This window comes from Acromyrmex echinatior, chromosome 1 (assembly GCF_024713525.1).
Source record: "Acromyrmex echinatior isolate Ae372 chromosome 1, ASM2471352v2, whole genome shotgun sequence".
NCBI classification, from domain to species: domain Eukaryota; kingdom Metazoa; phylum Arthropoda; class Insecta; order Hymenoptera; family Formicidae; genus Acromyrmex; species Acromyrmex echinatior.
The window spans coordinates 2222181-2683762 of NC_141852.1; the positions used below are offsets into that span (position 1 = coordinate 2222181).

The 461582-nt window shown below is 32.0% G+C and overlaps 6 protein-coding genes and 2 pseudogenes across 14 annotated transcripts; 7 read left to right on the forward strand and 1 right to left on the reverse strand.

Moving 5' to 3' along the window:
• The first annotated feature begins 6812 nt into the window (after positions 1 to 6812).
• Positions 6813 to 10563, forward strand: TpnC25D (Troponin C at 25D). Its single transcript, XM_011056253.2, has 3 exons — positions 6813 to 6945; positions 7259 to 7679; positions 10438 to 10563. Exons 1-3 carry the CDS (start codon positions 6943 to 6945, stop codon positions 10464 to 10466), a joined length of 453 nt encoding a protein of 150 aa, XP_011054555.1. The 5' UTR covers positions 6813 to 6942; the 3' UTR covers positions 10467 to 10563.
• Positions 10564 to 24117: 13554 nt separating this feature from the next.
• On the forward strand, positions 24118 to 29333 carry Hex110 (hexamerin 110). The gene is made up of 7 exons (XM_011056252.2): positions 24118 to 24246; positions 25926 to 26548; positions 26684 to 27111; positions 27187 to 27713; positions 27811 to 27947; positions 28036 to 28324; positions 28403 to 29333. The coding sequence occupies exons 1-7, from the start codon at positions 24168 to 24170 to the stop codon at positions 29182 to 29184; spliced, it is 2865 nt and encodes a 954-aa protein (XP_011054554.1). The 5' UTR covers positions 24118 to 24167; the 3' UTR covers positions 29185 to 29333.
• A 32227-nt stretch (positions 29334 to 61560) lies between these two features.
• Positions 61561 to 63140, forward strand: LOC147910817 (uncharacterized). Its single transcript, XM_087408688.1, has one exon. The coding sequence runs from the start codon at positions 61953 to 61955 to the stop codon at positions 63066 to 63068; it is 1116 nt and encodes a 371-aa protein (XP_087264814.1). The 5' UTR covers positions 61561 to 61952; the 3' UTR covers positions 63069 to 63140.
• On the forward strand, positions 63111 to 65347 carry LOC147910818 (uncharacterized). Its single transcript, XM_087410406.1, has one exon. The coding sequence runs from the start codon at positions 63200 to 63202 to the stop codon at positions 65345 to 65347; it is 2148 nt and encodes a 715-aa protein (XP_087266532.1). The 5' UTR covers positions 63111 to 63199.
• Positions 65348 to 73775: 8428 nt separating this feature from the next.
• LOC147910819 (uncharacterized) lies at positions 73776 to 74338 on the forward strand (annotated as a pseudogene).
• A 13065-nt stretch (positions 74339 to 87403) lies between these two features.
• Positions 87404 to 90660, forward strand: LOC105149252 (uncharacterized). Its single transcript, XM_011061536.2, has 3 exons — positions 87404 to 88710; positions 88905 to 89983; positions 90257 to 90660. The coding sequence occupies exons 2-3, from the start codon at positions 89513 to 89515 to the stop codon at positions 90326 to 90328; spliced, it is 543 nt and encodes a 180-aa protein (XP_011059838.1). The 5' UTR covers positions 87404 to 88710; positions 88905 to 89512; the 3' UTR covers positions 90329 to 90660.
• Positions 90661 to 107283: 16623 nt separating this feature from the next.
• Positions 107284 to 426242, reverse strand: LOC105149251 (extracellular serine/threonine protein CG31145). Of its 9 annotated transcripts, none has more exons than XM_087405143.1 (12): positions 426135 to 426242; positions 425797 to 425923; positions 364748 to 364855; positions 338928 to 342355; positions 252680 to 252804; positions 242492 to 242570; positions 178943 to 179035; positions 145754 to 146058; positions 145447 to 145569; positions 143465 to 143738; positions 112608 to 112735; positions 107284 to 110753 (listed from the first exon to the last, which is right to left on the reverse strand). In XM_087405143.1, exons 4-12 carry the CDS (start codon positions 339377 to 339379, stop codon positions 110662 to 110664), a joined length of 1671 nt encoding a protein of 556 aa, XP_087261269.1. In that variant the 5' UTR covers positions 339380 to 342355; positions 364748 to 364855; positions 425797 to 425923; positions 426135 to 426242; the 3' UTR covers positions 107284 to 110661. The 9 variants fall into 9 exon arrangements, 8 of the variants coding, with proteins under 8 accessions (XP_087261269.1, XP_087261272.1, XP_087261296.1 ...); XM_087405146.1 differs by adding an exon at positions 402816 to 402946 and having other exon boundaries at positions 425797 to 426192; XM_087405170.1 differs by lacking the exon at positions 338928 to 342355 and adding an exon at positions 402816 to 402946 and having other exon boundaries at positions 425797 to 426194.
• An 18326-nt stretch (positions 426243 to 444568) lies between these two features.
• LOC147910820 (uncharacterized) lies at positions 444569 to 450348 on the forward strand (annotated as a pseudogene).
• The last annotated feature ends 11234 nt before the right edge of the window (positions 450349 to 461582 follow it).

Here is a 461582-nt window from a genome sequence, read left to right on the forward strand (position 1 = left end):
GACAATTTGGATAAATCTAAATAACGAAATCGCTTTAAAACATTTGTAAAAATCGACAAAAACTGTCTTTTCCTTCCTTGACAGTTAGTAAATAGTCATAAAAGGTACGTAAAGAGACTCGGGCAGAAACGTACTGTCTGACAGCTGTTGATACGAGTAAAAATTACACTTCTACATATAAAATTTCAAGACAACTTTAATTTTCGTTGATAATTACGACTTTGTAAGTACGAGACAAATCACATTTTCACAATTAAGCAAATAATAACGAAATGGCATGCAACACAAATTTCGTTGTCAAAACGTCATTCTTCTACGTCTATAGCCATTTATCGTGGCGAGGCACTGTAAAGTCTTTTCTACAATAATTGTAAATGTAGTTGTAAGAAATGACCAATCAAGTCGAATGTGAGAAGAATATTTGACTGTGATTGGTGTAATTTTTACAGCTACAGCCACTTACAAGTACGCTTACGACTATTGTAGAATAGGCTTTAGGGTGCCGTTATATACAGCCCGTAATCTGCATCGGATATCCGCAAAAGTTATTAGGGATTGCGTAATGTTACATGTATTTTATTTATGTGTCCATGAAGCTGTAATCCTATGAAATTTTCGAAAAAATTACTAGTTATTACTAGAGAACCTCACAGGAAAAGAGTAGTAAATTGTATCACATGAATGCCCAATCAGGATGGGGGTCATGTGACCAGATTTCTCCAGTCCCTTCCATGCCTATGGAGCTTTGATGCTCAACCCAATCAGAAGAGACGAGTCACGTGATGCAGTTTGCCACTCTTTCTCTGTGAGGATAGTTATTGGCTTTTCCAGCTAGGACACAGAGATATTACACTGTGTTCCACTGTGTAAAGTCTGTAAAGTACTTGTTGGAACGCAATTTAGTTTCATAGTGTAACACTAGAATGCATTGCAGTCTTCCTTCTATTCTTATAATTATATTTAGCGTATCAATAATAGATTTATGATTTTTATTTAGGTTTAAGTTACAATTTTCTCAGAATTGACAATTTTTGAAGGCCTTATTGCAAAATGAATACGGTTACCAAATTACTTTTTGAAAAGTTGGTAACATTGACATATTTTACACGCTTGTACTTAGCTTTTTACTGTGCCGAGCAATGTAATATTGTGTCATAGTTGGAACACTTTGTGTAAGACACAATGTTACACTGTGTCACCTGTGTATGTTATTGAAAAACACCCATTACCAGTGTTACACGTCCTACAGACGCCACGATTTTTTTTTCTCTTCGCCGCGACTATGGTTGGTGTCTACGAGACCCGAGCGGCGCCTTCTGATAACGGACTGACAGAATTGAAAAGGGACAGGCGCCGCGAAAACTCGTAAATGTCAATTAATCTGGAAAGACATAATAACCTTAATGTAGGCCCGAAAAGAGACAAGATTGCAAAGACATTATAAATGTCCGAAGTCACGCAATAGTAAAAATCTAGGCTTTATTATCCGAGACTGACTAACAATTTTATCTTAAAAAACAGGCGCCATGTCGCACTTAAAAAAACATAAACGCATAGAATAACTTCCAACAGGAGTGTTATCTGAAACCAGACTCGCAACTGACAATGGTAGCATGGTAACCATCTGCTTATCTAGCCATATTTTCCGCGAGAATAACAGAATTCGTCATCCGTCTCGGAGCAATCTTGGCTTTTTAAGGAAAACCATAAATCACTTTCTCTTTTTCTCAAAACTACTCTATGTACTTTAGATCAATTACGATAAAACGTTATAAAAATCGTAAATCTCGCGTGACATTACAACTAACTTTAGCATCCTAGACAAAGGACTTAACATCCTTTTTTCGGGGTATAAATAGACGTCCCGCGGAAGCATAGAGCATCAGTACCAAATTTTGAAGCACCCGGTTCACGTCAGTACAGAATTTTAAACCATTTAGTCCACGTCAATGGAGTTCGCGCTTAGTTACTTATTGTCTCGCACAGCCCGAAAATCATTATAACCCGCGCTAATCACGCCAGTTCGCGATTCCGTCCGAGTGTGAACTTGTAATCAAATCGCAACTGAAGTTAGGCATACGCCACGGTGACTGCCTTTCAGACGCTCTTCGCTGACGACGGATCTCCTTGGCCACTCGCCTAGAACCTACTCGACATCTTGGGGACAGCTATTAAGTAAGTCATAATTATTTACAGTCCATCCCCCTCCCCCGCGTTTCCCATGGAAAAACACATTCATTGCACACACACACACACGCACGCGCACACGCACACACACACACACACACACACACGCGCGCATTCATCCACAAGATAGTATATATTTTTTCTATAGATAATATATATTTTTTATGTAAAGAGAAGTTATAATGTACAAAACCTTTTGTTTATTATTTTATTAATAAATGTAACTTAACGTATTCCTCTGTCTTTTATTAACATCACCTCTCGCATTCACTTCCCTCGAATACCTGAGATCGCACGAGGTCCAGTCTCGTGTCAAAGGGATTAAGTTCCTTGATCGAAAAAGTAGGACCGATGTTCGTATTGTCCAGCGGAACAGGTGTCATAGCGTCCCTTCGGACGTTGACCCACATTCCGGGACTTAAAAGGTGCGTACGACTCACAGAGTTCGCCTCCGTGCGTATACCTGTGAGATTGAGTCTGACCGTCCTTCCATACTCTCTCCATTCTCCCTCATTGTCTCCTTGACCAAATTTTCAAGGGTTTGAACGTAACACCAGTAATGCTTTTCTTAATTTTATCTATTTGATTAAATTTGATCATTTAATTAAAACTTTTGTTATAATCAAAATACATTCTGTAGTTTTCTTATAAAATAAAATAAAAATAAACAATATAATTTATTAAATAAAAAATTACCATTTACACGTTCGCATTTTCCATCGGACACAAGGAGTCTAAGCACGTAATTGTACTCCGATGTCAAACAAAAATAAACGTATCAAACTTTTAATGTATGAATAGTGATTGATTAATTTGTTTGACAATAATTTTAAAATTAGAAGTGCATAATGAATTTTAGGTATATATATGTTATTAGTGATAATGCAAACGTTGAAAAATTCAGTGGTTTCTTCATTTAATCAAAGAAAACTAACCTATACTAGAGTGATTCGCATGTTTACAATTTATTTAGAATTGAAGAGACTGGAATATATATAACAATAAATATATATATGTAGAAATCATCGTGAATACAATAAATGATCTGTTTTCTGTTCCTGTACTAAACTGGACTAGAACTCTCTTTTTACGTAGTTGTGAATTACGTGAGAAATATCTGCTGTACATACATACGCATCCCTAGTAACTTTTGCGGACATCCGATGCGGATTACGGATTATAGACTATATGTGATGGTACCCTGACACACACATGAGTACATGTGCTCGCCCTCGGTGCATCGAGAGCACATGTACATGGGCTCATGCTTGTGTGTGTGGCTATCGATTTCGCCAAGCTGTCTGATTCTGTGTAGCCATCAACGCAGAGTTCTTAGCTGAGTACTCAGGAACCTTAAAAATTTTATTTATGAGATTTTTAACTTGGCGCCAATTATACAAAAATATTTTTACAACTTAGATTTTATTTTTTTAAATTAAAGATACTATTGTAAGTTTTAATTTTTAATTTAACACCAGTTTTTGGTTTGACATAAATTTATAGTTGACACCTTCTTTTTACTTTTCTAAAAAAAAAAAAAAATATTTACACACTAAAACAACCGCAAAGGCTCTTATAAGCATTTTTCTTGTATTGGATTTAAAAATTGAATTTTATCAGAACTTTTTATGGCTATACATAGGAGAGACCGGGGCTAATAGATTCATTTTTCAGTTTCGAATTTTTACAGACAAAATTAAGAGACTTATCGAAAAAATGAATTCTACACCAGTTACTACATACATTTGACTACCTAATAATATTTTAATAATAAGGGGAAACTGATAATTAATATGAAAAAAATGCATTTTTTTAATGCATTCCATCTGATTCAATTAGTCCCGGGACCGGGGTAATTCGACTAAGATTATTAAAATAAAGATTAATGTATTTTAAGCTATAGTTTTGGCTACATTAATAAAACTTTTATAAAAATATATTTTAAACACAAACATTTGCTTCGCAAGGCAAACAATACTTCTTTTTGCAAAATTTGTTCATTTCGTGCAAAAACACGTCAAATACGTCTAGTTTTCGAAATTGGACATGAGGGAACTAAACTTTAGTTTACTTCCCTAACATTTACCACTGAGGAAAATCTCTTTAAAGGAATAAAATTTTGAAGTATTGTATTATAAGAGTCGTGACTAAATGAGTCATACAGTTCCATGGTGGTTAGACTTCTATCCGTTCATTTTTTAAAAACATTAATATACAATAACAGAAACACATAAACAAAAAAAATCTGTTTATTAAGGATTTTATTAAGTAGGACTTTATTAAGGAAGAAATACACTTACTATCTAAGTAGAAATCAAATATCTCAGATAATCATATAGGATAGTAAAACAAAAATTTTAAGAATAAAAATATTTACTTAGGTGTACGATTTTTTAAAATTATGACATAACTTCTATCATAAATGTGTTTGCAACAAGATGTTACAGCAGACTTAGCGACAGTCGTTGCTGCGTGCTCAGACAAGTTTACACATGTCTAGCGTATTTTGTTTTTAATGTAGTCTCGATTATTCTACTTATCCCTGTATTTAACTGACCCCGGTCTCCCCTACACTATTTTTTTTCTAAAATGACTTTAAAAAATTTCATATATTTAATATTAATTATACTATATTAATTATATTTAATATTAATTAATATTAATATACATTTTATTTGTTTTAATCTTATACATTTTAACTGTTTTGAATCACATAAAATTTAAAATTACATGTAATTCGAAATCGTGTATTTGTATAATATAAAATGATATGCAACATCATAAAATGTGATATACGAGGATAGAAACGTAAACGAGAATTTTTTTTATTATTTATTGGACAAGAAAAAAAATATAAAAAGAAACAAATTATTATTTTTCTACATAGTTCCCTGCTATATTAATATATTTTTGTCAGTGGATAGGCAGTTTGGTATATGATCTCGTTTTCATAAAAAGTAGTAGGTTGTATCTGCAGTTAATTGCGCATAAATTCCTTTATATTGGTATCGTCCACGAATCGTATTGTCTTCCGAATTCTTCTTTCAATGATCCAAACAAATGATAATCATACGAAAAGATTTGTCTCAATGCGATTACCATTTGTTTGGGCCGCTAAAAGAATTCGGAGGATTCGAGGACGATGCCAATATAGTGGAATTCGTGCGCAATTAGCTGCAGACACAACTTACTTTTTATGAAAACGGGATCACTAAATTGTCTATCCGCTAGCAAAAATATATTAATGTAGCAAGAAACTATGTAAAAAAATAATTTATTTTCTTTATATTTTTATTCTCGTCTAATAAATAATAAAAAAAGTTCTCGTATCACATTCATTATAATTCTTAAGGAAAACAATATACAATTTTGCAAATCATTTTTAAATGGAGAAAATATCTTGTATTCTTTCTTTACCTGGAAATTACGCGAATGAATGATTTGCAAGAGGCGAGAGAGAAGCCAAAAGAAGCCCGATATATTTTTACATCATTCTAGCAGCATGCTAAATAGATAGTAACGCGTTGTAACGGATTGCAACCACGGAATGCGTAGGCAGTGGTCTAAGAACGGCAATACGTTGTCCTATTTCAAACTTGAAATATCGCCACGGCAAAATGATTCAAGCGAAGTTAATTTTTGTTTCTATTTTAATATATATGATTGAAATTATACAATTTTTTTATTTTTATCATGTAAATACAAAAATTGCTATACTGCAGTTACGTAATAAATCTCTCTCTCTCTCTCTCTCTCTGAACGTCCGTCTTTTCTCATACATGTAAGTATAACTGTTAATTTTACATTTTTTTAATATATACTTTTTTATATATATTTATCTATTGTAATTGGTATCAATTGATGATACCCGAAACATTGAAGAATCACTCGAAACATTGAACGCATCGATGGATAATTATTACAATTTTTCACAAGATGTTTATAATAAATATCACAAAAAAGTTAGAAAAAATTAATGCTCCCACATTTAAAAAAAGTTTTATAATATCTCATAATATTTTTAAGAATAATATTTTTAATAATATTTTTAATATTTTTTAGATTTTAAATTTGAAGAATTCTAAAAAATATCTTATTCAGATTTTGTAATAAGTTATATAGAATAAGAGAGGGAGAGAGAGGGAAGAGAGAGAGAGAGGGAAGAGAGAGAGAGAGAGAGAGAAAGAGAGAGAGATTTTAAAATCTTTCAGAATTCATGTTACTTTATAAAAAATTTTAGCAGAAATGTGGACTGTTTTAGTATTTTTCTGAAAAGTATTCTAATACGTGTAACAAGTCCTAGAAATTTTCTTGAAAGTTATGAAATTTACATAGAAATTCTGTGAAGAATTTCCAAAAGAAAAATTATGTGAAGGATTCTAAGAAAAATTTTCAACAAGGATATAATGAGAGTTGCCTCTACGCTAAACATCATTATTCGGTGAATGCAATTATCACAAAATCTATTAGTTACATCGAAACTTATTGATAATCATGAGATTTAATAGCATTTGTACGACCTTCATATAAATGTGACTGTGGTATTCACTTATAACATATTTCATTTTTCGTCGGCGTCGCCGCCGCTCTATTTTTGCATGCGTCGTCTTTCTAGCTGCTTTAGCAGATACGGACAGGAAGTCTTTATACTGGGACGGAAGAATCAATTCTCTTCAAGTCCGGCAGCGTTCGTTCTTCATTGTGCATCACTGGTGATTTGCCTAATACGGTGTAAAAGTTTTTTTATTAGTTGTCATGGTAAGACTGAAAAGATAAACTGAGAAATAGTTTGTATAGTGAAAAAATTTATCTAAAAATTAAACATTCAAGTAGTATAAAACGGCTATAAATTATAAATTTCATATTAAATTTCATATTATTTAAAAACACTCCAAAAATGTTCTTATTTTTCAGGTGGATAGAAAATTATTGTAATAAATTATAATATTTAAAATAATTTAAAAAATTTAAAAATTAATATAAAAAGGTTCAGATATCTCTCAATTGTTAATATTTAAAATCTTTTTTTATTATAAATAAAAATAAACTTAATATATTCGAAACTTCACAGGAGGAAGATGATCAAAAAGTAGCTGTGATGCGTAAGGCATTCCAAATGTTCGATACAACGAAAAGTGGTTTCATCGAGACTATGAAAATCTCAACAATATTAAATACAATGGGACAACTGTTTGATGATGGCGAATTAAATACTTTAATTGAAGAGAATGATCCTGAAGGTTCTGGTAAAGTAAATTTTGACGGTTTTTGTAAGATCGCCGGTCGGTTTCTTGAAGAGGAGGATGCGGAAGCAATGCAAGAGGAGCTAAAAGAAGCATTTCGATTGTACGATCGTGAAGGTAACGGATACATTACCACAGCTACATTGAAAGAGATTTTAGCGGCTCTCGACGACAAACTTACTAGCTCCGATCTTGATGGAATAATCGCAGAGATTGACACAGACGGTTCCGGTACAGTAGATTTTGATGGTATGTAATATATATCATACCAGTATATATAGAATATACAAGTATATATAGAATATTAGTAATATGATTAATATGTCATATACAGCGTGTCCCATTTGAAATTTCGGACGCAATTATCTTCTAAACTATTTGTTATTCCAAAAAATGTTTTAAGTAAAACTGATTTTGTTTTGAGAGATATTTTTCAATGGTTACAGATTCTCTTTAAGTGACTATACTTCCAAGATTTCAAGATTTCATGTTTCAAACTCTTATTTTTTCAGAAGGAATTATATAGTTTCATTACATAATATTATTCCTCTAATTATTCTGCATATAAAAGTATTAATGAAGAGGTGCCAAAAAAATCGATAGTTATCATATATATTATTTTGGTGTAAAAAAATACACACTTGCTTTAAAAAAATAAATATGGGCAAAATGGATAATTTCTGTGTGTTTCCTTTACCAATTATTGATTCATTTTATTATTCTGTTCATAAAAGTATTAAAGTACAATTAATAACAAATTAATAGTTTACAAAATATTTAATATTTCATGTAAATATGCCAAAGTAAAGTATAAAATGTCTTGTAAATTATTAATTTTGTGATATATCTCAACTTTAATACTTTTATATCCCAGATAGCACACAATATTTATAAAATATTTACAAAATATTTATAAATGTTTATAAGGTTTATTTTAAATATTTTATAAATATTTTTGTGATCTTAGATTGCATAAATAAACATTTATAAACATTATGAAATATTTAAAGTAAATCTTGTAGTAAATGCTATGGAAATACTTAATAAGACATAATTCAAATAAAAAATACGTAACAGAAATATTTATTTATATTTATTATAAATATTATATTAAGAGTATTTAGTCTATTTTTTAATAATATTTCGAAAAGCTTTATATAAAATATGTATAAAATATTTATATAACATTTAAAAAAACGAATAGTAATAAATATTTATCATAAATATTCTGTGCTGTTTGGGATATAGAATAATTAGAGAAATCATATTATGCAAAAAAAAGCCGTATAACTTTAACTTTAAAAAAAATAAAAATTACTTTGAAATCTTGATAACACGTTCACCTGGAGAGGATTTGTGATCATTAAAAGATATCTTCATTGAAGCAAAGTAAGTTCCACTTGAAATATTTTTTAGAATAACGAATAGTTTTGGAGAAAATTCAATCCAAAGTTTCAAATAAAAAATCTTTCTACACAAGAGCGGTTGACAAAAAATTTCGGGATACCCTATATATGTGTGTGTGTGTGTGTGTGTGTGTGTGTGTGTGTGTGTGTGTGTGTGTGTGTGTGTGTGTGTGTGTGTGTGTGTGTGTACTTATATATATATATATATATATATATATATATATATATGTGTATGTATACCTATATACTGGGTGTTTAAAATAAAGCATTATAAATTTTTATCTCGAAAACACGGCATTATTGAGAAAAATTGTTCAGATAAAAGTTGTAGAGTTCAAAAAGATCTATTTACTGATTTTATCAGTTTGACTTTGGATGGCGTCGCCAAGGTCAGGATCGATTTTTGAAAATGGAACATCCTACTTTGGATTCCAAATCAAAGCCATTGGAGATTATTCGTCTCGTTTTCATTTTTGCATTAAAAATTCATTTTTAAAAATGAAAATAACAGATACAACCTCCAATGACTTTGATCTTGACAAATAATATCCAGGATATAATCCTGAGCAACATTCAAAAGATTTTAGTCGGACACCTTGGATAATGCTAATGCCGGCGGTACTATAACTTTCAAACATCATAACTCAAAAAGTACTTAATAAAAAAATATTTTTTAAACAGACATCATCTATTAGATTCTGAAAACAAAAGTAGGGTGTTCTATTTAAAAAAAATCGACGTGACCTTAACCTGACCTTGGTGATGCCACTCAAGGTCAAACCGATAAGATCAGTAAATAGGCCTTTTTAAATTCTACAACTTTTGTCTAAACAATTTTTTTCAATAATGCCGTGTTTCCGAGATAAAAGTTTGTAACGCTTTATTTTAAACATCTAGTATATGTGTGCGCGCGCGTGCGGAGTGTGTGTCATAGAGTATCCGGAAAATCATCCGCAATAGAAAGCTTCGAGAAGTGATTCAAGACTCAAAAAGAAGGAAAAAAACTATATAAACATAGATTCGGAAATAAGTAATTTTTGATTTTTATAATCATTGCACTTTAATGTTATAAAAATTGTTATTTATTTTTCATAATCACAATCATAATTTATTTCATAATGCTTTAATATAATAACTATATTTTAAACTATTTTGGCGTTACTCAGAACGTACCTCCCCTCTAGTGCTTCAAAGACCGATAAAAGTAAAAAAAATTTAAAAATAAAAAAAATTAAAAAAAGAAGAATACCAAACAAACTATGCCTTCCGTGATGCATCCTGGGTAATGCCAAAATATTCCGAAAGTAGTTATTTATGTTAAAACAAAATAAAATAATATAAAATAATATAAAATAAATTGTGATTGTGATTATGAAAAATGAATTATAATTTTTTTTAACATAAAAGTTGTTATAACTCGGAAACGATTTATTTCCGGATGTTTACATAGCTTTTTTTCCTTCTTTTTGGATTCTGAATCACTTCTCAAAGTATTGCGGGCGATTTTTCGGGCACATCCTGGACATATACAATTATATAAACTATTATTGAGATGCAATTATTAATTTATCTTTTACTGAAAAACTAAACTTAATCTATAGAATTTATGGAGATGATGACTGGAGAATGATTGTACATAAAAACGACAATGGATTTACATCGCTCTAAGAAGATCGCTAAGAAGATGATGATAAACTTTCTTAATAAAATATTTGTGCAAAAGATTATCAATTTTGTTATTATTATTTAATCTTGACATGTGCATGTAATAGATATAGAATATATGAGATATAGAATAGATATAGAATATATGAGAAAACTATCAATTTTTATCTTATAGTCTTCATATAATAGTATATTCATATTATAGTCTTCATATTATAATCTTCATATAAGATAATTCTTCACAGGAATAGATATGAATTATCAGTTTCATAACTACAGATGTTATTGAATCTGATTACTCTGCGAACAATAGAGTAGTAAATCTTAAACTTTAGGAATTGACGTTCAATTATATTCGATTATTTTTCTCGACATTCGACTGTGATTGATCAATTTCTTAAGACTTAAGATTTACTACACTTTTTGTGTTGTCTCCTAACACAGGAGACTCCTCATCCCCCTCTCTTACCCCGCAAACACAAAAAGTGTAGTAAAAAATGGTGATTCTTCGTAATTTTTTTCAAAAGGAAGATTAATATTAATTGTTTAAAAACCTTTTACACATTTTAATATAACTATTGTAGAGTATGTATAAATTTTTATGCGAAAAAAAATATTATAAATAATAAAAATATAAACATTTAATTTGACGCCTCACCACGTTATGATTTTGTGTATATCTTAACAGCTGTAATTCTTGCCGAAAACAAAAAATATTAAGAAATATTTTTAATTTTTATAAAATTTCATTTGAAATAAACCTAAAAAATTAAAAAAAAATTTATATATAAATTTTGTAAGAATATGAAAAAAAAGAACATAAAGAACCACAGCACAAGTTATAGTTTGTGATATTTAATTATTCTTGCATTACAGATTACAATAAAAACATTAAACGTTTCGGCCATAATCTGGCCATCTTCAGTAAAATTAATAATATTCTTAAGACGCAGAGTTACATCAAGTTGGAATAAAATTCAACCGTCGTGTGTTATAATTGTAAAAATCGTGTTTGCATCTATGCGACGCTGCTTCGTATAATAATGTTAGAACGTCATATAGTGAAAAGTGTAGAACGAGAATTTCCAGATTCTAATTTACAATAATTTATTTTATCATTAATATCTTTTAAACGGATATAAAACAAAAATCTATAAAACAAAAGAAACATTATCTGTTTTACAGCAAAAATAAATCGATGAATCTCAAGTATAATCATTGCACAGATAGAAATTTGTTGTGACATTATGTGTTGTTATTGATCGTATCCTATATTTTACCGCTATTTATATCCATGTGTCAAATAGTTTAGAAAGTTCTGGAATTATTTATTAAGTGCGAAAGAGATCTTTCTTTAGAAGAGGAAGATAAACATCAGGCAAACCTTCAGTGTCACTTTGTTTATTGATCCCACTTATTTGGTCTTTAATATGTATCATTTCTGACATTCTTCGTTTCATTAATGATTGTTCTGTATCTAAAATTTTTATGTTATCCCAATCAAACTCATGCATCTCATTCACACGGTGACGTGAAACAACTAATATCTCAGAAGTAGATTTCTTAATATCAGTCTTGTGTTCTTTAATACGAGTTTTTAATTTTTTCTTAGTTTGGCCAACATACGACGATTCGCAATTCAAACAATTAATTGTATAAACTACTCCACAATGGTCATCCTTAAGCAAGGGATCTTTTTCTGTTTTTATAATTGTATTCAATTTATTCATCAGTTTATAAGCTATATCAAAACCATGAATGTATGCAAGTTTTTTGAATTTTTCAGAAACCAAATTTTGTAAGATTTTGAAAAAAAATATTACGATTTTCACTAGGTAGTAGCCGTTTCTTTATGCAAAAAATTGTTAATATTGATTTTTATTTAATTGTTTAAATTCATTGCGGTTGACTATTAGTTGTGAACTAATAAGCCTTATAAAAAGTCTATTGGTCAAATACTTTTTTTTCAATTCTGTATACAAAGTTGAAGAAAATACAAAAAACAAATTTTGAAAGAAACGCGTTTAAGAAGTTTTCGATTCAGTTCTACAGTGCCCGGAGGCTAATTTGCTATTCCAGGGGCATACAATAATCCTTCAGCTTCCTCATGGAATTCATTTTGAGCAATTTGAGCCATTCTACGAGTACTCAAGCTTCTCTTGTGCTACTAATAAGGAAACCCATCGGAATCCAGATAGTAAAATCTGAAGAGACAGGTTTTGAACAGAGTCTACTATCAATTTCTGATTATAGAAAGGTAACAAATTGTACACACACCGGCAGGAATGATGTCCTTCGGCGACTCGACCGTCGCCAGCGGACGCGATCATTGGCGCGCGCCAGCGGCGGCCGAGAGATATCATTCCTGCCAGTGCGTGGACATAGAGTTTGTACTATTTTTTGTTTAATTTATATAATTATGTTATGTGCTAAATATATAACAAACATATAACAAAATTATCATATTTATATCAGAATATCTCATTTATCATAAAGTTTGTTGTTATAAAACAGAGACATCTGAATAATGACAAAAAATTATATAACAACCAAATCATATTTTCTGGATACATATGTATATCCTTTTCGAAACGCGCGTCAAAATATTAGGTGTACAAATAAGTTTTCGTCGTTTGACAAAAGACGGCGCCACTAGCAAGCTGTGGTTAAAATTGTCTGATGTAAAACATTATATCGTAAGGTTGGACATCTGTCAACAACATAACCTTGAAATATTAGTGATTTTGTATCAGCATCATATATTTTTTTTTGTGCGAAAATGTCGAGTTTTGAGCCGAACAAGCGTCATTTGCGGGAACTTTTGATTTACTCCTTTAATTTGAAGAAATCTGTAGCTAAGGCTCATCGATTGCTTGTAGAAGCATATGGTGAGGCTGCCTTAAGTGAGAAAAGTTGTCGTGAATGATTTCAAAAATTTAAGAACGGTGAATTTGACGTCGAAGACAAAGAACGTAGCGAAAGACCGAAAGTGTACGAAGACGCGAAATTGGAAGCATTATTGAATGAAGATTCGTGCCAAATGCAAAAAGAACTTGCACTTACATTAGGAGCGACTCAACAAGCAATTTCACATCAATAAATGCTTAATTTTTGATAAAAAATGGCGGAAACTTATTTGTACACCTAATAATTTTTCGGTTATGAAACGCTAATTCTATTAAACTATCGCAGTAATATCACGAGTTAAAATTGACTAGTAATTTTAACAATTTTTTGATGCATTTTTGCATCTTTTAAACGATCTTAATTATACTAAGTGACATATTAAAATCTGTAAATAATAAATTCTTATTGTGAAAAATATTACCTCGGGAGTCAAATCCGGATCTCTTACATTCCGTCCTAAGCTTTTAGACTATCGAGGTCTTATTATAAGTAATATTCCTCGCAATAATTGACATATGAAAAAATAACATGGTATATTACAAAAAACTTTTTTCTTAAATTGGAATTAGAATCGTTTTCATTATTATTTCACTCATTATTTTTATCTAAATTAATTCTATTTTCTAAAGTTTTTATTCTGTTTTTTATTATTGAAAAAATGAATTCAATGATAATCATTCATTAACAAAGTGTGAACTAAGTCTGAAATATTTTTTTCTGAAATTTTGGATGGGATAAAATAAATATTCTGTCTAATTGCCCGATGATTATACCCCTTTTATGCACTAATATGGATGATTCAAATAATAATTCAAATATTTTCCTGAATTAGTAATTAGGTTTTTTTATAAATATCGAAGATAATTCTTTCTTCTTGTCTTATTAGTTTAACATCTAAAAAATTAAAAAATTAAATTTGCCTTGATAATTTTAAAACAAATTTTGCAATAATGAATATTAATGAACAATGGCTAATAAATCTTAGTGATACGGAGATTCCAGAAAAAGCCAAAGTCACATTGCAATTGGGTCAGCAGTTTAATTTGCGTGAGCAAAGTGCTTAAGATCCATCATTTTGTCTATGTTTGAGATCAGTAATTCGAAAAGAAAAGCAAGAATTCTTTCAATCGACCGACAGTAATTGTCATTGAACGCATGCATAAATTGAGCTCGTGATTTCATCTCGAGCATGATCTAAATCCTCGATAAAAATCAGCGATTTGGCGTTCTTTGTTCTTTTTAAAAACAAGTCGTTACACGCAAATAAGTTGTCGTTACCGGCAACGGACAATCGAAAGTTCTAGAACGATTCAATTCGCGCACGCGAGCGCCGCGCTCCGACGAATACGTCACGCGCTGTCACCAATCCCACGCACGGATTTTCTGTCGCGCATGACTGTTACGTTGAACGTCGTTAGAAAAGAATCCAAAGCGCCAATCAAGTTTGTACACCTAATGCCACGTAATAATTACGATTGTGGCAAATTTTTATTGGATTTTTCCCAAAAAAGAAAGCTCAGGCCGAAAGCAATAAATGCTTCGATCTCGCCGTCCTCCTTCTTACTTCTAAAAGTTCTTAGAGTCCTTAGTTCTTAGAGTCTAAAAGTTCTTAGAGTTCTTAGAGTCATAATCTCGCTTCGTAAAATCGCCGTGCTAACCGCTTAGTGAAACCGCTATAAAACGAATCTTTCGAGAAGTGCCGAGAAAATCGCCGAGATTTTCCATTACCGCGATTCTAAAATATCATTTGGAAAAGGTGACCGCATTTAATATTCTGTTAATCTATAATAATATTTAATTAATTATATTTTTTGACTTTGTAACTGAGCATATTAAAGAAAATTCTTTTGTTAAATTACAAAGAAACGGAGTTCTCTTTACTGTCGTGCATCATATCAACCTTGTGCCGTTTTCTCACTCTTTCCGCGCGGTGCGCTCTCGCACAGTCTGTAAAACAGGTAACGATTTGTTAATCCTTATAAAATTTACTAGAGATATTAACGATAATTCAATTTTTAAATTAGAGTCTGGAAATTTTTGTTCTACATAACTTGCAATATAATAATTGGCACTACAACCATGTTGTGTGATGTACCTTTACAAGATGAAAGAATACGTTTATACATATTTATATTTTTGACGATTGAATTTAATGTCAGATATATGTAAATTCTGTGTTTTACTGATATTTGTGATTTTATTGAAAATGGCCAGATTGTGGCCAAAATATCTAAAGATTTTTTATTAATGTAATGATTTATTAAATTTCACAAACAATATCTAGTGCTGTGGTTTCATGCTTCTCTTTTTATATGTTGGGAAACCACGTTTATTATAATTATTTAAACAATATCTTGTTAATTATTGTGAATATTGCAAAATGATAGAAGACTTTTCGATTCAATTTAGTCCACTCTACCTGTCCACGAGTGTCGGATGAATTATCGGACACTTTGTATATGCGAAAAAAGTTTTTACTTAGCTAACTTTTTGTTATAATCTGTATTCTTTATTGTGACAACATTACCTTTTTCGGAACAACTTTAAAATTTTGACAATAAAATGGTATATATATTTCCTTTCTAAATTTGTAAAATTTATATTCAAAATTTTTTCTCAAACAAAAAACAATTATTACAAAATTTTTAAAGAATAATTAAAATGGATCAACATGTATATATTATCACCTGCAGTTTGTTTAATTTTATCACAACTATCGTTTCAAAGAAAAAAACAAATATAGATAACCCGATATCTTGGCAGTGCTTGGCGTAATGTTGAAGTACTCTTTGCATATTTATGAATTTTAAAAGAAGTTACAAATGGAATTGTAACAAAATAAATAGCTTAAAAATTATAATTATTTTAAAAATATTCTTTAAAAAGTAAATATTTAATAATATATAAAATGTTCGTTAAAAACAAAATTAAAATTTAATAATATTATTGGGTAATTGTTGCACGATTTTTAAATAAAAATATTTATAAATAATCTAATTACATTTATGTACAATAATATATTATAATTTTATGAATAGAAATTAATATTTGAAAAACTCTTTATTTATTAAAAAATTATTTATCATCATGTCTTCTTTATAAATGGATTAAAAAAAGTTTTAAAATTAATTTATTTAAAGCATTATAAAAATATTTTATTACATATAAAATAACATGTAGAGCACATAAGGTTCAATTTAATGTATTAATTGTCATAATTTTGTATTTAAGTACATAATTTTTATTTTAAAATATATATGTAATTTTTAATTCTTTTAGTACTTAATATATAAATTTTAATTTATAAATAAGACTAATATACTTTTGAATTTTGTAACTATTTAATAATTATATTTCATTGCATATTATATGTATGTATGCCTATGTGTGCATGTTTGCGAACTTGCTACATAAATAAACTCATAATTACATAGTACATAATTTTTATTATAATCATATATTACTTTTAAAATATTTTTTTAATATTTTGTTTATTACATTATATAATAATAGATTTTGATAGAAGAAAAAAAATGAAAAATATTATTTGCATAATTAATTTACATAGTTATAATTAATATATTATAAAAAAAAATCATAACCATGTAAATAACATTTTTTTCTCGTATCAAGATCTATTATAATAAATAAAATGTTAAAAAAAATTTATATGTATTTTTAAACATATTAGAATGTGTTAACGTTATTATCAGTACATGGGTGAAATACTAGACTATATCTATATGTGTATATATATATATATATATATATATATATATATATATATATATATAATATATATATATAGGGTGTCTGGAATTTAAATGTCACAGCTTCAAGAGCGTGTAAAGGATCGATAAACTAAGAAAAAAGTCCTGTAGAAATATACTCGTTTTTGCTTCGTTTTGGAGAAAATGAAAAAAAAGATAAAACATAGTTTCCATTTTTGAACTTTCTCATTATTTATTTACGTTGTATTTATTCACTTGCTTAGACTGCATTCCGCTTCACGCATAATGCGTATGATGTATCATTTTATCCTTATCGTTCGCCGAGTATCAAATAAGGATAAAATGATACATCATGCACATTATGTGTGAACGCAGCCTTAACGTAGATATTATTCAAAATGTTGGCCTTTTACAGCAATGCAAACATTGCAACTAGTAGGGACAGTGTAACTAAACACTGATCTAGCGATATTTGATGCACTGCAGCCTTGATTCGATTTCTCAATTGTTCTCTTGAGTTGATTGACGACGAATAAACTTCTTGCTTTAGGACCCCTCACACAAAGAAGTCTAGTATTAGATCAGGTGATTGGAATGACTAAGGTATTACTTCTTCACGTCTAATCCATCGTTGTGGAAAAATGTCTGTCTAGTCAAGCTCGAGTAGTTCTGTCATAAACTGGACACCTATCGAGTTGAAACTACATTTCAATTCGTTGCTGATGGATGTCTTCTAAATAATCAAAGAAGTCAGTCTCCAGAAAATCTATATATTTGGCTACATTTAATTTGTCGGGTAAAAAAAATAGTTCCATTAAACAAAAACAAACAAAAAAGTTTTCATTTGAAAATGGAATTATTATTATTATTGTATTTTACGAAGCAAAAACGAACATATTTCTACAAGACTTTTTTTCTTAGTTTATTGAATCCTTAAACACTCCAGAAGTTTTGACATTTAAATTCCAGACACACGCACGCACGCACGCATGCACGCACGCACGCACGCATGCACACGTACATATGAGATAATAGTTGATTATTAAATATTGACATATGGAAAGGTTGAAGCAAATAAGCTAAGCGCATGAAGTAACAAAAAATAATACAATAAATAACAAAATAATAGGAGTCAGTGCGGGAAATGATGCGCAAATGAACAGAGTCGAATCAATAGATGATTCATCTATTATATTTCCATAGTTGGTCATATGATCTAATAAATTTTAAGTTATACTCTGTTGTTTGTAAATTTGCTGAGGAAGGCTTAAATCCGGAGCTGAAACGTACAAATTCTATATGATATAGCAAATTTTATTGAATATCTACTCTTTTTTTTTCTTATATTTACTTCTTATATAATTAATAGAATTAATTATTAAAATTTTGTAAAATAGTGACTAAGATTTGATTCTTTCATATTTTGAAGAAAGTTTTGAAGCTTTATTGCAGTATATTTGATGTATATAACTTTATATAATTTTATCTATATTATGTCTGTTAAAGCTAGGATTAAAAACGTACAATACGTCGGGAAACTCAATGAGTTTGTTCAATTTGCATTGAAAAGGATCTGAAGCTGAATCGAAACGTATGTATAAGACTAATAAAATCTTATTATGTATCGACATCCTGTGTTTGCTTCAAAAGACATCAACTTAAGAACTGATTCATCTGTAATGAGCCTAGTTACAACTAATATTTATTTTTTAATATGAAAAATAAATACTTTGGATTTCTAATATTTTTTTCGTAGTAGTAGACAATACAAAATTTTTACTTATATAATTCGTTTACTATAAACATAGTAATAAATAATATTTAATAAATTAAGTTTTTGATAGATGCGCTGTATACACCGGAGTTATCCTAATTTAATATTTTAACTTTTTAATGTATGCTTTCTTTTATGAAATTAGGTTGTAATTTACAAATACGGATTTTATTTAAAATGTTCATTAAACATTGTTTTGAAACATTACTATTGTTATTAAGAATGCATTCCACATATTCATTTCTATGTCCTTATAAAGGAAAGGCTCCTAAGTATTATGAGATACCGAGTTCATTTTGAGTAAATGCTAGAAGTCTATGAGCAGAATTAAAAAAAATAACGGGTCATTTTGAAGAGAATTCAATAAGTTTTAAGATAATGTTATATCAAATTTAATTCAAATTCTATTTTTTTTTTAAATATAAAAAGTGAGTGAATCGCAAAGTCAAAAAATTGTGCTCCTAATATGAGATGCCCCGAGAAATCGATAATAAAGTACATCAGTATTGCAATTAAAAAACTTTATGACAATTTAGAATAAAGAATATATATATATATATATATATATATATATATATATATTCTTTATTCTAAATTGTCATAAAGTTTTTTAATTATATATATATATATATATATATATATATATATATAAGGTAATATAAAAGAAGGGCTACGAGCCAATGACGCAAATAAAAAATATAATTCAGATAAGAAAACTTAATACAAAAACAATTAAAATACAATAAAATGAAACAAACGTTTCGACTCCAATTGAGTCATTTTCAATGCCATCATACAATAATATAAATGTCGTTCTAAATTAAAAATTAATACATAATCTTACAATATTCTTAAAATTAACAGATAATTCTTTCCTCTATCGGTGTAATACGCTGTGAGTCATTTTTATCAAGAATTAACAAAGTCATAAGAAAGTTCTGGAAAAGTAACCGTAAACAAAAAGAATCAATATTAATCGTATAAAAATTAAAAATATGATGATATACCTTAGTCAATCTGTTACAAGTCCCATAATACACAACGAGAAAAAAATGTAAAATGTGGTCCATTTTGTGGTACAGTAAAATAGTCTTATTAATTTGATAGGTTATTAAAGCAAATTCGCAAAAGTAATGAGCATCTGACTTAAACGATGTCACACAACGAAATGTCAAACAGAAAAACATTATCGATAAACGGAAAAAGGAAAAATAGGAGGATAAGGACAGAAGATGTTAGGAAGGAGAAAGTGAATGTATAATGTCAGAAATACAAATCCGGCAAAGACTCCGTGTCATTTTGTCTATTAATCCCATGCTTCTGTTTTTTAATATGAACCATTTCTGATATCAACCTTTTGTTGTATGAAGGCTCTATATCCAATATTTCTACCTTATCCCATTTAAAGTTATGATTCTCCACCATATGATGGTTGGAAATCACTGATGGAGATTTTGAACTTATATTGATATCAGAAACATGTTCATGCAATCTGGTCTTTAATTGTCTTTTAGTTTGGCCAACATAACTGACTTCACAATCATCACAGGATATTCTATAAACCACATTTTGACTCTGAACGTGTTCCAAATCATCCTTTCCTCTCCTTATAAAACTTCTCAATGTGTTAGGAATAGTAAAAGCCAATTTACAATTAAGCATATTAACAACAGGTATAAATCTTTCAGATATCGTATTAACATATGGAATCGTAAAGAACCTTCCCCCAATGCCATCCTTATTCTTATTTAAATTATTAAACTTATTAATGTGATATTTTATTCTATTATGAATGGTCGAAAAAATAAAACTTAATGGATATCCATTCTGTAAAAAAACCTTAATAGCGTTAAACAAATTATTTTGTTGGAATTTCGGATGACACAAACTAAATATCTTATCCACGACTCCATAAATCACACCTCTTTTATGACAGAGCGGGTGGTGTGAGTGGAAATTAAGAAATCTGCCGGAAAAGGTTGCTTTACGGTAAACATCAAAAATGAGATTCCGTTCATCGATAATTACCATCGTATCTAAATAACTAATTCTTCCATCACCTATCTCCATGGTGAACTGTAATCTAGTATGTAATGAATTAAAAACATCCAAAATATCATAAATACTTTCAGAATTATATATTACTTTTATATTACTTTTAATTATATATATATATATATATATATATATATATATATATAAAATAGGACTCTTAATAATTGTAAAAATATAATTCGCTTTGCATCACATTCACAAAATTGATTGAGACAACACAGAAATTCTGGACGAAGAAAATATTTTAACAAACGATTGATTTCAGAAATCTTAAATATAAAACGACAAACAAATGATCTCAATCTTCAAAAAGACACAGATGGTTTAGATCGAACATATAATGACATTCTTAATAAATATAAATTTAGATTCAACTTACACAATGACAACATCGTTCTATGTCTTTTCAGTATCTATCTTAAAAACATCTTGTACATTCTTAGACGTGACAGTTAAGAATATTCGATACATCTTGATGATTTTTAAGTTTCATCACAACATGTTTTATATAAATCTTTTTCATTTATTCAATATTGTAATATACTTAACTGCAATATTATATGGTATTGAGGTAAGCACTTTCTTTGTACAATTTCAATGTTAACTTTATGTAATTTTAACTCTTAATAACTTTATTAGAACACAATCACTTATTAACTAAGAAGATAGGCAACTTTTTTGTACGATGTTTGTGTTTTTCTCACTTTTCGATTGGATAGAAAATATTATTTGTTTATGTATTAATTATTTGCTGAAGATGGCTAAAACCGAAACGTTCAAACAATTAACATCTTTTAATACACATTATACTATTAATGATTATATAAGTGTAGATTGCGCACCTCTTACCGCACTGACTCCAAAGTAGCCCCCTTAAATCTATATTATATTTTTACAAAAAACTTTATGTAATATTTCTAAAATACGAACAGACATAGCCAATGTGTGTGCAAAATGAGCATGCATTATATCCGGAACTCGTCTTCAGATAATTGGAAACATTGCAGAAACAGGATGTTTATTCTCTTTATTTTGTCTTTATTATTACTGTACAATAACATTTATACTTTAGCAACGATGACATAGAAGCATAGATTGTTTCATATTAAAAATACTCTGGATATCTCATATTATGATTTCCATGCATTAAGGTTTTATCATCAAATCTAACTTATGTAATTAAGCAATTCAACGTATTCCGTTTTCTATTAGTACGATCTTACTCTATCACTACATGAAGAATTTATTGTAAAATGTTTACTTATTAAATAATAAACAAGGTTTAAAAACTCATCTCAATAAAACTTGAAGACATTTAAATTCTAAAATCTTTTTTACAACGACATTACTACAGGCATGAACTAATAATGAATTTCTCACTAAATAGTTTTCAATCCAAGAACAATAAATTCATAAATTCATGATGGAACCAATAAATACTCTCTAAATCTAAATCGTAATCACTGATATCAGTGCCAAGTATGCCACTGATAATCAGTGAATGAAATGTGAAATCTCTAATTTAGGAAATTTTTATTATGTGTTTAATTAACGTTGTTTTAATGCATAAATTTTATAAATATGATATTGGAAGATTGAAATCAATGTTGAAATATCAGCATTTTAGTTACTAGCTAATTAGTTAATACTCAAACATTCTTTCTTTTTTAGTCGAACTTCACTAATTATCCAGTGCTAAGTATGCCATTGGGTAATTAGAGATTATTCACTGATTTAGATTTAGAGAGTAGCGTTTATTAGTTTAGCAGAAACGCCGTACTGTCTCATATTAGGCGCTTATCTCATAACAGGGAGCTTTCCTCTATATTATAGATTTTTAACAATATCAGCAGTAACTCTAACTCAGCAGTAACTCGAAATGCAGCTTAAAATATAAAGTACGAAACATTTTTGATATTTAAATTTCGATTATAAAATATTTTTAGTCTTTTTTTTTATATAATGCTACTTGAATATGTGGTTATAAAAATAAGAGATTAAGGTAAACGATAAAAGTAATGGTTATCATTATTGTGAAAATTTAACAATATTACAGACAAAAGTATCAATCGTTCTCGAAAAGAAATAATGAAAACGGAAATGGCATTATAAGTAATTATTGACATTATAAGTAACAATCAAACATCCAATCTTAGACAAAGCTTACTAATATTTATTTCATAAATTAATCTACCATTAATTTAATGACATTGTTTTTCAACTCAAGAATAGATCGATTTAAAAATGTTAATCATTATATAATTGTAATTCATTATACATATAAGGGGCCTTGCGCACATATTCCGTAACGGTAACCGTAGACATATCATATGAATTAATCAATCAGGGCAGAGAGTTTTGATAATTCTAGATTGTGTGATTAATTAATTCTTTCAGTACGTAAAGTCTTAAGGTCACAGAGAGCATGTGTGGCAGAGCCCTAAAACTATAAATATCTAATATACAAAATCTAATATACAAAACCGAAAATTGCGCGTAGGACTTTATATGACTTATAGAATTACTTTGAATGCCTTTCATTTGAATTTTTTGTTTCAATTGTCATAAAACATATCGGGAGATAAAAAATCAATCCATTACTTAAATAAGAAAAGAAATTACAAAAAAAATTGAATTTCTTGAAATTAATTTGAATTGATTTATTTTTTTATGTTATTCAAAAGTATATATCAACCATATATATATATATATTAGAAGATGCAAAGATACGTATTTGAATAAAGATTTCAAAGACATTTATGTAAAGAAGTCGAATCTTTTGTATCTTTTTTTTTTATTTAAATGAAGTGAGATCTCACTTTCACAGAAGAATGTACAAACTTAAATCAAAAGCAAACTTATATTTGCACTATTGGAAAAATGATATTTGCGTATAAAAATGAAGTTAGTAGTACAATTAAAAAGAAAGAAATTGGTAAAATTTTATAAAGGCAATTATAAGACTGTAATCCTGTTACTGATGATGCAACTTTATCTCGCCCAGAAGAATCATTATCATTAACCTTCGATTAACTTCGATCCATTCGAAATAACATGGAATATCACGAGTAGACAGCGAAATCTTGCACGGTAGGTCAATGGGTCATTACCGATAATGTCTTTGTCGATACGATTTTGGTATAAAAGGCTCGCATAGTTCAATAAACAGCATGCGGTGAACGACATTAACACCACCACAATGAGGTGCACGATCGTTCTACTGGCTCTGGCAGCTTTTGGGGCAGCTCTACCCCAACAGCAGTCGAAACAACGTGCTGGTAAGTAATTGCTTTTCTATTCAAGTTATCAATTCTATTCAAGTATTCAATCATTATGCTCTCTCTATATTTTTTTTTTCTTTATTTGTTCATCTCTATCCCCATTTCTCGATCAAAAAGAGCTGTATAGTCTCTACAAAGTACTTGAAAATATTATCGCTTTTTCTATTTCTATATTTTTAATATGATTTGGACTATTAAGTGTTTTGTATATAGGGGAGACCGAGATCAGTTGAATATAGGGGTAAGTAGAATAATCGAGGCTACATTAAAAACAAAAACACGCGAGACACGCATAAACGTGTCTGAGCATGCAACAGCGACTGTCATTAAGTCTGCTGTAACAACTTGTTGCGAACATATCTATGATAGAAATTACAAACCACAATTTTAAAAAATCGTGCATCTAAGTAAATATTTTTATTCTTAAAGTTTTTGTTTTATCGTATATGATTGTCTGAAATATTTGATTTCTATTTAGATAGTAAGTAATAGTAGTTCTTACTTAATAAAGTCCAACAGATTTTTTTTTGTTTATGTGTCTTTGTTATTGTATATTATTAGTATTTTTAAAAAATGAACGGATGAGGACAGTAGACTAATCACAGCATGGAACTGTATGATTCATTTAATGACGACTCTTATAGTACTTACTCAAAATTTTATTCCTTTAAAGAGATTTTTCTCAGTGGTAAATGTTATAAGTTTAGTTCCTTCATGTCCAATCTCGAAAACTAGGCTTATTCGACATGTTTTTGCACGAAATGAACAAATTTTGCAAAAAGAAGTATTGTTTTGTCCTGCGAAGCGAATATTTGTGTTAAAAATATATTTTTATAAAAGTTTTATTAATATGTAGCCAAAGATGTAGCTTAAAATACATTAATCTTTATTTTAATAATCTTAGTCGAATTACCCCGGTCTCGGGGCTAGTTGAATCAGATGGAATGCATTAGAAAAATGCATTTTTTTTCATATTAGTTATTAGTTTCTTCTTATTATTAAAATATTATTAGGTAGTCAAATGTATGTAGTAACTAGTGTAGAATTCATTTTTTTGATAAGTCTCTTAATTTCGTCTGTAAAAATTCGAAACTGAAAAATGAGTCTATTAGCCTCGGTCTCCCCTATTGAGTCCGGTAGAAAATAATATCTTATGAGCAAGATTATAATGACTCGAAAATTTCTGTACCATTTTGTAATAATTAACGAGATATTAATTTCTAAAAATCATCGAATGAACATGTATTTACCAAATATAAGCATGTGGCGTATACAATTGTCCAACACGGAAAGATGTTTTCTTTTGTCGCTCGTGTGTTGTCATTGTCATTTGTAGTAAACAACTTCCTATGCGCTTAATAACTTGCAATACTCGGAGATTGTATCTTGCTTTGCGTTTATATTTATATAGTAGGCCAGGCAGATATGTATTCATTGGGCAATCTTTAGAAATTAATATCTCGTTAACTGCAAAAATTGTAAAATATTACAGGATTTTTCTATTCAGTTTAGTCTTTTCGATTTAATTTTTATACAGTCATTACTGATGAACACTCTATATATAAACTTGTTTAATAAACAAAATATTAATATTTATGTGGAGTTCAATTCAAAGACTTATATAGAGTGACTGAACTAAACTTATTTCAACTAAACTAAATTTATTTCTTTGTCAGCTGATCAAGATCTTCTAAAGAAGCAACAAGATTGTTTACTGTTGCTGCAACAGATAACCCAAGAAATCCCGAACGAGCAATTGCAGATCCTTGGTACTAATTATGACATCCAAAGCAACTATCATCAATATGAAAATCCAATCCTCGTCAAATACTATGCGGATGCTGTACGAGACGGTCTGGTTCAGCCAAAAGGCACTGCTCATTCGAACTCCATCAGCCAGCTTCGTAAGGAAGTTTCCCTTCTGCATCGAATCTTATTAAGCGCCAAAAACTATCAGACATTCTTAGCAACTGCCGCATGGGCCCGTGTCCACGTTAACGGAGAACAGTTCATCAAAGCTTTCATTGGTGCCGTTCTTCAGCATCCAGAAACGCAAAATATCATCCTGCCGCCTCTGTATGAAATCATTCCTCAGTACTATTTTGATGCTAGAATCATTCAAGAAGTACAAAACATTGTACAGAATGTTGCACAAGGTATTCGCTACAACCAAGTAGTAATCCCTGTTAATTATTCCGCCCAACTGTCTAGCAGTGAACAACAACTTTCCTACTTCACGCAAGATATCGGTCTCGCTAATTATTATGGCTATGTAAATCTCGCTGAATCTTTATTGGAGGTAAATATATTCTCAAATAACGCAAACATATAATTACAAAACAATTTCTCATATAAAAAGAGAAAGAAATATATTAGTTTATTTTATATTGAAATTCGCTCCTGTATCAACATTTTTAATATAATATAACTTCAGCAAGGACAGCAAACACCTGCGCAGTACCAACAACAAGGCATTCAGAATCAGGAAGATCACATTGGTCAGGGATCCGTTTACTATTACCTTCACCAACAATTACTGGCTCGTTACGAACTAAATCGTTTGTCGAACGGATTGAGTCCAATCCAAAATACTGATTACGTCAACGTACAAGTACCATATCAACCGCATCTTCGTAGCACAAATGGACTCGAATTACCTGGACGTCCTCAGAATCTGCAACTCAGTCCCAACAAGAATAATCTTATCCAAACTGTTAGGAAGATAGTGCAAAGATTGATTGAAACTATTGACTCTGGACATGTCATTACTCCGCAAGGCGCTTTCCTCTCTCTTTATCAGCCGCAAGGTTTGAACATTCTTGGAGAACTTATCCAAGGAACTGGCAGAAGTATTAATCCAAGGTCAATTTTCAATTAATTGTTCAATTAATTAATATCTGTAATACAATACTTATGACAATACGTTTTCTATTATAGATACTATGGCAGTCTTCAAGCCGCCGCACGTCAACTTCTCGGCAATGCTCCCGAAACGCAGAATATTTATGATTATACTCCTTCTGTTCTGGAATTGGGACAAATAGCTGTTTGTGATCCAGTTTTCTATCAACTTAATAAGAATATTATCCAATTGTTCACACAGTATCAGAACTCTTTGCCTGCTTACCAATATAACGACATTCTTTTGCCTGGCGTTACCATCCAGAACGTTCAAATCAGTCCATTAGTGACTCTCTTTAATGATTATTATGTCGATCTCGAGGGAGCTGCGCAACAACAAGTTGATCAACAACAGCAAGTCCAACAACAACACATCAAGGCTCAAGTGAAGAGATTAGATCATAAACCATACGAGTATCAGATCACTGTTCAGAGCGAGCAGAACGTCCCTAGTGCCGTTGTCCGCGTCTACTTGGGACCGAAATACGACTACTATGGCAAACCCATCAGCATCTCTCAACATAGACATCAATTCGTGGAACTTGACCAATTCACAACTGACCGTATGTATTCGAGATTACTCTTCAAGATCATCAACGATACAAACATACACATATGATTTTTTAATTAAATACATTATTTAATCTGTTTGTTTTACAGTTCATCAAGGACAAAATACCATTGTAAGACAATCCCAACAGGCACCAGGCCAGAGTTTCGATTACCCATCTGCTCAAGAAATCAAGCAGGCTGTCAATAGTGCCATTCATGCTCAAGAACCATATTACATCACTGAAGTAATTATTTTTCTCTCTTTCTGTTTGTGTAGATGTTTGTAATAATGAATATTGCAATAAGTGATACTAAATATTAATAATTTTTCAGTCACATCAGATTTTCGGTTTCCCAAAAAGACTGGCTCTTCCTAAAGGTCAACCTGGTCAAGGATTGCCATTTCAACTATTAGTTGTGATCTCTCAATTAGGATCACAAAATGTACTCTATGGTCCAGTGATTCCAGAACAATATCAAACTTATCAACAGGACGAATATCAAGTAGTTGGTACTGAGGACTATCAACAGATTCAGCATCAAGGTGCCAAAGTAATTGGTGTGAAACAGACTGTGGAGGTTGTACCAGAAACTCTGTCAATTAATCAACAAGAGAATCAAGGTACACTATTGATATTGAAGAGACAAAGTCGTTTCACCATTGAATAGCATAAAATAATAAGCAATTCTTTTTTTGCAGATATAAGGAACCATTATACTCACTTTTATACTCAACAACATGGGCAATACCCATACACATACACCCAGTATCAAGTAGGCCAAGGTCAGAGACAGGGACAAAACGTCTACGGTGTCCAAAACCAGTACTACGGACAACAAGGACAACAATGGCAATACAGGCAACAAGGACAAAACATCCAAGAACATCAACAATTGAGTCAACCTCAAAGTATTTATCATCAAGAACAACAGGGACAGTATCGACAATACCAACAGGGCCAACAAAGTACAGTAGGATTCCAAGGTGAAGTACCAGCTGGTGTACATAGTTCACAACAAGGTATTCATGGAGTACAATCAGGTACACAAGGTGTCCATGGTGTCCAAGATGTACAAAGTGAACATGGCATACAATATTCTGGAGCAAAAGGAAATCAAGGTCTTTTCAACAGCATTCAGTCTGGAATTCAAAGCAAATATCATTTCACTTACCAAGGACAAAGCCAACAACACCAAGGACTTGGTGTAGGATATACCAATAACGGACAATACCATGCTGGTGGTTTCCAAGGCATCCTGGGTCAGGGACAAAAAACGCAGGACACAAATGTCAACAAATACTATCAAAATAAGCACATCTCTGAAATCATCGGTGGCGCTATCTCTCTCGATGGTAAACCTCTTGGCTACCCGTTGGATAGACCTTTGACTACCGGTGCTCTTTCCGTGCCTAATGTTTATGTTCAAACCGTCTACATTTCTCATGAAGGCCAATCCACCAATGAAGTAAACAATCATTGAAATGTTCCTTAAAAAAAGCAGATATAATAGGTATATATAGCATCGTTAAATGTAATGATACTTGTCTAAAAGCTATTTCGTTCAATGTAAAAAAAGATTTATCAATTCATTGTAGCAAATGCAATTAATAAATTGCCCTAAAACGCAAATCTTTATATATATTTATTTGTAAGGCAATTTCTATTCCTTCCTATATAGCATGAAAGTTTGCAGCAATAATCAACATTTGTAATTTTATTACAATATTATTGGAAATTGCTGGAATGATTTCTCTTATACTAGTTTTTTATATGTATGTGTTTTTTTCATAAATTTTTATAATATATGTATTAACTACTGCTCGCATCATCGCCACATTTTTTTAGACCATTTTTTAAGGAAGAAGAGCCATTTTTGTTTATTCTACATTCATATACTCTCTACATCTCATGGAGTGAAATCTCACTCAAAGAGACTGAAAATTTAACCTGCCTTGAAAAAAAAGTGAAAATATAGCCACTCTTGTTCAAGGAAGATTTTTCACTCTTTTTAGAATGAGATTTATTCTTTTGAAATTCATTCCAAAGGACTGAAATCTCAATCTCTTTCTGGAGTGTAATACCAGTAAATAGAACCTCACTTCAAAAAAGAGATTGAGATTTTACTCCTTCGAAGTGAATCTCATTCCAAAAGAATAATTCTCATTTTAAAGTAAAAATCTACTACTTTTGAACAAGAGTGACCGCTATTTTCACTTTTTATTCAAGACAGGCTAAATTTTCAGTTTCTTTGCTGAAAGAAACTGAGATTTTACTTCACGAGATTTAGAGGGTGTGCGAGAATGCACCGCGCGGAAAGATTCGAGTGAGAGAACGGCACAAGGTTGATGTGATGCACGACAGTGAAGAGAACTCCGTTTCATTTAATTTAACAAAAAAATTTTCTTTAATATAATCAGTTACAGAGTCAAAAAATATAATTAATTAAATATTAGATTAACAAAATATCAAATGCAGTCACCTTTTCAAAATTGTATTCGGAATTGTGGTGATGGGAAATCTCGGCGATTTTCTCGGAAAGATTCGTTTTATCGCGATTCCACTAAGCGGTTAGCACGGCGATTTTACGAAGCGGTATAATAGCGAGACTGTGATTCTAAGAACTCGAAGAACTTTTAGAAGTAAGAACTCTAAGAAGTCTAAGAACTCTAAGCGGTGTAAACGGTATAAGCGGTGTAAACTATTTAAGCAATCTGCCCAATCTGTCCAATCTGCCCTGAGGACCGGCGAGATCGAAGCATTTATTGCTTCCGGTCCGGGCTTTCTTCTTGGGAGAAATCCAATTAAATTTAGCCACAATCGTAATTATCACGTGGCATTGGTTGTACAAAATTGATTGGCGTTCTTGATTCTTTTCTAGCGACGTTCAACGTAACAGTCATGCGCGACAGAAAATCCGTACGCGGGATTGGTGACAGCACGTGACGTATTCGTCGGAGCGCGGCGCTAGCGTGCGCGAATCGAATTGTTCTAGAACTTTCGATGTTCCGTTGCTGGTGCCTGTTTGCGTGTACCGAATTGTTTTGAAAAGACTAAAGAACAATGAATCCCTGACTTTGACGAGGCTTAATGTCAGGCTCGAGATGAAATCACGAGCTCGCCTTGTGCGTGCGTTCAATAACAATTACTGTCGGTCGACCGAAGGAATTTTTACCTTTTTTTTCGAATTACCGATCTCAAACAGAGGGTAATATAAATATTATGAGCAATACTTACCGCATGCATTTATTGTCTAATTTTTTATTTTTATAAAAATTTTTCTAACAATTTTATCTGCTCTATCGCGCTTGTAACATTTATTACTTTTCAGTCATTACTAAGTTCATTAAGGGATTATTCCATCCGGAAATTTTTAAAAAATCGAAAATTTTTTTGCTTAAATAGATAGTTTAAGATTTTAAGAATATAAAATTTTTTATTTGAAAGTGAAATATTAACGAAGATACAGTTGATTATGTCGAGCGGCACAGTAATCAGTGCCTCCAAATCGTCGTTAAACTGTTCCGTTTATTAATAGTTCCGTCATTATTTGTTATAATTAAGGACTCAGACAAAAGATTCGAACATGTTGAATATTCAATCTATGCGAAGTTCGAAGTTTAAAAAAATAAATATCTAATTTGAATATTTTGTTCTAATTTGAATAGTTCGAACAGTTCGAGTGATCAGTATGAAATGTCAATTCGTTATGAAGTTCTGAAGTTCGGACGGTTTGAACAGTAAACAAATATAGTATGCTTTGGAAACAAAAAAGCAATTTTTCACGAGACTTCAATATATAAACATTATAAAAATGTCAAAAAAAGTCACGTGTGGGAATATTTTATTAAATGTAATAATAAAATCGATTTCAATTTCGATTTTTCAATGTAATATAATAATAAAATCGATTTCGATTTCGTATTTTAACCCGTCACACTAGGAAAACTTCTTAATAAAGGGATAAACACTTATTTAAAAAACGTGAAAATATTCGAAAAGACGTTTTTCATAGACGAATGTGCTAAATATATGTATAAACGTATTTTCATTTAAACATATAATAGCGAACTCTACTTAAAACACGTATATTAGGAAAAATGTTGCTAATAAAAGGATATACTAATTATACGTGTAAACCTTTTTATTTAAATAGCAAGTCTTAATTCTAAATCTAATATGAATTTATTTATCGATAAGTTTTAATACATAAAAGTATATGAATGTAAGCATAGTTTAGAAGATGAAATACATGTATAATAATATTACAATATACAGGGTGCGTCACCAAAATCCGGACAATCGAACAATTTCTTTAAACAAAATGTTTTTAAAGAAAAATTAAATATTACAAAAAATCTTGTTATATGGCACTTGGGGGATCCTTGTAGAGCACAATTATTCAATCCTCCATTAGCTTGAATGACGACCTCTATTCTCGATCTGAATCATTCGCACGCACGTTGTAATGTAGCGCTATCCATGCCGACGAATGCTGCCTCAATAGAGATCCTTAATGACGTCACATTGGGATGCCGAGACTTGTTTGTGACCCTTTCAATTACGCTCCATACGTAGTAGTCCAAGGGATTTAAATCTTGGCAGGCCAGAATGGGAGCCGAGGCGAGCAATTCGGCTTGTCCTGGCAGCCTCAGAGAGCACCTGTCGTATCTTTAATGTATACGATTTGTATCGAAGATCCTCCTCGGCAATTCGACGCATTGTTGGCTCGCTTACACTAACAATCGATACTAATTTTCGCAACGATTGCCCTGAAATCAGCACTTGAGCCCTTTCAATGACTGTGGTCCTCGCGGTGCGTTCTTTCGAGTGACTCTTTTTCGCTGGCATACTGAAATCTTCGTTGGACTGTTCTAAAGCCGTATATTTTGCCACAATGTCATAAACAGTTGATCTCAACGGTATTCAAAGAACCGAATTATTTCCATTGCTGAGCGTCCAGCGCGAAGGCCTTCAATGATCGCAGCTTTTCGATTATACTCCGCACTTTTAACATCGCGGCCATTTTGAGAATATGATTCTTTATTAAAAGCATTAGATTTTCTCGGACGCAACAACAACTTTTGGCGGAAGCACAAAGAAAAAATTTCCGCATAGGAAAATTTAAATTGAAATTTGTCCAGATTTTAATGACATCTTGTATATACAGTGAAAGCAGAAAGTACTCGTACAAGAAAATTTTTTATAAAAAAAATCTTATTTGTAAAAAATAAACATTAATTACGATTTATACAATGAACATATTCTGTTCTAACATAAACAAATGAGCTTCGCATGTATTTCTGATTTTAGAAGCTAAATTTCTCGGTAGTACGAATACTTTTTGTAGTATCTAAACAATAGAATTTTTAATTTTCGCTTATTTTTCAGATGATATATTTTCTATAATTAATATACATCTTTTTGATATATATAATTTTAAGAAACATACAATTTATTTTATTCTTAATGAATAAATTGTTAATTACCTAGCAAGAAATGAACATCAATTAAATGTCGAATCGACGTCGAATATTGAAATCATCGTATTGATATTGATTCGATATCAATTTGATAACTCATTTCTTGCTGGACAATATTTACTTTTTAAAAATAAAGTTTTTTAAAAAAATATTTTCTCTGTACGAATACTTTTTGCACTCACTGCAATTGAATGTAATGGAATGTGCATATTTTTACATAAAATTCCTATATTTATTGATATCGTTCTATAAATATTTATTTTGAATATATTCAAGATGATCCTGAGGACTTGTGATAACAGTTTGAAATGTAATAATTTTGAACTTTCAGCTCTAAAGTGGTTTAAATAGTTCAAACATATATATATTCAGTCCGAACTATTTAATATTCGAACTTGAGATTCAAACCGTCCGAACTGTCAAATCGTCTGATATTTCCGAGCACTTAAATAAATAATTACATATCTATATATTGTAGATGATGTTGACACACAATTTTAATATAGATTATACCGATTTCGGTTAGAAATCAGTGCGTACATGTGCTTAAAATACGACGAAAAGGGATTGTTATTGAAACTTTAATCGCGTTTTTCTCTGTAGAGAATGATGTTTTAAAAAACGGAACAACTAGAGCTACCACAAAATTAATCTAAATATTTTGAAATTTGGCTCAGTTATTGTCAATTGAATTATCTAAAAAACTACCTGTAATTTTTGCAATAACATATACTTTTTTTGTTATCCATGCTTTTACGAGTATCGAATTTTTACATGAGAATTGAACTTTTTTTTCACGCATGCACCATTTTCACATTTTTAAATATTTATATATATATATTTATATATATTTATTTATAAAAATTTGTACCCTGTGTTGTTTTGAAAAAAAAAAACCTGGTGCTAGCTTAATATTAAGTTAATAGCGTCACATAAAAAAAAAGAAAAAAAGAAACGAAGGTACAAATAAAAAAAACTGAATCTATATTAATATGTATCCAACAAGAAAAAGTTAATATATTGACCCATTTCCCGAAAAATAACCTCCGATTAAACTTAACCTTATTATGCTCAAGAGTAAAATACCTTTCGCCATGAATAGAATCAGTCGATACTCTTACAATCGAGAGACTATAATTTGTACCACTAAAATTTAAAGTTTCAGATTTTATACCTCCGTCATTCCTTCGGAAACTGTTCTCTAAAATCGGTTTATGCATATTTCGTGAAGTCCTGAATTAGCAGATAATTTCCCATCATAAAATAATTTATTTTCCCATACTGGAACATAGTTCTCTCTTGCGTGAAAAGAGCAGGGAATAGTTTTCCTGTTATGGAGTTGCAGCTCAAAAATTAAGAATTATATATTTTTGTATCAGATTTATGCCAAAACCATATTCATTAATGAAATTTTAGATGTAGTGCTATTTTCAATGATTTACCTATTGAATGTAGACTAGTTTTGGGGTTATTATTTTAGGGATAAGGAGCTCTCCAAATTCGAAAGAATATTGATTTCCTTCTGAGCCTACAAGTGATTTCTTATTGTTAATATTAATGGGTGGGAGGGGGGGCTGAGTGTGGATGTCCCCTTCCCCCCGACTTTAAATTAAGATTCCTGCTAATCGGGACGAGTTCAAAATTTTTTTGCGGGGTTTGAAAGCTCTTAATTCTGAACTATGCGTTTTTTCATTTCGGCGGTAATGATGGGGGAAGTGGTGGGCAACTGGAGTGTTTTTGCCAATGAAAAGTCGATTTTCTTGTACGTTTACACGTCTGTCGCGAGTAGCGGTAGCGATAGTTGGATTCAGAAATACTGACCTCTGCTACATGGCACGCTTATTCATTACACAGCATGTAATATTGAAATAATATTGCAGTAATATTGCAGTGAGATTACAATATTGCAGTAATATTACAACTTATAATGCAATATTATGTAAATACTATTGAGATATTACATTGCGATATATCACATGGTAATTTTGTTGAGATTTTACAATGTGATATATCATTCTGCAATATTGCTATAATGTCATCCAAATATTGCAGTGAGATATATCGCAATGCAGCGTTACTGCAATATCGTCCAAATATTGCAGTGTGATACATTGCAGTGCAATATACCGCAATGTTGTTCAAATATTGCAATATGATATATCGCACTGAAGTAATATCGCAATATCGTTCAAATATTGCAATGTGATACTGCACTGTAATATCCAAATATTGCAGTAAGATATATTGCAATGCAGCGTTATAGCAATATCGTTCAATTATTACATTGCAGTTTATCGCATTGCAATATTATTACAACAGTACTGAAATATTATAATGCATTTTATCGCAATGTTATCTTTCTAAGAAATTAATAATACTATATTTTGATTATTACTGAATAAATATTAAGTATTAAATGTAAAAAAATTAGAAATATAGATTGAACATAATTCACAATGGATAAAAATAAGCTGTATTGTGTCTTATATCTTATTTGTATCTATTACAGTTATATGTAATATTCATTTACAATTTTTTTATTTCTTCAATATTTAATATTTTTCTCCTATTCTTAATTTTTTTTATTATGCGCGGAGTCAAATAATATTGAAATATATATGCAAGTCGATATTCCAACATTTGCTATTCAAAATACAATATAATAGTAATAGTTTAAAAAAATTAAGTAAAACGTTTATTTAAGAATTTTTATTTTAAACAATAGTCTATGAGATATAAAATTTAATTATCCTTACAGTACGAAATATATTCCAGCAATACTGCAATATTTTAATAATCCGCAATTACAAAAATTGCAATAATATTGCTGTAATATTGAATTTTTAAAAATATTTTATTAAATATATTATATATTACAACAGTATTGAAAAATATTTTGTAGAAAATTTACTGTTGCAAGTGTTATAATTCAGTAGTATTTAGATATAATCTACTGATATAATTGCATATATATTGTTATAAAATTATGTAATATTTCAATAATTATTCTACTTTTATTAACTGCTACCATATTATTGCGTGTGTGCTTATATTCCAAAATACGTACGATAAAATTATGATCAAAAAATATTTAGAGGCCTAGAAAGTACATCCAAAAAGGTTTGGGAATCTCCAAAAAACTAGCCTACTCGACTTATAAGAAGGAATACTAACATTCTCCTTCTTGTACGTAACTTTTAGACGTTTTCTGCTTATGAGAAGCATGTCTCTTTCGTGGTGGGGCACTTATTTATTGAATTGAATCATTGCAACAATATATTGCAATATTTTTTACAAAATTAAAATTACAATATTTTGCAATATTATAGCAATATTTCCAATAAAATATTATAATATAATTTCAATAGTGCAGCAATATCGCTGCAGTTTTTGTAATATTGAAATTTTTGTACATTATTGAAATTGTTGCAATATTTTGTCCTAGAGGGATAAATACGCGATCCAACCACAAGAAGGACACGCTACTCATAAGAAGAAAACAATCTAGCAATCCTATAAGAAGAAATACGCAAATCGAGTCTCTCGGGGATTCGCAACCTTTTTTAGGAGTGCTTTCTAGGCATTTCTCCGAATGTTTTTTTTATCATGACTTTAGCATACGTACTTTAGAGTGCAATATTAAGCAATAATACTTTACCAATTAATAAAACTGGATTATTTATTGTAATATATTATAATATTGCAGCAATATTGCAGGATTATCGCAGAAATATTCTTGCGATGAATTTTTTGCTAATATTTATTATTGTAGCGATATTTGTAATATGTAATATTACTGCAATATTATTGTAGTGCATAGAAACACTATCGCAATATTGCAAAATATTAGTATAGAAATATTGCCTAATATTACAATAATATTACAAAAATATTGCAGAAATATTACTGCGATGAATTTACCGCCGTGGACATTTAATATTGCAGTGATATTTATATAATATTACTGACATATTACCATGCAATATTACAGCAAATTTGTAATATTACTACAAGATTACTATAATATTACATGCTGTGTGGATAATCGGGTTTAATAACATCCGTAGTTATGAAATTGGCCAATCAGTTGTTACATTCTTCCGAGGAACAGCTATGATAGACCAATTTCATAACTATGAATGTTATTAAATCCGTTTAAGAATGCCGTATAAATGTATCTGCCAATGTTGAGCGCAGCCATTCTTTGCATCATTTTCTACATTCCGTCCAACAGCAGTCATACAATACGAGGATCGTACGTAGATAGATTTTATATTTCAAGTAAACTTGGCGCTGCTAGATCACAGTGAATGTGTTCCGATTTATGTATGAAGCGCATGAAGTGCAATACTGATGCGCAACGCTTCAAAATCGTTCCGTTTTTTCAATGCGCATATACACTCATAAAGCGCTTATGAATTTCGGATCGACTTTCTATGCAAGCTGAAGGCTGAGTGGATTGCATTGGTAATGTTAAAAAAGAGCGATTCATTGAGTAGTTACAAAGATAAAGAACAAATAAATATATTAGGTATTGGAATTAATTCGTAGCGTTTTTTAATGAAAGAATGTTATTTATTTCACATGAGCATTAAAAAATACATTAATGAAAGTACTTCCCATCACTTGTAAAACGCTACGAATTAATTCCAACACCTAATATTTTTTTTAATTTTTAGGGGTGACTTAAGAATACAAGACATAAATAATAAGGAAGCATACAGCTACAGCGCAAGATATCTTTAACAAAAGTCGTATATCAATACAATAAGAATTAGGGGAAAGGAGGGTAAGATGATAAAAAGAGTAATGAATTGTTAATTTTTTAAAGATAATAATAGATGAAAAGCAGACATTGCTTAACTCATTAGGGGTTTTAGATAATAACAAAAGGTTTTAGATAATAATACATAATCTCTTATAGTTTGAATTCAATCCGACTATAAAAATAGATTATAAATTAAGAAATGTGTTTTAGATGCATTCACTTATAATTTTGCAGTATTTGTACATAAGGAATGACATAATTATAGTAAATACTTTTATTTTATTAATAAAATTGCAATATTGTGTAACTAAAAGAATATAATAACATATTAATATTTTTTTATTTTTCGCATTACAATTTTATTAATTAAAAATATATGGTAACTGTGGGTAAAAGATGATGAATGTCGTGTATGAGTAAGATGGCACTCTCATGGAAGTAGATTGGTTATGTACTCACGCATGACCACGCGTGACATTTTCGCAACTCAAATAATAAATAATTTGAAGTTCATGGTTCAAATCTTTCTTCCCATAATATAATCAATATAACTAATATAGACATTCCTATGAAGAAGAGAAGAATTATGTAATATGTACACATTGTTCCTGTATATATATATATATATATATATATATATATATATATATATAATATATTACATAATTTTTCATAATACCTTTTTAATATCACAATCAAAAATTAACATTTATATTTTATAATATAACTTTTGTCTCATATAAAACAGCTACTTGATTAAAAATAAGGCTAATTATAAACATTTTTCTGTGTGATATTAAGATATTAGATTTCATGTAATATAATTGTAATATCCAAGTTTAGTTTTAATATTCTTTAATAATTTTATTTAAATCTTATTTTATTTTTTATTACACACAGTAGTAAGTAGATATATTTTACTAATAAGTTCATTACTATATACAGTACATATAATACATAAATATTATTATGTCAATGTTAGCGTTTCAATAATTTTATTTTCATAAATTATATAAAGGTTTTATTTTGTTTATATTTTTCTCTAAAACTTATAATATATTAAAACAATATAAATATATCATAATAAATCCTTTTTACTTATAAAACGTATATTTTTAATTTAAATTGACTTTTCGTCATCTTATCCACTACTAAAAATCATCTTACCCACATATGGAGGCAAGATGATAAAATTGATGTCCTTAAAAAAATTAAATTTTAAAGAATTGTAATTTATTTAACTTTTTTTACAAATGATAACTAAAACTGTAGTAAACTTGAAAAAAAAATAAATTAGTTTTTTTATCTCATCACAGAAATTAGGAAAAATCGACAAACTTTAAAATCGTCATTTTACCCTCCTTTCCCCTAAATGATGTTACAAATATTAAAAAAGATGTTAACAAAATTGTTCGATTGTTATTATTTGCTATTTCAGAAATGACGGTGACATAAAATTATATTCACTTATGGAACTTTCTTGCAATATAGATTTCTTGTTATTTGAATCTTTTTGTAAGTGTTTGTAAATACGAAATTTTCAGATTCCGTATTTTGTAACATCAATCCTCGCAAATATAATTTTGAGTTTTAAATTTGCATAGAGTTTTAAATAACTTTTTGATAAGAACTATTTTAGACAATGTCTAGACACTATTTTAGACAGTGTTTTAGACTGTGCAAATTTACATTAAAAATTGAATTATATACTTGCGAGGATTGATGTTACAAAATATGGAATCTGAAAATTTTGTATTTATTATACAAAGACATACAAAAAGATTCAAGTAACAAGGAATCTGTATTACAAAAAAATTCCTTTTATAAGTGAATATAATTTTATGTTACCGTCATTTCTGGAATAGTGAATGATAACACTCGAATATTTTGTTAACATCTTTTTTAATTTCTGTAACATCGTTTATATTCTTCCACGCGAGCTGGAAAAATGCGTTACTCTCTATACATATCGGTTATTGCGAAAAATTATTGCTAAGGTCTCGGTAGTCTAAAGGCTCAGGACGTTCACACGGAATGCAAGAGATCCCGGCCGAGGCAATATTTTTCGCAATAAGTTTATTACAGTTTTGTAAGATTAATTTGGGAAATTTGGGGGGATTATTAATATTTCAGATCAATTGCGTTTAATGCCGACAACCATATCGGCACGCAATTATCATTTCTGAAATTAATTCATTTGTTTGAAAATATATATATTAGTTCAACATTTCAATACTCAGACCGTAGTGGCGCTTCGGATTTTAAAGTAATGTTATTTAACATAAACAGTCTTGTTTTCTATCTTATTGTTTATATTCTTATTGTGCTGATGATAGCCAAGATTTGACCGAAACATCTACTTTGTTATATTAAAATTTTTATTAAAATATATGATTTTCGCTAAAGACATCTTGTGGCTGTATGACATATTGTGGCTATATGCTCCTTATCAATTAAATAAATATTTTGTTTATTTAATGAGGAGTAGTTCATGCATCGCAATATATAACTTAACATAATCTTGAATACATAATGTACTTATATTAAAAAGTTTAGATTTTTGTTATTATTTTACATATAATACATTTCCATACAGTTTTATTACAGCACAGATTTAAAAAATAGGTACTATTTTTTATTAAAATAATTTATGATCCAAACAGTAAATCATCTCTAAATTTATTGTATTATTTTTAAAGTATGTATGATTTAAAATAATCTATAATTTTTTCATAATTTTGTTATTATATTGAAATATCACCCAAATCATCATTAATTGCAAATTATAAAAATATTCTATTAAGAATTAAAAATATTTTTCAAATTATATTATATGATTATATTATAATATCATACAGTAATATTATATAATAATATGTATTATATGTATCATATTATATTATCTTATAACATATTTTTAATTGTTAGTTAAAAGTATATTTAATATAACATATTATTAAACTTTGAAAAGATTGACTTTTAAATTAAAAAACTCGTTAAAAACTAATTAATTAAGATGAAATAAATAACTTTCAAGGCTTCAAATTATTTGTTTCGATTTCGTCTTCACCATAATATAATATTCGTTTTTCTTTTTATGATTGTTCTTAGAAAGATTTCCGATCCATTTAAGGGGATGCTAGAGCGAAGGCTGAAGTTAATCAAGGTCGATATTACAGGTTTTCATTTCCAATGTATAAGATGCTTACGTCCTTTGAGTTAATATGATCATGCAGGAAATTCGATCGATTAATTATCGATATTTTTATTCCGTTTCTTACATTACCATCTTAGCAGGGACGAAAACGTGTATTAGGGTCGGTTATACAAATGTAAGATTTATTTTATTTTGGAAAATTTTCCAATTTTAGAATTGAGAAAAAAATAAATTGAATCCCGCGTTGAAAAAACTGGTCATCTTTTGAGGCGATCCACGAATCAATCCAATTTTTTACTTCTTCATAAGACCGGAAGTGCTGATCAGCCAGACCGTGTGCCATTGATCGAAACAAGTGATAGTCGGAACAACGTCTGGAGAATACGGTGGGTGAGGTAGGACTTCCCATTTCAACGTTTCCAAGTATGTCTTGACCACTTTCGTAACATGGGGTCGAGAATTGTCATGCTGCAAAATCACTTTATCGTGTCTCTCGTTGTATTGCGGTCGTTTGTCTTTTAATGCTTGACTCAAACGCATCAATTGTGTTCGATACTGATCGTCTGTGATTGTTTCAGTCGGTTTTAACAGCTCATAATACACTACGCCGAACTGGTCCCACCAAATACAAAGTATAACCTTGGAGCCGTGAATATTCGGTTTGGCCGTCGACGTGGAAGCATGGCCAGGAACTCCTCATGATTTTCTGCGCTTGGGGTTATCGTAATGAACCCATTTTTCGTCCCCAGTCACAATGCGATGCAGAAATCCCTTCCGTCTTTGCCTTTCAAGCAGCTGTTTACAAGCAAATAAACGCCGTTCAACATCTCTCGGCTTCAACTTGTTCGGCATCCAATTTCCTTACTTCTGAATCATTCCCATGACTTTAAGGCGTTTTGAAATAGTTTGTTGAGTCACTCCCAACGATCGTGCCAATTCTTTTTGATTTTGATACAAGTCTTGATCAAGTAATGCCTCCAATTCTGCATCTTTGAAAACCTTCTCTCTTCCATTATTATGCCGGTCTTCGACGAAAAATCAAAATCACTGTTCTTGAAGCGTTGAAATCACTCACGACACGTTCTTTCACTAATAGCGGCCTCATCATAAGTTGATTTGAGAGCATTCGATGAGCCTCAGCCGCAGGTTTCTTCATATTGAAGCAGAAAATTAAAACCTCCTGCAAATGACGAGAATTTGGCTCGTAAACTGACATTTTCAATCGAGAATAACTTTATGATGCAGATACAAATCGACTAATGTTTCTATGGGATTATATTGACAGATACTCAAGTTTATTGTATGACGTCTATAATCTATTTATTTTGACCACCACTTATCGTTAAAGCCATCTATAGGAAAACGGCGGAAGGAAAGTTGTACATCTAATATATACATACATTACACAGTCAATAGCATATGCATAATTTTCATACGACCGCTGTATGTTTATGAAAAATATATCATATTCAAAGTGTTTTAGTAAATGTACACATTTATAGATCAATGTATACGTTGACTAACAGCAAGTTACAATAAGTATCATTTTTACTAAATGAATACTCTGACTATGATATAGATATATCTTCGAATGCAATATGTATTATATTTGAAATACATGTATACACATGTAATGTAATAATACTTTTTCCTTTGTTCGCAATGTCATTTTAACTTAGAATGTAACATGTATTGTCAGTACATAATACATTACACATACATGTACATATGTAATTATTCCATCTCTTTTTATTATGTTTAATGGGCCTTTTACAATAATAAGCCATAAATCAGTCATAAATCAGAAGTCAGATGTTAAAAATTGACGATTGTGATTGATCAATTTTTAGCTTCTGACTTCTGATTTAGCTAATGACTTATTGTAGAAGGCCCATAATAAAAAGAGATAGAAGTTACTCATAGTTTTTCATGCAGATATAATAGACATATTAGTGAATATTAGAATTATATTTTACGTGCATTATGATGTACACACATTACAAAACATAAAATATATTTCTAATTCATATTCACATATGTGTAGCTACTTCATCTCTTTTTGTTACGTGTAACAAAAAGGTGTACTGATGTCCACTTTTTTTTACATTTAATAAAAAGAGATATGTTTTTTTATGGTCAAATGTACAGATATTAGTGATATATGCTTTTATATTTTTAATATCAGAATATATTGGGTCATCTAAAAAGTATCCGCGGTTTTTTGTGACTAGATGGTGTTGACCATCAACACCATCTAGTGACAAAAAACCGCGGATACTTTTTTTTAATGAAAACAAGCGTTTTTTGGGCAAAGTTATATTTATTCCTCAACATAGTTGCCTTCGAAGGTGTTTGAGATCGGTAATTCGAAAGAAAAGCAAGAATTCTTTCAGTCGACCGACATTAATTGTCATTGAACGCATGCATAAATTGAGCTCGTGATTTCATCTCGAGCATGATCTTAATCCTCATTAAAATCATCAAATTCGTCGTTCTTTGTTCTTTTTAAAAACAATTCGTTACACGCAAACAAGTTGTCGTTACCGGCAACGGACAATCGAAGGTTCTAGAACAATTCAATTCGCGCACGCGAGCGCCGCGCTCCGACGAATACGTCATGCGCTGTCACCAATCCCACGCACGGATTTTCTGTCGCGCATGACTGTTACGTTGAACGTCGCTAGAAAAGAATCCAAAGCGCCAATCAATTTTGTACACCTAATGCCACGTAATAATTACGATTGTGGCAAATTTTTATTGGATTTTTCCCAAAAGGGAAAGCTCAGGCCGAAAGCAATAAATGCTTCGATCTCGCCGTCCTCCTTCTTACTTCCAAAAAAGTTCTTAGAGTTCTTAGAGTCGTAATCTCGCTTCGTAAAATCGCCGTGCTAACCGTTTAGTGAAATCGCTATAAACCGAAACTTTCGAGAAGCGTCGAGAAAAATCGCCGAGATTTTCCATCACCGCGATTCCAAACTCAATTTGGAAAAGGTGACCGCTTTTAATATTCTGTTAATCTAATCTTTAATTAATTATATCTTTTGACTTTGTAACTGAATATATTAAAGAAATTCTTTTGTTAAATTAAAAGAAACGGAGTTGATTTTACTGTCGTGCATCATATCAACCTTGTGCCGTTCTCTCACTCGAACCTTTTTCCGCGCGGTGCGCTCTCGCACAGAAGGTGATACACTTGGTATAGCGATTTTCCAACATTTCGATGCCCTTTCTGTAGTACGAAACGTCCAAGTCTTCGAAATACGTCTCGGTTTCCGCGATGACTTCCTCATTCGATGTGAATCTCTTTCCCTGGAGCCACCGCTTGAGGTTTGGGAACAGATAATAGTCGCTGGGGGCCAAATCTGGAGAATACGGTGGGTGAGCAACTAATTCGAATCGTAATTGGTCCAATTTGATCATCGCTTTCAAGGACGTGTGTGACGGTGCGTTATCGTGATGATACAGAACTTTTTTCTTCGTCATATGAGGCCGTTTTTTCTTTATTTCGTCGTTCAGTTTGTCCAATAACGTTGCATAATACTCTCCCGTAATTGTTCTTCCCTTCTGCAGGTAATCGATGAAGATTATGCCATGCGCATCCTAAAAAACGGAGGCCATAACCTTCCCGGCCGAGCGTTGGTCTTTTGGCCGCTTTGTTCGGCTTTCGTGGCTTTTCAGCCACTCTGCAGACTGCCTATTGGACTCAGGCGTATGGTAACGGACCCATGTTTCATCCATCGTCACAAAACGTCGAAAAAAGTCCGCTCGATTACGCTGCAACAACGCCAAATTGGCCGTTGAATCATCAACGCGCTGCTGTTTTTGGTCAGTAAACGCGGCACCCATCGTGCCGATAGCTTTTTCATCTCCAAAACATCATACAAAATGTATCCCGCCCGTTCTTTTGAGATGCCCACGGCCTCAGTTAGCTCGCGCAACTTCACTTTACGATCACTCAAAACGATTCGATGCACTTGCTTTGCGATTTCCGCATTTGTAGCCTCTTTTGGTCTTCCAGAGCGAGGTGCGTCTTCGGTGCTTGTATAACTCATTTTAAATTCACTAAACCACCGATAAACTGTTGTTTTCGAAGGAGCAGATGTGGGATAACATTTCTGCAACCATTTCAATGATTGTTCAGAAGTTTTTTCCATCAAAAAACAATGTTTGATCAAGATGCGATATTCCTGTTTTTCCATTTTTTTTACGAAGGCGAAAATAACGCCATTTAAACGACTGTAGCTTGTAAACGAATGAACGAAATGTCATGAAACTTCATACATAAACTAATGACAGATGAACCTTTCGAAATGAATCATGTTCATTTTCTAGTGGCGCCACCTATTGAAAAATCCCAGGACTTTTCAGCCCATGTAGTATATATTGGGTCATCTAAAAAGTATCCGCGGTTTTTTGTCACTAGATGTGTGTTGATGGTCATATATCTAGTGACAAAGTACCGCGGATACTTTTTAGATGACCCAATATACATATATTTATATATTATATGTATAGCATATATATATATATATATATATATATATATGTATGTATAACATATATATTATATAAGGTGTTCAAAAAGACCTCGGATTTATAAGCTAAACATAAAGGTGACTATAACTAATCGTGAAGGAATGTGAATTGTACTTGTATCGGCATATATACGCTAAAATATATAATGCGTTGACCTATGACTATGATTTACGTTTTACGATTCAATTACGGCTATCCTTATGCTATAAGGCCCTTACATAACGTTGGAAAAAGTTTCAAATAAAAGTTGTAAGATTTTAAAGAAGCTATTTACTGATATTCAGTTCTTTTTCCTTCATTAGTTTCTCTGTTTCGGTCGTGTCAAGCAATCAGTTTTTGATTCCATCATGACAATGCATTTATTCACATTTCTTTAATTGCAGACGCAAAATTCTACAAATTGGTTCCGCAATCGTATTTCACCAAATTTTATAATCGAAATGCCTCTACTAAATTAAAAATAGTCAGCCCACGATGAACGCCTCTGACATTTACCTATAACTAGTCAAAGCACGATTTACGGCTGTGGTATTGTTATAGCTAGCTAGCTCACAATTAACGCCTCAGTAAATTAAAAATAATCAGCCCACGATGAACGCCTCTGACATTAGATCATAATTAGGTAAAGCACAAATTATTGTTATAACATTAACCATATTATTTGTATGATAAATAAAAGTGATATTTTCACGAATGATATAAAGATGCTAATCTTTCCCATTTTGGATTTATAGGGTGCCTTCCAACAAGAAACACACATCGCAATAATCAATTTTGGCCTTATAGATTGCCTTCCATCAAGAGACACAGTGCATCATTACAGTCTTGTTCTCCAATACAAGGATGAGATAATCACTGTGTTGTACTGAGTGAGTCGCTTGTTAGAAAGCACTCATAACCTTCTCTTACCAAAGACAGACAATTTTCTACTATATTTTTTTTATTTTGTGGACACAAAATACTACATAAATTAATATATATATATTATATATTGGGAGTACAAATTAGTTCGGTCCTTTTTTTTGTGTTCAAAAATGTATTTATTTCAAAACAAAATGAATGAACAGATTAATTAAAGTATTGTCCATCGCTGGCTATTACTTTTTCCCATCTCTCAGGCAATTTTCGAATTCCATCTCGAAAAAATGACTCGTCTTTGGAGGCGATCCAATTTTGGAGAAGTGAACCGGTGACTTGCCAAATCATGCTGCATCCTTCGAAACAACCAGTAATCAGAAGGAGCAATGTCCAGAGAATACGGCGGATGCGGTAAAACATCTCATTTGAGCGTTTCCAAATATTTTTTTACGACTTTTGTTACATGAGCGTTGTCATGAAGAAAAATAATTTTATTATGTCTTTGCTCGTATTCCGGCCGTTTTTCTCGCAATGCACGGCTCAAACGCCCGTAATGGAATCGCCAGGTTTCAGCAACTCATAGTAAACAACACCCTTTTGGTTCCACCAGATACAGAGCATGATCTTCGAACCATGAATGTTCGGCTTTGGTATTGATGTTGAGGTCGACGATAATGATTGATCGGGTTTAGCGTAGTATTTTTTTTTCTTTGGATTGTCGTAGAATATCCACTTCTCATCTCCAGTCACAATCCGATGCAAAAAATCTTTTCTTTGTTGTCTTTGAATCAGCTGTTCGCAAGTGAAAAATCGCCTTTCAATGTCTCTCGGTTTCAGTTCATAAGGCACCCAATTTCCTTGTTTTTGAATTATTCCCATGGCTCTCAATCGTGCAGAAACGGCTTGTTGAGTTACTCCCAATGATTCTGTAAGCTCCTCTTGCGTTTGACTCTGATCTTTTTCGAGTAATGCTTCTAATTCTTTATCTTCGAATTTTTTTGGCTGTTCAGAGCGAGGCTTGTCTTCAACGCTGAAATCTCCATCCTTGAAACATCGAAACCATTCCCTATATGATTTATCAGTTGGAGCAGTGTCGCCATAAACTTCGACAAGCATTCGATGGGCTTCAGCTGCACTTTTCTTCCAATTAAAGCAGAAAATTAGAACCTCCCGCAAATGCTGCTTGGTTAACACAAAATTCGACATTTCAAACACAGTAAAAATCAAAGTATTTGTATGAAACTCAAAGCGATATAAACTGAATATTATTAGCAGATGTCTAACCTCTAAAAACGCCAAAATTAGCTGTCACTATGAACCATTCACAACAGCCGGTGATTTCTGAAGTGCTGCCTATTTTTCCTTTACAACCGCTCAACGGTCGATGGCTGAACCGCTGGATCGCGCGCGGACGTGCACCTCAGGAGCGTCACAGTATAAGAAACATACTGCGATCATACCTTCTAGTATGAAAATTATCATGATAGCATGACAACATTTTAGCATGAAAATTATCATGAAAATATTTTTCTTCCTACATAATTGTTATTTTCTTATTAATAGTGATTGAACATCATATTAATAAGTAAATACATTTTACTGAATGTAATGTACTTTTAAAATATTACTTTATTATTTTTATGATACGGTTGATTCGGTTTTCTTTCAAGGAGCTACTGACTACCACGCTTATGTATCATGTAATGTCTTTTAATATAGAATACTGATAATATCAATTTAAGGCTAATAAGAATCGACACAGAACGAGAGGCGTAATTTTAAACTGGAATGATGACTTAATTCCATTAACTCCGCGATGTCTTCTTTATTGAACATGTGAATAAAGAAGGCATGTTGAATAAAGAAGACATCACAGAAGACTAAGGAAAATAAAGGATTGATAATTTACTGGAAGGTACGGTCGCAGCATATTTCTTAGTGCAACGCTCCTGAGATACACATCTGCGTGCGATCCGGATTCACAGAAAGTACTGATCGACATCAAACGTAACATTATTTCAGAAACATAACAGAAATATGATTTCTTTTCAGATATTTTTCTAAAGGTAAATAGATCTCATTTACATATAAAAATACTGATTTTCTATCTATTCGACGCATACTATGTCGAATTATTTTTTGCTACAATTGTCGGTTTAAAACACACATATAATTTCAATAATTAAATAAAAATATGTTTAGCCTGTAATATGTGTTTATTAACAATGTCATTTATTTTAGAAACACACATATAATTTCAATAATTAAATAAAAATATGTTTAGCCTGTAATATGTATTTATTAACAATGTCATTTATTAAAAAAAAAAAATTACGAAAAAAGAAAAAAGGAATCGATCGTGGGATCTCTAATAGTCAGATCTCGCACCCTACACGCGAGACCACGCCGAGTATCCATCTCTTCTCTCCTTACTTTCTCTGCCTTCTACTTTATTTTGTCCTTCTTATGTTCCCCTTCCTTTTTTCCATTTCAATCTTCCTGTCTTTATATGTCGTACTTTATCTCTTAGCTTTCTAGAGAGATGATCAATTTCGATTCCCATCGCATTGCCGAATCGATAACACATCATTTTGATACACACAGGTATTTATTATAAATTTATTTGTTCTAAACTCATTATACATATACAATGAATGTCGACATTTTACTCTTTTTCTATCGTCATTATTATTTCTTATGTACTTGTCTTATAATATCAAAGATAATTTTTGGCTCTTTTTTTTAATTTTAACTTATTACTTGCGACTTGTTTTTGTACCTTTCTTTTTATTGTTTGCGACTCGATTTGTACTTTTCTTATTATTTTTATTTACTTCCATCGTTAATTTATTATTATAATTTATACTTGCTAACAGAAACATGTTCGTCCTTATACACACACACACGGTTCGGAGGAGCACATTTGTGTCAACTATAATCGTTTGTTTGATTTTCTCTCAATTTGGAGCGAGTTTTAGAGTTAATATTGCATCCGAATGCGAATTTTATTTAATTTCTTATATTTTATCTACATACATTTACATTTCTATTATTAATTTATTTGTCACATTGAAAATGATCCAACAAGGATCGAAACGTTTATTTTGTTCACCTTCTGATTGTCAAATTATAATTTGCGTTTTTAATTTCATGATACGTTTTATTTTATTTTTTAACTATTTATACAGTTTGTCATTTTATGTTGATTGTTTTTAGGCTCGTAGCCCCTTTTTCCTTTTTACTTATAATATTTTAATTTATTGAGCCTTATTATTTTTATAATTCAATAAATAAAGTTTAGACATGTGTTGTATATATGTACACACACACACTCACACTCACATACTCACACACTCACATACTCACACACTCACACACGCACGCACGCACGCACGTACGCACGCACGCACGCACGCACGTATGCACGCACGCACGCATACATGCACGCACGCTCGCACGCACGCACGCTCGCACGCACGCACGCTCGTACGCTCGCACGCACGCACGCTCGCACACTCGCACGCACGCACGCACGCACGCATGCACGCACTTTTTTCTCTTATATTAAAACTCCTACCTTGTTTCTAAAAGCAAAAGGATTGTTCTTTCAGGTTTTCTGCAATTCGCCAGCTACTTTTTATGAACGTGCAAGATTTGAAACTCTTATATGCAGCACATATTGTAATGTGTTGATTACAGAAGCCGATAACAAAACTGTAAGTCTTCAATTTTCTTTCATTTTTCATATTCAAATGTAGCTGGCGAATTGCGTTGTTGTCGATACTTTAATTGTGGAGAAGGATTTTTCAATCCATAAACACAATTAAGAGAAAAGAGTCTTTAATAATTAATGGTAAAACAGGATACTCCAGCATCCCCTTAAGGATCACAGTACTACGAATATTTGTTTCGAATTACACATGAAGCTTAAACTACATGAACGCATCAGACGCATCAACTGCTTCAAGTCAAAAGAGAAGCAATCAATGCGCTGATTCTTATCAGTGCTTCCAATCGTTCTGCCTTTAGGCTGTATTACTTACTCCGAGGTACATTTGCGAGAATTGACGTTAAAAAAATACGTGGTAAACGACTGTCAATATGAATTTAGACTGAATTTCTTGAATAATTTTTGTATTGAATAAGTTAAATTATTAAAAACATATTCTTTTCTTTTAATTTTAAATAGAATCTGAAAATTTTCACACGAAGTCACTCTTTGCTTCCTTTAAAAAGGAAAACATAAACTGTAATAGATTATTCATCAGAAGCGTTTAATTATTGGTTAATTTCATTTTCTAGACTACAACTTATTCTATTAACTCATATCATAAGCGATTGGAAAATTGTTTTTGGTCTATCATTTTTTTGACTAGCGATTAATATTTGAATTTTATGTATATATTTTTTTTGTTTGTCATCTTAATATTATCATCTTATCATCTTTTTGTCTTGTCATCTTGATATGTACTGATGGTCAAATCTTGACCGAAACGTTTACGTTTTTATATGATAATTTTAAATATATGACTTTTGTTAAACATCTATCGTTGTGGCTGTATGTTCCCTATTATTTATAATATGAATATAATATTTAAAATAAGAAAAATAAGAAACATGCATGAGAGTAAAAGTATCCATCATGTATATACAGAATGGCATCAAATTTTGACCCCACCCTGAGCAAGTAGAGCGGATTAAACAGAGAAAAATCTACCATTTTGCAATTTGCACAATAGTTAATGAGATATTAACGTTAAAAGATAATCGTATACGCGCGTCCGCCTGACCTACTATTGTCGAAGGTACAGCCACAGTATATATAGTAGCGCAACTCTCCTGATTTTATGTTGTTCAAAATGGAGTGCGCATGCACGAAATAAATACGTTGCTCAGTAACGTCATCTAAACTTCTATCTCACTTCTTTCTTTTTCCGTTCTCTCTTTCGAAGCTATTTAAATGTTTGCCTTTAACGGTTTAAATTTCTCTATGATATTCTCTTTGGAAAGCTAAAATTTGGAGGGAAAATGTTTTAGTGTAATTGTGTCATTTGCGAAAACTCCGAATAACTATATAGTTTATGAAAAAAGTAAAAATAGTGCAAAAGAGAAAAAAGTGAAAAAGTGAAAATAGTGCAAAAGTGAAAAGATTAAGTAAAATGAGGAACGAGAATTTCCTTAGAAGAATAGTTAACTTATACAACTACTGTATAAGTTTTCTATTCTTTTGGAATCACTTTTGATTTTAGTTTTGTTTTAGGTATTGCTATATAGGAGAGTTTTTGCAAGAGAAAACTAAACAAGAAGAATGAGTGGAAGAAAACAGCCAAACTGTACAGTACCATTGTGCATTCAGAATTATAATGTGGAACACAACGATATTTTTTTTAGATTTCTAAAAGAGCATGACAAGTAATATTTTATAACTATTACTTTATGATATGTAAATCATATTTTTATTAATTTTATTATATGCAGTCGTTTAATAAAGGTTTGATATATATCTATGTGTGTATGTGTGTGTACAGATGGTTGTAGTGGATACGACCATGTGGAAGGCTGAATGCAGAACCCAAAAGTTCAGAATATGTCTATCAAAGTTGCCGTTCGTGCATTTTGAAAAAAAAATGGTACAATTAAAATTTAACAAAATTAGAGCTCGTCTTCATCCAGATGTTGGACCTACTTTATTTGGATTACATTTTAGACAAGAGTAAGTTTTTATTTTTGATAATTTAATTTAATGGAATTAGGTTTTTTCAAACTCTGAGTAATACTGTACAGTCAACAACTAAAAGATTGCAACACTTTCTTTTTGATGGATTTTGGAATGCAGTCTGCTTACCGAACGATTGGTTCTTATTTATGGATCTATAAGTAAGAACCAATTGCTCAGTGAATAGGTTGCACTCCAAAACCCATTGAAAAAAGTGTTGCGAGCTTTTAGTTGCTTGCTGTACGTATAAAGTAGTACATATAAAATAATTTATAATAGTTTTGCAACAATAATATAATTGCTTTAATAATGATATATATATATATATAATTACTCAAATATTATAATATATGATAACGATAATAACTGTTAATTATATTTATTACTAAAACAATTTATAAATACAGAAAATAATCAAAATCTTTTTTCAGAAATGTAATAACTGATAACAAAGAAAAAGAAGATGCATTTGCAGAAAAAATGAATCGGTATATTTAAATTAAAATATTTTATATTTTTTCGTATAATGATATATTATACAATTGATATATATTTTTTTATTGCAGAAATACATGTGTAGAGGCAACTGATGTTCAAGTACAAAAAAAGACTAAGTAATTTATATTAATTGAAAATATTTGTTAATAATTAATGGAAAATACTTTTTAAATAAAATTTTTTTTTTATTTTCAGCAATACCGGCACTTCAGAAATAATTTTGCCTATCATCCATGACATAGAAACTGAAAAAGTTAAACCGTAAATTTTCATTCAATAAATTACAATAAAGCATATATTTTTATTTTCTTATTTTCAATAATAAAATTTTCTTATAACATTTAATTATTACTAAAATGTGTAGTTTAAAAATTAATACATATTCCTCTTTTTTAACTTTATTTTTTATTTCTTATTATTTAAATCGTTTATGTCTTGTTAGTAAAATTTATTAGATTGCTTATCTATATTAAAAAATAATCTTATTAAAAATAATCTTTTTCATCATGAACTTAATGGATTCATATCATTACGGAAGTCATCCGGGAGTCAACATATTAAATCATCGGATGATAGCTCAAGAAAGAAAAAAATGCGTTTGAAAATCAAGAGAGTACAGGCACAAAATAAAACGTGTAATAGTTCGACGAGCTTGTTTGGAAAAAAAGAAAACTAAGAAGGTAAAAATTAAAACAAATAATGTATATAAGCGTTTGAAAGAATTAGGCCGTAAATTATTGCTCGAAAATTTTAGTAGAATACTAAATGGCACAAGTTGACCCACAATTTAAAAGTAAATGTGGCAGAAGATATGATCCCAAATTTAAAAAAATTTGTTTATCTTTGTATTTTTTAAGTTCACGAACTTATCGAGAATTACAAAAATATATTACATTGCCTTCTATATGTTTTTTAAATTTATTTACAAAAGGAGAATATTGTATCGGGTATAAATGATAAGGGGAGTAGCAATGAAATTAAAATTAATTTCTTTACCATTAACAGAATATCAGAATTGCGTATTATATGCAGATGAAATAAGTTTAAAAAATCACTTGTTTTTATAATATATCAAAAGATGAAATTATTGGATTTGAGAACACTGGTGATAAAAAATCATCTATATCTGCAAAAAATGCTTTGATTATAATGGCACGTAGTATTGCAAGTGAATGGAAACTGTCTGTTTGCTTTTGTTTTGTAGAGACTACGTGTCGTAGCAATGTACAAAAAATTTTTTATTTGATATTATAATTAAGTTACAAAATTATGGTGCTATGATGCATGCATTAATTACAAATATGGATTCTAATTTTATACAGTTATCTCGTAATTTAGGAATCTCGCCACAAAATTCTACTTTTTTAGTTAACAATGAAAAGATAGTTTACATTTTTGATACTCTACACTTACAGTAAGTCAAGTAAGAGCGTGGTGAACCAGCGTGGTGTTGTACCATTTCATGTTATTAGCCTTGAGATAGGTTCGAATAGTTTCGTACGATATATCTAAACCTTTCTGCTTCAATTTTGCTTGTCCTTGATGCAGTGTTAAGCCAGGATTTCGTGAAAACAGATTCACTATTTTTTTATCATCTTTTTTGTCCACTTTGCATATCGAGCCACGTTCTGGTAAATCATCGACATTTTTTGCTACATTATATCGCTACACCCACTTTTGTACGAATGATTTCGATTTTTTCATATATTTAGCAGCCGTTAATTGTGATATTTTTGAGTGAGTGCAGAGGAACACACCTTCATAGCGTGATGCGTATTTACTCATGGCGCTTAATGTGATTCTCTTAAGAAAGTTCAATGAAAATTAAACTTTCTTAATAGTGCATCAAGGATAAAGGTGCTCTCTATGAATTTGTCATAGATTTAGGGCGATATCTTTTATTAACTTTGAATAAAGCCGATCACGATCTTACTTGACTATAATAAAAGCAACTTGCAATAATTTATTGAAATACAATTTTAAAATTAATAATAAAATAGCTTCTTAGGATCACATTGTACAATTTTATAAACTAAACAGCACGCAATGAATAAAAGCAGCTTCTAAATTATAAATAAACCATATTGAGCCAAATAATTTTTCAAAAATGAAAGTAAAGTATGCTGTATTCAGTAATCATGTAACTGCAGGAATGTGTACATTAATGTCTTTCGATTTTCTTCTAACTGAAGCAGTTGGAACTATAGATTTAATAGATCATTTTGATAAATTATTTGATATTTTTTAAATTCATGACGTCTAAATAATTATAAAGAATATGGAAAAGCTTTTACCGGAAATGACAAGCAAATGCACTTTTTAGAAGAAATGTTATATATATTTCATAAAGTCTATTAAAATTGTAAATCGGAATGATAAATATGTAAAAGTGAAATGCTTTGATGATTAGCAGATAACAATCAATGATATTATTCAATTTTGGACAATATTAAAAGATTACGATTTTTAGTATCTTCAAACATGTAGAATAAATCAAAATAGCGACGAAAATTTCTTTGACTCTGTTAGGTAACAAGGTGGTGATAGTCTTAATCTGATACCTATACAATTTACACATGCTTTTAAAAAACTATTTAGTACAAAAGTTTTAGAACATTCGGAAACTCAAAATTGTGCTTCTGATAATTATGATATATTAAATCTTTATATTAAAACGTCTAGTATCAAAGAGTCCACAACTTTGGAATTTGTTCCGTCATCGACGCATAAAATTTTAAATATTCCAAATGATTATCGTTCAATGGCTTTGCTAGAAGAGAATGTATTAAAGTATGTATGCGGCTATTAAAAAGTGTACAGCAATCCTTGTGATATACTTGTATGTACAAAATATGTAAATGAAAATAAGGCTGTGTTAGATGATACTACATTATATTGTTCTCTTCGAGCTTGTGGAAACAAAGAAGGAAATTTGTTTGGAATTTTTAACATACTTAATAATGGAAGATAGGGGAAGGAGGGAGGGAGGGAGAAAGGGAGACAGGGAGAGGGAGAAAGAGAGAGAGAGAGGGGGGGATAAAGAGCAATTTATTTCGCGCATGCACACTCCATTTTGCAGAACTCTAACATCAAATGGCCTGTTTTCTGTTTCTGCACTAGACTGCACTGCACTTTCTTTCTCCCTTTCAACAAATATCAAACATACTTATCTCATTCCAAAAGTGTACACTAGTTCAGCCACAGAAAACAGATCTAAAGGTGCCGACAAAGAGTTGCGCTACTGTATATATTGTGGTACGGCCAATCGATCGCACAATGCCCAGGTAATGGGGCAAGCGCCTCGCACATCGCCGTGAGCCTCTATGTTCGAATGTCGCTGCGCACCTGCTAGATCATTTTAGAGTCTTCTAGTAAAAGTCAAGTCATAAGGGGCATTGATTCCTGATTGGTCAGATTTTGAGTCTCTTTAAACGCCGCCATTTGCAGATATTTTCGATAGGTAGTGAATCTGTGCATTGGTGTGAACAATCGTTTCATAGTATAGAAGGCGCGAACGCGCGAAATTGGACTATTAACTATCAATTATGATGGAATTGATTGTCAAGGAAGAATTGAATTTGCTGTTAAAAAATTCTTTCATATTTGATTGTGTTTTAACAAGTATAAAAAGAAGAGCATAAGACAAGAGCACAGCAAAAGAAAAGCACAGCACAAGTTGTAATTTGTGATATTTAATTATTATTACATCAAAACATGATTATTACATTAAAATATTAAACGTTTCGGCCACTATCTGGCCATCTTCAGTAAATTAATAATATTCTTAAGACGCAGAGTTACATCCAGTTGGCATAAAATTCAACCTTCGTGTGTTATAATTATATAAACGTGTTCATTTCTATGAGAAGCTGCTTCGTATACTAATGTTAGAACGTCAAAAGTCATATCACGAAAAGTGTAGAATGAGAATTTCCAGATTCTAATTTAAAATAAATTTGTATATCATTAATATCTTCTAATCGGAATATAAAGGAATAGAATCGTTACCTGTTTTGCAGCAAAAAATATAACGATGAATCCCAAGTACACAGATAGAAATTTGTTGTGACATTGTGTGTTATTATTAGTCATATCGTATATGTTACCACTATTTATATATATGAGTCGACAGTTTGGAAAATTAGTATACGAAGCAGTTTCTCATAGAAATGAACACGTTTATATAATTATAACACACGACGGTTAAATTTTATGCCAACTGGATGTAACTCTGCGTCTTAAGAATATTATTAATTTACTGAAGATGGCCAGATAGTGGCCGAAACGTTTAATATTTTAATGTAATAATCATATTTTGATGTAATAATAATTAAATATCACAAATTACAACTTGTGCTGTGGTTTCTTATGCTCTTCTTTTTATACTTGTTAAATTTATAACCACGTTTGTTTGTACGATTTATTGTTGTGTTGTGTGTGTGTGTGTGTTTTAAGTTTTAATCGGTCTCTATCTTCAATGTTTATTTCTATCTTACAAATTAATATATTTTATAATATAAAAATTATTTTACAAAGATTTTTATAAACAAATTTGATATTCAGGAGGAAAAAATTATTAATTTATTTGTAAGCCGTTGGTTGTCTGGAGCAATTCATTGATCATAAAGAAGGATGCGGAGATCATAAAGAAAAATCTGAGAAAGACAATGCAAACAAGACAAATATAAATGATGTGTAAACATTTTTACACGTATAAAAAAAAGTTTTTTAAAAGTTTGTGTTAATGGTTGGTTTATGTTTAATGACAATAATGTACAGTTCCACAATATGTTTCAATAATAAATGAAATACATGTTTTAATGCACAATGCTTGTTTACTTATTATTTATTATAATTATATTCTCCTAATATAGTTGCGCGCATATTCGGAATTTATATTGCAATATCAATAACTTTATCAATAAGAGTATTATTGATAAAGTTATAAAATTAGATTTTTACTAAATTCAGATTTTTACTATACAATACTGACTCCTGACAAATACGGTATATGAAAATCATATAGTATACTTATATAATGTATATTATAGTTTTTCATATACATGATATATATTTAGGAATAGATCTGCAGGTCTAAACAGTACCAAAAATTAATATAAATATTGATTCTCAATATTGTAATAATAATACTGTATCAAAAATCTATATTATTGTATTTATACTATCTAAAATATAAATAATATAGATAGTATAGATTTTTATTTATTATTATTACAGTATTGAATGAGAATCAATATTAATATTTGTACTGATTTTTGGTACTGTTTCGATACTGTCATCTTGTATACTAATCCCATACTGCCGTAATAGTAATAAAAGAAACAATATTGATATTTGGTATAATGTAATTGTGTATTGATTTTTGATACTATTACGATGTAATTCCGTACTGTAATCCCGTACTGTAATAGTATCAAAAATCAGTATCGATATTTGATACAATATAAGTACTGACTTTTGGTACTATTACAATGTCATTCTGTACTGTAATAATACTGTATTACGAATCCTGGTCCGTTGCTATCATCCCAGCATTTCTCAGGTACCATATCAGTACTGGTATTCAGTATCGCGTCGGTACTAAATACTGAAAAATGATATTGGATTAATACCTCGCTGGTATTCAATTCCCATTTGGGTATTAAAATTGTTGAATTATTTTTATAGTTTTTCTTATTCGATCTAGCAGCGCCAAGTGTTTACTTCTTTAATTTTTTGTGACATTTAATTTTTTGAATGGACAAGGTAAAGCAATTTTGTTATAAAATTTTGAATAATGTTTTGTAAGAGAATTAAATAATTATCACTTTGATTGGAAGGGAAAATGTCTTTGATGAATTGCGATATAAAAATTATATTAATTAAGAAGAATTAAAGTCATTTGGATCGAAATAGAAAGATCCTTCAATAGGAATACTTCAATAAATATATACTTAGATTTCATCGTACAAAAGTTAAAGATTGTACCACTTGAATTATATTTTTTATTTTATTTGGTATGATTGTATGGGATTTAATTTGGTGCCAATTGTTGATATCAAATCTTTTTTATGAATAATATATACAATTTTGTTTAATTTAACTTGGCGCTAGTTGTTGATATCAAATCTTTTATATGAATGATACATACCATTAGAATTAATATTATTTATTTAATTTGATATGGCATATATTATTTATTTAATTTGATATTTAGTGCCAGTTGTAGATATTAAATCTTTTATATGTATAAATAATGCATATATAATTAGCGTTAACAAATAAATAACAAATAGTACCACTTGGCTCTTACTTTTTAATTTGATATAATTTAACTTGGTTAGTTAAGATAAAAAAATACGTAACATATCACTTAGGTTTTATTCGAAAAGCATATTAATATACATAAGTAGAAATAATAGGCGGGTTCTAACTCAGGTCCTCTGAGGGGAGCGCGGGGCGCGGGGGGTACTCGATGGCGCGGGGAGTACTGGTAGGCGCGGGGAAGGGAGGGGGAGGCGTGGGAAGTCCCGGCACTATCAGTGTTTACTGATATGATGATACGTATCGCTATGTTGTGGTGTCACGTATTATTGGGACCGCCGCCACCCATCACCGCAGACGCTGCCGCCACCGCCGCCACCCTGCCGCAGGCACCAGTGCCACCACCGCCCCGCGTCCACCCTAAGTGCGTTTCGAACTGTCGCCGCGGACCCCGCGTCTATCCCAAAAAACAAAAAAATGCGTTGCGAGATCACCGTCACCACCCCAACACTCATCCCAAAAATGCGTCCACTATAACGTGGTTTGTCTAGAAGATCGGTGGCACATCATCGATGTATCGGCTGCTACATAAAGCGCTTTCAATGAGGGATAGATGATAATAATGAAATTATACTGCATTCTCACAGTTCTTTCTTTCAAGATCAGAAACGTTGATAATGATATTTATCTAGGAAGCACCACGTTATAATGGACGCATTTTTGGGGTGAATGTTGGGGTGGTAGCGGTGATCTCGCAACGCAATTTTTTTGTTTTTTGGGATAGACGCGGGATCCGCGGCGACAGTTCGAAACGCACTTAGGGTGGACGCGGGGTCCGCGGCGGCGGTGGTGGCACTGGTGCCTGCGGTGATGGGTAGCGGCGGTCCCAATAATACATGACACCACAACATAGCGATACGTATCATCATATCAGTAAACACTGATAGCGCCGGGACTTCCCACGCCTCCCCCTCCCTTCACCGCGCCTACCAGTACTCCCCGCGCCACCGAGTACCCCTCGCGCCCCTTCCCTCAGAGGATAAACGCATCTTGCGATGCTCCATGCTGTGTATATATACATAATGTTAAAAAAACGTTTCTTTTGCATATAGAATGTTAAAACTTACATGTTACTGCAGCTCTTCTTCGTTTCGTACAATGCATTGCTGTCTTCAGCGTAGTACATTTTTCAACCGTTCGTACAAGCGAGTATCGCAAGACTAATTGCACCCGCGTAAATTGCGATATATGTATTAGGTGTACAAAAAAGTTCTGAGCTTTAGATTTGATACAACCGAAATAATTTAAATTTTATATATCTTCCCGCCCTTTTGCGGTTTTAAAGCGTTAACATTTGGCCTTCTAAAATGCCATACGGTTTGGCGTTTGATGCACATAACTTCAAAAATTAGTAGTGTTCACGATGGCAATAACAAAAGAGCATATTCGATTTTCCATCCACTTCGCGTTTCATCTGAAGAAAAATGCTGCTGAAGCCACTGCAATGATTTGTGCTGCATATGGAGAGAACGCTGTAAGTCATGCTACATGTAAAAGACGATATCAAAAGTTTCGCCAAGGAGATTTCAGTCTTAAAGATGAATCGCGTGCTGGACGCCCTGAAAAGATTGAAACGGACGAATTGCAAGCACTGCTGGATATAAACTCTGCGCAAACTGAAAAGAAGCTTGCAGAACAGCTTGGCGTTACGCAGCAAGCCATTTCCGTACGATTACATACGATGGGAAAGGTTCAGAAGGAAGGCAGATGGGTTCCGCATGAATTGTCCGAAGACAACAAAAATCGACGGCGTGACACTGCACTCACTTTACTTTCAAAGTTCCGGAAAAAAGATTTTCTGCACAAAATCATTACAGGCGATGAAAAGTGGATTCTTTATGATAACCCTAAACGTAGAAAATCATGGGTTGATCCTGGTCAAATTCGACATCGACGCCAAAGCCCAATATCCACGCCAAGAAGGTTTTGCTCTGTATCTGGTGGGATTGGAAGGGTGTGTTGTACTACGAGTTGTTACAACCGGGTGAAACAGTCATGGCAGACCGCTACCAACAACAATTGACCAATTTGAGCGATGCATTAGAAGAAAAGAGGCCATTTACTGACCAAGGACGTCGTAAAGTGATCTTGCTTCATGACAATGCTCGACCTCATGTTGCGAAAGCGACTCAGGACCATATCTTTGCGTTAGGCTGGGAACTTCTTCCGCACGCGGTATAGCCTAGACATGGCGCCTTCCGATTACTACCTATTCCGGTCGCTGCAGCATCATTTGGCTAATATACATTTCGTGAGATTAGAAGAGATACGAAAATGCATTGATGATTTTATCGCTTCGAAGCCGGTGAGTTTCTATCGTCAAGGAATTCGCAAGCTCCCCGAAATATGGCAAAAGGTCGTTGATGCAAACGGAGAATATTTCGCTGATTAATATTTTTTCGTTTGTTTTTGAATAAAGATTGAATTTTACAAAAAAAAGCTCAAAACTTTTTTGTACACCTAATATATAACTTCTAGAATCGAAGAGGGGATAACTCTCCCCTCTTTTTCTAAGAATTGCGAACCTGTTGCAATACGTTTGAGAATATAATGAACCAAGAGTCGTCCGACGAAGAAATACTGTCCGACGATAGTGGATGTACTAGTGATATGAGCGAGTATGAAATGGATTGTGTAGAAAAATTTGTGTCGTCTCCAGAAATTCGTACATTGAATGCCCGTACTAAGCACTGTGTGATCCACAATTATTATACAACAGGTGGTTCTTTAACCGTATGCACATCATGCATGATTCGTATAGTTGACATTAACGATGGAGGAATATATCACGTCAGGGTGCATGAGACCGGTTCTTTCGGTAGGCTAGACGGCTAGTCGTGCACCAATTGCAGACTACCTTTGTTATATTCTCATGTAGCATGTGTTCACTTTGCACACATTAAAAAAAAACATGGAAAACTACGAGCGAGTAGAACGCGAACTGTTGGAACAGTGCAGCCAGGTCGCTACTCTGGTGGAGTGTTTCTCATGGCTGCAACGATGCGACGAATGCATCGAGCAGCTCGAAGAACTTTGTCGTGCCAAGCGTCCGCGTCTCACCATTGGATACAGACAATCTGCGGTGACGAGAATCGCGCGACTCGCGGGTGCAAAGTTGGAATTGAAGCGACGTTTCGTGCACGTTGGTGGCGAGTACGCGAGTGGCGAGTACGCGAATCGCGACGAAAGATCTCTCGTCTGGCGAGAGATCGACGCCGCGTTTGAAAGCCGTATATCGACAGGTGCTGTGATAAACTCTAATCACATTGAGCCGCGGCGATTTTTGGAAGACGCGAGAGAAATAGTGTTCGAGCGTGTACGAGACGCTGTAGAAAGACACGGTAGCGTAAAAGTGAACACCGCATTCAACGGTGAGTTCGCGACGAAGGATAAACGTGCTCATAAGAGCATAATTACAAAGAACAACGAGATATATCGATACACCGATTTGCGCGAGTGGTACGAGCAGCGTGTCATCGAGCCTATCCTAGCATCGCTCGAAGAATTCCAGGAACGTGACAGCGGATGGGCATTGTCGCGAATCCTCAATTTGATAGTGAATGTGAATAAGGATAATCCAATGCACGCGGGATGTCACATCAAAGTGCCACGAAAAATAGCAACGAAACGAGCGGTGATCAGTGTGCGTTCAACGGGCAATGCATGTTTCGCGTGGTCGGTGGTCGCCGCGCTGTATCCGGTTGAAAAGAATACGGATTGGGAATCGTCATATCCGCATTATATGACAGTACTGAATCTCGCAAACATTGAGTTTCCAGTGACTTTAAAAGATATTTATAAATTTGAACGGTTAAACGTGGTGTCGATCAACGTGTACGGCATCGAGAATAAACAGATTCTTCCTCTGCGACTCTCCAATGAAAAGAAGAAGAAACACGTCAACGTGTTGTACGTGCAAGATTCACGCAACGGTGTTGGATATTTTGCGTGGATAAAAAACCTATCCCGTCTCGTGAGCTCGCAGATTAATGGGAAAAAGAACAGGAAATTTTTCTGCGATCGGTAAGTATACATGAAAAAAAATTATTATAATTTTCCATCTTACTAATAAAATAATGGTAAATAATAGTTATAATTTTTTCTTTTTTCAGATGCTTGCACTATTTCAGTGCCAACGAAAAATTGCAGTCGCACATAATGGACTGCAAGAAGATGAACGACTCCGCTATCCGACTGTCGAGCGAAGACGACAGGTGGCTCGAATTCGGCAACTATAACAATCGAGAACGAGTGCCGTTCATCGTCTACGCCGATCTGGAATGCGTCTTACGCAAGACGAAATCCGATAAGGAAGACGCATCATCATACGCGTATCAACAGCATGACGCGTTTAGCATAGGCTACTACGTGCGATGTGCGTACGATGACGCGTTATCGTCGTATCACTTCCATCGCGATGAAGACTGTATAGCGTGGTTCGCGCGACAACTCAACGATTTGGCGCATCGAGTGAAAAATATAGTATTCGCCAACGTACCCATGGAAACGTTATCGAAAGAACAAACACAGGCGTACCGTAGCGCGACGCGTTGTCATATTTGTGAGAAACCGTTCGCGCCGGACGATACGAGGGTCCGCGATCATTGTCATCTCACCGGTAGATATCGTGGTCCAGCGCATTCGAATTGTAATTTAAATTATAAAAATTCATTTTATATTCCGATCATTTTTCACAATTTATCGGGCTACGACGCACATTTTATAATTAAGGAAATTGCTGCCGCGTACGATGGACGTGTAGATATACTACCGATAACTAAAGAAAAATATATTTCATTCACTAAACATGTCGATAGCACCAAAGATGCAAATGAAAAGAATTTTCAGAAAAATTGCATAAAATTAAGATTCATTGATTCTTTCAAATTTTTAAATACAAGCCTTGATAAATTGACGTCGTATCTCGATAAAGATAAATTAAAAATTGTATGTTCCGAATTTCCAACATTATCGGATGAAGAATTTGAATTACTCACACGAAAAGGTGTCTTTCCGTACGAATACATTGATTGTGTCGAAAAATTGCAGGACACGCACTTACCACCGCACGAATTATTTTTCAGTTCGTTGACAGGCGATACAGTATCCGAGAGCGATTACGCTCACGCCGCGAACATCTGGAAGCGATTCTCCATTCGAACGCTCGGCGAGTACAGTGATCTGTACTTGAAAACTGATGTCTTGTTATTAGCAGACATTTTCGAAACTTTCCGCAATAGCTGCATCGCGAGTTACTGTCTCGATCCCGCGCATTACTATACATTGCCAGGTTTCACATGGGATGCCATGTTGAAATTTACATGCATAAGATTCGAGTTGCTCACTGACATTGATATGGTCATGTTCATCGAGCGCGGTATACGCGGTGGCCTCAGTCAATGCTCCGACAGATACGCGCAGGCTAATAACAAGTACATGTGTTCGTTCGATCAGTCGAAACCGTCGTCGTACTTGATGTACTACGATGTGAATAATCTGTACGGATGGGCGATGTGTCAACCTTTACCACACACCGAATTTCGGTGGGTCGAAGACGTTGCGAACTTTGACGTGAGCGCGATCGCTCCGGATTCACCTACCGGTTATATTCTCGAGGTTGATCTCGAATATCCGCAGCATCTACACGACCGACACACTGACCTACCTTTCTGTCCAACGCGCGATAAACCGCCTGGCAAGCGCGAAGATAAACTTCTAGCGACGTTGTACGATAAGCAGCGTTACGTCATCCATTACCGCAACCTGCAGCAATGTACTCGTCACGGTCTTCGCGTAACAAAGATCCATCGAGTACTACAATTCGCGCAATCTCCATGGCTTCACGATTGTATTAAACTCAATACACAATTTAGAACGTCCGCGAAAAACGATTTCGAAAAAAATTTATATAAATTAATGAACAACGCAGTATTCGGCAAAACTATGGAGAATGTGCGCAACCACGTTGATGTCAAATTAATAACAAAATGGGACGGACGGTACGGCGCGGAGGCAATGATCGCGAAACCGAATTTTCACAGCCGCAGTGTCTTTGCGGAAAATTTGATTGCCGTCGAAATGCGCAAACTCGAGGTAAAATTCAACAAGCTGATTTACGTGGGTATGTGCATACTTGACATATCGAAAGTCTGTTTGTACGAATTTCATCACGAGTACATGTCACCGATGTATCGCGACAAATGCAAGATCATGTACACCGACACGGATAGTCTCATTTACTATATAGAATACGACAATGTTTATGAGACTATGAAACGTGATATCGTTAGATTCGACACGAGGTGAGGGGGGGGGGGGGGGGAAAATTTATCCTGGCTGACCAACGTTTATCGATATGCCTCTCGCGAACAAAATAAGTAACTCGACCTGATTAAGGATGAAAAAAACGATGTTTAATGCCGAATTGTGGAGCTTATAGCGCAGATGTTACGCGGCGGGAGGGATGGGCAAGAAAGTAGACTTAACAGAAAGGCGAAATGCGTAAAGAATAACGTCGTAGCGCGAAGCGATACGTTTCGAGATTACACGCGATGTTTGAACTAATAGATTGAAATTACTCGCCGTCAATCGTGTATACGTATCTAATTACACGAGGTATACACGAATCTCGAATCGAAAATCGCTGCGTGAGTCGCATACGACCGCAGGCGCCAGCGCCTCCGCCGCCGCCGCAGACCCCGCGTCCATCCTAAAAAAAAAACAAGGGGCGTTCAGGCCACCACCGTAGACATAGCGCCATCCTTAAAAAAAAAAAATACATTTCAAAACAGCCACTGCGGAGTCCACTCCCTAACGCTGGCAAATTAGAAAACAACCACAAGAAATATTAAAGAAAAAAGAAAGAAAAACTATATAATAAAAAATATTCTTACCTTCTCCACACCCTTCCTCCTTCCTCCTCCTACTTCGTCTTCGCGAAATTCTTAGTCCTCCTCCTCCACGTTTCTCTTACTCCACTTCCTCTTGGCCAAGACTCATCGGAGAATTGTCGAAGAGCTGTTTGACCGCAGCCTAATCGAGATTGTCGAAGAGGTGCTGTTGAGCGGCAATTTATTAACGCGCAATGCCTTCGATCGTCCACCTAGCGGCAATTTGAGGATGCGATCGAACCTTCAAAATTGATGTCCGCGTAACTGAGAGAGATCATTCTGATACATAATTCTGAATCTCCGTGAGGAAAGGGAGGAGGGGAGACGCTCTCCTCTTTAGTTTTCTTCTCGCTTCCTCTTTAGTTTTCTTTCTATTCTCTTCCATTTCCTTTTTTCCTTCAACAGATCATTGAGATTGTCGAGAGGTGTTTGAAGCAATTCTGTGAATGCATACATGCCTGAGACATCCACCTCGGAATTTTGATGAGGGGGGGGGCCGATGAACACTTTTAATTGAATACACATTTAATGGTGAGATTTCAACTATAGTATTCTGCTCTACCTATAGAAAGAGGAGAAGGAGGCAGTTCCTAAACTTTTGTTCTTTTTGCATGTTTATAAGATGCACAATATTTCAAAAAAATATCACTTCACTAATACAGACAAGGCCACAATATTCATCATGAACGCTAAATGGTAGAATATTGTTGACACGGTGTAGGAAAAAAAAAATATTCACTCACATCTTGCGCAGGGACAAGCAGGCAGCACCCAAAGCTAACGCGCGACGACAGAATCCGAGTCTTTGCCGTTGAGAAGCGAGCCTGCCTAGGATCTATAGAGGGGCAGTTGTCTAACAAACAATTTAGCTCAGAAGTAGCCGTCACGAAAGTTATCACATAGAATATCGCGTCGAGATAATCGGAGGCCAAGGATGGATGGCTGGATGGAACATGACGGATTGGAAGTAAGGAAGTACATATATATAATGATATGAACTAAAAAAAAGTTTTTATTTCACATAGTATTACATCATTTCTTTTTTTTTTAGTATTAAAAACTAAAGCAATCGCTCGCAATCGACGAGCTGAGGTGTGTTTTTTTTAAAAAGATCGCTATCGCGTTGATAGAGTTTTTGGAACGCGATGTTGGAGAATCGGTATACTGGACATAAAACCGTATCGACGGCGGGTTATCGTTCGTGAACGTTGACATCGATACATTCGTCAAACTCAAACATACGTCGTAGCGTCGTTCGGTCATCATTCATGGTACGACGAAGAATGAGGAGTATGTAAGAGCGTAGCATCGTTCCGATGCAAACGCTGAGGTTCACCGGTCCAACCTTATTAAAATGGTCCTTATAGTCGTTTCGTAGCATGCTTGTTAAACATTACCTCGTGTTCGTAGAGAAACGCTTTCCACGTTCACGAGAGGACAGCAGCAGTTCATGTCCGCGATGATCTACAACGGCGCATCTCCACGTATTCGGTGGACCAACGTTGATTCCAATTGCCAACAATTAGACCGTGAGTCGTCAGATCGTAACGTCTACCCCAAATAAAACGCCATCTTGCGATGTACTGCTGTGTAGATATACAGAATGTTAAAAAAAAAAACGTTTTGATATAGAATGTTAAACTTACAGGTTACTGCAGTTCTTCTTCGTTCGGGATGCGTGCTGTCTTAGCCGTAGTACATTTTTTCAACCGTGCGTACAAGCGAGTATATTCCCCCGGGCAAGACTAATGCACTCGCGTAACATTGAGATATATAGATAATTATACTCTAGAATCGAAGAGGGGTAACTCTTCATCTTGATAAGAATGCGAACCTGTTTGCAAAAGTTTTATCGAGTCTTTCTGTTTTTTTTATTTTTTATTGTTTTGGTTCGCGAGTTTATCAATGGGCTTTAGACTTATGATTTATATTTCGATGGCATCGATGACGTGGTGATGAGCACGTGGCGACTTGAACACCTTTTCTCAAGGATATTCCCAATATCATCGCTTTTTCCTTCGGAAGGCGGTGGATTGGAGGGACGTGGCGGACAAATGGACAGTCCACCTTTCGCTCGATTGCAATTTTCGACGTTAGAATTCCTTTATTCGGTCATGTCTTACAAGCTCGTAACTGAAGCTTACGAGAATGAAAAAAAAAGTATAATATATCCTATTACATGTTGCATAATTGTACGTCAGTCGTACAGTACCTGATCGGACCACGTCGCGACACGTGTATCATTAGGCGTATTTAGCTTTACATGTTTTATTTAGCTTGTGATTTTTCTTTGTCACTTGTAAATTCTATATCTCCGTTTCCATACGTTTCTAAATATGTACATACGTACATACGTTTCTAATACGTTTTACATCATAAGGACATTACCTAATATCTCATATATCCATACAATCATATGTACATACTACGTACACGTTCACCACCGTTTACCCCGTTTATATAACGTTTAACATTACAATGGAGGAGCACAGACCACCTAGTAAATACGTTTGGGACGTTGTTATCTTAAAACTTCTTTGCACCACCAGTTATATATCTTCAATACATAGTGTAAACCGCAATGTCTTAACATGTTGTCCACATCGTAGAATATTAGTACCATCTAGATTAGATAAAGATGCATGTCTTCGTAAACGGCGTCCAAGGCTCGTGTACTGCGTGCTCGCTCATCGTCCAGAAGCACGTTCTGCACGCAGTCGTTTCTCGCGTCCCTTGAACACGAAGCTCATCTTCAAATTACAGCATCGTCTCATTAGATGGTTCGCCTCGTGGTACCGGGATATCCCGTCTCCCATTGCATCCATGGTGCTAAGCCGTTAGCGCCCCGTTTTTGGACGGACAATTGTCAGTGTATGGTCCACAAAAAATAATCAAGAGTTGGCACTGGGATCGTCCAATGTAATTGACGTGTTTTTGATTTTGACCGGTCCTATGTTCAACACCGTCTTCGTAACGCCACTACCTTTCTGGTTAACGATGAATGACCTTGAGATCCACCGAATTGCACGAGCATGTTGTCGAGAAGACTGCGGTCGATTGCGGTCGATTGCGACGTATCGTAGATCTTATATCGTGTCAGAGATGAATCTTAGGTGATTTTGCGCACAACATTGGTCAATGGATTATACCACGCGATCGTGTATGATGAGACAATAGGCTGTTGTATTTGCGGGACATTACTCTGTATCAAAGTCTAATCGCACGTCCCCGGTGCTCACTCTGACTGATTGTTCTGTCGAGGAGCAATCAATGATCACGAATGGACCATACGTAAAAAAGTTGTAAAGATGAGGACTCGGCTCGAGATACTCGTATCCGTAGTAGCCTTGACAGAAACGCGGATATCCAAGTCGTACAGAACGCACATCGTTTTGTAAAAATCCAGATTCAAGTCATCGTAAGGTCTATATGATAACATTCCGATTCAAGGAAATTTCGCATTGGTTAAGTTTGCGTCGTCAAATCGAATTACATCATAGGCATGATGTTTTTGAACACTGTTGCATGAGCGAAAATAAAAATAGAGCGGCTTCTCGAATGAGTAGCCGTCGTGATGGGCCACGAAATGCTGTTGTGCCTCTGCAAGAGCGGAGGAAATTAGTACAGATACCACGAACGAAAAAGCCATGCTCAGCTATCGGTACGCTCTCCAACACGCGCACGACAGCATCGATTAGTTATTTATTTCGCTCAATAACACGGCGGGAATTCCAAGCCCACTGTACTTTGAATAATTCGAGCGCTTGGCTACGCCGGCTTCCACCGTAGACAATTGTTGTCGTTGCGCGCTCGTATTAAAATCAACTAGGACGAGGCATTGGATCACCCGCGTTTGTAATCTTGCAAATCAACAGGTAGTAGCGACGGACACAGAAATTAAAATATCCGCGGAGTGTTTTTTTCTGGCGATCCCAGCCGGCATTCCGTAGATCATGCTTCTGTCGAGGGACATGGTACATAGTTTTGAGCGTGGCCTAGTTTGATTACGCAAGATAGTAATATTATGTCACATCTCCAGCCACAGCTGTTTCATACCGCCCCGAATCGCATCTAACCACCTGAACGCGACGCACACGTATTTCCCACCATGTAATGAGCGCACCCTGGACCAGTTTGTTCTTTGTCAGTTTTGCTATAGGAAAGCTGACGGACGTGTATCCCGATCTGTGTGTGGTGGGTATTCTTATACGCGACACGTGACACACAAGTCGGTGTTGGGCGCACACGGATTGTACGTGTGCGTCTCAAATCTGCCGACGCGCGATCGTCGAAGGATCGGCTCGGTATTTAAGTTTAAGCTATCAGGTCATTAATGTTTGCCCCCAGCGAGCAAAGACTTTAAAAATGTAAGTTCATCGCGTGCGGTTCTCTTCCGGATGCAGGGGATTAGCGAGTGTTATCGACTGTGGCGGGCACCCGACCTGTAAAGGATACGTTATATCTCTGCGTACGCTCCGTTCCTTCAGCACGAGCATTTCCGCTCAACGTTAGTACTGTCGCCGTCGTACGTGCAATCTAACGATGATCTCTTTCATCGAAAATCCGAGCAACGTCCGTTTTGATCGACGAGCGTATCGTTGACTAGTAATGCCCGATGCGATGATCGGAGGTAAAAAAAATGAATTTTGCCTCGGCCTCTTCCGATTATCTTATATCCGGCGCCAAGCCGGTGAAAAGTCATGTTATCGTATGCAGCTTTGCCGTTGCGGTATGCACTCGCGGTCATGTTGCACTCTAGCGGATAAGTTTTACATCATTATGTGATCGACACGTCTCGAGTCGTTGCAACTTCTTGGTGCTTTTCCGGCTGCAGTATTCGCTTCGACGAATCACAGACAGCGTCCAATGCTGTTGGCACACGCACCCCAAAAAGTGTTTTATGATTGTACGCACATCAATCTCACATTTCATCGTGTTGTAGTTTGCGCGGAGCGTAATCGGGCCTATTTTCACACTCATCATTATAATCATCTCATCATATCAGTGTTATTGGTATTGTAAATCACCCATAATCAACCGGTTTAAGTGCGGCCGTTTTCGCTCACACACACGACAGCCCGCGCGTTTAGGAAAAATGCATTTCTATCTCGCACTTCGTAAGAACCTCGGGACTTCAGAATTCCAGTCGTCTTTGGGGAAATAAAATTGGTTCGATGCGTTCACGTCGGTATTTCGTGTGATAAGTCTCAAAAATCGCAAAAACGAGCTCGTAATCTACGTTCACTCAAATCTAGGGCGGGGGAAATAATCGCCCGCGAGGCCGGTGCCTTCCGCTCAGGACGCGTAACGACTGCGGAAAAAAGCGTTGACTAATCTAAGATTTCCAGCACCTGCGAGCTTTATATATGTCACGCGCGTCTACCGTTTGCCGAAATACGCAGACCACATCTGTACGCAGCAACTCTGATCGTACGTCGATAAGACGTGCGATTGTTGACTCTATCGCCATAGCGTCGTTCTCGAAATTATCGCACAATTCTTAGGCGGGCACAGATTGCAGAAACTGTCAAAAAAATGCGCGATTGTTTTCTTCGCGTAAGCTACCAGTGAGTACAAGGCCCGTTAGAATCGTACAGATTCACGTACCCGCTTTCGTTCCGGCGCACACGCTAGTCGGTAACGCGTTACGCATGAGAAACTGTATATAGATTGTGTACACCCACCCCGCCTTAGTCTCGCGAGCTCGTTACAATTGCTAAATTGGTAGTTGCGCGCCAGAAGGTATGATTTTTATCGTCTCTTTGACGTTTTCTTTTTTTCTCGCGCAGCTACGCCTGTCATATGTGTAGGACCGAGATAGAGTCGCGTCCATATTGTACGGAGACGAGATACAGTCCGCGGACCTTGTTCATCGCGAGATCGTGACGTGCAGATCTTCGGCTGACGTCGCGCGGTTTTGCTATCGTTTAACGCTTCGCCACGTTGGCTGTTCGCAGATCAAGGAACCCAGTGCACCCACAAGTGGTTAGAGAACGGTAATCGCACTTGCCTCGTTTCGCCCACGGCGCGAAGTTCCGACTTTTTGTAGTCCTTTTTTCGTCGTTTCGCTCTTCGGTTTCATGCCCATGCGATTGCGCGCTGCTTTCATCGCGCCCAGTACGGTAGCTGCGGCGCTCTCTTGCTCAGAGCCGAACTCTCGCGACGCCGCGTACCCTAGCGCTTTAGAGGGAGTACCTTGTCCGCCGTGTGTCTATCGGTGAGATCGTCCGCGTCCAGCGGATTTATGCCCGCGTCACCTCTGGTTAATCGTTTCGTAAGTCGATGTGCCGGACCCACGCCAAAACCGAAAACACGGAATATGTACTCAGAATCCCCCCCCCGCCCCCAAGCGCGTTTATCGCGCGCTTTAGCTAAGAACTGCCGCGCGACGCCGACCCCCCCCCCTTCGCTACAATCTTTTTTTTTTATTACTGTGTGGTGTAGGGCGCGACGATATGAGTCCGCTGCCCGACTGATGGTGGTGTTAGTCGCAGGGGGACGATAAGTTCGACACCGCCGAATCTGCCTTCACGTGTCCGGAAGACCGCATGCCCGCCACAGGAGTGTCACGATGATTCACTGTACAGCATAAGAGTACGACCCGGTTAATTGTACTGCTCGGCGCTAACATCCCTCGATATGAAGGATGACCAGCGCGAGATACATTTCACGCTATATGGCGGCATCGAGGATCGTCGCACTTTTAATACGGTGTACGAGCGCGTAATCTTAGGGGGGAGCATTGAAATTCCGTGCGGCAACCGCTGACGATAGCCGGGCAATCCAAACTGTGACGTGAAATCGCAAGATTTGATGGGAGGCAGTGCGGAGAGAAGCGCAAGCACGGAGAAATGCTGCCGCGTACGCATAAGCGCGACTCATTTGCGGCCCGTCGAATTGTGATAAAAACCCAAACGTTATCATAAGTTTTGATCAGAGTCCAAATGGCGTACGGTTTTCGAGAACGTGGTACGGTCTATTCGAAATCACTGCAACAGCAAAAGTAATCGATATTCGTAAATTTATTTACATCTATGCGGAAATCGGCTACTTAAGTTTCCAACAATAGCGACCATCGTCCACCGAACGAGGCGCGCCAAATTATATTTTATCTTGAGAAGTGGCATGCGACAAGCAGGTGCGGTGAGGAATATTTTTCGATGGGTCGCCAAGCGAAAGTTGACTGCTTCTATCTTTGTCACCACGTACGCGAGGCTACCTAAACATCTGATCGCGACAAGCAGAACTGCTGATCCTTTAAAAAGATTTTACCAGATTGAAACCCGTTACACGTGAACACCGCCATGTCTTACGACGGAATTTGCACGTTGTCAGTGACTGTGGACAAAAAAAATATGGATTTTAGTAATAGACAAGATAGTGCGCTTAAAGACGGGAGATACAGACAGAATTTTAACGAGTTGCAATACTGGTAACGTGACTAGTCGTTGCGTGATACTTCGCCAGAGACGAACATGGCTGAGTGCGCGAGCGTGAAAAATCGCGAGAGGATCGAGAAGACGAGCGAGTCGATCCGCAAGAAACATCTCGCTCTGAAACGGTAGAACAAAAAATAAAAAATAAAAAAACGTAGAAAGACTCGATAAAACGTGTTGCAACAGGTTCGCAATTCTTAGAAAAAGAGGGAAGAGTTATCCCCTCTTCGATTCTAGAAGTTATATATATATATATATATCGCAATTTACGCGAGTGCAATTAGTCTTGCGATACTCGCTTGTACGAACGGTTGAAAAATGTACTACGCTAAAGACAGCAACGCATCGTACGAAACGAAGAAGAACTGCAGTAACATGTAAGTTTTAACATTCTATATGCAAAACGTTTTTTTTAACATTATGTATATATACACAGCATGGAGCATCGCAAGATGCGTTTATTGGGTAGACGTTACGATCTGACGACTACGGGCTAAATTTTTGGAAATTGGAATCAACGTTGGTCCACCGAATTACGTGGAGATCGCCCTGGGAGATCATCGCGGACATGAACTGCTGCTGTCTCTCGAAACGTGGAAAGGTTTCTACGAGCAGCGATGGAATGTTTACAAGATGCTACGAAACGAATATAAGGACAATTTTATAAGTGTTGGACCGTTAACCGTCAGCGTTTGCATGCTGAACGATGCTACGCTCGTACATCTCAATTCTTCGTCCGTACGCATGATGATGACCGAAACGACGCTACGACGTATGTTTGAGTTTGACGAATGTATCGATGTAACGTTCGAACGATTAACCCGACTCGTCGATACGGTTGATGTCAAGTATACGCGATTCTCCAACATCGCGTCCAAAAACGCTATACGCGATAGCGATATTTTTAACAAACATCAGCTCGTCGATTGCGAGCTATTGGCTTTAGTTTTTAATACGTAAAAAAAAAGAAATGATGTAATAATATGTGAATAAAAAAATTTTTTTTGTTCATATCATTATATATATGTACTTTCTTTACTTCCAATCCGTCTATCCATCCATCCATCCATCCATTCATCCTATATCTCGACGCGATATTCTATAGTGATAACTTTTCGTGACGGCACTTATGATCTAAAGTGTTTTGTATACAACTGCCCCTCTATAGATCCTAGGCAGGCTCGCTTCTCAACGGCAAAGATCGATTCTCAACGTTAATCTTTGTCCTGCTTTGCCCGTGCGCAAGATGTGAGTGATATTTTTTTTTTCCCAACGTGCAACAATATTCTACCATTTAGCGTTAATGATAGAATATTGTTGCACATTTTCTGTGATTAAGTGAAGTGATAATTTTTTTTATTGTGCAGCTATAACATGCAAAAAGAACAAAAAGTTGAGGAAACTGCCTCCTTCTCCTCTTTCTTAGAGGAGATTCAGAATAATATAGTTGATCTCACTCAATTAAATGTGGATCAATTAAAAGTGTTCCATCGCCTCATCAAAATTTCCGAGGTGGATGATCTCAGGCATGTATGCATTAACAGAATTGCGTTCAAACACCTCATCGACAATCTCAATGAGGCTGTGAAGGAAAAGGAAATGGAAGAGGAAGTAGAAGAAGAAACTAAAGAGGAAGTAGAAGAAACTAAAGAGGAGAGCGTCTCCTCCTCCTCCTCTTTCTCACAGGAGATTCAGAATGATGATATCATAATTGATCTCTCTCAGTTACGCGTAAATCAATTTGAAGTGTTCGATCGCATCCTCAAGATTGCCGATGAGGTGGACGATCTAAGGCATGTGCGCGTTAATATAATTGCGCTCAAACACCTCTTCGACAATCTCGATGAGGCTGCGGTCAAACAGCTCTTCGACAATCTCGATGAGGCTGTGGAGGAAGAGGAAGTGGAGGAAGAGAAAGTGGAGGAGGAGGACTAAGAATTCAGCGAAGAATAAGGAGGAGGAGGACGGAGAGAGGGTGTGGAGAAGGTAAGAATATTTTTTATTATATAGTTTTTTCTTTCTTTTTTCTTTAATATTTCTTGTTTGTGTTATAATATTGCCATGCATTTAGGGAGTGGACTCCGCAGTGGCTGTTTGAAATGTATTTTTTTTTTTTAAGGATGGACGCGATGTCTACGGTGGTGGCCTGAAACGCACTTTAGGATGGACGCGGGGTCTGCGGCGGCGGCGGAGGCGCTGGCGCCTGCGGCGGGGTGTGGGGTGACGGCGACAGCGTCTGCAGCGATGGAGTGTTGGGTGACGGCGGCCCCCAATAATACATAATCACAACATACTGCGATCATCATGGTATAATATCAATAAACACCGATAGCGCTGGGACTTTCCGCGCCTCCCCCTCCCTTCCCCGCACCTACCAGTACTCCCCGCGTCTATGAGTTTCCCCTGCGCCCCGCGCCCTCCTCAGAGGACCTGAGTTAGAACCCGCCTATTATTCCTACTTACATATGTATTCTGACTACTCAGCCAAAAACTCTGCATTGATGGCAGCGGCACAGAATCAGATGGCGGTCTGGTGAAACCTGTAGTCATACATTCAAGCATGAGTATGGGGAACAGGGTGTAACAGTGATATACAAGTCAGTATAACGGGTTGCCTATTCATGCAGGCGCGCACGTTCGTTCACAACTGCGTAAGCTTAATCATTGAGACGGTATAATCACTCGCATATCTTTTTCGCGTATAAAGTTTGTAGCGTACGAAGTTTCGATATTTATGACAGATTTCCGTAGCAATTCGTTAAGACAGAAGTTGAATAGGTTATAAAATGAATTTTATTAAGAAAATTTTAGGTGTTATATCTTCTTTGTTACAAGAAAAGCTCTATCGTAAACTAAATTAGAATATAAATTATATGTTATAATTTTATTACTTAAATTATATTTTGCTCAAAATGTTTATGCACAGTACGAAAGTCAACAGTTAGCACATGTGCAAATTTAATTAGTCGACTAACGAGTTTGATCCATTTTAATGATGATAGAAATGATCGTTAACGAATATTATACAATATTCATTTTGGTATATTAATTTATTAATTAATAATTAATTTAATAATTAATTTTATATTATACATAGTATTGCTACATAACAATTTGTAAATAGTTACGATAAAAATAAAAAAATCAAAAACTATGCTGGCAAACTCTATACTGTTTATATATAATATTGACATTAATATAATAAACAATTACATATTTATTATAATCGTTTTCATAAAAGATTATAGAAGATATTCGAAATATCCTCCTTTTTCTTCCGTACGTAACGCAATTCTCCGCATAATTCTTCTTCCCACTTTGAATAACATAATAGGTGTTATTTTTTCAACTGCATCTTCTATTTTTTTTATCAAATCGTTTTTACTGCATCTCGTAAACTTAATCCTGAATGTAGCCCCATACAAAAAATCTATTGGTGTAAGGTCAGAATAACTTGGAATCCATTCATGCAAAGTGCTACGGACGCCTATCCATCTGTTAGGAAATCTTTGATTCAGTATAGTACGAGCAAGAAGAGATGTATGCGCAAGATGACCATCTTGTTGAAATATAATATTTGGTAATATAGCCAATGGAACATTATCTAATAAATTAGATAGTGTTTTCTCCAGAAAAGCGGAATAAATCTCTGCTGAGATATTAATATTTTCAGGAAAGAAATATGGATATATCCGATAATTTGATTATCTAAAATTCCCATCTAGATGTTAATATGGAATTGTTCTTGGATATGTATTTCTTTTTGATAATGAGAATTTTCGTCCACATAACATGTTCATTATGTCTGTTTATTTGCCACGAAAAGTACATTTGTCTTCAGAGAATTTTCCTCAAGAAATTATCATTAGCAATGTCATTAACGTCAACCTGGTACAAAAAAATTTGATTACTGTTAGGTGTAGTAAAAAGAAATCCATTATTTTTCCAATAGATGGCTTTAGTAATCTGTATCACGCGTAGACAAGATACAGATTACTAAAGCCATCTATTGGAAAAATAATGGATTTCTTTTTACTACGCTTAATATAATTTTGTAGATATTTGAAATGGCAAGAAAATTATTTAATTATAAACTTGTAGCTATCATTCTACGATAAGTAATTATCTTTATTACGAGTATTTAAATATTTTTTATTTTTTAGAGTCGAAAAAATCTAAAATCTCATTTTTAATCTATTTTATTAAAAAATTGTTTATTGTCAATTTTAGTAAGATAACTGCCAATTGGTCATATGTCTTGTTCTTACTTGCTCGGACAACCAATCACAAAAAGCTTCTCGATGATGAAAGTCTTGGGCAAACAATCTTTGAGGTGTGTACCTCTTAAACGGATGCTACCTAAGATTATGCTTTATAATTCTATGGACTTTTATGTGGCTCAGTTTTAAGATATGTGCAATACTTTTAGTGCTCGTATGCGGATTAGCAATAACTGCCTCTCTTATTAATCATCTTCTCTTCTCGTTGAGATACATGCCGTGTTGGAACGTGCAACATCCCATATTGATTCTATTATACAATACTTGAAAAAAGCCATGTCCTGCTTATCAGGAAAATGTTCGGCATAGAGGGTTGCAGCTTTCGTTGATTTTTATGGCATTCGCCATAAATAAGCAACGTATTTGCTATTCTTGATTACTTGTACACACTCCATCATCGGACATATCAAAAACTTATTTATTTACAAACTATGGTAACTGGCTAACTGCTGACTTTCGTACTGTGCATAAACATTTTGAGCAAAATATAATTTAAGTAATAAAATTATAACATATAATTTATATTCTAATTTAGTTTATGATCAATTATGCTGGAGCTTTTCTCGTAACAAAGAAGATATAACACCTAAGATTTTCTTAATAAAATTCATTTTATAACCTATATCATTTCTTCAACTTCTGTTTTAACGAATTGCTACGGAAATCTGTCATAAATATATCAAAATTTCGGACGCTACAAACTTTATACGCGAAAAAGATATGCGAGTGATTATACCATCTCAGTGATTAAGCTTACACAGTTGTGAACAAACGTGCGCGCCTGCATAAATAGGCAACTCATCATACTGACCTGTGTTGCATCCGCTGTTACACTCTGTACATGCGCTCGCCTTCGGCGCGTCGAGAGTGAATGAGAGCGAGCTCTTTTTCACACTAGTTGCTTGTTTCAAGCGACCGAAAATGCTTTCTTGGCAATCTCGGCCGTTCGATGGCCCTCGGCATCAATAAGAAGTGAGGGTCATTCTAAATAACATATAAGTTTTAATAAATTGTAGTAATAGTATACCCCTCTCATTAATCTAGAATAGTATAAATCATGTTAAAACGCAAAAATTTATGAGATATTTAATTGTTTATGTTTTTACCTCCTTCATAAACTCGAGTAGCAAAAATAGTTCAGTAGAAGTATAGAATTTTACAGGAAAAAAATTATAAATCAGCATTTCTCTTCACGAAAATCTTCAAAAAGGCCAACAGAAAAGAAATGCGTATGTTTGAGATTTGAGACTTGTGAAGAAAATATGCGCAAAAAATCGAATAGTTACAAAAAACACGTTTTTTGCTTGTAAAACGGAAGATATTGATTGTATGGAAAAAAATATGGTAAGAAAATGTTCGGTATGAAAAATATAGGTATTCGAAATACCTACAAAATGAGATGTGGAACATTAAAATCGATCTATTAATTAAGTAGAAAAAAAAATTTTTTAAATACTGAAAAGATCTTTTTTTCACTCTCTGTTCATTGAGATTAAAGCGTCTTTGAAATTCTCGTAAAATGTAGCTCTTATAACGACGAATAAATCTAGCCTTGAATGAGCTTGAAATTTTCAAAATAATATTTTACAAAAAGGCATTTGTTCACTAAAAATCTGTCTGCGAAAAACTTAATTTCTTCATCTTTGTATAGTCACACAGTGATTTACAAGAGTGATTTTTCCTCTTCAAGAGTTGCACTATAACGTACATTTAGTAACAAAACGATTTTTTGCAGTTAAACTATTATAAAATGATTATGCGTTTCGCGGGTTTCCTCCGTGTCCAGATCCATTCTTGGAATGCCAATGTTTCGTGAATCTTGCAGTCCAAGAATGGATCTGGACACGGAGGAAAGCCGCGAAACGCATAATCTTTATATAGAAAGCACCCGTAGTAGTTTCAAAAATATTATTATAAAATGACTTTGAAAAGTGTGTATTCACATTTTTTTTATACGAAAATATAATTTTTCCTTTAAAACAATGGGATAATTCTGTTAATGTGCATCATATTAAAGTCGTGTGAAGCATATGACAGCTGACATTTTTCTACGAATTTAAAAAAAAAGGTTACCCTCTAATTATTATAAGCCGAGATAACAATTTCTTTTTTTTTAAAAATCACTGTAGCTCTAATTTTTAAATCTAAAGATAGCTAATGTAAACTAGCTAATGTGAATCAATACAGGTTAGGCGTGTGTGAAATCGTATACTTTATTTTTGAGAAAAATTGACAAACGTTTCAATCTTTTTGATTGGATCTTCCTCAATGTAAAAATAAAATCTATGACGTATAAATTTAATATAAAAGATATAGTGCTAATTTTTAAGATTAAGAGTTTCGTCTGACACCAATTTGTCAAGGAAAAATTGAATTTGCTGTTAAAAAATTCTCGAATTTTTTACTACCGATAAAATTTGTTTAAAATTATTGGAAAGTTGAGTAATGCAAGGATGGCAACGCGCTGGGGGGGGGGGGGAGATCGGGCTGCTCGGTGACTTGTGCGTATTTGATTTCGTGCGTTAAAGTTTGCTAAATTTATATTTTCTCAGCAATAAATTGACATAGAAACATGATTTTTTAAAATCTGAGGTCTCGACGAGATAAACAAACAGCTTAATCAAATGTTTCGCAAAATAATTGTAATCATGAAATTTTTAGTTTTTTATTTCTTGAATGGTTTATTACTAAAAAATCACGTTTGAATATGAAGTGCATCTCATTAACAAAAAGTGACATGAACTATGTTTCTTTATATTTAATGTGCTGTAAAAAGTATTCAACTGGACGATTATATGTACGGAACTATCAGTACAAACATTTTTTTTGTGAATTTAATTGCAGATGTAAATATGGCATATGTAAACAAATAAATAAGTAATTTACCAAATATTAGCGTAACTGTTGAAGATATAATACTAATTTCCGCAAATATAAAAGTAAATAAGTGTTATATGAAAAATATATTTTGCAACTATTTTTCTCCAACAGTTACGCTAACGTTTGGCAAATTAGTTATTAATTATTTGTTTACATATGTCTACATTCAAACGTGATTTTTTAGTAATAAACCAAAAAAATAAAAATTCAAGAAAAAAAAACTAAAAATTTCATGGTTACAATTATTTAGCTAAACAAATTACAATTATTTGGTTAAGTTATTTGTTTATATCTCATCGCTATTCCAGATTTAAAAAAAAATCATATTAATTTATTGCTAAGAAAATGTAAATTTAGCAAATTGTAACGCACGAAATTTTATATACGTAAATTTTATACGCGCGAGTCGCTGAGTCCGATCTTCCCCATTCGATTGCGCGCCGGCTTTCCCCACTCCGGCGCGCTCATGTTCCTCAATTTTTCAATGGTTTTAAACAATCTTTTTCGGCAGCAAAAAATTTAAAAATTTTTTTGACAGCAAATTCAATTCTTGCTTGACAAATTGATGCCATACAGAAATCTCAATCCTAAAAATTAGAGTCACAATAATTTTTTTTTAAATTGTTATTTAGTTCCTAAAAATTAGAATCACAATAAATTTTTTTTTTAAATTGTTATTGTTATTTAGTTCCTAATAATCGGAGGATTATTAGGAACCGAGATAACAATTTAAAAAAAAATCCTTCTCATTTTTAAGTGCGGAGAAAAATGTCAGTTGTAGAGTGCTTCATACGGTTATTGATTTGATGCATATTAACAGAATTATTCCATTTTTTTATGCGAAAAAGAGATACCCGCTTTTTAAAGTCATTTTATAATAATTTGACTGCAAAAAATCGTTTTGTTACTGAATGTATGTGATAGAACTCTTGAAGAAGAAAAATCATCCCTGTAAATTGCTATACGACTGTTCCAAGATGTAAGTAATTAAGTTTTTCGCAGATAAGTTTTTAGTGAACAAATAGCTTGATGGCGCCACTAGCAAGCTATGGTTAAAATTGTCTGATGTAAAACATTATATCGTAAGGTTGGACATCTATCAACAACATAACCTTGAAATACTAGCGATTTTATGAGCATCATATATTTTTTTTTGTTCGAAAATGCCGAGTTTTGAGCCGAATAAGTGTCATTTGCGGGAACTTTTGATTTACTTCTTTAATTTGAAGAAATCTGCAGCTGAGGCTCATCGATTACTTGTAGAAGCATATGGTGAGGCTGCCTTAAGTGAGAGAAGTTGTCGTGAATGGTTTCAAAAATTTAAGAACGGTGAATTTGACGTCGAAGACAAAGGACGTAGTGGAAGGCCGAAAGTGTACGAAGACGCGGAATTGGAAGCATTATTGAATGAAGATTCGTGCCGAACGCAAAAAGAACTTGCATTTACATTAGAAGCGACTCAACAAGCAATTTCACATCGTTTGAAATCATCAGGAATGATTCAAAAGCAAGGGAATTAGGTTTCATGTGAACTGAAACCGAGAAACGTTGAATGCCGATTTTCCATATGTGAAATGCTGCTTGTCAGGCATAAACGAAAGGGTTTTTTACATCGTCACTGGTGATGAAAAATGGATCCACTACGATAACCCAAAGAAGAGGAAATCATGGGAATTACCTGGCCATACTTCAACATCGACAGCCAAGCCGAATATTCATGGAAAAAAACTCATGTTGTGTATTTGGTGGGATCAGCTTGGTGTCGTGTATTATGAGTTGGTCAAACCGAACGAAACCGTTACTGGGACTCTCTACCGAACACAATTGATGAGCCGAGCACTCAAGGAAAAACGCGCCCATTACCACTCTAGGCATAACAAAATTATTCTCCTGCATGATAATGCTCGACCACATGTTGTGGCACCGGTCAAAACATCTACAGGGAAATACTCAATTGGGAAGTTCTACCCCACCCGCCGTATACACTAGACATTGCCCCTTCCGATCTATCTATTTCGATTGATGACGCATGACCTGTCTGAGCAGCACTTCACATCATATGAAGATACCAAAAATTAGATCGATAATTGGATAGCCTTAAAAGATGAAGCGTTCTTCCAACGCGGTATCCGTATGCTATCAGAAAGATGGGAAAAAGTAGTGGCTAGCGATGGACAATACTTTCAATAAAACATTATGTACCGTCCTTTCACAATAAATGCTTAATTTTTGATAAAAAACGGCGGAAACTTATTTGTACACCTATACTACTTTTACTGAACTATTCTTGTTACTCGAGTTTATGAAGGAGGAGTTTATGCGCATATAATGCGCATAAAAAATCGTAAACAATTAAATATCTTGTAAACTGTTGCGTTTTAACATGCTTTATATTATACTATTCTGAATTAATGGAAGGTGTACACTATTATTACAATTTATTAAAATTTATATGTTATTTAGAATGATCTTCCGTTATCGAAGCCGTGGGCCGCCAAGTGGCAGAAATTGCCGAGAAGGCAATTGAAACAAGCGACTAGTATGAGAAGGAGCTCGCTGTCTCATGCACTCTCGGTGTGCCGACGGCGAGAACACGTACATAGGCTCGTATTTGTATGTGTGTTACAACGTCGCACCACGATAGATGATTGAACTTGTGAAGTGACGTTTTGATGACAAAATTTATGTTGCATGCTATTTCGTTATTATTCATTTAATTGTGAAAATGTGACTTGGCTCGTATTTATCAAAGTCGTAATTCTCGATAAAAACTAAAGTTATCTTGGAATTTTATATGGAAAAGCATACACATATTATTCGTTTCAACAGTTGTCAGAGCGTGTGTTTCTGCCCGAACATAGGCTCACTTTATATGCCTTTTATGACCATTTATTGGCTGTCAAGGGAGGAAAGGACAGTTTTCATCGATTTTTACAAGTACATTTTGAAGCAATCTCGTCATTTCATTTCATCCAAATTGTCTTTATTTAAAAATGGCATGCAATATAAATTAACATGTCATTCTTTGCTTCTGACGTCACGATTTCAACATAGCTGCCGCGATTAGTCAGGAGCCTTAATGCCTTTTTTTATATGAATACACAATTTCATATTGTTTTATAGAAGAAATTAATTATTGCTCGTTTAAGTTGTTTTAATGGTCGTTTCATTATTGTTAAATTATAATTTCAAACAAAAAATAAAATTGATTTGGCATTATTCCTCCGCGTGGCGGTAAGTAATTTTAAACAGTACGTTTATGTTCTTTGTATAAGTAATTAAATATATATATATACCGGGTGTCTCAGAGCACTCGTACCACCGTTTTAAAAGGTAGGGATGTGTTTGTACAAAAAAATGATTCAGATAAAATTTGCAGGATTTCGGGAGATCTATCTGATGGTGACCTTGAATTTGACCTTGAGGTCGACCTTGGGCATAACTCAAGGTCAAAGTACCATTTTACAAATGTAAACCCTTATTCATGACATCACAAATGAAAATAACGGAAAATTTTACGTCCGAATATGTTATCAAGCCTAGGTCAAAATTACCCTTAGAGGTCATGTGAAGGTCAAGTTACTTTTAGAGCACCCGTACCAACCTTCTAAAAGATATGGATGTGTTTGTACAAAAAATAGTTCAAACAATACTAGGTATTTACATAGCTATGATGCATCTGCTGGTGAATTTGAATTCTATCTTTAGATTCATTTGTAGTCGTGTACATCGATTTTTAAAGATTCCTAATTATTAAGATCTTGAACAGTCGATGCCGACTGTGTCAGTGTTACCCAAGATGTACCACGTGGAGGTCACAAGGTCGGACTTACACCTCGTCGGGGTGCTTTTTTAAGGTGGTTCCCCTTGTCGTCACCTTTGTTCGTACGCATGTGTTCAGTCTAGATTTTCGAAGTGTCCTCCACGTGCATGTATGCAGGCTGTTATTCTTCGTTGAAAATCATCCGTCACCCGACGAATTTCGACAGGATCTAGAGACTGAATGGCTTCTCGAATTCTGTTCTTCATGTCTTCTGAAGTCGTAGGTCGTTCGCGGTATACGAGGTCTTTTATTCTTCCCCACAAATAAAAATCCAAAATTGTAAGATCCGGTGATCGTGGTGGCCAGTTATATGGACCATATTTACCTATCCATTGGCCGCGAAATATGCGGTTCAGTTGTTGACGAGCAATGACAGACGTGTGGGCTGGACATCCATCCTGTTGAAACCACATATTTAGACGTAGTTGAAGTGGAATATCTTCAAGTAAACGTGGGAGTTCGTTTTCGAGTAAATCGACATACAGAAAACGGTTTAGATTTTCTTCAAAGAAAAATGGTCCGACGATATGCGTATCAACAATTCCGCACCAAACATTGACTTTCCAGATACGTTGATGATCGATTTCTCGATACCAATGTGGATTCTCTTGCGCCCAATAACGGAGATTATGTGTGTTCACTTCGCCGTCACTTTTGAAGGTGCACTCATCAGAAAACAAGATACTTCTATGGAAAGTAGGTATTAATTTTCTGCTTCAATATGAAGAAATCTGCAGCTGAGGCTCATCGAATGCTCTCAAATACTTATAATGAGGTCGCTATTAGTGAAAGAACGTCGTGAGTGGTTTCAACGCTTCAAGAATGATGATTTTGACGTCGAAGACTGGCATAGCGGTGGAAGAGAGAAGGTTTTCGAAGATGCAGAATTGGAGGCATTACTTGATCAAGACTCATGTCAAAATAAAAAAGAATTGGCACGTTGAGCCAATGATCGCCATTTCAAAACGCCTCAAAGTCATGGGAATGATTCAGAAGCAAGGAAATTGGGTGCCGTACGAGTTGAAGCCGAGAGATGTTGAACGGCATTTATTTGCTTGTGAACAGCTGCTTGAAAGGCAAAGACGGAAGGGATTTCTGCATCACATTGTGACTGGGGACGAAAAATGGGTTCATTACGATAACCCAAGCAGAAAATCATGGGGAGTTCCCGGCCATGCTTCCACGTCGACGGCTAAACCGAATATTCACGCTCCAAGATTATGCTGTGTATTTGGTGGGACCAGCTCGGCGTAGTGTATTATAGCTGTTAAAACCGACTGAAACAATCACAGGCGATTAGTATCGAACGCAATTGATACATTTGAACCGAGCATTGAAAGACAAACGGCCGCAATACAACGAGAGACACGATAAAGTGATTTTGCAGCATGACAATGCTCGACCCCATGTTACGAAAGTGGTCAAGACATACTTGGAAACGTTGAAATGGGAAGTCCTACCCCACCCGCCATATTCTCCAGACGTTGTTCCCTCTGACTATCATTTGTTTCGACAGCACACGACCTGGCTGACCAGCACTTCCGGTCTTATGAAGAAGTAAAAAATTGGATCGATTCGTGGATCACCTCAAAAGATGACTAGTTTTTTCGACGCGGGATTTGAAAGATGGGAGAAAGTAGTGGCCAGCGATGGACAATACTTTGAATCATAAATATATAACCAGTTTTTTACAATAAAGCCTCGAATTTCGGAAAAAAACGGCGGAAGCAAATTAAAGTTGTACACCAAATATATATATGAATGTCAATTATTATAATTTAAAAATAAATAACTAGGATGCCCTTTGAATAAATATAATACTTTTATTAATTGATAAATAGTTGGTAATTTTAGTTACTTTTTTCTTAGATATCCGCAATTTTCCCTCTCTCCTCTATCTTAATATTTTCATAGAATAATGAGATAAATTAAATGATTAAAAAAACTCTTAATTTCTTTTCAAAAAAAGGATAACCTTCCGAAAACATCCAACGCTCGATTATCATGAAATTTGGCAGGAATATTCCAAATGAATGCCCTTAAATGGATTTTCACCGATAAAAAGGTTTAATGTCAAAAATGTTTAAGTAAAGTTATAATATATACTACCTAAATGCATTACCGTTACATAGCTCGCTGTAATAGGACCTGAAGCAGGGGGAAAGAGGGATGAGAGTCGGGGGTGAGAGTCGTGCGCCCCTTTGCAGGGGAGTAGAGGGGGGTGAGAGTCGAAGATGAGAGTCGTGCGATTCTAGAGGGGGGGAAGGAGGGGGTGAGAGTCGAAGGTAAGAGTCGTACGCACCTTTGCAGGGAGGAAGGGGGGTGGGGGAGAGTCGAAGATTAGAATCAAAGGGGAATGGAAGTTGCTTCACACCCTATTACAGTGTGCTATATAACGGTAATTATAGGTGGTATATAACTTTATTTAAACATTTTTGACATTAAACCTTTTTATCGATGAAAATCCAGTTAAGGGCATTCATTTAACGTCACATTTGGAGTATTTCTATCAAATTTCATGATAATCGGGCGTTGGATGTTTTCGGAAGTTCACCTCAAAAAAGATTTATAATTATATACTGAAAACTTTATAATTTTTTTAAAAAGTTATAGGAAAGACTGGTGATTGGAGTTAGTTGTAACAATGCGTATATCTTTTAAATAATAAGAGATAAGATGATCATATGAAGAACAAAAATAATCGATACCGAGGCCTGCGTTTGCCTCATGACATCAAGCACGTGTGCGCTGCATGTAAAAGAAGTTATATGTAGAATGCTCAGACAAGCCACGTAAGTGTAAATTTACAATGTTATACTTTTATGCTTTAAACTTTCAAATAAAGTGCCTTTTATCTTGTTTTCATTTTTTAAATTTTAAAATAATTAATACTAATTAATAAAATAAATTTCCTCAAGCTATATCTTTTTTTGATATTTTTAAATCCAAATATATTTATATAATCATATTAAGAATTTTAAGCACGATCGTATATGAATACATCGAATACGATAAACAAAGCCAAGATCGGTCAAATTTTGGATTACAAAGAATATATTATATATTCTTTTATTAAATCAAATTATTTCAGATATAATTACGATAACATTTGGTTTCAACACAATCATTCTGAAACAATTAATGTATTATTTGTAACATCCAAAATTTAACCGATTTTGGTTTTCTTTATCGTATTTGATGTATTCACATATTTCACATATAATACGGTCGTACTTAAATTTCTTAATATGTTTGTACACACGTGGCCATACAACGTATTCTCTCTATACATATCAGTTATTGCGAAGAATATTTCCGGAGCCTCAGTGGTCGAGCTGGCTAAGACACTCTTCCCGGAAAGTCGATAGGTCTCAAGTTCGAATTCTGACTGAGGTAATATTTTTCGCAATAAATTTTTTACTTTCTTTTTTTTTTCTTTCTAATTTAATTTAGGGAAAATTATTAGCGTTTCAGAATGATTGTGTTGAAACCGAATATTATCGGCTCGCAATTATATTTGGAATAAATTGATTTAATAAAAGAATATATAATGTATTATTTGTAATATTCAAAATTTATTTTAGCTTTCTTTATCGTATTTGATATGTTTATATATTGTAAATTTTTACAACATCAGTTTGAGGTTAAAGTACTACATCGTTAGTGTAGGGGAAAATGGGGGAACTGTGCGCAGCAGGTAATTGTGCGCATCCTGGTTTGGTACTTTTTCAATAGATGGAGACATCACCGTAGTAAAATTTTTATGCAGGAGGTCGTCCTCTTAAGTTATAATCAACAAATATGACGTAAGTACGTTGATAAACAGTGGAAGACAAAAAAGTGAAAACATACCTTTTTTTATTATTTCAGAAAATAAATCTATATTTTTAATTTGTTAGTTTAAAGTTGCATACGTTATTAAAGTACGTTATTATAAAGTGCGTCTTTCGAGCTGTTATTTATTAAGTTATTTATTATTTGATTAAGAAGTGTTGAAGTAATCGTATTTCATATCGAATCAAGTCGCGGCAGGCAACTGTGCGTTTTGAAATGCGCACAATTATCCATCTTCCATAGACTGCTTTTCAGTACATACAAGTGAAACTGAGTTTAAAGCAAACTGAGTATTTTATATTCAGATTATGACGTCACTGCTTACTTTTGTAAAAAGTTATCACATGACAATACAGGTTCACAACCCCACTTTGAAGTGATTTTACGAGATTCACTAAAGCATACAGTTTCGATCTTGTGTAGGTTATAGGTAAAAACTCAGTTGAATCGCACTTGTCAGAATGCAAAAGAAACACGTATTCAACTGAATTATGACGTCACAAGTGAGAATTATCTGAGAATTAGTGTAGGTAAACAGAAAGCAACTTATGGCTAGCACTAATTTTTTTTATACACAATTAAAAATATTATTGTGTAATAATTAAAAAATTAATTAAAATAATATGTATTAATTAAAATAATCATTTGACTTTTAACTTGTTAAGTTAAATAATTTTATTATATTAATTTTTTTTTGTTTCTTCTTTATTATTATTTTAGATGCTTCGTAAATACAAAAGAAAAATGGATAAAAATAATTGGACTGAAACTCAATTAAAAGGAGTGAAACGATCAATAACACATGATCGTAAATTCAAAATCAGAGACACTAGCCGTAAATATGATATCCCTGAGTCTACGCTTTGAAAACGGATAAAATTCAATTCGCTGGAACATGTATTATTGGGTTACGTAAGCCTACTTTTACGATTGAAGAAGAAGCACAGTTGGCAGATCAAATAATTAATCTCGCAAAGTTATATTATAGAATCACGCCTCTTGAGTTTCGCACAGTTTACGAATTTGCAGAAGCTAATAAAATTAGCCATATTTTTAATACAACATTAAAGTTAGCTGGGAAAGATTGGCTTTATCTTTTTCTCAAGTGACCATGCATTTCATTAAGACAACCAGAGGGCACCAGCCTTAATAGAATTACTGCATTCAATAAAGATTCTGTTATACAGTTCTTTATTAACTTGAATGAAGTCTTTCTCAAACATTTAAGTTTAAGAATCAAACATGGACGAAACTGGTATCACGGTGCAAAAAAAATGTCCAAAAATTTATGCGCAGAAAGACACTAAAAAAGTCGAAGCAGTGACTTCATGAGAAAGAAGATGAACAATTACTGCAATTTTTTGAATACTGCAGAATATTATTCCACCCATGTTAATTTATACAAGAGCTCGCATGACTCTCCAACTTCAAAGAAATGGATAGAAGCAACTTATGGTTGTTCCAGAAATGGATGGACTAATGAGTACCTCTATATAAACTGGTTGCAGCATTTTAAGAACCACGTGAAACCAACTCATGATAATCCGATGCTTTTTATATTGGATAATCATACAAGCCATATTTCTCTTGCAGCTTTTGAATTTTGTAAAGCCAATTTCATCACTGTTGTCATTCTTTCCCCTCACACGTCTCATAAAACTCAGCCTCTTGATCTGACTTTCTTTGGTCCGTTGAAAATCGTTCTTTATCGGGAATATGAATTATTCTCGAGTACGAATGCTTATGAGAAAATTACCAAATATAACCTCGCAGAGTTATTGAATAAAGCATTCCTTAAGGTAGCTATAATGGAAAAAGGAATTTCTGGTTTTTTGTCAGAATTTGGTCTATAAACCCCGACAAATTTAACAAAGATTTTGCTCCGAACAATGCTGATCAACTCTGAACTTACTGAAGCACTTTCTGAAATTTTCCAACCAAATGAAAATGTTGATTTTAATGAAAAGAATAATTCTGCTGATCGTGAAACTATAGCGCTTTCTGCTCCAAACGATTCCATCAGATTTTTTTCGATTCAATTCCGTATTCAACTTTTAAATTTACTGTTGCAGACTTCGTACCAGTTCCCTCAAGAAATGCAAAAATGTGATATTCTCATACAAAAATGCAATCTGAAATTTTGACTGCGTCTACAAAAAAGAAAATTGGAATATGCAAAAGAGACGAAAATAAATGCTGCGAGGAAAAAAATGGAGAGGTTGAAGAAAAAAGCAGACAGCGGAACTAAGAAAAATTTGAAATTGAAGAAAGAATCGAAGAAGAGGATGAAGATTAAAGTTTTGAAAAGCGAAAAGTCAACGAGCTCTGACATCAACACGGACAATTCCTTCTAATGAACAGTGCACCATTTGCGGAGAAGCCGGAAGAGACAAGGAACTTTGGTTTCGGTGCTGTCTGAATGGATCCATAAAGAATGCAGTGGAGCTGATAATGTTGAAAATTATATGCGATTTTTATTTGGATAATTAATATTTCCACTTTGATTTTCTTCCTTTATTTTGCCAAAGTCTATGTGCATTATTATTATAGATTAGTTTTGTATTTTTGCTATATATATATATATATATATATATATATATATATAATATATATATATATATATGTATATATAAAATATATTTAATATATATTTATATTACCAGATTATAAATGTATTTTATGATTTCTTTATCAACATTATATAATTCATTTCCTACAACTTTTGCTTTGCGCACAATTACCCAACCCATGCGCACAATTATCCGCGCGACAAATTTTTTCGCTTTTCCGTTTTTTCCTTTTTGCCAAATATAACTTTACTGAATGCAAATGTGTTCAATATAAGGATACGTAATGGTAGAAGAATGTTTATAGTTTCTATTTCTATACTTCGCTTTGAATTTAGAAAACCTTTCCAAGAAAACAAATATCCCTTAGATGCGCACAATTCGTCAACTTTTGCCCTACATTGTAACAGTATTACAATTAACGATAAATATTAAGAAAAGTTCGTTCATCTCAAATTTTGATAAAAATACACTGAATCAATGTGTTTTTACGTAAAAATAAAGATTTGACAAGAAAAAAGTGTCGCTCTGTTTCGTGAATCGAAATATTTTAAGTTGACGACAATTCAGGTTAGGAAATCTGTCATAATCATAAAATACTGCGATGCAAGCACACGCTGAGGTCACATTTTCATGCCCTATGACCGCGAAGTTGTAAGTATTTCTTATTATAATAGATATTATTTACTGTTTTACAAACACAAATTCACTGCTTTAAAAACAAATTATCTGTTCTGAAATATCTCATAAATTTACTGTTTTAAAAACACAAATTCATTGCTTTTTAATAGTAAATTTACTGATTTAAAAACAAAAACTAATATAAGAAGATAATTTCTGTTTTAGAACAGATAATTTATTTTTAAAGCACTGAATATGTGTTTTTAAAACGGTGAATTTATGTTTTAGAACAGATAATTTGTTTTTAAAACATGTTACAACTTTCCCTAGTTCTGTTTCATTTTGCCCCAAATCGGAGCAATGTACTAATTTGAATTTGATATATTACTCATAAACAGCTTAAAATTACACCTTTTTACAAGTAGTACCTTAAAGCTAAGTAGTTGTTGCGTCATGTGCTTAAAAAGAAATAAATATATATGTCATAAATAAAGAAATATATGTATATTTCTAAAAATTGTTACAATTGTTCCCAGTCTCCTCTACATATTTTCTTCACATTAACTGATTTATCTTATTATTCTGTATATAAAGTACTTATTTTTATAATATATTAAAAATATTTGTTTATATTTACAAATATTTTTTTATATTATGTTGTAGCCTTTTATAAATTAAATGTACATTTCAGATAGAACAATTTTAACAAATCTCTATTATGAAATGCACATTTAATTTCAAATTTTATTTTACCTTTTTTTTTATATTATAAATTACTTTATATTATATCTTGAACAACATTATATGCGATAAGAATTATTAAATTAAATTAATCAGTAGAATTAGTTTTTTAAAAGATAATTACAATAAAGAGAGATTTTTCAACTGTAAAAATTTATCGATTAGATCGAATAAAGAACGTCGTTGCATTATTTATAAAGTTTCGGAAGCGTTTTATAAAGCTTGTAATTGTTATTTTCGAATTGCATTTATGGTGGCTAAATCGAGGTTCTGTTGTAATTTTTAAAACCTCGTAGGTAGCAAACATTTAGACGTTTCGCGATTAATTGATGTATTAAAAATAGAAATAGAATTTTTATATACATACTCAAGGGGAAAATGAAGAAAAAACGAACAATGTGTAAAAAAAAAAAATTACTATGCGACTTTATATCTATGGCGACTATGCGACTTTATATCTAATAAATACGATCAATATATTGAGTATCTTTATTTATATATTATTTAAATTGATGAAACATGGTATTTTGTAATGGACCAAGATAAGATTATTCACATTTTTGCTAAAAAAAATTGTTTTAAGATTGTAAAGTTTGTTTAATTTTGCTGTTACGAATTGTAACAATTTTAAATCGATAAATCGATTCACCCTCTATTTTTCTAACGAATGAAAGAATAACTTAGAAGAAAGAAGATCTAGGAGGAGATGGCAAGGGATGGATAAAAGCTTTAGTGGTTCGACTTCTTTACTCAACTGCATCACGTGCGACGCGCGCGCAAATTCAAGCGATTATGCAAATTTCGCATTAAAATGCATTTTATCGAAATCTCCGACTATTCGGTGAAAAGCGAACACGAAAGATGCGTCGCTTCGCTTTATGCATTTGTGTTTGTGGTTTATCCTTTCACCTCCTAATTCATTGTTTGTAATTATCATATTGTAGTATTTTTTTATAGTACTTAGTGTATTTTTTTCTTTGTAATTTTTAATACTTTTTAAATTGTAATCTATTTTAAAATATCTATTTCGATTGTATTAGATAACGTAGACCTGCGAGGTTTAGATATTTGAGAAATAGGAGTAATTTTGTACGCTAAATCCGATTTTTTTGTAGAATTAGATCTAGCACATCTTCAGATTTTCGAAATATTTGAGATTAAAAATGCTCAGAAAAGGCTATTTGGCCAATTTCATGAATTTATTATAAAGGAATATATTTTTTTTGAATATTTTCGTTAATGGCATAGTACTAGTCTTTTTCTTCAAGATCCATTTTCGATTAATGTTTTACGACATTTTCTTGCTGAGATGTGTAAGATTGATATTTCAAGGTTTAACTGACATAAAAATTCGAAGAACCGTGGCAATCGTGTCACGCCTCTGACCAGATCAATTTATGATATGGACAGTTTTATCAAAATTAAAATGTGAATGAAAATATAAATTTTTTAACATTGTTTATACTTTTTTTAGAATTCAAAATAGTCATTTTTTATTTTTAAATCTGCTAGGGTATTTCTGTAGTCATATTCGGATTCAGCGTACAGAATTACATAGAAAATCACTTCTACTTTTTAAACATCTTTTAACACTCTCGATTTCGCAAGCTTGTATAATCTACATCAGATATTAAAGAATCAATATAGCGTGCATTCCACTTAACGTTTGCAACGCTCGCGAGCATCATTTCATCCTCGTTTAATGTTTAATATAAGTACATGTTGCACATATATCCTATTTTTTATTACTTTTTTATATTGTTAGTATATGACATGATATTACATTATTTTCTATATTAGTTATGTGCCATCTTACAAATTTATGTATATTTATATATAATTGTTTTCTCAAGGAAATAAATTTTTCTATCAACCTTTGTTGCAGTTGATAACAAAAATGAGAAAGACTTTGTCTCGATACATTTTTCGATATATCAGTTGTTATGCATTAATATTTCTTTTTCTGTTGCCGAAGCTTCGATTAGCGGTCCAAAGAAAGTTATTATTCAAAATTTTACTGAGTTGATAAAATATTGTCGATGAAATCCCGGTTGATTTCTTGAGATTGACTTTTCCTCACCAAAGAATTTGTTTACAACGAAATATTATATATCTGTCTTAGAAAAGACATTGGAAATGCAAAGTTTCTTGCTCAACATCATAACAGAATTACAAATTTTTATTTTTATTTTAATATTAACTATTAATTAATATATTATTTATTATTAATAATAAGTGTATTACATTATGTATTATTATTATGTTATTATAATATATTATTAATAAACAATATATATTTGTGAAAATTTGCTAAAGTGATTTTAATATGTATAAGTAATAACAATATATGAAGAGCAAAATTCCAAAATACATTTTATCCAAAATTTCATTTTTTTAGTTCGAGATGGCATAGTGTTCAGTGTTGAAAGACATATTATAAGTTACTTTGAAATGTTCAGAAATCATTTTTTCATCATTAATTTACATCCTGAAAAAACATAGACATTTGGAAGGACATTATGTTTTTAACTAGAGACAAACAAAATGCATTTGTTTAACAATTTGTTTTTTAGCAATTATTTAGCAATTATTTAATTTTGTTTAATATTTTACATCCTATTGATTGGGAATTTGGAATATTGTTATTTTCTGAAAAGTGCGTAATTTTATTGTATGTGGAGTTTCTTTTTTTTTATGCTCTGAAAATAACAAATTTTGGACAAAAATTTTGAGTCTGCTCATATTATTACAGAAAAAGATTAAAAAGAAAGCATGATTTGAGAAATGATAAAAGTACAAATAAATATTTCTCAAATAAATATGTGTATTAGAAAAGATGAGATAATCATACTCTATACGACTTATCTAAGCAATTTTTTCTAATTTTGCGATTTTTTAAAATTTTTTGCTGAGACTAAAATTGAAAATTGATGGTCAGAAGAGAATTCATTTCTGATTATTAAAAAATATATTCAGGTAGTTACATAGGTACAATGAAAATTTTAAGAAAAGTAGCATTTAAGTGTTGGATGCATGTTGGATACATATACATATATTATTTTAACAAAGATTAAAGGACAAGAATTGTACTATTATTGTTATTTCAAATTATATGATAGGATCTTATGAACCAAAAGCGTGGAAGACGATTATCATTAATCGCGTCCATAATACGGAAGGCAACTCAATCTGTCTGTCAGGGAACAGACGTCCTGTTCGAGACATCTAACGTCACAAGCAAATCCGAGATCGTGTAATTAACAGGATATATCCTCTCTCACTCCTACCATTCTCCCATATGTCAATCCGCTCCTTCAAAGAGAAGCTGGTCTGCTCCTGTTGCTGACGCAGACAAAAGCAGATCTCAGATTGCTACTTCTATCCAAAATGTTCATCAAACACAATTTGTCCGTTGCATATTCTTCAAATCTCGTTATGAGTTTTAACTGAAAATGTTAAGAAAATGTTATACAGGATGTTCGATAAGTAACGATAAAACTCTCGTATAGGAGTAGAGTAGATCAAACTGAATCGAAAAGTCCTGTACATTTTACAATTTTCGCAATAGTTCACAAGATATTAAATACTAAAAAATATCAAATATTGATTTTCATTAATTTTTTACTCAAGTCAATTTTACAAAAAAAAAGATAACAAATAACAAAAATTGTTTACCGGCTTTTCATAAAGTTCTCAGAATTTTTTCAGAATTTTCTGTTAATTTTTTGGTACTGCATTTTCTTATTGATAACTATTTTTATCAATAATAATTTTTGTCTCTCGTTGTTTATTTGTAAAGTTGATAGTATTTGAGTAAATAATTATTGAAGATCAATATTCGGTGATTTAGTAATTGATATTTTATTAATTACTACAAAAATTATTATACAAAATGGAAAACTTTTTGAGGAAACTCAGAAAGAGAAAATTCAGTTTAGTCCGCTCTACCTCTATGCAAAAGTTTTATTGTTACTTATCAAACGCTCTGTATAATTTGTTAAAATCACATTTAAAATATAAAAATTTTGCAATTTATATTTTTTTTCAAAAACAATGTTGTTAGACAGTGTTGTTATTTTTAAAATAACAATTATCAAACAATATTATATATTTTATAATATTAGAGGAAAGTCGCCAATACTGATATAGGTCTCTTGAAATGATCCTCTTATTTCTCAGAAACTAACAATTGCACTTTATTAATATTAATAAAATCATGATCTGTTTAGTTAATTAAAGAAATATAAACTCATAATTCGTGTATTTGTGGCTTGTTTTTATACCAAATCGGCTAAAAATGAATTCTACGAATGCGAAAATATAATTCTTACGATTTTCTTTTGCAAATTACGTAATTTAAATAATAGTGACTATATTATTAATAATATTATCATTTTAAATGCTTGTAATTTTTTAAATCAGTTTTATTTATATTATTTTTTCTCTTAGTTTTTTCGTAAAACAATCTTAAATTTAAAATTGAGATGCAGCGTAAACCGCTACACCTGTTTGTAAAAAGGTCTTAAGTTAATTTAATCCTTATAATGTTGTTTTACAGTGTTAAATAACTCTATTAAAGCTGAAGACAATCGTGCATATATAGAAAAATTATTTTGAAAAATTATCGCATTACATATTTGCATCTTGCAGAACAGCATAAAATAAATATGTATATAAATCAATAAAAATGTTTTATAACAAAGTGAAAAGATTTTGGGATATCTTGTATACATTTACTTGTAGGTATTTTATACAAACAATTCCTGTAAAAGAAGAAGAATAGGAATACGTAGCATTATTGCCTATTGTCAGTTTTGGAGCCCATTTTGTCAAACGCTCATTTTTGCTTACCTTATGAAAAAATTAATTATTGCAAAATTGCAAACAGTATTATAAAAACTGCTTATACTATCTAATGGAAAACACTTTTTAGTTTGTATTTATGTTTTTATTTTTACCTTTTGTTTAAGAAATATTGTCTAAAAACAAAGTGATATGTCGATATATCGTTTACCGATAAATATATAGAATAGGTAAATAGAATATAAAGATTTAAAACTAAAAATTCTTTTTAATGTATAATAATAAAGATTCGACACACACACACACACACACACACACACACACACATACACACACACACACACATATATGTGAGAAATTGAAAGAACTTTAAAAAAATTCGTTTTTCAGCTTTATCAGCAAGAAAAAATTGTGGAGGAAGATTTGTTTTATGTCAATGGTCTATATGCATTCAAAAAGCGGATAAAAATCGCATAAAATGTTAGTAGGAAGGCGGATATATATTTATTCGAACGGCATTGACTTTTTGTACTTCAACAGTCATCATTCTTTGTGATCTAACAAAAATTGTGTTCTGATGACTTTCTTCGTCTGCAGTTTGTGGACAATGAAAACTCAAATGGACATTTATAAAGTACTTACCCATACTATCGATTCTCATCGGTACGTGCTTTTCTGCGAAAAATTGGCGATAACAATTTGACTCAATAAAAGAAAGATAATAAATGTAAGAAATAAAAATTGTAAAAATTGTAATATTGTTTGATAATTGTTACATTTTAAATAACAACATTGTTTTTTATAAAAAAAATATAATTTGTAAAATTCTTTATATTTAAAACGTAATATTTTTAACAAATTATACAGGGTGTTTAACAATAAAACTCTCGCATAGAGATAGAATAGAATAAACTGACAAGTCGGAAAGTTCTCTACTATTTTGTAATTTTCGCAATAGTTAATAAGATATCAATTACTAAAAATCATCGAATATTGATCTTTATTATAATTATTTACTTAAGTGGTATCAACTTTATAGAAAAACACCAAGAGAAAAATTGTAAAAAAAGAAAGCTTCTTCTTTCTAAACAAAGGAAGATGTTAAGTTTTGGCTGTTTTCTGGCCAACATGAAGAAATTTTGAAATGTACAAATTATGTATCGTATTAAAAAACTGCGGAGCCGAATGATATATCGTTTATTTCGGAGAAAGATCGGGATGAGAGAAAAGTGTTTATTAAAGACAATAATTACTACACTTATTGATAAAAAATTGATATCAATACGTTTTGAAAATTGAGAAATAAGGACTGCATCTTTATTTAAACATATAATTTGAAAAGTATATAAGTATGTTCATATTATACAAAGCCAGGATTTGAAATAATTATTTTGCATTAGGTCTTCTCGCATTGCTCGAAATTTTTTTCCAAATTATATATCTGTTTAAGTGGAATACAATCCTTGTGTGCTAAAAATTTTCGAGATATTTCTTATTTAACAATTTTTTATCAATAAATGTGATGGGATTAGATCATTTATTGCCTTTGATAACTCAAAAAGTACTTAATGAAAATAAACTTCATTGTAGTGTTTTGGAAAAATCTCTTGACAACAGCTATTAGAATGAAATCAAAAATAGGATGTTTTATTGTAAAAAACCGATATGATCTTGATCTGACCTTGGCGACGCCACCCAAGATCAAACAGAAGTGACCAGTAAATAAATCTTTTTAAACTGTACAACTTTTGTCTAAATCACTTTTCCTAAAAAATGTTTTGTTTTCGAGATATTTCACCGATCCTTTTAGTTTAAAAGACTTTTTATATTTACCCTGTATAATAACTATTAGAAGTGTGATTTAGTTTTGAGGGCTTTTTTTTCAAAAATTGATTTATTTAAACAAGATAATGAACGAATAACTTAATCAAAATAATTTCTTTTGTTTTGTATAACTTTTTCTCATCTTTCTGGCTAAAGATGGATTCTGCGATGATAAAAAGATTCTTCTTTAGAGATGTTTGAATTTTCAACAAATTTTCTCACATCTTCGAAATTATAGAAGTGTGTATCCTTTAAAGCATGTTCCATCGATACGGAACAAGTGAAAATCAGATGGAGCAATGTCTGGAGAATATAGGGTTGGCCATATTCGACGGAAAGATCTGGCAACACTTTTTTTTTAAATGAACAGCAAAAAATGTGTTTTTTTCCCATGATTGAAAAAAAAACATCTTTCCGTCGAATATAGCCAACCCTGTATATGGAGTGCGGTAAGACTTGTCGTTCCTTTAATAGCGTTTGCTTCACTGACAATTTGAAGTCGAGCATTGTTGTGAAGAAGGATCACTTTGCGTCATTTACTCGCAATTGGAGGTCATTTTTTATCTAATGCTTTCTTCAATTAATGTAATTGTTGTCGATAATATCAGCTATGACAGTTTTTTTCGGATTTAACAATTCATAGTACACAACCTTCTTGATCCCACCAAATATACAACAATACTTTTGAACCGTGAACATTTTATTCGAATGTTGGCCTGGATCAACCCATGAGTTTTTTTATTTAGGATTATCAAACTAGATCCATTTTCTTCTGATTAAAAAACAAAAGCAACGCATGTCGAAAATGTTCTTTAAGAAGCTTTATTTCTTAAGGGAATCCTAAAGCGAAGTTCCGACAATACCAAAAGTCGCTGTTTTTCCAGCGCATCGATGTCTTTATACAGGATGTCTCAGAAATATGGTAGGAGCCGCATTGGGGGCGTAGAATGAGTCAAGAGGAACAAAAAAATCTAACCATTTTCAAAAAAATCTAATACCATTTTGAGATATTCGTTGTAGTTTTTAGAATTAAAAAAGGAAATGTATAAGCAAATATGTGGTAAAGTCGCGCCGTGCGAATTCGTAATATGGCCCATCGCGCCTCACTACGCCTCACTCGACAGCGGCAGCGGCGGCGCGCCGCCGAGAGTGAGGCGTAATGGGCCATGCTATGAATTTGCGCGGCGCACATTGGCTTCACCACACATTGGCTTCACTGCACATTGACTTATACGTTTCCTTTTTTAATTCGAAAACTACAGCAAATATCTCAAAATAGTATTAGACTTTTTTATTCCCTTTGACCCATTCTATATCCCCAATACGACTCTTACCTTATTTTTAAGACACCCTGTATATTATCACATCAATATCTCATATTATAATACATGCAGTCGCACGTTCGTGTCAATTTTCGTATAACAAATTCGTCGCGATAAAGTGTCTAATCTAAATCTAATTCTAAGAACTCGACGTTATTTGTTCGTGCAAACTATGTGTTTGTAGATTACTATTTCGTAAGTACAGATTGCAAAACTTTTATTTGTAATTGTATCAAGCAAATATCATAATTTGACAACTTGAGACATCATGTTACACTAAGAAATGATAAAAGATATATCAATTTCAAAATTTTTGATCATTCTCAGTATAAACTCCACCTCACAAATACGTATTAAAGAGTATCTTTTTATCTTGGAAAATAATTATCCGAATTTGTGAAAGAGAAAAAAGTATTCGTTATACAAAAATTATATGATTTAGTCACTAATACCGATGGTTTTAGGATCCTCTTAAAGGGGTCTTCAGAGTTGTCGTAACAAAATTTGCTTAATATAAAAGCTGTGTAATCTGTACTTACGAAATAGTAGTCCACAGACTAGTAATTTGAAGAAACAATGTGGAGTTCTTAAAATTGAACTTAGACTTCTAATTAAAGCGTAATTGTTATACGAAAATTTATATACGTGCGAATGAGATATTGGTGTAGTGATGTGTCAATGTAAATCGTCTGTATGTAAATGCTATTTTCAATATATTAATAATTGTCTTTAGGATTTCCTTAAAAGTCTAATCTCGTACAGCACAGAAAGATTGCAAAATGATTGCAGATATATTTCATTGAAATGTTATAATATTGCAAATAGATTGCGCAATATATTTGCAATATAACATTGTGATAATGTCATAGTATCATAAAAATGTCCGCCTTCAGTAAAATTGCGCTGTCTTAGTAGTGTTGCAGCGTAATGTATTTGTAACTATTATTAAAAATAGTTCTTTTATTATTACCGACACGATATTATTAAAGATCGACATCCTTACGGGAGTTGGCGTCCTTGTTGAAGTGATTAAGAGTAAAAAATGATAATATTGTACTAATTTTATGATTTATTAGTTTAATAGAAGTGTTGATTTCAATATTATCGTCAAAGTTTGATTATCAATAGCAATGATAATTGCAGAGAAAAAAATTGTAACTTTTCGGCAATATATAGGATATTATAGCTTTATAAGTATATGGTACATATTTATTTATGAAATATTTATGAAATATTTTGTAATAAAAAATCATGAATTTAATAATATATTAGCCAAATACAATATTTATGTTAATAATAGCAAATTTATATCAATTATCGAGAATATCGTTCTTCAATTACTTTCGGACCCTTGGGGGCCTTTTTATATCACCAAAAATTTGCCCAGGGTTTACTCTCTTTAATAGTATGTGTTATTGAATATAATTTAAAATACAATTTGTGACATAAATAAAACATATTAAGAAACTATTTTAGATTGCATATGTGAGAATACAAGCAATACTACAAATTAAAGGTGTATAACGGTCAAAGCTAGATCTTTTATTGTTAAAAATAATTAAACCTTGAATTATTATATATACTATACCGAGTGTCTGCGATCACCCGTACACCTCTTTTATCTCGGAAAAAGAGTATTTTAGATAAAAACTTTTCAGATAAAAGCTGTATGGTTTCGATGTGTACATAAGATGGTGTCATTGATTTGACATTGAATAGTTTGAAAGTCATATGATTTTTCCAAATGGGTTTTCCATCTTATTTTTCATTCCATATTCTTGTAGCTTATCTTGAAAACTTTTCAAAATATAATAATCCGGTGCTTACATATATATAATATATTTGTAGTCTTTTTGAACTGCACGCCGAATTGTTTTTCCGGACTATAAACGCAATTAAACTACTTTAATAATCGCGAATTAAATTGACAACCAATTTAAATAATTTGGTATTCATCAATTAGACATCATATTATAAAGATGCTAATATGTTGAAAAACTGTTAATAAAAATTTATTGCGAAAAATATTATCTCGGCCGGGAGTCGAACTCGGATCTGTATTCCGTACAAATGTCCTAAGTCGTTTAAACCGAGGACTTAGTAATATTCTTCGCAATAATTGGTACATGTAAGGAAACATCGTCTTTTTTTCAGACGACTTAATATAACATAAATATTAAGAAACTTTAGTTAGACCACATATGTGAGAGCACTATCAATACTAGAAATTAAAGGCCTATAACAGTCGAAACTGAATCGTTTAATGCTTAAAATAATTCAATCTTGAATTACTATATATACTATATATTTACTTGCATATATATCATATTTGTAGTTTTTTTGGACTGCGCGCTGAGACAATATTTTTCGCAATAAATTTATTAACTGTTTTTCAACATATTAACATCTTTATAATATGATGCTTGAGCAAATTATTAAAATTGCTTGTAATGTATTATATTAATGTAATTTGCGATTACTAAAGTAATTTAATTGCGTTTATAGTCCAGAAAAATGGCGCGCAGTTAAAAAGACTACAAATATAGTATATATTCAAGTACATATATGCATATATTAAATATACTATTGTATGTACATAGTAATTCAAGATTGAATTATTTTAAGCATTAAAAGATATAGCTTCGACCGTTATAGACCTTTATTTTCTAGTATTGAATAAATAAGAAAATGTAGAGAAAGAATTAATCAATATACATTTTATATTATATATAATTTTATATATGTAAAATTTTAATTATTGTATAATATTTTATATTTAATTGCAAATTTTATATGCAAATACATATATATATATATATATTATTAAGTGTGCAACTAAGTTCTCGCTGTTATTTTGATGAAAATGCAACTTTATTGTGAAAAAATGGCTTGGAAATGGCTTGGCGGGTAACTCCTAATACTGAAGCAAGCTCTTCTTGCGTTTGGCACGGATCCTCATCGAGCAATGCCTCCAATTCAGCGTCTTCGAAGGTTTTTGGCCTTCCTTCACGCGGACGGTCGTCAACATCGAAATCACCGTTTGAAGCAACGGAACCAATCTCGGCACGTTGTTTCACTTAGAGCAGCATCTCCGTAAACTTTTTGGAGCTCTCTATGCGCTTCAGCCGCCGTTTTCTTCGAATGAAAGAAGAAAATCAATACTTCCTGCATATGACGATTATTTGGCACAAAATCAAACATTTTCACACAACCAAAAGAATATGACGTAAAAACAAAATCACTAATGTTTCAAAGCGGTTTGTTTATCATATGTCTAAGCTTGGTTCATGACGTTTAGGTTATGTCAGAATCGACCAGTACTTACTGCTGGAGCCATCTGTTGCCAAACAGCGGGAACTTAGTTGCGCATCTAATATATATATATATATATATATATATATATATGTATATATATATATATATTAAAGTTTATGTGTATAAACATATATGTATATATTTTATACTTTATGCAAATATACCTATTTTATATATTTTTGACTGGTGAAATGGAAATAATAAAAAATTTCACGCATTCTATTTAATTTTATTTGCAATATTCAAGGAATTTTTAAAATAATATTTCAAAAATTATAAGAGTTGATTACAAAAAAGTTTGAAAAATCTTGTCGCACGACTACGACAACAAATGTTTCAACAAATACTATAATTCCAGTAAATACTTACTTTAAGGAACTCAGTTTCCGATAACTTTGATTTTAACATACATATGTTGTGAAGATCATGACTTTGAGTGACTTCCAACAGGTTTTAATTGGCGGACGTTATCTGTTAAAAAGTTATTAAGAAAAGAAATTTAAAGAAATAACCTCTCATTTCTGCACAACTTTCACGCAAAGCGACTCCCACCTCCTCCTCCTCTGCTTAGGGACTCCTAAATAAACATTTACTCAATCATGAATTTAATTAGAATGACGTTAAAATATTGGATAATGAGATATCATATAAAAAGACCTATTTCAGAGATGATCCATATAAAAAAACAACGATATGGCTTAAACAAACAAAGTGATATCGAATTATTCTCCGATTCATATCTATCGATCCTTAATTTGTTATCCTTTCCTGATCTCAATTCTCTTTCCATTTCTTTTTTTATCCTTTTCATCAAAAACTAATCCATCCTCTTCTTTGTTGTTTCTCTTTGTGGTTTCATAGCAGTTATTTTCATTTCAAATGTATCTGTCAAACTTTCTACTTGCGATTATTTCTTTATTAACGATGGCTTGCTTGTTTCCTCCTCAGTTTTATTATTAATATTGTATAATTTATTGGCTTAAGAAATATATATTATTACAATATTGAATTTTATAATAGACATCAAAAATAATTGTGAATCAATTTAAGAGAGAATATAGTGAAATGGATACATAGCTCATTCATGCATACTATATTCATGCATAGTTACTAACATCTGAGATTATCAAGTACTGACTAATTCGAAATATATGCACTGAAGATGACTCGATGCAAGTCGAAACGTTTGTAATGTAAATGAAGAATATATTGTTAAATCCAGAGACACGGTAGTGTCTCGGCGCTAAGGAAACGCATAGCGTTTTATTTATAGCACGACAATCCTGCTTAGCTTTTAGTCTTTTTTTAATTATTGCGTTTTAAAATTTTGAGCCCGTTATGTATTGATTTATTGATTTAATTTTTTGTTATTACCATTTACTAATTGTCGAGATGTATAAGGCCTCAAACTGCAGAAAAGCAAGACATACATGTTAAAAAAAAACCTCTTTAGGCAGATTTTTGCGGAAAATACGCTTTAAAAATGAATGTTGATAGTGTAGGAAGTTTTAAAGGAACTCAAATGATTAACAAGCTGGAAATATGAGTTCCTGTTGTCTGATCAAGTTGGAATTTGACAGGGTTTATTTTTTTGTAGATTGGATCATTCTGAGTATACAGCGAATAAAAGAATTAAAAAAAATGTTTGATCGTAAATAAAAGAGGATCAATCCATATATAAATATAATAACAGAATATATTGATTTTTAGTTATGTTATTAACGGCCAAAATAGCTCCTTTTTGATTTTGTCAGGAAATTCATCGTTAACGCTTCCTTGAGAGAAGTTTTCCTATGAAGAGTAGAGAAGTAAAGTTTAAGCCCTAACTAAAGGCGAATAAAGTTACGCGGAACCGCAAATTCCCAAGTACAACAAACGCGAAGATCCGACAGATACATCAAGGCGCGAAAAGTCGTGCAAATATTTGATGAGATTCAGGCGCGAGAAAATACGTAAAAAAAACGCAAAAGAAATTCGCTGATCGCTTTACTTGCTCATATCTGTCAAAAATAGACTGTGGATTAGTAGTCAAACATAATATGATAGATTTTTCAAGAAAATAATTCTCGGTAAAAAATTTTTCATACATGAATATGTATAAATATGTATAAACATACATAAATATTCATAAACATGTACCATCATATATGAAATATGTCCATACATATTCATACATCTCTTTTTCTTTTGTAAAATTATCATTTAGTGTAATAGAAATAATAATAGTAATGTGGAAACAAAAAATAATTAATGGGGTAATTTTCGCAGTATTCGTTTTAGAAAAAAACAAGTTCAAAGAAATATAAAAAAAAATTGCTCATACACAATTATGCATAATTTTATATATAATTATACATAAGGAATTTTTTACATTTTTTCAAACTTGATTTAAAACAAATAGTATGAAAATTAATTTTAATTATTTTTAATGTTTTCATATTACTATTAATATTTCTAAAAAATTACTAAAAGTAATTTTAACAAAAGAAAAAGGAATGTATGAACATGTGTGGACATATTTCATATATGGTATGATTATGCATGTTTATGAATATTTATGTATGTTTATACATATTTATATACATGCATTTTTTTATCAAGAAGCTTTCTCTTTCATATGTTTGTTGAAGAAGATTTATAAATTTAATTTTTTAAAAATGCAATTGATGAAAGATCTATTATATTTGAAAATCTGAATAAATCATTCAGTTTTTATTTAAAAAATTAAATATTATAAAAATATTAATTATTTTGTCATTTTTTTTTACTAACAAGAGAAGGCTCATAAAGCCAGAATACAATGCTTGTTTTCCTGCTGGATTAGAATTTTGCCACCGTATTGGCTGACACTGATAGCACCGCAATCAATACGTTGACAAGATGCTCATTCTGCAGCTAGCAATCCAGCAGGAAAATAAGCATCATATATCATCGGTTTAACTCGAAAATTTAAGAAGTTATGAAACTCTGACAATACATAAAGAATACTTTGATATACAATAAACAATTTTTGCTGTTTCATTCTAAAGCAGTAAAATAAAAAAATTCCTAAAATAAAATCTCCCTGTTTAGGAGAAAGTCGGTAGAATGGGTTTCGTTTCGCATAGAAAGTCGAATGCCTCTAGATAGGAAGGGTATAGAATAATTTTTAATATTGTATGTATAAAATAGAAACAAGTATATAGTAAAAATAAATATTATTTTTTAAACTTTATTTGTTAATAATTTTTGAACAAACACACACACACACACACACACAAATGGCCGCCACCTAAAACCTTTACTTATGTACACTATCATATACAAGGTGTCATATACAAAAAATAATGAAATTTTGGAAATGAGTTTTATGTAAATATATCTTGAAAACTATATGAAATTGCCAATTAATTTATAAAAAAAAGTTGATTAGTATTCTTACCTTTATAACATATGTCAAGATTAAAGTCATCGAAGAGACTAATGTAAAAAATTACCAAAGATAAGGTAACCGAGTCCAATGTAATCCTCCCTAAGTTTTGAGAATTTTTTATAATTTTTCGCCGAGATTAAAATTGAAAATCAATTGTTACATTCGAAAAAGGGAACATTTCTGAACATTGAAAAAAATATAAGTCATATTCATATTTATATAGATGCAGTATAAAGATTTAAAAGAAAGATAATATTTGAGGCACCTGCCCCCAAAATGTATACTCAATGTAAGTCGCGTATACGTCTTCCCTGTTCATATGGAAGTATTAAAAATATTAAAAGTAAAGTGATTCAATTCTTTTATAAGTTTATTACATAAACGTATTGATGTATAAACATTTAAAAAAAGCTATTTAGTATCTTAAACATTGAATACCTATTAACTTCTCTTTCTTAAAGTTGTACTTATCGCAGTTCGGAAGTAAAAGATCCTTTTTATTAATAAAAGATCATTTTTTATTAATCCCACATAATCTTCATAAACATATTTGTGACAAATATCACACTTACGCATGTACTCAGATACATGGTCACATTGGTATCACCATACAAAGCTTCTCTTCTTTAATTATAAACAAAACGTGTTTATTGTTTAATTATAAACAAAAATATAAATTAAATATAATGTTGTAAAGTATGAATATAAAGCTGCAGTAACATGAACTATGAAAATTAATAATCACGTTTTCATAATTATAGGAAATAATTAATAGAAAATAATTACTTCCTTACGGAATATTACACCACGACGTATCAGTTTTTCCTGTTTTTACAACAGAACGAATAATATGATTATGAATTACTATTGTCATCTGTTAAATGAATCATATAATTATATACAAATAGCGAGTGTCCCACTTTAGGAAATGGCCCAAATTGAGCCGGATCACTTTATAAATAATAATAAATATCTAAAACATCAATTTACAATTTTAAATATTTATTGTATACTAATAAATACTAGATAAGAAATATAATAAAAGATATATAGTAACTTAAGCATTCGCAATCATCTTAACTTAAGCATCGGCAAGTTTTCCCTAACAATCTCTGCATTAAATTCGAATTAAACAGACCTTAATTTTAATTAGAAATACTTTTTTCAATAATTAATTAAATTAGAAACACAATTATTAACAATATACTTTCAATGACTTAATTAATTAAATAAAAGATGATAAAAATAATGAAAGTGATCTCATTAATAGATAAAAGAACAGTTTTTGACGGCATTTCACTCCACTTAATTAATTTGTCTAGCCAATTTAACTTAATTGATTTAGTTAATAAATAAATGTTTTGTGTGTGTGTGTGTGTATGTGTGTGTGTATGTGCGCGCACGTGTACTTGCTTATACAGGGTTAAAAAAGCCATTCATTTATATGGTGGATAATACATACCATACTGATTGTGAGTACAAAAATCTTAGTAAACATAAATCAAAAATTCAACCGTTTCTGAAATACAAACATTTTTGTATTTACTGTGTAATCACCAAATAATAGGGAGTTTTTGCAATAACGTGAATCCGGATACGCTAAAGTCATTTTTTTTAAGTAGTTGTTAAAAAGAAGATAATCTGATTTTAGCGTTTACCGTATTTGGATAAACGGTATTGCAAAAACTACTATGTAGATCCTCAATCATCGTTCATGACAATTTATACAACACCGATTGTTGCGGAAAATTTTCAGAAATGTTTCAACTTTTCACATCTCATGTGCAACAATTCTGAAAGGATTCTGCAATATGTAATATGAAATGTTTTAACAGAAATGTTTCTAAAATCTATCATAAATTGAAAATATATTTAAACAGAACAAAAAATCATTATGATATTAAAATAGCTCCAAAATGTTTATTAAAAGTCATTTTTTTATCAATTACGATTCAGTTTAATGTCATTTTGATGTTATTATGAGTTGTTTTATTTTTAATTGCAAAAAAACTTTTGCAATATGAATAATGATATTATATAGGGAAACTGGAAAGTGTAAATGATTTTTTAATAGTTATGTGCTTATACATATAATATGATTAATTAATCAAAGTAATTCGCGGCACAATTACCATTTTTGAGAAAGTTTGCTTTAAGTTTGTTTCAACAAGTTTTGTAATCTGTAAATAGACCACAAAATTCTTAATAAATTTTAAGTACTTCAGAAATGACATTTAAATATATATTTAATTGATTAAATAATATTTAAATTTATTATGTCGACATAATTTAAGTATTATTTAAGTATCAATTACGTATATATTTAAATATCATTTTTGAAGTACTAGAAATAGCTGAAACCTTTTTGATAAGATTTCAGAAAGATTGCAAATTTTTTCTGTAACATTTCATCAACTTTTTAATAAAATTTCATGTACAAGAATTAGGACATTTTGCTATTTCAGAGCTGTCTCAGAAATGTTGCAAACATATTTTGCAATTTTTATGAAATGTTTCACTTTTCAGTTGAAAAATTTCTGAGATATTTCTGAAAACTTTCGGCGCTATATGGGAACTGACTGATTGCCGATGAAATCTTCTGTTATAAATTGTATGTATGGAAATTAAATGAAGATATACAGAACGCAATTTATAAACATTGAGATAAACATCGCAACGTGTAGAAGCCAGTAAGTCATTCATGACATTAACCATGATATTTACAAAGGTAAGGGTCTGTTCACGTGCATGATAGCTATAGACAATCAATCAGAAATACATCATGACTGCGTCATTAAGTGGCAAATTCGAAATTCGTTTACTTAGTACTGTGACTTACAGCTTTGAATTACAATATCTTCCAATAAGATTCATTTTTAAAACATGATTTCTCGCCGCTAAATTCTAATAATTTATATTATCACGTATAATCATCACGTATTTCAAAGAATAATGTATTATTTCTTTGTAAAGAAATATGACATATATACGTTGACATTAATGATATCGTTCAAACTATATAGTTTTATATTCTCGCCTCAGGCGCAGAAATTGTAAAAATATTTGTATAATAGAAGATGATTTTATATTTTTAATAACAATTAATATTTGCCACAAAAAAATAATTTACATTACGTACTTAAAAAAATACATGATTAGTTGAAAACTTTCTTTGTACTGTCTTCATAAATTAAAGAAAAAAAATATAACAGCTGTTCAAGATTTTTATCTAATTTATTTTTGAAGAATGGGCAATGAATCGTCATATGCATACATTTGCAACTTACACTTCTATTTTTACGGCAAAGGGCAGTCAGATTTTGTATCAATCGAATATTCCGAGAGTAAACATATTACACGATTGTGACGTAAGTTGGCTGCATGCTACGGCGCATCTATGAGATAAGCTTATCCTTGTCTTTATATTATAATATAACATACAAAAAATATTTATCTCAGAAATTGAACTTTCAACTTATGTTCACTAAGATTTTTTTACTCAGTATGATATATACTCTATCATATAAATGCTGAATGGTTTTAACACTCTATATGTATAATGTAAATATATTAAAAAATGAAAACATTATTTTGAAGATAGACAATAACGAGAAAGAAGAAATAAAAGACATTTTTTAAAGAATTTTTATATAAATTATTTGAGAGAAACAGGAAGAAGGAAAAAATAGCCAGAGAAGGAAAAAAGATTTTTTTTACATTTTTTACATCACGATTATTTATTCTAAATTCGTTTGAAAGCTATAACTTCGAATCAATTTTATCGCTGTGGACGACTTGTTGCGAAGAGTTTTCACGAGCAATACAGTCACGGATGGCTTGTAGAATAATGTTTATTCGCCGATCTAGGGCATCTAAATGGGGTTCCCATAAGACGGGAGCCACAGGATCCTTTGCCATACTTTGCCGCATAGCGATACTAAGCCGTGTGGGCCCATTATGGAAACTGCAATCAAAATTGAACATCATGTTAATAGAGAATTTTCTAAATTTATTATTTAAATAGTAAGTTTTTCAAATGAAAAAAAAGATTTCTATTAATAATTATATTATGTAAGCAGTATAAGAGTAGTGGACAACTATAGAAGGTAAATGTAAGTTTATTATCATATGAAATATAAAGATTTTTCCTTCTAATTCTAGACGCAATGAGCGATGAGCAACGAGTGACATCTAATAAGAGTTTTGTTTTACATTGTGCGGAAAAGCAGAACTTTCATTGAATATCGCTCGTCGCTTATCATGTCCAATGTGCAATAAGCCTAACGTGTTCACTATTGTCTGATCGGTTCACTGAATTCGCCATTAACGACTTAACTCGTGATTAACAAATGAACATCCAATCTTGATTCCTTGTGTTTATTAACCCGTGAGTTTGATTTCGGTTAATTCATTTCGAACTTATTTAGTTTATCTTTCCTTACATCTTCGATCGTCTTAATTCTAAGGCCGCCACAACCATCTTGTCTTCTACAATTGTAGGTTTAGCTTTACGCCAAGATTTTATGTTTGCACATTTTCTCAAACATCTCAATATCGGTCGCTAAGAAAGAGCTAGAATTTCTGTACATCGCTCAAAACATAACAATTGTTTTGATCATTTGTGGATCTATAGGTCGATTTCAGCTTGTTAGACATATCGATTAAATATGTTAAAATTCCTCATCATAATTAATTCGTCTACCTCATATTCGCTTATAGGTTTCACTTTTGATTTACATGTTGCTCGTTATAAGATTGATCTTTCATAATCCATAATTTCTGCTACTTTATATGCAAGCATTGATTATATAGTGCTCACTGATACGGCCTTTATTCAATTTATATATATACATTTTCCTTAAACCTAACAACCTATAGTAATCTACCTGCGTTGCTCTATTTTAAATAATAAAATACTATATTGCTCCGATTGATTTGCAAAATATATTATTAGTAAAGGCGAATTATTAAACGTATTATTCACTTTATTCTCCTTTAGACTAACTTTTCTTGCTACTGAATTCCTAGAATTTCTAGAATTCCTAGAGCGAATACTAATATAGAATTGAATTACTTGACTTAGTCATTCCCTTGAGTTGAAAGCAAAATGATGAAATTTAGAAACCTATCCTTAAGCATTTATGGTCTTTACTGGACATTCTGTATATTGTGGAATAATGTCATTATCCAGAAAGCACAGAGAATTCGAAAAGAATTCAATGGTACATCATAAATTCTGAGTTCATTTTGCAAAAAGAATTATATTTTTTGAAAAGTTGTGAGAAGAATTCTTTTTGCATTTGAAAATTAATTCAGAATTGATAACATACGACACACTTTTTTTCCACAGAATTGATGACAACTAAATATTTCTTTTATTCTTTTTAAATTTTTTATGATTTGGGTAATCATTAGGTACATATTGTTCAAATTTTATTGAAGAGTCGTAGAAACATTAAATTTATCATATAATTTATAATATTTGTACTCACTATATATGTATATGTATAAAGAATAAAAGATTAATAGAATACGATAATGACAAATTCTAATTGTATATATATATGTGTCATATTGTAATGTTTAAAAGAATTGAAATACTGAACATACATATAATGAAAGAATAAAATAAGAACGATTATTTTTATTTATCAAAGAAAACTGTCGAATTGCAAGATAAATAATGTCTATTCAGTGAGATATGCAATTCAAAACAGTTAACAGTATAGGTTTAACGCTGTTAAATTCGATCCTATCCAAAAAAGAGAAAAGAAAACTGCGATAAGGTGGATTCCGCAATTCGGGAGATGCGTTTTACCAGAATTACTGGGACGCGTTCGTGAATTCTTGCTTTGATGCGGATTCGCGTTTTTACAGGTTGGGCAATAAATCCGATGTCTAGCTGTCTGGATTTCGCGGACGTCCAAAGTATCGGAAATGGAAAACCTATAAATAATGTCGAGTGTAAGATTAACACTAGAATACAGATTAAAACGTTTATAATCAAATCATTCGTTTCTGTTATCGATGCCTAGTTGTCTAGACAAAATCACAAATCATTTGATACTTGCAGATTAAATTGTAATTGCTATAGAGGATGTCAGATTAATTGTTATACAATTTTTTGTCAGAATTTTTATTCGGACCAATGTATATTTAATCAATAGGAAAGAAATCTTTAGCGATCGAAGCTGGAGCTCTTAAGTACTTAAATAATACAATATTACATTTGTCATATTAAAAATTGCGCGCCGATTGATTTTTCAAACTTTTAAAACGTAATTCTGACAGAACTACAGTAATAATAATTTGATGAGTAATAAATTATTATTACTATAGTTAGTAGTATATTATTACTATAGTTCTATCGAGATTGCGTTTTAGAAGTACAAATAATCAATTCGGCGCGCAATTTTTATAATAACATATGAAGTATTATTATTTAAACATTTAAACATTTAAGATCCAGGTCCGATTATTAAAGGGATTTTATTTCCTATTGTGTACATGGAGTCCAATAAGTTTCTTTCTTTAATATTATACACATTTAGATCAATGAATAACTATATATTGATTTAAATACATCTTTAAGGATAGGTTGTTCCATCTTTCGATAAACTTTAACTTACTTTCTCTTATCCTCTTACTCTCTTATTTTCTTATTCTTTTACTTTTTTGTTTATCTATTAGATAAATTATTACAGAGTTTATCCAAAGAACAACTGATTCTTACTAGATAGTAAATTTAAAAAAAATTTATATATCGATATGTTTTTCAATTGCTTAAGAATGTTTTATATATATATATATTTTCAAAATGATAACAAAATTATAAAAAGATTACAAATTATCCTAAATCATGTTTAAAAATAATACAACAAATTTGATAATGGTTTACTATCTGGATCATAAGTTATTTTAATAAATGTAAGTAATATTTTTTTAATCTGTGCTGTATACAATAAAAAATAAATGGAAATGTACTATAAAATAAATGATAAAAATCTCAATTTTATAGAGACCGGGGCAAGTTGTTACAATTTTTGATTAGCAATTTTTTCCATACTAATGTATACATTTAAATTAATGAATACCTATGCATTGCTTCAAATACATCTTTACCTTAGATAGTCAATTTTTTTTTATTTGTATCTATGTCTTTAAATACTGAAAATTAAGATTTTTTATTAATAAGTAAATTATAATAACTTAATCCACTGTGGGACAAGTTGTTAAATTTACAATATCACTTGAAATATATATATATATATATATATATATATATACATATATATATATATATATAATATATAAATTCAAGATTATAATGAAATCAAACACGAAATACTTAACAAAGAATATTTATTTTATATAATATAAAATTTAAAAAATATATTATTACAAAAATTTTTTCTTTAATTGATTATTGAAGTTAACGTTGGAAAGTAATAATAATATAATAATATTACATAAAAATAATATTACACGCTGTTTTTCTCACATAGATGACCATTTTTAGCTTTTTTTGTCGCATACGTTTCTATATTTACATCTCCTCTGTTTGTCTTTTTTTTGTAAGATCGCACATTCCACAGACTTTTATAACTAGACTGATAACTCAATATGATAGAAAGAGGTAAATCTGATTCCGAACTGCCTTTGTTTCAGTTCACATATGTATGCGTCCTGTCTGTAAATATCACATGTGAAAACATTAACATTATTATCCGTGTGATTTATACATTTGAGAGTGAGTGAATACAAATATGGCACTGCTCAGTGCTGTCTTCAAACATGGAGACGAAGTTGATAGTGTATTTATAAAAGTCTGTACATAATTCAGTAAAAAAAATTGTTTTCAATAGGGTAAGTTGTTACATTGTAACAACCTGCCCTGATTGAAGTGTAACAATTTGTCCTAACCTTCCATTTTCAATTCGAAAAAATACAAATCGAAAATCAGTATGTATAATACATATATCGATTTAAATAAAATGTGTTATTATAATCAAATGTATATAAAAGAAATATACAAAAGGATAATTACATATCTGTAACTTATACACATATATACAATAACACAATATTTATACAATGAAATATTTACTTTTAATAATGAAAATCAAGAAAATATACGTAGCGAGCCGCGTCTTCTAAAGTTCAAAACATGGCGACTAAACTAAGTGAAGTTGTAGAGTATCATAAGAATCATATATAAAAATTCATAAAAATATGTTGCCACCTGACAACTAAAAAAACTAACTGTAACAACTTACCCCGGTCTCATTATGTATTCAAGATTATTTACGTAGAATTACATTGCGATGCATGAACTAATTATTTCTTATTATTTCAGTAAAAAACAAAATATTTGTTCCATATCTTTGTAACTAATCAGTGAATCGCAATGAAACTTTGCATAAATTATTTTGAATATTTAAAGTATAAGAGAAAAATGAAAATTTTTTTTATCAGTTAAAATTTTAATTTTTAACAATAAAAATAATAACAAATACAATAAATAAATTATAAAAATGTATTATAAACAAAATTATAATCTTATTCACACAACTTTCATATGTATATAGTTTATTTGAAGTGTAAATGTTAAACATATTTCCAAATTTAATTTTCTTTGGAAGGACTGTGTCTCTAATACATCCTTAACACATTTTGACATAAACATACAGGAACAAGTGTAGCTTTATGCATGATTCAATTAGAACAAAGTATGTACTGATGTGTAATTTCCCCTTAATATATTTCGTAATAATAAATTAAGAAATTGTTATTTTTTCTTAAGAATTTGAAATAATTGATACTTGAAGAAACTATTCAACATTGTGTATAACTTTTTGCAATACTTATCTCATACATGTTTATATTTTTGTAATTTTTATAGTTACTGTATAATTAAATATTATAAATTATATAATTATGTAATTATTGTAATTATAGATATAATTACAATTTTAATGCTTTATAAAAAACTTGATATCTTAAGAATTTAAAGTTAAAACAATCGCAATTGTAAAACTAATTACTATTTATTAGTTATTTATGGATATTATAAAAAAAATACAAAATAATTCTATTTAAATCCTTGAATTATGAAATGCATTTTTTTCCTATTTTTTTTAAAAATAGGAGGTCTAAAAATTTATCTATGTAATATACAATGATAATTAATTATTAAATTTGATCTAAATTTAATGAAGCGAAGGATTGTTCAATTTCAATTAAAATAAAAAAAAAATTTAATTTTCTTTTTAATATTTTTACAATTAAAATTAAAAAATTAAAAATTAATTTTTATTGAATATTATTATAATTTACACATGAAAAATGTTCTGCATTTATTAGTTTATTTAAATATTTTTATTCCAACTACTATTACTGTGTAATGTGATTATGAAAATCTCTTTACAGTGGCAATAGTTAAAATACTGCGATTTAAAGTTGTTAACGTTATTGTATACGTTTTAAAGCTTCACGTACTATTTGGGTGACTATGACATATACTTTTTACTGTAAAATAATTGTGCAGCCAAATGGCTGCAACATTATTTTTAAGCCTAAAACATCATCCCATTTTAGCTGCTACAATTTTGTTACAATGTCGTACTGACGTTGCGACTGTAGTTGTGCTAGAGAAAAAAAGCTTTAATTTAAGTTGCAATAACGTTATATACCGCAAACAAAATTAAAATTTAAAATTTCATGTCCTACTTAGGGAGGAAATCTTTTCATGGTATATAAAAATTTGCAATGAATTTGAAATCCCGGAAAAAATATTTTATATATAATTATATAAAATATATTATATATAATTATATATTTTTATATAATTTTATATAATTATATATACAACATTTTTTTCCCGGAATAGCTTTTAGAATAAATAACTTACCAAACATAAATACATAATTTGCAGAAATATTAAATCCCTAAATTAATTTTGATATCAAGCTAAACGAAATTGTACAGTTAGAGTAATATACATTCACTCGCAAAAAAACAGGTCATTAAATTTTAGTTCACAAATTTTTAATTGTTTTTATTAGTGGTAACTCAGCGAAAAATCATCGTATTGAGATGAATCAAAGTTAAAATTATTATAAAATTGAATATTTCCCTTGATAATAAAGGAGATCAAATTTGAATTACACAAAATGTATTACAAAATGACGGACGTTGAAGATATATTATTGAAAGATAGGAAAAAAATTTCTTCTTTAAACTATTGCTCAAGGGAACCGACTGCCAGGCACAAAAGCGTATGAGCTCTAATGCGCCCATATTCATAGTCAGGCCTTATATTTAAATTTATCATCACAAATTATTTTATTGGCTACTGAGCATTTAAAGATAAATTTAAGGAAATCTTAAATATAAGGTCTGACTATAAATATGAACATAAATTCATTTATTTCTAAACGAATCCATATTTTTGAACACTTTTCTATGATTTTTTTCAAAATTACAAAATTATACCGTCTTTAAAAAAGTATTACAAAACGAAAAAAACAAACAAACAAACAAACTTTTTCTTGTAAATCCAGTATAACTTAGAAACAAACTATTGTAGAAAATTTTATAAAAAAAATTAAAGTGTGAATTTTAAATCTTAATTCTTTTTAATTTTGAATAAGTGCGTGCGTGTAAATCTACATGTGTCCTGCTCTCGGCATTACGCAAGATCAATGACGTGACAGGTATCTGATTCTATATATGTGTGGTGTGCGTGCGTGCGTGTACATGTGCGTATATATGTGTGTTTAATAATATTATATATATTGCCTCCTCTCGCACTTATTAATTCACATACACTTGTGCGTGAGAGTATTCATATACACCTATATGCATACGCACACGAGCGCGCGCATACATACATATATTAGATCAGATACCTGTCACGTCTTTGATCCTGGATAATGATTCATCGCTATTGAAATGTACTAAATTTGTGGTCTGTTTTCTTTGCGGGTGAGTGTTTATCTTATTTAAGTCCTGCTTCTATATATACCAGTAAGTTTCAAACATTTATAATTCATATTAGGTATAGTTCACTATGAATTTTTACTGGTAATATATAATATTGTATATCAAAACATGGCCTTACTTTCATCATGGAGCCCTATTTTGGGAGAATCCATCTTTCAAAAATCATTTTATTAAACTACAGAAAAGTTCTCATAATGATGTGCCTTTTATCCTTTATCGTTTTTTACTTACGAGAAATAGAACTCTACCGCGTCCATCTATCGACGATGTGGTGTAATATTTGACAGTGTGTGATTCTTTTTGAAGTCGTTACAAATGATTATGCAAATTTAAAGTCTATACTACTATTATACTAGAGCTAACTTGTATTTTTAACATATAAAAATTTATGTCTAGTGATCAAATTTCAGCCATTCTGAAGAAATGACGGTATATGTTAGCGTAGTTATGATTCCTATCACTAATCTAATGCGATATTGACAATGAAGTCGCATTAATGTTAGTGACAGAAATTACATCTACATACTAAAACATACTTTCGTCTTTAAAAGTAACATGGTTGAAATCAATATGTGGTCCAACACAGCTTCTTGGCCATTATTAATTCTAGTTCAGTATGGATATCTATAGTTAATTCATAAAGAATTTAGTAAGATAAATTTTTTTTAAAGGATTATTATATCCAATCCATTTCCAAAAATTTTGAAAAAAGATTTTTTTGAAAAACATATATTCTTAAAGTATGTATTGTTAAAAATGTTCCTTGTAAGTTTTAAGTTGATCCGCTTTATTTTGAAGGACTTATACGTATGAAGGACGGTCTCCCCAAGTGCTTCACGCAGGTATAGCGCAGCAGTTATACTGTGAGGACGAGTATTGTCTTTTCCTACCTGCTTATTGTATTAGTAAATATGAAGGGTGTTCAAATTTATTAATTATAGTAACAATCTTAATAGACTTTTAGACCAACGAACACACGAAATTCGGAGATGCTGGCAGTAGCAGTTGACGTTCAACTGTACAGTTAAACATTCGCTTACATGCGAATTTGGATCAATGAGAATAAATCTAATTAAATAAAAGTGATCTTGTCCATATCTTCTTATCTTATACATATTCGGTTAAAAGGAGTCTTAGTGCTCAAATATTTCTGTGTGATTTATCTCTCTTTCTCTCTCTCTCTCTCTCTCTCTCTCTCTCTCTCTCTCTCTCTCTCTCTCTCTCTCCCTCCCTCCCTCCCTCTCTCTCTTTCTCTCTCTCTCTCTCTCCCTCTCTCTCTGTGATTCTGCAATCTATACGCTGAAATCTTTTTCACTCTTGTCCAGCTGGCATCCCTCGTCTTCCCACGCAAAAATAAAAAACGCATATTTCAGAATTAGGAGCTATTAATTAACTTTCAAACCCAGCAAAAAAAATTTTGATTTCTCGTCCCGGTTAGCATTAATTTTAATTTAAAAGTGGGGGGCTGAATGGACGTTCACTCAGCCTCCCACTCTTCAAAATTAACAATAGGAAATCACTCATAAGTTTAGAATTAGGAGTTTTTTATGAGCTCTTAAATCAGTGTTCCTTCGATTTTTGAGTTCCTCTTTATCTTCAAAACAACCCCAAAACTAATCTATATTCAAGAGATAAGTCATTAAAATTAGCACTATATCTAAAATTTCATTAATGTATATAGTTCTGGAACAAATTTGATATAATTCTTAATTTTTAAGCTGCAACCCCTTGACAGGAAAATTACTTCTTCCTTTTTATGAAAGAAAGAACTATGTTTCAGAATGAGAAAATAAATCATTTTGTGACGGAAAATTAACTGTTGATTTAGGAGCTTTCGAAATACGCATAAACTGATTTTTGAGCTGCAACCCCTTAACAGGAAAACTGTATCCTGTTCTTTTCACGCAAGAGAGAACTGTGTGCTTCGAAGTAGGAAAATAAATCATTTAATGATAGGAAAATATCTGCTAAATTACGAGTTTGCGAAATACGCAAAAAATCGATTTTTTTAGCTGCAACACTTCAGCAGGAAATCCCCTGTTCTTTTCACACAAAAGAGAACTATGTTTCAAAATTGGAAAATAAATTTATGACAAAAATTTATTTGTATTTCGCGAGTTCCTAAATCAGCAGATTTTCCCGCAATCCATGCTCAAAGAATTTTTACTTTTTAATCTAGTCAGGGTGTATTCCCCCTTAATAAAAAAATTTTTTACAATTTTTCATCATAAAACTTATTTTCCGATTTTGTAACATAGTTATCTCTAGCGTAAAAAGAGAAAGGGTGCTCTTCCTGCTAAGAAATTGCAACACAAAAATCGTAAAATGACGATTGTGTTGTCATATGTATTGAATGATTCTTATTGTTAATTTTTTTTAATTAACAAAGAGAAACTCCACATATGTATTTTACGGATTTTGAACAGCTTTTGCGTGATTAATAGGACATCAAAAAATAATCCTTGTATAACAGTAAATTGCACTTCTGTATATTTTTCAAGAAAATTGATTTTAAGTCACAACAACGAATCGTTTTCGGACCTCTTTATTTTTTGTTTAAATGAAATATTTGAAATTATTTAAATTAGAAAAATACATCTCCGACGGACACGAATGTATAAACATATAATTTGAGTACAAGATCCGTGTAACTCCAACTACTCAACCCTGATGTTAAAAAATCAAATTAAAAGTTAACAGTTATAGATAAAATATAATTATATAAAGTTAAAAAGTGAAGAGTTTAAAATGTAACTAAATAAAGTTAAAATTAATTAACTTTTTAACTTTTTGACTTAAGTTTTTTGTAATTTTTTAATTTATTTTTAGCATTACCCAACTTTGCCAAATAGTTTCACAAATTATAATGTACTCCCTATCGCTTGACCGAACTTTTTTTCATTTTTTTTTAAATTGACGGAAAAAAATATTTAAATTTTTGACGTTTTTTGATATTATAAATGTTATTGTATTTTGGAAACAAAAAATGTTATCAATAAAATCATCGGTCAGATGAAAACTACTGGTTTCCTGAATATATGTTTCAAATTGTAAGTTAATTGTAACCTAAGAAATTATATAGGTCATGAAAAATATGGTTTCGAGAAAAACACGTTTTTTCCTTCGAGTCAACTATCTGTGTGTAGGTACGTTCCTTTCAAATATACAACTCGAGAAATAATTCGAATATTAATAGAGACTTTTACACATTAATTATAAGTCTTCAAACTATTTTAAACAGAATAAATTTTTTAGATTTTTTGAAAATTTTAGGATGTACTCCCTTTTAAAAAAATATGTATATTAAGGGGATGCTGGAGCGAAGGCCGAAGTTGATCAAGGTCGATATTACAGGTTTTCATTTCCAATGTATAAGCTACTTATATATTCCCTCTGAAGTTATAATAATATGATCATGCAGGAAATTCGATCGATTAATTATCGATATTTTTATTCCGTTTCCTACATTACCATCTTAACAGGGACGTGTATTAGGGTCGGTTCCACAATGTAAGATTTATTTTGGAAAATTTTCCAATTTTAGAATTGAAAAAAAAATAAACATAATTGAAGTTAATCTTATATTTGTAGAATCGGACCTTAGAAATTTAGTTGCATTATATACATATTTAGTTGTATTATATACACATGCAATGTAGGCCGTGTTCTAATATATATCACCAGTACTAAAAGTCTGTAATATACATAAAATACAGATTTTTAATTAATAGATATATCGATACGAAGCCGTAATAGCACTTTTTTCTTACATCCAATGCCATTTTAGGTTACGATAATATATTATCATAAATGAATATCATAATATATATATATATATATGGATATATATAATATATATATTATATATATATATATATATATACAAGTATGGATATCCATACTTGTATGGATATTCATGCAGATATTCTCTATGTCCCTTTTTATGCAATATTAAAATTTTATATTATAATGTGTTATTATAATGATATATAAAATGTAATTCTAACGTTGTATATAAAAAGACATTCATGAATACGAATTACAATTACATTTTATGTGTATTATAATATATGTGTATATACACAATAACACAAAAAATATTATACTATTATTGACATATTAGTGAAGACATGTTAGTGAATTAATGATATATGCAATATTAAAATTATATTTTGGGTACATTATTGTGTATATGTACATTATAATACATATAAAATATAATTATAATTTATATTCACTAATAATGTTTTGTTATATGTTACAACAATGTTAGAATTATCATAATATAATGTATATACAATTTTCTATATTAGATATATAGTCGACATATTAGTAATGTATAAGTACTGTAAGTACCTATCTCTTTTTATTAGACAGAGTAAAAAGAGTTATGGTACATTATGTATGTGCAATGTGTATTCATTTATATATATTATATATATATATATATTATATATATATATATATATATATATATATATATGAAACACATTCCATATATTGACAATAATATATATTACATCTTGACTAAACCCTAAATGATATTGATCATAGGAAAAAGTGATACTACAACTGTATTTCGATATTCACTGCGAGTACTGAAAATACGTAACTATAGATTTTCAGTAGTGACAGTGTACATTGACACATGGGCCTAAGCATTTTTCCTGTCGTACAATGTCATTTTAGGTCAGGATGTGTATTAGCTATACATAGATATATTGTATTACACATATAATATATATAGCTATACCATTTTTTGCTATGTTTAATAAAAATATGTAGAAGTTAATCATGTTAAAATATTAGTGATCTACTTAAATATAATACACACATAGGCAATATTGTACAATATTGCATATATGTACTATAATGTGTGAATATACATACGTTGCAGATAGAAATTATCAATGCTAAGCTGTTTATGCATTCCCTGTGGTTAAATGTGCAATATTAAAATTGTATACATATATAAAATATATATATATATATATAATGCGTATATATATATATATATATATATATATATATACACAGGGTGTTCAAAAAGTCCCGGACCGGGTGAATAACTTGAAAAAAAAATTTTTTTGAAAAAACGCCGAAACACGTGAAACGATTTTTCAAAAAATCTATCTTTTGAGAGGGGTTGCGACCCCCCGCCCCCAATGGGGCACGTGGGGCATGAGGGGGGTCGAAAATATTAAATAGCAACATAGGTCAAATGGGGGCTCATTTGAAAGGTCTTTTCGAGGCGAATCCAAAACACTACACATAGAGGGCGCTGCGTTCACTTTTGGGGGGAAATTTCAATTTTGAAGATTTTTGACTCAGAAACATTAAAAAAATTTAGTGTTTCGATAATCACCGGAACACGTGAAACGATTTTTCAAAAAACTTATCTTTTGAGAGGTTACGACTCCCCGCCCCCAATGGGCACTTGGGGTACGAGGGGGGTCGAAAATCTTAAATAGCAACATAGGTCAAGTGGGGGCTCATTTTAAAGGTCTTTTCGAGACGAATCCAAAACACTACGCAGGACTTTTTGCACATGAAACACACCGTATTTGTTGTCACACATGTACATCAATGGTCGCGTTTTTGAATGCCGATAAAGACACTTGAAGTCAAAAGTTCAAATCATTGAGTCATTATTATTTTACACTTTATGTAATTTTCTTCCCTGATAAGGCTGTTTTGTCGTAGTTCATCTCTGTAATTTTGAAATCAAGCGTCTTTATCGCTGTTTTTGTGGTTATTTTCTTTTTCCTTCAACGTCGTGGATTTTTCCTACATTTAAGATAACATGGCTCCTCTCACCTTAAAAATCAAATAAATCCGCCGAAAATGATCGCAGCGCCCTCTATGCGCAGTGTTTTGGATTCGTTTCGAAAAGACCTTTCAAATGAGCCCCCACTTGACCTATGTTGCTATTTAAGATTTTCGACCCCCCTCGTACCCCACGTGCTCCATTGGGGGCGGGGTGTCGCAACCCCTCTCAAAAGATAGATTTTTTGAAAAATCGTTTCACGTGTTTCGGCGTTTTTTCAAAAAAATTTTTTTTTTTCAAGTTATTCATCGGTCCGGGACTTTTTGAACACCCTGTATATATATATATATATATATATATATATATATATATATATACACATAAAATGAGGATTTATCAGAGGATTCGTAATTTGATTTTTTTTTTTAAGATGTTACGTCTGATCGTCTGCGTTTGACTATCGTTAGCTTTGATTTATGTTAGTTGTATGTATATTCTGATATTGAAAATATAAAAGCATATATCACTAATATTTGATCATAAAAAAACATATCTCTTTTTATTAAACGTAGAAAAAAGAGGACATCAGTACATCTTTTTGTTACACGTAACAAAAAGAGATGAAGTAGCTACACACGTATGTGAATATGAATTAGAAATATATTTTATAATCACATCATAATGCACATAAAATATAATTCTAATATTCACTAATGTGTCTATATTATATATGCATGAAAAGCTAAGTATGAGTAACTTCTATCTCTTTTTATTATGGGCCTTCTACAATAACACATTAGTTACAAATCAGAAGTCAGAAGCTAAAAATTGATCAATTACAGCCAATTTTTAACGTTTGACTTCTTATTTATGACTGATTTATGACTTATAATTGTAAAAGACCCATTAAACATAATAAAAAGAGAGGGAATAGCTATATATGTATGTGCAATGTATTTACATATTCATGTACTGACAATACATGTTACATCCTAAGTTAAAATGACATTGGGAATAAAGGAAAAAGTGCTATTACATTACACGTGTATTTCAAATACATGATTGCATCCGAAAATATATCTAAGTCACAGTCAGAGTGTTCATTTAGTGAAAATATACTTATTGTAACTTGCTGTTAGTCAACGTACGTTGACCTGTAAGTGTATATATTTGCTAAAACACTTTGAATATGATATACTTACATACATTTCATAAACGTACAGCATCGTACAAAAATTATGCATGTGACTATTGACTGTGTAATGTATGTTGTATATATATTATATATATATACATATATATATATATATATATACATATATGTATAACATATATATTATATAGGGTATCCAAAAAGACTCCGGATTTAGGAGCTGAATATAAAGATGACTATAACTAATCGTAAAGGAATGTGAACTTGTATCGACATGCATAGTACGCCAAAATATAATGCGTTGCCCTATGATTCACGTTCTACGATTCAATTACGACCATCCTTGTGCTAAGGCTATTACATAATGTTTTTAGAAAAAACGCTTCAGACAAAAGTTGTAAGGTTTCAAAGAAGCTATTTACTGATATTCAGTTTTTTTTCTTTGTTAGTTTCTTTGTTTCGGTTATGTCAAGCAATTAGCTTTTGATTCCATCATGACAATGCATCTATTTGCATTTCTTTAATTGCAGACGCAAAATTCTATAAATTGGTTCCGTAATTGTATTTCACCAAATTTAATAATCGAAATGCTTCTGCCAATAAATTAAAAATAGTCAGTCCACGATAAACGCCTCTGACATTTATCTGTAACTAGCCAAAGCACGATTTACGGCTGTGGCATTTTGTTATAGCTAGCCAGCTCACAATTAACGCCTCTGGCAGTAAATTAAAAATAGTCAGCCCACGATGAACGCCTCTGACATTTGTCTATAACTAGCCAAAATATGATTTATGGCTGTGACATTTTGTTATAGCTAGTCAGCTCACGATTAACGCCTCTGGCAGTAAATTAAAAATAGTCAGCCCACGATGAACGCCTCTGACATTTGTCTATAACTAGCCAAAATATGATTTATGGCTGTGACATTTTGTTATAGCTAGCCAGCTCACGATTAACGCCTCTGGCAGTAAATTAAAAATAGTCAGCCCACGATGAACGCCTCTGACATTGGATCATAATTAGGCAAAGTACAATTTATTGTTATAACAATAAATTTAATCATATCACTTGTATGATAAATAAAAGCGATATTTTCACGAATAACATAAAGATGCTAACCTTTCTCATTCTGGCTTTATAGGGTGCCAACAAGAAACACACATCACAATAACCAATTTTGGCCTTCTAGAGTGCCTTCCAACAAGAGATACAGTGTGACACGGTGCATTATTACAATCTTGTTCGATAATGCAAGGATGAGATATTGTACTGTATTGTACTGAGTCACTTGTTATAAAGCACCCATAACCTTTTCTTATCAAAGGCAGACAATATTCTGCTACTACATTTTTTCTATTTTGTGGACAAAAAACACTATATAAATATATATAATATATATATATATATATATATATATATATATATATACACATATACACACATACACACGCACGCACGCACACACACACACACACACACACAAACACACACACACAAACACACACATATATATATATGGTGTGTGTAGAACACTACTACACTACACTACATTGACAGTACTGTTGTGCGGCAATGATACTGTGAACGCGGGTCATACTGGTTACAGCTGATTGACTCGTATAACGCCGTTGTTTTCTACACATACAGCGTCACGCAAAATGATATACATATATATGCATATATATATACACACATACAAAAAATTTTTATTTATCACTCTAAGAAAAAAGATACATAATCGATACCATGATCACATTATCTTTTCTTTAGCGACTAATTAAGAAAAGGCGTTCACTGTATCTAAATCCACGTTATTGTAAAAAAACTCTCTATTATCTTTGAAGTTCTATTATTGATACGTCATTTAAGTGTATTCTCCAGGTTTATTCCACTAAAAAAAAAATACAAATAGATGACCAGATGTATGATGCGGTAAAGTAAAATTTTATATTACATTCTGTGGCACAAAAACGTGATCAGTAACTCTTTGAAACTGAATGTATCATAAAAATAATAAAGTAATATTTTAAAAATATGTACATTACATTTAGTAAAATGCATTAAGTTATTAATATGATGTTCAATCACCGTTATTAAGAAAATACAATATTATATAGGAAGGAAAATATTTTCATGACAATTTGCTGGAAGGTATGGTCGCAGCATGTTTCTTATACTATGACACTCTTGAGATACACGCGTGAGCGTCAAGCGTCGAGCGGTTGTGAAGGAAAAGTAGGCAGCATTTCAGAAATCGGCTCGAAATGCTAATTTCGAGCACATTGAAGAACACGTATATAATTTCTGAAATTTTATAAAAAGTATATTTGGAGTAATATGTTTATTAATAACGTTATTTATTAAATAAAAATTAAAAAAAGAAAAAGCAGAATCGAACATAAGATCTCCAATATTCTGATCTTGCACCCAACGTCCGAGACCACGCTGAGTTCTTGCAGATCACCTCGACGAACGCGATACATATAGTGCACGGAAAGTAGTAAACTATTGTATATCTCATCAATGTTTATGTTTTGAAATCATTTTTGCATTTGCATTTTTGTTACGTTAATGAGAAAGATATATGATTAATTTAATTTAATAAAAAGAAAACAAAAGAATTTTAATTCACAAACACGGTTGCCAGCTCTCCGTTTTTTTTTGCCAGACTTCGGTTGCTTGGACTAATATTTAATATTCCAGCAGACGACAAAAATTAGAGATTTTCACATCTGCTGGAGTATTGAATATTAGTCTAAGAAACCGAAGTCTGTCAAAAAAAAAAAACGGAGAACTGGCAACCGTGTTCGTGATTTAAAATTCTTTCAATTTCTGTTATTTCGATAGAGCGAGACAGAGAAACAAACGAATAGAAGCTCCGATTATAATCGGTGAGTCTCCGCGCGGACACGCCGAACTGGGCCCGCTAGCAAAACAATGAGTCTGTCTCTGTCCTTCTCTCTGTGGTCGCTTGTTTCTAGCGACCGAAAATATTTTTTCGACGATCTCGGCCGCTTGGCGTGTATCATAAGGAGGAAAGAGACATTCTAGACAATACATAATTTTTATTAAATAATATTAATCCTTTGCCCTATGATTAAGTTACGATGGCGCGTGCCATAATTAACAACCTGGAACATATTGTTTATGTTTGGCCGATAGACATACCACGGCTCTCATCAATGATACTTATGTTTGGCCCGATTTCTTTACCACGAGTCTCACATGATATTAGTGAAAGAGTTAATCATATACCTTTCTCATTAATATATAATAGCAAAAATGATTTCAAAACGTGATAGTTAACGAGATATAGTTTATGATTTTCCGTGTATTTTATGTACCACGTTCATAGAGGCGGTCTGCAAAAACTCAACGTAGTCTCGGGCGTTAGGTGCGAGATCAGAATGTTGAGGATCCTATGTTCAATCCTGCTTTTTCCTTTTTTTCTTAATTTTTTTTTTAAATAAATAACGTTATTAATGAACATATTACTCCAAATATATTTTTATAAAATTATAGAAATTATATGTGTACTTTAGTGTGCTCAGAACTAGTTACACATTTCGAGCCAATTTCTGAAGTGCTGCCTATTTTTCCTTTACAACCGCTCAACAATCGACGGCTGAACCTCTGGATCGCACGCGGACGTGCATCTCAGGAGCGTCACAGTATAAGAAACAGCTGCTATCATGCCTTCCAACATGAAAGTTATCATGACAACATTTTAGCTTGAAAATTATCATAAAAATATTTTCCTTCTTACATAATTGTTATTTTCTTAATAATAGTGATTGAACATCATATTAATAAGTATATACATTTTACTAAATATTATGTACTTTTAAAATATTTACTTTATTATTTTTATACATTACATTGATACATTCGGTTTTCTTTCAAAGAGCTACTGACCACGCTTATGTGCCACAAAATGTAATATCTTTTAATATAGAATACTGATAATATCAATTTAAGACTAATAAGAGTCGACAGAACGAGATGCGTAATTTTAAACTGGAATGATTCAACTTCAATAACTCCGTGATGTCTTCTTTATTCAATATGTGAATAAAGAAGACATGTTGAATAAAGAAGACATCACAGAAGACTAAGGAAAGTAAAGGATTGATAATTTGCTAGAAGATGTGGAGCATATTTCTTAGTGCAACGCTCCTGAGATACACATCCGCGCGCGATCCGGTGCAGCTCAGCCGTCGAGCATTGAGCGGCAGCGGCGGAGGGAAAGAAGGTGATGCTTCAAAAGTCGACCCAAAATTTAACTTAAATGTATTCCAATAACTATAGGAAAAATACCGAATCACTTTAATAGATAAATAAAAAATTATTTGTATGTTGCATATAAAGGCACATATAAAAGCTTTTTGATTTGTTAATTATAAAATTATATTGACATCATCCTTATAATTATATTAATCATCCTTATATTAGGTGTATGACTTTGCTCATTCGATATAGATGGCTTTAGCGGTAAGTGGTGATCGAAATAAATAGATCATAGACGTCACACAATAAACTTGGGAATTTGTCCACATAATCCAAAAAGAAACATTAGTCGATTTGTGTCTGCATCATAAAGTTATTCTCGATTGAAAATGTCAGTTTACGAGCCAAATTCTTGTCATTTGCGGGAGGTTTTAATTTTCTGCTTCAATATGAAGAAATCTGCGGCTGAGGCTCATCGAATGCTTTCAAATATTTATGGTGAAGCCGCTATTAGTGAAAGAACGTTTCATAAGTGGTTTCAACACTTCAAGAACGGTGATTTTCACGTCGAAGACCAGCATAGCGGTGGAAGAGAGAAGGTTTTCGAAGATGCAGAATTGAAGACATTACTTGATCAAGACTCTTGTCAAAATCAAAAAGAATTGGTACGATCATTAGGAGTGACTCAATCAGCCATTTCAAAACGTCTCAAAGCCATGGGAATGATTCAGAAGCAAGGAAATTGGGTGCCGTACGAGTTGAAGCCGAGAGATGTTGAACGACGTTTGTTTGCTTGTGAACAGCTGCTTGAAAGGCAAAGACGGAAGGGCTTTCTGCATCGCATTGTGACTGGGGACGAAAAATGGGTTCATTACGATAATCCCAAACGCAGAAAATCATGGGGAGTTCCCGGCCATGCTTCCACGTCGATGGCCAAACCGAATATTCACGGCTCCAAGATCATGCTCTGTATTTGGTGGGACCAGCTCGGCGTAGTATATTATGAGCTGTTAAAATCGACTGAAACAATCACAGGCGATCAGTATCGAACGCAATTGATGCGTTTGAGCCGAGCATTGAAAGACAAACGGCCGCAATACAACGAGAGACACGATAAAGTGATTTTGCAGCATGACAATGCTCGACCCCATGTTGCGAAAGTGGTCAAGACATACTTGGAAACGTTGAAATGGGAAGTCCTACCCCACCCGCCGTATTCTCCAGACGTTGCTCCCTCTGACTATCACTTGTTTCGATCAATGGCACACGACCTGGCTGACCAGCACTTCCGGTCTTATGAAGAAGTCAAAAATTGGATCGATTCGTGGATCGCCTCAAAAGATGACCAGTTTTTTCGACGCGGGATTCGTATGCTGCCCGAAAGATGGGAAAAAGTAGTGGCCAGCGATGGATAATACTTTGAATCATAAATGTATAATCAGTTTTTTACAATAAAGCCTCGAATTTCGGAAAAAACCGCAGGGGCAAAGTCATACGCCTTATAATTATATTAATCGCACTTTTGCGATTTGATTGATTATCAGAATTTTCTTTCGGATGATAATTACAAAAAAAAATATTTCACAGAAAGTACTGATCGACGTAATTTTTATTATTACAGAAACATGATTTTTTTTTGGACTTTTTCTAAAGGTAAATTAAAACGTTTAGAAATACACATATAATTTCAATAATTAAATAAAAATATATTTAGCCTGTAATATATGTTTGTTAACAATGTCACTTATTTAAAAAAAAAAATTATGAAAAAAGAAAAAAGGAATTGATCATGAGGTCTCTAACATTCAGATCTCGCATCTTACGCGTGAGATCACGCCGAGGTCTTGCAAATCATTTCTATGAACGTGGTATATAAAGCTCATGGAAAATCATAGAAATATCAATATCCCGTAAATTATCGTGTTTTGAAATTATTTTTGCCATTATACATAAATTGAAGGGATATAGTATTAGCATAATTTATTAAAACTTATATGTTATCTATAATGTTCCTTCTCCTCTTAATTATACACATTGAGCGGCCGAAATTTTCCAGAAAGCATTTTCGGTCGCTAGAAACAAGCGACCGTAGAGAGTTGGGGGGGAAGAAGAGGAGAGGAGAGGAGAGGAGAGGAGAGGAGAGGAGAGGAGAGGAGAGATGAGAAAGAGTAGAGGAGCGGGAGAGGGAGAGGGAGAGGGAGAGGGAGAGAGAGAGAGAGAGAGAGAGACTCTGAAGGATAGACTCGCTGTTTCGTTCGACGAGCCCAGCTCGGCATGCGGAGTCTCACCGATTACAATCGGAGTTTCTATCCTTTTTTGTTTTTTCTCTGTCTCACTCTGTCGTACTTCTGTTTCAATAATTCGTTCTGCAATTCAAGAATGTGATTTCTATCGATTCTGGCATCATCGTCGATGCAGCAAGGACGCACGATTCCTTCTCTAAACAACGATCCTGATATACATATATTTCTATATATACAAAAATATATTATTATGCGTTTCCGGCTGATAATATATTGCTGGTTTATTTACAATGGTTCAATCCATTTCTATAGTTGAATAACGATACTACTTCGTTTGCGCGCGACCGATAGGAGGAATGGCGCTTCTTACTAAGATTCCAAGACATCCGAGTCGAGTCAAAAATGTGCTGTATACAATAATTTCAGACCTTGCATAAGTAGCTGGCGATTTACAGAAAACCTCAAAGAACAATACTATAGTTGCAGAAACGAGTTACGAGCTTTAGTATAAGAGCAAAGAGTATTCGAAAATTTCATTTATATGCCACGTCTGCTACGAGATTGCCACTTGTCGTTCCGACATCCGAGCAGAAAGAAAGCTCAATCGAAACACATCACGTTCCGAACCTTGATATATGCATGTGTAAATAATTCAGTAAATAAAGTTTAAACATGTGTTGTATATATGTACACGCACACACGCGCGCGCGCGCACACGGATACATACGCACACGCGTGTGTATTTGTGCTATTATATATGTATACACACACACACACACACACACACACACACACACACACACATACGTACATACATATACACACACACATATATATATATATATGTTATTTTATATATATGCATCAATAATTTACTAAATAAAATGTATGTAAAAGACAGAACAGTGTAATTAAAATAATTATCTTCATTTGTATTCATATGTAAATAATATGGTATGTTTCTTGTTTAGGAAGAAATTATTTCAACAAAATTGAAATAACTAATATCATATTTATTTTATTATTTTTCCTCCCAAAAGAAAAAACTTTGACCAGGGCACGTTTATTGATATGGGCCTGAGTAAGTCGATAATTCAGATCATTTCTATGGTTCAGCGACGCACTTTTCATGACAGCGCCGCTTGTCGGAATATCGTGGAACTAAAATACTGCTCAGTTTCATGGCTACACGTCAATTTCACTCGTAATATACAAACGAAATTTTTGTACACGCCTTTCTCTTATACTAAAACTCCTACCGCGTTTCTAAAAGCATAGGATTGTTCGTTTAGATTTTCCGCAATTCGCTAGCTACTTTTCATGAACGTGCAAGATCTGAAACTCTTATATGCAACACGTATTATGATGTGTTGACTACAGAAGCCGATAACAAAACTGTAAGTCTTCAATTTTCTTTCGTTTTTCGTATTCAAATGTAGCTGGCGACTTGCGTTGTTGTCGATACTTTAATTGTGGAGAAGGATTTTATAATCCATAAACACAGTTACGAGAAAGGCGTTTTTAAAATTTAATGATAAAACAGGACACTCCAGCATCCCCTTAAAGTAATGAAAACTAAAAAGGTTAGACAGAGATTTCTGCGCAAGATGTCCGTATTCCAAGCAAAGCTTGGAAGCTTTCCTTATTTGCTCGTTCCTACTAACTTTGCTGGATTCGAGAGACTAAGGAACCCAATCGTGCGTATCTTAAGTAGGGGTCTGTCTAATTTTTTAGGCTTAATTATTTTTAGTATATCTTAGACTCACTTTTGTAGCGGCTTTACAAGCTACACAGGAACATCTACAGAATGGTAATCCGACACATCGGCGCATGTGAGGCAACCCGTTGTGCCTCAACTTTCTCGAGAGTGCTTTGCGACTCCAGCTTTCTCGTAAGCGCTCGTGGATAGAGATCCTCTAGGTAGAGATCGGCCAAAGCTCCAGCACGAAGTTGTGCGCGCTTAGAGATCTTTTAGGGGCGTGCATTTCCCAAATCACATCATTTCTGGTTTCACAATATTGTGCTGGAGCTTTGACCAATCTCTACTTAATGGATCTCTACTCGCGAACCGTGGAAGAATAGTACTGCAACGTAGCCTCCAGAGGACCGACGCAACGATCAAGTACCCACATTTAAGATTCGTCTAGGGTGGATGTAAGGCTAGCTGAGGCAAGTTCGATTCGCTCAGGGCGAGATTGTGTCGTACTCATTACGGTTACACAAGGACAACCAAACTGACTCGGAATACATGATCAACAAAAGTGCCAAGCAGCCGAGGCACAGCCAGACCAACAGCGGAGGCGCAGCGAGGTCAGTCAGCAGCGCCAGCGGTAGAGGCGCAGAGAGGCGGAATCGCAGCCGCAGCAGTAAAGGCGCAGCAGCGATGTTAGGTAGACGGAGACAGGCGCAAATACTGGCAATTCCACGCTCACCGTCGCTTATGAAGTGGAAGCTATAGCCCCCGGAAATTTCGTTCCGGAACTAATGAGGCCGCTGCGGATCCTGCTGGAATAGCTGAGTAAAAGCATAAGCACAAAGATGATTGTAAAGGGTTCTCTACATAGAAGTCATAGATAGTCATACAGTCTTAAGTCGTAGGAAACCAACTAATCACAATCAAATATAAGGAAAATACTCTATTAGAATTGGTCAATTTCCTACGACTTAAGACTCCATGACCGTCTACGACTTCTATGTAAAGAACCCTTTACAATCATCTTTGTGCTTCTGTTTTTACTCAGCTATTCCAGACTCTCAGCAGAATCCGCGGCGGCCTCGTTAGATTTCGGTGAACGAAATTTCCGGCGGCTATAGCTTCCGCTTCATAAGCGACAGTGAGCGTGGAATTGCCATGTAGACAACTCTTAACTGAGAACGTAAGTCGTAGTTGTAAGTTGACCAAAATATTGTGCGTTGACCTACGACTACGACTCACGTTTCACGACTCAGTTACGATTCAAATCATTTTTGTGTTGAAGTCCTAAGAAGGTATACTTCTCTATGGTACTTCTCCACTTCTGGTTCTATCACTTTTGCTGGTAACATCACTAAAGAAGGCGACCGTGAAGTACACTTATGGTAATCGATTCTGTTCTTCGGAAATTTTCACAAACTGAGAAGTGATCACCTTTCTATATTAATGCTCACAGTCTATGCATGATCAACGATACGGTTAATGCTTAAGTCCGCTTATGATCATATTTGACATAAAGATAAAATAATCTGAATTTTTGAAGTTTTAAATAAATAAATATAGTGGATGTAAAACAATTTTTTCAATAGCATGTATAATACGATGAGTTGTAAGAAACATTAGTTATATTTTAATGTTTTAGTAAAATGGAGCATCAAAACGCAGCACACGAACCATCATAACTTATTTAGTAAGGTAAAGATTTAATACATGAAATATAAGGTGTAGTAACAAGATATCCATTATTTTTGCATGAAATTGAAGGCTTTATTTAGTATAGTTAGAATGATCCGATTTAGGTCAAATATGCACCGTTTTGTTCGATAACTTGTTGCCATTTTGAAGGTAATTCTATTATGCCTCTCTCATAGAAACCCTCGTCCCTATTGGCAAAAAACTGGGACGGTCGATTTTCACAAGCTTCTCTTGAGGCGAATTTTTCACCAGCAAAATCATTTGCCATAGACAGGAACAGGTAATCACTTGGAGCCAGGTCCGGACTATAAGGTGGATACATAAGAACCTCCCAAACAAGCTCCAGGAGCTTCTGGCGAGTCACTATCGATGTGTGTGGCCTTGCGTTGTCCTGATGGAACACAATTCTTCTCCTATTGGCCAACGCTGGCCGCTTCTGGGCGATTGCTTCCTTCAGACGGTCCAATTATTGACAGTACAGGTCCGAATTAAGAGTTTGGCCGTAGGGGAGCAGCTCATAGTAGATGATTCCCTGCCAATCTCACCAAACACACAGCAAAACTTTCCTGACCGTTAATCCTGGCCACCGTTTGCGCCGGCTCACCGCGATTTGACCACGACCGTTTTCGCTTGACGTTGTAACGTCATAAGTGACCCACTTTTCATCACCAGTCACCATCCGCTTCAGAAATGGGTTGATTTTGTTGATTCAGCAGCGATTCGCAGATGGAAATTCGGTCCATGAGGTTTTTTTGCGTTAACTCGTGTGGCACCCATACATCGAGCTTCTTTTTGTATCCAGCCTTATTCAAGTGGTTCCAAACGGTTTTTTGGACAATGTTTAGCTCCTGGGCAATCGAAACAGTGCTTACATAACGGTCGGACTCGACGATTTCCATTATTTTATCGACATTTTCGACAATTGGCCTTCCAGAGCGTGGTGCATCTTTGACATCAAAATTATCGGAACAGAATCGACGAAACCAAAATTGTACGTGATTGGCTGTTACAGTATCAAGACCATAAACACTATTCACATTTTCAACCGCCTGGCTTGCGTTTTCACCTTTATCGAAGAAAAACTGTAAAATATGGCGTATTTTCTCTTTGCTGGTGTCCATCTTTGACGCGCGCTCAAACAATACTGAGTCAAACAATCACAAAACTGTCTCATAAGTTTTTTTAGTACGAAATCTTATCTTTCTAACGCCAGCGTAACCCGATCGCACTTATACAACGCGAGATACAGATTACTAAAGACATCTATTGGAAAAATAATTGGATTTCTTTTTACTACACCTTATACATATGCGGCAAGTGTGGCCATATAAAATTACTTTTAAGAAGTAGAAATAAACAAATAAGTTTATTAGAGAAAATCTATAAAAATATATTTATATTAATTATTATTAATTATTATTAATTGTGTATCTATATGTTACAAATTATTATTATATAATTATTATTATTATATAATCTTATATAGAAAAAAAAAGTGAATACGTATTTGCTATTATAAATGCTCAATTCTTGAATACAATACAATGTGTGTAATTACATGCTAATTCCAATCCGTTTGCCGTACACTACGATTTATAGAGGGAGGTACGGATAGTTTAGCAATTACGCCACGCTGTTTGAATTATAGAACTTGGGATGTGCGACGTGGAGCGTTTGACTATCTTTACTTATTTCCCTTCATATTTTCTTATATACTGTACTGCGAGGAAGTCTGAACTGGCATCACTGGTTATAAGGAAACAACGTTCAAAAACATTCTGTAAAGTCCTAAACACAATGCGAGGCAATAGCGGTAACGATAGAATTAATAGCAATAGCAATAGCGCTAGCGGTAGGGAGAATATATATGTCATTGCACATAGGGAATGAAATAAAGCAATAGCGATAAATTTCCGACAAATTGGAATTCTGTGTTTATAGTCTACCAATTAGCATTCAGATTTTTTTATTCTGTGAAATAAGATTAAAGAATATACTACAGTCTATATATGAGATGAGATTGATTGGCATTTTTATTTCTTTTACGGCATTGTGCAACGGGAGGCAACAATTAGCTCCTACAATACAAAAGTTACAGTAACATTCGGTTATCTAGAAATAACAATATGAATCAGCCGTCTTGTTCTAAATGTAAACGTTTCATTCCATGCTTCGGCATTTGTACTTTTTTAAAACAAGACAATAATGCGAAGCCTCAATCAGCGTCGTGCAGTATTGGTCTCTGTTCCTACTGGTCGGTTCGTTGATTCCAACGGCCTTCCGAGAGTGCCTATCTGAGGATCTTTCTTTTAGAATTTTGTCGCCGCGGACGCCTCGTGGCCTCAATAAACTTATAATCGTGTCAGCTCTCGCCGACCTGCGGTCTATCCTAAATGCATTGTCAGCCTCTTTATCAATATTGGATCGGAGCGAGCTCATCGGTTGGATTAAATGATGAAAATTAAATTCTCTCGACTCTCGGATCACTTATATTGAGCCAATTCTTCGGCGTCTGGAGGCGGTCAAGTCGGTGATCGGTCGTATGACCGCGGATATGGAACGTATGTCCGGCAAGATTTTGGCACTGGCTGCTAAATATGTCGTGTTGGGAGAGCGCTATGAACGTTTGGAGGCCGTCATTTGCTGCTAAAACCTGCTTCCGGGCGGGTCCTGTTGTCTCGGATGAGTTTGTCAGTTTTTTGTTTCGAGAGACTTGAAAATGAGTGACGCGATTATGAATTGATCATCTTCGGTATTCCGAGTATAGCATCTGAGGATAAAACTAAAATCGCTTCTATTGTTGCCGCTTCCTTGGGCATTATATTGAATGCGAGTGAGGTGACTAGTGTTTTTCGGATCCCTGGACGGTCCCGGACCATTTGATCCGCTAGTCATCAAGTTCACGATCATTACGACCAAGAAGAATGAGCTACTGACATGCTTTCACCTTCGTCGTGGCCTATCCGCTTCTGTCAGCCTCTCTTTATGGCCATCTAGCAAAGTATCCCTCTGTGACCGGTCATCGGCGGCGGAGCATCGCACTTTCAGTAAGGTACGAAAACTGGCTCTTGGTCATAATGTCAGGAATATCTGAATGCGGCACGAGCCGTTTGTTTATTTTTATTGAACTGAGAGCTCGCCGGCGCGACGGTACACTTCTCCTGACTCTTTTCAGAGCATCTCGGACGGATTGATTCTCTCCTTATTCCTTTGTTCCGTATTTCAATCAATTAATTGATCTTATATTGTTTCGGTATTTCGACGTTTTCGTACTTGGAGAGACTTGGTTGGCTTCTCTAGCGACTTCTCTTCAATTTCGCTACCAAATTATACGGTGTTTCGTGGGCTGTTCACGGTGACGGTGTCATATTGTATATTGATGGCGCACTCTCAATCTCTCTTATCGACGTTGATGTCTCTTCGCTGGCGTGCGTATAGATATCATCAATGCATCGTTGCAATTCGGGGGTGGCAAGTAGCCATGTTATGCGTTTATTATCCGCCATGCTCTTCCATCGCTGATTTCGACTATGTGTTGAGGCGTGCTTCTTCACAGTCGCCTGCATCATCGACGAAATGATGTGCATGAGTGACTTTAACACAAATTTTTTAAATAAAAATAATCAGTATAATTGATGCATGTACATGGTGCGGCGGAATTGCAGTCGGCCGTCGCAATCGGCCTTTACTGCCCGCCGAGTGCTGGAAGAAGGTTCGCAAATAGAGGACGAGATGCCAAGTTGAAATCACAAATATTGGTGTATCCGACTAATTACGATATATTTAGAGGTTATTTATAAATGTTGACTCTGAAAAAGACCATTTATTTTTGACTGGCTATCGCGATAACCGTTCGCGGTATGAAATCTTTTCACAGTGCGTCCACTTCGTGGGGTCCCAGCAGTCGTTGTTGTTCTGATCCAGTTTTGTAGCGAGGTCCTTAGGCACGGTGAAACGTGCGTGCCTCCGCAAGGCGGAGTCCTGGCGGTGTCCCTGATGTATGTGGCGATAGCTCCACGGTGCGAGATCTCGGTGACAGTGTTTCCCACTCGTTCGTGATTTGCGTTCACACTGTCGCCTTTGTCGCCAGCGGAGAGACTGCAACAAATGTCATGGGCAGCGGAGACGTGTCGCTGCGCTGCTTGCTGTCCCAAGTGCTGAGATACCGTGGAGGCTTCGTTAATCGCAGTCTTTGCGGCGCGATCTCCAACGGCAGCAGTCTTCACCTTACAGTGAGCACAGTGTTGCTAGTACCGTGGCTGGTTTCTGGCTACTGCGCCTCCTCTGCCTGTGCTGCGCCTTCTGTCACGAGGCTAATTCTCGGCCTCTGCTGGGCCTTGCTGATCCTCCGCTGGTTGTCTCGCCGCTCCTACGTTGAAGACCTGTGCTAAAGCGCCTTCACTGGACTGCTGGGCCTGGCCTTCGCTGTCATTCTGTGGTGCTGCGCCTCTTCTGTCGGTCGCTCTTGCCGGTTTCGTGGTACGTCAGCTGGCTTGGCAAGCTTCTGGATACACTGGGGTGTCTGTTGAAATCGCTTTAAGCCATTTGACTCCATCTCGGCGGGCTTTATATCTTCCGCTGGGCGAATCTCTAATACAGGTTCATGGTTGTCGCGCCAGCCCGCTACTGAGAGGCTGAGTTGCAGTCCTCGCGATTCATGGTCTGCGAGCGCTCGTGAAAAAGTAGATGCAAAGCACTTGCGAGAAAGTTGGCGAGTGCCGTGCTCTGTTCTGCAGACGCTTGTATATTGGGCACCCGTGGTGCTGGCGCTTGCAGCCGCCACAGCGTACAATACCTGAAATTCCTGATGTTTCCACCTTTGTCTGCGTCAAATAATTTCCTCTCATACTTATGTAAATAGGAATCCGTGTCTATCATTAACATCATCATGATTTCATCTTCCTTTTGCATCATTGATTCTGGCATGTGCGATGATGTCTCTATCAATGATCATTATGTTGCTCTTCGAGTACATCGATCGCCGAGACGCTCAAACGTTTACCTTGTGTGAAATTTGCATGCAGTTGATTTCTCTTTGTAGCGATCAACTGGTTCCAGAGTCATGCATCAATGCCAAAGTTGCCTATTTTGTTTAGTCGATAATATCTATTTTCGACCCATTGGTGCTTTGTTTATGAGATGCTACTCTCGATCTGTTCCGTGGATGAAATCGGTGGTGCACAAACTTGATCAGATTCAGATGGACCCGACTCGAGGCTAACTGGTAACGTTATCGCGAGCTTCAAAATTGCACCGCTTCCGCTATTCGTTGCGAAAAGAGATCATTCTTGATATCATTCCTTTCTTCCGCAATTTTGGCATAACTTTTTCCTTTTTGGCGTCAGGCTCTCTTTTCCCAATATTATTCCTTCTCATCTCCTTGATCTTTCTTTATTTAATAATTATTTTATTGACTCTCTTCTCTTCTCTTCCTTCCAACATCACTTTATTTATTTATTACCTCTAAAAAAATTCCGATACGTTCTCATTTGTTCCTATTACCGCTGCCGAACTCTTTGACATCTTTAAGCACATCAATCTCACTTCCGCACGATCTCTCTGGATGTATGCTCTTCCTCTATCTTCCACAATCGATTCATTTCTTCATGTACTCAATTACGCTCTAGTTTTCAACACGTTCCTTACGTGCTGAAAGCTGTAGTCCTCCTTATTCCTAAGACTCATAATCCCTCCTCTCTTTCCTCCTTTTGTCCCATATTACTCATTCCCTTCTTCTCGAAACTCTTGGAGCGGATATGCTACAGCTGAACTATTTTTTAACTCTACAAATTGCATATTGAATTGCCAATCCGGTATATGTATAGTACAACCACTGAGCTGCTGCACTTGTCTGACTCTGTGCTCCATGAGTTCGACTCTAGTCTTCTAACTTTCGTAGTTGCTCTAGATTTTTCTAAAGCCTTCATCACCGTTGACCATGAGCTTCTATTATTCAAACTTTATCATTATGGCTTCTCGCCTATCTCCTTCCTTCATTTTTTCCTTGTAAAGCGTTCTCAAAGAGTTTTGCTGTATATACCCCAAAGCCTTCTTTCTCATCATCCCGCCTTCGGAGTCCCTTAGGGTTCGATCTTTGCTTTTCTATTATTCACAATCTTCATCGTCGATCTACCCTCTATTTCTATTATCAAATTTCTATTATTGATGATTATTCGTTGCTGATGTTGTTTTTCTACCTTCGACTTTCAAACGGCTGCGGATACTTTTAATCATAATATAAAATCTATCGCTGAATGGGCCTTTGCTAATTCTTTTCATCTAAATCCATCTAAATCCAGCCTCTTAATTGCTAGTTCTGCTCCCTTGTTATCTCATCTTTTTTTTTGATATCTCTCTAAACTCGACCACAATTTCTTTGTTCAGCCTCCATTAAAATTCTTGGAGTCCATTTGGATTTCTCCTGAACCCTCTATACATACATCTTTGTGTGTGCCAAATCGCTTTCCTTCGTCTTTTCGTCTTCTATATCCCGTTCTTCATATCCTACATTCTTTTCAAAAACTCCTAGTCTCTCAACTTCTTATGATGTCTTTGTGTGACTATGATGACGTGGTTTATTCCTTCACTAATTCAAAAGTTGTTAACCTATATTTAACGTATCCAAAATTCTTGCTTACGTTTCACAATATCCAGAAATATGACTCCCTATTTTCTTCTTTTAATAGTTCTGGTTGGTTAGATGTTCGTTAACGATTCATTTTCAACCTGTATTGTCTTGTTTTTCGTATCCTACTAATATTCCTCCTTATTTCCGCAATCTTTTGCTCTTTAACTCCGAAATGCATTCCTTGGATACTCCCGTCACCCGTTAATAAAATTCTCTAGCTTTTCCTTGCCACCGAAGCTAAATTTCGCTTCATTCTCTTCTATGTCGCTGTCAAATTTTTTAATTTATTGCCTGTCTCCATTCGATTTTCCTCCTCACTATCCTCTTTTCGCTTAGTCATGTCTCGATTTCTTTAATTTGCTGATCGTCATTTCTATAGTCGTATCATGTATACCAGTTCAAGCCTCTTAGCTCCTTAAAAAAAAAATAAAAAAAAATAAAAATAAATTGTATTGTGTTATGCGATTATATTCTTCATTATATTTTGTATTATTTATGTGCCAAAAAAAAAACATTTATGTGTTATGCGCTTATTTTTATCTGAATCTTATTATTTTACTAATTTAATTTTAAATATTAAATATTATTAATTTTAACTGCCTCGTAGTCCTTGTGATTTGCTTATATTTGATTTATTATTTTACGTTATTTTTTATGTTAATTTTGCAGTATTTTTGCGTTATAAAATTATATAGAATCATATCATTATCAAATCTAGTATTGTTGTAGTCTGTTATACTCTGATAAGCGTTGTAGCAGCAGTTTTGCTAATGCCTCACCATTTTGTGTACCTATAGCAATTCAACTCTATTATTAATATCTGTTTTCTACTCTCAAACCGTAATTATTTATTTGTTATGCAAATAAATAAATAAATAAAAAATAAAACTAAAATATTTTGCTATGGGAGTTCGCTCATGTTTTTGTACACGTTTATGATTTTCACACATTTTTAACTATATAACTTTACAAGTATCATAAAAATAAGTGTATTATAAAATAAGTATACTAATAAAAAGAGGCTACACTCTGCTCTTCACTGATTTCGATTAAACTTGCAGCGATATTAGAAAAGCCCACCAAGTGAAAGTTAAAAATATATCAAAGTATGCATTTTTGAGAAAAATGTCTTATTGTTAAACAAAAATAGTAAGGTTTAATAAGATATATTTACTGATTTTATTGATTTGACTTTGGATGGCATCGTCAACCTTATACCAAACCAATAAAATCAGTAAATACATCGCATTAAACCCTACCACTTTTGTCTAAAACATTTTTTCCAAAAATGCATAATTTCCGAGATATTAAACTGTTTCCAGATTTTTGGTATACTTTTTTAAATGTTCATTACTTGGTTTCTAAGGTCCATGGGAATGGCTTTACAAGTGTTTACTTGGTAGGCTCCTCTAACATCGCCGCAAATTTAATCAAAATTGGTGAAGAGAGCAAAGCGTAGCCTCTCCTTGTAAGAGCGAGACGTAATTACACTATTATATTAAACATGAGCACTACATAACTTAACTTATCAAAAAATGGATAGTTACTTTTTCAATATTGCAAAAATCTCTTGTAAAGAATTGACCAATAAATTGCTTTAACTAATATTAATAATATAATTTTCTTACAGACTCTCTCAAATTCAACAATAAAAAATTTAAAAAAAATTAGAGTGAAAATGAGAGCAATAATAAAATTCAAAATATAATTCCTTTTATGTCCAATAAAAAATCATCATCAGAATTACAGATTTGACGTTGTAAAATCCCAAAACATAAAAGGAATTCGTCTCAACATTGGATAAAAAAATGCTTAAATGATTAAAATTTATTACCACTAGAGAGTGTCATGTTTTAATCGTTTAAACATGATTTTTTTTATCCAAGTTGAGATGAATTTCTTTTATGTTTTGGGATTTTACAACATCAAATCTGTAAATCTGATGTTAATTTTTCCTTGAACATAAAAGGAGTTATATTTCGAATTTTGTTATTGAGGATGCCTATAAAGTGAATCGAAACTATGGTTTTTTTTGGAATAAAGATTTAAGATTACATATTGCGTATTAATTACCACGCTGACTCTCATTCACCCTGGTTTTTTTGGATTTTTTATTGTTTAACTAATATTGCTGTTGTTACACAGTATTTTGATATTACAAAGAGAAATCAGTAATACTAATGGTAATAACTGATTGGATATAGAGTCAAACTACATAAATTTTTGCCAGAGTTATTTTAAACATAATAAAAGATTTTACTTACCGGAGTAAAGTACTTAAAGTAGTTTGTCTGATGACACAGCATTGTAAAAGAGGTGCTAAAATAGACATTTCATCATGAAAAGGTTTTCCAAAACCTCTTCCATGGTCCAAATGTAATGTAAAACTATCATTTCCAAAAATTCTAAATGTCTCATAATGATGACGATCCATGTTGCCTGTTAAAAAATCGAAGACTGCCATGTCCATAAGATCAAGCAATCGTCGACCTTCATTATACGGTGAAATTTCTTTTACCAGAGTGCAGTAATCGGAATCTGTAATTTTAAAAGAAAAATGTATAAAATAGGAATATATTTAAAACATATTTGACACTTGTCATAATTTTCCTTTCCTAATAGCACAAAGATATCCCGCCAACTAACTGGGATATTTTTAGGACATTCTATTATAGTCCAGAGACATTCTGAGGACGTGCTGTGGACTATCAAATGAGCGTCTCATTATGTCCTACATACATCATTAGGATCCAAATCTGAAGTCTTAAAGATGTCCGTAATCTTTGGAACAATTAATTCTATTATTTCACATGTAGCATATGAACCTCCAAGAGATGTCCTAAAGACATCCTGAGGACTATTGTAGAATATCTCAGATAAAGTATGTTCAATTTGCAAGATTGAAATATTTTACAAAATATATTCAGTAACTTTGTTAGTACATAAAAAGTATAATACAATCATATCTCGCACTAAGTACATACGAAAATTCAATACAAATAATTATGATATGTCTGAGCTTACATAAACTTGGATATGTAGAGATTATGACTAAATTTTAAATGAGAGAAATAACATCTAATAGCAAATCTAGAATATTAGTAAAATTAAAAAATAGATCCCAGTTACAATAGGACATTTTAGGATTCCAAATTTGGATATCCTGTAGATGTATGTAAGAAATGATAAAAGATGCTTATTTGATAGTCCACAAGTGTTTAGGATATTTTTAGGCGCTTATTTATTAGGATTAAGGACATTTTAAAATTTTAATCTTAGTATAATATTCTAACTGTCTCAGGATATTCAGGACGTATTCAGAATTGTTCTGAGGATGTCTTGTGCTGTTAGAGTTTATTTATATGTTGCATATGTAACGCAGATTACTAGTGTCACTCCAAAAAAGTAGATATTTGAGTAGGCATTATTCGTTTCATGATCAATGCTCAGTTTGCTGCTAGATCCTAATCAATAAGTTCTAACATTATTTCTTGTGTTTAACTTGTGTTCTCGCTGACCGAGAATAAGAGGTATAGAATCTGTGTATTCTCGCATTAATAATCAGAATCGAACCGAATATAGACGATAAATCTTCAAGTTATCGCGTACGTGGCTCGCGAGTAAATGGGCCGAACAAAGCTGGTAGCTTCGTCGAGTGTTGAATGTGATTGATTGGATTTATAAGTAACAATCAATCCGCATGTTCATTTGCTCGACGAGCAGATTAGCGACGAGCTAGTCACTTTATCAACGTGAACGCGTCTAATATTTCATGCGCAAGGCACGCAAGATTTTTATGTGAGAATATTTCTGCAGTTTGCGATAAGATTTCGGTGTGCGTTTAAGTGCACAGAAAATTTCTATTTTGTTTGTGTCAAGATTTTCGATGCGCTTACGCGAGAGAAAATTTCCGTGTATATCCAAATTCCAAGTCTGATAATGTGTAAATAGCCATATCACTTGACTAATTAATTAATTTGATTGATGAATAAATGGCCTAACAAATAATTTCGAAGTTATTATTTAACAGTCATTTCACTTTGGTATACGAATCTTCCTAATAAGATTATGCCAATACAACATTAAACATAAATAATGAAAAATAAAGAAGAATATTTTTGAGACTTCCATATTTTTGAGACTTCGGGTGCTTTCTATAAAGATTATGCGTTTCGCGGGTTTTCTCCGTTTCCATTCTTGGAATTCCAATAATTCGACCGATTTCCTCTACCCCCTCCCCTCTTACCACTCCAACAAACAGTGTAATATAAAGGGAACGGCCCAGAAGAACAGTTCAGTATCAAGCAGCTCCTCACCCTGATGAAATGAACTGCAAGGTTCACGAAACATTGGCATTCCAAGAATGGATCTAGACACGGAGAAAACCCGTGAAACACAATAATTTTTATAAAGAAGAAGAATGCAAAAAAGGAATGTTTACTTTAATTATAACAATTTTATTATAGTAATATAGAAATAAAAAACCTATTTTTTTTAGAATTCAGTTTTTAGATTTCTAAGACTTTCTTTTTAAGAAAATAATTGTGTCTTACCATGTTCCCATTGAGCCTTTTTCCGTTTATGATAACTTCTACGCCAAGGATGTCGCCAAGCCTTTCTGGCCGCAAAAGCTTTATCTGGTAAAAAGGCGGCGAAGCTACCCTCCAAAATATCGGGACTGCCACAAACAGCATGTGCCGTATCACAATAATAACTACATTTGCCATGGAAACACAGGTTGCCGGCCGGACTCACGAAGAACGTTTTAAGCAGTTCACTGTCGGCAATCTGGTAAATTTCCGTTGTAACATTAAGAGTTCGACCATTTACCGGCATCGCTCTGCGAAATCCTAAAAGCCTGCGAGCCAAAAACAAAAGATTCATAAAAAAATTTTAGATTATTAAATTCGCCTAAACTATAAAATTAAAAATTTCAGTCCTCATAAAATTGTGTTACGCATACATCCTTGTATTTGTAGAGAATAAAAGATTGAATAATCAAATTGAAGGCAAAATTTGTAAATTTATTGTTGTGTTCTCACATATATAGTCCTATAGATTTAAAATTGTTTATTTACGTTGTTAAAATTGCTTATTTAGGACGTAAAAAATTAGGACGAATAAAATTGTTTATATTTTGTCCTAAATAAATGTTATTTCTGCATATGCCAATTATTGCGAAGAATATTATTAAGGTCTTAGTAGTCTAAAGGCTTAGGACGTTCATAAAGGCTTAGGAATGCTAGAGATTCGGGTTCGATTCCAGGCCGAGGTAATATTTTTTGCAATAAAAATTAATTATTTATAGATTTTAATATATCATTCAACATTATTAAGGTCATTCTAAGATGAGTAAGAGAATCGAATTATTAAATTGCTAGTCAATTTAACTTGTGATATAATTATTGTGATAGTTCAGTGGAGTTTACGTTTCAAGACTGAAAAATTATTTCGGCGCGCAAATACTATGTAATATATAAATTCACACAAAATTATACAAACACTTAAGATCATATATTTCCTATTGGTTGCGTTTTCACATATATGGTCCTATAGATTCAATATTGTTTGTTAATTTATTTCAGGGAAGAGAAAAATGGATTATTTTTCACAATTTAGATATTATTTAAGATAAATGATTCGAAGTACTATCTCACTAAAAATCGCAATTCTTTTTCAATATTAACAATATTTGTTATACCGGTGTATGCATAAGTTTTTTCCGGTTTAACTAAGAGATGGCGCCAGCGAAAAGTACGCAGCATATTAATTTGACACATACGCCATTTTGTTCGTCTGACATTTAACTACAAACACACACAAGTTGAGTCCGCCAAAAACTAGCGTCTTTGTTTTATCGTTCAGTGATCATGTCGAGTTTTATACCTGAAAAAGAACATTTGCGGCACGCATTTCTTTTTTTATTTAATCAAAAGAAAAAGGCTGTTGAAAGTCATCGTTTGCTGGTAGAAACATATGGTGAACACGCTCCATCGATTAGAACATGGTTTCGACAATTTAAAAATGGTGATTTCAATGTGAAAGACAGTGAGCGCTCTGGTAGACCACAAAAATGCGAAGACGAGCAATTGCAGGAGTTATTGGATGAAGACCCAACTCAAACTCAACGGCAATTAGCAGAAGCATTACATGTATCACAAGAAACAATCAGCAGACGTTTACGAGCAATAGGAAAGATCAATAAACTCGGTAAATGGGTCCCACATAATTTGAATGAACGTCAAATGGAAAATTGCAAAGTCACTTGTGAAATGCTGCTTCAACGCTACGAAAGGAAATCATTTTTGCATCGAATTGTGACGGGTGACGAAAAATGGATTTATTTTGAAAACCCGAAGCGGAAAAAATTGTGGCTTTCACCTGGCGAAGCCGGTCCATCAACGCCAAGGTCAAATCGCTTCGGCAAGAAGACCATGCTCTGTGTCTGGTGGGACCAGAGCGGTATTGTGTATTATGAACTCTTGAAGCCCGGCGAAAAACCGTTAATACACAACGCTATCGCCAACAAATGATTAATTTAAACCACGCATTAATCGAAAGACGACCGGAATGGGCCAGAAGACATGGCAAAGTCATTTTGTTACACGACAATGCGTCTCACATAGCAAAACCAGTGAAAGACACCTTGAAATCGCTTGGATGGGACATCCTTCCGCACCCGCCGTACTCCCCAGACCTGGCGCCATCTGACTATCACCTCTTCGCATCAATGGGGCACGCGCTCGCAGAGCAGCACTTCAGCAATTTCGAGGAAGTTGGAAAATTACTCGACGAATGGTTTGCGCAAAAGACAAGCAGTTTTTCTGGCATGGTATTCATAAATTACCTGAAAGATGGGCGAAATGTGTAGAAGCCGATGGCCAATATTTTGAATAAAAAAAAATTAATTTTCCTTGAAAATTACGTGTTTTTTTTATCAAAAAACCGGAAAAAACTTATGCATACGCCTGGTATATCTACCATTTATACAATTCTTACTCATATCTTAGTTATCCCCTTCCTTTTTTCCCTCCTTTATCATATCATTTATCCCCTCTAAGCAAGTTAATTGGCAGGATCATTTTAACAAACGTTTTATGTTTAACATTACATTATTGTCAGAGTTCTTTAGTTGCAAGATCTTCTAAATAATAATTATTTTTCACATTTGAACTCTCCTATTTATTTATTTTAAATTGTGAAGATCGAACATTATTAATCCTTAGGTATTGTTCTTTATTTATGTAATTATATTTATGTAAAATTTCAATATTATTGACTCTTAAATATTTATTATAATGTGAACATAAATTTAGACTAATTTATACCATTGCTTTGTAATCAGATTTATATTTAAAAAATTGACAAATTTAGTTCATAGATGTATATTTTTTGATTCATAATTATGAGAAGATATAATATATCTTGGTATTATATTGTAATCATATGTAATTCGTTTCATATCAATTCGTTTTTATAAAGTATTCATTGATATAAAGTTTCAATTAGAGGATATATGGAGTAAGGCAATTAAAATAAATTTTTGGATGAGACTACTTACTAGAATCCGAGGAATTATTATGATATCTTTTTATATTTGTTACGTTTAAACCCTTGGAAATTTGGTCAAGGAGACAATGAGAGAGAATAGAGAAGGTATGGAAAGACGGTTAGACTCAATCTCATAGGTATACGTGCAGAGGCGAACACCTATGAGTCATATCTTTTCGGTCCCGGAATATGGGTCAACGTTCGAAGGGACGCTGTGTCACCTGTTCCGATGGACAGCGAACGTCCTACTTTTTGGGTTAAAGAACTTAATTCTTTTGATCCGGGACTGGACCTCGTGCGATCTCAGGTATTAAAGGGAAGTGAATGCGAGAAGTGATTTCAATAAAAGACAGGGAAATATATTAACTTACATTTATTAATAATAAAAAAAAAGGAATATAAAAAAAATTTTTACACATAATAAACTTCTCCTTTTTTTTTACATATAGAATATATTTAATACATGGAGATGTGCGTGCGTGCGTGCGTGCGTGCGTGCGTGCGTTTTGTGTGTGTGTGTGTGTGTGTGTGTGTGTGTGTGTGTGTGTGTGTGTGTGTGTGTGTGTGTGAGGAGAGGAAAGGGTTAATGAGTATGGGAGGAAAGTATTGCACATCGAGATGAGGTGCTTGTAAACGACGGGATATAAAGAGTGGAGTTTCCTAAACTGTAACTATTCTATCCCCTTCGTTGGAGAGGGACTAATATAGCCTGAACAACCGATCCTAGTCGATCGGCTCGGGATTCGCTTGAAAAGGAGGGGTTGGGAGTTGTTCCAAAGGAGGAAGAAGAGGAAATCCTTCTTCGAGAGAAGGAGAGAGAGAGAATCGTCCCTCGAGAGGAGGAGGGGGAGGAAATCGTTCCTCAAGAGGAAGAGGGGAATAATTTAGGATTTCCCGAATAGCAAGATCGATGACAGGAGGAGAGGTGAGATCTAAGGGTTGTGTCAGTTCTAACGTTAGTAAATAGACCTCGCCAAATTGATTGTCGGTCGGTTATAGCGGCGCGATTGTGGGTTGGCCAAGGGGACGATTCCGCCTACTTCTCTGGACATAAGGAGTTCGTCCGCGTTTTAATGGGTACTAGTGCGCATTACAAACGAAGGGTTAGAATAATATATGTGTATATTTCGTCGGAAATGCGCATAAATGTATATAGATGTGTTTCCATGTGGGAAGAGGGGATGAACCGGAAGGAATGGCGACTTACTGTTAGCTGACTGTCTACAAGATATCGGGTAGATTCCGGTAGGTAACTTAGGAGGTTCATCGTCCACGGAGAGCGTCAGAAGGGCAGTCGCAATGGCGTATAATTCCGGTGCGTAATGCCTGATAATTCCAGTTGCCCACAATTTTGCACTCGTATGAAATGCACTCGCGAATTGGCGTGATTATCTCGAGTTCAAATAATTTCCGCACTGCCCGCGACAATAGTTTAATTCGTGAACTGACATGAACCGAGTTAACTTGACTTTCGTATTGACCGCAACAATAGTTTGGATCGCGAACTTCACTGACGTGAACCGGGTGATTTAGAATTCCGTACTGACACTCTGCGCTTCCGCGGAACCTCTATTTATACCCCCCAAAAAAGGGCGTTGTGCCCTTTGGCTAGGATGCAAAAGTTAGTTGCATTGTCACGTGAGATTTACGATTTTTATAGCGTCCTATCGTTGTTAATCTAAAATACATCGTTAGAAGAATTTCGAGAAAAAAAGAAGTGATTTACGTTTTTCTTTAAAGAGCCAAGATTACTCCAGATGGATGACGAATACTGTTATTCTCGTGGAAAATATGATTAGGTAAACAGATGGTTACCGTGCACAGCTAGTTTTGCGTCCAGAGCAACCATTGTCAGTCGCGAGTCTGATCTTAGATAACGCTACCGTGGGAAGTTATCTCATGCATTTCCCATAATTTTTTAAGCGCGACGTGGCGCCTGTTTTCCCAAGATGAAATTGTTGATCAGTTTCGGACGACAAAGCCCAGATTTTTATTATTGCGTGACTTCGGTGCTTCGATTTATAATGTTTTTTACAATCTTGTCTCTTTTCGGGCCTGCATTAAGGTTGTATTCCTTCCGGGTTGATTTACGAGTTTTCGCGGAGCCTGTCTGGTCCCTCTTTTCAGTTCTGTCAGACCGTTATCAGAAAGCTCCACTCGAGTCTTGCAGATGCCAACCATAGTCGCGACGTGGAGTCGAAGGAAAGAATCGTAGCGTAACATATCTGTAGGACGTAACATATTCAAACATGTGAGTACGTATTTTCATGCGTTCTACATAATTAATTAATTGCGAGCGTCGAGCGAGATTACCGAGGTAACATTTTAAAATCTAACAGTGAGAATGACTCGATAGGAGTTGAAACGTCTATTGTATATGGTCTAATTGTTTATTAAAAATTTTTTCTCACTTAAGATCTAGAATGGGTCATAGCCTTTTATTATATTATTTTATTTCTTAAATTTTTGAACCGTCTTTCTCATTTGAATTTAATTTAAGTATTATTTACTATGTTTAAAGTAAATGAATTATATCAGTAAAAACTTTGTACTGTCTACTATTATGAACAAAATATTAGAAATCCGAAATACTCGTTTTTCTTATTAAAATAAAAACACATTTTAAAACCATTTTTGTTGTAGTGAGATATACGGCTATTCATAAAGGAGAAGAGGGGTGGGATGTACGGCTCATGAAAAATTTACAAATAATATAATACTTATAAATAAAACAACATAAAATGATACAACAACTTATAAAATGTATTTACAAAGTTCTATTAAGGAATAAGAATGATAAATAGAAATAATAGATTACAATTATTGCATTTAGTGCATTGGATCCAATCTGCGCATTTTGTATGTTTTGATATATAAATCCAGCTCGCTAAAAATGTCGTATATGCCCCCCCTCTCCCTTCCCCCAAAGATGGGATATACAAGATGTCAAGCTGAACAAAAAATATAAGAACTAAGCCATAAGAATTACATCATACATGTGAGAACACAACCAATAAGAAATAGGAATCAAAGACCTATAATGGTTGAAACTGGAGCTTTGATGCTTAAATAATTCAATGTGAAAGCCTTTGATTTCTATTATAAGAGCTAAGCACTTGCATTTTTTACTTTATGCTCCATCCTTTACTATTCTTTTACATGTATATATTATCAACCTAACTATTAAAGTCCATGGCACATAAACGTAAGGCAGTAACTTAATTTAATATAATAAGGCTCTTCAAGATAAACTCAATCTATATTTTAGGTCGGGGAAAAAGTTTCTTTGTATTTAAAAAAATTTTTTGTAAAAGTTTTTCATTTGTTGCAAAATTTTCGTTACAATTATATTATTCATTAGAGCAAAGTTTTAGCTTTAAGAATCTGTTTTTTAAATTGCGGTGGGAGGATATTTATCGGAGTTACGAGCAATCAAAGTTAGAATGCTCCTTTACTTAATTCGCGAATAACTTAGTAACAAAAAATCATAGGAACATTTTTAAAAAATGATTTTGTAGGAAAAGCTTCGAGCTTTTACGATAAGTAGTCGAAAATTTTTGTAAATTTTTTTTGGACACGTGAAAGACCTTCAAAGTGAAAAGAAAAATTTTCATCTTTTTCAGCTCGCAGTTTTTTTGATGTAAAAATTATCAAACTCACAGAAACTGAAAAAATATAGTAATCTTTCGAAAGTAGAGATTTCAAGCTTTAAAACTCTCTTTTTAAATTGAAATTTCATTTATTTTTGACGAAGATATTGTATATACAATTTTGAATTAAAAAATACGAAGAAACTTTTTCCCCGACCCAATATAATGATGTAATGAGGAAAAGCCAATGTGAGCCACCATTAGTTGTTCGTGTACAATATATATATTAAAATAAAAATAAAAATACAGACGTTTCAACCCTGGTATTGGATCATCCTCAGTGTATAAAATATGGTTGGTAGAATCAAAAATTATATATATGTAAGCGCCAAAACATCAAATCATCATTAAACTATTCTACTACTTAAAATCTTCAATGTCGTCTGTTATATTTAGCTGAATAAACAAACTGCATGTTTTAGAAATTATCACTAAAATAGAACAGTCCAAAATGAATTAATGTAGTTAAATTATAATTATAAAATCAAAATCACTAAAAACTTACGTTAAAATCAGATTAACGATAGTTATATTGCGAAATTATAAATAAATATCTTTATTGTGAGAGTTCAGATTGAAATGACAAAGTGAGCTGACGATAACAAAATAAATATAAAAATAAATATATACAAAAATAAGAATGCGTCCATCGAAGTTAAAATCAAGACTTTAAAACATAGAAATATCAATCTTCCGCAACCAAATCATAACATAGGGGATTCAATAATTCCGTATTATTTTGTAAATTCAACCCATTTTTCCGTTTATGATAAAAATTGATTCATAAATTAATCTCTTCTTGTAACTTCTTTCCTCCAAAATTAAAACCTTGCTCTAATTAAATTCATGGTTATACAATTCTATGTTCTGTCATAACAGACTGCGATGTGATATTTCTATATATGTGATGTTCACTTATTCTCATTTTTAATAACTCTTCGTTTTTAGTAACTGTTTCGTTTGGCCTACGTAGGATGCGTTACAATTCTAACAATTGATCTTATATACCACGTTAGTGCGATCACAAGCTGCTAGTTTATCCTTCTGTCTTTTGATAAAATAACTTGGAAAGAAGTTACAATAAGAGAATAATTTCGTTATCGTCAGCTTATTTTGTCATTTTGATCTGAACTCTCATACAATAAAAATATCTCTCTATAATTTTGCAATGTAACAGACCATCGTTAATCTGATTCCAACGTAAGTTTTTAGTGATTTTGATATTTTATAACTATAATTTGACTATATTAATTCATTTTGGATCGTTCTATTTTAGTGATAATTTCTAAAACATGCAGTTTATTTATTCAGCTAAATATAACAGATGACATTGAAGATTTTAAGTAGTGACAATAGGTTAACGATGATTTGATGATTTGGCGCTTACATATGTATAATTTTTGATTCTACCAACTATATTTTATACACTGAGGATGACGCAATACCAGACTAACGTCTGTATTTTAATTTTAATATATATAATATATATATATATATTGTTACATAAACAACTAGTAGTGGCTCACATTGGCTTTTTTTCATTACATCATTATTTGTGTAAAGCAGTAAGACGTAAGCAGTAAACGAATTGGCCAACAGTAGAGATCGTAAGGCTAGTAGCGAATCCAATATTATAATTTTCTTATTGTCTTATAGCTTTACATTTTTGTATGTGCTTAAGCCTTTTGTTGCAATCTCTATAATAATTATTTTGTATGGAACATGATATATATGATTGAACTATTCACTACACTGACAAATTGACTAAACTCATAGTAATTAATATTAACAATGGAGAGAAAACTGAGAAATTATAACATAAAACTAATATAACATAAAGGTAAATAACAGAATGATTGCGTGCACATTATTCCCTGCACTCCTTCCCTGATAGTTTGCAGAGACAGATTTTGAGCAGAACCTGCTGATATACAATAATACGGCAGATTGGCAGCAGAAACTGAGCAAGATCTGTCATTTTCATATACGGTGCTGCCATGAGATGGAATTATAACTTATAACTTATTTCTCGTAAGAAAAAAATGCCTAGGAATTCTATAAGAATTAGCGTATGTAAATTGAATAGGCAAAGAGATTCTCAAGCTCTTTCGGAGTGTGGTTTCTAAATCTTCGAATACTTTTTTGTAACTGTACTATTTTATATAACTTTCTCATTTTGAAATGTCAAGCTAATCAATACTATTTTAATAATAAAACTGTATTGATTATTTCCAGTTTTCACACCAGTATATATAAATATATAATTATGTATAATTATAAGGTAAAGCTGTATATATGTAATAATTATGTATACATTATATATACACAGTGCGACAAATATGTTCCCGGACACGAACCACATCTCAGCAACCAGTGGCGACATCTGTGCGTTCAAACATGCATTTTAAAGGTTGAACATTTTACTATCATCTGTCAAAGTTTCATTCATTTTGGTTGACATATAACGAAGATATGACAGTTCATGTTAAACAAGATTTTGGTCGAGCTAGAAATTTTAATATGGAACAAAGAGCAGTGATTAAATTTAACGCAAAACTTGGTAAAAATGCATCAGAAACATTCCGATCGATGCAACAAGTTTACGGCTGTCAATGTCTAGGTCGTACAGCTGTTTTTGAGTGGCATAAGCGTTTTTTGAAAGGCAGAGAGACCCTTGAAGATAACAAAAACTCAGGACGGCCAATTTTGGTTCGAACACCCGAAATGATCGAAAAAGTACGTGATTTTGTTGCAAACGATCGCAATGCATCACTAAAAATGATGGAGGAGGCTTTAAATATCAGTAGAGAAACGATTCGAACCATATTAGATTTGGGTAAAACGAAGGTTTGTGCGAAGTTTGTTCCACACACATAATGCACCGAGTCACACTTCATTGATTGTCCGTCAATGTTTGGCTCGAAATCGTGTCTCTGTGTTAAACCATCCGTATTCACCTGATTTGACCCCCTGCGACTTCTCATTATTCCCAAAATTGAAATTGAAATTGAAAGGACGCTTTTTTGATGATATTCCGACCATCCAATCAGCTTCTACACAGGCACTAGAGGCAATTCCGCAACTGAGCTAGAACATGCTTTGAATCACTATTGAATCGCTGTAACAAGTGTATTGAAGCCAGAGGAGAATATTTTGAATAATAAAACCAAAAAATATGCATATTGTTGTTTCAATTATGATTTTCAGGCCGGGAACATATTTGTCGCACTGTGTATAATAAGTTTAAAAATTTTTTTTTAATTTGAGGTTATATTAATTATATGTATTCTTTTTTCACACAGTATATTATGTTAGGTAATAGAAAATATTCATCCTATTCGAAAAGTCATTGCAGATATTTAGTTGCCATTGAAACTCAGGATTCATCAGTATTACGAAGACAGTAATGTCTTATTCAAGAAGTCACTGACAATTCAATTCAGTCATCAATTAGGCTCATCAAATGATAGTCTGCTGCAGGCTCCTAGATTTTAATCCAGTAGTAATATTTTGATAATTTAAGCTAGACAATATATAATAATAAATAAATTGTTGCATTCATTATCAGCTGATATAGATGGAGGATTATCGTGTGAAAAAAATTTCTAATTGATTATCGTGACAGAATTGACTATATATATTGAATGCAACAATTATCACGAATCTGACATAATTATATATACAATATGTATGTTATTATTAAAATCTCTTTTTATAATTTTTGTATATATGTATATTTTATCGTATTAAAATATATAAATCTTATTTATTCATAGAAATTATTAGATTTTTTAAATTTGATATACATATATAATAATTTGTTAAACATACGTTATATTTGAATTGTAATACAGTTAATATGTGTAATACTGTACAGTGCAGATTATTTTTATAGTTGTGGTGCACAGTCAGCGACCAGAAGCTTCAGAGACCGAAATTGATAATATTATTGGGAAATGACTGATTCAAGCCTCGCTAAGATGCAAAAGAGAACTATATGTATACTTCCTATGTGTGTACTATTTTTTATAATAATCAAATATGATCGGTTTAATTTTTTATTCATACTCCTTAGAGTTTATACAATAGTATACCAAGAGTTACTTTTATACATAGTTTGCCAACCCTATTTTTTTAAATGTAATGCAATTTTCTTAATTTCTCGTTTCAGAGTGAAAAACAACAAGCTTGCATCAAACTCCAGAATAATAAAAGACAGCAAAGATAAAAATGCATAATTTTGATGACGATATAAAGATTGTAATAATTACAAACTGATGTGCACATATGATTTCTTTAAGTTTAAAAAATTTTGTTTAATTTTTATGTAATTTAGTTTATACATGTGCAATATTAATTGATTTGATTCATTATTTTTAGTAGTTATTTCATTACATTTATTAACATAAAAAATATATATAAAATATATAATATTATATATTTTATTATATTATATTGTTTATCATTACAAACCTGCAATATTTATTTGTTTTGATTGTTTTAGGATTCAAGAATAATGAATGTCCTATACAGAATCCTAATGTACATTCAAGTTCGCTCAGGCTGTCTCAAGCATAACAGATTTTGACCGCATTTAGCAATTTGGTCAAAGTCGGCTTTGTGCATAGGATAAATCGAAGTAATCTTGAACGGACACAAGATTTTGTACAGGTTAAGATATCGATAAGCATGTAATATATTTAAATTATATATCTATTACGAACCGATATTATGTACCTGACATATTGCAGTTACATGTCGGTTATCGTGTATGTACGCAATAAAGTTACGCTTCTATTATATTATATATTATATTATATATATATCTATTATATTATACTATATATCCACATTTCATGTAATAAACATGATTGAAACTAGTTTTTGTAGTATCAAACGCGTATCTATTTGATATCGAATACATCCCTGGTGAAAAAGTTTCGCTGAAATTATTCCACGTTTTGGAACATTTCAGCGAAATTGTTGAAAATTTGCTGAAACTTCACTGAGAGTAAATTTTTCAGCTAATATATTAAAAAATCACTGAAATCCAATCGAAATTTTTCTGAAATTTTCTGAAATTTCTTTAAAATTCTTGTTGAAATTTTTCTAAAATGTTGTTGAAAATGAATTTTTCAACTAAAAATTGCTGAAATTAAACTGAAATGTTTTTGAAATGCTGAAATTTTGTTGAAAAGTGTTCCAAAATATGGCATAATTTCAGCAACATTTTTCCAGGGATGCAATGATAACTATTGTTATCGTCTCATACAAGGTGCGTCCCAAAATTTTCCCAACTTTTTCAATAGGGATAGGTCGGGTGGCGCCATCCGTGTGTTCGATTGCGCGTTTGAAAGGTACATCCCTAGCTGACTTCCAGTAAAAATTTCATGACATTTGGTTCAGTGGAAACGAAGTTATGGCGTCTCAAGTGTCAGTATGTTGTATACATCGGTACGAGAATGAACTTCGAACAAAGAGCCAATATTAAGTTTTGTTTTAAACTTGGTAAAACATTTACCGAAACTCATAATTTGATGAAACAAGTTTATGGTGATAATTGTGTAGCCCGTGCCAGTGTTTATGAGTGGTATACGCGATTCAAGAACGGTCGTGAGGACATAAATGACGACGCACATACAGGTCGCCCAAAATCGACAATTAACGAAAATTCCATCGAAGTTTTTATGATTCCAAGGGTATTGTGCACAAAGAATTCGTTCCAGCAGGCCAAACAGTTAATGCTGTATTCTATGTAAGCGTTTTGAAGCGTTTGGTGCACCGCATTCGTCGTATTCGGCCAGAATATCGCGAAGGAGGAAGTTGGCGCTTGTTACACGATAATGCGCCATCTCACCGTTCGACACTTGTCACTGATTTTTTGACTAAAAATCACATTTTAACAATCAACCATTCCCCGTATTCGCCTGATATGGCACCTTGTGACTTCTACCTATTCGGCAAAATGCATTTGTCCATGAAAGGAAAGCGGTATGTGGACGTAGAAGACATCCAAAGGGCTTGTACCACTATTCTGAAGGACGTGCCTTTGAACGACATAAAACACTCATTTGAAATGCTTTTAGATCGTGCCAAACGTTGTATTGAGTCCGACGGGGACTACTTTGAATAAACAATTTGAATTTGAAAAAAAAAGTAAACCGTTGTTGTTTTATTTCAAAAGTTGGGAAAATTTTGGGACGCACCTTGTATATTGACTCTCTGAAATTAATCGGTAATATCCAGTGTGATTTGTGCTGTATGGATATAACTTTTATATACAATATAAAGATTATATTGTATATACCACATGTACAATGTGTGATGTGAAATGCGGATTTTTTTTCCAAAAAAACACGTTAAAATCAGAAGAATGATAAAAGGTTTATTCAAAGTATGCTCCATTGCTAGTTACACATTTTTCCCATCTTTCGGGTAATTCGTGAATACCACGCCAATAAAAATCTTCCGCTTTTGCCGCGAACCATTCATCGAGCCATTTTTTCACATCTTCGTATGAACCAAAGCACTACTCAGCAAGTGCGTGACCCATTGATGCAAACAAGTGATAATCGGAAGGAGCCAAGTCTGGTGAGTAAGCCGCATGGGCACTTCCCAGCTGAGTGCTTCCAACGTGTCGCGAACCGGTTTTGCCGTATGTGATGGAGCATTGTCATGGAGAAAAATGATCTTGTATTGTCTTTTTCGATATTCTAGTCGTTTTTCGAGTAGCGAACGGTTCAAATCAAGCAATTGTTATTTGTAGCGTTTGGTATTAACTGTTTCAACAGGCTTTAACAGTTCATAATAGACCACACCCTTCTGGTCCCACCAAACACAGAGCATCGTCTTCCTGCCAAAGCGATTCGGTCTTGCGATCGATGTGGATGGTGCGCCTGGGTCTACCCATGATTTTTTGCGCTTGGGATTTTCAAAATATATCCACTTTTCATCCCCAACGATACGATGCAAGAACGACTTTCTTTTGTATCGTTCGAGCAAAATTTCACATGTATTTTTGCGCCTCTCCATCTGCCTTTCGTTCATGTGGTATCCATCTGCCGACCTTCTGAATCTTTCCCATCTCTCGTAGGCGATTGGAAAGCTTGTTGACTAACGCTTAATTGCTCTGCGAGTTATTTTTGTGTTTGTGAATCGTTTTCGTCCAACAATACTTGCAATTCTATATCTTCGTATCTTTTTGAGAGTTTTCCGTGTTCCTTGTCTGCAACATCGAAAATCACCACTTTTGAAACGCCGAAACCATTGTTCACACATATCTTGCGATGGAGCATGTTCACCATAAGCTTCTCAAAGTAATCGATATGATTCAGCAGCAGTTTTCTTCAAATGAAAACAAAAAATTAATGCTGTCCGCGAATGCTCTTTATTTGGCACAAATTTCGATATTGAACACAGTAAAATACTATGCAAACACTTTTTCAATTTATCACTTACACGCGTTTGACACTTGTTGATGGCACAACAAAATGACATATACGTCAAATCTTTATACTACACACTGCATTGGTGCACTATCTGTTCTCTCAAATCCGCACTTCATACTTATACACCTGATATAGTACGCAAAATTTCTTATAAGAAAGGTCGATTTAAATAAAGATGACAAATTTAGACAGATCTTGCTTGGTTTTCGCTGCCAATTTGCTGTCAAGTTATGTTAATAGATTCTGCTCGGTTTTTGTCAGCAATTTGCTGGCAAATCATGTCAGCAGGCTTTGTCGACAAATCCATATCCAAATGTTGACACAGATAGTTATGATTTTGTAATCAAAATCTGATCGAGTTTGCTGCCAATTTAAATGCAAATTACTAACATTTTGTTGTCAGGGTTCTATTTTTTCTAATTTCTGCGACGATATCGGAATTACCATTTACAATGTTTTAGGAAGGGCATATGGTTTTTGTAACAAAAAAAATGTTGATGTTAAATTTTTTAGACTCGTACATTGTTATCTATATTAGTCAATTTTTGGGGTCAGTCCTCTAAACTCCCAATGACCATGAAGAGTTAATTATCTAAAATAAATGTTCCAGTGATCGGATATGTACCTATATATACAAGATTTATTATTATTGATCTCAAATATTTTTTTCTGTTACAATATTATAATTTAATTGCATTTAAAAATTATTTAAAAAAAACATTTGAGATTAGTAATCATAAATAAATAAAGTTTTGTGTAAATGTCCAGACACAGGTACGTGTTCAGTCACTAGGACGTTTACTTTATTTAGTTTACAGTTATATTCAGTTTAGATGTATTCTCTTGATTTGCATAATGAAAAAATAATGATGGAGGTAGTATATTGGTATTATACATTGACATATTAGATATACTCAACTTCTTATTTCTTTATATACTTTTTGTTATTACAAACATTTTTTTGTATTGTTATGCTGTGAAGATGCTGGGTTTCGAAACATTTGGACTTAGAATTGGATTTGTTTAGAGTTTAAATTATTAAATATACTACAATGGCTTGTTACATTTCGAATAACATTTCCGTTATTATGTACTGTAGTTACTAATACCATTTGTGTGTGCGTGTGTGCATGCGCACAGATATAATAAAAAAGACGTGAATTCCCATATTTCTTACTCATACAACATCATAAACTGACATAAAAAATACATCATTATTTTCGTATTATTAATGGAATAGATGTATGACGTTATTAATTGATTATTAATAATGTTACTAGTACATCGACAATTGGCCATTTATTTGACATCATTAAGTATGATTTTACATTGTAAAGACATCATAAATAAATGACATCATTAATTAGTCAAAAAAATGACATCATTATTACAGCTTAAAAAAAATATTAAATAGGTCACATGATGTCAATAATTTAAAATGACTAACTATTGACGTCAAAATAATGACAGCTTGCTACCTGGAAAGCTTTACATACAGGGGCTACATTTGCGCTAACCTTTACATATGTTACAAAGAGGAGGATAGTATGATCAATTTTTCCTTACAGTTAATCAACACTCTTATTGTTTCTAAAATATATAGAATTATATAGTGTAATTTTAATAGATAGTAAATCTTGGAAGGATCCGATTATTTCGTTCACATTTCGACAGCATATACCTATTCACATTGGCTAATGTCTGGTAATTTTTCAGTATACTACTAATAAGAATGTATTATTTAAATTGGCTAATATTAACGATGTTCATAATTGACTCCCTTTCATGAATCTTTATCTTTGAAGACTAAGTCCAATAACATTAATATGTATTGTCAAAATCATGATTCTGAGCGATCTCACATCGTCTCTAAATGATCCAGAGGGCATCCGTACTACATAGTGATAAAGTGTTCAAAAAGGATATTTGTTCTCATTTAAAACCTGTCCAAGAATGATCTCTTTCAGCAGGGTAATATAGATTCCGAGAGGACTGGACACAAAAGATGGCTGGAGATGTCATTAGATATTGTCAATTTTTATAATTTTCTCTTGAGACCAAATAGAGATAACAATGAAATAATATTTGTCTCCCTATCTGATAGCCATTGGAGAAGATTTTACTACTTCTGGAATAGGTTATTGGAATTCTGTGACAAGAGTTAACTCCAGCACAGAAGGGAAACATCATGCAAAGTTTCATAAAAGTTGAACATTTTTTACGAAATCTTACGTATGACGTTTTCCGTATTGTCCTTCCTATTGGATGTGCTAAAACATACTAATATTGATCGAGGAAAGCTAATAAGAAAAATCGGACGCCACAATCAATTAGGCTATAGTCTGTGCTATGCGCTCTATTGATGGCCTTGCATAAAACTGAAGCCCTGTTCTTTCACAACGGGTCTTACCTCTAACCCAGATAATGGTAGAGTACATCCATGTTCCAATGGGCCCATGATTAAATATTTGAGCCTCACACTGGATGGCCAGTGTGGGTCAGCAAACATCTCGAATTGTTGACCCCTAAATTAGATACGACGGCTAATACGTTAGTGGCCTACCATTTAATATAAGAGATCCGGACATGGCCGAGAGGCGGCTGTATGCAAGTATTGTCCTGACCTGAGCTATATATGAGATTCTGGTTTGGATGGGGAAGACAGTGGCCAACAATTTCATAAATAGCATCTTATTCGGCACACAGCGTCGAACCATCTTGCTCATACGTACAGAAAGATGTCCTACGCGGCGGTCACAGCTCTAGCCGAACCCCCTCTCTCCTCCGGCAGATTTACTTCCTGATGCTTATGCCAAGGCATATAGTTGCACAAAAGCAATTCACTTGAGGAGGAACGTTCTCATCACGAAGATCGTAGAGATTATACCCAGTAAGCAAAACATCATTACTATAACGTTATTACAATGATCTTCAATAATACATAACGTTTTCAAATATGTTGTATTTAACATTGTATATAACATTATTATGAACAATCTTTCACCGCAATTTGGAGATTTCTATAATATTGATATTTTATCATAAAATAATATTATAAATAATATTGTATTAATATTGAATCAATATCTCAAAAATATTGAATTACAACATTGTACAATGTTAAAAAGAACACTGCAGAAACATTCAGTGTTCGTTAAAGTAACATCTTACAAACGTTGCAATATAATATTTGAGAACATTTAATATTTATTCAATATCATGTAAACTTGCAAGAATATTAAGTTCTTGAATTAATTTTTACACAAAACTTTTAAACGAAATATTTTCAAAATACACACTATTTCAGTGCTTGCAAAGATTTGCACATTTCGGGCTGATTTCGGTGAGCGATCCTCATCATCGAGGCTCGGCGAGCGCTCACGTGACGCTCTGGCTCAGGAGCGTCCCTATACCAGAAATATACTGGGAGTGCACCTTCCGCCAAATTATTATTGAAACATGTTTTTTATTAAATAACTTATGTCTATTAACATAAAAATTTCTATTGTTTATTTATTTATTGCTCCTTAATGATATACTTATATATATATATATATATATATACTTATATATATATATATATATATATATATATATATATATATCTTAACATAGTTTTCTAATACATTACATAATTATAATAATGTACATTTCGATGATATCTTTCCACATCACCCGTGATGTACTATTGCAAGATGCGTTTTTTTAAATGTGATTTCCTCAGTAGGCCTATTCCACAAAAAGAAGAATCGAAAAGAAGAATCAAAATTATATATCATATAATACTATATAATTTTGGTTTCCTGTCAAGCCACATTCGAATATTTGATTTTTTTTGGTTAACGAAGAATTCCAAAGATATCCAACCAATACATTTTTTCTGTATTAGGAATAACAAAGAAGAAATTAAAATGTTAAAATTTAGCCAAAATATTCCTTTGATTGATTCTAATGAATCTTTATTCACTATCAATGTCGAACCTGACAAATTTAGAAGCATTTCTTTTAATCCATTAGAACGAACTAACAAAAAATGATTCGTCAATTTAAGTAAAACAAGCACTCCTACATATGTAACAAATTTATTACAACTGGGTAGCAATTTTAATCTCCCAGATTCCAACAATAAAGAAAAATCAATCAGGAAATTCATCAAGGATATTGAAAGCTGCTCCAATCGCAGTAACTTAGAATTGATTTCGAAAATTAGGAACATCCATTCCTGAATTTCATTAGTTTCTCCATAACAATTCACTATCTTGAATAATCAAGATAAAAAAATTAATAAAATGATAAAGTTAATGATAGTGTAATAATAACAAAGACATACTTTTCACAAGGACAATGTAACCGTAGCCATATAACATTTTATAATAACAAGGTTTTTGAACTACTTAAAGATTCTGATACGTATTTGGTGGTTAAAAAATCCGGCAATGGTGAAAGAAATCTTAATAATATATTAAAAAAATGGCATCAGAAGGGATTCATTTCGGATAAGGAATTGTGGAGTCTTCGGTCAAGTGATTCCATCTTGCCGAAAGCATATGCTTTAACAAAAATACACAAGGAAGGCGTTCCCTTTAGAATTATTGTTTCTTCAATCAACACAGTTCTATATTCGTTAGCTGGTTTTTTACAAAATATCTCTGAGAATATCTCTCCTGCAAAGAGTAGAATAAAAAATAGCTTTGAATTTGAACAATAAATTAACTAACGACAAAACAGGTAATGGTTTCATTAGATGTTACTTCTCTGTTCACTAATATTCTATTAGATATTACGCTGGATGGACTGGTGGGAAGGTGGCACTCCATTAAAGGTGCCACAAACTAAGAATGAATTCATTAATGCGATCAAATTTGTCTTAACATCGACATATTTTACTTTTAATGGGATTATTTACAAACAAACTTTTGGCATACCCTTATAGGTCCCCCCTTTCCCCTATCATTTTTGATATTGTCATGGAGGATTTGGAAGAGAAAGTGTTAAATTCTTTACAATTTCGGATTTCTGCTTACTTTAGATATGTTGATGATGTCTTTATGATTGCACCTAAAAGATAAGGTCACTCAAATTTTAAATTCATTTTATGAACAGCATGATAGACTTAAATTCATTATTGAATATGAGGAAGAATTCCATTGTCTGAATTTTTTGGATCTATCGGTCATCAATAAAGACAATACTATTATTTCAGATTGGTAAAAAACATTCTCGGGCAAGCATTTATCGTTCTATTCGAATCATCCCGTATGTCATAAGATAGGGACCATATATAGCTTAGTTGATAGAGCAATCTTATTGTCAAATTTTACATTCTATAACAAGAACATAGAATTTATAATAGAAAATTTGAAGGTTATCCTTTAGGAATGATTTTTTTATTATATTAAAAAAAAGAAGGATCCAAGTTCAAAAAAATTCAAAGGATCAAAAGTTTGACTTGTAAAAAAATCCACGATGGTTAATAACCAGTTCAGATTACATTGATACTGATGGAGTTTTGAGAGAAATAATGATTTTCCCATATATAAGATCTATTTCTAATAAAATTATTAAGTTATTAAGTTATTAATTATCTATTAATAAATCCAAAAACATGATTGGCTATAGGTGCTTAAACAAGCTTAATAAATTTATCAAAGTTCATAAAGAAGACAAAAATCAACATAATAAAAATAATAATGTCATATATAAAGTGAATTGTAATAAACTGCGATGCATCATATGTTGTCAAACGAAGAGACAATTGCAGACAAGAATTAAAGAACATCGCAATAATATAAAATTAGACCAGTTCAAATATTCAGTAATCTCGAAACATATCTCTGAAATTAATCATAACTTTGATTGGGAAAAAGTTAGTATTCTTGATTTTGAAAACAATTATCGTAAAAGAAATATTTCTGAAATGATACATATTAAAGAACAAAAAAAAAAACGGTTTAAATTTAATAAAAAATACTGAGTTATTGGATAACTCTTATTTTAACATACTTGACGATATACGAGAACATAAATGGTCACAGTTTTGAATAGATTTGTTTTTACATTCGATTTTATTGACTTTTCGATATTACTTTTCTTTGATCTACACTTTTCAATTAATTTTCAAACGAGTAACAGTCAGTATATTTAATGTACTTACTGGATTTTTGATTGAGAGTTTAGATTACAGTATTTTATATAAATTACCATAAGAGTTATTATTTGATTCTGTACCTCTTATTCACACTAATAATATATTATCTTAATAAATCTATTTATTTTACAGAATATCATAAAATACTCATAACTAATGAATTCTCAAATCATTTGATACAAGTCTGTGACAAACTGGATTCTTGATCTCAACCGAGGAATTTGGCGAATCTATTTTATCGATGAACATAATTAATCTACTGTTGACTAAAGTATCCAATATTCCTATCTTATTGTCATCTGGCGGGATACTTATTGACGTTCGAATTTTTTTATATTTTGACACTTCACCACTGATGGTTTTTAAATTTTCATTGTATTCGCTATTCCTTGTTGGTTAATTTAAGATTGTATTTCTGCGTTGTAGAAAGAAGGCTTTGTAAGCCGAAACATTTGTTGATTATATTAATTTAAAATTAATTTAATTATAGCTCGAAATAAGCCATATGACATTGTGTTAAGTAATTAAAATATTTAATATTCAAATGTTTCTATCATTTTATGATTATCGTGTTAAAATAGTGGAAATGTTTAGATATTAAATATTTTAATTAATAATATTGTATATTACCATAATAGATTCAGCATAGCTGTGCAAGTCCTAATCTTTCAAGTTGAATTATATTCATTTAGAGCCCCTTATTGTGACATCTTAATTTGTTTAATCTATTAACTTGATATAACGTTGTAAAAACATTGATATAATCAATATATGAACAATCAACATAGATTCAACGTTAAAAAATATTCACATGTCAACATTTAACATTGTAACGTCTCAGCAACGTTCTTTCAACATTTCGTGCTACAGTTACAAAATATTCGAAATTTATCATTAAAACATTCTTTAAAGGTTCGGAAATATTATTGGGTAATATTACAATCACATTTATAAAATATTAGATGAAAATTTTGATGAAATTTGTATTTCAAATTAATATTTTAAAATATTGATCTAATGTTTCCAATTTACTGGGTACGGAGATAGGCGCGGCTGCGGGCTTTCAGACTTTCAAGCTTCTCACCAGGACAGTGTAGGCAATGCCTGCAATGGGTAGAGAGGAAATGGGTTGATTTACCGCCTCACACAGATACTCACTAGACATGGGTGCTTCTGTGAATACTTGCACAGGACTAGTAAAGAGCACACAGCATAATAATGCCACCATTGAGCGGCCGACTGAAACTCCGCGCAGCATACATTCTGGTATCCCGCATGGGAATGCGGAATCTTACAAGAAGAAGCCGTGAATTTGTAATTATCGATTTTAATTAACTTTTTTAGATTTGCAGTACTCGCTACATGTGCCACAGTAATCACTATTCAATCATTCTAGAGAAAATATGAAATATTTCTCAGATTTGATTTCTAGTTGGGACTTTTTGTAACATTTAAATCTTATAGTAAAACATATAAAAAAGCCCATCAGAGCCTACATCAGCTGTTCGGATACACAGAAAACTCTTTATTTTCGTGTGAATAAAGAAATAAAATAAATGTTTCGACCCTTCAATTCGGATCCTTATCAACATAAAATATAAATCGAAATTACATAAGTAACGCAAATTCCAAGATGATGATTCCTGAGAATTTAGTTCGTTCTTTTTTATTCAAATGCCAAATTAGATAAAGTAAAACCAAAATCATATACATTATGTTAATAAATAGAATCACATTGCTCATCAGATTGTCAGATTTGATGTAAGCATTTCTTGCGACTCGACATAAAGGTCTTGTAGTGTCAACAGAGATGAAAAAATACTTATTAACCCAATTTAGATAAAAAAGAACGAGCTAAATTGTCGAGAATCATCATCTTGGAATTTGCAATACTTTTGTAATTTCGATTTATATTTTATATTGATAAGGACCCGAATTGAAGGGTCGAAACGTTTATTTTATTCCTTTTGTTACATTCACACGAAAATAAAAAGTTTTCTGTGCATCCAAACAGCTGATGTAGGCTCTGATGGGCTTTTTTATATTTTTCACTGATAGATTCTTTCGAGCCTCATTTTATATATAATATTTAATTAAATCTTATAATTTTTTATTGTTATATATAATTTTTAAGCTGTTCCTAATTACTTAATATAAAAATTATTTATTATATTTAATTATTTAATACAAAATTATTCATTACAAAAAATGATGGAATTAAATAATGCTTTCATATGAAATCAAAAATTTTTTTACAATACATACAAAATATCTCCAATAGCAGATCCGGGCCGAGGAATTATGATGCCCCGGGCAAGAAACCCAAAAGTCGCCCCCCTCCCTTGTGGATTCCTAATTGTGTTTGCTTTCTACACTATCTGGGATCACGACGAGAACGTGACAAATAAGATCCTGTTCTTAATTTGTTTATGTTTTTATTTTTTTTTTACACTAAAAAAGTTTTTATTTTTTTTACTATTTTTTTACTACTTTTTTAAGATTAAATTTGAGAAATTTTGGGGAATTATTAATATTTCATTGATTGCGTTGAAAGTCCGACAACCATATCGGCACGCAATTATAATTTCTGAAATTAATTCATTTAAATAAATATATATATAATAGTTCAACATCTTAACATTCAGACTGTAATGGCGCTTTGTATTTTAAAATCTAACATAAACGGACTTATTTCCAATCTTATTATTATTTATACACGCTTGCCTATAATGCGTAACTCTTTATACATATCGGTTATTGTGAGGAATATTGCTAAGGTCTCGATAGTTTAAAGGCTTAGGACGTTCGCACGGAATGCAAGAGATCTGGATTCGACTCCCGGCCGAGGCAATATTTTTCGCAATAAGTTTCTTACAGTTTTTTAAGATTAAATTTCGGAAATTTGGGAGGGGGTTATTATTATTTCAAATTGATTGGAAGTCCGATAACTATATCGGTATGCAATTATAATTTCTGAAATTAAGTCATTTAAATGAATATATATAATAGTTCAACATTTTAACATTCAGACTGTAGTAGCGCTTCGTATTTTAAAGTAATTAATTTTTTTAATTATTATTTTTTTATATAGTATTTTTGTTTAAATGGTTTTATACATATTTTAAAAAACTGTTATCTTATAAAAAATTTTATCTCTTTCTCAAATTTACAACTTTCACATGAACTTATTTTCTTGCTTTCACATCAGCGAACTCCTTCACTATTTCACTAATATCCACTTCGCTTATCAACGCATTCTCGGTTGATAATAATGCCAATGAATTTAACCATTCTTGACTTATGGAAGACTGGAAATATGTTTTTATGAGCTTTAATTTACTAAAGCTGCTTTCCTCACTAACAACTGTTATAGGAATTGTGCATCAATTTTTGAATAGTAATTTTTTTCCTCTGAGTGGCACCCCTCCTGGCGCCCCTATGCTTAGGCGCCCTGAGCGGTTTTAAAGCACATTTTAACAACAACTTACTATTATAATTTATTATTCTTTTTCTTTTGTACTAACATTCGGTCTTGGAATATTAATATTGCAAATAAAATGAACATAAATCATAAAATATAGAGAGCACATATAATATGAAAAACAACTGCGTTGCATCTGCCTGATACGCAGTTAACTTCAAGTTTGACTTGATTATATCTATGTGCATGCAATAATTATAGAATGCAACAAATCGTTATGTTTTAACTGTTTATACGATAAATATCATCCTAAAAATTGAAATTATTAGGTTTGTTCGCGTTACTTGCACTTTTTGCATCTTTTTCAACATCTTCGCATTCTCTCTTTTCAATGCCCAAATATATATTTATCTTATTTTAAGTTCAAAAATTTTGGGGGTCTCAAGCAACGATCTATATTAAGCAATAGACCTACTGTAAAACAGTCATTGCACATTTTTATTTTAATCAAGTCATGAACAGGATGAAATCGCCTATTATTATAGATCCTTATTATTATTGGACAGGTTCCTAATATGAGATAGTGGGATTTCTGCTAAATTAATAAGAGCAAAAAATTTATGAAATTGGATGTTGTCAAATTTTAATGATGTTAGTCTTTTAAATCTCGCTTTATTATATAAAAAGAAATATTAGGTAATAATGTCTGTATGCAATGATAGAGTAAGATCATATTGATAGGAAAACACGTGATATAATAATTTGACATGATTTGTTTAACTGTAAAGATTAGATTTGGAAACTGCAAGGCATAGAAGTAATATGAGATACTCAGAGCATTCATAACTATTATGTCAATCAGAGAGTTCCGTCTGTTTAGGGCGTCTGAGCTGTAGCTAGAACTGTTGATAACTCTAATATCTAAACCAAACTTAATTTTTTAGTTTTACCTTTTATCAATAAAATTCAGTATATATATATAAAATGTACGTTCGCATCAATAACATTACTTATTACTGCATTGAAAATTGTCAAAATTTGAGCCAAATAAGCGTCATTTGCGCGAAGTGTTAATCCTTTGCTTCATATGGAAGAAAACTATAGCTGAAGTTCATCGAATGCTTGTAGAAGTTTATGGTGATAGTACTCCTTCCGATAAAACGATGCAGAGAATGGTTTCAACGCTTTAAAAGTGATGATTTTGATGTGGAGGACAAAGAGCATTCTGAACAGCCAAGAGCATTCGAAGACGAAGAATTGCAGGCATTGTATGAAGACTCATGTAAAACGCTTCTGAAAGCAACATTAGCAGAAACATTAAATTGTGTTCAATATAGTATGTTATTTCTGATCATTTAAAAGCCTTGGGAAAAGTCTACAAGAAAGGAAAATGGGTCCCATAAACTGAAGGGACATTGAAAGGCGAAAAACCATCAAATTCTACTTGCTAGGCAACAAAGAAAGAGGTTTTTGAATCGTATCGTTACTGGGGATGAAAAATGGATTTATTTTGACAACCCTAAACGTCGAAAAACCATTTGCGACCCCGGCCAATCCTTAACATCGACGCCAAAGCGGAATATCTATGGAAAGAAGGCAATGCTCTGTATTTGATTGGATCAGAAGGAGTAGTATACCATGAGCTGTTGAAATCTGATCAAACAGTCAGAGGCAAAAAAATGAAAAAGCACTTTGCTGGGAAGTACTACCCCGTGCGGCTGGGAAGTACTATCCCTTATTCATCAGATTGTACCCCTTCCGACTACCATTTGTTTCGGTCGATGACACACGCATTTGCTGAGGAACACTTCAATTCTTATGAAGATGTCGAAAAATGGGTCTCTGACTGGAGCCTTCAAAGATGAGTTATTCTTTTGCCGCGGAATTCGTTTGCTGTCCGAAAGATGGGAAAAAGTTATCGCTAACGATGGACAATATTTTGATTGATGTACTTTTTCATTTTGTTTCTTAAATAAATATATACTTTTTAAAAAAACGGATGGAACTTTCTGATTGATGAAAGTATAATGCTATGAAAGCATCTAAACAATTCAATATCCCAAAGCATATTATCGAAAAATATGTTAAAAATGATTTTATTATTGTTGAGATTTCTCACACACATACACACTAATATACACATACATCGAAAAATTATATAATTATTATAATATTTAAATTTTCTGTTTTTATGTAATATAACAAAAGCGTATATAAAAAGCTTTATTTTTTCTAGTTGCCTGTTATGAGATAATACATCATGTAAGGAAACCCTTGTATCTCATATTAGGAATCCTTTTTTTTAATGAATCAGAATCGATACTTTTGATAAAAAATTTCGCATACAACAAAATATAGATAATAAAGCTATTATCGATTGCTAACTTTTGGGGATTAAACTAATAAAATATATTTCCCATAAATTTGATGTGAAGGCAGAAATTGAAGTTTACAAATAAATTACAAATTTAAAAAAAAAAGACATTTCATAGGCGACTTTATCCTATTTTCCTATGAAAGTATTATACTTTTTCATTCCTCTAAGATTATTGTAAAACAGTCATTGTAAATTTCTATTTTGATCAAGAATTATTTTTAATTTCATATAAAAATATTTTAATTATCTGATTTTTTAAATAAATAATTATTTTCATATTAAATAATTATAAATATAATAAATTATAAATATATTAAATTTTGGTAAACGTTGAAAACAACGGACTCACTTTCGATGACCTTGACCTTGACATATATTGTCAAGGTCATGATCTTGAGTGATCTTCGGAAAGTTTTAGTCCGCGCTCGTTATTCATTTAAAAATGATTTACGCAATAAATTCTGCTATATAAAACAAATATTCTTTGCTTTAAAATAAATTTTCTGCTTTAGAAACAAACATTTTCTTTGAAAACATTATTTCATTGTATAATTCTTGTTTTTAAAGCAGAGAATTTGGTTTTAAACCAAAAGAAAATTTGTGATGACTTCTTTTTTGTAATGACTTATTTGAAGCAAGAAACCACCTTACATTCCTTGCTATTTATGTGAATACAATTCTTTCCACGCGAAGCGAAGAATCCCCCCCTCTCCATTCGCTTAGGGCGCACGATTTTCCACATGAAGCGAGATCTACCCTATTCCCCCCCCTCCTACCTAGAGCCATACGATTTTTTACGCGAATCGAGATCTACCTCACAATCAGAAAAGAAAAAGATGAGTCAGGATTAAATCGGGATACAAGGGGACGGACAAAGCCCACACATGTTCTTCCCCTCTTTGCTTCAGGAATGAAACATTTGTTCTATTTCAACAATTGTTCTATTTCAAATAGTTTCGTGCAGAAAGAATACGTGTGCTCCGCCTTTTCTCCTGCCGCCGTATTCCGAGAGATTTAATCCTAATCAAATCCAATCCTTATCTGATTATGAGGCGGATCTCGGTTTGAGTGAAAAGTCGCACATCTCTAGACAGAGGGGGAAGTGGAGTGGAAGTCGCTTCGCATGAAAAGTTGTGCGCCTCTGGATAGAGGAGGGGGAGGTGAGATAGATCTCGTTTCGCGTGAAAAATCATTAATTCCTATAAACAGAGAAGCTGGGGTAAATTTTGTGTTCTAATTTATATAAAACTTATTTTGTTCACTTTTTAACGAATAATGAGCGCGGGCTAAAACCTTCCGAGAATCACTCAGGGTTATAATCCTGACGATATATGTCAAGGTCAAAGTTATTGGAGGTGTCCATTGTTTTCAATATTTATCATAATTTTATATTAAATAATCAAGAATGGCTTAAAAATTGTATAATCGGGAATCTTGGGTCTATTAACAGCGGAATTCTATGTAACTTGTTATGTAATTGTTATGTGCTCATAACAACAGTTGCGCAGATATTTTATGTAGTCAAATATTGTTATTAAAGTATTAAAGTATCGTAGTAAAATATCGTATTATGTATTAAAATAAAAAGTTAGTACAGAACACAGGAGCAGGAATCGGTAAGGTATGCCCTAGTCGAGAATTCCCTACTTGGGCCTAATTAGGAAGTAGTAAAATATGTCTTACATATAACAAATTTCTTAATCCATAAACAATCGTTAATTTTAAGTTTAATATCTCGCTTCATAGGGTAGAGCGACATGTTTTTTTGTTAGATTCTTTCGTTTCGTATAAAAACACGTCTACTGAAAATTTTAAATAAACATAATTTTGATTATTGGAGATGAGGCTATTAAATTGAATAATTATCTAACTAATTTTGCTCAGTTGCTATATAATATTTTTGTATATCAAAAGAAATTAATAATATTAAATAGTAAGTAATAAATAGTAAGTAGTAACTGATTGGATGTTCAGTTAAACTTCATAAATTTCTATTAGGACTATAGGACTACAGGACTTAAAGGACTATATTGACCAGCTATATGAGAGCTATATGTTCATTAACATTCAATGTTCGTGGATCATCGAAGTAGCTATTTCCGTATTGTAAAGATCAAGCAATGTTGAATGAGGTACAGCTTTTGGATGGTTAATTTCGTAGTACTGTTTTGTAGCACCATAAAATTAATTCTCTCATTCACGGGGAAATGTTTTTTTTTAATTATAATTTTATCGTGTGTATTCTAGAACAAAATGATGTTAATCAATAATACTTATTTTAATAATAAAATTGGATTTATATTAATTTTTTTTCAGGATTATAATGTTATTAGGCGCAATAAGAGACAATCGTCAAGTCCAAATAAGGAAAACATGATTAGACAATCTTAATTCTCGACGTTATATTTACGATCAGGACCTAATTAAGACTACCTGATGAGCACCTCATCAGGACACGCTTATCAGATCCCTATCAGAGCCTGATCAAAATTTCTACTCGGAAATATTTTATTGTTATTTTTTCGAGAATGGCTGAATAACAGTGGCTTTACTGCAGCACATGTTTTGGTGAGTACTTCACACTCAAAAAGGTTGATTAAAATTGATGGCCTTTCCTTGTCACAGTGCAAGTGGGATAAAATCTCTTGCTCCTGGTTCTGATCCGAGTGATGCTTGAGAGTGAAAAGGTATCCTCTTTTTGTTAATAAGTTATACTGCGGAAAGAGAAAGCCGAAAGGGAATGAGGAGCGACATTCGTCAGCCTCATACCTAGCTAGAGGGAGAGCTGCTCCTACGTAATACGCGATGAACACTCTGAGGTTAGAGAGCTTCAGAGGGAGAGAGTGACAAATTGTTCACGTGAATAGAGTTTTAATGGGTGCATTCAGTATTACAACTGCTCACTGAGCGGTCGTAGTACTGAATGCATATATTGATCGCGTCCAATCATGATGGAGTTCACGTGACCAGTTGTCTCCAATCTCTTTCATGTCTATGGAGTTTTGATGACCGCATCCAATCAGAGGAGGAGTAGTTTGCCACTCTCCCTCAAAAGCTCTCTATTCTGTGTTAAACGCCGACATAATGGCGGCGGGGAGAACACCTGGTGCTCCTCCCTGGTGACGAGATAGAAGACATAATTATCGTGGTGGGAATTTCCCATCACGCGCAGTTATCCATCTCTTTGGTCAAGTAGAGTGAGCCTTGCGAAAGAATGTCTTTCTCCCCTAAGGTGAGAAGGACTGGACCGGTTCGAGGGAGGACTCAAGCTTTGGCATTTGCTTCCTCACAATATCGAAAGGATACTGCATAAAAAATTTAATAAAAAAATAATAAAAATTTATAGAAATTTGATTTATAGAAATCCTATATGATTTAACATATCATACATATTATGAACACATCATACCTTTTTTGTGTGAACAACAAATATTACATAAGATAAAGAAGTTATAGTTTCTATTGTTTTATATCGTATCTTATTTAAACGATAGAATATCTATCTGAATATGCAAAATTCTCTATATATATATATTATTCCTAACATTATCCGATTTAATATAAAATAAATGATAAGATGTTTATATGAAACTACATATATAATTTAAATGAATATGTTTCTAAATGTTTTAATAAGGCAGATGTTATAGAAAATTTATCCTATTGTTGACAATACAGAGTGTCTCAAAAACTATTACTACCTGAAATATCTTCAAATCTAGAAAATCCAGAGAAAAAATTATATAACCAAAATTATACGATATGAATGAATCTATCACATGAGGATAATAATTTTTGTCCAGGAGTGGAAGTGCTTCGAAGATTTCAAGATCAACTTTGTTTTTTTTAAATGGAAGTATTTGAATTTGTTTACATAATATAATATTCTTCTAATTATTCTGCATATAAAAATATTAAGATAAAAAATAAATAATTTACAAGATGTTTTACATTTTATTCTGGCACATATTGACATGAAATGTTAAAAAACTCGTAAACTATTAATTTTATGATAATTATATCCTAATAGTTTTATGACTGTGTTTTATGAGAATAATATGTAATCAATAATAATTAATTAGTGTAAAGAAAATACATAGCTGCTTATAAAAAAAATTATTCATTTTATACATATTTTTTTTTTAGCAACTATGTATTTTCTTTAAACTAATTGATTCATCTTATTATTCATAAAAATGTTAATATATGTGCCAATATAAAATATATAACATCTTGTGAACTATTAGAGTTATATACTTCTATCTTAATATTTTTATATGCTGAATAATTATATTAGAAGAATCATATTATGTAAAAAAATTTAAATAATTCTATTTAAGTGGGGAATTCCATTGTTTTTTGGGGAAAAAATATTGATTTTTTGGGGAATTTTTTTTGGATCAAAGTATAAAGTCAATACATTTGAATTTTGAAACATTGTTTAATATATATAAATAATTTATATGTAAATAAGTTTTTATGTAAATAATTTTTTTTATTAAATTTGAACCAATATTATCTCTCCTCAAACTTGGTGCCGCGCGAAATATCTTTGTCACCGGTGTATAAGATCTTCCATCCCAGTCATCTAAAATATAAAAATCTGACAGTGTTTAATTTTATATACATATAGTTATCGTTGGATGAACAGACAAAAAAAATTGATAATTGAGAAAATGGCGGTTTGTCATCGATTTCGCTCTAAAAATTGGCTGAATTTTTTGCAATAAAAATAAAAGTATATAACGGATTGTTTTTCTTTTTCATCATACGATAAAGGAATGTTTCCTCAATATGCAGTTCAAAACGGAAGATGATCGGTCTATTAATTTCATAAATAACATGCACATTAGTCGCAAAAAAGTTTCGAGAAAAATGCGTTTAAAGTTTCAATGCGCTAAGTTATATACCTGCGTGCCGAATACTATAATATTCAGTTAAAAAATCGATTTTTTTTACCCAAAAAATAGAATTCCCTCCTTAAAAAAACGAAGTTGATTGAAAATCTCACATTCACTTCCATTTGGACAAAAATTAATATCCCCATATGATAGTATCCCCTTTTATATCATGCAATTTTGATTATATAAATTTTTCTGTAGATCTTGTAGATTCGAAAATATTTCAATAATTATTGTATTGTATTGCCAATGATATGATAATTCAAGGATATGATAATTTTTCTATGATATGTTTTATTCAAATATATAGCAACATTTTCGAATTAAATTATATAGTTTCGTATAAAAACATCCTATCGTCTATTTTATATTAAATCAGATAATGTGATAGATCATATAGAGAAGCTTGCGTACTTACAATTAGATGAATATTCTATCGTTTAAATAAGATAAGCATGACACGATAGAAATGTGTATTCAGAGATTCTATTGATTAAATTATGATATAAAATACATTTATAGCTTTATTGTGTATGTTGAAATCTGTGAAATAATTATTCGGTCACCTAAATGTCACATTATATTGTCAACGATAATTTTTCTAACATTTATCTTATTCTTTAACATTTATTATATATCTTATTATTAGAAATATAGGAATATAATATAGAAATATAGGAATATTTTTATATTAAATTATACAAGATATTTGATAAGTAACAATAAAACTTTCGCATAGGGGTAGAGTGGTCTGAACTTGAGAGTTGAAAAGATCTCTTCCATTCAATTACTAAAAATCATCGAATATTGATTTTCAATAATTTTTTACTCAGGTACTATCAACTTTACAGAAATACGGCAGAAGACAAAAATTACATATTTATTTTCTTCTCATAGAGCTCTAAGAATTTTTTCAAAATTTTTTAGTTCTGCATTTTCTTATTGGCAATTATTTTTATCAACGTGAAAAAATGCGGTACTAAAAAATTATGAAAAAATTTTCAGAACACTATGAAAAGAAAATAAACAATTTTCGTTTCTAGCTGTTTTTTTGTAAAATTGATAGTATTTGAGTAAAAATTTATTGAAAATCAATATTCAGATTTTTAGTAAATAACATCTTGTTAACTATCGCGAAAATTGCAAAATAGTAGAGGATTTTTGGACTTAGTTTAGTCCGCTCTATCTCAATATGAGAGTTTTATCGTTACTTATCAAACATCCTCTATAAATTCGTATAAACATCCTATTGTTTATTAAATTAGGTAATATGATAGGATCGTAGAAAGAATTTTATGTATTCAGATTGATATTCTATTGTTTAAATAAGATGCAATATAAAACGATAGTAGTTTAATTTTTTAACTTTTTGTGATATTTGTTGTCCGATTGGTATGATAGATTCAGATAGAATTTCTATAAATCAAATTTCTATAAATTTCTATTGTTTTTTTTATTAAATTCTTTAAGCAGAACGTTTACAGAATTAAAATATTTTCAAAAATGGCAAAATTTACTCTTACCCCTATTTTAAAACTTCGCTTTCTTAGGGGTACGAATGAAATTGATGGTAATACGAACGGATATAAACGATCCCGAAACACTCATTTACAGATTTAAAATATCTCAAAATGGGGTGCCAGTATTTTTTTAAACTCTTTATAATTTTGTACCTCTTAAGGTACAAACGGAGATACAAAAGGACCTTAACTTAATGCATATTGAGAGAAATATTTTTTGAAAAATTGGTTGCTAAAAAGTTTACATAAATATATACATTTTAATTTTTACAAGGAAATGCACCGAAGTGTCTTTCTCCAGTTTCAATGAGCTTTGAATATATTATTTTTTTAAACAAAGGTAAGGGGTATGTATTTTTTTATATACATGCTACATAAGAGACTTTTCGGGAATATCTTATATATTTAAGAAATAGTAAAAATTGCAAAGAAATTTTTTAATAAACCTGATAAATTTATTCAATTTCATATATTTTCTTGTTTATTACTATTGGATTTAATTTAATAATTTATTTTAAATGAATAATTGTATTTACTACGTACAATTGTACATATTTCTTGATATATCTCTGAATTTTTTAATTGATATTATACAGCTTTCCTAAGAATTTTATCCCAATATTTATTTATGTAACTTTACTTTTTCCAAACAATATTTTTTTTGTAGAGTTAGAGAAAAGTATATTCTAAACATATATTTATAAATAATAAAGTGTTGAATATTACCTGTCCAGATGAAAAGATGCGATTTCAGCGGTATGCCTCTCGAAGTCTGTGAAGTAGAAATGATTTGGCAATGTCTGTTGTTCTCGCGGGAACCTGTGCGATGAAAACAATTTATTTATTATTATAATAAAAAAAAAGAAATATTATATATATAAAGGATATAGTTAAAGAATGAAGATTTCCAATTTCTTAATTGATAAGATAAATAGTAATAAAAAAGTGTACTACTTTGTGTTTTAATTAATTTAAATACTTCTTATTATTATCATATTTTGAAAAGTGTATATATGCAATAGTCTTGAAACAGTTTGTGAAATCGTGGAAGAGTATAAATAAGACTTGCGTGTATGATATTACAGGTATCATCATAAATTGTTATATTATAGAATTAAGGTGAATTGCGATATTAATCGATCGATATCTGTCGCGTGACTTTATAACCATTCTGTTTATTGCATAACACAGTAGCTGCTTGCTGCTATATTCACTAGATTACCAATAACAGTCAAATATCATATTACGTAATTTGAAAAACTGTTTCATATAAAAACTATTTTATAAAAAGAAAACAAAATTTTTGCTTTTGTAAAAAAAGAGGAAAAAATGTAAAGAGCGCGTAATTTTTGTTTTTTAAAAAATGAAGATTATAAATATTTGAATGTTTCATAAAATTATTTATTTACTTACTTCATTCATTATATTAAATTGGGGAAAAAGTTTGTTCGTATTTTAAAAAATTGTTTCGCAAAAGTTTTTTATTTGTTGCGAAATTTTCGTTACAATTATATCATCCGCTAGAGCAAAATTTCAGCTTTAAGAATCTGTTTTTTAAATTGCGATATGATGATTTTTATCGAAGTTATGAGTAATCGAAGTCGAATCAGAATGCTCCTTTACTTAACTCGCGAATAAACTCAGGAACAAAAAATCATAGGAACATTTTTAAAAAATAATTTTGTAGAGAAAGTTCCAAACTTTCACCATAGATAGTCGAAAATTTTCATAAATTTTTTGAAGCACCCTCAAAGTGAAAAGAAAATTTTTCATCTTTTTCAGCTCGTAATTTTTTAAATGTAAAAATTATAAAACTCATAGAAACTAAAAAAATATAGTAACTTTTCGAAAGTAGAGATTTCAAGTTTTAAAATCCTTTTTTTAAATTTAAATTTCATTCATTTTTGACAAAGATATTGTATATACAATTTTGAATTAAAAAATACGAAGAAACTTTTTCCCCAAACCAATATACCTTATTTCTACTAATAATTTGCAACATATTCTATAAAACATATGATTATTCATTTAGTAGATGAATTAAATTATAAAAACCCAAGTTGTACTATCTTTATTGTATCATGTTAAAAAATAAAACTCAGGTGATATTATTTTCATTATTTATTTAAGTCTAATGACATGTATCATGTATATATAAAAAATTTAATATCAATAATTAGCGCCAAGTTAAATTCTAATCAAGTTAAATTCTATCAAATTAAAATACATATGGTATTATATCTTTATTATTTGCTCAATTCTCTATTATTTATATACCATTATAGATATTTATGTACCATTAGAGAATTAAGCAAATAATAAAGATATAATACACATGTTTTAATTTGGTAGAATTTAACTTGGCGCTAGTTATTTAAGAGACCATTTGTAAAAGACTTGATATCACCACGATTGGCACCAAGTAAATAATAATCATACCCTTTCTTTTTCAATCAAAGTAGCAGTAATTATTTAATTCTCCTTCAAAACATGATTATATCACACAATTGCGTTATCTTACTCAATTCAAATATTACAACAAAGAATTAAAGTAACAATAGAAAACAAAAAAAATTAATTTAAATAGAAAAATTCTTTACGTAAAAAACTTGAGGCTGCTAAATCTCAAAATATAGTACAATATCATTATGAAAAAGAACAGTAAACTTTATTCAGTGTAACATTCAAATTATATATATATATAGTGCCCGCCAAAAATTCCAAGCCGGCTGAAAATCTCGAGAAGTATGCATTTTTAAGAAAAATGTTTTAGACAAAAATTGTAGGTTTAAAAATGTTTATTTAAAGATTTATCTTTAACCTTGGATGGTGTCGTCAATGACTGACAGATTCAGCAGAGAAAACCGCTCACTCAGCAAAAGGGATTAATCTATGATTAATATGTTTATTTATCATAATTTGTAATGTAGAATAACTCATTTATTATAGATAATCTTTAATATCATATTTCTCTCTTATATATCACTGTTTATTATTTCTCTAATACTGTATTTGGACTGTAAGGTTATGTAGCGCTCAATGAGTGGTGAAACGTAATTATAAATCGCTCCACTACTGACAAATTATTACGAATTATAATAAATAAACATATATTAATCATAGATTAATCTCTTTTTTTCTGAATGAGCGTTCAGCGCAGTTTTCTCTGTTGAGTCAATGTCAAGTCAATATTGCATTGATTTTGTATAATTGGACACCCTATTTTTGATTCCAGAATCTAATAGTTGATGTCAAAAGGTGTTTAAAAAAATTGGCGATCGGTACTCGTTAAAAAGTTACCGCCAATTAAAACCTTGGAAGTCACTCAGAGACAACATTTGTCAAGGTCAAGATCATTGAAGATTTCCTTTTCTTAATATTTATCAAAAAGTATTAGTTTTTTTTTTAAATCCCCAGGAAATAGTCTATTCGAGGAGACGCCATAAATGTAAACGCTATCAATGCTGTTTGTAGAGTCAATAACGCGATAATGTTAACAAACTTCATGAACAACAAATGTAGTGTCGATAGCATTCTAGTTAAAATGGAGCATAAGATAACATTTTATAAAAGAGTAAAATCTATTTTTATAAAATAAGTCATACAATATTAAATTTTTTCATAAATTATAAAAGAAAGATTATTTTATGTATTACACAATTTAAATATCATATCTTCCTTATAATATAAATAATTTAAAATAAATAAAAAGAACAAAGGGCTACGAACCTAAAACAATCAACATAAAATAACAATCTGCATTAAATAATTAAAAAATTAAATAAAAACATGTCATGAAATTAAAAAACGTAAAATATAATTTGACAGTCAGCAAGTGAACAAAAACAAACGTTTCGATCTCTGTTGGATCATTTTCAATGTGACGACACGATAATAATAGAAATGTTACAAGAATAATAAAAATGTTACGTAGATAAAATATATAGAAATTAAATAAAACTCGCTTTCGGACGCAGTATCAACTGTAAAACTCGCTCCAAATTGAAAGAAAACCAAACAAACGATTGTAGTTAACACCAATGTGTACCTCCAAACTGTGTGCATAAGGACGAACATGTTTCTTATTATGTGTGTCAAAATGATTGTTATCGATTAGACAATGCGATGGGAATCAAAATTGATCATCTCTCTAGGAAACTAAGAGATATCTCTTTGTTCTTTTTATTTATTTTAATTTATTGAGCCTTATTATTTTTATAATAAATAATTTATTTACATGCTTATTTTGAAAATTTTATCTGTAAAGTTACGGTGCTGAAATATTTACTTCTTAGCAAAACATATAAATAATATTACCAATGATGTAAAGTTGTAAAGTATTAGTGATTGAATCACAAAGAATTAAAAAAAATATTATCTAATGGAGATGTAAGAGAGTATGTCATAATTTATGTTATTTGTTTAAAGAATAATATAAAATACTGAACTTATGTTCTCAATGTTGATATTATCTATTATTATAATAGTAATATTATACATACCTATATTAATATATTTAATATATGCTATTAATATATATATATATATTAGGTGTTGGAATTAATTCGTAGCGTTTTACAAGTGATGGGAAGTACTTTCATTAATGTATTTTTTAATGCTCATGTGAAATAAATAACATTCTTTCATTAAAAAACGCTACGAATTAATTCCAACACCTAATATATACAATATATTCCAATAAATTTCTTTATTTTAATATTACAAAGGATATTAGGAGTTCTTAATAATACAAGTATATATTAAATATATTAATATACAGGTATATAATATTACTATTATAATAATATATATATATATATATATACAAGGTGCGTCCCAAAATTTTCCCAACTTTTGAAATAAAACAACAACGGTTTACTTTTTTTTTCAAATTCAAATTGTTTATTCAAAGTAGTCCCCGTCGGACTCAATACAACGTTTGGCACGATCTAAAAGCATTTCAAATGAGTGTTTTATGTCGTTCAAAGGCACGTCCTTCAGAATAGTGGTACAAGCCCTTTGGATGTCTTCTACGTCCACATACCGCTTTCCTTTCATGGACAAATGCATTTTGCCGAATAGGTAGAAGTCACAAGGTGCCATATCAGGCGAATACGGGGAATGGTTGATTGTTAAAATGTGATTTTTAGTCAAAAAATCAGTGACAAGTGTCGAACGGTGAGATGGCGCATTATCGTGTAACAAGCGCCAACTTCCTCCTTCGCGATATTCTGGCCGAATACGACGAATGCGGTGCACCAAACGCTTCAAAACGCTTACATAGAATACAGCATTAACTGTTTGGCCTGCTGGAACGAATTCTTTGTGCACAATACCCTTGGAATCATAAAAACTTCGATGGAATTTTCGTTAATTGTCGATTTTGGGCGACCTGTATGTGCGTCGTCATTTATGTCCTCACGACCGTTCTTGAATCGCGTATACCACTCATAAACACTGGCACGGGCTACACAATTATCACCATAAACTTGTTTCATCAAATTATGGGTTTCGGTAAATGTTTTACCAAGTTTAAAACAAAACTTAATATTGGCTCTTTGTTCGAAGTTCATTCTCGTACCGATGTATACAACATACTGACACTTGAGACGCCATAACTTCGTTTCCACTGAACCAAATGTCATGAAATTTTTACTGGAAGTCAGCTAGGGATGTACCTTTCAAACGCGCAATCGAACACACGGATGGCGCCACCCGACCTATCCCTATTGAAAAAGTTTGGAAAATTTTGGGACGCACCTTGTATATATATATACCCAGATGGCCAAGTATGTAGAAAGCAGATTTTTTAAATGTCTGCTACATACTATGCCAACAAAATAACAACAGAATTAGATGTACATAACACTGTTGACAGACTGCTAAAAAAATATAATAGAATCTGCAAGCGTTAGATAATGTCAGCAGGATCTGCTCAGTTTCTGCCAACAAATTGCCTTCACATTATATTGACAAGCGATGTTAACAGAATACAAGTCTAATGCGGACGCAGTTGATGGCAGTGACTGCCGTCATTTTCTGCTCGAACCTGCTGACAGTCTGCTAGAAGACTGCAGACATTTGGCTGAGTATATAGTATCTCTCTCTCTCTCTCTCTCTCTCTCTCTCTCTCTATATATATATATATTTATATGTTGTGACGTGACGTTTTCCGTCACAAGGGTCAGAAGACCCGACCGAACAGCGCAACTCTGGCGTTCTGGATCCTTTCACTTTTTAGAAGGCGGAATCTGCGCATTCTTGTGACGTTATTTCATCGATTTCGCGTTTGTTTCGTTTTATTTGTGCGTCAAGCCGATTTTCTGCATCGATTTGCCGTTCTTTCGTGCGTTATCGTACCGCGAGTTTTGCAGGATAATCTCCTTACGACCTTATGAATTTTGTGTCGTCTCACCGAACCATAGATGAAGAGAGAAGATAGTCAGGACCGAGAGTCGGAAGAGGAGTGACAGAGGACGGATTGGTCGGGCAACCCAACATTCTACAGGACGGGTAATACGTAGGTGATATCGCTCCGTATTTCGATATTTTTGCTTTGGTCCGAAACAAATTTTATCGCCATATATTACAGACGCATGGCGGCGGGACCGCAAGGAGCCGGAGACGAACACTCTACGCCCAAATGTTTGCGAGAGATCCCATGGAGCCTGCGGGGTCCTCTCCTGAAAGGTTGTCATCCAGAGTCGAAAGCGGATCGACTACAGAGACGCCGACACCGAGAGGCGAGTCTCCCGCAAAACCAGGATCCGGGAGAGCCCCCAAGGCGGCCGAAGGAAATTCTGCAACCCAGTCAAATTCCGCGCGCTAGGACGCAGGATGCGTGAATGACAGGGTTAGCGCGATTCGCGGAACCTGCAGGGCCCCGCACCAAATAGATGCGATAAGGCTCCCTTGTGATGATAGGGATCACCGCATGTTCCTGGAAGGATCAGCGCCCCGGCACTTGTGCTGTGGCGAATAGCACGGAGGAAGGACGCAGAACCGAGAGAAGCCGGATAGCGAGCCTAAGGCCTAATTGGAGGACAAGGTGAGACGAACGTCACACAATTGTAAGGTCGCCAATTTCCGTGTCTGGGAGACGCGCGTTGTGTCGTTGTCGAATTTTGTGCGCGAGAGGCACGCGGAATTATCGTGCATCTGATTTTTTGCGATATTTGTGTCTGAGCGTGTCGCCTCCCGCGACGGCTCGTTATAGGATTTTCGGGAGAGTTACTCTCTGCGTCCGCCTAAGCCACAGCCTAGTCATTTCTTAAGTCTTATCGCGTACCAATTTGTCTTAATTGTATCGGAACTTCGTATCGTGATGTCTGCGTGTTCTTTATCTGTTTCCGACATTTTAGAAAATGATTCGAAGCCTCGCGGACGGGCACAAGGTCGTGCTGTGTTTGCGATATCATAACCGTCTCCTATCTCGGCTATCAGAGCGTCGAGCTAATGTTCTTGCGATTTGCAAAAAGTATATACGTGGGTGCCATCGAGCGTTAGCGTAATTAATACGTATCGCGTAGGACATATCGGGGCATGTGCGAGGCTAAGAAATGCGTTTCGATCGCATACTGTTGTCGTGACCTTGTCAACGAGCATGAACGAGAGCCGGAGATTAATCAAATATATTTGTTATTTCTTATTGTTATTAACTATTGTGTGGTTTATTGCCATTGCCCACATTTGCTTCTCCACATGATCCTTTATCCTCGACCACGAACCGCCCCCGAGGCTGAGCTGCCGGTTACGAGAGCCGTCGACGTTCGCAGTTCTGTAGAAAATCGCGTAAAGAATCTCCCGAATTTCGATAAAGAGTGGCTCATACCTGGCGTTCAACTATCGCGTAAGGACACGTTTTCTGTCGCGTTTCCTTTAAAGTCAGACGAATATTCGTTATCAAGACGAGAATTCTACCGAATCGAGAGAAAATTAGCTGCGAACGTGCAACGAAATTACGCCACGCTTGTGAGTGCGGTTGCAATGTATATATATATATATATATATTAGGTGTTGGAATTAATTCGTAGCGTTTTTAATGAAAGAATGTTATTTATTTCACATGAGCATTAAAAAATACATTAATGAAAGTACTTCCCATCACTTGTAAAACGCTACGAATTAATTCCAACACCTAATATATATATATATATATATATATATATATATATATGTATATATATATATATACATACAAGATATCCGGAAAATCAATGTCAATACTTCGGGAGCTAAAAAGAAGGAAAAAAGCTACATAAACCCGGAAATAAGTCGTTTCCGAGTTATAATCACTTTTATGTTAAAAAATTGAAATTTATTTTTCATACTTACAATCATAATTTATTTCAACATAAATATAATAACTACATGTTTTATTTTTAATTTTTTTTTTAACTTTCCGGTATTTGTAAATACGGTTACTACATTATTTTTAGATAAACATAAACAGATTAAATAGAAATTAAATTAAATGTTCAAAATGATCACCTTCAGCACGAATGCAAATCCTTATTCTTCTATCAAATGAATTCCGAATTCTTTGAAAAATATTTGGATCTTTCCTTATTTCTTCGAATCGTAGATTATTTTTTATCTTAAGTCAGCAATATTATGGCCAAAGATGGATAGGGCGTGGAAATCTGATTGCCTAGCCTTCATGATATGAATCCATTTGATTTTTATCTATGAGGTAAAGTCAATAGTTTATAGAAATGCGTCCAATAATATTGCTGACTTAAAATATTATGATTGTAATTTCATGTTACGTATACTGTAGATTTTCAATACTGACAGTATATATCGAAACACGCCTCAAATGAGCATCTTACAATTTTCATTTTTGTCATTTTGAAAATATATTGTATTAATAATATCATATTAAATATATTTAGTAATGTTCGAGAGCGAGACAAAACGAGAGAGCGATAGAGAGAGAGAGAGAGAGTTTGAGCGAGAAGGCGTTTCAAGCAAAAGTTTGATCTACGTGAATTTTCACATAACCGATCAAGTCGAACGCGGCGCTTTTCTTGCGGCGGAGCGTCTTAAAAGTGATTGCAAGAATCGCGGAGCGTTGTGAACTGTGACTGGAAAATCTAAGAAGAAAGATTACTGCTCGATTCGGTCTTTTATCTATTTTGTAGAACAAAAAGGCTTCTTTTTTCAATTGCCTATGAGATTCTCGGAAAATTATAAAATTTGAGATGACCCCATGATTCGGGCAGCGATTAGCAATTACGATGGCCAAGAGGTACGCTATTGCTATGCACGCCCGCCAAATCAGCAGTTTTGATTGGGGTGTTAATGAGTTATGCGTTTCGCGTTACGCGAGCGCGCGTGCGTTGTGACCGATCCGAATTGATTGCCGTTTTAGCAGTTGGTTTTTTGTGTACGTATAACATGTGGCTTTGATTATATTTTTTGACTTTATCACCGAGAGGTGATTGTCAAGTTTATTTTTGAAAAATTCTAGAAACGCTCGTTTGAAATTGTTTTAGAAATTTCGAATTCACATGTCACAAATACACCGATTCCGTGAAAACAGTTTTTTGGATGCATCTCGAACATTCCGCCCGCCTTGTCACACAGTGACATAATCAATGCTCACGCTCGGCAAGCACACAGATGTCACGAGTTCGGCTAATTATTTGGGAGATCGCGGCGCTTCAGATGGCGCAGACTAATGATGTTTGCGCGTGCAGCGCATGGTGTCGCGGAAGTCTGCTTACACATGACCGGAGACGGTTTTTAAGTTTAAAATAATAAGAAATTATTTAAGAAGTTTATAATGACGCAGACGCGATCATGTAATCTAATTAGATATTAATTGAAAAGAATTAGCGGACAATCGTGATTACAAAGTCTTGATTGCGCAATATTTGAGAACGAAATCAGAATATTTTCAAAAAACTAAAACTTGAAAATGTAATATAGTACATTGTAAGTATAGTATTAAGCGTTAGATTATTAAAGAAAATTATTGAATTTATTATATTCGTATCATCGAAAATTGCGAAAGATAGATGAAATTAACGAATATTACCGCGATTACACGAGCGTTGACTGACGTAAGTACATTGAATAAGATCGCACGGGTCTACTACAATGTGCGGTTTTTATTGCTCTTGCGAGTCCGCGTTTAGAGTGGTCGAGGCAGTGAATCCAGACAGCATCACCAATTTGACTAGAGGTCGGACGAAAAAGGTTGCGAATAGTTGCTACTCGGGTCACATCGTCCTCTCCTGGGTACAGCTTTTTGATGCGAGTTAGAGGCCATCTGCTTGGTGGTGATGTCTCTGAAATTATGAGGCACAATGAGGCACAATCTGAGGAGCAGTGCTTACCTTGCACCATTTTGAGCATGAGGTCAAGGAATGCAGGTACTCACGTGATAACTTTTCCTAAAAATGATCACGCATTTTTTGAAGATGCTGCCAACGAGAGAGAGAGAGCTCGTTGCCTTCTCTGTGAGCGACGGTTCTGGAATGGCTAGCAGCGGGGTTCCGATAAGCAGATGTCCTGGAAAATGAGTGCGGAGAGGTCGTCGGGATCGTCAGATAACGCCAGCAAGGGCTGAGAATTCAGGCAGGCCTCTACCTGAGCTAAGAGAGTGCTCATCTCCTCGTAGGTGAGCGTGGTGTTGCCGATTACTCTTCGAAGATGGTACTTCGTCGACTTTACTGCTGCTTCTCAGAGGTCTCCGAAATGGGGTGCGGAAGATGGGTTGAAGTGCCATCGAATTCCTTCTGTGACAGCAGCATGCGCGATGCGGCCGTTGACGAAAGATGCACGAAGAAGCTCTCGTATCTGTCGATCGGCGCCAATGAAATTCGGCCACAGTCGGAATAGATATCCGAGCATAGTTCTCTACATGCTGCGAACCGACGAAGTGCGGCCAGAATGTGTCCGTCGTGTAATCGGAAACGATTACCTCAAGATGCGTCGCTTTAGAGCAGAGACACATAAAAATTGTGATGAAGGCCTTATGGGACCGGTGCCCACGTCCTCGATTTGTGCGAATGAGTAGCAGCCCGGCATAGTCGATGCCGGTTCTGAGGAATGGACGTGCAGAAGTTACGCGTCTTTGAGGAAGATTATCCATTGGCGGCTGTGGCGTGACTCCTTTCCATCTGGTATACGTGACGCACCGATGCAACCAGTATTTTGTCATAGCTCGCCTTCGAAGGATCCAATATCGTAGTCGCAACAGAGTCAACTGTACTCCTCCATAGAGTGTTCGGCGGTGACATGACGATATCAAGAGGCGTATAAGATGTGCGGCGAAATGATCATCGAATGCCGCTCGTCCAGAGAGAGAACTGCGTGCTTCAGGCAACCTCCGACTCTCAGTACTCCTTGTTCGTCGATGAATGGATTCAAGAGCCGTAACTGGCTGCGAGGTGGCATCGGGCGCTGATTTTTTGCAGTAGTGATTTCGTGCGCATAGTGCAGTGCCTGGACTGCTCAGATCCATCGTTCAAGTGCGGCGTCGAGTTCGTCGGGTGTCAACGTCGATTCCAGACTTCCTTCCGTCATTGGCATCTCTCTTAAGCGCCAACCTAGACATCACGCTGTGACCCTCAGGAGCCGATGAAGTGAAAAGAATCGGAGGAGGAGCTCCGATTCCATGATAACCTTTGACGTGACAGTGCGAGAGTGGACACATTGCTCGAGCAATTCCTCCAGGTTGTGCGCTAGGTGGAGTTGTCCTTGAGCAGGAACCCCAAGAGAGGCTTAACCACCAGAGTGGATGATCAATAAACTCGCCTGGTGTTATCTCTCGAGAGGCGCAGTCGGCCGGGTTGTCCTTTCTGATCACTCCGGGCCATTGTCCTTCTGGAAGCGCCTCCTGTATCATGGATACGTGGTTAGCCATATAAGTCTTCCACCGAGAGGCGTGACCCCGAATCCAGTATAGAGTGATCTTGGAATCGGACCAGAGAGTGACTGGAGCTGTGGACAGGCTTAGAACAGTGCGCGTGTGTGCGACTAATTTTGTTAGCAAGATTACGGCGCACAGTTCCAATCGCGGCAAGGACACTGGCTCGGAGCGACCTTGCTCTTTGCCGCTAGCAAGAGAACATTAACACTGTTAGCGCTAGTGCACGAAGATACCCCACGGCTGCGTACCCTCGTTCGGACGCGTCGGCGAATCCGTGCAGCTCTACTCTCCTCGGCACCCATGTTTAACCAGCGATTGATTCGAAGCTGTTCAAGCTTTGGGAGTTCCTCTAGGAAGCGATTCCAATGGCAAGCGTCTGTTTGAGGGAACGGAGCGTCCCAGTCCAGCTTTTGCAACTACGCTGATTGAAGCGGGATTTTTGCGCGGATCACTACCGTCAATCATCCGAGCGGAATCAAATAAACGCGCAGTCTCCGAGAGAACCTTCCTCTTGGTGAATTTTTCAACGGTGCGGCTTCGAATTGAAAATGTGAAGGTTGGTCGGGTGCCACTGTAAGCCTAGCGTGACCCTTGTTCCCACGACCGCGAATCCGCGAGACAGTGATCCACAGGAATACCGAAAAGAATTTCAGGATGGTTGGCGGCCTATTTTTTCAGCGGGAACTCGCCCGCCATGCACAGCTGACGGAGCTTGGATTGTATAGCGATTGCCTTGTCTTTAGTGTATCAATCACGATGTCGTCGACGTAGCAGTAGTGTTTCAGTACGGCGGAACCTCGCGGAAATCTTGCGTTTTCGTCGTCGGCGAGCTGACAAAGTCAGCTATGTGCGGATAGCGAGAAATGGCGCGCACGACAGACCGTATATCATTGTATTTAACCAATACTCGCGAACCGGATCGCTGATGAGTGACGCCAGAGATTGCGTTGATAATTTCTATCCTTAGGCTCCAAGAATTTGATGATTCATTTTTTCGATATTCATCATGATTGCGTATTGGTGTCACCGCCACCGAGTCAACACATCGACAAGCGATGGTAAGAAGTTAGCACCAACTAACAGCTGAGTGTTTAGTGACTTACCGGACCTTGTACTCTGAAATTCGTTGAATACCACCCTAAGTTTGGTCGACACGCTCGATTCTCGGAGCACTCCGTGGTGAGGTAGATAGCATCTTGCTTGTGATTCCGATGACCTTGGCACTAATTCTATGTGATCCAACTCTTCGTACTCTTTTAGAAAGGCGTAGTAGATGTCCGAACTGAATGTCACGCACCATCGCTCCATGGCGGTGAGCAGTCGTTCGGCTGATTGGCGGGTATCACCGAGTGCTGTTGGCGACGCGGCCAATGACAGTCGCACGACGTACTTTCCTATAGCTGTGCGGCTGAGAGTTCGAGCAAAGATCTTCTCGCATCGATGTTCGTCTGCCGTGATGGACACTGAGGTGGAAGGTTCCTTTACTTACTCCCAAAAACGTTGCACGAGTATGATCAGCTTGTGGTCGGCGGTGCACTGGAAGGAGTGGTGTGGAGTCACTGAGAGATTCTCGTCGCAGCTACCCGAAAGATCGCGCGGGGGGTGCGCCGCGAGACTTCCTCTCGCGGCGCCGAAGCATGAGGGGCGCCAAACTTCTGATTGGCGCCCCTCGGGGGGCTGGGGATCGCGGCGGGGGCCGTGATCCCCAACTCCCGCCCCCCAACACCAACCGGGGCGGCGGGCGCAGGGGGTGGTGTCCCCCCAGCGCCTGAATAAAGTCGAAGGTGCCAAGCACCGCCCGGGGTCACGTCGTCTCTCAGACGACGCCATAAAAGTCCCCGGGCGGGAATAGAAGTCGGCAATAAGCCGACTGGCCTGAGGGACTCCCAGAAGTATGCTGCACGCGTTCCTGGGAGTCCCTCATGCAAGGCCAGGTAAGGACACTCGGAGGGGTTTTAGTGGGTGCAAGCCCCATATAACCCCGGGCTCTCCCCCGAGGCCCGGGGTATGCGTCAGGCATTTCCCCTCCGTTATCAAAAAAAAAAAAAAGCTACCCGAAAGAATCCATTCGAACAGAGTGCACTGAACGAGTGCGGATCGCCCTTTCGAAGGTCCTCTTGTAAAATGATTCCGCGCCGAATAACAGCTCGATGAGATTGGCGGCCGTGAATTGCGAATCAGCCAGCTAGAGACCTTCAATGTGAGGCTTGCATGTCGTAGCTGCGCCTTGACAGCGAAAGACGTGGCAAGATGAAAGCGACAGCGATAACTCGAGCTCCATTGATCCTGGATGTGAGACTGAGAGACACTTTCCCGCGACAGGAATCCGAGGGTGAGCCGCCGATTTCGAAGATTGAGATTGCGGGATCGCGACAAGCGTAACCGCTGGACTAGCGCCGGAGGTCAAGGATACTTCCAATCCTTAATCGATTAAGACTCTAACTGAGTGAATCCCCGTGGCGATCAGCGACAGTAATTTTCGCGGTAGCGAACAGAATGGCCTTGCATTCGTCTTGGCGTACAGCGGTCAACGCGCTTACGTCGGACTTTGATGTACGCTTCGTGAAGGAGTGTGTGATGTCTCGCCTTACACGTAAAGCACGTCTTTGTTGACTGGCACTTCGCGATTGGATGCGAACTGAGACAGTTGTAACACAATCGCTGTGTTTCTGCGATGGATACTTTCGTTCGAATGCGGATTTCGCCTTGAATTGTTCGCACATCATTACATTATGCCTACCTTTGCACAAAACCGGGAGCGTCGGCTGCACGTTTAGCGACGTGCGATTTCGAGATTCATGGTGGATCTCCGAAGACGATGGTGGCCTTTGGCCTTGAGAGTCAGAGTTCGCTTAGTAATAAGTCTATCAAGGTATCATGATCTGGCAAATCCGTGGAATCGCTCGTGTGAGATTCCCACTCGAGGCGAGTCTTCGGGTCGAAGAGCTCGATGATGAAGTGATTGAAGAAGTCGAAGTCAAGCGAATTAATTGGTCTTCCTATACTTTCTTGACCGTTCACGGCACTGATCGCACATTGTAAATGCGACTAAGCTCCTCGGCGATATTGCTTTTCATCTTTTGCACTGCGGTAAACGTGCAAAAATTGGAGTGCGACAACTCTTTTTTGTTCTCGTAATGCTTGCACAACAGCGCCCACGCACGAGAATAATTATCTCCGGCTAACGTATCAATGCTTCAGCGGATCCTTCTAGGCAATACTATAAGTGATGGAACTTCTCTACGTTTGAGATAGACGGATTATTACCGACGATGGACAAGAATATATCTCGAAACGATGATCAGTCTTCAAACGCGTCCGAAAATGATCGGATTTTCAGACGCGGCAGCGCCGATTTGGTGAAGAAATCGTTTCCCGGTTCATTTGGAGGAGCTTTGACTGCTCAGCCTTGAACTTTGTCAGGTAGTCGTTCAATAGGCTACGCTGCTGCACATAAGTAATTTCAGGGTAATCGGCGAATTGAGACGTAATGTACTCACTTTCATCGAAGGCTTCCTTATAATATGCTCGTATAAGTTCATGCTGTCTTTCAAACTTCGTTCACAGTTGATCGAGAAAGCGGATTTCGACGGCGTGGAGAGTGATGTTGGTCATACTCATCTTCTTTAAATTTGCCACTGATCTGGCCATGCGACCGTGGATGTCATTCTGAGCGGTCAGCAAGGTATTTATTTCCTCACTCATGATTTACTTATGTTCTCTTTTTTAGATATTACGCGCACTGAACACTCCCGAACGAGCAATAATTGGCGAAGGCGAATCCTGCTCGAAGGACCAATAATGTTCGAGAGCGAGACAAAGCGAGAGCGATAGAGAGAAAGTTTGAGCGAGAAGGCGTTTAAAACGAAAGTTTGATCTACGCGAATCTTTACGTAACCGATCACAAGTCGAACGCGGCGGTTTTCTTGCGGCGGAGCGATTGCACTGAATTGTGGAACGTTAACTGTGAAAAAATCTAAGAAGGATCACTGCTCGATTCGGCTTTTTATCTATTTTGTAGAACAAAGGCTTCTTTTTTCAATCGTCTATGAGATTTTCGGAAAATTATAAAATTTGAGGTGACCCTATGATTTGGGCAGCGATTGGCAATTCTCGATTACGATGGCCAAGAAGTACGCTATTGCCATGCGTGCCTGCCAAATCAACAGTTCTGATTGAGGTGTTAATGAGTTATGCGTTTCGCGTCACACGAGCACGCGTGCGCTGTGACCGATCCGAATTGATTGCCGTTTTAGCAGTTGGTTTTTTGTGTACGTACGACATGCGGCTTTGATTATATTTTTTGACTTTATCACTGAGAGGTAATTGTCAAGTTTATTTTTGGAAAGTTCTAGAAATCGCTCGTTTAAAATTCTAGAAATTTCCAATCCACGTGTCGCACATACACCGATTTCGTGAAAACGGTTTTTTGGATGCATCTCGAACAAGTAACATATAAAAATCAATAATAATTATATATAATGGCGTAAGATATTGTTAATAATCTTGTCATTCCATTATTTTAATTGATTTACATATTATTATGAATAAACTGTCTATTGACTAGGAAGTAGCGCGAGAATCTCCTAAGAGGATGCTATAGTAAAACCAAATCGTTAGGATTTTACAGATCGATATAAATATCCGAATTCACTGAATGGAATAAAAAATTATTTTACAGGCTTAAAGTAGATGCAAAATTTGGGAGTGTTGCAATAGACTTTATACTAAAAAAAAAAGTTAAAAACTTACATTTTTTTCAACTCGTAGAGCTATTACCTGATCGTGAATATTTCCTTATACAAAAGTTTTATAACTTATATGAACGACAGTGCAACATTCAGCACATGCACAAACAATGCGGAGTTTACGAAAGAGTGAAAGATTTATATCGATCTACAAATGACATGTATACGAACGTCAAGCGAAGACTCGAAATAAACAAAGCAATAATTGTATCTAGCAGTAGGTATCCGATCTTCTAAGAGATGGCGTTGCATGTTAGATAAGAACAGATGAATGCGTTTGAGCGAGACACAACGATATACAGGTATCTCAGAACTCGCGTACCGCTAGTTATCAACGTATTCTCCGTGAAATTCTAAAACGAAAAGTTCTATCAAAATGCGATCTGATGAGTAGAATTTGAATGGTGAGATATTAAAGTTGACGAATGGACGCGCGTAGAATTTACGCGGCCAAGATCGACACTACCGAGACTGGCGCGAGGCACTTCGGACACTTGGATTGTGTCAAAGCGTATTTCTCGTTATTCTTTGTATTTAATTAACTAATTAGTTAAAAATTATTTAAAATATCTCAATTGTTGTACTTTTGTCTTAAAAGTTTAAAAATTGTTTAAAAGAGCCGCAAATTATTTAAAAACAATAAAAATTATTTATTAATGTTTGAGATCGGTAATTCGAAAGGAAAGCAAGAATTCTTTCAGTCGATCGACATTAATTGTCATTGAACGCATGCACAAATTGAGCTCGTGATTTCATCTCAAACATGATTTTAATCCTCGTTAAAATCATCGAATTCGTCGTTCTTTGTTCTTTTTAAAAACAATTCGTTACACGCAAACAAGCTGTCGTTACCGGCAACGGACAATCGAAAGTTCTAGAACGATTCAATTCGCGCACGCGAGCGCCGCGCTCCGACGAATACGTCACGCGCTGTCACCAATCCCACGCCCGGATTTTCTGTCGCGCATGACTGTTACGTTGAACGTCGCTAGAAAAGAATCCAAAGCGCCAATCAATTTTGTACACCTAATGCCACGTAATAATTACGATTGTTGCAAATTTTTATTGGATTTTTCCCAAAAGGGAAAGCTCAGGCCGAAAGCAATAAATGCTTCGATCTCGCCGTCCTCCTTCTTACTTCCAAAAAGTTCTTAGAGTTCTTAGAGTCATAATCTCGCTTCGTAAAATCGCCGTGCTAACCGTTTAGTGAAATCGCTATAAATCGAATCTTTCGAGAAGTGCCGAGAAAAATCGCCGAGATTTTTCATCACCGCGATTCCAAACTCAATTTGGAAAAGGTGACCGCATTTAATATTCTGTTAATCTGATCTTTAATTAATTATATCTTTTGACTTGTAACTGAATACATTAAAGAAATTCTTTCGTTAAATTACAAAGAAACTGAGTTGATTTTACTGTCGTGCATCATATCAACCTTGTGCCGTTCTCTCACTCGAATCTTTCCGCGCGGTGCGCTCTCGCACATTTTCTGGTCCTTCGAGCCGGATTTAAACTAGCGAGAAAGACAGTAAGACAAACGCCGCATCACTTTAAAAATTTCACGATCATCGCTCTCGCTCTGGTTCGCTCTCGCACATTTTTTGGTCCTTCGAGCCGGATTCTCGCCGGCATCCGCAGTGTCGAGTGCATCGCGTCCAGTGCGCGCATCATCAAGAAAATCAGAGAGAGAAGAATTCGCGAGTGAAATCATGAGTGACGACATAACCGCTTTGCTGACCGCCCAGAGTGATATCCATAGTCGCATGGCCAGGTCAGTGACCAATTTAAAGAAAATGGGGACGGCCAACATCACCCTCCGCGCTATCGAAATCCGCTCGACGCTTCTCGACCAGCTGTGGACGAAATTTGAAAGGCACCACGAGCTTATTCGAGCACATTACAAGGAAGCCTTCGATCAGAGTGAGTACAATACGTCTCAATTTGCCGATTCCGCCGAAATCACGTACGTGCAGCAGCAAAGTCTGCTGGACGAGTACCGGACGAAACTCATGGCAAAGGAACCGAGTTCAGCTTCCAAAACCGAAAGTAATGTGTCTTCCGGAAAACCGTCGCTGCCTCGCCTCAAGATTAGTTCTTTCTCGGGCGCATTCGAAGACTGGCCTACCTTCCGAGATCTCTTCCAATCCATTGTCGGAAACAATTCATCAATCTCAGCAATTGAGAAATTTCATTACCTGAAAACTTGTCTGGAGGGTCCTGCTGAGGAACTGATTCGACCGTTAGCAATGACCGAAGACAACTATCCACGCGCATGGGAGCTGCTGAGCGAGCAGTACGAAAATAAGAGAGAGTTATCACGCTCCAACTTCTCCAAGTTTACCGCCGTGGCTAAGATGAAGAACGAAAGTGCGGAGGAGCTCAACCGCGTCTTCAACGCCTTGACCAGGGTAGTCAACGGCCAGGAGAGCATTGATAGGCCTATCGACTCTCATGGCTTCGATCTACTAAGTCATCTTGCCGTCGAGCTCTTCGATCCAAGAACTCGCCTGGCGTGGGAGTCACTCTCAAGCGCCTCGAGCGACATGCCCACTCTTAAAGAGCTGATGAACTTCATAAACCAAAGAGCACGTACACTCACAGCCGCCAAACCAAAATCGCTCAAGGTCTCCGACAACCCGTCGCGATCCGCCAAGTCGCATCACGTCAAGAAACACACCGAGTCTTCTCAATGCGTTCTATGCAAGAGTAAGCACCACGTGATGGCATGTGAAGAATTCAAGAAGAAATTCGCGGCCGACCGCAAGGCCGTCGCCGAAACTCACAAGCTGTGCTTCAACTGTCTCGGCTCTCATACATTCGCGAAGTGCCAGTCGACAAGGACGTGTGCTACGTGTAAGTCTCGTCACCACTCAATGTTACACGACGCGTACGTTTCACCGAAATCTCAAGAGGTCAGCTCACTGTCGGCAGTGCGACGCGACAACAACCACAAGGCCATTTTGCTCGCAACGGCGCGAGTTTCCATCGATGATCGTCACGGCAATCAGCACACCACACGCGTGCTCATCGACCAAGGTTCGGAAATTTCTCTAATTTCCGAGGCGCTGGTCCAACGCCTACGCTTGCCCCGCTCTCGATCCTCAATCGAGGTCATCGGCATCAGCGGCAAAAGCTCCGGGCCCAGCCGGGGAAAGGTGACTCTCAAGGTGACCTCGGTAACAACAGGGACCGACTTCACCGTCGGAGCCTTTGTTCTGCCACGTCTATCGCTTTATCAAGGCTCTCACGCAAGGATCAGAATGGAGTGGCCACATCTGAAGGGGCTCCAATTGGCGGATCCCGACTACGCAGCAAACGACGCTATTGAGTTGCTTTTTGGAGCGGAAGTATGCTCAATCATTCTCCAGGATGGTCACCGCAAGGGAGGCCCCCAAGCGCCTATCGCTCAAAAGACGCTGCTCGGCTGGATCTTATCGGGAGGTTGCGACCGAGTAAACAACTCAGCACAACGCCACTCGCTTCAGTGCACAGCAGATCACGAGTTGGCCGACCTTGTGCACCGCTTCTGGGAGCAGGAGCGAGAAGTGCCCGCTCCCGTCGCTCTCACGCCAAAGGAGCAGCAATGCGAGGACATCTTCGCGCTGCAGCACCAACGCACTGCCGAAGGAAGATACATAGTGCGACTACCTTTTGCATCTCCGCCGACGACGCTAGCTGAGACGCGAAGACCTGCGCAACGACTCTTAGTCGCCATGGAGCGACGCTGCGAGAGAGACGCACGATTCGGCGATCTCTACCGAGCCTTCCTGAGGGACTATGAAGACCAAGGTCACATGGAGTTGGCGCCAGAACCTCCGAATTCCAATGAAGATCGGTGCTACCTTCCACATCACGGCGTCCTTCGTGAGTCCAGCACCACGACTAAGCTGAGAGTCGTTTTTAACGGATCGCAGCGTGCAAGGTCAGGTGAGTCACTTAACAATCATCTGCTGGTGGGGGCTAACCTGCTGCCACCCCTCGCGAACGTGCTTTTGCGGTGGCGGTGGCACCGATACGCGCTAGTGGCCGATATCGAGAAGATGTATCGGCAAATTCTTGTGCATCCCGACGACCATAGACATCAGTGCATCCTCTGGAGACACCGCGTTGATGAGCCTATAAGCGAGTTCACATTAAAAACTGTCACTTACGGTCTCGCTTGCGCGCCATTTCTCGCCATTCGCACGCTGCGTCAACTCGCCGACGACGACGGACCGCGTTTCCCTCGAGGCGCGAGTGCGTTACGACACGACTGCTACGTCGATGATGTCGTGACCGGAGCGCACGATAAAGACGACGCTATCGCGCTCCAAGTCGAGCTCCGCAACCTCTGCATGGCGGGCGGGTTCCCTCTCCGAAAGTGGGCCGCCAACTGTCAGGAACTTCTTCGCGACATTCCGCCTGAGTACTGTCTCACCAGAGACTCGCGGTCGTGGGACCTAGAGAACCACTCCACGCTGGGATTGCGCTGGTATCCAACCAGGGACGAATTCGCCTTCTCTGTTCCTCGTCGCACCGTCGTCACGTTCACCAAGAGAAGTCTGCTGTCGGAGACCGCTCGACTCTTCGACCCGCTCGGATGGCTGGCTCCAGTAACCATTCAAGCTAAAATTCTGATTCAGTCGGCCTGGCTACAGCAGCTAGAGTGGGACACACCATTGCCGTCAACCATCGCTGGAAAGTGGAAGCGGCTCTGGAAAGGGGAAGAACTTCCACTGCTTGAGAAGATCAGAGTCGGCCGCTGGCTCGGCACCGGCGACACGAGCTCTCAACTCGAACTGCACGGCTTCGCAGACGCGTCCGAAAGAGGTTACGCCGCCGTGGTGTACCTCCGTATCACCGCAAACAATCAAACGAAGACTCTGTTGTTGACCGCCAAAAGCAAGGTCGCGCCGATCAAGCTCGTTTCTCTCCCGCGACTCGAACTCTGCGCCGCCGCCTTGCTTACAAGCGTGCTCGTGCACACGCGCTCTGTGCTAAACCTGGCGACAACGCCAGTGATCCTGTGGTCCGACTCCAAGGTCACGCTCCACTGGATTCGAGGTCACGCCTCGCGCTGGAAAACGTACGTGGCCAACAGGGTGACACGAATCCAGCAACAGCTTCCAGAGGCTCAATGGCGTCACGTCCCGGGCAAGGACAACCCTGCCGACTGCGCCTCCCGGGGACTGACACCAAGTGAGCTCCTCAGCCATTCCTTATGGTGGACGGGCCCCGCCTGGTTGAACGGGAATTCGTCGCTATGGCCAAGCGTCAACCTCGAGCCCATCAAGGACGTACCAGAGCGGCGGGCCGCAACACTCGCAGCAGTCGTCAGGAGCAACCTCGAGCCGGAAGAACTGCTCAGATTCTCGTCGCTTCACCAGCTGCTCAGAGCGACTTCCTGGTGCGTGCGTTGGCGTCACCGCGGTCGCGCGGTCGGCTCTGTGAACGGTCAGCACAACGGGTCGGCGCTTCTCCCAGCTGAACTCGACGCGGCGCTCATCAGGTGGATACGCATAGCGCAGTCACGGCATTACCAAGAGGAAAGAGCAGCTCTCGAAGACAAGCGCGACCTTACCAGATCCAGCCATCTGCGAACCCTCAGCCCGTGCATGGACGAGCACGGAATTCTGCGAGTTGGAGGGCGCCTCAAGCACGCAGCGCTGTCGTTCGACGAGCGACATCCGATCATCGTGCCTCCAGGGTCATGGCTCACTCGCCTGCTGGTGGAAGCCTACCATCGCCGTACTCTCCACGGAGGAGTCCAGATGACCCTGGGATTGCTACGCCTCCGATTCTGGATTCCACAAGGTCGAGCTGTAGTCAAGCGATGGCTGCATCAATGCGTGACGTGCACTCGGTGGAGGGCTGCCACTCCGCAACCAAAAATGGGGAACCTTCCTCCAGGGAGAGTGACTCCTGCACGCCCATTTCTTCACGTGGGCATCGACTACGCCGGGCCTATTTTCATCAGGACGAGCAAAGGGCGGGGGCACAGCGCTCACAAAGCATTCATCGCAGTTTTTGTCTGTTTTAGCTCCAAGGCCGTTCACCTTGAGGCTGTTTCAGCTTACACCACCGACGCCTTCCTGGCTGCTCTCCGTCGATTCACATCTCGCCGAGGACTGTGCTCGGACATATATTCGGATTGCGGCACCAATTTTTTGGGCGCCGACCGGCAACTTCGCGAGATGCTTCGAGCCTCCTCGACAGAAGGACAAAGGATCGCACACGTAGCTACATCGGAGGGGATCCATTGGCATTTCAATCCCCCGTCGGGACCTCATTTTGGTGGACTCTGGGAGGCGGCCGTGAAATCGGCTAAGTATCACCTGCGCCGAACCATCGGCGAAACCAGGCTCACCTTCGAGGAAATGAGCACCCTGCTCGCACAAGTGGAAGCATGCCTGAACTCAAGGCCCATGTATGCACTCTCAGACGACTCCGACGACCTCACGGCTCTGACACCAGGTCACCTGCTCATTGGGGCACCACTGCTGGCCATTCCTGAGCCGTCCTTGTCGGACGAACAGGAGAATTTGCTTTCCAGGTGGCAACTTATTCAGCGAATGCGAGACCACTTCTGGCAGAGATGGTCACGCGAGTACTTACACACTCTGGCTACCAGACCGAAATGGACCAAGGACGCTTTGCCACCACGCCTTGGATCGCTATGCATCATTCGCTCCGAGCTCTCACCACCAAATAAGTGGCCTCTGGCGCGAATCACGCAGCTACATCCTGGAGACGACGGCGTAGTGCGAGTGGTCACAGTCAAAACCGCCTCATCCGAATTAACCCGTCCTTTGATCAAATTAGTTTTATTGCCAGACGAGGCTAACGCGTTCATCTCGCACGCTAATGCATCAAATGTAAAGAAGAGCTTGAATTGATCGCGTGTATTTTCGTGAATCATTTTTTTTCAATGTTATCTGTCATACAACTCTCGTTTACGGTTCAAGTTCTTCCACGAATTCATTGTATTGTATCGCTTGTCTTATTTACAGTTTTTGTAATCTCAACGAGCTCGAGGTAACGTCAATACATACATCGTCACGGAGAGGCGGGCGGGAATGTTTGAGATCGGTAATTCGAAAGGAAAGCAAGAATTCTTTCAGTCGATCGACATTAATTGTCATTGAACGCATGCACAAATTGAGCTCGTGATTTCATCTCAAACATGATTTTAATCCTCGTTAAAATCATCGAATTCGTCGTTCTTTGTTCTTTTTAAAAACAATTCGTTACACGCAAACAAGCTGTCGTTACCGGCAACGGACAATCGAAAGTTCTAGAACGATTCAATTCGCGCACGCGAGCGCCGCGCTCCGACGAATACGTCACGCGCTGTCACCAATCCCACGCCCGGATTTTCTGTCGCGCATGACTGTTACGTTGAACGTCGCTAGAAAAGAATCCAAAGCGCCAATCAATTTTGTACACCTAATGCCACGTAATAATTACGATTGTTGCAAATTTTTATTGGATTTTTCCCAAAAGGGAAAGCTCAGGCCGAAAGCAATAAATGCTTCGATCTCGCCGTCCTCCTTCTTACTTCCAAAAAGTTCTTAGAGTTCTTAGAGTCATAATCTCGCTTCGTAAAATCGCCGTGCTAACCGTTTAGTGAAATCGCTATAAATCGAATCTTTCGAGAAGTGCCGAGAAAAATCGCCGAGATTTTTCATCACCGCGATTCCAAACTCAATTTGGAAAAGGTGACCGCATTTAATATTCTGTTAATCTGATCTTTAATTAATTATATCTTTTGACTTGTAACTGAATACATTAAAGAAATTCTTTCGTTAAATTACAAAGAAACTGAGTTGATTTTACTGTCGTGCATCATATCAACCTTGTGCCGTTCTCTCACTCGAATCTTTCCGCGCGGTGCGCTCTCGCACATTTTCTGGTCCTTCGAGCCGGATTTAAACTAGCGAGAAAGACAGTAAGACAAACGCCGCATCACTTTAAAAATTTCACGATCATCGCTCTCGCTCTGGTTCGCTCTCGCACAATTAAACATTAATATTGTTTAACGAATATTAAAGAGGGTAACAAATATCAAAATTACGTAGCAATTATGTTTCAATTATTTAAAAAAGTTTATTATTGCTTTAAAAATAAAAAAAATTTTATATAATTCATAATTGCTTAAATAACTCATAAAATTGTAAAAAGTGTACAAAATTTTGCAATTTGTTTTAAAAGTCCTAAAAATATTCAATACAATCTTAAAATTCTTCAAAAAATCTTATCATTACTACAAAAATCTAAAAATTAGTTAAAATAACATACAAATATGTTTAGAAACTAAAAATTGTTTAAAATATCTTAAAATAGATTACAAAAGTTAAAAATTACTATGAAATTCTGTAAATTCTTTTTATTGCTTTAAAAATCGAAAAATTATAAAATACCTTAAAATTGCTTTAAAAGTTTTAAATTATCATCATTTAAATTAAAATCTGCAATTTATTGTTAAAAAAACCATTAAAAATTGCTTATTAAATATTAAAATCATTTTATTATAATAAAGCAATAATAAACTTTTTTTAAATAATTGTAACCTTGCTTACATAATTTTAATATTTGTTAAATCTTTTTAATATTCTTTAATATTAACGTTTTATAAACAATTTTTATTGTTTTCAAATAATTTGCTGATATTTTAAACAATTTTTAAATAAAATAAATTGATATATTTTAAACAATTTGAACTAATTAGTTTAAATACAAAGAGTAATGAGAAACATGCTTCGGCACAATGCAAGTGTTTGAAGTACCTTACGCCAGTTTCGGTTGTGCCGACTCTGACTGCACGAATTCCACGCGCACCCATTTGTCAACTTCAATATCTCACCATTCAAATTCTACTCATCAAATCGCTTTTTGGTAGAGAGCTTTTCGCTTAGAATTTCACGGAGAATATATTGATAACTGGTGAACACGAGTTCTGAGACACACTGCATAATAGTGTAAGAAATGAATAAAAGATGTCACTATTATCGAATTTGGAATTAAAAAAGTCTGTATTATCGACCTCGATCAAGTTCAACCATCGATCAAGCACCCCCTTAAATTCGTTCCCTACTTCTCTTCAGATTTAATTGAATTTGGATGTACACGGTATATAATCTATAATTCTTCTTGAAATGACATTTGACCCATATATAGTGATATAATAGTGCTGTTCAAAACTTGCAAACACTAACGCTAGCGAATACACTACCTCGGAAAAAAATAGCGCGCAGTTATGATATAAAACGCTACCATTAGTGTTGTCAGAGTGTGACAAACGCTACGTCATGATTGTGTTGGTCAGAACTGCAGCTTCGCGAATAAAGCTCTATTTATATTATCAAAGTAGCGCATTCCTTTTATCTGTGCCGAAATGCCGACAATCTTCCAATTGACTATTTATACTGCCATTTCAATTTAGTTGTCTGTAGTCCAATAAGCTTAGTGTTCAGGATTGTGCGCGTTACTAAAAAAAGTAACATGTTATTGTTACCATTATTTTTTGAAAAAAGTAACTCGTTATCATCACTTGTTCGCAATTTTAAAAACTAACTCGTTACCGTTACTTGAATAGTAATGATTTGTTACTTTTTTGTTACTTTTTTTTATAATGCTAAAGTAAGTTATTAAGTTTTAAAATTACATTAGCTGATAATTAATTTAATACTAAATGTGAAATAAATATTTAAACTTGAAATTCTCTACTAACTAGTTTGTATATAAAACATGCTTTTCTCAATATTAAATTTACCTACAATTTTATTAGGTGTTGGAATTAATTCGTAGCGTTTTTTTAATGAAAGAATGTTATTTATTTCACATGAGCATTAAAAAATACATTAATGAAAGTACTTCCCATCACTTTCTACTACTTTTGACCATCTTTCGGGCAGTGAATGAATACCGCGTCGGAAGAACTGTTCATCTTTAGATGAAATCCAGGAATCGAACCATTTTGTACAATCTTCGTAAGATGTGAACTTCTGCTCGCACAAGCTATGAGCTAATGATCGAAACAAGTGGTAGTCGCTAGGTGCAATATCAGGAGAATACGGCGGGTGCGGTAGCACTTCCCATTTAAGTGTTTCCAGGTATGTTTTTACCGGTTTTGCAACGTGTGGGCGAGCATTGTCGTGCAGCAAGATGACTTTATCGTGTCTTTCGAAGTATTCCGACCGTTTTTGCTTCAATGCACGGCTCAAGCGCATCAGTTGCCGTCGGTAGAGATCTCCAGTAACGGTTTCATGCGGTTTTAGCAGTTCGTAGTATATGACACCCTTCTGATCCCACCAAATACAGAGCAGGAGCTTTGAGCCATGGATATTGGGCTTTGCCACTGATGTTGATGGTTCGCCGGGCTTAACCCATGACTTTCTGCGCTTTGGATTGTCATAATGGATCCACTTTTCGTCACCGGTAACAATCCGATGCAAAAAACCTTTTCTTTTCTGCCGTTGAAGCAGCAGTTCGCACGTGAGAAAACGTCTCTCAATATCCCTTGGTTTCAATTCATATGGGACCCAATGTCCTTCCTTCTGGATCATGCCCAAACTTTTAAGACGTTTTCCTATTGTTGAGAAGTCAACTTCCAATGACGTAGATAATTCTTTAAGTGTTTGACATGAGTTTTCATTGAGCAGTGCCTGCAAATCGTTATCTTCAAATTTTTTCGGCTGACCAGGTCGCTCCTTGTCATCCAAGTCGAAATCACCAGCTTTAAAACGTGCAAACCACTTCCTACACGTTTGCTCAGCCAGAGCATGTTCACTATACACATCCACTAAAATACGATGAGCTTCAGCTGCACTTTTGTTCATATTAAAGTAATGAAGCAAAACTCCCCGCAAAAACACTTTATCTGGCACAAATTTTGACATATTCAATGAATTATACAGTATTGTTATTTATGATTTCAAGAAAGGTTATGTACGGCAAATGACGTCCTATGATAGATGTTTACAATGTATACAGAACTATAGGTAACAACGAAATAGTGTACTGCTTGTGCCATCTCTTGTAAAACGCTACGAATTAATTCCAACACCTAATACTAATTCTTTATTTTACTTAGGTAATATCGTTATTTTAATGTACTCATTTTTATAAGAATTTAGATTAAACAGAACAGATAGATTGAACATTATTTGTAAACGTTAATGTTCCCTGGTGGAAATAAATCAATGAAATCTTTATCAATAGATCCATTTCAGTATAATGAAATAAGTTAATGAAATAAGTTAATTGATAGAGATTTCAGTAATTTTCAGCGATTTCAACGATTTATTTCCAGGGTTACTATTATGTGTATTTCAGTATTTATTGTCTGTACCAAAAATTTACGGTATATATATATATATATATATATAATGTGAATTATATATTTTCAACATTGGCAGTGCCTATTAGAACACAGTATAAGATACTAAGTATAAAAACTTTTTAAGAAATTAAGAATAAATTATAAAGTAAGAAAATAATAGGGAACTGAAGTAACGGTAAAAGTAACGGTTAAATTTGTTACTACGTATATTACTGTAAAAATGTAACGACGTTACTGTTACCGTTACATACAGAAAAAAGTAACGATCATTACTGAAAAAAAGTAATGAAAACAGTAACGGTATTACAAGAAATGCGTTACTTCCCAACTCTGTTAGTATTATTGGTATAGAATATGATTAGGTCCATACACATATAAAATGGAGGAACTATGCGTTACTTTGATATATAGAGCCTTATCCGCGAACAGCTTGTAGCGCTAAATAGCGCAAAAAGCGTGTCAAACGCATCCTAAATTTGAAATCAATTTGGCGCAGTTCAAATCATTAGTAGTATATAAACTTACATCACTGAGAGAAAACGGAATATCGTGGTAATTATAAATTTGAAAATTTTTGCAATTTAAGTACTTGTTTTACAAACTAATAGCAACTGAAGTAGTATTGAATACTTTAAAAAATATAGTCACGATAACAATATTGCACTACTATTAATTGGTAGTGAAATAGTGACTCAAGTCTGTTTGACTATCATACATTGAGTATTTATTTGGACTTCATGCAAATAGATGTAACAATTATATTTTTCTAATTTAGACAAAAACTTTTTTTTAATAAAGCATTCTATGTTATAATAACTAACATTGTTGAGATATCTTTAAGAAATATATCCAAAACTTTTTCTTTAAAGTTGCTCAGCACGAGCAGCATGCGGCATTGTCACCAGAGGGACGTAGCGGAGTTCAGTTTCTCCTAAGAAAAAATCCACTCATCTTACAGTAACAGACGCAATATTAGATTCGAACTTGGAAGACAAAAATAAATAAAAAATGTATACAAAAATTTATAATTCTGTATTATAAAATTTTAATAAGAACAATAAGTAAATTAAGTGAACTAAGAAAATATAATAATATTAATCATTTGTATTTAATCAATTGATTAATATTACTATATAATGTTATTATATTTTCACTTCATAGTTCACTTAATTCACTTAATTCACTTAATTTAGTATTCTTCTTAGAATTTTATAATATATATATTGTATATAATTATAAGCCGCTATTTCATTACTTTATAGTTACTGATACAACTTTTTTCTCTGATGGAATATTTAAGCACTTAAGTTCGACCATTATAAGCTTTATCTCTTACTTGTTGTGTATCCGCATTGTTATATTACAATCTTAATAAATCGTTTATTATAAAAAATATTTAAAAAATCTGAATATTTTCTCATAATTTCCCATCGGATTGTTCTCAAAAAATATAAAATTTCTTATTTCTTATTACTAAAAAATAATATGAAAAAACATCGGAAAATCTGAAAATTTTTTAATAATTTTTTTATCGGATCGTATGAGAAATCATGATATATATATATATATATATGTATATACATATATATATGTATACATATATCTATATGTATATAATGTATATACATATATATATATACATATATACAGAGTTGGCCATATTCGACGGAAAGATGTTTTTTTTTTCAATCATGGGAAACGTCGTTACTCGATCTAACATCTCTGTCAAAAGTTACAGTGTTTGCCAGATCTTTCCGTCGAATATGGCCAACCCTGTACATACATGAGCATAGATTTTATAATATTGCCTTCGTTTACATTCTCAACTAGATAAAATATTTTTAGTATATTGTTATAAATATATTATAAATTGTGCAATGTGTGGTTAGTATATATCGAGTATAAAAAAACAAAAAAAGAAACTAAAATTATTTAGTAGATAAGTGCAGCAAAGCAGAACTTAGACAATGCAGAAACTTAGACTTTTATTAGTTCCCAAGCTTTTCTTTTGACAATCTCCTTCTCTTAAAGAGGATAAAAAAAAAGAAGAAGGAAAAAATCAAGAAGGAAGAGAGAGAGAGAGAGAGAGAGAGAGAGAGAGAGAGAGAGGAGGGGAGGGAATTTTAGGAGTTCCGTAAACTTGAGCATGTGTGTGTGTGTGTGTGTGTGTGTGTGTGTGTGTGTGTGTGTGTGTGTGTGTGTGTGTGTGTGTGTGTGCTCAAATATTTACTCGGTGATATTCATGCAGATTTAACGAATGATATATACAGTGTTGTCCATTTTAATTAATCCACTAGAATATCTTTTAGTTTAAGACAAAAATGTTTCAGACAAAAATTGTTTAGTTATGAGGGGGAAAGAAAATAGTGACATTGGTTGACCTTGCCTAAGTAGAACAAGTCAAGATAATGTCAAAATGACATTAAAATGAATCGAAAATGATTGAAAAATGACTTTTCATTTTGGAGTCATTTTGATATCATAATGATTTGTTGTTCTGCTTGGATGAGAAGATGTCTTCCAAGTTTCGTCAGTTACCTACAATTTTTTTAATGAAATTATATATACTTTTTAATGTGATGCCTCTAATTATTTTGTTATGTAAAAGTATTAAGGTAGAGATATAAAAAAAAACCAATATTTTACAAAATATTTTATACTTTATTCACATATTGATGTGAAATATTAAATATCTCATAAACAAATAATTTTTTGATAATTGTACCTTAATACTATTATGAACACAATAATGAGAATCAATTGGTGTAAATAAAGCATAGTTGTCTTAAAAAAAGATATGTAGGTAGAATGAAATTAAGATTTTTTAAAATAAGTAACTATGTATTTTCTTTTACATTTGTTTCATCTTATTATTTCAAAGAAGTATAACGATAAAAGTATTACGATAAAATTATACAAAAATTAATAGTTTACGAGATATTTAATATTATATGTTAATATGTACCAGAATAAATTATAAAATATCGCGTAAATTATTAATTTTTTAATCCCTTTATCTTAGTTTTATATGCAAAATAATTGGAGAAATCATATTAGGGGAACCTTATTAGGGGGCATAATGAAACAACAGGATATAATGGGATATACTCAATAATTTTTTTACAGAGATGCTGCTATATAATGAAATGTCAAGCAATAGTTATTGTTAGATGTATCTTATTAACAGCATAGGGTGCCATAGGGTTGCACTTCAGCATTAATAAATTAAATCAATCTGTAAAAACACAGAAAGATCCTCTTAATAGTATTTCAAAAATGAATGTTGTTTACAAGATCGATTGTAGTAATTGTGATGCGTTTTACGTAGGCCAAATAGACAGAAAATTAAAGACAAGATAGCCGAACATCGTAATCATTTACGCAAAAAGACTATGAATCATTTCAGAGTATAGGATGCATCGTGGTCATGATTTACAATAAATTGGCAGAATGTAAGAGTTTTGGATGTGAAGAGGTATTATAACAAAAGATTAATATCCGAAATGATTCATATAAAGCGGCAATCAAATGGATTAAATTGACAAAAACGGACACAGAGTCTTTAAACAATGGTTACATAGAGATGCTTCAAAAGTTATTAATTGTTTTTCAAATTTTCTGACATGTATCTCCGGTTCGAACATTCATAACAGTTAGCAACATATAAGTTAATCTTTTTCCGAACATGTGCAGCAGTTATGCAGTGAGTGATCTTATTAAAAATAAGTATATCTTTAGTTATATATTCTTCTCAAGACAATATAATTAATTTTGTATGAAATCAATTTAGTGGAACTTTCATCATCTTCCATCCATTTAGCCTTGTAACTTTGCGTCACAACACCAAGATGTTGAGAGAGGATTTGATTCATTGCATTTCTGTCTACGATTGGACGGTTTTTCAACAACACTGGCGGGAGTTTTTTATATAATAATAATTATTTATTTGTTTTGTTGATGATGGCTCAAAGCGGAGCCGAAACATCAAATTTTTATTAAATTGTTAAATTTGCGCAAATTGATTTCTAGTGCTGACTCCTATAACCCTTCGTTTTATAGTTTTATTATTACTAGATGTATCTTATTATACATTGTTGTCATATTATTTTTCTGAAAGAAAATGTTGTTTAATGCATTCGCTGTGGTGCTACTGAATTACAGTTTCTTTGATATATTCGCGTAAAGTAAGCAATAATACAATTCTGTTTTTTATTACTACATTTATCTTATTAAACGATCTTTTCTTAATACTTTTTTTACTTTTTTACTAAAATCTATACAAATATATTAATTATCTGTAGTATTTTATATTATCTAAAGTAAATTTATGCATTTCGAGGCATAATGACGTACTAGGAACAATAATGCACAATGATTGCGCCGTGGTATCATCCGCCGTGACATATAAGGCAACAGAAGTGAGATTAATGCTAGCCTTTACGTGTTTGCGTGTTCCTAGAAAATCATGGGTTGTTCTAAAAAATCAAAGCCATTGGGTGTTATTATTTTCATTTTTGCACTAAAAATTCATTTTTATGTAAAAATAAAAATAAGAGGTGCAACATTCAATCGCTTTGATTTTGACAAATGTTAACCAGATCATGATCTTGAACAACATTTGAATAGTTTTAGCCGTCGGTCGAATACTTTGGATAATGCTAATGCCGACAGTACTATAACTTTTATACCTTATAACTCGCAAAGTATTATACTTAATGAAAAAAATCTTTTATTATAGTGTTTTGAAAAGTTTCTAAAAAATGAAGGACCATTTAAAAAATTCAAAGTGACCTTGTCCTGACTTTGATAACGCCATCCAGGGTCAAATAAATGATACCATCTTATTTTCCTCTTGAAGTAAAAAAAACTTTCGTCTGAAACATTTTCCGATTTAACGCAGTATTTTCGAAATATTTCAATGGATTTAAAATGATGCATCCTGTATATGTAACTGTAAAAAATATTTAAATATGCACATATATAAGTATAGAAAAATATATACGCAGGTATAATTGTAATACGCAGGTAAATATGTATGTAAGGTTCAACATTCCACTTTAAATGATCAACAAAATGCACAAAAACGCCAATTACGAACGGCTGTAACTCGAAAACAATAATTTTTACGACCTTGTGCCCATTGACACTTTTCACCTATTATAATACACATATTCACATATTCACATATTATAATAGATAGCAAATTTTTAGAAGATTTGACCAAAAGTCATTTTCCATAAGGGGTGCGAGGTCCTTTTACAGTAAAAGTGGAAATAAGAGAAACAATGACCTTTATCTTGATAAATGTTATCCATGTTATGATCCTGAATAATATTCAAGAAGTTTTTAACCATTGATCGAACACCTTGGATAACATCAGTGGTATGTATTTTTATTATACCATGTATTTTATTTATATTATTTATATTATTGGTATTGTAATTGTCAAGTTTTATAATTCGAAAGTCCTTAATAAAAATGAATTTTCTTATAATGTTTTGAAAATCTCTTAAAGTAAGCTATGAGAATATGTAATGAACAATGAAGGGTTTCATTAAAACATTCAAAGTGATCTTGAACGACGCTGTTTAAGTCAATGATACCTTCTTATATCCCCCGTCATATTTCTGTTTGAAATATTTTTCCGTATTTGTTTTTATTATGTAATTTTCCATATTTTTCACAATTTTCGAAAAACTTTAATGTATCGTTTAAAATGAGACATCCATATATACGAGAATAATAAGCGGATGAAGAGCATTAAGGATGTTTTGGCTGTACAATATCAGCTAAAAGTATTAGTAAAACAGTTAGTCAAACTAAGCTAATATCACCCAATATCATTCAAAAAACTTTGATAATATTATCCGTGAATATGATCAAAAACCAGCTTCACAAAACAAAGCAATAAATAATTTGTCTTATAGTAGTTTTATGCTGCAAAATAATCATACTTTTCTGCAATTTTAAGTCAATTTTTTTTAATCGAATAGATGAACTCAAATACACTTTTGCACGCATATTTATTATTGTTTGATCAGTATGTATCAAAATTTGATTTAATTCCTAATGTTACTGCCTCATCAAATTTACAAATAAGTATTACAAATTCTATTTTACATAAGAATCATGATCAACAAAAAAATTTATATATAATATTTAACACGTTCACGCAACCGGGTTGCAAACATCGGTGGTATATGCATGACAGTCAAATTATGACTCCGTCGTGAACGAATTTAAACCAATAAGTGAATTGTACTCAAATTTTTACATAAATATTCAGACAAAATAGAACGAAATTTTTATATTTTTGGTTTTGAAATGTGACCCATATATTCTTAATTTCTCAAGCTCCGATTGAAATCTTACAAAAGGAAATCTACTTCGTAGAAATCTATTTATCCAAGCATCCGATTTCAGATAACTAACTTTCTAAATTTTAACTATTAATGTTGAATACTTTACATCTGAAGACTATGTTATTCTGTAAAATATGTAGAATTTTTCATATAAAACAGCAATTTTCACTTTGACATATTTTTATGTATAATGTTTTTTTTTCTCTAAATATTATTATACAAATCTTAAGTCATGAAACAAATAAATATATACAATATAATTATACAAAGAATATCATAAAGAATGTTTTCATTTTTCTCCTGAATTGAGCAAATTTTGTCCGAGCGAATAATGGGAATTTATTGCGGCCAGCTCACCGCTTCGCCGAAATTCTCGCTGCTATGGAATCGTTAACTTTCAGGGGAACTTATTGGCAAACTTACTACCAGAGTTTAAATCGGGCGAGCGCCAACCACTTATCGTAGAATCTTCGACCCAATAGAAGTTTAAAGAGTTTTAATCTCTCGTGTGAACCGTCAAGAAGGAGAAATAGATATGTAGATATATAGAGATAAAAATAAAGGTAAAAATAAAGATAAAAGTAAAGAGAGAAAGAAAGAGAGAGGGGGGAGAGGAGAGAGAGGGGGAGGGGAGAGAAAGAAATAAAAGAGAAAAAAAAAGAATAAGGAGGAAAGAATCGCAATATAAAGTTCGTCTAAAAATTTCTTACAAATTACGTTGTCGCTGTTTTACTTATCATTATTAATGTAACCACAATAAATAAATTATGATGGTAATTGGCTCTTTGAACTATATAAAAAATAAATAAACAATAAAGAAACACATAGGCCAAAACGCAGGTCGTTGTTACACGATTTCTATTCTAACTACTGTAGTAGCTCAGTACATTGGCTACACATTGGTTAAAATTGACTATATATTGATTACATCGGGGATATACTAATATTTCCCAATGTATAATGTCAATATTGGTTTGTAATAAATGTCAATGTATACATTAAAAAAAATTTACTGAATTTTAATAAATATTTATTCAATAATAAATTTACTTACAGTAATGTAATAAGGAATTAATCAAAAAAGTTATGTTTAAATCAAATAAATATATGTTTATATTTAGTAAATATTTCGTTAGTATTATTCAAACAAATTTTTATTAAAATTTAGTAATTTTTTTTAGTATAGGCAATATTTAATTATAGTACAATATTTATATTGGCTTTACGTTGGACATATATTAGCCAAGATTTCTCGATGTAATCTGCTTATATTAGTTACAAAAGAAATTCTAATACATCATCAATGTTATATGTCACTTATACGATAGCTATTAAAAATACAATGGGGATAGATTGGCCAATGTTTTTAAATATATATAAATAAAATGTATAATATATAATAGGGCATTATAATATAAATATAATATAATGTAATAGAATACTAATAATATACGAGATATTTTTCTCCTTTATGTTATAAGTATATATATATGTAATATTTTATAAATTTTATGCCAAATGTTATTATCACAGACATTGCATGCAATTTTAATTTTCATTTATATTTTAATAATAGAAATACGGTATACATAATATATCAAGAAATGTATTGTATTATTCATAAAAAATTTTTAATTAGAAGTGCACTAATGTATTCTTACCTCACATGCAGTTCTAAGTCATTTTAAAACATATTCAACATTTACCCTCAACTACGTGTCTCATTTTAGAATCTTAATTTATATGTCTGGATTCAAGTCATCCACGGCGTTTTTTATTGGTTCTGTAATTATCACAAATCTCAATGGAAAAAATGTTTTTTTTTAATGAAATGCCAGAATGTATAGAATCGAGAGATTAAAACATAAAAAGATTTTGATAATAATTGAAAAAGTTATGCCAAAAAAATATTAAAGAACAATTTTTGCAAAGAGTGCAATAATCAATTTCTTATTAAAAAAATCATATTTTTATGATAAAAAAAATACGAATAAAAATAAATAGTGTTTTGAAAAGAGGAAAACATGAACTTTAAGAAAAAAAACCATTATATTGATTTATTCCAAAAAGTATAATTATTTGGACGACTGAAATGGAAGTATTTTTACATATGTTCGGAAAAATGATATCAGAGATATATCAAGTATTTTTTCTTCTAATCTCTATTTTCATTGCCTTTTTTGTATTTTTTTTCTTCTAATCTCTATCTTCTATTGCCTTTTTTTTCTAAAAAAATGTAATGAAAATATTTTATATTAAATATTTATATATAAAATGATATTTCGACATTATTTACTCACGATTTTATAACTTCAAGAAACTAGAACGATTGTTTCACCAAAACGTCTCCTTCGCAAAAATACTTTTTTTGACAATAAATAAATATATGTTTTAATTATAAGAAAACAAGACATATACTTGAACACAACATTAATAAAGAAACACTAAAAACGAATTTTCACTTTCGGTAAAAATCTGTCGAATTTACATTTGATGGGCCCAAGCCAAACGTTCATTGCCTCACAATTAGCATGAACAATAAAATTGCATCACGACGATCGATAGAGAAAGATTCCAAATTTTTTTTACCCTCTCACCTTTAACTCTGCAATATTAACCGTACAAAAATAGCGGCGAATTATAATTTTCACCAGGTTCAAATGACCCACTCATGTAGTTGAGGGTTAATAGAAAATAGGTTTGGAAAATAAGTTTTATGCGATATTTTATTAAGTTCCGCATAAACATAACGCTATTAATATACGTTTTGATAAAACAATAATTTCATCTCTTTAACTTATTCTTTTGCAGTAAAACTTTTGTATTATACTTTAAAAAACATTTTAATATAAAGTTACTTTATTTATTTTTAATATGTTTAAAATTTATTTCAAAGGCTTTCCTTATATAAAAGAAAATTTTAAATTGCGATAATTTTCACTATTTTAAATGAGTACTATCAGATGCAATAAGATTTAAAAACGTCTTTTAGAATATGTATATATGTTATCCAAAATGTGACAGAAAACGTGAAATTTGTATTTTTGCATATGAAATATATATATTAAAATGATAATTAATTAATAAATAGTAATAAGGTTTTGTTCGTATAAAACAATGTGGTACAAAAGAAAGGCAAAGAGCCAGTAATGTAGCAAAGAACTTTAATTTAAATTAGCATTAAAAATTCATATAAACAATTACAATTGACAACAAACATTTCAACTTCAATCGAATCATTTTCAATGTAATCGTAATATTTCAACATCGTTCTAAACCAAAAATATGTACATGGTATTATAATACTATTATAATTTTTAATCCCGTATTCATCATTCCGTGTAGTATGCTGCGAGTAATTTTTATCAAAAATCAAAGTAGTCATAAAAAAATTATGGAAAAGTGACTGTGAACAAGAAGAAATTAATATTTAATACATACAAATTAGTAATATAATAATGTACCTTGTCTGTAAATGTGTTAAGAGTCCATTAATAAAAAGAGAAAAAAATGCAGGTAGATGGTATTACATCCTGATAAAATCCTCTCATTCTTTATTGTAGATATACGATTTATACCTTATTTTTATCTTATCCTTAGGTTAATATTTCGTCCCTATTTTATTTTTATTTCAAAACCGAAAATTCCTTTTCTCTTTTATAGGAGGGTATATTCAGTTTCTTTATTTAAACATTCAAACCAACAGATAGATCACGTTATATACTTTTATACGTCATACAAATTATCTACAGATTATTCTAAAGAATGTCTAAGAATATCATACGATCTTTCTCAAAGAAGCCCTCCTATAAAATAACAAATATAAAAATGTACATTAGTAATAATGTATATTATATTAGCGTTTAACAATTAAGTAATTAGCAGTAAAATAGAAATCTTCTTGAATGCGAGAACGAATATCTTTTTTTTCCTTTTTCTTTTTCTAATAAAATTAAATTAATTTTAAACATATGAATGTAGTGGATTCGTCTCGCATAAAGAATATTAAGGAAAACCGAATTTTTATTATTACAAATTATTAAAAAACTCAACTATTACTTATTAAGAATAAACTTCTAGAGTGGGAAGTAGGGCTTACGCGGAACCTTGCTGCCTTATCTCAAGGAAAGCGCGAGTATAGGTTCTACCAAATTTTGAGGAGTATTGATTGGTCCTGAAAGCACATTCCCACATTCATTTTCAAAATATAAAAGGAGCTGTCAAAAACAGAAACAGTTAGTCAGTTAGTTACAGTCAGTTAGTTATAGTCAGTTAGTTATAGTTACAGCTACAGTTGCAGTTACAATTATAGTTATACAATCAAGATGAGAACTATCCTCGCGCTTCATCAGAACCACACTTTTCTTTTTTGCATTGTTTTACTTATTTTAATAAACGGAAATATTGAATCGAATCTATCGACAGAATCTTTAAATCTCTAATTTTCGGTTACATATAAGTACATATATATATATATGGGTATCCGAGGGGCTGTTGCGACTGTCGCTGCCAATAGCGTGGCCCTCGTTTATTGACACTTCCTCGGAGAATTCATAATTTTCTCATATTCAGAGAGCTGTTACGACTGTCGCTGCCAATAGCGTGGCTCCCATCTTACAACGGTTCTCCGGAACATTATTATTGTAATTCTTTTTTGCATTACCTCCATGCCTACCAAAGGCGGACGAAGACAAAGAGAAAAGAGATTAAGGTTCCAAATTAAATCAGCCCTTATTTCAAACCAAGATCTTTTCCCCTATTTTCAAAAACTTGCGGAATTGCTAGATCAAAACAAACCGGTAGACTCACCTCGCGAACCTGTCACTCTAAGGAAATTGGAGGTTAACCTCACGTTTCCTAACTACAAAAACATTCTAAAAGGCGATCCACGTAGATTCGTCTATAAACTTCGCAATTTTTTTGGCACCGGATTCAAGATTACCCTTCCTATAAATTATCCGGTACTTCCCAGTGAACCGCATTCTTAACCGCACAACTTAATCTCCGATCCCCGAGTAAAAATTGTTTAAATACATTGACCTAAAAAAGCGGAGAAAATCTCAATAGCAACATTCGTCGTAATAATGGTAGTTCATTTCGTGATATATTGATTTATTTTATTATAATTATTTTAAGCAAATTTGCAAAAGTAACGAACATCTAACTTTCACGATGTCAAATAACGAAATGTTAAGAAGAAAAACATTTATCGAAAACGAAAAAACGACAAAACAGGGGGGAAAAGGAAAGAAGATATTAGAAAGGAGAAAGGGAATGTATAATGTTAGAATATAATTCAGGACTCTGTGTCATTTTGTCTGTTTATTCCATGTTTCTATTTTATTAATATGGACCATTTCAGATATTAATCTTTTATGTATGAAGATTCTATATCTAATATGTCCACTTTATTCCATTTAAAGCTGTGATTCTCTTCAATACGGTTGGAAATCACTGATGGAGATTTTAAACTTATATTAATATCTGAATCATGTTCATGCAATCTAATCTTTAATTGTCTTTTTGTCAACGTAACTATCCTCACAAGATATTCTATAAATTACATTTTGATTATAAAAGTGTTCCAACTCATCCTTTCCTCTCTTTATGAAATTTTTTAATGTGTTAAGAATGATAAAAGCCAATTTATAATTAAACATATTAACGATAGATGTGAATCTTTCAGATATTGTATTGTCATATAGATTAATAAAAAATCTTTCTGTGTCATCGTTGTTATTATTCAAACTATTAATATTGTTAATATGATATTCTATTATGAATAGTCAAGAAAATAAAATGTAAAGAATATCCATTCTGTAAAAAAATATTAATAGCGTCAATCAAATTGTTTTGTTAAAATTTCGGATGATATAATACAACCAAAAAATCTTATTCACAACTCCATAAATTACACCTCTTTTATGGCAAAGTGGATGGTGTGAATAGAAATTAAGGAAATATACCGAAAAAGATTGCTTTACGGTATACATCGAAAATAAAATTCCGTTCTTCAATAATCAACATGGTATTCAAAAAACTTATTTTTCCGTCAATGCCAACCTGCATAATGAATTACAGTCTAGTGTGCAACGAATTAAAAATATCACCAATACTCTCAGACGGAATAGTCAAAATAATATCGTCAATGTATTGACAATAAAATAACAACCGAAAGGGCAGCATTCCGATAGTCATTTTTTCAAAGTCCTGCATAACCATATTTACAACGACAGGTAACAAGGGTGACCCCATAGGGATCCCAAATATTTGTTTGTACATTTTTTTATTAAATATAAAAACAGTAGAATTCAAAACCATCCGAAGGCAATCAAAAATTCATCTAAAGAAATTTTAGTTTTTGTCTGAATTGTATTCTAACATTATATTACATTCTCTTTTTCCTTCCTAATATTCTTCTTTTCTTTTCCCCCCTGTTTTGTCATTTTTCCGTTCTCGATAAATGTTTTTCTTCTTGACATTTCGTTATCTCACATCGTGAAAATTAGTGTTCGTTACTTTTGCAAATTTACTTAAAATAATTGATATAATAAAATAAACCAATATATCCTATCACGAAATGGACCATCTACCTGCGTTTTTTTTCTCTCTTTTTATTAATGGACTCTTAACACATTTACTGACAAGGTACATTATTATATTACTAATTTGTATGTAATATTAATTTCTTTTTGTTCACGGTCACTTTTCCAGAATTTCTTTATGACTATTTTGATTTTTGATAAAAATGACTCGCAGCGTACTACACGGAATGATGAATATGGGATTAAAAATTATAATAGTATTGTAATACCATGTACATATTTTTGATTTAGAACGATGTTGAAATATTACGACTACATTGAAAATGACAATTGAAGTCGAAACGTTTGTTTGTCAATTGTAATTGTTTATATGAATTTTTAATGCTAATTTAAATTAAAGTTCTTTGCTACATTACTGGCTCTTTGCCCTTCTTCCGTACCACATGTTAAAATGATAAACTCAAAATTGAATAATTTAATTTCGATTTTAATATTAGTATTTTCTTTCTATACATATTGTGCGTGCGGGTGCGTGCGTGTATGCGTGTGTTGTTTGTTTCAGTAAGTAGATTGAAAATATTATAATTTTTTTATAAATATGTAATAATATTTGATTTTTGTCGTTATGTTTAAACTAATGTGCCCGATGATTACAGAAATTGTAATTAAGCTCCAAATTGTATTTATTCAAAATTTTCTCGTAAAAAGATGTAATCATATATTCGTTCAAAATTTTGGGTTTTCAAAAAATATTTATTCACAAAAAATATGAATATTTAACAAGTACTCTTATTCATTCAAACAAAATATAAACTGATAAAGAAAACTCTAATAAGCAATCGTTATACCTTAACTATAACCGGCACTTTGATAACTTAAGTAAAAAAAAAATAGAATTTTATTTATTTTTGTCATTGTAATGTTCAAATGTTATGAAGGCAACTTAAAAATTTTGAAAAATATTTTAGAAAGCAATACATTTTTTATTTATAAACATCTATTTGATAGAGCGTTATACATATTCCGATATAATTCCGGTTACATCACAGTAAATAGAGTAATGTTATGAACATTTTATAAAATATCTTGAGCGCGTCATTATGGTCTGTGCACAATAAATTCCGAAATATATTATTTATTTCTAACAAATATCTTTGTTTAACCTATAAATTAAATAAGAATGCCCATCATGTAGATTGCGGACTAAGTGCATGGTGTAATTATAGTTGGTTTTATGGATTTTTGTTATCTCTTGTAAGCTTGCAAGTTATGTACAGATAATACACTTTTTCAGAGTAAAAGTGAATACAAAACGAAAATATTCGTAATCATATTCAAAAAATATTCATTCAAATGGAATGAAAAAATATTTATTCGTTTCTTGACAAATAAAAAAGAAGTGTATTTGAATGAATATTTACATTCACTCTTTATTCATTTATTCGAATATTAGGTGTATTCACCGGACACTAATTTAAACATAAAAATATATGTATTTATTATTATTACTAAGATCATTAAAATTTTTAAATGAAAGAAATAGACTCAAGAAGACTTAAAATACGATTTAAATGTCTACTTGTTTCGACAATTTAGACAATAAAATTATTATACAGGATAATTCAAAATTCCCGCATCCGGAGTACAAGATGTGATACTTTATACTAAAACAACTTTTTCCTTTAATAAAATTGCGTAGTTTTTGCAGTAGAGCAGGTTGAAGTTAACGAATAAGTTCTTATCTACATGGCGCTCAAGGTCGGGCGTTTCTTACTCGCGTGTAAGGCGATTATTCAACAATAACATTTGAAGATTCAAATATGGCTTTATTATAAATTAGTTTATGACATCTTAATACAATCTTAAATAATAAATAATAATAATAATAATTGCTTTTGTTACTTACGATTTACTTACATTTCGTTATTTACATTTAATAAATGATTAAAAGAATTGTCTCTGATGCCGCACTATTTGAAAATGTAGATACATGTGAATAACGATACGTTTGCCAGCTGAGCGTTCTAATTCTAAATATCGCACAATTTATGATAAATATTATTAAACTTAATGAATAGCTTACTGATTAAGCGAATGCATAACTCTCAAATGCTGACAAATTGATCTATTTTAAAACAGTGATTAAAAATAAAGTAAAATGTTCGAGCTAAGATACATTAAGCGTTAATTCTTTCTTCATCCTTTATGATAAAGAATACGAGAAAAAAATCAAAATTATTAATTTTTATGTTAGTTTTAATAATACATTTTAATTAATAATACATTTTATTAATACATTTATATAATAACACATTTAACAGTATCTTTTAATAATAATTAAGTTTCAATAATATATTTAGCAGTACAAATTTTTTCAATGTTTATTACATTTTAAAGGTCAATTGTGCCGCCGGCATTAGCATGATCTAAGGTATACCGCGAGGAGGTTGCACGGTATGAGATTGTATGTATTGCTATTCGTATCTACATTTTCAAATGCGACGGCATCAGAGACAATTCTTTTAATCATTTATTATGTGAATAACGAAAGCAATTGTTATTATTTATTATTTAAGACTGTATTAAGATATCATAAACTAATTTATAATAAAGCTATATTTAAATCTTCAAATATTATTGTTGAATAATAGTCGAGATACACGCAAGTAAGGAACGCGCGCCCTGAGCGCTATGTAGACAAGAACGCTTATTCGTTAACTTCAATCTGCTCTACTGTAAAAACTACTTGTCGGACGCAATTTTGTTAAAGGAAAAAATTGTTTATTTTAATATAAAGTATCGTCTTGTATTCCGGATGCGGGAATTTTTAATCATCCTGTATATAAACATCCGAACATCTTGTGTGAGCTTAGCATTGAAGTTTTTTATAATACATAAAAATAAAAAAAGAAATAAAAATAAATATTAAAAAAAATAGATAAAAATAAATAAATAAAATAAAATAAAATAAAATAAAATAAATTAATTAATTAATATTAAAATAAATATTTAATACATAAAAAAATTTTAATTCTCAATATACAACAGAATAACAAAATCAATTTTGAAAGTTGCACGTTTTTTCCTATTCCTTTTTACTTATTGCAAAATATTTTTTGTACTATGACTTTTTCGACTTTCTTGCCGAACTAGTTAGCCTCTATGGCACCAGCCAGTCACTATCAGAATTAGCGGTCTGAATAAGACCATACTTTTCGAAGTTATATCTCCGAAACTATTGTTCTAAAAATATGAACCAAACATCAAATTTAAGAGAATACTATTTAAAAGGTCAAAAAGTATCGTTATTCTAACATTTTTCCAAAGATACCATTTTTATACAAATTATGATATTTTATACAAATTATTTCGTTTTTTTTTTAAAGGTTGTAAAATCAATATTTTCCATGATAGACTTTTAAAAAAAATGTATTTTTGATCATTTCAAGAATAAAACGATTTTTAACACTTTTTTCGTAAATATCTCGGATCTGACTACTTTTACGTACAAAATATTTCTTATGAAAATTAAAGATTACTGAATTCCCTACAAAATTATTTTATTGAATTTTGTACGATGATAGTTGCCGAGATATAAATAAATTTTCTTAAATTGTACATTTTAATGAATAACTTGCTTATGACTTATCGTATGTGAAATATATTATACTTAAACAGTACAATGTATTTAAAGCTTATGGAATTAGCTTGAAAATGCTTTTTTTTAACCTCGATCAATATTTTCCGAGATATGATGTTTCAAAGATATGATGTTTCAAAGATTATGATTATTATCCTCAATTTACATTAAAATATGAATTTATTTATCAATATAAGTACATAATCGAAAATAATTGGAAAAAATAATATTCGCATTTTTCTTAAAGTTTACATGTATTTATATACGATCTTAATTGCATATCATTCTCCAAAATTTATTTTTGAAAAAACAAACTTTGAGAAAAATTGTCTTTTTTTTAAAAAAAAAACGTGTTCTCTGCAACTTTTTTTATAAATATTTCAGCTTTTAAAGGACTTACATAAAAAATAAAATATGCCAAATTAAAGCTTTAAAATTTTCTTAAAATACTTTTTTTCTTCTCTCTCCGTCAATTTTTGAATGCGCAAGATAGTTGTTTGAAAAAAGAATTTTCTGTAACAATTTTTTGACTGATAATTATGGTATAAAATACATTTTTTTGAAAAGTCTATCACGGAAAATATTAATTTTACAACCTTCAATTAAAAAACGAAATTATTCATAAAGATTATCAGTTTTTTTTTTAATAATAATCTTTATTTCGATAAAATGAATACTTCGTGAAATATATATTTTTGAAAAACCACATTTTTTCGGTTTTTTGAAGCTGGTAGATTTTTCAAGTCCGCTGGCAGTCGGAACTTTTAGGATGTTGTATAATACATCATTTCAAACAACTTCCCGCAAAGAAATCTTTTATGGCAATTTTGCTTCCACAAAATCTAATTTCCCTGGGCTGTATAAATCAAAGATGAACAAATTTTTATAAAATTGTTTTAGGACATAAGACAAATGAATTTCAATTGAAGTTTAATTAAAGCTATTATGTATCAATAGAGGTTGAAGGTATGTCTGAAAATGTAGAACAATGTGTGTCATATCATTTACTACAAAAACGCTACAAAAGAAAAAAATGGTACAATAGAAAGGAGATGATGAAGTGAGCTAGTTATTCATGAGTGTTCTTCCTATAATTCAAAGCACACGCTCCGGACATCACTTATATAATTGCATTTATATACAATAATCCAATCCATATACTCCGTCTGTGTAAAAAATCCAAGTGATTGTAGATATTATCGTTCGAATTAAATTTGATCAATTGTGATATTTTTAAAAGATCAGACTTTTAAAAGATCAGACTTGAAAAAATCATCCTTGAAAAAATTTTTTATCATTTTTACACATCATGTTATGGATCGCCTTTAATCTTTAGCTCGTTTTTAGCTCGTTTTTACGCTTTTCTCGTACTCTCAAGCATTCGCAGTATATCGCGAAGAAACGATGACGAGTACACACGAATATAAAGTGACTTGACAATAGCAGCTAAATTTCAATAGCTGAATCAAACTTAGCTGTAAGAGCTACCGTCCCAGTGTTATTGCTAAGCTCTAACTATTACAGATAAAAAACATTCACTGTGGCATAAACGTTAGCTAACTTCGTTAGCTGAAATTAAAAGCATAAATTAATACAGGTAGCTAAAAAAATATCAAACGTATCTAAATTCTTTATCATGCACATACATTACATTAAAATGCTTCGTAGCTAGAATATTTAGTAAACATAACTGTTTATAACTGTGTATAGCAAGATTATAGTTACGTGCAAATGTGATTTGTCACTGTTTTTCCAATGTGGCACTGCCAATGCTGTCATAACAGAAACGCATTAGTCATTGTACGTTGTAGATACTAATTGTAAATCCCATTATTTTTGGACGTTTTGTGCAGTATTATATTCTAAATATTTTAAACGTAATAAACGAAGAAATTCGGAAAATATTAAAACAATAGGATGTATTTCAGCTTAATATTAAGGGGATGTTGGAATGACCAAATTGTTGGGACATTGCAGATCGATATAAATTTTCGAATTTATTGAACGGAATCAAAAATTCTTTTATAGAATTAAAGTAGACGCAAAATTCGGAAGTGCTACAGTGGACTTTATATAATATTAAAATCGAAGAAAAAGTTAAAAACTTACATTTTTTCAACTTGTAGAGCTATCATCTGATGTTTTCTTAATACAAAATTTTTATAGCTCGTATGGACAAAACAACAATTCAGCACCCAAAATTTTACATGCACAAACAATATTGAATTTATAAAATTAATTGTAAGACTAAAAGCTTAAAAAGAAAGATTTATATCGATCTATAAATTACATGTATACGAATGCTGAGCGAAGACTCGGAATGGTAAACAAAGCAGTAATTGTGTCTAACAGTAAGTGTTCGATCTTGCAAAAGATGACGTTATAATATGTTAGATAATAGAGTCACTTCTTGATGATAAAAATCGGAGCGTAAATCGGATGTAATGGGAGAGTAACAAAAGCGTAAACTTCTAGAAGACGAAAATTGAAACATCAAAATGTGAAAGAAGCTAAATGCTTCTTTTACATTTTATTGTTCCTTATGCTTCTGTTATTCTTCCATTACATCCGATTTATGCTCCGATTTTTATTTTCATCAGGGCTATAATAAGAGTCGAGACATGAGACTAGAAGGATGTCATTGTTGAGACATCGTTTATATAACTCACATGCACAGAGTACGTTACACAAACTCACATTTTCACTAACACGTACATAGTATATTTATACAAATTCACGTTTTCACTGACACATCGAACGATCTCAAATATGGCGTTAACCAATCCTGAAGAATCGTTCATGTCTCAACTCTTATTATAGTGACTCTATTAGATAAGAACAGATGCGTTTGAGTGAGACAGAACGATAATGTAAGAATAATTGAAAGATATCACTATTTTCGATACTTTTTATTTAAAAAAGTTTTAAAAATCTGTATTATCGACACCGCTTCGACCAATTCAGTCATTTCAGTATCCTCTTAAGGTTAAGAGAAAAGTGCACTTCTTTGTACTTTCTGTGATTTTTCATGAGTGCTTTCATTTCACGTATGATGCACATAATGTATTATTTTTTTGTTATTCACTAAATATTAAAAAAGAATAAAAAATGATACATCATACGTGTTATGCGTGAAACAAAACGCATCTTATGTTAACTTTTTTAATTTGTGAGATTTAAAATATCCGGAGTCATACTATGATTTTAGTACGTACTTACTTCCCGATATGCCAATTCTATAATTTCTAATGATGTCATATAATTTTTAATGTATCATAACATAGTTATTGTAGGTTTTTTATTCCTACTCTCTCTCTCTCTCTCTCTCTCTCTCTCTCTCTCTCTCTCTCTCCCCTCCCCTCCCCTGCCCTTCCCTCTCCTCCTTCTCCCTCCCTCCCTCTCCTTTCCCTCCCCTCTCCCTCCCTCCCCTCTCCCCTCTCTCTCTGAACTGACAATGCAACAAGTTGAAATGAAATAAATTTATATTTTTTTCACTTTAACTTATTGTACTGCTCTTACGGAAAATATTGGAAACGCGACAAAAATATTGAAATGGTTAGTGAACACTATTGTGCACTATTTGTTCTAATAGGTTTTTAATAATTTTTCGCAAGTTTAATAGTATTTTTCCATAAGAGTGTGTGCAATTTAAAAAGTGCAGGAATAAAAAAACATACTTAATATACCGGATGTTTCAGACCACCTCGACACTCTGTTTAAAAACAAAGGGAGTGATTATTTTGAAAACTGTTTCAGACAAAGTTGTTGCGGATTAAGTAATACATTACATGGGAGTATGCGATTGACCTTGGGTAGCGTTGTGTCAAGGTCGACTTGATGTAATGCATTACTTGATCCCCAACAATTTTTGTTTGAAACATTTTTCAAAATAATCGCTTTTCTCATTTTTAAATGAGATATATGGCTGGTCTGAAGCATTCGGTATATAAAAAAATTTGCATTATATATATTGTATATATATATATATATATATAAAATATATATATTTATATATATGTATAATGATACAAATATTATTATTAAACGTTACAGATTAGTAAATAATATTATACTCGTAATATAAAAGCTAAATAAACAATGCTTAGGATAAATTTACACATAAACATATCATAAAGAAAATTATCTAAATATTTTACATACATGTATTTATAATGAAAATGCGATTACATAATTTTCTTTATGCATATTATGTTTATATGGTTATACAAATTTGGATATATCCTTACAGTGCAATGTGCATAGCATTTAAAATATAAAATATCAACGCATCCAGTACACTAAAAAAAAATCTTGACTTCAAAGAAATATTTCTTTGCTTGTATTAAAAAAAATTATTTCTTTGGATGAATGAAAATTTCTTTGATCCAAAGACGGAAAACTGTCGGCTGTACAACATCGATGTTTCTTAATTGACGTTTTTTTTTCTTTCTTTGCATGCGCGCAATAAAATTTCAATTTATAATGTAACTCATAAGAGGCATAATATTAAAAAATATTATATAATATTCTCGAAATATTATAATATTATTATGGGATGTTATGGAGTAGTGATGCGAACACACAGCCTCTCTTATTCAAAGGTCAATCTCACCTGTGGCACATCTTGCTGACACTGATAAGGCTCTGGCAATTGAGTATGAGCGAAATAACCGAAGATATAGGAAATATTATCTTCTCGAAAGTAATCGAAAGTAATGGGAACCTATGATGGACATAAAGCAAAATTTCTTCCCCAGGACAATTGCGCTGTCTTTCATAACTAACCATGTCAAGAAAATCAGAAGAAGTGGCCTTCAATCCCAATCGATATAATTGGAGCAAAATGCAGAATTGCATCTTGGAATGTATGTTCCTTACTCATTATGGGGAAACTTGCAAACGTAGTGAAGGAGATAAATAGAATGAAGATTGATATATTGGGAATCAGCAAATCAAGATGGACCAACAACGGAGCATGCTACTATAAGAGATCAAACTATCAATCTTTTACTATTCTGAAAGAACGGATGGCCAACATAGAAATGGTGTAGGCATATCAGTCAGAAACACTGTTAAAAAATATGTTAAGAAGGTAGTTGCTTATTCAGATAGAATAATAATGATCTAACTCGAAGGCAGACTAACAAATCATACAAATTTACGCCTCAACAACGGATAAGGAAAAGAATATTGCTAACTTTTATGAGCAATTGAGAAAAATATTAATTGTAAGATCTGTTAAAACACATGAAATTGATTATCGAATTTTTATTATACGAATGAATGAACGTGATTATCGGTGCTACTTCAATGCTAAAGTATGTAACCGAAGGGGTAACAGATAGATTTGGCTTGGGGTTGAGAAATGAGATAGGAGACTTGCTCATCCAATTCTATAAAGAGAAAGATCTTGTCATAAAAAATATTTATTATGATTTTCCCTCAAGACGGTTATATACCTGGAAGACTCCTCAGGATAAAGATACGCACATTGTAAGGAATCAGATAGACTACTTAATCATAAATAAACGATTCCAAAACAACATCAAAAGAGTGGCAACCTATCCAGGTTCCGACATAGGATCGGATCACAATCCATTGATCGCCGATTTTAAATTTAGAGGAAAATTGATTACACAAAAAATGAAAAGTACACGATTAAATATTCAAGCATTGAAAGAGGACGGGTATAGAGAACAAGTAAAAGATAGGATGGACAGGGAATGTCAACGGAGAGAAGACATACAGGGGATGAGTATGGAGGATCAATGGACGAGCAAACTGAATATACAGAGATCCGCAAAGGAGATATTGAGTTATGAGAAGAGAGAAGCTAAGAAATCATGAATGATTGAAGAAATACTCAATTTAAGAGAAGAAAAGCGAAAAGTGATGAATGAAAATATAAGGAAATCCATCAAAAAATATGACAGGAAATAAAGATAGTAAAAACTAAATGGCTAACAGTGCAAAGAAGTTGAGGCCATGCATGCGTTACATGACTCTTTTTATTTTTATAAAAAGCTGAAGGAAATAACAAACACCTTCAAAAAAATAAGTATATCATTAAAGAAGAATAACAAGATCCTAATAGATGCACAAGATCTTCGGAACACATGGGAGGAGTACATTCTAAAACTTTTTAATGACAACAGAGCGCTACAATCAAAGATAATAATAACGAGCTATCTGGTTCGCCTATACGATTTCTAAGGTAAAGTATGCTCTCTCAACATTAAAGAACAGGAAAGCACCCGGGCAGGACAACATTCATGCGGAAGTACTTAAGTTATTTAATGCGGAATATTTGTGTGCTCTAATCAATAAATTATATGATACGACATTCCTTTGGACTGATTGAGTTTGTTGCCATTCCCAAAAAAGTGAATGCTATAGCATGCGAGGAACACAGACTCATCAGCCTCATGAGTTGTGCCCTCAAAGCATTTCTAAAAGTCATACACGGTTGGATCTGTAGGAGATGCAAAGAAAATAGAGGCGAAACGCAATTTGACTTCAAAAATGGATTGGATACGTGGGAGGTCCTTTTCTGCATGTAGCTGTTGGTTCAGAAGTGCTATGACCAACGGAAAGATATGTTCATGTGCTTTATCGATTATCAAAGAGCTTTCGATAATGTGCGCCATAACTTGTTACTGCCACTGCTGCAGGAAATTAGTCTCGATGATAAAGATATCAGAATAATTTACAGTTTATACTGGTCAAATGGCAGAACTGCGAACCACTGACCGAATTAGGATGCAAAGGAATACGGCAGGTTGTACCCTTTCCCTATTTCTATTCAACATATATGTAGAAAAAATTTTTCGACTGGTCCTCGAAAACGAAACAAAAGGAATCAAAATTAATGACGTTCCCATCAACAACCTGCAGTATGCAATTTGTTGATAATATCATCATTTTGGCGGATAATATACAGGATCTTCAAGACATGATATATTTAATAAATATGATCGATAGAAAATACGGACTCCCTATAAACAACAAAACCAATCTTATGATTATCAGTCGTAGAGAACATACTCAAGCGCAAATAAAGATCTATAATCAGATTATTCAGTCAATAGCTTCAAATATCTCGGGACACGTTAAATGACAAGTGAGACTGTGGTGCGGAGATAAGGAAACGAGTAGCGATGACAGGAATACATTCACTAAGTTTAGCAAATTTCTACTTCGTTGAGAGGTGGTGTTGCCTCTGAAACTCCGAGTGGTGAAATGCTATATCTGGTCAATTCTGTTAGGATGAAAACATAATCGCTCAAGGCACGATCATTGAATCATACAGGTTCTTGAAATGTGGATCTTGAGATGAATTCTGAAAATATCCTGAACATGGCATGTAAGCAACAATAGTATTCTAGAAAGAGCTCACACTGGGAGAGGCTAAAAGAGACTAAAAAAGCGGTAAGTTGTTTATTCGGAACATATACTCAGAGGGCCAAGATACAAACTCCTAATATAAATGGGAAAAATAGAAGAGAAAAGAGGCAGAACAATATTCATGGCTCCGCACCATCCGTGATTTGTGTGATGATAGGAATATGGAATCAATCTTTAAGAAAGCCGAAGTGGGCATTATGAATCTTGTTTATTAGAATTTAAGCAGCCAACCGCGTACATGCTGACAAGCGTTTGGCGGCAGAAGAAGAAGATTATATTGTGTGTGTGAAGATTATATTATTTTTTAATTCTTTAATAATATTTATATAACTTTCTAGGAATATTTTGTGTAAAACTAATTGATTAGAAAATATTTTTATTGTTAAATCATAAACATTTAAGATAATAAAAATTAATATTAGAAATATATTGCAATAATTACAAGATTTAATTTATAAAATCGAATCAAAATAGGATTACTCACTCAGAATCATCAGAGATATGAAAAGAAAAATTTCTAAATAAGGATGACAAAATTATATACACAGTATTTAGACACAACAGCAATTTGTGTAAATCACAAAACGGAACATAATGGCTGAAATCGATGACAATATGGCGCAGACAGCATCATCATCGGGGGTGTTCCGTTATGTGCAGACTCATTTGCAATGCTGGCTGATGGTACTAGCACTTTCGCGTCTCTGACAGTGAATTTTGGAACAAACTCAATATAGTCATCGAAAATGAGACACCGAGGAAACATTAAAATATCTTTACTTGCGACATCGATGACAAAACGTTGGAAAAATGATGAGTAAGGAGTAACTGTAATTCTGTAATTTTTAACGACTTTAATGATATCGTTAAATTATTGTTATAATTTAACGCAACTTTTTTATGCAAAATCTGCGCAATAACAATGTAACGATATCGTTACAGTCGTTAAGAGTCGTACAGAATAGACTCCTTAATCTCGTTGTTTTCTAAACATACTTTTATACTACTTAAAGTTAGTCTTAGGCGTCGAGTTTACCCGCTTATTTAGCAATTTTTTGAAAATAATATCTCGTTAACTATTGCAAAAATTGTAAAATGTGTGTGGTAGAGAACTTTTCGACTTAGTTTAGTCCACTCTATCTGCACATGGAAATAATCCTAAATATTCTGGGACATCCTATATATTATGTATTGTATACATATATATAGGATGTTCGACAATTAATGAAAATTAATTAAAATTCTCGAATAGAATGAACAAAACTGAGAAGAAAAGTCCTCTACCATTTTACATTCTTTTGCGTTAGTTAACAAATTATTAATTTATGAAAAATTTGTCTGGTATATCATTAAATGCAAGCGTGCGGCAAGATAAGACCATCCAAAGAGACGCACGCCAGTTGATAGGCTCGTTGTTTACAAGCAACATTGGCATTAACGGACTTAGTGATGGTGAACGCGTGCCTCGCGATCTTATCTCACCGCACACTTGCATTTGGTGGTAGGCTGCGCAAATTTAGCTATCTTTATAAATTAATAACTTGTTAACTAATGCGAAAAATGCAAAATGGTAGAGGACTTTTCTCCGTTTAGTCCATTCTGCTCCTATGCAAAAGTTTTATCATTAATTGTCAAACACTTTTATACATAAGGGTGAGGCATTTAAAATCAGGTCACCTAAATAACTCGCTTGTTTTTAACAATAGAAGGAAAAGTGTCAAACAAAAATTGCATGATTTCAGGGGAGAGGTATTTTGGTCATGTTGTCTTTCTTCTAGATGGAAGCGCTAAAAAGATATCAAGGCCACATCCATTTTTTTAAACGGAATTGTATAATTTTTTTTATACAATATGGTTCCTCTAATTATTCTGCATATAAAAATATTAAGATAGTGATATAAAAAAATTAATAGTTTACGAGATATTTAATATTTTATGCCAACGTATGACATAATAAAATATAAAATATCTCGTAAACTATTAATTTTTTGATAATCGTATATTGATACTTTTATGCATAAAATAATGAGATAAATCAATTGGTGTAAAAAAAAGTTACTTTAAAAGAAAACATGTATACGAATGTATGGATAATTTTTTCGAGCATCATTCTTTGGGTGAGTAATTTACGTTTACTTTCTGCTTTTTTTAAGTTTTAATGAATTATTGTTTTGTGTTTGTGACGCTGGTGTCACCTGTAGAAGGCTCGCTTGCCAAGGCGACGTGTAATAACGACTCTCTTTATTGTAATAATTTAAACTTTATTTGTTGAATCGAATTAAGATTTGTTCGAAGCAGACGGTAGGCGATGCTCGTAATCCGATAATTGATGCGTTCGGTTAGATACATGAACGGTAACTCGCACTTAGTACGATGTTGAATTTCTCGCAGCCGATATAAAGAATTTGTATTGCGAGCTGGCAAATCTCGTCAGAAACTCAGGTAATTCTCACGCACTGAATGCTCTCGGTACGCGTATATCGGTAACGTTACGTGACAAAATACAACGTTGATACGCGATGAAACTTTGGTGTGGTTCGCTCTGAATATTCGGGATAAGATACGTTAAGCGAATCTCGGTAATAGATCCGTATTGATTGGGATCGGACTGAACTTTCGCACGCGGAACATGTGCGATAGTCAACTTTTCGAGTGTCGCGCAAGGGGGGTCGCGTGCCATCTGAGATAGATAGCGTGATTAGAACAGGGGCTGAAATATACTCATGTTTTGAACGAAATGTCGACTGCAGGCGTGATTGAACGGGAACGGCTCGGTGTCTATGAGCTGTTTACTTATCATCCCCGAGAATACATTTGAAATAATGATGATTCCGGAACAATTATCTTTGTTTTTTCTTTTAACAATCCAGTATTCATTCACTCTGAGAACTAATATTATAAATAGTCGCATTCCTCATGGATTTAGCAGAGGCATTAACTATTATATTCGAAGTATTCTGATTTGAGTTTTGTATTATAACGAATTTTTTATTTATATGATATCGCAGATGATGGCTGAAATTTAGCCGAAATTTCAATTGTTTTTTGCGTTCGTATCAGGCCTGATGCCGGATTACACATTTCGACCGATTTTGCTTACCGTCCCCCTATTCCTTTTGTTTCATAACATTTAGACTGCGCACGTAAACATAGAACAATTCGAATTCAGGGGCGATATTAGCTGCAAATCATGCAAGGCACTGTAGGACTATAGGAATTTGAAACGTATTGCTTCATGTTCATTGTTCACAGAGTTTTATTATTATTATTATTTGGATGTTAGAAAATCAAAAATAACATTTTGCAATGGAACAGATATGTTAACTAAGTGTGTACACTGGAAAAAAATATCTTGATTTAAAAAAATATTTTAAACACTTAGCTCTACAGTGCCTTGTATGGTACACAACTAATATCGTCTCTGAACTTCGATGTCTCCGTGCGCAATCTAAATACTGTGAAACAAAAGGAGTAGATGATTGGTAAGTAAAATCGAAATGTATAACCCGGCTTTAGCCCCAGTATTCTGTAATTCGTTATGCAATATGTGCTCGTAATGATAGAGTAAAAAAGCTGCGCAACTGTCGTCACGAACTTATAACGACTGCATAACGAATTTAGACAAAACAGAGGCTTAGGCCTGATATATGTATTATTTACTTTTTATGCTTAATAATAACGGATTGATTACCAACTCCTCCTGCAGTAAATTAGTTTAAGAGTCGTCATGGCCAGTCTCTTCGAAATAAGGTCTCCTACTTACCAACGTTAGAACAGACACAACCCTTAGATCTCACCTCTCCTCCTGTCATCGATCCGGGAAATCTTAAATTATTTCCTCCTCCTTTCGAGGAACGATTCCCTCTCCTTCCTTCTCTCGAAGAAGGATTTTCTCTCCTTCCTCCCTTGGATCAGCTCCCAATCCCTCCTTTTCAAAAGAATCCCGAGCCGATCGACTGGGATCGGTTATTTAGGGGACTATATTCGTCCCCCTTCAACGAAGGGAATAGAATAGTCACAATTTACATCATAGGAAATCCCACCCCTTACACCGTCCTTTACAAGCACCTCATCCCGATGTGCTCCTGCAACCCTTTCCTCTCCTCACACACACACACACACACACACACACACACGCGCGCGCGCGCGCACACGCATACGCACGCACACACACGCACGCACACGCACGCACGCATGCACGCACGCACGCACGCACGCACATCCATAATGTATTAATTAGATTCTTATGTAAAAAAAAAGAGAAAAGTTTATTATGTGTAAAATTATTTTTATTATTCCTTCTTAAGGAAAAAAATAAATGTAACTTAATATATTTCTCTGTCTTTTATTGAAATCATCTCTCGCATTCATTTTCCTCTAATACCTGAAATCGCACGAGATCCAGTCCCATGTCAAAAGGATTAAGTTCCTTGACCCAAAAAGTAGGACTGACGGTCGCACTGTCCATCGGAACAGGTGTCATAGCGTCCCTTCGGACGTTGACTCATATTCTGGGACCGAAAAGATGCATACGACTTACAGGTGTTCGCTTCTGTGAGATTGAGTCTAATCGTCCTTCCATACTCTTCGTCCTTCCCTCTCCATTCTCCTTCATTGTTTCCTTGACCAAATTTCCAAGGGTTTGGACGTAATACAATACAAATACACTTTCACGAACACCAAAAACCAGAAGTCTGTCAATAAGTACGTTTATACCCAGCGATCTGATAGTGACCTAATCCATATCGTAACTCAAGTAAAGCTAGTTACCATTTACATTGAAACAGATTAAAAAATTGACAGGGTCATTTAGTCCATGTTGATCCGAATTATCTAGAGTCATCTCGCGTTTTGTACAAATCTCACGCGTTTACACCGAGAAAGCAGACGATCTATTTCAGGTCAGGCTGCTAAAAAATGAGATCTGATCTAAAGCTAGATCGGATCATCTACTAAGTGTTTACGTCATGGGGCTTAAATATAATAAAATCGACTTTGGGATGTAGGTCGCGGACTAAGTGTACGGTGTAAATGTAGCCATCGATACTACATAACCAACAGAAGATCCACTCCTCGTAGATCCTGGATAGATCCTGGATGTCCAAATCTTGAACTCAACAAACTTAGGGAAAGACCGTGCACTGCTGTTTTGTAAATATCGTTTCACAGAGAAACTACAGAGAAAGAAAGAACCACACAAAACAAAATTCAATGGAATCACTAAAAAACGACAATATCCGTACATTATACTAGAACAGATTAAAAATATGCTCTAATTCAATAGTACAAGAGGATAGTGCGAATCAAATGTGAGAGAAAATAAAATTCAACGGATTTAATCGGAGATGCAACGGAGGCATCGAGGTCCAGGAAAGTAAGTGCAAATGGAAGTGGAAAGAAAAACGAGAAACTCTGGTTCACAGAAGAGATTGAAATACTGACATCAGAAGAGAAGAAAGCGTATTTAGTCTTCAAGATCAACTCAACCCAAGAGAAGCAAAAAAGATATAAGGCAATTAGAAATAGAAAATAGCGAATGCAATAAAGAAGTTAAAAACGCTTATTGAGAGAATTTCTCCTATGAGAATAATCTGTATAGCAAAAGAAAATATGGAACATATTGAAAAGAAGGAAGAAACCTGTCAATGAAGAAGTCCAAATTAACTTTATAACCCTGGAAACATGAACAAATTATTTAACAGATCTCTATCAAAACACTGATAGAAAGAAAAACGGTGCTCAGAAAACCGTAAGGGCAATATAGAAAGACCAAGAAATGAAATATAATAATATATAACATAAGCGAAAGTCCATAAGGTAATTAAAAAGTTACCTAATCAAAAAGATCCCAGAATTGATTAAATTGCTAACAAACTAATTAAGCACGCAAAAACTAAACTTGAAGAGAAACTAAGCTTTTTCTCAAGATAATAAAAAATAAACAAATCTCAGATGAGTGACGGACAAGTATAACCATCCTTATTTTTAAGAAAGACGAAAAAAAAGACCCCTAAAATAATTGAGGCATAATACTACTGAGCATCATACTAAAAATATTGATCAAAATAATATTAATAAAAATTATAGAATCAGTAGAAATCAGCAAAGAACAACAGGTTTCCGACAAAACCGCTTGATCCTGGATATCTTCATTATAGGACAATTGGTGGAAAAATTGGAATACGATAAGCCTTTATTCCTGTGTTTTGTGGATTTAAAGAAGTATTCGACAGAATCAGATTCTAAGATGTGACAAGAATTTTCCGCACAAAGTTTACCCGAAATATCTGATTAGACAATTAAAAATCAACAATAAAACCAGAATCTAAAAGCAGGAAATGTACTAACAACAGAGTTGCCGGTAGCAATAAGATTTCGACAAGGAGATAGCTTCAATCTGATTATTTTCAACTTCATAATGATAATAAGGCAAGTGAAAGAAGTTGACGGAGGATTCAAAATGGACTAGAAAAGTGAAAATAGGGAAAAGGAAAAATAATATGCTATTAGTGAAAAGGGAAAATAATATGCTATGCTAATCATGTCATCCTAATGGCTAAAAAAACGAACTATCTACTTTATAGATTTGCCAAGGCCATCAAGAAGCTCAATATGTAAATCTCGATTGAGAAGGTGATACTCAAGGGATCTATTCGTTATAAGCTGGTAGCAGTTAGTCACACAAGAGCATCGGTTAGATTGCTTCAAGAAAAATTATTAGGTGATGCTTCATTCGTTGAAGGCTAGGGAAGACTACTACGCTTTGTGCTAGAGACGCCAATATTACTTTCCATTGTGACAAGAGTACGTGATTTCTAAAATAAGTGCGCTGTATGTTAAACGTTTCGAGGCAGTGTACTCACAGTAAAGAACCTAAAATGACTTATAAAGCTGCTGCTAAATATATGCATAAGTCAGAAGACTTCGTATGGAAGTAATACGATAAAGAACAAAAAAAGTCTATGATTTTTCTGATAGACGAAAAATGCGACGAACATCGAAAAAGAAGATAAAATTATTTTAGAGTTTTAGCGAAAGTCTCTGTTGACATTGCACCAAGAACAAAAGTTATTGCCAAAAAGAGAGTGAACATTAATATAATTGACATTAGTGTAATTATAACTTTGAAAAGGCGTCTAAACAAAGTGAACTCTTGGTGTAATACATATAAAATTAAAATCTTTTCTTAAACCAGAATATGTTAAAAAGTGACGCTTACGGGCTATGCAAAATTTAAATCGTGATTGGAGTAATGTAATTTTTACTAACGAAGTGTCTTTTTATACATGAGTTCTTGTCAAACCCACATGGTTTTTTCCGAGAAAATCGCACTATTAAACATTCAATTAAGGTTCATATTTAGAGATGCTTTAGTCTTTATGATTTTGACACTTTATACTTGCAATCTAAATGTTAAAAAAATGTTCGAAATCTATCAGTAAGTATTGTTAAAATCTGCTGAAAAATGATTTGGATCGGATAATGAATCGTGGATACAAGAGGACAATAACCCGAAACACCGCAGCCGCTTGTGCACTGTATGGAAAGCCGAAAACAATATTCGGACTTTGGATTGTCCTGCACAATCATCGATGCGAATCCAATAAAAAATGTGTTGTCGGTCATTAAGAGAAAGCTTCAAAGAAAGCGTGTGTTTACTTTAAAATGGTTGTGTCGCTATGTCTGAGCTATCTGGCGGTCATTACTACAACAATATATGAAACATCATATAGGAAGTATGCCAAAAAGACGCTCGCGAATTCGTGATAGTAATGGAGACTAAACGATTTACTAAGTAAATGCGTAATACATTTCTTGAATTCTTTCTTAAAAATAATAATTTTTCTTTCAGATGCAGACGACACTCTTATGTGACAAACTATATATGACAGGATCATTGAAAAAGTCAATGAATTTTAACTATCTCGGAACAGACCACAAGCAGTAGAAACTTCCAGAGGAAGTACGCACTCAAGTCAACAAAGCCAAATATCTGGTTATCTAAGGAAAGTGATATGAAATAACAAATACCTGTCGATAGCAAAATAAGAATATACAGGGTGGGCCATCTATTGGTACGTTTTTAAAAATGCGATCAAATGAGCATACATTGATATTTTTTATTAATTTTTTTTTTGTTGTGAAGCTAAAAGTATCCGCGTCAAGAATGAAAAACGATTTCGTTCATGTGGCTCCCTCTACTGGCCTTACAGTATGCCATTCGGTCACCCCAATTATTAATGACATTTTGGACTACCTCGGCACCAATTTCACTCAAAACAGTCGTAATATAATGTCATCCACTAACATCCCTTTCTCACGAACTTTCCTCACCAATTTGCGTATAGCTCCTTCGGTGGGTGCTCTATCACGACCCATATTTCTTTTCAAAATTCGTACAGTTTCGGCGACACAGCACTGACTTTGAAAATAAGTTTTTAAAATTTCAAAACGCTCTTCAAGAGAAAACATGTTGTTTCGTGCCGCGGACGGTATGACTAATAAACTGTCAAAATTTCGGGTCTGTAGCTCGTTCGGTGTTGCCATACGACGAAATTCAAAAACGTACCAATAGATGGCCCACCCTGTATGTATAAAATCTACGTTCAATACTGATCTACACTGTTAAAACGGTGATAACGGAGACTAACGCGAATAACAAAAGTCAGGATATACGAGAGGAATGCAAAATTCAAGACGTGATGAGATTCATGAGATCGAGAAGACATCACTGGAGAAATGGACAGGATGGGGCCTGATTAATAAAATAAGCAAGATTGGAGATCTTTACTTCTCATTCGATCCCTCGGAAGACTGCCCAAAAAATGATACGAGAGCTGGACTTCTACTTAGTAGAAAAGTCAAGAGAGCAGAAGTAATAATAAGGCCTTAATCCTAATAGAAGAAGAAAAAGAAGGATGAGGAGGAGGAGGAAGAGGAGGAGGAAGAGAAGGAGGAGGAGGAGGAGAAGGAGGAGAAAAAGGAGAAGAAAAAAAGGAGAAAAAGAAGGAGGAGAAGAAGAAGAATTGATTACCGCGCAGTTATTTACTCTCACTTACCCGTACTTATTATATTCGAAATTATATTTGAAAATGAACTTTATTGTAGTGTTTTGAAAAGCTCTTGACATCAGCTATTGGATTCTGGAATGAAAAATAGGATGTCCCATTTAAAAAAAAATCGATGTGACTTGATCTGACTTTGGCAACGCCACTCAAGATCAATCAGATGTAATAAAAAAATAAATCTTTTTAAATCTTTTTGTCTGAATTATTTTTTTCAAAAATGCTTTGTTTTTTCAAGATATTTCACCGGGACTTTTTATTTACTCTGTATGTTAAATTAAAATATACTTTGTTTTACAATTTACGTTTAAAATATATATGTATATAAGTTTCATGTTATTTGCTCATTTACTTTTTTTGTACTTTAATCATTCCTATTACACATTGAATTAGCATAATATCGTTACAAAAATATATAATTTCTGTAACATGTTATGATGTTATCATAACATAATATATAATGAGAATTATTGAAACATGAAAATATTTATATTTTAAGTACAAGAAATTAAATAGAGTAAGGATTTATTTTCTCATCTGTGTATGGTTTTACTCCCAACTTATGCTCGCGTGTTACCAAATATTATATAATGTATATAAAATGTTTTTTGCATATTTTTTTAGTTATCAATTAAAAACAAAATTGCCTTAATTTAAAGTAAAAACTATTTATCGATTGGTATCATTGCATTAACAATTTTCAAATTATAAGTGATTAATAAAGAAAGTGTAAAATTTTGAATTTTAACGTAATTACAACTATGCTAAGAATTGGGAAATTTATTTTCCCTTTTCACATTAAGAAGAAATAAATTTTTAATTCATTTAAGATTTTATCATTAAAAAGTAATGTGCAAGAGGTAAACAATATCTTGCAATGATAAAATTATTGTATATTATCTTTTGCTTTTGTTTTGGGAGGAAGAAATCGATTTTGAAATTTTAGATGAAAAATCCTATATAAATCCTATTTATACTTTTACACTTTCAGATTTTTTGCAAAGAAACAGAAAAATTTTATTTAAAATATTTTTATTACAAATGTAAGCGTAACTTAGAAGTTACAAACATTAAAACAATAATTGAGTTGATACCTAAAAGGGATTATTTTTTTATTTCATTTATACTTTATCAAATACATCCAAATTGTTAATCATTTATTTTTAAACGTTTATTTAAATCTGAATTTTAATTTATTTAAAATAAATTATAGTAACCTTAGGAGAAATAAATGCAAAGCGTATAGATTGTGTATGAAATTAAAACAGAGATTTAAGCAATATTTTGATGTTAACTTGGATGTTCGTAGCAACATCTCACGGCACCATTGCACCGATAAACTGCCCAAATAATTTTGCGCGCTGTCTGCCTGTGATCTCAAGATACGCCAAGAACTTTGCGACATTCTGTGGTTTCACCGCCATCATTCACACAGGTCATAGAAGCTAACCTCTCGTCGTAATTTGCATGAAATTGTTCCTAATTAGTGCTATAATGATACCTAATTAGAATATATATACATACATGCATATATGCGCTCACATGTATATGTACAAGAAAATCAATTCAAAATATTACAAATAGGAAGACTAAATATACTTATATGAGCGCGTAAATTTTTATACATTGAATTAACAGGATATAAAGAATTTTGTGTCACAAACTATACATTACTATACGTTACTATGTATATATAATATATATATACATATATATATATATATATATATATATATATATATATATGTATATATATATATATGTATATATATATATATATATATATATATATATAATACATAGTAACGTATAGTAATGTATAGTTTGTGACACAAAATTCTTTATATCCTGTTAATTCAATGTATAAAAATTTACGCGCTCATATAAATACATTTAGTCTTCCTATTTGTAATATTTTGTATATATATATATATATATATATATGTGTGTGTGTATATATATATATATGTGTATGTGTGTATGTGTATGTATGTATATGTATATATTTGTACATGTAATAAAAATGTATAGTAAAATATCTATTATTTTAACTTTTTCATAATGCAAATATAGTGTTGACAGATAATATATTCATAGAAATGCAATTAATGTGATGTGATTAACCTGTGCATGCTTCGTTTGTGCAAGTTTTCGTTTTTCATTGTAATCTTGTTACGTCCAAGACTTAGGATTTTTTATTTTAAAGAGGTTTTCGGAGTAAGGAAGAAATCACTCAAGAACGTAATTAAAATCTTTCTTCTGTAGTTAACGTTCTGGTATGCCTGTTACAAATCAAACGCACTTGTATAAATTCTTAGATATGGGTCAGTGTACCATATGGCACGCTATAACGTCATCTGAGACAGTTCAAACCTTTAAAGATTTTGGTAAAAAAACTAAACGCACGCACGCACGCACGCACGCACATGAGCAGGGAGCAAATCTATGCAATCTTATTCGAATTAATTATAGAAACTGTTTTATGCGCGCCGAAATGTTTATTATTATGTAAAATATGTTTATATTCATATTTATTTATATTTTTAATATATCATCAATACTTATATAAATTTGTATTGGGTCATCTAAAAAGTATCTGCGGTACTTTGTCACTAGATATATGACCATCAACACACATCTAGTGACAAAAAACCGCGGATACTTTTTAGATGACCCAATACATTTCACTTAGATAAAATTTTTAAATATCTCATTATATTAATTGCATTAATATAATATTTTAAATATTATTTTAAACTTAGAGTTGTTTCATTGATCAGTCAATGTGTGTAATTCTAAGCCTTTGTGACTGCACTTTTTAAGGTTTATTCTATAAGACAACTCTATTGACGACCACTAAGCGTTGTAATATATCTACATTTTCACATTTATATACCGAGTAATGTTGTATCTACGTTTTCACATTCATATATCGAACAATTCACAACCATCCACAATAATAGTGGTACATTCACAACGATGAATTTGATATATTATTATAATTTCTGGTCAAATCACATCACATATTTTGTCAAGGTTTTGTCATTTAAATGAATAGTTGATTTTTAAATTATGTTAAAGTTAATATTCAGAATGATCCAATTGGGGTCGAAATGTTTGTTACAATAAACTATTTGTTTTTTAATAACACAGTATTAAGACCTTGCTTGACTCGTAGCTCTATTCTTGTTATATTATAATAATTTTGTAAATTATTTGAGCCTTTTATATTATTTCTAATATTTTAGTTTAAGGCAAAAGAATAAGAAATGATAATGTTAAATATAATATGTATTAGCTACATACTTACCGCATCGGTTTAAACAATGCCTGCATGTTATTGCCATAATCAATAACTAGTTTTAATTGTGTACCACCGTCTTTTTGAACTATAACAAAAAATCATTTCATAAATCTTTAGATAGCACTTTTTGTAAGCGTATTTAGCTAATAATTATTATTTTATACTGCTTAGTATAAAATGAAAATTTATGTGAAACTATAACATTAATGATAATACATTTATATTGATAAACATGTATATTAATTATATCAAATATCAAATATATATTATAATTAGTGTGGTTATATTACAATACGTATATATAATTAATTGTTAAGGTGAATATTTTAATGAATTATCCTAAATACTTCAATATTATATCTTTTAAAAATATTTCAAATGGAAGTTTCATAGTTTGAAGAGAAAGGTGATGCATAAAACAAATTTTTTGTAATATGCATTGTTTAAGAAATATTAATATAATTAATAGGCATTTCTTTAAATGAAACCGTAGGATTCTTTTACATACATTTCATTCTCCTGCTATCTAAAAATGAAAAAAATCAATGTATTATTACTAAAACACATTACTAAATATTTGTTGATGATTACATCAGTTATAAGTGTAGTAATAAAGTCACTGATTCACTTTAAGCGAATATTCTTTACATATAGTCACAAATAATAAAATAATCTAACAGTTAACAATTTTTTAAGAGATTACATATTTTATTTTGACATAAAATATTTTCTCATTAATATCTTACTTTTTTATGCATATAAGGAAATAAATCGTTTGATATGAAACAAAATATAATTCAATTTATAAAAAAGAAAAATGCGCGTTATTGCGTACATTGTAATTAAAATAATTCACAGAGAGACAATATTTATATGTTTCAACTAGTGATTTTTTTAAAAAGGAGAAAGAGAAAGAAAGAGAGAGACGGGAAAGAGAGAGAGAAAGAGAGAGAGAGAGAGAGAGAGAGAGGTGAGCTCTTGTATCATAAAAAAATCTTCAATAAGTAACGTGAGTTAATAATAATTCATCAAGGATTCGTCGCGGTCAAATAATAAAACGTCCGTCGTCTGTAGTCTGAATTAAATATACAATATTCACGAGATTAACAGTCGGGACTCCGAAATCGATATATCTAGCGAAAAATAGAACTAGGTTTATCCGAGTATGTCGCCATATTGTGAAAATATATTATTGAATAAGTATACGCGGCTATTAGCAATTTTATGATTAGAAATGTATATTAGACTTATTTATTAATTCAAATTAAAAATTAATACAAATTCAATAAGTATAAGTATATCTACATACAGGGTGTTTGATAATTCTGCCGACAACGCTCGTGGGCAGATAGAGCGGACTAAACTGAATCGAAAAGTTTTGTACCATTTTGCAATTTTCGAGATAGTTAACAAGATATTATTTACTAAAAATTGCTGAATATTGATTTTCAATAATTTTTTACTCAAATACTATCAATTTTATAAAAAAACAGGTAGAGACAAAAATTGTTTATTTTCTTCTCATAAAGTTCTGAGAATTTTTTCAAAATTTTTTAATACCGTATTTTCTCATGTTGATAAAAATAACCTTTTCAAAAAAAGGTAAAAAAAAAGCGCTGAGTGTGCGCATACATCCCATAAATTTATAAAAATTGTTACATAAATTAAAAAAAAACCATTACATATGTAATATAATTCAAGTGGTAATATCGTTAATTTTTTATTAGAAATTGCTCCTCAGTAGTATGTATGCATCAAAAAAGAAAATAAAATGAAATCTTTAAATTGCGCCAGTTGCAAAAAGAACATATATTTTATTGCAATATATTGCAACATTTAATTAACGAGAAAAAGTGATATATACCTTTATTTTTCTATTCGAGAGTTTTTACATTTGCAATAGAATATAACATTTAATCTAAAAAATTAAAGACGAAGCATCACAAAGTGAGAAAATTTTAATAAAATAACAAAATTTTTTATGTAAAAAAACTTGGCTCTGCTAAACCTCAAAATATAATAAAGTGGTCATCAAATAATACCGAATAAGAAAAATAATGAAGAAATTTAAGAAAGAAAATGAGGTGGACTAAACAATATAACTCTGTGTGTGTGTGTGTTGTATGTGTGTGTGTGCGTGTGCGTGTACGTGTGCGTGTGCGTGTGTGTGTATGAGCAAATAATTAAAAATATCAAATACGAAAAATAATGAAGAGATTTAAGAAAGAGAATGAGATGAATTAATAACATATAGCGTGTTCATATATGTTCGAGCAAATTCAGATAGGTATGCGGCTTAAATTTAATATAGGATAAGTATTTATATGGCGTGCGTTATATTTTGTAAAAAGCAAATATAATTAAGAATAGAATATGATTTTAGATTTGTAAAACATGCGGTTTAAATTAGATTTAAAATTTCTCTTCGTCTTTAATTTTTTGAGATTAATGTTGTATTCCATTGCAAATATAAAAGATCTTTGAATAGAAAGATAAAGGTACATATCACTTTTTTTCGTTAATTAAATGTTATATATTGCAATAAAATATACGTTCTTTTCGCAATTTATAAAGTACAATAGTATATGATATATGTTGCAAGAAAATATATATTCTTTTTCAATTGGCGCAATTTAAACATTTTATTTCTTTTTTTTTTTAATACATGCATACATACTACTGAGGAGTAATTTATAATAAAAAATTAACAATATTATATTTGAATTATATTATTTATGTAATGGTTTTTTTTTAGTTTATGTAACAATTTTTTATGGGTTTATGGTACACTCATACTTGACGCCTTTTTTTATCTTTTTTTATAAAGGTAATTTTGTTGAGGTATTATGCATTTTGTAATGTTAAACATCTTATATGATTAATAATATATCTCTTCATACATGTACGTATTTACTATGTTATATCGTCATTGTCGTCGTCGTCGCCCGACGTCGTCGTCGTCGTCGCCCGGCGTCGTCGTCGTCGTCGTCGTCGTCGTCGTCCGGCGTCGTCGTCGTCGCCATATATCGTCGTCGTCGTCGTCCTGTATCGTCGTCGTTGTCGTCCTGTATCGTCGTCGTTGTCGTCGTCACCAGAGGCCCGGATCGAACTTGAACCGGAACTGAAAACCGTTCCAGAAACCGGTTTTTTTTGTGTACCGAAACCGAAACCGAAATGAAATTCTATCAAATTTATAATACCGAACTGTAATCGAACCACTAAAACTATTTTCGGATTGAGGTTTTTTTCGATTCTCATTCGAGATTCTTATAATCAATACATTGTTCTTTGTTGCTGAATCATGAGAGGAATCTGAAAGCGATTATCTAGGCCATGTTCGTGACACGTACATCAGCGCATCAACATCCATTTTTGGATTTTTGCAGTATAGAAATTTGGAAATTAAGAATGCGTTCCGTTTCACACATGATTACATCATTTTATCCTTGTTGTTCCGATATTAAAGAAGGATAAAATAATATATTATACGCATCATGCATAAAACAGAACGCACTTTAAGTATCTGTAATATAAGTGAAAAACTGATTGAAATAAAGAGTTTAGGAAAGAGTAATGTGACTCTATGTTTGGTTAGAATAATTTTTATTCCGTGATATGTTCTCTATTAAGCTGAACCTCTCACCATCGAAAATCAAGTTCAGAATAGATAAAAAATTTAATGCTTTTTAGATACTAATTTAGTATCCTATTCCGAATTTTAATGCTCAAACCGTCTAGCAGCAATAAAAAAAAATGGGGGAGTCCAGCATAAAAAAAATTAAATGAATATATAAATAAATATAATAAACTCATTCCGACCAATGACACCGAGGCATGGCTTTATTACATCTATCATCGGAATGAGTTTATATTTATTTATATATTCATTTTATTTTTTACGGTTAGCAACAAATTGGAATCTTATCTTTCGAATATATAAAATCTACATCATTTTAGATGTGAATACTTTTAAAAATATGTGTATCGCGAGCTCTCTAAATGTAGATGTCGTATACGACGATGTAGTGTTTGATACATGTTGGAATATTTGAATTATATTTGAATTTTTTTTTGGCTCTATTTTGGACTAAATTAGCACTAAAATCTCTATGGTTATTTTTTGTACCTGCATTGTATATATATTTTTTTATAGGAGTTTGCCATTAAGCTGGACTCCCCCCATTTTTTTATTGCTGCTAAACGGTTTGAACATTAAAATTCGGAATAGGGTACTAAATTAGTACTTAAAAAGCTAAATTTTTTACCTATTCCGAACTTGATTTTCAATGATGAGGAGTGCAGCTCAATAGACATCTTTAAATTGAACGGATGAACACGTTCTCTCTCTCTCTCTCTCTTTCTCCCCTCTTCTCCTTTCCCCCTTTCTCTCGCGCTTTCTCTGTTTGTCTCATGTACATAAATTACACCCGTATACACATTGAGATTCACTTGCGTTGTTAATTTTACTTTAATTTTATATTAAAATTAAAATTCTATGAAGGCATTGTGAACAGCAGCTTAATGGACAAAACGCTTTGTATGTATATGTTACACGTACGATTGAAAAAATTTGAAAAGCTGAAATGATTCTTTTTTAGGATCTCCAGATCTCGGTATCGCCTGCACCAATTTTATTCAGACTGGTCGCAATCGAAAGTTACCGATGACATTGTAATAAAAGTGTTTTTAGATTTTTGATTGCGGCTTTAGTTTCTAAATAATTTTAATATAAAGTTTGTTGATGTCAAAACTTCAGATAAAGCTAGTGATAGCGTTGCGAATTTAGTAACGGCATGAATATATACAATGACGTCAATTAATCAAGCAGCCCGTTTTATGTTTTTATACACTTTTTATTTAAAAGTAACTTATTAAAGTAACTATACAGTGAAATGTCGACATATAATACAGTGTTAATGAAACTGATAAATCGATAAAGCAATCGGAGAGCAATAAATAAGTGCCATCCATCGTCGAAAATATGAAAAAGAGATGTTTTTTGAGGAGATGACATATCTTATGTAAAAATTTTGATATTTCGGATTTCGCATCATAATATTTCCGTTCGTAGGATACGTAGAGGTGAAATAAACGCTTATTATATAATTCGGACTCAAGCTGTCGATTGAGCTCACATTTAGAATTCGATCGGTCCAGCCTATGTTAAAAAAACCGATAATTTCGAATGCTTTTAACTCTCTGACTCGCGTAAAAGATACGGGACGATCTCGCGCTGTACGGCTACTTTTGGCGCGAAATACTACCTTGTCTTTTGAAAGTTGTCAATAAGAAAATGCAGTACTAAAAAGTTGATAAAAAATTCTAAAAATATTCTTGAGAAGAAAATAAACAATTTTTGTCTCTTGCAGTTTTTCTATAAAGTTGATAGTATTTTTCTATAAAGTTGATAGAGAAAAAAAATTATTGAAAATACGTAAGCTCCTGGAAAAGTTTCTGCAAACAATATGAAAAAAAACATGTAAAATTCGGTAAATGGTTTTATTGTTTTTCGAAGTATTCGCTTTTAAGATCGATACATTTTTGCATACGCTCGAACCAATTTTTGAAATATTTTTTCCACTCTGAAGCTGTAACCTCAGAAATTAGTGTACGAAATGTTTCAACAGCTGCTTCAGGCGACTCAAATCGCTCACCACGCATCTTCTTTTTAATAAGCAAAAGGTAGTATAAAAGAAGGGCAAAGCGCCAATGATGTATATAAAAAAATTATAATTTAGGTAAGCAAACTTAATACAAAAACAATTAAAATACAATAAAATAAAACAAACGTTTCAACTCCAATTGAGTCATTTTCAATGCCATCATATAGTAATATAAATGTCATTCTAAATTAAAAAGTCATACATAATCTTACAATATTCTTACAATTCCTTAACAAAAATTTCTTTCTTCTTTCTGTGTAATACGCTGTGAGTCATTTTTATCAAGAATTAACAAAGTCATAAGAAAGTTCTGGAAAAGTAACCGTAAACAAAAAGAATTAATATTAATCACATAAAAATTAAAAATATGATGATATACCTTAGTAAATCTATTAAGAGTCCCATAATACACAACGAGAAAAAAATGTAAAATGTAGTCCATTTCGTGGTACAATAAAAAAGTCTTTTTAATTTAATAGGTTATTATAAGCAAATTCGCAAAGGTAACGAGCATCTGACTTAAACGATGTCACAAAACGAAATGTCAAACAGAAAAACATTATCGAGAACGGAAAACGGAAAAATAGGAGGAAAAGGATAGAAGATGTTAGAAAGGAGAAAAAGAATGTCAGAATACAAATCCGGCAAAGACTCCGTGTCATTTTGTCTATTAATCCCATGCTTCTGTTTTTTAATATGGACCATTTCTGATATCAACCTTTTGTTGTATGAAGGCTCTATATCTAATATTTCCACTTTATCCCATTTAAAGTTATGATTCTCCATCATACGATGGTTAGAAATCACTGATGGAGATTTTGAACTTATATTGATATTAGAAACATGTTCATGCAATCTGGTCTTTAATTGTCTTTTAGTTTGGCCAACGTACTGGCATCACAATCCTCACAGGATATTCTATAAACCACATTTTGACTCTGAACGTGTTCCAAATCATCCTTTTCTCTCCTTATAAAACTTCTCAATGTGTTAGGAATAGTAAAAGCCAATTTGCAATTAAACATATTAACAATAGGTATAAATCTTTCGGATATCGTATTAACATATGGAATCGTTCTTTTTAATATTTGGAAACAAAAAGAAGTCATTAGATAATAAATCAGATGAATACAGACAATGAGTCATCAATTCGACATTTTTATTGGATAAAAAATCAACGGTTTGACGTGCTGTGTGACAGTTGCCATTGTCATGATGAAGGATGATGCGACGATTTCGGTTCGTTCTACGCAATTCATTTCATTTATGACTTCTGGCAAACAAATTGTTGTATACCAATCAGTATTTACAGTCCTTCGATCCTCTAAAGCCACGGTTGCCACATGTCCGGTATAACTGAAGAAACAAGCAATCATTTGCTTGGCAGCACTGCGTAAACGAACAACTTTTGTTGGTTTCGGTTCATTTTGAAATACCCAAACATGGATTGTTGTTTACTTTCGGGCTCATACGAATAGATCCATGTTTCGTTCTCAGTAATGATGTTGTAGACCAAATTTGACCGACCTCGGTTGAATTTCTTGAGCATTTCTTTGCTCTATTTAACATGAGCCTGTTTTTGAGCTTCGGTCAAATTGTATGGGATCCAACGACTGTAAAGTTTCCGTACGTTCAAGTGATCATGCAAAATCATATGTATTGCTTTCATGTCAATGCCTAAGGATGCCTGAATCTCGCGGTATGTCATATGCCGGTCTCGCTCAATCATTTCACGCACAGCATTAACATTAGCAGCAACAACAGACGTGGATGGACAACCTTCACGAAATTCGTCACAAAGAAAGGTACGTCCACGCTGGAATTCGGCAAACCAATTATAAACCATCCTATTGGATGGTACTTCATTCCCAAAAACCAAATGAAGTCGATCGATGCATTGTTTCGAAGTTAGATTATATTTGTAATTGTAAAAAATCATTGCCCGAAAATTTTCACGCAAAATTTCCATTTTCTCACAAAGTAACTTCTTTTAAAATACTATGCAAACAAAACTAGTTGGCTTGGGTACAAACTATCAACTGAATTATAGGTTAAAAACGTCTAATTTTACGGATATGATAGTAGCAGAACGTTGGCGCCACTGGAACTATTAGATTGCAGAAACTTTTCCAGCAGCTTACGTATTCGGCAATTTTTAGTAATTAATATTTTTTTAACTATCACGAAAATTACAAAATGGTACAGGACTTTTCGACTCACTTTAATCCGCTCTATCTGCCGACGAACGTCGGCAGAATTATGTAACAACATATATTTACATTTTTGTATATTTAATCTTCCTCTAAAAAATTTATGTAATTTTACATGGCTTTATATTATCTTATAACTTATAATAAAACACATTTTTATAATTTAAATATAATAATACTATCTTTCTAATAATACGATTTCTTAAGAATATATTTTTTTGTGACCATGAATAATTCGACCATATAATTATCTATTTTTTCCTCATAGTTAATCAAATAGGTTTTTTTTAATTCTCAATTGACAGAAATATAACAGAATTGTTACGATAAAAGTTTCTTCATCAATGTTTGCTTTCTCATTTTGTTTAAATTAATAATATCATTATTATGCAAAGATCTTCCTATTAAATCTATTCCATAAATGTTAAAATTATAATATAGAATCGACATGTAACTATTATCACTCATAATTCAATATTATGATATAAATAAAAATATTATATCATAATATAAATTTACGTAATAAAAAAACGTAATACATTCACAAGAATAGAATGTAATAGGAAATTTTTTAAAATAATATAATATGTTGAGAATAGGATCGACAAGAATAAATCTAAATACGAGAAATCTATTTCAGTCGAAATAGATTTTAGAGATTAAATACATACTTCTGTGTAAATGTATATACATTCAGATTCTATACTGCGCGCCGAAATCTTTTTTGGTCTTGAAATACATTCATCAGCATCAATAGAATAGTAATATAATTTATTAGCATTAAAAAAAATATTAAATCGTACAAGCAAGTTAATATTTTCTTTATGTTAATCCTTTGTGGCACAGTGTTCTATATCTTTTTAATCTCTGTTTTTTATGTTTTTCATACTATTTCTACATATTACTACAATGAAAAGAACATTATCAATGGTTAGACATTGTTATAAAAAAATCGTGGAAACACCTATAGTTAATGAAATGTATTTTATAAATAAACAAACTGGAAAAATTCATCTTTTTTTAACTATATATTAATATATATATAAATGTGATTGTGATTAATCAACAATAGCTAATTAGTCGAAAATGAAATCTGAGAAGTTTTTGAGTCACTGATTACGAATCTGAAGTAAAAATTAAAAAATTCAAAATGGCGGATCTAAAATGGCGGATCTAAAATGGCGGACAAAAAGCGAAAAATTGTTCCAATGAAATTTGTTACTCGGAAACTGATTATAGAGTTGATTACGAATCTGGTCTCAGATTTTCAAAATTCAAAATAGCGGATCCAATATGGCGGACAAAAAAGCAACAAAAATTGTTTGATTTCACTGAAACTTGTTATTCGAGGATTTTCGTGGTCTTTAATTACGAATCTTCCTCATATTTTCGTCATATTTTCAAAATTCAAAATAGTGAATCCAATATGATGAACAAAATAGCGAAAAATTGTTTGATTTCAATTACTTATTAACTTATTACTTTCGGGGGTTTTCGGGGCCGCTGATTACGAATCTGACCTCATATTTTTGAAATTCAAAATGACGAATCCAAGATGGCAGACAAAAAATTAAAAAATTAGTTCTGAGGTTGTAAAATGGAGTCAAGTAGGTTTTTTGAATTGCTTATTACGAATTTGAAATCAAAATTAAAAAATTAAAATTAAAATTAAAATTAAAATTACTTGATTCCATTTTACAGCAACAAAATTAATTTTTTATTAAAATCAAGAAATTTTCACTTTATCCGTCATATTGGGTCTGCCATTTTGAATTTTGAAAATCTGAGGTCAAATTCGTAATCAGTGATTACGAAAAACTCTCGAGTAACAAATTTCAACTGAATTCTACGTAAAGAAAAATGTGTTTTAAAGGATTAATAAAACAATTATTAAATTGTTTGTATAATTATATATTTCTTTTTTATGTTAATAAGTTTTTTTATTGTTATATTTTTAGTAAGAATATCTAAGATTAAAGAAAATTTTAAATATGTGAATAATTTATTGCAAAAAATATTACATCGATCAAGGATTGAACTTAAATATTATATATTTAATATATTAATAAATATTATATTATAAAATAATATATTAAAATAATATATTCATATATTAATACAGCAAAATATACAAAAAATGTATATTGAAAAATGTATACAAAGCAATAAATAACAAAAAGATACAATAAGTAATATTTTTAAAATATAACTAAGAAGTTAATATATTATATAATTTAAAATGAATTAAAAATAATAGTTTATCAAAAATTTTTTAAATTATAAACATTTCGATTAATTAATGATTATATTATTCTACTCACCAACATGAAGAATCGGCTTGGTCGCCATCTCATGAAGTAATTGGTCCACATACTTTGAATCTTCGGAGTATAACTGCAACCTCGAGATTTGAAAATGGAATTTCTCCAAAGTTGTGCTATTCTTTCTGTAATAAAAGAATTTTTATTTTTCTACAATGCTACACATTGGTATTAACATGAAATGTAAATTGAAATTATATAAATGTATTATGTATACAAATTAATAATATGTATATCAGAGAAAGGAAGTGACTTGTAACATCGTTATTTTTTATTGTTATTTTGTTTTAACAACAATTTGATAATGACGTTGCAAACTCTTTATCAGGAGATACACGGTAATGTGTCTCGGCGATAACAACATGCGTAACGATTAGCGCGAGATCGACCGTGTAACTTTACTGAGTCAAGTTCTTCAGTATCGCGATTATCGTATCTCAATAAGGGTGCAAAAACATGGCGGTCGGCCTTGTAAATCAAGTTAAGCATTAAAATTCGAGACTTTAAGAGATTAATGCCCATTTTCACCAATATATATTAACTTTAATCTCGGTTCAACTTACTCTTCGTCTTTTTCTAATCTTTAGAACTAGAAAAAGACGAAAAGTAAGTTGAACTGAAATTAAAGTTAATCTATATTTGTGGAAACGAGTATAAGATATCTTCCGATACAGCGCTATATATACATTTTGCTTTAATTACATAAATTCTCTGCTTCACAAATACAATTCACTACTTTAAAACACAAATTTACTGCTTTAAAAACACAAATTCATTGCTTCAAAAACAAAAATTTACTGCTTTAAGCATACAAATTTGCATCAGTAGTGAATTTGTGTTTTTAAAGAATTAAATTTGTATTTTTAAAATAGTAAATTTATTTGGTTGTGAAGCAAACATTGCAAAATAGTAAAGGATTTTCGACTCAGTCCGCTCTATAAGCATACGAAATATTTGACGATTATTCTGGGATATCCTGTATAACGTTTGGTGTACAAATATGAATTTATGTGAGGTATTAAAATATCAAATATTAGCATATTTGGATTGTATACATTGAATTGTAAATTTTAAAATTTGTACGTAAATTTATGTTGAAAATTTTATTTTATAATGACAGTAATTGCAATTATTTTCTATCAAAATTTGCTTTGTAACAAAATTTGCGATAAAAGTTTATTTTTATATAGCTCACTCCAAATGACTTTTCATTGAACTTGATGTTGACCTTGACCTTCAAGAAAGTCAAGGTCATTTCCGTCAAAGTTATTAAAAAAGTTTGAAAAAAGATGTCTCTTTTCTACTATAAAATGTTTATTGTTAATAACTTTTTAATGAATAACGGGCGATGGAACAGGTCAATGACCTTGCCCTCCTTGAAATTTCAAGAACAATATCAAGGTCAGTGAGAAGTCATTTGAGACGGTATAAAGGTAAACTTTTATTAAATTTGCTCTATAACGAAAGAATGACCGTAAAAAGGTATTCCTCTCTGCCCATTTTTTGGGTTCTTAATTTTTGGACTAAACTGTGTGTCAAATGACTCTACAATGAGAGGTTAATTACAAAGAAGTTTTAAGTTGAGATGACAATTGTTATTATAGCTGGAGGGGGAGAAGGGAGAATCACGTATTATATCTATGCAAAAATTCATTTTTTTTACATTTCCAGCTCTGATAATAATTGTCACCTCATCTTCAAACTTTTCTGTGATTAATGTCCCAATATAAGATAAAATTTGATATACAATTTAGTTTCAAAATTAAGGACCCAAAAAATAGACGATTTTCGTGCTCATTCTTTGCCGTACCGTATTTTTTCCAAAATTAAGAAATGTTTCGTAATGGAGTCATCATTAAAAACTTTTTTATCGTCGTATGGGTGCAAAAGATCTGAAATCTTTGGGATGAAATGTTTTGATCTTTGTGGATACTGCTTTGTAGAAACTGAATGTTTCAAGGATTATAAACATAAGACATAGAAACAGAGACATAGAAGAGGAAACATGTACAGACGCCAATTTAGGATGTATCCGAAGACGCGTGTTCAAAATTGCCACTCAGTTAGTAGACCTGTAGGTTGGCCAGGCAATTCCAACATTGCTAAGAGGAATGCGCCTTTCATCTTGTTTTTCTCTCTCCTTTTTTGCTCGTGAGAGAGTCTGTAAGTTCTCCATTTTGTTCCTTACGGGAAATATCTTTAAGCTTAGAGCTAAGAAGGATCCGAATATCGTTCCTCACAAACACTACTAGCAATCGTAGAGCACTCAACCTCATTGGGCCTTTGTCTACCTTGAATCGTCAACTCTGGACTTCGGTCCTCACAATATCTGGCATCACGCTAGAGAGAATCTGATCGGATTCTTGATAGCGAACGTATCTGGATATGAGTTAATAAAGTTACAGATTGATACTCTAACTATATGACATATTCTAATGATATCACTCTTGAATTTTTACAAACTACGGTGAGTAGTTTGTACCATCGCCATGTTGGTTGCTAAGCCTTCTTTTTCTATACAGTTATACCATGATTAACAATTTTATATGTTATTGAATTATTGCTGTCAGTGTGTTTTTTTTGTGGAGTGATGCGGCCTCGTACTTAATAGTTTTATTACTTATGATTGTTTGTAAAAGAAAAGTAATACTTATTCCTTCATTAGTTATTTGTACATTTGTGTAATTTTTGAACATTAAATTCTTTACGATTTTTATAAAATTATTATAGGGCTAATTTTAACGTGATTTTATTATTTTGTGTTATTACTCGAATATCCTCCTTGTGTTCAAAATCCCTTTTTTTGTTTAATGCATTGTTTATATTTTTTCAATAAATATAGATAAACTCAAACAACATGTGTACATAAACAATAAACTTATCTTTATTCAATCGTCTCTTTCCAAGCTGTTGTTTTTTTATCTTTTACATAAAATTATTGTAAAGAATACATTATGTTATTATAAAGATATAGGTTGTCATTGTATTCCTATTTAATATGTTAATTTAATTGAAATAACATGTACCATACATTTAACAAAATATCTATATATAGGGTATCCCAGAATAATTATCAAATATTTTATGCGCAGGTAGAGCGCACTAAACTCATTGTCAATCAAAAAAGTCCTGTACCATTTTACAATTTTCTCAATAGTTAATGAGATATTAATCTTTAAAGATAGTCGAATACGCGCGTCCATCCGGCTACTACTGTCAAGAGTATATGCCTACCGATCGCTTGGCGCCTGGGCCACATGGAGCGGAAATGACCTAGCAAGCGTCTTGCACCGCGAGCCTCAAAACTCGAACGGCGCGCTTGCTCCCCTATGCTATTCGGTATATTTACCGTTTATCTCTACGCCTTAAAAAATACAAAAAATACATCCTGATTAATGTGAAAAAATGATCAAATTTCGAGTTCAAGATCGATTTTAGCAAAGTTCTATGCGTTAAAATAAGTTATTACTCCCCTCCAATTGTAGGTCTATTCGCCCGGAACAAGATCCAGTTGGAATTTTCTCGGGATCTCCTACAGGGCTTTCAAAAGTTGCATTTAACTGAACTACAATACATTTTTAATGATAGAAAGAATTCTTTTACAAGTTTTAAAATATAGGTTACGCTTTATGATCTTGACATCTTCAAATAAAAATACCTCAATTTGGCAATAAAAACTCTTTAAAATAATAAAATGAGTATATAATGTCAACGGAAATATGATTTAATTAATTATAATAAACTATATAAAATAAGAACAAAAATAGAAATGGAACTTCAATGGAATCACAGTTGATATTTCAGATAATCTTTGATAAACTATCGAAAATTTTGATAATAATGTAAATAGAAGAACACGTTTACACACGTGTGAACACATGTTCTTCGGAACTAAATTGTTATAAAGATATTTTTTAGTGAAAGAATATATCGACAGAAAGATGACTAAAAAACGACAAATGTCATTGTTAATCATCTTTATAGTCTTATCCATACGATAATTAAAGGATGACTTCTGTGGATATCTTTTAATCATCTTTAGGACTTGTTTTAGTTTTTATATTTTGACACATATAACGTTCAATAACATAGATACCTAAATTAATTTTTACACAAAATTAAACGAAATTGCATAACTCAATATACATCCCATTTCTGGATCCTGCAATGTTTGTCGTGTCCTATGTGCAAGAGCATATCCATTATCTTTCATTACAGTCCTCTCTGGAGACTTTTAAAAAATATTTTATTAGTATTTATTAGAACACGGATGCAATTTCTCATAATGCTACATCTATTATTCTATCTTATATGGTTTTCACGAGAAAGTAAACTTCACTGCATCTCCATCTAATAACGAACTCGCGTACTGCTTGTGAGTAAGTGATGAAAAATATCAAAATAATGAAGAAAAGATATTTTCTTTATATTATCTTTTCGATAATAAGAAAAGATATTTTTTCGCTGCTGAACAATAACTATAGAAAAATGACGAAAAGATGTTTTTTAAGTTGTCTTTTCAACAAAACTAAAAGACGTCTTGTAGACAGAATCAAAAAGACAGCTTAAAAAACACATTTTTTCATTATTTTTTATTATTTTGTGCTGCCTGGGAATCGTCACAGTTGGGTAAGTTAATGTTTTTTTTAAACTAAATTAAATTAAAGTTAATGGCTAAAATTAATAAAATTAAGTTGAAAGTGAAGGCATAAAGAATTAACTTAATAAAAGTTAAGTTAAGAGTAAATTAACTTAAGTTTAAAAAAAAGTTAATTTTGAAAAAAAATTCTTTTTGAGATTAGAATGTCCTAATTTTTCTTAAAATGAGATTACTTTAAATAATGCTTTTTAAATTTTATTTAAATAAAATTTGAAAGATGTCTCATTTCTATCATACATACAATATTACCTCACCTCCCCCTATTTAGGACTTTCCATGTGAAACGAGATTTCTTCCTCTCTGTTTATAGAGGCGCACAACTTTCCACTCGAAGGAAGGATCACTCCACCTTCCACCTTGTTTAGGAGCGTACGACTTTTCACGTCAAGCGAGGCCAACCCATCTCCCCCTCAACCAAGAGACGACCGATTTTTTTCCCTAAATAGATGAGGTGAAGTGGACCTTGCTTCGCATAGAAAGTTATACACCCCATAGTAAAGAGGGAGGCGGGATTGGCTTTTCTATGCATGGAAAGTTGTATGCTTGTCAATATATAGCAGAAATAAGACATTATTTTATAAACTTTATTTGTTAATAACTGTTGAACAAACAGTGACCGTCTAAAACTTTTTGAAGATCACTCAAGGTCATGACCTTGATAATGTTAAGATCATCGGCGCGGTGTTCAATAATTATAATTAATCCGAATAATTATCTTAAAAAATTTTTAGGAATAAGAATGATGAACACGTACATATATGGGAAGTAATAGATAATAATTCTAATCCTTGTATGATATACGGTCAGCCATGAATAAGTGGTTCTTATTCATGGATCGACAAATAAATAAGAACCAATTGCTTGGTGAGACTGCTTTCCGAAACCCATCGAAAAAAAGTGTTGCGACCATTTTGGTCCTAACCGTACATGTTTTGTGTAACACATTTAATGAATCGAATCTGTATAATTTGAGCATAAAAGTACCGTATATTTCAAACAGGAGGATATGCAAGATAAGCTGAACAAAGAATACAAGAGTTAAGCACTTATATTTTATTATACTCCATTTTTTGTCATCCTCTACATTTATGTATTATCAAATAATTATTAAATCTTTTGTATGTCCTACAGTAATTATTTTATGTGGGTTATAATGTATGATTGCGCTTGCTACATTAGTGAATCAATTTAGCTAACATATAATATAAAAATAGTTTTATTAATATTATCAGTAACAAATAACAATAGTTTCATTAATGTTATCAGTAAAAAATTAAAATCATGATACAATGCTAATATAACATAAAGATATATAACAGATTGGAAGTGTGCAAATTATATTCACACTGGTTCTATTTTTTTTTTGTTTTACTCCTGCGGCATAAATCCTCACTCGATGTAAATATCGTAGTTACCCTATTGTATTGTATGAATTATATTTCAATTTATTTAAAATCATACAAAATATTCAAAAAATACTAAAATGTGCTTAATTTTGAAATTGATGTAGTAATTAACGAACGATGAGTAAATGCATGATTCTTTAACGTATTGAAAATTGAGTGAAAGAGGAACCTATTAACGTGTACTCATCAACGAAAAAAGTATCGAAAATGAGTAATGTATTTAAAAAATAATATATATATTCGCGTATACTCGTTATGTACCTTCGCAATAGACTGTGCGTGCTGAAGACTGCAAAAAGCGGACATAAAAGTGAAACCGTGGAACCATCTAAAAACCGGATTAAAAATGGTCCGCATAACGTGTAAAAGTAGTGAAATATTTTTGTGAGGGATAATGTAGTACATAGAATGTTAATTTCTTAATAAGATATTGGGTCATCTAAAAAGTATTCGCGGTTTTTTGTCATTAGATGGTATTGATGGTCAACATCCATCTAGTGACAAAAAACCGCGGATACTTTTTAGATGACCCAATATATGTATACATATACATATACTATATCTAAAATAAAATGTAACTAAATAAAGCAACAAACTTCAGAGTTGAGTTCCCCACCAAAGCATTAAAAAAATTAATATGAACATATGTGTTCGTAAATCTATTGTTACTGAGATATAGTTTAAAATGTTTGCAAGACTAATTGCATATCCTATTATCCCCCGATCTAAATCCTCTAGATTTTTGTTTGTGGAAACCTTGAAGTCCTTAATTTATGTAATTCCAATCGCCAATGAAGATATGCTACGCTAATGCATCTTTGATTTTTGTGACACTATTTGCAATTGCCACAAGATCTTTGAAAAAATGCGACAGTCTATAATCCGAAATGTCCAAGCGTGTTGAATCAAATGGGAGCTTCGAACATTTTTATAATTGAAAATTGAAAATAAATAATATTAAATAATAATGAGCATTATTTTCTTATTTTCCCTTATTAGTAAACATTTTGAACTGTATCTTAGTAACAGTGAGTTTTGCGAACACATACGAACTTTTTTTCATGTTCTGTTGTGGGAAGTTTGGTCCCACAATAGAAGTTTGTTACCTTATTTTAATTATACTCTTATATATGTATAATAAATTTTATATTTTATTTTACATTTAATTTTGTGTGTGTGTGTGTGTATGTGTGTGTGTGCGCGCGCGCGCGCGCGTGTATTATAGTTAAATCATAACACATGAAATTTTTAGAAATTAATTATTATTAAGTTACAAGAAATTTGCAAAGTTCGTTATTAAATCATTTTTGAGCGAAAAAACTTTCAACAGCATGAAGCTTAAACTGAGTAACTTACTATGGAGCACATCGACAGTTTTTTATTAAAATTCATCTCATGGCTTTCTCACTGCTATACTTTTGCTCCCAATTCCATTTCTACCCCAACTTAAAATCTGAGTACTTGTCGATATCCAGTTACGACGTGTTTCCAATAAAAATCTACTACTTTTGCTAAATAAATCATTTTATCGTAGCATTGCTGAAACGTTCTTATAATCACATTTCGATATTACTGCTTTTAAGATTTGAATAAACAATAGATTTATAATTTCAAAAATCATTGTTATTTCATTTTGATTTGTAGATTAATACCATGTTTATTTTGACATAAATTTTAATTGATCTATTTTATTATTTTTATTGATTAATTTACTTGTAATGGGTACTAATTTATTTGTAATTAATATATTAAGTTGTTTTTTCGAAAAAATATTCCATATATAATTATATGTATAAAATTATATAAAATCATAAGTAATTATATATAAAATTGACATATTTTATATATAATTATATATTTATATAATATAGTATATATGTGTGTGTGTGTGTGTGTGTGAATGTGTGTGTGTGTGTGTGTGTGTGTGTGTGTGTGTGTGTGTGTGTGTGTGTGTGTGTGTACATAACATTTTTTCTCAGGTTATGACCTTTAGAATTATTTTCATTTTAATTCAGATCGATGATCATATCTCCTGTATTCAAAACATTTGGGCCCTGAATGTCGGCCCAAAGATAACTTCGAGATATTTATATCCTGTTACTAAATGGTTAGTATGCAGTAAAAACTCTATTATGATTATATTTTTTCATTTTTCTTGAAGGTGGAAAGTAGATGCGACATTTCTATGCAAAGGTTTTTTACTATCGTAATTATACTCCTTATATATTATAATTAAATTATATATAATTATTTATTACATATTTTTATAATTTACAACTTAAAATTTATTTAACTCATCAAATACTTACATAAAAATATATAATATATTATATATATTATTGTATTGTACCTATCAAAATTGCCGTTTGTGTCATTTGCATTTTGAAAAAAAATATGGTACATTATTAACAAAATTAGAATTCGTCTTCATCCAGACGCTATACTTACTTTATTTGGACTACATTTTAAACAAGAGTAAGTTTTTATTTTTAATAATTAATCATTTTTTTAATAATTTAGTTTAATAGAATTAGGTTTCATCAAATTGAATGATACTGTACAGTCAGCAACTAAAAGATTGCAACACTTTTTTTTTGATGGATTTCGGAATGCAGCCTGCTTCTCGAACGAGTTAGTTAGTTCTTATTTATGGATCTGTAAGTAAGAACCAATTGCTCAGTGAATACGTTGCACTCCGAAAAAAATCTTGCAATCTTTTAATTGCTTGCTGTACATATAAAGTAGTACATATAAAATAGTATATAATAATTTTACAATAATATAATTGCTTTAATAATGGTATATATATAATTACTTAAATAATATATGGTAACGATATGAGATAATAGTTGTTAATTATATTTATTATTAAAACAATTTATAAATCTAGAAAATAATTAAAATCTTGGAATGCCAACGTTTCGTGAGCCTTGCAGTCCACTTCATCAGGGCGAGGAGCAGCCTGATACTCAGAATCAGGCTGCTCCTCGCCCTGATGAAGTGGACTGCAAGGCTCACGAAACGTTGGCATTCCAAGAATGGATCTAGACACGGAGAAAACCCGCAAAACACACAACAGTTATATAGAAAGCATCTGTGGAAGTCTCAAGAATATAATTAAAATCTTTTTTCAGAAATATAACAACTGATAGAAAAGAAAAAGAAGATGTATTCGCAGAAAAAATGGATCGGTATATATTAGGTGTTGGAATTAATTCGTAGCGTTTTTTAATGAAAGAATGTTATTTATTTCACATGAGCATTAAAAAATACATTAATGAAAGTACTTCCCATCACTTGTAAAACGCTACGAATTAATTCCAACACCTAATATATATATATATATTTAAACTAAAATATTTTATATTTTTTCATATAATGATATACATATACTATACAATTGATATATATTTTTTTATTACAGAAATACATGTGTAAAGGCAATGATGTTCAAGTACAAGAAGAGACTAAGTAATTTATATTAATGAAAAATATTTATTAATAATTAATGGAAAATACTTTTTAAATAAAAATTTTTTTTTATTTTCAGCAATACCGGCACTTCAGAATTCTATCAATCACTGTCATCCATGACATAGAAAAAGTTAAACCGTAAATTTTCATTCAGTAAATTATAGTAAAGCATATATTTTTATTTTCTTATTTTCAATAATAAAATTTTCTTACAACATTTAATAATTACTAGAATGTGTAGTTCAAAAATTAATATATATTTCTCTTTTCTAATTTTATTATTTATTTAATATTATTTGAATTGTTTATGTCTTGTTAGTAGAATTTATTAGATTGTTTATCATATTAAAAAATAATCTTTTTCATCATGAACTTAATGGATTCGTATCATATCACAGAAGTACATCTGGGAGTCAACATATTAAATCATCAGATAATAGCCCAAGAAAGAAAAAAATGCGTTTGAAAATCAAGAGAGTACAAAATAAAATGCTATGTGTAACAGTTCGACGACTTCGTGTTTTTTTGGAAAAAAAGAAAAATAAGAAAATAAAAATAAAAAAAATAACGAATATAAGCGTTTAAAAGAAGGCCATAAATTGCCCGCAAATTTTAGTAATATACTAATGGCACAAGTTGACGCATAATTTAAAAATAAATGTGGAAGATATGATCCCAAATTTAAAAAATTTGCTTTATTTTTGTATCTTTTAAGTTCACGAACTCATCGAGAATTGCAAAAATATATTGCATTGCCTTCTGTACGTTCTTTAAATTTATTTACAAAAGGATGGAATATTGTACCAAGTATAAATGATAAAATTTTTGAAGCAATGAAATTAAAATTTAATTCTTTACCATTAACAGAACGTCAGAATTGCGTATTATGTGCAGATGAAATAAGTTTTAAAAATCACTTGTTTTATAATATATCAAAAGATGAAATTATTGGATTTAAGGATCACACTGATAAAAAATCATCTATATCTGCAAAAAGTGCTTTGATTATAATGATACGTAGTATTGTAGATGAATGGAAACTGCCCGTTTACTTCTGTTTTGTAGAGACTACGTGCCGTAGCAATGTACAAAAAATCTTTTATTTATATTATAATTAAGTTACGAAATTGTGGTGCTATGCATTAATTACAGATATGAATTGTAACTTTATACAGTTATCTCTCGTAATTTAAGATTTTTCTCGCCACAAAATTCTATTTTTTTAGAAAGGGTAGTTTACATTTTTGATACTCCACACTTAGTAAAAGCAACTCGCAATAATTCAATTGAAATACAATTTTACAATAAAATTAATAATAAAATAGTTTCTTGGGACCACATTGTACAATTTTATAAATGAGACAACACGCAATGGATAAAAGCAGCTCCTAAATTATGAATAAATTGAAATAATTGTTCAAAAATGAAAGTAAAGTATGCTGTATTCAGTAATCATGTAGTTGCAGGAATGTGTATACCAATGCCTTTCGGTTTTCTTCCAACTGAAGCAGTTGGAACTATAAACTTAATAGATCATTTTGATAAATTATTTGATATTTTTAATTCATCAAGTCTAAATAATTATAAAGAAAAGGTTTTACCGGAAATGACAAACAAATGCAGTTTTTAGAAGAAATGATATATTTCATAAAATTATTAAAGTTGTAAATCAAAATGACAAATATGTAAAGATGAAATGCTTTGATGGCTCGCAGATAACAATCGATGATATTATTCAGCTCTGGATAATATTAAAAGATTACGATTTTCAGTATCTTCAAACACGTAGAATAAATCAAAATAGCGTCGAAAATTTCTTTGCCTCTGTTCGGCAACAAGGTAATAATTGCCTTAATCCGATACCTATACAATTTACATATGCTTTTAAAAAATTATTTAGTACGAAATTTTTAGAACTCGGAAGCTCAAAATTGTGCTTCTGATAATGATGATATTAAATCTTATTAGAATGTCTAGTATCGAAGAGAGTAGAGCAAAATATTAATATTTAAATTATATTTGCGTGTATAAAGAACTCATGGAAATGAAAAAATTGAAATGGAAAAAGAAAAGAAAAAAAAAAGAAAAAATTCATAGAAAAAAGGGATTTAAAAAAAGAAAATGAAAGGAGATGAAAAAGAAGAGCAAAAAAGAAGAAAAGGAGCTGTGAAAGGAAATATAATCTTATATACCAAAATCATAATATTTATCTCAGTATTTTTATATTATTTTATTCTTAGTTATTAGTTTTTATGAAAAGGAAAGAATTCATAGAAAAGAGAACATAAGAAAGAAAAAGTAAACGAAAGGGAAGAAAGATTATGAAAATAATAGAATAGATGACGTTTTTATATGATGTTTATTTTTAAACAAAATAGTGTCATTCACATATATCATTCATATATATATATATATATATATATATATATATATATATATATATATAAATATATTTGAACGAAATTTGAATAATCTTAAAAATAATCTTAAAAATATAATATTCTATAATGTAATAAAAATTTATTTATTAAAACGTACAAAAAGATATATCAATATATATTATATATTAATGTCTTTTGTGATAATTTCATTATATAATTATGAAATTAAGACATATTTTCATTACTCATGTTATTATAATCTTAAATGTCATTTAATTAAATGACAATAAATTAAAGATTTGATGCTATCATATTCTTCAAAGAATTGTAATTTAACTGTTAGCATCTTCTAACTTTGACAATATTTTAGTCATAATTTTAATAAACAAATTCCAATAAGATCTTTATCGGATATAATCTTTCCTGTCAATCCTTAAAGATAATATCACTTGGATTTTATCTTTTAATTTAGTACAATTTTTTGTCAAATAAATATTAATAAAGCTAATACTGTGTGTGCTTAGGTTTAACTTTTTTATTTCATACAAATTTCAAAACCACGTCTTCTTGTAATATTAAAAAAATACTAATAGAAGAGAAAGTGATATTATGACACCCCAGTTACATTTTACACAATAACTTTGTTAATAATCAATATTTAAGTTTAAAACTTGACAATTACATTCGTTAAAATGTTGTTGAATCAATTCTGAACTCAAAGTTACAAAATATTGATTACTTAGGATATTATTATAGTGGAATTAGAAAGGTGAACCAATACGCATAATGGCAAAGGACCCGTCACATAATCTCGACCAATCAGAAATTGAGCTTATTTGCAGTGTGAACGAGTTATGTGTATCTCTACAAATTAGCTTAAAATTTGATTGGCTGACTGATCCCTTCATTACTTTCAACCTACTGCGCATACATCACCTTTCTAATTCCACCATGGATACTATTAATAAAAATGTGGCGACATTGCATAATGATTCGAAGAAAAAAATGGATAGTAATGTGGCCTTCCATAAAAATAGCCTTAAAATATTAATTTTGTTTAGAAAACAGTATTTGGTTACAAAATTAATAAAAAATAAAACATTTTTAAATATAGGCAAATAAATGTATATACATTCACAACTTCTACATATGTATATAAGCTGCTCAGTATTAAAAATCTTAGTACTAAAAATAGTACACGTAATATAAACTACAGATTAACAGTAGAGCTACAATCGATTATGAAATAATTATTTTGATATGAAATCCTCAAAAAAGAGGTCGTGTAATTAATATTCATAAAGACACATTAGTTTGCCACATTAGCAAAATGCCATGCTATTGTTTAAATTTGCATAACTCAAAATATATACAGTGAAATCTCAAAAATACATATATTAATGTGATAATACGCTTAAGTTTAAGAAAAAAGGAAGTAGGTGTAATTAAATGCTAAAATGTAATGTTTCGAAATACTTGAAAATAAAAATGTTGATTATAATAAGTGCTGATGATTGAGTATTGATAGATATATTAGCGTCATGATGTAATGGCGAGCTACTGAACAAATAATTCCATAAGTAATCATTAGGATTCGCTATATAATAGCAAAGATATTAAGGGAGGAATCATAAAAAAATTGTAATTTAATCGACAAATAAGACAAGACTGCATTGTAAGAATTTAGAAGATTGATGAATTTGTAAGTTTATTGTCCATTGAAGATGGTTCTGTGAGAACCGAAATGTCTGGAATTTATTTCTTATAATATATTGTAATATATAAATATATAATTATTTGAGTACTTACATCGTGCTAGATTCTTTGCCATTATTTATTAGCCTTATTGAAATTTATAATTCGTTGAGCTTTTGGAAAGTTAAATTTTAATTTATATTTTAAAACTTATGTGTAAAAGTTTATAAGTCGAAAAGTTTAATAGCGCGCGCGAAACGTTATGTTCTAGTATATTTAAATTATTAAAATTACGATTTTGTTAATTCTAATAGTTTTGGTTGTATTGAATTTATAATTTATTTGGATTATTATGTATGTGTTTCATTGCTGTCATTCTTTATTAAACTAGTATCGTACACCTATTTTACGTTTTTATTAACTTTAATATTTTATTATTAATATTTTATAATTCAGCAGTGAGTTAATTATAATTTCATAATATAACAAGTTATTCTTGTGTAATATATTTTATTCTCAAATAATAAGGCCTATATATAATATGTAATTTTCTCAATTGCGTCATTATTGTTTATGTATTAATTGAATTTTGCGTTGTTTAAATTTGATAATCGATATGTACAATAATTGATATTGAATAATATGTATAATGTATTTAATTGTGTGTGCATGTATACGTATATATTTTTAAATGCATGTATAAATACTATGTGATATGGAGATCTTTAATTAATTGTTTTATTTTTACATGTTTTACAAGGATAGGTAATCAGGGACCAAAAATCTTGAACAAGAAATGGAACACTTAAATGTGGCTTGCTTATATTTTATGTATTTATGTTCTATCTTACTGATGTAAGAAAATTCTTGCATTTTTATTAGGTTTTTCTTTCTCCGATTTATATCGAGGATGGAGTAACTGAGATACAAATCAATGAAAAGATTATCCAATAAAAATGAATTTTCTGTGTTTTTCTCTTTCTTTGCTATGTATTGTGGTAGATCGAGTAGCTGAAATGCGGATCAGAGAAAGAGAAAAAGAGATAGAAAGAGAGATAGAAAAAAAGAAAATCACGATATATATAATGATATGTCACACAGTCATTCAATATTATAATATCTTTATTCTTTATGTATTATTATAAAAATGAAATGTTATTTTAATTTAAAAATGAATATTCTTATTCTATACATTAATGAAATATTTATGTGTAACATTTTAACACTTCTTACAAGAATATGAAGTATATATATATATATATATATATATATATATATTAGGTGTTGGAATTAATTCGTAGCGTTTTTAATGAAAGAATGTTATTTATTTCACATGAGCATTAAAAAATACATTAATGAAAGTACTTCCCATCACTTGTAAAACGCTACGAATTAATTCCAACACCTAATATATATATATATATATATATATATATATACCGAATAATTGTGCTCTACAGGGATCCCCCAAGTGCCATATAAAAGGATTTTTTGTAATATTTAATTTTTTATTAAAAACATTTTGTTTAAAAAAATTGCAGTTTGTACGGATTTTGGTGACGCAGCCTGTATATATATATATATTGCGTCATCAAAATCCAAACAAATCGAACAATTTTTTTAAACAAAATCCTTTTATATGGCACTTGGGGGATCCTTGTAGAGCACAATTATTCGGTATATTCCCCATTAGCTTGAACGGCCTCTATTCTCGGTCTGAAGCATTCGCACGCACGCTGTAATGTAGCGCTGTCCATTCCGACGAATGCTGCCTCAATAGTCCTTAATGACGTCACATTGGGATGCCGAGACTTGTGACTCTTTCAACTACGCTCCATAAAATGTCGAATTTTGTGTTAACCAAACAGCATTTGCGGGAGATTCTAATTTTCTGCTTTAATTGGAAGAAAAGTGCAGCTGAAGCTCATCGAAGTTTATGGTGACACTGCTCCAACTGATAAATCATGTAGGGAATGGTTTCGACGTTTTAAGGATGGACATTTCAGTGTTGAAGACAAGCCTCGCTCAGGACAGTCAAAAAAATTCGAAGACAAAGAATTAGAGGCATTACTCGAAGAAGATCAGAGTCAAACGCAAGAGGAGCTTGCAGAATCATTAGGAGTAACTCAACAAGCCGTTTCTATACGATTGAGAGCCATGGGAATAATTCAAAAACAAGGAAATTGGGTGCCTTATGAACTGAAACCGAGAGACGTTGAAAGGTGATTTTTTACTTGCGAATAGCTGATTCAAAGAAACAACAAAGAAAAGGTTTTTTGCATCGGATTGTGACTGGAGGTAAGAAGTAAATATTCTACAACCCCAAAAAGAAAAAATACTACGCTAAGTCCGGTCAATCGTTGCCATCGACCTCAACATCAACACCAAAGCCGATCATTCATGGTTCGAAGATCATGCTTTGTATCTGGTGGGATCAAAAGGGTGTTGTTTACTAGGAGCTGCTGAAACCTGGCGATTCCATTATGGGCGATCGGTATCGGCTACAATTAATTCGTTTGAGCCGTGCATTGCGAGAAAAATGGCCGGAATACGAGCAAAGACATGATAAAGTTATTTTTCTTCATGACAACGCTCGATCTCATGTCACAAAAGTCATAAAAAAATATTTGGAAACGTTGGGATGTTTTACCGCACCCGCCGTATTCTCCGGACATTGCTCCTTCTGATTATTGGTTGTTCCGAAGGATGCAGCACGATTTGGCAAGTCACCGGTTCACTTCTTCAAAATTGGATCGCCTCCAAAGACGAGTCATTTTTTCGAGATGGAATTCGAAAATTGCCTGAGAGATGGGAAAAAGTAGTAGCCAGCGATGGACAATACTTTAATTAATCTGTTCATTCATTTTGTTTTGAAATAAATGCATTTTTGAACACAAAAAACGGATCGAACTAATTTATATTCCCAATATATTTGTACTCCCAATATAATTTTATATTTTCTTATTTTTGTATTTTTTTCTATTTTGCAATGCATTACAATTATAAATCTATTTCTTTTAATTTTATTAGATAATTTAGATTATACATAAATATTATAATATATTGTATATACTTTGATGTACAAATGATATAGATGGTGAGACGAGGGAGGAGGGAAGGAGGAAGGGAGAAAGAAGGAGGGGGGAGAGAGATAGAGCGGAAAAATAAAGAGCAACTGAGAAACAAATTCAGATGGCGCTACTAGAGAACTTATTTCATCCATGCGCACTCCATTTTAGGAAACACTAACATCAAGGTGTCGACAGAAAGTTGCGCTACTGTATATGCGGTCTCGCAGTGCCTCGGTAATAATAAATAGGTAATTTTTGAGTTTAGTCTCCGATGTTGATAAAATTGGGCTTATTTATTGTATTTTTGCATGAAATGAATTTGACAAAAAATGTGCTACTCTGCCCCGTGGGCCGAGGTATTAATCGTTAAAGTTGACGATTATTCAGGTTATTCCGGATCTACAATAAATATTTTTAAGTCTTAAGCCATAAGGAATAGAAATTACAATCGATTATTCTCCTCGCATTTGATTATAGTTGGTCAATTTCTTACGGCTTAAGGCTTAAAACATCTATTGTAGATCCGGACTTAGGAAACATTAATGGCATAGAGGGACATGAAAATATGTAAGTGTTGAGGTTAGAATAAATATTTTCTATTTCAAATTGGTAATTATTAGAATAGCCTCACACTGAGAAATCCATTTACTAACATTATTTTATTGCATCAATCAAGGATTTATTTGCCCATATCCGAACAAGAAATTAATTGATTCAACTAAATAGATTTCTCAGTGCACCTCCGATTTTTATGAAATTAGGATCATTCGACGCATTTTCACTCAAAACGAAAGAATCCGACAAAAAAACGCAGCTGGAGTTCTATTATGTAACCATTTTACATTATCGATAGTTATTGATGTCGTTGCCTTTTCATCATATAAAATATCTGCGCAATGACACAACTGTTGGTAGGCGTGTAAAGACAGTTACAGAATACCTAGTCCCCTGTCAGCTTCGCGAACCGAGATATTAAAGCATTAAAGTTGATTGAGATTAGGAAATTTATCACAGCTGCGAAATAGTGCGATTTAAGCATGCACTGCGATCACATTTTCATGCTCTAAGGCTACATGTGCATGCGCTTTACTAATTTACTTCTACAGTGATATATTAATATTTATTTATTAGTATTCATATCATTCCTTTCATCGCTCAACTTTCCACGCAAAGCGGTTCTACATAGGTCACAAGTTTGCACACAAAGCGAGATTTAATAAAAAAAAATTGATTTTAATTTTACGGCGGGAGGGGGAGCGAGAACCTTTTGCATATATAGGATGCATTCGTTTACGCAGTGGTTAGCGCAGAGATTATTATTTAATCTTTGTTTAACACTTAGTGAATAATAAAGATAAAATGATACTTCTGCACTAACCGCTGCGTAAACGAATGCAGGGATATATATACTAGAGGGTTTTATCCCCTCTCGCTCCCCCCCCCACCCTGCGGGGACGGACGAAGAGGGAGCAAAACCGCTAAGTATAACATAGATATGTGTGCGAAAGGTTTCTACCTCTTCCCTTCCCCCCTCTCGTAAAATCAGTCAATTTTTTTTTATTAAATCTCGCTTTGCGTCTCCACACGAGTTTACAACTTTTCGCACACAGCAAGAGCAGAGTATGCAGGCTTTCGTTTCGAGCGAAAACGCGTCGAATGAGCTTAATTTCATTAAAATATAAAGTAGCATAAAAGATTAGGAAGCTATTCTGAATAAATATTGATCAAAGTACATGTAGCGCTGCTTAAGTTTATATGACAGATTTTCTAATCTCAATAATCGTCAACTTTAACGCTTAATATCTTGGTTCGCGGAGGTGGCGGCGACCGCCACATATTTCTGCCGAATTCTTTGGTTTAAATGAAAACGCGTGAATGAACCTAATTTCATCAAAATCGAAGGTGAAGTAGCTATTCTAAATAATTACCTAAATAAATTTTCTGTTTTTTAAAATACATTTTCTGCTTCAAGAATACAAATTATTTTCTATATAATTTTTCTTTTTACAGAGAATTTGTTTTGAGTAGGTATTTATTGGTTTTAAAAACACAATAGCTTTCAATGCGAATGATATTCCTATTGATGCGTATCCAATAGTAACTAATATATTATACTATTAGTCAAAAGATATTCCTATTGGACTACATCCAATAAATGAAAAGTATTTTACTACTGACCGAAGGATTTTTTTATTGAACACCTCAAGTAGTAAAATAATCATTCGATAATGATAATGCCGTTGAGTCCGTATAATTTTATCATTATCTTCAGTTCAAATGATTTTACTATTGATCTGAATGATATTACTGACACTTTTTGCGATGGGAAATTCTCTGTTTTAAAACATAATTCTCTATTTAAAGAATAAATTTCTACTGTAAAAACAAAAATTATATAGAAAATAATTTGCGTTTTTGTAAAAAGACGTCGAAGCCAACAGACATTGTCTGCCAATGGCACTTCAAACTATTTTCTTCTACTAACGTTTGCACACTTCTAAAAATATTCTTTCTTCAAATCATATAAAATTATTTAATTCGAATGAGATAACGAAGAAATGACTTCCTTATATACATAATGAGAATGTTGAGACTTGAATAAATATTATATCAATAATCGAGCAATTATTAAATAATAGGATTGCTACATGGATTTGGCAATTACATCACGTTACTTAAATTGATATAGTTTTGATATAATAATTGATTTAATACATCAACTAAATACGAAACTGCCAAATACAGTCAAAGTTAGATGTTTAGAGTAATATATCAATATATATTTTAAATACAATTATCTCAGAACTATTATTGCGTGCCAATTACTTTCGGACTTATAACTTAATTAATCTGAGATGCTAATAATTCCCCGAAATTAAATTAAAACCTGTAAAGAACTTATTGAGAAAAATATTACCTAAGCTGGAAATCGAATTCGAATTTCACGTATACTATACTAGCGTTCTCAGAGATTAGTGTTCTCACAGATAAAAATATTTTTCACAATAAGTTCTTTACAATTCTTTTTTCTTTTAATTTAATTTGAGAAGGATTATTAATATCTCAGATTGTTGCAAGTTCCAACATAATTACGGCGTGTAATCAAAGTTCTAAGATAAATATATATAGAAATATTGATTATTCTAAATATTTATATAACTTCAGCAGTAATTGACGCTCTCGTATTTAATTAATTTATTTATATAAATGGTCCTGTTTCAAATATTAATATTTTATAAGCGTGTTTAATAAGGCTGAGGATATTATTTTTGAAAATAAAGATAATGTATTTGCAAAAATAATTCTGTCTATTGCGACTGATGTGGTAGAAATTTTTAATGTTTCTTGGGAAAACAGTATTGAGACAAATTCGGAAATCGATTAACGACAAAATCATTATAGTACAATATATATACGTATCCGGCAAATATTCATTATTACAACACATCAACCTTATTACTTAATAACTATCCGATTACTAATGAAATATTCTAATCTGAAATAGTCTAAATCTCAACATTCTCATGTATATAAGGAGGTCATTTCTTCATTATCTCGTTCAAATTAAATAATTTTATATAATTTAAAAGAGAAAGTGTAAAAGTTACATGAGTTAACATGAGTGTTGGTTATGTAAAAAGAAGAAATACTAAATTTACATTACATTAAATGTTTAAAGATATGATAATATTTTCGTAAGTTTTATTTCCTAAATTTAGATTTTTAATTTTTAATTTATATTTTAATTTTTAATTTTTAATTTACATTTTTAATTTACATTAAATGCGTTTTGAATGTTGAATATATGAATCCGTTTTTCAAATTGTTTTATTATGTCATAATTTTGAAAAATTTGCAAACAAATTATTTCCATGTACATTGTTATATTAACCATACGTATGTATGAGATGTTGAAAGTTTTATTGCAATCAAAATTAAGTATACTATAAAGTCTTTTAGCTCTTAAAAATATCTTTTTGTGTGATTATGGATTATGTTTAAGAAAATATGATTGAATATATAGGGTTTATTTCGAAAAAGCTGTGACTTAGCTTACATTGATTTCATCAAATGTATATATATATATATATATATATATATATATATATATATATATATAGTCAATTATATTTATTTAAATTTAAAAATTTCTTTAGCTCTAAAATACGAATCCGATGTCAAAATTGACAAATTCAAAATGATGGGTTCAATATGCAGACGTCAAAAGTTAAAAAATATTCGTCGTGAAAATTTATGTATTATATATGCATATCTTTTATAATTTTGAATTTATAAAGGTTGACATCGTATGTACAAGTTTGTGTACATAGCGATTAAAAAAAATCCAAATTTAGTTTAAATAAATATAATCGAAAACGTATTTAGTAAATTGTCAATGATCTAATTTACAGTTTTTCCGCAATAGACTCCATATTTAACCATAAATATTTTATTTTAAACATAGCAATTACTAAACTAATTAAAGAATCTTTCTGAGGGTTGAATGTTCCAATGACATATATTTAATTTTGATCATAATAAAACTTCTTCATCACACAAATTATAGTTGTAAGATGACAAAGTATGTATAAAATGGAAAATAATCCTCTTCTGAAACTTGAATTGCAAATTTTTTAAAATATTCTTTCTGATATTTTGTTTTATTAAATAGTAATATTTTTCTATAATCAATAAATTATCAAGTCTGAGACTTCTTAAGTTTACAAAGTTGCAAACAAATTGAGACGATTAAGAATCGATTAAGAATTTCATAATTAGATTATTCTCTTTCTCTCTCTCTCTCTCTCTCTCTCTTTCTCTCTGTCTATTATAAGGGATGTCGACGACGTCGTCGCAACGTCATCCCGCGTCTCTCGAACTGCAAACCGAATCTCTAGATTGAGTTCTCAGCGAACACACGTGCGAGCGAAACTAATCCGCGACTTCTTCCTCCCCTCCCCCCTTTTCACCCATCTCCCTATTCCTTTCTCGATGTCGATGTCGGAAACTCCGTCGAGACTAAGTCTTAAGCCTGGTTCTCATGTATAACGCGTAGCGATCCCGAAATTAGCTCAGAAACGAGAGGTTCCTATATATTATTGGATTAGTACATATTTAGATTCCTCGCTTCCTCACGAAATCTTCAAATTCTTAAATTCTTTATCTATATTAAATGAAATTAGTAACTGTAAAATTGAAATAATTTAATAATTTAATAATTACAAATAATAATGAGAAAAAAATAATAAGTCCACTAGATTTTGTTTCTGCAACTGAAACTCGCATCAAAATCGAAAATGCAATCAGAACGGAAACTTGAGGGGGGTGTGATAAATGCAAAAATATAAGCGACAAATTGAATTAATGCGAATCGTGTATGGACAAGACGTAATCAGTCGCAGCGTGCGCATATGAAAGGCTGACCTAAGCCTTCGTTATTGCACATGTACGCGTCCATGAAATTGCATTAGTGATCGCGTATATATTGAGAACGAAAGCGAGCGAGATTATATAGTATGTACATATATATATATACATATATATATAATACATATATACATATATATACATATATATATATATGTGTGTGTATATATATATATCTGTAGCATAATATTTCTTAATTTAATATTTTTTAATATAAATCAATAATTCAACAATTTTTTAATCTTAAACATTTAATTATAACAATAATAAATAATTACACAATCATAAACATTGTTAATGATCTTTGTAGATGATAAATTATCAGGTCATTGAGTATAAAATGTCCGTTTTTTGAATTACTATTAATAACAACCGTAACTTCATTAAACACAAACAAAAACAAACGAAATTTTGATTTAAAAAAAGATTTTTGAAACTAAAAATCTGTACTTTTGAAGAGTAACTATATTTTTTTAATTTCTGTGAATTTGGTAATTTTTATATATAACAAACTATATGAGCTGGAGAAAATGGAAAATTTTTTTATTACTTTATGAGCTTGTCACGCGTTCAAAAAAATTTCAGAAAATTTTCGACTTTCTATCGTGAAAGCTCAAAACTTTCAGTACAAAATCGTTTTAAAAAATTGTTCCTAAGATTTGTCGTTACTGAGTTATCGCGGATTAATATATTTAAACTTTTTGATTTTAATTGCTCATAAGTCCGTCAACACGTCACACAGTGGTACCGATCTGAATATAGACGATTGAAAATGATATTTTCAACTTTTTTATTGAATATATTAAATATTTAATTTTTATTGAAAACTAAATTTCTTAAAATAATCACTCTTAATGTGTTAAATTTTAAAAGTAACTGTATTTTTCCCAAAAGGAAATATAAAGTTATAATTAACAATAAAATTTGTTTTAAATTAACAATAAAATATAAAATTATAATTAACAATAAAAAGATGCTTTATCTTCCTACGGTTAAATTAATAAAATAATCAATACGTCATTGAATTGGATATTTTAAACTAATAATATGCAAATTAAATTATTTTTTTAAAGTTAAATTGCTATTAAATTTACTTCTGAATAATTATTTCAATAGAAACAATTAATTTTTTGATTATAAACATATAATTTGATTTTACAAAAAAAAAAGAATCAAAAAGAACTCACAAATATGGATGCATTATAGACATTAAATAATGATTTTTTAATTTCTTTATAAAGGATCTGCAGAGACTTGCAGAAATAAGAATTATTAACTCTTATGTACATTCACACGCAAAAGAAAAAACGACAAAGCAAAAACGACGCTTCAATGTTGAATAACTCGGTAAAAAAAATCGTGCAGAAGTCTATAAAAAAGCAAATTGAAGATAAAAATTCACACTTTCGATTTCGATTGCTGTAAATCGTATTTTTGTGCGATCTTTATTTCACGCCATAGACATTTATAAAATTTGTACAAAATTTTCACATTTGACAGATATCCATTTATGTCCGTATAGCTTCATATAGGATCAGTTAGATTGAAATATCAATTATCGATTTTGAAAATAGAGATTTCAAGCTTTTTAAAGCTTTTATAAAAATCTCGCTACGATGATTTTTCACTGAGTTATTGCTATTTGAAAATATTAAAAATTTGTGCAAAAATTTAGTGTGCAAAAAAAACGGACCACTAAATTTTTGCATATAAAACAAATTTCCCATATTTCTGAGTTCTTTTTTATTCCTTTTTTTTGTAAAATCAAATTATATATTTATAATTAAAAAATTAATTGTTTCTATTGAAATAATTATTTAGAAGTAAATTTAATAGCAATTTAACTTTAAAAGAATAATTTAATTTGCATATTATTAGTTTAAAATATTCAATTCAATGATGTATTGATTATTTTATTAATTTAACCATATGAAACTAAAGCATCTTTTTCAAATTTTATTGTTAATTATAACTTTATATTTTCTTTTGAAAAATATTGTTACTTCTAAAATTTTATGGATTAAATAGAAATTATTTTACAAAAAATTTAATTTTCAATGAAAAAGTTGAAAATTTCATTTTCGATCGCATATATTCAGATCAGTACCACTGTGCAATTGAAAAAACAGATACTTAAAACTGAAACTTTATTCTATTGAATAATACAATTGTCAAATCTTTAAAAAAATGTAGACATTTCGTATTAATAATAATATGAAAAACTAACATTTCATACTTAATGACCTAATAAAAAATTAAGATAATAGTTTTATAATATAGGAAAGATCGGGATCAGTTATTTATAAGAGGAATAAGTTACTACAGTTGGTTCTTTCAGCAAAAAAAGGCAGTACATTTTTATAAATATTAAGGATTCTATCTAAAGTTAAATATTCTTAATAGTTATAATAGTCATTCTGAAATAGTCAAAAGGTTTCTGAAATAAAAATAAAAAAATATTTTAAGAGTGTTCCGGAATATACCGAAATATTTATAAAATATAAATTCAACATTTAAATATTTAAAAATTCCATTTAGACATATCGTATTTTACATATTCCGAGAATGTTTCATATATATCGAATAAAGTAAAGAACGCCGAACGGTCAAAGTTAAATGTTACGAATATATTCAATCAATTTTTTGTTCCAAATCTGATTCCGCGCCGATAATTGTCGGACTTTTTATAATATTTCATATATATTTCGCAAAATTTTAATTTTTCCAAAAATTCCACGTCCCTTTGTCCTTAAATATCACTTTTTAAACAAATTGTATTATGAAGAGCATATTTCATATACTTTCACCTTGGAACCCAATTTTGGGCTCATTTTACAGGCGAAATGCTGCGTTCCTCTCCCAAATAATTCTTGTTTACGAATAAATGTTCTCCGTTGCGGCCTTCTATCGGCGAAGATGTATACTGCTCGTCTGCGATATTCGTGATATATACAAGAAGTATTCATACAACATTCTGAACATTTCATCGACATTTATTGTGACGATTCTTTTCCGGAATAGTGAAACATATTGGGAACAAAAATAGAACTTTCTATTGAATATTTATTCTGATGCCGTATTACGAATTTTTATAGAATATTTTTTCGTGTTTTGTATTACGAAATAAACAATGCCACTCTACGGTCTCATTACAAATATCTACGAAAAAGTAAGACTTTTTAAAATCTTATTTCAATCTATATAGTTTATTTGTACGTTTTTACCAGGGAGACGAATAATATATATATGACAGAACTCCTTATCAGTTATCTATTCTTCGCCGAAAAAATTCGCCGAAATGTAATTGTCTTAATTACAATTATATTGAACAGTTACAATAAACTTACTTTTCAACGAATGCTTCTCAATTTATTACAAACTTATATGCTTTATAATTTTGACGCACTTATTAGCACTTATTAATGTTTTTATAAAGGAAAAAAAAATTCAAATGTGAATTTAAGTATATTCTTGCTTATAAACAAAGAATGATTATACTTCTATTTTATGTTGCACAACCGATAAGGAGTTCTATCGATTTTGCTGCGATTATGACTGCAAGTGTTTCTTAGTAACATTTAAACCGTCAGATTAATTTTATTTATTACTGAGCAGATGTATGTATATGTATATTTGCGAATACTGTATTATTAATATTTTAGTCTAATTTATTGAACAATTCCTATGTATAGTTATGCAAGTTTACATAGTTAAGTCAAGCGTACATACGTTACAACATATCTTATTAAATTTTATATGATTATTAAATACTTTAGGTTATATATTATTAAAAATTGAAAAAGACTAAGTAATCGAAATGTATTTGCATTTTATTATAATTTGACAATAAATTTTTTTTTCATTTATGATTTCTTAATGCTCGTCATAGACTTATTATTTTCATTGAAATAGTTAAAAATTATTAACACTACAAAAACCTTTAACGGTACATGTGTCCTGAGACAATGGAGTTGTCATTTTCACCTAGATACGAAGTAGGGTTACAACAAAATAATAATGATATCAATATTAATCTAAACACTCTGGATTACATTAATGGTCAATATACTATGATCCCCTCTCTCCCCGTAATGCAATAACTTTTAATAGTTAATAAGTACTAATATAAATTACTATATATAATAATTTATTTTTCGCAATAAGTTTATTACAGTTTTCTAAGATTAATTTGGGAAATTTGGGGGAATTATTAATATTTCAGATTGATTGCGTTGAAAGTCCGACAACCATATCCACACGTAATTATCATTTCTGAAATTAATTCATTTATATGAATATATACTAGTTTAACATCTTAACACCATCAGACCATAGTAGCGCTTCGTATTTAAAAGTAATATTATTTAACATAAACGGTCTTGTTTCCAATCTTATTGTTGATAATAATTTATACTTGATATGTTGATGTATATGTATATTTTTTGTAATATTGTAAACATATTATTTTTTAATAATAAATAACTGCCAATTTATAATAAAACTTACAAAAATAGCGTAGCAATTAAAAAACAAATATTTGAACATTTGCAATTTTCCAAGAGACAATTTAATTTCATATCTTTCTTCTGTTGTATAATATAATTTTACGTAATTTTCTGGAAAATAACGCGGTTCACGTCGAGGGTCTCAAATAATGTCCGTTCGTCCGTTGCTATGATGCATAATGCATACGATGCACTTTCTCACGTGATCTCGCAATAGAGGAAGAAAATATCGCCACAACGTCACTGGAGAGAATATCAATTTTGAGAGGATATCAATGGCAAATCGCAGATTCAGAGATGTCACTTTTTTTATTTGCGGGCTCTGCGCTCAGTATACCAAATTCCTCCAAAATTTTATGATGCATCTTAATTTGTTTTATAAAAACAAGTAGAATTTATTCTAAAGATAATTATAATCGATTTTTAAATGTATATATAATTATTTAGAATGTATTGATAAATTAATTTTTGTTATAAATGATAAAAAATCCTAATATTAAGCTTATTCTACAATGTTTTTGTTTTCTGTTTTCTGCTTTTTGCTATTTTTTTAAATCTTATCTTTTTGCTTCGTATCCGGTTTTTTGTTTTATATCGTCTGAGATTAAAGTTAACGAACTTCGAAAGAAACAAGAAATACATAACAAAAAATACAATTGTCAATAAAACAGTTGCAAAGAAGAAAAAAGCAAAAGATAAAAAACGAAAAACAGGAAATAAAGATCACATTATAGAATAGGCTTAAAAGTCCGAGAGAAAAAAAAACTGTTTTATTGTTTTGAATATACGGACTTGGTTCGTGATTTGAGGAAATGCCATACCTATGATATTTTATATTCGAATATTACGGTACTTTTTCAGATTTTACTTATCACATGTTATCGTATGCTAAGGTGTCGGTTGAACCGATAGTTCGTTATAGTTTGCAATAATTAGAAAACGATAGTATCTATATTTAAAAAATCGATAGATAATGATAGGAAGTAGTTTATTCGTTTTTAATTGTAGTTATGAATTATTAGGTCATTTAAAAAGTATCCGCGGTGTTTTGTTCAATTTTTGAATGAAAAAACCGCGGATACTTTTTAAATGACCCAATATAAATTAATAAAAGAATATTGTAACTATTCAAAAGTAAATAGTATTTTACAATATTTTTATAATAATATATTATTATATATTTTTTTCATTCCCATGAAAAAAATACCCTCAATTTTGGACGTTAAACACTCAACAAGAATGCTCAAATTTGGGTGTAATCTCGGACTGACAACTGAAGGTTACACCTAATTAAAAGTTAACGCTCAAAGAAAACCATCAAAATAAATGGCTTTATTATATTATATAAATTATTTAAATCTGTTTTATTCCTAAAATAATATTATTAATTTGCAACATTTTCCGAAATACACACAACAAAATTATAATTAAAAAAAATGCTCTCTGTCTCATTTGGGAATTATTTCCTTATTTTTCTAAACGGTCATCCATTCAATATCATTACCCCATCCAACGGTGCTTGACGGTGCAATCGTCGAACTGCTGCTTCGATGATCCAAGAACATTGAATGTTAGTATATAACTGTGATATATCTCAATAGGGCTTCAACATCTTAGGACTGCGTGAAACATGACAAACTTTATCTAGGCTGCGTTTGGAAACATCATCTGGATGCTCCTGTATTTTTATATTATCTTTCACATTGGACAACAAGGATAAAACGATATATGGGGACACTCGGATAATGTTTCAAACGCAGCCTAGATAAAGTTTGTTAAAAAGATGTTTCATGCGTATAGTATTAAAATATATTTTTTTGATAAATGAATCTGGCGGCGTATCTGTATTCAACATTTCAACATTAATTCTCAATCATAAAGATTAACATTGTGTCAAGTGACACTTACATTCAATTTTGAAAATGACACTCAAAGGTTATTAAGCCGTTTAAGATTTACACTCATCTATTGAGTGTCATGAGTAAACCGCGATTGGGTGTTACCATCAAATTCGGTCTATAATATAATCTATACAGTAAATTATTCACCGAATTTAATGATCATACCCAACTGACACTCAACATTGATGCTCAACGCTTAATTGACACTTAATATTGAGTATTTACACCAAGGCAATACCGAATATTCATGGTCACACTCATCCGACACCCAACATTGATGCTTAACGCTTAAGTGATATCCAATGTTGACGGTCAACATTCAACTTTGATGGTAAACACCTAAATTTGAGTGTTAACATAATAAATTGAGGGTTTTTTTTCGTAAGGGATTTAACCTTTTTATTTCCTTTTATAACTATACTCTTATTATATTATCATTTCTTATCGTTTCTTTTTATAGTTAAAAATCGCGAATGTATAAAAGTTTAAAGACAAGCGTGCGATTATAACTCAGAGTTAGCGTGTTAAGTACTCCATTGGTCTTAGATTCGAATTCCATCAATATATTTTTATATCCATATATTTTTAAAAATATGTATGTATGTACAAATATACGGCGTATTTCAAGCATAATGAATATATGATGTAATGAGGATAAAAAGTATTTTATTCTTTATTTCTCACATTTACATCATATTTGCATTTAATAAGTAGGTATATCCCTTACGAAAAAAAATCCTCAAATTTTGGCGCTAACACTCAAATTTAGGTGTTTACTATCAAAATTGAGTGTTGACCATCAGTATTGAGTATATGTTGAGAGTTTAATCGTCAACATTGGGTGTCACTTAAACATTGCGCATCAATGTTGGGTGTTGGTTAAATGTAACCATGAATATTCGGTGTTGCCTTGATGTGACACTCAATATTGAGTGTCAGTTAAGCGTTAAGCATCAATGTTGGGTGTCAGTTGAGAGTGACCATGAATATTCGATATTGCCTTGGTGTAAACACTGGTCATATATGAATTCGATGAATAGTTTGGTGATACACCGTAACATCCAACCGTGGTTTACTCTCAACACTTATATACACTCAATAGATGAGTACAAATTTTAAACGGCTTAAACCTCTAGGTGTTATTTTTAAAATTAAATGTAAGAGTCACTTGAATATTAATCTTTATGATTGAGAATTAACTGAAATGTTGAATATAGATACGCCGCCAAATTCATTTATCAAAGAAATATATTTTAATACTATACGCATGAAACATCTTTTTGACAAACTTTATCTAGGCTGCGTTCGAAACATTATTCGAGTGCCCCCATATATCGTTTTATCCTTGTTGTCCAATGTGAAAGATAATATAAAAATACAGGAACATCCAGATGATGTTTCTGAACACAGCCTAGATAAAGTTTGTCAAAAAGATGTTTCACGCAGTCCTAAAGATGTTGAAGCCCTATTGAGATATATCACAGTTATATACTAACATTCAATGTTGGATCATCGAAGCAGCAGTTCCAATACGATTGTCAAGCACCGTTGGATGACCGCTTAGAAAAATAAGAAAATAATTCCCAAATGAGGCACAAAGCAGTTTTTTTAATTATAATTTTGTCGTTTGTATTTTGGAAAATGTTGCAAATCAATAAAATTATTTTAGCAATAAAACAGATTCATTTAATTATATATAATAAAGCCATTTATTTTGATAGTTTTCTAGACTTTAAAGATTTTCTTTGGGCGTAAACCTTTAATTATAACCTTCAATTGACCTAAATCTAAAATCATACCCAACTTTGAGCGTTTTTTTAAGTGTTTAACAATCAAATTTGAGCGTTCTTTTTGTTGAATGTTTAATGCTCAAAATTGAAGGTTTTTTCGTAAAATACGCTTTTATGAAAAAACTCAAAATTTGAATGTTTATACTCAATTTAGAGTTATTTCAGACGCTGAACTTGATCATTATTTTCAAATTGAGAGTTATCTTTTTAAAATTGTAAGTGTTACTTATTCCATAATTATTTATTTTTCAGTTTTATTGCTAAAATACGTATCATTGGTCGTATCATATTCCGGAATACACATGACAAAATTATAATTGAAGAAAAATACTTTACTCCCTTATTTGGAAATTAATTTCGTTATTTCCCTATGCAATCACCCATCTAATTTTATACTCCATTCAACGATGCTTAATCTCTGCAATCGTACGAGAACTGCTACTTTGATGATTCATGTATATATGTATTAAGTTTATTTCTGAGACAATTACACATAGTTGCTTATTTTATTATAACGTCGCAAACTAAAAAAAGATATTTTTACTTTTATGTGTCAAATTGAGCGGTACGGTGACCGAACAAACTCTCGCCACTATAAATTGTATTTGAATTGAAAATTTTTAAGATAAGTACATATGTATTATTATTTGTAATAAAAGTATTCTCAGAAATTAAATAAAAGTATTTTAAAGAAATATTTGTCTTTTTTTTCTCCAGAAAAAGAGGTCTCCTAATAATAAAAAAACTGAAATTCTGTATCTTAGTAAGGTTAAGAGCGAAAAAATTAATAAATAATAAATAAGTAGTCGATTGACAAAAACATATTAACAAAGATAATTATATGAACGTTAGATATCATATACAAGGTGTCTGATAATCGATTCTGACAGAGTTCGTGGACATGTAGAGCGCCTCTAGTAACGTCCTCTACCATTTTGCGATTGTCGCAATAGTTAACAAGATATTAATTGCTCAAAATTGCAGAAAAACTGCAAGAGACGAAAAATGTTTATTTTCTTTTAATAGAACTCTACGAATTTTTCATCAACTTTTCAATATTATATTTTCTCATTTTTAACATGAGAAAATACGGTATTAAAAAATTCTGAAAAAATTCTAAAAAAATTCTTAGAGCTCTATGAAAAGGAAATAAACAATTTTCGTCTCTTGCAGTTTTTTTGTAAAGTTGATACTATTTGAGTAAAAATTTATTGAAAACCAATTTTCGGCAATTTTTAGCAATTAATATCTTGTTAAATATTACGAAAATCGCAAAATGATAGAGAACTTTCCGTCTCAGTTTAATTCATTCTACATGTCATAAACTCTGTCAAAATAATTATCAGACGCCCTGTATTTGTGATAATCTGAAACAAGCGGAGATTATAATTATTATGTAATTTTTTTTTCTTTGTTACGCTATTGATGCATCTGCTTTCCATTAATACTTGCTTTTTTTTTAGATTTTTCGAGCTTGGAATGACCATATCGACAAGGTATGTTGGTATTATTATTAGAGTGCTGTGGGCATTCTAGTTTTTTATTGTTACTATGCCTGGGAAAATGGTATATTAGTGGAATGCATTTGCAGTCTTGAATGTACCCTTTTTGGTAGATAAACGTTTCCGGCAGGATGTATCCAGTAGCTAAAGTTTTTTCGTGATACATAGGATTTGAATACGATGCGCCGAATACTAGACTTTTTGCGATATTTTGTTCACCTGTAAGAAATGCTCTCGAGTTAGAATAATCATAAAATTATCAATCCTTGAAATGTTTGCTTTGTTGTACAATATTTCATTCCTTATGTATTTCGTATAATCAAATTCCGCAGATCTATTCATATTTAAACAAGCGCGTAGGCACGTTCTTTCGAATAACCTAATTTTCTTCATGAAAGACGTACTGACATTATACCATATAGAACATCTGTAAGTAATTATTGGTCTTACTAACAGTTGATAACATATTATTTTAACTTCAGGATGTAAGTATTTGGAGTAGAAGAGTTTTCTAAGACCCATAAAAGTTTGAGTTGCCTTTCTTAAATGTCAATATGCATTTTGTAGTGAAGTCTCTCATCGAAGTTTATCCCAAGACATTTGACTATATTTTTATGAAGAATTATTTTCGCGTCGGTATCATTCCGTGAGCTTTCTATTTTAAATATTTTATAATTTTTTTTACATTACTATTTGCGTAAAGGAGCGAAGATCTAAATAAGATTGTTTCACATTTTTCAAAATTGATGCTTAATTTCTATGTTTTGAAATAGAACTCTATTTTATGAAATATATTTTGGAAAGTTTCTTGTATTTTGGAAAGCCAGCTGTCCATCGAGTAGACAATCAGGTCTGCAAATGCAATTGCCTGAGGATTATTTGGTTGATTAAAATTAAAGCTTTTCAGCATATCGGATGTATATATGTTAAATAATATAATGGGTGAATTAACTATTCCTTCATGTAATCCATTATATATTTTAAATGTATTTTTAGAGTATATATCTCCACTAACTGTTATGAGTGAGAGTTCTAAAATCATGCTCCAAATTAATTTGATAAGATGATTTGGGAATTCTTTTTTTATTAGTTTGTATAACAGCTCATCCAGCCATATTGTATCGAATGCTTTTTCGAAGTCAATCAATAATGCACCTAAACATTTTTTGCCATTGAGTGTCTAGTTAATATCAGAACTCATTCTAATTAAGGCATTGTTGAGAGTTGACGTTAGAATCCAAATTGGCATTCGGGTATAATATTTTTTTTTCCAAAAGCTAGTAATGCGATCATTGATAACTGTTTCAAATACTTTACTGATGTTTAATAATAAATTTATTGGTCTGTAACTTGTTGGGGATTCTTTATTCTTATTCTTTTTTAAAATTGCTACCATTTTAGTAGTTTTCTAGCTATTTAGAAAGAGAGAGTAATTTAAGAGGTTATTAAAAATTATTGTATAAATTAAAATTATAAATTAAATTTTGAAATAAATATTTCAAAACTATGTTGGGAATTTTATCCAAAAGATTTTTTGTTGTTTAATTTTTTAAATCTTTTATTTAAATCGTATGTGCTTATGAAGTAGTGCTCATAATCTGCTTCTATTTTAGAATTATCTGCTATGTTTTCATTATTAAATTCACATAATGTTACGTTTATGGTAATGGTTTGCTCTCTTTCAATTTGTGCCTTAAATGCAATAGTTTCCTTATTTATTAAGTTATTTAACTGAGGTTTGTCATTATCATAAATCCTGTTGTTTGTGTTGACAAAATGAACTCCTATTACGTCCAATTTGTCCTGTAGCGCGTCAATTAATAAATCAATTAATAAATTTCCATTTTTATCTTTTTCTAATTTGTCTATGTCAAGTCTTGCCTCGTTTAAGGTGAGTTAAGTTTTATTTTTAGTGTAGCTACTTCTGTTCTTTTTTTCTAAATATCCCATTAATTTGGGAAACATCTTTGATGGGTCTTTTTTTAGAGACGTTAATGATTTTATCTTTCTAATAATTGCTAATAGAGGAGGAGAATTCAATTTTCAGTTTTGTTCTAATATCAGTTAATTCTTTTTTTTAGATGTTCCAATCTATTGAGATTTATTTTTGGCCATTTTCTATTTAGGTGATGTATTTTGGTAAGTATTTTATTTTTTTGCTTTTGTAGTTTTTATATCTTTTCATTATTTAAATAAGGATTTATTACATTTTTTCTTTTATTTTAGAAACGACTTTGTCCATAGCTTCCAGTATTATTGTATCTATTTTATGTATATATTTATTTATTTCAGTGATAGATAAATTTCTATTATTTGAGATTATTAATGTGTAGTTTTTCTATAGTGTTTTTACAAATTAATCCCAATTTGTTTTTCTAAAATTATATTTATTGCTGTGTTGTTAGGATCTAGTAGGAGACCGTCATCATCATTTAGTGAGATATGAAATCTAACTGCATTGTGATCGCTGTCATATGATATGTTGATCAGTCCACAGTCATCCTCACAGTCGAGAAAAGTCAGTCTCGCGTCCGCAATGACTAAATCAAGAAATGAGTTGCTCTGTGGATATGATGGGTACTTGGTACTTAATAATTTTGCTTTATATGCTATATTATTTTTTTCTATCCAGTTTTTTAAAGCAATTCTCCTAGGGTTGTTAACAGAGTTTTTCCAGTCAGAGTGTTTTACGTTTAAGTCTCCTGCTATTATGTAGAAATTTTCTTTTATTTAATTCGAGCGCTGTAAATGCCCTATTTAGGTCAAGAATAAATTCTTTTTGGTTTCCGCACATAGCATATGTTGCAATTACATATAGTGTCTTATTTGATTCGAAATTATTGTACTTTTAATTATGGTGTGTTCTAATATTTCTTTTTCTATTACAGGAAGGGTTAGTATCTTACTAAATTTAATGGAAGAACTGGAAAGGATATGGGCAGTAGGAGTCAGGCGCAGAAGACATCGCGCAAATAATCTATCTATGAAATGTGAAACTTTATTCACTAAAACGCACTTATATGTTTCGGCTCACTTTTGAATCCTCCTTAGACCACAACGCAAACTAACATAAGTAGATTGTAAATAAAAATTATCCTGTCATGGTGAGCTCCCCTATCTCGAGAATTTAAATGTCAGAATTAAACTCAAAAAGAATGAAAGAAAAAGAAAAGAAAAATGAAGAAAATAAAGAAATGATGGAAATATCGGAATACAGAACATGAAAAACTAATTTATCAAAAAATTTTAAGATTATAATTAATTATCCCGAAAATAAGGACGTTCCCCTTGATCACAAATCACAAACTATATCGCAAACATTACTATGAATTATTCCGGTTCTTGACATTTTGATCAGTCAGTATCAGACACATTGAGTCACTTTTAGTTTTAGCTAGTATTATTCAAGATTACAAACGGAAAAATTTAACATTAAAACACAAATCAATTCCATGAAAATGAAAGTTGGAAAGTAATCAAAAATCACGCCAGAAAGACTCATTACTGTGTACGAACGACGCTAGACGTGAAAATAACTTTAGCCTTTATAGCTTGTCTATCGGGAGATAGGTCTTGGAAAGCCCCTTCATATTTATCTGCAAGTTGAGTCCGTGTGTCTATCTCCTAATGAATATCATCTACGAAATCAATTTCTTCCTGAGGCTCCTCGTCCAGCATTATAACGTTGTCCCAATCGAAATCGTGGCCCTCTTGTAACCGATGCTTCATTATGACATTACGAGTAGAGGTGTTCCATCGGATGTGGTTACGCTCCGTAATTCTTGACCTCAACTGTTTACACGTCTGTCCCACTTGCATCGCAACTCTTACACGAGATCTTATAAGCAACATTCGACTTCTTGTCACACAGTAAAGAATCCATATGCACAACGAATTCTCGCAATTTATTAGTATTGTAGAATACCCTTATACACTCGTTATTCAATCTGCTTAACTTCTCAGTAATTACTGTTCCACGAAAGGAACAGTGAACCACGAAGGCTGCACTGCTTCTATTATCATTAACAACACTCTTACTAATCATAATAATTTTTTTCAAACGATTGTTAATTCTCAAATATAAAATTCAATGGATAATCATTCTCTAACAATACTTTAATAATGAAACACAAATTATCAAGGTGAAATTTAGAATTCGAAAGCAAAAATTATCCTATCAATTAATCCAGCGATTGTACCTATTTTTTGAGAAACCGAATGCTGTGACCAAAAATTCAAATATCTACCCAAAAAAGTCGACTTGTGGTACCAATTGAACTCTATCAACGCATTATTCCTAATCATTGTAACATTCAAAAAATTCAATCTATCATCTTTTACCTCCATAATGAACTAAAACCTAGGATACTGAGAATTAAAATATCAAGAGTGGAACTAACCGAAGACGCAGGTGCCGCCAATAATATGTCGTCAACAAATCTATAATATAAAAGGGCAACGGAAACTAAATCAAAGACAAGGCTCTAACTTTCAGCTTTCATATAACTAGATCCGCAATGACGGGAGATAAGAGTCCATAGGAGTCCCGTAATTCTGCTTATATACAGGGTGTTTCTTAAGATTGGTCGGGGCCACATTGGGGGCGGAGAATGGATCATAGGGAACAAAAAATTCTTTTACCATTTTGAGATACTCGTTGTAGTTTTCAAATTAGAAAAGGAAACGTCTAAGCTAATATGCGATTAAATCGCACCGCGCGAATTTGTAAGACCGTGGCGGCGGCGCGCAAGGAAAGGGAAGGAGCGCTTCATCGCCGCTACAGCGAATATCTCAAAATGGCATAAGAATTTTTTGATCCCTTTGATCCATTCTCTACTCCCAATGTAGACCTATCTTAAGAGACACCCTATATAACACTATCAAAAACAAAGAAAGTAGAATTTAAAACAAACTGAACCGCTTTGATGAATTCCTCCTCCGGTAAACAATAATCTCTAGAAATAAATCGCCAATGGTCTTTAATAAAGTCGTATAACGTTATAATACTGGACGAAAAGCCTCAGGAAGAGATTGATTTGAGTAGATGATATTAGAAGACAGACGCACGGACTCAACTTGCAAATGGATATGGAGGGGCTTCCTAAGGTTTACCTCCCAATAGACAAGCTATAAAGGCTAAAGTTATTGTCACGTCTAGTCAGTCAGCGTCGTTCGTACGCAGTAATGAGTCTTTCTGGCGTGATTTTTGATTACTTTCCAACTTTCATTTTCATGGAATTGATTTTCATTTTAATGTTAAATTTTTCCATTTGTAACCTTAAATAATACTAAATTAAATAATACCTAACTAAAACTAAAAGTAACTCAGTGTGTCTGACTGACCAAAAATGTCAAGAACCGGAATAATTCATAGTAATGTTTGCGATATAGTTTGTGATTTGTGATCAGGGGGAGCGTCCTTATTTTCGGATTATAATTAATTATAATCTTAAAGTTTTTTGATAAATTTTCATATTCTTTATTCCGATATTTCCATCATTTCTTTATTTTCGTTCATTTTTCTTTTTTCTTTTTCTTTCTCTTTTTGGGTTTAATTCTGGCATTTAAATTCTCGAGATAAAGGAGCTTATCATGACAGGACAATTTTTATTTACCAGGTGTAGAAGTATGAAACCGGAATTTTTTTGTAAAAATTACACGTCTGTTGTTTGAAAATGATAAAAAATTTTTTATTCAAAATAATCTCCATTGCTATTTATACATTTTTCCCACCTCTCCGGCAATGTATGAATGCCACGCCAAAAAAACAGTTCTGCTTTTGAAGCAAACCAGTTATCGAGCCATTTTCGTACATTTTCATACGAATTGAAGTGTTGTTCAGCGAGAACATGTCCCAGTGGTGCGAATAGATGATAATCGGACCGAGCCAAGTCTGGAGAATAAGCCGCATGCGCTAATATCTCCCAACTGAACGCCTCGATCGTTTCCCTGACCCGTTTTGCTGTATGTGATGGAGCATTATCATGAAGCAAAATGACTTTGTGTTGCCTTTTTCCATATTCTGGTTGTTTTTCACGTAATGCTCTATTTAAATCGATCATTTGCTGTCGGTAGCGATTAGTGTTAACGGTTTCACCAGGTTTTAGCAGCTCATAATAGATTACACCCTTCTGATCCCACCAAACACAGAGCATTGTCTTCTTTCCAAAGCGATTTGGTCTTGCAGTGGATGTCGATGGTTCGCCTGAATTCACCCATGATTTACGACGCTTAAGATTCTCAAAATATATCCATTTTTCATCACCTGTGATGATTCGATGGAGAAATGACTTTCTTTTGTATCTATCGAGCAGCATTTCACAAGTGGTTTTTCGATTTTCTTGCTGTCTTTCATTCAGTTCATGCGGAACCCATTTTCCCACTTTCTGAATCTTGCCCATAGCTTTCAAACGAATGGAGATGGCTTTCTGCGTTACATTCAATTGATCCGCGAGTTCTTGTTGAGTTTGAGTATCATCTTCATCCAATAAGGCTTGCAATTCGTTGTCTGTGAATTTTTTCGGTTTCCCACGCTCTTCGTTTCTCACGTCAAAATCACCACTTTTGAATTTTTTGAACCATTTGAAACACTGTGTTTTACTAAGAGCATGTTCACCGTAAGCTTCGACAAGCATTCAATGCGATTCTGCAGCAGTTTTCTTCAAATGATAACAGAAAACCAATGCTGTCCGCAAATCGTAGTTCGTAGGCACAAAACTCGACATGTTTAAGGTTAGAAAAAAATATACCGGTGTATGGAACTTGGGTTATTGTATGTTGGAAATCTTCGTCAGCTGTTAGAGAGAGATGATGGCGCTGCAGATGCGATCTTGTGGTCCTTAAACTGATAGCTAGTGCCATATATAGGGAAATTCCGGTTTCATACTTCTACACCTGGTACAGTCTATTTATATTAGTTTGTGTAGTCTCTGAGGAGAACCCAAAAGTGAGCCGAAACATATAAGCGCGTTTTAGTGAATAAAAAAGTTTCACACTTCATAGATATATTATTATATTTGCGAGACATCTTCTGCGCTTGACTCCTACTGTCCATATCCAATTCTGTGATTTATAAGAATTCTTGATTAGTTTGATTTGTTATATAAATTTAATGGTTTTTCTAATTATGACGTATTTAATTCCTCTTGCTGTTTTCGTTACTGTCGCTTTTTATTAATATAGTTTTTGAACCTTAAAACATAGCTCTTATTTAGTTTATTTTCGCTTATTAGTAGAGGAAAGCCCCCTATTATGAGATAGGCGCCTAATATGAGATGGCAGCGTTTCTGTTAAACTAATAAATGTTATCTATTGGTTCTACCATGAATTTATTGCTCTTGTATTGGGAATTATTTAGTAGAAAATTCATTATTAGATCATGCCTGTAGTCATTGTAAAACAAGATTTTAGAATTTGGATGTCTTCCAGTTTCACTAAGATGAGCATTTAAACCTTGTATATTAATATTTAATAAATAAATATTTGGCAATAAATTCTTCATGTAGTAATAGAGTAAAGTCATACTAATAGAAAAATGTGGAATATGTTGAATTGTTTAATTACAGAAGTTAGATTTGATGATCATAAAACCCAAGGCGTGGAAATCATAATATGAGATACCCAAAGTATTCCTAATATGAAATAACTCATGCTTCTATGTTATAGAAAATCGTTATATGAAAATCGTTGCTAAAGTATAAATGTTATTGTACAATAATAAAAAAGACAACTGGAATAAACGTCGAGTGCCTATATCTGCGATGCTTGATTCCAACTACCTGAAATAAGTTCTGGGTATAATCTATCGCATGCTCATTTTTCACACACGCTGGCTGTATGTGTTTGTATTTTAGAAACATTAAATAAAATTTTTTAATTGCAATACTGATATACTTTGCGTTTTACTATCGATTTCTTGAGGGGGCATCTCATATTAGGAGCACAATTTTTTGACCTTGCGATTTGCTCACTTTTTACATTTCTTTAATTTAAAAAAAAATGAAATTTGAATTAAATTTTATGTAACGTTATCTTATTAAATTCCCTTCAAAATGACCTATTATTTTTTAAAATTCTTCCTAGATTTCTAGCTAAAATGAACTCGATATCTCATAATAGGAGCCTTTACTCTAACATATCTGGATTTTGTTGGTTTATTAAATTTAGTAATAATGCCCTTCTTTGATTTTTAATAATAGAGTTAACATTTACTGATATTATTTTGATTCTTTCCTTCAAAATTACTTTTTGTTATTAGATGCTAGACTATTCATACTGAATGTGATGATTTAATCATTTTTCTAATGAAGCAATTGTGTTTATTCGTATAGCATTATTTTCTATTATTTGTTCTAGTCTTTTATATCCTTTTTTATGCCATTTATTATGTTCTTTGATAAATAATTATAATCATATTCGTTTATTGATCTAGTATTACCAATTTGTGGGGTTATATTTTTATGATTTATTATATTTTTATTTTCAGATGCTGGTGTTTTTAATATATCTGCGTAACTGATTCCCGATCATACAACTTTTGTTTATATATGAAATATTTTTATTGTTTATTTTTTTATTTAATTTATTTAAGTCTGAAATTTTCTTTTTGTTTTCTAATATTTTAAGACAATCTCTATAAAATGGCTGGATGGCCTATTGCAATTGACGCAGTATAGTTTTGACTTATCTACTTGTGTACCCTGCAAACAGCTGCATTCCCTGGACCCCTGTTTAACATATCACATTTAACATATCGGTATGGTAGGTTACAATTTGTGGTTGCGTGTCCTATACGCATATCCTATATTTTTTGCATTGAATTATGTCTTTTTGCATCCCAGTTTATCCCAGTGTATTAGCTGGTGAAATAGATATTTTATTTTCTTTATGTTCTTAATCTCGCTTTCAGGTAAAATTTGGACTATAAAAATATAGCAATATTTTTTTATCTTGTTTTGATTTATTTGTTGTAAATCTTATTACTTTTATAAAAACTTTTAAAATTTATGTTTGTGATATTCTGGGATTATAATTCTCTCTTCTAGAATCTCATTTTCCTGATAAGAATGATCAAGTCCTTTTAATAACAATGTTATCAGTTTTTCTATTTTGGAAGTATAAGTATAGAATTTAGATAAACGATAACAATAATTATATTAGGACTCTCGAATTTTAAACAATACAAAAAGATAAATATAATAGGCTAATGAGAGTCAGCAACGATAAACGGCGCAATTATTTTAGTGAACAATCAATAATCAGATGTTTGATTGATGTCTTCTTTATTTTAAGCTAATTATACTTGCATCATTCTTGCTGAAAAGGACTCCAAAAAGAGTCAAAACATTCAAAATAAAGAAGGTATCAATCTAACATCTGATTATTGATTGTTCTCCAAATTGCGCCGTTTATCGTTGCTAATCTTCATTAGCCTACTATATTTATCTTTTTTTGTATTTAGAATTTAGAGTTACAATTAGCTAGTAATTCTTTTGCCTGCTTATAATTTTTTAGTGTATTGACTTATAATGAATGCTTACCATTATTGATATAAAAACGTTTAATATAAAAACTATCTACGTCTTTCAATTTATATTTTAGAAGAAGACCTGTCCATTTTTTTTATCCTCTTTGAAATAGTTTGTGGATTGCTTCGCTTGGTTGCTTATCATTGCGGTAGCCATCTTCGGGTGAATACTTTGTTTTTTTCTTGTTGGTGTTCGTATCCTGCTGATTATTCTTTCTTTTTAGGTTAGGAAGTTTTCTGATATTTAACATTTTATTTCCTCCTCCTGATATGGATTTGTTGTGGAAGTATTATTTAGTGCCTCGAATATGTTATATGTGGGTATATTATTTACGGGATTTTGCCTTCCTCTGTCTTCATCTAACAATTTTAGTAGTTTGATTTCCGTCTTTAGGGCTTTATTTTCCGCTAGCAACTCTTCTATATTTACTGTCAAATTATCAATTTCCATAACTTGTGATATTCCGGGAGTATCAGGAGCCACTTTTTGTTCTGTAGCCTTATTTTTGTTTCTGGTCATATTTAGGTTAGGTGGAATACCTTTTATACTTAAGAAACTTTTTAATCAGGAAAGGATTATTCTTCTTTAGGATTGCTTGATTAAACGTATGTTGTCAGGCAAGATAGTTATATTCCGTCTTTTTTACTTCTCTTGTAGTATTCCAGTCATTAGAATTTAAGATTATTAGCTTCCTCTTACTTATGTCGGAATCATCATTTACTAGCTTCCAATCGCTAATATTTGCTAATATTTAACTTCTTTATTTATCTCTCCTGAATTGGGAGACGTAACATTGGAATTGTTGTATGACAGCTTTCCCAGTAAAACTTACTTGTGTAAGATGAAAGCACGATGTGCGATCTTAATGGCGTTACGTTCGCTGGATGAGTCGATGATCTCACGAACTCTTAACATTAATTGACATACCTGTTTAATAGATATTGTCAAAAAAGTTTCACGTATAGTTAAAATATATTTTTTTTATAAATAAATAAACCTGCGACATCCATATTCAACATTTTAACATTAATGTTAAATCATAAAGATTAACACCTAATTTTACATTTAATTTTGAAAATGACACTCAAATGTTTAAACCGTTTAATGTTTCTAATTAGTGCCATGTACAAGTGCTGAGAGTAAATTTTTAAATGTTTATAGCGTGTACACTCAAATTTAAATGTGAATACTCAGTTATCGAATATATAATCTTTTAAAGTATACATTCAATTTTATGTATAAACGCTCGATTTTTAGGTATAGGGGAAGCTCTAGATAAAGCGAATACCTTTTATTTTCGCTTATCTATCTGAGATTGCGCTATAAGTCTAGCAGTTGAAGGAATAGCCGACCAGCGACGCTATGAAAGTACGAAACAACATATGATTGCGTTCATTTGTGTTTAATAGAGACATATAGAAAATTGAGTGTTTTCTTGCGATTTTTCCTTAAGTACGTAGCTTAATTATTATCTACACAGTGCGACAAATATGTTCCCGGACACGAACCACATCTCAGCAACCAGTGGCGACATCTGTGCAAACATGCATTTTGGTTGAACATTTTGCTATCATCTGTCAAAGTTTCATTCATTTTGGTTGACATATAACGAAGATATGACAGTTCATGCAAACAAGATTTTGGTCGAGGTAGAAATTTTAATATGGAACAAAGAGCAGTGATTAAATTTAACGCAAAACTTGGTAAAAGTGCATCAGAAACATTCCGATCGATGCAATAAATTTACAGTCAATGTCTAGGTCGTACAGCTGTTTTTGAGTGGCATAAGCGTTTTTTGGAAGGCAGAGAGACCCTTGAAGATGACAAAAAATCAGGACGGCCAATTTTGGTTCGAACACCCGAAATGATCGAAAAAGTATGTGATTTTGTTGCAAACGATCGCAATACATCACTAAAAATGATGGAGGAGGCTTTAAATATCAGTAGAGAAACGATTCGAATATTACATGAAGATTTGGGTAAAACGAAGGTTTGCGTGAAGTTTGTTCCACACATAGTAAGAAGCGATCAAAAATCAGCGAGAATCAATTATTCCAGAGACATCGTTGCAGCCGCAGAAAATAATCCAAACTTCCTAAAATCAATTGTTACGGGTGATGAAACATGGTGTTTTTAATATGATCCAGAAACTAAACGTCAAAGTGCAGAATGGAAGTCAAACAATTCACCACAAGCAAAAAAAGTACGAAAAGTTCCATCAAAAATCAAGACAATGCTCATCACATTCTTTGATAGCAAAGGTATTATCCACAAAGAGTTTGTTCCAACTGGCCAAACAATTACTGGTGCATATTATCTCGAAGTTTTAAAGCGATTGATGGACAGAATTCATCGTATTCGCCCCGAATATCGTGATCCAGAAAATTGGTCTTTGTTGCATGATGATGCACCGAGTCACACTTCATTGATTGTCCGTCAATGTTTGGCTCGAAATCGTGTCTCTGTGTTAAACCATCCACCTATTCATCTGATTTGGCCCCTTGCGACTTTTCATTATTCCCAAAATTGAAATTGAAATTGAAAGGACGCTTTTTTGACATTCCGACCATCCAATCAGCTTCTACACAGGCACTAGAGGCAATTCCGCAAACTGAGCTAGAACATGTATTTGAATCACTATTGAATCGCTGTAACAAGTGTATTGAAGCCAGAGGAGAATATTTTGAATAATAAAACCGAAAAATATGCATATTGTTGTTTCAATTATGATTTTCAGGCCCTGTCCGGGAACATATTTGTCGTACTGTGTATAATTAAAAAGCTTAAAAGTGTGAATGATTTTTTATAAAAATTCTGTATCTTTAAACGTGTATTCGAGGTTAAAATTTTTCACGTGGTGTTCAACTTATTCTAATCTTTCCAAATTCGTATCAAGTAGATCCTTTGGATAAAACAGGTGGGAGCAAAGCGAATGATCCATCCTCTTTACTTGGTATATGATTACAATGAAAATACTGAGGAACACGGAGGGACAGATGATCTTTCGAGTGTACGAAAGGCACATATTTGTTTACATCTCATTTTTGTTTATTTTTTTGTCATAATGCAGTATAATGATTTATTTATGACTGATCTAGTGCAGTCATTGCATCAAATGAGTCCATAAAGATTCCGTTACATATAGAGAATTTGATAGCTACTTTTGTGACGATTAATTCCCAAGATTGATTCTAATTTTTTAAATTTCATTTGCATTGCTCGAGTGATCCATTCGCTTTGCCTAGGGAGGTCGGGCAAAGCGGATGGTTTTCTCTTTTTTTATGTTTTAACTATTGTAAAACAACATATTAGTGTTCAAGTTTTTAATTTTTTTAAATTTTTTTTATTTCATTTCAAAGTTAAGTCCTTTAAGGGATTTATGAGAATAAAAATGGTTTTTGATCTCAATTTTAATTATGTCATTTTTTCTTCTCAATCTTAACATGTTCGCGCTGCTCGGGCTTCTCCTACTCATTCAATAATTGAGCGTAAACACTTAATCTTAAGCAGTGTAAACACTCAAATTTAAATGTATACACTCAAATTTGAGTAAACTTCCAAAATTGGATGTTAAGTATAAACATTCAAATTTAAAATTTTTTTCATAAGGTTAATGTGATACGGTCATTTTATGCACCACTTCCGCATGACTTTCGCATTTTTTCCGTACCTCTCTCGCACCTCTCCGTACCTCTTCCGCATTTCTTATGTTTCTATTCCAAACTTCTCCCATACTTTTCCTGTACTTCTCCGTATCTCTCTCTCTTCCTCCCCTCTCTCTCTCCTCGCCTTCCCTCCACTTCCTTCTTTTGTTGATAAAAAGAGCAAAATAGTGTACTTTCTGAACACTATTCTAAGTAATAGGATATATAGTTAAATAATTTTAAAAGTACGAGAAAATTTTACTGAATTACCGCTATTCACTGAATTACCGCGAATTCTCTCTTAACTTAAGTTGAGCGCCAGGCACGAGTGAGTGTGCCGCTCTTTATTACTGCTCTAAATCTCGACTAATTATTTTCAATATTTCTTTAATGCAACGAACGATAACCGATTGCTCAGCCCCGCATGGACAGCGGGGATGGATTATTTGGAGCGGGAGTGAACGGAAGGCGAGAGAACAAATAAGAACTACTTCTTTTTTAGTAGTAAGAAAATGACAAACTTATATTTAATAATAGTAAAGAGAACGATTACAAAAGTCTACTCAAGTACGCAATTCCCCGTAGTGACAATAATTCGTCTCGGAGCGAACATGAGCCCGTTATGATCAGACGTTATCGAGTCACGCAACACAAAGAACACAAGGAACAGGCGATTGTCGCGAGAGTTATCACAAATTCATCAGTTAATCAACGTTTACAGCATTAATCGCGGCTTTCCGCCAGACGTACCATCGTACAATGATTTTCTCTACACGAAATGCGACTCAAACAGCGGCGTACAATGCAAGATGATGAGTTAACATACAATCACACTAACGAGATGCGGCGACTTCGCTATGGTGAGAGGGCGACAAGCTTTACGCGAACTGAATACAATAATCTATGCGATTCGAGCGAACAGCAAACGACACTAAAAGATTAATTACTTGCGATAGCTCTCTGTACGGGCCTTAGCCTTTCGGTTCGAATTCGGCACGTGCTATTCGCTCGAGATCATGTCGTTGGGAATCAGCCACTTCACAGAATTTTTACGCTTGTCTCACCGGCGATTCCTACTTCTCGTTCTTGTGATAGTTTCCTCTCGGCTCTAGAGTTTCTCTATCTCCGCTCGACTCACTTTACTTATTGGTAGCTCTGATTAGATCATTTCGGCAAGCCCCGGCGGGGGATGCACAGGCCACGCTGCTTTTCGGGAGCGAGGCCTTCCGGCGCCTGATTGGCCGATGGCGGTGCCGCACAACTCCGCGAATCTCGTGGGCCCGTGGCAGCGACGTAGCTTCTCGCGACTTGGCGCGGAATTCGAATTCTGCCCGGGACTCTTCACCTATTTCGCAGAGCTCTTCTTGCTTTAGGCAATTCTTTTGGTTCGAGTCCAAGTGTGCCGTCTTCTAGGCGGTTGTTTTGGTTGTCCTCTTGAGGAGCTACCTCATCCTGACGTCTCAGCATCCTCCGTTTTCTCTATAAAACAAGAGCGGCACTAAAAGGGCGCAAATAATAGGTGCAGGCAGCAAATTAAAAAGAGCAATACGACCTGCGCGCCCTCGCCATTGAGACGTAGTCCGGAGCCTCATCGGTGACGGTCCTCTTCAGCGGTCCTCTTGGCTCTGCTGACAATTGAGTGAGACAACTTTGACACAATCAACGGTAGCACATAGCTACCGATCCTGGCAACGATTCTTGCAGAAAAATAACACAATGCAAAAAAATACACAAAAAAATAAATAAAAATAAATTTAAGGTGGCGCATGAACGTTAGTGCCTACACGCTTGTTGCCTACCCTCACGATCCACTCGGCTAATCCGCGACACAGTGACGGACGAAAAACATCACATTACAGTACATATATCATTAGTTTCGAAATTCATCATTGCTCATTAAAAACAAAATGAGTTTTTGCAAAACATTTAAAAATTTCAGCCATCAGTCGGACACTTTGGATAATGCTAATGTTGGCAGAATAATGTTCGAATTATGACATTAACAACATACAGGTTAATTTATTCAGTCAATTTTCGTTAAGGCTAAAGGAGATATGAAAAAAACATTTCAGACCAAAGGTTCAATTTGGTTGATTTTTGATCGAGTTACAGAGCTTCAAAATTTTTGGAAGATAATTGTTGGTAACTTTGAATTTGACCTTAGAGTTTAGTTTAAAAGTCATGTCAACACACACTTGGAATTTTGCGACAAGAGAAATCATTAAAATATTGAATTTCATATTAAAATATTCACACTCATACCTTGGATCAATTCAATCTCTTGAGGTTATTCTTGATTTTACTCATCTCCAATGGAGATTATTTTTAAGATAATAGCCTCTATCGAATTTTATAAAAGAAATTTACACATATTCTCAGAAAGTTTATTTGTCACTATTTAAGAATCAATTAATTACGAAAATTTTTTTCATTGTTGATCAAAATTCATTGCCTTACAAATATATTGATCAACAGCACTCATAGCTGATTATTCCTTCTCAGAAATTATGGATATTCTTCTTGTTCTCAGAGAATGTCATAATTATCGTGAAGTTTTATGAGTTTATTAGAATCGCTATCCCAAAAAAGACATGCGAATCATTTCATAATTCGTTATATTGAATGGCGAATTCATCAAGGCCGCTCTCGCGTAAAAAATTACATCATGAATATAATGAAGACGATATATGTTATCTTGCTAACTGTTCATCTTTATTCTCATACAAGTAGTTGGATTAAGACTAGACAAATTCCCAATAAGCAAGAAACATTTTGAAACATTTCAACATTGCTGAAATGTTTCGAAATGTGTCATGCTTACTGGGTTGATATTCCGAGAACAACAATCTTGAGAATTTTGAAAAAAATTAAATATTATCCTTTACCATATTATGTTAATGCAAATTTTTATACAACAATGTACAGTTGGCGGGTACAATTTTGTTAATGGACGCAACAGAGCTGATCCGAATTTCTTTTATCATGTTATGTTCTCTGAGACTGTGTTAAAAAATAATGGTGAATTAAATAGATATAATTGTCTATTGGTTGAATATTAATCCTCCTTGGCATAGAGAAATAACCTGCATCGCTGAAATATAAAATATATTTGGTATGAAATTATAAACGGTTATTTGGTCCTTATTTCTTCGATGAAAATGTCAATAGAGAAAATTTTTTAGAATTTCTCAGAGATCATTTATCACTATTACTCGAGAGAAGATGTTGATCTCTACACAACTGAGAATGTGAATACAACTAGACGTCACGTATGCGATAATAGTGAAAAATATTTGAATCAAGAATACAATAATAGGTAGATTGGACGAGATGGACTTATCACATGATTTCCACGATCTGACTTCTTTTTACGGGGATATATCAAAAATATAGTAAATATATGAATACGCGCCTACGTATACAATCTGGAGGGAATTTCTCAATAATTCTCTGATTTTCAACAAATCAACATACCAGATATCGAAGGAAGTGGACAACGCTTCACCCATCATGGATTTTAATCAACGCCAAATCACATTGCGCGTTACGCAACGCTTACAAATTAAAACGCTGGCTAACTATACAATATAGCAGCAATTACGTTAGCCTTCCCTTCAAAAATTGGAGCAAAAATGGTTTTAGCAAAAAAACAGACAGCGAAAACTTTCAATACAATTTAAAAATCATAAATAATATTCGCAACATTGAAGCGTGGAAGAAAAATAACACAATAGAAAAGGCTAACTAGCGAAGACGAACAAGCGACAGATGTAGAAAAGAACTTCCAAAATTTGAGCTGCCCCCCCCCCCCCCAACTGATAAAGATAAAGTCAACATTAGAGTCACACAAACGTTAAGTTTTTTTGAGAACTCTACAACGCTCTCGACAGCAAAAGAGGTAAAATTCTGAATTTACTCAAACATTTCCATTCTCAAATTCTCCGCCGACGAGAAATGAATTATCTAGAAATTTTAAACGCATTACATCATCTCAGTGTTCGATGCGGGAGTCTATCTTAGCCGACATACCGCCGAAAGTATGGACGACTGCCATTGTTACTAACACGGACGATCACGATCGACCTGGTCAATACTGGATTGCCTTCTATATCAATGAGCACAGAACAGAAATGTATTTCAATAGAAATGCCGCCCTTGGACTCCAGATTTCTTTTACGCCTTTGACAAAATTCCAATACGTATTGTTGGAATACAATGACGCTACAAGAAATGCTTTTTTAAACTTGCGGGCAATACTGCTATATATTTCTATATTTCATATGTAACAGTTATAATCTCAAATAGTTTTTTTACCTGTTTACGGCTGATTGTAAAAGCAATGATCAATTAATCGTACAATTTATTTCAGAAAAGTTTTCTTCATTATAAACATAAATTCGTAAAATCTCGTGCTATATATCGTTATGTTTAAACGTGTACTCTTTTAAAAATATAAAATATAAAATAAAAGAATTATTTTTTATGTAATATCTTTTTTTTCTTTTTTTTCAATAAATGTTTTGTAAAATTTCTTTTTCTTACTCCTTACCTCGCATTCCCAATAATAGTTTCCTTTCTTCTCGTATTTTAGACTTAGATGATGTGCATTTTTGTTTAAACTATATAAATATAGAAAGAATTTTTCTTTAAAGTAATGCTCGAATCAACACACCGCAGACGACATGTTGCGCCAGGTGAATATGTTTGTTCCTATTTCATGTTCCATTCCCTCCAAGTCTCGTAAACTTGAAAATTTTTCTAAAAAAAAAAATACATTATATTTAAATAATAACATTGTCTCTAAAACGACTGGCTGAGCACATCGAAACGTGTTAACCAAAACTATGGCTAACAGATCGTAAAACTGCCCCTATCCGCAATTAATCCCTACCTTCTCTTTCCCAAAGCGAAACAGGGCCCTGCTTTCTTAATTTTTCAACCCGCTATTTTGTCAAACTCTTACATCTCCCTTACTAGCGATCTCTTCCTTCCGTTGACACCCTTCCTTCACGCCAATCAGATCTTTGGCAACTATAGAGCGAACCAATTAGTATCCAAATTTAATTACCCTATTACCTCCATTCTTTTTCATCAGCCAATCAGAGCGCGCCGTTTTCCCAAACTGGGTCCATTTAGACCACGCCCCTGAGCGCTAGTGGAGACGTGAAGAGAATTTGTTTTGACACGTCATACCTTCCCGCTTACTACTTATAATAGTCAAAAGAGCTGAATGCTAGTATTACTTTGAAACGTTTGGATGCAATTGAAATGGGCAAAAATAATGAAGTAAGAATAATTATTGATGATAGACTCTAGTTTAAACAGCATTATGATTACATGCTAAAGAATAGAGGGAAAAAGTGAATTTGTTAAGATAGAATAGATAATTTTATGTCGGTTTACACTATGTCGACTTACACTTACAGATGTATTGTATACAAGACATCCAATAAACGAGAATAGATTAAAATATATTAAAATTTTTTCTATCCAAATATATTTTAAATAAAAAAATTTTTTAATTCAATTGAATTCGATTGGATTTGACTGGATTCAATTGTATTAAAAACTGCATTTTCTATTCAGATTTTTTAATTGAGCAGTATTCATGATGTACTTAAATAAAAAAATCTAATATTATTTTTAAATTAAAAAGTATAGAAATGTGCTTCATGTAATATCCTATAAATTAATAAAAATGCATTAGAATTAGAAAGGATCCATTTCAATGTTCGCGAATGCGCACTTCTGACAATCTGAATCCATTTCCATCAATTTCAATCCATTCTTGTTTACTGAACAATCATAATACTTCACTTTGAATTTGTACAACGCTGTTAATTGATATGGAAGAAACACAACTGAGCAAATTGCAGAGAAGGCACAAAACAGATTATGAGAATCATATTGCAATATAACTGATACACCAAAATAACATATGCTGCAAGTTTGTATCAATGAAACAGAGACTATCATAACGCATATACTTTTATTTTTAAGATCCTAAAAGGCATGTTGTCGGAACAATTAAAGAATAAGTTAGATTTTTTGGGGGGAATGAGAATGAAAGACAAACATGACATATGCTCGGAATTACAATAAAATTCCACAGAACACGGAGATTACAAGCAAGTTCAGATGAAAAACATGTATAATATTATAATTATAACAAAATTTGTTTCAAACTTATAGTCTGACTTCTTTCATCAGTTTATTTTGCGAAAATAGTTCAATTTTTTGAAAAAATATTCTAATACAAAAATATTCAGCTCATGGAATACTATATTAATAGAATGATTAAAAAACTCCTTCCATTAAAAAAATTTTTTATTAGTAATAAAAAGCTAAGAATATTTAAGATTACTCAAGGTCATCAAAGTATGTTTTCCTATTTATCCTATAATTTTGATAATGGAATATTTTTTTTCCATTTTTGTTTTAAAAAGAAATAGTGATGAGATTTTTGTTAGGCCCCTGTATACATACATGCAAGCGCGCGTTTCGAAAAATATTATTGATTTTTTTTATTATATATGTGCTTTTGTTAAAAATTATCTAACCATACAGATTAAAAGTAATTAAAATTTTTTTTTAATTGTGGAAAAATTGAATTTTATTAATCAAGCTGTTTAATTTTTTTTATTCATTTTTTTATTCACAATCAATAAAAAGTATAGCAACCGTCTTTAGAGCAAGTTTTGCTTACAATATCGACCATATCATAACACGAAGTGTTGCAAGCGAAATGTTAGCATGCATTTCCCTTAGGGTTAAAATGTGTAAACGTTGTCGTGTAACAACCATAGTCCGTGCTATCAAAGAGGGTACACGAGACTGTGACCCCATCGCCAGGGGAATAAGTCATTGTTTTGCGTAACAATAACGCAATATCGTTCTCGTTGCTCTATTTCATTTAATTAAATTTTTATCGCAAAACAGATACAGAAAAAAATTAACAACTGATTATCTCGTGCCGTTTTATGTTTCAAATTCATTTAATTGTTAAATTGATATTTGTTTTATTAATATTGACACAGTATCAAACGAATTTGTTTTGAAAATGATTATTTTCAACAGGTGATATAACACACTTCCAGTAAAAAAAAAAATGAAATTTCGGAAGTGTGTTATGGTTGTTTGGCCATGAAAATTACTATTTTTTTAGAAACGAAGAAAGCATTACAATGATACCAAATAATAGAAGATTTACAATAAAGAGATTAAAATTATTATATAAAAATGTTTGTATAAACAATTATTATATAAAAATATTTTAATTATTATATAAAATATTTTAATTTTCTTTAAAGGCAATACTTGTGATATAAAAAATTTTATTAGATTTTTTTTAAGTTATATTTTAAATTTTTTTAGGTTATATTCCTATTTTTAATAGTATATTAATATTTTATAAAATTTTATCTAAACTTGTATTAAAAATTTTACATAAAAAAGAATTTAAAAAAAGAAATAAAAATGCATATATTTTTGTTAAATAATTAGCTTGTTAAATAATAATAATCAATATAAGTTTATTACATAATAAAATTAATTTAGCACACATGTACAAACACGTATCATTTTCATAAAAATAATATAATTTGAAAAAGATTAGAAAATATAATTGATTTGTTTTAAAAGTTGCAATCTTTGTTTTTTCTCAAAGAGATTCATGTGAGAAAAGGTGACCTCTTTTTAATAATAACAAAATAAAACTTTCACAAATTAATTATCTTTTATATGTCGTTTAATATTAAAAAAAAAGAGTTCAATTATTACAGTTTAATTTCCAAAAGCATATAAATAGTAATTCAATCTGAAATTTTGTGCACATAAAGACCAATTGCATTAGAGAAAAAAATCAATTTTACCACAGATTTAGAAACTTCTTCGAATATTTTATTGAGTTGAAATAAAAACACGGATGACCCGTCACGCTGCGCGCTGCTGCAAGACGACGCACCGTAAACAAGCGAGGATAGAAATTATAGATGAGCTGGCGAAGTAAACAGGCGGCACAGCAGGAGAGCCGAGAAAATGGCTTTTCCCTGAAAGAGAAATGCGTCTCCGTATCTTCCAAAGCGGAACGATCCGGTCCACAGTTCCTCTTCCATCGCCTCTTCCCTTCTCTTCCTCCTCTTTGTCGCCGTCAATATGATCCCATTGTGATATATACAAATAATAGAATAATAGGATCATATATAGAGAATATACAGAGAATGAAAAAAATTTTTTAATTATGTGTATCGCGGTGCGCCCACTCACATGTGTTCTATAGAGAAAATTATTACAAACCAATAAAATACTTTTAAAAGTAAATTTTACGAAAAAATTCCTCAAACAAAATTTTAGCAATTAAAAATAATATGAAACATACCAATAAATTTTTTGTATATCTAATTTTTATAAATTGTAAAATATTATAATAGCATTTTAATAACATTATACAATTTTTCTTAGATTAGACAATTCTCACATTATACTTTATACTGTTCTTTTATAGCCATTGAGCATTCTCACATTATACTGTTCTCTTATAGCCATTGATCATGTAAAAGGATAAATATAAGTAGGGATGGATGTACAAAGATTTCTTGACTCTTAATCGAACTAAATCAAATTTCATTCTTTTATTCGAATACGAATCAAATCATTGAGTCATAGCTTTTAACAGCATAATTATTATTGTCAAGTGATTTTTAATAAATAAGTAATAAAAAGACTTCTATATAAGAAAACTAATATTAATTACACGATGTATCCAAAAAAAATGTTTTATACATATAATTATATAAAATTATATATATAATTATATATAATTTTATATATAATTTTATATAATTATATATAAAACAATTTTGCCAGAGTAGTTATTTCAAAAATACTCATAAATATATTCAAATTTAAATATTAAATCTAAAACTAATAAAATACATTTTCTTGCATTTTGATAATAAAACCATAATAAATGTAAAAAATTATAAAGCTACATTTACAATCAATGACAATACGAGACTAGTGTGCATTACATGTGCAATTGATGAATATCTCGATTTATACGGCACAACACACTTTTCTTTATTAGATTCTTTCATATTGTATAAAAATGTATCGAATAAGCTTTATTTTATTGAAATTGCAGAAAATAGGTGAACTGAATAATTATCACCTTTAAATAATTCACTTTGCGTGCGTGCGTGCGTGCATGCGTGTGTGCGTGTGTGTATATATGTGCATCAGAGATAAGAATCCCACAATTCGTCACGCCCGTAGTATTTTTTTATTCCAAATCCTCTCTGCTGTGTATATAAAACTTTTTTTAACCCTATAACTTTGATTTGAACATATTTTTGATCTTATCCTGCGGAGATAAAAAGAGTGGGCGGATGGTCTGAGACACCCTGATATATACAATATATATATATAGGATGTATTTGAAATAACGCCTAATCGTATAGTGCTATACCTAAAAAAAACTGAGTCGAAAAGTCCTTTACCATTTTGCAATTTTCACAATAGTTAACGAAATATGAATTTCAAAAGATTGTCGAATAAATGAATAAAATCGATGTACTCATATAAGACAATTTTAAGATATTTTTCAGTGTTCTTTATGAAATATCTTGAAGATGTTTCTTAAAGAATTCTTAAAAATATCTTAAAGTTGTCTTATACGTCGACATTTTATTCATTGGATTACTAAAAAAAAAAATATTGCGAGAATTGCAAAATAGTAGAGGACTTTTTGACTCAATCTTTATTAGGAATAGCATTGCATGATTAGTGGATGTTATTTCAGATTACACCCTGTATATTTGTATATAAAGCGTGTCCCATTGAAATATCTCGAAAACACTGCATTAAATCGGAAAATGTTTTAGACGGAAGTTTTAACTTTGAGGGGGATAAGATAGTATTATTTGACCGTAGGTGGCGTTGTCAAGGTCAGAATAAGGTTAATTTGAATTTTTTAAATGAAACTCTCAATTTTTCATTTCATATTCTTGTAGCTTACCTTGAGAGCTTTTCAAAACATTATAATAAAATATTTTTTCATTAAGTTTGTGAATTATAGGGCTTAAAAATTACAGCACCGCCGGCATTAACATTACCCAAGGTGTTCGAACGATAGTTAAAACCTCTTGAATGTTATTTAGGATCATGACCTAATAGTTTACGAGATATTTAATATTTTATGCCAATATGTGACAGACTAAGGTATAAAGTATTTCGTAAAAATTATTGATTTTTTTGATATCATTACCTTAATTCTTTTTACTTTTATATGCAGAATAGAGAAACCATATTGTGTAAAAAAATTCATATCTTCTTAACATCTCCACCTAGAAAAAGGACAACATGATCAAAATATGTTCCCCTTGAAATCATGCAACTTTTTGTTTGGCACTTTTCCTTCTATTATTAAAAACAGGCGAATTATTTAGGTAATTTATTTAAATGCTTTACCTTGTATACATATAGTACATACATACACACACATACATACACACGCACACGCACACGCACACGCACGCACACGCACGCACGCACGCGCAACATTTTTGTATCTTTTACAAAAAATTAAATGTTCCTTTAATTTTTGTGAGTATTGTATATACGTATCAATTAGAAGTCCTAATATACATGTATTTATATCGGAGTAATTATGTTAATTTTAAAACGATTCCATAGCTGTTTATGTATAATTTTGTAATATCTTAATATCACCTTAATGACGTCTTTAACGTCAATAAAACAATATAAAAAAAACGACATAGAAAGTTATTTAATGTCATTTTGCTACTTAGGACGTTATATTGCAATAATAATATGTTGCAATAATATTATTGTAATGTTTTAATGTTATCATCAATCAACGTGTAATATATACAACAGTAACATTTCTGTAATATATTACTGCAATACGTAATATTTCTAATATATTTGCATTTCTAATATATTACTGCAATATTACTGTAATATCATGTGCTATGGATATTTATCACACATTTATATCAATATTCGATAATATTGTCATTCTTTATCCTCGGACCTTCCGGCCACATTTATAGCCACAAAAATTTATTCCTGGCCGGTCGTCAATTATTAAATATCTCGTCGGTGTTAACATGTTGAATTTCTTAATTAGACGAACTTGCCGTCTTCTCTTTAATTTTACTTGTCTTGGCTCTTGCTTCCGTTATCTAATAGACTGTGGTCAATATAGCCACTAGCAGGATTCTCTAATCGTAATCTTAATGACAATTGTCGTTATAGTGACAGTCTATGGCAAGGACGTTTGATAAAACTTTACAGAAATCCGTTATAAAATAGAATAGTGGAAATTGTACACTAAAGATGTGTTCGGGGAGATGCTATTAGTGCTATTTGGGTTATATTTTTGTGTACATCTAATGAACAACGAAGATAGAATGACAAAAATAGTACCAATAGCGTCTCTCCAAATGCATCATAAGTTATTATAATTTTTCAGATAGTGAATTCGATTGGATGCACTCAATACGCATCGGTGTATTATATTAGAGGGTCCAAAAAGTCGATCCTTTTTTCATAAATTAGTAGTACAACTCTTCGAGAATATGCCCTAAAATTTTAGAGCGAAATTCAAAGTCCGGTATAAATTCAGCGCTTGTGTATACGGGTGCACGACGCGCAGGTATAATAAATACTTGAAAAAAAAAATTATTTATTATAGTTCTAAAGTACTTTTAAAGTGATTCAATTTTCATTGTAGAAACTTTTTCTATCTCTTAGTTTAGATGATATTCGCTTCGAAAGAAAAAAAAAAATTTTTTTTTCGAGAAGGTATTTTACCTTCTAAACCTCGAATGAAGCACAAACAAAAAAAATATAGATGTAATATTTTTTCATACTTTACAACATATCCGAAGCTCATTAAAATCAGTGAGGATCGGTTTCCTTATTAGTAGCACGAGAGAAACTCGAGTAGCTCGTAGAATGACTCAAATTGCTCAAAATGAATTCTATAAGAAAGCTAAAAGATTGTATGTCCCTGGAATAACAGATTAGTCTCCACTGTAAGCATTGTAACTGTTCATGAGTACTGTAAGTACTCATGAACTAAATCGAAAATTTCAAATACGTTTTTCTCGAAATCAGTTTTTCTCGAAATCTGTTTCTCGAAATTTTACATTTTCTTCAATTTTGTGTACACAATTGAGAAGAAAAGTATTTGTCTATAATGGACTTCTTTTAGAGCTTGTTAGTTAATTAATAATCAACCATCTTCGAAATAAAACGTTAAATAAAAATCAACATTTTTTTTGCATAAATGAATGGCTGCTACCTAATGAAAATCGTAACTTTTTTTTAACTTTTTAGGTTTATTTAGGATGATATTCTATAAAAATTAAAAATATTTTTTTATTTTTTGTTTCTGACAAGAATTATAGCCGCTATAAAGATGTACACAAAATCTTAACGTCGCGTCATGGCGAAGCCAAATTAAATGTTTATATTTTTATTATTTATAATACTTTTTTTCACATAAAAATATGTACGTACTCTACAATAGCTATATTAAAACATGTAAAAAGTTTGAAATCAATAAACATTAGTTTTCCTTTTGAAAAAAAATTACAAAGGTCACCTTGTTTTTGATCTTAATTGTAGAAGACTCTCTTAATCACGGACATCAAACTGTATTGTTGATATGAAAAAACATTATTTTTGTTCATGTTCCTTTTATATTTTTCAATTATATTTTTCTTGTGATTAACGTTTTAGATGTATTAAAAGTTATTCACTAATTTCAACATAATTGACACTAATTCGCTGAATGGCCAAAGACTGATTTTTGACTAAACCGATAGAATTTAAGTGTTTGCGATATGATGAATTTTTGATTTAGCTATCTTCTATTATTTTAGAATAAATCGTTTTTGCTCCCCCTCCCCCAACAAATTTACCTTTTAATAATTTTAATACATTTTAGATTGTTATTAGAATTTGTTTTTATATTATAGTTTCCGTTAATAGGTGGAGGTGGCTCATTGAAATGAATTAGTTTGTAAAAAATTTTTTTGTAATTACAACATTATATTGTCTCTGAGAATGACTCAAAAGTGAGCCAAAATATGTAAGCGTATAAATTATTATTAAAATGGTTTTGTTAACCGTATTGATTTGTGCAAGAATTGTGCTTGATTCCTGTTGCCCTGTTATATCCAACCATTTTGTATCATTAAGTCTTTAGGAATTAATTTATATTTATATTTTTCTATCAAATCTTTAATAAAAAATTTTTTAGTATGCATCTTTGATTTTTGATGCAGCTCTCGATCACTTTTTATTGTTTGACATTTATATTTAATATGTATTTTATTTGTTTTTATTTTTTTATGTAACCTCTAATTCTCTCATGGTTGAAAAGGATCAAGTAAGAATGAAACGAATCATATCCATTATTATAAACATATATATATAACAAAGATCTTGTTTAACTTCTTAAAATTGTTCGATTTTTTATCGTCTCTGCATTTCCTTCTATTGTTTAGTGATTTATACGAACGTAATTTGTTATTCCTTTATGGTATATTAAAGTTAAAGTTATTAAATCTGCTAATCACTCTACTTGTATTACATTTCAAATATGTTCTTTTTAAGTTTAAAAACAGAAATTTTTAAATAATTGTGTATATATATCAGCAAACAGAAGATTCTGAAAGATTCCGCAACATATCAAACTACAAACATTTCAAAGTGCGTGATCTAGTACTTTATCAACTATTATATATATATATATATATATATATATATATATATATATATTGTATATATAATATTTTTATATTATTGCGTGTGCGTGTGCGTGCGCGTGTGCGTGCGTGCGTGCGTTCGTGCGTGCGTGCGTTCGTGCGTGCGCGTGTGCGTGCGTGCGTTCGTGCGTGCGTGTGTAAAATATATAAGTATATAATATAAAATGTGATTAATGATTCATTCAAAGTGATTAATGAAGTAAGTACTACTATTGCAAATAAAAAAATAAACTTATGAAAACTCAGATTATTAAGTGTAACAATCAATTCAGTTTCTAGAATCTAAAAGTTATATATCATCTCTTTTATATATATATCTATCTCTTTTCTATATTTTGAGTTACAGTTTCCCAATATTAGTAGAAGCAAAATCAATTTCCCATGTTTCTCTTTGCTTCAATCCCGATCACATATGACAATTTGGACAGGCAAGTAGGTTCGAGAATAGGCAGTACTGTTTGTCGGAAACTGACGAGACAGAGAGGCTGCTATTGACCTAATTTCGGTTCATTGTGTATAAACCAAAACTAACCGAGCGAGAATTCAGAGGGTCTATAGACAATCAAGAATTTATACAATAGATGTATAAATTCTATTAGTTGTCTACAATATTCTAATTTAATTAATTTTGCTTTTACTATACAAAGACTATATAAATGTGAAATAAGAAATTACACTTTATCAAAGGATTTGAAGAAAAGATAGTATGAGCAATAAAAGAGTATAAGTTAAAAAAATAAGTGTTAACGTTATTACAAAAGCATTATTAAAGCATTATTAAAGTATTATAACATTATTAAAAAAACAGCTTCCATTTATAGAATCTTGTTCGGCCAAATAATAAATAAGTGAATAAATATAGATAATAATTTAATGATGGTAGACATTGAAAAACTAAGCCAAAGTTAATGACATGAATAAAGTTTTACTACTAGTGATACACGAAGATATTCAAACAGAATTATATATCAAAACTAATTTAATTCCTATTTCTATCAATGTAGATTAATTTTAATCTTGATTTAATGTTAATCTTGGTTTTTCTAGTTTTAAGAATTAGAAAAGATAAGGAGTAAATAAAACCAAGATAGAAGTTAATCTACATTGATATTAATAGATATAAGACAAGAGTAAGTAACAAGAATGTATGAAGTATGTAAAATAAGTTATAAAATAAAATTAATACATTTAATTACATATACATTTTTATGTTCAAAATCCATTTTTCAAATAGAGAAATGAGAAATGTTTTTATCTGAAACAATCGAAATGTTAAAAAATTATCAATAATCAACGTTTTAGGTTTTTAAGTCCAGAAAATGTAAAATGGTCAATATTAAATAAAATATATTAAAAAAACAATATACATTTTCAAGCAATGTTTAATCGTTATTATTATCAATGTTCTCACTGATCAGTTTTTTTTTCATTATATTATTACTTTGCAAAAACAAGCTGTAAAATTACATTCATTACATATAAATATATGTGCAAAATAAACGAAAAAAATAACGAAGTCATTTAGATTTGAAATTCTCAACGTTTTCTTTGTTTATCATGGATTAATTATTCTTATCATTCTTTTTTGATAAGCATTCTTATTTGATAAGAAGAATACACTTGTTTACAACGTCGTCGTACGAATATTTCGATTCCAATAACAAGTGTGCTTTTACATTGAAATCTTAAATATAATTAAAATTGAAATAATAAAATGATAACTATTTTATACATTTTATACGCACATATAAACATATAATTAGAAAAAAATTACATTATTTAGCAATAATAAATATCCGCATCTTTTATAATACAAGATATATTATAAGCAATAAATTATCAATTATTTCTATTAATTTTCTACGTGTATAAGCAAAATTTTGGAATACCTTGACTGTAAACATTTTTGCGACTTTGCAATTTGCGTATGAAAAATATCATTTTGGAAATAATAAATTCAGGACACATATAAATATAAAATAAAAATCTGTTTGACATTTTTTATACATATACATATTTTATACATATACATATTATATATATACATATTTTGTATGTATATGTATAAAATATGCATATAAAAAATGTAAAATATATTTTTATGTAAGGTGTCCGCAAAATCATTTGCAATACTTTGAGAAGTAACGTGAGACGCAAAAAGAAGGAAAAAAGCTATATAAATATAAATCTAGAAATAAGTCGTTTCTGAGTTATAACCACTTTTATGTCAAAAAAATTGTAATTTATTTTTCATAATCATAGTCATAATAATCATAATTTATTTCATAGTGCATTTCATTAACATAAATAATATAAGTAATATAATATAATAGATAAATAATATAACTTTGATACGTAGTATTTCCGCAACGAAAAATCGTACGAAGCTATTTTTTTAATTTGCAAGAAAAAGTTCATGCTTTACGATAATAATATTTGCAAAAAAATTCAATGCATCTCATAGAATGTATCGAATTATGCAATTTTTTAGAGACGTAATACGTCCTTACTTTAGAAAGATATTGAACAGAAATAAGGATGAATTTAAAAGAACGACTGCAAAAAGAATAGATTTTTCGTCTGTTTTTCAGTTCTCAATTTTAAATCGAATTTTATGTCAAATGATAGCTCATGATGAGATATTAATCATAAAGTTTTATATTGAGCATGCGTTTTAGAAATATAAAGCGTCGAAAGAATCACCAACTACTAAGAAAAAATGACACTAACAATACTTTACAACACGAATTTTTGTTGAATTTTTTTGAAAATCGGTAGGGGAAACCGGATCTCGTTGACACAGTTTTTACAATTTTAGCATTAAATTTTTTAAACAATTAATTATTATGATTATTAAAATATGTCAATATGATAGAGAGAACCTTTCTCTCATTTTCATACCAATAATGGTTCTATACACTGTATAATTTCTTTAAATAAATGAAATACGGACATGCTGCATTGTAATTAACTTGCCTCCATATGTGGGGTAAATTAATACGTAGTATAAATTACCTCTAGAATAAACTCTATATTAAACTAACAAAAACATAATAGAAAAGTAATAGAAATTAAAATTAGAAAGTAGATATGTACTATTTAGTAATCATTGTACTTTTCGAAATTATTTTATAATGAATACTAGAAATTAAAAAATGCCTATTACGATCGAAGTCCTGGATCTTCATTGCTTTAAATAATTCAATCTTGAATTATATATGTACTTGCATATATATCATATTGTAGTCTTCTCGAATTGCGCATTGAATTGTTTTTCCGAACTATAAACGCAATTAAAACTACTCTAGTAATCACGAATTAAATTGACAAACAATTTTTAATAATTTGATGCTACCATCAAGCATTATATTATAAAGATGTTAATATATTGAAACTGTTAATAAATTTATTGCGAAAAATATTACCTCGGTCGGGATCTAATAGCTTAGGACGCTCGTACGGAATACAAGAGATCCGGGTTAGGCTAGATCCGGGGCTAGCAATCAGGAAAGCGCAGGAAGAAGAGGATGGCTTTGCGACTTGATTCTCCGTGGACAGGCATTGGATTATGTATTACGAGATAATTGTTTGTTTAGAGAATCAGGAGGCGATTTACAGCTCGTGGTACTGAGAAGGATATATATATATATATATATATATATATATATATATGTATGCAGATGAAGGATATATATATCATTCATCGAGCGCACGAACAAGGCCATTTTTTCAGTAAGCAAAACGAAAAGTTTGATAAAGTGCGACTACTGAATAACTAATCTGCGACAGAAAGTTGAAGGCATTCTGGTAGAGAGAAAACAAGGAAAACGAGAACGTTTCCTTCATCCTATTGAAAAGGGAGATGCTCCATATGGATATATTACATATTGATCATCTCGGATCATTACTGTTAACGAAAAAATCTAGTATTATATACTTGCAACTATTAATGTTTTCTAGAATTAGGTGTACAAGTATAACTTTACAGATTTTTTTGATAAAAAAAAACTCATTGATTTGAAATATAAAAATCATTTTTACTTTATTCAAAGTATGCTCCATCGAAAGTCACAACTTTGGCCCATCTTTCAAACAATAAACGGATTCCATGCTGGTAGAAATGGTTGTTTTGAAACGATCTAGTTATTAAGTCAATTTTTTATTTCTTTATAAAAACTGAACCGCTCTCCAGAAAGAACCAATACCATGGAACAAATAATAATATGAGGGAGCAATGTCTGATGAATACGGCGGGTGAGGTAGAATCTCTCAGTTCACTCCTTCTAGATAATTCTTAACGGATCCATAAACATATGATCTAGCGCTGTCATGCTGTAAAATTATCTTGTTATGTCTATTCTCCCATTCCGGTCATTTTTCCTTCACAGCTCGGTTCAAACATATTAATTGTCGGAACCATTCACTAGTGATAGTTTTAGATGGTTGCAGTAGTTCATAATATATCACACCCTTCATATCCCATCAAAGATAAAGCATAATTTCATATCATGGATGTTTCATTTTGGCGTTGATGGATCTAATTCACCGGATTTAACTCATGCTAGTTTGCGTTTAGGATTGTAGTAATAAATCCACTTTTCATTGCCAGTAAATAATTCGATATAAAAAAACCCTTTCTTTTTTATCATTGCAGCAACAATTCGCATATAGTTCTTCTTTCGATGTCTCTTTCTTTCAATTCATGTGAGCACCCTTCCTTGCTTTTGAACCATTTCATTGCATGCAGACATAAGGAAATGCATTATTGGGTAACATTTAATGTTGTTAATTCTTTTTCTGTTCGACATGCATCTTCGTCAAGTAAGCTTCCATTGTGCATCTTCAAATTTTTTCGATGGCTTTCCATGCTTTTTATCATCTAAATTCTAAATCAAAATTATTGCTTCTGAATCGTTTAAACCACTTTTCACACATGCTTACCGATGGAGCATGTTCTTTGTAAGCAAACGATGACTTTCGCTATACTTTTCTTTAGAAAAAAATAATAAAGCAAAACTTTCCGCAGATGGCATTTTTTTGGTACAAAATTTGACATTTTCAATGCGATAAAAATAATAATTATTTACACTTTGGTCAAATGACATGTACTACATTTTAAAGCTACGTCAGTACACATCAAATACATGTATTGCCAACTTCAACATAATACCAGTAGTATAACTATCGCCATTTATTAAAAATCTATAGTAAAATATTATAACAATAGTAATATTATAACACTAATAATGCCTCGGTGGTCTAATGGTTTTAGGACGCTCGTACGGAATACAAGAGATCCGAGTTCAAAAAGGCAATATTTTTCTCAATAAATTTATTAGCAGTTTCAACATATTAACATCTTTATAATATGATACTTGATTACACTATCAAATTATTAAAATTGCTTGTCAATTTAATTTGCGATTACTACAGCAGTTTTAATTGCGTTTAGTCTAGAAAAACAATTCAGCACGCAATTCAAAAAAGACTACAATTTGGTACATATGCAAGTACATATATATATAGTATATATTAATAATATTCAAATTTGAATTATATTTAAAGCAATGAAGATCCAGCTTCGACCGTAATAAGCATTTTAAATTTCTAGTATTGATAACTAATAATGTAATATTTTAATTAATAATATTAATTAAGCAGGAAATAAAAAACAAAATAACATAAAATTTTATTTTAATATTATTTTATTTCGACCGTAATAGGCATTTTAAATTTCTAGTATTGATAACTAATAATATTTTAAATATTAATAATATTTTAAATATAATATTTTAGTCAATAATATTAATTAAGAAATAAAAAACAAAATAACAGAAAATTTTATTTTAATGTCATTTTACTTAAATTTATCATTAAAAAATTAAAAAGTTTAAAGGACATATATTAGGTGTTGGAATTAATTCGTAGCGTTTTTTAATGAAAGAATGTTATTTATTTCACATGAGCATTAAAAAATACATTAATGAAAGTACTTCCCATCACTTGTAAAACGCTACGAATTAATTCCAACACCTAATATAATATTTTATTTTATTTTTATATATATTATAAATAAAAATATTGTATAATAAAAGATGTTAGTTCCTATAAAATGAAGTCTTATAGGTATGTATACATAAGATTTTATTTTATAGAAATAAACAGTTTTTATCATACCTTTTATTTTAGTAAATTAATTCATTTCATATATATATATATATATATATATATGCTTTAAGCGATTTATTTATTATTGTTTGTTTTCACCTCTGTACTTCCTATAAACAGCCGTTTTAAACTTCATAACGATTCTAACTCTTACATCATTTAATTTTTAATAAAGTTTTTTATCTTTTAATTTTTATTAAAGTTTTTTTATCATATAACTATTATAATTTGATGTTGAATGTATTTCTGTTTTTACGAACATTTATATATTACACACTCTTGTTCTTCAGGTGAGTTTTTATACTTTGCTGACATTTTTTTCACATTTTAAGCCTTAATATCTCTTAGATCATTGTCTGTAAATCACTGGCTATGGATCACAATGAAAATTTCAGAATTGTACATCTAACAATGAGTAGGGACTCATCCGATGGACGAAGAGTGCGGAGTTTCTAATACTTGTACTTCACTGAGAATGGTCCCAAAAGTTGGTCAGAACGTTTGAACTAAATTGTACAGTCAAATAATTTATTTATAGTTAAATTTTTGCGCACTAATTATCGCGTCATACTTCTATTTACCCGAATTTCTACAATTTTACAAAGTTTTAACATTTATTTACTAAATAGATGATTAAATAAATATACTAGTGAAAAATGTTTGTTATTTATGTTGTTCTTATAATAAATAAAAAAAATAGAATAAAAATATATAACATTTATTTTAGTTAAAAAGCAAATTCATTTTTAAAAAGAATAGTTTAATGAAAATTTCTTTAAAATGCAATTACACAGCAATTTCTTGACTCGCTAATTTTATTTATAATATAGCTTATTTATAATATCAATTTCTAGAAATTATAATATTTTGTGACAAAATATCGATCATGATATGTAACTAGTATATCCAGTTTTGCGGATACGATAATCCAGTTTATTCTTGCGTGCAGTAATTACATAACTGTATTTCTAATGGACGATTGACCCCAAACGTTGTACATTGTATGTGTGTGTGTGTGTGTGTGTATAAATATATTTTTTTAAATGTAGTGTATTTTATCTAGGAAGAAATTGTACAAACTGAGCATGATTATCTTTTCTGCTAATTATTTATTTTCATTTTTTGTCCTATTTATTTTAATTTGTCTTTATTATTTAATTTTAATCTTTAAAATATGTTAATTACAAAAAATTAATTGTAATAAAATTAGCTTTTCTTGTCTAAAAAGAACGTTATTTGTCTCAAGAATATTCTATAATAGAATAATATGAATAAAAATTCTATAAGTATGAAAAGAATATAATAAAAATTATATTCTTTTCATACTTATAGAATTTTTATGATTGTTCCTAAGACCGTTGCAATCAGTTTTATAGTACTGCATCATATGCACAAAATGTATTTCTTTCTCCATTCAATGATTTTATGTTGGGTTTTTATTGTTATTAAATAAATTGCGCGTTAAGAATCCATAGAATTTGTTAATGAGAAATTAAATAACTAATAATGTTTTATAATTCATATATTATATTATATTATTTTTTATACGTTTAATTTTATTTTTTTCTATATTGTCAGTTTATGTTTTATATGAAAAAACGGCTACTGTTGCCACGATAAAAATCACCCATCAATACCTTCCTTGATTATAAGAACTATAATATGATTGTGATAATCGTAAAAGACTGACACAGGTATCTTAACGGTTATGGTTATTAAGATATGTTTATCTTACGATTACAACCAAAATATATCGATGGATGGAATTATCATTATTTCCGGTTGTAACATTCTTGTTTACAAATAATTTTAAATAGAATGTAGAGTAACTCCGGTATATACGCCGCACCTATCAGAAACTTAATTTATTAAGTATTATTTACTATGTTTGTAGTAAATATAGAAACGAACTATATCAGTAAAAACTTTGTACTGTCTACTACTATAAAAAAAAAATTAGAAATTCAAAATATTTATGATAAATGTTGATAATAACGAAAGCAACTCCGATAACCTTGATCTTGACATACATTGTATAGTAGTATACAACATATGTCAAGTAACCTCCAACAGGTTACTTGACATATATTGTATACTAAGTAACCTCCAACAAGTTTTAGCTGTCGCTTGTCCTTCGATAAAAAGTTATTAACAAAAAAAGTTTGAAAAAATAAAGTTTTATTTCTGCTAAATATAATATTGAAAAATATCAATAAATGACAATAATGTTAAATGAACACTGTTAAATGAATATCTATGTAGAATCATCTAACGATTCTAACGGATATAATTCGCTTATTATTTGAAAAAAATCAATTCAATATATCAAAAGTACCCACCAAAACAAATGAACAATATAATCATGTGAAATACTGCATTGAGTCAGGAAGGAGAGGAGGGTGAGAGTCGAAGGTGAAAATCGTGCGTCCCTGAAACAGAGGGGAAAGGAAGGGTGAGATTCGAAGATCAGAGTCGTGCGCCCTTTGCAGGGGGTTGAGGGGGTGAGGGTGAGAGTCGAAGAAGAAAGCCACCTAAAACCTGTTGGAGGTCTTTCAAAGTCATGACCTTGACGACATATGTCAAAGTCGCGGTTGTCGCGACATTCCCTGCAGTGTACGATTATCAAACATATTTTAAAGCAGGTAATTTTCGTGTTATATAGTTGAACTTCTTTTCTTAATAACTTCTTAATGAATAACGAGTGATGGCTAAGACTTGTTAGAGGTCATTTAGGGTCATGATTTTGACAACATATGTCAAGGTCAAGGTTATCAGAGCTGGTTCCATTATTATTAAGCATATTTATTTTTCATATTAAAAAATAAACTTTTTGAAATCCTTGCATTTTTGCCATATATCCCATGGGAATGGATATATGGGATATATTTATAAATACATTTTATAAGTTATTGTGTCATTATACGTTTTATTTATATACATTATATATATTATTTTATATTAAATTTTTCATAAGCCGTATATATATATATATATATATATATTAGGTGTTGGAATTAATTCGTAGCGTTTTTAATGAAAGAATGTTATTTATTTCACATGAGCATTAAAAAATACATTAATGAAAGTACTTCCCATCACTTGTAAAACGCTACGAATTAATTCCAACACCTAATATATATATATATATATATATATACGTTTATTGCATTTAGTGCACTGAATTCTATCTGCGCTCGCTAAAAATGCCGTATATCCCAAACAAGTGGGATATACAAGACAATAAACTAAACAAAGAATACGAAAGCGAAGCACTTATATTTTGCTACACAACATGCTTCACTGTTCCATTACATGTATGTATCATGAAATAGCAATTAAGTCTTTTACACGCCTTACAGTAATCATTTTATGTAGATTATAATTTATGATGACGTTACTTATTACAGTGACAAATCGATTCAACTCACAATAATTTCATTAATATTAACAGTAAGAAGCTGAAATCATAACACAATATTAATATAAAAGCATGTAACAAAGTAGTTGCGGAAAAATTATTTCTTCTCCTTCTATTTTTTCCGACTTCTGCGGTATAAATCCCAGTGCGGCGTATTTACCGGAATTACCCTAAGTTCTCTTTTTTTTTAATGGTAGGATGCGTCACCAAAATCCGGACAAATTTCAATTTAAATTTTCCGCTTTATTGTGCCTCTGCCAGAGGTTGTTGTTGGCATCCGAGAAAGCCTGATGCTTTTAGTAAACAGTCATATTCTCAAAATGGCCGCGATATTGAAACCAAATACGGAGTATAATCGAAGAACCGATGATCGAAGGTTATGATTTCAGCCTTTGTGCTGGCGTTCAGTAATGGAAATAATTCGGTTCTTTGGATACCTGAGATCAACTGTTTATGACGTTCTAGCAAAATATATGGCTTTAGAATGGTCCAACAAAGATTCCATGCAAGGTTTATGCTAGAGAGGAAGAGTCACTCGAAAGAATGTACCGCGAGGACCTCCGCAGTCGTTGAAAGGCTCAAGCGCTGATTTCGGATAACCCAGGGTAATGTTCGGATAACCCATTGCGCGTTCTGATGGATGTAGTAAAGCCGTGGATGAAAACTGTGGCGTCCGAAAGTTATATGTTTTTCAGCAGGATGGTGCACCACGGCTCATACAAGTTATTTGATTCAAAATTGGCTCTCAGACAACGTCGATATGTATTGGTCCAAGGAATTCTGACCTTCCAACAGTCCAGATTTAAATCCCTTGGACTATTACGTATGGAGCGTAGTTGAAAGGATCACAAACAAGTCTCGGCATTCCAATGTAACGTCATTAAGAACTGCTATTGAGGCAGCATTCGTCGGCATGTACAGCGTTACATTACAGCGTGCGTGCGAACGCTTCAGACTGAGAATAGAGGTCATTATTCAAGCTAATGGAGGATATATCGAATAATTGTGCTCTACAAAAAGGATTTTTTGTAATATTTAATTTTTCATTAAAAATATTTTATTTAAAGAAATTATTCGATTTGTCCGGATTTTGGTGACGCATTCTGTATATCTGACTGTATGTAATTATATTGATCTCATTTTTATAAAATTAACTTTTAAATAAATAGATATAAGTTCCTGTTTAATTTTCATTGTATACTTCTAAAAGCATGTATATGCTTGGCGTATTTTTTTTAACTTTGTAAAATCTTTTTTATAGGATTTCACTTCTTTTTTCAGAAATTAAAGGGTGTCTCAAAATGACCTGACATTTTAATGTATTAATAAAACATATTATTTATTTGAAAAGTACACATGTTTTTAGTTTAATATAAAGTACAAACATGGAGGTTATATGTGAAACACAATATCCGATAAATGGCCTCCTCGACTCTGTTTGCAAACGTTCATTCTTTTGACAAAATTTTCAATGACATTTTGGCATAATTGCGGACTAATTTCATTAATGGTATGTCTAATTTCTTCCTTCAACTCCGGAATGGTCTGTGGATCATTGGCATACACTTTTCCTTTCAGAAAACCCCAAAGAAAGAAGTCAAATCGCACGATCTTGGTGGCCAATTCACATCGCCACGGCGCGAAATAACAAACTTTTCGAACCATCTGCGCAAAATGTTTACTATATTTGTAGTGGATTTTCACAATTTCTATGCGTTGCTCGATCGTGTAATTCTCCATGACTAAACTTCAATACTTCCTGATGCCAGTTGTTAAAGGTTAGTATGTTACGTTCGCTGCAAAAAAAATGGCGCGTAATTTAAAATGTCAGATCATTTTGAGACACCCTTTAGAAAATATTGCTTTTTTTTTCATTTTATCAAATTTTGATTACATATACTGAATACATATGTAGAGAATGTCCCACTGATTGCACACGTGCACACACAACATACACACACATACACGCACGCATGCCCACATATACACATTGACTCAGATATCTATTACGTCTACGCGTCGTTGATCTTGAGCAAGACACATGCACGTGTGCACTTACATAAAATTTAAAAAAGATAGTTAAGATTTGAAATTCACACTTTAATTTCCTTTTTGATAAAGTTTTTTATAATTATAATTTGTTTCTGAATTATAGTATATTAAATTTACAAGAAAAAGATGTCCGTTTCATAACGTGGTAATTATTCAAATTAACGGATACCGCGCCGATGAGCTTAACCTTTACATATATTATCAAGGTCATAACCCTGAGTAATCATCAAAATCTTTTACATAGCGATATTGTGCGTTCAAAAATGATTGGCAAATAAAATTTAAAAATGTCATATTTCTATCATATCGGGTCAGAACACTGTTACATCCCTTTTATCTACGCAGGATAAGGTTCAATCGTAAAAGTGTTCAGACAAAAGTTGTTTAAAAAGATTTGTTTACTGATCTCAGTTTGACTTTAGGTGGCGTCACCAAGGACAGATCAAAGTCGCGTCGATTTTTTTAAATATTTTGGAATACTTAATTTTTATTCCAGTATCTAATAACCTGAAGATCGACCAATTTCTCCCATCTCTCCCCTCTCTCCCCCCTTCACCTACAATTCTCTTCTTTTCTCCCACCACTCCAACAAGTAGCGTAATATAAAAGGAACGGCCCGGAGGAACAGCTCAGTATCAGGCTGCTCCTCGCCCTGGTGAAGTGGACTGCAAGGTTCACGAAACGTTGACATTCGAAGAATGGATCTGGACACGGAGGAAACCCGTGAAATAATAATCTTTATAAGAAGACAATCAATGGCCTTGATTTTGTCATCCAAGACATGATCCTGAACAACATTCAAAAGATTTTAACCGTCAATCGGACCTTACCTTGCGTAATGCTATGCCGGAGATACTGTAACTTTCGAATCTCGAAAAGTACTCAATGAAAAATAACTTTATTATAATGTTTTGAAAAGCTCTTGACATTCGACTATCGACTATTTGATACTGGAATAAAAAGTTAGGTGTTGTTCCACGTGATCTTGACCGGACCTTGGCAATGCCACTTAAGATCAAACTGACAAGATTAGTAAATAGATCTTTTTAAACTCTAACTTTTGCTGGAACACTTTTACGATTGCACTTTATCCTGCAAGATAAAGGGATGTAAGAATGGTCTGAAACATCCGATATACTGATGGGCATATGACTTTCCACGCGAAGGAAGATTCACCATACTTCCTTTTCTGCCTAAAGGTGTATGACTTTCCAAACGAAGTGATTTTAATCCCCCTTCCTCCTCCCCGTCATAGAGCGTAAAGGCCATTATACGTAAAAGTATTAGTCGTAATCGTAAGACCATAAAAAACGATAAAGTGATTGGCTACGGGGCAAGCGATAAGTCAAGTGACTATTTTCCGATTGGTTGGACATAAGGATAAGGCGTTAATCGCAATCTTTTGACGAGACGAAAGCTTGCGTCTATGATCATAGTTTTGAGGTTATGACATTTCACTCGTGTTGCTTTTACGTAGAGGACGCGACAATCCTTGGCCCCGACGTAGTAGGGCTAATCAATTTATCGCTTTTTATGGTTTTATGATTACAACTATGACTTTTACGTGCAATGGCCTTTCTACTAAGACTTTCTACTTTTCATACGAAGCGAAGTTCAATCCACCTCCCCTATCTTTGTCTAGGAGTCGATCGCCCCTTGGCTGAGTGGATAGATGGGATGGGCCTAGCTTCGCATGGAAAGTTGATCGCCGTTTAAGCAGGGAGGGAAATACAATGGATCTCGCTTTGCGTGGAAAGTCATATACTCCTAGGCAGATGGGAAGGTGGGATGGACCTCGCTTCGCATGAAAATGTTATGCATCCCTACGCAGAGAGGACGTGGGATGGACTCTCTTTGCGTAGAAAGTCGAATGCCCCTAGACAAAAAGGATATAACATAATTTTTTATATTGTATATAATTGATATTAAGACATTATTATTTAATCTTTATTTGTTAATAACTTTTAAAGGAACAGTGACCGCTATCTAAAGCCTTTTGAAAATCATTCAGAGTCATGACTTTGGCAACAAGCCAGGATCATCGGCGTGATGTCAGTCAATCCAAATAATTAGCATAAAAACTTTAATCTTCTGCAGTTATATACGGTTTTTGAATTTTACAAACCGAAAAGATCTATACAAAGTGGATAACACTTTATGGCTTTTCTTTATTAATAAGTTCTCCTTTTTCGATTTTCATAGTTTTTTGTAGCAATCCTGGCTCTTCTGACATTTGCTATGTCAAAAAAGTTTTTAAGTCCTAAAAAGCGGTAATGGTTTTACAAAGATAAAGTACAGATAAATCTAAAGACATCATTTTTTCATGATATTATATTCAAATATCATTTTTACATTAACAATTTAAAAATAATTTTTAAGGAAAAATAGATGATTGTAAGTTGATTGTATTCATTATTATCTTCTATACATTAGTATCTTCTATACTTTTTTAAAATGTTTCTCATAACGCTAAAAAAATTGTAAATATTTTTTATAAGCAGAATCATTTCTGTAAAAAAAATATATTAATGAGCGTAATTTTGTCATTTACATTTCAACTGTCTCTTTATGAAAAGCTATTTAAATGTCACATTTTTAATATCATGTTAGTAATATATAAATATATTATCATTTTATAGCTTTATATATTTTTAATTTGACTACATTATCGACTAATTGTTAATAATTAATTAATTAGATAGTCAATCATAACATCGGTTATAAACAGTCATAGTCAACAAATCAATGAACAAATAAACAAATGGATATATTAAAATTGACAAATGTTAATGAAGTTGACAAATTGTAATAATGATTTAAATACTTAATGTATTTAATTAATCGTAATTTATACGTTTTATTAGAAATATGTAAAGTTAATGTCATTATTTATTTTTGAAATTCATCATCGTTATTGAATACAAGCAACATTCCGAACCGCAAGGTGACATGAGATGACGAGAAATGCTAACGTAACATACGATGAATGGACATACATATGCTGATGACGCATTTCCCTTTGTAATTTACCATGATCTAATGCGCTGCGGATCTTCATGCGCGTATCATAACAATGAATTTTAGAAATATATAATAGAAAATATATAATAATTTTCATTCTTTCATAAAAAACTTGAAATTAATTCTACATCGAAAATATTGATACAAATATCAAATATTTATTTGTCATTACATTATTATAAGGTATAATATTTTTTTTAAATATATATATATATATATATATATATATATTTTATAATTAATTTTAAGCGGATTTTAAAAAATGGATAAGATAAAACACTCGTTTATTTGCAAAGCAAAATATCATATAATAACTTAAAACAATCAATAGACGAGCAAATAATATATATTTGAATAAGGGTTTCTTTCATCAACTTTTTTGATTAAATTAATCGACGATCAACTTGCTGAAGTGCCAACAACAGTTTAATGTATCAAAACGTCTCCTCTTTTTTTCTCTTCTGAGACAAACTGTGTTTAGTTCTCATGGAGAAATATTTTTTTTCGAAATTAACATTTTAAGAAAAATTTTTGTCATTCTCGGTATAAACTCCACCTCACGCATTAATGCGTATATTTTAATCCTAGAAAAATATTTTCGAATCTATAAAAGAGGAAAAAATAATTATTATACAAAAATTACGATTTAACCGGTAATACAGACGGTTTTAGGATCTCCTTAATCGGAGTTAGTAAAAAAATGATCCTAAGCAGATTTTAATCATTTTAATCAAATTTTAATCATTTAATATATTATAACATAGCAAATATAATATAAAAACGTTTCGGCTCAGAGAGTCTTCAGTTTATAATTGAACATAACATTGAAACTTACAAATCTTATATTTTAAATCTAACTATAAAGTGACAATGAGAAGCCAGGTCAGTAAATTAGACAGAATTTTCTTTCGTATAATATGGTAATTGAAAATACAAAACATACTATGTCCAAATGATAAAATATAAGTGGTTAGCGTTAAGATGTAAAATTTAATAACAAATTCGATTTGACACAAGATATTAAGTCCAATGTATAGTATATAGTCAATATTGTAAAATTGTCTAGATATTTAAAATTAAGTCAATAAAAAATTAGCAAAAAACAATAGTATTAATAAATTTAAATGATATTGGCGTGAGATAAAAATTTAGAATTTTTAAAATTTAGAATTTTTTCAGACCGTTCATTAAAATTTAGAATTGTTTAATTTTGATTAGTTTATCTCTTATTTTTACCGACTCCCAAGTATGACTGACAATGAGCGATAGACATTTGCGCATCAAAAAATATACAGGTTGTCCCGAAATTTTTCACTAAGCTCTTGTGTAAATAAATTCGGACTAAACTGAGTCAAAAAATCTCCTATCATTTTGCAATTTTTACAATAGTTAATAACATATTTACATTTTCCCTGTAAAAACTGTGGTTTGTCTTTATCATATCAGATATAACTGACTGTTAGATTTCTATATTTTTATAGTTTCATATATTTTTCATGTGTTCTTTTACTCTGATTTGCAATTGTCTTTTCGTTTGCCTACGTATGAGGCATCGCAATTTTTATAATTAATTTTATAAATTACATGACTATTGCAAACTAATTTAGTTTTACCTTTGTACTTTTACAATTTTATTTAATTTGTTAAGAGTACGAAAGTCTATTGTAATTGTAAATTTATTTATTACCAACGCTGCTAAATTTGAAACCGATTTAAAATACGAATATGACGAAATCATAAATTCTTTTTTTTATTATTGGAGTCATTTTTTTTCTACCAAATTTTGGACATTCAACATCCTTGATTTATTAAAATTGATCTGCTTATACAAATATTTTATTTGCTCTTCTATTAGTCGTTTTAAATTTTGTTGCTTTAAAAATATTTTAATTTTTGTTTTAAGATAGAGGAATATATAAAAAAAACTCATTATTTACATCAATCTTAATATCGCTTACTTATTATATCTCAAAAATTTAATGTCTGATTGTATAGAATCATTAAAATTTTGTAATATTAAGGGATTACGCCACCTTGGAGGCTTAAAAAATCGAATTTCTTTCCTTAATGATAGATTATTGTCTTAAAAATAAACCTAATAATTAAAATTAAAAATTTACATTTTTTAAACAAGTTTCGAGCCGATTTAGTGAAGCGCGTTTTTAACGCCGTCGAGTTCGAAGCAATTCAGAATACCTGAGCTCGTAAAAAATAAAAAAAATTAAATTAATTAGATTGCCGAATCATCCAGAAAGAGCAAAAAAGAAGAAGATGAGACAAACGTTAATGTTGAAGGCTATTGTATTAGAAGGGCGTAGGCATTGCAGAATAAAGATAAATTTGACATTTTCTATACTAAACACACGAAAATCGCAAAAAAAAAACTTTAACTTTTTCTTGAAACTACATTTTCAAAATTTACTTAAAATTTGCACAGAATCTTTTTTTATAGTCTAAAGAAGTACATACCGATTTTAAACCTTTTTTCTATTTAAAATTTTTTGACTGAAAATGAGACGTTTTATTCAAATGTTTGACATTTTCGTAAAAATTAATATTTCGAAATATCCGTACTTCTTTAGTATTATACATAAAATTTAGGAAGGGTTCTCCGAATAAAAATTAAATCTAAAAAGACTAATGAGAGCAACGGTGCAGTTGTCAGGTGCAATAAAAAACTTTTGACATATTTTAATACATACATGAGGAAAACTTCAAAGTGGAGTCTCCGAAGTATGAATCAAACTGTTTGAACTATTATAAATTAAATAAATAATTCTATGTATATATTAAAATATGTCAAATATATCAAATTTTTTTACTTGTTCTGATTAGCCTTTTTATATTTAATTCTATAATACATATTATGTAGGAAATAAGAATTGTTTTTCTTTTTCTTATAGATTCAACCGAGAATCAAATCTTTGCAACGTCGATTTGAGCACAGCAACACGACATGCATTAAAACGGCTTCAGCGTCGTCATTTTGTTTTAAAGAAGAACAAAAAAAGATTTTATTTTTAAAGACTTGTACTATAAAAGCCTTGAAATTTTTTTCATTACTTTTATTGTTTCGTTAAAAAAAATTTCCAAAATTACCTATAATTTTTAGGCGATCAAAGCGTAATTCCTTAATTTTGAAATGCACTTTTAGTGCAATAACTAATTATATGCGGAGAGAATTTTCTCTTAAAATTTACTTTAAAAATCATAGTAATCATAGTACAATACGATACGTATTTCAAAGAATTTTATGTAGTCCTTCTTGAATTATTAATATTTTTACAATTTTATATATTTGATTAATTTTATTAAAAGGTAGTTATTATAGTAAAGTATTAGTAATTTTAAAATATGTTAAACAGTTAATGGAGTCATCTTTGGGACTCGACAATAATAATAACATTAAAAGTTATGCCAGACATCGTCATATTTGATATTAATTACTTTTCATATCGTGACTTGTCATCTTACATCTTCGACTATATTAATATCATTTAATGTTGATTCTCCTGTTAAGGGGATCCTAAAGTGAAACTCGAACTCCGACAAAGTCACCAATCAAAACAGAAGTCGCTATTTTTCCAGTGCACCAACATGTCTTTATGTATTACCACATCAATATCTCATATATATCTATGATACACACAATCGCACGTTCGTGTCAATTTTCGTATAAATTCGTCGCGATAAATAAATTCGTCACCTAAATTCGTCTAATTCTAAGAACTCGACGTTATTTGTTCGTGCAAACTACGTGTTTGTGAATTACTATTTCGTGAGTACAGGTTACAAAATTTTTGTATCAAGTAAATGTTGTCACGGCTTGAGACGCTATGTTACATTAAGAAATGGTAAAAAATATATCAATTTTGAAATTTTTGGTCGTCCTCAGCATAAACTCCACTTTACAAACATGTATTAATGCGTATACTTTAATCTTGAAAAAGGATTTTCGAATCAATGAAAGATAAAAAAGTATTTGTTATACAAAAATTATATGATTTAATCGGTAATACACAGATGGCTTTAGGATCCTCTTAAACGAAAATTTTTATTATTAAAACGATAATTTTACATCTTAACTGTATTCACGATGAACATGATGTACCTAAACAATTCTATCATGTTTAGTGGTCTGTAACTGCTGTCTGGCGGATAACATGAATTGTCATATATAATTATTGCGATAGAATGTATGGTTGAATTTATTATCAAACCGATGAAGGCTGTGTTGAATAGAAATGTTTTTGTATGTTAACTTATAATCTTTATATAAATACATATAATTTTTTTAATTTAACATCTTATTGTGCTCGATTTTTGGTCGTTATTAAGATTTATTGTCTTTCTGTGCAAACAATCGAATATTATAATTATTTGTTGTTAAACAGTTATGAGTCTTTATTATTTTATTGTAAATAGAATACATTAGAGGGCCTCTAATCTATTCTATTTATAATTTTTTTATTAAAGTGCGACTATGCTTACTTGTGATTGGTCATTTTTTAACCATTATTGCAGGCTTTTAATTACATTGATTTCTAATCATAACCAAAACTGCGTTCGAAAATATAACTCAAGTGTCTCCAAGTATTTTATTCTCATTTAACATCTAGTTAACAACAAGGATAAAATTTGGGTAGTATTTTCGAACACAACTCGAATTATTATTTAAATCAATCTGTATATGTATTCTTAAGTATTACATAAATTTTTTAATTGTAATAGTATAACTATTTAAAGCAAATAATTTTACTTCAAATAAAGATGAATTTTTGATGAGGCAATTTTTATATTTACTATTTACAGGATGTCTCACAACTACATTTCCTTTTACGAACAGTGTTGTAGACACACTGTATAGTGTTTGTCCATTTTATTCGTTTTTTAGTCTCTCATTATTTTCATAATTCTCCTTTTCAATATTTTTCTTTCATAGAATTATAGTTATACTATTACAATTAAAAAATTTATGTAATACTTAAGAATACATATACAGATTGATTTAAATAATAATTCGAGTTGTGTTCGAAAATACTACCCAAATTTTATCCTTGTTGTTAACTAGATGTTAAATGAGAATAAAATACTTGGAGACACTTGAGTTATATTTTCGAACGCAGTTTTGGTTATGATTAGAAATCAATGTAATTAAAAGCCTGCAATAATGGTTAAAAAATGACCAAAATAGTATTGTATATTCAATCATATTTCTATCTTTTTACAACAATAAATTATTTTATTACATAAATTCACATCAATGTTACTTATATTGTATTTAAGCAGTTGTCAGCTAATAAGTGACAACGGATAACAATACTGGATTGATAATGTATATTTAAATAAAATTATGTTGCAACAATGTTTTTGTAACATTACATTACATGCGACGTTTTGCGTTTTGTCAGATAAATGTTTTGATAACGTCTCAAAAATCAAAAATATCCTAAGTTGATTACCTTTATATGCGACATCACATTTGCAACGTTTCAACATTTGTAAAACTTGCCTGCAATGTTAGGAACGTTATAACTTTAATTCCAGAATTGTATTTCTGTAACGTTCCAAAAACAAGAAATGATCCGCTTGATTTACATTTAATTTACAACTCAAATTGTAACATTTTTGTAACGTGAATTTGGATACTTTAAACTTTTGTTTAAGGTAATCTTAAAACTTGCTTTAAGAAAAAAAAAAGTTATTCTTCAAGATAATTTTGTAATTGTATAATAATTTTCTAAATTTCAAGGCGAGCTTCTTTATTCATAAGGAAACTTCAAAAAATTATTTCATTATAATAGAACAAGAATACAAATTTCATCATAATGTGCCTTTTATTCTATTTAATTGCGAGAAAATGCGCCACTTCCATCTAGTTACGGGAATGCTTATTGCTCATGGGTGACGAAATGAATAGTTCAAAAACATTATACAGAGTATTCGAAAAGTCCTGGACCTCTTAAATATCTTGAAAAGTAAGTATTTATAAATTAAAAAATATTTCATATAATATTCATTGTAAAATATAATATGTAATATTTCATATTTAATACATATAAAAGTATAGTTTAAAATGATCTATTTACTGATCTTATTAGTTTGGATGGCCTCGTCAAAGTCAAATCAAGTTCAAATCGATTTTTTTAAACAAAACATCTTATTTTTTATTTCAGAATAGCTAGTATCAGAGCTTTTCAAAACACTATAATAAAGTTATTTTTCATTAAGAACTTTTCAAATTACAAAACTTAAAAATTACAGTACCGCCGACATTAGTATTACCCAACATATACAACCGATGGCTAAAATAACTGATTGAAGTTTGGAATGTTCTTGAAGCGATTTTTTCAAAACGATTTCTCCTTTTGCACACAGGTACTTCTGCATGCCAGACAACAAATAAAAAACACCCAACTCCAATACATGCGTCGGAAAGTATCCTTATAAGCGAAAAATCACCCTTGAACAACTTAAAAATTTCTAAAAAAGTCAAAAACGATTTCCCCCATTTTTCTTTTTGTACAGAGGTACCTCCTCTGTGCAAAAGGAGAAATTTATTTGTTGTCTGCATGCCAGACAACAAATAAAAAACACCTACCATGAATACATGCATCAGAAGGCACTCTTAAGGCGAAAAATCACAAGAATAGTTTCTTTGATAAATAGCTTTTTGTATTCGTTAATGATGTTTCTCTCTCTTCATAAAATTATTATAAAAACAATTCCTAAAGTAGATAGTCATATCGAAAATAGTTTTAAACTTGTTAAGGAACTTGATGTAGAGAGACGTTTGAATGAATTTCAATTAATGTCACTGGATGTTGTGAACATCTTCATTAACGTCTCCATTGAGATATGCAATGGACTGTATTAAAGACCATTGGCGATTTATTTCTAGAGATTGTTGATTACCGGAGGAAGAATTCATCAAAGGGGTTCAGTTTGTTTTAGATTCTACTTTGTTTTTAGTGTTATATATAGGCAGAATTACAGGACTCCTATGGGTTCCGTTATCTCCCGTCATCGCGGATCTAGTTATGCGAAAGCTGGAGATTAGAGCTTTGTCTTCGATTCGGTTTCCGTTGTCCTTTTATACTATAGGTTTGTTGACAACATATTATTGGCGGGACCTGCGTCTTCGGTTAGTTCCATTCTTGATATTTTTAATCTCAGCATCCTAAACTTCAGTTCACTATGGAGATAGAGGGTAATAGATTGAATTTTTTGGATGTTACAATGATTAGGGATAATGAGTTAAATAATATAGATTTGAGGGGATATAGAGTTCAATTGGTACCACAAGCCGACTTTTTCGGGTAGATATTTGAATTTTTAGTCACAGCACCCAGTTTCTCAAAAAATAGATACAATCGCGGAATTAATTGATAGGATATTTTTGCTTTCGAACCCTAAATTTCACCTTGATAATTTGTGTTTCATTATTAAAGTTGTTAGAGAAGATGATTATTCATTGAACTTTATATTTGAGAATATCAACAATCGTTTGAAGAAAATTACTATGGCTAATAGCAGGAAGAGTGTTGTTAATAGGGTTGAAGTAATGCAACGTTGGTTCGCTGTTCCTTTCGTTCATGATATTATTAAGAAGTTTAGTAGATTGAATAGCGAGCGTATGAAGGTATTGTTTATAGTACTAATAAATTGCGAGAATTCATTAAGGTGCATAAGGACCTTTATCGCGTGACAAGAAGTCGAATGTTGTTTACAAGATCTCGTATAAGAGTTGCGATGCAAGTTATGTGGGACAGATGTGTAGATAGCTGAGTTCAAGAAATACGGAGCATAAGAACTATATCCGATGGAACGCGTCTACTCGTAATGTCATAACGAAGCATCGGTTTCAAAAAGGCCATGATTCCGATTGAGACAACATTACAATACTGGACGAGGATGAGCCTCACTACAGGAAGAGATTGATTTCGGAGATAATATTCATCAGGAGACAGACGCATGGACTCAACCTGCAGACGGATATGGAGGGGTTTGAGTTGTTGTCACGTCTAATCAGTCAGTGTCGTTCATATGCAGTAATGCGAACGACTGAGTCTTTCTGATGTGTTTATCGATTACTTTCTAACTTTCTTGTTCTTGGAATTGATTAACGCTTTAATGTTACATTTTTCCATTTATTATCTCGGAAAATTACTAGCTAAAAAACAAAAAGATGACTCACTGTGTTTGATACTGACTGGCCCATATTATCGAGAGCTTGAATTATTTTTATAGTAATGTTTGCGAAATTGAATTATTTTTATAGTAATGTGGTGCTATGTGAGCATGGTGAGCGTCCTTATATTTGCTGAAGAATTAATTATAATCTTAAAGTTGTTTGATAAATTAGTATTCTATTTTACGATATTTTCTAATTTTTTTTTCTTTTTCCTTTTTCTTTCATTCTTTTTGGTTTTAATTCCGACATTTAAATTCTCGATGTAGGGTAGTTCAATGACAGAATAACTTTTATTCACAGTTTTTATATATAGTTAGTTTATGTTGTCTCTGAGGAAGGCTCAAAAGTGAGTCGAAACATGTAAGCGCGTTTTAGTGAATAAAGTTTCACACTTCATAAGTATATTATTTGCGCGACGTCTTCTACGCTTGACTCCTACTGCCCGTATCCTTTCCAGTTCTATTTCATATAAATTTTACAATATGACACGATATTTTTAATCTGCAACTTAGCAGCTCATAATAATTTTACCAAGCAGTATAGTAATTAATAAGCAATATCCAATAATGTTCTTATTTTTTTTTAAACGCCACTAAAGCTCATTAGCAAAACACAGCAACAACAGATAGATGCGACGGAGAGTTCAAATTCTCATAATTAAAAGATCGCACAGAATAGAATAAAGAGCACAGCATTATGAGATTGTTTACTGACTCCAAAATTGGATTCGAAGACGAAAATAGATGAGAGACGTATACATATTATATAATACATATGTACTTTAATAGTGCAGTTTTTAATTCTATACAAAAATTAATTTAGAAAGCTTGATAATTCTTGGAAGTTATACGTACCAAAATATAATAATACGATGATAACTAATCTGTATTAAAATGTAAATTTTTACGAAGCGTATTGTAAATGTTTTGCCTTAAAACCATTTACAATTTATACTTGGTAATTTTTGTTATATAGCATATAAATATCTTTAGCACGATGTACAAAAGCTCATAATCTATGGTATAACATATAAAGTGTCAAAAAATTATCTAATATTTATGATATTTTTTTTATTAATAACTTTTTAACGAATAACAAGTAACGGATTTATTCATGATCCCTCAAGGACATAACCTGGACAATATACAATATATCAAGATTAAAGTTATTGTAGGGTAGTCTCTTACACACTACATATTTATCAAAAAATCTAAGTGTAATATAAATAATGGACACAGTAACGATTAAATATAACGATTAACGTATTGAATTTGACACAAAAAAATTGTTTACTGTTCCATACCTAAAAGACATTTCGGAAAAATTCAAAATTATCTCAAACAAATTTGACTTTAACACGACTTATAAACCTATGAATTCCCTCTGAGAAACAGGAAAAGATCGATTAGATATTATGAATCAATGTGAAATAGAATACAAAATAAATTGCTTAGATTTTGATTCTCGTATGTTGGACTCAAACTAAGAGGAAACTTAAAACCTGAATGAAAGAGCACACATAGTTAATATTAAAAAATCTATTTGTTTTTTATCCGTGGTTTCCTGCCATCAGTTAGAAAATAATCACAGATTAGATTGGGATAATATTATGGATTCAGAATCATCTTTTCATAAACACATATCGGAAATGATATATATCAACAAACGAAAGTTTGAATTAAACAAATAAAGCGACACGAAACGATTACTTGACATTTATCTTTCGATACTGTCCAACGATATCCCCTCTTAGGGGATATTTCACTCTTCCACTTTTATCCTTCATTTCACTCTCCCTTATTTTAATAAATACTTTGCCAAAATTTTTTAGATTTAGATAAACATGCACACTCCTTTAGACTATTTAGAGATATTTTCCATCTCCTACAAGACGTTTTGCTATTGCGAGGAATCTAAAGTATCCTAGATGTACTATTGTATTAAATACGGATTAATAATATTAAAATAATTATATAATGATTCCAAATTTCATTTTAACTATCTATTCTGACACTTTGTTGCATCACAATTATTTATATTAAGAGTTGGGACTCTCTCTTGTACTAGCATGTACTAACAAGAAACAAATTTTAACTTAAAAGAATCCGCAATATAATTGCAAATTCGAACAAATATTTTATGAAATCTTTTGAAACGTTTATGATTAGTTTCTTTATATTATTAACTGAATTATTTTAAATACAAGATTTATTGCAAAATAGACCTAGCATTGTGGCTCTATATTCCTTTTATTTATTGTTTTCAATAAAACAAAAATAAGATTATCCACCGCATCTACGCCGCGTCTACGATTCTGGGATAAACTGAAAAAGAGTATATGGTATATTTACTAATTTAATTAGAATTGTATATGTGTAACTTTGTTACGTGCATAAGATACATATAATAACGCACACACACATAATAATGCACATACACATTATATGTAATATGATCCAACATAACATTTCATGATTTTATATGTCTACAAATATTAGAAAATTTAATTTTGAGATATTTTGGAAAAATGATCAACTACGATTTTATTTGCATTTTTTTGTAACCTATGAATGGTTACAAATAAAGCTACAAGTAAAACCCGTTTTTTTTTTACATTTTCAACGTACCTATTAATGCTTGAAGACTGTATATATATATAATTTGATACATAAAATTATAAATAAAATTATATTTCGAATTCCATCGTGAATTATCATATGTATTAAATGAGGTTAACCCAATAAATATAATATAACAAAAGTGAAATAAAATTTTGTTTAAGTTTTATTAAATATGCAATTCTAAGTGCTATCTTTGATAATTACATATCGTCACGGAAATAGGACGCCATCGGAATTGCAATCATTGTGCTTCCGTCATCACTGCATCACGTTCATAATGTCACTTTCATGTCTCAAAATGTATCAAAATAATATCAATAAAGCAAGACTTTGAACTTCATAAAAAATTATGTTATGTGTACATTTCAGTATTGTGAATAAGATTGAGAAAATTTAGAAAATGTGTGTAAAGATAAAAAGATACATGCTAAAATAAATAAGAGTCACTAAAATTTGATGAACAAGTAACGTCCCATTTTATTCTATTCTTTTGATAACAATGTCTCCAAAAGTTGAATTAATGAAGTGAGAATCATTCTAGAAAGGTGAAACAATAATGTGAGATCGAATAGACCAACAACAACCTTTGCGTTCTCACCACTTGATTATAACGAAATGTAATTCCAACGTTCCACGAAGGTGCCATGGAACATCGCGCACCTGTATCAACATTTCCGTTGTATGTGTGTGTACATGTAAATAAATACATACATGCACGCTGAGATTACGTATGTTCGTTCCGACTGTCATCGGTATAATTACGTTTGCAAACGGCAAACGCACTCGTGCATGCGACACCGACTCGCATTCCACAACTCCGTTCTCCCATTGTAGAAGAAAAGATAAAAAATTATACGTTGAAAAATTATATAAGTAGGCAAAGAATTAATAGAAATTAGACAAGAGTGATAAGTTTAAGGCTTACAATTAGTGAAAAGTATTTTATTATAAAGAAAAAAAACCTTCTGCTTCTGTTACCACATAAAAATAATTCTATTAACAATAAAAGATATAATTGAAAACATGAGAAGTTTAAAAATTTAGAAAATTTCAATTAAGTAAATAAATTAAACATTAGAAATATATAATATGTAATATATATATATATATATATATATATATATATATATATATGTGTGTGTGTGTATATATGTATATATCTAGCTTGATTAAAAAGTTTCCGGAATTCATTCAGAAAATTCAAAATACAAGTTTATTCATCAAAAGTGATATTGTCCCCTTCAAAGTACTCTCCAGCGACTGCAACGCACTTATGCCAGCGCTTGATCCAGCTCTCGAAACATTTCTGGAACTCTATTATTGGTATAGCCATCAGAGCCGTCTTCGATTTTTCCATTACCTCCTTTCGGCTGTTAAAACGCGTTCCCCACAGGTTTTTTGACTCGATCGAACAGAAAAAAATCACAGGGAGCCATATCGGGTGAATTCGATGGCTGTTGGATGGTATTCGTTGTTGCAAACTCGTTGTTGCAAATTCAACTCCATTTTTAAAACTGTAAAAAATCGAAAACACGCGCAGAGGTAGATGTACTCAAGACGGCGTAATTTTTACAAATGTCAAGCTATGGCGATAAAATTTGATGGAAATGTCAATGATAGATGTGGCAACCTAGCTAAAAAAAAGAACTCAAATCAGCTGATTCAGAGCATCACCTGGTGGTCTCTTCCGGAAACTTTTTGATCAAGCTGGTATATATATATATATATAATATTATATTTTTTGGTGACTTAAATATTTTATAGTAAAATTAATTGTTGCACGTAAATATTCTATAATTAAATCAACAAGTTGAAAATGAAAAGGATATTTAAGAAACATAAAAGCATAGCATATGTTTCTTATATGGATTCAATTGTTATAAAATGTAATTTCTGAGATCTTTTTTACAAATATTGACATTTTTTATATAATATTTTTTATTTCAATATTGTACTATATGATAAGAATTTACTTAATTTCGTTATACTCACTTCAATATCATCTTTCTCAATTCTCCGATCGTCGGATTATATTCTCTGTCCTCTCTGCTAATTATTGCCACTCCTTCATCAACGTTTACTGCATACCCGTTCACTATCAAGTCCATCAAATCCGAGAAATCATCATGCTTTTTTATTGATGACAATGACATTACTCCGCTTTTCTTTGATTTTTCAATAATGGGCGTTACGTCATTATTAGCCTGTTCGCGACTGCCGTTACCTCGTTGAAGAAATTTCCGACGGAAATTGTTGTAAACGGTATCAGTCTCCGGCGGATCACCGATTCGGACTCGAGCATGGCTGGGATTCAAATGATGGCCACTGTAGCCCAAGTCCATCTGTAAATCCATCACTAACAATAACGTGAACACGATGGCGAGTGCACTCAAACATAGAACCAACTTGTCACGAATACGAATAAGTCTAACATTTAGTCTCATTTTAGTATTTTTATTGGGCTTCTTGCTGATCGTTCTTCTATGTATCTTCTCTTTCTCCAATAATTTTTGCTCAATTAATGGCAACTGCGAATTATCCGATTGACAATATATAAAAATGATTTTTTAATCAATCATTGCTTATTTAAAACTTCAAGATTATCGATTTTTTTAAATGTGTGAGCATATATCTTAACGGATGAATTTTTTAAAATTTTTTCTGAATTTTTTATCTTTGTAATCGAATTCTTTATCTTATTAAGTAGGTTCATTAAGATGCTTTTTTTTCATGATCCGTTTTAAAATATACTATTAATAGTAATTGTAAATTTATAGTATATATTACCAAATTGATGATTTATAAGGAACAATTCAAAGGGGTTTTGTAAACTTCTTTGAATTAATTGTTGATGATATGAAATTTCAAGGTCTATTATCTTCAAGATAAGCAAATTATTAATATCTTTTTTTGTAACTTGATTTGTCAAGATCTCTTCAGAAATCTTTTATCTTAATAATTGATTCTTTCAATATTTTTTCGAATTCTTACACTTTGATTTGATATTTCAAGTTTTCACCAAAATCTTTTTCCTTATATATATAGATGGTTAACGAATTCTTCGGGCTTCTCTTAGAATATTTTTCAAAATTCGAACATTCTGTCACACTTTCAATGGATTCCACGATGGAGTCAGCTAGTAAAACTTTTTCGGAAATGTCTATTAGTATTTATGTTCAAAATAAAAAAAAATCTTGCAGATTTTAATATGTTCTTCTGGTGTTTCCGCGATCAACTGATGCTTCGCATAGTGATTTGGAATCATAAATTTATATTTCACGATCGAATCGCATTTATCAGCTGACCCGCTGTTATCGAATCCCGTTGACTCTTGACCCTGCCAGTCCTCTTCCAGTGGAGGTGATAGCTTGACTTTGCAAATACTATTGTTTCCTTTTCGCGCTTTCTTCCCAAATCCCTGAAGAGCTTGCTGAATATCCTTTGGAAGATAGCGTTTATGAACGATAGATTGATAAGGGAGAGGTATTGAATCTCTCGTAATTTGTTGAAGTCTTAAGGAAAGGATGGATGCTGCTTGATCATCAGTAATAATTAACAGTTTTCTTTTCACGAAAAAATTGTTCTAGATGATTCTTCTTCTTGTTGTAATAGCTCTTCCTTTTCCTTGATTGAAAAAATATATCTTTCACTTCAAAAAAAATGTTTTTCCGACCAAGAAAAATTATTCTGAACAATGTTTTTCGTTAATTGCTTTTTCAGAAATGCCTTGTCCTTCTTTAGAAAAAGAAATATCTTGCTTAGCTAAAAAAAAGGCTTTCCTAGGAGAATAAGGGCTCAACAAATTTTCTGAAATGCCCCTTTCTATTAACTATGATTGTGAAATTACAGGAATATCTTTCTCTTTTTCAACTAAAGATGTAAGATTCTTCTAGAAAAGAGTCATTTTGAATAATTCTTATTAACTGTAATTCTGGATCATTAGGAATGTCTTTTCTCTGTGAATTTTTCTAAAGAATTTTTGGGTGCTAATTGTGGAGTTTTACGAAAATCTTTCTCTATTAAAATATGTTTTCTTCAAAGACACTCTTTGATAATTTTAAATCCTTTTGTAAGTTTATTTTCGTTAATTGTATTAGTAAACCAATTGAAATTTTTTTTTGCTAATAAATTGCCGACCATACTTTGATTTATTAAATATTGACTCTTTTTGATATTATTTCTTGTCAGCCATGCATTTTTTTGAATGTATTTCTTTAAGAATAATTTAGTTTTTTCAATATTTTTCATTGGAAAATCTCATTAGATATATTCCTTTGGATATCCTTTGGTGACGATAAATCTTTCTTAACATATTTTTCTGTCAATTATTTTTTACAATCTGTTTTCATCAACAAATATTTTTCTGCATTCTTCTTTGACAACAGAAGATTTTTATTAACGTCTTTATTGGTCCCCTCGTCCTTCAATAAAGAATCATGATGATTATTTCTTTTCTGTTGTATTTTTCTGATCAAATATTTTAACTGGTTTTTCTCCTTCAGCTAATAATTCTTCTTCTTGAATATTTTTGTTCCATTAATAATGAACTGTCCTCAATATCTTCTTGCAACAATCATGAGTTTTCCTGTATATTCTTCACTAGCTCTGGACTCTTACAATTTCTTTTAGCTTTCTTTTGAATATTTTTCTTTTAAATATCTTCCTCTAAATTTTTTCTTATATTTTCTTTTTGTAATATGAAACTTTGCTGATTGTTTGTATTGTCCAATAATGCTTTCTTTAAATATTGTCCCTCAATGACAAAAACTCTTCTTGAATATCTTTCTTCACATCTAGATACCGCTCGGTATTTCTCTTCACCGGGATAGATCTTTAATAGCAATCTATCATTTTATTTTTCGTCATCTTTCTTGAATACTTTCTTTAAAAAGCTTTTCGTCCTTTTAAGTCTTCCAACATAATCTATTGTTAATCAATCGTCAATCGATAATTCAAAGGATGTGTCTGTTATTATCTTTCTAAAGTTCTTTGACTCCTTGTTGTCATTGTTTTCATTTTCAAATTTTCTTTTCAATCTATATTCTTCGCATTTTAAATTCAATTTACATTTAAATTTTTCCTGTGACTTTCTACGATTGTATGCGTTATCTATATATATCGAGCGGTCGACAGTTATCGTGTTGCTGCAACTTGCACTTACGAAACATCTCCCATCGGCCAGAGCTCGGGATATTCACAAAGAAAAACTAAACATTACAATATATTGGCGTATTATTATTTTGCAAGCACAGATTTTTAAAACTGGTCACTCGAGGCACTTTTACCGTGCTTTAAGCACTCACGAAAAAATATGCCAAAGGAATATATCATATAAATAATTAAACGGTTAATTAAAAAATTAACTGACTTTCAAGAAAAGTACGTGACACCGCGACACTGCGTTCTCACCGTCACATCACCTAAAACAAAAAAAGAATACATTATTGCTATATGAAAAATTATATAAAAATTAATATATATAATAAATAATTTAACAAAAAAAAAGAAATTATTTCTTATAATATTTACAATACAATTTTTAAATTGCAAAATACTCTATCACGTTAATTTTGAGAATTTGAAATTATAATTATAAATTTTGAAATAAAATAAAACTTTTCCACATGTATAAATCATAGTTATAGCATGATAAGTATTAGGTATAGTAAAAAGAAATCCATTATTTTTTCAATAGATGTCTTTAATAATCTGTATCACGCGTAGACGAGATACAGATTACCACCTAATATTATACTAAAAAATTAAAATACCTTTTTTATAACTTTAGCCTCAAATTTTTCAAAATTTTATTAAAAATACTTTAAAAGTCAAGTCAAAATCTTTTTAATTATGCATCATAGGAAAAAATATTTTAAATGAATATCATCAAATTTAAAGAAACCTACCAAAAACTGCGAACATTTACATTATTATTTTATTAAAAAATTTAGAATTGTTTCTTTTGCTTTTTTTTTTAACGATCAAAATAATATCCTGTCTGCTACTCAAAAAAATCTCAATGCCGCGCGCCGTTTCAAAGGTTATTGCAAAGCGTCCCGCTTTTCACGCCGTCTTTTTTTACTGTTATATTAAAACAATCCATACCAATTTTCATTAAATCCAAATAAAACCTACCACGATTTTCATATGAAAATCAATATAAAAATCGGTTATACAATTACTTTTAAATACATGTCAACGGTCGTTAGCCGTTCTTGCAAACGGCTGCCTGAGTGCACTGAATCCGTTGAACCTCGGGCCCTTCTCAATAGATTAAAAAATTTGTCTTATTGTTTTTGATAATTTTAAATAGAAAATCTTGTAAAACTTTACTTAAAATACTTTGTACACATAATTTTTATTCAAAATTTCTCGAAAAGAAAATGTCTATGGTTTAACTAAAATTTTTTTTATTATACAATAATAATGTGTGCATGCTGATTACTGATGTATTGCATTGCGATACATCGTCGTGATTATATGATGAACGGAGCATGTAATTCAAGCCGATAATAAGACTAGCCAGCGCTATTTTTACGACGACGCGCAGCAGCATTCGCCGCTTTTATATCATTCTATCATCGTTATTATCATATATGTTGTACTTGCTATTTTGATACTTATATCGTGCTAAATAACATACAAAATCGAGTATATATACAAATAATATAGCGTTACGTAACCACTTGTTTTACTCTTGCTGCAATCACTTGTTTTTTTCCTTTATTTAGAATAATAATTAACTAAGTTTTACATATATCCGTATGTATAATCATATATCATCTAAATTACATCTACATATATGTATCTAATACGTAATTTGCAACAATAAATGCTTATATTAACTGTATTTTATCTAATCTAAATATTTTTATAATTATTTTACGAAATAGAATAAATGAAATTATTTACTCTTTATACGTATATAGATAAATAATGTTACTAAAATATTTTGTAAATAAATACTATAATAGTATTATAGACGCGATAAAATGAATAATATAATAATTCCGTGATTTTAATAATTTACTTAATAATATTAATAACATTGGATCGTGTGTTTTCGCATTTGTCAGTAGAATTTCAATTCTCCTAATTGCTAATTAATTAGCGAACGCTAATGAGAGGCAAAAGGACCGGAAACCTCAATATCATCAAGAGCTAGTCATGTTATTTAAAAAACGCAATAACGTTTTCCATGTAGATAAATAAATGGAGTTTTCAAATCCCACGCGCACTTTTCTTCCACGCGGAGGAACATTAATGATCGGATATGAGTATATACGGTATAATCTTTATTATATCGGAATCGGAGGACACGCAGAATTTCAATGGCTTCAATTCCGGGGCAACAACCAGTCGGCTTTTATAACGAGATCTTGGTTCGCATTACGCGATATAAGTATCTGTTCAGATCACGGATTCCGAAGAAACGATCGTTCAAAGATTGCCAATCGCTTCGATAAATAATATCAATTTAGAGGTAACTAATTATTTTCCAAACGTGAACACACGCGCGGTTTTATCCCTTTCACACCATCATTCTATTAAAAATTATTATGCACATTTTCTAGATAATATTTACAAAAAAAATCATTATATCAATATATTTTTAACATATTCATAATATTTTTAATTATTTTTAATTATGACATATATTTTTATTTATGACAATTTTATTTTCATTTTCATTTGAACTAGTTCAGCTCAAGTAATCCTTTTGTGTTAGAGGCTTCCTACAATAAGTCATTACATAAGCTTAAGTAAGAAACATAATATAAGCCGTAAGAAATCAATAACAGTCAAATGTAAAGAATAGGCGACTATGATCGATTAATTTCCTTAAAACTTAGATAAATAAAACTTAGCTTGTTGTAGAAAGCCTATAATTAATTTTATAAAAATTTTATAAACATTTTTCACCATTTTTACACATCATATGAATTGCTTTCAGACCATTTTAAGATCGTTCATATCCGTTTCTTTACACTCCCAAGCGTTCACAGTGTGAATCGCGAAGAAACAATGATGAGTATACGTGAGTATGCGTATAAATATTTTTAAGGATATCGATTCTAAAGGTGCCTTTTCATGCCGACACTTGACACTCATTTTCAGCATCAAAATAAATCACGTGATAGAAATTGACGAATATCAAACGTCAATTTTGATCACGTGACTCGAGCTTTTCAGCATGAAAATCTTAATACTCGTTTTTCCACTGATAAACGACAATATACATATGCACATGAGTACTTTTGAATGGATTGAGCGATTTTCAATACTTCTTTTTTTGACGTGTGTGAGAACTTTAATTACATTCCTCTTTTACTTAATTTCGTCCAATACGAAAGAGGCACGTTAAAAAAGTTATACATTTATTGTACATATTAATTACCACATCAATTTTAAATTATGCAAACAAAAAAGTATCATATAATATTTTTTTTTAGATATTTTATATAAATATAAATAAATTGAAATAGAATTTATGTACACAATAGCATAACTCCAATAATTACACTGCGAGAGGATTTACGCCGCAGAAATCAGAAAGAATAGTAAGGATAATTTACATACAACCTATCTATAAACAGATTATGCGTTTTGCAAGTTTTCTCCATGTCCAGATCCATTCTTGGAATGTCAACGTTTCGTGAATCTTGCAGTCCACTTCATCAGGGCGAGGAGCAGCCTGATACTGAGCTGTTCCTCTAAGCCGTTCCTTTTTGTTGATTTGAGAATTGTAGTGATGGAAAAAAATGGAAAACTCCTTTTTCTAGATGTTCTTGTCTCTAAGAAAGCTGACGGTACCTTAGGCCATCAAATGTACAGAAAACCAATACACATAGATAGATACCTACATGTCGAGTCGCACCACCACCCAGCATAAAAATAGTCTGCAATCAATTCACTTGTACATAGAACTTTTACCATCTCTGACAAAGAGCACCTATAGACAGAACTCAATTACTTAAAATTAGCCTTACAGAAAAACAAACACGACAAAAAAAACATAATCAAGACAATCAAAAAAAATGCAAACAAGACAACGTTTTTGACATACAATCAGACGAAAGGATCCGATCCATTCTCCCATATGTCGAAGGAACAATAGATCAGATTGGCAGGATATTAAACAAATAACATAATATTCGAACTATCTTAAAACCACCCAAAAAGATAGGACAAATATCTTAAGAAATTCTAAAGATCATCTCCACTCAGCTCCGCAGGAATATACAAAGTACCTTGTTTTTGCGGGCATGTATACATTGGAAAAACCGGGAGAATGATCAACCAACGGATAAAAGAACGTGATGTCAGGCTAAAACATGTCACGCAATTAGCATTATCAGGAAAGTATCACAATATCGAAACAGGACATCAAATACTGTTTGGCAAAACGACCACAATAGCCAATATTACATCATATCTTCCAAGAAAGTATAGAGAAGCCATAGAGATATAAAAACATAAATAACTGTGAGAAGAAAGTATAGAGAAGCATAGAGATAAAAAACATAAGAAAATAACTACACATAAATAAAATATGGAAAACCATTCTCCCGGTTATTGAAGACCGATTTCCCCCATCTCTCCCCCCCCCTCCCCTACACACAATTCTCTTCTCCTTCCCCCCCCACCACTAAGTAGCATAATATAAAAAAAAAACGGCCCGGAGGAATAGCTCAGTATCAGACTGCTCCTCGCCTTAATGAAGTGGACTGCAACGTTCATGAAACGTTGGCATTCCAAGAATGGATCTGGACACGGAAAAAACCTGCGAAATGCATAATCTTTATATAGAAAGCACCCGTGGAAGCGTCAAGAATATATAACCTATCTATTATTTATGCCTTTATTTTATATTGGTACTATATTATGATTTCAATTTAATTAACTGAGTATATAAGAATCAACGAAGCAAGTTGTCGAAGAACATTAATTCTTCCCTGCTGCAAATTCCTATAGGGAATTTTCCTATGAATTTATCTAACCATGGTAAATTTGACAGGTCATGGGAACCTTTTATCTTGCTATAAATTCCCATGGATTTTTTCATGGATTCCTATAGAGGACTATAAGGGACTGCGCACAATGATAAGAATAGGGAACAGAAAAAACAGAGAATTTCAACCTATCAGAAACTGTGTTCTATAATACATGATTAATAGGTTGAAATTCTTATTCCCTGTTGCCTATTCCTTTCATTGTGCGCAGCCCTTAAGATTTTGTAGGAGCTTGTATAGTATAAATAATTGATGACAACAGAAAAAAAATATTAGGGCGCTCCTTGTCTCGAGCTCAGACCTGATCTCTCCTCCGAGTTGGTAAACTTCCTGTCACTAAGCCATACAGCTCTGACGCTGATAAGTAACAGTGTCTATGAGTTGTTTGCTTACCATCGCCAGAAGATATTCAAATTAATGATTATTCCGGAACATATCGCCTCGAATGTAGGCATTCGAAATAATCCGCATCAAAGCACATCAGATACAATAATGATATAACAGTGAAAATGATTCAATATAGAATACAAAGATCGGAACGCAATACAATCAAAGCTTACGGTTCGCGATACCGGTAACATCAGATACGTGCAACGAAAACTCCGCCATGATGGAATTTTTACTCTTCGGTATTGAGCGTAACGGGTAGAAAACAAAGTTTTATAATTGGTCGCCGGTACTCGGAACGATTTGTTTTTACAGTCACGGCAGTTATCACCGTCATCACCGGGATAACACGTCATGATTCGGTCAAATTCCCATTGGCTCGGTGGAGCCAAAGGGTTATACACAAGAACGATTTGGCCGACTTTGGCCAGTCGCTGGACAACACGCCATTTTGGACGTTATTGAAGGGTATGCAAGTAATCACCAAACCAAGACCTCCAAAACCTTCGGTTATTTATTGAACCATTTGCCAACGCGAAAGTCTATTTTCGTTTAAGTCAAGCATGCTTAGTTCGGCGGGAGCGATAAGATTTCGCCAAAAAATGACCGACAGTCAGAGCGTGATAATTGTCGAGTTAATCGGAAATGGGAGCGATCGAGCGTGAATTAAGGCACGCCTCCGACAGAGGAGCGTGGATATCTCTTCAAAAGTTAGCGTATGGCCAATGCATCATTTTAAATGATGTTTGACACTTTTAATGCCGGCCTCCCACAGGCCGCCGAAGTGCAGCGACGCAGAGGGTAGGAAGTGTCACGCAGTTCCATCTGCAGCGAGTCGGTTTCGGAAGTTAGGATCACGAATTGCTTTTGCATGTGCATTGGACAATTCGCGATTGGCGCTGTGAAACGTAATTCCGTTATCGGAATACATGGACATCAATAATCCTCGGAGAGAAATCGTTGATACGCTGCGATAAAGATAGGAGAGATATAATCGCTGACGAGCTCTAAGTGTAGAGCTTTGGTCGTGAGGCATACGAATAAAGCGATATAGGCCTTTTACGATTTATGCCCTCGACCGGGAGTCGTTCGAATAGCGATCGGATCTGCATAATCCATGCCGATATGAACAAAGGCGCGAGCGATTCGATTGACTCTCGCAGCCGAGAGGTCGCCCATGAGTTCGACGGGCATGGTGGCGCGTTCACGCGTGCATGATATGTACTTATAAAGAACGGATCGAACAGTGACGCGGAGAATCGAGAATTCGTGTCGCAATGATGCGAGAGTTAATTGAGAATCGGCAACGTTCGAAGATGATGGCGCTAGATAATGAGGATCAACAGCGGGTGCGCGCGTAAGACGATGGGATTCCTCGTCGCTTCTGGGAGGCAAGCTCAACAGAGTCTTCCTCGAATGCGAATAAATCCATCCTCGTCCATAAGGATTGAGAACAAAGAACGGGCTCGTCTTCGATACCAGGCACTTATGATTTAGAGTCGCGATCTCATTCGGAAACATGTTGGATTGCATGGCCAGTAGCGTTTGGCGTTCTGAATTTCTTCGGGGAGCAAAGTCGCGATATTCGCTTGCGGATTTTTAGAGCGTCGATTTAGAAACCGTACAAATAAGCGGTAGTTCGTAACAATTTTGGCCACGAAGAATAACGCGACACAAAATCCCAATTGGGCGTAGCGTGCAAGGCACATATCGGAGGCTCTGAACATTGTTCGAGAGAAATATCGAGAGGTACGAGTTCGGCCAGAACTCGGGAGAATGCAACCATGGAGGGCCTGATCACCATAAAGCATGTGTCTTGAAAAGATCAGGAGCGAGACCGCGAGACGCGTAGTCCGCGGGATTGGTGTACGTCGGAACATGACGCCATGAAACTCCAGAAAGGAATGATTACACCGAAATGCGATTGGCGACGAAGGTTTTCCATCGGAAAGGTGATTCAGCCAGGTAAAGGTGGAGTCCATCCAGTAGTGACACTCGAAATTCGGAAGTTGGAGCGCTGGACACGTGAAATACATCAAGCGAGCGAGAAGCAACACAGCGAACAACTCCAATCGCGAGACGCTGATTGTTTTAAGAGGGATCACTTTTGATTTGGCGGCGAGAAGAAAGACGTGATTGAGTCGTCCATATTAACGGTACGAAAATATACTGCGAAAGCCGCAGTCGATGCGTCAAAAAACCCGTGAAGGGCGCAGTGTAGAGTATGAGATCCGTAAATAGTCCAGCGCAGAATGCTAATGACATTGAAACACGGAAGTCGTTGATGATAATCGGACTAGCAATCAAGAAGTTGGCTAGGAATTTCATCATCGCACCGGCATTGGAGGGACCACAGTTACTGCATAAAAATTTTGGCAGTAATACTGACGGGAGTAGCCCATCCTAAAGAATCGAAAAACTTAGTGATGATCGACAGAATGGCTCGTTCGAGTGATGATGGTATTATGCGGAATTGAAAGATACCTAGTTTAGGATTCCAGAGTATTCCTAAGACATTAAGGTTCTTGTTTTGAAGAACCTTATGAGTGACTAAACCATGATCCGCGGGACAATAGAGCGATGACGTTGCTCACCCGAGAGCTTTTCGAAGGCGAAAGCCTCCTTTCTTTAGTAACTTAATCAATTGATCGCGTGTTTGAACAAGAATCTGCGCCAAAAGCGCAACATAGGTTTGATGACGTAAAACGGAAACCGCGAGCGGAAATTCGGCACCTTCATCGTCTATGAGTTGTTTTAAGATCCGAAGGGCTAAGTAGGGAGTGGCGGCTGTGCTGTAGGTAACGGTAAGAAGGTAGTTATCTGTAATTGGTCCACCAGAGGTAGGTTGCCACACAATGCGCTGATAGTAGGTGTCTCGGGAGTCTACTAAGATTTGTCGATATATTTTGGCGATATCGTCGGTAAAACAGCGCCACTGCATTAGGACAGTAGCTAAATCCCTCTGAAGTTTAGGACCAATGTGCATATGGTCATTTAACGATGTCCCGTTTGTGCGACATGAAGCGTTAAAGATCATTTGTAAGCGTGATTGCACTGCTGTTACGTAAGACAACGTGATGTGGAATATAATAAGTTTGCTTTGACAATTTCTGTCGGTAGGCTTTTGGTCATATAATCGAATGTTTCGTACTCTGCGAGAAATTCGCGATACTATAAGCGTTAATTGGGTCTCAAATTAAGCGTTGTTCCAAGCGATGAAAGCTCGAAACAGCAATAGAGCGCAATTCACCTATCGAGATAAGTAATCCGTTTTTAAACGGTAGACGGACGACATAGCGTTCTTTCGGTGTACGGGAATATGTGGCTCGGAAGTACTCTTCGCACTGGTGCTCCTCAGAGTTCCGAGGAGCTTTCTGAGGCACTTCCTCAATCTCCCAAAAGTGACGAAGATCGCGATCGAGAGTTTCAAGAATAACTCCGTGATGCGCAAGTGCGGAAATTGACTCAGTAGTCGGAAACGAGGCTATTGGTCCAGAAAGAATCCAGCCGAGAATCATATTTTGCGCGGTAGGCTCATGTTCGGAACCTTTTCAAACACCATCGAGAACGTGCATGCCGAATAGATCTGCACTGATTATGATATTGATCGGATTCGAACTCATAGAATCGTGACCGGCCAGTTTGAGTCCTACGACGTGTTTCCAATCATACGCGGTATCGATTCGATTCGGTAAATATTTGGTTAATGATCGAAGTATAAACGCGGTCATAGTATAAGTAGGTCCGTCGCGAGTAATCGTAATTTGGACGCACGACGGACTACATTTCGTTAATGCCGGTAATGAAAACGGAGCGATTAATTCTCGAAAGGCATATGCAATTTGAGCAAACGATTCGGAGATAAACGTAGAGACGGACCCTTGATCCAGGAGCGCGCAAACAGTGACAAAATGTTTATGAGGCAAATAAATTCGCACGCGCGGTCGCGAGCAAGATTTTGAAGATGCTACGGTTTTCATAATAAGTGCGTAGCGACGGCGGTTACATTCTCGCTACTCGTGGGTGCGGACGTTGACGGTTGTTTAGTGTCAACAGGCTTAACGGAATTATTATAATGTAACAACGTGTGATGCCGTTTACTACACTGTCGACACGTGTGAGAATTTGTCTTTCATAGCATGCTTCGTACTGAAACAGTTCACACAGCGTTTCTGATTCTTAATGAATTCAAAACGTTGGGATAGAGTTTGCTTGAAAAACGTAAAACATTGATACAATAGATAGTTTGCTTTGCGTAATGGGCACAAGAACGGAACGGTAGACACGATGTAAGGCGAGAGTTTTCCTTTTGGAGGTCGTCTGTGACTTCTCCGTTGCATTCGTGGGTGCAATTGCGTCGAATGTGAGATGCGAGAAATTGATCAAATTCGCGATAATCTACAGTATCTCCGAGTTTAAGTTCCCAAGCTTTTCGCGATAACTTATCGAGCTTTTGTGCAACCAGAAAAGCCAATCATCCCAATGTTTAGTAGCACAACCGAGATTACTTGAGTCGCTTTATTGGTTTGATCGCAAAGTGTGCGAAGATCGTTGGAAGTTTCTGTCGTAAGCGACGGTAAATTGAAAAGTGATTGTAAATGTATCGTGATAAGGCGACGTTTATTGTCGTCGGGAAACAAGAAATATTCCACGCGATAGTGAAATTATCATTGATTATCCCGAGATGATCAAAGATTACTTGCATCGCCCTTCATACATGAACACAAATAATGCATGCGCTCGACATTCGTTACTTTGATCATCATGGATCATCGATTTAAATTTGTCGCGAAAGCTTTCCCATTTGTCGAAATTTCCGTCGAAGGTCGGCAGATTGATTCTCGGAAGATGCGACGATGACCGGAACGATTAAGACCACTTACGTCATGTGCAGCGAAATTTGCGGACTTCGTGACAGTCCAGTACCTCAGCCATGTAGTCGGCAACTTCGTGGTCCTCACATGTCAGGAAGTAGTTCTGGATGAAGTACGCATGGATTGCCTTTACTTTCACGTCCGCCAGCGTAATTTTGCAATCCAACTCCTGGAATTTGGCGAAGGTCTCCTTGAGGCGTTATGTCACGTCATCTTGGCTTGTCCCAGCTTCTTAAAATTAGTGAGTCTGCGAGATATGGCGCCCATCTGCTAGTTCTGTATATTCATCGTCGAGAAACGACATGATTTCCAACGGAAAGGTACCGGAATGTTCGAGAATAAAGCAAACAATAACTTTCCTTCACGACGATCCGACTCGAAGGACCAAAATATATTTATGTGTTTGTGACACTGGTGTCACAAATCATCTTATATGGAAGATTCGCTCGCCAAGACGGTGTATAAATAACGACGATTCTCTTTGTTGTAACAATTCAAAATTTATTGTTGAGTTGAATCAAGATTTATTCGAAGCAGGCGGTAAGCGTTACTCATAATCCGATAATTAATGCGTTCAGTTAGAAGCGTGCACAGGTAATTCGCACTTGATACGAATCGAGTAACTTCTCACAGCTGTGCGAAAGAAAGTGTATTGCGAGCAGTAACGAGACCGGCAAATCTCGCCAGAGATTCAAATAATTCTCGCGCTGAGAGCTCTCGCGATATGTGTATACTCAAAACGTTACATGACAAAGGCAGCGTTAATACACGACAGAACTTCGATGTGGTGCACTTAATAATTCAAGAAAAAGCGTTACGAATGAATAGCGATAGATAATCCGTATTGATCGGGATCGGGAAGCGAACTGAATGTTCACACGCGGATCGCGTGTGCGCGATTGTCAACTTTTCAGATGTCGCGCAAAGGGGGTCGCGTGTCATCTGAGATAGATAGCGTGATTAGAGCAGAAGCGAAATATCTGCATATTTTGAACGGTGACGGCTCGGTATCTATGAGCTATTTGCTTACCATCGCCGAGAAGATATTCAAATTAACGACCATTCCGGAACACAAGTATTTTCACGCAAATTATATAAAATTACCGGCTTTTACCGGCCATAACCGCAACCCTTATTTAAATGATTCGGAAGTAATAATTCAAAATAAAGCTATGTATAATTATAAATAAAAACAATTATAAACTTTATTTATTAAAATATATAAACATTAAATTAATGTAGCTGAAATACTAAATCTATTTTTTTTTGTTTAAAATCATATTTTCTGTCCGATTTGGTAGCAATTATCAGTATAGGATGGTCATTGATTAGTATATGCAGCGTGGAATTCTGACCATGTTTTTTTAATATTTACATAAACTCAAATTTCTGCCTTGACCATATCCATCGACATATCATCATCTATATTTGTAATCATCTATATTGATCGTAACCGCGCGTAATTTGTAAGAATTGATTAATCACATTCGAGTATTTCCCTCTCATTCAATTGTAAAAGAGGAATGCTCGACTTAATCGATTCTTACAGATAACGGCATACGGCACATGATTACGGTATAAATGTTTTCTAAAAGTTGAATCTCTGCTATGCGTAATTGTACTGCCATCACAAATATCGTTCGGCGCATCCGCGCGCGCGCATACATTTTAAAAAGATAGATTTCCATAGTAAATTAAATTTTGGATGTGAAGTGCTCTGTAATTCCACACTAGTTGACGGGCCTGATTATGATAGTTACATAATATAACTAACAATAAATGATATTTCCTTGAAGAGACTAAAAGTGCAGTGATAAAAAGATTCAGCACAGAAACAGCACATTATAGATCTTTATCGCCCACAAGGGGATTTGTGTTGCCGAGTCAAGATGCGCTTTTTAAAAGAAGGGTGGATATCAACTGTGAAATAATGTGACTGTAATGGGGCTGCGCGTTGCGAGAGTGGCCATTACAGTTATCGCGAAGTCGCGTCATAAAGGCGACGATGCAAGTTATTATATATATGTATAAATGTATTTTGCGCGCACACTTGTATGTGTGTTACATATATGACATAACATACAATATATAAATAAGGGAAAAAGCATACTACCAACTGCATAATTCAATACCTCTATACAGTCACTATGCTTCGAGACAAAATTTTCGAGACATATATATTTTCAATTATTATGTATATTGTATATTTTTCTTTCTTAAAGCTGTCAATATCGGTTTTATTAATTACATAACTATTTCATATAAAGCACCTCTTATAAAAATTTTACATCATTTTTACACTTCATATGACCAATTTTAGCTTGTCCTTGCTCATTTCTTGCACTCTCAAGCATTCGCAGTATATCATGAAGGAAACGATGACGAATATACGCGAGTATGCGTATATTTATTGCCCGTTTCCAATACTCATTTTTTCACTGATAAACGATAATGTAAACGCAAAAATGCACATGAGTACTTTTGAGTAGATTGTCCATTTTCAATACTTCTTCTTCAGATGATGAGTGAGAACGTTAATTATATTCCTCTTTTACTCAATTTCGTTCAATATGAAAGAGGCATATATATATTTATCGTATATTAATTACAACATCAATTTCAAATTAGACTAAATTAGATTAAAAGGTATCATTATAATATTTTTTTAGATATTTCACATGATTACGAACAAATTAAAATAGAACTTATACAATATTGTAACTCCAATATTTACGCCACTCGAGGATTTATGCCACAATACTATGGTTTAAGAACTCAAAATTTTGGCCAAACAATCATTTTTTCGAATTTTTTAATAAGATATTTTATGTATAGAATTTGAAAGATAACATGCCAGTAATCAAAGAACTTATATCAATTTTTCTATATTTAAGTTCTTATACCCAATTGTAAAATACGTTAAGAAATTAATATTTATTTACAAGGCTTTTACACATTCATATTGCAAGTATTTACTACACTATTGTATAAAAAAATTAGTAATCAAAATTTATATACAAAAATTATTTATTATACAAAGAAAAATTAAATAATATACAACATTAATGCAAATTTACGTCTTGTAATGATAAAATAATAATTAATATAACCTGTAAAATATCGCTTGATTCCGTTGACATAAATTCATATGACATTTTGTAAAATGTTTCTTTGTGATCAGTTTTATTCAAAATCTAGTTATCAGAGGCTACCGGAGCAGAAAAAGACATGCCTACAAAGTATAAATAATTATTATTTATTCTTTTTAGGCATCATTTTAATTCTTAAAATACTTTGTCTCGTTTTGTAAAGTAAACGCCACACCTAGAATGGCATACCCAAGCCAACTTTAATTGCTTAGAACATTCATAAAAATGAACATATTTAAAAAAATTGTTTTTCGATCAAAACGCTAGACAAGGAATATAGCGGTATCAAGCAAATGTATAATATAATACATATCCTTATTAATATAAAAAGTTATAAGCTATAAAATAAACAATAGTTTAGAAAAAATTTGGTTAAAAAATTCTTATTTTTCGTACATAAGTTTTAAAAATATTTTTAATATTCATTTTGGAAAATAGAAATTTTGAACTTTCAAGAAAAAAATTGCATTATTATATTTTTTTAAAAACATTATATAAAAAAATGAAAATGAAGAAAATTTGAAATTTATTTTGGAAAGAAAACATATATTTTCTGTTATTGAATAATAAATTGAAACAAATGAAGCGAATATATAAATAAAAAATTTATTATAATTATAAGTAATTATATTGCATAAATGTGTGTGTGTGTGTGTGTGTGTGTGTGTGTGTGTGTAATATATCTTTTTGAATCCTAGCTGTCTGAACATTTTTTTCTCAATAATGCCATGTTTCTGAGATAAAAAGTTGTAACGCTTTATTTCGAACATCCGGTATGCATGTATATATTAGGTGTATAAATAAGTTTCCGTCATTTTTAATCAAAAAATTGAGCATTTATTGTGAAAGAACGATACATAATGTTTTATTGAAAGTATTGTCCATCGCTAGCCACTACTTTTTGCGTTTGGCACGAATCTTCATTCAATAATGCTTCCAATTCCGCGTCTTCGTACACTTTCGGCCTTCCGTTACGTTTTTTGTCTTCGACGTCAAATTCACCATTCTTAAATTTTTGAAATTCACGACAACTTCTCTCACTTAAGGCAGCCTCACCATATGCTTCTACAAGCAATCGATGAGCCTCAGCTGCAGATTTCTTCAAATTAAAGAAGTAAATCAAAAGTTCCCGCAAATGACGCTTATTCGGCTCAAAACTCGGCATTTTCGCACAAAAAAAAATATATGATGCTGATACAAAATCGCTAGTATTTCAAGATTATGTTGTTGACAGATGTCCAACCTTACGATATAATGTTTTACATCTGACAATTTTAACCATAGCTTGCTAGTGGCGCCGTCTTTTGTCAAACGGCGGAAACTTATTTGTACACCTAATATATATATATATATAGGGTGGGCCATCTATTGGTACGTTTTTGAATTTCGTCGTATGGCAACACCGAACGAGCTACAGACCCGAAATTTTGACAGTTTATTAGTCATACCGTCCGCGGCACGAAACAACATGTTTTCTCTTGAAGAGCGTTTTGAAATTTTAAAAACTTATTTTCAAAGTCAGTGCTGTGTCGCCGAAACTGTACGAATTTTGAAAAGAAATATGGGTCGTGATAGAGCACCCACCGAAGGAGCTATACGCAAATTGGTGAGGAAAGTTCGTGAGAAAGGGATGTTAGTGGATGACATTATATTACGACTGTTTTGAGTGAAATTGGCGCCGAAGTAGTCCAAAATGTCATTAATAATTGGGGTGACCGAATGGCATACTGTAAGGCCAGTAGAGGGAGCCACATGAACGAAATCGTTTTTCATTCTTGACGCGGATACTTTTAGCTTCACAACAAAAAAAAATTAATAAAAAATATCAATGTATGCTCATTTGATCGCATTTTTAAAAACGTACCAATAGATGGCCCACCCTGTATGTGCATACTGGATAAAAATGTTCAGACAAAAGCTAGGATTCAAAAAGATCTATTTACTGACCTTATTAGTTTGACTTTGGGTGGCGTCGTCAGGTCAAGAACACGCCGATTTTTTATAATAAAATGGAACACCCTACTTTTGATTCCAGAATCTAATAGCCGATGTCGAGTGTTTTCCAAAACACAATACAGTTAATTTTTATTAAGAACTTTTTATGATGAGATTATTTCTCTTATTTTCATTTTTGCATTAAAGATTCATTTTTACATAAAAATGAAAATAAGAGGTACAATTTCCAATGGCTTTGATTTTGACAAATAATATCCAGGACATAATTCTGAACAACATTCAAGAGGATTTAGCCGTCGATCGGACACCTTGAACAATGTTACTGCTGATAGTACTGTAACTTTACGAGTTATAGAACTTGACGTAAAGTATTTAATGAAAAAATATTTTATTATAGTTTTTTGAAAAGCTCTCAAGATAAGTTGTAAGAACATGCAATGAAAAATTGCAAAAATTGTAAATGATATCATCTTAAAATTTGAATATCACGATTCCCTAACTTAAAAGTGACAATGAAAGAAATAGAAGGGTTCGGGGAAATAGACGCTGTTCAGAATGTGTTAATTGTTAAAAAAATATCTCTCAATATAAAAGTTAAATTTATTAAAGAGACAACAGAGAGCAACTAATAATCATTAAACGATAAAAATTTTTCTTGTACGTTTCGATTAGTCTTCTGATCTTCTTTAGACGATAATAGACGTAAAAGTTACATACTTAGTAGTTCTGCCTACGATAAAAATCGGAAGATGTAAAATTTATTTCCTGCAGTCTCCAGTGAAGCCAAACTAAGTTCTCTGTCAAGAATACATTTTCCCTTGCCAGTTACAAGGCTGGATGTAATATCACAATGTTGGTGCCATCTCATGTCCCTCTCAAAGTCACAAAACTTTTGTCCGAAACATTTTTCTCCAAAATGCACTCTTTTCAAGTTATCTGCGTGGAAAGATTAAAATAGTCTATCCTATATGTATACACAGGATATCCTGTTTTAAAAGATCCATTGAAATACCTCGGAAACACTTTGTTAAATCAAAAATATTTCAGATAAAAGTTTTTTGATTTCACCAAGAACATAAGATGGTATTATTGATTTAAATTAGATAGCATTATCAAGGTCAGGGCAAAATTACTTCGAATTTTTTTAATGGTAGCTTCCATTTTTCATTACATATTATTGTAGCTTATCTCAAGAGCTTTTCAAAACACTATAATAAAGTATTTTTTCATTAAATATTTTTCGAGTTATAAGGCTTGAAAGTTATAATATCGCAATTAGCATTATTATCCAAGGTGTCCGACGGACGGCTAAAATCTCTTAAATATTGTTCAGGATCATGACTTGGATATCATTTATCAAGGCCATTGAAGCAAAAATATATTATAACTTACATGATTATATCAGCAAAAAAAGCTATCTTAAATGCCACATAGCCATAGGAATGATACCCATCATGATACCCATCATGATACCCATAGGAATTCACCCCAGAGGAACTTCACATTGTCTGATATTTCCTAAAATCCTCATCGTAAATTATCTAAAGTTATGGAATATAAAAATAAAACTATAAAGTTTATTTTCTAACTTGAGACAGTAACCACTTTTCAAAAACAAAAAAGTTCTGATCTTAAAATAATAAAAAGGCCTGAATATACCATACTCGAAAGTATTTTTATGGGTTAAATATGAACAATTATTCGAAATCTGGCTAAAGGAAGACAACAATACATATGTATAAAATATATTGATTTATTTACTGAAATTTATTACAAAATTTAGTTGGATAATTCAGCTAAAAACACATACGGTGCAAAAGTGCCTTAATGTTCAAAATATTAAAAATTGTCATAAAAAATATTTTTATTATTAAAATATACGATCATTTATAAATTTTGATGAGATATTTAAAAATATTAGGTTTTGGCCAAAATCTCGAGCTCTTAATCCATAATGCGCAGAAATCAAAAAGAATAGTGGAAAGGGGAGTAATTTATATACAACCAATCTATTATATATGCCTTTACATTATATTGGTACTATATTATGATTTCAATATTTCACTGTTAATATTAATAAAACTATTATCAATTGGATCATCATTGAATTTATCCATATAGTAATTAACGCCATCATGTTTTCTTGCTATAAGCGTTTACAGGCGCAAATCGCGCAAGAACCTTTATCCTATCTAATGTATCAATTTTGATTAAGTTTTTTATAGTGCTTAATATACAGGGTGTCCAATAATTTTTCCGACAGAGTTCATCGACATGCAGAACGGACTAAATTGAGACGGAAAGTCTTTTACCATTTTACAATTTTTGCAATAGTTAATGAAATATTAATCTTTAAATTCGCCGAATACGCGTATTCGCCCAACTTGTTACTATCAAGTGTACGCCTATTGCTAGCTCGGCGCGCGGACCGTGGGGAATGGGATAGTCTCTAGCAAGACCACCAAGCCCATCTTCACTCATATTGTCGGAAGAATTATCGAAACACTGTGTGTATATATACGAGGGCAAGTCAATAAGTTTCTTAGAAAATCTGTCAGAGGGCACTCATAATGTCATGGCACATTACTTTTTGATAAATAGTATCTTTCAACTGATTACTGTTAAATTTTGAGCGGAATTCATCACGTGGTTTCATTTCTAAAACGATTAATGCGAACAACCTTTGTATTTTTTGCAAAATGGAAAAAAACGAGTTTCGTGCAGTGATCAAACATTTACATATGAAAGATTTAATGCCGAAAGAAATCAAAGCCGACTTGGATAATGTTCAGAGCACATCTGCACCAGCGTTTGCGATTGTATACAATTGGGTGAATGAATTTAAATGTGATCGTACACGTGATCCACATGTGATGCACCTCTTTCGGGACGTCCAATTGAGGCTGCTATGCCAGAAATCATCAATAAAGTCCACGATATTGTTTTGACTGATTGACGAGTGAAAGTGCGCGAGCTTGTTAAGGCCATAGGCATATCACATGGCACAGTGATTTTAATTTTGCACAAACAATTGGGTATGAAAAAGTTATCGGCAAGATGGATGCCGCGTTTGCTTACTGGAGCATGAACATAAGCGCGACCGTGTGACGATTTCAAAACAATGTTTAGAGATGTTTCAACGTAATCCAGATGAATTTCTGCGTCTATTCATTACTGTGGACGAAACATGGATCCATTACTTCACACCCGAAGGATCAGTTAAAACAATAGACTTCACCGAGTGAACCAGCTCCGAAGAAGGCGAAGACTGTGAAGTCGGCCGGAAAAGTGATGACCACAGTTTTTTGGGATGCATGCGGTATAATTCATATCGATTACCTTCCGTCAAAGCAAACAATCAATGGCGATTACTACGCAGCCTTATTGGACCGTTTCAACAACATTTTAAGAAAAAACGTCCCCATTTAGCGAAGAAGAAAGTACTCTTCCATCAAACAAATGCACGGGTTCACACGTGCCCGACACTGATGGCCAAATTCAATGACGCTACGAATTGCTTCTCCATATTCCAGCATATTTGCCAGATTTAGCCCCCTACGACAATTTCCTGTTTCCAAACCTGAAAAAATGATTCGGAGGAAAGAGATTCACCACCAGCGAGCAACTCATCGCCGAAACAGAGGTTTATTTTGAAGGGTTGGATAAATCATATTATTCGGACGGCTTGAAAAAATTGGAGAATCGTTGGATCAAGTGTATCGAGCTGAAAGGAGACTATGTTGAGAAATAAAAATGAATCGATCAAAAAAATGTATTTTACTAAAAGAACTTATTGACTTGTACAGTGTTTGGAAATTAATAAGTCTTTCGCACAGGGGCAGCATGGACTAAATTGAGAAAAAAAGTCCTTTATCATTTTACAATTGTTGCAAGTTAATTATTAACTTATGAAAATAGCCAAATTCACCCAGCCCACCGCCAAATGCAAGCACGCGACAGGATAGGATTGCCTAGCTTATAAACAACAAGCGATAACTAAGTGATAACGGACGCACGCCTCGGTGGAACGGGTACTATCCTGTCTCGCGCTTGCATTTGGGGATAGGCTGGCCGAATTTGGCTATTTTCATAAGTTAATAACTCGTTAACCATTGAGACAATTGTAAAATGGTACAGGAATGGTAAAGGTACTTTTCTGTGTATATATATATATATATATATATATATATATATATATATATACACATATATATATATATATATATATATATATATATACACACATATATGGGGCATTCTTTGTCAAAAAGGCCACTCCCTCCTATTCAAAATTCAGAGGAGCCTATGGAATTCGTTTTGGACTTAAATTGTTGCTTGAGATGTCTACTTTGAAAAAAAAATGTGATCTTTTTGGAAAATTAAAATGGCGTACTTAAGATGGCTGCTAGAATGAACAAAGTCAAGCGAAAAAAAAAGATGGTAAATCTTTAAAAGAATTACATGACTTGAAAAATTAATGACAATAAATTTTTCTATGTATTTTTGGCTGTCAAAAATGAATCTGATAATAAAATTTGGCACTTGGACATATTTTGACCGCCATTTTGAAAAAATTGCAAAAAATTCGCTTTTTTGCGTATATCTCAGAAAATATTGATTTTAGAAAAAAAAATTTTCAACAAAAAATAAAGCTCTTAAAATTCTCTACAATGAAGATTCTATGCATAATTTTCGTCATTTTAATCGTTTATGCGTAATATGATTTTGAATTATGAGATCCTTTCAATTAAGCTATATAAGTTGTAACAGGATGTGCAAAAAGTTCCGGACTATCTCAATAACTCTTGAGAAAATAAAAATAGCAAAAAAAAGGTAATTTATTAATGAGATAGGTATATAGCCCTATAATGAATAGGTCCTATAACCCTATAGTGAATAAATTCAATAGCTAACACTAGATCGCTGACCTAATACATGATTCCGAAAAGTATGTACTAAACTCATAGTCTGTGACATAGGAACATTATTAGACAACGCATGTGCATGTAAGTCCATGTATATGTTAGATCGACACCGAATACGATGATTGATTGCAATTTACCTATGAAATATTATCTCTGGATTTTTTCTACTTAAACTGTAACAACTTTTCACGCGGCAAGATATCGGCATTGTGACTTTTAACGATAAAAGCATGAATATCATGCGTACATCACGTAAACATATAGCCCTATCGTGATCATTATACATTTGTGACCACATGATCATTTTATTCCTACGTCACGCTATGTAATAAATAGGTTTTAAAATCAATTTTTATGCACGGTATACAATGTCTAATAATTCATTCGACAAAGCTCGTGATAGAGCGGACTAAATTGAGACTATGATCTCAAGGCAAGGCTTGTCAGGCTATTCCCGTGACCCTCGCGCCGAGCTAGAATGGGCGTGCACTTGATAGTAGTAGGCTGGGCGGACGCACGTATTCGATGATCTTTAGAGATTAATATTTTGTCGTTAAATATTGCGAAAATTGTAAAATGGTAGAGGACTTTTCGTCTTAGTTTAGTTCGCTCTATCTGTCCACAAACTCTGTCGGATGAATTATAGGACACCCTGTATAGGGGAATTACAATCTAGTATTAAATATAAATATCTATGATTGGAACACAACCTTCGCGCATAATGGCCGGCAAACTAAATCAAAACAACCAATCAAAAAATGCTTATCCTAAGACTTCCTAAAACTTAGGATAACACTTTGATTGGTCAAAGAACAGCTGCCATGTTGAAGACGATTACGCATCCTTGGGAAAGAAATATCTTATATTCTTATACTATGACTTTGATAATATATATCAAGATCAAGGTTATATATATATATATCAAGAGCTAGGTTGATTATTTTCAACATTTATCGAAAATATATTTCATTTTATAGCTGCTTTTATCAATATCGATCAATATTAATTTATTTGATTTTTTTTTTCTTTCATAGAATCAATTAAATCAAATTAAATTAATACATTAAGAATAATCATTATCAAAATCATAAAACAATAGTTAAATAAGAGCTATACACTGTCAGATAAAGCTGTTGAAAAAGCGTTGTAGAAACTTTTAGAAAACGCATTAAATATTTCATATATTAGAAGAAAAGTGTATTAAATTTTTATAAATATTTTTATCTGAATAGTGCCAGTTGAGTAGTTATTAAATATAAATATATATTTATTTGATTCTTGCGAACGTAGCATAAAAACTATTAATTTGATTCAACTGTTGATACTTTTTATATAGCAAATATTTATTTTCTGTAAATAAATGCTATATTAGTACTTTTAAAACAATTATTTATTAAAATTTATATTTTGATCTCAATCTACGATAAATTCGTATTTTTCCTGTATATTTTAAAAGAATAAAGTTGATATAGATTGATATATAAGCTTTTTTATTTTATAATCTCATTTTATAGAATAAACTGCTGAATGAAATATTATTTGTAAATGTCGGTGATTGAATGATGAAGACGCTCGCCCGAAATGCGGGAGATCCAAGTTCGAATTCCGGCTGAGGCAATGTTCTTCAATAATTTAATTGCAGATTTAAGATTTTCATTAACATCAAATTATTATTGTAGTGTTCTTATAAAGATGCTTTTTAATATATAAAGTTATTAAAGTGCTTGTTAATTTAATAGATATATGATATTATTACTCTTGTTCTGTTCACAATGGCAAGATCGAAAAAGGGACGCGGTTTGCAGAATCAGATGTGTGCGTAAATTCACATAAAAATATTTAATCACTAAAATCTGCTTCGACCGAAAAATAGGATTTCTCTTATTTAATTATATTTATTCTCATTGATCTATTACAAACTATATATTAAAAATTGTTCGGTAATTGTAATAAAAACATAATGTATCTCTCTACACATACCGATAATAATATACAATATATACACTAAGAAAAAAGTTATTAATTTAAATAAAAAATGTGTTTAGTTCATAGTGATTATTTAGTCCAAGCATTTATATATTTAAATTAAAATCTTGTAATTTAAAACATGTTATTTGTTTAACTAATCTGTGCTTCGCGGGTTTTCTCCATGTCTTGGTCCATTCTTGATGTGCCAACGTTTCGTGGGCCTTGCAGTTCACTTCATCAGGGCGAGGAGCAGCCTGATACTAAGTACAGATTAGTTATATAGAAAGCACTCATGGAAGCATCAAGAAGAATGTTATTTGTTTTTTTTCAAATTAACCAATATTTGTTTAAATTAACAAATATTTGCTTGACAGTCTGTGATCGTTGCATTTAGTCAACTAATATTTTTTTAGACAACAACCTTTTTTTCTCAGTGTACTATCATATCTTCGATTATGCCGTTATATTCTCGAATTACAATGAATTATAATAAACAAGCGAATAATATATATACAAAACACAGTTTGATAAACAACTCACCGATTTCTCTCGATGATCTGTTTTCCATGACTGGTTCAGCTGCGACGTTGTTACATGTTGTTAATTTGGAGTTAATTCGCACCGATTAATTACGCGTGCACTAATCATCTGCAAACCAAGACCATGCTTGTGAATAAATACACATCATCATCCAGTAAGCTATTATTTATTTCAATACAAATTAGAAACTGATGACTTTTTAGGATAATTATTTCAAACAAACATATCATATCACATAATGATAATATAAAGATAATATTCATGGAGATAATTTTTATGATGCACACCAAGGACAGAATAATCTCTCTCAAAATAATGAGAGAGAGAGGAAGATGGCCAATCTCCATTTCATTCTCTCTTCCTTTACATCAATGAATGGAAAGTGATACAGTTTGGCCGTCTTCCACAGTCCCTTTTTCTTACTTTTATAGACCATTTTGACACACGAATCGCGTAGTCCATTTTCTATGTCTTTGGTGCACACGAACGTGATGGTATCGATTAATCATCATCTATCTGAATCACTAGATGGACTATGCATCCATCATGCAAAAGTGTTTAATTCCGACCACCATATTGCGACAATATCCATCAATGTGTTGTCGGCTATTTAAGTTGACACTGATAAGAGAACTCAATAAAATACGATAAAAGATATTTTGTTCTGTTTTACATTAGTGTGATTACTTGATTTACAAATTTTAGAAAAACTGTAAAAGATGTAAAATATAAAGTATAATATAAATGCTTGTTATGTTTTAAACAATGACAAAATAAACAGTAATATACAAGCTTAAAATAAATGACTAATTTTATTACTATAAAGTTATTCACATATACTATTCGAAACGTTTCGACTCATGTACAATGTCTAAAACGTAATAAAATTAGTCATCTATTTTAAGCTTGTAAATACCATTTACCAACTTGTTTATTTTGTCATTGTGTAAAAGATATAATTAGCAACAAGTAAGAATTTAATGCTTATAAGGTCGAAGTCGGATCCTAGATGCTTTAAATAATGGCAATCTAAAGGCTTAGGACGCTTATACAAAATACAAGAGATTCATGTTTGATTCCCGGTCGAGGTAATATTTTTCGCAATAGATTTATTTACAGTTTTTCAGTACATTAACATCTTTCTAATAGGATGCCTGATCGATCAAATTATTAAATTATTAAATTGTTGCAATTTAATTTGTTATATTACTATGTATAATAGTTTAATTGCGTTTGTAAGTCCAAAAAATTAATTCGGCGCACAGTTCAAATGACTACATTTAATATATAATATATATATTATAAAGGGTGTTTTTTTAACCCCGATAGAACTTGAAATTGTAAAAAATAAAACAAAAAATTAAATTAAACAGCCGCGGTGGCCATATGCCCGAAATCATTTTCAAATGTTAATGCCATGCATTGATCTTTCGACTAAAAAAAATTTTTTGATTATAATTTAATTTTTGTGTTAGTTTTTACAATTTTAAGTTCTAATCTAAGGCTTAAAAAAATCTATCGGGCTTAAAAAAACACCCTTTATAATAGATAATATTTAAGAGAATGTAACTGCGTCAAAAATAATCATGACGAGATTTTTCAGAAAACACATTAGGGCTTGAAATATTTATTTTTAAATTAGAAATTGAGATAATGATCGGACATACTTCCGAAAAAGTAAAACCTCCGATTTTATTATTTATCGATTGATACATTACAGTATTTGATGTGCTGATTACATATTATAATATATAATATACTATTTAATATATAAATTCACATAGAAATTATTTAAAGCATCTAAAATCCAGCTTCGACCGTTATAGGCATTAAACACTTACTTGTTGTGTATTCACACATATGATCTTAATAAATCGTTTATTATTGAGATATAATTAGATCAAGTTAATAAGTTAAAAAAAATATTAAGTATTTTGTTCAAATTAAATAAATTCTAAATAAATTTTATTAAAAGATAGAGATACTTATTTTTTATTTTATCCTATTTATAACATAATACACAAAATAAAAAAGAAGTAGGATTCTTTTGAAGTGACATAGTGTAAATTGTAAATCTAGTGGAACAGAAAATTGTGGCATACAGAAAAATCTTCAAGTACTCTCAACATCTCGTATTTTGATTAAATTTTCAAGTTGGTACTTAAAAAATGGTGACTTCGCTGTTTATTATCCAATTTCAATATTTTTTATACCATTGAATAAAGGAAGAAGAAATTTCTCCAATAATATATTTATCTCTCTACGACGGAAAATTGCTACGTTCGCAAAAATGACAATTTTATTTCCTGATATTTCGAACTTTAACTATAATTTAATAGAACATTTTATTCTGTATTTTCTTCTGTGCATATATTTCAAGCGCGTTGAATCCCCCAGCTAACGCTAAATATTCCTGAAATATTCATAAAAGGTTCCTAAAATCCCCAAAAAAAACATTCCAAGAATATTTAGAAATATTCCAAAATATTTACAGAACGTAAAAACAACATTCAAATATTGGTTAAAAATTCCATTTATATATCGTTACATATATGTTTCATAAATGTTCCGCAAAATTTTATTGTAATTTTTCCAAAAATTCCAGATTCGGTTGTCCCTGAAAATCAATTTTTAAACAAAATTTTATTTTAAACTTAATTTTATTGAAAACATACTTTATACTTTCATCTTCGAGCCAATTTTGAGGTTTACTGCTTACTTTACAAGTGAAATGCTGCACTCTTTATATTCACTCCCAGATGATTCTTGTTAATAAATAAATACTCTTCGCCACGGCCCTCTGTCAGCAAAGATGTATACTGCTGGTTCGCGAGTGATATATACAAGAAGTATTCATACAATATTCTGAACATTTCATCGATATTTGTATATTTTGTTACGATTCTTTCACTATGCCGAAATATTTGACACATTGGGAATACAAATTGAACTTTGTATAAATATTTATACACTGGACCGCGTTCAATTCATCCTGAATCATTAAAATTGATTATAATTTGGCTGATTGTGAGTTATCGAATTTTTCATGAAGTTATGTCAAATCAAGATTAGAATAGAGAGCACGTCGAGCACCAGGTATCGAGAGTCTGTGCATGGCACACTTTGTTTACATCGTTGATACACTGCTTTCATGTTTTTTTTAACAGGCTTATGTATTACACACTGGACGCGATAAACAATGAGCGATGAGCAATGAAAACTTTGCTTTGCATTGTCAAGTGAGAAAAAGCAGAACTTTCATTGGATATCGCTCATCACGTCCAATGTGCAATACATACAGTAGGCATTAAACCGAATTAACATTATTTGAAAGTAGAAACTAGAACTCGCCCTAAATTACTTACGATTTCGAATTAACAAGGTGCAATTAACATGAGTTAATAGAAAAATAAAATGTACGACACTCGCAATAAGTTTTGCTACATCTGTGGTTTATTTGTTGATCAAAAACATTGATTTAAGTTTTAAAGAAGTAAAGTAATAGTTGAAGTGTTTGTATGCACGCTTAAAAACACTGTTGAACACCTCAACCACTACTGCCGTCATTATGGGGAGGTATCCTGGACGCAGAGAAATCAACTTACAAAGAAGAAAAACATTGACATGTGATCTTCTTGCTTCATTCTGCCCTTTTAAGGTCGTATCTGTTGGGAACATCCAGTATATAAATACTCATTCACTGTATGTTCAATTGTAGGGCTTTATGCAAGTTGACGAGATTTGCAGGGCCTGTAATTATGAATTCCTTAAACCTCTTGTCATATGAATTAATATAGTATGGTACATCTTTAAGCGCTTATGCCCAAGTCCCAAATGGACCAAGTTCTTTATGAAGCTACCCAGTAAACAAGAAACATTTTGGAAATATTTCAGTAATATTGTATAATAACAATATTACAATGTTGCTACAATATTGTTTACTGGGTAAATACTATTTGTCGCGTATAGCTATTAAATTTTCCGCTCATGCATTGTATGTAGTTTCTAAAGTTGTCGCGCGTACGTGTATATTGTTAAGTTACTAGCCTGACGGCGACACGCAGCGCTATAATTTAAATTTTTTTGTTCGTTGCGCGTTAGCTGGCTTGGTTCATTCTACCATTCGTATCCGATCGTTGTACTCGTCTCATGTCATCACGACAATACCCAAATAAATTTTTATATCTTGATACTCGTAGTTTGTGAGTCATTCAGTGCACATAATCACACACATCAAATTAAAAGGATAGAATTAGCGTTCATATACGCACGCGACGCAAGTCACCAAGGAAATCACAAAATATTCCCAACATATAGTCCTTCGAGCCGGATACTCTCGAACATTCGAGATTGATATCATTAACTGCCGCATTACCTTGTGTTTTGTGACAAAGACACAATCGCGAAAATTCAAAGCATTCGAGTGGTGTACTTGGAAACGTAAGTAACAATCGACGATTTTCGAGATAAGTTCAATATTGTTTTGAGTTATCAGCTACACGTAAGTGATTCAGATTTGATTACTCAGTATAAGTATATTACTTAGTATATTAAAATGAATGAACGGATGAAAGCCGAAGCGAAAATGAGGCGGAGATCTATAAAGACTTTTGCCATAAGAATGCGTATTTATTTAGAATCCCCGCAAGCGGAGCAAGCGACGAAATTTGAATTAGTCGAACATAAGAAGAAACTGACGGACTTATTCCGACAGTATGACAATGTGCAATCGTACATTGAATAGATTCAGATTCAAATGATCAGAATATAATCGCGGCACATGCAGAGGAGCGTGCTCAGTTTGAGGAGACATATTTCCAACTTATGGCGTTATAGCAGCGGATTAGTCGATTCGAACAAGCGCAAGTTCCCCAATCGGTCAGTAATGATTCTAATCATTCATCAAAATATAGAGTCACAAATTAGGTTACCGAGAATGCAACTGCCTGTATTTTCGGATGCTTATGAGGATTGGAGTACGTTTTATAATTCGTTCGACAAACTTATATTAACGCGAGTCTATCAGCAACTCAAAAGTTTCATTATTTGCGATCCTCATTAAAAGACAAGGCTGCCAAAATCAATAAATCGTTTGATATCACAGATAACTATCATTGATAACTATTCGGAAGCATGAAAATTACTCAATAATAATAAGAAACGTATGATACAAAAGCATGTCAAGATCATGTTTGAGATTCCTTTAACTCACAAGGAAAATTATACTGTATTGCGAAATTTGCTTGACAACTTACTCAAGCATGTTAAAGCACTCAGAGGCCTTCAAAGGCCAGTAGACTCTTGAGACGATATGATGATCCATTTAATAATAGCTAAGCTTGACTCTTCCACAATTAAAGAATAGCAGACAAGCCGTACAGACAATCAAATATCCACAAGGAGCTTACTTGCACATTTTTTAACACAAAGATATGAGACTCTAAAAGCAACTTTTAGCAAATCATCGATCAAATTCAGAGATATCGAACAGTTCTCAGAAGGCCAAAATTCCGTTCACATGTAAGTATTTCGAATCAGATTTGTATGCATTGCAAAAACAATCATTTCATATTTCAATGTAACTCATTTCGCAAATTGCCTGCAGAGAAATGTTTCGAAATAAAGAGCTCTCATCTATGCATCAATTGTTTAAAGGCTAAAGGGTATCAGGCAAAGGACTGCACGTTTGGATCTTGTAGGAAGTGAGGGAAAGCACACAATACGTTGTTGTATTTCGATTCAAATACAGTCTGTTCAATAAGAAAGTGTCTGCCATAATCAAAAAACTATAAACATTTAGACAGTTTTTTATTTTTTTTTTTGAAGTACACATTATTAGCTATTGCGCAATTACCTACTCTAGTATTTTGTCCAATCACCTCCATTACTGATTATTGCATGACACCTTTTTTCCATACTTTCGACGAGGTTATCTGCATATTTCTTTGGCAAAGATCGCCATATCTTCTTAATTTGAAATGACAGCTGTTCCACCGTGTACACTGGCTTTCCTTTGAGTTTCATCTTCATGTACGACCACACATTTTCAATGGGATTAGCATCTGGGGACATTGCCGGCCATTCCATTCACTAAAAACACTGCCTCGTACCGCTTCAAGAATTTGGCACTCATTGTAAAAATAATAAATTCGCTGACGTAAACTACACAATGTGCTGGTAGGATATATTGCGCAAAAGAGCACGAAATAAAGGTTCAAACGAATTCAGGAAGATATAGCTACGATCGCTCTTTGTAGAATAATGAGCATCACGTTCTTATTGAACATAATGAGCATCACGTTCTTATTGAACAGACTATAAGATTAGCATATCGAATATTGAGAATCAATCTTTAATCCTTCCTAAATTAGCAAACGCATCCATATCCGTATAGAATCTCCACCCCCAGTAGTTACTCAATGCACGTAAATTAATAGTACGTCCAAGATTTTCCTCTCAACCGCTATAGTTAACATATATGATTGCCAAAGACAGCCTCATGGCTACAGAGTGTTACTGGATAATGGTTCACAATTGAATTTTATTACACAAAATTTGGTAAATAAATTACAGCTTAACCGTCGTGCATTAAACATGTCAATATCTAGAGTAGCAGAAAGATTCGAATCAAAGGAAATAGTTAATGTCAGTTTTCGGTCTCGAACGAATAAGTATACTAAGTCTTGATTGTATAGTACTTCCTAAAATCACGCAAAATTTACGCAGAAATTTTGTCCAATGTCGGAATTTAGAATGCCATCGAATCATCATCCTTGTTGATCCTAGCTTTAACATTCTCAGTGAAATCGACTTGCTTATAGGGATTCAAATATTTTGGCAACTCATTTTTGGGTCAAATTAGAGCGTGTACGGCGCATTCCACCCTACAAAAAACTAAATTAGGCTGGATGATTTCCTATACAACGCATAGACATTTGGGCAATATCGCGATTGCAACGTGTCATATTATCTCGGCTAACGAATTAGATAAATCTCTTTCCAGATTTTGGAAAATCAAACATGATGTTTCTTATAATGAAAGGATTCAATACACTCCTGATGAGCGAAAATGCGAAATGCATTTTCAGAAACATGTTTCTCGCAATATTGAAGGCCGTTTCATAGTTAAGCTGCTCAGGAACGATGAAAAAATACAACAACTAGGCGACACACAGGAAGCATCCTTTTCTCAATTTAGAAAAACATTTACTATTGCAACCTGATTTGTACTCGCAATACAGAAAATTCATGCAAAAGTATTGACTTAAATCATATGCGCAAAATAAAACCTTCAGTAAATCACGAAATATCATATTACATGCCACATCACCCGGTTTTTAAAGAAAATAGCACTACAACAAAGCTAGAGTCAACAGCTAGAGACAACAAAGAGTAGTCTTCGATACATCATGCAAAAGCACATCAGGACTGTCATTGAACGATTTATTGTTGGTCCAACCATACAAGAGGACTTATTTTCGATCTTATTTCATTTTTGCATATTTCCATATTCAATGACCGCTGATATAAAATATATCGGTACTTTTGCATGACTCGCAAAGGCCTTTACAGCGTATTTTTTAGGATGACTCTCCGCAAAACGAGTTAAAGACTTATGAGTTGCTTACTCTTACATATGGTACGGCGTCAGCCTCATTTCTTGCTATCAGGACAATATGAAAGCTCACTAAGGATGAAATGAATTCATTTCCTATCAGCTCAAAAATAATCTTACGTGATTGTTATGTAGACGATTTACTTACGGGCGCATCTACGCTGTCAGAGACATTACAAATAAAAACGCAAACGGTCGAATTGCTTACAAAGAGGGGTTTTGAATTAACGAAGTAGTTATCTAATCATTCCTTTCTTCAAGATGCACAAGAACTTCATAAGAAAAAATTCACTTTAGTAAGGGATAATAATGTTGAGACTAGGGTACTCGGCATGATCTGGAATTGTGAAACAGACATTTTCAAATTTGAAAGTATTGGACAGCATTCACCATTGGAAAGACCTACTAAGCGTAGCATATTATCTCGAATAGTTTTAATGTTTGATCCTTTAAAATTGTTGGGGCCATTGGTTGTAATTGCTAAAATTATAATGCAAGATTTATGGTGCGTTAAGGTTGATTGGGATGAATCTATCTCCAATGAATTGCATATGCTTTGGAGAGAATATGAGCATAAATTGTAGGTTCTTGGTAACATTAAGATAACCCGTAAGGTAATCACATCCAACACGATACAAATCAAGGAAATTCATGGCTTTTGCAAGTGAACAGGTTTGTGGCGTATGTATTTATCTACGGTTCATTTCTGATGATGGTCGCGTTGAGATTAATTTATTGTGTTCCAAATCCCATGGCATCTCTCAAAACATTGTCGATTCGTTCGTCTCGAACTGTGTGGCGTATTATTATTATCACAGCTGACGCAACAGCTGGTGTTGAATTGTTTGTCGTTTACAGTTAATGGTGTCCATCTATGGACAGATTCGTGTATTGTACAATATTATGTTGGCTGCGATCATGCAAATCGCATTACAGAAATTCAAGTGTTGATAGTTAAAAGCATGTTCTCAACTAAGAAAATCCTGCTGATTTACTTATCAGAGGCATCATGCCGGATATGTTACATGAATCAGACATGTGGTGGACTCGCCCTGGCTAAAGTTAGACGAAAACAATTCTCCTTTTGCGAATTTTTCTGCATCAAATATAGAATTGCCCGAGGGAAGAGCTACAGCTTTAATAGTTTAAATAGAGACTGAACAGCAATTTGATATTATTGAGCGATTCTCGAAGTTGTCATGCCTTGTACGCGTTATTGCATTACAGGGTCCATTATGAAAGTAATGCGCATGATTTTATTGTGACGCGAATATCCATCGCAGCGAGGTAAAATGGGTCGGGAAATGTGGTGGGGGGGTCCCTTCCAAGGCAGCCGGTCGCCAGTTTGCTCCGAGCAGTCTGAGTGGAAAGACGTGCCTCCGCGTGAAGTGTGTTTTTCGACTTTGTAACACGGCGCGATGGAGCGTTCGCTTGAACAGCGATACGCCATCAAGTTTTGCGTGCGACTTGGAAACAATGCGACCGAAACATTCCAGATGCTTCAAGAGGCCTTCAAGGATGACTGCATTTCAAAGTCACAGTCCGGGAGGTGGCACAAGGCGTTCAAGGAGGGCCGGGAGGAGGTCGCCGACGAACCCCGTTTTGGACGCCCAACAACGGCCAGAACCGACGAAAACGTGAATCGTGTGTGCGAAGTTTTGCGTTCCGACTGTCGATTGAGCATCCAGTACATCGCTGACACCCTAAACATATTCACATTTGCGGTACATGGAATAGTGACAGAGAATCTGCAAATGCGCAAGGTCTGCGCGAAGCTTGTGCCGAAAGTGTTGACGGAAGACCAGAAAGAACTTCGAGTTTCGCGCTGTCAAGAATTATTGGATTTGATTCAAAATGAGCCGGACTTTCTTAACTCTATCGTAACCGGAGACGAATCTTGGATGTTCGAGTACGACCCAGAATCGAAAAGGCAGAGCAGCGAGTGGCACTCAAAATCATCCCCCCGCCCCAAGAAAGCGCGAATGAGCAAGTCTCGCATCAAAACGATGCTCATTGTCTTTTTGACGTCCGAGGAATCGTCCATTTTGAGTTTGTACCGCAGGGAGAAACTGTCAACTCAGCCTTCTACCTGGAGGTACTCAAGAGATTTAAATGCCGGGTCGCGCGCGTGAGGGCTGACATCAAAGACGCGATCAAGCTCCACCATGACAATGCCCCCAGTCACACGGTCTTCATCGTTGCCAACTACCTGGAGCAACACCCCGGTGATCCCCCAGCCCCCTTATAGTCCCGACTTGGCTCCGTGCGACTTTTTTTTGTTTCCCCGTCTGAAGAGAGAGCTGAAAGGAAAACATTGGGAGTCCGTGGAAAACATCCAAAAGCATGTTACAACGTTCCTAAGAGACATTCCCGTCGAGGAGTTTCAGCGTACCTTCCAGGCGTGGCAGACACGTCTCCGTAAGTGTATTGATTCAGGGGGAGAGTATTTTGAAGAACTTTGAGTATTTGTACCGCTACGATCAATAAATCTATTTTTCCCAGAAAATGCGCATTACTTTTATAATGGACCCTGTATATACGAAACTCTAGAATGCACAAGATGCATGAGTCGCGTTCAAAGAATAAGATCATATTAGTTCCGCCATTATCTACTGATGAATTGGAGAAATCGAGACTAATCCTTATAAAAAAAATACAACGTAATTCATTCAGGAGTTGCATTACATTAAACGCTTCAATCATGTAAATAAAAACAATAACGTTTTAAAATTGAATTGACGAACAGGGTATTCTAAGAATTGGCCGATTGTGTCACGCCAATGTGTCGTTTGCACATAAGCATCCAATTTTGCCTGGTAAATAAAATTCTTTCACAAAAATGATTATCTTTCATGAATGTATGTCATTTCCATGCTGGAGCATAAGCTACCTTGTCAGCGATTCATCAAAGGTATTAGCCGACATCTGCTCGAACTATTATTCGTAGTATAATAAATAAATGCGTGATATGTTTCTGTAATGCACCTAAATTAAGTACAACTGTAATGGCCGATTTACTGGAAGCACGAATAAATACAGTGAAATATGCGTTTAAAAAATGCAACGCAGGACCTTATTGGTATAAGGAAAGTCAATGAAAAGATACTAAAATGATAAAATGTTATATAGCATTATTTGTATGTCTAACTTAAAAAGCGATACACATAGAACTTGCGGCAGACCTTTCCGCGGAAACATTTTTAAATGTACTAAAGCAATTTATTTCCAGGAGAGGACATCCCGTAGAAATGTACTCGAATAACGGCTTGAATTTTGTCGGGGCAAAATATGAGCTTAACGAGTTGTATAAGTTGTTTACTAATGATATTATCAAGCAAAGGATCAATGATATGATGGCAGTTGAAAAAATAGAGTGATACTTTATTTCACCTAGAGTTCCGCATATGGGTGGTATTTGGGAGGCGGCTGTCAAAAGTGCTAAGTTCCATTTAAAACGCATTTAACTAATGAAGCAGCATTGAAATATGAGTAGTCACTTTAATAGTCCAGGTCGAAACCATATTAAATTCTAAACCGCTTACTCCGCTTTCAAATGATTCCAATGATCTCAATGTTCTTAGGACATTTTATAATTGGATGCCCGATTATGGTCTATCCGGAACCTAGTTTAGAAAATCTTCAAACGAATAAATTATCGGTAACAAAGAGTTGAACAATTAAAACAACATTTTTGACGTTGTTGGATCAACAAATATTTACATAATTATTAATCTCGAGTAAAGTGTAATAGCTCTGGTGATCACTTTGAAGTGGATTAAATGGTGATATTGCATGAAGATAATTTACCACCTCTATGCTGGAGTCTAGCTGGCGTAGAAAACGTTCATCCTGATCAGGATAGAATTATTCGCGTTGTAACCGTCTGAACTTCTAAAGGACTGTATAAACGTCTCGTTACAAGGATATGTATTTTACCTATTCCACGATAAGTCTAAAGGGATATCGATCTGTTTTTGTTTCTTTTCTCTGTCTTTTATTCTTTATGTTATTTAATTAACCATGCACATGTATTAAAATTTTGTTTATTTGTTGAAATGATGCTTTCAAGGGCGGCGGTATATGTCGCGTATAGCTATTAAATTTCCTGCCCCCCCCTCCCCCCTCCTATGCATTGCGTATAGTTCCTAAGGTTGCTGCGCGTACGCATACATTGTTAAATTGCTAGCCTGACGGCGACACGCAGCGTTATGATCTAGGTTTTTTGTTCGTTGCGCGTTAGTTCTATCATTCGTACCCAGTCGTTGTTGTCTCACGTCGTCACGGCAATGCCCAAATTTTTATATCTAATTTGTGAGTTCAGTGCACATAATTACATCAAATTAAAAAGTTAGAATTAGCATTCACATATGCACGCGACGCAAGTCGCCAAGGAAATCACAAAATTTCCCAATATTATATCAAAATACTTTTTTCCTCTAGTACCTATATCTATATACAAATACAATTTCTTGTATTTTGATACTTTTAGGTATACGTTAGTTATTCTTTCGATAATATTTTTCTGCACATTCAATAGACATGGAGCTAAAGTGTATTATAATCACAGACTTCCACTATAACTAGACTTTTATAACCGCCGACTCAATCTAGATAGAAGAGATGAACCTAAATCTGAGCCTTGTTTTAGTTCACATATGCGTATGTATGCATTCTGTCTGTCAAATATGGTACTATCTTTTCTTCAAACATGGAAGCGAAGTTGGCAATTTATTTATAGAAGTCTGTGATCATAATTTATACAATTTTTTTTTCATAATTTAAAAAATCTTTATTAGATATACTTTATATTTAAAAAATATTTAATCATTTAAAAAATTTATATAAGATATAATACATTTTTACCACAAGTTCTGCACCCATTGAATGTGTATTTAGTGCAAGGCAACAAATTTTGTATAATTTTATACGACAAAATAATTTATTCGATGATAATTTTGATCGTTTGATATTTTAGAAACGTAATACATAAATGTTAAATGAATTATTTGAATAAAACTAATTAATATACTTTGTATGTATTACTTAATTTGTACAACATGTTAAACTTACTCGCACAGAATATTATGTACATACACGTGTAATACGTAAATATAATAATAAATATTAATATTATATATGGATACACACAATAAATCATAAATGTTGATTTATTTTGAAATTTTATGTTAATAAACAAAAGTACCTAAGTATATTTAAGAATATATCCTAGCAAACGCTAAATATTCTTGAAATGTTCATAAAATCCCCAAAAAATATTCAAAAAATACTTCAAAATATTTCAAATATTTACAGTATGTAAAAGAAACATTCAAATATCGGTTAAAAATTTCATTTCTATGTCGTTATATATTCTAAGAATGTTCCATAAAATTCTATAAAATTTTAATTTTTTCAAAAATTCCAGGTTGTTAGTGAATTTTTAAACAAAATTTTACTTTAAAAATTAAATTTAGACTGTGGTCCAAAATTTACTAACAGTATTAAAAATCTATTAGGTGTTGGAATTAATTCGTAGCGTTTTACAAGTGATGGGAAGTACTTTCATTAATGTATTTTTTAATGCTCATGTGAAATAAATAACATTCTTTCATTAAAAACGCTACGAATTAATTCCAACACCTAATATAATTTACGTCACGTGATTAGACCTATAGATTTTTAGTACTGACAGTAAATTTTGTTTTTGAAACACAGCTTTAAAGTATTTCCACCTTGGAACCTAATTCTGAAGCTCACAGAAATTTTTTTTTATTTAAATGGGTCCGGAACGAGGAATTGCAGTACGTGGGTAATTTAACCTTTAAGAGGATCCTAAAGCTGTCTACATTACAGATTAAATCATATAATTTTTATATAAACACTTATACAAACACTTTTTTCTCTTTCACAGATTCGAAAATCCTTTTCCAAGATTAAGAATACGCATTAATACGTGTTTTTGAGGTGAAGTTTATGCCGAAAATGACCAAAAATTTCGAAATTAATATATTTTTTATTTCTTAGTGTAACAAATTGTCAAGTCGTAACAACGTTTATTTGATACGAAAGTTTTGCAACCTGTTCTTACGAAATAGTAATCCACGTAGTTTGCACAAATAAATAACGTCTGATTCTTACAATTAGACTTAGACGCTTTATTACGAATATGTTATACGAAAATTGACACGAACGTGCGATTGTATGAAAAATATTGTAGTATATAGTATATAAAGACATGTTCATGCGCTGGAAAAATAGCGATGACTTTGCGGTGACTTTGCGGTGACTTCGTCGGAGTTCGAGCTTCGCTTTAGGATTCCCTTAAAGCTCCTGCCTAGTCGCGGCGGCCATGTTGGAATCGTGACGTCAGAAGCGAGGAATGACACGTTAATGTATGTTACGTGCCATTTGTAAGTAAAGACAATTTGGATAAATCTAATTGGCCAGATCGCATTAAAACACTTGTAAAAATCGACGAAAACTGTTCTCCCTTGACAGTCAGTCAATGGTCGTAAAAGACACGTAAAGTGAGCCTACATTCGGGCAGAAACACACGATCTGACAGCTGTTGAAAGTAAAAATACTTTTACATATTAAATTGAAAGATAACTTTTTTTCGTCAACAATTACGACTTTGATAAATACAAAACAAGTCACATTTTCACAATTAAGCAAATAATAATAACGAACTGACACGCAACATAAATTTTGTCATCAAAACGTCACTTTTCCACGCCTATAAGTTCGACCATTTATCGTGGGCAGCGCTGTAACACACATACAAGCATGAGCCCATGTCCGTGTGCTCGCCTGCGACGCGCCGAGAGCGAACGAGACAGCGAGCTCCTTCTCATACTAGTCACTTGTTTCAAGCGACCGAAAGTGCTTTCTGGGCAATCTCGGCCGCTTGGCGGTTCTAGGCAACAATAAGGAGTGGGGACTCTAAATTCTAAATAACATAAGTTTTAATACATTGTAAAAATAGCGTACTCCTCCCCTTAATCCAGAATAATATAAATCATGTTAAAACGCAACAGTTTACGAGATATTTAATTGTTTACGATTTTTTGCGCATTATGTATGTACCTCCTTCATAAACTCACAATAAGAATAGTTCAGAAGTAGAATTTTACCGGAAAAAAATTATAAACCACAGCATTTCTCTTCACAAAAATCTTTGAAAGGTCATCAGAAAAGAAATGCATATGTTTGAAACTCGAGACTCGTAAAAAAATATGCGAAAAAATCGAATAATTGCAGAAAGCACGTTTTTTGCTTATAAAACAAAAGATATTGATTGTATGAAAAAAAGTTCGGTATGAAAAATGTAGGTATTCGAAATACCTACAAAAGAGAGATGGAGCATTAAAATATCTATAAAAGAGAAATGGAGCATTAAAATCGATTAGTTAAGTAGAAAAAATAAATAAACACTAAAGGCCTTTTTTTCACTTGCTCTTTGTTCATTAAGATTTGAACGCAAAGCTTTGAAATTTTCATAAAACGTAGCTCTCGTAATAACGAACAAATCTAATCCTGAACGAACCTGAAATATTCAATTGGATTATTAAATGTACGGAATTATCAGTACAAAATTTAATTTAAATTTAACTGCAGATACAAATATGACATATGTAAACAAATAATTAATAAGTAATTTGTCAAATATTAGTGTAACTGTTGAAGATAGTTGCAAAATATATTTTTCATATAACACTAACTTACTGATATTTGCGAAAGTTAGTGTTATATCTTCAGCATTTATGCTAACATTTGGCAAATTACTTATTAATTATTTGTTTACATATGTCATATTTGCATTTGCAATTAAATTCACAAAAACAATTTTGTACTGATAATTCCGTACATTTAATTCTCCAATTGGACACTTTTTACAGCATATTAAATAGAGAAGCACATGTGACTTAAATTTGTTAATCAGACATGTAATCTATAATATTCAAACGTAATTTTTTAATAAACCAAAAAAATGAAAATTCAAGAAACGAAAAACTAAAAATTTCATGGTTACAATTACTTTGCGAAATATTTGATTAAACTATTCGTTTATATTTTGTCGAGGTACCCCAGATTTTAAAAAATTATGTTTCTACATCAATTTATTGCTGAGAAAATGTAAAAGCAAATTTTAACGCATGAAATCAGATACATGCGAGCCGACGAGCGGCCCGATTACCTACTCAAGCGCGCGTCGGCTTCCCCCTCTCCGCTCGACGCGCTGCCTTGCTCGGGTCTCTAAACTTTTTATTGATTTTAAAGAAACTTTTTCAGCAGCAAAAAATTCGAAAATTTTTTTAATAGCAAAATAAATTCTTCCCTGACAAATTGATGCCAGACGGAACTTTTAATCTTAAAAATTACAATAGAGCCACAGTGATTTAAAAAAAAAATTGTTATCTCGACTCCTAATAATCGCAAGGTAATCTTTTCTTTTAAATTCGTAGAAAAATGTCAGCTGTCGAATGGTTCACACTATTTAATATGATGCATATTAACGGAATTATTCCATTTTTTATACAAAAAAAGATACCCACTTTTCAAATTTGTTTTATAATAGTTTAACTGCAAAAAATCGTTTTATTACTAAATATACTTGATAGTGTAACTCTTGAAGAAGAAAAATCATCTCTATAAATTAATGTGCGATTGCTCAAAGATAAAGAAATTAAGTTTTCCGTAGACGGGTTTTTAGTGAACAAATGGTTTTTGCAAAAACTATAAACATTTCAGGTTTGTTCAGAGCTAGATTTGTTCGTTATTACGAGGGCTATTTTACGAGAATTTCAAAACTTTGCATTTAAATCTCAATGAACAGAAAGCGAGTAAAAAAAGCCTTTTTTGGTATTTTTTAATTTTTTTTTCTACTTAACTAATAGATCGATTTTAATGTTCCACGTCTCATTTTATAGGTATTTCGAATACCTACATTTTTCCATATAATTAATATCTTTTGTTTTATAAGCGAAAAATGTGCTTTTTTGCAACTATTCGATTTTTTTCGTCATTTTTGATATTTTCTTCACAAGTCTCGAGTCTCGAACATACGCATTTCTTTTCTGATGGTTTTTCGTAAAGAGAAATGTTGGTTTAGAATTTTTTTCCGGTAAAATTCTACTTCTACTGAACTATTCTCGCGATTTGAGTTTATGAAGGAGGTATACACAGTATGTCTGAAAAGTTTCCGGACTGATTTTTTTCTTATGAGACAAATCCATCTAACGGCCGACGTTAGAAATAGTTTCCAAGAAGCTTCATGCAGAACATGTGCGAGGTATATTAATATCGATTGAATACTTGGCAAGTGAGGACATGTTTTGATTTATAATATATGTTTAAGCGTGCCGTCAAGTTTTACGATGGAATAACGAGCGTGTATCAAGTTTTGTTTCAAACTTGGCAAAACTGCAATGGAAACTCACGAAATGATGAAAACAGTAGACAGGATGCACCGTCATGCACAGTAACATTCGACTGGTTTAAACGTTTTAAGGAAGGTCAGCAGTCATTGGATGATGACGCGAGAAGTGGTCAGCCGTCAACGGCTCGAAATGAGGAAGCTGTGGAAGTTGTGCGTTTTTTATTTAACTGAGGACCCTGTCTGACATTTCTTGTGATATCTAAAAATCGGTAAAAATACTGTTTCTACCATCATTCGTGGGGATTTGAATCGTAGAAAAATTTGTGCACACTTTGTTCCACATTTTTTACTCCAGAACAGAAAGAAATGCGTGTGAATTGTTGTCGTGACTTTGTTGAAACGGCAGACAAGGATCCAGATTTCATAAAAACTATCGTGACGAGACATGGTGTTTCATGTACGCAAACAAAGAGACAGTCGTCTGCATGGATAGCCTCTAATGAAGAGAGACTAACGAAAGTTCGCCAACAAAAATAAAAAATGAAGATGCTCTTCGCATTTTTTTTGATTCTGCGGGATTGATTTATCATGAATTGGCCAGACTGTAAATTCGATATTTTATTTAGAGGTTTTGAAATACCTTTTGAATCAAATGAAACATATCAGACGAGATTTTATTGCCTCTGAGAATTGAAAAACACTCCTTCACGACAACGCGCCAGCTCATTCTGCCTTAATTGTGTCAGGGTACGCTCTCATGAGATGCGGAACTGCGAAACATTCGTGATTGGTCATGGCTTCATTCCATCGATTTCGCAATTTTCTGTTGCGCAAATTTATTTCTTTTGCAGATTCCGCCGATGCTTGCATGTGTGCGTGTAAATATACTTATAAAAACTAATCTCGTTAAGCTGGTTTAAATGGAGAAAACTGTCTCTTAGCGCATGGTTAATCAACATGCTGAGGAGTGCTCAGATTCTCACTTGAGTGTTTTCCGGATGATATATCTTTATTTAACATCCGGAAAATACAAGAATGGAATGATACCTCGATAACACTCGGGTGGAAATCTGAATATAACCCTGAAGATAATTAATCAAGTCTCCAAATAAATACGAAGGTCAATATGGTCAAAGCACAAATGCCATACATATAGTATACAGAAAGGCGAAAATGTAAATCAAAATCAAAATGGATACACAAAATCGGGGCAATATCCCTGTACATATGTATGATTTCCGATCCGTAGGAATTCAATTTCATATGTCCCATTGAGCGGAATTTGCGGATGAGCAATCATTACGAGCCAATGACAAACACTATTCTAGTAGATCTAATGAAAATTCTACGGGAAGACTCTTGTGATTGATCAGAGCTAATTGCACATTCCGCAAATTCAGCTCTATGAGACATGGGAAAACACATTTTAGCGGAACGGAATCGGCAGAATAAAACCACGACTAATCACGAACTGCAGTTCCGCATATCCGCAATTCCGTATATCCCATGGGAGCGCCATGGGACCCTCACCAAACGTCAGGTTACAGGGATAAATCACTCTCCGTATTCTTCCGATCTCGTACCGACAAATTTCTTTTTGTTCCCCAAAATAAAAATACATTTAAAAGGACAATTTTTTTGATATACCAACCACATTCAAGTGAACGTAACACGTGAGCTGAAGGCAGTTCCGAAAGAGGACTATTACAATAGTTTCCAATCGTTATATCTTCGATCTAAAACGTGTATTGAAAGAAGAAATTACGTAGAAGCCTAAAAGAAAAGATGAAATCTTAAACCTCTGATTTTTTATAACCTTAGTCCGAAAACTTTTCAGACATATTGTATATAATGCGAAAAATCCTAAACAATTAAATATCTCATAAAATATCTGTTGCGTTTTAACATGAATATTTTATATTCTGGATTAATGGGAGACGTATACTATTACAATTTATTAAAATTTATATGTTATTTAAAATGTCTCTCGCCCCTTATTGATGTCGAAAGCCACCAGGCGGCCGAGAAAGCATTTTCAGTCGCTTGAAGCAAACGACTAGTGTGAGAAGAAGCTCTCTGTCTCATTCACTCTTGACGCACCGAAGGAGAGCATGAGCACGGACATGAGCTCGTGCTTGAGTGTGTGGCTACCCGCCAGATCGCCGTTCGATTCTGTGTCGCCACTGTCAATGCAGAGTTCTTAACTGAGTATTCAGGAGTCTTAACCTGCATAATACATACAAATTGATTTTCTTATAAAGAGTATACCATGCTACAAGAGTAGCATGGTATTGGATCATAGAAAATTTTAGCATCCAGTAGAGTAGGGGAAAAACTTTCAAAAAATCCCTCAGACAGAATTATAGGCTGTGATAGCTACGTAAATTAACAAATTTTGCTGCAAACAGTAACATGAAAATAACGCGAATGCTGAAACATACCAATGTCTTAGATCACGATCCGATTTAAAAATCATTTCATTCTTGTTGTTTGTCAAATGTTAAACGAAGATAAACAATGCTCATGAGCGTTGTCAGCATGAATAATAATCACGGCCTTAATCGGAGCGGACGATATGCTCCCTAAGATGCGTTCGGCATTGCAAATCGGAGGCGTCCGTTTGCTCTTTTACCTAAATCATTCGGCAACTCGCATCTTTCTAATACATATCATCTCATCTGCGTTCGATATTATCTTTTCTAAAGCCAATCAAGCTGCTCGATCCATTTCGAATTTGAAGATCGAACTCGTAGAGCTAATGCAAATTTTCGCGCTTAAATTAAATTCATAACCTGTATATTTATGATAATGTATCTAATTGATTCGTTAACACATAACGTACATTCATTTTTTTTAATACTTCTATTTAAATAATATATTTGAACTGTTATTAGGGGTACAAATAAGTTCGTGCGGTTTTGAAAGAGATGGCGTAACTACTGTTTCATTCCACCGTTCCGTATTTCTAAGTATGCGTTGGATAGCTGTCATTAGTAGGTATTAAGTTCAGTATGTGTCATTTGTTCGAATTGTAAACAACAATATTTTTATTTCAAATATGTCGAACTTTGTACCAAATAAAGTGTTTTTGCGGGGAGTTTTACTGCATTACTTCAATATGAAGAAAAATGCTGCCGAAAGTCATCGTATTTTAATGGAAGTTTATGGTGACCATACTCTATCTGAGCGAACGTGTCAGAAGTGGTTTGCACGGTTAAGAGTGGTGACTTTGACTTGGAAGACCAAGAGCGTGCCGGGTGTCCAAGAAAGTTTGAAGACGCAGAATTAGAGGCATTACTCGATGAAGATCCATGTCAAACGCAAGAAGAGCTTGCATTATCATTGGAAGTGACTCTGATTACATTGTAACTGGTTTTTCACAATAAAGCCCCAAATTTCGAGAAAAAACCGCACGAACTTATTTGTACCCCTAATATAATGTCTGAGTCTACAAACGCTCAAACAAATGCTATCAAATAAAAATTAATGGAGTACATTATGTATCTGGAGACATTGGTAGTGTTTCGGCGTAGCAAAGCTACACGCAGCGACACTGCCGTGACTACTTTACGCGAGCCGGCGAGTCGAGATTATCGGATCTCAATAAAGGCTGAACTCTGATCAAGTTCTAAGTGCTCAATTGATTGCAATCGCTCGGGATATACTATACAATATAATGAAAGTGTTTTTATTTTTTTCTCTATGTGCTCTATGAGCGGAGATATTACGAAAATACGAATCTGAAACTTTTAATAAGAAAAATTAAAAAATGTCGTCGTCGTCGTCATCGTCGCTACGGAGTAGGGATAATGTCCTTTTGGAATTTTTGGCAAATGTAATGCTAGCAATGTATGATCACATCACACATCACACATGGTCAGCGAGCGTTACAAGCTCTGCGACGATTTTGCACATTTTATACATTCTACACTCTGCAGAGATTATAAGTTGAAGTTATTGTTTTTTACAGTTACGCGATTAATTAAATGTCTAGATTATCCAAATAACATCGAGATTGTTGAAGAACTGTGACCATATTTGTACGGCACCCTTAATCAAGTTTAATAACAGTAATAAAAATACATCCAATCAATGTGTTTCGCATAAAAAAATTTTTGCATAAAAATAAGTAAAAATTTGACAAAAAAAGTGTTACTCTGCTTCATGAACCGTTAGTCATTGAAATTGATGACTATTATTACAGGTTAAGAAGTTGATCACATTGACGAAATAATAGCTACGTTCAGCAGAACATTTATTTTGCAACTGTTTTCTTCACTTTGATTAGGTTTTGTTTTTGAATCAAAAAGAATGGTCTTATCTCAGCAGAGAATCATAAAACAGTTGCAAAACTGTTATGTTCTGCTGAACGCAGTCATTGCCATGCAAGTATACATAGCAGACACTGCAGTAAAATTTTCATTCCTTTGCTTTATTTAGATTTACCGGAATAGCGACTCGCATCCGCAAGTTCCGCTCAATGAGACATAGCAAAATGAATTCTTGTGGAAAATCACATATACATACAGGGACATTATTGACTGTGTTTTATGTACTCATTTTAATTTTTATTTGCATTTTCGCCTTTTTGTATATATACGACATTCATGTTCTGATTATATTGACCTCTGTATTTATCTGGAAATTTAATTAATTACCTTTAGGATTATGTTCAGATTCCCACTCGAGTGGATACCCAGATATCACTCTATTCTTGTTATTTACTGAATGTTAAACAAGGATAACATAACACCGGAAAACATCCAAGTGGGAATCCGAGCATGCCTAGCATGTTGATTAAAGCCCTGCGCACAATAAAAGGAATAAGGAATTAGAAATGAAAAATAAACGATTTCATCCTATTAGAAATCATATATTCCAATGTATCCGATTTCTGATAGATTGAAATTGTTTATTTTTTATTCCTAATTTCTTATTCCTTCTATTATGCGCAGGGCCTAACTATGCGCTTATAGGAGACAGTTTTAAACCAACTTAACGAGGTTAAATATACAGTTGGTCACAGAAAGGTTGCAACACTTTTTCTTCGATGGGTTTCGGAACGCAACTTACTATCCGAGTAATTGATTCTTACTCATGAATCTATAAATCCAAAAACCAATCGCTCGGTGAGCAAGCTGCATTCCAAAATCCATCGAAAAAAAGTGTTGCAACCTTTCTGTGACCGACTGTATACACAAGTATCGGCGGCAAAAGAAATAAGGCAGCACAGACTTTTGTATGACGCATAACACACAGTGCATAATCGAATCAGCTAATCAAAATCTTTCCTTTCCTTCCATTTCATAGAAAAGAAGAATTTCGATTAGTTGATTTCCTGATGCACTATGCATTATGCATTATGCAAGAGTCTGTGCTGTGATCAATAAATTTGCGTAACAGAAAATGGCGGAATCAGAGAAATGAAATCACGACCAATCACGAACATTCCGCAGTTCCGCATCCTATGGGAGCACCCTGAGGGGCGTAATGCGAAATTCACGGAGTTTGTGATTGGTCGTGGCTTCATTTCGCCGATTCCGTTTCGCTAAAATGTGTTTTCCTATGTCCCATGGAACGAAATTTTCGGAATGCGCAATTAGCGCATTGGCTAATCACAAGAGCCTTCCCATAGATCAGTTTCATTAGATCCACCAGAATAGCGAATACGCCTCTATGAGCTCTGTAGGAGACAGTTTTCTTCATTTAAACCAGCTTAACGCGGTTAGTTTTTATAAGTATATATATATGTACACACACACACACATGCAAGCATCTGCAGAATCCACAAAAGAAAAAAATTTGCGCAACAGAAAATCGGCGAAATCGACGGAATGAAGCCATGACCAATTAAGAGTCTTCCCGTAGATCATTAGATCCACCGGAATAACGTTCGTCATTGGCTCGTATTGATTGCTCATCCTCAAGTTCCGCTCCATGGGACATAGGAGACTAAACTCCTGCGGATCGAAAATCATACATACATACAAAGACATTGCCCTGTCTCCATTTTGTGTATCCATTTTGATTTTGATTTACATTTTTGCTTTTCTATATACTATAAAGAACGGGCGAAAAAAACTTCTTTTTAGACATCACTTTATTTAGAAATCACAATATTTGTATATGTAAAAGTTTTGTTAAATTCAGATTGTTATTTTAATATGTTATAATGTTATAATTTTATTCCAACCGAAAGAATGGCAACTTTAATTCTCTGTCAAACATTATTACTTTTCGAAAAAAATTAAATGAAAAATTAAGACCCAGATGCTACAATCTTAACTAATCAAGTTAAGTTTTATCAAATTAAAAAGTAAAACACAAATGGTATTATTTTTTGTTATACAAACTTACTTTTTAAAAAAAGGTACAAAAGCGCTAAACGCCAAATATTTAATTGACCATGGAACTGACTAATTGTATTTGCGTTTAGTAGAATTGACCACTTATGGTTGACACCGATTCGGTTTAATCGAGTTGGTGAAACTGGCCCAAATGATTCACGAAAAGCACGCATGTCTAGCGCTTTTTTATCTTTTTTTAAAAAGATAAATTTGTATAAATAACAAAAAACATAATATTAAAAATATAATACTATCCAACCCAATTAATGGTAGTTCAAATTTTTTTTCAAAGATATTCTTATTGAAGATCTTATTTCAATCTAAATAATGACAACTTTAATTCTTTGTCTAAAATTATTACTCTTCGAAAAAATTTATATAGCAAACGAAAAATTAAAACTCAGATACTACAATCTTAACTAATAAAGTTAAATTCTATTAAATTAAAAGATAAAACACAAATTGTACTGTCTCTTGTTATTCACTTTATTATCATTCGTATAAAAGATTTGATATCAACAAAATTGACGCAAGTGAAATTCCTCAAAATTTTGTATATTATTCGTAAAAAAATTTGTTATAATTGGCGCCAAGTTAAGTTCCATGTAATTCGAATACAAATTATATAAATAATATTAACTTTAATGATATTTCTATAAAATATTTGATATCAAGAATTGTCGCAAAATTAAATCCCATTTCTTTATATGCCATACCAAATTAAATAAATAATGAATATTAATCTAATGATATATATCATTTGTATAAAAGAATTGATATCGATAACTGTGGTACCAAGTTAAATTCTACTTAAAGTAAAAAGTAAAACTCAAGTGATATTACTTTTATCATTTACTTAATCCAAATGGTTTAAATTCTTTAATTTTTATGAAATGAAACCTAAGTATACATATATCTTATTGAAGGATCTTCCTATTTCAATCCAAATGATTTAAATTCCTCTTAAATGAAATTATTATATCAATTTATTCAAAGACATTTTTTCTTTCAACTGAAGTAGTGGTTATTTAATTCTCCTTCTAAATATTATACAAAACATTATCACAAAATTGCGTTACCTTGCTCAATTGTTATCACAAAAAATTAAAGAGTTAACCATATAAGAGGAAAAAATTTAATTTAAATAGAAAAATTTTTCTTATAAAAACACTTGGCGCTGCTAGATCTCAATATAATATCACGATATAATACATAGTAATAAAATATGACTGTAATATTTAGAAAAATAAGAAAAATAAGAATGTAATACTTAGAAAATGTAATGTTTAAAAAAATAACATAAATAAGAAGCATATTAATATGAAAAATTGGAATCATATCAAAAATTATGAATATTTAGAGAAATAAGAAAAATAAAAAGCATTCTCAATGAGAGAGTTAAAGTATCTATCGTGTGTGTATATATGCGATAAATTATGAACGTTGTGAATATTAAGTTTAGAGAGTTTCTAAGAAACATAAATTTCGATTTGTAAAATATGCATTATGAAAGAGAAATGAATAAATTTTATTCTTATTCAATGTAAAATTCAGATTAAATTTATTATTATTTTTTTATTAATTCTATCTTTTAAATTATAATTACCTTTTATTATTTATTTTTATTAATTCTAATTTTAAACTGTTTTTATAACTGTTTTCTTCTTACTCGATCTACCAGCACCAAGTATTTTCACATGAAAAATTTTTTTATTTAAATTAAATTTTTTTATTTTATACGGTTAACTTTTTAATTTTTTAATACTTAAATTAGCAAGATAACGCAATTTTGTAATAATGTTTTATAGAATATTTTAAAGGAGAATTAAATAACCGCTATTTCAGTTGGAAAAGAAAATGTCTTTGAATGAATTGTGATATAATAATTTCATTTAAAAGGAATTTAAACCATTTGGATTGAAATAGGAAGATCCTTCAATAAGATATACATATACTTAGGTTTTATTTCATAAAAATTAAAGAATTTAAATTTGGATTAAGTAAATAATAAAGATAATATCACTTGAGTTTTACTTTTTATTTTGATAATAGAATTTAACTTGGCGCCACAGTTATCGATATCAATTCTTTTATACTTGTACAAATGATACATATCATTAGATTAATATTCATTATTTATTTAATTTGATATGGCATATAAAGAAATAGGATTTAACTTTGCAACAATTCTTGATATCAAATCTTTTATAGAAATATCATTAAAGTTAATATTATTTATATAATTTGTATCCGAATTACATGGAATTTAACTTGGCGCCAATTGTTGATATCAAATTTTTTTTACGAATAATTCATAAAATTTTGAGGAATTTCACTTGGCCAATCTTGTTGATATCAAATCTTTTATACGAATGATACATATCATTAAGTAAATAACAAGAGACAGTATCATTTGTGTTTTACCTTTTAATTTAATAGAATTTAATTTCATTAGTTAAGATTCATTTAGCATCTGAGTTTTAATTTTTCATTTGAAACATTAATTTTTTTCGAAGAGTAATAATTTTAGACAAAAAATTAAAGTTGTTATTACTTGGGTTGGAATACGAAGACCTTCAATAAGAATATTCTTGAAAAAAAATTTAAACTACTATTACTTAGTATTATATACAAAGGGCCGGTTTCACCAACTCGATTAAGCCGAATCGGTGTCAACTATAAGTGGTCAATTTTACTAAACAGCAAATACAATTAGTCAGTTCCACGGCCAATTAAATAATTGGCGTCGATGAAATCGGTCCAAATGATTTTTCACGAAAAGCATGCATGCTTAGCGCTTTTTTTATCTTTTTTTAAAAAGGTAAGTTTGTACAATAATAAAATAACAAAAAACAATACCATTTGTGTTTTACTTTTTAATTTAATAGAATTTAACTTGATTATATTAGATGTTGGAATTAATTCGTAGCGTTTTACAAGTGATGGGAAGTACTTTCATTAATGTATTTTTTAATGCTCATGTGAAATAAATAACATTCTTTCATTAAAAAACGCTACGAATTAATTCCAACACCTAATAATATTTAACAAGGAAAATAAATTTTTAATTCTTTTCTCTTTATGAATTTAAAGTTATATTTGAAAACAAACAATTTACTAGTTAATTTTTAGATCAAAGCTTATGTTGCACATATAGAATAAAATAATAATCAAATTGTATTAATATATTAAAAAGATTGTAAATCCACGGATCAAGCACGGAGTCATCCGACACCTCTACTTCACAGACGAAGTGCTGCGCTCTTTATATTCTTTTTCAAGTGATTCTTGTTTACAAATAATATTCTTCGCCGCGATCCCTCAGCGGAGATGTGTACTGCTTGTTCGCTCGCGATTTTCATGAAATATACAAAGAGTATTCACATAATATTCTGAACATTTCATCGACATTTGTACATTCTGTGACAATTCTTTTACTGTTCCAGAACATTCAATATACATCGATAATCGGATTTTCTGTAAATATTTAATGTAAATATTTAGCTGAGATTTAATCTCTTCATTATGTATGTAGCATATCTGCACGCGTTAGTATATAATGTAACATATACGCACATTTAGAAAAAACGGAGGGATCAATCACTATTTAAAAAATATACAGTGATTGCTAATTATGGCAATACTTTATTGCTAGTATTGCTATTGTATTGTTAGTATTGTTTTCGTATTGCCAGTAATGCTGCTTATTCTTAATATTTTTATTTTATTGTCAGTATTGCCAGTATTGCCAGTATTGCCAGTATTTCCAGTATTAAACAGATATTTCTAATGTATTCTCAAACAACACAAAGTCTAAAATTGTGACACAAGACGTTTTTAAGTCATTTTTTAGACGCAAAAAACATCTTATGATTCCATGACTCGATTTTAAACAGTTTTTGTTGTCTGAGTTTGTTGTTACTTCTTTTTTTTCTATTTTTTTATTATTGCTAGTAGTATAATAAAAACTCAGTATAATTTTAAAAACGTTTTTGAAAGTATATGTATTTTGTTTATTTAATCACTATATTCCAATAATAATTTATGCTGGTGCGTTATCAACAAGCGGTTGAGCCATGTACACATACGCATTACAGCCAACAACATACTTTGAAAAAGCACTTTCAATATCTTTTACAGAATTAACATAAAAATAATTTTTAGGAAATCCATTTTCTTTACATGAAGACACAAAACCTGAAGATACAAAAATTATTTTATTGCTTTTAGAATCATATGCTACATTCTTAATTATTGCGATTTGATCTTTTGAAATAAACACATTCAGTGGACAATTTTGTTAAGAATAACTTTAATTCTTTTAATCGAACAATCCTGTTATCGATCGATTATATTACTTTCTTTATCTAAGCATCTATTAATTATTGTAATCGATGGTAATACATTTTGTAGATTAGCATGTAAAATTTATACAGCATACGACCACCAACGATAAAAATATATAAACTAAAAAGTTTTAAAGGTTCAGTAAATTTGCTTCCGTGTTTCTTATATTTGATGTTCTTTATTGCCGTATCTCTTAAACAATCCAAGAATGAACTTATATTCGAAAATTCATTTCTATTTTTTATATTAGTAATAAAGTATTTTGTGTATCAGGATGGTCTTCAATAACTATTTTTATATATAACTATTTTATTAATAGTTTAAAGAAATAATCCGTAATTTTGGCTTGGGATTTGTTAAATAATTCAAATTCTTTTAGTTTTCGTTGTTGTCTGATTATCTTAACTTTTGCATTGTTTTTTTTTTGAGATTGAGGCTCATTATTTAATGCCACTGTCGTCGCAGAATTGTTAGCCTCCTCAACAATTTTGCATTCATAAAAATTCTGTTTTTTCTCGGTTTTTTTCTAATAAACTTAAGGTTTCATTTTGTATTTGACTTATTGAATTTATCGAACTGCTCGTGAAACATTTCTCTAATTCTGTAGAATCTATGTTGTGTAAAATATAAATTTCCGCCTTTTGAATGAATTGTGCGTGCGCGCGCGCGCGCGCGCGCGCGCGTGTGTGTGTGTGTGTGTGTGTGTGTGTGTGACTAGACTATCTTCACTTTATTAACCAGACTAATATCACTATTAACGTAATTAAGATAATTATCACAATTATCAGATGAAGTCAGATCATCACCAGATGAAATATTTATGAAGATATTTTGAATTTCATTGTCTCTTTGAAGTGAACTTGGAAGTAAATGTGTCATTTTTATAAATGAAAGTAAAGTACTATTAGAATTATCATTTTTTTTATGTTTTTTGTTTTTAATATTTCTCATATGAGTTAAAATATGTTTGTTAAAATTAATAGTCTCTATTTTCTTGTAATTTTAGAATTTCTTTTTCATCGAATATCCTGTAGAAATAAAATCACAGAAGTAGCATTTAATTTTTGCACAATAATTTTCACTATCTATATTAACCTTTAAATTATTAATTTGTTTAATAAATTCTTTAAATTATTAATATATTTAATAAATTCTTCAATATTTTCTTCCGCAATACTCGTTAATACATTTTTAAATATAATTTTTAGCCCAGTTTTCTGTATGTTCTTTAGCACCATTTTCTTATTTTCTTTATTTTTTATCTTCAATTATATTTCTATATTTTTATTCTATATTTTTATCTTCAATTATTTCTTCCGCATCTCTTTGCATATCGTGAGAGTTTCTTTTCTTTTGAAAAAAACTCTTTTCTTTACAAAAACTATTTTTCTTGTTACATTTGATATAAAATTTATTTGAAATATTTTCAACTTTCTTGATACAGATATCTTTTAAATGTAATAATAGCTTCTTATGTCCATCAGCGATTTTAAAAATTGACGAATTTCGACTGTATATTCCAAATAATTCTATTAATTCATTTTCATTTAAAAGTTTTATTAAATCTTCTTTTGCAAATCTTTTTAATTCTATTATGCAGGTATCATCTAATTTTGAAATTAATATAATATTATCATAACCTGCATAGTTTAAAAATAATTGTATATAATTTGGTAGTTTTATTTGGTAATTACGTAATATTTTATCAATATATTTTTTAGATTCTATTTTAAATCTGAAATAATCCGAAATAATAATCTCAATAATTAAAGGTATTATTTTTTTATTGCGAACTTATATATATGTTATAGGAAATAAAAAAAATTAATGGAAATTTTCTTAAATGTGTAGATACTGTTGTCAGAATGTATTCTTAAAAGTAAAAATAAGAATATAAATATATAAAAATAGAAAAAACGGAATAGTTGAAGCAAATAAGTAAATATCTTGTCTTAAGCATGTCAAAATTACATTAAAATTCTAGTTAAATTTTAAAAATATTCCAATAAGTAAATAAACAAAATAAATTAATAATAATGACTACTATTTAGTAAGATTAGAGAGAAACCTGAGAATGATCATCCCGCCTTTTTCGTATATTTAACTTTGTAAGGATAATTTGCACAAGGACAAACAATCAAACTTTGATTGTTCGCTCTTATTTAACGTAATAGCATGAAAAAGAATCACAAAATCGTGCAAATTACCCTTATGAGATTAGGCGGGATGACCGGTATTCATAGTCAATTCTCATATTTAAGACCAGTTCTTAAGTTCAGTCTTGAGATGTCACGAATCAATCAAAGACATTACTTAAGACGATCATGAAATAAGAAATGACTATGAATGCCAGTCTCAGATTTCTTTCTGATAGAATATATTAGGTGTTGGAATTAATTCGTAGCGTTTTTAATGAAAGAATGTTATTTATTTCACATGAGCATTAAAAAATACATTAATGAAAGTACTTCCCATCTCTTGTAAAACGCTACGAATTAATTCCAACACCTAATAATATTTCTTCTAATATATTTGAAGATAGATTAAACGCCGGCGGAATACTTCAAAAATATAAAATTCAAATAATTTTTTAAATACTCATTACAGATATTTCGATACATATAAGCACAACGTTACAGACTCACTTTTAATATTACACTTAACTCAGTTATCACTTTTCTTTGTCACACTGTATCAATGCAACGTTGTCATCTGTTGTCTCATGTACTGCCATCTACTACTTCATGTATTGCCGTCTATTGTGCACAATATTGCCAAGTATTGTTAATGTATTGCTATGTACTGCTACGTATTGCTAGCATAATACTAGTATTGCTAATACTGCTAGTACTGCATTACCTGTTATTACTGTATTGCCGCAATATATTTCTGAAGAAATGTACACTGATTGCCATAGTGATTGATCTCTTGGAAAAAACCGACTTAACTTCTTGTGATTTGTAAAAAATTTAATATATTATAATTTTTGAGGTCGCTGATTCTGAATATAATATCAGAATTTCAAAATTCAAAATGGCGGTTCAAAACTTGGAAAAATAATTGAATTTGAAAAAATGATTAGCTTTTCAAGATTGCTGAATCCAAATATGACATCTAAATTTTTCATTTCAAAATAGCGAATCCAAATGATGGAAATTTTAAAAGTAAATGAATCGTTATAATAATGAATATACTCCAAAATTGTTGAAATCGTTGCATCAAAATATAACCAGAATTTTATTTTCTAAATGACAGTTTAAACTTTACTGCACTAGAAAGTAATAATAATTCATTTAAACTGTATAAAAAAATATTATATATATTTCATAATACAGAGCAATTGTTTATAAATTCTGCTTTCCGTTAAATCCAGAGTCATGAAAAGAAAATAAGATTATAGCAAATTTTGACTATTTTTGTTTTTATGTGTTTATTTATTTATTTATTTTTTTAATAGAAGGTTTTGTTTAAATTTTTTAAAATTGTGTCATTAATTTTCTATTCGTTTTTTTTGAATTTTGAAATTTTGAAATATTTGGATTCAGCGATCTTAAAAACCTTATGGTAAATAATAATTTTTATAAAAAATCCAATTATTTTTCCAAATTTTGATTCACCAATATTTAATACGCCACTTTGAATTTTAAAATTTTCTGATATTTGGATTCAACATCCTCAAAAACTTTGATTCTAAAGTCGTAACAGAAATCTAAGAAACTTTTTTTTACACACTAGTAGCACAGAAATGTCATTTCGATATATGGCGAAGGGGTTAAAATATCCGTTTCTGGATACTTTTTTTTAGTACCTATATCTTTACTATGATATGTTTTTTTTGACATTATCTGTATCCGTATCTAACAATAAATATTAAAAATAAAGTATCTTGCACAACAGTGCAAATTACTACAATTATATATATTTTATTTTCATACACCAGAAATCATTTCACTTTATAAGACGTAATAATAGATGACGAGGTAATAGAAATCGCATGTTTAATCATTTTACGGCGTATTTTACAAAAAAAATACGCAATTAAATATATGAATACAATTAATTGAAATGAACGCGGTAAATGTTTTATAAAATAAACTTCTTGTTTGCATAAGCAACTTAAATAGGTTCCGCAGTTTTTTAATTGGTACCAGCTTTCTCATATACATCTACTGTTGCACATTTATTTTTTACAGAAAAAACAAACTTTCTTCTCTTTCATTTTATCATATATTTAGTAATAATAAAAAAAATATCTTTTATCCAAAGTGAGGCATTTAAAGTGTTACAAGCTATACTGTATAAATTACATATTATTTTTCAAAAGCAACTGTGTGATTTTTTTATTCATGCGTGCATATAGGTATTATGTTTATTGAAAAATTAATAGTTTACGGAATATTTTAAATTTTACGTCAAAATATGCTGAAATAAAATGTAATATATCTCATAAACTATTAATCTTTCAATATTTCTACCTTAATATTTTTACATAAAAAGTAATTATGGAAATCATATGTAAAAAAATCATATTCAAAATCATATATAGATCGGATTTAAGACACTAGTTCAATTCGGATAATATAAAAATTCTTGATAAAGCACAAATTTTACAAAAAAGACTGATATCAAAAATAATATTCAAAAACAAAAAATGGTCTCAACTTACAGAATAATACAGAATTATTGTATTCATTATCTTAGAACATATACTATTGGAAGCGAAATTGAATGCTGAGCGTGAAGCCAAAATCTGTACGAGAGAGAGAGCTAGAGTCCCAGCTGCCTGTAATGCGCATGTGTCATTCAGACATTCAATGTTTGCCCGCGTTTCACTTCGTTCGTACGTTTGTAGTAATATATTTGTACTAAAGTAAAAAACAAATTTAGCGTAATAAAAAATGCTTTACAGATATTGTATACTGTATGGTAATCATTATAATTCGATTTTTTATTACATTTAAGTTAATGTAGTAAATATTTTATGTAGGCATCAATTATATGACATGTAGGCTGTATTACTGATATTTAATACATATTTCGTATTTATTTTATTTCTTTTAAAAAGGTTTTCGAAAAATAAAGAATTTTGTGAAAAATGCATATTATTTTGTGGAATGGATAAGAATATTCAAATCAATTTTATTTTAATCTCACATTCTTATATTAAAAGTTCATTTTAACACTAATTTATTAAATATTATATAATAGATTAAGTTTTATTTTCATTTTTTTTTGTCTAAGATACCTAACCTAAAATCTCTGAAATATTAACAATAACAATGTGTAAGAAACACTAAATCAACTGTACAATTCACACAGACGACGATACGCAATTCTTATGAAAAAAAATTCAAAGTTTGAGTATTTATGAGTGTTAACATCCATTTTTGGAAGCTTAAAAAATACTCAAATTTGGGTGTATATATTTAAATTATGAGTGTTTACACTGCAGATTAAGTGTTTACACTCAACTATTGAGTATACAGCCGGTCATAGCCTTAATAAAAATAAAACGTAAAACGAGTATCAATAAAGCGTTAATTGGAGTGCAAAGGAAGTAAAAAGGGAATAACAGAAACGTAAATGAAGAAGCGAAAATGGAATATGGAACGTAAAGGAAGCATCAACTAAACGATAAAGAAACATAAATAAAAGTATAGATAAGTTCTTCGGCATGCACGAGCAGAATGTAAACGGAACGTGATTAGGCAGTCTAGAGAACGTAAACGGAGCAATTGAGTTCTTAGACGAATGCGAATGAAATATAATCGAGGTCCTTAGCAAATGATATTTTGAAATATATTTTATTTATTCGGCAAATATCTAAAAAAAAAGTACTATGCTTTCTTCTTGGAGCTCTTCTAGGGGTTCACTTCAAAAAATTATTTCATTCATCAGAACACAATTGAAAAATCTTTGCTACGTCTTTTATCCTAGTCTGTATGGTTTTCGAAAAGTTAGTTCTCGCTAAGTCTCTCTGGTGGCGATGCATACTACGACGCTTCGTTTACATTCGCTGTACAGTTCAATGACGCTCCTTTTTAAAATAAATTTTTTTATCTCTGTAGCGTATACGAAGCATATTTGAATGCTCCGTGTACTTTTTGTCGAACGTCTAGCAAGCGTAGACGAAGTACTAATGAATGAAATGTTTAGGAAGTATCAATATGTTCCATGCATTCTTTGCGGAGTGTTGAGGAGCGTATGAGAAATGTTAATGAAAAAAATTTTTTTAACATGTGGGAAATGTGACAGATGTGTTTCGGATACATTTTACGGAGAGTTTAGGAAGAGTTCGTGGAGCGTGTATGAATATTCAAAACCATTAAGAGTCAATGGAAAGTCAATGAAGTGTTTAAGAAGCGTTAAAATTCTTTGTTCACACTTCTTTGACGCTTCAACAAGCTTTACATTTTCATTAGGGAGAAAGGTTGCAACGTTTTTTTCGATGGGTTTTTTGGAATGCAGCTTGCTCACTGAGCGATTGATTCTTATTCATGGATCCACAAATAAAAACCAATCGCTCAGTGAGTAGGCTGCATACCGAAATCTATTTAAAAAAAAGTGTTGCAATCTTTCTGTGACCGACTATACACCCAAAGATCGAACATTTGTGTTTAAAATTGAGTATACATTAAAAGATTGAGAGTGTACATCCGATAACTGAGTTCACACTTTATATTCGCTATAAACATTTAAAAGTTTACTCTCAATACTTGTATATGACATTCATTAGATGAATGTAAACATTAAATGGCTTAAACCTTTGAATGTCATTTTTAAAATTAAATGTAAAAATTACTTAAATGTTAATTTTTATGATTGAATATTAATGCTAAAATGTTGAATATGAACGCCCTAGGTAAAGCGAATACTTTTTATTTTCGCTTATCTATCTGAGATTGCGCTGAGTCTCTAGCAGTTGAAGAAACGACCAGTGACGTTATGAAAGTACATATAATTGCGTTCATTTATATTTAATAGAGACATATAGAAAATTGAATATTTTCTTACGATTTTTCCTTAGGTACGTAGCTTAGTTATTATCTGTAATTGTTCCTTAACCAGTGTGAATGATTTTTTATAAGAATTCTATGTCTTTAAATGTGTATTCGAAATTAAAATTTTTCACTTGGTGCTTCAACTTATTCTAACCTCTCCAAATTCGCGCCAGTTAGGTGCTTTAGGCAAAACAGATGGGGCCAAAATGGATGATCCATCTTTTTTACTCAGTATATGATTACAATGAAAATACTGGGAATATGGAGGGACAGATGACCTTTTGAGTGTACGAAAGGCACGTATTTGTTCACATCTCATTTTTATTTATTTTTTGCCACAATGCAGTATGATGATTTGTTTATGACTGATTCAGTGCAGTCATTGCACCAAATGGGCCCATGAGGGCGTTGCACTATAGAGGATTTGATAACTACTTTTGTGACGATTGCCAAGACTGATTCTAATTTTTTAAATTTCATTTACATTGCTCGAGTGATCCATTCGCTTTGCCCAGGGAGATCGAGCAAAACGGATGGTTTCTCTTTTTTTATGTTTTAATTAAAATGACATATTAATGTTCAAGTTTTTTAATTTGTTTAAATTTTATTTCAAAGTTAGGTCCTTTAAGAGATTTATGAGAATAAAAATTTCTAATTTCAATTTTAATTGTGTTATTTTTTTTTCTCAACTTTAACACGTCCGCACTGCCCGGGCTACCCCTATACATGAAACCCCTATACTTTTGTTGACAATATCTATTGACCAGATATGTCACAACTATATATCAATTAACGTTAAGAATTTGTGGATCATCGAAGTTGCAGCTCCCGTATGATCCCTTACGAAAAAATACCCTCAATTTAAACACTCAAAAAAACGCTCAAATTTGGGACCATCAATTGAAGATTACACCCAATTATAGGTTAACGCCCAAAGAAAATCATTAAAATAAATGACTTTATTGTATAAAAAATTAATTAAATCTGTTTTATTCCTAATATTATTATATTAATTTGCAATATTTTCCGAAATACACATACAACATGACAAAATTATAATTAAAAAAACGCTCTCTCTTTCATTTGGGAATTAATTTCCTTATTTTTCTAAGCGGTCACCCATCCAACGATGCTTGACTGCATCGTATGGGAACTGCTGTTTTAATCCAAGAACATTGAATGTTAGTATATAACTGTGATATATCTCAATAGGACTTCAACATCTTTAGGACTGCGTGAAACATCTTTTTGACAAACTTTATCTAGGTTGCATTTGGGAACATCATCTGAATGCTCCTGTGTTTTACATTATCCTTGTTTCACATTAGACAACAAGGATAAAACGATATACGGGGGCACTCGGGTAATGTTTCCGAACGCAGCCTAGATAAAGTATGTCAAAAAAAAATATATTTTAATACTATACGCATTTCATGCGTATAGTATTAAAATATATTTCTTTCATAAATGGCGACGCATTTATATTCAATATATCGTTAATTCTCAATCATAAAAATTAACATTCAAGTGACACTTACATTCAATTTTGAAAATGACATTTAAAGGTTATTAAGCTATTAGGATTTACACTCATCTATTGAGTGTCATGAGTCAACCGCGATTGGGTATTACCCGATTCGGTGTTTACACAACATACTATACACCGAATTTGATAATTATACTCAACTGACACTCAACATTGATGCTCAACGCTTAATTAACACTTAATATTGAGTGTCTATATCAAGGCAACACCGAATATTTATAATCACTCTCAATTGACACCCAACATTGATGCTCTACGCTTAAATGACACCCAATGTTGATGGGCAACACTCAACTTTGATGATAAACCTAAATTTGAGTGTTAACACAATAAATTGAGGGTTTTTTTTGTAAGATATTGCAAAAGTTCAACATTATTGGATGGAGTACAAGATTTGGTGAATGATAGCACAGGAAAATAAGGAAATTAACTCTCAAATGAGAGGGGGAGAGGGAGTAAAGAGGGAGTTTTTCCAGTTATAGTTTTATCGTGTGTATTCCGAATATGATGCATGAATATGCAAACCAATAATATGTACTTTAGCAATAAAACTGAATTAAGTAATTGTATAAAATAAATAACACCCACAATTTTAAGAGTAACACTCAAGTTGAGGATAACGTTCAAATTCAGCGTCTTAAGTGTAAACATTCAAATTATGAATTTTTTTCATAAAAGAACATTTGGAATTCTAGCTTTCTCTCTCGCACAGATGTGCGATGGCTTCACATTTGATATATAGATGGTATAGACAATTCTGCTTCCAGTAATATATTGGGTCATCTAAAAAGTATCCGCGGTACTTTGTCACTAGATATATGACCATCAACACACATCTAGTGACAAAAAACCGCGGATACTTTTTAGATGACCCAATATGTTCTAAGCCCATTATATTTAGCCTTATTTCCATGACTTAATGCTTTCCTCTCTTTTTTAATTTAAACCATGTCTTATTGTGTTATTATATTATAGTTACATCTCTCTCAGAAGATCTCTGACATACGGACTGTCAACACCTCGCATTTTAAACACGATCAACGTATATCATGTAAGTTTTATCAAATTAATTGTATTTCATAGTTTTTATAATCATTTTAATTTGCATAGTAAATATCGATTTTATTGAGAAAAATCCCAACTGAGTCGAAATATATAAAATTAGCGATTTTCAATAAATTGTTTGATTAAATAATTTATACACAGTACGACAAATATGTTCCCGGACACGAACCACATCTCAGCAACCAGTGGCGACATTTGTGCGTTTAAACATGCATTTTAAAGATTGAACATTTTGCTATCATCTGTCAAAGTTTCATTCATTTTGGTTGACATATAACGAAGATATGACAGTACATGTTAAACAAGATTTTGGTCGAGGTAGAAATTTTAATATGGAACAAAGAGCAGTGATTAAATTTAATGCAAAACTTGGTAAAAGTGCATCAGAAACATTCCGATCAATGCAACAAGTTTACGGCAGTCAATGTCTAGGTCGTACAGCTGTTTTTGAGTGGCATAAGCGTTTTTTGGAAGGCAGAGAGACCCTTGAAGATGACAAAAAATCGGGACGGCCAATTTTGATTCGAACACCCGAAATGATCGAAAAAGTACGTGATTTTGTTGCAAACGATCGCAATGCATCACTAAAAATGATGGAGGAGGCTTTAAATATCAGTAGAGAAACGATTCGAACCATATTAGATTTGGGTAAAACGAAGGTTTGTGCGAAGTTTGTTCCACACACATAATGCACCGAGTCACACTTCATTGATTATCCATCAATGTTTGGCTCGAAATCGTGTCTCTGTGTTAAACCACCGTATTCACCTGATTTGGCCCCCTGCGACTTCTCAATATTCCCAAAATTGAAATTGAAATTGAAAGGACGCTTTTTTGATGACATTCCGACCATCCAATCAGCTTCTACACAGGCACTAGAGGCAATTCCGCAAACTGAGCTAGAACATGCATTTGAATCATTATTGAATCGCTGTAACAAGTGTATTGAAGCCAGAGGAGAATATTTTGAATAATAAAACCAAAAAATATGCACATTGTTGTTTCAATTATGATTTTCAGGCCATGTCCGGGAACATATTTGTCGCACTGTGTATGATATTTAATAATTTTGTTCACAACAATATCCTATTGATTGGCTTTTAAAAGTATGCGGTTTTTTTCCATATAATTTACATCGTGAGAGCCTATTTATTATTAATTATCATTAATTATTATTCTATTATAAAGAGTGGAAATGACTTCCGTAACCTTACGACTGATGTAACCTTAAAAAAATCAATTTTTTAAATTGATTTTATCATTATTTGTCTCCCTTGAAATCATTCTGTCTGAACATATTTTTTATTCGACGCATATTTTCAAGAATAATAGCTTGTAACATTTTAAATGCCCTATCATATATAATATATTTAATACATAATATCATATTCTACATATGTACTGTATGTATTCCACATTACCGTATGTATATTATTAAATTAAAGTATTACGTCTCTCTAAAACAACAAAGTTTTTATTCAATTTTCTATCCCAGAGATCGGCAGATGGGCACTACTCGCGAACACCCAGCTGCCCGCGGGCAATAGTTGAACGTCTTTGGGCAATAAATAATATGAGGAAAAATAATAAGGGATACACATGGAAGACGCATTTTCTTCCTCTTGTATAATTTCAGTTCATATATAAATATGTAATAGGAAAAAAATAAGTTAATTAAAAAAATAATTAGAAAAATAATTTTTATATAGTTTGTAAATATAAAATGTTTATATTTTTTTTTCTTTTTACAGTTCGACATATTAGAAAAATATTAAAAATTGAAAAATAATTGGAAGAACAATTTTTGCTTTGTTTTTAAATAAAAACTATAGCTTAGAATATAAGACAAAAATGTACATAAACATGTAATAATATATAAAAAGTATATATAATTATATAATATTCTATATATAATTATATATATACTTTTTATATATTATTAAATATGATTATGTATTTATATTTTTTCTATAATCGTTTCTATAATTTAAAAACAAAGCAAAAATTGTTCTAATTATTTTTCAATTCTTAATATTTTTATTCTTAATATTTGGGAGTACAAATTAGTTCGGTCCGTTTTTTTGTGTTCAAAAATGTATTTATTTCAAAACAAAATGAATGAACAGATTAATTAAAGTATTGTTCGCTGGCTACTACTTTTTCCCATCTCTCAGGCAATTTTCGAATTCCATCTCGAAAAAATGACTCGTCTTTGGAGGCGATCCAATTTTGGAGCCAATTTTCGATTTCTGCGCAAGAAGTGAACCGGTGACTTGTCAAATCGTGCTTGTTCCTTCGAAACAACCAGTAATCAGAAGGAACAATGTCCGGAGAATACGGCGGATGCGGTAAAACATCCCATTTGAGTGTTTCCAAATATTTTTTTACGACTTTTGCGACATGAGGCCGAGCGTTGTCATGAAGAAAAATAACTTTATCATGTCTTTGCTCGTATTCCGGCCGTTTTTCTCGCAATGCACGGCTCAAACGAATCAATTGTAACCGATACCGATCGCCCGTAATGGAATCGCCAGGTTTCAGCAGCTCATAATAAACAATACCCTTTTGGTCCCACCAGATACAGAGCATGATCTTCGAACCATAAATGTTCGCAAGTGAAAAATCGCCTTTCAACGTCTCTCGGTTTCAGTTCATAAGGCACCTAATTTCCTTGTTTTGAATTATTCCCATGGCTCTCAATCGTGCAGAAACGGCTTGTTGAGTTACTCCCAATGATTCTGCAAGCTCTTCTTGCGTTTGACTCTGATCTTCTTTGAGTAATGCCTCTAATTCTTTGTCTTCGAATTTTTTTGGCTATCCAGAGCGAGGCTTGTCTTCAACGCTGAAATCTCCATCCTTGAAACGTCGAAACCATTCCCTACATGATTTATCAGTTGGAGCAGTGTTACCATAAACTTCGATGGGCTTCAGCACTTTTCTTCCAATTAAAGCAGAAAATTAGAACCTCCCGCAAATGCTGCTTGGTTAACACAACATTCGATATTTCAAACACAGTAAAACTCAAGGTTTTTGTATGAAACTCAAAGCAATATAAACTGAATATTATTAGCAGATCTCTCTCTGAAAACGCCAAAATCAACTGTCACTATGAACCATTCACAACAGCCGGAGCCATCTTTTGGAAAACGGACCGAACTAATTTGTACTCCCAATATGTCATGATTGTAAAAGAGAAAGAAAACGTATAATATAGACATTTTATATATTATTAATATAAAAAAAAAGAATTTCAGATACCGTTCAGGAGAAATATTAAAAAATATTCTTTTATACAAATTTAGATAACTCAGAATTAATATAAAATAATAACGATGTATGTTTCGAATAAACGTTTCTTATTTATAACACTTAATTCGAAAGTATTTTATTGAGAATTACAATTTGATATTATTTGCGAAATAAGTGAATTGTGAATAAAATTGATTATAGACATGCACAATAACTGGGCATTTGCATCCGTGGGCGCACGTGTCCAATTTCAGCATTTTGCCAATCCCTGTTCTACCCGATAAAAAATTTCTCATGCACGAATGTATACATACATATGTGCGTGCGTGCGTGCGTGCGTGCGTGCGTGCGTGCGTGCGTGCGTGCGTGCGTGCGTGCGTGCGTGCGTGCGTGCGTGCGTGCGTGCGTGCGTGCGTGCGTGCGTGCGTGCGTGCGTGCGTGCGTGCGTGCGTGCGTGCGTGCGTGCGTGCGTGCGTGCGTGCGTGCGTGCGTGCGTGCGTGCGTGCGTGCGTGCGTGCGTGCGTGCGTGCGTGCGTGCGTGCGTGCGTGCGTGCGTGCGTGCGTGCGTGCGTGCACAGAAATTTTTTATCAGATACAAATGAAGACACAATGGAAATTATATTGTACGGGAAAGAAATACAGTGTAATGCAGAGTCCCAGCGAAAGCGTCCAATTGTAATCACAGCTCAAGCTAAAGTCAGTTGTTTAATCGATGCGAATTGATTTCCTTCGGTCTGTTTTCATACCAGGAGGATCCAAAGTAGCAGAGCTCCGGGAATACAACGAAAAATATAAACATACATAATGTCCATCAACATATATATATAATATATATAAACATTCATAACATATATAAACATTATACTGTCCATACATGTCCATATACATTGCTCGTACATAATTATATGTATATAATTTTATATGTAATTATATTGTGTATAAGGAATTTTTTTACATTTCCTAAAACTTGATTTTTTTCTAAAACAAATAATACAAAAATTATCCTTTTAAGTATTTTTTTATTTTCTCATTATTATTATTATTTTTATTGTACTGTAAATAGTAATTTTACGAAAGAAAGAAGGATGTACATGAACATATTCCATAATTATATACATTTTATGAATATATGTTTATGTATATTTTTATATATTTACAAAATTTTGTAGCAAGTAAAGATACGGCTTTTCCTTCCTTACTGTAAATCTGTTTCACACAATAAAAATATGAAAACCTGAATATACAATACTTCTCGCGTCATGCTCTTATTCGCTCATCGAAGAGATTTGATGGCCGATCTATCTATCAACTAATATTATTGTGGTATTCTTATACTGCTTTTATTAAGGAGGTTGTAAAGCAAATGAAATTTGTTAAGAACTACTTGAAAAAATTACAGATTATTTTAAATTGCATTTAAAAGTAATACAAAAAAATTAGAGATGATTTATCATCTGAATCAAAAGTTATTTCAATAAAAAGTAATATTTTTTAAATTTATACTCTAATAGAAATGTATAAAATTGTAATAAAATAATGATAAAAATCTCAATTTTTTAATATAAATATACTTTATAAATTCAAAAATATTATGACATTAATAACAGATAAACAAAATATTTATTTATTATAAACTAATTGGTTATCTCAATAAAACTTTGCACACAGCATTTTTAATACTTAAAGTACTTTATACGAAAAAATTTAGATTTTTATTACCATTTAAATAATTTCTGTTTATAACGATAAAAATAACAAATAAAATAAATAATGTATAAAAATATGTTGCTCAATAAAAATAGAATATTATGAACACAACTTTCACATGTATAAATTTTTATATATATAAAAACAATATATATGCGACAAAATCTACCCACTTAGCAGATCTTAGAGAACAAACAGCACACCAAGTCGGTCTTATCTCATTGATGAAAGTAACAACCTCTAATGACCTTGATCTTAACAAATATTATCCAGAACATGATCTTGAAGTCAAAAGGTTTTAGACGGTTGGACACGTTGGATAATGTCGACGGTACTGTAACTTCCAAAGCTTTATAATTTGAAAAGCGACACAAATAATGAAAAATGACTTTATTATAATGTTTTGAAAACATTATACACGTTTGATACCAGCTATTAGATTCTAGCATAAAAAATAGGGTGTTCCATTAAAAAATTTGACCTTGGTGACGCCACCCAAAGTCAAACGGATGTGATCAGTGAATAGAAGCACTAGATGTGAATCAGGCATTAGTTCCGGATCACTTTTTATATTTAAATAATTATAGTTTTTATATTCAATGGTACATATCATAAGATTCTTTAGCATTTGTTTTATCTCTTTCAAATGTCAATTGAATTTAATTTATTAGGAACAACACTACACATTTATTGATGTCGTTAATTAATTAAATGTGCAATAACTAACATATGTATCTTCAAAAATTCAAAGTGTAATGTCATAAGAATTGCCTTATAGTTTTTATAATAGGTAATAGTAAATAGCGTTAGATTTCAGAGAAAAAAATCAACGTCATGCTCAGAGATTAAATGTGTCCGCGGGTATTATTTAATCACTATATTATAACGATCCTTTTATTGCGTAAAATTATAAAAATGTTTAAAAACTTGTCAAATCTTACAAATAATGCCATCCCGAAAAGATTTATTTTAAATATCAAAATAGAATATAAGACAATATACATGTCTATATCTTTGCAAAATGTGCTAATAATAATTTAATTGTTTTTTATTGTTAAACGCTCAATTTTCATTAATTTTTTAAATTATTATTGATTTTTAACTATAACTAATTGTAAATAAATTTGAATATGTTAAAATTGCATCATGATTCACAATTGGATTCTAGAACTAGATATGGATCATCAATTATATTTCGTTATATATGTACTACAATATGCATGCGCAAACCATTTTTATTATTCTTATGGAATGTATAAGTAACGCCTCTAAAAAGGATAAAGAACTTAGTGAATTGACAATTAGTACATGGGATCTAATTATGGATAATTGTCATTATTTTATTTAATTCAAATTAAAACATATAAAATAGTAATGAAATAAAATAAAAGCATCCATAAATGTAATCTTCATGATTAATCACGACTATTAAATATTTTATTAATTATTTGATATTGTTTTGTACAAAAATATGAATTTTTTTTTAAAGAGTGATCCACAACCTAATGATTTTATCCTAGATTTTTTTTAAACCCTTTTTTAACAACTTTTATCTAAAACATTTTTCTCAAAAATGCTTTGCTTTCGAGATATTCGATCGTTTCCAGATTTTTGATACATCCTGTATATATATACATATTGTAATTATTATATACAGGGTGTCTCACATAACTATGATCACGATATTTCCAGCACTTCTAATGATCTAACAAAAATTGTTTTGAATAAAAGTTTATCGATTTTCAATCGGCTGCAAATTGCAATATTAAAAATTTGAAAAAATTCTTTTTTGAGTAAAAAGTCGAAGTCACCTTAACTTTTTTTAATGGCACTACGTGTTTTTTACTTCATAATATTGTATCTGATGTCAAGACGAATTCAATTACTTGCTATATTATAAACCTTTACATGACCTTAAATTTAGACGTGTAGGATTAATAAACAACTTTTTACCTAAAAAAGATTTGTTTGCAAAGATTTTTAATTGCAATGTGTAGCTGATTGAAAACTGATTAATTTTTATTAAAAACAATATTTTTGTCAGATTATGAGAAATGCAAGAAAAATCGTTATCACAATTACATGGGACATCTTGTAATCTTTGTAGTTTAAAGGCTCACATAGAACGCTCGTACAGAATACAAGAGATACGGATTCGAGGTAATATTTTTTGCAATTTAAATTTATTTACAGTTTTTCAGCATATTAATATTTTTCTAACATGATGCCCAATTGCATCAAATTATTAAAAATTGCTTGTCAATTTAATTTAATTTGTGATATTATTAGTAGTTTAATTGCGTTTATAAATTCGGAAAACCAATTCAGTTTGACTACAAATATGGTATATATAATCATTTAAAATGGCGCGCGCGCGCGCACACACGATATACATATATATAATGTACATACCTCTTATATTCCTAATAGTACACTTTATCTAAGATATATCTTGATGATATTCTTAGGATGTTCAAAGGACACATGAATGTCTTCTGAACATTTTAAAGATGTCCCTGAAGATCTGTGTTGTTAGGATATGTATATCTATCATCAATGACATAATATCAATAACATATGGAAACTCAATTTTTAAAGTATAGCTTGAATCTAAAGGCAGGATTGTAAAAACTAACCGTAGGAGAAGGTTGGTCCTATCTCAGTGAGAAATGAAAATGAAATCGATGTTAAATCGACATCAATTTGATGATTTTGTCGTCGAATCGACATCAATTCGATATCGATTCCATTATCATTTCTCACTGGGATGGAGTCATTTGTTCAGAATGAGAACTACAATATATCTATCTATATAACATAAAAATTTAGCCAATTCGACAGAAAGCCAATTTCCATAAGATTGGTGCGAGGTCTTTTATAAGTTTTGGCATAAATTTGTAAAACGGGCGTTCTCAATATATTTATATTTGCTGCGTTTGATAAATAAACAATGAGCAACGCTTATTTAATACATACAGTATAACGCGAACGCTAGCCATCCAATTATCATGCAGATATCGATAAACACAGGGCTGGCAAATAATGCGTTACATTTTTTGTAACGCCGTTACTTTGTTGATCGTTACCTTGTTATAATAATGATTTAATAATGTGAATTTTTTACGACAGTAATGGTAACATCAGAGTTAAAAAAGTCAATCGTTACTGTAACGTGTTGAAAAAGTCATGCGTTACTGGAAAAAATCATTCCTAATTTGTTAACGCGTTACTTTTTATTCGTTACTTGTAACGAGTAACGTTACGCGTTATTCGTTATTTATTACTTTTTTCAGTAAGTAACGCAATTCTACAAACATTAACATCAAATCAATTAACTCTCTCCAATATCTCAAAAAAAGCAAAGTTTATCGATTTATTGCTATTCTAAACGTTTTCACTTAGTTATTGATGTTCTTAGACATTATATAATTTTTTATATTCCTGTTTCCATTCTTTTGATATTATATATATGAATGTATTCATATTGCATATGAAAATATGTACATGCATATATATATATATATATATATATATATATATATATATATATATACATATATATACGTATATGTATTTTTTATTTATAATATATAATCACTTTATACTTTAAATTTCTTAAGTCTCTTTTTAAATAGCTTTAATAGAAAATTAGAAATATAATTTTATATCATTTATATATAATTTTGTTGCTTTTTAGAGCATACACACACAAACACACACACACACACACACATTTTTTAAATAGTTATCGACTTCTGAAATATTTTTTATTTCTTTCTTATTTAAAGAAAAAAAATAAAAAATATTTTATATTAATCGAAACGAAAAATAAATATTAACCGAAATGAAAAAGAATGCAGTTTAATATTATATTTTATTAAGTAAAATTAATGATGTAAATAATTTAAAATATATATATATATGTACAATATATACACTTATATTTAATACATATTTCTCTAATATATATATTTCTTCTGCATATATATGTACATCAAATATGTATTCTTTTTTTTTTAATTGAAAAAATGGAAAAAATATTTTAGAAATCAATAAGAGTCCAAAAGCCAACCAATTTTCGACTAAATGAAAATATCGAACTTTTGGCTGGATTGACTTTCATCAACTTTCTGAAGAATCGATTAGAAGAAGTAGGATCATAGAAGATGGACGAATTTGAAATTCGATTCGCTAATTCAAGTATTTGCATAATTTTATTCTCCTTCCTTTCAAAGATTACCTTTACTTAGAAAATTATTTTTATTTGTGACAATAAAGGAAAAATGAATATTTGAGAAAAGTACACGTTCAACATAATAAGTAAAGCATATGTTCAAAATTAAAATATATTAATAAATAATATATTAATAAAATATATTAAAAGTAAAAATTATTATATGTATAATGTAAACACTTTTAAATAATATTAATTTATAAGAATTTTTATATTAATAATTAAAATATTAGAAGATGATTGTTGATATATATGAAAAAAAGTAAATATACAATTTTAAACATTAATAATAAAGCAAAAATAAAATTTGTATATATAAATCAGAAACGTATCTAAAATACTGTAAAACTTTGTACAAAAATAAAATTTTTCCACGTTAAAATCTACGATTTAATTGTATTTTGATATCTCAATGTTTTAAATATCTTTTTAAATATCTTAAATATCTTAAATATCTTAAATATCTTAATAAAAAATAATTCATGTCCTTGAATACATTGCACTAGAAGCGATAAACAATGATAATATGATTTGAAAAGCGAAAAGTATGTTGATAGAAATAAAACTGGAAAACAGAATAAAGTAAAGTTAACTAATAAAGAATTGTTAATACGCTGTAATATAATTTATGCAATAACGCTATAAATGTTCTAATCAGAACTTAACTGCAGAGAAAAAAAAATGGATAATAATTTTATTTTTGACCTCTAAAGATAATTTTACTTAAAAAAATAGTAATATAAGTATATTATTATATAAGTATTTTATTTGTATTGTATTATAATACTTTGGACGCATAAACCTTAATTCAGAGACGTATAAATATTCAGAAATAACTTCAAATAAAAGCAAAAATTGTATATTATTATTATAATTGCCATTATTTATTATTGCCTTATTTGATCTTTTATAGATCTTTCAAAATTTTTTGTTGATAATCGTGATATTGCTGCGGTAGTTTAAATTTGCGTTTCAGAATCGAAAAATTATTTCAGCGTTTTAAAGGACTAAATATGTAGTATATAAATTCACAGAATTATAGGGTGTCCCATTTTAATCGAACATCTCAAATACACTGGTTCTGCGTATGCTTCAAACCGAACATAGTATGAACGTTTTCCAACAAGAATACAGTTAGACACTGTGTAATACAGTGAATCGTTTCATTCTTGTTGTTTAGACAAACAACAAGAATAAAATAAATCTGCTGAAATAAATCTGCTTTAATAACAAATTCACTACTTTACAAACAAATTCATTATTTTACAAACAAATTCACTATATTTCTAATTTTCATTACAATTTTCTGCTATATTTTATAGCAGAAAATTTGTTTCAAAGCAATGAATTTGTGTTTTTAAAGCAGAGAATTTAGTCAAACAAAGATTTAATAGAATTTATATAAAATAATATTATATATACTACATACATGCTTCAACAAATATAATTTAAGCTTCAAATTAGGTTTCATGCGTTTCAGCTTCCAATGTTCTTTGTGATAAATCCGTGGTTGATACAATTCTGCAATTGCACAGAAAAAAAAACGGATAAACGCTCAATATTTATGAACGCGCTTGAAAAGAAATTCAGCTAAATATTCCTCTAAGTATTCATTACGTATCGTGGAAGATTTGCTCTTACTTCTCTCCAAACACGTTCAATGTGTTGAGTATGAGCTCCTGTCAGTAAAAAATAATATTTGTAATATAGAATATACAGTCAATATATAAATATATAAACATATTTAAAATATCTGTATTTATCACTATCTGGATCGACAAAATTCATCGAATGATTAACAATCAGGTGTTGGAAGTCTTTTCTTTTTAAATTTATGTAAGTGACTTCTAACAATCTGACATTATCATCGTTCCAGGTAGAATCCACTCTTTTATAATTCAACAAGAGTTTTTTCTGAGCGATCTGATATATATACTGCCACAAGAAATTTTTTTTGTATCTCTTTTATATCCACCAAAAATCTACTTCTTTTCAATAATTCGGCCACGATTGTACTTCCTTTTGCCGATCTTTGCTTCGTCTATTTCTACTATTTTATTGGATCTTCCAAGTTTCTCAGAATTTTTCTCAGCACAATAGATATACCCAATAGACAAACCTATCATTTTTCATTACATTACATTTTTCTGATGAATATATCACATGTACTTATTAATTCATATTATACTTACTTCTCGGCAAAAAGAAATCCAATCTACTCAGATATTTGCAATTCTATACATAAAAATTCATGTCTTGGAGATCTTAACATAATGTAATGTATAGTTAATCTTATTTCTTAATATCACTTCCAAGTTCAAATTAGAATGACTAAACCATATATCTATTGTTGCATTTTTCTTAAAATCACATTGTTTGATGATATATTTTTTACATTTATTTTTTTCGCGAAATGTTTTACAATAAAAATTTGTCTCTGTTAATTCTTACTATATTATTGCACTTTGGACATTTTATTTCCTTATTTGGATTATTTATTAATTTGTACTGAATTAGAATATCCAGAAGCTGTTCTTTATTGTGTGTCACTGCCATAAAATCGTGTAGTTGCATCTTGATAATATGATACAACAGTGCAACATTAAAGAACAAGGATTACGGAAAATAAAAGACAATCATTTCGAATTATGTTCTGTTTTATATGTGACAATTGTGACCTATTGTATTGTATATACGTATTGTAATCTTACTTATAGTGTTTTTCATTGACAGAAGAATTTAATACGTGCACTTTAAACCCATTGTACAATGTATACAAATCGACATAAAGATGTACATTTAATAAAAATATAAAAATTAAACGTCGAAATATTCAATACATTTTATTGCATAATGCTATTTGATATTGTATATGCTATTTGATAAAAAACACATAGAGCATTTTATCAATTGAGATCTCTTACTTTTACATTTAGATTAAAATAATGTACAACAGCTTTAATGTATACACTGAGTGCGCACTATTTCTGCTATTACATGTTCCCATGTTCCTCTATGCCACCGATGTGATAGATTTCCTAACCTAATAATTGTGAACTTTAATACTTAATATCTCAGTTCGCGGGGCAGGGCGACATTTTTTTTTGCCAGATTTTTTCGTTTCATGCAAAACCGCGTCGAATAAGCTTAATTTCATCAAAATCGATGAGCAGGATTTCACAATTCTTGAGTATTACCCGAATAGGCAAAGCTCCCAAGCTCTTTCAGAGCATGCTTTCTGAATCTTCAAATATTTTTTGAATTATTTTATAACTTTTTTATGTATAATATATTTTGAAATATATGAAGCTAATTAATAATATTTTAACAATAAAACTGTATTGATTGTTTCCAGTTTTCATATCAGTATATATAAATATACAATATGTATATTTGTATATAATTGTATATAACCATTTATATATATGTACGCGCGCGCAAAATTTCTTATAAAAAATCAGATTGATTTAAATAAAAATAATAGATTTTGCTCGGTTTCTGCTTGCAATCTGCTATCAGATTCTGTCAGCAGGTTTTGTTTGATTTCTGCTGCCAGTCTGTTTGCATAGACTGTTAATAGGTTCTATCGGCAGAACAGGAGCAGAATGCGACATCAGTTGTGGTCAGTCTGCTAACATCTTCTGATCAAATCTGCTACTAGTCTGTCGACATCCTGCTAACATTTTGCTATCTGGACATTTACTACGTAATACTGCTTCCATTGTACACAATCTATAAAAGCGAATCATCTATATGAAATACTACCGTATCGATACGAATACCGTGAAGCAGTAAAACATAAGCAGTAAGCGAAGTGGCCAATCACAGAGAGAGAATGTACAGTTATTAGCTTACATTTTTTTCTATTATGATTGACCGATTAACTTACTGTTTTTTCATCCTAATTTTACGTTTTTCTATATACTTTTAGCTTAACATTTCCTATCTTTTAAATAAAATTGTATAATATATAAAAACGTAAATCACGTTTTTCTATATATTTTTGACTTAACATTTCTTATCTTTTAAATAAAATTGTATAATATATAAAACGTAAATCAATCTTTTTCTTTATTAGTCCTATTATGTTTATAACAAAAAAAATAACTAAAAATAACTAAAAAATTTTTTAAGTAATTATAACTATACCTCGTTACTTTTTAGAGTCGTTAACTAGCTAATTACTTTTTAAAACAAAAAATTATAACTGTAAAAAAGTTATTTTTGTAAAGTAACTTTCTCTACTTTAGATATACTATTTAATTGCAATTCTTATCTTTTTCATTGATACCAAGATTTTATTTGTCATAATAGATATGCAGGTATAAAAGATACTTCAAGAATAGAGAATATGAAGTATATTATAACGTTTAGATATTATAATTTATTTTTGTGTTTAAAAAATACAATAGTTCAAACACTCATAATAATTTAATGATTTAAGACTTAAATTTATGTTTTCTATTGTCTATATGCAATAATTTTATATGCCATTTGTATGTGGTAAAAGTATAATAAATCGTGTCTAATTATTGTATATTTTGATAAATTTATAATACATAAATAATCAAATTCGCACTTTATTTATAGTATTATTTATTTCTATTCCGGAAATTTAACCCATATTCCGTATTAAAACCTATTTTTTAGACCTATATTTTTATATTTTTTACTTTTTTATCGATACTAAAGTTGAATTTATCCAAACAACTATTAATTGAATATTATAGCTAACATGTTAGTTAAAAGTTTTGCATAAATTAAAAGTTTTAATGTACATTTATACTACAATAATGTTAATTTAAAAATTAGTATTTCATATTACCTTCTTTTACTCTATGTACAGGATGCTATTTAAATTGAAAATCTTAAACGTATTTCACTTATTTTTCATGATATGAAAACATTTCTCAGGTGAAATTGAAGCAATTTCAAAGAGAACATATTTTGGTTGTTTTTTTTTCTAAGTAGAAACGCCAAATAGATATGAAAGTCACTTTCACTTTTTTTAAATAGATATTATTTTTATATATAACATGATTCCTTCAGTTATACTACATATAAAAGAATTAAGATAAAGATATTAGAAAATCAATAGTTAATGAGATATTTTGTACTTTACTCTAACATATATTGACATAAAGTATTAAATATCTAGTGAACTATTAAGTTTTTGATAATCATATTTTAATAGTTTTATGAACAGAATAATGAGCTGAATCAATTGATATAAAGATAACACATAATTGCTTTAAAAAAATATGTAAGCAAAATTGATAATTTTTTAAATAACCAACTATACTTTTTCTTTAATAATTGATTCATCTTATTACTTTGTCCCTAAAGGTATTAAGGTATGATTGTCAAAAAATTAATAGCTTACGAGTATTTACTGATTATATATTTTATATATTTACTGAAAATATATTTACTGATATATTAGGTGTTGGAATTAATTCGTAGCGTTTTACAAGTGATGGGAAGTACTTTCATTAATGTATTTTTTAATGCTCATGTGAAATAAATAACATTCTTTCATTAAAAAACGCTACGAATTAATTCCAACACCTAATATATTGACATGAAGTACTTAATATTTCACGTCAATATATCTCAGAATAAAATATAAAATATCTCCTCAATTATATATACATATCGACTTTCGATATCTCTATCTTAATACTTTTACATGAAGAATAATTACGGGCATCATATATTATGTAATAAAAAATCATATAATACCATTTACAAAGGTGTAAGTAACCTTCATCTTTTTGGTGCGTTAATTGGGAAAAAAGAATATGACTAAAATACATTTCTCTCGAAACCGACTTCCACTTTCATCTGAAAACATTATTTCGTATTATCAAGAATAAGTAAAGTAATGTGTAAATTTTCTAATTTAAGAATTTACCTTCCTGTATAATATATTTACACATACATGTATATTTATATGTATATTTATATGTTAAGTAGTACAAAAATTACAAAATTTACATATTTATTATAGATATATTATATCCATGTATTTAACTGGATAAAATATTTTTATTTATTTGAAAAATTTTACACTGTACATCGAAAATAAAGTGAAACAATTGCAATACGCGATACAATAAAGAGTTGCGTCAGTGTTTCACTTAAGTGTTTCTTTGAGGAGTTTCCGTGAGTTGTATCTTGACGATCGTGCTTCATCCGCGTCATCTGCTCGCGCGGGAAATTGCACTTGCTCAAGATGAAGGAAAACTTCGAACTAAAATAAACTGCGGACAAAGAAATAATCGGAACTAGATGAATCTATAGATTTTGTGAGATGTTGAATAACTCATTTTCTTAATTCCTTAACATTTTTAAATTTTCTGTGATATAGATACTTAATGCAGTATAATGCTAATCATAATTTTATATGTCTTTATATTTTTATCTCAAATAATAACCAATCAGTTTTAAGAAAAAAGTATTTTGAAAAAATTATTGATTATATGCTTGGTATATCTTTCTTTGGACGAGTTGAAAGTATATGGACGTGTGCAATCACTATAATGGATTTCACAGTGTGTGCGCGCGTGTTACGCTTGTTCATCTTAATATCCGCGTCGCTGTATCGTGGGTGGACGAGATAAAGCCTAATCAAGAAGATGCTGTCTTATCCATGTCGCAAACTGAGACATATTACATGGCGACGACGATACGTGCATCGCATAATGCCAATTACACGACTCGCGCTATCCATAGTAGCCATAACTTCTCGCGACAACTTTTCTATTTTCTAAGCTTGATTGTCGCAAATATTAATTTATTAAATTTTCAATGATTTCCTTTTAATGGATTATATCTATTCAATCTGTTGTTAAAATCAAATTAAGCCCATTCAAATAAATCAATTATAGCCATGTAATACTTATACTTACATCCAAGGACATTCTTTTAGTAAGTAACATGGACTGAGAAAATAATTCTTTATCTATTGCATGCGATTTATATCCATATTTATATATAGATGTACAGGATTTTCGGCATATTTTTGTATTCAAGATTGACTGAATGACAGTTTTTGTTAATAGTAACCATTTATCGAAGCACACATTGAATGACATGTTCATACGTACAATTCTTGTAAGTTTTACCCATTAAGGATGGTTAGTGTAAACCGAAATCTTTGGAATCTTATTTAAATTGTAAATTTATTATTAAATAATATATAGTGTAATATTGCACTGATATTGTGCCTAGTTCATTTCCCTTTCGTTACTTTTCAAATTTTAATTCTATGAACTTTTAAATATGCTTTATATAATTTATTGAATTTTATCTTATTTATATATATGTACATAAATTTTAATAGCTCTTATATTGTTAATAAGTTGAGTCTTTACCTCCGCTTAAATGTCAGCTTTACACAGATTAATGACTATTATAAAAATGTCAAGCAAAAACTTATTCAGTAAGGTAACTGAATCCAATGTGGGCTCTTTAAGCTTTGAGAATTTTTTTAATTTTTTGCTTTTTTACAAAATTAATGGTCACGTTCAAAATAGGGTACATTTCTGAATATTGAAAAAAAATATGAAGTATATTCATATATTTATATAGATACAGTAGAGATTTAAAAGAAAAGCAGGATTTGGGATACCTTAGCAAAATATGTACCCAATGTGAGCCGCGTATGTCTTCCCTTCTTCATACAAAAATATTAAAAATATTTTTTAAAAAGTAAAGTGAGGAAAGTAAAGTGATCCAACTTTTATAAATTTATAATTTTATTACATAAACATATTGATGTATAAACATTTAAATAAAGCTATTTAGCAACTTAAACATTGAATGTTAACTTCTCCTTAAAACTATGCTTATAGATCTACTCGTAGTTCGGAGAAGTAAAAGGTCCTTTATCCTTTATCCTTTATTTTTAATTCACCTCACACAATCTTTATGAACATATTTATGACAAATGTCACATGTGCTCGAACATGGCCCCCACATTGGACCATACAAAGAATTCCTTTTCTTTAATTATAAATAAAATATTATGACAAAGATGTAAACTAAATATAGTGTTATAAAAGCTAATATAACATGAACTACTAATCACGTTTTCATAGTTATAAAAACTATTAGGTGTTGGAATTAATTCGTAGCGTTTTTTAATGAAAGAATGTTATTTATTTCACATGAGCATTAAAAAATACATTAATGAAAGTACTTCCCATCACTTGTAAAACGCTACGAATTAATTCCAACACCTAATAATAACCACGTTTTCATAATTATAGAAAGCAATTACTTATGGAATATTACATCGTGATCATAATGTATCAGTTTTTCCTGTTTTTACACAAACAGAATAAATAATATGATTTATGAATCGATGCAATCGAATCGTACGGATCGCCTCTGCTCGAATTACTACTGTCATTTGTTAAATTAATCATATAATTATATACAAACAGCGAGTGGTCCACTTTTAGAAACGGTCCAAATTAGGTCCGATTGTCTTACTAATTAAAATTTACTTGAATCTCATTATACTTTATTCGATAAAATAAAAATAATTTCTTTTAAATTACAACAATGCTACATTTTACAGAAAATGTATAGACACAACGAAAGAAAAGATAGACAAAAACCCAAAAGATTCGTAACATATAGTAGTCCTGAATTGAATTCGCTTGCTGTATAATGATATAGTTAGCGTACTTTATAATTATCTGTTCAAATAATAAATATCGGCCAAGAATGATAAAGTTACTATGTAGTAAAATATGAGTCTAATTAGCAAACAATTTCCAAATATAAATGTATGAAGAAAAACAATTTAAAAAGTACATGTAATATTCTTATGTACGTATTAAAGTATATATTAAAATCAATAAAAAACAAAAGTTTAAAGTATCAGTATATCATCGATATACTGATATGAAAAATATCTTTACCTTTTTGTTTTATATATACGTAAAGGGTTTTCCAACAAGAGGTAGTATTTTGAATTTAAAAAAAACGCATTTTTTTGTAAGAAAGCTATGATATTTTTATTCCAATCCTAAAGACGGACAGATATCGTTTTTAAAACATAACCTCACAATCTGCATTTGAGAGTGGAATAAAAATATCACACTTTCTTACGAAAAAAAATGCGTTTTTTTAATAATTCAAAATACTACATCTTGTTGGAAAACCCTTTATATACAGGATGTTTCAAAATTCGCGGATACGGATTACACAGCGTGATTATATGCGCCAGAAGAAGCAACTTCTCCCTCTGGCAAAATTGCATTCAAACAATATTTTTTAAACGAGTAATTTTAGGTTAACAAATGAGCGTTCTACGTTACGCATGGATCAGAGGCGGCGCACACACACGATGCGACTCGGATATGAGTATATACGTCATTTTACTATTTTGCCAAAGATTTTATAAAACCTATGCATGATATCTAAATATCATAATTATTTACGAGTTGTCTAATCTACTTATTTTACTTTCAGTCATTTCTTCAGCAATATCAATTAGAAAATATTCTCTTCTTAAATAAGTTGTATTCAAAATAGCGATATTTAGATTTCATGCATAGTTTTTATAAAATTTTTAGTAAAATAGTAAAATAATAACGTATATGTTCATACGCTGGGCTACACCGTGTGTGTGCGCCGCCCCTGATCATGCGTAATGTAGCCGCTCATTTGTTAACTTAAAATTGTTTTCATGTAAAAAATATTAAAAATAATAATATTTTGAACGCAATTTGCCAGAGGAAAAAGTTACTTCTTTTGGCACATACAATCACGCTGTGCAATCTATGTCCGCAAATTCTGGAACACCCTGTACATATGCGCGCACGCGGGTGTCCCGTTTTAAATAATGCATAAGATTTATCGAACACTATAGTAGATAAAGAGAAAGATTTCCAATAAAAGTTGTATGGTTTGGAAAAATATATGTATAAGAAGGTACTATTGATTTGACTTTGGATGGCATCGTCAAAGTCAGGGCAAGGCACTTCGAATTTTTTAAATAGACCCTCCCTCCCATTTTTATCGCTTATTCTCATAGTTTACCTCAAGTTTTTCAGAACATTATAATAAACTATTTTTTCATAAAGTAATTTTCGAGTTATAAGGCTTGAAAGTTATCGTCGATATTACTCAAAGTGTCCGACCATCGATTAAAACGTTTTGTTCAGAATCATAACCTGGATAATGTGTGTTTGTTAAGCTCAAGGCCATTAGAGGTTGTACCTCTTATTTTCATTTTTACGTAAAAATGAACTTTCAATGGAAAATTCCTGATTCGATTCCATACGCCATTTAAGATTTCTCGATCCTTTTCTCCTCCCGTCTTCCCCCCTCCCCCCTCCAGCGTTATTAAGATAGATGTTTTCGAGATTAAATGATAAATTTTATGATCCCTTTGTATTCCTATAAGACACAATTCTCAAATCATTCAAAAGTTATTTAGGTGGATCGGAACTTTTGGCAGGTAATGCATTTACACGTACATATATGTACTATTATATATAATCAAAACACAATAGTTTTAATTTATACATATATATATATATATATATATATATATATATATATATAAGTAAAAATATTATTATAAGATAAATGTATTAGAATAATAATAATTTATATATAACATGATATTATCATATTAATATTAATAAAATATACTAAAATTGAAAATAGAATCTCATTTAAAAAATAAACCACATATAAATATAGAACATCAATTTAGAAAAATATAGTGATTGCATTTTTTGTGTACATATATACAGATGCGTGTTTATTACAGCCTGAGGGAAATAAATGCTTTCTAGCTCTCTCTTTCTGTTTTCCTTTACTTACGCTAGAAAAATAAAATTGCCCGTTACTTTTTACGTGTTTTTCTGGCACTTTAATAAATATACTATTCAAAATCATTAGTACAATATTTGATTGTATCATAGATGCATATGTAAATAGAAAAATTATTAATAATATATAATCAGCAAAAGAGTGGACTCTTTATGAAAAATAAATAAAAAGTATGAAATAACTTTTTTCGTGCGCATATTTTAGTTTATAATATTTAAAAAGATTAATTTAAAAGTTAAGGAATTCTATTCAAGTTTGTAACTTCGAAGGACTTAAATTATATATATTAGGTGTTGGAATTAATTCGTAGCGTTTTTTAATGAAAGAATGTTATTTATTTCACATGAGCATTAAAAAATACATTAATGAAAGTACTTCCCATCACTTGTAAAACGCTACGAATTAATTCCAACACCTAATATGTTATATATTGTAAATGCGTGTTGTCATAGTTAGGAAAAGATGCATTCGAGAATCAGGATTTCGGCCAGCTGGAACTATTCTCGATGTCGGATCTATTTTCAAAGATGCCTGCTATACGTCCTACGCTTATCATAAATCTTCATGTCTACGAACTCGAAATATTTTTTTTCTGTTTTACTTAAATTTTTTCATAAATTGGTAAATGAGTTTAAAAGAATGGTTACGTTTTTGTACAAATTTAATTCAAACAGTTTCTAATGCAAAGAGAGAGAATTTATTTTAAATAAATGAAATTATTAATTATAAACAAACCAATAACCTTTTCTAATAATATTGTTCGATCAAATTTAATTTATTTTTTAAATAAAAATTAGTAATCTTATAAATGATTATCCAGTAAATACCATTTAAAAGTAACATAACACAAATATTTGATTTCACAATATCAACAATGTAAATACAATATAATGTATATTACATAACAGTTACATTGTTGAATGTGAAATTATAACATTAATATTATGTTACTTTTAGTTAATGTTTATTGAATATTATAAAGAATGATAATTAATAAGTTATTTAAACTAAAATAAGTTAATTAAATTATTTATTGCAACACATGCATAATGTCTTTATACATAAAAGTATATGATGGTTAAGTATTAAAAATTTTATAAATATGTAAAAATTCGACATAAAATATGTCATTATTCTCTAAATCTCATATATAAATCCTTTATCTATAAAATATATTAAATGATAAAACAATCATGATTCAAACTCATTGTCAGCATCTTGAATTAATTAAGTGTATATTTATCTGTAATTTCAATAAACAATGCGAGTTTTCATACGTCATTTTCCTCTTTCTATAAGAGATGCGATTTGTCCTTAATTATTAATCTGAAATTATATAATCGTGAAATAATTGAATAAAGCCAACATATTATTACATTCCATCTAGCACGATGTAATTAAAGTAGACAACAAAGACACTTTCAATTTAAAAATGCCACTTATAGTCCTAAACACGATAAGCATTAATATATATCTGTAATTGTTAATTATCGATTAAAATATACAATGAAGTCATATGAAATATATATATTAGGTGTTGGAATTAATTCGTAGCGTTTTTAATGAAAGAATGTTATTTATTTCACATGAGCATTAAAAAATACATTAATGAAAGTACTTCCCATCACTTGTAAAACGCTACGAATTAATTCCAACACCTAATATATATATATATATATATAAAATATATATATATATATTTTTTTTTAATGTGTAAAGATCCATAAATCATTATAAAATATCTATATTTGTAATATAATAATATATTATAACATTACAATATGTAATCTAAAATTTAGAAATGTTCTTCTCTTTATTTAAATTTAATATCTTGATTATTTAATATAATATACATATTTATAATACAACAAATGTGTGTAATAACAAACATTTTCGTGAATATTTTACATGAAAAATATTCAATGTTAAAATTAAAAAAAAATTACATCATACATTTTGACATATGCTAGAATGCAATTAACCGCTTCCTACGTTATTTCCACGGACAAACTTCAGAACAGTTTTTTTATCGTTGTTCGTCGTCCGGCAAATTGACGTTATTATACGGTTTATCGCGGCAGACCGCAATTGTCGAAACAAACACAGTTTGCAATTTCGCAATGTAACGCGAATTTTCTATTTCAATTTAGGCAGCATTCGATTTATTCTATTTACTTATAATGCTGTTACAACATTTCACAATTATAATGTTATAATCGCATTAATATACATATATAAAGTTTTATATAGTAGTAGCTATATTATTAGATTCTATATATACGTTTTATTATTAGTTATTTAATTCAATATTAATAACAATTGAACATAAAATTTATTAATATATATTACTTAATTTTAATTTTTCATTTTGCTTTTTTAAAAATTCATTAGATCAATGTTATTATAAAGTTCATAGTTTCATATTCTTTCATGATTTTTAATTACATAAAATAATATTTTATATTTATTAAATTTAAAGAATCGTATTTTTATTCAAATAAAAAAATTACATATATAGCTATTTGTAATTATATATATATATATAGCTATTTGTATAAATAATTGTCCTTATTCTAAAATATTCTTAGTGCCAGCCATCTAAAATATAGTTCAAAGAGAAAAATGCTAAGATGGGAAGATCTAATTACTTTTGTAGAAACAAAGAGAGAGAGAGAGAGAGAGAGACAGAGAGACAGATAGAGAGAGGGAGGGAGGGAAGGAAAGAGAGAGAAAAAGAGAGAGAGGAAAAATATTTTTTTTTAACTCATTGCATAATTAAAATATAAATAAACAGATATAATTTTGCGTAAGACGCGTAATGTTGAATTATTTAGTGGTAGTTAATACATCATTTTCTTTGCGAATTAATAATGCACTATATATTTCAATAATAAAAAAATAAAACTTGTATTTTTGAAATACTTATTTTTATTAACTTTATAACTGATGAAATAAACATTTCTTCGAATGTTAAATGCAATGCACAAACTACCATTCTGTATTTATAATAAAGTTTGTAAAAACAAATTAAGTGATCAGTTTATGATGGGCACTTTATATAACAAAATACTTAATTTTCAATTTAATTTAAAAGTAAAGTCAGTAATTTAAATAAAAACTTAATCAGCTGTGATTAATATATTAAATTTTATTAATAGTTATACTTTAATTTATTTCAAGATCTATATATACATAATATATAGGATATAAAATTTGATCTGATTTGATAAATTGTTAAATAAATTAATAGTTTCAAAATATAATTCGCGAAATGTGTATATAATATGTACATAATATGTTTGTATAATAATGTATATTATATAATATTTTTTTAAGTTTTAAATGTTAAAACGTATTAAATATAAACGTATTTAAGAAATATTAAAAATTACGCAGTATTCTTTTGGAGTTCATTGGTAAAATAATTCGAATATTTTTTGTTGATTTCGTCGAGTTATTCTCAATAAAATAAAAAGGATAATAAAGAGAATAATTAAAGAAGAAAATCAAAGAAAAAAGAAATTTATTGCCGACACGGTAGTTTTTATTTTTGAATTATTGCAATATTCTGCGAAATGCATTTTACATGTTTTATTAACATTTTATTCTTTTAATTTTAGTCTTTTAATAATTAAATTGTATGCATAAAGTTTCTTTATTTAATAAAATAGAAATAAAAACTTAATCAGAACCGTTACACACCTTCTTTGTGATGTCGCAGCCAAACTTTGTCAACGTAGACGTTTCAAAAAGAATATTATTCACAAATATATCGCACTCGCAAGTATCTTACGGATTCCGATTTTTTTAGAACAGTAGTGTTGCAATACTGCGGAAGATAGAGAAATAAGCTTTGTAAGTATCGACGACAATTTGAATCGCACAAACAAGACACAAGATTCAATTTACGAACGAGTATCACGCGATCTTATAATGCATATTACGATGATAATGATGCAAAACGAGAATCCCGTAGGAGAGCAAACCACGTGGCCGCGCAATTTTCGAAACAGAGTACATATAGTACAAAACAAACTCACGTATCAGCAGCTCGCTGTACACTGTCGTGCGTCGCGCGTTCCATCATCGTGATCGTCCGAGCGTTATCCCCTCTTCGAATCCCATGCCACTCTCCATTCCACGCGCCAGCGCACACCTCTGTTGTACACATGTGTGTGTGTGTTTATGTGAGTGTGTGTGTGTGTGTGTGTGTATGTGTGGTATATAGAATGAATTCGTAATCGCATGCTACGCTCGATTAAAGGGATATTACTCTAACAAAAAATTTCTATTTTATTATATTAAAATTTTATATGAATTTTTATTATTATATATTTATTTTATTTTATATATAATATTTAATTATTTATATATTAAAAATATAAATGATTTATACATATATTTATATAATATAATGTAGACTGATATATGTATTATTTAATGTAATAAATTAATAATTCTCCATTACCAATCAATTATAGGCATTATATAGTTGATCTAATCGGATGTACAATACTAATATATAAATAGTATATATGTAAATATTATATAAAACAGTTTAATTCATTATTCAATATATTTATCAAATGCAGAAAGAAGATATCTAGGAATCAATGCTTCCAATTACACTTCATGAACTTATTTCATCTTTTTGCGATTTTATTGCAACTGAAGGAACATTTGTGCAGCTCATAAAAAGATATTACGCAGCACATTTCTTGGAGAGTCCAATTTCCAATTTCTTTGCCATTTTAAACACGCATTCAACAATGACGAATTATTAAACTTATTGCTGTGAATCTTTTGTACCAAATACATATCACATTGTTAAACATTTCACATTTTATTAACCCTTATATATAATATACATAGGCCCGTATTCAGAACGCGCTTACAACAATGTTAGCGCACTAATATGCTATAATTTACGTTACGCATATTATAGAATTTTAGAGATATAAGTGCGTTCTGACTATAAGCCCTAATGTACAATAATATTAATAGTAATGCAAAAAATATTTAATATATATATTTAAATAATATAAATATCTTTTAAATATAAATACACACACACACACACACACATATTGTATATATACTCATAAATATGTATATATGTATACAGGGTGTCCCATTTTAATTTCCCCAGACAAATATCTCGAAAAATATAGAAGATATAGAAAAATCTTTCAGACAAAAGTTGCATTAGTTGCATGATTTGGAAGGGATCACATGATCAAAATATAGATTTGACCTAGTGGCCTTTTCAAGGCCAAGTCAATGTGATCGATGTTTTGTTAAATGGAACCCCTCATTCTTAATTACATATTCTTGTAGTATTTGTCAAGACATTTTTAGAATGCTACATAAAAATTTTCAATGCAAAATGAAAATAAGAGAAACAATTTCTAATAATGTGATTTTAACAAATGTTATCCAGGACATAATCCCGAACAATATTTAAAAAATTTTAGCCACGTCGATCAGACACCTTGCATAATGCTAATATCGGTAGTACTGTAATTTTCAAGCGAATTATTCTTATAATTCGAAAAAACTTCATAAAAAATACTTTATTAGTAGTTTTAACTTTAGTAGTTTTAAATCAGCTATTAGATTCTCGAATCAAAAATAGGATGTGCCTAGGATGTGATTTAAAAAATGTGACTTGACTTTGGCTACCCAACCCAAGGTCTGATTAGATCAGTGAATAGAACACTTAAAACCCTATAATTTTTGTAGGAAATATTTCTTTCAGAAATGCTTAGTTTTCGAGATATTTTATATCTCCCCCCTGAGGGAAGCCCCTGTCCGGGACTTTTTACTCATCCTATATACACATGCATACAAGGTGCCATTTGAAGCTTCGGATGTAATTATCTCCCAAATTATTTATTATTTCAAAAAATCCTCTCTGTGGATATGCCTCCAAGATTTTAAAGTGATTTTATTTTTTGCTCGTTTTTATTTTGTTTTGGAGAAAATCTCAAAAAAAAAATAAAACGTAGTTTTCATTTTTGTACTTATTTATTACTTTTTTATTCACATTTATTTATTCACGTTGTCACTTGTTTAATGTAAATGTTATTCAAAATGTTAGTCTTTTGCAGTAATTATACAAGCATTGCATATAGTACAAACAGCACATATTTCAGCCAAACACTGATCAATATAATGATCAACTCGCCGATCTGGCATTCTTCTGAAAATCAATGCGCATTCTCGTATTTCCGTAGCATTTCCGTAGCATTGCAGAAACCATATACGAAACATATCATCATATTTAACGTTAGAATATGTACGCGGCATATTATAAAAAAGAGCGTGAGTGTGGCATAGCAGGCAGTGTATGAGAGATTCCGGGCAGAATCGAAAAATTTTCGTATGTTCGTAGCTCCTCTTGGCAGACAATGGCAAACCACTGAGAGTATCCTTGCCATGTGCACTTTTATAAACAAAATCGTCGTTCGAAATCGACGTTAAAGTAGGTCCCTTATTACTGTGTACAATCAGCGTGCGCATCACAGGCATATGATAGAAGTCACCATCCTTTCGGATATCCTTTCGGAGGATTATGGACAGAGGAGGAGGATATTATAAAAGGAATAATTCACTCGATCGCTTCTAAGAGAGATGAGTATTTGACGAATTTATAGTAGAAAGGCAGAAATATAAAAATTTTTACCAGAAAACAAAATATTATTGTTTTCATGTACAATTTCAGCGACAATAATATTTCAGAGGCAGTGTGAAAACGAAGCAATTACGTTTGTTCTTTTTTGCGATTTTCTCCAAAACGAAGCAATAACGAATATCTCTAAAGTAAACTTATTGGGCGCGTTCAAGTCAACAAAGCGACATGATTGGTTATTACTTACAGATCCAACCAATCATATTCCATTGCTCGGCGAGCAGCCGTTGTCGGGCTTGAATGCGCCCATTATCGATCCCCTGCACACTCCTGTAGTTTTGACATTTAAATTCAGAATACTCTGCGTGCGTGCGTGCGTCTTCTCTTTTCATATCTTTGGTTATACCAATCTTTCATGATATCAAGAGGTTTGTTTTCTGTTCCTGCAAAAATTGCACTAGAACTGAACTGAACTGAATTAGTGTAATCCAGAACTGACGAGTATAAGCGTGCAGGCAAGGAATAAAAAACGTTCTAGTGCAAGATAAAAATGGCGTCCCATATTGTTTACATGAAAGTATTAAATTCGTTTGATGAAGATGAAAGTATTAATGCAATTCTACTATTAAGAAAATTTTTAATTAAATTTTTAATAGTAATGTACACAATGTTTTTGTATGTAGGCTTACTATCATTTATATATTTTTATCATTTTATTACTCGTAATTTTGATACAAGATCTATTTTTTGAATTAGCGTACACTAGTGCTTGCACTGCTTGCACTGACTCTACCTAGTACACCCAGTTCAGTGAACTCGTGCATTTGTACTGGAACAAAAAATAGTATCACTGACGCCATTTTGGGAACAGAAAACGCTTTAGCGTACACTTTTTGAACTAATGCAACCAGTGCAGAAATAGAAAACAAATCTAACAAGGGAAGTTATCCAGATGTCCAATTAGTTTAGAAAAAGTAACGATTAGAAGTTATAGTATTTTACCTCTTATTAACCAAAATGAGTGCCACTCGATCGGAAAATTTGATATTTGTTAAAAAAATGGATTTAAAGTTTATTATAAGCGGCTCCGAAAATGGGTTTTAATGATATTTTTTCGTAACTTTTTTTTAGTATTTATATTACTATAACTTCTAACCGTTACTTTTTCTAAACTAATTGGACATCTGAGTAACTTCTCTTGTAAGAGAGCAATCAAGATTTGATCATTGCGATGACTTCGAAATTTTACACATTGACTGCATAGTCTAGACGTAAATATAATTTCTGTGACTCTCTTCATTTTTATCTTTGATTACTTATGTATTAATTAATTTGATTTATGTAAAATCTTTGCAACTGAAGAAGACTTTGTTTATAAAGAAGACTCGAAACTAATTTCGCTTATTTTTAATGTAGTATATTAAACATTAAATTTTAATCAATATAATTTATAAAATTTCAATTTATTCGTTCATCTTTAATCGGTTTTCTTGATTAGTTGACATTATTTTTTAATAAGCAGGTTATTATTTATCTTTTTATATTACTTTTGTTTAAGTAAATAACTATGAGAATTAAAACATTTTCGACGTAAATCGATATAAATCATCAGAAAGAAAATGACTTAAAAGTAGAGCAAAAAAGATCTCGCATTTCTCAAAAAGCACAATCTCAAAATAAAAATCGAGTGAGCAAGCATAAAAGTGACATTAAATTCGACTTGCTCGTGTCCTAGCATGCTAAATTTTAACAGGAGGCAATCGTCTCTATTGTATCAAAAAAAGAAAGGAAAATTGTCATAAAGACACCATGCGATGTAATTCAATTCATATAGAGGATACATAAGATATATTATATATGAAGTAAATCACAATTTTATTTTTCACTTTATGGGTATTTATTCCTTATTGATTATTTTCATATGTACGGTACAATAAGATTTTGATTGCTTTTTACTTTAGTATGAAATGCAAATATCAACTTTAAATTTATTTTGAAACTCTATGTGTGCGTTCATATATTTCTATGTGTCATTTCATAGATATAATTATATGAGAAAGAGAATTCAGTAGATATAATTACAGAAATCATTATACATAACAATAATTTAAAAAAAAATTAGAATTTTATGTATTATAAATTAATTATAATTAATAGTATGTAAATATTTAGTAAAATAATTAATAATCAATAATAAAGATATCAATAAGAATTTTTTTATAATTATTAATTTATGTATTAGATAAATTTTTAATTATATATAAGTAAGTGCTATAATAATATAATACGATTTTACGAAAAATATGCAAACTTTTCGTAATTTGATAAAAATTTGCATATTTTGCATCATTCTATAATGGCTTTATTAATTAACGAATCGTTGCCGCAAGGTGTATAAAATGTTCACTAAAACAATATTTCGATATAAACTTTCTAAAACAAGTATTTTTACAAGTATAACAACTTTCGCGATTCAACGTGAAAATATAATTCGTAAACGAATGTACAAATATGTCTGAATATTTTGTTTTATTTTTCATAATAATTTACGTAAATTTATTTTTTTGAAAATTTCTTTTTTTTTATATATGCCTAAAAGCATCATGAATCAATAATGAAATATTTACCAATAATGGAAATATAAACAGAAAATGTAAATGAGAGATAAATGGAAAATTTTATTCAAATAATATATGTATTTTGTACAAATAAATGAAAACTGTAAAACATTGAAAATATAAATAATTGCAAAAACGTTCTTCTTCAAAAATGTGTTATCGATTTTAGTTGAAAAATATATATACACATCTTCCATATGAACGTATACGCGAACACATACACACACACACATATACAGTACATACGTATTTCTATTATCTTTTTTAATTTTATACAATCAGCAATACATTCTTGAAGCTTTCTTATAATTATTTTTATATTAACATTAATATGTTATATAAATACATATGTATATACACACATAAATAAATAAATATTTACATAAACTTTATTCTTTTTAATTCGAGAATTTAGAATTTCTATATTTTTAAGATTTCTCACGATTTAGATGTCCCATAAAAATAGAAAATATTTATCGATTTGATATGCGGAAAAGTAAGTGCAAACATAAAAACCTCACGAAAATTTGGTCGTTTGATTATATGTTTGATCCATCAACTTTCTTGTGATACTTTTACTATCTTTTATTATCTTATCATATTTTATCAGATTCTTTGAATTATCTTTTATCGCAATGGATTGTGGACAGTTTCCACGACAAACATAATTGTTTAATTAATTTATGAAAAAAACTGTGCGTGCGCACACTAGAAATGGCATCTGTATTTATAAATTTATATTAAATTGTGATCTAAAAAAACATTTGTAAACATATATTTACATTTTTACAAGTGTGTTCTCAAGCAACACAAAATACTAAAAGGTGACAAAAAGTTATCTTTTGTATATTGTCTTTTAACATCAAACAAAATTATTCAGTCGATAAAGAGAGAAGTCTGGAGAGAGATAAGGAAGAATTTCCTCTTATCATTTCTTCTAAGCAAAAAATCGTATATGAATCAGGCGCATGTATTTATAACACATCTATAAAAATTTATTTATAAAATGTGAATACATGAGCTATGATCAAAAATAAATTCCTTTATAGAAAATTCTATAATAATAACTCGAATAGCCTTTCGAAATAAAAGAATATATGTATAAGATACTAGCGGCACATTTATTTGTTAGAAGAAGTTTATCATTTATGTGCTACTGTAGCGACGCGTACATGTAACATACAAACATACAAGTCAGTACATACAAGACATTTTTCTAGCATTAAAAGAATTGCAATCTTAAATGAGCACTTTATGGTTATATGAAATTCCTCTAGTTTGTAAAATATATCTTCTTAAGATTTTAATACATATAAATAAAAAATCCTCTGACATTAACACGCTAGAATATTTTTTTGGGGAGAGCAAAGCTAAAAAATATCTAAAAAATATCTTCTTTAGATTGTTTCTTTGCAAAACAAAAAGATGTCTATAAGATGTCGAATCTACAGATGGTCGAAAAAGCAACTTATAAAAAGCACAAATTATTGTCATCTTTTTATAAGTTCTTTTTGACAAAGCAAAAAATCCCGTTTATCTACAAATTAATTGCCAGTATAGTTTGCCGACATCTTATTTGTCAACTGTTTGTCAAAAATTATTGATACAGATAATTTGCCTATAAGGTACTCTGTCATAAAATATATAAATTGTGACATTAGAAGCAAAAAATCAATCTTACTTTGTTTAAATTTATAACTTTCTACACAAAGCTAAGTTTTATATAGATTTTACAACTTTTTACACGAAATGATGTTCTATATGAGCCCTCTACTTTAAATATGTGCTAAATGTTAGATTGAGCCGTTGTTTATACATATAATACAATGTGTTTGTGTTGAAAAAAAATTATATTGTAAAAGAAATGTTTCAATCTCTATTATTTTTGTGAATACCCATTTTTATTTATTTAATTATTTATTATTATTGTTTGTTTATTAAACATTCATATAACAGTAGATTAATATCAATCATATTAATCATATCTAGCTTTTTGTTTATTTGAAATATTAATGTAATGCCAATGGTAATGTTTCGTGAACCTTGCCGTTTCATTTCATTAGGTCGGCACGCATTGATACTAACAATGAGTACCTATTAGTACGCTCCTCGTTCTGATGAAGTAAACGGCAACGTTGACATTAGCTAAATGGATCATGAAACACGGAAGACAGTAGGGCCCGTATTCATAGTTAAAGCTCAAGGCAGCGGTTAAGGTCGTCTTGATCAAAACTGTATCTTATCAAGATCGTAACAATTCATAGTCACGAAATAAGACGATCTTTGAGAAGAAATTTTTCCTTAAAGAATTCTTGTTTGATTTAAGATTGTCTTGACGAAGATGTTCTTAAGACTGAACTTATTTGATATTCGGCTATTTCCGTAATATTTCCGTTGGATTCTCCAATGAAAACACTGCATTTGAGAAGTATAATTTTACGGAATATGTTATTATCTTTTATATGATTAGGCTATGATTATGGATTCCGATTTCAAGTTCGTTCCCTGATGAAAAAATTTCGCTGAAATTATGTCATGTTTGGAACCTTTTAACAAAATTGTTGATTGAAAATTTATTAAAGCTGAAAGTGAATTTTTCAGCTAATATGCTAAAAAATCGCTGAAATTGAACTGAAATTTCTCTGAACTTCTGTAAAAACTTTTTAGAAATTTTTCTTAAAATTTCTCTGAAAATGAATTTTTCAATAAAAAATCGTTGAAATTAAATTGAATATTTTCTGAAATTTTGTTTTAAAACGGGGGATAATTTCAACGAAATTTTTCCATCAAAGTTGAAGAGTGAATTTTACAGAATTTGTTGTTTTCTTGTTTGTTTTTCCTGCAGTATTGCAGGTGGTAATTAGTGTTAAGAAGATCCCGTTCATCTCAAATTTTAATAAAAATACACTGAATCAATGCGATTTCGCGTAAAAGTAAATATTTTACAAGAAAAAAGTCACGATGCTCCACGAACCGAAATATATCATTAAAGTTGACGACAATTCCGGTTAGGAAATCAGCACAGCAGTGGTCCATTGCTTTAAAAATACAAATTCATTGTTTCAGCAAAAAATTATACAGTTTAACTTGCGCAGATCAAAAATTAATAAAATTGGATTTATTCGACGCATTTGTGTATAAAAAGAAAGAATCCGGTAGAAATAAGCATCGCTCTACCCTGTATAGAAAAAAAATTTACTAAATTTTAGTAAATATTTATTTCAATAGTACTAACGAAATACTTATTAAATGTAAACACATTATTTATTTGATTTAAGCATAACTTTTTTATTTTGAGTAAATACTTATTTACTGTAAGTACATATTTTATTAGTACTATTGAAACAAATACGTATTAAAATTTAGCAAATTTTTTTTTCAGTGTGAACCAAGATATTAAGCGTTAAAGTTGATCACTATTAAGATTGAGAAATCCACCACGCAACACTAAATTCATCTGCCATGTAATACTAAATTCACTGCTTAAAAGACATAAATTTATTGCTTAAAAACAAATTCTCTAGTCTAAAACACAAATTCACTGCTTTAAAAATAATATAAGAAAATAATTTGTATTTTTAAAGCAGTGAATTTGTGTTTTTAAAGCAGAAGATTTGTTTTAAAGCAAAGAAGCTTAAATTATTTGAAATTGATATCTTTTTAACTTTTTTTATATAGATTAAGTTTAATAATAATGCTAGTTTAAAGTTTAAATCTAGCATTTCTTTAAAATAGATAGGTACTGTAACTATAAACATGACTCCGTTGTCCAAATTCATATAAATTTTGGAAAAAGTTACAAATATTTCATAATGTATTATTAAATTCATTAATTAAAATTAATAATATTACTTAACGATTTAAATATAAATAAATCTATCGTGAACCTCGCGTTTCGATTTTTTGTATATGTTTCACGTTTTAACCCATAGCAAAACTTCCTAAGTACATCCTACAGATGTATGTCGAAGGATTTTCAAACATCCAGAGTACGTACTTGAAGAAACTTAAGAGATATTTAAGATAAATTGAGAATATTTATATGTCCGCTTATTCCACATCCATATATAGAACATCATTGTTTAGATATCATTAGGATGTTTCTGAATGACCAAATTTCATCCTGTCTTTATCCAGTGGAAAACGTTCTAAAATGTTTTTTAGGATGTTAAACCCTTGTAGAAAAATACTACTAAGCACTATTGTGCACAGTAGTACTTTTTTACAAAAGTATATATCTGCGTCATGGTATAATACAGACAGAAAATACAGAAAATAAGTATGCGTCACATGAAACTAATCATAGTTAAATAGAGTTAGTCATAAATAACTCTATTTAAAAAAAATACTTTCAGAGGCTCTATGAGCACACTTTGATCAAGGAAGAGTAAGTGACAAACTCCATTTGCATACGTCTCTTATAGGGATCGCGTCATTTTCTCTTTAGGACGTGTTCACACCTTGACGGAAAATCGAAAAGCGGAAAAGTAGCAACCAATCAGAATTCTAGCTGGTAGTCTACAATTTCGGCTTTTTGTGCTACTTACTACCAGTGCGAGTACTGGCCAGCGCGTTCTGATTGGCCACTGCTTTTCCACTTTCTGCTTTGCGTGAACACACTTTTATGCAAAACGAGTTCATCTCGCGGCAATACTGCGTACTATGCCCCTTGTTTGGCGGCGCCTGTAGTATACGTACGTCTAAACATATATAAATTCTAAGGACATACGCCTATAACGTACGTATACCATAGAATCAGAGAGAAATCTGAGAGAGAACATGATAGCCCAAACCTATAATCGCAAAATGTTGCCGCGCACTACCACCCACTGATAAAGTGGATGTTAACTGCACAACAATATTCATCTTTTTGCAATACTCCTAATGGAAATAAATCCAAAATCCTTGAAATCTGTATTCATTTGATAGATTTTAGTTATTTTAGCGATTCAACTATCTATTTCCATTTAGGGCATCTCTGACAGAACTTACTATAAGTTCTGTAAGAAATTTAGAGGAAATAGACACAAGAGAAGCTATCAGTGTCAGGGCTGTGCGGCTCAGTGGCAGGACGGAAGTCTACCATTACAGAGGAGACCAGGCCTCGGTTCGAATCTCGCTCTGATATTTTTCTTGCATTGTCGCTTATTTCATACAGACGTTCTATGACGTAGTACTTTGCCAGGCAAGCGACGTAGTACGCAGTACCGCCGCGGGATAGATTCGTTTTTCATACGGAAAAAATGCGGATCTCTATAAAAAGGTATATGCGAATGGAATTCGTTACTTATTCTTAGCTTGATCAGAATGTGCTCATGAAGCCTCTGAAAGTTTTTTTGAATAAAGTTATTCATAGTTAGTAAAATTTAATTAATAAAATAGAAAATTTTTATTAAAACAGTTCTTACAATCGATAGAATCGATTTTGTAAAATATACCGAAAACTTCTTTTACTTTATCAATTAATAAATAACCCATATATTTATATAAAAATAAATTATGTACAACAAAAAACAAAATAAATTACAATTGCAACTGTCAAATTAATAACATATAAAAATAAATATGATTAAATTCTTTCCGAAACAATTTGGGTAATTTTCAGTATGTTGTGTGAGACATTTATGTAAACATTTAAAAAATTAATAATTAAATGGCAAAGATATGTCTATAATATACGTAAATACATTAATGTGTAGAGAGTTGAAAAATGCAATTTATCAATATAAGTGATCGAAATTTTATTGAATTAAAATAGAATATCCTAGGAACGTTTTATATTAGTACAATAATAATTACAAATGGCCTAAGGTAATCATATGGACGATTATATTTTGAATCAGAAAGAGATCAAATTATGTGCGAGAATGCACCGCGCGGAAAGATTCGAGTGAGAGAACGGCACAAGGTTGATATGATGCACGACAGTAAAGAGAACTCCGTTTCTTTTAATTTAACAAAAGAATTTTCTTTAATATAATCAGTTACAGAGTCAAAGAATATAATTAATTAAAAATTAGATTAACAAAATATCAAATGCGGTCACCTTTTCCAAAATTGTATTTGGAATCGCGGTGATGGAAAATCTCGGCGATTTTCTCGGAAAGAGTCGTTTTATCGCGATTTCACTAAGCGGTTAGCGCGGCGATTTAACGAAGCGGTATAGTAGCGAGACTATGATTCTAAGAACTCGAAGAACTTTTAGAAATAAGAACTCTAAGAAGTCTAAGAATTCTAAGCGGTGTAGACTATTTTAGCAATCTGCGCAATCTGCCCTGAGGACCGGCGAGATCGAAGCATTTATTACTTCCGGTCCGGGCTTTCTTCTTGGGAGAAATCCAATTAAATTTAGCCACAATCGTAATTATCACGTGGCATTGGTTGTACAAAATTGATTGGCGCTTTCGATTCTTTTCTAGCGACGTTCAACGTAACAGTCATGCGCGACAGAAAATCCGTACGCGGGATTGATGACAGCGCGTGACGTATTCGTCGGAGCGCGGCGCTCGCGTGCGCGAATCGAATTGTTCTAGAACTTTCGATGTTCCGTTGCCGGTGCCTGTTTGCGTGTACCGAATTGTTTTGAAAAGGCTAAAGAACAATGAATCTCTGACTTTGATGAGGCTTAAAGTCAGGCTCGAGATGAAATCACGAGCTCGCCTTGTGCGTGCGTTCAATAACAATTACTGTCGATCGACCGAAGGAATTCTTACCTTTTTTTTGAATTACCGATCTCGAACAAATTAGGATATCCTAAGGAAATACATTGCTATGTGGAAATGTGAAACATAAAATGTCATATAAAAAATTTTCTGATGTTGCATTTACAAGAAGCAAAATTTACAAGAATCATATTCATTTATGATCGGTTAAATCTCAATCTCAAAATATTTCTCGTATGAATTTTGACCACGAGTTTGTCAACAACATTTTGGACAGCGAGCCAAGAATTTTTATTTAATTGCTTTATTGTGAATATACCATTTTTCAATACAATCAAATAAGAGTCTGCAGTAGAGAATATCTTGCCTGCCTACAAGAACTTGCACACGTGATCACAATACATAATCATATCGATACATAAGTATGACAGATTTCTTAACCTCAACAGTTGTCAACTTTAATTCTCAATATCTCGAATCACAGTGCAGAGCTATGCTTTTTTCTGTCAGATTCTTTTGTGTCATGCGAAAATGCGAATAAGCCTAATTTCATTGATTTTTGAAGAGCCTAATTTCATTGATTTTTGCGCTAGCTAAACTGAATACTTATCCTCTTCTGAATTACTCTCCTTTTGTCACTGGCCTAATTTTCACTGAAGGTTTAAATCGGGTCAGAATGTAAAAACTAACCATAGTCGAGTATTCCTCTGTTACAATTAAACGACAGAGGAATGCTCGACTGCAAGGAGGAGGATGGGAGGGGGCCACCCTGCGAGCGGGATACTTGCGGGGCGACTTCTGCCCTCCACGAGAGGTCAAGGCGAGAGGGAGATGGTGTCCCCTGCTCACCCGGTAGAACAAGACCCCCCCTCTCTCGAGTAGCGACCCGGAAGATGTTTGAAGGACGCAGGGGAGTGGAGGCGTTGCTTTGCGCCACTCTCTCTCCCAAGGTTAGAGCGCAAATGTGCGAGGGGAGACCGGGTAAAATGCTACACGTGAGCCTCGGTCTCCCCGACTAATGTCAAAGGACATTCGAGAAGGTTTTAGTGAGTGCAAGTCCCCCCCCCCCCGGGAAGTAGGGGAAATAGTGCGTAGGCATCTTCCCCGTCAAAAAAAAGGATGGGAAATGCCTACGCACTACCTCCCCTCACCTCCCAGGGGGGTGGATGCTCGGCGGTAGTTGATTGGTTCTTATATTCTCTTTTGGTTTTTCCCTCGATGGAAACTAGGTCTCTGTGGCAAATTTTCTAACACCTACAGTTGCCAACTTTGGGAACTTTCCAGCAAGAGACACAAATTGACACAAGAGTCATTCTGTCCTTGTTCAATAATCAGTAAAAAACAAAGATGTCTTGTGTTGATTTGTGTCTCTGCTAGAAAGTTCCCTTTAATGTTTAATATTTCGGTTCACGGGACAGAGCGACATTTTTTCATTATCAAATATTTATTTTTACGCGAAAACGCATCGAATCAATGTATTTTTACCAAAATTTGATGTAAACGAGGTCTTCTTAATATTTATCATTTTCGTTTAAGTCCATCTTGAACACGTCTTGGCAAAGTCTTATTATACAAGGACAATTGACGGGAGATCGTTAGGTTGCGAATGAATGCTACTCGCTGATTCTTTTATGCCATAAGGCGATTTAATACAAACTAATTATTTAACAAGTATAGATTACAAAAATAGAGATATGATTGCGTGCGTAAGACGGCTCGGATACCGGCATTGCGTCGCGGGGTTACAATACAGGAAATTAAGAAAATATATACTGAGTAATTATCCGACGACGCTAACAATTATCACAAGACATGAACGGTGATCGGTATCGATCTCACAGTGTACATAAAGTAATTCGGAACCTTAACTTCCGAGTTTTAATTTACTATCGCAGAGACTTACACGAGGTCCGCACGCGACACGCCATGACACCAGAGAGAGCGAAAGGAAGAAGAAACGGAAAGAAGGACCAGCGCCGCGACGGACGTACGCAGCACCGCAGCTAACGCTCGCAGCGCCGCAACCAACGCTCGCAACGCCACAGTACTCCTCTCCCAGTGTAAACGTTAAAGAAAGAAATACTGGTTACATTATCGCTAGAAAATAACAAAAAGAATAAAATTAAATGGAACAAACAGAAACTTATACTTATTGGTCGTTTGCTTAACGTAACATTGCGCGAATTAATTCTTAAAACTAACAGTCTTTCGCTTGATTGCTGGACTAGGATATGTCTTTGATTCATCTTACACTGGAATGTAGTTGAAGACAGAGACGCAGCGGATGGAGTAATTTCTGAGTCTTGGATTAATACGTAAGCGGGCTTAAGTCTATCGACAGTGGCGTTGATGCATTTGCCGTCGACTTCTAGCAAAGACTTTGTCTGAAATGCGCTCTAATACTTTATGCGGTCCAGTGTATGGTTGATCCAGAGGACGTCTGTTGCCTTCTACTTTGAAGAAGACTTCTACTTTGAGAGCAGTTATACAAATCTTTATGGAAAAATAGCTTAGGTCTAATGTGATGAGAAGTTGGTCTAGGCCGCAACTTTTGCATGATTACGCGGAAATCCTCGACGAAAATTTGTGAGTCGCTCGGCATTTCTTCAAAGGAAAAAAATTCACTTGGTACTTTAAGTGTAGTGCTGTACACTAATTCCGTTACAGAAGCGCCTAGATCCTCTTTGAGACAAGTTCTCAGTCCGAGTAATACTACTGGCAGTAGTAGGAATACTAGGCGGGTTCTAACCCATGGGGCTAGAGGGGAGCGCGGGGCGCGGGGGGTACTCGTAGGCGCGGGGATGTTCGTAACGCAGGGAAGGAGGGGGGAAGGTCCCGGCGCTATTGATGTAAGGACCCCGGTCCTTATTTATTGCCGCCTCTCTGTCTCCAAAAAAAATAAAGATGCAAACACTTACCGCATCTGTTACTATCATTACCTACTACCATCTGTTTTTTCTTTCTTCATCTTTTTTCGCCGCCGCCGCATTGTCACTCTCGTTATATTTTCATGCAAACATATTTTATTATACTTATTTTATTATATTATATTTTAAAAAGAGAATATGTGACAGTACCGTCGAAGATGCTCGCGTAATTTAGCAGAAATAAAAAGGAAACAAAATAGATGTGAAATCTGAGCAATACAATTTAATTTGTAAATTTATATTTTTCACGCTACATAAAAATATTATTATAATAAAAAATCTTAATTAAAAATTTAAAAAAAATTTAAAATAGGATGAGACGCCGTCGTTTCTGTAAAAAAAACAAAAGCGTTACATTAGCATGCAACATATAAGAAAAGAAATTTAAATACATAATAAATATATAATAAATTTATGATACTTACAATTCCAATCTTCCGGCTCTGGATCAGGCTCGTACGGTCGGAGGCCGAACAGTTCGGACAGGAAGAAGTCGCTTTCCTCCCATATATCAAATTGTTCCTCCTGGTTCCGCTGTCTCTCACCTCGTATCATTTGCCATGCAGCAATATTTATGAATCTCTGATTTGCACGCAAAAACGAGATACATCCTGAAAAATGGATAAAATGAATTTAAAAGAAAAAAAAAATAGAAAATAAATCTATTTGTTATACTTACCGAGGGGATAATTTGCACTCCCACCTCGTTCCGCAATTGCAATCGGACTTGCGGCTCGTTATCTACCATAAGATACTGAAAAAAGAAAAGTAAAAAAGAAAGTTAGAAGCGCAAAATCACTAAAATGATACAAAAATTTGATATAAAAAAACTTACTCCTTCAACGGGATACTCGTATCGAATTCTAATCAAATCCTGTAAATTACACATTGTTCAAAAAAAGTCGATAAAAATTTAAAAAAAAAATCACAATATTACTTTCACAGTCACTTAATAAATGTATAAAAAAGTATTGTACAATATTTTTTGTACACTTTGGGGAAAAAAATAACTCACGTTTTACTAAACTCACGTTATACTCGCACGCGAATTCAGTAAAGACTGACGCTGAAAAGCATTTTTTGCCATAGCGAGGCTATCTAGGAAACATTTGCGCTGCATATGAAACACATAAAAATCATGTTATAGAAAGGAAGAATCAAATAGAGTACAAATGTCCTTTTTTTTCGACACAGTTTTTTCAATACAGTTTTTCTTGGCGAGACAAAGGATGAGAAGTAAAAGAAAATACATACGTAATAATGCGAACAAAAAATGTTTATTCACATCTTATTACACTGGTTTTCATACTTATTAAAAACTAAAGTTAATAGTTTGCAGCGTTCGAATGCGATCGGTGGCTCGAACATCGCTAGCAACGCTTTCTGGAAAAAAAATTTTTTAATCATTATTCGCTTTTTAGCAGAGAATAAAATGCATTAGTACTAGTTACTCTAAATACGATACCTTATGACTTATATTTTGATGACATTGATGATGATGAGCAACACGTGATTTTGATGCTTTTTCATCAGGACATTCCCAATATCTCGCTTTTTCCTCGATGGTGGTGGATTTGGCATACCTGGTGACAAGGGACGGTATCCCCTTGCGCTCGATCGATTTTGAACGTATATATTCTTTTACTCGATCCATGTCTTATCACTCGTAACTAATATTTACGATTGAATAATCGCGCTATGTACTATATATATATTATTAGATCGATGACATGTCATCGCCATGCGTTAATAGAAGCGCCAATGTTTTTCGGCTGCTAAACAAAAAAACATAACTCTTCCGCAGTAAATGGAAGACAGGATGTGCAAGTATTCGCATAAAGGCTACTCCAAGAGTACTCCAAGTCGAACGCATTCTTTTTGTCATCGATTTCAATTTTATTACTTGAACATGCGTTCTCTCGTCTAGAAAATATTTACTTAAATTTTACGATCGACAATAAAAAAAAACTACGCTTTGTGATTCCTCATTTATTTATTTAATCAATTTCCTGTTGTTGACGAGAAAACGCCCTTCGACTTGCTTTTACACGTTTGGAAATATGAGTCTTTATTTATACAGGATTCACATTTAGATTTTGTACTTACTGAATCGATCGTGTATAAATACGATTTTTTCCACATGGTTTGTAACCTTTGTCGGAAATGTTATTGCCGTGGTCTGGCGAGGATCTATGTTTTTCTTATGTTTCCAATATCGTTGGGAAAATTTTCTAATGCGTTTCTTGAATATTGTCACGTTCGCCGATCAATGACCGTTAAAACTTTCAAGTTCTATGTTTACTTTGTATTAACGACTGTTTTATCGAAATTTTTATGAAACAAAGAAATCTTAGAGTCTACTGGACGTAACGAAATATATATATATATAGGTCATAAGTGCTCGACATCACAGTTGGTGTCCTGGAAGACGAACGAATCGGTCGTTATTGACGATAAGCATAAGTATGGCTAACCATCGTGCGAACATAGCCAACGTAGTCGAATATATTCGAAACGTGGATCCGGAACAGTTCGCGAATATCAGAGACGAAGTATTCGAAGTGCTCGAAGAAGTGAATTTCGAAGAAATAATGGACCAAGAAATCGATTCCGACGAAGAAATATTATCAGACGACGTGGGCTATGCTAGCGATTTGAGCGAGTGTACAGATTACGTAGAAATATTTGTGCCATCATCAGAAATCCATGCACTGAACGGTCGCACTAAACACTGTATAATCCATTGTTATTATACAACGGGTGGTGCTTTAAGTGTATGTGCAGAATGCATGATCTGTTTGACTGATACCGATATCGCAGGATTGTACCTCGTAAGGAAACATGATATCGATTATATTGACGCGCTAAGCGGTCGGTCTTGCACGAATTGCAGATTGCCAACATACATTATATTTCCAATATTTGCAATAAGTATCCACACTGCACACTTTGAAAAAACTATTGCGAATAGTGAGCAAAAATATTGTGAGCGAAACACTACATTGGGAAATATGTGGGAAGACTATAATGTAGACAATGTTCTATGTGTTCTCAGTAATCTGCAAAAAAGAGACACAGGTACGCGAATATCGCCGGTGCAATTTCTACGCGATCGCGAATTAGGTATACGTGGTGAGAAACATGGAATAGTTATTAGAGAGCCTGTTTCTGACTGGTCTTTACTCGCGCGACAGAAAGTGTACCCATGGTTACGAGACAAATGTTACGAGGACGATGAATATGAAAAGAGACATTGATGGAATAGAAATGTTCAAGAAATAAAGGACGATTATTATTGGGCGAAGAAAATCGCAGATAAGAGCCAAGGTTGGCGCATATGCATTAAGATTCCCGTGAGTAATGAAAAGTGCGTTGAACTGCTGATTATCGACAATATATGGATGGAGTTTCGTGATCGCGATCTTGCGCTAAAACTATTTGTCGATAGATACGACGATCAATGTTTTGAATGTGAACAGTGCACTTTCGCAAACAAATATAATGGAAAAGTGTTAGAACGTTATGACATTTTAGATAGACATTATATATCACGGTGCTGCAACGTGTGTGAACGAGTCACGTGCAAGTGCTCCGTGGAAGAGTGTGACGTGATCTAAAGACTGTAAAAAAAAAGACATGGAAAATCACGAGCAAGTGGAACGCGAATTGTTGGAACAGTGCGACCAGGTGGAATGTTTCGCGTGGCTGCAACGATGCGACGAGTGCATCGAGCGGCTCGAAGAACTTTGTCGTGCCAAGCGTCCGCGTCTCGCTGTTGGACACAGACAATCCGCGGTGGCGAGGATCGCGCGACTTGCGGGTGCAAAATTGCAATTGGAGCGACGTTTCGTGCACGTTGGTGGCGAGTACGCGAGTCGCGACGAAAGATCTCTCGTCTGGCGAGAGATCGACGCCGCGTTTGAAAGCCGTATATCGATGTGCTGTGATAAACTCTAATCACATTGAGCCGCGACGGTTTTTGGAAGACGCGAAAGAAATAGTGTTCGAACGTGTGCGAGACGCAGTAGAAAGACACGGTAGCGCAAAAGTGAACACTGCGTTCAACGGTGAATTCGCGACGAAGGATAAACGTGCTCATAAGAGCATAATTACAAAGAACAGCGAGCTATACCGATACACCGATTTGCGCGAGTGGTACGAGCAGCGTGTTATCGGGCCTATCCTAGCATCGCTCGAAGAATTCCAGGAACGCGACAGCGGATGGGCATTGTCACGTATAGTGAATTTAACTATCAACGTGAACAAATTAAATCCTATGCGCGCGGGATGCCACATCAAAGTGTCGTGGGAAATCGCGACGAAACGAGCGGTGATCAGTGTGCGTACGACGGACAATGCGTGCTTCGCGTGGTCGGTGCTCGCCGCGCTGTATCCGGCTGAAAAGTATACGGATCGGGAATCGTCGTATCCGTATTATACGACAGTACTGAATCTCGCAAAGTTGAGTTTCCAGTGACTTTAAAAGACATTTCTAAATTCGAACGGTTGAACGCGGTGTCGATCAACGTGTACGGCATCGAGAATAAACAGGTCCTTCCTCTGCGACTCACCAATGAAAAAAAGGAGAAACACGTCAACGTGCTGTACGTGCAAGATCCACGCAACGACGTGTTGGACATTTTGCGTGGATAAAAAACCTATCCCGTCTCGTGAGCTCGCAGATTAGTGGGAAAAAGAACAAGAAATTTTTCTGCGATCGGTAAGTATATATGAAAAAATTATTATAATTTTCCGTTTTACTAATAAAATAATGGTAATAATTATAATTTTTTTCTTTTTTCAGATGTTTGCACTACTTCAATACCAACGAAATACTAGTTGAAATACTAGCGATTTTGTATCAGCATCATATATTTTTTTTGTGCGAAAATGCCGAGTTTTGAGCTGAATAAACGTCATTTGCGGGAACTTTTGATATACTTCTTTAATTTGAAGAAATCTGCAGCTGAGGCTCATCGATTGCTTGTAGAAGCATATGATGAGGCTGTCTTAAGTGAGAGAAGTTGTGAATGGTTTCAAAAATTTAAGAACGGTGAATTTGACGTCGAAGACAAAGAATGTAGCGGCCGAAAGTGTACGAAGACGCGGAATTGGAAGCATTATTGAATGAAGATTCGTGCCAAACGCAAAAAGAACTTGCACTTACATTTTGACTTACATCAATAAAACATTATGTATCGTTCTTTTACAATAAATGCTTAATTTTTTGATAAAAAACGGCGGAAACTTATTTGTACATCTAATAACATAAAATATACACAGATTAATTATAATATCTGAAGGCATGGTAGTGTCTTGGCACTAAGTATATGTATAGTCATCACATTGGTTACAAATTTAATTCTTTCTCTTTTTGTCGTAATCTTTTCAATTATATATCATTGCATTGTGAGTCTAAATCAAATAATATGATAATTACGATATTTAATATATAATATTTTATAAAATGGTATATACATATATAATATTTTTCTGAATATTTGATTTCTTTTATATTATTACAGATGCATTTTGCTCCTAAAATGTAGAAACAGAGAATGGATAATAAACATAGCGCATTTAATAGCGCAAATAATGTGCAATAAATAAGGTATAAAGTAATGTGCAATATTACAAAATGTATAATATTGCAATAGTACAAAATAAATGAAATTTTATAATAAATAATATATGTAAAAGTTTTATTATTTTATATACAATATTTATTTATTATCATTTTTTAATTTGTCACAATTTTTTAGCATTTTTAGCATGAATTCAAAATTTAGAAAATAATGCGTTTAAAAAACTGGAGGGAATGGTTAAAACATGGCGGACCAATCACAAGTGATACCCGTATGGCGTCCTTTGATTGCAGGCTCTCTATTGCGTTAAAGCGACACGTACGTAAAACGGAACGTTAATGATTGGTCGGAGCTTCGATACACGAATACGCACCTACGGCAATGCTCATCATGGGATGGCATTCTTAGGATGCTGTCTCATGCGGCTTAAAGCCGTGAGCTATGCATTGGAAATTGAGATTGAGATTAAGATTGAAATTAAGATTGAGATTTTTTTCCCTATAAGTTTCACGAATTGCACTAAATAAAAAACAATTGCTTTGTTGATTTTTATTACATTTTTCAGGTATTAAAATCTATAAATGCATTATCGTGTAAATGCATGAAAGGTTTTCGTAGCGAAACGCTACGGACTAAATCCATTCTCCGACAGACTCGTCTATTGGCTGGGCTATATCATAAGGAAGAAAGACGACATTCGAGAAGATTTGTCAGCCAAACAGGCTAGGATAACTTATCCATCACAAAGAATATTCAATTCTTCGTCGGTCTTCTGATAGATGTATTGGGTCATCTAAAAAGTATCCGCGGTTTTTTGTCACTAGATGTGTTGACCATCAACACTATCTAGTGACAAATAACCGCGGATACTTTTTAGATGACCCAATAATTATCGGAATTGTTTGTATGAATAGCACAGTCGTTGCGACATCTTATCATAGCTGTCAAACATGTTCCATTGACATTCAACTCAATAGACCATATTAGATCGTTAATAGATATGCAACCTCGAAATAACGTTAATGATTTTTGAAAATGTTAATATATGTTACGTTAATATATACAACGATATTATATATAAATATGTACAGAGTGCGGTAGTTGAATTCGGATTAATTTTAATTTTAATTTTCTGCTAACTTTTATATTCGCGGCGAATTCTATTTCGTGATATAGTAAATATAGTTAAGAGTTAGGTAAACTCATTAGTTAAAAGTTGTAAACAAGAAATAGTCGTGTCAACACAGACGAATTCGGAGTTTAACCAAAGAATCGCGATTACCGAAAGTAAGATTACTTTTGCGGTCACAGAAAGGTTGCAACACTTTTTCTTCGATGGATTTCGGAACGCAGCTTACTATCCAAGTGATTGGTTCTTACTCATGGATCTATAAATAAGAATCAATCGCTCAGTGAGCAAGCTGCATTCCGAAACCCATCGAAAAAAGTGCAACGTTTCTGTAACCGGCTGTATACTGATTGATCGAAGAAGTTTATAATTTCAAGTGGCGTTCGGTCATAAGGCTGTGGTCAAAGTCTCGCTACGAATACTTTGAAGCGTTTGATGGACTAATTAGAAGAAAGAATTTTACAAACTGAAAAATTAAAAAACGCTTCAAAGCGTTTGCAATATCACGTTGACTGTGCGAGAGCGAACCAGAGCGAGAGCACTGACGTGAAATTTTTAAAGTGATGCGGCGTTTGTCTTACTGTCTTTCTCGCTAGTTCAAATCCGGCTCGAAGGACCAAAAAATGTGCGAGAGCGCACCGCGCGGAAAGGTTCGAGTGAGAAAACGGCACAAGGTTGATATGATGCACGACAGTAAAGAGAACTCCGTTTCTTTGTAATTTAACAAAAGAATTTTCTTTAATATGCTCAGTTACAACGTCAAAAAATATAATTAATTAAATATTAGATTAACAGAATATTGAATGCGGTCACCTTTACCAAATGATATTTTGGTATTGCGGTAATGGAAAATCTCGGCGATTTTCTCGGCACTTCTCGAAAGATTCGTTTTATCGCGATTTCACTAAGCGGTTAGCACGGCGATTTTACGAAGCGAGATTATGACTCTAAGAACTCTAAGAACTTTTAGCAATGAGAACTCTAAGGAGTCAGAAAATTCTAAGCGATGTAAACGGTTTAAGCGATGTAGACTATCTAAGCAATCTGCCTTGAGGGACGGCGAGATCGAATCATTTATTGCTTTCGGTCTGGGCTTTCTTCTTGGGAGAAATCCAATTAAATTTTGCCACAATCGTAATTATCACGTGGCATTGGTTGTACAAAATTGATTGGCGCTTTCGATTCTTTTCCAGCGACGTTCAACGGAACAGTCATGCGCGACAGAAAATCCGTACGCAGGATTGGTGACAGCGCGTGACGTATTCGTCGGAGCGCGGCGCTCGCGTGCGCGAATTGAATTGTTCTAGAACTTTCGATGGTCCGTTGCCGGTGCCTGTTTGCGTGAACCGAATTGTTATGAAAAGACTAAAGAACAATGAATCCCTGACTTTGACGAGGCTTGATGTCAGGCTCGAGATGAAATCACGAGCTCGCCTTGTGCGTGCGTTCAATAACAATTACTGTCGGTCGACCGAAAGAATTCTTACCTTTTTTTTCGAATTACCGATCTCAAACATTGACCATACCCTAAATTATTAAAGATTTAGTTTTGATTTTGATATCCGTCTGAATTATAATTAATAGTAGAATTATAATTAATAAAAAAGTTATTTTTCTTTTTTTTTCTTTGTGATAAATGTTCTCCAAGTTATCCATTAATTTCAAGATAATTGACATTGATTCGTCGAATGGTCAAAGACTAGTTTTTGATTAAACCTTTAGAATTTAAGTGTTTGCGATATGGTGAATTTTTATTTCAGTGCGCTACCTTCTATTGTTTCATAATAAATCGTTTTTGCTACCAAAAAAATTACCTTTTAATAATTTTAATACATTTTAGATCAGTGCTCGGAATTAGTTGCTCATTTCGTAAGAAATTATATAATATCATTTTAGTAAGAAATTATTATAATACTGTAATTATGACGTAATTATAGTATTATAATAATTGCTTACTATATTATTGTTTATTATATTATTGTAGAATATACATATAATATGTTAATAATAAAAACTTTAAATATTAAAATAAAAATCATGTAGAAAAGAAAATATTTTAATGATATTTGCTGAAAGATATGCTCCCAGCATATTTTTTGTATCGCTCCTGGGGCACAGCGTCACGTGGGCTCGAGTCTCGAGTGGTAATGGGAGTCGCCTCAGGAATCTACCCGAAATTAATTCTGAGTATTGTTTTAGATTGTTATTAAAGTTCGTTTTTATATTATAGTTTCCGTTAATAATTAGAGGTGGCTGACTGAAGTGAATTAGTTTGTAAACAAAATTTTTTTTGTAATTACATCATACTGTCTCTGAGGATGGCTCAAAAGTGAGTCGAAATATGTGCGGATTAATTATTAATAAAGTCGTTTTATTAACTGTTTGGTTTGTACAAGAATTACTGTACTTGACTCCTATTGTTGTATCCAACTATTATATTTTGTATCATCAAGGAGTCTTTAGCAATTAATTTATATCTAAAAAGATTGTTCTCACACTCCATTGTCATCATGAGTTAAAAATATTCCAAGCGGACACTGTTTACGCTGCAATTTCTAGGCGGTTAGATCCCAAGCGAGTAGGATATGTAATTTTTTCTTTGTTCGAGGCGGTGTAACTGCCCACTGTCTACATGACATATTTTCTAATCTTAACAACAACAATACAATTATAGAAGTCATGTGGCCCTTTGCAGGGGGAGGGAGGGGAAGAGAGGGTGAGAGTTGCTTTGCGTGGAAAGTCGAAACTTATATAGAACAGAACAATTATAGACCTCATTTTGCCTCTGTGGCAGATTTCTTAATCTCAATAGTTGTCAACTTTAACGCTTAATATCTCCATTCACGGGACAGAACATTTTTTTTGCCAGATTCTTTCATTTCATGCAAAAACGCGTCGAATATGCCTAATTTTATTAATTTTTGAGGTGGCTGTATTAAACTGTAATTACCCAATGACATATTAGTAAAAGCAGCTCTGCAATTGTTGTAAGATTCTTTAATGCAATTATTTATATATTTACATCTGGCAAGAAGTCAGGGCAAGGATTAATTCTCTCTCGTATTAAGGAATCTTACAACTATTATATTTTAAAGCTACTTATTCTGCTGAATGGAGCAATTTTGTTATAAATAGTATCGGAAAAGAAGGGGAGTACTGAAATACTAGAGAGACTACCGATCGCGTTTAAAAGAATTTCCATGACCGTAGCGCCTGAATCTATGTTTCGGTCAAATACATAACATTTAAATATCAATTAAAAGAGTCTAGAAAACTCACAAATGTTTTTAATGGTACTTCATAATTCTTCATACGAAATACAAACGATTCCATATATAAACATTGTTGAATTTTAAGCCGGCTGATTATTTTGATCAAATACATGGTTCAAAAAAGATTATAATTAATAAAATTAATTATAATTAATAAAATGACTCACAAACCTTTGTACTTCAAAACTCTGCATACGAAATACAAACGATTTAAAATAGTAATTTTTACAACCGGAGGTTTTGCCGGTCATGTATTGTACATTCGAATGCGATACAGTAACTATAGGAACCGCGCAAACCGTGCCGCTTGCTTCTTTTCCCTTCTATGGAGCGATAAGGGTTAGTGATAAATTAACTTTAATATGAATTTTTTAAATATGTTAACTTATTTCTATGCACATTTCATCAACACTCTTATTTTTTCAATGGTTTTACTTAATAATTATATTTAAATCAATTAATTCTATTAAAAAGTGTTTACTAATGTGAATTTGCCACTGGCCCGTACTGTTTATCGCGCTTCATGTAACAAAAGAAAAAAAAACAAGTCGCACAATTTGCACGATTCCTATATTTACTTAGTTTCTGTACAGCGTATCGCGCTACATGCAATTGCACCCTAAGGAGACTCCACTTTCGTAAATAAGGCCCTGCGTAGAATAAAGAATGGAATAGAATAAAGAAAAGGAATAAAGAATTAGGAATAAAGAATAAATGATTTTAATCTATCACCGATTAGAAATCGGATACATCGGAATACATGGTTTCTGAAATCGTTTATTCTTTATTCCTAATTCTTTCTTCTTTCTATTTTGTGCAGGATGGGTCGATTTCGCATTTTGAGTTAAAGGAATCCTAAAGCCGTCTGTATTATCGACTAAATTATGTAATTTTTTAAACAAATTTTTTTTTTCTCTTTTACAGATTCGAAAATCTATTTCCAGTATTAAAGCATACGTATTAATACGTGTTTGTGAGGTGAAGTTTATGCCGAGAAAGACCAAAAATTTCGAAATTGATATATTTTTTACCATTTCCTAGTGTCATATGGAATTTCAAGCTTGTCAAGCCGTGACAACATTTGCTTGATACGAAAATTTTGCAACTTATACTTACGAAATAATAATTCACAAACATGTAGTTTGCACGCACAAATAACGTCGAGTTTTTAGATTTAAGACGCTTCATCGTGACGAATGTTATACGAAAATTGATACGAATGTACAACTATATATCATAGATCGCGTGAAATATTGGTGTAGTAATATATAAAAACATGCACAGCGCGACCTCTGGTGAGTTCGTCAGAACTTCGCTTTAAGATCTCCTTAAATTTCGATTTTCGACATTCACGACGCTTGTGAACTTTGTTGTATCAGTGCCAGCATTGTAGATACAAATATGACATATGTAAACAAATAATTAATAAGTAATTTTCCAAATATTGCGTAACTGTTAAAGACATAACATTAACTTTCGCAAATATAAAAGAAAATTAGTGTTACATGTGAAAAATATATTTTGCAACTACGAGGGTAAGTCAATAAGTTTTTAGAAAAAAATAATAAAACATATTTTTTTTGATCGATTCATTTTTATTTCTCAACATAGTCTCCTTTCAATTCGATCCTTACTTGATCCAACAATTCTCCAACTTTTTCAAGCCGTTCGAATAATATGATTTGTCCAACTCTTCAAAATAATACTCTGTTTCGGCGATGAACTGCTCTCTGGTAGTGAATCTCTTTCCTCCGAACCATTTCTTCAGGTTTGGAAAAATAGTCGCAGGGAGCTAAATCTGGCGAATATGCTGGATGGGGAAGCAATTCGTAGCGGAATTCGTTGAATTTGGCCATCGGTGCCGAGCACGTGTGAACCCGTGCATTGTCTTGATGGAAGAATACTTTCTTCTTCGCCAAATGGGGACGATTTTTTTTTTAAATGTTGTTGAAACGGTGAACCAATAAGGCTGCGTAGTAATCGCCATTGATCGTTTGCTTCGACAGAAGATAATCGATATGAATTATACCGCGTGCATCCCAAAAAAACTGTGGCCATTACCTTTCCGGCCGACTTCACGGTCTTCGCCTTCTTCGGAGCTGGTTCATTCGGTGAAGTCCATTGTTTTGACTGTTCCTTCGTCTCGGGTGTGAAGTAATGAATTCATGTTTCGTCCACAGTAATGAATCGACGCAAAAATTCATCTGAATTATGTTGAAACATTTCCAAATATGTTTTGAAATCGTTACACAATCGCGCTTATGGTCCACAGTGAGCAAACGCGGCACCCATCTTGCCGATAACTTTTACCCAATTGTTCGTGCAAAATTGAAATCATTGTGCCATGTGATATGCTTGTGGCCTCAACAAGTTCGCACACTTTCACTCGTCGATCAGTCAAAACAATATCGTGGACTTTATGGATGATTTCTGGCGTAGCAGCCTCAATTGGACGTCCCGAACGAGGATGTGTGTGCATCACATGTGGATGTACGACCATGTTTAAATTCATTTAGCCAATTGTATACAGTCGTAAATGATAATGCAGATGTGCTATGAATATTATCCAACTCGGCTTTGATTTCTTTCGTCATTAAACTTTCATATATAGATGTTTGATCACTGCATGAAACTCATTTTTTTTCATTTTGCAAAAAATACAAAGGTTGTTCGCTTTAATCGTCTACAGAAATGAAACCACGCGATGAATTCCGCTCAACATTTGACAGTAATCAGCTGAAAGATGCTATTTGTCAAAAAGTAATGTAACATGACACTGCGAATGTCCTCTGACAGATTTTCTATGAACTTATTGACTTGCCCTCGTATATTCAACAATTAATAGTTATACTAAAATTATTTATTAATTATCTGTTTACATATGTCATTTGCATTTGCAATTAAATTTTCAAAAATAATTTTGTACTCCCGTCGCGAAAAAACAGATGATTTTACTATTAAAAGTATTAGGTGTATAATATTGTATAAGGTGTATAAATAAGTTTCCGCCGTTTGACAAAAGACGGCACCACTAGCAAGCTATGGTTAAAATTGTCTGATGTATTATAAAACATTATATCGTAAGGTTGGACATCTGTCAACAACCTTGAAATATTAGCAATTTTGTATCAGCATCATATACTTTTTTTGTGCGAAAATGCCGAGTTTTGAGCCGAATAAGCGTCATTTGCGGGAACTTTTGATTTACTTCTTTAATTTGAAGAAATCTGCAGCTGAAGCTCATCGATTGCTTGTAGAAGCATATGGTGAGGCTGCCTTAAGTGAGAGAAGTTGTCGTGAATGGTTTCAAAAATTTAAGAACGGTGAATTTGACGTCGAAGACAAAGAACGTAGCGGAAGGCCGAAAGTGTACGAAGACGCGGAATTCGAAGCATTATTGAATGAAGATTCGTGCCAAACGCAAAAAGAACTTGCACTTACATTAGGAGCGACTCAACAAGCAATTTCACATCAATAAATGCTTAATTTTTTTATAAAAAAACGGCGGAAACTTATTTGTAGACCTAATATCATTGAAAAACTCATTGAAACCCATACAGCATAGAAAGATTGCAGAAATATTGCAGAAATATTGCAGAATGATTTCACTGAAACGTTGCAATATTGCATGGTGGTTGCGAAACGATGCTGAATCATTGTTACAAAATTCCAACATTGTTAAGATCCGTTTTTTATTATATTGCAAAAAACCGTTCCAGCAATATTGCAATGTAATATATTTGGATGAATTTTTTATAAAGACTCTCTAAAAATTATTTCTATGTATATATATATATATATATATATATATATCACTAACTTTAATTTTTTTACAAATCGCATTTTTAGTGATATGTGCTTTTTAAAAGCAATTTTTTATGATGAAATCATAAAATATTCCAATAAATGTAGTATTAATTCTAAAGGATAAATTTATTCGTAAGGATAAAGCATATTTGTGTGTGACCCGAACAAACTACAAATATTATTCGCATTAATATAATAATACAGTTCTTTGGTAAGTTAATCATGGATTAAGTTAAGCGCAGATCCGTTTTAATTCGAAATCACTTCGAGTTAATTGAAATCGATTAAAAGATGATGGTACGAAATTTATCAATAAAGTTCTGGTTTATTCTTGCGTTCACATCAGGCATAAATACATCATCGATCACATAATTCATATTTCGATAAATCGTTTTCAGCAGCTTAATTGCTTATCGTCTTATTCGATAATGATGCATTGATTGTATCCAAACTCGATATTATACAATCTTTTGATTTCATATTTAAAATAAATACAAAACTTAGCTAATGGAATGGCCATCAAATAATAGATCAATAAATTTTTTATTTAAATATAAAATGAATTATATTAATTTATTATATCATAAAAACGATTAAACGGTTAAAAGATTGTACTACATAAATATTGTAAAAACTTATATTTTTATATTATTATTATTGTGTAACAATTAAAGAATTAGTTTTGCAATATTTGTTGAATATTCTAAGCATATTACTAACATTTTACAGGCATATTGTTTGTTTACATTTCTGTAATATCTCTGCAATGTTACATTGCAATCTACAATATTGCAACATTGCAGCAATATTGCTTCAATCTTCTGCTGTATGGGAAATGAATAGCGTTTTCAATAATATTTTATAGCAAGCTGAGTTTTTGCCAATGGTAATATTTTATCACTGAGAATTTTATCACTGGCTAGTAATGGTACATTAATTTTATAATTTTATTGTTAAAATGGATATTATTATTGATTAATATTTTATTCCAGAATACACATCATAAAATTATGATAAAAAAAAAGTTTTTCCCTAAATTCGGGAACTAATTTTATAGTGCTTCGAAGCGGTCACCCCTCCGGTTACATGCTTCCATTCGTTATCCTTGATTTCTGAAATCGTATGGAAACGCTGCACTTCGATGATCCACGAACTATGTAATCATGGATGTACAGCTATGTTATATCTATTCAATATATGATCCTGATAGAAATTTGTCAAGTTTAACTGAACATCCAGTCAGCTATCTAATATTTAATTTTAATGTTATAACGACTATTTTCAAGTTAGGAAATCATACGCTGTACTTTTGTAGTACCAGTTATCATGTATATCGTCTTTGACTAGAGATCTCCATCTTCTCTTCTGTCGATAATAGTATGCATCATGGTATATAACCTGTATCATATCAATATATTGATACAGTACAGGTTATGTACCATGAAGTACCTAAACAGTATATAGTACAGGTACAGTATTGATACGCTGTACTATAATATCATGTACACTTTTGTACTACGCCGCCACTTCATGGCAGTATAGTAATAGTACGGTAGCGGTATTTTGTGCGAGTATCGTGGGATATTGCACGCTTGGTTATCTGGGATAATATTTTACTATTGAAAATTTCAATCAGTGATAAAATCTTCAGTAGTAAAATATTGCCATTGGTAAAATTCCATTGAAAGCACTCGATTGTATAAATGAGTAGCTTTCAATGCGAATGATATTCCTATTGATAATAATCCAATGGCAAAATATTATACCACTGATTGAATGATATTTCTATTGATGTGTATCCAATAGTAATTAATATAACCATTAGTCGAATGATATTCCCATTGACTACATCCAATGATAAAATATTGTACCATTAACCGAATGATTTTCTTATTGAATGCTTTAAGCAGTAAAATCATTTGATAATTATAATGCCGTTGAGTCCATACAATTTTATTATTAGTTCAAATGATTTTACTATTGATCTGAATGATAATTCAATACTATTGACACTTTTCGCGACGGGCTGATAATTCCGTACATTTAATTATTCAATTGAATACTTTTTACAACATATTAAATAAATAAGCATAGATAATGTGATTTAAATTTGTTAATCAGACATGCATTCCATACTCAAACGTGATTCTGTATTAAACCGAAAAAATAAAATTCAAGAAACAAAAAACTAAAAATTTCATGATTACAATTACTTTGCGAAATATTTGGTTATGTTTGTTTATATCTCGTTGAGCTATCCCAGATTTTTATTATAAAAAAATCAGATTTCCATGTCAATTTATTGTTGAGAAAATGTAAATTTAGCAAATTTTAATTTAGCACGAAATCAAATACGCGCGAATCGCCGAGTGGTCCGATCTTCTACTCAACTGCGCGCCGGCTTTCCTCACTCTGCCCGGCGCACTGCCTTGCTCGCGTTCTTCAACTTTCGAATGGTTTTAAACAATTTTTTTCGGCAGTAAAAAATTCGTTTTTCAAAAATTCGAGAATTTTTCAACAGCAAATTCAATTCTTTCTTGATAAATTGGTGCCAGACGGAACTCTTAATCTTAAAAATTAGAGCCACAATGATTTTTTGAAAAAAAAATTGTTATCTCAGCTCCTAATAATCGGAGGGTAATCTTTTTTTTTAATTCGTAGAAAAATATTAGATTTCGAATGCTTCACACGGCTATTTAATATGACGCATATTAATGAAATCATTTCATTTTTTATACGGAAAAAGATATTCACTTTTTAAAGTCATTTTATAATATTAACTGCAAAAAATTATTTTGTTATTAGGTGCGTGATAGTGCAACTCTTGAAGAAGAAAAATCACCCCTGTAAATTGCTGTGTGACTGCTCAAAGATGAAGAAATTAAATTCACAGACAAGTTTTTATTGAACAAATGGCTTTTTGCAAAAACTAATAAATATTTCAGGCTTGTTTAGGGCTAGATTTGTTTGTCATTACGAAGGCTACATTAAGAAAATTTTAAAGTTTTGCATTTAAATCTCAATGAACAGAGAGTGAGTGAAAAAAAGCCTTTTTTGGTATTTTTTATTTTTTTTCTACTGAACTAATAGATCAATTTTAATGTTCTCATCTCATACACATCTCATTTTGTAGTTATTTCGAATACCTACATTTTTTATATCGATTTTTTTTCAATCAATCTTTCGTTTTATAAGCAAAAAAACGTACTTTTTGCAATTATTCGATTTTTTTCCGCATATTTTCTTCACAAGTCTCGAGTCTCAAACATATATACATTTCTTTTCTGATGGCCTTTTGAGACTTTCGTGAAAAGAAATACTAGTTTATTTTCTAATTTTTTTTCGGTAAAATTCTACTTCTACTGAATTATTCTTGCTATTCGAGTTTATGAAGGAAGAGGTATACTATATAACGCGCATGAAAAATAATTAAATAATAAGTAAATAATTAAATATCTCGTAAACTGTTGCGTTTTAACATGATTTATACTATTTTGGATTAATAGGAGAGGTACACTATTATTACAATTTATTGAAACTTTTATGTTATTTAGAATGCCTCCCGCCCCTTATTGATGCCTTTATTGAAGGCCGCCGAGCGGTCTAGATTGCCGAGAAAACATTTTTGGTCGCTTAAAACAAGTGACTAGTGTGAGAAGGAGCTCTCGTTTACTCTCGGCGCGTCGCAGGCGAGCACACGGATATGGACTCGTACTCGTATGTGTGTTACAGCGCACCACAATAAATGGCCGAACTTATAGGCGTGTAAAGTGACGTTTTGACGAAATTTATGTTGCGTGCTATTTCGTTATTATTTGCATAATTGTAAAAATATGACTTGCCTCGTACTTATCAAAGTCATAATTATCGATGAAAACTAAAGTTATCTTGGAATTTTATATGTAAAAGCGTATATTTTACTCGTTTCAACAGCTGTCTGACGGTGTGTTTCTGCCCGAATATAGACTCACTTTACGTGCCTTTTATGACCATTTACTGATTGTCAAGAGAGAAAAGAACAATTTTTTTTTATTTTTACAAGTATTTTAAAGTGATCTCATCATTTTGTTTTGTCCAAATTGTCTTTATTTAAAAATGGCATGCAACATAAATTAACGTGTCATTTCTCGTTTCTGACATCACGTTTTCAACATGGCCGCCGCGACTAGTCAGGAGCCTTAAATTGAATAATTATCTTAATTTATTTTTAGTAAAAAATTATTGAAGACCAATATTCGGCAATTTTTAGTAATTAATATTTTTTGTTAACTACTGCGAAAATTGTAAAATGATACAGGACTTTTCGACTCACAATCAGTTTAGTTCGTTCTATCTATACATAATCACTTTGTCAAAACTTACTGGACATCCTGTATATAAAACAACATTTTATTTGCATAATATACTTTTTATTAGTATGACATTACTTTCTATATATTATAACATTATTTTCTACGTTGCATAACATTATACTCTGTTCAACGAGAGAATGACCTCGGTTTCCGCATAGCAGACAATGTAACGCTGTACAACTTTATGAAAACTTGCGAAAACGGACGAATTTTCGTCCGATCCGAGATCATTCATTCGTTGAACGGAGTATACATATTATATATATTATATTCATTACCTAATTATAAAAAATACATTCTTAAATCCGCGTTTGAATAATGTTAATTTTCCTTTTATGTATTATTTTATGTATTAATATAAAGATTTGTATTTTTTCTGTATTCTATTAGTGCTTTTTGGTATTTTAAATAAAAATATGACTTGTGATAATACTAAATATAGAAAAAAGTTATAGAAAAAAGAAAAAAGATATTATAGAAAAGTTTACTTTTTTCTATATTATTATATATTTAACAATATACAATATAATAATAATAAGTATAATAGTAAATATAATTGAATCACTCTTTTACTTTGATATTATCACAATGTATATATAGCTATACTTTTACTTAAAATACCGAGAAACATTGCATTAATAGAATACAGAAAAAATACAAAGTTTTATATATAAAAGGAAGATTAATATTATACAATATTATATGTATAATATTGTATAATATTAATATATTTTAATATGGATTAAAAAATTTATTTTTTGTAGTCAGATAATGAATGTGATATGTAGGTAATGAATATAATATAATATATAATATAATGTATCTAATTCAAAACACCCTTGCAATAGTCTTGCAGGCAATTTCATAGTTATATCAATCATAACAAATTATGCAATCATCACGTTCATAAAAAAAAATATGATTTAATTTAATCCTTAACTGGGAACCTATTACATAATCGGGCAATTCGGATCTCGAAAGCCTTTGTTATTTTTCGGACAAATTGTGAAATAGCACGCAAATTTCAATTTCAAAAGCACAAAAATTAAAGAGAAAATGATTTATTCAAAATCGAAAGAATTGATTTTCGATACTTAATGAGCATATCAAAAGTAAGATAACTGTTCGGTAATAAAACTTACATTTGGCAAAGTTCATTAAAAAACTAATTAACGCTATACATGCACAAAATACGAAAACAAAAAATATCATAAAAAATATTGCTCTGTAAGTTTTTGAGACTCTTTTTGCTCGGTTAAGGATTAATTACAAATGAAAATTGAAAACATCTCTTCTTAATCTATGTTACTTTTAACTGTCAATATAAATAAAATATCTTTATAAATAAGGTCAAATGTTTCGATCTTTACTATGGCTTCTTCAATGAAAATAAAATATAAAGTATAATTACAACGTTAAAATCTTTAATTACAATTATTTGTTAGTTTAAGGATAAACAATAACAATAATTATATTAGGATTCTCGAATTTTAAACAATACAAAAAGATAAATGTAATAGGCTAATGAGAGTCAGCAACGATAAACGGCGCAATTATTTAGTAAACAATCAATAATCAGATATTGGATCGATGTCTCTTTATTTTGAACGTTTCGATTCTCTTTGGAATCCTCCTCAGCAAGAATGATACAACTATAATTAGCTCACATAATACTTAAATCACTCGCAAATTGACAAAGATGTAGCGTTGTTAATTATCACGAAACATGAAGCATTGTATTAAAGCTTTGTTGAACATATTAGGTGTAGTAAAAAGATGGCTTTAGTAATCTGTATCTCGTCTACTCGTGATACAGATTACTAAAGCCATCTATTGAAAAAATAATGGATTTCTTTTTACTACACCAATATTAAAAGTTAAAAAGTAGAATTGTTAAAATCAAATATAAAGATCACATATTTTTAGAACACACGTATGACATCTGAGTGATACGTCGTCGTACATGGACGTTGTATAATTTTATTTTTAGTCGACGTTTTTTACAATGTCAAGCTAACATACGTACAGAAAATACAAAAAATTAAAATTTGTGAGTCCATAAGGTTATAAAGATAGAATTCAATGAATGAACAAACGAAACTATGAGCGAATGTATGAATGGACAAAAGAAAAAAAGAACGAATCAATTAGCAAACGAATTAGCGGTTAATTTTCAACGCTGGAACGTGTTAGTTTTCGTGGAACGTGTTAGTTTAAAGGACATGTTACTCTTTGTAATAAAACATTCAAACATTTAGTTTTCGCGGTATAAAGCGAAATATGTTACTTTTCGCGACTAAAAGCAACTAAACACTGAAACGTATTAATTTTCGTAGTGAGGACCGAAACGTGATAAAATTCGTCAATTAAATTGAAACGTGCTTCTTTTCGCAGCAGCCATCGAGATGATAAAGTTTGATAAAATGCAGATATGTAGCTGCATCACAAATGAAATGTAAATTAGTTGGCTTGTCACTCCTGTCGACCTTTAATAAATAAAATTTA

Bases quoted from the DNA above. Each gene is read 5' to 3' on its own strand.
- TpnC25D (XM_011056253.2), top strand. The intron at 7,680-10,437 runs GTATGTAATATA...CTTAATCTATAG, and splicing joins CGGTACAGTAGATTTTGATG to AATTTATGGAGATGATGACT.
- Hex110 (XM_011056252.2), top strand. From the start codon at position 24,168: ATGAGGTGCACGATCGTTCTACTGGCTCTGGCAGCTTTTGGGGCAGCT. The intron at 26,549-26,683 runs GTAAATATATTC...ATATAACTTCAG, and splicing joins TCGCTGAATCTTTATTGGAG to CAAGGACAGCAAACACCTGC. The intron at 28,325-28,402 runs GTACACTATTGA...CTTTTTTTGCAG, and splicing joins TAATCAACAAGAGAATCAAG to ATATAAGGAACCATTATACT.
- LOC147910817 (XM_087408688.1), top strand. From the start codon at position 61,953: ATGGAAAACTACGAGCGAGTAGAACGCGAACTGTTGGAACAGTGCAGC.
- LOC147910818 (XM_087410406.1), top strand. From the start codon at position 63,200: ATGGACTGCAAGAAGATGAACGACTCCGCTATCCGACTGTCGAGCGAA.
- LOC105149252 (XM_011061536.2), top strand. From the start codon at position 89,513: ATGAGAAAGAAGATGAACAATTACTGCAATTTTTTGAATACTGCAGAA. The intron at 89,984-90,256 runs GTAGCTATAATG...TTACTGTTGCAG, and splicing joins TGAATAAAGCATTCCTTAAG to ACTTCGTACCAGTTCCCTCA.
- LOC105149251 (XM_087405143.1), bottom strand. From the start codon at position 339,379: ATGAGACTAAATGTTAGACTTATTCGTATTCGTGACAAGTTGGTTCTA. The intron at 242,571-252,679 runs GTGAGTAGAATA...TTTTTGTTATAG, and splicing joins CAAGCCGATTCTTCATGTTG to TTCAAAAAGACGGTGGTACA. The intron at 110,754-112,607 runs GTAAAACGCATC...TTTTGATTGCAG, and splicing joins AACGCGTCCCAGTAATTCTG to TTTCCATAATGGGCCCACAC.